We start from the raw sequence: 566813 nt of genomic DNA on the forward strand, positions 1-566813 counted from the left end.
GTTTGCAAACTTTTTTGTATTTGACCTTTTGATATTTGATAAATGTCTTAGTCTAACAAGATCCGAAGGATGCCCAAACCATATATGACGGTTGCGTATTTGGAGTTTATGTGGATTCATTAGAGTTGGTCGTTAAGGAATAATTAAACGCTTCATCTTTAAGAATTGGATTATGTTTAAAAACTTGACAAAATTTTAAACCCGAGTATCACTTAAACTATGCGTTCTGAAAATATAAAATTCAACTGGGTTGAATTTTAACTGCTTTCAGTGTAATGAGTTAACGCTGAAGTATTTGTACGTGGTTTGATTCGAAGTTGGACATAGATTCTTGCCATTATTATCAAGTTTTCAAATTATATGATAATGGCAACTAGAACATTTCAAGGAATGACTCACCGCCTTCCGCGCACATACATGTGTGGCGGCGTGCTTATTGAATCTGTTGATAAACGTAAAATTGACCGTAAATATAAAACATTGCTTGAAATGTTCTAGTTGACATCTTAAAAGTGTAATTGTGGCATACATGTAAAATGTCATGTTCTAATCAATAGGAATCAAGGTTTTCCATATTTGTCCCTAAGGCTAAGAAAGATTTGATAATTCAGGGATTCTACCAATTAGAACAACAAATTAATTTTAAATCCCACCTTGCAAACTTTTGAGATCAAGTCCCACTTATCTACTTTTGTTTTTTCAATCTTAGATCCTACTTAAGCTCAGAGTGGAATTATGGATCGGAGTCCCACAACATGATATGATCTCCATCTAATGTGTGGCGAGAAACAACACTATACGATTTCACTCTTTATGGTTAAAGATACAAAGTTGGAGAAAATAATTAGTTAGTCGAAACTCGAAACCTTACAAAGTGGGTTTTAAATTAGTTCGTTGTCTTATTTAGGTAAAATTATATATTTTTTAAATCTGCAAAATGGAGGGATAAAATCTTGGTCTCTATTTAGTAAGATATGAAGGTTATTCTACATGTGTGTCAAATGCACTTAAGGCACCAACTAGGATACTCCATTAAAAAAAAACAACGAACATATGATATGTTTAGACTAATGAGAAGGATGATATATTTAGGATTATATAGTAATTTCATCATCATGATAACAAATGTCAAATTTATAGACTAAGGACAGGTGTTAAATTCATGGACTAAATTGAAGTATTTACAATTTTTCACATGTGATCTTAAACTTTTCAAAATATTCTGTGCATTTAGACTTATACATACTTGTCGCGTAGACTATATGTCATGTATGTGCCACACAAATACTTGAGATAACATGCAGGATGCTCTATTAAAATTAATAGCAAATACTTCATAGGGCAACTAAGATGACAAATTACAAATTCAAAACCAAATTTTATTTTATTAAATTCAGGAAAGAAAGTAATAACATATGTCTAATTCAAAGACAAGTTGGGGTTTACTCCACGATCCAAATATGCTTAAAAAAGTATATTCGATTATTGGGGCATCACCAACATGTGATTTTAAAATTCAAACCTCCAAAATAGACGGAACTTAAAACAGGGTGTTTCAATTTTTAACCAGTAAAATACTAAGAAAGGTACCATAACAAGTTCATGCATTATTTTCATATTCAAAGAGATTTACTGTGCACCTACTTTATTTTCTTTTGCACTCCAAATCACTGATTATAATATTTCCTGAAAAATAACTCCCTAGAATTGAATCTTCAATAAAAAAAAAAAATTATATGCCTAGATATTAGTATTTTACTGAACAGTAGCCATTCTTCACCTGGTGGGAAAAGAATAAAAAAAAAGCACCAACGATACGAAAATAAATTAAAAGTAGCAGTTAATTCAACAGTAGATAAAATGCATTTTTGGTTTTTCTACTAATTGTTCAGTTTTAAAAAGTAATAGTCACTGTCTATAAAAGAGTATGACTAAAAAGTATGCAGAAACAATTGTTCTAGGTGTTGTATTCTCAGTATTTCACCAGCAGCAGGTACACAGATAGTGACTTTCCTAAGACCAGCCAGGACCAGAATCTGAGCCAGTTTGGTAGCTTGATGGTGTTTCTGACAGATTACTGAGTCTGGTTTGAGAGGCCTGATATAAGCCACTATTAGCAACAGGAAAGCCACCCATTGATCCAGGGATAATTTGTTGTTGGTAGAGGAAATGTGGCAGCTGATAGTTTTGCTCATTCATCTGCAATGACATTGCCAGATGCTGATGCTGCTGCAGCTGTTGCTGATCATTCATCTCCAAGGGCAAGTTCAATGCAGAAAGATCTGGTTGTGGCTGATTTGCAACTTGAGGTTGTTGCATACCTTGCCCCTGTTGCATAATAGCCTGCTGGGAAACCTGCACAATTTTCACATATGTGAGGGAAAATTATATTAACCTTAACTGCAAAATACTAATGAACCTAACAACCTGAGAAGGTGTCGGTGCTGGCAATGGTGTTGGTGTTGGTGTCTGAGACCCAGCATCCGCAAGTTTGGCCAGAAAAGTCAAGTTATGCTGAAGCTTGGCTTGACATCTGTATCAGGATAATCAGGTTATGTTCATTAGCCATTGCACTAGTTTAATTATTAAATAACATATAAACATGCAAGAGACCATAGATAAGAATTCAGAAGGTAACAGCAACATTAATACATGATACTTCCGAGACAAACAAACTCAAATACAATAGCATCTTAGAACGACTAGCATTCATCACATGAAAAGAAATAAGATAATTTGGAGCATTATATAATTCTCAATTTATCATATAACTTGATAACATACTTTATCATAAACTGATGAAATATATGATAATCTTGAGCATTTACTGAAGCTTTCTATTTATTAAAGAACTGGTATACAAGATTTAATCATGTTCAAAACATGTGGAAATCAGCTCGTGATTTCTGATTTTCAAGATATGCATAGAAATAATGAAAGAAAAATCCAGTCCTAATTACTTGTTGAGCTCATTTATATTTTTCTTTGTCATCCCATTGTGTATGACCATACCAGATACAGACATGCCTTCCATTGGCTCAAGTTTTCTCAGCTTCTGCTACTCAAAGCACCTCAGTTTAAGATATCTACTCTATTCATGAATAAATTCAATTTTAGCAGCAGTTTGGGCTATTTTACTCTATTCATGATATTTAGTCTACTCAAAGCACATCAGTTCTTTATAGTCCTCCCCTTCTAAACTAACACATGTTTAACCAGATGGAACAAAATATCTGCGCCACTGCATGAATAAACACGGCATGTAATTCAATAATCACACCATTCTGTAATCAAAGTGTATAATCGGGAGTTATTGTACAATTAATGTTTTGGCTACGTAAAAAAATAGATATTTCACATACAGTTTTCCAATACTAATCCCTGTTTACATCTTAACTGAGTTCCACTTCACCATATTATATGTTGTTGTTATGTAATCAAAGGCATACAAGTCCTGGCTTTTCAAAGGTAAGGGTAAGCATACTTTGCAATTTGTCAACTGAAACACAGTTTCACTAATGCATGTACTAATGACCATACAAAGTGGAATATAGTTTCAGGTAGAGAACAGCCAAGCAGGGATTATATGTTTATGTGAAGCAGTGTTCTCAATTGCAGATTGCAGAAAATGGTGGAAAGCCAATAATCCTCTACATAACATATAGCAGATAGCATCGCAGGCATATAGCAGAAGTTGCGTAACAGTTGAAATATATGGTACATATCAATTATATAGTGTAACAGTTGAAATATATGGTACATATATCAATTATATATGTATATAAAATTAAGTTGTATGCAAATAAAAAAATACATAAAAATTGGCAAAATATTAACTCAAAAGTTCAATTGGCTGGAGACTTGCCAGAGATAACAAGAGGACGCATGCCGCAATCACAACCATGATAGCGGCCACAATAGCAGACAGAGTCACAATCGTGGGTCTGAGAAATTCTGCTATGCAGTAGCGCTAAAGTGGCGCTATTGCGGCTATTTAACAACACTAATGTGAAGTAGAAGGTTTCCATGCAAACTGCCATAGAGGACTAAATGGTTTGCAAGAGAATGAAGAAGTGAAAAGGAAAAACAAAGTTCAACTGACATCACTTGGTACTACCAAGTACCAAGAAGCAACCTTAAAGCAACAAAAATAAACGAAGTAAAATAACTTTGGCTACTAACTGTGCAATCTCAGTGAACTTTCCCATGTTTTGATGTTCCAATATTGCCAGGATCAGCTCCTTATTCTCCTCCAAGTACTGCACCAAGCATAAGAACTTGTCCATATGAGATAAACTGGCATAGATACTTTAGTAATCATTGCTTCAATAAAAGAACCAAACCAAACATTTTTAACCAAATGCATCATGCATTCATCTAACTTCTGAACAAGATATACATACATACACGCACCAAAATACTTACGTATTCATCTAATGCACTCCACCACCCCCACCACACACACCACACATTCTTTTGCAAAATTCCACGCCCCCATGTTATCAAAGAGGAATATAAATGGCATGAAATGAATTTGATATCACAAGATTACATAGACACAGAAGCATCATTTTTTTTTTAAAGAAGAAACACATACAATTAACGTTGACCCTTTCATTCAGTTCAAGAAAAGCAAAAAAAAATAACAAAAGCTGAAAACCAGATTAATAACTTAGGGCACAAGGAAAAACAAAGAGTGGAGCCCGATGCACATTCTGTGCCATTAAATAAACAAGATTTGGACAAGGAAAATGCACAACATTGAAAGGTGACATTTTTATGAAATCCCAACACAAACATAGGTGCAGAGATAATCAAGAAGGTTAAAAGAAAGTAATATGATAACATTAATGAAACAGAGAAATGACTGAATGAAAAAAAGTTGGCACCTTTTGAATCTGTTCAGTGGTGAGGGTAGGGACACTGGGAAATGAAGGATCAGCGTTGAACATTTTCTCCTTTCTTCTTCACAATGAGACACCAAAAAATCAAAATCCAACAAAAAAACCCTAGTCCTTCTTCTTCCCCAACGAATCACACACGCTTTCGTGTTCAAATGATGGAAAGTGTTTGCTGCTCTTTTTGTTATGGTTTAAATGAGCAATTCGTCACCTTTCATGCGTTTTGGTTTTTAGTAAATGAATTTCATTAATTATTTTTTAGTTTTATTACTTTTTGTACTTTAATTTTTCGTAGAATTAATTTTTTGGCTCATCATGATGACATTGATGATAATTGATATGTATCCATCAACTTTGTGAATAACTAGAAAATTTAATGGACAACTTTTAAATGAAATCTCTTTTTCAATCATGATTTTTAATCTAGTACATTGGAAATTTTATCTAAGAGAACAGACACTACTTGGATCAATTAACTGTTATTTTTTTAATTAATTTGATCTTGTTATCATTTAAAATTTTAATTACGTTATGTATTTTTTTAAAAATATGATTCAATTGCATCTTATACTTTTAAAAGGTTTAGTTAGTTATAAAAAATTCAATTATAATCCTTATTTTTTAAAAATGAGTTAAATTTGATGTTATTTTTTTTAGATTTAATTCATTTGGGGAGAAATTTAATTCAGTAGATTTGGAAGAAAATCGGATGGTTTAAATTTTATTTTTATTTTTTTATGGGGGATGGTTTAAATCTTGAATGCATATTTTAAGTTTGATTTATTGAGATAAGAAATATAAGTTGCCTAATTTTCATTCTACGATTACAATTTATGGACTATGTGAATGTGTTAAATCACCAACTTTAAGCTAAAATTCAATTAAGATATGTTTGTATTTTTGTTAGAAATTGTTGAATGCCATTCTATGGATTTGGCTTAGTCACATCAAAATGTATTGAAGACTGAGATAAGGTAAAATCAAATAATGATATATTTTATTAATTATTAATCGATGTTATTTGATTTTGATCTTTGATGAAAATAATTTTTTGGTCAGATTTTATTTAACTAGAGTCTCTTTATTATGATAAAATGAAAGATTAAGATAAAAAAAATTAAACATGATATTGTATTTAATAAATCTTTCTTCGTTTTTGTTTGGACTTGTTTTTTCTTTTTTTAGAAGATTTGGATTTGTTTTTCTCTCTTTATTATGTGACTCTTCCATAACGTCGTTTATTTAAATTTAAAGCAATTGTTGGTCCTTTGGATTTATTTAACGAAAGGAAAAAAAAATGGCCAAATTTGATACTTCATTCCTCGGGCTAAATCGTATTATGTATTGCATCAACGTATATGCTGATTATGAGGTTGAGGTGTAACTCTTAGTTATTTTTACCTGTCTTGAACTTGTGGGTTGTGCTTATGAACTTAAAAGCACCTACTTGTATAATGACTTTTTGGAATATAGTATATGAATGATTATGTTAGAAGATTAAGTTTATAACGTTGATTAGTTATAACATGTTTTAATGACTCGAGGTTATATTTGGTGGTTTTTAATATTATATTTAGATGATTTAAGGATAAATTTTTAATTTATATGTAATAACTTTTTAATTGATATTTTTAATAATTTATCAAATTGATACATAAATAAAATATGAAAGTGAAAATGAGAATTAAAATTATTATATTTTTTAACATAAAGATGAGTATAAATATTTTTAAAAATAAGAGTATGGCGATGAATATTATAAAACCTTATTGATAATTATAAAAATTGATCAATTAGATGGATCGATTGAGATCTAGTGACCATGACGATTTGGTTAAGTTATAGGATCAAAAATATAATCAATCTGGTTTTACTGGATCGAGTTTGGACAAATTTGATAACTTGAATCGAGTTAATCCAGTTTGACTTGATTGGTGAATTTTTTTTCTTTTTAATAAAAATATTATTTTCATTCTTTTACATTTTCTATGACATGTTAAATTGTTAGTAACTAATTATTAAAAAACATATGATATGCTCCTATAATATTTTTTTGTCTTGATAATAATATATAATAACTAATTGTTATCATATGGATTATGATATCATTTAATATTTGTGTTTTATATACATTGTCGCTAAATTTTTTTATGGTCACCTAATAATTTTTGTATTTAGTTCTAAAAAATAATAATTTTCTTAATAATTTAATGATAATATTCACATATGAATTTATAATAATAAATAATTATATAATATTTATAGTTTACCATTATAATGAATTCATTTTGAGATAAAAATATGAATTGATCAAATTCTATTAATTATATTATATATAATTTTATTTTTTTAATATATATACCGAGTAAATTGGACCAAAACAACAAGTGACCCACCAATTCAATTTCATGAGTGATCCAATACTTCAATCAAATCAATGCCCAACCGAATTTCATAACATAATGCTATTCATTGTCATTTCTACCACTAAATGACACAAGTAGTAAAAATTTGTTATGAATAAAAGAACAAAAAGAATTTGTTTATTTAATCTTATTTAAAAAAAATGTTTTTTTTATTAAATAAGTAATTTTTTTACCTTTTTAACGTAATTGTCTAAATTTTTTTCTTATAAAACAGTTTGTTTTGTTCTTCTAAAAAAAAAACAAGTCGTATATGTTTTATAAAAAAATACTTTTTTAAAAAATAAAAAAATAAACTAACCGCCAATGTAGTGAGGGTGAGGTAAAACGACGTCGCTGGTGTCCATAGTAGAGACGGCGTGTTTTCAGCAGCATAGCATCGTTGAAAGGAGTTATTCGTTATTTGTGAACTCTGAGAGAGAGAGAAGGGGGGAAATGGGGTGTGTTATTGGAGTGAGATTGGCATCGTTCTTCACCGGTGCTGCAGCGGCGTCGTTTCTGGGCCTCTACAGCCTCCACAACGATTACAAGCTCGCGCACTTATACTATATTCAACGGGTACACATCAATTTTCCTTCTTTTTTTATTATTTATTATTTTGCATGATTTATGTTGTGTTTAGTGTTTTTGTTCCTCTAATCATGTCATTAGCGAGAGCCGTTAATTGAAAGAATTTCTAGGTGGTAATAAATTAGATTTACCATTTTGGATTTTTGGTTTGAGAGAGGGGTAAAACTGATATGATATGATGATGATAATGATTGTTGAGATGAATATATTAGAAATGCGAATAATACATGTAAGAATGCTAGAATTGATTGGGGCTTCTGTTTACTTCATAAATATGTTCCCTTGTTGTTGTTGTTGCTTCTATGTTGATGTCTTCAGCAATGGTTATAGCAATGCTGTGTTGTGGCTGTTTTTTAAAAGCTATTCTACTGATCCAGAGCTACAAAATGTTGGAAAGGTGACCTTTTTTGTTTGATATAATTTAGATGCATGTATTTCGTCTTTTGATTGATGGAGTGAGGATTGTGCAGAGGGAGGCAGACTGCTTCATTTCCTGATCCAGCTTTTGATTGAATTGAAAGGTGAGGAGGCAAAACTTGGAAGGGAGGGATTTTGGTTGGCCTTCTTGTTATTCCTCCTCTCCCTTCCTAACTTCTGAACTTTACAAGGGATTAAAATCCTTCCCCCTTCCTACCAAACAGAATGTTAATGGTATGATTAATTATAGGAGACATTTTCTACATGGTTGAATTTGTGTTTTACTCTTTCAGACTCCATCTAGGATAATCTTCTGTTCAGTTTCAATTTTAGCAGTATGTTTTTTTGGTGTGGCTCGGGGGGCTAATTGGTGTATGTGTGGAGTTTGCATATTTGAGAGTGGCAGTTATGGTACCCTATTGATATTTACTCTAGTGCAGAATGGACAATAGAATACATGTCCAAAATATTTGGAAGTCATTGCCTGGTGCAATAATAACTTAAGTCTTACTCATTTAGCAGCAGCTATGTTGAGCCAACAATAGGATTAATACTTGTAATATCTACGTATATTTTATTTATTTTGAGATTTCTTTTCATTAGTTTGTTCAATAGGAAGATTGCTCTTGCTGTTGGCAGGTTTTTTGTATGTTTTCTTATTATCAGCCAAACAAAGAACTTGATTGATGGGGGTTCAAGTGGTACCCTACCCAAAAACATCTTACAAAAAAGATATTCAGCTTCAAGCATAAATCCCTAAGGATACTTGTCTTCAAACTACTTATACGTGTTGGAAAAACCCAAGTCCCACATCAACTAGAGATAAGGTCAAGATAAAGTATATAAGTGGGAGACAAATCTCACCTTATGAGCTAGCTTTTGAGGTTGAGTTAGACCCAAATCCGCACTTTTCGAATACTAAAATTAAACCCAGCTCAATGTGCAATAATAAGCTTCCCCAGCAAAACATATCTACTGTAACCTGCCTAATATCAGCCTTTAACATCTATACCTGGTTCGAATCTATTCCGCCAATCAATCCCTTCACACAGCTATTCCTTTATTGCAACAGTGTTGTTTTAATATCTATATAGTGTCTCAAATTCACTGACCTGCATAACTCTTAAAAAACCAAAGTAGAACCTCCCCAACATGGAACCATTTACAGGTACCTGATGTTCCTCCAAATTATGTCAATTCCGTATCAGGCCTTCTAGCATATATCAGACCGCCAGACCTTCTACACATATCCCTTTTCAATTTCAATTAACACACACCTGTCAAACAAAGCATTGGTAATGTAGACCAGTCATACAAAGAGTAAGGAAATTGTTTTCCTTTACATGCCAACCAGAGCCACGACCTTAGCTTAACCAATTCCCACACTTTATCCTTATCCATGACTGCCATTGTTATTTGTTAGAGACAATTTCGTTCTTATGTAACCAAATGGTCCAGGTAACAGCGAACCACACCACTTTCCACTTCATATTAGCTTCCTCCTGAGTCCTGACCTTGAGCTGTTCCTCCCTAGCCTTTTTAAAATATTATGGTCTCATAAAATTCTTTTCTCTTTGTCTCGATTACAAAATCTGCAAATAAATATTTCTCCTTGTTTTGTTCTCTGCAAGACCTCCTCAACTTCTCTAGCACATTTCCGTTAATTTGGATCCAATGCTTTCCTGTCTTACCTTCTTTGATATATGTAAAGTGGTTTTATTAATAGTGACTTAGTCTTGTTTGTTGGACAAATAGAATGGGCAAAAATTTCTTTTTTGGTGCTTGTAAGGGACTTTCAAAGTGAACAGAGGATGAATCTGATTGTTATATTCTATTTCTAGGCTTATGACTTATGATGTTAAATGCAATGCTTTAGTTGTTGCATTCAATATAGTTTTGAAGGCATGTGTAAATTTTGCTTGAATGAGGAATCCAATGAGATCTGTTGACTAGCATCATAATTTGTTGTTGTCTCCAAATGAATGCCTCTTATCTCTCACGGTTTAAAATTTATGTTCATTGTTAAATTAAGAAAATGCAGTTGTTTTTTTTTTATCTAATTGTTCGTTTGGGGGCAAAATATGTTTTGCTGCCATGTTTTTGGGATTTCTCTATTTGAATCTTTAATCCAAATTATGTCTGCTCACAGAAATGAGCAATATTGTTCAATGCTTTTTGGAGATAGTACATTTGTCATACTTTTGTAGTAATCCCTTGCATATTGGCAATCATCTCCTCCCTCCATTATTTTCTTGCACCAGAAAGGAATGAGTGGCCAGAGTCGGTTTTGTTTGAAATTTTGAAAACTGGTACTGCAATTTTTACAACCCCCTTGTGCTGTTCCACTTGATGAATTAACTTCCCTTGCTTTTCCAGATGAATGGCCTCCACAAATCACTGGAAAGTCGAATTTCTTCCTTGGAAAAACTGAAACAAACGGAAACTTCTGAACAGGTTGAAGCAACAAAATAAGAGTTCAGACCGAAGCATCCATTGTGGAAAAATTTGATTCAATGCACTATGAAAAGTGAGTTTTTGGTTTGCTTTCCTCATGAATAAGTTCAATTTGACTCATTTTATGGCACCACATCTGACTGAACTTTTTCGTCTAAAGAGTACAGATCAGTGGTGTCACCAAATGTAGTTTGGATTATTTTTTGGCCAAGAGATTTTAGCTTTCACCGCGGTTATACATGGTAATTAAGGAATATTTGAGTGACATTTTTTTCCCTTCTTAAATATGGAAAATGCATTTTCTTTATTGTTTCTATTTACGACATATAACTTGAAAATAAAATGATTTTCTACATAATAATATTAAGTGTATGGGATTTAATTTTGAGTAAACCATCATTTTAATACCTAAATTTGTAACGCACTATTTTAATGGCCTTGAATTTTATATATATATTAAGAGTACATTTCATTTTCATGTTGGTCTGAATAGCAAAACAGTTTTGATTTGGTGTCAGATAATAGTATTTTTTTGTGTCCCATGTGGCATCATGATGAACTCAGTAGTGACTTTGAAATAATTGATCTATAAAAGCTAAGAATGAGTTATTCTATATTTTTTTAAAAATTGTTTTATACAACTTTTTTTATTATCATATATTATACCTTAAAAAAGATATTCATATTTTTATACTCAAGAATCAGATGATAAAAAATTTAGGATCTTGCTAATTACAAAAAGATTTGTGTTGAAAATTACATTAAAAGTGCATTAGAAATTTTGGCAAAAAGATACCTTTCAAAAAAAACCATTTTTATTTCCTTAATCAATGTGCATTTGCCAAAAAATTATGTTAAGAAATTTATAGTTTTTACTTTTTCAATAAACTTTTATTCTTTCTAAAGAATTTAATAATGGAAAAAATTCATATCTTACACTAAAATAAACCATTTTCTTATCATTTCAAATTTAGATAACTATACTTAATAAATTCACGCTTTTCTTTCTGCAATATAAACCTTCGTTGTAACAGTTTTAAAGCATTTATTTACATTTTGAATCCTTGTCATAACTTGTTTTGTTATTTATTTTGTTGGCTAAGATATAACTTTCTAAACTACTACAATCTTAAAATAAAGACATTTAGGTTCAGTTTTTGAACATCATTGATTTTGTATTTTGTTTCAATCTTCAAAGAGTTTAACTTAAATTTATAATAAATAAGTATTTGTTATTTATTTTGTTCACTTTCGTCTATACTATAAGAGTTTGACTAAAAATTATGATAAATAAATATTTTAGAATGCATTAATTATATTATAATTAAAATTTGTAACAAATAACTATTTTTTTAACATAAATTATATTTTAGATTTGTGATAAATAATTTATATTGTGATAAAATTTTATTTTTAACTATTGATAAGTTTTTTAATAAAATTTTGAAATTCAATTTAAAAATAAAGATTAAAAGAATAAATTTATAGACATAAAATATTAAGAAAATTCTTGAAAATATTATTTTTCAAGAATTCCTAAAACTTATCTCGTTGAATAATAATTCTTAAAAATGCTCTCATGCATAAAAGTTATTCAAAGCTATAACTATTATAATGAAATATCTAATTTTTTGTACACTTTATGTTAGTCGTTTTTTCCGTCATTTTCATTAAGTAATTACTAACTATCACACAATTGCTACTCTCATATTTTATTTAACCTCGTTTCTCTCTCTCTCTTTATTTTTTTTTTAAATATAGACACATAGTATCTCTCTTCTCCTAGTTTATAGTAACTAACATGATAATTACGGCTTAAAGCTACACGTACACTACACAACAACCTCCAAATATGACTTTAGATTTTAGAATAATTTGAATGAATAGAAGAATCCAACCAAATAAATTCAAGGGAAATGGGCCCATTTCAACTCTTATGTTGAATTAACTGAATGAGACGAGTAACTCAGTGGGGTCCGGATGTTTTATCAAAATTGAAAGTCTTGTCCAACCCATTTCAAATGGGTCGTGGAGGAAAAATTGAGGCATTTACTTTCTGCACTACTATACTTATTTTCTGCACCTCTGATTTTTATTATGTGAACAATATTATCCTTAACGAGCCTCAATATTTCCTTCTCTCAAATTATAAATTATTTTAGATATAAATTTTAAAATAATTATTATAAAAATTTCAAATTTATGTTACATAACAATTTATAATTCCTAAAAAAAAAACAGTTTATAATTACATTAAGACCTTTGATTTCATCATTTAAGTGGGGAAAGTAAAAGAAAGTTTATATTGAATGGTTGCATTTATAGAAAAAGGTATATTTAACCACTTGGTTGATTAATCTTGTTATAAAGTGGATAATGATTATTGTAGGCACTTTGCTCCCAAATAATAATCTTTACAATAAATATAATTTAAATTATTAATTATAAGGACACAAAAAATTCAAGTTAATATCATTCTTCGTAACGAAGCAGGTGCCTTCTTATGTGGCTACATTGCTTTTTTTGGTGAGAGTTCGATCTTTGTGGCAGAATTGAAAGCGATCATGTTGGGTCTTAACTCTTAAGTTGGCCTGGTTGAGAGGTTTTAGGAAAATAAGAGTTTATTTGAATTCAAAATTCGTTGTGAGACTTTGTTCAATGGCTGTTGTCTACAACATCCTTTTTATAACATTAAATATTAGATCAATTCATTTTCTTTTGTAAATCATAATATCAGTACCAAATAATTTTTTTTGGAAATAATGATTAATCTTTGTTGAAAATTATAAACATACATAAAATAAATATTTCATGTCCAATAATCAATCATAGAGTGCATTTCTACATTGGACATGTTACATGAAATCATATCTACGTAGAGGCAAATCAACCCGCTGACAAGATTGCTGCTCTTTTGAGTGAAGATGTTTATCGTGTGTATGAATTAGCTTCTGACTTTATTTTGAATGTTGTAAGAGTTGATATGGCTCAATTTTTTTTCCCTAGAGGCTTTTAATTGTGGCCTCATTTGTAGTTAAGAAAAAAAGGCATGAGATTTATGTTCCTAAGGCCAATGTAATTGATTTTTGTTTTGCTCCTCAAGTCTTATGATAGCTTTAAGGGTTAAGGTAATCAACACATAACGTCATCAAATGGACAACCAACACTACAGCATAAAATTATTTTTTAACAGAGAAACATGCGTATAGATCAAGAGACATAAAAACCACACTTTACTTATGATATATATATATTAATACTTTCTTAATTATGTATATTTTATTTATAAATTCCAATACCTTCTTAAAATACATTTATTTTATATTTATAATTTTTTAAAATTAAAATATCCATATAATGTTCAATCAATATATCTACAACATGAAACAAAGAAGTCAGAAAAGAAGGGCAAGAAATCATTTCAACACTTTTTTTTTACGTTATATACATTGGGAAGGCACAGAATATTAATCCATTTTCCTAGGAAAACAAACAAGGAAAGGTATGTGGATGGGACCATGTGGGAGTGGTCCTTGGAGATAGAAAGACAGAAGTGGTGATCCGCATCCATTGCATGTTGATGAGAAGATAGAAAATTAGAAATAAACATGGTCCCTACCCTAATGGGAAGAAAGGCAAATTCTAAATTATCAAAAAGGAAAAGGCAAAGAGCAAAATAAAAATAATTCAAATGGATAAATCATTGCTAAGTCGGTGTTTCCTTGACGGTGGTAGCTTTGGAATCGACAATGGACCAAAAAGGCAGAGTAGATTAGAGATGGGATTTGATGACATACCACATACATATCCCCAGCACCCCATGCCCTAGTTATTGTTTTGCTTCATTTGTTTCTCAATCTACATAACATGTCTACTTACTTCTTTTAGGCCCTCTCTCTTCTCTATACAAAAAAGAGAAAGACAAAAACATCAGGTTGGTTTTTATGTATTGTTAATATAAATGTTTTTAAATTTTTAATCAAAAAAATTGCTATATAAATATATTTTTTTAAGATTATTATTATAAAAATAAATAAACTTATAAGAAAAACAAATTATTCATTAACCGTATAAAATAACATTCCATTGTTATTTCATCACTAATTATACAAGTGCTTAATAATTTTTTGTAATGGCAAAGCCCTTTGTCTCCTACACTTCAACAAAAAAAAATCTAATCACAAATTATTATAGATAAATAATTTATTATTTTTTATAATAACTATTTGTTTAATAATATCATAAGTTATACTAACAAAAAATTTAATTAATTGAAAATGTAATTTTTTATAGTAACAATATATAGTCATTCAATTCTAAATTTATTATAAATAATATTTTATAATTTACACTATAAATAAATATACTATTTTTTCAAAAAGCATTATTCATTATTTTTCTGACGAAATATTGTGCATAGGTGTGATAATCAACTGAATGAACTCAAAAATAATTTCAAATTTGATTTAATATTTAGCACGTTGAATTTTATGAATTCAATGAATTAAATTTTAATTAAAAATTAAGTTCATTAAATAAATGAGTTGAACTTAACATATATATATATATATATATATATATATATATATATATATATTGAGTTTTCTATTAATTTATATATATAAGACATGTAAATTTTGGTGTAATTTTTTTTATCATATCTTATGACTCTATAAAGCTAATAAAATAAGTTTAGTTATGTTCATTTAAAAAAAAAATTAAACAATCATTTTATGTAAAATCTACTAATAAATTAATGGTTTGGATAGAAGTATGATACTTGATAGAACATTATGGTGGAAGTTGATCCATGTAGCCGACCCCACCTAGTGGGATAAGGCGTTGTTGTTGTTGTTGTTGTTGTATAGAATTTAAAAAAATTAACTTTTGGTTCATGTGATTTGAGCTAACAAATTGCTTGCGAGCTTTAATCAAGTTGAGTTCGACCTAAAAAAAAATATTCATGTCGAACTTAAATCAAGCTTTAACTAAGTTAAATATTAATGAATCGAGTTAAATTAAATCGAACTCAACTAAACTCGATTCATATTCAGTCTTAATTATGTACACATTTCAAAATAAATCTAATAAATAAAAACAAAAATCTTAATCCTTTGCTAAAATTAGCTCAAAAGTATTTTTAATCTGAAAACCAGACATGGACATAGTCGTTGGTGAATGTTCCAATTAATTCTGTTCTCTGTCGTAGCCTTTTGTACAATATGAATATTTTTATATTATAAATATTTTACTAACATATAATACTTCTATAGTAAATATAAATAACTACAGTACTATCTCATGAGGACATTTTAGATTGAATATGAAGTTTGTGAGTGATATTAAATATTTTTAAAATTGTGTGTATTAACTTTAAATATTAGTAATTTTGGTATGGAGAAAGTCAATATTATTTTACTTTTATTTATTTGTTGCTTTCATTTAAAACGTCTTTCTACTATTTGGTTAGTATTTAAATTATAAAATATTTTTAAATACTAGTTTTTTGGAGCATTTAAATACTAGTTAAAAACATGAATTGTTAAATGAAATAAAATATTTAATTATTTATCAATACTTCTTTCGTCTCAAAATAAGTATTGTGTCTTATATTGTTTTGCATAAATTAATAAAAGATAATAAATAAATGAAAGAAAGTGATAATTTTACAAAACTAGCTTTTGTATTAATATTGCATTGGAAAATGTAAGATGACACTTATCAGGAACATTAGTGAAAAAAATACTATAATTGATATTACATTAAAAAATTAATACAACACTTGTTTTAGAATAATTAACATTTGTTTTAGAATAATGTTTTCTCTCGAATGTGACATTTATTTTGAGACAAAGGAAATACTATATCAAACATTAATAAATACAAGGTAGTATTAGTACTCTCCAGATTCATATAAGTAAAAAAGTTGCATTATATATTAAATTCCTATATAAGTTAATCTAACTAATTCCATCCTTATTTAATGATATCATTCATAAAATATCCTTTATTTAATTATAACTATATTTTTAATGAATTTATTTTATTTATATTAACAAGTTCTAATGGAGGGTGTTTTAGGAATAATTTTATTTTTTACAAGTACGAAGGGAGTACTTAATACTCTTTTCATTCCTAATTGTAAAACTCTTTCAATTAATTAACATCCCTTAAAAAAAGTAATTAGCTTGGTTAATCACATTAAATATGTCAATTAGTTGTACTATCACTCTAAAATTATTATTTTTTTATCTTTTTATCTATTTAATTATTTTTTATTGATGTTTGGAGAGAAAATAATCAAATAAGGGTATGTAAGAAAAAAAATAATTAATACATCTAGAAGTTAAAAAATGATCTTATAAAAATAGTCAAACAAATTTATGAAAATAATCTTATAATTAAGGATGGAGGGAGTAGTAACAAAATAGAAACTAAAGCCCGTTAATGGTTGTTAGTTTTTGTTTTTCCATGTTAAAATGTAATTTCAGAAGAGAAACATGTTTGACAAAAATGAGGTTGAGTTGATTTTTTGCTTCTTTTTCAAAACAATTTTTACTCCATTTAAAAAACAATAAAAATATGTATGTGAGTTTTTGTTGTTTCCTCTAATCCTCTAGCACCTCTCTCTCACTTCATTGGTTACGTTGTCAATTATTGATTGTCGATAATAATTACAGTAGTGGGTCGTGAGTACATTATATTGACCTTTTTTAAAATTATAAAATTTTAATGTTGAAGATACATAAAAGAAATTTGGAAATAATTATGAAATTTCTTTTTTATTTTGCAACCGTTTTCAAAATGAAAGATAAAATTAAAATATTTCAAAACAGAAAATCCCATAATGGGGCCTAACTTAAGAAAGGAATCAATGTCCAAAGTTGGCATGTGATGATTACATATTTGTACCATTTCTTTCAAGCCTGACCAAAGTGAGAATCATAAATGAGCAATAAAGACAAATAGCATGGCGGATTAGGAAAGGTAGGAGGATAAGAATTCTATTAAGACTTGTTTCCGTTTAGGCCAATGCAACATATTAGTGTTAATGGGTTGTGTGCACGTGAAGGAGTCTACGGATTAGAAGAGGAGATAAAAGTAAATTGGGATGCAACGTTTTTGGAGTGGAAGAAAAGTAATAAATGAGAGGGGTGGTTGCAAATTGCAGCTACTGATGGAGACACCACAGCTGTCAACCTCTTTCGCCCTTTTACCCTTCCTTCCCACTTGGATCATATCATTAACTAAAAATTTAAAAGATTTTTTTTATTAAAGTCTAAAAAATAATATTTTTCATAATTTTTTTATGCATTTTTATTATTTTTTAAGAAATATTTTCTTTTTAATTCTTTTGTTAGTTTCTTAAAAATATACTAAATATTATTATTCTATATTATATGATCCAAAAATATGCACTTATTTTAAATATTAAAAAAGGAGTGGTATGAAATATATAACATTAGTATTTATAATGATCCAAAGTATGTATTTTCTTTAAATATTCAAAGAGAAAAATTCTATTATTTATCAACTAGTTTTACACATCATTCAATATCAAATTATTTTAAAATAATTATTTTAAAAATTAACAAACTTATTATATATAAAAATTATGATTGAATAATTATATAATTTTTTTTACACTATTGCTTCATAATTTTTTCTTCCTTATTTATAATGATTTTATTCAATTTGAACTGAAATGTCTTTCATAAAAAAATATATGATTTAAAATCAGTTCCTTTAAACACAATTAATATATCACTAAAAATGTAGATTAACTTAAACCTTTGAGTTTGATTTACATGTATAATTTAATTAAAAAAGGTTATATCACCGAAAATAAAAAAATTTAAAATTATGTATAATTTAATAAAAACTCTGAAATATTACTGTAATTTATTCTTTTATTTAACTCCTAAGTAATTTTTCGATTTAATTAGCTCATTTAAAATGGTACGAAATGGATGCACTCTTTTGTTATGTGTCATTCATTCTTTTCCCTGTCTTTCCACATGTCAATTGTCAATTGTCAATTGTTTAGTTGGTTTACACATCATTTCATAATCCTCGCATGTCGTTACGTATAGACTAGAGTATAGCAGTCAAATTAACAGTTTTAACCATTTTCGTGTACGAGGTAATGAAAATTACTCTTATTTGCTAAAGACAGAGCTGTTTTTCTTACGTTCTTAATGTTATGCACTTTTGAAAATTAAATAACATATATGTTGATGAATTTTTTTATATAATTGGACCAAAATATGTTATAAGACTGACTTAGGTTATGTTTGGATTTCCGTTTAAAATACAATGTATGAATTTTAGGCTAAATTTAGTTATCCACAAATTCAATTTTACAAAAGAAAAAAATGTTTTTCTAAATTTTATTTTGTCCCAAAAGTCTATTTACAACAATAAAATAAGCATGTACTTAAACTAGTGAAAATGCCTTGGACATCATGTAGAAATGTTGTTTTCCTAGGAATGAAATAGAAAGAAGAAAAATATAAATAAAAGACAAATAAATAATAATGTATTGTTTAGACGAGTAAAAATAAGAAGAAAAGGTAACAAATTCTCCTTGTTTATTTAAACAACTGAAAGAAAAAGTGAAAATAAAAAATATAAAAAAGCACATGTATATTAATTACGCACATTAAAGATATTTTTTGTCTGGATTTATTTATTTAATGTTATATTTTCTTATTTATACTGTTGCACGTTACTTTTGGTACACTATGAGGGCAATGCTTCGGGAGTCATAAAACATGTAACCAAATTTTTTGTTTGTGATTAGTATATAAAAAGTTAGAAAAGACGTGTAATTGAGAGAGAAAATATGATAAACATATAATATAAAAATTAAATAATTTAGTAAGAAAAATGCACAAATATATTAATTAAATATTTTTTAGTCAAATATTGTTCCATAATATTTTTAAATAAAATATAAAATGGTGAAAATTATGGCCTATTTTCGTCTATTAAAATAGAAAATTGTTTATTTAAATATTACTTTTTCCCTTTCAAATATTTTCATCTATAAACATCATTGTTCCTTTTTCTTATATGGACTTGACAATTGTACGTAATTATTCAAGGAAAAATTTAATTATCAATTTGGTTGTTTATTTATTTAGCATGTTTAATTAGATCTTTTTATTTATTTTGAAAGTTCCAATCAAATCTTTTATTTTTTAAATGCTTTAATGTAGTTCTTTATTTTTAAAAAAAATACTTTAATGTGGTCCTTTTCGTTCCATTGAAGCTCATGGTGATAAATTGCAAATTCAAACAGAAATAATCACATTGAGGCATTTTTTTCTTAAATAAGACCCAATTAAAGCTTTAGAAAATAAAAAACCTAATTAAATATTTTAAATAAAATAAAGGGATGAAATTGATAACTAAACTTTCCGTAAAACAAGTTATGTGAAGATTGGTTAAAAGGTGACGAACAAGCTTTAGGTTTGGTGAAGGATGGTTTAATGAAATGCCACTTACAAGATTCAAGATTTAGTTTCAAAATCTGACGCTCGTTATAATGGCTAAGGGGAAGGGAGGATAATTTATAAGGCACTTGTGTATATTCATATTGTCCTTCACTTTTGACACTGAGTATGGCCAAACAAGCCCCTCAAGAAGCCAAAATGTTTTAACAAAATTTGGTTCCCCAAATTAGGACAAAGTACTTTTGATTTTAAAGATGAAGAGAAAGAGGGCACTTCGGCTTCCCTCACTTAATTTATATCGTTACCTACCTGAATGGGGTCACTGCAATATTCAATTATTCATCTTAAAGAGCAGTGTTTGAAGTTCATGTTTGGAACAATATTTATTTGAGTGAAGTCCAACACGCTAAACTAAATTATCTGTAATTTTGTCTGAAAGAAATCTTGTTTAGTTATTTTCAACTAATGTGATTATATTTTAAAAAGTACGCATGCATGTTTAAAATTATAAAAAAAAAACTTTTGTGTTACTTTATTTTATTTTATTTATCAAATTTACTTTTGAAATAATTTTTTTAAAACATGAAATACTTCAGTTTAAACTGCATTTTAACAAAAACCAGTTATATAAAATTAAAAATACTCTAAAGTTTACACATGCCGGATCAAACGCGTACTGCAAGAAACATATTGCACAGGTAGACGGTCAGTGGTCGGAATGGCATTACAAGTTTGGCAGTGCATGATTGTATTTTATTTTGGTTATTATTACAAGTGCATGATTGTATTTTTTTTCCTCCATTATTGCTCAAAAAGATTAAACAAAAATAGAAGAGGATTTTCAGGAGGATTAGCGAGCATTTTAGTTAGATATTGGTTGATGATATTGGGTGAAAATAGTTTCACTCGATGTCGCCCAAAAAACACCATTGACTGACATTAAACGAAAAAAATCATTGCCGATATTAGCCAAAAATAGGCATGGCCGATGTAGGCAAAAAAACATGATTAGTCGATGTTGGTCAAAAAGTATCACCAACTAATGTTGGTCGTATAAAACCTAGTCGACATCAGACAAAAAATAGTCTTGACCGAAATCGACAATAAAGACCCTAGTTGACATCAGCAAAAAAGTAACATCAACCAATGTTAGGCCAAAAACCCTAGTCAGCACCAACAAAAACAAATATCCCCTAGCCAACATTGGTAAAAAAATCCTAGTCGATATCGGTTGAAAAATAGTATTAGCCGACGTCAATCGAAAAAAAATCCTACCAAACATCGATTGAAAAATAATCTCAACTGACGTCGGTTAAAAAAATACCTAGCTCATGTTAACAAAAAAATAACATTACTTGACATTGGTTGAACATAGCGTAACTAATATTTGTCAAAAATATCACCAGATGACATTGACTAGAAAACCCTAGCCAACCAAGACAAAAAAAAAAAAAATTGACCTTGGTTAAAAATAACTCTGACCAAAGTTGACAAAAAACAAGCATGATCAAAATCAACTAAAAGTAATCCTAGCCGAAATAGGTTAAAAACTTATTTTTAATTTAAAATCAAAATGATTTCAAACTAGATCGATTTTAAAACTATTTTAAACCTGTTTAAAACAAATCCAAATCACTTTTATTCAATTAACAAAAATACGAATTTTAAATTCAATTCATTTAATTGGATTTGAATTGGATATGGATCGAATCTCCAAAAATCCAATTTATGAACACCCTAATACATACATATAATTGGTAATTAAATTATGTTTAACGACCAAATTATCTGTTTGGATTTAAATTCGAAACACTTATTGTTACCTAAGTACTACTAACTACTAATAATAATGGCGCGCATTGATCTCATGCTCAGCAATAATATAACACGATCATTTAGAATGTTAACTAGTATTTACACCCGTGACATGCACGGGATTATAACTAAAATGGGACAAATGTAGATAACGTTTCTTAGAAGTTATTGGTGATATTTTTTTAAATTAGAATTGGGAAATTTTATGATGCCTTACCAAAGTAAAATTTTGACCAATTGCTTATTTAGTTTCACGTTGAAAAATTAATCTCAAGTTTAAAATTGAATTTAGATAATATTTAATTTATGTGAATGGTTATGTGTTAATAAAGACTCTATAATTGAATACGAGTTAAAATAAATTTGGATTAATTTTGTATTGAATAAAAAAATTATATTAAATTTTATTTATAACTTATTTTTATAATAAAAACATTTAAATATAAATCATATAACTTCAAAATTAATCTTAACTATAATTACTTTTACAAAATCATTTCCATCTAAAATTAATTTCATCATTTTTCATCCAGACACACTCTAATTTACTAACATTCTCAAACCAATTGATCGATTCTATAGCATACCGTTTACCATATTCAATACACTTATGCACACCAAAACAATATTTTATATAGTTAGAGATCATTTAGGCATACAACAAATTAATTCATAGATATTTTTTATAATAATATTTTTTCATTTTATCTTTTTCTACTCGTTTATCATTATCCATAATTCCACACTCATTTTCTTCCTTTTTTTTTAATTTTTCTTTAACTAGGTTTAATATATAACTTTTTATACACGATTGTTGTACCAATATAAATATATACAGTCCATGATAACCCATGTGGCTGTCCCCTGTCACCATGCTAGCAAGTATTCAAGAACAAAATAATGAATTAGGAAGTCAAACGTACATTAGACATAGACTTCACCAATTCACCTAGCTATACGAAAATGTTTATTAGGGCAAAGGAGGGAGAATGACATTTGTAGCAAGAATGTCGGAGAATGCTCACGTAGCAAGGTTAATAATAATAATAATAATAATAATAATAATAATAATAATAATAATATATATGGGATGGAAATTGTTCACTTTAAATTTCTAAAAAATAAAATAAATTTTTATTTTTATTTTTATTTAAAAAATATGTCAAGTCTGATATTTCAATTCTTTTATTTTAACTAACCGTGTCAATAATAAATAGAGAATCTAAAAGAGATTATTTTTTAAAAGACAGTCAAAAGATGAAAATACATGAGAAAAATGAATCTTAATTATACGATTAAGAACACTTTTTCTAACATTTATATTCCTACTATCAGTTCGTTTAAAGAGAAAGAAAGGAAAAAAAGCAATAAAATAAGATAAAACTCTACTTAAATTTAAATCTGTTATATCAATTCATTTTCTTTCTATTTATATAATTGATGTGCTAATATGCACAGAGGAAAAAAGGTATTTTACTTGTGCCAATGTGATGGCACGTAAGTAGAGGGAATGACTGGTGTACGTATGCTGTAACTTAAAAAAAAAATAACGAAAACGGTGGCCGTTACAGGGAGTGTAGTGCCCAAAGTTTGTCTGCGTGTACGTTCTGTTATCTTTTCTGTTCTTCCTTCCCAATAAACTCAATGTAAGATAAGAGTATCTCCACCGGGGTTTAGCCATACATGCAGAAAGGGATAGATACCACAATAATGAAGAGAGAGAAGGGTGAAAAAGAAAGAAACAAAAACGGGTCACTTTTAATTTTTTTCTTACTAATTTGTCTGCAAGCGTGTGGTGCGAATGTTGGAAGCATGGAAGCAAAGCAAAGGCTGAGAATGGCGGCAACCCATAACTCAATCATAAATCCCCACATCAACCCCACCCTTTCTCCATTACAACACCTGGCACTAGAGGGATACCATCTTTTATTATTATCTATCTTCACTATTACTGTTAGATGGATAGACATTGCCATAAACAGCACTTTCCTCCCCTTACCTGAAAAGTTTGGTTTCTGATTCTTTTTTCCATTTCAGCAAAGTGGGTGTGGTTTAATTTAATTTACTTTTAGTATGAGTTATGGGTGAATTATTTGGCGTTGGAAAAAGAAGGAACATCAGCAGCAGCAACAACAACAACAACAACAACAGTTCTAGTAGTAGCGTTCTTGGGTTGGATGTGAAGGTGCAACAGAGCCCTGAAGCATTATTCCATAATAGGATGATGATGATGGCGCATCATAATCATCACCACCGTCCATTGTCATCACCCTTTGATAATAATGGTGATGGCGATGGTCCCACGACTTACATGTCTTTTACTAATCATATAAACCTTGTTAGTGGTGCTTCTTCTGTTCTTGGTCCTGCTATTGATGCTGGCTGTGGTGCTGCTCCTCCTGCACCTGTAAGAACTTTGCAGCCTTTTGACATTTCTTCTTATACTTCTTCTCCCACCTCCACTACCACAACCTTCAACTTCAAACCCCCTTCAGGTTGGTATTTTTAATTACTTCGTCCCCCCTCAATGCTGAGCTAAGCTTGTTATTAATTCTGCTTTGCTTCCATCTTTCCCACTAATACACCCCAAAGTTTGCATCTTTTTTAGTACTAGAAAGAAAAGAAAAGAAAGTAAAGGTGGGGAGAGAGAGAGAGAGAGAGAGAGTTGTGTTATGTTCTGTCTAAGACTCTGAACATACTTGTGTTGTGTTACAGCAGGTGTGATGGCGGCTTCGTTGGGGTTTCCTTTCACAAGTGCACAATGGAGGGAGCTTGAAAGACAAGCTATGATATACAAGTACATGATGGCTTCTGTTCCTGTTCCACATGATCTCCTCACACCCTCTTCTCGCTCTTCCTGCAGTATGACCCTTTGCTTTCTTTCTCGTGCGTGTTAATTACTAATTTTTCTTTAGCATAATTCATGCACAAACACAAGACAACAACATGTTCCCGTGCCTTTTCTGCCTTTTGAGTCCATTCCCTCATCAAAAGGTTGTGTCTTTGTTGCTGTGTCTTTGCCTGCATCTCTTACTCGACCATTGTTTGTATTTGTCTCAAAGACTTTACCTTTTATTGTTCAAATCACTGTGGCCCTTTTGGGGCTTTCTTTCACTGTTTCTTGAACTTTTTGCATTCTTTTTTTTTAAATTTAATTTTTATGTTCACAGTGGATGGTGGTTTCAATCTGAGGTTGGCAAATAGCACTGACCCTGAGCCAGGTAGGTGTAGAAGAACAGATGGTAAAAAATGGAGATGTTCAAGAGATGTGGCTCCTAACCACAAGTACTGTGAGCGCCATATGCATAGAGGCCGTCCCCGTTCAAGAAAGCCTGTGGAAGTTAACACCAACAGCACCACCACTCCCACTAGCGTCAACAATAACAACCATCAAATCAAAAAGGCTCGCCATGAGTGTAATAATAATCCTTTTGCTACACCTGACGTTACTGCGGCTATTTCCAACCCCACATCCAGAAAAAATGGATCTTCTCCCCATTTTCTTGGGTCTACTACCACTCAGCCATACCTTGATTCTTCCCTCTCCCTTGATAACTTTGGTCTAAAAGCTGCTAGTTTTGACTCCGTGGCTTCTGTTTCTGCTAATAAGGAACCCAGGTGAGTTTCAAGTTTGGATTTGCTATGCCTTTGTTTCGGTTTGTGTTCTGATTTTTCTTCTTCCATGCCATGTTTTCCCTTCTCGGATCTTTTGTTTTGTTAGTCAAAGCAAAAAAATTTCCTATATGAAGATAATTTTCCAAGGCCTTACACACATTTTGTTTTAATTCGTTTTTCATTAAATTCATTTGAAAATTGTGAACGCTAAAAGTCTTCTTCCTTTGTGTCTACTTTTTTTTTAATTCCTCATTGGAGTCGCAAAGGAGACTCTTTTCTATTTTTGGGTGTTGTTATGTTAACTTGACTACTCTGTTACTGATTTGGTGAGTTGAATTGAATGTGAAAGGGGTTTAGAGTGGATGCTGAATGGAGATCCTATTTCCCTGGGTGCTTCTGACTCACAATGGCAGTCTCTGATGCACAATAAAGATGGAATGACCAGTGTTAGTTCCTGTAACACCACCGAGTCTCAGTATCTGAATTCATTAGCACTATATAACTCTGGACTAGAACAACAGAATAGACGCCATCCTTTGTTCCTGAACCCTCTTGTTGTTCCCATGGAAAATCTCCAACCGGAGAAACCAAGGGGTTTTATTGATGCTTGGTCTAACGCTGAAAGCAATGCCAACACCAACACCACCAACAAGAACTCTGCTGCATCAATTGGTAAATTATCCCTTTCTTCTCTTGATCTATCAATGGGGGGTGCTGCTGTGAATGAAGATGTGGGTAATGTTAACATGGGTTTGGGCCTAATGGAGCCTAATGGAAAAACGCACACTGGTACTAAAATTTCTCTCTCCAATTGGCAAAACCCAGCACCTTGGGTGGCTTCATCACTTGGGGGTCCACTAGCTGAAGTTCTAAGGTCAAGCACAGTCACTGCCACCACCACCACCAATGAAGCAACCTCCAACACACCCTCGCCAGCCACCACTACACATGCTGAATCTCCATCTGGGGTGTTGCAGAAAACGCTTGTTTCATTGTCTGATAGCAGTAACAATAGCAGCCCAAGGGTTGCATCATCAAGGGCCAATTCTGAGATGGCCTTGCTAAGGTTTCAATCAAATTAATGTAAATTAATTACTAGCATTTTCTGCTTTAGTTCATTTCATTTCAAATGGGATAATAGTATTATTATTGTGTAATCTTTTGCATATTTAGCTACCTGTGCTATCCTATGGCCTATTGTTCAGGACGTTTGTTATAAACTAAAAAACCTCTGGTGAAGTGGACAAAAACAACCTGTGTTTTCTGTTTATGTGATGAAGACTCATTGCTTTGCAGCTTTAAATTCTAGCTTCATGGAAACGTCATGATGTTACTTATCTCTACCACCGAGTGTACTGAATGAATGCCATGGGGTTAGTTTGTTGTTGTGGGGTCCTGGGCTCATGCCCCAAGTTGTCGGAAAAGACATAGATCTAACTTTGACTATGTCAACCATGTAGTGCCTCTTTAGCGTTCTCTCTCCCCAAAATATCAAGCACTTTTAACATTTTTCTACTCATTTTGTTTTGCTCTTCCATGTGTATCCACATCTTATATCGCTAGCTATAATGAAAATAATACTATTGAAAATGTTATACATGAAAAATGTTTAAAGTACCGTAATGTCCAAGGAAGATGAACATCTAAAGTGGTCCATCATGGGCTAACATCCTTAGGTATTAAATTACACGAACATCTTTAGAAATTGTCAAATTTCTTTTAATATCCTTTTTCTTTTTATATCTTTAGAAATTCCTCCTAAGTTATTTTATACAGAAAAAATTAATAAATAGATCAATTGAGAATAATAATTGTATAAAATTAATCTTATGTTATTATTAATTCATTTGTAGATTTAGTTATTTATTATTAATATTATAAGAATATAAGTGAAAAATATAATTAATGTTATAATGAACAACTAAGGTTGCACAAATAATTTTTATTTTCAAGATTTAGAAAACATATGTTGAGAAGAAAATATTTTAAGGTGTTATTGCATTTTTACTTTTTTAAAAATACTAAAAATATTGATTTGTTGTTTTAGGGGAGTGTATAAAAGATTTTTTTTTTTGAAAAAAAGTTTTGAAATATTCAATCAAAATTTTAAAATAATAAAAATAAGTATTGTGGTATTCAATCAAAATTGTTATGCTTTTTAAGGAATTAAATAAAGTTCGTGGATATTAATTCAGATTCTCTATAACTAAAAAGATGTCTTCTGGTATTCAATAATTTCGGTGAATTCTCTCTCATAATGAATTTTAATGAATTTAGGAAACCATTTAGCACATAATACACATCAAACAATCTCACATAAATCCTTAAGATTTCATGAGTATTTCTTTTCTTACCAATTGACATATTTTTCTTTTTTTCATCATATATAATTCATTGTCTCTTTGTTGAAAGAAGTAAACATTCATAATTTTTATTAATTTTTTGATCAATGGGCAATATGTCCTTAAACGTGTGATATGAAAGATCTTTTCAATTCTTTGAATTTATGATTAAAACATCTTGATTACATGGTTATACATTTAAATCAATGTGAATATATCTAAACATGAAAAATATATAATTTTAATGAATGTGAGAAGTTGACTCATGTATAAGTGGATAAATATAGAAATGAGATTTGAAATAATTGTTGAACATGTTTTTTGATTGGTAGGATCGTTATTGTGGGAATGATTACAAGTATGCATGCTACTCACAAACACAATTAACATAATTAATGATTGAAGGAGAATGGATCTATTGTATTTGTAGATGTATTAGGAAAAATTGATTTGTTATGCAATAGGTTTAAGGTTCTTTGTATATGATTATGAGTTTTATTTAAAGCGTTAAGTGAAAAAAATTCAAGAAGTTTTACTAATAATTTTGAATGTTTTTAAAAAAATCACGAAATCCTTTAAGTCTTAAAAATCTAGAATGTACTTTTAAATTTTATGAATTTATATTTTATAAATCAACTAAAATTCAAACTATAAAATTTTAATGGTAATTTTAAAAAAAATCTTAAAAATCATTATATTCTTATAAAATCTTTTAAAATTAACCAAATTTCTTTACGCCAAAATAATGTTTTAAATTCCTAATCGAATACATCCCCTTAATTTTTGTGCCAATTTTTGAAAGTATATTTAGAAAAAAAATACTTTCTAAATTTTAAACAAACATATTTTTACTTTTACTTTTTATTTTCTTAAAAAATAAAAAAATACTCAAATCAAATACCACCTAATTAAAATGATAATTATTTTGAGATATTCTCTTTTATGCTATGCGATAATTATAATCGAACGAACAGAACCAATAGAGCATTATACTTTGTATACTTAATTTTTATCCCCTATCAGGAAGACATTTTGTAAAGTATAGGAGTGTGTGTAATATCAATAAATAACATGGGTATTATTAGTGTAATTTGTTCATTTTTATTAATGCTCTGTTTAAAAGGAAAATGTTAAGGAAATAGGGTGAAGAAAAATAAATACATGAAATAAAGTATATCAATGAATTAGGTAGAGGGGCAACACAGTCTACTGTAAAATGCATCCATAAGTACACCTTATCTATAAATCACGTTGACAATTATGGTGTCACACAGACACGAACATGAAAAGTTTTTTAATGGTAAGATCAAAATGACATACAAATTATACTTTCAGGATCTAAATATTAGACTTTCGAGGTGCTAAAATGAAAGTTTACTCTATTCAATAATCAGGTCCTAAAGACCTACTTCATTAGATCCAATAATTGGGCCCTATTAACCGTGCAAGTCCGTATTAACTCCGATTCATTACTTTATCTTTTTGAAATCTCAAATTCGTTCATAATTTAATTATAACATTTAATTTTAAGAGAAGGAAATATATTTTTTAAAGTAAAAAACAACAGTATAATTTAAGCACTCTAAAACGAGATAGAATCATAGAAGGGCAATTTATTAAATAGTTATAATTATATGTGTAACCACTCAATTTTGTTTTTATGGCCATATCGGTGACTACATATGTACATCTGGGTTTGAGGCCAACTTCACAAGGACAACATAGAGTGCTTAATTGCATGCAATTTTGTTGAGGCCTCTCTCATGCTCCATCGATCTTTGGGTTGATGAACTGTGCAACACAACCCAACTCTTATCACACCAGCTATGCACTCCTCAGCTTTGTGCGTCCAATTTGTGTTGCCGCAAAAGCTACTGCTATGATCACCAGTGCTCGACCTTTGTGTTGAATATGCATAATCATCAATAAGCCTTCGATCAGCAACCTTCAGTACTTGATTCTCATCCATGGCTGAGACAAATTTGCTCAGGCTTAATCCTTCTTTGAATATTTCATCAGTTGGTCTTTTGGCTATGAACATCTCTAGCAGTAGGATCCCAAAACTGTATACATCTCCCTGAGTTGAAGCCTTGCCTCCTAGACCATATTCTGAAAAATATCACCCCAATATTAGAGAGCATCATATAAGTGAGTGTGTGTGTGTCAGTTATGCATAAATAGCAAATAAAAGGAAACTACAAAACAAAGAAAAACAAAAACTTGGTTAATAATATAGTATTAATAAGAAGAAAAACATTAATGTGTACCTGGGGCAATATAGCCGATTGATCCCTTCAGTCCTAGAGTGCTACTCTGCATTTCTGATGTATTTTGATAGAGAAACCTTGCCAATCCAAAATCTGCAACATGTGCAACCATATATTCATCTAGAAGGACATTGGCAGGTTTCAGATCACAATGGACTACTGGTGGATCACAGTCATGGTGCAAGTAGTCCATAGCAGAAGCAACATCAATGGCAATGTTCAATCTTTGCAACAAGGTTAGAGAGGATCCTGACTCAACATCTTCCGGGTATAGATTCACGTCCAAGTTACCATTGAGCATGAACTGCATAACAAGGGCCTTGAATTCCTCTCCCTTATAATCAAGGCTGGAGCAAGAAGTAATAACCTTCACTAGGTTCCGATGCCTAACATTTTTCCAAGCTTCACATTCAGCATTGAAACTCTGAGAAGCTTTGCTTTGTTGCAGGTCTAGGATTTTGACAGCAAGGGTGGCGGTTTCACCAGTGCTGAAGCTGAACACTCCCTTGTACACAGAACCAAAGCCTCCTTTTCCAATCAAGTTTTCAGCTGCAAAATTGTTTGTGGCCATCAGAATATCAGCATAAGATATGTTTTGAGGCAACCCTCTGAGAGGGGTCAACGACACAGTGGTTTTCCTCTCCTTTCTTTTATTGTTGATTGTCCAAAACACTAAGAGCATTGAAATGAACAAAGCAGTAGTACCAACAACTGCGAGTATGATAGGGAGTAAGATCTTTCTTTTCTTTTTGCCAACAACACACATGAGAACTCCCAAATTCTGCACAATTTCCATGTTAAGGCTACACAGTTGGTTGTTACCTTGAAGATCAAACTTTGTAAGGTTCATAAAAACACCTTTCATTGGAACCTCCCCTTCCAAATGGTTGAATGACAAATTTAATGTCTGTATGTAGTCAAGTTTTTCTAAACTTTGAGGAATAGGGCCGGTGAGATTGTTTGATGACAAATCCAAAGTTTCAAGGGATTCTAAATTCCCAAGATTAGTTGGGATTGAACCATTGAATTTGTTGCTTGCCATCACAAGCCGCTTTAAGCTAGAACAATTCTCTATTTCCTTAGGAATGTTCCCTGACAATTGGTTGCCAGATATAACCATGGTCTCAAGTTGTGTCAGGATTTTGACCTCATGAGGAAGCGAACCATGCAGAGAGTTCCCTTCTAAATACAAGGTTGTTAAACCAGAAAGCTTAAAAATCTCCCTTGGTATGGTCCCGCCAAGCCTGTTCATTCCCAAGTCAAGCTCAATTAATCTCTTGCATTGTCCAATACTTGGGTGAATTCTACCCGAGAACTGGTTATATCCCATTGCAAGGATATACAGATTTGTGAAATTGCCAAAAATGTCTGGAATTTCTCCAGACAAGCTGTTGTTGTATATCGCAATTTGCTGTAGAATATGTAGTGCTCCTATTTCTGATGGTAGCTCTCCAAAGAAAGCATTGTTTTCAAAAGACAAGGATATGAGATTTTGAAATTTCTCCATTCCTTCAGGAAGGGTACCAGTTAGCAAATTATTAGCAACGCATAATTGTTGAAGATTGCCAGACAGATTAGCAAAAGAGCTTGGAAGCTCCCCAGCCAAATGGTTATCATTGATCATGAGAATTTGCAACTGGGTGGAGTTTGCAAGGGAATCGAAGAACTGAAAATTCAACGAGGTCGTGGAAGAGAAAAAATTATTACCAAGAATCAGGTGGGTAAGGTTTTTCAAGTTGTTGAATATAGGTATGGGGCCGTGAAAGTTATTGTGAGCAAGGTCAATGCATTGAAGATGTGAGGCATTGGATATGGAATCCGGAATTACCCCTTCAAACCTATTGCTTGCCAGAATTAGATCCTTTAAATTTGGAAGGGTATGGCCAAAATTTAGTGGTAACTTGCCTGATAAATTGTTGCTTGTCACGGATAAGAAGACTAAGGAAGAGATGTTGAAGATAGAAGTTGGAAACTCGCCAAAGAAATTGTTCTCAGAGAGTTGAAGAGATAAAAGGTTTTGGAGCTTACCAAGTTGAGTTGGAATCTCACCACCCAAACCGTTCCTTGCCAAGGAAAGATTCTTAAGAGAAGAGAGATTGCCAAATGATGGAGGAATTTTACCTGTGAGATTATTGACTGAAAAGTCTAAAATTTGTAGACGGTGGAGATGACCCAGCTTTGGTGAAAGTGTACCACGGAGATTGTTGGAAGGTAATTTAATCACATTGAGAAGGGAGAGATGGCCAAATTCTAGGGGTATTTGGCCATGAAAATAGTTGTTGGAAAGGTCAAGTGAGTGGAGGTAAGTGAGGTTGGAAAGCAGAGGGGGTAGTTTGCCGGAGAGGCCAAGTCCTGGTAGAGTTAGAGATTTGACCCTCTTGCCAACTTTGGAGCATGTGACACCATACCAGGTGCAGTGATTGGAATTTGAAGACCACCTAGACAGAGCATTTTTGGGGTCACTCACTTGGGATTTGAAAGAAAGAAGGGCATCTCTGTCTGTGTCATGGTTGCATAGTATGTCATGAAAATTATCAAGTAGGAAAAATAGGAGCAAAATATGTCGAAAGTAGATCATGGTGAGTCGTGAGTAAAAGTAATGCAGTGCATGCAGATATTTATAATTGAACTCCTCGTTCAGATGTTTAATGCGGGTGCACTTGCACTGCATGGGCGTTGTTCATGCTAAATGGACACCACATTTTGGGTTCAACGTTTCGAGTCAGCGGTCGTTGGAGGCAAAAGGGATAATTGTGTAATTTATGAAAACTCTCTCATAAGGACGTGACGTATTGTTACGGGCATTATACTCTGGAGCAAAATAAGTTCAATGGAGCAATTAGGCACTGTTGGTTTAAGTGTAATTCAATGAGCATGCACATATTTATAACTGAAATCCTCGTTCATTTTACGATAAAACTTATGTAAATAGTACTTTACCCTAGTTATGGTAAATTGCGGGATGAGGCAAAGATGTAGTCACCCTAGTTAAGATATAGACAACTAACTAGATGGGTTTTTCTCTTAGCAAACTCAATACAAAAGTTCGAGAGAATATCTTTGTAGTCTTTTTGGTTAGCGCCTGATCATATTTTGAAAGACTTTTCTCTGTAATATGTCCAGTGATAGTATTTTTTAGAAAAAGAGTCTCATACTGATGAATTGCAAATATTGTGATCTCATATCATATTGCATGCAATGAAATTGCGAATGAACCATTTGACTTTTTGCAGTGATGAATTGAGTTGCGTATTGACAATTCCATTGTGAAATTCGTAGCCTGCCGAAAATTTGAATTTCCAGAGGCTGCGTTGAGAGAATTTGAATTTGTGTTGCCACAGCCACAGGGTCATTGACTTTTATTGTGTCTGTCGGCCATACGTTTCCAAGCCACACAGTGCCGAGAAAATTTTGACTTTTTTGAATGACATTTATTTTAATTTCTTTTATTGAATGGCATTTTTTATTATTTTAATTTCTTTTATTAATGATAAAAAATGCTGCATAACTTTTGATTGATTGAATTTTAATTTATTGAAAAAATTAAAACAAAATGACTTTTTTTGTAAAATCATTGAACCACAAAAGATTTTGATATTTTAAGAGATCGACTAAAGTGCTTGACTCATATCACATTAAAAAATGTAACTCAGTTGATATAGTAATGTGCATTAATTGATGTAGATTTTATAATACATGAATTTGATTCCTTTAAATAAAAAAATACAAATCAATAAAAGGCAAACATTTTTTAAAGTAGTTTAAGATAATCGGTAAAGAAATTTTATGAGGTAGTTGTTAAATTAAATTAAATTTGAAATTAAAATTAATAAGGCGGCATAGGCCTCTATATATATTTATAAAGGCAGCTCAGACCTTTGGACATGATATGATTCTCCTATTCTAATTTTTCCTTTCGTTATGCACTTCAAAATCAACTAATCATATTAAGCTAATGTCATTAAATTTAATTATATTTATGAAAGAAAATTTAGCTTAGGGACCTCTCCAACTGGAGTGACAGCTATCCATGCTACTTGTAGTCCTGAAATAGCCCCTTTCAGCATCTATCAGGCGGCTCTCGTATGATTCTTGTATTCTAATTTTTTCTTTCGTTATGCACTTTAAAATCATTAAATAATAATAACTATACTATTTAATGTCATTGAATTTAACTATATATATGTAAAAAGAAATTTGGCCTTCTAGGGACCACTCGGATGATTTTTTCACAGGTGCCCATAGCCTCTAAAATTTAGGAGGAAGGAATGGTGTCCCAATTTAAAGTCAAGCTGAATCCTCTCCAACGCCAAAACTAAAATCAAAAGCATACAAAGATTTAAAGAATTGAGAGAGAAAAATAAATTGTGGATAAATAATTAAATAGAAAGTAGAGAGATATGGAGAGAGTGCTGACTCTTGGTAGAGATGACAAAAAAATTCTTATTCGTGAATAAAATTATAAATAAATGATGAATACCTTAAATGAGTATCCGTTATCCACAAGCATGAGTAATAAATAGGATTCGTAGTGAATATTGGTGATTCGTGAAGTTATAAAAATATCCTTTTATCAAAGAACCCTACTTTTTAAATCTAATTTAATGTATTGTTAATTTATTTGCTGAATTCATGTTTTGAGATATTGTAATTTTATTTGTATTTTGAATTTATGCTTAAAAAAAATACTTATTTCATGTTTAATTATATTATATTAATGTTTTTTTCTTCTGGTTTTTAATTCACTAGTTTTACTTGATGTTGAAAATAATCTTTTTAAATTTTTTAAGAATTTGAAGTATTCATGAATCTCCATGGATATCCATGGATATAAAAAAACTCATGAATCTTTTTTAAATAGATATGCATGGGTATAACAGACACATATTTTCTATTTTCTCTAATGAGCGATTTGCGAGTAATCCCTATCCATGCCTCGATCCTATCCATTGCTATTCCTACTCTTGCATCCTATCAAATGCAAAAATTTTATCTTCATTCTTTCAATCAACCTCTTGAAATTGCTGAAGAGATGAATGAATAAAAATATGGTATAGTTTTAGATTTTCCAGTTTGTTATATATCAAATATTTTAGTTTTAACTTTTTTAAATTCTTCTTTAATTTTGAATTTTTCAAATGCCATTTTTTTTATCTTTTGAAATAAAAAATAAAATGACTATTTTGGTAAAATAAAAAGATAATAGCAGATTTTTATAATTTTAAGAGACTAAAATGTTTGACCCGTATAATCTTAAGATTTAATTTGAGAATTTACTGTAAATGATATTGTCCCATTTTTCTAAACAGACCAACTATAAAAAAAAGTCGAATATTTTTAACTTAATAACTTTAAACTTATTGACAATTTGTTCTATTGACCTTTTCAACTTAATTAAGAAGTGTAATGTATAAAAGTACGTACAACTCTTTCAACTCTTTTAGTTATACTACCATTTTAGACCAACAAGTTCGAGATCTAACTAGCTTCACGAAAAGCAATTTATACAAAATTAGTTTGCTTTGACTTAAAGTTCACATGCAACAATGTTTGGTTTAACATTGATTTTAATCTCTCTACATTTTTCCCACGTGTTGACTGCTGGTTTGTCTGTAATATCGATTATCTCTTGTCGATCCAATTCTATGCAAGCGGTCGAATTAAATGAGCATGCAGTTGTTAATTACTACTGAACTATATTCGATGTAACAGATCAACATATGAGAAAGAATTGGTGTGCGGGAATGCATGCATCCAACATTAGTTAGACAATAGAGCTATAGGGAAAGAAATAGTCAGCGACGGGTTGATCACGTTTCTAATTAATTAGTAATCTCCACTATCTTCATCGATCTCTATAAATACCAATTCATATAGCGATATACTTCCATATATTCTCGAACTTGCAATTAGCTTGCTACTTTGAATTGTTGGAAATATGACCTTACTCGGTGCCTCCAAATTGATGTCATTTGTTGTTCTTTTAGCAATACTTTTACTGCTCATGCCCTCCACGCTGGGAAGTGCTTCCCAACCTAGTATTATACTCGGTACGTTGCTGTTATAATTAGTTTTACAATATCCTAATTATTCCTTATTTATTTTCTCAATTGTTAATTATAATTAATTAGTACTGTGCAGGGCGAAAGCTTTTCCAATATCCTGGTGGTAGAGGATATGGATATGCTGATGGTGAGTCAATATATAAAAAATATCCTGGTGGTGGAGGATATCGAAAAAGACCATGAAATCATTAACCACGCCAAGGGGCCGGGAAATGGTTACCAACAAAACTGCTCGATCTGTTGCTGAAATATTGGAGATGTTAGCATCGTTCTTTAATTCTGTTGTTTTTTATGCGAGTGATAAAATTTACTTTTATAACATGTATGTGTGTCAGTACGTAGTCATACTAAACTATGAAGCAGGAACATCCTACTTTGTGTCCTGTGTCCAACACGACAACACCGACACCCATGTTCACGTCGTGTCCGACATCTGTGTTAGTGTCTCATGTCTATTCACTTTAACCATGGTAATAGTCCAAAATTATTGGTTAATAGAGAATCAAAGTGGATTACCAATAAATCGCGAAATGTTATAGTTCTTAAATATTTTTTCTTAAATTATTAAAAAAATTTCATTAATTCAGAAGTAATTTTCAGAAGTAATTCGCGGGATGTCAAGAATTAACTACTAGATAGGATATTAATATATATGTCATGCACGTAATTTCGACGAATCATGTGTACTTGCTACCTGAATTGCAGCGGATAAATTTCTCATTCTCGCTTGTCTCTAAAATTATTCAGTGATACTGTGTGTGCTTATAGCAAAATGTAAACACCTCGTTTGCATAATCAATTACACCATTAAAGATGATTTATTGGAATTCATATATAAATAAGCAACAGTTTCTTAGATAAACATCCGTTGCTTTTCAGAAGAAAAATAAAATGAAACCACACTGCACAATTATGGAACAGAAAACCGTTGCGGGACAAAATTTGTTCTTGCTAGTTGGAGATGTTATCACTGGTTAACGGGTCAACTTTTGGTTAAGTGCTGTCCAACATCTTGGGATTATGCATGCCAAGAGAGCTAGTTTGCAGATCTTCAAGAATTTCAATAGTAGCTACAAGAAATTCAACACATAAGTAACCAGCCCAATCGTGTGAAAATGATAGAATTAATCAAAACATATTGTCATATTGAGTGCAGTTTTTTTTTAAGAAAGATCCCCATCTATGCCTGTATGGCTATATATCTTAATAGCAAAAGACAAATCAGCCTTTTCAACGACGCTATGCTCTTCATTAAATGCATCTCAATTGTAATCAAAATGCTTACGTTTTTAAAATTAAAAGAAATAGATGTGCTTACAAGTTATAAGGTGTGTCGCGACTCGGCGGATAAAGAGATGGATAGGCTCCTTCAGAGAGATGATACAAAGACATTTTTATTTATTAAACGCTTCATCAACACTTAGCTTCGGCGGATAAAGAGATTGCTTAATTTGAAAGAAATAATGGATGGGGTGATAAGAATTTTACAAAATTGCTTTAATCATTACAAAAATTACTTCCCTAATAGAATAATTATACCTGATCATACTTTTTGAGGAAAAGAAAGTTTAGGGTCCAAAGGATATAAGAAGATCATATATGCTTGTCCCATTGACTGTATATTGTATATACAAAATCTAGGGCATCACGGTACAAGTGAAAGATATGGATGTGAATGTTGGGATCATCTGTATCTAAAAAAAAAAAAAAAGAATGTTGGGATCATCATGACTAAGAGGTTTCTTGTGAAGGTGTCGTGGTATCTACCATAATACCAAGGTTGAAACACTTATTTGCCAATAAAAATGATTCAAAGAATTCTGAAAGTTCCTACTGTGATATAAGATGATAAATTTAAGAATACTTTTTCAAATGATTAATTCAATTTGTTGAATAACATGTCTGAGTTGTTATACACATCTTAAAACTTGTTTTCGATTCTTATGAATAATTATTTTTTAAGAATACTCTAAAATGTGATATCAAAAAAATACTCTCAAATTTAGTAATATTCACCAATATTTAATATGCATTAATTTTTTTGTTAAATATAATTTTTGTCCCTTATTTATATTTTAAGTTTTAATTTGGTTTCTCAATTTAAAAAGCTCTACTTTAGTCTTTAATAATGTTTTTGTAAAACAAATTGATCCTCTATTTAGTTTTTAGTAGAGTAAAATACCAAATTAATCCCTTACTTTTGGAGGCGCGGTCAATTTGATCTCTGAGATTTAAAAAATATCAAAATGATCCTCGACTTCCATCCTAATATCTAACATGACAAATAAAATATAAAGTCGAGAATCATTTTGACATTTTTTAAATCTTAGGGACCAAATTGACAGCGCCTCTAACAATGAGGGACTAATTTGATACTTTACTTTAATACTTTACTCATTTTTAGTACTAACGGTTTAAGTTTTGCTAAGGTGCTCATAATTTTATCATTGGTCATCAAATTGATTAAATTTGTCTCAAAAATCAACAAAAGGACCAATTTAACATAACAAAGGAATGTTACATATAACGATAAAAAAATCTAAATGTAAGGGAATAAACTAAAATGTAAAATGTAAATAAGTGACCAAAATTTTATTTTAGTCAATTTTAATTTGACTCCAAAAATTTTGGTTGAAGCTCGGTCCGACACTATTTCCGATTCAGATCAACTTAATATTTTGTGTGTATTTTCTCAAAATTCACCGAGACTCTTAGCGTTTGTTTGGTTGCACAAAAGATAAGGAAGGAGGGTGGAAGAACACAAAATTGAAAGAATATTTGAATACGTGTGTGGTTTGGCAGGAGCCAAGAGCAAATTAAACAAGTGTGGAGAAAAAAAGGTATTGTTCATTTCTTCACTAAACCGATCGGATGAAACGCGAAATTGTATTGAATCTTGCAGACTTGCACTGCAGAGCACAGAAAGCTACAAGTTGTGTGCCTTTTTTTTTTAATGTTTTCTACTTTTTTATAATATAGTAATATTTTAATCTAATATTAATTTTTCTTTTCTTACTTATCAACTAATTTAAATATTTTTCTTCTATTCTTACTTATCCACTCTATTTAATTCTTACCTATTTCTCTTTTATTTTCTCTTTTTCCTTCCTCACAACCATTCACATATTTTTTACATTTGTTCCAATGGTTCCATTATTAAAACTGAAAATTATTTATACAATGCACTTAAACTTATAAAATAACCGTATTTCATCTAACTATCTAAAAGCCGAATATTGTCTATTTGTTCTATTGACCATTTGACAGTTTCAACTTATGAAGTCGAAGTGTATTCAGAGTATAACGTTTCAACTCTTTTAGTCCAAACATGTGACATCTAACTAACTTAACAAAAAGTAATTTATACATATTGCTTTGCTTTGACTATAGCTATATAAAGTTCACAACAGTGTTTAATTTGGTTTGACATTGATTTAGTCTTTCTGCATTTTCCTACCTTGTATTGCTAGCTGGTCTGTATTATTAATTATTTGGTCCAACTAACTTCACGAAAAGTAATAATTTATATGCATGATGTGACAGACCAACACGAGATGTGAGGAAGGATTGGTGCGCGAGCATGCATGATGATGCATCCAACATTAAATAAACAATATTAGGGTGCGGGGAAGAAATAGTCAGCAACCGGAGGATCACGTATCTTAATTTTCATCTCTATAAATACCAATTCTTAAAGGGATATACTTCCATCCTCTATATATATAGCTTTTGATAGAAAGGGTCATTCTACATGCCTCCAAATTGATGTCATTTGCTGCTCTTTTAGCAATACTTTTACTACTCATGTCCTTTGAGCTAGGAAGTGCTGCCCAGCCTAGTATTAAACTTGGTACGTTGCTGTTAGTTATGTATAGTGAGGATCATATATATATGTGTGTGTCTATATATTTTCGGCTTTCTCTTACTGTAATTTCCTAGCTTAGAACATGGGATTGATGATGATTTCTATCCATGTTTTATATCTTAATTAATATTTTCTTGCTTCATTTATTAAGATATTCACCTTTTATACGGTGCAGGGCGAAAACTTTTCCATATTGAATAAAAATAATACTAAAATATATATAAATATAAAATAATCCTCATCTTATATGTTGGGTTTGGAAGGTTGAGTTGCGGGAGAGAATTGCCATGAACCATTGGATTAACCAGTTGCCATGGGAAGAGTAGTGCATACATAGCACGCTTCAGTTCAAGTTCTTTTAAATTCTTCTATTATTAAATTTGGACTCTTGCCCCCAAGACAATTTTTTTCCTCGCATCACCCTATCGTCTTCAAGTTTGATGGTCTGTCACATCGAAAATAAACAATAAGTCTTCCATACAATTAATTAATTAACACCACAAATGCAAGAAATTAAGTTCTCTGGCTTGAGAGCATGGATATTTCTGGTAACCAGTTGTAGGGAACATTCCTAAGGAAATAGAGTAGAGGGTTGTTATAGCTAGAAGACACTTGAGATTCAATGGCTCAATCCCAACTAAACTTGAGACTTTGGATTTATCATCAAACAATCTAACCGGCCCTATTCCTCAAAGTTTAGAAAAGCTCGAGTTTATCCAGACGTTAAGTTTGTCTTTCAACCATTTGGAAGGGGAGGTTCCTATGAAAGGTTTTTTTATGAACCTCATCAAGTATGAAGAGTTAAGATCCTGTCTGACCCCGTTGCAAAGATTGAACGTTGTCATTGATGTTGCTTCTGCTCTCGACTACTTGCACCATGACTGTGATCCACCAGTAGTGCATTGTGATCTGAAACCTTCCAATGTCCTTCTAGATGAAAATATGGTTGCACATGTTGCAGATTTTGGATTGGCAAGGTTACTCTCTCAAACTACATCAGAGATGCAGAGTAGCACGCTAGGACTCAAGGGATCTATCGGGCTATATTGATTCCTATTTATACTAATAGAGTTTTCCTTTGTTTAATAGTTTCCTTTTACTTTCTTTTTTTTTTTACTGTAAGTTTCCTTTTACTTGATATTTGTGCATAACTGATATATTATATGTGAGCTCCCTAATAATATTGGGTGATGTTTCAGAAAATGGTTAATCAAATTAATTGTTACATAAATTATCTTTTTTATTTAAATTTAAATTAATAATAACAAATTATTCTTTTTAATTATAATCAAATAATATGATGAATTGATTTAATTATGATAAATAAAGGTAATTTTTATAATACTTAATTTAATTACATTTATGAATGGTAACTTTTATCTATTTAATTTAATTTTAATTAAAAAGGATATTGAGCACTATTAAAAATGATAAATTTTATCACAATTAATTTGTTTAATTTAGAAAACATAACCTACATTTATAATTAATAAAAAATTATAAAAACAAAAAATACAACAGAAATATGATTCTGTTGTTTTTTTTAACAAAAAAATACACAACATAATTTAGTTTTTGTTTTAAAAGTATAAATTAAAGATTTTATTCTATTGTATCTCAACAAAAATCACAACAAAATCGTATTTTTTTATTGTCTATTTATGTCTTTGACAGGGTGAGGAGAAAGAGGGTACAAAGAAAGAAGAAGGAGGGGCTGAGTGTTTCAACTGAGAGGTAAAATAATCTTTTCCATGATTTTTAAAATTATGTAATGGCCAAGAGAATAATTATGATAGGAGTCAACAGTAACACTAAAAAAAAAATTGCTATTTGGGCCTAAGCCCCCACAGGCTGTCAAAGGGAAGAAGAAAACAGAGACACATTGAATTTGAGGATTTTTCACTTTTTATTTTCGGTATTTTCACTTGAATTTGTAGAAGAAAAAGAAAAGGAAATAAGATAGAAAAGATGGATAAAAAAATTGGTGAGTGTGGGTATCTAATCGGCCCTCTATTCCTAGTGTGCTGCCTATTTATTCCCTGACCTGGCCACTTGTGTGCATGTTTGATCCCTTTTTTTACAATTATATTTTATGGTATTTTGCATTTTTTTATTTTCTTTTTAATTTTTTTTCTTCATTTTTTTCTTTTTTAGATAAAAGAAATAATAATTGAAAGAAAGAAGAAAATGAGTAAAACAAAATACGAGGACAAAATATAGCTATCACATTTTTTTGCTTTTTTCGTTTCTAGGTTTATTATAAATAAATCTTTCTTTGATAAAAATAAAAGAAAATGTTCTCGGTTTTATTTTATTCTCTTTTTGTGAAAGAGCGAACTCCATATGAGTTTTACTTTCTTTTGAGCTGGCAACTGTTCAACAAACAGACGAGAAAAGAAAGGAATAAATTCTGAAAATTGACCAAAGACTCGGGCTTAAAACGCAGTTGACAGAGGGTTAATTAAGTACGTGAAAATACAAATAATTTTTCTGTGTTTCCTAATACTTACTCTTTTTAAGTAACTTTTTTGTTTTTTTAAAAAAGAAAAGTTGATGTAATTATTTCATGGAAAGAGTATATATAACAGAAAGACTGAATCTGAATTTTTTCCCGTAAAAATAATTAATTAAAGAAAGAAAAAACAAAGCACGTAGGATTGAATGAAAAATATATTAGACTTCGGAAGTGTTCTGAACTCAAATCTACAGGTATCAACATCGTTACAGTTAATCATCACGGTTTATGTTTATGTGAATTGAGAAAAAAAAATGTTTATAAATAACTTATGGCCTCAACTTTTAAGTGAGGTGGAACTATGGCTACCAAAACAAGAACCTAATTGTGTTAACACATTCATCCCAATTTATGAGGTGAAATCAGTTATGAAGACCATTCCAGAAGCTAGTAGTGAGATAAAAACAAAAAAAAATGGCAAGGTTGTCCTAGTGTTGGGTCCAGAACTTTCCTACTTGCTCTCAAACTCTCAAGACCCTTCTCCAGCTTTCACATCCACTCTCTATATATTGAACAATTCTCACATCTGACCCTCATCAACACCTGAAAGTCTAAATCGATCCTTGTTGCTCAAACCCACATTTCCTAATCCCAATGGCCCAAGCACTATCAACTTCATTAGCACTACTATCACAAAAACAGGGTACTCTGTCAATCCACAGAACAATGCTATTGCACCCTGCATGGCCTCTTTTCCGTCGAGGAAGGAGTTTCCAAGGCTAGTAAGGGTGAGAGCTCAGGCTTCTGGTGATAACAAAGACAACTCTGTGGAAGTACAACATGTTAACAAGGGTGACCATGGAACCGCGGTTGAGAAGAAGCCACGCAGAACTTCCATGGACATTTCACCATTTGGTAAGTTTCCCATTCTTATAGTATCCACCATTAAAAAGGCATTATTGATCAATGCGTTAGTCTTGCATGACTCTTTTAATTTGAAATTTTCGAATTACAAACCGTCAATTACTATCATTAATTCAACTATAAATCTCCATGTATAATAGTTATTACTAGTATTAACTTGATAAATAATTACCTTAAAAATTATGTTAAAGTGATTTCTGATTAATTAACTCTGTAGTAGGTCTATTAAACTAAAAAATATGTCCCTTAAAATATGCTGTTATTAACTTGTTGCTACATTCTAAATTTTGCATATAATAAATTGAGTTGGTTCCCTCTCAAAAAAAATTGAGTTGGTTCAATTATATTATTAAATGTTTTCAATGTGATTCTGTCATTGGTTATTCTTTACATATATTGTAGTGGTTGCTATTGTCATCTATTCCACCATTGTCACTAACTTTTTTTTTTTGCTCAGCTTGTCACTAACTTTTCATATTCTTTTTTTTTCTCCTCCCTGTTAATAGGATAGCATTGCAACCGAGTTTGACATGATAAACAAAAATTATAAAAGAAAAATAAAAAACTATTGATACTAGACGAGCGGATTGGAGAACACATGTGGTTTATGAGCTAGGATAAAAACAAAAACACACTTAACTTGGCTAGAGATATTGATATGATCCTTTTGGTTCGATTCTGTTGTACACTTTCGACTGAAATGGAATGAAAATGATCAGTGACAAACCTTCATAAGTAACCAAATAAAGGTTTGAACCTAAAGCCAGAAAAATATGTCAATTTCTGTAGATACTCAAAATCTAAGCAAGTACATATATAAAAAATACTTCTTTAATGTTTAGAATTCAAGTGATTCATTGTAAATTTATAACACCTGCCTTTCAATGATAAAAAGTGATGGTAGCTACGTTTAACTGAACTTGCTTCCAACATAGTTAAACATGTACACTGACATATAGTGTGGCCTATTTTACAGGTCTCTTGGACCCGTGGTCACCCATGAGGAGCATGAGCCAGATTTTGGACACGATGGACCGAATTTTCGAAGATACCATGACATTCCCAGGAAGAAACGTGGGAGCAGGGGAGATCCGTGCCCCTTGGGACATCAAAGATGAAGAACATGAAATCAGAATGAGGTTTGACATGCCGGGTCTTGCCAAGGAAGATGTTAAGGTATCAGTGGAAGATGATGTGCTTGTTATAAAAGGAGGCCACAAGAGTGAACAAGAACATAGTGGAGATGATTCTTGGTCTAGCAGGAGCTATAATTCCTATGATACCCGCTTGAAGCTTCCGGATAACTGCGAGAAGGACAAGATTAAGGCAGAGTTGAAAAATGGTGTGCTTTATATCACCATTCCTAAGACCAAGGTTGAACGCAAGGTTATTGATGTCCAAGTTCACTGAGATGCTTAGGCTTTGTATCTTGCACACTGTATTTTACCCTTTTTTACGTTTTTTAACATATATACACCCATTATACGGGTTAAATGATGTACTAAGTGTAGAGAAGTTGAAATAAATTGCTGTTTGTACAAATTTCTAATGGTCAGTTTCTCCTTTTAGTTCATCATATGAAAATTGTGTTTTTGATTCAACCATGTCTTTGAAACATCAAATTGATCATAACTTCCGAGGCGATACGAAAAGAAACTAAATCCTCAAAATATTGTGTTTATCTTTAATTAGGAGCACAATTACCTAACCTCTACATTCCAATTTATAAACAAAGTATAACTACAGAAAGAACTAATCCGTGAGAGAGGAAGAAAAAAAAGTTAATAAGAAACCTATACCAATGCAAAGGGAATGCAAAATTTAGAAACTACCTTAAACTATTTATCTATACTATAGGTTCTATGTCTGCCTTTACATATTTCATTTCTTTCGGTACTTACAACCAAACTTCCTTAAAAAAAAGTAAAGCATTACAACAACGGGCAAGTGTCCATGACTACAGCATAAAGAAGGAACAATAACAAAGGAAAGAAGAAAGGAAAGCTTAAAGAGCCAGAAAATTGAGAGAGAGAGACCAGTATTTTGTTTATGTTACTCATTTTCTTCGGGTATAGAGTCCAATTTTGGGTTCTGATTGCTTGAAAACTTAACACCAACCGTTTGAACCTCTGATAGTAAATCCTCTACTGAAATCTGTTTGGTCACCAACTTCTGAAGCTGCTGCTTCGTTATTATAACTTTGATCCTCTTAATCCCTCCACCTGTCCTTAAAGATGCAAGATTTGGAGGGGAATGCAAAGAGGGAAGCAAGTAGTACAATCTTCCTGCCTTCAATACTTGATCTGGGGAGAGATGTTCTCTGACTTTCTTTGAAACACCAACACCATAAGCTGGATAATTTGTCAAGATATCTTTGACATGGATCGGGGTGCTGAACTCTAGGATCTTACCATCTGGTTTTGCCACCCTCACAAGTTTAACCTTTTTTGCGATGCAAGACCCTGAACTGGGTTTACAAAGATCAAGACAATTGCCCATTTTATTCTAAAGCCAAGTTGTTAGATAGCTACAGAGAAAAAGTGCATGGAATTGTGAATGTGAGAGAGAAAGCAGGGGAAGGGAAAATGTGAGTTTTGCGGGTTTGAAGGGAAAGCAAGTGAGATATATAGTAAGGTGGGGTTTTTTTTTATAAAAGAAATATATTAGAGGGGTTTGTTTCGTGTGGAGTGGAGTAAAAAGGTGACTTTCCGTTGAGAAGGAAACTTATGGTTTAGGGCAAGAAAGTAATGAGCATGTAAAATAGGATTTGTTTTCAGAATTTGAAAATGAAAGATTTGTCAACACGCATGCAGCATAGGTCGGTTAGTGGAAAGTGGAGCAATTGCATTGCTCATTTAACTATTTATTCAGCCCTTCCAGAGCCCAATGGATCATGCAACTAAACTCCTATATTATGCATATCATATGGTTGTGCCATGAACACTTTGTGCCCTCTATGCACTTCAAAATTGGTACAGGTGGTCTGATTTGATTGGGTGGTCATGCAGCTAAACTTAGCTTTTGGACCAAACTACCATGTCCCAATTAGGTGGAGAGGAAAAAATCTGCAAGAACTAGAATAATGGAGAGTGATATTTTGTTCCTTTTATATTAATTCATGTGTAAGATTTCTTACTTTTAAATCATACACTTGATTTTGGTATATCCTGTGTCCTTGACACAACTGCGAATCTAAAACTCCAAATTTAAAATTATTAGTTAATAATTTTTTATTAATTGATTTATGTTCTTGATGATACTTTTAAACAGCACATATAGTTATGTTTGTTTATTCTTTTTAAGCTGCACCACCTCATGGTTTAGGTGACCTAAGACAAATTAAAAAAAAAAAGAATTATAAAATTTCCTGCTACTTGCTCTCTGCTCTAATTGTTTAATACTGATAAATTAAGAAAAAGTTCAATGAACACTCCAAATTCCTATACAACATCTCGAAAAAAAATAGATATAATAAGATTTATAATATGATAGAAAAAAATTAAATTTTTTAATAAAATAATTAAAATAATAAAATATTTATATATCATTATTGGTTAAATTAAAGATAAAATGGCTAGACATAACAAGGGAATGCAACACCGGAACCCCATCTTCCTTTTGGCTTTCGGTTGGAAAGGAGGGATTGGATAGTTGAATGAAGAGAGATTACTTTAAATCTATGTATGGATCATGCAGTCATGCTGCAGTGGTGACGCAACAAATGCAGTTCATATCATATGGTTCAGGTACTACACGGCCAAAGGGTTAAGGCATAGCGTACTTTGATTAATACCTTAGTTTATACTATTAGTTTGTAGAAAAATTAATATAAATTAGTTAACTTCTGTCAACTGCTAACTGCTATTTGGTTGTTTCTCTTCTAATAAATAATACGACCTCCCATCATATAGATAATGCAAATTATTAAGATCATAAATTTAATTTTTATTTCAAAAGTATCTTAAGTTTAGATATTATAAATAATAATCTTATTTGATATTAATATTCATAGTTCAATAAGTAAGTGTCTAATAAATAAAATTAATAATAAATTAAGGATATAAAAAATATTTAATTTTGAATAAATTTAAAAACTAATTATTATTGTTTATAATTAAAAAAATATCATTTATTACTTTTATATAATACGTAGGTAATATAATAATGTGTCTACACTCCATGCCTCATGCCTACCAAATTTTTAAACCTAAACGTACCTAGTATGTATGGGTGGGGTAGCAATTGATCATTATTATATCTTTTCGAATGATCTTGCTTTTTTTTTTTTTTTTCTCTCTAGTCTAACAGACTTTTCTCACACGCTTTGAGTGATACTCGTTACATGCTCGAAAAATTGGGGGCGCTTCAATGCACAAGTGCTTTATTGATCTTATATTCAGTACCATATAAAGCTTAAAAACCAAAATCTTGCGGAAAGAGATAGAGGAAAACTTTTAGAAAGGCACCTTGGATTGTCTAAAGCTTTATAAGCAAAATCTTGTAACTAGTCACACTCATTCTTTACTTTCCATGAGATTCAATATACAATTAAGAATCTACAGCTAGCTCTAACCTGACTAAACATTCATTGAAAATACCCCATTGCCATTTGCCTGTAGCATCCATTAACATTGAAAATTGAATACGTGCATATTTACTTCCTTCTAACTATTTTGATTAAACACCACCAAACACATAAATGATTGTTGTGACTTAATCAATGATTTCAAATTAAAATTTTAAGACTGTAATTGTACCTTCTTAAGTTATGATCTAATTTCATTACTCAAGTATTGAAAGTTAAACATCGAATTGTTAGATTCACTATGTTATTATGTTTAGTGATTAATTTTATATTGAATTGACTTATTTGTAAGTTGACACACTTAAGAATTATATTTGTATAAAATCTTTAATAATTTTGACTTATCAAAGATGAAAAAAACTCTAAAGTCTTTTTTTAAGTTGTTTGATTGTGTAAAAAGTTTAAGGAAAGAAAATATATATATATATATATAATGACAAATATTTTAAATAAAAAAATGTGCAATAAATAAGGATGTTTTTTTATTTTTTTATCTTATACACTTTCTCTCTAAAGTGAAAAGAAAGATTATTTAACTTAATATCACCATTTTTTCTTTCCTCCCATGTAATCTTGCATTCCAATTGTGGGAAACTGTTTTGATAAATGTGCATCCTCTCATTCATTTCCCTTCTCTTCTCCTCCTTTTCTTCCATTCCAAAGGGAGTGAAAGTTTCATTGTGCATATAAATGCTCATAGTCTTGCTCCATATTTTTATTTCATTTTACCTAATATGAAGGAGAGAAATTAAGAAGCAACTGTAACACTAATAAAAATGTTCTTAGTTGGAAAATTCAAATACTAGTGCGTTGAAGCCATAGGTATATAAAATAGGCACAGAAGTTTCGGTCACTTGCTAAGTATGCATTTACTGATAGATGAGACGGTAATCAATAAACAAGTCAAGTTGCTTTAAGTGCCCGTAGGTAGTCTGGGCCCGGCTTAAGATAGTCGTTGTCACAATGGCTAAAAAGATGAGACAAAGATCTTCTAAATCCACAAACCCCCTTTTATTATTATTAATTTTTTAATTTGGTGAATTCCAACTTACTAACTCCATTATTTTAAAATGTTTTCCCTTCAATTGCACATCAAACAGACCTAACCCCTATCAAAGTTAAAGTGCAACTGTTTTTTCTGGTAAGAAATATCGCAATAATTATCGGATTAATAAAAACAACTTTTGGCCGTAGGGTTTTTTTATGCTTTTAATGGTATATTCAATTTTACTTTCTTTAATTTAACATTTTTTACTTTCAATAATTAAGTTGGAATATTATAATTGAATGTTTCTATTCTATTTCTCTTACATTCTATTTAGAATAATTTCTTATTTATATTTCTATTACATTCTATAAATAAAAGTGTGTGATTGATTCAAGGAGATCTAACTCGTGAAAATATCATTATGGATAAGAAAAAAACCATGAAAATATCATTATTATTTATATTTCGTGGTCAAGTTTCCAATGGCCTATTTGTTTGAATCCCAAGCTTACAAAAAGAGAAACATAAAATAAAGGAATGGAATTATGGAAGGACCGAATGTTTGTGGCTTTTGGTATATAGTCCTGCATCTAGAGGTATCCACTTCAATCCAGAACCATGGTCCGCACTCTATACACCATAAGAACAAGGTCATTGCTTGCGAAATTCAACAAGATTTTTAAATTAATCCCACAGTTCCTTTCGAGAAGAGCATATGATTAATTTCCATGTAACAACTTTTCTTGGTTAGTTTGTGTGCCCTTTATAGGAGCAAAATTTCAACACGCTTCTTTCTTTTGTTTTGCTTTTCTCTTCTATGTATGATTACATTAGACTCTTGTTGTGCAAGTTGTTTCTAATGCAATGGGTTGTTAAGGACAAAAGGAGATGGCGGCTAGCCAAACCTCATCAATGGAACATGACAAAAGGAGAAGGGCAATTAAAACCTTTCTGCTTAAGGGCCAAACCACACCAGTGATTAATTCCTTTTGTTATTCTGTGTTGTCACGCTTCCTTTCCCATCTTCATATGTTTGTGTGTTGTATCACGTTGCGTGAGGAACTTTAATTTGGTGTATGCATGCTCCTCTATTTATTTATCTTTCTTTTTTTTTTAGGGAGGGGGAATAGAACTATTGAAGCTAAGATCATATCTAAAGGTTAAGGCTATGACGTCTAAAATTGACTTTCTCCTCCATTTTCATAGTTGCCTGGCTGATATGGTAATTAATAGGAAAATCACTTTTGTAGATGAAATTCTTTAAATAAACGCTTATTTTTTCCTTCTTCCACCAATGCTTTAAAAATAGGACGCAATAAATTCATTCATTCAAAAGAATGATGCGTTAAACTAATAAATAAATTATACAAAAAAGTATCTAAACATAAACTATAAACTAGAAACACATTGGGCTTAACGGTCAATTGAATTGCAGCTTGAGTCCGAAAGGGAAAGGGTTTTTCTTCCTGCACCAAGCCTTTTTCCGGTACACCCAGCAGATTTTGAACAATTCCAACATTGCCCTTCTATAAACCTCACGTGGATTGCAAATCCATAATAATCTTATTGTCAATTCATAAATCTATAATTTTTATTTAAAATTTATATATGTAAAAAAGTACATTATTAGATTAAAATTAATTGTTACAAAATTTATTATATAAACTTATATGTGTATTAAATATACATTAAAAAATTTAGTATTATATATAGCGACATTAATTATTTTATAATATAATTGATCTATTATTAATTTAGTTGGTTAGAATGTCGTGCTAATAATACGAAAGTCATAGGTTAAGCCTTATGGATATTATGGATTCACAATCCATATGAGTTTTATAGAAGAACAATGCTGGAATTTTTCAAAATCTGTTGGGTGTACAAGAAAAAAGCTAGTGCAGGAAGAAAAACACAAAGGGCAAGATTGTGGGGCCCTGGTGGACTGGACTCCATCCAACAGGATGCAAATAATTTGGACTAGTGCTAGAGAATTGTTATTCTTACCTCTTATTTTACCATTTTCATCCCTTTTTTTTTCAAAAACTGATGAAAGGAATGTTGTTTCCCTCCCTCATTTTTTCCTACACCTCATCCCCCTTCCCCCTCCTCACTTCCCCCTTATTTTGCAGCAAACATTCCCACTTTCCCTATTTTCTTCTTATGTGATTATACATTCACACTTTTTTTTTTACTTTTAGATTCAATGAAATTACATTCTATTGTGTATAAATATACAATGAAATTATGATACTATTATGTATTTAAATTTAAATAATAACGAAATTTTGATTTCATTGTATCTAAGTTTAAACCAAATACATTAAAAAAATCTCAATTTTGTTATATACAATTTTATTTTAATTATTTAGTTATGATATAATTTGACTTTTTTAATAGTTATTGATTTAATTACGATATAAATGATCTTAATGACGATACATGTTACTTCTCTTAATAGTAATAAAACTAATTATGCTTTAAATACCTTTTTAATTGAAATTAAAATCATCTTTTCTAATTACAATTGAATAAGTATGATAAAAATTCGTATCATAATCAATTAGAAATTAATTGTTGTACTTTCAAGAATATATAAATTAAAAAATATATTTTAAAAAGATAAGCTGCTAAAATATGTCGACCAAGAAATTTCATTAATAAAAATTTAAAGTAGTCAATAATTTTAATTTAATATATATATTAAAATTTGGAAGAAAAAGACAGTACAATAAAAATTATTAGGGCGTTTGATTCCTGGAAATGGAAGATGGTTATGTGAAACAAACTTTCCATAAATAAGAAATTTTCTTTTTTCTTATGTTATAAAAAAAACCTTGTGTTTATTACAAGGAAGAGTTTGATATTTTATAAAAATAATATATAAATATCTTATATTCTTTGAAATTTGGGACCTTTTAAGATCTTGTAAGTCTCTTTGGAATTCAACTCATAAACTTTTCTATATAAAAAAAAAGGTAAATTATGTATATAATTTTATTAGAGAATTTGATACAATCTAACCTTTAGGCAGCGACGTGTGTTTTCTTTCCTGTATCAACAACGTCAACAAGATTATTTCACCGAAAAAACATCAATCATATTATATCAAAATTGAGACAAGTGGTCTCGTGGACACTCTTCTTTGAAGCCTAGCTGGCCGTGAATTTATCTAATTTGTCTCTTTTACAATCGTCACAGTCTATGAACATGTCATTGCTTATTTGCTTCAGCTCTAGTCCGTAAATTGAATAAAGAATCTCTGTTATTATCTATGCATTTTAGCAGTAAAACATAGCCAAAATGTCTATAGTTTTATATATTTGATACGACATGCGAAATAAAGTTTCTTCTGTTTTTGGCATTGTCTATTGGAATAGAAGCTCAAACCCCCTTGGATGCTAAAACGAATCCTATAAAAAAAAAAGTATTATTCGATTCAAGGAATGCGGTTGGCTAAAACCCATCAAAATAATTTTCACCTGCTTTTATTTTACCCTCCTTTAATCCAGTCAAGAATGCCTCATCATCATGTGAATGCAACTTTATAAAAACACTACTTTTTCTAACTCGAAGGTACCCTAAGTGGCTGAGTTTAACCCTAAAGGGGTGACATCTTTTTTTTCTCATATCAAAAGTACCTTACCTAAAAAGCTAAGCCAGATTGTGGTAGACAAAATTTTACCATGCACCACCCTAAACATAAAAAACAAAAGGGTAACAAGATTGAATGGATAACAAGGTAAATAGGACATTATTGATAGTTTGATACTATATACCATAAATGGAAATGAGATTAACTTGATGCTTGGTTGCCTCTATGTTCTTAACTGTTTACAGAAATGGAAATGAGATGAATATTATGTTTGGAGTTGGAGTAGACAGTCAATGTATTTTCTCTTTTTCTGCGTGGTCCAAACGCCCCATATGGCATCTACACATTATTCCACGCGGTAAGCATCATAATTTCATATTCCATATGATTATAATATGGAAAAACGAATAAATGGGGATTAAATAAGTGATGGAACAGACGGGAGAAGATAGAAGAAAGTTGAATACAGCCCGGCACGTATCTTCGGACCCATTAAAAGTTTGGAAATCTTTGATATGGGCAAACATATAAAACGGTAGACTACTACTTTTTACACACTCAATTTAATAATGAAAAATACACATTAACCATTAGATTTTCACATTTTGTCATTTGAATCATTTATGTAGGTCGATCTAACGGCATCAATAAGGTCTGTGTGGTTGTTTTTTATAGCTAGGATATATGAGAGACATCAAAACATTACTTACAGTACTATTTGTTTTATTTTACATGCTCCTTCTATTGTCATTTTGCCTACTTTCTAAGTAACTCTTATGTTCTGTATCATGACATGAATAAAAATATTGCATAAATAAAGAATTGGATTTTCTTGTGTAGTTTCCTTTTTTTTTATTTTCTTTCCCTTTTTTCAGTTTTCTCTGTTCCTCTGCTTTTATTTCCTTACATTTTTCAACTCTTCATTACTATTCATTAACTTTCTTGTTAAGGGAATCTTCGTCGTGGAATCTGAGGAAACGTCAGTATGAAAATCATGGAGTTTTCCTCGCCATAATGAACGAGAGAGAATCACTAGAGGCACATGTTGTTGGTAGAAGAATTTCTCTGGGATTGACTTTGATTGAATGATTGTTCACTGTTCATGCTAAACAACACAAACCAAACGGCTATTCTGACTACTTTTTGATCCTGTTTCTAATCTTGTTTCTAGGATCCTGTCTGTCTCTCTTGGTTTGGTTTATTAGACTTGTGCTGTGTCTAAGTCTTTATTTCAGGGCTCTGTGAGTTGAATTCAGGTGTCACATCCAAGGCAACAAAACAAGATGATGAGTCCAAACCTTGCAAAACAAGTTGGGGACACAACCTATACCAAGATCTTTGTTGGAGGATTAGCTTGGGAGACTAAGAGAGATACTTTAAAACGCTATTTCGATCAGTTTGGGGAGATCTTAGAGGCCGTCGTCATCACTGACAGAATCACAGGAAGATCAAAAGGATATGGCTTTGTAACACTCTCTTCTCTACTATTCCTGCACTTAGTCTTTTACTTCTTGATGTTTTTTACTCCATTATTCACTTTATTATCTGTTTGTACTTTTTTGTTTTGTAGGTGATCTTCAGGGACCCAAATTCTGCAATAAGAGCTTGTCATAATCCCTATCCTGTGATTGATGGAAGGAGAGCTAACTGTAATCTTGCAGCTCTTGGTGCACAGAAATTTGATCCATCTATAACAACAGGTTAGGTCTTTCACTTTCTTTGTTTTAATTCTCAGTTTACTTTATGGTGATTATGTAAATCCGATCAATATTCCTTGCATGCAAACCATCATAGTGGCTAATATGGTTGCACATTTTTTTTACTCCTCCTACTGTGGCCTATTCCCACTTTGAAATGTTTCAGGAAGGCAAAAATTCAGTAGCCCTTCATGGAATATGGCACCAATTCCATTGCAAGGAACTTCCACTCATTACAATCAGCACATACCACACTACCCATTTCCGCATCCAGTCTACAGGTATGCAATTCAAACATGTCATAATAAGCTGTTTTTCTAGGAGATATAAGGTTAGTGGTGGGAGAAGAGAGGGGAGCGGTCGTGGGTTCGAACCCCCCTTTAACATTTCTAACAAAATTAACAAGCTAACATTTGCAGGTAAAAAAGAAAGTTGTTTCTCTATTTGACAAATTCATCATCATATTCTAAATGAATTTCATCACTCCAACATTCAGGTATCCTGGTTATCCTCACCCACAAGACTTGTATGAAATGGTTAGTTTGCTCAAGAAGTATCTCTCTTTTTATACCAGCTTTTGAATTGCTAAATGGATATCTATCTGATAGAAACCTTTATGTGACCAAATTTGTATAAAATCATTGCAATTCATATAGGGAGACAATTTAGTATACATTAGACACAAGGAGGGATTAAATTGTATCCACTAATCACCATCCTCACAACTTTTTTTTATTTGAATTTTGTTGTTCTCTACAGAACTACAATAATGCTTATGGTGGACAGCAGCTTCCACTCTGTTGGTTTCCAGCATATTGCCAACCCTTTTATGGCCTTAGTAGACAGTTTATTCCAACAGCATATGTGAAAAAGGCACAAACCCCTGACGTGTCACCTCAGGAGTTCACGGTTGTTGGCTTCTCAGAACCTATTTCAGCTTCTCCCTCAATTTGCAGCACTGGTTCAGCATCTAAACTCTAAACAATGCTATAACCTTGTTTTGACTAATATTTTTTTAATGTTCACTGATTTTTAAGGTCCTTGTGCATTGAATGAAAGCAGGATTAGACACAGGAACAGTACCAGCTACAGGAGTGCTAGAATCCCACCAAGAACAGAAGTCTTCAACTTAAAGCTATGATGTCAATTTACTAGAATAGAGAAAGTAAAAAAGAAAAATGACACTGCTGAATAAACCAGGAAGCTCTAAGTACATTCCCATTGAGGTGGTCTAGCAAAGGAACTAAATCAAGCAATAACGTATTGAGATCTCCCATCGATGGAACAGCTGATCCTAGAGACCTGACACTTATGAAGTGAATCCTGGATTTGTTCATTGTCTTTGAACATTTTTTTACTTTTCAGCATTCTGGTGCACAGTATTCATTCTTCGGTTTTCCTTTTTTTTTCATTTTAGTTTTCTTTTTTAAAATTGGATTCCTGCTAAGCTATAGTTAAAAAAGAAAAAGAAAAAAAAACGAAAAAAATTGCTTGTTATTATTCTTTTATTCTTACACCTATACTTTGCATTCCTATTTTGTGTTAGTTAGCTGAACTAAAATTGCAAGATTAATTAATACCAGTATTTCTTTCCATGCTTCCCAGATCATATCAATTCTATCTCTTTTTAGCAGAAGTAAAACTTTTAGAATTGCTTCTCTTTAAAATTTATCCATTGATAACGTATGTTAAAAGTCTAACAATAGCATCATGTACTCAAATTCGATGTAATAGACTGATAAAGTATTGATACATTTTACTTTATAACTGAATATAATAACCAATCATTTTGTCAATAAAGATAATTACTTTATATGGATTTTTAACATAGTAGGATTATGTAGAAAGATACAGCTTTAAACAGGATTTTGAAAATTATGACATGATCTACCAATAACAACCTATTTACAATTTTTTTTATGTCCGTCTTTTTCTTCATATTATTTTGTCGTGTATAGAAAAGGTACCAAAAAATGTGAATAAATTAGAGTTAATTTAATCAATTTGAAAGCAAAGTTTACCAAAAACTTATCCAGAAAGTATACATGGGCCATGTTGAGCAGGTAATATGCTATATAAAGAAAAGAGCTTCCTTTTAAAAATGCTGACCGACTCTGTAGGGCATGTAGCTTTCATACCTTGTTATCCACTTTCACAAACAACCGCGACGGAAAACAGTTAGTCAATATTTTCTATAACATATCTAACTGAAACCAAGACCATCTTCGGTAAAACTAATGAAAAAATTAGCTATGGTGGATAATTGAAAATGAAAAATTAGTTTATTAAATTATAAATGTTTAGTAAAATTAACTTTTTAGTAGCTTAAAAGTATAAAATTATTGAAAAATAATAAAATCATAATTTATTTAAAAATGATAATCACGAAATTGAATAAATATATTGAATATAAAAATAAAAGAAAATATAAAAAATAAGAAACTAAAAGTTAAACGTTTTAAAAAATGTTAATTCAAATAAAATTTTAAAAAATATTAAAAGTTACTTAAAAAACTATTTACCAAACAAACAAATAAATTTTTCAGCTAATAAAAAAACTAAAAATTAACTTAAATATCTTATTAAATATAATTCTTGTCTATTATTTCTATTCTTTTTGATACTAAACTAAACTCTCAAGCAATTATTATATTACTTAATTAATTTTTAGACTTTTAGACATAAGTTATAAAAAATTATGTTCTCTCTCTCAGGTCTGGAGTCTAGGGATAATCTTTAGGTGATGAGAATATGATTTTCAAAGAAAAAAAATTATAAAATATTATTTTATATTAGGTTACGAAAAGTTGACATTCTAAACTTAGCTCTTTGAATAAATAATATATTAACTTTATTTAATTATTTATGTGTGTTTTTTTTAGGGAAAAAATATTTTTTAAAATTAGAGTAGGGACTGGGGACGTGTATGCCTGATCTCCAACCAAGATGACGATGAAAAAAAAAACTCATACCCATTGGAATCGAGGATGGGATGAGAGTGGTTTTGGAGAAGCAAGGATGAGGAACCACATACATGTTTTTGCATACATGTTTTCGTCCCGTTTTCAAATCTACTTGCCTCAACTATTCATTCTCCTTTATTGACTAAAAGTTAATTTACCACATTTATCCTTCTAAAAGAGAAAGTTTAAGAAAATAACTTATCACATTTATTATTTATTGACTATAAAAAAAGTCATTGACTAATAAAGGAAATTATTGTTAAAAAAACTAATATGATTAGTAATTTATTAAAAATGTTTTTTTATTCATTTCACTCATACTTTGTCCTCATAAAAGAAAATTTAAGAAATTAATACACTACTCATTTTATTATTTATTGACTAGAAAAAGTTATTAAATAATTAAAGACATTTAAAAAAATATAAAAATAATTTAGGAGAGTGCTTATAAAAATTTGGCTAAAATATATTTTTCATCTTCATAAATATAAAAATGTTCAAAATTTATTTCTACAAAATTTGTAGTAAATTTTTTGTCCTTACAAAATTAAAATACATCATTTTTTGGCTCAAGCGTAGATTGAAGAAATTTAAACGTATGATGATGATTTTTTAGGTTAGTTATACATATAATTAATATAACTAATGTAAATATGATATTTTTTATATTATTTATGCATATAATCAATGTAAAATATGTATTTTTTATATCGATCATGCATATATCCAATGTAAAAAGTTATGCACATAGGTTTGGATGTTCAAACCTTACTCCTAACGAAAAATAATACATTTCAATTTTATGAGGATAAAAAATATATTAAAAATTTTGCATGGATGAATTTTAAATATTTTCATATTTGTGAGAAAAAAAACATATTTTAGCAACTAAGCATTCTCCTTTATTGACTAGAAATTAATTTATCACATTTACCTCATAAAAGAGGAATTTTAAGAAATAAATTTATTGTATTCATTATTTATTAACTACAAAAATTTATTGACTAATTAAGGATATTTTTTCCAAAAAAATATGTAGTACATAATTTAGAGAGATTCTTACAGAAATACCAAACAAAGTGAAGTGCTTTCGTTATTTATTCTTCTTTCGCCCATACTCTCTATCTTCACCAGAGAAAAAAAATTAATAATAATAATAATTTACCACAATCATTGTTATTGACTATAAAAAAAAGTTATTGACCAATTAAAGACATTTTTTTTAAATATAATGTACCAAATAATTGGGAGGACTCTTATTCTTATGAAAGTAATGTTCTTTTAAGCAATATTGACTGAAAATTAATTTACCGCATGTATTCTTATAATAGAGAAAGTTTAAGAAATTAATTATCACATTTATTATTTATTGACTAGAAAAATTTGTTAACTAATTAAGGACATTTTTGTTAAAAATTAATATAGTAAATAATTTGGAGAGATTCTTATAAAAATTATCAAAGACGGTAATGTGCTTTCACTATTCATCTTTTTTTGCCCATACTCTATCCTCACAAGAGAAAAAAAAATCATCACATATATTATTTATTGACTAAAAAAAGTTATTGACAATTACATTTTTTAAAAAAGCAAATAATTTAGAGGGATTCTTATAAATTAGCTAAGAGAGTAATGTGCTTTTCAGCTACTATTCACTCCTATATTGACTCAAAAATATTTACCACATTTATCTTGACTAGAATAAATTATTAACTAGTTAAGTACTTTTTTTGTTAAAAATTAATTAAGTTAATTAAATTTTTTAGAAGAAAGTCAATAATTTATTGAGACTATTATAAAAAAAATAACTAAAAACAACAATGTTCTTTCCATTATTCATTTTCCTTTCCCCATACTCTATCCTCATAAGAGAAAAAAATGTCTATTGGCTAAAAAAATTATTAACCAGTTAAGGACATTCATAAAAAGAATGTAGCAAATACTTAGGAGGGATTCTTATAAAAGTTACCTGAGGGGGAAATTTATTCTTCTTCATTGACTAACAATTAATTTACCACATTTATCCTCTCAAAAGAGAAAGTTTAAGAAAATAATTTACCCCATTTATTAGATTATTTTTTACTATTTAAAGACATATTTGTTAAAAAAAACAATACAGTAAATAATGTAGAGAGGTTCTTATAAAAAAAAATATCAAAAGATTAATGTGCTTTCATTATTCATTGCCCTTTTGGCTATACTTTGTCCTCATGAGAGAACAGGTTTAAAAAATTAATTTACCAAATTTATTGTTTATTGACTAAAAAAAGTTAGAGGAAAAAATTCATCTCTTTTAAGGATGTGAATATTATATTGTTCTTCTATCTTATGTTAGGGGTGCTCATCAATCCAATCAAAATTTTACAAGTTAGGTTGAATTGAATTTGTGTAATTTTTTTAAAAAACTCAATTCAAATAATATTGATCACAAACGGATTGGTTTAAATTAAATCAACGGTTTGAAAATTAAATTTATTATAAATTTTAAAATATTTTTTTTAAAAGTGAAATAGAAGCAAATAGCCATGCATAATGCAAAGGTTATGGTCTAAATCCTATTACATCCCAACACTAGAACTTCTAACCAACACATAATAATCTTAACACTTGCCCCTAGTATACCATTCAATTAACTTACAACATCATATATGACATAAACTTAAACTTCTATAGTATCCTGAAAATCTTTTTTAATTTTATACAAGACATATTTAAAGAACTCTATAAAAATGTTATGGCTAATCACTAATAATATATATATATATATATATATAACAACAAAAAAATATTAATAATAATAAAACTGGGCAATAGATTTAGGTTCACAAATAAAAATTAAAACTTGCGACAAATGCATGAGTGGCTTTGAATATGTTAGATTGAGTTTGATCCAAACTCTAAAAAAAACTCAATCTATAAGTCTTTAGGTCAAATCAAATTTATGAGTGACTCTTATTTATAAACACCCATTATGTTAAAATATGTCATTTAGTCTATTTAACTTAAAATTGTCAATTTAAATTAGATTATTTTATCGAGAAAGATATGAATATTATATTATTTTCTCCTCTTGTGTTTAAAATAAATATAAGTTTTTTTACAGTAAAATAAATATAAGTTGATATATTCAATTGTATGTATTTTAAATAAATTGATAAAAGATCACTTCCTTTGTCTGGTTTTATCAGGAAAAAGAATAAAAAAACCAACTGAATAGATATCAAATTATTTTATTATTTTTCATCTAATAAAATTAAGTTATATAAAACGCTTTTCTCTTATACTAAAAAAAAGAATGACGAGGCTCACAAAAGTACATGATCTGTCATCTATTCTCTGTTGTTTCAGTTCAGGTGAGAGGAATGTAACAAATGTAGAATTCTGGAACTATTCTATGCATCATACTCCCATCTTATCTTATATTCTCTACATGCTGAACAAAAGACATACCCTCTATTTCCGCGTCTTGCGTCCTCTCCACTCAACTTATGCATACAAACAAACCTCGAGGTGGTTCCGTAGTACTGCAAAGACAAGAGCTTACTCTATTTTTTTTTTTCTAATTTTCATCATGATAAATATTCACTTAATATTTTTCATGTAAATGAATTGCATAAGAATTTTGACACACAAAAAAATTGTACACTACATGAGTTATCCACTTGAATGACTTTAAAATAATTGTATGGGTCCTGTAGAGTTTAACAAAAAGAAATTCAACAAAAGATAAAGGAATAAGAAATTACATTAAGAGATGAAGTGTGTTTGTGTTTTTTTTAACAATATCAACATATTGGATATCAACATGTAGACGCTAGACATACTAGTAATAAAGCTTTTTCTTGTGAAGGTAGGGTGGAATCTCATTTATCAAAAGGACGATGGACGACCTATGGCTATGGGTGCAACTCATCATAGGGTAAATACAGATGAGTGAAAATCTTCTGAGGTTATAAACCACAAAGGGTATTCAAATCTCTTGAAAGGAATTTGTGATTGCGAGGATTTTCTTCTCAATGAATAGTTTTTTTTAATATTTTCTTAATGAATAATTTGATTTGAGGTTAGGCGATGTTTAGAATGTCTGAGTCTGGTGTGATAATTGGACACGGAAAATGGGACTACCCAAAAACTAGGCTGTTCGGCTTTCTCAACAAGAAGAGCTTGGTAACGGGGTGGTCATGGGCCGTCACAATCCATGCTATGAACACCTTTATTTGGTAAGAGGGTATTTTTTTTTTTTTGGAAAAAATATATTTTAGCATAGGTATGAAGAGTATTGTGATAGGAAGAGAGATAAAGAAAATAAAGAGTTGTTAGTGAAATGTTTAAAATAAAAGGATGTCAAAATATCAACACTCTTCTTTGTTTTTTTAAGTCAAGAGGGTCTTAGATGTTGGGGATTATTAGAATATAAACTTAAAAAATGCTAATAATACACTTTTTAACCTACTCTTTTGAAGATGTTCTTTACTGTTAACTACAAATTTTGATCAATAATGTAAGAAATGTATTGCTAGCAACCCTCAAAAAAATTTTTGTTGCTTATGTGCGCATTGCGGCTATGCCTCCAACTTCAATATCACATTATCATTGGTAGCTTGGAAGCATTCCAAAAACAAAAAAAGTTGGCTTCCACCCGAGTCCAAATCCAGGGTTGGTGGGAGAAACATAGCTGTAGCAAACAATACTACTAACTATTGGTGATAGGCATATGCAAATTCACAGGTAGTAGATGGCAAACACAATTAAGACAACAGATAGCCGACAAAGCTAGGTGTTAAACAAACTACACCTAACACTAACAGAGAAACAGCCACTATTTCATATGGCATACGAGAAAAGATGGAAACAAATATCCATGATAAACACATCACGAATAACGAAGGGCTTTGTAACATGTTTCTTTAAAATAAAATTCCAGATGTTAGAAACATCCAACCATAAACTTCTCTCCTTGCATGATCAACACAACACATTGTGCATCATAATTAAGTCATCAAGATCCTCAAAGTTCGATCCGACTACAAGCTAAAACAGAGAACCATAATCCCCCAAGGGGAAGCAAAGTAACCATACTGTAAGACATGAGGACAAAAGTACCAACTAAATGCCACATGTTCCTTAGAACACAGCTGTTTCTATGTATATATATATATGTAAATATATCTCAGCAGCAATCAACCCCAGAAACATGGAAAGTTGATTCAGTGCATAGTAGGGCGAGGAGCACGTGATCGAACTGGTGTCTTCGATGGACTTACCCTGCATACCAGATACCAGACCAGACAAAAGAATGATTGAAATGACATTAGAAAGTTTCTAAAGTTTTTAGAACAGTTGAAATCAAAGAGAAATTTATCAATTCAACCTTATGGGCAGTGAACCCAGAATCACCCCACTACAGCTTAGAGCTGCAATTGCACTCTCAGCCTGAAAGAATGAAGCAAAAGAAAATCTTTCAGATAGTCGAAAAAGAAAAGACAAAAGGCAAAGCAAACAATAGACAAAATATATTTGGAGACAACTGTTAATACTTACCTGTAAGCATAACAGATAATTCTTAAAAGAAAAAGAAATTGAAAATTTTCAAAGACACAGAACTTTAATCACTTAAACCCTTGCATTAAGGCATTTTACTAGAGGAGTGAAGTTCAGGATCACACCAGTTAAGAACAAAACCAATGGCACAGATATATCATAGACAGAGAGAATTTAAAACTAACAGAGCTTCACAATTCACATAGTAAAAGAAGCATCATCTTGTTGTGCAAGAGCTTCATTGCATTCAAAACAATTTGCAGGGAAAAGTGAAGAAAATAATTGAGAATAGCCAAAAGAAGATAACAAAAAAGCAGAAGGATATGGAAACACAAGGGGGTGTAAGCATTGCACAGAAATGCTCTATACAGACTGAAATTCACCCTCAAAAGTTTATTAAATTTAAATCTAAGGTCAAAACAAAGTCCAACAAGCTTACTAGCCCCACCAATTCAAACTAAGGAAGCCCAAGCACGGATGCTTGAAATGAAAGACAAATCAACATGGTTGAACCAGAAGTCTCCATCATATCGCATGATTCCTGAAAATAACATTAGCAAGCCTAAGGGCCACTAACCTTTCATAGACCAAAGTTATCCCACCGTAAAAAAAAATATAACAGCAAATGTATGTTGCCATATCCTTCATCAACTACAGTTGCAAAAGAATCCACAGATATGCATCTCTTAACCACAAGATCAACGAAGCACCATACTCATTCACAATACGTGTAAATTGGAATGAGTCGCTGAGCATCAAGAACTGTATTTATTCATTTTGACTTCTAAAGGTGAAAAGCATACTAAAGTACCAGATCAAAGACTATCAACTGCCTCTTAAAACCATACGCATCAATTTGCCATCCCACTCTTTGCCTCCTCTCTGGTTGCTCTAATTACACCTTAGAGCACTAGCTATGCCCAATGCAGGCCATATCAATAGAGTGGATTTTACACCAACAAACTGCTGCTTAAAACAAGTAATTATAGGGACAAGCAACTAATTTAATATGTAAGGCCCATATTATAGTGATTCCAATGCATATTCCATGGTTAATAGTGAGTAATGCTCCATCCTTCTCTCACTTGCTCTTCGTGGATGAGCAAAGAAGTAAGTTTGAATATCTCCAAAGAGGATTTGCCACCTGAAGCCATTCGATGTTATAATTGCCCAACAAATAGGTATGACCAATGTAGTCCAAATCAAGATCCTACCTAGGACTGGAAAGGTATGCCCTTAGCTATCAAACAGCTAAGAGAGAAAGGTTTAAAACCTCCAGCAAAAACTAATATCAGCAAGATTCATTTCTCTCTTCTCTTTTGGTTATTCTTCTCACATGGAGAAAGACAGTTTTAGTAAGTGCAAAGTTATTACTACAACGCATTTATTGACACAAGTGCACCCACAAGAATCACACAAGTAGAGAGACAATGCTTTTTTGCTGCACATTTGACAGATTGCTTTCCCTTTAATTTCCAAACAATATTCCCTAAAAACAACTAAATAAATGCCCTTTGCTATCAAACCCCTAAGACAGAAAGGTTAAAAAACTCCAGCAAAAGCTATCATCAGCAAGATTTATTTCTCTCTTCTCTTCTGGTTATATTCTCCTTACATGGAGAAGGACAGTTTTAGCAAGTAATGCGGAGTTATTACTACAAACGCATTTATTGACACAAGTGCACCCACAAGAATCACAAACAGATTGAAGAAGTTTTCAGGAGCAAGGGTTATAACTTCACAAACGGATAGATAATGCTAAAAAACAGCTATGTAAACCAGGGGAGAGTTGGATAAAAATATAAGGTTAGAAAGTTAATGAGTTATTACCACTGTGAACTCAACAAAAGCAATTCGAGTTGAATGATGGTAATCTCCAAGAAGCCTCAACCGTTGAACCTGAATAACACACCAAAATGATGGGAAACATTTTACAAGATAATTAAATTCAACCAATAACAAAAACTCAAACATTGAACCCAGATGAATACACCAAAAAATAGTGGGAAATACCTCATATGATACTTAAAATTCAATCAACAATAAACGTTAAAAGCCTAGTTCCATGAAAAGCTACAAACCTCTCCACAAATAGATTCAAAGAAGTGTTTGACATCGGCTTGAGTAAGCTGCAGAGGGAACAAGAATGGAAATTTTAAGAATTATGAGTCTTAGTCGTAGCAAAACAGAGGTGAAAAAATACAGAGCATTTCCTCCAGCAAGATTATAAGAAAAGGTCAAATGCTAAACTACCTTCTTGTCAATATTTGTGCAATAAATTGTTCTTGAACACATCTCCCTTTCATCTTCAGACTGAGAAATATAGCACCGTTAGATAGGTCAGACCAAAGAGATGCATTATCAGCTACTCTGGTCAATCATCTTTTAAATGTAATAGGCAACTCTAACAAAGAAGAAACATTACCCTGGGCAAAAATGTTGGATTAACAGGGGCAATAGCAGTTTTTGAAGGTAGCACTCTCAACGGGTAATATCCAAGCATGGTTCCAGACAGGTTCAAAGCAGCCCTTGCACCTTCTGCAGGCACAACACTGTTAATACAGTGAAATGTTAATAATAATCACAAAGATGCATACATTTGGCGGTCATGTTACCTTCGTCTGTAAACTCAATGAAGGCAAACCGGAGAATAGAATTAGGATCCCCACAAACACGGCAATCAACAACCTATAGTCAGGAAAGTGGAGTAGATTCAATCAATAACACGGTCAACAATTATTAAGAAGAAAAGCGAGCACACCGTAACCATTTCTACCTGGCCACAGTTAAGAAAGAGTGCCGCCAACTGCTCTTCAGTAACCTACATTACAACAAAAAACCAAAAGACTTCGAATGAATACACGTGCCAGACATTGTATTGGCACCGAAACAAGAGAATCCGCTCCAAAGCTAAAATTTGTACCAGTTGATCAATGTCAGACACATAAACAGTCCTCCTAGTCATTTCTTCTCTTTTCTCCATATCCATTTTATGATTCACTCTTCGCTTCCCTTGATTATAGCCATTCTTCCTCTGCAACACAAGTGAAAACATGGTAATGAAAATCGGCAACAGAATAAACAACCAAGGAAATCAAAACAATTCATTCATACCCTTCTGTTAGTTTGGCCGTTAGCGTTACCAAAGTTATTGAGCAGTATAAAATTATTAGGGTAACCAAACCCGGCGCCGGCACCGGGTCCAGCTAGGTAGCCATGAGTATTGCTTAGTGATGGGGGCACAAATTCCTCAGCCATGGGATTCAACTTTGACAAAAGCTCTTCCAAATCCCTCATATCACGCTTGAAACTCTCACCCTCATTCTCCCCACTCATGACCCCATTCATCCCATACCCATCATTGTTCACCCCATTTGCGTGCATCTGACCCATTTGGGCATTGTAGTTATAATTGCTATTGGGCACTGGCATAGTGCCAGGAACTCTATCTTGGTGGTTGAAGACACCGATGTTCAGCTTCTGATCGTCGTTGATGGACCCACTTCTGGGTTTTGATTTCTCAACCTCGCCCGAGTCCGATGATACTACACTGTTTTCTAAATTTTGACTGGAAGAACCGATTTTGGCCCCAACATTCTCAGCAACCGCCATAATCACTTGTGTAGAGATAAAAAGGTGTTGTCTTTACTGTTCCTATGCAATTAGATTTCCCTGTGAATCTGTGTCAAAGAGATCAGTAAAAGAAAAAACAACAATTGACCCAGAAAAGCATGTTTGGAAAAGAAAGCATACCCGAGTTCTGTCTAAAAATTTTCCATTGATATAAGATCAAACCGAGAAGATCGTCAGGTACAACTACTCCAAAACCCCACAAAAGAACAATTATCAATTAACCTTGTTATTCATGTAAGGAAAAACAAGAAATTTGTGAAAGAGAAGGAGGTTTATCTTACTAATTTACTGAAGAGGAAGAGGATGATTATTGTAGAGAGAGATGAAAAGGGTATTCTTCGGATCGTCCGTTTTCGCTGCACTGACTTTTTGGACCTTCCTGAGAACAACGTCCCAATTTGATGATGATGATGAACCTATAAAAGAAATAATATATAAAAAAAATGGACCCAAAATTTCGTTAATTTCCACAACTGCCCATTTTACATGTCATCCATCATACATTTCATGCAATGCATCCCCAAGGATACATGGTAAATTCCAAATCCAACAAAAGGTAGGCATGCCGAGGATTTGACAATTTAAAGGCGCTAATTAGTCAGTCACTTGTTTAAGAAAAGTGTTAAGGATGATGAAAGTCAGGGAGGCTACAAAAATTTATTGAACATGTATCTGTACGTTTTTGCTTTTATCTTTTCATTTATTTTCACATTGAAAATGATAGGTTGGAGAAGTCTTTTTATAAACAATAATTTAGATGTAACATTGAATTTTTTTTCAATTGAAATTAGAAATTTATTTTAATAATTTACTTAATAAAAAAATTACATTAAAGACTCTTTTAGTAGTAAAAAAAATATGATAAAGTTGTTTGAAACATTTTTTTTATTGTTTATCATATTTTATTAGTCATATGCATTGTTAATACATAACAAAAAAGTCAATTGTATTTTTAATACATAAGAAAAATAACATGCGCAAATAGACACTCTTTATGTGTGCGTGCGCACACGCACTTTGGCTCCCGCTCCCCTTTTCATAATAAATGGTTTAGGTTCATATTCTCCAATTAATAGTCAGCATCAAAATTTCACTTATAACAAAATTAAAATTATTGACTTAAAATGAAAAAATAAATTATTTAAAAATAATTTTTTGAGAATTTGTTAACTTCTTTATTATCAAGGACTAACGTCTTCATTGACACTAAGACTTACCCGATGCTCACAAGTAGAGTAGGAATGGTAGTGTCATAGCTCTCAGCGAAGACAACAAATCCAAAGACGATGAGATAATGAGGATAAATAGGACAACAATGTCAAAGGTAACACCGGAATAGAAAGATTTATTCATTATGGAAGCAAACACAAGTCTAACGTGGTGAACCATGTTAGCAATAACATTTGTAGCAATAATTTTCTTCTTGCTATTAATGAAAAAGGCCTTAGAAAAGGCAAAAAGGAACACATTGATGGAGGTTGAATTGTAATATTAAAAAAATTTGTAACCTTTTTGGTAAAACAAAGTTATTGTCTGTCGATAGAAAAAGTGCAAACAAGATTATTCACAAAACCTTTAAGATCAGACGAAAATTTGAACAAAATTAAAAAAAAAAGTTTTCACAAAGGATCAAAACACAACCCAAAGTTAGAGTTAGTTACATAGAGAAATTTTATACTAATTTGTTTCAATCATTAAAATAATGTTCAATTTTCACAAACTACCAAGTTCCATTGTATTTCAATAAAGATACTAATATTTTTTCACTTTCATTTCTAACTCTTACACAAAGCTTATCCCAAGTTTTTTCAACCCAAGCTTTTTTTTCTACTAAGTCATTTTTGGTTCTAAAACAAATCTATTAAAAAAGAACCACATAGACATATGCTAAAACAAATTTACAAGGTAAGCACACTATCTTTTTTCTCTTAGGATATGCAAGGTGTTTTGAGAGTTTTTACAACTTAAGAAATTTTGAATACAAAGAACTTAAAGGTATGAGAGAATATATAGCTCAAAATCCATAACTTCAACAATTCAACTCTTTTGGTATTTGTAGGCTTATTCAGCAAGTAATCGTTGTTTCTAAATAATATTTGTTTGCATCTTTTGTAGCATCTGGAGTAGGCGTCCTTTAGGAGCATTAAATGCAAGTCTGATTCTGCTCATCTTCTTTAAGCCACACTTCTTGTGTTGTCTTTACTAGTTACATCAACTTTTGCACAAAGCAAGTTTGCACACAACAATGGTGCGTATTTTCAGGTGAAAAGAGAGTTTAAACTTAATTGTTCTCTTACTTTTTTCACTTCAACATATCCTATCAAGGATGTTCAGACATTATGTACATAGAGGATCAAGAGATCGATCAAAGGATTAACTCGGTCTTTTATGAAATACGATTAACTCATTGGAAGGGGGATCTAATAGTGTGAGAGATAAAACAAATTCTTTTTTGCAAGATGGAGATTTTTATAATAACAAAACTGTTCTAAGTTCAAAAGAGATGCTATTCAAGAGAATGTCCAATCGATTAAAAAATAGATTTTCACAAAAGATGTTTCACAAAAACTTATGTGTCTAGTATGTGAAAGAAACAACTTAAGATGAAAACAAGTTATATCAGAACGCCAAGTAAAAACACAAGATTTATACTGATTCACTCAAATTCTTAAGTTACGTCCAATTCTTTTCAAATCCTTGAAGGGTTCCACTAATAAAAAATTATTGCAAATAAGTTTTTACCCTTTCACCTATGGATACAACAAGTACTCTCTATATCACTTTTGACACACACTTAATCTCACCCCCCCCTATATTAAGAAACACCTAAGTATTCTATTGTCACTAAATCACTTCTAGATTTCCAAATAACAGTTTGAATAAATTCAATATTCAAAACAACAAGGTAATTTTGTTAAGAGAGTATACACGATTAAGCTCGAATACAACAAGGTAATTTTTTTATGCAAATAATTGTTTTTTATCTCAATATCTTGATCAGCCAATCACTTCAACATAATAACAACATAATGGCCTACAATTGTTATCATTCAAAACTTTGCTAGTAATTTTGTTCATAATCACAACATAATGGCCTCCTACAAAACCTGCATAATAATCAAAAGTTAACTTATAAATCCCTTCTTGGTCTTCCACTATTGTCCCCTCCTTATCCTTTAGGTTAATCTCCTTTTTTTTTTTCTTTTTCTAGAAGTAACATATGAGTGGAAGAATTTTGTATTCATATCTCACTCCTTAAGCCAGTGCACCTTGGATCTTTATTTCTAGAATGTCTCATCCTGAAGTAATAGTTTTGTTAGTTCCTCCTTCTTCTTTTTAAATTCCTCAACATTTTCCTCCTCAGCTCAGATCCTCCAATTTATGTTTGCTTCTTTTAATATCTTCCTGAAATCTCATTATAATGTAGCTCCCCTAAGCCTCTAATTTCTCTGGGCAGGTTCGAATTTTACCGATGAAATCAACTTCACTTGAATTATTCTAGTCGCCTTTCACTATCTCCTTTACATCTTCCTCCAACAACAACCAGACATTTTCGAATTTAAACCTTATCCTTATATGGTGATGGTTTGATGCTTCTTGGGTAAATGCTATTGAATTTCAAAATTTTACATCAGGATAATAGTCTAACCAGTCACTAGTGACCAAGACACAATATAGTTTCTCTTCCACACCATTAATAGTACCCTTGCTATGTGACCAAGTGAAAGGATATCCCATCATAGGAATGCCCACCGGATTGCAATCTAACACAGCTCTCCTGAATCCATTGATTAGCCAAGACGGATGATCCATTCTTCTACATTTATCATATGGAAAAAAATGTCATTAAAATCACCAATAACACACCAAGGGAGAGATGATATAGTACGAAGATTTATAAGCATGTTCTAGGAATCTTTCCTTCTATGGCTTTTAGGAAGCCCATACAAAGCAATAAATCTCCACTTTTTATTATTATCATCAACAACCATTACATTGATAAAATTTATAGAATAATTCGTAATTTGACAATTGATCTTATTATTCCAAAACAAAGCAAGACCTCGCTCCTACCCTCTCTATCATCTGCAAATTAATTATAAAACTCGACTACCCTTTTTATTTCTTCCACTTAATTTGCATGTATCAATGTTTCTAATAAGAACATATCATCCCGTTTATGGCTCTAAATGAGGTCCATAAGAACAAGAATTACACATAGGTTGCCCAAACTCTGACAGTTCCAACTCAAAATTATCATTAGTCCTAGTTGGCCTGGCTATGCCATTAAAAAATTAATGGAAACAACTTCATGATTTTGCACTCTTCATCTCATCCTCTAGTGAACTCACCATGTTCCTTAGACTCTCTCACAACCCTCACAATTGTTTCACTTAGTCTCAACAACCAAACTCTCAATGGTAAAAAGAAAACAACACTCTCAGTGGAGGAGAGAAAATCCTAAAAATGGTAGAGAAAACAACAGTTTCAACTCACAGATCAAGTGATTCTACAACAAGAGACAAATTAAATGCTTGTTTTGGGACAAATCTCGTGGCGCCAAAAATGGGAAATTTCAAAGGAAACATTTGGGGCATTAAGTTCCTTGGCATTTGCATTCCACGACCTGCTTGAACAATCCACATTCACTCAATCGTTAGAAAATTTTTAAAAAATAATGGAACCTAATGGGCCTTCAAGTCCATGTTGGCTGCAAAATCAAATGCGTATGATGATTCGAAGAAGATTAGGGACAAAAGGTTAAAAAATTTGTGGGAGTTTTTTTATAATTTGTAACAGATTTTAACTTTTATAAATTATAAGGAGAATAATCAATAATGGACCAATGAAAAAGTGACACATATGTACAAGAAATGAGAATCAATTGAAGACAAAAAAAAAATACTAAAATTTTTATCGGAATAAAATTCGGATATTTTTAATTTTATAAGAAAAATATATATTTTAACCTTTTAAAAAATATTATAACAACGGATGAAAACGAGAAATTATTGTTGTGTGTTTATTTGGTTGTAAGTAAAATAAACTATAACACAACGGCCTTGCATTTTGATTACTCCACTAGGGTTATGTAACGACCCGCTTCTCAAGCGTCCACGTGCCCTTTGAGTTTGGTGGAGAAGATGCTTTGCGTTGAAAACGATGAAGCTTCCACATAAATATTCATATATCTTAACTAAACATCGACAGATGGACTAAAACAAAAAAAGAGAAGAAGAACAAGTTTAAGAGCACCTGAAGATTTGTGATAATATTAACATCCGTGTTATTGTATGACTAGTTATTTCAATGATTTCTTTTTATTTTATTTAATGTCACTCCTTATTGTAATGCTAAAATATTAGTATTCCTATAAATCTGAAATATTACAAATACTTAATCATTCAAACTTCAATTATTTTAAAACCAATTATTTTAATATTAATTAATTTTAAAACAATTCTATTAAAATGTACCGCAAACATATTCTAAATGACTCTTCGTAGATGATAAAAATACTCGTTGAAAACTATCAAAAAGTTGCATTAAGCTATGGTTTTCTATATATTCGAAGGTTAATTATTGTTGCACGTGAATAAGACACGCATTTAAAATGTACTAAAAAATAAACACAAGATGAAAATAAATTTATCTCTATTAAAAGAAAAGAATTAAATCAATATTTTTTATCACAAATATTAATTATTAGTTTATCGGTAAAAAAAATAAATCAAACACGTGACATGTTTTCACCTTTTGTTTCTTTTTAACCACACAAGCTTATATGCCCAACAATTAAATCAGCGTGCTTATGCTTTATAGTGTGGGGGAAGGAATTACCAGGATCCTTGCACAAGATGAAAATAATTTTCTCTCTTTGACCGTTTAAAATGATAATTGCTCAAATAATCGGTTTAATCAACTCTCAAACCGATCAATTAGAGAATTGAATTGATAAAGAACATAATAAAACAAAACAAATTTAATGGCAAAAACGGATTTGAACTGGAGTATTTCTTATGCTTTTTATTCATAAACCTTTGTTAAATAACACTCGTACAAGAAATGTATGTGTAAAACGGAATTTTAAATAAAATACTAAAGATAAAATTATGAAGAAAAAAACTCATAAGTTTTCAAAGTTAATTCAAGTAACTTCTTCTAAAAAATAAATTATTAAAATAAGTTTACTTATAAAACAAATAGCTTATAAACTAGTCAAAGGAGTTTATAAATTCCTCAAAAATCTTATATCAAACATGGCCAAATATGATTCTTTTATATTAATTAATTAAAAAAATTACTAAATTGATTTTTCTTACAATTTTATGTTAATATGCTATCTAGTAATTTGTAGGGAAATCTATTATTTTGTTTGTTATATAAGTAGGTATTTGCCGGCCGGTTCAAGGTGAATAAGACCCGCATTTTGGTTTGATTCATACTAACGAGTTATTCATTTAAATTCATTTATTTTCCTTAAAATTATTATTTCATATCATGATTCATCCAAATCTTTAATATAATTAATACAATATTATCAAATATATGAAATTAGTCAAATTGATTTATTTAATACCGTCAACATAATATTCTAAAATAAACTAATACAAATTAAAATAAAATATTTTTCAATGAGATTTACTATACTAGTCTCAATCACAATTATTTCCTACAAACTAATATCTTATAATAAATTTTATTACAACTAGATTTGTTGAAATAAATAAACAAAATTTGATTCATTAATATTATAAACATGTCAAAAAAATAAATATGAAAAAAGATCAAACAAATAAATATGTATCTTGAAAGTAATACGTTAAATAATTTCAACAGTAGTTCAACACTTTGAAATTCTAACCCCTAGTTCGTAAACACTCCTATATATAAAATTAAAAATATATATTTAGTTTTCACTAATTTAACAGTTATTTAAATAGGATCAGATTAATAAATTGTGAACAAATTACTAGTATACTTTTATTAATACAGAAACTGATGCGATTCTTATGACATTGGTTATTTCTCAGCCACAAGTGTGCCAGTGGTCTTGTGGACCAAACACAATCCTACCAAGACATGACACTCTCAAATTCATTGCATTTTCATTAGAGTTAGAGGCTTGAATATGTTTTTTTTTTCGACGTAAGTTGGTGCTTTATTTTTTTAGTTTTAGTATATGTAAGTCAGCAATTTTTTAATTTTGATTATTTTTTCTTATTCATTTTTAGTGATAGCAAGTTTGTATTTTTTTAATTTTAATTCTTTTACGATTTAATTTTTTTCATTCATAGTTTTATAAGTTTGCACTTACAAAGGCCAAAATTAAAAGAAAAAAAAAACGTAAATTTACTTATACTAAAAATGAACGAAATATCCTATAGTAATTAAATTAAAGAAACTTAAACTTATAGGAATTAAAATTAAAAAATAAACTTACAAAAACCAAAATTTTTAAAAAAAAATACTAACTTACAAGAACTAAAAATATTTTTAAACAATAATGATATGTGTTGTAAATAATATTTGGAAGTTAGGGCAAACTCTCTTTAGTAACTTCTTTTTGGTTTGCATTACATACTAGTTATCATATTTGCATATTCAATTCTTTTCTTTATTTTTCTCTTCTAGATTTAAATATGTTTTTAGTTTTGGTTAGTTAATATTTTTCTTAGTTCCTCTAAATTTATTTTGTTAATTTTGGTTCTTATAAACATAAATTTATGATGATTATAAATAAAAAAAATTAAAATCTTACAAGGACAAAAATTGAAAAAATACAAATTTATAAAACTAAAAATAAGTAAAATATCTTAAAAAAACACGTGTATAAAATTATTATGATGTTTTTTATATAAAAAATAAAATACTATGATGTTATTGTCATGAATTATCAATCGAGTATTACACAGCCTAATGTGATGTTGAGAGTGAAATTAGTCTAAATCATGCATAGAAATATAAAGTTGAGACATCCACATTGTTACTAAAATTAGTGATTTAAATCTTATTTGGTATTTGAGTATAAAATAAATTGTATTAGAAGGAAAATATTTATCTTATGTGTGTTTATCATCCCAACAAATATTAGTCATCACTTCTGACAAGACTATTTCGTATCAATACTATGGTTAGAAAAAAAAATAATCACTAGCGTCAATTAAGATGATAGCATGAAACATGTTGTCTTTATGTTTATTTTTATGTTATATTTATGTTTATCAAATGATGAAAAATGTAAAATATAAGATAAAATGCAACAAAACAAAATAACACAACTATTATTTTATTTGAATATTTTATGATGAGAAAAAGTAAAGGCTTAATTACAAAAAGGTCCTCATATTTTTTCCATTTTATTAAATAAGTTCCCTATTTTTTAATTCACTATCGGAGTTTCTTTATTTTTTCAAATTCACTATTGAGTCCCTAGAGGAAAAATTAAACATTAACTGTTAGCTTAAAACGTTGATTGTCATGTCTGGATGTAATTGGTTGTTTAAGAAGTGTTTCCAATTTACCCTAATTAGTAATTAGGTAACTAACAATTATCTCAAACGTTTAGTTATCTTAAACTTTCTTCTTTCTCATTGTGGCGCTAATGCTATCCAATGACCTTCTAAACAACGTCATCCACCTCCGATTCTGTTGCTGCTCCTCCATTTTTTCTCCTTCCCCCACCGTAACAGACGAATGCCTTCGTCGTGACTCCACTATCTCCTACTTCTCTAGGTCCAAATTCAAACACACGCATTCTTGTTTATTGTTTCGTTGTTGATGACCTTGGCGGAAAGGCTTTGCGTCCTCCACCAGGAGAATGTCCTCCGGATCCATGCGACAGTGACAAAGAGGAGACATAGAATGCGTGTCCAGCCACGTGTCCACGCACTCCACGTGGAACACGTGCTTGATTTTTGGCAATAGTCGGAGAACCTCCACGACCTCAAACTTGTTCAGGCACACCACGCAATCGAGTCTTTCCTTTTGCCCCCGTAGCGCTCTGAAGTTAAAGATCGATAAGAATTCCACCACAGACCGATCAATGCTAGAGTTTTTCCTTCTGGCAAACAATGCCACCGTCCACATCACGACTACTATGCCTGGTCTGAACGGCGGCAAAGAGTTATTGTTTTTGAGATAATTGTTAGTTATCTAATTACTGATGAAGGTAAATTGAAAATACCTCTTAAACGACCAATTATATGTAGACACGTGATCGTCAATGGTTTTAAGTTACTGATGAAGGTAAATTGAAAATACCTCTTAAACGACCAATTATATGTAGACACGTGATCGTCAATGGTTTTAAGTTAGCAGTCAACGTTCAATTTTTCCTCTAAAAACTTAGATAGTGAATTTGGAAATATAGAAAGATTTCGATAATGAATTAAAAAATAAGGGGACCGATTTAATGAAATGAGATAAATAAGAGGATTTTTTTTGCAATTAAGGCAAAAATATACTAATTCCATCCCTGTTTTCTGGATTGGAAAGAGAAAAAATACCCAATAAAAAAAATGGAATAAGATATATTCCATCATATTGCAAGCTTATATTTTTAAAGATATAAGTTTAACCCATTTAATTAAATAATTTATTTTGAAAGTTTTTATTGTATAATTTTTTGCTGAATATTTACCATGTATAATTAACAGATCGGACCACATTATCATGTAAAAACTAATCAGACCCTTATTAGTGATAATGATAATAATAAGGCAGGTTGAATTAATTTTTAAAAAATAATATTATTGATGTGAAGTATTTACTGATTTTGTTAATTATTAATTTCTGTTAAAATTTTTATTTGATTAAGTTTAATGAATCTCTTATTTCAATCACTTTTTTCATTCACCAAACTTCAACTTAAACGTAAGAAATCGAACCAAAATTTACTCGGAACAATGACTTTTTAGTGATTGAATAGATTTTAAACATTTCATATGAATTTTATATGATTTTTTATATTAATGATATTTTTCTTTTTTATTTTACAGATTTGCAAAACAAGAATGTAATATATGTTGATGTTGATTAGATCAAATTAATCACAATCTTAAAAATAAGAACGTTTCCTTTAAAACAAACGTGAAAAATAATGTTTCCATGATTTCTCTTTAAACTAATTAATGCTACTAGTATTTTATAGATTATGATATCCAACGTTCTAAAAAAAACATCAACTGAACGTTAGAGGTACATTATTATTTTTTTCTCAATCAGATGGATCATTTACTTTGAGCAATTTTACTAGTTAATATAATTATTATGGATGATAAAAGTTTTTATCAAAATATTTAATATAATTGTATAGTTACTTTTTATTAATTTAAAATAATTTTATATTAATTGATTCACGCGTTTAAAGGTAAAGATACATAAATTTACTCAAAACTAAATTATAACATATTCATAAAAAAATTAAATTATAACAAATTTAATTTTAGTTATATATACTCCGGATAAATTTGAAACAACCAAAGAATAGTAGCTCGTGACTTATGTTGTTAATACAATTTTTTTTTATAAAAAAAAATGCACACGCACACATTAATTACGCATTGAATGAAAACTCTCATAAGACTTGCTTGTGTTGTGGTTGAGACGAAAAAGTGAAAGACCTCCTGGCATCTCACCGCGAAAGGCGACGGCGACAACATTATTTTATTTTATTCCCAATGAAAATGTATTACCTGCTGCAATTCTTCCCTTCCCATATAATTCCAAATGATCATTACAATCACACATCATTGCAATCACTATACTATCACATAAGAATAAGATTCGGAGAAATCCCCATGTTTTTCTCCTCCCTCTTTGTTACCTTTCTCTTATTATTATTTTTGCTACTATTAAATTATATTTCTAATTTTCCAATACAAAGTGAGTCCGTTCAATTGTTTTTAACGAATTAATTGTAAAAGTGAGTTACAATAGACTAATTTTTAGAAAACTTTTTTTAATATATAAGAGAAAATTCTAATATCATGTTGTGTTTGTAGGAATCTTCATAGATATTATTCACCTTGAACTTGAATTGACCTAAATCAATCCAAACAGTTTGGTTAAGTCATTTATGTATTTGAGTTAAAATAAAATCAAACCAATCAAAATCGTTCATTTAGAGTTGAGTCACTAGTTTAAACTTATAGATCCGATCAAAACTGAAGCGAATCAATCAAAACTGATCAAAATTTATAAAGTTGTTTGGTTTAGCTTTAAATATTGTTATTATTGGAACTCGAAGTGTTGAAAGAATAAGTGTTGGGATTAGTACTACTTTCAAATACATTGTTATTTGTTTTATTTTTTTTCATATTTATTTTGTCTGTCATGTTTATTATATTAATTAATTATATACTGTTAATTTATTTAAGTAAAATTTATTGTAAAAAATTAGTTTATAGAAAATAGTTGTAATTCAAATTATTATAGAAAAATATTATTGAAGAATATATTATTTTAATTTGTATTAGTCTATTCAAGAGTATTTTGTTGATGATATTCAATGAATCAATTTACTATTTTATAATATATAGTTAATTGTATTGAATATTTGAATGAATCATGATATAAAATAATAATTTTAAGAAAAAAATATAAAATTTAAATAGGTAATCAGTTGATCCGAACCAAATTAAATCGTTTATAAATTAATTAGATTAGGTTGGGTTAAAAAAAAATTTAAAAAAAGCAAACTGAACTAAATCGATTAAGTTTAATTAGATTGGATCATGAATTTAACATAAAGCCATCATCAAACACTCCGGTGTGTTAGAATTAACTCTGAATCAAATAGTAAAAGTAGGTTCACGTTTTTGGTTTTTTCTTGTTGCATTAGTCTTGCCAACATATTAAAACCAATGAAACGTTAATAAGGGGTAGGAGAAGGGGAACTTAAAAGAACTGTAGTCTCATTCAACTTGTAAACTTTTTTCTTGTATCTTATATTGTGTGATGGTAGTAATAATTAATTTAATTCTTTAACTTAAATATTTTGTCGTTAATTTCAACCTCCTTGAGATAAAATATCTGACTCTGCCTGCCTAGATGTTTGGTTCAGTTTCAAATTGAATAAAAATAAAAAATTCCAACGTTCAACCATGAGAGAGTCAAAGACCTTAACCTTAGGAGGTGGTAATCTTGAATTCAAGAGGAGCCCCTTCAATCCTTAGCTCGTCAATTATGAATCATTCTTTCCATCAAAGTCTGCTTGGATTTGTTGTCTGCTGACAGAAAAAAACAATTTATGATACGAAACCTTCGAATGAATGGTCAACTGTTTTGTGTATATCATATAACAAATGGATAACAAAAATAAAATACGTAGTTAAAAGACAAATGTTTTAGTTTAAATAATTATATGTATTTTACAGCTATTTTATTTATACTTCTTGTCTTGTTTCAGGTAAGATAAAAAAATTATTATTATAAATCCTTCAAAAAGTATTTCTATACGATGATGTTCTTCTTTTCTTTTATTGGCACTGTAATTAGACGGTGTTCGGAGCCAAGAAGTCAGTTTGCGATCGCAATGAGAATCTGAATTCTTTATTCGTGATTAAGCACTGTATTCTCGGGTAGAATTCCAAGATTGAAACGAATAGGAAGAAAATAATAAACATAACTCCTATCTAGATAAACTTTTGCAAAAGTATTTATAGTAATGAATTGAGTTTTTTTATAAGTTAAAATTAATTTATACACTAAATTTTTATAAAAAGTTCATGCATCTAACTCGTCTAAAAGACGAAGTGCTAAGTTGATTAGTTTTACTCAATTTACCTTCTTATCTTCTTCTGCTATAAGTATTTATATAAAAAATTATTCAAACAAGACCATAATAATATAGGACCTAGTGCCAAGTGTCATCTAAAGACCTTAACAAATTAAGTTTAAACATCCAGTAGAATGCAGTGGAGTACTTGAGCTTTTTTTTTTTAAATCGACGAAGAAGAATACTTGCAAAATGGTACCACTGGTACCTTAAAAAATTACAGAAACATGTCCACAATGGTTATAATTAGATAATAATACCTTTTAACCATTGTCGAGAAAGTGAACCATTGTCACATAAACTCCTACCCAGTAGCCAATGACACTGGTAAGCCCACCCAAGTAGTTTGATTCAATAATTGTATCACACAGAATGACAAAAGAAATTCAAGTTTAAGTGTCAGGTAATTTCCATTTTATAGCATAAATTATGAGTGATAACGTTGAACTATCTAGTCGAATCCATCTAACCAGTAAAAAAATAGTAAGATAGGTTATTTTTATTCTTTCTAATAATGTACAATACGCCATCAAACATAATTTAGTATTACTTGTTCGATTTCGATATCATACTAATATAACTTTTTCAAAGCTTTAAAAACTATTTAAAAGTTAAAACTTAAAAAGAAGTACTTAATATTTAAAACTACAGTTATTAGTAATTTTATCATCTTCTTAATGAAAAAAAATAATTTTAAGTTAAAATTTCTTAAATATTATATGCTTGAGTCTTAAAATTTGGAGGGAAAAAAAAGAAAGAAAAGAAAAAGTCTAAAAGTCTTAAAATAGCTCTTTTAAAAAAAAATTTAAAAATAAATCTTCGTTAAAAAAATTACCTTTTAAAAAATCCCCTTACATAATTTTTTTAAACTCAATTTCTCCTTAAAGAAAAGAAACCCAAAATAAATAAGATTAAAATAATGCATAATATTTATGAACCAGCATTTAAAAGACAACCGCAGTATCCTTCAGTCACCATCTGAGGCTGAGAGTCCAAAATTTTTAGTTTTATTTCACTAGTAGTATATATTTATCAAGCCTATATAATATTTTTTTTATAAAAAAATCAAGCCTATATAAACAGATCTTATACTATTCACATCTTATATTATCAGACTTTATCAGGACTAAATTTATTTGAGTTAATTATGCATGCTATCTTAATAATTTCAAATAAATTTTAATTTATTTTGTTAAATTAAAAAAAAAAACTCCAATACCAAGACAATTGCTTTCAACAAATAAGATATTTATGCATACGCCTTGTACCCCACCCCGCAGCGTATGAAAAAAAAGAAGAGCAGAACCTATTGATGCATGCACCTGACGTTCTGGTGTAGTTTTGATGTCAAATTCAACCATATACGCTTTAAGCAATTGCGGCGAATGGAATGCCAACAATATAAGATGTAGGCATACCAAATGTCTCTAAAAGACTAAAACCTTTTTAAGACAATCAATATAAATTGAACCAATTAATTTCCTTTAATACTTAAAAATAGTGGGTATGGCATATAGGTGAGCTCCACTCCCCAAAGAGACATACGTAGAAACAAAATAGTGGCGAAAAACTCGGAACATGTTTGGGCAATATAATGGAATTAGATGACTGGAAGACTAAGAAAAGGTGGCTTCCACCAACTGCAGATTGGCCATGCTAGTTTCTAAAAGAGGGATTGGTAGCAATATATTCTCTTTCTTCATTACCTTAATTAAGTAATCAAGACCTTTGATGCCTTGATAAGACCCAGATCAATTTCCACAAATTTTGGTCTTTTGAGTCAATTATAAGTCTAATATTTGACCTAGGGTTTAATCACACTTAAAATTCTTCACTCCTAAAAGATGTATTATGTAAAAATCAAACTAAACTTCTTCCATAAACCCTCAACATATACTAGCAAATGAATTATATTCGTTACTTTTAAAACATTATTTCTAAAACACACCATTATTAATTAAAATTAAATGAAAACCAGGTAGAAGTTGCGACAGTGAGGTGATGTGATGGTTAGTGTACGCAAGATCACAAACAAAAACAGCACGTGACTAAAACGAAGACTTTGTAACGTGTTCCTTTTAAGTAAATTCAAGATGCTAGAAAAAAATCCAACTAAAAATTTTCTCCTGCAAGATCAAGCCATCATAAATTAAGCCTTGGAGATCCTCAAAACGCCATCCAACTCTACAAGCTAAACACATAACTCATGACCCCAACAGGAAACAAAGAGATACCATACTGCAAGTCTCATGGACAAAAGTATCAACAAAACGCCATAGGTACCCTTAGAATATATCTGTTTCTATGTATGTATATATGTAGATATATCTCCAAGAAGCAGCATCCCCAGAAACATGTGAAAGGATGGTTCAGTGCATGGGGGGACGAGGAGCACGAGGGCGCACTGGTGTCTTTGATGGACTAACCCTGCTTACCAGAGAGAATATTTGAAGAAACATTAAAAAAGTTTCCATAGGTTTTAGGACAGACAGTTGAAATCAAAGGAAATGTGTCAATCTAACCTTATAGGCAGTGAACCCAAGATCACACCGCTACAGCTCAGAGCTGCAATTGCACTCTCAGCCTGCAAGAATGAGGCAGATAAGAAACAAAGAGACACTAGCCCAAAAATATTTCCAGACAACTGTTAATACTTACCTGTAAGCACAACATTTAATTCTTAAAAGAAAAACATTTGATCAATTTCATAGATACAAAGAACTTTGATTATCAAAACCCTTCAAATATGGCATTTTATTAGGGAAATTAAGATCAGGACCACACCAGTGAGAGCTTAGTATGTAAAGCTAAATATAGCTTTAGTTTTTGTAAGATACATCTATAGAGTTTTTGTAAGATGCAGTGTATTGTAATCAAGCATCAAAAACTGCATTTATCCTTCTGGAGTTCTAAAGGTGAAAACTGAAAAGCATACTTAGGTGTCAGATCAAAAACCATTAACTGCCTCTTCTAACCTTTCCCAATACCCATCAACTTCCTCTTTTCTTCCCTCTGATTATTCCTATAATGCACATACTCATGTACCAGATCAAAGACCATCAACTACCTCTTCTAACATTCCCAATACCCATCAACTACGTCTTTTCTTTCTTCTGATTACTCTTATTGCACACACCTTAAACACCAGCTATGTTCAACACATGTCACACAATTGAAGTGGATTTTCCACCCCCATGCTGCAGCTCATAGCAAGTAATGAACTTTGTCAGTCCCATATTACAGTAATCTCCACACTCCATGGATGAATAGTGTACCCATCCTTCTAATGAACTTTTGACAGAAACGGCAGTTTCTTTTGGTGTTATATGACTTGCATCTAAGGATATTGTTGTAATTTAATATTTAGTTTGTTATAAAAAAATCAATTTAATCTGTCTTCTGATTCTTCTCTCTCTCCTTTCCTATGAGTGAACATTACAGTGTGAGCTTGACTTCAAACCAAATCTGTCAACTTTAGGATCTTACCTAAAATGCAAATATACATGCACATGCACGCGCACACACATATACAATAACATAGATAAGCAAAATAATCGTAAACCTCAATAGTTCATCACTAACATTTAATCAAAATTCAATAAAAAATGAACAAGTCAGTTGAAACCCACAAATGAAGTTAAAATTATAGCTCATAATATAAAAGACACAATTATATATATATATATATATATATATATATATATATATATATATATATAAAGTATAAACAATATAAGTTTTAGCATCCAAAAGAAAAAGATGTGTTTTCTACAACTCCTACCATCAACTATTAACCACAACCAGTAAAATTTTGTTTGAAGCAACCAGCAAGCAAATAGAAACAAGATAAAAGGGGAGAGATTATTTGACAAAATGTAGAAAAAAAACAGTATGGGTCACGCCCAGTAGTCAGCCACAACCAAGTTTGAAGGAGACAAGTGTTCAACCACAACTGTGATACACAAACAAATTGTAATCACCACTCTGCCACCAGCCCACACATCATCACCCGTTATCAACAAGAACGAACCAACCACAGGCCAATTGCAGAACACATATTGAGAGATGACATCAAACAAGAAATTGCGGTTCAGATGGATCTAGTTTTTTTTCTTTCTCTCCCTACAAATTGGTTTTTGACACGCCACCAAAATGGCAGTCAACAAAAACATTAAATGCATGTTTTGTTCAACGTCCATGTAAAACCAAAATCATGTCACTACCTAATTTAACACATAAGCATCTTTATATAGCTTCTGATATCTGTGTCATTTACACACATATATAGGTAGTGGACACTGAACCAAACACTCTCGTCTCGGCAATCTTACCCCAATCTCACCAATGCAAGTCAGTGAGTGTCACCAAGACTGCTGGTACACACAAACCATAAGTCTGGAGTGAAATCATGATCTAGACAACCTTGCTTTGAATACAGAATCAACCCAAAGCATCACCCTTCTTTTATGCAAAAAATAGAAATATGACCAGTATCATCACTTGCAGTGAGTGGAAATTGAGAGAGAAAACTGAAAAGAGACCAAATCTTCATCAAATTTGTTGCTGAGAGACAGATTTACAGGACTTAGACAATTTCTACCCATGGTTGCAATGTGGATGAAGAGGAGGTGAATGAAAAGCAAAGGGAAGTCATTCCCAATATGGCTGCAGATCTGCCATGAGAGATTTACAGTTCTCCATGTTTTTACAAAAAGTACCGACATATGAAATTTGAAAGAAAAGAGAGGATATGACAGAGAGAGACTTAGTTTCTCATTTATACTAATAAATAGTAAATGTTGTTTTACTAAAATACCCAAAATTAAAAAAAAAATGCTTGTGCGCTTTTCCTAAGAGAAAAGATATACACTCTCCTCGCACAAGCATACCTTCTGTCATCCAAATAACACATCTCTCTGATTCTTTTCTTCATAAGGACTGTTTTGGAGCCACTTCAGCAGGCAATGTGCAGTTACTATAACTATGAAAGTCCTTAAAAACAATTATTGAGTGTAGTGTGCGGTGTACCAACAAGCAGTACAGATAGAATGGATTCTTTTGGGGGTTGGGGGATAGGAGGGTAACCACATTACTGCAAGGTCAGCAGTAGCACTCAATCTGAGGGTTATTACTTCACAAAGAGATAGATAATATACAAAATAGCTAAGCAAACAAGAGTTGACTCATGAAAAAAAAACATATGAAAAGTTAGTGAGAAATTACCAGTGCAAACTCAACAAATGCAATTCGAGTTGAATGATGGTAATCCCCAAGAAGCCTCAAGCGATGAACCTAGATGAATAAATAAAAAATAATGTAAAATTTTACAACATAATCATTAAACCAACAACAAACAGTATTGAACCTAGATGAGTACACCAAAATAATGAAAAATATTTCATATGATGCTTAAACTCAACCAGCAATCAACACTATAATCCTAGTTCCATTAAAAGCTTCAAACCTCTCCGCAAATAGATTCAAAGAAGTGTTTGACATCTGCTTGAGTAAGCTGCAGAAGTAACAAGAGAAGAATTTTTTAAGAATCATGAGCCTCAATTGAAGCAACAGACATGAAAGAAAGACCAAGTAGTTCTTCAAGCAAGATTCTACAAAACAGTTGAATCCTAAACTACCTTCTTGTCGATATTTGTGCAATAAATTGTTCTTGAGCACATCTCCCTTTCATCTTCAGACTGAGAAATACAGCACCATTAGAAAGGTAGCAAGCATTGTTAGTTCACTATGGTCATTCATCTTCTAATACATGCAATAGGCATCATGAACCAAAAAACACTACCCTGGGCAAAAATGTTGGATTGACTGGTGCAATGGCAGTTTTTGAAGGTAGCACTCTCAGTGGGTAATATCCAAGCATGGTACCAGACAGGCTCAAAGCAGCCCTTGCACCTTCTGCAGGCATAACACCCTTAATACAGTGAAATATCAATAATAATTACAGCATATGAGCAACATTTGGCAGCAACGTTACCATCATCTGTGAACTCAATGAAGGCAAATCGAAGAATAGAGTTAGGATCTCCACATACACGGCAATCAACAACCTATAGCCAAGAACAAGGTGTCAATTTCATAACACAATCCACCATAATTAAGAAGAAAGCACGTATCATAAACAAATAGTAATCGTTTCTACCTGGCCGCAGTTGAGAAAGAGAGCTGCCAGCTGCTCTTCAGTAACCTAGATGCCAACAGAAAAACGACAATCAATTGCATGTATTCCAACAGAAAAATCACAATCATTTACGTGTATTCCAACAGAAAAATGACAATCATTTACGTGTATTCCAACAGAAAAACCATAATCATTTGCACGAATACACACAGAAATCATTGCAAGCTAGCAAACAAGAGAATCCACAATACAGCTAAAATTTATACCAGTTGATCAATGTCAGACACATAAACGGTCCTCCGAATCATCTCCTCCCTTTTCTCCATATCCATTTTATGATTCATTCTTCGCTTCCCGGGATTATAGCCATTCTTCCTCTGTAGCACACAACATTGCATTAAGAAAAAAAAGTGAATAGAAATCAAACCAAATAATTACTCATAAGTCATACCCTTCTGTTGTTAGTTTGGCCATTAGTATTTCCATAGTTATTAGGCAGTATAAAATTGTTAGTGTAACCAAACCCAGCATTAGGTCCAGCTAAAAGGCCATGCGTATTGGCTAGTGATGGAGGCACAAATTCCTCAGCCATGGGATTCAATTTTGACAAAAGCTCTTCCAAATCCCTCATATCACGCTTGAAACTCTCACCCCCATTCTCTTCACTCATGACCCCATTCATCCCATACCCATCATTGTTCACCCCATTAGCGTGCTTGTAGCTGAAATTGCCGTTAGGAACTGGCATGGTACCGGGAACTGTCTCTTGGTGCTGTTGATGGTTGAAAACGCCGTTGTTCATATCCTGATCGCCTCTGGTTTTCGATTTCTCAACCTCACCCGAATCCGCTGACACTACACCGTTCTCCAAACTCTGGCTCGAAGAACCGATTTTGGCCCCAACATTCTCAACAACCGCCATAATCACTTGCGTAGAGATGAAAAGTCGTTGCCTTTTATTCTCCGCTTTAAGGGTTTTTCCTGTGAATCTGTATCAACCAGTAAAAACAACCTTAACGAAATGAAAAGACCCAGAACGAGAAAACCTTATTTGAGACGAAAACAAACCTGGGTTTTGTCTAAAAATCCTTCATTGACATAAGATCAAACTGAACCTGGAGATTGAGATACAAAAGCAAACAACCTTAAAACCCCAGAAAGGAAAAAGAGAGAGAGAGAGAGAGAAATTGGTGTGTTTGACAGAGAGAAAGGTTTTTATCTTACTTATGAATAATGTTATAGAGAGAGATGAAAGAGGGTAATATTCTTCGGATCGTCTGTTTTCACTACACTGACTTTTTGGACCTTGCAGCTGAGAAGAAGAAGAACGTCCCAAATTGATGATGTTATTGTCTTGATGGTGATGATGAAATGAATCAAAGAAAAAAATGAATAGCGTGACCCAATTTTTTGTTTTTTATTTTTATTTTTTTAATTGTTCATTAATTTTCCACAACTGCCCATTCAGTCACACATGTCGCCACGCGTAGGAAGGATACCCAAAAACAAAAGCCACGGATTTTAAGACATCAATTAATGAGACACTTACCTTTCATGACAGGTGATGTTAATGGAATTAAACATAATTACGGAGATTAATAACAACAGGGGACGACGAATAATACAAAGTTAATGGAAAAGATTCAGTAATCTTCTGAATTGTTATTTGCTTGTGAATGCAAACGGGAACTGCTTTTTCCATGTTTGATCTTGCTTTGCCGTTTTGTTGATATAATGATGCAAGCACTTAAAAATATAAAAATTAAAATTTCAATAAATAAGAAAAAAACAAAAAAAACTGAATTTTCTTATAATAAGTTTTTTTAATTTTTTATTAAAGGTTAATACTTAATATTAAAAACGTTAATTTTATATTCTTTATAATTTTTTATAACAATTTTAATTATTATTTATCAGAAAATTAGTATTTTAACTTGTACAATATACATAATAAATGTTTATTTATATAATTAAAATTTATAATAAATAAATGTTTTAATACATAAATTATATTATAATTAAAATTTATATTAAAACATATTTCAGTATTTAAATTATATTTTAAATTTATCATTAATAATTTATATAGTATTAGATACAAAATTAATTTAATTATTTTTAAAAAATTATTAAAATTAAATTTAAAAATAAAGATGAAAATGATATATTAAAAAATAGGTTAACAAAAATCTTTAAAAATATATAATAATAATAATAATAATTTTCATCTTACCGTTATAACAAAAGAATTGATGAATTATTCATGATTGTAATTAACACCCATTTTATTTATTATTAATATGAAAATATCATATTATAAAGATTGCAAGAGAAAACAAAAATTAACTATAGTTATTAATGTATGATGGGGATTTTGTTTCTTAGAGAAAATATAATCCTTTTTATGTTAGTAATGTGAGAGGATTTCACTTTCCAATTTAGTTTTCATTTTTTAAATTAATCTTTATACTTACATATGTTTTTAAATTACTCTTCACTTTAACAAGTTCATTTTACGTGGCTACATTCATCAGTGTTGCCACATAAGAAAATACACAGTAGGCAAGTAGCCACATGAAAGGATTCTTCCATACTTCAAGTGTGCGTAAGCTACACAACTTTATTTTTCCACTTCATTTATTATGTTCTATATATATATATATATATATATATTTTCAACAGAACAAAGGAACACAGGCCATAAAAGGCCCAAAGCAAAGAATTCTTGTGTTCTGTTTAAATAGAAATAGAAAAAGCTGACAAAAAAGTGCAAATAGAAAATTATTAATTTTCTTTTTTCCTTATTTAATTAGTAAGGATAAATAAAAGGAAAGACACTTTAAAATATGATGAGTCAAAATCAAGGATTTATGATTTAACCGAAATTAACACTTTCTTAATTTTAATTACTTTAGGTCCGAAATTACAAGAATCATTTATTAACTTCAATATTGGTCTTATACACAAAATTATTACTATAAGTCTTAAAGGCCAAAATAAAATTTACAAATATTATATTTATGCTCTGTTTGGAAGATAGACAGATTACTACCATATACTCAGTATGTTTCCACTTTAGAAGACTTTTTTATTTGTATAAGTCAAAAACATTATCAAAAAGTTTATAATAATTTACGCACTCTACTCAATTAACTTAACTAGACCCCATAACACCACTTTAGAAGGCTTATTATATTAAAACAAATTAGATGTATGATTTATTTCTTAGTTTTATTTTTTAAGAATGATATTGACATTAGATGTTTCCTTTATAGTGATCTTGACATACTGCAGCTAAAAGGTGAATTTTGCAACTCACTAAGCCCATGTATGCAGCATGAGAAGGAGGACATCCATGGTCAATAAGCCCCAATGCAACTTGGGAACCCAATTTTAATATTATATTATATGAGACAAGCCACGAGAAATGCATATATTAAGCCCGTGCCAATTGGTTAAGAGCTCAACTGCTAAGACACAATGACAGTTCAAATTCAATACAAAAGCACACAAAAAGTGAGCATCACAACCCCTTATCACACGACCACATACAGCACTATATTATGTGCCATGGAAAAAGCCCCGTCAACATTTACTTTCATCCACCGCCTGTCTGGAGGGGAAAACTTGGTGTTTTAGTGTAGAAGGATCGATAAACTTAGACCAAGTCATTTCTACACTTCCAAAAGTTATCCAAGGTGCACCTAAAGATAAGGCTCCACCTCATTTCCTCCTTGCAATGAATCAAAAACTCTCGATCATAGGCAGTTATGGTCAAGGAAATTATCGGACAAAAGGTGCCAGACTTGTTCAACAAACGAGCAATCACAAAGTGTGAAAAATATCTTTAGTCCCTCGCATATAATTAAAAATCACTAGCAAAGAAAGCATGTCTATAGTGTTCAGTATTGGTAAAAAGTGTTTCCCCTAACTACCTTCCAAAAGAGGATTGTCATACACTCGGGCCCTTTCCACTTCTTTACAACGATAAAAAGATTCAAGAACATGCTACACTTTAGAATGCTTATTATTTTATAAAAAAGTACATGAATTGTTTATTTCTTAGTTTTATTTAAATTAAAGATTGATGTATAATTGGAAGTATCTTCTTTTGTACTCAATAAAACATCAATCATCACCAAATAAAATTTTAAACACTATTGTCCATTTGAATTCTGCCCAAACTGTGTTTTAATCATTCGACAACAATATCGCTAAAACCCTGCTTACATTAAAGTGTATCATTCATCTCTCGAATTAGAGTATAATTTTAATTTAAAATCAACATTTCAATTTAAGCATCTATAAGAAAAAAGTTTACTTAAAAGAACACGTTGATTTTTTAATTTACTTTAAAGAACACGTTGAGTTTTTGATGGATTTATAACTTCGAAATTAAAAAACAAACTAAAAGCGCTAATAATTGTCATAGAAACTAGTTAAAAGGTACAAAGCGCTAGGCTAATGTCCAACATTTTAGTTTTAAAAGAAACAACACAATCACCAAACTGGTAACAATTTACCAAGAAACAGCCTAGGTACAACAATAATTTTCCCTAAAACAATTTAGTCCAACTCAAATATAATTCCGATACTGCCCACCAGAATGGGAGAATATCACCAGAGAACCACAGGCTTTTTCAGAAACTCAACCACTACCTGACAGCACCTGAAAAAAAGTTCATGCTTCGAATTAAGATTGATTACACATTTTATAACAAACGCAAACAAATAGGACGAACTAAAACTTATTTACTACTCCATCATGGCTAAAGAACACTGAATTTATCACCCCAGAAGATCCCGCATCATTTAAACTTCAAAGTCAGTATTTTAATTTTAAAAATGCTTTTCATAACATTCAAAAATTAAATTTATTCTAACATTTTGAAATTTCGCTCTCAACAAAAGAGAAACATGGTGTAAAAAATTGTGAATCACATTTTCTAAAACAAGTTGAACCATCAGACATATTGGTTAATTAGCAGTGCTTTCAAAATCAAGTCACATTCTAACTTCACTAAAAGAATCTTATCATGATTCTAAATCATTTCAATTTAAATGTTTTAAATACCTGACGAGGAGATCCAGATCGTGAACGTGATCTTGGCCTGCATAATTCAATGAACAATTCAGGTGCAATATTAAAAGTATTACAAACAATATATTCAACATAGTATGTTTTGTATACCTAGAAGATTTGATTGGTGATACTGATCGCGATCTAGATCGAGACCTAGACACAGAACGCTCCAAAGATCTACTGCAGAACGTAACAACAGACTTTCCATAAGTTAAAGTAATGTCTAAAAGCTATATGACAATGAACAATAACAAAGCAGCAGCACCTTCTAACTCTTTTTGGACTTCTGCTCCTGCTGGGACTTCTGCTGTGGCTCCTAGAACGACTACTCTCATACTTCCTCACCTGTACAAACACCAGTCAAAAATTTTGTCCACTACTTTTTATTTTAAGGGTAACTCCATAGACTAATCCAGCACCCTCATGCTTTTTAAAGTATGGGATACAAGATCTTAATAGGGGGGAAAAAGCAAAAGAAAGGTTCAAGATCTATCACTATGTAATAGTTGTTTGAAGCTTTGAAAGATCTACAGCATTGAGGAATTACATTAGATATAACCCTAGGATCTTAATAGGGTTGAAAAATTTATAAACATCAGTGGAAAGATGAGAATTTTATAACCCTGGGATGAGAAATTACCCGAATATAAGCTCTCGCCCAAGGATTTCTAAACTCAGTGTCATCTAGTTTCCGAATCTGCAAAGCTGTATGTTATAAAACGGATAAAAGAAGAATCTAGCAGCTTTCTTGGTATCACTCAACAAAATGAAGAACTTACAGCATACTTCATGTCGTCATAATTAGTGTAATCAACAATGCCAAAAGTCCCTAAATAGAGAACATATAGTATGAGTGATTACATGAAAACTAAATTTAGTATAAAATATGCCAGAATAAGAATACATTCTGTAGAAGAGAAAGTTAGAAGTAACCATCTGATATGACACAAGAGGCATCGGCACATCATTATCTCCAGAATACAATTTCTCTACCTTTATAATAATTAGATCACAATATAAATAAATACACTCAATTTTGTAGATTATTATTCACCAAAGCAAAGTTCAAAGGATATATGTTATGTGTTTAGTGCCCTTAACCACAAACCCTTAATTCTAAAAATTATATTTTCCAACTTAACATCACTCCAACTTATACAAGTTAAATTATGCAAGGTAATTTGAAGTTATACTGCCACATGATCATTCTCATTGCACTTAATAGTAATTAAGATTCTATAACATGCATGAAATCCATTCATAACTAGGCCAGCAATTAGGAAGACAGAAACCACAAACGAGATATAATTCAGAGTCTCATCTTGAGTAGAATAGATAGAATGCTGAGGATTTAACACTCAAAGTCCTCATATATTAGACCCTAGTTTCTTTTCTGTTTTAGATGTACCAAAAAACATGAATCACCATAAGCTTATATCAATGTAAACATAGTAATTTATGGTAAGCAAACCGCAAACCAAAATGAAGGTTTACCTTCACTATCACGGGAAACCTCAGCAAAACACACATCACCAGCTTTTCGCATATGATCCTGAAACCAAATATTCATAACATATTGAGGTGGTAACAATTTGAGTAGTAAAGTTTATGAGTATGAACACTTTGATACCTTCAAATCTTGCCAAGATGCAGAAGATGGGAGTCCGCGAACAATAACTGTAGATGGAAATAAAAACTAAGCTTTATGGTGTGTGCAAAATATGAAACAAAATACCTTCAACAACTATGGTTGATTTGATAAAAAAAAGCTATAACATATAAATTATGAATTATCAACCATACTAAAGCAAAGAGTTCATGAAAAACAAGTTTTTCAAAATGGAAAATCAAGTCAAACATTCTAAGCACAAAGACTGAAAATCTTGGAATCATGTGCATCCAAAAAATTAAATTCTTAATTTAAAAAATTAAAAATACATATACATTATACGATTAAAGCATAGCTAAATGGATGTGCAGTCAGAAGGAAAAAAATAGTGTTTTAACCCTCTGTCCTTTTCTATATCAAATAAAAAAGATTATCCTAATGGACCCACCTCGAAATTCAGAATGGCGTGAGATGCCAAAACGACCCCCGCCTGCGCCGCTGCCACCACCTCCTCCTCCTCCTCCTCCTCCTCCATATCCACGTCGATCACTTGATGATGGCCCTCTACCACCATGAGCAAGCTCCACCTACAACAAGAACAGATCAGACATACCATTGAAAAGTATAGTATATACCTCGCAAGTCAAAAGTTGGAACAGCTCCTTACTCTTAACCGACAACCATCAAAGTTGTATCCATCTCGACCCCGAATTGCATCTTCGGCATCTCGAGCATTATCAAACTAGCAAGCCAACAAACAACAAATTATCAAATTGCAAAAGAAAAGATAACGACACATACAGAATTGTCCACAAGAAGTACTAAAGAGAGTAAGGATAAATACCTCAACAAAGCAATAACATGGAGGGCGGGGAGGAACCTTCAATTCAATATCCATTATACGGCCATACTGTAGTGAGGATATCATTGCAACACAACTACATCAGTCCACAACTACCAACCCCACTCATCAGATAAAAGAACTATAAATATTATATAGGAAAGAAAGAAACATCATGTGATTGCTACAGAATGAAGGGTCCAAGTGTAGGAGACTCGGTAAATTATAACCTATTCAAAGGTAAACAGGGTCCATAACAAGAAAATACACAAGCATGCAGGTTGAAAAATCCTAGCTCACAAGAATAGTATTAGATACTATTTACTAATCAGTTGATATATTCGTTATTTTTAAAAGAAATAAGTGGTCATAAAAAAATGGTTCTAGTAAGGAAATTCACATTGCATAATTTACAAAAGCAGAGGTAGATTCCACATTCAAGATAATAGGTAAAATTAATATAGAAATATGGGAGGCAAAGCCAACTGAACATGCACAAAATATAATACACTGGATGCACCACAATATACTGTACAAGAAAATTATAAATCCAACCTTGTAGAATAGATCTTCAATTTCTGACTCTCTTATATCAGAGGGCAGGTTGCCAACATAAATTGTGCGAGAAAAGCGACCACTCATGTTTGATAAGGGTTATAAAGTTTGTCTACAAACAAAATTGGAAGCTCGTCAGTAAAGAAACTTTCATAGTTTTTTTTAAGCCATGCCTAAACCTAAAATGTCTAATTATCATCACCATTGCTCTAATGATTACACAAAAATAAATAAAACCAAAACTATGAAGCAAACCAAGAGAGCAATCCTTGAGGTGAGCCGTGCTCCACAAGCTCCATTGCTCATTTGCTCCATGATGCTCCAAAGCTTATAACAATATTGAAATTAAATTTGATCTCCTCATCCATTCCAGTATATTAGCAGGCATACATCTTCTGAGACTGAGCAAGAATCTCCAATAATTTTTAAAAAAATAACCATAACTCCACCCCGATTCTCCCATTCCCTCTCTATATCCCTATGTTTGATTGCAAAGCTCATATTTGTCCAAGCGCTTGTCATCTATCATAAAGAAAGCATTGATGTCATGAGATCAAATTAAGATCGACATATACTTAAACCTTACTCAGCTCTCTTTTAACAGCATTGAAAATCATCCCTGGCAAAAATTCGCAACATGGCCCCTTATTGTATTCGTACACACTAGTTAAATCAACTTAATTGTCCTGGATATGTAGTGGAACTACATTTCTCTACCCTCCCTATCTGAAACACACGTGTATGCACACGAACCATTTATATGTACGAACTCTTTGTTTGAATTACTATTACAACCCTAAAATTCACAAGTTACAACTGAATAATACCCGGTAACCAGGTTCTTCAACCTCTTACAAAGATTTCACCCCCAGTGAATTACAACTTTAATAATCAAATCAGCTAATTTGGAGTAAGCCTTCCAATAACAACTCGGATAAATAACTACAAAACAAAAAAGGGAGAAAACATTGGAAAAGTAAAATTCGAGATTAAAACGTAATTTTATATATTTTGCAGAGTCTTCAGAATATGCCAACTACAATAAGTGGCGTGGGAATATGGAGAGATTAAAAATTTCAAGCTCGTCAATCGAATTTAGGTCAAATTCCTCAAAACCCTAATTGCATATCACTCAAATCGAATAGAGGCATGCGACAAATGTAAATTCAGAGAGAGAGGAAAAAATCGATGAATGCCATACCAGAAACAGAGAAGAAACAGCTTGGGGACCCAATCGACCCTTCTCGAAGCCGAAGCCGAAGCCGAAGCTGAAGCAGAGAGAGAACACGACCCTTCCGAAATCGAGAAAATAGAGAGTGTAAGTGGTAGGGTTGAGTACCGAATTTATGGACCCAAAATGGGTTTGGACCTCCAGTACAGTAGTACGGGCCCATGTTAAGGTAACGGTAACTCTTGATTAATTTTTTTTAACTCTTATTTACAATTTTATCCTTGAAAAATGAAAAGTATAATTTCATAAATTTAATCATCACAAAAAAATTATAAATTTAATTTTTTTATTAAATTTCAAATTTAAGAAAATGAATTTATCGTTATCAATTAATGCTTAATATTTTGCAAATACTTTAAATTGTTTTTTTACTAAATGTAAGATACAGTGACTAATAATAATTTTATTAGTATTATTAATTATGTTTTATTATATACTTGATAATTCTTAAGCTAAAATTTATTCATACTTTTATAAATTATAACATATAGAAACTGATTGATACACAAGGAAAATTAGTGGTTGTTAGATGGATAAAGATTATAAGAAAAAGAACACTATTATTTACTTTTGAGGAAGGCTTGTAGTACACTTTTTAACGTACTCTTTCCAATACAGTTTATACTATTATTAGAGTAAAAGTATAAAAGTGACACGTGTCCATTACATTAACGTTAACCTCAATTTGGACAAAATGACTTAATTAAATCTATTTTAAAAATAATATAATTAAAAGACCAAATCGAATTTCTAAAATAAATTAGAGGACAAAACTAGTAATTTAGCCAAAATATATATACACAAAAAAAACACCCTTAGTTTTATTGTTAAGAATTTTGCAGGAATTTTGATATTTTCTTGACTTGTTTCTTTGTTTCCTTCTTAGCTTGTATGAAGTGGCCCTATCAAAAAAAGAAAAGCTTCTACGAAGTGGTATCGAGTAATCACCACAAGCTTTGTATCCATTGAACGTCGCTTTCTACTCATTTATTGCCTGCTCAGTGCCCAGTAAATATCCAAGCCAACAACACGCCAACAGTTTTGTTGAAGGGCAAGGAATGTCCCAGGTAAGCAGACCGCTACAATTTTGTATCCACATAACTTTAAAAATGGAGATATTTAGTATTGTACAAAACAAACAATTGGCCTACAACCATGTATAAACTCTAGACACAAAATCTTCATCTGTTGTGCTCCAATTAACCAGACGGCTGATCCTTTTTCTCTCTTTTTTTGTGTGTGTATGTTACAACAAAAATTCCGCGGGAAGTGGTAAGTATAAAGTGAAAAAGAAAAAGAAAAATGCTCCCTTTGTCCTTGAAAATATAACCCAAATTTAATGAAAGAATAGATTTGAATACCCATATACGCTCAGCAAAGGTAGGACTGTGACAAGTTTTTATAACCTATGCCCTCACAAATTATGGAAAAAATGGATGATGTATAACTGTAGACTAGATATGCACATCCCCTCTTAGTCATTTGGATCCATTTCCTCATCTTGATCCCAGAGTGGAGTCTGACTGGTTTTGCTACCATTTTTGTCAGATTCAGATTCATCAACAAAATCATTACTTTCATAGTCTGCCAGCCCTTCATCTTGGGATTTGACGCCTTCTTTCTCCAATTTACCTGCGTCATTAGCATGTTGCATCCATTTGGGGCATATATCTTCACCTCCATATAGAACCTGGCCATTCTCACCTTTGACATGATTAGTAGCCTTGGTTGAAGCTATTCTACAGGAACATTCTGGAAATGGATGTGAAAGGAACATTGCAGGTTTTGACAAAAGAGATTGCCTTATGAGGCCTTCTTCAGTCAAACTTTTGTTAAGATGTTCCTGTACTAAAATCGTCCAATTATGCTTAGGATGGTACAGATTTTCACGAGTCGTGTTGAAAAGTTCCGCAACAACTTTCCTGTGAAAGACCAGATACAGTAGTGTCATAATAAAATGTAAAATTTTGGGAAATATAACTTCAAAAGAGAAATTTCAACTACTGATTAAACACACACATCATTTTCAATTGAGTAGCATGCTAAGAAGTTTTGAAATACACATGCAATTCTCAAGGAATCAGTTGACACACGATTCAGGTAAAGGATTACAACATCCAAAATGCACATGTTAAAAAGAGGGCATCTCATGCAAACATTTGATTATTTGCCTTAATGCAAGGAACAAAGACTGGAAATCTACAAAAGTTTAATTCAGGATGTGTTTTTTACCTGTCTGGTCGGTATGTTCTAAAAGAAGCTGTCTCGTACAGTCGATGCCCCATGACAAGGCTTGAAAAATCTGGCCATCCACTACCATCATTGTTAAATCCAGGAAAGAAGGCATCTGCTTCCAAAGAAACAATGTAATCAAGCGCATCCCAAAGTAACCTGTGTGCTTTCATCCTCAGATCCATAGGGGAAGGATCAGGTTCTGTAGGGGTCTCAGTGATCCAAGCATACCAACCTTCTTTTTCATGCTGGTAAATTGGTCTGCCTGGAGGTGGGGGAAGGGGTCGAGGCCGAGGACCAGCCTTCTTCCATTCTTCTTTGAGTTCTTTCTCACTTTTTGTGGGAGGTGGTCGAAAACTATTTACAGGAAGAGGTGTTTCAGGTCCAACCAAATCAGACAACTCTTTCTCACTGCACAAGGAAGTGCGATCCAGAGTATTGATGAACATGGAACGCAAAGGAATTAAAGCACGTTGACCACCAAATAATTCAGAGCCAGCCAGATAAATGATTGTTTTGGCAGGATAACCCATTACTCGAAGGAGAATGCCAACCTACAACAAGTTAAAACAAAAAATAAAACCTCTACATAGTAGCATTTTGAAGTTCTAAAAGACAATCCATATTTATCCACAAAACTGGAAACAATGTTTCCAAAATACTTGTACTACATAGCAATTGTAAAATCAGTTGCCCTCGGCAGAGGCTGAGATCCCACATAACAGCTGGGAGCCATTGACATCTTGAACAGTTGCTCTACAGCTAAATAGAACTCAATCATATATAACTAGATTCTGTAACTGTGTAAATTATAATGGTCTATTCTTAATGTATTCATCATTCAAAATTCAGAAATAACAATATTAAACAGGCTTTTGTTATTTAAATTAGGGAAAAGAGTATACGAATACTCTAAACTTTGTCTTTTACAAATAGGCACCTCAAACTTTCACCTTGTACCAGTTAATCTTTAAACTCTTACTATTGTTATAAACTTATAATAGACCCTTCAGTTAACTTGGGATTAAGTTATTATAGGTAAGCAAATATAACCATCTTAAACTGGGTGTCTTTTGCAAGTAGATGTCTTGGGTATTGACAGCTCATCCCAATTAATCCTTAAACTCTTTTTAACAGTAAATAGAAGGGTTTATTATAACAATAGTAGGAGCTTGAGCATTAATTAGAACAAAAAAAATTTATGTACTTTTTATAGAATGATCCACGACTTCCTCTTAAATGTATGTGAAAACCGTAATGAAATGGACTCCACTCACCCATTACTGCTGATATCTACTTTAAACAAATTGAATATCCTGTTTTTTGGAACTGTCCAAATGATGTTCATCTTTTACAATTGAAGCCAAATATTATATTAAGAAATTAGTCCCAACCCAACAGTTTCAGGGGAAAATATATATATTTTGGATGTATATTAGTAGAATCACTCTATACATATGCTAACACATGGCATCCATCCAGGATCAGTAAAAATGCAATCAAGATTACTTTGATTATTGTTCCCAAATGCAAAAGTCCATTTATAATAAAACTCTTCGAAGTAGCAGCAATTATAACTGACAATAGCATCACAACCACTTCATTAACCAGGAAACCCTATAGTAAAATTTAGCATACCTCTTCAGGCATGATCGGACATAGACCTTTTTCTCTTCGCAAGTGTGAATCCACATTCAATTCATCCTTAAGAATTCCTTCCTTTATCATTTGAGACCTTCGATGTTGAATGAGTTCAGTGTGTACATCCTAACAAAACAAAACCTTTACAAAATAACCAAAGAAAGAAAAGAAAAAATGGAGGGGGAGAGAAAAGCTGAACATGGATGACCCAACTCATATATTACCAATTTCTGATGTACCCAATAATACTTATTAAAAGAATTAAGAAATGAACTTTATATACACTGTAGAAGCAGAATAATATTCTCCAATAACTCTAGGCAATGATACAAAAGAGAAATACAGAGCAAACCTGAAAAAGTTCTGCACAACCATTGTATGCCAAGGTTTCTCTCAATAAGCCAGGATGGAATGCCAAGAATGGTTGCCCCAATGCTCTTAACCTTAAAAAGAAAGCAGAAATCACTTATACATCAACTCCAGAAAACATTAGTGAGTTGTGACTTATGGGCAGAAAATGACCACCATAGAGAAAATCCATGTAACACTGTACCGGCAAGCTAAACCCTATAATTTCTAAGAAACCACATGATCATCTTATTTTGGAAAACAGGAACATGTAGAATCACACATTTTAAAGACCCACCAAAGTTGGCAGTGCCAAGAAAAACAAGGGAGTAATCTACATGGAAACAAAGCAAATGCAGATCAACTTGTTCAACCCAAAGGTATACATACTTGTGAACCATCCGACGGCCAAGCGTTTGAATTTCTGGACGAAATTGCAGGGCATGGAAAGCAACCCTGCATCTTAGCCTCTGAATCTCAGCCATGCTAAGTGGGAGTATTGACTGCAGAAATGTATATCATTCTCAAGTTTAACTCTAGCAACTTGGTCAAAAATACACATGCTCTAACAAAAAGTGAAAGAATGAAAATAATTGTATCTAAGAAACTGAAAGCATCACATACTAAAGAAGCAATGCCCTTGGGACAGCAAATACAACTCAAAGAAGCACTCAATAAAAATTTATGTCCTTCACTTCTTATGTGCATTTGTTAACTTGTCCAGACTTTTCTGGTTTGTTTGAGAATGAAGCTAAGCTGATAAAGTATATGCATGAAGTCCAAAGTCCATGACAGGTAAAGTAATAAGCACATACACAAAAAAGGCGGGCCATGATAAGATCTCAAAGTTACCACAAAGCTTCAAAGTTCTAAAACAAAGTACTTTGATAACATTAAAAAATGACATAATTCACTAACTTTCTTCTATATAGAGTATAGACAAATATTTTGGTATCTGAAAATTACTGATGACAGATGTCTCAATGGCATCTACAAGGTTGCAACAATGACATAAACTTTAATTGACAATTTAATTAGTAATACTGAAATACCTGCAGAGCTCCACCATCGGCAATAATTAATCCGATAACCTTTGATTTCTTTAGCTTTGGTAAAATTTCTTCGATGTAAAAGTTTAGAGAAGCTGAACTTGTGGGCTTAAATGTAGGAATTTCATTTCTTCTTCTCCTTTCCATCAAACTTTCTGGCAGGCTCTTTGCAATGATTACGTCATTTTTGAGAAATGTTATGAACTGCTCCTCGTTATAAAGATAGGAAAAACTCTTGAACTTTGAGCTGAATAAAATTTCAAAAACAAATAAAATTGTATGTATGCATCACAGTAAGAAAATATTAATAGTGTAATGCACAATGGCAGCAGAAACCTTGCAGTACATACCTAATTCCTTTTGAGCGAGTACTTTCTTGAAATTCAGGAATGACAAGAGTAGCATTTAAAATTCTAGAAATAGCAACAAGATCGGGGATCTATAAAAACAAGAATACTGTTGTTAAAAACAGTGATGGAAAATAATTTTGCAACCCCCCCCCCCCCCCCAAAAAAAAAAAACAATAAAACAAAAGACTTATACACGTCTGATTGATCATACCGATGATCTTATCTTTGCAAACCCACCAAAAACTTTTGCATATATGAAACCATTGCTCTGCTCCTTTGGAACTGCAAAGAAAAGAAACACAAACTTGATGTAGAACATGGACAGGGTGAAAACAACATGTAAGAAAAATGAAGAAATATATTATTTCTGTTAAAATTTTGCTAAATATCAAAATTGCCAATTTAATATTAGCTCATGCTCAATTATGTACATTATAGTCAACTCAAGGCTATTTCACAAATCCTTACTTCTCTATTGAATGGCAGTGAAATTTGTCAAAGAGAATTTTTTTATTGTCACCACTGGAATTGCCAACTAGTTTGTGGTGAAATTTTGTCAGAGATTAAGATTCTTACACCAACAAAATCTGTGTTGTGGCCTTGTGAGGTATAAGTTATACAAAGCCTTTGACATTGAAAAACCATATTTTGGACAAGAAGGTGAAGAAAATGTTTGATATAAAATGGTGAAGAGATGGGTTGATAGAGAAAATGTAGATTGATAAAACTAAAAAACTTAAATATATGATAGGGAAATGAAATTTAACATGAAACTCAGCATTAAAAAAATAAAGTGAAGGAAGTAAATGGACTTGAAAAGAGAAAGAGAAAGCGTTTAAATATGTGATGAAAGTAAAATATGAGAAACATAAGGAGTGTTAAAAAATAAAGTTGCAAGCAAGAAAATATTCTTTGAAATTAAAAAAAAAAAAGAAACAAAATGGTAAGAAATAGTAAATGTGCATAAATGAGAAACCCAAGTGCCAGAATGATAAAAATGTCATGAATGTAAGGGAATTTAAATTTAAATTGCATTGATGAAAATGTAAATTTAAAGGAAATGTAAAATGCAAGACAAGCTAACTCCTTGAAATCCTAGAAAATATGAATCTGAGGGAGTGTTCCACAAAATGCCAGCCCCAAGTTCAGCATCCTAAGTGCCATTTATAGACATAATAAATAATCACTTCAAGTCTTCACAATAATTTACAAATTTGAATTCAAAATACAAAATTTTAAATAACTGGATTTTAGCAGGCATTAAATGAAGGACCACAATCTGCAGAAACCTTCTCTAATTTGAATTCTTTGGTAGCTGTAACCCACTACTTAAGATTTGATCTGGTAACCATCACCCACTTGTAACATCCTTGACATGACACCTATAGCTTTGATAGTCTTTGTGTTGGCATTACCCCACCAAAACTGCCATTCTAATTTCTTATCAATGGAAATATGAAACATCGATGGAGCAAACATTATTTGATTCTATTGGCCAGATCAATTTGCTCATGTACTTGCTACAATAACTACATCACAACTACCCTTTTACACTGACAGTTTTCTCTATGATCGTCGGCTTATCAAATTAATTGTCTTAGCATTATACTTCACCGTCAGCAGCAAATCTCCAATTGATAGATTTAGTTTGCAAAGTCACCCATGTACTTTCTCTTGTTGGCAAAATTGTCAAGAATTGACAAACCCACTAAATTGGCTCCATCAACTGGAAACCACACAAAGTATGACTGTTAATTTATCCAATCAATCTCAAGTACTTGATTGATCATTTACTGTCTACAACAAATCTTCAATCGACAAATTATTGTCAATGACAAATCTTCAATCAACAAATTTATCCTGACATCATTGGTGACCAAGGCTACCTCTTCAAATTATGCATTCCCAACAAAATTTAATTTTACTCCCAACACCACTTCAATAACGCTCAAATGGAAAATGTTTCAAACTAGATTATAATCAAAATCTTCAAAGAACTTTTAATATATGAAAGTAATATTTTTGAAAAAATAATTGCCTCCAATACCACATGGAGCAGAGATTCCCATAATCTATAATCTGTTTACTAGATAATACCTTAGTAACTGATATATGGAAGTGGGAAAAAAAAGAAGTCATAATGAGGTAAAATATTTACACAATTACACTTCAACAAAGTTTAAGTCATACACGGTCCTACCCACTTATGACTTAACTACAAATCTAAATTGCACATTTCCATTCTTCTCATATCTCCCACATAATGAGTTAAGAAATTTGAGCTAAATTATTACCAGAATAATTGCTTCTAGCATTTGCATTAGGCTGTAATGTTTCCAAAGACTCAATGGAACCCCATAGCTTCTTATTCTTTATAACCTGTAACATTTCAAGCAAATAAAATCAAAAAACTTGAGTGAAACCCAAAACACATGACCAAACACAAGAAGCAAATACATAAATATTAAAAACTAACCTGTCTACCCAACACAGATCCAAATTCTTCAGGAAGACTAGGTAGTGCTTTATACTGCACTATGTTAACAGCCCACAACTTTGTCAAAGATAGATGAATGATGATAGATGCCAGAGATAAAGTGACTACAGAAAGAACAACCCATTTTATCTTAGTTAAGAATGGCATCTTGGCTCAGTGAGTCTACATCACCAATCCTGCACCAGCCGACTTTGAACTAAATAGTTGCGACATCAATCTACAAGAAAGTGTACAAATAAATTGGTTCATCAAAAAAGTATGCAGCACAGTGCTCATAGATAGAGTCATAGTTGACAAGTACAACAACCAAGAAGAATGCCTCCCATCCGTGTACACTGTACCTCAACTCAATTGCCAATCTCCATAAAAACTTTATTTAGACCTGTTTAAGTAAACTTCCTCATGACTCATAACCACTTTAAAGAAAAGAAAATAAGAAGGTAAAAAAAATTGAGTTTCTCCCATAAACAAATTAATTATATACATTTTAACTTCTCCAAAAAAACTTAAGTGCATAAGTTGATTACTTGATTTTACTTTAGGAGAGAAGCTCAACTCATTTTACCTTCTTATTTTCTTCTCGTATTATAAGCACTCATCACTCATCGAGAAGTTGATTCAAAACAAGGCCTAGGTATAATTGTATCCTTAAATAACAACCTTTTCATTGTAGTAATCCCAATCTGACCGACATTAGGATCAATACCAGGAATTACTCATGTTGCAGCATCACATTAAATTTTTTTAACTGTGCAGCAAATGACAGCAATTAGGTAGTAACTTTCAACTGTTAACAAATTTATTTTAAAAAATAAATTAAAATTACGATGTTACTCAAAAGACAGATAGTTAAACTAGTCAGATCATAACAAACGCACGACATCCAAGGCGAACGACCATGGATTCCTCCAATGTAATCACCGACGACACAAAATGAGAACCGAAGCAGCATTTCGGAGGGCAGAGACAAACATGCAAACACAGTAAGTGCAGGAAAACAACAAATAAAGGCATAAAAAAAATGGATACAGAAATTGAATGTTGGATCAGAAGGTCAGCACATGCATTTGGCATCGAGCAACGAGATAATTGAGTATGGATTCGAAAGCGAACCAGCAAATTCGAATCAGTGTCGGTGAGGAAGAGAATTTGGAAGCGAGCGAAAGCAGCCACCCAGACAGCAAGTAGTAGCGTAGCGTTGGGCGTCTCAGCTCAATCGAGATTCGGATTTCACTGTTTATCGTGACTGTGAGGAAGAGGATAGCTTGTTGTTTGGGGCAAGGGTAAGGCCGAAAGGGTGGTTTGTTTGAATGTGGAATATGGATTTTTGTTTTGCTCTGTGGATCCAAATCCAAAATCACTCACGGTATCACATCGATTGATTCACCCGTACTCTTCCCTCCCCTCATCTCAAGTGTTAACTTCAACAACACTAATCTCATGGTATGTTTGGCACCAAGGAAAGAAAAACAAGAATAACATATAATTTTTTTTTTTGTTTGGATTAAAAGAAAATGAAAAGAAAAAACAATGAAAAGTTGACTTATAAAAATAAAAATTCAATTTTTTTTCCTTTTATTTTCCTTTCAATTTCAATTTAATTTGTTTTCTTTTCACCTTTTTCTCTCATTCCAAATATAAGATAAAAATTTTCATTTAAGCATGTAAGGAAAAATAATAATAAAAAAACATGAATAAATCATAGGCAGCTTCCTTCTATGAGATGTTTGGAAGCAGAATATTAAAATAAAATAATCTTTTTTTTATTTAAAATAGGTTTGTGTCTTAGAGAAAAATTCTCCCACAATTTTTTTTAATTATAAATTACTCTAATATAAGGTTAATTAATGCAAACACGTTACAAATGTTATTTTAATTAAAAATATAGAGAGAGAAGTGGTTAGTGAACTTTTGTACCATTCAATTTTTAATGAAATAAATGTCTTGGTAGGGATTTAAAAAAAGGCTCTTGTAAAGTTAGGTTAGCTTACTGAGTTGGCGTCGGTCTGTAATTTCCGATTTCCGATTAAATTTTAAGTTGGTGAATGATCTATATCAAACCTGGTCAACTTTGTTAAAATAAGAATGAATGGATGAATAAATCTAAAACATAGGAATCAAATTGAGCATCATATCATGATAATGAATCTGAGAAACATGATAAATTCTACAATTAGATAAATTCAATAACACAACGCTTAACAAAATTCCAAAAAGAAAAGTAGTTGAGCTGGTTCCCGTTTGTTTATTGTTTTATATGAAAACACAATAATTAAATTATATTAAACAAAAGGTCAAATTTGGCTTGTAAAGCTATAGATGGCATTCGATCTTTTAATATTAAAGGCATGGTATCTAAATGTGCATTTATCATTTATGTACTCGATTCTATATCTAGTCATGCAGGGTGTTGATCATCATTTTCTGTCCCATGGATATTTCACGAAGGTTGAACATTTTTTTTTTGGTGAAAACGGCGGAACATTTAAAACTGAGTTAAAAACTGAATTAGTAATGAATTACATGAGACATTAATTCAATGTTTAATGATTCAATAGTACAATTAATCACTTAATGTGTGTTTGAAATTGCTTATTTAAACCAAGCATACATTCAAATATGTGGAAAGAACATTGTCTCTCCAAGGATCTATTGATTTTCTATCCCCAGCTAAACATTTCCAATGCTCCTTAAGGAAGTCCCTTCCTTGAAAAAGACTCAACCATATCCAATTCCTTTCAAAAACTTAGGACCAACAGTATATCCATTTGGGAATGTAGCTATTTCAATTGTCTTTACAGGGTAAGATACTCGTGATACAAGTTTCAAATTCATGTAAAGTTTGCCAAATTATAAAATCCCACTTCTACTCGTTTATAGCTACAACTTCTTTCTTCCTCTAGAACGTTAATCAAACTAAGAAACTGTTGCCTAGGGATAATCAACCTGTTAATTGCTCCTTTCTAGTCTCGATCACTAAAAATCACCGGATTTCAAAACACCAACTTGCCATCGCTTATTGGTTTTAGTCAAAACCTCGATACAAATCACGCCCTAGTTCAACTGAATTTCTACTAAACAAAATCGTCAAACGGGCCAGCATCGGACCGGGGGCAAGAATTTAGGTTTGGTTTGAAAAGATTAAAATGAAAGAAGAAAATTACACCTACGCCACTTAACATTTTATTGGATTCATGGCCAATAGTAAAACCCGCCTGAGAAATATTCCAACAAAAATTAACTGGTGTTCGAGAAATGTCATTGGCATAATTTTTTACAGACTAATTCTTGTAGATACATCCCTATATTTTGTGACAATTAGAATATGAAAATAAACCGGTGAATAATAAGAAATTTAGTTACCACAAATATATTAAAAAACCAACAAAATTCAACAATTGTGATAGTCGATTGGCTAAGAATCTCTTCAATAAAAATTTTATAGAACAAAACAAGTTTTCAATTCAAAGACTCAAAATCTGGCTACAACTATATAAAAAAGACCTAATCAAACAAGCCGAAACCCATGTCATCGTCACTTTCTTCCTTCACTTCTTCCTGCAAACACAAATTGAAAGGTACAAAATACATTACAGAAGCCATGCATAAATAACAAATAGAAGGCTGGCAAGACAAGATGAAAAGAGGTACACAACACTAGAAGCAATATAAATGACTGGGCAGTGCATGCTGCTAACACAAGACATTCAATCCCAGTATACAAAATAATGGTAGAAGAACAATAGCTGAACTTCACACAGAATAAAGTTACGTCAAACATTCTTACTGTTTTCTGGCCATTCATTATTCAGAAGTCTATATATAAAAAAAAACATCCTATTACTCAAAACTCAAATTAAATCGTTCCAATTTATATTATATTTTTGCTCAAATAAGCAATTATGGACAAAAGCATTTAATTCAAATCACCTTGAGAAATAATATACAAGTCCCTACTAGCCAACTTTACCAGTAAAAAATAACCAATTACAAGTTTCACAAAATTCCTGGTAGAGCAACTATAAGTATGCTCAGTAACAAAAATCAAAAGCCCCTTTCAACATAATAAAGGAAAACAGATGAAACCCAATACAACAAAAATGACAATGCCCAAAGAATACACTATGCATTTGCAGGTTTATAGATAATGCAGAGTATTTATGCAACAAAAAATCATCAGAGCCTAATAGCATGTAACTTATTTTCAAGTTTGCAAACATAATTTTATAAGATGCAATTATTTTCCACCCTGCCTTGCAGCAGCATACGCATTCGTGAGTTGATTTCTAAGATTGTGTTCATACATTTTGCATTACATTCACACATCTAAGACCATGTCTAAACATTAATCGGAAACATCAAACGAGAAACAAAACATTCTTAAAGGGTTCATAATCAATACCTTCTTTTCCTCGGCGGCGGGTGCGGCTGCAGCGGCAGCACCACCACCGGCGGCGGGAGCGGCAACGGCAGCGGCGGCACCACCACCACCACCGGCGTTCAAAATGAGGTCTTCGATGTTCTTATTCTGGGCGAGCTTGGCGAAGAGGCTGGGCCAGTATGACTCGGCGGAGACATTAGAGGCCTTCAACAGAGCGTTGATCTTCTCAGCCTGAAAAAACAAGAAACATAAAAGGAGCAGCGGAATTGAGATCTACGATCAATGGATAAAGAATGAAGAAAAATATTATGGTTAGAAGGAGAAAGTGGACTAACGGTGACTGGAATTTCCTCGTCGTGGAGAATTAAAGTGGCTAAGATGCAACCCTGGACACCGGAATCCATTGCAGCCCACGCAGAAATTACACAACTAGAAGCTGCTTGCGTCGTAGAAGAGATACCCGTCTAGGGTTTTCCAAAGGAGGACGACAAATATATAGTGTCGTTTCACGCTAGTTAGGGTTTCATCAATTTGGTTTGGGTACCTGTTAATAGGCCTTCAAACTGATTTGGGTTGGGTATTTCTTCTTCTGATTCGCAAATGCTAAACACACTCCTCACTTTACTTTTATACGCTCCTCTTTTTCCTTTTGATTTATCTTTATTCCAAAATTGCCCTTAGTTTTATCAATCTTAACAATCCCTCTTCTCACACCAATCATGCACACTCCTTCCTCTCAGGCTCTCATACATGTAAATGTTTTCGTACTTTTTCTTTATAATATTTCTTCTCGTTGGAACACAACCATGAAGAACTAGGTGCTTCCAACACATTTCTATTTCAGACTTTAGGTTTTTCAAAATAGAATTCCCATCTTTTGGTTTCGGAGATAAACTTCGGGTAGTGTTAAATTTCGTAAACGCATATTTGATATTTCACCTACGCATTTTTTTCAAAAAAATTAAGGGGGGTTTCTTTTACAGTGAAACGAAAATTCAAGAATGGCAATAGAATCCAATCAATATGATTTTCAATAAGTATAACCAATGTTTTTTTTTTTTTTTCAACACTCAAGTAAGAATCAGCATAGTGCATCTCAAACTCAAACATTCCCCCAAAAAAATATCTCACGCTCAAACATTCAGTAAAAAAGACTGATAAAAAAAGCATTCCCTAAAAACGCAATAAGAATTGCCATCACTAAGGACCTCGACTCTCCCTTTCTCTTGTCGTGAACATAAGTTCTCACCCTTTTCTCCCTTTGCCATAAACAACAGTTCCTTGTTGTTTGATAAGTAAGAACTCTTTACGTTTATAAACAATTTTATGAGCCAAGTTTTTACTCGAATTTTTTAATTACATATTCTTTATATCCATGTATTCAATTTGTGATTTGGATCAGAGAAAATGGATCGAAAAGAGAGAATCTAGTTGTTGAAGTTATTAAGATTCAAAGTGAAGTATCAATTTCTTTGATGAATATTGATAGTTTTGAATTTTAATCGTTTCTTAAAAAAATAAAGATGCTATTATAAAAAAAATAAAGATATTACAAGAGTTTTAATAAATAAAATTAGAGTTTAATACTTTAATCTGTATGTCAATTAATAAAAAATTATTATTGATGTGAATTTAAAGTAATTATTATAAAAATCAATTAATTTAGAATTTAATGATTATTTATTAATATAAAAAAATATTTACTTTGTTAATGCATAACTTTTTTTATAAAGAATTTTTTTTCTTTATTAAAAGTATTAAATTATATATATATATATATATATATATATATATATATATATATATATATATATAACAACATTTTTTCTTTATTAAATTATATAAAAAATATTTACTTTGTTAATGCATAAGTTAATTTATAATGAATTTAAAGTAATTCATCGAAGTCTCTTAGATGATCAATAACCAATATGTCGATCTACAATTATCCTATAACAACATTTTTTTATTCATTGAAGATGACATAGTTGGTGGTCAAGCGTGTATGGAGATTGGAGAAGAGTCAACAAGAAAGTTGTGGAAAATTCAATTGAAGCCTACCATTACGAGTCAAAAAAGCGTGTGAATGCAGAGAAACTTCTGGCAAAGTCCGCGACTCTTTCTTTCCACCAATTCTTCTAATTCAATATAAATACTGGTCATTGGTATTGTATCGTTGCAGACACGAATAACACACAAATCATTAATCAACCACCACCTTAACACAACAACACGATGATGTCCATCTTCAGCCACTTCGAGATCGCGCAGGCCCAGAACTGGAGCTTTTCTTTGCTCCCAGTAAAAAGCACGAATTCGAAGCCCAACACAGAAGCCACTTCCTCCTCCGCTGAGTCCAAAACCGCCAGAAAAGTTTCCAATCTATCACAACCCGGTGGATCCAAGCAAAACCCGCCCCGTTTGAGGCCCAGATTTGCGCCGGAGTTGGACGGGTTACACTGCTTTGAATCCATTGTACCCTGCTAGATGGATTTCTTCAGTCTCCAATCTCAATTCAGATGGCATAAAAATCATACGCGATTCAATTCAATTTATTTTTACTGAATAGTTTAATTAGTAGTTGAGAAAGCTATGTACTGTACGCGAAAGATGAAATGAAGAATAACAAAAATTGAAATTACAATCTCCCAGCTGAGAATAGGGTCTTTGAATTACCTCAATTTGGATTTTTATAGATTGGTTTTATCAAATGGACTGACTAGATAATTTAACAATTTTCTTGAATCGTATAATCACGCAGTCTATTTTAGTTTTAAAATTTATCTCACGTGAATTCGGATGTGTCCTAAGCTATGGCATTGTTAGGAGTCCAAAGTACACAATGATAAAAATTAAATGAACGGTAACGAAGTTAATAACATTTTATTGGAGTATTCTTAAAAAAAACATTTTATTGGTGTAGATCCTTAATTCCACACAGTCATGCTTTTGTTCCATTAAAGTAAAAGTCATAATTAAAAGTACATTATTTTTACTATAAGATGTCAATTGACAAAAGCATTACACATCCATTCAATTTTAGGAGATTTACTGTGCGGTTGTATTAACAAAAATTCAGATGATATAACATGGGATAATGTAACTTCTTAACGACGACGACAAAAAAAAAAAAGGCTGATTACAACAGAACTATAGAATGAAGGATGCTTGTTGTGTTAAATATTCCTAATTCCTGATCCTTTCATTTGAACTTTCACAAAGTTCAAGATATTGCAAACTTAATGGCTTTTTATCCATTTCCCCTCTTTATAAAAAAATACGTTATAAAATTTTGATAGACAAATTTATGATTAAAAAAAGAAAAAAATAATTAATAAATAATAAATTTATCCAAGGCATTTATTGTTTTTCATGATTAGTAAGTCCATGATGAGTAATTTTAGTCTTTTAAGTCTTATATTAATCAAATAATATTATTTTTTAATTTTTCTATGATATCAAAGTTAAGACTAAGAAATTGTATATCCTCACAATTATGAATTGAGTTATGATTTTTTTTTTAATTTTTATCTGTTATTGTTATTGTCTGAAGGACTATATATCCTCTTGATCATATACGGATCAAGTGATGATTTGTTTGTAGTCTCCTTATGTTATCGTGTTTGAGATTGAATGATTATACATTCTCTAGGTCATATGCTCACCAATTCTTAGTTCACATGTGACAGATCCCATCAATACGACTGACGCTTTGACTTTATCCTAAAATTACATCAACGTTACGACATAACTGTCTAGGATGCACATCGAGGATCTTGCAATAACGATTATGTCAATTATAAAAAATCGTTCCTGAAATATCATAACCCAATTGAATGTTATTAAAGATATAAAATCTAATATTTGATCTAGATATCAAACAAATTATATTTTACACCTAAATAGTCATAGACACAATCTAGTTACACCAATAGCAATCAATAGTAAACAATTATCCTTTTATAATAACATTTTTATCAATGTGTTGTAATAGTACTAGTAATATATAAAGATAGTTGGTGGTCAAGCATGTATTTTTTGGTAGCATTTTGCATTTTTTTTTTGGGGGGTATTGGTCAAGCATGTATGAAGAAGAGTCAACTAGAAAATTGTCGAAAACTCTCAATCGGAATCAAAGTTGGGTAACTATTACACGAGTCAGACGAAGGTGAAAGATTAAACGAGTAAATGATGATTGAACTACGCGTCAAATGCAAAGAAACTTCTAGCAGAGTCCACCCAACCCAACCACCGGATAAGAAGAAACTTGGTGAAAAATCCAAAAAAGTTTCTCAAGACACGACTCTTTCTTTGCACCGATTCTGATTCATCTAATCCAATATAAATCATCATATCATCATCGTTATTATATCGTCGCAGACACAACAACCTAAGCAAAACAATAACAAACAAATCAACCACCACCGCCTTCACCAGTTTTTTCATTCAAATCCTCACAACACAACATGTTCATGTCTCTCTTCAGCCACTTCGACATCGCGCATGGACAGAAGTGGAGATTTTCCTTTCCCTCCACCGAGTCGAAAACCACCAGAAAAGATTCGAATGGATCATCACCCGTAGGACCCAAGCAAAACCCGCCCAGGTTTGCGCCGGAGTTGGATGGCTTGCACTGCTTTGAATCCATCGTACCCTGTTAGATGGATTCCTTTCGTCTTTGATCCTAATCACATCATAGGCAATTCGATTCAATTTATTTGTTCTGTACGCGATAGATCAAGTTGTGTTTCCCTGTAACTCGAAATTTGAAATAGTAATACTCTTCTTGTAATTGCATTTCTTTTATACTAGCAAATAGCAAGCAGTCTCGATCTATCACCGTGTTTAAAAGATCGTTTAGCTTAAGGTCAAATAAATATTTACAATTAACTATATCAAAATTTAAAACAAATGAGTACTATGAAAGCCATAGCAACCAGGTATAGTAATAAAATCAAAGTGTTTGATTGAGCAAAAGCTTCAACCAAGATCTTAGTCTTTTCTTCGCGTTCACATGACTTAACAAGAACACTGACAAATCTTCCCTGGACTTCATGATATTCCACCCATCATTGACCATGGACGTAGCTAGGGGCATGGCGCGTCGTTAATTAGGTGAAGGTGCAGACAAGCAAAGGTAATTGAGATTTGACACTTGAGAGAGACTAAAAAAATTAGAAACCAGAAAAATGTAAATGATTAAGGGATGGATTTGAAGTAATTATTGATAATAAGTTAAACATCTTTAAAAAATATATTTTATTTTTATTATACGAATTTAAACTCAAATTAACTTATGCACAAATTAATTTATAAATTTTCTTTCATCTTTGAAGAAAATAATTTGATTTTATGAATTTTTTATTATTATTATTATTTGATTTTCTTAAATTTTCTTTTAGATAAACTTAGAAGGACAAATTATTTTTTCTTGGTTTGTAAGATGAAAGAAAATTTACAATATATTTTATTCCATCGATAATAATAACTTAATATGAGTGAGACTATTTGGAAATTCCAATATTAATCCCAAAATAAGTAATCCAATGTAATATTGTAATAACATTAACAATCATTAATTAAATTAGTGACCAATAAGATTCAACATTGATAAATGATTGAATTTTTTAATTATGCTGAAAAATAGATAATTTAATATTTTAAATTGATTAAGATCTCTTAAAATGAAAGAATAACACAATTAATTATTATTAGTACTTATTATTAGTACTTAGTGAATACAATGGTTTGATTTCCTAAAATTGTTGCCCTAAATTAGTGGGTTCTCCCAAATTTGTCATCACCCATCGTTCTACTTTCTCAATTCTGGAAAACTATTAAAAAAAAATTATTGCCCTCAATTGTAGTGATTTCATTTTTCTTTTCATACATAACCAAAGAATGAAAAGATTCTTAAAGAGTCTCAGCTCTAAAAGTGCATGATAAATACCAAAGTCTAATACTAAGAGGAAATTAAGTGAAGTCTCCCTACACAAACTATGGAAAGGTGTCTATAACTTTCCCCAGGACCTATCCCCAACCTAGAGTAGCTAGACGAGTGTCTTGACGATTTTAACGGGTACTCCTACTACAAATCTCTCCTATTCAAGCCATTCAGACTACCTCAAATTAGTGGCAGCCACCATCTCATCATGAAGAGGAAATACAACTTAAGCAGATAATAGTATTTAATTTGGTCGGCAATTACCTATTTTAAGTTAGAAGTAAGCAAAATATGAAGCATGTGCAGATTTTCTTTCAGTAGTTAACTTGGCCAAATATCCACGCTTGTAGTGCATGTTATTTCATTGCTGCCAAATTGTGTGTCCCTGTTTTCCCATTACCGACCTTAGCCTGTTTCAAATGCATAGCATTGGATTTAATGATCTCCACTGCACTCTCCTTCAAGATGATAAAAACCGACCATGACTTCAACAGGTGAATCTTATATATTTGATATAATTATTCAATACTTGATTAGAGTCAACAAAGGAAGGAAAAACATTTTTTCTGTAAAAATGTTGGTCTGTGGGACGGTGGAGGATACAAAGAGTAGGAGCTAAGTGATTTGTGCGGTTCTCACACACCAATGACGTGGCCTTCTTTCAGCAGAGCTTGCAGCAATGACTTCGTAATCCTTTAATCAAACTCTTCATTTTTATTTTACGCCACAGACCATATATAATTTCAACGGAGGTTGATAAAATTAGCATGATGAAATGAAGAATAAGAAAAATGGAAATTGCATTTTCTCCCTGCTGAGAATACGGTGTTTGAATCACCTAAATTTTGACTTTTTTATAGACTGGTTTAATTTGTTTTATGAAATGAGTCGAATAAATAATTTGACATTTTTCTTGTATTATCCTGTTACCATGCAATCTATTTGGACTTTTGAAAATTATCTAGCACATATGACATATATGTTTATTACAATTGAAATTAACAAATTTCTTTATTTCGGTCGGATGTTAATTTGTTAGTGTTGCTAAAAATGTTAAGTGATATTCGAATTCATGATCATTTTCTCTCCCGTTCTTCCTTCACCCTTAAATTTTTCCTTTCTAACTATGGAGTCAACCTTATATTTCCAATGGAAGTTAGTAGATAAGTGCACTAAGTTATAGCTTTAGATCAGTTAGTCGGTTGTCTAAAGTTACAATGAATGATCAATATGTAAAGTGTTCTTTCTCACCAAAATCTCACATTGAATAATAATGGAGGTCGAGATTGTTTATAACCATTATCTTCCTTAATTTGACATGTTTTTTAAAAAGGACTCACAAGAATTAAAATCAGACAACACCTCGAATGCAATGAGACTAACAATATAAAGGATTTAAGCATAACATTGACCCCAGATGAAGGGCCTAGACCACACACATGGAGTTGTTAGGCCCTTTTAACCCCTTAGCTTCAACTACGGGCTATTGTTCTATTCGTCAAGAACAGTTTATTAATACTTTTCTCCCTTAACTAACTTAGCCAGATGTCTTTTAAAAGGCAAAATTATGAAGACCTACAAGAACTAAAACATGTGGTGAGTCTAACAATGTTACTCAGCATAACAGTAGTTTATTAAAAGAGAGTAGATTCTTTCCACACACTCATGCTGTTCCATTAAAGTGAAAGTCTTAATTAAAAGTACACATGTATTTTCCTATCAGATATTAACTGAGAAAATTATTTCAGAAAGTGCAAAATTTACTTTAAATCTTAAATTTTTACAGATCCAGTCAATTTTAGTAGAGGAGACAATTAATGGATCTACTTTGCGGTTGGGTGACTAAAACTCAGATGAAATAACAAAGGAATAATGTAGTTTCTTAACGACTGGGGGGAAAAATAAAAGCTTATTACAACAGAAATACAGAATAATGGCAAACCTTACTGGCTTTTTATCCGTTTCCCCTCTTTATAGGCCAGTGTTTACTTCTCGTCATCACCAAGGTATCTTCTCTGTTTCATTGGGTCCACCCTTGCCTTATTATCTTGCTGAAAAGCTACTTGTTCAATCCAAGAATTAATCTTTCAAGGGGAACAATGGCCATGGGAAGTTTTTTTGCAGCTGCGCCTGCCGTTGCTGCTGCTGTTGGATTTTATTTCATAGACAGAAACTTTGTCAAGGTAAGAAAGGTTGTATCATGCCTGATGCATGTTTTGTTTTATATCAGCAATTCAGCATTGAACAACATTGGGGTATGTCGAGGTAAGAAAAAGCCATATACTGTTTCATATAGCTAAAGTTCAAGATGTTTTCTGTAGGAAATCAAACAAGGGTCATCTGTATCCAATCTAAAAATGCTAGCAGAAGTGAAAGAACGAGCGAAGACCCTTCAAAAGCCAAAATTGGCGCCACAGCTTGATGGTTTACATTGTTTCGAAACCTTGGTGATGAATTGAATTTGCTGGGGCAGTATGTACCTTGTGCTGAACGAATAGTAGATTATACATATTTGTTATTATGTCATATTTCCTTCCTATAACCTCGCATTGTTGTTTTTCGTTTTACTTCAAATCATATCAATTTCTTTTTTATCACAGGGCCACAGTTTTGACTAACAGTGTAACCGGTGAAACACGCATCATATCTTGACATGTCACGTGTAAAACATAATGAAAAAGAAACGAGGAACATAAAATTAATATGCGATAAAAGCATCCCTAGTTTATTTTGTTTTCTTTAAAATTTTAAAACTGAGGCAGTTTTTTTCATCATTTATTGAAAACTTCAAATAACAAATCCCACCTTGTCATTTTGTAGTTGGATTTTTTTTCAAAACTTAAATTAGTATAAACATACATTAAACACACCGAAAATGATGTATCAGAGGAAAACATTATCCAACCAATATCTCGGTGCTTTAGAAGATGATGACGCTTGGCAGAACCAAATACTCATTAGCTCCTAGCATTGCAAATAGAATCCAAAAATCGGAACCGATGAAAAAATTAATAGACTATTGCCGTTACAGTATGTGGGGTATAGATAATTCATAAACCGATAAAGGAATTACACAAAAGAGGAGTAGCTGAAAAATGTACGATAGAGGAAGAATAAACGCGTAACTAAAATACTTTTTTGTTGTATTCCTTTTTTAATTGCTACTGAGTTTATACAACCATACACAGCTTGAAATTCTATAGTCTCTGACCAACAACTACAATGGTCCAAGAAAAAAAAAATCGTCACCTACTCCCTCCACCAACCCGGGATTTTCTCATTTCCATTGGTTTATTGTTGAATTGATAACTTATTTCGTCCACAATAGAGCCTCTAAATTTTCATCAGGTAATAATAACGCGACTACAACAAAGGGTAATGTGGATCGTCCAAAAGAATGGCATTCAAGAAAATGCTGCTTCCACCTCTATTTTTAACTATCTTTTACCTATATTGGCAAATCTTCTAGCAACACCAAATAGAAGATACTTTGTCACCAGTCCCCTATCAAGACTACAAGCAAGAGCAACAGCACCACCAATGACTAGCATCTTGGGTATGTTCACGCCCTGTGGTTTCTCTGAAGCAACCACACTTTCATTCTCTGCTGAATTGTCATCGCCCCCGATCGATTGCAAGTACTCAGGGCCTATTTTTGTGTTGACTTGGGCCATAAAGGCTGAATGAGAGAGTGCAGCACCAGAAGCTCTTGCTTCTTGATAAGCTCGCAAACCGGGTTCAATCTTCTGAACAGTTCCCCACATTCCTTTCCTTACTCCAAGCTTTGCAATCTCCCATGGAATGCCCATTTCTTCATGATGGAAGAGCAAGACTTCACAGGCAGTTAACTGGCCATTACCTCTATTTGATTCCACTGTTAAAAAAAACATCATATCAGCCACAAATCTAGTAGTGAAGAACATGACAAGTCCAAGCAAGTGATCTAATATACAAGTTAGATAGATAATTCAATAACAAGGGTATCAAAATTTACCTGCTCTAATGCACCAACTAGAGTAGTACACATCAACGCGTCTAGGTTTATCTTTTCTAGGCATTGAAGGACAATTTACTCCCTGAAAGAAAAAATAAAAACAAAAAGAAGGTAAGAACAACACTGTAATAACACAGTGGAAAAATAACCATTATCAATCAACATCTTCAAATATTCCAGAAGAAAAAAAGTGAACTTGATTCTCATACCTTGGTCACACAATAGTAATGCCTTCCAGATTCCCATATTCTCCGACCAATTATGTATTCTCTATCTTTACAGAAAAAGGGAAACTGTTGCACAGATAATTAGCATCCATTAGCACACTGAACCAAGACACCAATTAATTAAATACACTTAAATCAAGTTAAAAATGTTATTCACCTTCCGTATCCACTGCACTTTCATAGTACCAGTAGTGGGACACTCTTCAATGATTGAAGAGCTTGCAAGCATGTCATCCCATCTCGGTCGGAACTCGTCATCCCAAAACAAGTCCCTCACCATCTCAGGGGTAGCATCTTCAAAAATAGTGCTGCTTCTATATTGGGGAGGACCATCCTAACAAAATCAACAAGACAAAAATTAATAAAACCAAAAGATTTTACCAAAGAACAAAACTTTACAAATAATCAAATATCTTACCTTTGGTTCTCTACGCCATGCTTTGTAACTCATGGTAGGGGTAGAACGATCCATCATCTGAATCCAAGGGAGACCTCCATCTTTCTCCTCCACAAGCTGCCATAGATGATGTAAATCCGCTATTGTCACAGCATCAGAAGTTTCCTCGCAGGATTTGGGTGAACTGCATGGCAAAACAAAGTGATAATTAAAACTACATGCTTATACCACTTTTTTCTCCATCTTATTTTCTCAACTTCATTACTGGAAGCATAAAAACAAATAGATGGATTTAAAGACCCTATATTTATGCAGCAACTATTTAAGTTATTATCCAAATAACAACAGAATAATAGATAACCGCAAAAATACCTGACGGAACTTGCAAATTTCACGGGAGAGGATGATGAGGAAGCCTTTTTATCCACCCCTTTTTTGAGGAGCAAAGATTCTAGGTTTGGAGGTAGCATTTTAATGGAATTAAGGCAAGGAGACGAAGAACAACTCTTCATAGGAGAAACTAGAGCAGACTTTAATGGTGAAGAAGCCGAGGAGGGTGAGGCAAAATCTAAGGACTTGGCGAGGGAAGTCGTCAATTTTTCTTTCCCCAACCTCGCCCATTTCGGTTTCCACAACCATCCAACGATGACACCGAAGAAAAATGTTACCCACAGAGGACTAAAAAACATTCCAATAACTGAGCACAAACCCAATATTGCAGGGTTCTCAAACAAATCGTAGAAAGACTGTGAAAAAAACATAACTAGGAGGGTATGAATAATAATAATGAAAGAAGAAGAAAGGAACCCCCAAAATCTGTTCAGCTCCTCAGAAAAGTTAAAGGGGGGGGGAAGGAGCCGCAGAATATTATTTGAGGCGAGGAAAAATCAGGGAGAAGGTGCAAAAAGAAGACAAATTTGGCGAAAAACGAGAGGGAGAGAAGGACAAAAACGATAAGAGGGTGTGTGGATTGAGAGACGAAGGGTGGAGAAGGAGGTGCTAAACGACGGCGTAGCGTGATAGGGCCAATGGAGGTGGTGTTTGTGAGATTTGGGAGTATTGGTTTGGTGGATGGAAAGGGATAAGTGTGTTTTGGAAGAGCCAATGGGCGTGAAGGGGAATCAGAAGCACCACATAAAAAAGAATGGTGGCCAAGGAGTGTGACGTTTTCAAGTTTGAAGTCTCTAACGTTGTAGGCAAATACTACTTATAAAGAAATCAGAAAAGTGAATGGAGGCAATTCAAAGGTGCCAGGGTTTTTGGGTTTTTTAAGGCTACCGAGTCTTGACTAGGCCTTGTTTTTCACGTTGTGGGAACTCGTTTTTCTTGCATTTCTTATTATCTAATGCTTCTTCACATGGGAGGAGGAACTCCTCATTTCTATCTGCTCTTTACTTTTACAGTTTTACCCATTACCGCCAATAAAGAAAAATAAATAAATTATGTCTTTAGTCCTTTAATTTTTTTTCCAAATTTTGTTTTCCATACCTGAACTTTTATTTAACGGAGTTTTGTCTTTAAATTATTTTTTGTTAAATATTTTGTTTATACCATCAAGTATCTATGTTAAATAGTGGCATACAATTCTTAATTAACGTGTGAGATTCAATTCTAACTTAAACATCAAGTTATTTTATCTAAAAGATAAATCGATCTGAAGAGAGGAGGATAATACCTCCTGATTATAAAATAAATAAATAAGAACATATATTTCATTTGTGACACATTTTTCTAACGTTCTAAAATCACTATAAGTTGTTTGACAAAAAAATAAAAATATAATTAACCATTATATTGGTGAAATTAAACATATGCTGCTGGTGGTAGTAAATGTTTCTCCCAACTATAGTATAAAGGAGTACACTATACTCTCTCTAGATGTTAGTATAGGAGAAGATTCGGTCTGGCTCTCATGCAATTGTGTTTGATGGTTTTGATGGCTGCAGTTGTCATTGCCTGTTGAGTTGTAATAGCTTCTTTCAGTGTATTTATTCCTTTAGTTCATGAATTTTCTGCACTTCTTGTGCTTTAATGAAATGTCTTATTGCTGAGAAGAAAGAAGGAATTAAAAAGAAAACACATACCAAACACAACTGGTCGGTGCCGCAACTGGAGCTGGTTTGTGTAAAAAAAAAATTGGTAAAGGGCCACAAATGAAGAAGTCAGGAGTGAAAATGTGTGAAGGGTGCAGTTCATTTATTTATTTTTAAAATGTAGGCGTAATGAATAAAAAAACATATTCAAGAATTGTGGTAATATTGATTTTTTTTTCAAAATTTAAATTTTAATATATTTATAATAGAGAAAAAATAAGATATGTATGAACAATGTAATTTTTATTTATATTATCATCTAATTATAAATTACCATCATGATAAATTTATTAATTTTTATAATTACTATTTTAAAAGTTGTATCAATAATTCATTGATTAAAAGTATCAAAGTTTTTATTCTTCCAATAGCATTAAATTCTTAAAAAAATACTATTTTTAGCAAATTTGTATATATTTTATATTTTAAAGAAAACATTATTGCATTAAATATTTTTATTTAATTTCAAAGATTATGATTTCATATATTAGAAAATTAATATTTATTTGGGAATCTATATTTTATTGAAATTTATTTAGAATATTGTATCTAATTATAACTTCTAATTAGAGTTATTTATAAAATCAATTAGGGATATTTATAAATTTTATTATATTAAGGTTATGAATACCATTTAAATGTTTTATGTTATTAAGACTTTACATTGAATAATTATATAATAATGAAATTTTATCCTCATCAAAATATAATTTTTTTTAGCTGTAGTTAGTGTTGAGGATATAATAATCTTACTCGACCTAAACATAATCACTTTTTTGAAAGATGCTTCATGCAATTATATATATATATATGAAATTTTAACATTATCTTACTTTTAACTTATCGTATTTTGAATTTAATTTTCAATTTTTATTTTTTAACACATCATATGAATAAAAAAAGTGTGTTTATTTAAATAATTGGTTTTTATAATTTTTCCTTAATTTTAAAATTATAATTTCTTTAATTACTTATAGTGAAAATATCTATTAATATATTGAATTAATTTTTATTTATAAGTTTATATAAATATAAAAATATTCTTATAATGCACTAGAAACTCATTAATTTGCTAAAAACTATAGTCATAGTATTAAGTTAGCTGTTCAAAAACTATTTTTTGGACACTTAGAGTAAATTCAATTTCTTAAAATGTTTAGTTATCCCTCAAGTATGTTAGCGCATTAATTTTTTCCTTGAAACTCAATTCTGTAAAAAGAAAAATTTGAGTTGTTTTTACAAACTTAAATCAAACCAAAACTTAAATATGTAAATTTTAATTCAAACATGTATTATACCTTTCTCTTTTTAACATGGCTATATCAATAAGACAACAACGTTGAGAAGACTCAAATTGATTTAAATATCTTAACTGTTTGTAAAAAATTTCATCTCATTCATAAATGAATAATGACAGGGTTTCACAGATTGTTTTATTAACTATTACTCTAAGTTCGATAATCAATAAAATAAAAAGCAATTAAAAAATATAATAATTTTACTAATATATTTATATCGTAATTTAAAAAACATTTTTTTTTTAATTCTTTAACCACTACCTCAATAATTATCAAAGCAATTATATAAAAACAACTAAATAGAATTAAAGAAAGCCTAGGAAAGGTAAATAAAACAGAAAGGAAAATATAGAACGTTATGAATCAGTAAAACTATTTAGGAGAATTCACGTTACTACAACGTTCAATTAGTTCCCTGGTCAATACAGATATCTGTTATACTTAGAATTGAAGTGGTAAGCAATGGTCCGTAGGTGTAGCTGAATGAAATTGGAGAGTCAAGTCTAATTTATGTTTTCTAAATAGGAGGCATAGTAAAACTATATGTGCAAGATATCGTATAACTAAATGTTTCATTAATTTAAATTTTGAACGAGACCAAAGTGAAATGTTGACCCAGGTGAATTGATCCTTAAGAATGACATTAATGCATTGATGCTTGGTTTGTTTTTTATGAGTTGATGCTTGGGGTTTGAATGTGAGATTTTATAACAAAACATTTTTTATATATATTTTTATATTAAGCAAATTTTATGTAAATTAGTTTAAATAAACAAGTAATTAATCAAATTACTTAATAACACCTATATGTATATATAATTCAAACCTAATACCAAGGTTATACAATAATAAATCGAATAATATGTTAGCATCGTTCTTAATTATTTGACTATATACGTTAGTCAACGAAATTAACTCGTGCTACATAAATAATAAATAATGCAATAATAAACTGGGTATAGCTTGGCCTTCCCAGTGAAAAGTCATCAAACACGGTTTTGAAGTAATACTTTTTTTTTCCCCTGAATGGGAACGCGCGTTTAGACCAACACGACACTAATAAAGACTCGGGGTTTCATAATGAAAAGGGAGAAAAATGTATCCACCACTCACTATGCTCCACATTGTAGTGAATAGAGATTGATCAAGTGATCATATACTACTACTATATGCTATCCGCATTATCTGCAGCAACAAATAAATGTGGAAGCTGACACTAGTGCAAAGTGCAAACATAGAGAATATTAGCAACAGTGTTTGTGTTTCCATTATCGCCAAATATATTGGTTACTGTATTATTATCATTTTAAAGCATAAAAAACAGTCTCATACAATAGCTAGCTAGTGGTGTATATTCTGTAATATCTTGCTATCGTAACAATCTATTAATAAATCTTTAAATATTTATATATAGTATGTTTGTGTTAGACTTTATAAGACCTCAATCTGGTGTTGGAGAGAAGCTAACAAATTGCATTAGTAGTTGAGGACGTTATTGCTTATTATCCTCATTATCCCTAAGAACATGGATTTCATCCTGATGATAGTTGCATTTAGATAAGTTATATATGGTAGTTCTTTTGTAACTTAATAGTCAGCACAGTTTTACTCCTAAAATTGGGGTTTCTATAGCTAAATAAATTGACTGTATTTTTTTTTTTTTGTGTGTGCGTGTGAAATTATGAATGATTCTTTCCTCTGTCTTTTATGTGTGTTAACTATTAGTGACCAGGTCATTGGGCCAACTAATCATCATCCCTAAATTAATTCGAAAAAACACTTATCTTTTCGTTCGCAACGCATTTTAATTAGATTTTAATTTTTTTCATTAGCGAAAAATTCATTTGTCTATTTGATAAACAAATTCTTTTAAATAATTTTTAGTATTTTTTTAAACGTTATTTGAAGTAATTTTTTTAAAAACGTTAACTTTTAATTTTTTATATTTTATTTTATTTGTATTTTTGATATATTTATTCATTTATCTTATTATTTTTAAAAAAATCATAATTTTATTATTTTTCTATCATATTAAATTTCTCAGCTATTGCAGCAGTTGGTTGTATCAAACGATAAGTTAATTTTTTAGTTTATAATTACGAGTTAATTTTTTTAATTTTTAATTAACTTTTAAAATAATTTTATCAAATATAATCTTAGTGTTGGATGTATTGTATACCACTCTTGGAGCAACTGGCTTTCTTCCTAGCAAAAAGATAAGAAGAAATTTTTTACAAATTAATTAAAAGTAGCAGAGGACGAAAACTATGTCCACCATAGCAGGGATACAAACAAATTGGTTTGCAAAATTGACTGAGACAGGACAGAGAAGAGAAGGTGGATCTTTCATTGCATTTTTTACATTCTTCTCAGTTTTTAGAGAAAAGGGTGGAATTCAATTCTAGCCGCACAGCCCAGATGAGGTTAAAAAGAAAAACTGTTGTACAAACCAAAATCCACACAATCTCAAAATATAGTTGTTAATTGTAACAATAATTAATATTGAATATTAATCGCATGCTGTTAATTCAATTACACGCTCTATATATTTTAAGGAAGTAAAACTTTTATTTAATATCAAAAGCTTTACTTTCTTAAATATATCGAGCAAGTACAGTGCACACAACTCATTGTTTCTTTTTGTAGTTTAAGAGGCGGATAAAATGAAAGACCAAACGTGCACTATTGTTAATGAGCCATACTAGTCATTACTGTATCACTAAAACAAATATAAGTCATTATAGACACATGTAATTACTTGTTGATAATTATTGACACTACTACTGAATATCATAAAAAATAGATCTGGTGCACTGGATAAACTGTATGAATAACACGAGAAGAAAACATAGAAAACATTGCATAATAATAAAAAGAAATAATTAGATCTATTACTGTTTAAACGTGTTTTTTTAAAAAGGTACGTTCAGTTTCAGTAATGTCCACATCAAGGTATCTGAAAGTAACAGTGTTCCTGGCTGATCATATGGACCACGTAATTGAGTGCCATATCAAAGCATTGCTGTTTTCTTATCACAACTCACAAGGCCTTCGAATGGGGCATAATTAATGTTCTCTGCCATTATTTCGTATTAGTGCTGTTAAGATTCCAAAATAGATCAAGCACTAAGACCCAACCCTTGCAAATTTCGTACATTCAAAAAATTATAAATGATTTGTAGGCTCCTCTTTAATGTCGCATTCTCTGGATACATTGCTCGTTGCTTGCACGTTTCCTTTTATGTTGATTAGCCTTACATTGAATTCTATATAGAATCATCTTCCCCCTCTTATATAGATTACTCTTAGATGAAATTCTATCTAGAATCGTGTTTCCAGTTTCCTGTAAATGCATTAACTTTTAGTGCAACTTTAATACAATAACTCTCCTTTGGCTGTTTTTAATGGAACACGCTTATATACATCACTTATTTTTTCTCTTTTCAATACAAACACTTCTAAGCATTCATTTTTTCCAATGAAGCAACTCTCTAAGCACCTTTAACGATTGTTATGGAAGAACCCATATCTTGTGAAGCAATGATGCTTCCCCCATCAAGTGACGATGCAACATTGTAAGAATACGGATAATAATATCTCTTTAATTAATTAGTTTTTTTTTCTTTTATTGTTCAATGACAACTACTCCCACTAAGAATAATTCTTTAAAACAAATTAATGTTTCATTGTTTTGTAAAACTATAACTAATTCAAAACAAATTATTTTTCCTTGCCATATAAAATGAAACGGCTGAAGTATTACTAATATGCTTATTTTCAATGCACTTGCAACATGATTAACAACCTTTTATTGATTAATCAACGATACTGCTAATTTTTTAAAATACTACTACATTCTTTAATCCAGGGTGCTTATCATAAGGGAATTTGCTATTTACACATCTCATTTGTGTTAAGTACACTTCCGTATCTCCTTTTTTTCGCTTTAATTATCTATTATACCCTTTTTCCCTTTTCCTTAAAGGAGTATACTCCTTGTAACTTTTCCTTTCTGGAAATGTTTTTTCGGAATATAACTCATGCTTGTTTCGAAAATGTGTTTCCAAAACTATATATTCTTGGATTTTGATATTTTCACATAGCCCATAACATATTAATGGTTATTAATAATGATATAATTGATATGTTGATAGCATTTTTAAAAAATCAATAAAATCAATTGAATTAATTATTTTGATTGGTCTGATGTACAAAATGCCCTATCATAAGGACTAGAGTAATAATTACCAAAATTATTCTTCCATAATTTCCAACAAATGTTTACCATAATTTTACTAATTACTCCATTTTATTTAACAAATCAATCATCACAACAACACTTACAATAAATACCCCAGTTGTTTTATCAATTTTATTTAAGATAAATAGTTATTTTCATCCCTAAAAATGTGTATCATTGACAATTTCGTTCTTAAAAGATAAAAAAAATAATATTTAATCCCAAAAAATATAAAAAATAAGACAAATTTGTGGAGTTAACTTTTGTCCATTAATATTAAAAGATTCCCTTACACAACATGTATATATGAAAATGTTATGAAATCAATGCTAATATGAATAAAAAGATTAAAGTAATTAACAAATATGTCCATAAATTTAATAATTTATTGATATTTTTGTCCTTCAATTATACAATTCACGGATAAGTATATTTACAAAATATATATAAACCTAACTAATTGACATTAACAACAACATACATGCATCACCTATAAAGACTTAAAAATTTCTGATTTTGTTATTATGATATATTATAAAGCAACACACTTACTTGTAGTGAACAAGTAGAGAAGGAAGAAAAAAAAGAAACCGAAAGTAAAGAGCCTGATCAGCTATCAGCGGTTTTTCAGGGGCGTTTTATTAGGCATTATTTTTGTTTGTTTTGATTGTATAGCACGGGTAAGTGCAATCAACATTGCCTATTGATAATTGTATATGCACACTGCAGAGGTTTGAATTTTAAAACTCAGTGTCACTTTGTCGTCCACGTGGCAGTCACCGACGAGTAACGACGCGCATTGCGCACTTCCTTTCTCTCTTTCCCCTTTGTTTCTCTCTTTAACACACACTACTCTCCCTGCACTGCCGTCCATTCTCTCCAGAACCTTCCCATGCTCTGCTCGCCCCAGACCGGAAAATCCGGTCTAAACTGGCTCGACCGCCTCCGCTCCAACAAGGGCATCCCCACCGGCGACGAACCTGACCTCGATTCCTTCCTCCTCTCGGCCCCTCCGCAATCCCCGCAGGCCCGCCCCAATGACCCGCCCCTTAACCCTCCCTCCGTGGCCCGCGACGAGCCCATGCCCATGAGCACCATCCTCGCTGAGCTCTTCTGCATGGGCGCCACCCTCTCCAAAACAAACAAGAAATGCCCCAGGAAACAGACCAACCCTAAAATCTTCCTCGCTTCCTCCGCCGCCGCCACCACCACCACCTCCTCTAAATCCTCCGCCCCAGTCCCCGCCCCCGCCGCTCCCAGTAGCGACGCGTTGGTGCCGGAAGTGGAAGATGAACCCGCCGCGGATCGCGACGAGGACGAGGAGGAGGGGAACGAGTTGAAGGGGTTCACAAAGAGCGAGGTGACGGTAATTGACACGAGTTGCCCCGGGTGGAAGGTGGACAAGTTCGTGTTCAGGAAGAACAACGTTTGGAAAGTCAGAGAGCGGAAACCTAAGAACAGGTTTCTCGCCAAGAGGAAAAGTAACTCCACTTTCGCACCTCGTGAAGTTGATGTCAATGCAATTGAGAACTCCAAGTAAGACCATACGTAGTTTTTGTTTCTGCGTCTATTTTGCTTCAATCATTCCAATGCGTTTGTTTCAGTTTCAACTTTGAAATCAAAACTTTTCAATTATTCGATGGCGTCTGTGTTTAATTTTTAAATTGTGTTAGTTACTCTTATCACAGCTAATACCGTCGTTACGTGCTTTAAATTTTTGTGTTTCTGTATTCTGTGTTGCTGTTATGTGGTGTTTTGTGTTGTTCGCATCGTTATCGCATGCTTGGAAAATGGTAGTGCCTTTATATTTTATGTTGGTTTCGGTGGATTGCTATATTTCCTGTTCAAGATTTGTATTGGTGGGGGGTTTGGAGTGGCAATGTCGGTGTTCTTTTAACTGTTTTGTCATCTCACGCACGGAAGTTTTTGCTTGGATTTGACAATGATTTGATGAAGAATAAAATTGCAACTTCTAGTGCAATGTAGAAAAGTGTTTGCTTTCCTACTTCTATTCTTGGATTCTTTAATCATTAAATTTCCTGTTCTGCTGGCTTTTGTTCTTAATACTTGACAAGGTTTGCTTATATAATTGAAATTGTTCAAACTACATCTTATATAATTCCTACCCTATGTTTACATGTGTTGTATAATCTTTGGTTAAGTTATTGAAGTCTAATATTACCATGTTAGTATGATTAGTTAACTCAGGTTCAAATTTCTTGTGACATTAATATTCTTGTGGTGCTGACATGGGCAAATTGTGTTTACTTTGGTAAAAAGTTATACATAATTCGGTGCTAACAAACATGATGGTATTTGTTTTAAGAGCTTTCTGTGTATAGAAGCTAGCAGTGTTGAATGAAAGGTATATTACCTATTGAGTCAGAGTGGTCCTTTTAGGCAACCTTTTTTAGCATTTAAAACCATTTTCCATTCTCCCTGTTGCTTAATTAATAGTGCAAGAAAATATAAAGAAAAATATGTCTAACTATAAATGGGAAAATTGTTGTCTTTCAATGCTGGAGGTTAATGTGATGCTCATTGCCTCCTATATTTTTATTTATTTATTGAGATTGGCTTGTAGATCTGTTAATACTACTTGTATTGTCCTCTCTCTCAAATTTAAGTATGATGACGATTCCTTCAACTACATACACTACTGTTGTTGATTTACAACACCACCTGACATCCAGAAGCAAAATGAGAGGATAACATCATTTGATGATTAGTTTTAATGATCGGAGACTCTGTTATGCACAAGCTTATTACTGTGTTTTTTTAAGATAAAGGACAAAAGCTCTGAAAAGCTCAGTTTTCTATTTTTATTTTTATTTGAAGCTGTTCATAATTAATTTTAGAGTATTACTACTTGCACATGCGTCTTACTATTTCCCTATAAGCCTGTGTATATTTAACTAGCCCTTCTCAAACTTCTTACCATTGTGAGACGATTAATTATCATTCATAATTTTACCCTGAAGTTTTCTTTGTCATTAAAAGAAACGATTACATTAAATTCTAATCAATAATATTATCTTTGTATTTTCTTTAGTAAGTTTTAACACACAGACATTGCAATTCAGCACAAATTTTCCATGTGTTTCAATAAATGAAGTCTGTTGTACTTCAATCTGCATACCCTTGTATGATTAGATTTATACAAATTCTGTTTTTGGTGGTCAGTTTGTTTTATATTACCATTTCTGCCTCCCTCTAAATTTCCCTTGAGCTCTTTGAGATAAATTTCCAAGATATCTCTATGTTGTCTTGTTCTAGAATTGAGAGCAAGCTAGTTTTCTGTCAACACCTGTTTTGTGCTGTTTGGGAACTACCTTGATGATAGACACTGTGGAATTAATACAAGTTGGTCCTTGGTATTATTTAATTTTGTTTCTACATTAATAATGTTGATAACATAAATATAACACATTTGCATTTGTTCTATCGGTTCATATATATATATATAATATGCTGAACCTTGTTACGTTTCAGGTTGTGAAGCAAGTGATTGTATGCAATGCTTTTCACCTTTGAAATAAGTTGCAATAAGTCAATCAGTATAAACAAATGTTCTTTTTTTTAGGGTCATTGCATGGTGATTATATCCACATTTTGTGGATGTGGCATATTTCAACTTTCAAGTACATATAATTTTGCAGTCCTAAGAATTTTAATATTTCTTGTGCTGTCATGTTCAGGGACAATGTAATCAACATGAGAGGAGAGAAGCCTGTAAAGACACAAAAGGTGATCTAAAAGCCTTACCCAAAAAGAGGCAAGTACACTTACTGTAAATTGCTTATGGTCACTGATTTTCTTGTTTTGATGCTTTAATCAGGCCATTTTGGTAAGAAGTATGTGAAGAACATGGAAAGGAAGGAGATCTATGTAACTAGACTATAAGGTAGTTCGGATAGGTTGATCTTCTTCCTTTCACATCTCTTCAAATACTCTCTTTCTATGTTGACTAGAAATAGAAATATGCCATAACACCTTACAGGTTCTCTTCTTTTTTTTTCAGGTTTTCCAAACAAATCCAGAAAGGAAAATACATCTGTCATTTTAATAACAGCCACCTCTTTGTAAAAGAGCACAGGAAAAAGAACAAAGTTTAAGAAACCAAGAGTCAGAAAATAATTAAAGTCTTTACAGGTCATTTAACTTGAAATTTTAAGTTAGCTGCAGCAAGTTAATGCAGGTTTCGCCTTTGTGCAATTTGATGGTGGCACTACTGATCTATCATTGGCATTTATCAATTAAAAACTACGATGTCCTCTTGGAAAGAGCTTGGTTTTGGAGTTCTAAACATGCATTGTAGTGTCAAAACATTAGCCTTTGTAAATTTCGGTTCTATTTTTCCTAAATTGAAATATTTTTTTCTTCAATATATTACTATATTTGCAGCCGTGAGTTGCTTTTCTTTCCTTGGTTAATTATTAGGATATTTTGCTTCATGTTAGATAGAGACTCATATTTTGATATAATTCTTTTTAAAAGTGAATTAGTACAAGTTCAGCTAACACCATTAAGAATGAGCCAGTCGCTAGGGGTTTAGATATATTGCACGTGGTCATATATTTAGACTTTATGTTGTCATTGAAAAAGGGGAATTGAAATTATCTCATGATACAAACTTATAAGAGGATGGCCTTGTAAAAGAAAAGAGGCAATAAATTTTTTAATTGGGCCTACCATTATTTATGTCGGGTCTAAAATTCAAGGGGTTACATTTGTTAAAATCTTTACGTTTATGCTATAATCTTAGAAGCTATATTAGAACATAGGTTAATTAATCTTTAGGTTTCTCTGTTGTTTTCGATTTTTTTTTATATTTATTTTAGAAGTTTGTAACTAACTACTTGGAGTTTCAAAGAATCCTTACCATACTCCTAGAAATTTTTGTGGTCTTTTAACAATTGAGATCTATCTAGAAAGTTTTGAAACTGAGAAGATTAAGTTGACAAAAAAAAAAAAAACTTGTTGAGATTGTAACTAACTACTTGGAGTTTCAAAGAATCCTTACCATACTCCTAGAAATTGTTTGCAGAGATTCTGACACCCAAGAAACTAGTAGAATAACGATAAGTAGAAACTAATAGAATAGCGATAAGTTGACATGGATAGAACGCACTTGAGAGAGGGGGTGGGATGATAATGTTGGGAAATCTATAAGCATTATGATGGGCAAGAATATGGCGAATTAAGAGTGACCATATGATGGGTTAAATCACTTATTGTTAACTTGTTGAGAGGTCTCTACTTACTGTTAGAAAGTTATAAAATTGTTATCCCATCAAGTAGATTTTATGACGAATAAGAACTCATTAGAAAGTGGGCAATTTGCTCTCAACACAAGAACTGAATTTTCTCGTCAGATGAAGAATTATAAACTAGCAATATATTTAGGCACACTCATCCTTGATCCTTCTCTATTAATGATGATATGTTATAGTAGTAACTTGTATCTATGCATGATTTAGACATTCTACAGTTGCTTTAAATTTTATCATTGGGTCCCTATATTTTTCAACATCCAACATTTTGAAAATGCAAAAATATGTTAAATCTTAGGCCTGAACCTGTGATTGCATAAATGTGAACAAGTAATGAAACACCTACTACATAACACATTTGGTATGAGTACAACCAAACTATTATATGTAAAGTTTTGAAAGGAGTTTCGAGTGCAAACACGAAGAGATATAATCCGGTTGACTTTAGTCAATTTTAGAGTGTTTAGAAGTTTAAATCAATTAAGTGATATCAGGTTGGTTTGGTTAGGTTTTATTGAAGACAATTCTGGGCAGCATCTTCAACAACAACAACAACAACGCCTTATCCCACTAGGTGGGGTCGGCTACATGGATCAACTTCCGCCATAATGTTCTATCAAGTACCATACTTCTATCCAAATCATTAAGTTCGAGATCCTTCTTGATAACCCCTCTTATAGAAAACTCTGTTTGATTGTGACCCTATCACTTGCATTTCTCTCGGTGACCAACATTTACCTAATCAACTCTACACAACACAAAATAAAATTTGCTAGACAAACAATTAAATAAAGGGCAGAGGTGAAAAATGATAAACTTTTCATGGTGTAATCTGGATAAGTAATAGACACGAAACAGAACAAAACCAGTGATGAAAATTATTGTGTAGCATTGTTAGAGAAAAGGCGTATTCTGGGCATTATATGCAAATGCAGTGCAATCAAAATGGTGCATCTCTTTCATTCTACAGTCGCTTGTCATCCAAGCATACAATACATCATACTTTAAAACGTCAGAGCCTCCATTGAATTTGCCTATGCACTTCTGGCTCCAAGAAACCGCCATTAGTATCCGCTAATCATGTACAAGCTCTTGTGTTCTTACAAAAAGAGTTTCTTGTGGGAGCCCATCATTCTTTCAGAGAGGATTCTATAGCTGGTTCAAGCACTACAGACTCCAATTTCTCTGCTTCACCATCACCTTTAGGTATAATGAGTCCATATCCTCCTTCTTTTCGTTTGTACACAATATTAATTTCCCCTGAGAGGAAAAGCATTTTAATTCCCAGGATAAATTACTCATAGTAAGTGGGGGAGGGGGAGAAAATGGTGGGAGAAACAAAACCAAACAAAAGATAGATACACACTAATAGCTCACCAGTTTCTTCATTTCGAAAACCATAAAAGTCATGATCAACATTTTCAAGCTGCTCAATTGCTTCAGCCACAGTCAATGGTGGCATGTCAAAGTACTTTGTGCGAACAACCTGATCAGACAGCTCACAATTCGGGTAGGCGCAATGTAAGCAAAGAGAAAGAAAAGCACAGTCTCATGATAAGCAATAATGTATCTACCAACAACAGATAGCACAGGAGTTTTTCAATATGAATACAAGGTTTGAATTACTCACAGCTTACCACCCATCAAATTCTCTATCCTGTGTATTTAGAACTTTCACACTTCTATACAACAAAACCTTATCCCACTAGGTAAGGCCGGCTACATGGATCACACTATGTTATTCCACATGGTTAACAATGAATACAAATGTTGACAAGTATACATGTATGAACCCAATTCAAGATGTGCAAAATCAGAAATCAAAGCGAGCATAATAAAGAAAATGAAGGAAATTGGCATGACACGAAGAAGAGATAAAATGAAACCAAACAAGACCGATAACTGTTAAGTACCAACTACCAACCTCATCAATTGATTCTTCCTCCTCCCGTGGGGATAATATTTCATCCTCTTCCATAGGTAATTGCTCCACGGGCTCCCTAACCTTTAGCCTATTGAACCCCTTCATGTGGCGACCATGATCTGACACCTTTTCCTTTATTTTCCTCAACTTCCTCTGAATGATTGATGACACCAAATCTATACTTCCATAGGTGCTTTCAGCATCCTCCTCAGCCCGCACCACTCCATGCCTTTTCGTGAACAAAGTCACCTAATGCAAATCCAAATCAAAGGATTGGACCCACTAGGTATGTTTGTGCAATGCTGCAATTAATCCCACCCCAGATTACAAAAAATGGAACTTGAAAATGAAGATAGACTCACCTCACATCTACGAGTTCTGGGTCCTCGCCCAAATTCACCTCCTCCTCGAATAGAAAGCCTCACATCAACCTCTCTCACTAGGTGACTGTGCTTCTGAACCGCTTTCCCCACTTTGTCTTCCACGTGCTGCTTCACTGCATCAGTGAGCTAAAAACCAAGACAAATAGCTAATTAGGCCAAATTCAAGAAAGGTTAAAACTGGGGTTCCGAAGTTGTTGCTTTTAAGAGAGAGAAAAAGTGAGGGTAGCATGTGTGGGTAAAAGTAAAACCAAAACCCAAGCATACCTCGAGATTTTTACCCTGAATGATCAATTTGACGGAAGAGAGAGGACCGTCCCATGACATGCGAGTGGAGAGAGAACGGCCACGGTTGCTTGTGGAAGTGGCGGCATATTTGAGGGTTACGATGTGGCCCAAGAAAGTTGTGGAGAGTGTATTAGAGAAGTGGGGATATGACGAGGAGGGTGATAAGGGAAGATAACAAGAGGGGCGAAGGGTGGAATTGAAGTTAAAGAGAGTAGCCATTGAATAGAAAGTGGATGAAGATGGAAGAAGGGGAAGGAAGGTATAGTGTAGTGTTGTGTGAGAGTGACAGCAATGGATATGGGGCGTCTCTTTCTTCTTGTCGGATGACGATGAATATTCAAGTGACACACGTGGCCAATTTTATCTATAACAAAACAATTTTAATACATTTTGGACATTTAAGTTTTTTTTTTCATGCCACGACGAGTACAAATCATTTGCAGTAGACTAGAGTGATATTTAGAGCAGTAAAATTTTTATTGATCAATTTTAATTTTCATCTATACATCTAATTACACTCGATCCATTCTATGTAAAACTGTATTATTAAAATGTTGCATTGGTACTTTTATGAATACTATAAATAATGAATATGATGTGATTAACTGCATGATTTAAGGCAAAGATTAGTCAATAAGAATTTTATTATTTGCATTCATTTTCAGCCTATTAGGTTAAAGAATATAATATTATAATTGATAGTAACTTAAATGATTTTTTACATATTAACATAGATCAAGATCAAACACATAGATTTCTCGTTAAATAAAACGTTTCCACAATATGTGAGTGTATGATACCTAACTATTATGTCAATGAGTTAAATTTGAGATGTTTAAGTTTTACGAATGACTAATAATATAATATTTCCTAAGACACTCCTTTTAGTATACTCATGGGGTATCAAATATAAGGAAACAAATCAAATTAGTTAATCACATTACACAAAATTCAATTAATAAACAATTTTCTCCAAACTAATATTTCATTTGGAACTTAGTATAGCAATAAAAAAAAATCATTAAAATTAACACCTTAATTTTGGTTCAATCGAATAGTGCCTAATTTACCAATTATGAATCAAAATACTTTTTTTCGGTGGTTAATTTAACGTGTTGTTTTAATTGTGCAAGTTGGGTTAGGCATATAGAACAAATATATTAAGAATTTGGATAGCACTAAAGAATTCTTCTACAAATTAATTGTAGTATTTTCATTGAAAATACACTGAATAGTGAACAAGGATAATACATGCAAGAAATGACCCAAGTAGTGGATGATGATTTTTACATTGTTTCTCTTTATTTTTCGAATTTTGAATTATTTTTCTTTATTTTAAACAGGACCAACCTGTTTAGCCGGTGAGCTAAAATGTGTGGCTGCGGGCTTAAACTGACTAGAGGTTACTCGTTTAAATTACAGGCCCAAGCATGAGTGCGGACTTAAACTGACCAGAGGTTACTCGTATATCCAACTCTACAATAATGTTAACCTGCACACCAAATTCATTTAGCCCGTGAGTTATGCAGTTAGGAATGAAAAGCCCCACATCTAATTGGGCTCTATATTAAAAAAGCCTATAGCCCACACGGGTCACGGGCTAAATGGCCACTACGGGCGCAGCACAGGCATCTCATGTATTTGAGTGCTGCTAAGTGCACCCAGTATTATTGTTGATGAACCCAGCACTAACCACAAAAAGACAAAAATATTCCTTATGGATCAAGTTAATCCGTAAGTTAATTTTTAAGACTTATGGATCAACTTGATTCGTAAGTCTTTTACAGATCAACTTGATTCGTAAGTCTTTTACAGATCAACTTGATCCGTAAGGGGAGAAATTAACAAGAGTGATTTTGCTATTTTTAAAGAATGCTGGGTGCACCTAGCAACACTCATGTATTTTCTTTGCTCAAATATCATTATGAAAAGCTGCCCCAAAAAAGAATTTGGTATGCTGGGTCAGAAACCGTCTCGTCCTTACCTAAGTTGTGCAAATTATTTGATCAGCATTGCATTGTGTTGTGTTGCTTTCGTTGTAGCTTGCAATAAAAAACTTTAGGCCAAGTTCATCGCCCTTAATTTGCGCATGCTCACATGCACGTGGCTTTCCAGCTCTTTAGCTAATGCAGAATGATACATAAACATTTATTTATTTTATTTCTTATTTCTTCCTATCTCATCATGTAAATCCTATAATATCTATAGCCTTTTCTCTTTTTATGTGTCTTATAACATTTAGGATGTTCATGAAACATTTTTCTTACTTAATACGGATCAGAAGAGCAAATCATTCTTTTCTTCCCTTGTCCACTTTTCGTATTAAATCGGGCACTAGCCACTAGTGCACTACACCCGTAAAAGTAATTTACATTATCACCATAATATAGAGGAAATACTCATTTATAAGTGTACTTTGTGTTAGTGCCACTTAATAGGGAATTTTTAATCTCTTGAGCTTGCTTTATCTCTTTCCTGAAGGTTAAACCTATCGTATGAATTGGATATGTTGCTGTTCAATTTGAATTTAGGTAGTATATACTAGCTATTTTATGAATCATTTTCATTTACTCTAGAAAAGAAAATATCTTCTCTCCTCCAGTATTCGTCATGCAACAACTAGGGCCATTAATGTATATAGAGATTTTATAACCAAAGAGGTACATCTATATAGTACAGGAGTGCGAACAGTTTCTCCATCAAATAAAATTTCAAGCCAATCGCAATGGGTTAGTGATAAAACATTTACATAATTTATACGAGGGCAGTTGTGAATTTAAATATTCGTCTTAATAACAATCAATAGACCAAATTAGTTGATCTATATGTCCCACACGCATAATAACAAATTCTAATTAAATAAGCATCATTGAATGTTAATGTAATATACCTAAAATATAAAAATAAAACATTTAAACTATTCCTGAAGAATACTGCTCTTGAAACAGTGCCTTTTCTTTTTGTCTTCAAGCCGCTCTTCCTACAAATAGATGAATAGCCGAATACATATGACTTTGTTCTCTAGCATAATAAGATCGTTATTTAAAACTTTAGGCTCTATGTATGCAAAGTCAACATCAGCAACTAATGAGAATCACTTATTAATCAATTCAGCCCCTGTTTGCCACCAAAAAAGCAGTTATTAATCAATACTAAATATTTTTTTTTCTGAATATCAATACTAAATAAATATTGGTCACGTGTTTAAATATTTATCTCGATCATATATAAAAAACTAACACAGATAAATTAGTTTTTAGAAATGTAAAGTAGCATTTTCAAGGAAAACAAAATTTTGCTGCAAAATGAAAGAAAGTTTATAGTTTATAACTTACTAGCAAATAAATAATATATTATTGTGGAAAATAATAAATAAAAAATGGAAATATTTCCTTGTTCAAAATACAAGTTTAGTCCAAATAAAGCTTCACCCCTAAAACTTCTATAGAGAAGAGAAGTATACATTATAGCTTAATATCTCATACCAACCAAAGTAGTTTTAGCGACATTTGATCATGAGTTCAAGTCCTCTTAAAATAAGCTAATTAGCGTGACTTCAAACCAAAGCTATTTTCCGAATCTTTAGATTTTGAAAAAAAAAACAAAATAAACATTTTTATCTTAATTATTAAAAGTTATGCTTATCATAATCACTTATTAATTGACTGTATAAAATATTTTATACTAAGAATTATTATAAAAAACAATAAACTTACATACATATTAGTTTGTTATTAGAAGATAATACCAAATTTCTAAAAACTTCTAACTTTTAATAATAGCATTACAACTCCATAAATCATCCACCAATGACTTGCAATCAACTTCAATGACCTGCACTGAAACAACACTGGTCGTGGAAGATTGCAGCAGCAATGTTGAGCTTTAGCAAATCTTTTGGATTAATAAAACCATAACGGGAGGATTATTTTGTCTGATACATTGATCATTTGCCTATTTGTTTTAAAAGAGATTTCTTCTATTCATGCATTGGGAAAAAAGTATTTATCTTAGAATGCATTTGATTCACGAATTAATTTTTTTTATCGAAAATGTAAACATTAGAATATGAATTTTTTATGCTTGTTATAAGTTTTGAAAACTTATTCTCAAGTATTAATGAAACTCATTTTATGATGTTCGTGAAAAGTCATTATTTTAAGAATGTTATACTTTTTTTTTTCAAACTGTTATTCTTACCAAAAGGGATAAAAATGGGATGTTCACGTGAGAATATGAAAAATTATTCTATAAATACACATGCAACTTTTATTTATTTTTATTTGAATTATTTTAAATTTTAAAAAATGATTCTAAGAATATTAAACCGTAATTAAACATGTTTTTAAATATACTAAAAATTAATATATTTAATTATCATATTCCTAAGAATGTAATATTATTCCGTGAAAAAACGTTTCCTCAATATTTGTTCTTTTATTTGTATGCGGTGATTTGAACTAAACTACTAGTACCATTTTTTTTTTATAAGCAAAGTGTATATATTTATTTGAACCAACTCAAAGCACAAGTTGTGCCTTGAGCCAACACGAGCATATTACACAATAGGTACTGATACCAATTAAGTTATCTATAAAACTAAGCTATATATGCTTTTCATTAAATAAAATTATTGTAAGAACTCAATAATATATAAAATTTAATAAACAAGAAATAGAGGTCTTTGGTAGTCAAGAAATGGAGTTAGAATAAAATAAAAAAAAAATCGAAGAAAAGAAATGCAGAAAGACAAATCACCGAAAACAAAATACAGTAGCCTTCAAGAGATGGGAATAAGTGTCAAAACATTTAAAAGTAGGGTAGTTTGGGAATTTAGAGAGAGAAAAATGAAATGGTTAATAATTGGATAAGAAGAAGACTCTGTAATGAGAGGCAATAAGATTTAGAAAAGTGTCCTTGGGTTGATTTGAACGTCATCCCATATCTAAGCTTAGGGACTAGGGTGGTAAATGAACATGCAGGCCACTTCACGCATTGAATCGTGGACTTTCCTCCAACGGAGGAGCGAGTATCCAGCACGAAAGACAGTGGGCGCGTGAGGAGCTCCCCTCCTCGTAGATAGCGTTTGACAACTTCAAAGCCACAAAACGAGACTCTCCCCTAGGACAGAGCCACGTGTCTCGGTGTCGTCCATGTGATACATGGGCAGCCTCAAAGCACTCAAAAATATCTTTGAGAGAGTGGGTTTAAATTAATATCTTTTCTGCCGGCGGGGCCCACTCAGCGGCAATTGTCCCACACATAAAATATCCACATGAAATGAAATTCGGATATTTTTTGGAAAGAAGCGAAGTTAATAAGAACCAAAGAAATAAATAAATAAAAAAGCGGGTGAAAAAATATCCACCACCAAACCCACCCACGAGAACCCAATGGCTTTTTGGCTTTAGATCTTTGGTCGAAAACCAGATCTCATTGCTGACGTGGATCATGTGGGCCACCTCTTCCAAGTGTCTAGATATTTTCCCAAACCAGGATATTTTCGGCAGCCGTTGGATCCGAGGTCGTTTAACGCTCGTGTCTCATCCCACGCCGTTCGATCCTCCCGCTGTTAAACTTAACGGTGTCTGTGCCTGTCCAACCTTTCTTCCATATATCGCCTTTTTTCTTTGTTGCTTTCTTATTTTTTACCCTCCAAATTTCGATACGAGATATTGTGTGCTTGTTCAGAGTGGTTTTGGTTTGGTTCCCCAGCAGATTCTGAATTCTGATGCTATAGTACCATTCCATGCCAGAGGTGGTGATGAGTGGAGAGAAGAACTCACTGGGAGTGGAGGGGCTTGCGAAGGAAGATAGTGGTGGAAGTGGGAGCAAGGGTGGTGCTGCTCATTTGAAGGGCTTTATGAGGTGGGAGAAGTTCTTGCCCAAGATGATTTTGAGGGTGCTATTGGTTGAAGCAGATGATTCCACAAGACAGATTATTGCCGCGCTTCTCAGAAAATGCAGCTACAAAGGTAACACCACCTTCTTTTATTGCTTCTTTCCTTTAATTTCATCAGGATAGTTCTGTTTTGGTTATTTGTTCGTTCTTTGGTGTGAATTCGGGTTTGTGTTTGTTTTTTCTTTTTTTTGTTTATTTTATTCATTCGACTCGACCTGGATATGGAACTTGCTTGTTTGTTGCTTCTTTTATGGTCAAGATTATAATTTACTTTTTTTTATGCAACTAAACTTGTACTGTTTGTTTGCTATGTTTGCATTATGTTTGTCTCTGCTCAATTTCCTGTTTTTGTGGCTTGCTGCTAAGTTGCTTATTTTAAAATAAAGCGTGTGTAGATTTGGTCGGATTGTTCTGCTTTTTCCTCTGTCACTCTTCTGATTTTTTGAAGGATGAAACCGTGAATTTGATTGATTGTAAGCATGGGCTTCTTTTCTGGGGTCTTTGTCATTAAGGGTATTGACCAGACCCAATGAAAAGGGGGAAGAAAGAGCAAGATGAAGAAGCTATTAGTATATTCAAGACTTCTGAGTCCCAATTTGAGAAAGGAATGACATATGATCTTCGGTATTATAAAGTGTGCCAGCAGTCTAAAAGCTTATGATGAGGATTTAATATTGAAAAGAAAAAAAATTAGGGAAAGAAGTGAAAAATTGTGTGCACAAAACATGGGCCTTTTTGTTTATTTTATCTAGTTTTAATATTTTTTTCTTTTTTAAAGAAATTATCTATTCTCTTACAGGTTATGTGATGGGGATCTGGGTTCAATGAAAGTCTAAGGATCTAATGGCTCCTTTCCACTTGCTTTAAGAGTCTTGGCAGTCTGGAAACTACAGGCTTACATGATAGTGATACAATTGTTTTCTTACATGATATAATTATTTTCAGTTGTCTATTTGCCATGAAATTTCTATTATTGACCTTTCTTCTTGTTTGAAACTTTTAATGTGAGAAAATTAAGTACTTGAAACTAATTTACACAATATTAGAACTTCAAAATAACTTTGTTCATCTGCTTTGAGCAGTGGCTGCTGTTCCTGATGGCTTGAAGGCGTGGGAATTACTGAAGGGAAGACCACACAATGTTGATCTAATTCTGACAGAAGTGGATTTGCCATCCGTATCTGGCTATGCACTTCTCACATTAATTATGGAGCACGAGATTTGCAAAAACATCCCTGTTATAAGTATGATATCCAAGATAAATGTTTTAGCTGCTATGGAATTTTCCAGCTTTGTTAATAATACCTCAAGTAACTGATCTGCATTTTTTTTAATGTTTTTCAGTGATGTCTTCCCAAGATTCAATTAGCACAGTATACAAATGCATGTTGAGAGGTGCTGCTGATTATCTTGTTAAGCCTATTAGAAAAAATGAATTGAGGAACTTGTGGCAACATGTTTGGAGAAGACAATCAGTAGGACTTCTATTCATTCATTTTTCAGTTCTTTTTTCCTTTTTTTACTTAAATACTCAGATATTAATATATTATTGACAACTGATTGAATTTTAATTTATTATTTATTTTCTCTGTCAGTCAACCACAGGCATTAATGGTCCCCAAGATGAGAGTGTTGCACAACAGAAGGTTGAAGCCACTGCAGAAAATAATGCTGCTAGTAATCGTTCAAGTGGTGATGCTGCTTGCATTCAGAGAAATATGGAATTAATTGAGAAAGGAAGTGATGCACAGGTTAGTTTTCCAGACCTATAATTTTTTTTAATATTATTGCAGTTATTTGAAGACATTTGTAGCAAAGACAAAGAACAACACCATCAAGTACATTAGGTATATCACTTGACTAGCCAGGGGCTGTAGAGCTTCGATGGAATCATCTAATTATCATTCTATTTCCTTTTGTTGGTTAATTCATTGCAAATGAGAATGTTTCTTCTAAGATGCTTGGATAATATGATACTACATTCGTAATAGTCTCCAATGTTGACACTTTTGCATGCTAATCTCTGTTAAGCTTGGAAATTCTATCATATCAATGTCTGAAATTGTCCACCAGTTATTTCCTATGCAGTTTTTCTTTTTAACTGCTTTGGAATACTACCAAAAGCCAAACACCTTTGGGAATGGCAGCAGTCCTCTAAAAATTTACATTTAGTCAGTATACGTCAAATGCATAATGTTTGCCAGTAGATATTTATGTATTTTTATAAACCTCTTATAGTTAAAAGAAATTTTCTTTCAGTATGGGTTATCTATATGAAGTTTTCATGTAGAGACTAAATGATTGCTTTCTGTTGCAGAGCTCTTGTACGAAGCCTGACTGTGAAGCTGAGAGTGGCCCTGTCGATAACATCGATAACATCCAGGAATTTTCTCCGCTGAAATGTGGGGAAGCGTATCCAAGTGGAACAGAGACACAACAGGTTGAAACAAGCATTCGCTTAGGCCAGACATTAATGATGCATGCCAGTCATGCTGGAGGTAAGTTTCTGCTTCTTTACTTATACCGTTACTTGATAAGGAAGAATATCCAAAATTTAACCTAACTTATTTTTCTGTTTAGGATTAAATGTGAGCATCTGCAAAAATGGTGAGGCAAGCACAACTGATGCTGATCCAGAGCATTTTGGGAATGGCATCAGTGGTGAGGCTCATGACAATCACTATGTTCAAATGAACTCTTCCAAGGAAGCCATTGACTTCATTGGAGCATTTCATACTCATCCAATCTGCACCCTGAAAAATTCCACAGTTAATTGCACGGGCAAGTTTGACCTTTCTCCTCAATTGGATCTTTCTCTGAGAAGATCTCGTCCCAGCAGCTTTGAGAATGAACTCACTGAAGAAAGGCACACCCTGATGCATTCTAATGCTTCAGCTTTCAAGCGGTAACTGCTAAAAACCCTTGTTATTCTTATTTTAAATCTTTTTGAAGTTACTTCTAGTTCTCATTATCTGGTAGAATCAGTTGGTTGCTTGTATTTGTCTGCACATCTTCCTTATTTATTTAATTTACTACAAATGAGTTCAAGGGATGTTGCACCTTAAACAAACTAACTAGAGTGGAAATATTCTCAGAACTATGTAAACATTTTAAGTTTTGATAAATAAATTTTACATAGTTTGATTTGTTTCCTTTTTAGGATGGGGAAGAGGTGGTAACTGCCCTGCTGAATTTCTATATTTCTAAATGCTTATCATTGAAATGGATTTTCATGCAGGTATACTAACAGGCAATTGCAAATCTCGACGCCTGCAGTGTTAATTAACTTCTCTGATCAACAAAGACAACAGATAGCAAATTGTGAAAAAAACATCTCACGCATCGCTACTGGCTGCAACTCAGATAGTTCAACACCTAGTATGCAAAGATGTATCGTGTCTCCAACTACAGTCCAATCAAAAGAACCTGAACTTGCAACCTCACACTCCCAGCCAGGGCATTCTCTCCCAATTCCTGTAAAGGGTGTAAGGTTCAATGATCTATGCACAACCTATGGTTCTGTATTTCCTTCAGTGTTTCGTGCCCAGTCAGGTTCACCAGCAATGCCAAGTCCAAATTCAGTTATGCTCCTTGAACCAAACTTTCAAGTCAATGCATTTTATCAGTCAAATATGAAAGAGAGTAGTTCAGAGCAGCTTTATGAACCTGGTGGTCCAAATGGAAACACCACCCAAAACCACATTGTGTACACACATGAGCACAAATCAGAAAATGCAGAAGATCAAGGACATATCTCTCCTACCACTGATCAAAGTGTTTCAAGTAGTTTCTGCAATGGAAATGCAAGCCATCTTAACAGCATTGGTTATGGAAGCAACTGTGGAAGTAGCAGCAATGTTGATCAAGTTAACACTGTCTGGGCAGCTTCAGAGGGCAAGCATAAAGACCTCACAAGCAATGCAAACTCTCATCGATCTATCCAAAGAGAAGCAGCTCTAAACAAATTCCGCTTGAAAAGGAAAGAGAGATGCTATGAGAAGAAGGTTTGCCACTACCAGTATAACTTTTATATTATACAATGACTATCATTGTTTCAAAATATGCTAACTTTTTTCTTATACTTTTTAACAGGTTCGATATGAGAGCAGAAAGAAACTAGCAGAGCAGCGTCCCAGAGTGAAAGGACAATTTGTGCGTCAAGTGCATCCTGATCCTCTTGTTGCAGAAAAAGATTGCAAAGAATATGATCATTCACATATTTCTGACACACTGGAGAGGAGAGCATGAATTCCTTAGTATATAGTTGCTTCAAAATTTTGTTTTCCCGAATCCTTAAATACCAGAAGCACTTGATCTGTATATGCTTTCTAAAACCGTTTTTCTCATTTGCCCTTTCTGTAGATCGTGATATATAATATACCTGATGTATATCATTGTAATTTTACAGTCTTTAGGGATCTTCGTGCATCATTATTTATTTATTTATAAGGAGTTGTTTACTTACAGGGACTCACTGATTTTTTATCTTGGAAGAGTTTTTACTTACTACAATAGCATTATAATTTTTTTATAATAACTACCACTACCAGTTAACATTTATATTTTATTCAAAACTTGCACCTTTTTTTTTTATTTAAAAAATCGGTTTACCTTAAGGTGGTTGCAGGTTTAGCAAGCAAACTTTTCTTGAAGAGTGCACTTGAAAGAGTTTCGAAAATGATTCCCGTCCCACCACCACTACCCATATTCCTTCCCCACTAAAGGAGAATTGAAAAATGGAAAAAGAAGATTGATTTCCATTGGAAGCTGCATGATATCAGGACGCCGTCTACCTTTCTAAGGCTTTGCCATGTTATTTCGAAGTTTGTGGCCAACCTTTCAATGTAATTCAAAATAATTATTTATCCATATTATAAAAACACTTTCTTTCCCTTAGACTATTTTTAATGTTATTGAGAGTTAATTTGGACTACTATTAATAATTTTAAGTTTTTAAAAGAGCTAAAATGAAATTTTAAGCTTTCTTATTATTATTTTTGAAGCTTTGTATATATATATATATATATATTATTTTACTTTTGATAATAAAGGTTTGGAATTAGTTGTATTGAGAATTATTGAGAGAAAAAAGTATCATTGTAAAATTCATTTAGATTAAAATGAATTTAAGTATAACATAGATAGTAGTATAATATACTTATTTATCAGAAAAAGAAATTGTATTTTCTAAATATTGATGGAGTGTAATTTAATCGTATATTAATTTTTTTTATGGAAATCATATATTATTTTAAAAATAGGTCTTTTCAAGAAAAATATTTTCTAAACAAAAAAATGTTTCAGGAATTTAAAGAAAATTAGAGAAGTTTATTTCATACTATTTTTTCTCAAGTTAGAAAAGGTAGCTTTGTGATTTTTTATTAAAATAATTATATCATGAAAATTTTAACATATATTATTTTAAAATATTTTTTCAAGATTTATCCAAACATACTCTTTCTATGGATACAAAGAAGTAAAACAAAAGGCAGAGCTTAAAAACAATTCCTTTTTCACATGGTATTATCGGAGTTCGGATCCTTGTCACCTGAATTTTTGAATTGCGTAGTTGAATCGTACTTGCGTTCAAGAATTGCAGGCAGCAATAAAGCATTTCCATTCTCTATTAGGTTTGTGGATAAAAATTGAGAAGAAATGCATGTAGACAGAAACAGAATACATACTTAAGAAATGGACAAATGCTAGTAGCCAAATCCATCAGGGGACCCTTTGGCATTCTGGAAATAATAATGCCAAAGGTTGTCTAAAGTTTAAACAACTCAGTCCCCCACCATCTTTCCTTGCCTGTACTTCCCAACCACCAAATTTGAAGATGAATAGATGATTCACTTTATTTAGTGCTTTAGCAGCACATACAGTTAGCCTATTTGATTGGTTTCTCAGGTTTGTTTCATTGCTAGAGATTTGCACCTTAGTATACAGTTGTTAGTATAAGGAGCAAGTATTGAGGTCTCAAGTTTATGTTTTGAGTAAAAAGAAAAGTTATGGGTGTATTTTGTCCTTTAAGTGAATCCATCCATTTTAATTCAAATTAGAGTCAGGATGCAAAATAATTTCTAAATACAGAAAATGAAAGCAAAAATAAGAAAGAAAGCAACGTAATTAGAGGTGCAGAAGTTGTATTTTATCTCCCAATAAAACTTAGCAAAATATTGTTTGCCCCTTCTTAAATAATCTGAACATAATGGGAGTCATTATGGTCCATGAGCAAAGACATGACCAAAAGAAATTGAGAAACAAAGCTGAGAAGAGGAGAAACCACTAGGTCATGGGGTCATAAACTTCTCTTGATTGAAGGGATCAATACTCAATAATATCTGAAAAAGGAACCTTTAATGTCAAATAAAACTAAGCAAAGTATTGTTTGCCCCTTCTTAAATAATCTGAACATAATGGGAGTCATTAAGGTCCATGAGCAAAGACATAACAAAAAGAAATTAACAGCTGAGAAGAGGAGAAACAACTAGGCCATGGGGTCATCAATTTCTATTGATTGAAGGGATTAATACTCAATAATAACTGGAAAAGGAGCTTTTAATGTCAAACGTCTCTGCGGTAGTATCTAAACTCCTAGCTAGAAGGGTCCTAAATGGGAAAGTGACAGAAAATTAAAGCAATAAAATGGTCCACCATCACCATGTATTGATATGTATGATGGAACTTCACTTGGTAATCCTTTACTTAATAAATTATTTATTTGTTTAATCTACTACTTAAAAGTTTATCAAGACTTTGAAGACTAGTCATGATCATATCAATCAAGCAAATGAAACGATGAAAACTAAGGCCGGCCCTTAACTAGAAAATCATCACAGCCACAAGTCTCAGTAATCTTCTGAATTATACATCATACTATGCGACTATAGGATGATATAGTTTCCAATCGGCACAAGCAAGAGAACATGCCACTTGGCCTTTTGTACCATATCTCCAATCATCGACAAAGGCTATTTGGGCTATTTCCTCTACGGCTCTTTTAAGAAAAGCATTGCTTTTACCTTTCTTTTCTAATCACCCATTATTGCTTAAAGAGTTATCCCGTATCATCGTATCCCCTTCCTTCAGGTCATTGTGGCAGTATCATATTGTATATACTTCCATAGAGTATCATAAAAAATTGCAATTCCCAAAATATCGTTATCTAAGGTATCACAGGGCAATAGGGCATCCGTTATATGTGATACTGGAGACGTGAGGACTTGGGGCCCACTGAATTATGGCGTACCCTCTTGTGTGCCACGTGTCTCACTTCTGTGATTACAGTTGGTAATCACCACCAGAGACTTGCACTTCATGTGGCTTATTATTGGCTTCGTCTTTACCATGCTATTGTTTGATTGTTCCTTAGTCTTGTTACTTTTGTCACTACAAAACTTTGTTATGTCTAAGAAAGCAAGCAATATAAAAAAACAACTTCAAGATAAGATGTTTACTTAGAAGTTTTGATTGGTAATGTTGCATAGAGAAGTTGAACACTTTTAATTCAGAGCTAATTCAAGTAACGCCATTTTATTGAATACTTGAAAGTTAGTATTTAATATCGAAGTTCATATGGAATTATAAGTAGGTTGAAACTTCTATTCAGCTTGCACTTTTTTTTTGGCTTAAATTGCTTAAACAAAGTTTTTGGCTTAAATTGCTTAAACAAAGTTTTTGGCTGAAATAGATCTTTTGAGAAAGTAAGCTACCGCGGACCCGATTGCGCCAAAAAGAACAGGTTGGATTGGGGACAGTTATTGCCACAAATTTGGTTCTTAGTGTTGTATGGCAGTCTCAATCATCTCATTACAACAAAAGTGTGAAAACGACCAAAGTGGTTTACGGCCTTAAAAAAGGAAGTATAGAAGTACTGTGGAAACAACCTTAAATACCTATTACATTAACATAACTAGGTTACATTATAGGCTTTCTACAGTGAATGTGTAAAGTTTATGCTGCTCTTAAACCTTTCAAAACTATGAGCGTAGAACGTGCACATTTTGTTTTCCGGGGAAAAGGCTAAAGCTTGCGTTGTACCACTGAAACTTCGCTCGTCAATCCCTTGCAAAAGATTTTGATTAAAAAAAACATGTGGTAGGGAAAAGTTATGGAGAATGGTGTAGTGTCGTTCAGCTGCACCAAATTACACGTTCAAAATAGGTTACTCTATGTGTCCCAAAGTGCATACATATTCAAGGACCGTTTGATTACAAATGTAAGTTTTATAATTTGCATGTTATATTTTTCACCAATTACATACTTCTCTTTGATTAGAGAAAGTAAAATGAAAAAAATATATTAGAATATGCGTTTTTCACTTTTTTTCTAGTTTTATTACTAAAAGAAGAGTAAATAGTAGTATGTTATACGAATTGACGTGGAGAAAATTATATTTAAATAGCATTATTATTCTTTTAAAAAGAAGGTGAACAAGTGTACATGCTTGATCAGAAGCCTAAAGTAATGCTATTTTTTCAGCAAAGTTAACAGTTGGATTTACCCACACTAATAAGACGCGTGCCTCTGTGCCATGCCAGAATTTCCCTATATTATTAAATCAAGCAATTTTCCAGAAGCTTTCGACTTTAATATCTGATGATAATTAGTATTATTGTAAACTAATTAATCACCACAAGGGGAAGCTTAGTGCTACCCGTCAAAAGCATAATAATTGTTACTTTCTGCTCTCTTTATAAACCCCTCCGACCCCTCTTCCTTAACGTTGTAAACATCCCTTCTTTCATCTTTCAACTCTCTCTCTCTCCCCCTCTTTCTCTCACACACAAATGTCTAAAATAACAATAACCTCTCCAAAACACTGTGCTGACAAAGAAGGACTAAAAATCAAGAACTACAAGAAGATCTACTTCACTTTCTCAGCATTTTTCATCACAATCCTACTACTAATACTTGTTATATGGCTCATCCTCCACCCTGCAAAGCCTCAATTCTCCCTCAAAGAAGTCGACATCTTCCAACTTAACCTTTCAGGCCCAAACCTCAACTCCTCCATCCAACTCACCCTCCTCTCCAAAAACCCAAACCAGAAAGTTGGCATTTACTACGACGAGATTCAACTCTATGCAACCTACAAGGGCCAACAAATTACTGGTGATACCCCTGTGCCACCCTTTTATCAAGGCCAAGAAGAGAGTAATCTCATAACAGCTTCTTTGGTGGGAAATGCTTTACCCGTGGCTCCGTCTCTTGGCTATGAACTTGGTCGTGATCAAATTGTTGGAAGACTAGTCTTGAATCTCAAAGCCAATGGAAAGCTTCGTTGGAAAGTGGGAACATGGGTCTCTGGACGTTACAGGTTCAATGTTAATTGTGTTGCTATCAATGCCTTTGGACCCTCTATTCCTGCTGGGCCTCTCACTTCAAAGCAAGGGGCTCAGTGTTCCACCACACTTTAAAGTTAAACTCAGCATGATCTTCTTACTAACAACTTCAACATATAAATGATATAAATTATAATCTACTATTCATATATATCACGGCGAGTTCTTCAAGTTTTCTTGTTAGTAGATTTTGTTGCTTGGCTTTGTATTGAAGCGTTATTTTGCAGCCACTATAAGTGATTTGTAAATAATAAAAATATATGTGAATGATAGGACAAAAAGTTACACTTTGTGAGTGATTATGAAAAGAGGATGCGTATTAGATGGTTAATCTTATCTCTTTGCTTTTAGTTTCATCATCTCTTTCTCTTTCTCTTTTTTTTTCTCCCACTATCTATTGAAATTTGTTTTGCTCTACACGTGATGGTAGAAAATAGAAACGAAAAAGAGTTTGATTGTTGGATTTCATGATGGTATCTCTCTAGCGGCTTTAATTTGGAAGTGGATGCATGAGTAGATATTGGGGTCACCTTTGTTTTGTTTTGTTTTGTTTTGTTTCTTTGGTTATTTTGTGGATGCGAAGAAAAAAAACTAACTTTGATTCAAGAATCTATAGACGAGATTCGGAGAAGAGAGAGTGAAAGAAAAGGGAGGAAATTGGTAGCTTTCTTTGTAGAATCTGCAGATTTTACATGTCAATTTCTTGCCTTTAAGAATCATGTATGGTATACTTTAATCAAACTTTTGGTAACCATGAATCAGCTTACATTTTTCTGTCTTTTTTGAGCAATACCCAAGCGATGATATTGGCCAAGCATGTGGGACTGATAGTTAAAACACTTTCTCTTTTGAATTTCAGCATTTTGTCACGCATTGATTACCAAGAGCTACTCTTTCATCTATGCGTCTATGCCAGCATTTTCGGAATTCATTGTTACATGCATATTCTGAAGCTGCCAGTTGAATATTTTGTGCTTAACCATTTGTCCCATGAATACTGATTAAATATTCATATGACTAAGTCAAAAGGTTTGGGTGGTTGTTGTTGGGCACTTCAGAAGTATTCAAATTGAGGACTCCACGCTGATTAAATTAGGAGTTTTGAAAATCAAAAAGGCAAAACCTTGATCAGTGAAGAATCTTGATTTGTTCTAGACTAAATTTACTTGGTGAAATTATCTCTGGCCACAAAGTATTACTTCCTTTTATTGTAAAAGTACTCTTCTTCAAGGAATCCAGTTTTTCTCACTTGCTTCTATTTTTTTCTTCTTTCACTTCATATTTGAAATCAAGTTAACAAAATTTATATTTCTGCAGCTTTTGTTATTTGCGTTCATCTTAATTAAGAAAGTTTTGTTTTTTGAGAAATTTTTACAATCTAAAAATTAGTATTATGAAGGGAATAAATTAAATCTTTGAAAATTGCATCATTACACATATAGTATTTGGAATATGTATTGTTGATTGACAGCTAATGAGTAATGACTTACCGAACAGATGCCTGAAGTGTAAACCTACAAAAGTTAAAGCAGCAGCAATAGTTTGGTAATTAGTTTTAAATCAGATCGTTTCTCTTAAGTCTCATCACATTGCTCTTCTAATATAAATCTATAGTGGCTCAAATATTGTAAAGTCAGATAGCTTTTTCAGGATTATAAAAGCCAAAAATCTCTACCTACAATTGGGAACTGATATTAACGTGAAAATGGCAGCGTAAACAAAGAAACATGACAATAGCAAGCACTTCCACCCAAATTCCCAAGTCCCAAAAGATGTATGCACATAAAGCAATTTAAAAGTTCCCAATTTTAATTGGTCTAATCAAGGTGATACAAAATACAGATGCCAGTCTTCAAAATGAGGAAGCCCTCTTCCGCATTGAGTAGAATTGTAGAAAGTAGTAACAATTCAAACAAGCCTTATTGCAAATACTTGTCCCACTTAGGATCTTTGATAAACAAAGTCAGCCAACACGGAAACCTACCTCAACAGAAATTCTTTATAAAAAAAGTAACTTTGAAATCATGATGTCTTCAAGTAACATATTATTTAGACCATGCATGTGACACAAGCTATCCCATTGTTTATTTGAGAGGAAAGAAATTAAATAAAATTAAGTAGAAACAAATTGAATTTTGAATTTTAAAAATGAAAAGAGAGAAAATTTTAATTTTTTATTTTAATTTTATAAAAAGTTAAAAGCTTCTTCTCTTTTTTTCATTTTATTTTTCCTTCAATAAGACTTTTTTTTTTATAACTATTCATTTTTTTGTCTTCTTTTTTCCCCCAGATAAATAGACCAGCAGTGCATCATTTTTTAACATTACGTCTTTGCATGCAAATCATGTACGTAAGTAACTATTACACAAAAATTGGAGTAAATTGAAAGTAATGCGAAACAAATATTACACTTTGCCTGTAAAGCAAGAATATAATTAAGAACATAGTCCTCGCCCGATTTATAGAGAGGAGTTGGATAAAATTAATTTTGAAACATCTGAGAAAATTATATTACTAGAACATATGTTTTTTTTTAATTTTTCAGAAAGTATGAAAATTGTTTTTTCTGACGATAAAACAAAATACTGTAACATAACTTAGGTTTAAATGTTAATTATAAATGAGACTAAAGTTCTATCAAACTTGACCTAAAAAAAGTTGTACCTTGACGTTGAGGCAAGAGGTGTGACCCAATAATTGCTTGTTGATTTCATTGTTAAGGACAAGCAATTTCGAAGTGCTGCTGAGCTAATTAGTTTAATACTTGACGTTTGAAAAATCGATGTGCAACGCCTTTTATGGACATGAAAGTCGCTTCCAAATGTTAGGCAACACGTTGGTTACTAAATTACCGCAAAAATTCAACTTCGTTTGCATAAATACGGTGTACTTTTTGAAGGTATCCACATATTTGTCAAAAAGTTGTGTGCATATTATTAGTCTATTACATATGTACACCTTGCTTCTACTATCTCCAACTTCAAACCCCTACTCATCCATTATTAGTATATACGCAAATGAGTAGGGTACTCATCAATCAGAACTTCAGAACAAGACCTTTTTTTTATCTGTGAATTTGGGAAGCAGACTTAGTGGTTAAGCATAGGGCATCACCTCTTACAAGAACTGTTAAATCTAGAAATGATACTAGTTTTAATTTATGGTGCAATTTTTTTTTTTTAAAAAAAGGAAATGAAAAACTGAGACCTCATGATGCTGAAGGCATTTTGAACAGTTCTTTTTTTTTTATTTTTACTTAAAACACTTAGCAAAATTAAGGAATAATAGATAATTTGTTTCATATGATGACACAGTTTTGATAACACGCACGCGTACACACATTGGTTTTGGACGTTTGATATATATACTCTCCTAACATTTTTTTGTATTTTTTCATTCAAAAGACTTGGAAGACCTTGTTTAAAGGAAATCAAATTCCTTCAACTTGAACCAATATGCGTTATTAACTGAGTTTTCTTTCCCTTTACTAAACTTTTATGCCCACGGTATTAAATATTTGTCTCTATTAATCAATTACGTATTCGCAACTGCAAGCACCTTATTTACAGAATTCACAACTATATGATTATAGCCAACCTCCGTAATACACCTTAATTGTTCCCAAATGTGTGGGCTAATTTCAAAATCGCAATGCAATGTGTACGTCCGGTCCCAAATTGAATCCCATACGTGGGTTGGTTAATTGGGATAGAAAATGTGCTGGACGCATTACTAATTTGGCCCAAGCCCATTTTAGGCTCGGTTTACAAGTTGGTGTTGGTATTGAACAAAGTGTTGTTAGACACTTCTCACAAGAGGATAATATATCGAGTCTAACATATGGAGTTACATGACTAGCTTTGATTCAAGATGTTAGATATTAGTGTGCTTGATTCATGTTTGGGCTATGGGTGGATGATCAACCAATAATAGGTTCTACTTATGTATTCTCCAAAATTAATACACAAGCGCATCTATTTCAATATAATAGTTGTAATTTATATTTTCTTTGGCTTGAACGTCTGTGAACCAGCTGCTAAATGTGACTAGTGAGTAATACAGCTCTGCTACGAACAACTTTTATAGCAGACATTAACCTTTTAACTATGTAATGTAATTAAGAGTTTACAACCTTTTATTTTAGGTAGTTAAGAGCATATATAATTGTAACGAAAGAATACTATGAGATATTAAGGTTCTAAAACATCATATGATAAAGTGAAATGAGAAGCGACACCTCAACAGAAATACTAACTTGATAAAATTACAATGCAATGACCAGTAACTTCTTAGTTATGAGATGCTTACAGTATAGATGTGTTTAATGGCAATGTAGATGCATAAGGGAGAGGATTCTACTCTAATGATAATAATAGTGTTTAATGGTCGCATTCAGTCTAACATGGATGGCAACTGACCAAATGTGTTGGAATAGGGATAGGTCATCCTCACCAATTCCATCGAAATTTGTAACCGCGCTTGGTTCAGACAAATAGAAGAGTTGCATTCGTTATTTCATGATAACCTATAATAAGCCATTTTTTTGGTGGGTAAGGAGAGAATGACTGCTTCATCCTAGTTAAACAGGCCCTTGACTTTTATAAATTCATTCACATGATGTAGGAAGAGAATTCTCGTCCCATAAACTTCTTTTTCAGTCAAGGTTCCAGCCAATAAAGAAGCAAAAAGAATAAAACGCATTTAAGTCCTCTGATGGAGAAAAGAAGACAGAGAAGCATCACGGATACCAACACACGCTCAAAGCATTAGTAACAAGCTAACAGCAACTCATTCAGCCCATTTTTTATCTAACAGAACTTATCAGACTACCACTGCTATTTTAAAATTCTTGTTAACAGATTGGATAATTGACATTCAAAAGCAACTCACAATTTAGGGCTTCATTTCATGACACACCCAATCACCAAGTCAAAATTTGCCAATACACAACTCGGAAGCAAAAGCCAGAATGCAAAATAGTAAAAGAGAATCAAGAAATGCCATAATTACATCAAATTCTATACCCGTGCTTTATTGACATCAAGTACAAGAAGTAGCAGCTTCACTCTAATAATTTCCCCACCTTATTACCTCAAATATACTTACAATATAAGTAAAAAAAAAAACCTGTTGGTAATGGTATTAATATTCATATCCATAAAAACTTTCAACATGACACAGAAAAAAAAATGTCAGCTTATCCTTAAACTCAACTATATATAAAAAAAAAGGTTTACATGAATTCAAGTGCCGATGGAATCAGCACTAACCCAAGTCCAATAATGCTTCTTAACAGAAACAGCTTCATCCGCAACAATTTTGTCTTCAAAAACCCCTCCATACTCATCCACCTCGTAGGTGCAAAAATCCCCTTCGGGCAAACACTCCACGGTGGCACTGAGCGTGTGCAAAACGTAGCAACCGGGCAAACCCGGGTAAGAACCCGAATCTCGCTCTTCAACCCTCATCTCATACGAATTGGGATCAATGGTGACAATGTCATCGATTTCAAAATTCTTCGCTCCGCCACCAATCGCAGACCCGAGCTCCTCCATAATCCCTCTGACGGCGGCGGATTCGGGGTCCTCGTTGGGCTTCATCTTCTCCGACAGGGGCCTCCCGCGCTTCCTAACGCTGCCGTCCGACAAATCCTGATGCGACTCCACTAGGATTCTGCCGTGTTTTCCGGTGACGCGGACGAGGACGACGTGTACGGTTCGAACCGGAGGGGTGGAGTCGGCGAGGGAGGTTTCGCCCTGGGAGAGCTCGAGCCAGAGGTTGTGCACGTTCTTCGTACCGGGCTTCACGCCCCACGAGGCGAAGGATTCCGAGGGGAGCCGCGGCTTCAGCCATTCCGAGAGCGACTGCGGGGACGCGAAGCTGTGGCGGCGGGGAGGGAGGTGGGAATTGAGGTTGTTGTTGTTTTTCGAGGATGTTGAGGTTGTTGTTATCGTTGTGAGGGACATGGCGGGGATTTTGAGGAATCGACGCGGGAAGGGGCAGCGGGTGGAACCACCGATGTGGGGCTTCGAGGAGGAGACTAGGAAGCAGACGGAGAGGGCCGTGAGGAGGAGATCCGGCAGAGAGGGGAGGGTCGTCTGCGTCGGCGGCGGGAACATCTCAACCGCGGCGTGTGGTGGCGAAGCGATGATGCGGCGTGTGGGGGGTGCGTGTGTTGATGGAAAGGTCCATGGTGGGAAAAATAGAGGAGAATGGAGTTGGGGTCAAAATTAAGTGGTTTTGTGCAAAAATAAATAAGTGGTCGGGTATGGCTTTGTAAATTGCGTTTTCGGATTAGATATTATTATTCTGCTTCTGCTGCGCTTTTATATTCTTTTTTGTTTTTACTTGTGCACTTGTGTTGCCCTTCTCTGTGGTTTGGGGTATTTGGGCTTTCTTCCTGTTACGTGGCTTCTCTCACTGTGTCTCATTTCTGTGGTTGTCAACTCTTCTGGTCCCACTTTTTGCTTTAATTGGACTGGAGCGCTAGAATGTGGCCTGCATCTTTTACAGGCCCAATAATGGTCTTGTGCATTTGCTCTCTTTTTTTTTTTGTTAATATTTTTAAAACTTCCCACCTCATTGTTTATTATTATTATTATGGTAGGCATGAGTCAAACACTTCTCAACTAACATTTCAATTGCTAATAAGACAACAAAGTTACTTATTCATGTATAGTGGGAGAAAGTGTACATTTGGAAGAAAAAAAATATAAAAGTGATTAGCTTTACTTTGTTTATCATAAAAAAATATTCTTTAATAGGTTACTCATTAAGAAGGCACCATACAAGAGTTAAAAAAGATTGACACGGGGGATATTAATAAACGTCTTCCTTTTCGAGTTAATTTTTTTTCTTTTTTTCCAGTTTGAAAATCAAGTGATTTCATTATTAATATCAGCTCACTTAGATGACTTGGATGAAGAAAGGAAAGAAAAGACAATAACTTAGTTTATAGCTGTAGTCTCACATGGTGTAATAAATAATAGCTAAATATATCCCTCTCTGCAAGTCATGTTTTCTTTTTTTTTGCTTCTGTTGACTAGGCAAGCTATTTATGCTAAACAGTAAACAGAGTAATATACGTATCGTGCAGTTGTGTATTTTTCCTTTGATGGAAGACTATACTTAATTCATTTGCATTCTTCTTGTTTTTTCGCTTAAGCTTTGATGTATCGGAGCTCTTCAACTCTTCTACTCAGAGAGGGCAAGGAATTTGCATTCGTGGAAGTGGACTTCGAATCAACGGCAAGGTTATAATACAAGTGGAGCATCCACGATTGTGACTCTAAATCCCACTAGTTTGTATTATGTACATCGAACAAGAATCCTACTGCAATTGTGGTTTCACCACCATTGAGTGGAGAAACTTTCACACTTGGGCCAACATTGATGAAGCAAGCGTTGATTTCAAAGAATAAATATAGATTCATTGTTGACACGATTCGAGTACCAAATGTGGGGGGATCCAAGCTATGAAGCATGGGAAAGATGCAACAATCTTCATCCATTCCTGGATCCTAGGTTCGTTATCACCTTTAATGGGTCAAAGTGTTGTTTATATAAAAAAAAAATGTTTTTAATGTCTGGAATGATTTGAAAGAAAGATTTTCTCAAGGAGATCTCTTTCGAATTGCTGAGTTACAACAAGAATTACATGGTTTAAGCCAAGAACATTACTGTTTGTGGGAGGAAATGGAACTCTTAAAGTCAATGCCTCATTGTACATGTCCAGTAAGTTAAGTTTGTCTGGCTATGAGAAATGCTAAGATCCATTGCCAACAAGACTATATATTATTCGTTTTCTAATATTGAATAGGGCTTTTTTTTAATGATATTCTAGCGGGAGAGACAGATTCAACTTGAAGTTTCTTAATGCATTCAAGAACAAGAAACTGACAGGCAACAGATAGAGGTAGAGGCAGAGGTGGAGGATCCAACTATAAATATGAACAGGAAATGGAAATATACGTACACTTTGTGGAAAAATGTAGACATATAATGGAAACATGATCCAAAAAACATGGCTACCTATAACAACAACAGCTCATGTCTGAACAGTTCCAATTTGAAAGAGGGTGATGTCCAGGCTGATAACAAAAGTGTTAACTATAATGATGAATCAGAATGTATGATGCTACTAAAGAACAATATGAAGCACAGTTAGCTTATGGAACAAGTGTCATATCATGCAATTTTAAGAGGCTTATGGAAAATATTTTATTTTAAAAGAATAATCATTTGCTCATAGAACACGTGAAACTTGTGTTTGGATACTCCATCGATTAACATAGAATCACATAAAAGTTACTTTCATTTGTGTTGTTAAAGTAAACACACGTGTAATCTTAATTGACATAAAACATGTGGGTAGTATACTCCATTACACAAAACTAAAAAGAAGCCGTCATAGAGGACCGAAGATATAGGTAAAGAAACTATACTAAAGCGAGTGACTTTGATAGAAAACGAATATAAAAACGGCAAAGTTATAGGCCACCAAAAAACCAGCAAGTTAGAGACATGTGGGTCAATACATGATTCGTTCAAAAATGTATTCATAATTCATCTACCTTGTGCTTTAACCTTAAAATAAATTTAATATTGTCCCAACTCCGAGAAATTAGATTTCAACAAGAAAATTGGGGAGACAATAAAGTTACTTTGCCCTATACCTGAATTTCAGCAGCAACAATTTACTACCTAACAGTAATTCAGTTGATTTTATCATTGATGAGGGGGAAACAAAAACCAGCAGCACTTCTTAAAATAGGAAAATATTTATGTAAAAGGAAACATTATTCTTTAGTCACGGAAGGGAAGCTCGTATCAAGCAAAGCATTTAAAAACATCCTAAGCAATACTAGAACATCTGCATAGAAGGAACATGAATAAAGATCAAGTAGGGCATTCACGAATGTTTATGTTTGCTTCTAAATAAAATGACAAGCACTAAGTAAGACAATATATATATGAGTATAAATCACATATCTAACGTATTAAGCAAATATACATATGATTACAAAACTTCAAATTAATTGGAGTTATCAGCTTCACTATTAAGCAATCCTATCACTTATAAGTAGCAGAAACATCAGCCAAAACAGACATGAAATGTTGTTCAAAAGCATATTCATCCATGCACAAAATAAATCCAGTGTATAGTTACTTCAAAATGACACAAATACTTTCATCAAACAATTTTAAGCATTGGAAGAACATGACATAATATAAATTAGTCATCAGAATTACATTATTATTTACACCATCATCAGCAATGTCAAAGTAGCTGAATGCAAAACAAACTCCCATTCACAGCTTTAACATTAATATTGCAAGCCAATTTTTTAAGGGAGTGTTAAACTGCAGGTATAAAGCTCTTACTTAAACCACCAAGAATTGAGTTTAAAGCCTTCGTGATGAGAAGTTTAAGATACGTGACTACATGCAAACCAAATGATTTACAGGTACGATCAAATCATAAATGTTGAAGACTAGGGCAAGTGGCTAAAACACTACCAAAAAAGATCAAACAGGAGAGGAAGAAGAGTGCATACGGTGGGAAGTAAGTTAAAAAACACATAATTGCATATTGTTATATAGATAAATGATGCTTAAAGAAGCACCAATTCAGGAGCGCGACAGTGTACAGAGAACGGGAATTTGTCATTGAAATAGCCCCAGACAAATTCCTGAGTTAAAATGCAATTCCCAAAGTCAAACTTCAATTAACACTTAGTTCAAAAATATGGTGAGCTTATAGTGGTCTAGGAATATCATATTCTCAGAGTTCAGAATTGACATTAATACTAAGGATAAAGAATACGATTAGACAAATAAATGCTTAGCAAGGACGCTCTAAGCCGTAACAAACAAAGGCATTAGCAAAGTCATGGAGCTAAGCACGGAAGCGTATGGCAAAAGCTCAAGAATACAGATCCATAGTCCATACATATCAGAGGTAGGGTGTTTAAAATCAAATGGGAATACAAACACTGAAGATTTTACGACCTATAATCTGGATGTGTGGTAATTGATTCCACATACTACATGTGATTTCTCATGTTAACTAAGAAACTAATAGCTATGGCTTCCACATCACAGACAAGAAATCTTACTTCACAACAGGTTAAAAATCCATCTTTAACAGACAAATTGAACATCGTTAATTTCGCCACAAGTAAAACATGAGGAGGGCAAACTAGTTTGCACAACTACAATAATATATATAACTCAGTCACTCAAGTGATCAGAAGTTGCTATGTCTATGCCACAATGAAGTGGCTAGAATGTGTAATTGTTTGTTCTGACCTCAAACCTTCAAAAGCTGCATCTTGTTGGCAAAAGCAATGGCAATCCAATCGGGCTGGGCGGCGGACCACTGCAGCTGGTTAATTTCACAGCCAGCAGAGTACATGCAGACGGGATCAATCCCAGTGGGAGAAGCAAGCGTGGGCAATTCCCAAATAAGAGCCTGAGTATCATCACCAGCAGAACAAATATGCGTGGAGCTATGAGGAGCCCAAGCAATGGCGTTCACACTCCCACGGTGCCTCTCTAACTCCGCAACAGGGGTAGTGGGAGACCTAATATCCAAAATCACAACTTTATTACTGTCCATTAAAATGGTGGCCATGTACCTCAGGTCCTGTTTGTTCCAAGCCAAGCGGAGCAAAGGGGTGTCAGGGTGGGGGCTCTCGTAGATGATGGTGGAGTGCTCCTTGTCGCGAAGGTCGAAGATTCTAACGGAGCCGTCGGCGGAGACGGAGGCGAAGACTCTGGCCTCTCCCCAGGCGATGTCGTAAACCTCCTTGTCGTGAGCGATGAGTTGGGTTTCGACGAGGGTGCGTTCGATGTCCCAGATGGTGCAGGTGGTGTCGATGCTGGAGGTGGCGATGCGGTTGGGGTCGATGTCGTTCCAGTCGAAAGAGGTTAAGGGGGCGCAGAACTCGCTGGTCTTGCTGTTGTTGAAGAGGGAGACGGCATCCACGGAGTTATCACGGATCTCCCAGAGGCGGAGGTAGTCGCCGGAGGTGGCGAGGAGGTCGGAGGAAGAGGAAGGGGAGGGTTTGCGGGGGTGGAACATGAGTTTGGTGGGAGGGTAAGGGTGGTCGAAGGAGAGAGAAGGGTGGGGAGTTACCGAAAGGGTGTCAGGGTGGAAAGAGAGGATGTCGACGCGGTTGTTGTATTCTTCGATGAAGCTGCCGAGGGCGAGGCGGTGGGGGTGGGAGGGGGAGAATGACATGCCGTAGATAGGGTAAGGGGAATCGTAAGTGACGGAGTTTTCCGATCGGAGATGGGATTCTTCGGTCGAATTCTCCATTTTTGTTCTTGTTTCAGAGGAAGGAAGATCAAAAATGTTAGGTGGCTCAAAGAGACACTTGGAACTGCACTTCTAACTTCTATAACACTAGTCGCTGGAAAAAGTCGCACGTGAGGGGCGTGTTCTGGCATGCCTCAATTGACCTGACAGCTCCATTCAAAACCAAACCCCCCGTTACTTTTTACTTTTTAGGTCACGTTAAGTAACCGCAGACTTTTTTACAGCTTTTACTTTTTACGTGAGGTAATGTAATTTTTTTCAGAATATCTTTTAATGTTCAAAACAGTTTATGAAAGGTTTAAAACCATAGTTTATTGAAACAAAAATCAAATGTAGTTACTGTATCATATTCTTTGATGGGATAGGAAGTTAATAAATTATTAACATCATTTTTATGTAAATTTGTTAATATTGTTATTTCATAGTAACAAAATTGCCTATTTAATTCCTAAAATATGCATGTGGTGTCAATTTCATTATGAAAACTGAACATTACTAATTTATTTAATAAATGTTGTTTTTATTTTAATTAACGATAATGCCCAAATGACACTTAATTTGGTTACGTGCCAAATTCATGCTTGCAATGGTTGTTTCACATCAAAATACAATATCTTGGACTAAATTACCGTAACGAAAGATGATTTTTACTGTTGCTTTTAACACTAACTTGGTAACAGCTCTCTTGGTTAGAAGTTTTAAGCTTTGTTTTATTCTTCTCCAATTTAAAACTTCTTTGTCGCTGCAATTGTGTGATTTGTGTTGAATGTGTATGGATCGAACTCAACGGAAGGTACAAATCCAAAAAAAATTAAGGGTAAATATGAGTTTGTTTCTCCTTTTGGATACCATGGTGGTCCTTGTTTTATGTTTAAACTAATTCTCAGATTAAAAAACATATTTTAATTTGTTGTAGCATACATCAATATTTGTTAAGAACAATAATAACAAAACAAAGAGAAACATTTAAATAACAATCACATCTTAGAAATAAACAAAAAGTGTTGAATCAAATAAAACAAAAATAAAGAAATCTGTTTATTATTGTTATTAGTTTGAGGGGAAAATAATTTGTTTTTCCAAATTTGTAGTCACTCCTCCTAATCTTGTTTCACATTTGCTCTTAGAAAATATTTTGCTTAAATATTTAATATATCTTCATTATTCTTCCTAATCGTATTTTCGTTTTTCTAAAAAAACAGAGTTACACTATTTCACCACTAATTTTTGGATCCAAATGTACTAATGCGCTTGGTTGAAGAAAATAAACGAGCCCCAAAACACTACGGGCCCAAACAAATATCTAAACCAAATAAAGCCCAATCCAACTACAAAAGAAAAAGTCTACCCTTGGGTGTTTCACATGTTCAGCAAATAGACAGTGTGGAGAACTGGAGTCGGAAGGCACAACACAAGTAGACTGAAGTGGAATGGGTTGTTGAGAGTGAAAAGAACCTTTGAAAAGCAATATTATAAGCCCAATAGAATAATCTCCCTAGCCCAATTTAGCTAATCTCATATTTTGGTGTCAAATGTCAATACATACTAAATAATATTGTTGATACTTGATAATGAAATAAAAATATGCAATTTAAATAATTTTTTTCAAGCCTTAATTAGCTAACGAAGCAACTCGTGTTAATCTTGTACCAATAAAATAAAATAAATAAAAAATATTTTAGAAAATAAAAAAATATTGATGGATTAAACTTGTCAATATATATATATATATATATATATATATATATATATATATATATATATATATATATATATATATATATATATAACTCAAGATGCAACATAATTAATTTTAATCAACCAAATTAGTATGTCAGGTTGATATTTATTTTGGCTTAAAAAATCCAAGTTTGATGATTGATTCATAAGCCGCAGATTGAGTAGTTTTCATCCTTTTCAAATTAATGAACAAAAACTTCAAGAGACAATTGTAGAAACATTTTTTTATAGCATACAGTTGCTCTACACACAGATGTCAGTCAGTTTTCCCTACTTTTCATAGTTGATAATTAGCAGTGACTACACGAAATCTTATTTTCAGGCACTACTCTCTCATGGATAATTGTAACCAAAAATTTAATACAAAGTGTGTCAAGATGTAGTTACGTAAGAGAGGGAAAAAAACAGAAAGACTCATTCAATAGAGTTTCACTTAGCTCGTTCTCTTTTTATCTAAATCCATCATCAAGCTCTCTATCACGTTCTAAAACACATCATACTTATGGTTCTAGACCAATCTTGAACTACCGGATAAGATGCTTAATTGAGACCAATGCAACTATGCAAACAAACAAGAGTTGACTGACTTCCTATAACTTTACTGTCATGCGATAATGAAATATATATATATATATATAAGAGATCCATTTCCATTAATATAATTTTAATAATTATTATATTATTCTATAATTTTTAACTATATAATATTTTTTTTCTTAAAATTTATTGTTGTATTAAAAATTTCTTTCATATATATCATATATATAAAATTTTATATTAATCTAAAATTATTTATTATCTCTTTCATATAAATTAAACATCAACGTAATATAAATATTTTAAAATATACTAAAATATGAATTATTTAATTATCTTTTAAATATTATTTAATTTTAAAAAAATTTGACACAAATAATTTTAATAACACTTGAATATATCAAATTATAAAAGTAATGTAATAATTACCAAAGTTACAAAGTTACATGTAATTTGATTCATCATCTCTGCATATAACCAACATATTTTGGAATACGTTAAAATAAGTTGCAGGTTCTCCCAAAATAAGACATAGGTTTTTGTTAAGTGAAAGCGTGAAAATATATTAAGAAGAAATAAGAAAAAAAAGGGTGATCCGAGATTTGAAGTGTATGTGAAAGGCGAAGCTCTCCATAAGCAATTGGTATAGAGTGTAGATCCTCTAAAGTAACAAAACTATTAGTTAATATAAGACTAGTACAATAGACCCGATCACTCTAAATTCATTTTATATAATACTCATAATTATTTCATTTTATTTTTTTCTCTTTTCCGGTAAAAGAAAAATTATTTTGTGAACCACTATGGCCAACGCGTCAGCACTATCAATTGATAAATTAAGTGTATATTGATGTGAAAAGGTCACTGACCAGTGACCAATAATAATGTTATGTTAAAAAAAAGTAAATGAAATGGAATAAATGTGGACGTGTATAAAATTAAAATGGATCTAGTATGGTCAAGTTCATTGTACAATTGACCTATTAATTTTATTAATTTATCATATATTCCACCATTTTACTTTAAAGGATCTACACATATTGGTATAACCCAGTATCAATACTCATAAGTAAATTTTATGAGCTTCTTCAAAAATTCTTGTATTACTCGAGCTCAACAGAACGCCGAAAGGGACAAACAACCGAGTACGATTCTTGCCCAGGATTCAACCAAAGTAAATAAGAAAAACGGAAAGCCCAAATGATCAAATAAGAAAAAATAAAGGAATAACTTATATTTTCTTCAGCGATTTTGATCATTATCAATGACACTTAAAACAAGAATCTAGGCTCATGGACCTAAATCGAACACTATAAAAGCACTCTCAATGTTACTCTAATCTATTCTTGATACATGTCTTTGTGTCTCCAACTTGAGACAATGGGAGAACGACAGCACTGCCACCACTCCTCTCATGAATACTTATAATATAAGTCAAAATAAGTTGTCCAAAAACTCTTTCAATTGGAGCCATAATATAATTCATAATTTAAACTTGAAATTACTAATCATGTACCAATCAATCAAGCGATAGCCAATATTTAAAACTTGTTTTTACCTAAGTATAAACTACTCTCGCAGTAAAAAAAAAAAAAACACTAGTCTCGTAGTCGTGCATCGTGGGATCTAGAAAATTCTCACTGCATTTTATGTCACTACTTTCGGAATTGCTGGTATCTTAAACTTGGGGAAAAGATGCTGCCTTGGTGCCTGAAACGTGATATTTAAGATTTTTTTTCGAAAATATACATATCTCTCCATTATTTATCAAAATATAAATATTTATTATTCATAGTGTAACCAGGTTGAAAGTATCCAAATTTATATTATTTTTTCAAAAATTTTACGACAACCCATTGAGAGTTCGGATTGCCGACCCGAAATCTCAACATGAAATTTTTTGAAAATAAAAATTATTTTTTTTAGTATTTTTAAAAATAATATAAACAAAATAAAATAATAAAATCAGAGATATGATATAATTTTTTTAGTTACCATATGGATACTTAAATAAATTGTAGACTTAAGACACTTGAACATATTGTAAATTTTTCTAAAATTTAATTTTTATTTTGTTAATGATTTTTTTTCTTATGTACATTAATTAAAAAATGAGAAAAATAATTAATAGTCTTTAAAATAAATTTAAAAAGAGAAAATGATTTTAAAAAATTAATAAAAAACAAAATAAATAAATAATTACTAGATTTCAATTATATATTACATAGAAATTAAAATGCTGCACTAATTAAGATGAGAGACTGAGATATATAATAAAAGGATAATAACGAAACTTATTGATAAATACAATTGAAACACAAAAATGGCAAAATTAATTATAATTTGAAACATGTATTACTGCAGACATATCTTTATATTATTTTAAAATCCATTAAAAATTAATTTTCTTAAAAATAAAATTTTTTACAAAAATTGACGTTGAAAATTTGGGTTAGGATTTTTATAAATTTTTTAGAAAAACATAGTGTAAAGTTGGATCTTCTAATCTAAATTTTCATTTTCAATAATAAACATGTATGTTTTATAAATAATGAGAAAATATGTATGTTTTAATATTTAATTAAATTTTTATGTATGTTTGAGAAAAATATGTTTTGGTATTTAATCAATTGAGCATGTGGACTTGGTCCTACACTAACATAGTATGTCATAGCAACGTCATGTGTTGACGTAAACTTTATGACATAGGAAAAGTTTCGAGTGCAACTATTCATAAATGTCTCCAAGTAGCAGCTGTACAGCCTGTACTGGTCCGTGTTAATTTTTAAATAACATTTTTTATTTTAAAAAATAGAACAGAATGAATTTAATTAAAATGTGCTGTGAAAAAATTGTTTTTAATTATAAATTACTATATATAAAAATTATTTATTTTTTTAAAAAAAATTAACAATTGTTTTGAAAGTTATAAATAAAATATTAATTAATTATTTTAATTAACAATGTAATTTTTTTTACAGTTATAAATATATCAAATTAAAATTTAAACAAAACACTAAAAATAATATCATTTATCAAACACTTGAAGGTAGTGTATGATGGGAAATTGTATTTATAAATTATAATAAAAATTTGTATAGTATTTTATATTGAAAAAAAGGACATGAAAAAATTAGATTAATGCTTGAGATGAGATATTCGATATAGAAAACAAGATATTGAGAATAATTTTATAATGTATTTTTCTTATTATATTAATCTTTAATTATAACTTTATATAAATTTTTAAGATTCATGAAATTATGATAAATAACTCATTTAAATAATTATGTGTTGTAAATGTTATTCCACTTATGCTATTACAATGGAAGAAGTAAAACAACATTGAAAAGAAAAAACTGTTATTTTTTCCTCTCCCTCCACGCAACATGCAACTTTTAACTCGTGGATTTGAGATGATGCATCAAAAAATGAAAAAAAGGAATTGAATGTGATAACTAAGGTTGGCCGAAATAATCATTACAATTATTAATAAAACATATAATTAATAATATAATTTTAAAATTAAATAATTTTCCACTACCTTTTTAAAATTAACTTAATTAATGTAACTATAACCAAGAATTGATAAGGTTCAGTGTTTCTGGTAGTTTGGCAATACTTTTCTGCCGACGTCGGTTGTGGGTTGGTGTACGAATGAACAAATTATAGATTAAGTTAACAAAGGCATAAATTAAAGGCAACCCCATAACAGGAAATACGGATAAGAAATGTAATCTCCACATATGATGAAATGACAAGAAATACCGACCCATAGCTTGGATTATGGACGGAAGACCCAAATTTTTTAAATTTGTATCTTTTGTTTCTAGAAACAATGAGGATATTTAATTACTTTTTTTCTTAAAACAGATAAAATATTTTCAGGAAAATAAATATTTTTTCAAGCTCTCTTATTAATTAGGAAAGTTATTATTGTATCAAAATGGTTTAAATTCAACGTCCAATTAGTCTTACTATATTATTTTTGAACCATTTAAGTTTTTTGCAAGTAAAAATTTTCAAACAGCGCTTCAATTATTTTTAAGACCATATTATTTATAATTATAGTTTTAAATTTGAATTGCGATCATGATAATAATGAATTTATATTATATTACAATTGTAATATTTTCTTTTTGGCAAATGTAATAGTACAATATTAATTTAAGTTTCACAAGTGTAATATTACAGCCACGATTATAATTGCAAATGAGATTTGGAAACCATACATCTAATTTGACATGCATTATTCTACTTTCCACATATTAGATTTCCTTTCTTTACTCCTATGATCTAAGTATTTTTTTTAAAGTACAATAATAAATAGTAATATATTCCATTTTTTAAAGATTTCATCTTAATGTAAATAAGAAAGACTAGTATCAAACTCATAAAAAAAAATTCAGGAGAAGCAAAAAAAATGCAAGGTCATTTGTCTTCCTGGTTAGTTAAATATGGACTAATTCATAGATCATTAGATTTTTAGATTTTGATTATCAAGGAATCGAAACTTTACAAATAAAGCCCAATAATTGACATTTCATTGTTGTCATTTTATATGTATATGATTATAATTATCTACATTCCCAATGTGATTATGATGTGTCACCAAAAGGACTATTAACTAGTACATATCACCTTTTGCCGGTATTTTTACTCGTACTAGTACTTTTGAGAGTATCGTTTATATGGAGACCATGGAATGAGTTTATTTCCTTGACTCGTATCAAAGATAATTTGAGTAGGGCACATATTGCACGTAAAGATAAAGAATTATATGTATTTTTGGGTGTATCACTTTTTTACTGATGAGAATTGAACTTAATTAGAAATTAAATTACACAAAAAGCTTCAGAATTATCCAATTTATTTTCTATACCTATTGAAATTTTTTGAATTTTTTTTTTTCAAAATATTTCAATTTTTATAGATGAAGCATTATTTGATTTGGAAATCCGATCAAGTATTTGTATTTAGTTGAAAGGATGAAAATAAAAAAATATTTAAATTAAAATGGAGTGTAAAAGATGTGAGATTCATATGTAATTTATTCTTTTTTTTTGTTAAAATTTCATTTTTATTCTCCTATTTTTCAAATTTACTATTTTAGTCATTTTACTTTTTATTAAGATATTTTATCTTTCACTTTTAACAAATACACAATTGTAATCCTACATTTTTTAATTTAGATATTGTGTTCCCAATTGTTGAAAAAATCTACAATTTTAATTATCCTTTTCAATTTTAGACTTTATGTATTTTTTAATAATTTAAGTTCATTAACAATTAAATAATTTTAAAAAATATTTATCATGTGGATAATAAACAAGTATCAATCAATATTTATAAAATATATAGGTCAATATTTAAAATTGGCCATAAGAATCAAAATTATGATTTTTTTTAAAGTGAAAAAAAAATGTGTCAACTAAAAAATAAGAAAATAAAATCATAAAATTTTTAAAAATAAAAGATGAAATGTATTAACTAAAAAATAAAAAATGAAAACTTTCTCAAAAAATATAAAAATAAAAATTATATTTTAGTCTACTTAATTTATTTCCTTTCTCCTTTTGCCTAACACAAATTAACTAGGACGGTGCAAATTATAAAGGTGGAATTGATCTAAGCTACACATGTGGAAGTCATTTCATGTGACAGGGAAAATCACTATTGGAATGAAATTAAGATGCACTACTTTTTTCACAAGCCGACTCAACCGATGTTTTTATTAAAAGTCAATTTTAATGAGATTTATTTTAAGTAATAAAAAAATTATTCAAATCATTGAAAATTTATTTTAAAATTATTCTTTAATTATTGATATCTAAAATTAGTTATTAAATTTCTGTAGTCAATCTTGTTTAGCATTTTTTTGGTTAATAATAAAATCAAAATATTTAATTTTGTTTTGAGACATTATTATTTTCTGGCAAGATTATATTAAATTTTAAAATTTTATTGCAGATATTTCATGGCAATCTTTTTCAATAAATTCGATATGTTTTTTAACACAATATAAATGTAATATTGCTAAAGAGTAATTTTAATTCTCACTGTCTATTTAATTTATTCAATTCTAATGTAAAAAAACAATAAGTAAAAGAAAAGATAAAACATTTTTAAAAAAATTCGTGATAAGAAAGTATAAACAAGAGGGAAAATAATAGCATTAGTTAATGAAAATACTGAAGGAACATATGAGATCTTATTTATGAAAAAAGAAGAAGAAAAAGATCATAATAAAATAATGATTCAAAAAAATATTTATGTTAAATAAAATAATATTATTTTAAATTTGCTACTAAATTTTTAATTTTTAACTTAAAATCAGAAATTAATTTTTTTAATAGTCTGAAGGAATGAATTTTCTCCTTGATGTTTTTTGTTTAGATTACAAGTGAAATAAAAAATATATAGAAATATAAGAGAAATGAAATGGAAAAAGGTGTTTTTTGAATGGATAAAAATTGAAAACAAATGAATAAATGTGCTTGTTTAAATGAACAAAATGAAAAAAAAAAATGTGTTTTTTGAATGGTTGAAAATCGAAAACGAAAAAATAAATGAAAATTTCCTTGTTTGTTTAAATGAACAGAGAAAATGTAGACAAAAATATACAAATCATACAAAAAGTATTTTATACTAATTCAAAAAAACTAACATTTGAAAATATTTTATATTATAGACAAAAGCCCATTGTCTAATAAATGCTTAAAAAAATATTTGTATTAATATGTGTCTCCTTATTTCTATCCACTTCATTTAGACCCGAATAAGGGCTTATGCTTTATGAAGACCAAGTCTTGTGTGAGGTGGGAAAGGAAGGAGAAATCAAAGTCACTTTGATTGATATATTTATTAAAAATTCGGTGTACCTTACCTTACCCCAGCCGTCCAATGAATGAAAACCAACCATTGACAAAACATATTTATCACACATGGGAATGGCCGATATCTGCTGATTATTACGGTGCTATGACTCAGTCAGTCTTCAAACCCAACCATACGCTATGCACTATGGAGTGCAAACCACCCTCTGTCAAGTGGATTTCCACTGTGTTTGATTTTGACGTATGAATGAGGTTCATGAAAGAAGGTGCTGTTTGTTAGAGGCCAAACTCAATTAAAAGTTTTAATATATTGCTCGATTCTATGCATTTTTTATCCATCTCACTATTATCTCATAAATAAGTGAATGAAAATGAAATCAACCGTAAAAATAAAGTTTGATAACTCTTTTTTTACGGGTTGCTCGAATTAACCTTCATCCTCTCGTGTTACTTCTTACAGCTCGTACGCACACACACGAGTTTTTTTCTTCTTCTTTCTTTCTTCTTTTGCTCCCTTCTCCTTCATGATTTTATATGGTCACTGGAGAATGAAATGTAGTTGCACATTTGTGCCATATAATCAATTATTCTCAAACTATAATTTTTTATGTCTTCACTTTGTTTGAAAATTGGACTTGGGACTTGGGTACTCTCTACTTACTTAAGGTATATAATTGATTATGCAAAAATGGCATAATCGATTGCATGCCTTCAATTTGTATAGGAAAAGGTTTTCGTATCAGAGTCATTAAAATGTTTTTTTTATTGTGTTAGGGTGAAATGGGAATTTGATTAATCATTAAATTCTTCATTTTTTTCTTATTTACCTGATTACTTGAATTCAAATAAATTATTTTTTACACTCTATTTTATCTTAATTAAACAATCTTATTTTCAACTCTCTTTCATCTCTTTTTATTAATCACACTTTCTTTCGTTTTCATCCATTTCTATTAAACACAATGTTAATGTTATTCTTCCTATAGAGGAGAGAACCGAGTTTCACCCTAAAGCACGCAAAACTTTCAAAGTCAAAAATCATTTACAAAAGTATTCATATATACCTCACTTCAAATAAAATAAGTGAGGGCTCAAACTCATGAGATACCAAATTTAATTAGAATCTACGGTTAATGAAAATATTTTAATATTTTTTTAATTATAAATGTTAGAATTTTATGTTTTAATAATTAATTTGGAGTAATATTATAAAATAATTATATTAGATATTTATTATTATTGAAATTTATTTTATGTGATCAAAGGTGTTATGAACTTAAATAAATATATGTTAGTATTGATCAATTAGTAAATAAAAAAACCTTTTTATTTTAATTAACACACTAAAAAAAATTATAGTCCTCAATATACTTAATTTGAAAATTCATGCTCCTTTCTCTCTTTTCTCCGACTAAAGAGAGGCTAAGATCCTATCAAAAACTCAACATATTTAATTGAAAAAAGAATAATAAAATCACTAATTTAGTGAATAATTCTAAGATATGTAGAGGTGAATCTAGTTGGCTTCGACATAAGGATTAAAGAAAACTACGTAAATATTAAAAATTCCAACAATAAATTATCATATACAGTAAAATTATTAATTCTTATAATAATTAATTTAAAATTTATATAAAAAATATTTTATAGTTAATAATGTAGATATTATATTAAAATTAAATTCTTTAAGTTTTGATGTTTTTACCTTTTTTGAAAAAAAATCAGAAAAACAATCGTGAAATTATGTATCATTGTCACAATATTCGGAACATATTTTACAGTTTATAGGATGTGTAAAAAGAACTTTCTTAGGAGGAGTAAAAAAAACTTTATTTCTGGTGAGATGTAGAGCTAGCTGCCGACCCGACAAAATAGAAATGATATCCAAATTAAACATATTAAACTAGGGTTTTCAATTTTCTCCCCTAGAGCTGAAATTTTTCCGCTAGACTTGCACACATATCAAGACACACATATAACCCCTTTTTGAAAGAATAAAATAACAAATTATAATTATAAAATTTAAAAATACACAAAAGGTATACCTTGCTAACTTCTTTTATAAAGCAAGTGGTTATAAGTTAACAAATTATATATATATATATATATATATATATATATATATATTAATATATATTCTCCGTCCTTTTATATAAAATTATTCTTAAAAAATATTTGATCATTTTATAAGACTATTTTACAAAAAAATTAAGGATAATTTTAAAAAACAATATAAATTATTAGCAAATTTAATATCTTTGATTAAATTAACTAATTTTATTAACGAACATAAATTAATTGGAAGGATTTTATAAAGAGGAAATGAACGTGATATATATTAGAGTATTTGAATACAAATATTAAGAATGTAATTGTACTAAATATCTGATTTTTTTTTTGTGTTATTTTATAATGGTTATACCTATTTTAAGTAGATTGCCTTTTATAGAGATACCCATAATCTATAATCAGTATTAAAAAGTATAAAATTTTCTTCTCAAAAATTAAGGCTAATGAAATAATAATTATTCTTTTGAACGTATAATTAATCTTAGTATAAATGAATAATATCATCATGATAATAATTTGAGGTTTGATACACAATATGATATTTTAAAAATGTTTTTAATGTCATTTTTAAAACTCAAAAAGAGTTTTAAGTTGTATTTGATTATTTTTTTGTTTTAAAAAGTATTTTTAAAATAATAGAAAATTTTGTTTGATAAAATAATTTTGATTTTTAGTTCTAGAAACCAACTATTTAATTTCCTCCATTTTTATTCAAAAATATACATATTATAATTATTGTTGTCAGTTTTATCGTTTATATCATTAATCGTCATTATTACCATTGTCAATTGCTACTTTTGTTGTCATCCTCAAATGTATGACATGGGTCATGAAAATGACGAGAAAAAAAATAATGATAATAACAATACTAACAATAATATAATGATGATTATGGTATTTCACAACAACAACAAATATGTCATTAAGGATAAAAAGGAACAAGTGGTAGAACAAAAGAAAAAAAAATCACCAACAAATTAAGTGCAATAAGATAAAAGATCTCGATGTATATTTAATTTTTTTTTGTGTGTGACGTCATTTTACTATTAATATTTTTGTTAAACAAATATATATAGTACATTTTAATATTTTTATTTAAATTTAAGTCTTTTATATTATTTTTCTAATTTACAAAATAAATAATAATTGTTAACATTAGTAAAAAATATATAAAATATTAAATATAAAAATATATTAAATAAAATAATACAAAAACATTAAATAAAATTAAAAAAACATACATTAATTAAATAATTAAAGTAAAAAAAAATTAAAAATTAAAATCATAAATTTTTTTATAAGTTTAATAAAATAAGAACTTTTAATTCAGAAATTATAGATTACTTCCTTTCCGTCCCTGGGTAAGTTAACCTTAGTGTTTTAACAAAGTCTGCGCTCCTGACACAATCTACGTAGCATGATCTGTGGCCTTTCTCTTTTTTGTGTAGTGTGGGCCACATATTGCTGATGATAAGCATGTGCATGGCCTGTAGAAGATGCTATAGTACATTCATGGGTTGGAATGTGCCACCATCATGTGTAAGAATTTGCTTTTTAACTTTCTATAAATATGTCTAATGTAAAAAGACTTTGTACGTGATTTCCACCGAACCAATCCAACGGGTCACAATAGATCTTTTCCACATGGTTTTTGTCCAATGTATTGGTGTTCTTTTTTAAATTGCATTTCCATTAAAGTATATAATACAAATATATAATTAATATTCGAGATAATCAACTGAGTTTAAACACTACGTTAGGAGGATCTTTATCGGAGCTAGAATCATTCAAAATAAAATCTTTCGTTTTGATTGGTTATCTAGTTATCTTGTGGCACACGGATCATTTGATTCTCAAAGGGTGGTTGACACTCCTTGAGCTAGAGAAGTATAAATATAAGAGACAAAAAGGAAATCTCTTAAGATTGGCAAAAGGACTAAAAATGATGAGTGCTTGATGTACAAAAGGACATGTTCTATGTTTCTAGTGTTATGCCTTAAGCTTGTACAGGATATGTTTAAAGCTTGTATGCTTTATGTGAATATTAATGTATGTTCCAAGGGTATTCATTGAGACATTGTCTCTCGTTAGTTTATTTTAATGCCATATTAAGCTTTCATTATGTCCTTATGTTTGATGTTTTCATCAAGACCCCTTTAATAGGATGGAGTGAATAACCACTCATCTATTGTAAACGCTATTCATCAAAATTACACTCATTCATTATATATGTTAACCCACCCACACAGTCTAACCACTCCCCTTGTATCTATGTTGATCTTCTTAACAAATAACCATAGTTTAAGAAGACAATAAACAAAGCTGAAATCATGGCTAAAATGTAAACAATTAATATCAGAACAACTGAACAAAAGTCAAATGCCTCGCTCCTTTTGTAAAAGCATGAAAGGCTCATAAGCACAACTCAAATCAATGCAACACAATCCCAACAACGTTTAGCTACCACTAGTAGTGGCTCTAAAAGATGACAAAGGAAGCTAAATAAATGGTGTCAAAATGATAAACAAAGGAACACAAGTTCTGTCAAAGGAGAGCAAATAAATGTTTGATATGAAACTAATTTGTCTAATACAGAGAGCAAATTATTATTTTAACCTTTAAAATAATAACAAAACGGTAAGATTTGTGCATGGTTCACAGTAGGGACGATAAAAAAAATAAGTAAAAAAATTGAATTGAAACCTCCCCTGCCTCCTTATATAAATGCATGATGTGATATACTTTAGGCTTATATTTCTTGAAACTGCTCACTCCTCACTTCCCTCTTCCCACTCCCCAGATCCCAAAGGAGTGTCTTTTCTTTTTTTATCAAGTTTGTTGTTTATATTTAACAACCTAGAGTTAAGGATTTTTTTTGTGCTAATTAGATTTAAGGATTTTAAATAATGGACATAAAAGTGCTTTCTTCCGGAGTTCAGTACTCAAATCTGCCGGAGAGTTACATCCGACCCGAATCGGAGCGACCTCGTCTTTCCGAGGTTTCGGAGTGCGAGGATGTTCCAATCATCGACTTAGGTTCTCAAAATAGAGCCCAGATTGTTCACCAAATCGGTGAAGCCTGCAGAAACTATGGTTTCTTCCAGGTCCTGTCCCCTGGGTTTGAACTGTTTGAACATGTTGTCAATTTTTTTATTAACCACTATTTGTATTTATACAAAAAAAAAAAAAAAGAGAAGGAGAAGTCTTAGGTTAATTTTGAATAAATTAAAACAGGTGATTAATCACGGGGTGGCTTTAGAAGCGGCAAAGGAAATGGAAGAAGTGGCACATGGATTCTTCAAGTTGCCAGTGGAGGAGAAGCTCAAGTTGTACTCGGAAGACACATCAAAGACAATGAGACTGTCTACTAGTTTTAATGTGAAAAAAGAGACGGTGCATAATTGGAGGGATTATCTTAGGCTTCACTGCTATCCATTGGAGAAATATGCGCCTGAATGGCCTTCTAATCCACCCTCTTTCAAGTAAGTCTTCTCTCTCAGCCATACACCTCTTAGTGGACAATTGCTGCTTGCTGACTTGGTCTTCTTACAAGCTTCTTACATGTTTTATAAGCATGTGACACTTTTGGATTTATTAAAACTTTATTTCTGATGCAATATATATCACGCCTCTTTTACTTTATGATGCCATCAGTGTTCCCCCTTTTTTTATAATTACTTTTATACCAAAGAGATCAAAACCTTTTTATATGGTAACATTTTTAAGATTTGTTTTGCTATAAAGAAAACCATAAAAAAATATGCATATATAATCACATAAATATTCTTAATAAAAACACAATACAAAATAAGGATACTTTAGTCTTCTCGTTCCATCCACTTTTGGACGGATTAAAAAATACTCTTTTGTAAATTTTCACGTTGTCTTGTCTTCTTTTCTGAGATCATATTAAAAGTCGAATAAAACACTTCTATTCTTTGTCATGTGTTTTCTCTCTCCCAATTCTCTTGTTTCAAAAATAATTAATATCAACTACTTTATATTTTCAATCAAATCAATAAAAAATAATTCTTCAAATAATAATTAAGTATTTATTATAAAGTTGATAAATTTATTATATATAATGATATATAATTATTTTCTAATAATATAAAAATAGACACTCACTCATATGTATATATTTTCTTCTTTAGTTATATAAAAATAGAGTTTAGTATCTATATATTAATAATATAAAATATTTTTATACTATTGTTCGTAAATTATCATTTGAATTATTTTAAAATAATTATTTTAAAAAATAATAAATTTATCATAAATAGAGAGTTATAATTAAATAATTATATAATTTTTTTACGCTAAATCACTTTTTCTCAAAAAATATATCTCTATTAAAAAATGTTTACCATAAACAAGAGTACTGTTAGCTTTTCAATATAAAAACTACCTCTATCTTCTTGTTCTTTCTACTTTTAGGTGAATTACAAAAATTAGTGAGTTTTTCGTTGTCTTCCCTCTTGTACCATACTAAAAGATAAGTGAAATACTTTTATCACTTTTTTGAGTTTTTCTGTTGTTCTACGTTCTTGTCCTCCCTATTTCTCTGCTAAACAGGAGTATTAATGTAAAAGCATTTACATTATTAATAAACTAAACAAATTATTTTTAAGGTAATTATTATAAAATTTTATCACATATGACTATATTTAGTTAGATTTCAGTATAAAAATATATCTTTATATTTTAATAAATTTATTTTTATATTCTCTCATCATTATTATTATTTTATAATTAATATCATCTTTGTTTCATTATAATTATTTTCTTAGAGAATTATTTTTTTCAAAATTATCCTTCTATCATTAGTTTATTTTTTATTTCTGTAACCAATATCATTAATATTATAAGTATAAAAAATCAATTAATATTACATTTAAAAACTAAAATAATAATTATTTTAAGTCAAGTTTTTTCTTATTACACGACGCTTGTTGTGGGAAAGAGAAAATTACACAAATTTATACATCCTTCATTTCAAAATGAGTGTCTCATCAGAAAAAATCGCAAAATAAGAATTATGCTAGCTTGTAATATTAATTATTTTTTCTTCTAATATCCTTAATAAGTTTTACTTTAATTTTTAATTATAATACTTATACTACTTCTTTTACATTATTCAATAACATTAATTTTTTTGTCTATTTAATAAAAAAATTTAATTTGTGTAAAATAAATTAGGATAAAACTCATTTTAGAACCGGAAGAGTATATAAAAAATATTTTTAGAAAGTACAAACAGAAACTTTTTAGTTGTGCACGTGTCTGTTTCAGCTTTCATTACTTATCATCTTTCCTTTTGGGAAATTAATTGGCGCAAATTTCATGATAAAGTACAGTGGTCCTGTTTTTTAGGCATGTTCTGTAGTTCTGTTGGGGATCATAATCGTATTCAATAAATAAATAAAGAGTGCATTTGAATAAAAGAAAAGAAAATAGTTTTATTAAAAAATATAAGAGAACATGTTTAAAAATTATAAAATAATATAGTTTTACACATTTTAATAAAACACTGTTGTTTTGACTCCCTTGATACCAGTTAATATTTATCTAAAATAAATAAAAATATTTGTTAACTAATATCCTTAGAATACTTATTAAAAACTGAAAGATTTTTTTTTATTAAAAATCATTTGTGTTTGCTTAAAAATTATAACGAGTATATTTATACATATTTCAATAGAAAAATTATATTTTTACTTTCTTAACAAGTGCTTTAAAAATATATATACATATAAAATTTATATATATACACGTTCATTAAAAAAATAAGTTTTTTTTTTCTATCACTTTATTTTCTTTTAATCTATTTTTTACAGACGTAGTTTCTTATAAATGTTTTTTCTCCGTTATCAATTATTTGCTTTTCCTGTAACGTAACTAAAAACTGCATTCCCTTAAAAAAAAAAAACTAAAACCTTACATATTCATTATTGTCAACCCGTGGTGTTTTGTTTCTTTGGGACATATCAATATATTTTCATAAACCTACATAATTTATATTTTTAATTTATTATTTCGTTGGCAGAAGAAATAAATTTTATATTTCATAAATAAGTAATATTTTTTAGAAATAAAATATTAATAAAAAATGACTAAGTTGTGATTAAATATGATTTCAAGTTTTAAATTTTATTTTGAGTAAATTAAAAAAATATCAATTTCAGTTGAACTTAATCATTTCCAATTTGCAATACAAATATAATTTTTTTTTATCTTGATTCATCACTTTATCCGTAATTAATCTTTATCCAAAAATTTAATTAATCATTTTTAATGAGATTTTTTTCTTTCGATCATATCTTTTTATCCATAATATTTAAAAATCTTGCTTAAAACAACTAAATTTAATAGCATTTCGATCAATAACTTGTTTGTAATATAAATAGAATATGATTATTGGTTGATAGAATTGTGTTTATGTGTTAATTATTTTACCAAGTGAATGTTCATAACAGTACTAATCACTTATAATAATTAATATAAAAACATCACAATAGTCGTTAAATTTAAAACGTTACCTTCTTGACTTTTGAGTCATAATTTTCAAATTTTTAAAGGAAGGATTAGGTGGTGGAGGAGGAAGACAAAACAGGAAAGCAAGTGAAATGGATAAAAAATAATGTGTTCAAATTAAATTTTAATGTAAATAAAAAGTATTTTAAAAGAACTCTAAGATTTAAATAAATTATAAAATTATCTTAATTTTTTTATTTTATCATTTCTATTTTCTCCCTAAACTAAAGATACCTAAGCATATGTTTGTTTAGGCTGAGAATAAGAAAAACAATTTGGAATGGAAAGAAAACATCAGACTTTTTAATTCCATTGTTTGTTTGGTAATGTTAAGCAGGAGAGAAAAGAATATGCTTGATGTGAATACTAAATAAAAAATAATTTATTTTCAAATTTTTAAAAAATAGGAGTAAAACACTCTTGTAAAACTAAGAGAAACATAGTAATCACATAAATTAATAAATTTAGTTGGGTTGATTGAGTAAAATATGAATTATTATAAATTTTTTAATATATATTATTTACGTATAAAAAATGTAATATAGTTAAGTAGAATGAATTAAGCAAATTTTCCCTTTAAATAAATAACATAAAAATAATTTAACTTCTAACTTCTTTTTTTCACTTTTTTTCCTATATCAAATATATCCAAAGTAAAAATAATCACCTTTATATAAAGAATAAGGATATGCACTCATCTTCACATGTTATTCATTATATCAATACATATTATTTTTTCACATCACTTTTTATTATATCTTATCACTTAGTTTATTTATATTATTTTCTTACTCCAAAGGTCAATTACGACCCATGTGTATATAGAGTATTGTGCTTATATATATATATATATATATATATATATATATATATATATATATATATATATATTTTGATAGAAGAGTATTTTTCTTATATAAATATAACATATTGGTAAATGATAAAGCATTAGGTTGGCGGTGACGTAAGTAGATACTTCCGTGTTGACGTAACCTCTTTACTGATTGATCCTCAGATCTGCTGCTTGTCCCTACCCCTGTACCACAATAACGTCTATCCCTTTTTTTTATATAGTCGAAATATTTCGTTATATGCTGATTCTAATCAATTATATCTCGAAATAAAAAATAATGTCTAACAATTTTATAATAATTAATGTATCATATCTAACAGATGAGTAAGATTTTCTTGACACTCTCATCTTATTATAATTATAATCGTAAGTTATTTTATATATTATAATAAATAATAAACTAATAAAAAAATAATCTTATAAAATCAATTTTATAAACATTAATTATTATATTTTCTTCAAACAGAACGAATATTATAAAATAAAGAGAGTATCAATTATTGCGGGGAAAAGTTAGATCCGCAGTCTGTCTAGAATGCGAGCATGTTGAATTATTGATTCTCATGTTCAAACAAGTACAAATTATGTTGAATTATTGAATTATTGATCAGTTCTTTGATACATATGTTAAAGATATAAAAGTAAAAAAAGTTTTTATTTTAAAAAATATATATTACTACTTCAAAAAAAAAATACAACCATATATTCCATTACAATATAAAGTCGTTATTTTTATTTTTTAATATGTATATCCTAAATATACAGACTGATTTCAGTAAAATCTTTTATTATATAATATGTATTTATAAATTTGAATTATATTTAAATAAATGTATTTAAATATTTAAAGAATGATTTAACTAAAAATTAGAGCTTCTTTATTTTAATTTTTTAACACATTATTTTGAAACAAAACCACGATTTGATATTCCTTCAATTACAATTTGATTGACCTTTTAGTTATAAATAAATAAATTTTAAATTAAATTATAATTTTAGTTCCGTTAATTTTTTAAATCCATAATTTTGATCCCATAATTTTTAATTATAATATTTGATTTGACTGATTTTATAAATTGACAATTTTGATCTTCTTATAGATTATTAACTAATAACTGTGATGGATAAAATTATTAAATTAATTATAAATAAAAAATTATTAATAACTTTAATAAAAAATTAATAATCTTTAATCACAAGTATTAAAGTTTATTAAAGTATTTAATAATTCATAGATTTTGTTAATTTTTAATAATTAATATTTTAAACTAATTTATAATTAAACTTTATAACTCAATTAATTACAACTATCAGTTAATAATCTATGAGGCGAACTAAAATTTTTAAATTATAAAATTAGAGAGATTAAATGTTACAATTAAAAGGACTAAAATCATAAATTTAAAAAATTAGAGGATAAAAAATTAATTTAGCCTAAATTTTATATTGATTAACGCTTATAACTTTTTAATGGAATATTAAAAAAGTTATATTAATTTTGCACCGTAATTCGACTTATTTGTGTTATTGAGCATCAGCATCATTCCAATTATAGAAAACGCAAACGCATGTGATGGATGGTATTTACACTTTTAGTCTCATATTTTTTTTGAGGTTGATTGGCATTAATTATTTGTGTTATTAGCATCATCATCATCGTTGGAATGTTGATTTTCTTATTTTTTTTTTCTCCCCAATTTAATCTTTTTATTTTAAAAAGTTTATAATCTTGATCAAATTCCTAATATTTCATATGTTTTATTTCTTTTATTTTACCCGATTAATCTCTAAATCTAACATATTTACTTAATATATCATCAAAATTATGTTTGAACCGAAAACCAAATTGGCGGATGAAGGAAGCAAAATTACAAAATTTTGTCTCTTTGATTTGGCATTGGCAGGGAAACTGTTACAGAATACTGCACAATAATTAGGGAATTGGGGTTGAGGATACAGGAATACATATCAGAGAGTTTGGGCCTAGAAAAAGACTACATAAAGAATGTATTAGGGGAACAAGGGCAGCACATGGCTGTGAACTACTATCCACCATGCCCAGAACCAGAACTTACCTATGGATTGCCAGGGCACACTGACCCAAATGCACTTACAATTCTGCTTCAAGACCTTCAAGTTGCTGGCCTTCAAGTTCTCAAAGATGGCAAGTGGCTTGCCGTTAGTCCCCAACCTAATGCCTTTGTCATTAACATTGGCGATCAACTTCAGGTAATTCTAACTAACTACTACCTCTTTTATTATGTATGTGCAAGCCTTATTTCTTGGGAGCATTCACTCCTGCATACACACCTAACCTAACTTGTTTCCTAACCCCATATAGTCATTTCTTAAACTAATATTAATTTTGATAGATAAATAACATTCATTTTAGAGATTTAGTAGAATAGTAGAGGTATTACATATACTAGTGGGCGCCACACTTGACTTTTCATTAAAGATACAAGTACTTGGCATAATAGGGGCCAGAAATAAATTACGAAATAAAAAACAGAAAAAATATTTTATAAAAACTAAAATCAAAATTTGTTTACTATTTTTACATGAAATAAAAATATATTTGAGTGTTAGAAACATTCTGTCTCCCATGTCTTTCCTTGTAAAGTGATTTGATACTTTTAATGCAGTGTAAAGGGGTGCAAGACATAAATAAGTGATGTCAACCTAACAGTACTTGAAGTTTTATTTAGCTTGATTTAGCTTTTCACATTGCATGTGTGCTTACTTTTTATGGTGGAGCCTAGTCTGGCAATGGAGCTGGCGCATGGCCTACACCCATGTGGGCTTTATGTGTTTGGGTCTCAATAAGCCCAAGTTAGATAATTTAGATAAGGTCAATTATTTATAGCTAGAATTAGATAAAAGCATATGACAAAGACTATAATATTTTTTTTTATCCTTTGAAATTGAACATGATACCAAGAAGTTTATAACACTCATACATCTTACTCAAACAACTGAACTAGATCTCCTTATGCAAAGCCAACAATATGACTACATAAAAAGAAAATATCAGACTAAAATGACTATACTTTTTACAAGAGCAGTTATATTTACAAATGGACGATAACATTAATATGTTATTAGTCAAATTTAGTTTTATCATCATAGACACAATGGGGGATCTGGGGACACAAAATGGAAATGTTGCAAAACTCCTTAGATATCATATATTCTCACCTCGGGTTTTGCTACCCTCACCACCCACGTAAAAATGAATTTTTAACGGAAATACGTTTCTTTTGTACAAAAGATACAACAGAAATGTATTTCATCTCTTTACATTTTTTTGAAAAAAGTTGGGGCTAGAATAGCAATGTAGAGGGTGAGAAAAAGAACTCCCATATCATACAGGTTTCTCTAGTGGGCTAGATCTTGTTGTCTTCAGAATTTAGCCCATTATCGTAACAACCAATTTGATCATTGCCCTTGAGTGCTTTGCAGGCTTTGAGTAATGGGCTTTATAAGAGTGTGTGGCACCGTGCTGTTGTCAATGTTGAGAAACCAAGGCTTTCTGTGGCTTCATTTCTTTGTCCAAATGACGAGGCATTGATAAGCCCTGCAAAACCACTCACCGAACATGGATCCGAAGCCGTATACAGAGGATTTACATATGCAGAATACTATAAGAAGTTTTGGAGCAGGAACTTAGACCAAGAACACTGTTTGGAACTTTTCAAGAACAAGTAACCCTTTAGGTGTGATTGGCAAGAACCAAAATAATGCTAATAAGAGTATTCTTTATAGTTTGTTTTTCACTGCTTTTGCCGTTTTATTGTTAGTGCATTTGGTGATGGCAAATTATAGTTTGTTACACAACTTCAATATGTCAGAGTCAGACGCTCATCATTTCTCGTGTGGTCATATTAATATAGCTGCAAGACCGAACTGCTTATTATTTTGATTCATGTGGAACAAGTTACATTTCCCAAGAAGCAATCGTACTCTAGTAGCTTTATCTTGGGAAGATAAAATGGCATGTAATATTCATATGTTGAACCTTCAAAATTTCCTAGCGCTGCTCATGCATTCTTGGTCATAGAGAAGCGCTACGGAAAAGTATCTTAAATTTGGAACTTTATTTTTGTCACAATTCTGAGAATTATGTTTCACAAAATATCTGTATCATGGGTTGGTTGCTATCTTTTATACACCTGGAGATAATGCGTTTGCTCTTTATTATGACGTTCTGTTCATTCAAAAAGATAATGGATTTGCCACCAAAGAAAATTATAACCATGGTTCAGTGGAATTTCATTACTCTAATGTACGTATGTATTGGTAATATACCTGTTAATCAACGGAAAAAGGGTTGACATTAAGGAGGAAACACAGAACTATATATATATATATAATCCACAAAATGAAACTTGTTATTTGATATTGGCAGTCTACATTGAACTTGTTCATTATTCTTTTCCTAAGAGAAAATTACGTTTTTCCGGGAAAGCTTTGGAAAGTAGCACCACAACCACAACCTCAATCTCAAAACCCAAATGCAGCTTGACATGAATCCATGCCAAAGAACTTAAATCTTTTTGAGAAATTCCATGATGTTGGTATTGAAAGCACAGCAAACAACTCGGAAACCTTGGAATCCAGACCCTTTGGCCAGAGCCTCAAACTCTTTCTCTGTTCTCTCTTTCCCACCTGGATTATGTGCCAACATGATCACATCGATGTGAACCACACCTTTTGTGGCCAAGCTAGAGTCTGGAGCCACTGGAAGAATGCATTCTGCCACAATCACCTTCCCATTGTCTGGTAGTGCCTCGTAGCAGTTCTTCAAAAACTTCAAGCAGTGCTCATCACTCCAATCGTGGCAAATCCACTGAATGTATAAATGATATTATAAGTCATTAACACAAACAAGTGAAACATGATTTTGTGGTACCAAAAAGTAACGGCTCAAAACTCGATTCTGAGAAAAGAAAACCCTTGAAAGGGATTTTCAACTAAATATTACTAAACATTTAATCAAATGGACTTTAGTTAGTGAGCAAAATAGCAAAGGCCTTTCTAGAGTAGGTAAGACATTGAAAGGATTCAGAGTTTAATATTCACCTTCATAAAAATAGCATCAGCTTTCGGAACACTCGCAAACATATCTCCACCTACATGCTCCACTCCTACACGAAAACATCAATGTCAATTTTAATGTTAGGTAACTACTAACCAAACAATATTATTCAAATACACAATGCATAACACTATCATGTAACAACTGTTGACAATGCTAGGTAAACTAATATATGCAGGCATTGCAGGGCCTCCAAACTTGACATGATGATGATGCAATTTACAATACCAGGATAAGATGGGGCATCTTCAATGACATGAGGCAAATCAAAATTAATGCCCTTAATAGTGGGATGCTTTGAGACAATCATGTTGATTACAGCTCCAGTCCCACCACCAACATCAACCAGAGATTTAAGACTCTCAAAACCTGTGTAGGTCTCAAGAATTTTCTTCATTGTGATGGTAGAGTGATCAGCCATTCCCTTGTTGAAAACCTTGTTAAACCTTGGATCTGTTCCATGGTACTCAAAGGCTGTCATTCCATAAGCCTTGTTAAATGGAATGCCTCCTTCAAGGACTGCATCTTTCAAATAGTACCTACAAGAACACAATAGTGCCAACCCCTGATTTAACTGTCTATCATATAGTTTAGTTTAATTATTTTAAAACATCACCGTGCTCATGTTCCAACTCTTCTTAATTGTTTAGTCCAGGTCAAGATCACATAAAGTCACTTTGGGCGAAGTTGATACATTTAATTAGCCATATAGTATTATATAAAGTCCCTACAAATAGTACTAATATCAATTGTTAGTAGCCATGTATAATTTTTTATTACTTATATATATATATATTAATCTTTCAAAAATTTATTTCAATTCAAATTCTAATGATAACTAGTTTGATTTTATTCAAATGATAAATTAAGTTTTTTTAATATTCATAATGACATTCCTTTTAACAAAGCCATCATAGTTAAAATATGTATATTTGGTTTCATTCAACTCCCGTCGCGTCATGTAGAGACATGTGAAGAAAACACGATTGGTAATGGTTGAGTATTGACAAAATAATTAGTTGGACCAATATGGAATTGTCTTGCTGTTCATATTGAAAGCCTCAAGAAAATACTACTACTGCTGCTGCCGTTTGTTATTCACAGTCACACTTGCCACGCGATTGGTGATTTTGTGGTTGGTGAGATGGTGACCTCATCATAGTGGGGGGTCCCGCTTGTCATTATATAATTTGGGGTTCTGACTTTTGGCAGAATGCCAGTGGACAATCGTCCTTAATATAATGAAAGTAGTTTAACTTAATCTTCTGCATTTTCTTTGTCTAAAATCCTACTCCACCTTATCAATCATAAGTTAATTAACAATCAACTCGTGTTTGTTTCTTAACAAAATACCTTATTTATTTATTAATTAAATGAAAATCAATAATTAATTTACTAATATAACTAAGATGGAAAAAAACTGCAGGCTACGTGTAAGTGACGGATGTTGAGAGGCAGGCAGGGTCCTATCCCCCTCTTGCTATTTCTTATTTATAGGTGTATATGTATTTTTAAGTTGATAAAGTATAAAATTGTGTAAAATTAATTTTATATGATGATTAATGTTAAATAGTATAAAATTATAAAAAATTATTTTTGATTGTTGTTATTATGATAATGATTAAGATGATAATTAATATAAAATTAGTTGTGTTTGTATTATTATGATTATGGTTAATATTATTATTATTTAAAATAAAAAATAATTTTAATTTTATGTATTAAAATATTAAATATGTTAAAAAATATTACATATTATAAGATAAACATTTAAAAAATTATAAAAAAAAAATTCAGTCCCTTCAATAGAAATTTAGGGTCTCTAGTGTAAAATTTCATTTATGAAAGAAACATATTCCCTCTTTAATAAAGAATTCAGTCCCTTCAATAGAAATTTAGGGTCTCCAGTGTAAAATTTCATTTATGAAAGAAACATATTCCCTCTTTAATAAAGTCAACTATTGTGTGTGTGTGTTTCTTTTATCACTTGCAAGTTATAATATGAGTGGTCACCATTGCGTCTCTAAGATTGTAGATGATAATCATCAATAACAAAACAATCTTCCTAAAATATAAGAATGCCTACTATTGGAAAATTTTAGAATCTGGAATTGATGGGCAAGTAAAACAGAGAAGGAACAAGTAAAAAATAGAGTGGGAAAAAGTGAAATATATACCAGCTTTCCATGAGGACTTTGTCCTGGTTCATGAGGTTGAGCGCAGCAATGGAGACACCATCTTCGTTCTTAACCAAGTACTTGGCAACGGGGGCGAGACCATAGAGCCTCTCAACCTTGCCATCAGGGAGAGTGCGGAGAGAAAAAGAGAGGATATTGTAGCAAGCCAATAGGCGCAATATACGGTCCAACATAACGGGTGCATCAGGGTTCTGTGTTGGGAGCTGAGAAGAAATGTCAGTGGGGGAAAGATGAACACCAGGGCCAGCCTTGGCTATGATTTCCAACAGATCAAGCTCAAGTGCTGATTTGAGGATCATTGGAAGGACAGAAGCACTGGCTAGTTGCATGGCGAAAAGGTTTGCTTCTTCATCAGATACGTGGGTTGGGGTAATCTGAGTCTCACCTGTTGAACCCATGATTCAAGATGTTTGGTTTGCTTTGCCTTAGATTCCGTATTGGAACAGTGTTCTTGCTCTGTGAGCTTGTGAGTTGTGACCACAGGAGGAGCCAAGTGAAGTCACTATATATGTGCATTGATATTCAGCAATGATGTTAATGGCCCACCCATCTACCCTTGTTTCCTGCCTCAACCACTACACCAGGGCCCCACAAACATAATGCGTACACACGCCAACCCAAGTTGTACTTACGTATTTTATATGTCTTTTTGTTATGCTTATGCATCAAATATTAAGTGAAGAGAAGAAAAAAAAACTTATTACTTGACTAACCTCACAAAGAAATAGACAAATTCGTCATTAAGTGGCTGATATAGGGAGTTGGTGGGATTGAAGGTGGAAAAGACTGTTATTTATGTGGGAAGAAGAGTTACTTGGAGAAAAATGAAGATACATCCCACATTTATTCTTTTAAATCGGCATACAAGGTTATAATGATTCATTTTTCACCTGATTCAATTTTTATGTTTGAAACTTGAAAGAAGGCTTGTCAATATGTGTATAGGATGTAATAAGGAAGTAACTTGTATAATAATGCAACTATTTTTTAAAAGGTGTGGACAGAGTGTTTGAGTTGAGGTGGTGGGACACTGAGTCAGAATTACTCAACAAGGCGCGGCGCACCTTAATTATTTTGATTTTAGAGGAATGATTAGTAGATGTCAACTGGTGTGGACAGTTTGGGGAAATATAAATTCACCTATATATGTTTCCAAAAATAAAGGGGGATTTGGTTGTAATATTGGGAAAAATGAAGCCTTCAATCTTGGCAATGGATCACTGCAAGAAATGGGTTTAATGATTCACTTTCCTATTGATTTTATTACCCACGGGGTTGTCCGGATTCACTTAACATAAAGGAAGATGAGGTTGAGGATGGGCATCACTAACAATATATTGGTGGATTTGGAGCGTTGTACAATATATGTGCAATTGGTGGAAGGATGTCGATGTTATGATGCTTAATAGTCAATCGATGAAATTTTGATCATTACAAGCAGACTTTCGTGTTGATTCTTTTTTCTTTCTTTGTACTAATTAGGAGTGATATAAATTGCTGCCAGTCTTAATTCAAGTAGTTGTTGCACAATGATAAAATGTATGATTTTGTAATATGGTAGCACGAATTTGCAGTTTATTAGTAAACCATCACTTCCTTTACTTAATCTCACTTGCGCAATTTGTCATAGTTGTATATAATTTGAATTAAAAAATAAATTAAAAAGAACAAAATATTTAATTTATAGTAACTTATCTCCTAAAGACTTTAATTAAATAAAAAAAATAAAATGATTGAACAAAAGTAATTAATATGTTAAAGTTAAAATTAAATGATTTAAATATTATTTAAGTTTAATCCTTAAAAAAAAAATTCTTGATCAGACTTAATTAGCTCTCAATCCAACTCTAAATTAATTAAGATCCATTTTTATTAATAAAGCATACATGCATGATATGCCATCATTAATGTTGTGTTTGAATTAGGAGTGATATAAATGGAAAATAAATATGAATGATACGAAACAAAGGAAAAATATAGTTGAAAAAATATGTTGTTTGAATGGCTAAAAATAGAAAGGAAAGAAGTGAAGAAAAATTTATGAATGAAAATAAAATGTAAGAAATAAAAATACTTATAAAATGACACCTTTACCCCAATCAAATAAATCAGTACAAAACTACACAACTAATATCAAAACCACATGGGATATAATCAGAACAAAAATGTGGTTTGCATCTTCCACTCCATTCATGGCACTTTGCAAGGAATGAATTTTTCTATATGGGACTCATACCTTTCCACAAATCTTCTCTATATTCCACCCATCTAATAAATAGTGGAAGAGATGTATTTTATTTATTTATTATTATTTTCTCCCTTTTCATTTTTTTACAAATAAACAAAGTGTAAAACTAGAGTAAATCCTCATTTTAGTTCATGAACTTGTGCTGTGTTGTCATAGTATTTCTAAAATTAAAAAAATGTCACTAATTGGCTAAAATCAAAATTCATTATTCAAGTTAAACTCTACCTTTAGCTTTATTAAAAAATTATAATAATAGTAAGTTATAGAATTTGGAAATAATAATAATAATTATAACTTATATTTTAGGAACTAAAATGACGATAATTTCAATTTTAAAGATTCATTATTTCATTTGATATTTTTTCAACTCCAAAAAATACAATAACAAAGTCTCACAAATTCAATAACTAACAAGAAATTTTACTCTATAAAACTATGTATTTCTCATTTGTTCATCTAGTCAGATGAGATTCCAAAACCTTCTAAAATACAAGAGGATAAGAGAGTTATCCAATTTTTTTTACCCATATAATGCAAATAAATTAATTATTTATCTAAATAATACAACTAAAATTTTATTTACATGGATGATACAAAATACTATTCAAGGTGAGAAATCGATCAATTTTTTCCAAAGTAATTTTTCACCTTCTACTTTTTTTCTTGTTTACTTACTTAAGTAATCGATTTCCTAGGAACCAATCTCTTAAGTACATTTTTGTTTTTTATACATTTAAAAATCAATTCCTTGGGAATCGATTTTTTAAGTACTTTTTATTTTTTATTTTTAAATTGTTTTTATATTTTTTTGTATTATTAATTGTTTATATTTATGTTTTATTTAAACTGAAAATATTACTATTTTGCATATTTTGTGTTTTATCATTTTTTGAAGAGTTGAAATCATTTGTATTTTTTATTTTATTTGATTATTAAAATACATAATTAATCAACAATTTAATTGAAATTAAAAAATATATTTAACCAACAAGTTGAATTGAATTAAAATATTTAAAATATCAAATAGATATAAAATTACAAACAATAGAATAAAAAATTTAAATTTAAAACAATACAACAATTTTTTTATAATACAAACAAGACATAAACTTAACATTATTGACTTGAACTTTCACAATAGGAGCATTTTTTTTTATGTATAATTAAAAACAACAAATGCAAATTAAATTAAAATTTTATTTTTTATATAAAAATTAATATATAAATTAATAATTTTTTAAAAGCAATTTAAAAATATTTCTAAAACATTTTTAAAAAAATCAATTAAGAAAAAATGAATTCCTTAATTGATTTTTTAAAAAAAAAATAAAAAAAATCCAGGTTTAGAACTTAATTCCTTGGAAACCTGATTTCTAAATGTATAAAAAACAATATGTACTATTTGGGTAAGTAAACAAAAAGAAAAACAGCTGAAAAATTAGTTTGGGAGAAATCAATTTCTCATGGTGTTTTACATCATTCATAATTTTTTTTGAATGTATTATTTGGATAAATAAATAATTTATTTATATTATTTGGGTAAAAAATTGGAGTTATCCCCGGATAACCGTTTCCTTCCTATCTTTTACACACCTAAGAACCACTCGTCACAGGAGAGTGTCCGCAATTGAACTGGGAATTAACGAGTTACTAGTAGCTCTTTATATTATAGCGTTCCGTTCAATCATAATGATAATGGAATTGAATTGCCACCAAAGAAAATTATTACAATGCTCAGTGGAGTTTGATTACTACATCTACGTATGTATTGGTATTTGGTAATATTCCTGGTGATCAACGGAAACTTAAAATGGTTGGCACCAAAGAGAAAACGTAGAACTATATATATATATAAAAACGCAGTATACATTGAACTTGTTCATTATTCATTTCCTAATGTATTGTATGAAGAGAAATTTACATTTATCCGGGAAAGCTTTTCTAAGTAGTACCACAAGTAGAAAGAGTCTCAAGTCAAAACCCAAATGCAATTTGATATGAATCCAGGCCAAAGAACTTAAACCTCCTTTTTGAGAAATTCCATTACGTAGGTATTGAAAGCACAACAGTGGACTCGGAAACCTTGGAATCCTGATCCTTTGGCCAAAGCCTCAAACTCTTTCTCTGTTCTCTCTTTTCCACCTGGATTATGAGCCAACATGATCACATCAATGTGAACTACACCCTTTGTGGCCAAGCTAAAGTCTGGAGCCACCGGAAGAATGCATTCTGCCACAATCACCTTCCCATTGTCTGGAAGTGCCTCATAGCAGTTCTTCAAAAACTTCAAGCAATGCTCATCACTCCAATCGTGGCAAATCCACTGAATGCGTAAATGATATATATATATATATATATATATATATATATATATATATATATATATATATATATATACAGTAAAGTCATTAGCATAAACAACTTGGAACATGATCTGAGGTAATAAAACCTTGAAAGTTGAAAGGCCTTTAAAGAGAAGGTAAGACATTGGAAGGGATTCAGATTACAAATTTCACCTTCATAAAAATAGCATCAGCTTTCGGAACACTCACAAACATATCTCCGCCGACATGCTCCACTCCTACGCGAAACCATCATTGCCAATTTTAATGTTAGGTAACCAATCCATTAACCAAAATATTTTTATTCAAATACATGCATAACACTAAGTTACTAGCTAACAAATAACAACAGATGACAAATGCTAGGTAAACAAATTAAACTATAAGGAGGACCTCTAAACTAGTTAACTAAACATGATGATTATGCAACATAAAATACCTGGATAAGATGTGGCATCTTCAATGACATGAGGCAAATCAAAATTAATGCCCTTAATAGTGGGATACTTTGAGACAATCATGTTGATTATCGCTCCAGTCCCACCACCAACATCAACTAGAGATTTAAGACCGCCAAAACCTGTGTAGGTCTCAAGAATTTTCTTCATTGTGATGGTAGAGTGATCAGCCATCCCCTTGTTGAAAACCTTGTTAAACCTTGGATCTGTTCCATGGTACTCAAAGGCTGTCATTCCATAAGCCTTGTTAAATGGAATGCCTCCTTCAAGGACTGCATCTTTCAAATAGTACCTACAAGAACACAATCGTGTCACCCTGGTTTAATTATTTTAAAACATAACCGTGCGTCCGTGCCCATGTTTCAACTCTTCTGACTTGTTAGTCCTTTTATTTTTATTTTTTGAAATGTTTAACTTACCCTCACCGTTTCTGCTATTTCAAAATATCCAAAATCCTTCGCCACCTTATGAATCATAAGTTAATCAACAAACAATCAACGTGTTTATTTCAAAAAATACCTTAATTTATTAATTAAATGAATAACATTATTAATCAATAGTTAATTTATTATTAACTAACTGCAGGCTACGTGCCTACGTGTAAAATTTCATGCATGAAAGAAACATGCATATATATTCCCTCTCTAATAGTGTCGGTTATTGTGTTATTTATTTTTTCTTTTGTAATGATTATTGCGTCTGTAAGCAACGATATGGGCATATAAACAAGTGTCCCTACTATCTACGATCTAACTAACTTGCAAGGACCGGTAATGATGTTACATTATTCTGTGTTCAGTTCATGAGCAAGTAGAAAAGATATAGAGAAAGAGTAACAAAAAATGAAATACCAGCTTTCCATGAGGACTTTGTCCTGGTTCATGAGGTTGAGCGCAGCAATGGAGACACCATCTTCATTCTTGACCAAATACTTAGCAACTGGGGCGAGCCCATAGAGCCTCTCAATCTTGCAATCAGGGAGAGTGCGAAGAGAGAAAGAAAGGATATTGTAGCAAGCCAAGAGCCGCAATATGCGGTCCAACATCACGGGTGCGTTAGGATTGTGTGTTGGGAGCTGAGAAGCAATGTCAGTGGGGGAAAGGTGAACACCAGGGCCAGCCTTGGCTATGATTTCCAACAGATCAAGTTCAAGAGCTGATTTGAGAACCATAGGGAGTACAGAGGCACTGGCTAGTTGCATGGCGAATAAGTTTGCCTCTTCATCGGACACATAAGTTGGAGTAATCTGAGTCTCGCCTGTTGAACCCATGATTGGAGCTTTGGTTTGCCTAAGATTTTAGATTAGAAAAAAGTGTTTTTTGCTGTGAGCTTGCTGTGATCTCAAGGGTTCAGTGAAGTGGCTATATATGCATGGAGTGATGGAGATATTAAGAAATGATGTTAATGGCCCATCCACCTATATGTACTTTTGCCCCCACCCCAACAACCACACCAGGGGCCCACAAAGACTTTGTGTACGTACGTTAAGAATCAAATATTGACAATTTCATTGGTACGTTGTTTATATAGGGAGTTGGTGGGAGGGAGGTATGAAATGGAATTCCAGGGTTTAACCAATTGAGCTGGACAAAAAGACTATTATTTATGTGGGAGGAAGAGCTACTTAGAGAATTTGTGTGTTGGGTGACGGGTGTGGTATTGAAGGAAGAGGTCACAAATATGTAAATATGGAGGGAAAATGCTTCCAACATTAATTTATTATGTCATCAAATGGGCATACAAGTTATAAAGTTCACTTTTTACCGGATTCGGATTTATTTTTTAAAATTTTATAGATGAAAGGAGACTCGGACAAATATTGTACAATCTTTATGCTTGGAACTTGGAAGTTATCTCTAGGTATCAACCTTGCAAAATTTGGTACGTAGACTAATTATACCAAATAATGTCAATATGTATGTAGAATGTAACAAAGAGGTAGAAACTAATCAAACTATGACTCCCCTTTTTTTAAATGTCAGTATTTCTCAAAGTTTGTGGTCTTGTGGACAGAGTGTTTGAAATGGCGGTCATTGAGTCATTACTATTACACAACAAGGCGTGTGTTAATTATTTCCAACTTAGAGGATTGGTCACTTCTGATGCATTAAATTTTAGTAGATGGCAAGTGGTGTGTATTCTGTTGTTGTGTGGTCAATTTGGGGAAATAGAAACTCGCTTATGTTTTCAACAAGAACGAGAAATTCGGATGCATTATTGGAGAAGATTAAGCTAAAATCTTGACAATGGATCGATGCAAGAAATGGGTTTAACTATTCATTTTCCTGTTGACTTGATTATCCACAAAAAATGTCTGAATGCAGCATAAAGGAAATTGAGGCTTGAGGATGGGTGATTGGATGTTATTAACTACTATATATTGGTGGGTTGAAAGCGTTGTGGAAGTGGTGGAAGGATGTTGATGTTATGATTCTTAATAGTCAATGGTGAAATTTTGATCAATTACACAGGGAGTGGGGGGGCTTTCGTGCTGATTTTTTTACTGTCTCTGCTTGGCTCAATTATTGAACGGATGCGGTAATTAGAGTGAAGGGTTAGATTGTTGTTGGCCTTTTCCTATATTTGTGGCATAATGAATTAATGATAAAGTGGGGTGATTTTGTAATATGATAGCACGAATCTTGTTGTTTATGAGTAGACCATCACTTCTTCTACTTTGATTGTTACGAGGGGTGATGCGGGTTCATTATGGCATCTTTTTGTAGGGTTGGGAAATTGAATTATTGTACAAGGTGGGGAAGGATATATATACTTTAATGGGCTTAGGTGCTGCATCTATTCTGCAGCAGACACTCTTTTTTCTTGTTTTTGTGATGATGTTTGTGCTGCGGATGTTTCACACCTTGTGATTCATTCTTCAGCTATGATTTTTATTCACACAAAATCTTTACCTTTGCAAATATGCCAAGAAAGAGCAACATTATATTTCTTGATTTTCCTATTGTAACTGGCTTTGGGTACTTGCTTTAGTTCTCTGGACTTTTATGTACTTTTTTCATTGTAGCTTGATTTGGCACGTCTTGTGTTAAGTCTTGCCTAAATAATATTTGTTTTGCCTAAAAAAACAATGAAATTGACCATTTTGCCATGTTATTTTTGCTTGAGTTTCATTAAGTTTTACATTTTGGGGGAGATAACGATCTAAGCATAGGTAATGTTGTTAAAAGTCAAAACTAACTGGTGTGCATTCTATAAATTAGTCTTGGACGGATTGTGTTTATTTGAACTAGGATATTTTCTTTATCTTAATTACATTTTTGGTCTCTCAACTCCATCTTTGTCTTTTCATAGTTGGTCTCAAGTCCGGGTTAAAAAAGAGAATTGTATTAGGTCCTCGGCAACCAACATTAAACTCGTTGTTCTACTTATCATGGACACTTTTGATCTCTCAAATATCATAATTTTGCAATATTAGTCTTCTCAGGTTCCAATTGCACTAGTTAGGTTCCCAAATGTGCTCCCATTGAACGTTGATGTTAGCATGAGGACATGCTAGCACGGGAATTGCACTTTTGATCCCTTGGTATTGTAACTTCGTAATTTTAGTCTCCAAATTTCTAGTTTAGTGCACTTATATGTGGTGAACTAATTGTGTCCCTCAAGTCGTGCTCAAACTTTTGGTACTTTAGTATTACAATTAGGTGATTTTAGTTTTCCAACTTCCAAATTGACATGGTGGACATAAATGAGGAACCAATTCACTAAGTGTTAGCTCTTTATTATAGCGTTTCGTGCATTCATAAAGATGATGGATTTGCCACCAAAGAAAATTATAACTATGGTCAGTGGAGTTTGATTACCATATACATGTATGTATTGGTATTTGTCTATTTGGTAATATATACCAGTTGATCAACGGAAAATTAAAAGAGATGGCACTAAAGAGAAAACATCGAACTATGTATAAACCACAGTATGAAACTTGTTATTACATAAAAGGCAGTATACATTGAACTTGTTTATTATTCTTTTCCTAATGAATTAAGAGAAATTTACATTTTTCCGGGAAAGCTTTTGTAAGTAGCACCACATGCAGAGTCTCAAAGTCAAAACTCAAATGCAACTTATGAATCCACGCCAAAGAACTTAAACCTTTTTGAGAAACTCCATGACGTAGGTATTGAAAGCACAGCACAGGACTCGGAAACCTTGGAATCCAGACCCTTTGGCCAGAGCCTCAAACTCTTTCTCTGTTCTCTCTTTCCCACCTGGATTATGTGCCAACATGATCACATCGATGTGAACCACACCTTTTGTGGCCAAGCTAGAGTCTGGAGCCACTGGAAGAATGCATTCTGCCACAATTACCTTCCCATTGTCTGGAAGTGCCTCATAGCAGTTCTTCAAAAACTTCAAGCAGTGCTCATCACTCCAATCGTGGCAAATCCACTGAATGTGTAAATGATATATTAAAGTCATTAGCATAAACAAGTAGCACATGATTGGGGGTGCCAAAAAGTAATGGCTCAAAACTTGACTATGAGAAAATAAAACCTTGAAAGGCCTTTCTAGAATAGGTAAAATATTGAAAGGGATTCGGATTATGAAATTCACCTTCATAAAAATAGCATCAGCTTCTGGAACACTGACAAACATATCTCCACCGACATGCTCCACTCCTACTCAAAAACATCAATGCCAATTTTGATGTTAGGTAACCATTAGTCAAACAATATTATTCAAATAACAAACTTATGACAAATTGACAATGCTAAGTGATCTAATATACAGGACCTCTAAACTTAACATCACGATGATTCAACATAAAATACCTGGATAAGATGGGGCATCTCCAATGACATGGGGCAAATCAAAATTAATGCCCTTGATAGTGGGATACTTTGAGACAATCATGTTGACTACGGCTCCAGTTCCTCCACCAACATCAACCAGAGATTTAAGACCCTCAAAGCCAGTGTAGGTCTCAAGAATTTTCTTCATTGTGATTGTGGAGTGATCAGCCATCCCCTTGTTGAAAACCTTGTTAAACCTTGGATCTGTTCCATGGTATTCAAAGGCTGTCATTCCATATGCTTTGTTAAATGGAATACCCCCTTCAAGGACAGCATCTTTCAAATAGTACCTACAAGAACACAATCGAGTCATAGTGATAAATGATACAAAGTTTTTAAATTATTTATCATGCAATCAATTATACATTGTAATTCATTTTATTTTTAAACTATCACTTGTGTCTCACATATATTAACTTGTACAGGAAAAAGATTTTTTGCAAAATGATATTTTGTTACTTTTAATCAAAAACGATTTTAGTACTATAAACAAACATTCTCTTTTTAAAATTTGTCTCCTTTAAAGTGAAGATCTGTACTTTAAAGAATAACTTTAAAAAAACATTAAAGAAACTATATCTAACATTTATCTATTTTCTTATCAAATATATATATGATAATACCTGTATGACTTTTACATTTCTAATTTATCTCGAATTTTTATAAATCACTGACTCGTTCTCTTTTCATTTAGGATTCTCTCTTACATTTAGTTATGTATTAAATTATTAATTATTAATACATACATAGAATTTAACTTAATAACAGATCCTTTTATTTTAACTTTTAATTCTCAATAAACAGGGTTAACTTCCCTTGTATTGCTCCCATAACAAAACAATCTTCCAAAAATATAATTTTCTAACTTAGAAGAACATAAAGGCAGAGAAAATGATAATTAGCAAATTTTTGAATATGCAATTCAATTGATGGACAAGTAAAACAGAGAAGGACCAAAGATAGTAAGAAAAAGTGAAATACCAGCTTTCCATGAGGACTTTGTCCTGGTTCATGAGGTTAAGAGCAGCAATGGAGACACCATCTTCGGTCTTGACCAGGTACTTAGCAACGGGGGCGAGACCATAGAGCCTCTCAACCTTGCCATCAGGGAGAGTACGGAGAGAAAAAGAAAGGATATTGTAGCAAGCCAAGAGCCGCAAAATGCGGTCCAACATAACGGGTGCATCAGGGTTCTGTGTTGGAAGCTGAGAAGAAATGTCAGTGGGGGAAAGATGAACACCAGGGCCAGCCTTGGCTATGATTTCCAACAGATCAAGCTCAAGAGCTGATTTGAGAACCATAGGGAGTACAGAGGCACTGGCTAGTTGCATGGCAAAAAGGTTTGCCTCTTCATCAGATACATGGGTTGGAGTAATCTGAGTCTCAGCTGCTGAACCCATGGTTGATTTTAGATTGGCACTGTGAGCTGTGTGACCTCAAGGGTGCCAAGTGAAGTGGTTATATATGCATAGATTGATAAGATATTGAGAAATGAATAATCATGTTAATGGCCCACCCACCTACACTTTTGCCCCACCCCAACTACCACACCAGGGCCTACAAGGACCGTCCGTATGTAATATAGGCATCTTTAAGAAACGAGTTTCTTAATTATCTTTTTATGATTTTATTAATATATTTTTATGATTCTCAAAATATTATCTTACTTTTAAGAAATTCATAAATAATTTTATTTTAATATTAAAAAATAATACTAAGTTTTAAAAAAATTACATATTTATATATTTTTATTATAACTTAATTAGTGTTGAAATAAAATAATTAATTCATTTTTTAAGTTTTTATATATATAAATATTAAATATGAATAACTAAAGAAAATGTTAAACATCAATTAAAAAATAATGAAAATTACATAAAAGGAAATACCTAACAATAAAAATATATTTTTACATAATAATAGATAATTAAATACAATGACATTGAAATAAAAAAAACATAGCAATGAAAAATAGAAAATGTTACATAATATAATTATTGTTATTTTCTTTGTTGAAACGTTCCTAAATATGTTCAACCAAATTTGTTTGAAGTTAGTGATGTTATTGTTTGTCATAAACCTCCGCCCTCCTATAGAGGTATGTTGATTTGATGCTAGGTGAGCACCCGAAGATATTTTGAATATCGACATGTTATTAGTTACCCCATCGTAATCAATATTATTTTGATATGTGTCACGTTTGTCCTCAACAATCGTGATATGCAATATGATGCATGTATAAATGATATTCTTCATTATAGCAGCATCCTAAAAACGTGTCGGATCACGTATAATTGCGAATCAAGATTAGAGCACCTCGAACGCCCGTTTTATATCCTTTCTTGCTGATTCTTATCGTTGTGCAAATAATTTTTGCTTTTCTCCTTGTGACATTAAGATGGTTATTGCAAATGTAGCAAAGTCTAGATAAATGCCATCTACTAAATAGTATCCCATTTATTTTGGATTTTATTCACTGTGTATTGCACTACGAGCGCACGTCCTGACAAAACTTCATCAAACACATTAGATCCATTTAACATAGTAATGTCATTATTTGAACCCACGATGCCAAAATATGCATGCCAAATCCACAAGTCTTGTGATGTCATGTTTCAAGAATGATTGTTGGGTTGTGATGATCACCTTGACAAAATTGATCTTTCTAGTCAATTGGACAATTTTTCCATTTCCAGTACATACAATCAATGGAACCTAACATACCTGAAAATTTGTGTGCCACTTCCATTTGTAGTAGTCGTTCAGTGTCTTCATTATTTGGTCTCCTCAAGTACCAATTCCCAAATATGGCGCAGATGCTTGATACAAATTACTTCAAGCATTCCATTGCAGTGGTTTCACCAATTTGAACATATACATCCACACTGTTAGCAAGTGATCCATAAGTTAATATACGAAGTACAGTTGTGCACTTCTGCAATGGAAATAGGTTTTTTTGACGCAGTGCATCGATCCTCATTTGAAAGTACTCATCATGCAATTCAAATAAACTCATGCCTTCGCATACGAAACCTTCTTTGAAACTGAGTCTCTGTGTACATAGGATTTGCTGAGAAATAGTCATTGATCAATCGATCATGACCTTCCTCACGATCCCGATGTACCACTTTTCTTCTTTGCCTACGCCTAGTGGTGTTGCCAATCTAGTTGTTGTTGGTTTTTAAGTATCAACCTAATGATTTCTTCTTCGATGTTGTCTTTCAATTCCTTATCTATCATTTGATCCGAAGCTTCGTCTAAATTGATGTTTGAATCCATTTTATGTTAATTGAAGTGTTTGAAATCAGAAAAGAAAAATGTTATATAGTTTGTATGGGAACATGTGAGAATAATGAAACGTTGGACATTTATATAGCTTCATTCATAATGACTACTTTTCCAACGACTAGTTTTATAACGACTAATTTTATAATGGTTAGTTTTCCAACGGTTACTTTCCCAACGACTGCTTTTATAATGATTAGTTTTGAAACATAAAATTCTGAATTTAAAATACATAACAACCTACACAACTAAAATTAAAGACCAAACAAAACATTAGTACATAACAACTAAACATCTAATATCCTAGTTTTTTCCTAATATGGTCACAATACTTTTTATGGTATTGGAATTGTTGCTCAGACATGTTAGATCTATCATTTATGAGGATTTTATACTCCATTCACTTTTCCTATGCTTCATTTAACTAAATAAGTTTTGATGTGTTCACATTTTTCTCTTTCATTACACGTTCAATGTCAGATAAATCGAGTGTTAGAAGCTTTTTTTCCTTTGCTCTTCCTTTTTGTTGTTTCTTGTCGAATTAGGCGAGCATTGGTGATGGGGTATCATATTCTTCGACTTCAGTGAATGTCTCTGGGTTAAAAGACAACGAGTAATCTCCATAAGCAAAAACCTTTGTTCTTTTTGAACACTTTGACATAAATTCTGCATCGAATTTTGGTTGATCTTTCAACAACAACTAAGCATGTTCAACCTCAAATTTTTTTACCAGTAAGCATCATCCATAATATCTTTATGAGTAAATCATATGAGTATCTTGTGAGTAAATCCTATGTTTATCTGCTTGCTTGTAGCACCCATTAAACTTTTGAACTAGAGGGTGGATTTTGTTCCACCGAGATTTCAATTGAGTTCAACTTCTTTCACAAAATTGCCCGCTTTGACGCACATTGGCATTGTTGTGCACACTTTTTATCCTTGCCTAATATTGCTTTGATGTTTGGTTGACTAATATAATTGAATTCTTTGACACATTAAGCCACAATCGGACGAGAATCACATCTTTTGTCACTGAGAATATTGTGAGTTTTTTTTTTCCACTAGAATTTTGTTCTCCCTCATCTAGTTGAATATTGTCTAGATCGATTGGTGATTCAACTTCATTGCTAAGGGGCTCAATATTGGATAAAGAAGGCCTATAAGATGTGTTTGAGTTGGTGGTTGATTACAAAATTATGGATTTTGAGAACGATCACTGATAAGTGACTCTACATTGGATGAATGATGCATATACCACATGTGTGGGGGTGGTGGATACATAACATATTACGATGGATTTTGAGAATTTTTTACTAGTATGAGGTGGTGGATACATAATATACTGCGATGAGTTTTGTGAATTTTCAGTGGTATGTGGTGATTAGTTTTGCAAATGATTGTAATAATATTAATAATTATATTGATTGAGATTTATCTCAAAGAGAATAAATAAAACTAAGGTTTGCCAAAAACAAGAAAAATAAAGTAAGAAATAGAGGAATTGTGTACAAAACTTCATCGTTAAAACTCATATTTATACTATCAATAGTTAACAATAAAAATTTAGTACTCACAAAAAATTTAATCTTGCTCACAATGACAAGTGATAAATATTAGTAAGATTGATGGCAAAAGGTAAAATAAAAGTAGGTGCAATTGACATATAAAATTAAACAAAGAATAAATGCTAATATTTTATTTTGCTTTATTTCATTTTTGAAGAAAAAAAAGAAGCTTCCAGTGCCTTTTTTTCCCTTCATCTCTTCACTTTCCTCTTTGTCATTTTCCTCGAGAATCAACCTTTCCACTATCATGCACAATACTAGATACATATGAAATCCACAATGCACCACTAATAACTCTTGGATTAATTTATGATGCACAGTCTTATTATACACCCATCTGTACCGAAACTTTATCATTCTTACCTTTTTCCTTCTCCGATAGTCCTCCACGTCTCCGACCACTCTTCCACCGCTTCCGGCGGTTCTGTCGAGACGCACCCACCACCGCCCACAAACGTCGCCGTCTCCCACCAACCCTCCTCCACTTCCCTCTCCGCCTTCATCCCCAAATCCCGCACCCCCACCGCTGGTAAAAGAATGTGAATGAGAGAAGAACTCCACTGAACCCCACACCCGGTTGCCTGCAAATTCCGCCCCCTTCTTCAAAGATACACTAACCACAGTCTCTCTCCAATTTCCCTAACATAAAAACCCACTTTTCTGTCAGCCACTTTACCCTAACAATGTTTTCTTTGAATGCAAACATGATGGCACAATACTCCCTACGCTGCAATGGCAAAGAGTGATTGAGAATGGAATAGAATTTTTGTGCGTTGAATTGTAAAGGAGTGGTTTTTATTGGAATCTTTGTACACTATTTTTTTTTTCCGAACCACAATTTCTTTCATTTGATTGTGTTGTGCAATTTCTTTAACTTTGAATTGGGTTACATCTTGATTTTGATGGTTTGAATGTTCTTCTCTGTTATTAATTTTGAAATTGCTATCTGAATTTGAGTATGGCTTCTTCCATCCATCTGATTTCCATCACTGCTTTTGTGAATCTGATTTGTTGTTTTGTTTTATCTAAAACAATCTTGGATCTGATTTTGGGGAAGGAACGCTGCCTGTAGCGTTTGGGGGCAGTGGTGGGTGCATCTCAACGGAGCCGTCAAAAGGCGGTGGAAGAGTGGGCGGAGGCAGTGAAGGGGTTGGCGGAGAAGGAGGAAGAATAGGAAGGATAGGCGCTGTTTGTGGGTGGTGATGGGTGTGTCTCGACGGAGTCGTCGGAGGTGGTGGAAGAGTGGCCGGAGACGTGGAGGATTATAGGAGAAAGAAGAAGGATAAAGTTTCAGTACAGATGGTATATAATAAGACTTTGCACCATAGGTTTATCTAAGAGTTATTATTAGTGGTGCATAGTTGGTGAAAATTTTCAACGAATGGTAGGAAGTATCAGAACTTGGTCAATATATATAACACGATAGGAAAAATGAATATTTGAAATTGAATACCATTTGTCTACTTAGGTAGGACAGGTTAGACTCTTATGTACATTAGTTGAAAGTCTAATAGTGACATACTACTATTACGAAACACGTAGAATGTAGATGTCCCATTTTCAATAAGGAGAATAAAAACTTAAACGAAATAACAGTTGACATTTGTCATAAAAAATCTTTCAAATAAAATAAATAAATCATGTTCATTAATTAAAAGGAGGTACAAAGACAGTTGGAGAAAATTTGAGGTTTTAAATATTTATTCCAATTTCCTTTTAAAGAAAATATCATTAATCTTAAAATTAGCGCACAAGGTTTACAATTACAAATTAATATCAGGGCTAAAATTTCGTCGTAGTCTTTGATATGACCAAAAACTATGTTATCATTGTAGCTGCGGTTGTAATTAAAACCGTTTTGTAAAACTGTTATCATTATTTGATAATTCATTTGTTATATTTTTTTTTACTAAAATAATTTTTTTCCTTTTATTTTCTTAAATCTATAATTTTTATTTTTTTATTTTTTAATCGAGACATTTCATTAAAGTTCACAATTTTAGTCTATATTTTTAAAATATTTCATCCATCACTTTTTATTTTTTTTATAATTTTGATTCTTGCTATTAATTTAAAATATTGACCGACGTATGTTTATATATTTTGTTCTTTATGTACTTTGTAAACATTAGGTGTATTCCTTATGTACTTTGTAAACATTAGGTGTAATATCCATGTGATAAATGTTTTTTTAAAACTATTTAATTACTAATGAGTTTAATTTATTAAAAAAGATAATAAAAAGTATATAGTCAAATCTTAAATTGAAAGGAAAAATTAAAATCATAATTTTTTTTAAAAAGTTAGAGATGAAATGTTTAAATTAAAAAATATAAGGATTGAAATTACAATTTTTTTAAAAATGAAGGAAAAGTGTTTTAATTAAAAAATAGGAAGACTAAAATCACATATTTAAATAAATTAGGGGACAAAAATTATATTTTAGCCTATTTTTTTAATAGAATTCATTTGTTATATAGAAATCACAATATTTGAAATTTTTAATTATATTTATATAAGCTAGTGTTAATTTATTATTATTTGTATGATAACATAATATTAAATTATTTTTCTGTAAAAAACTTTAGGTGGTAATTTGGTTTATTTTATGTTTCTATTCTATCTTTTCATTCACAGAACTCTGGAAATGAAAAGTGTAATAACATACATACATATATATATATATATATATATATAAGTGATAAAAAAAACAAAAACAAATTACACACTCCTAAGGGTAAGAGGAGATTTTCCATATTTCAGAATTAGGTTAAATCACCCATTTAAGTAAGATCAGAACTACAGTAAAGTTATGAATCTCAGCATTTTCCCAAAATGAATTGTACGTAGTTACTAAAAACAGTATTTTAGCTTACCCCCTATTTGTTAAGGAATATAACATCGTAATAGTTTTGGTAGCATCTCCACGTCAGGCTAGTTCACATCTTACCTAATTTTTAAAAGAAATGATATCAAGTATAAATTAGAAGAAATAAAAAAAGGTGGAACCTACTAGTGTTTTTTTTTCTTCCTGTGATTGAGGCTTGAAACCTACTAATTATTGTGTGACGGACACATAGTCATCGTATGTCACTTTCGATACTTCTAAATTTTTTATTTTAATTATAAATTTTATTTTCTGATTTTAAATAATTTTTTAAGTCTTATATTAGATTCATCTTTTAACCGTGTGAATTTTGATGATTCTTATGAAAGAAATAGATTTTCACGTGAATATTTGATCGTCGACTCTAATAATAAATCTAAAAAGGTGAGAACATGAAATTAATATTTCTTTTCAAGAATTACTGTTCAAGATTTTCTTAACTTTTAATAAACTCAAAATTCCACAAACATTTTAAATTCCCAACAACTTTGGGAATTTCTTACTCATGTTTGACACCACATACGAGGAAGGAAGCACGACTGCTTCAAACTAAAATATACAGTACTTAATTAATTAGATAATGGTTATTATGTACGATTATTTGCATATATTTTAATAAAAGGCAATCCTTTATATAAAAAGGAATTTAATTTAATTGGTCGAAGAAAATGTCTGAATTATTATTATAAATTTCTGATATTGTTTTTAATTCCTATAAATAAAAAAATTCCTGTGTCAAGATACACATATTAGAGCTTTATCTTTGAGCTATAACTTGTCTTTTGTGCAGTAACACTGCAGCTTGCTTGATAAGTTTTTAGGGAGATACAGGGAAGATGAAATGTAGTTTGGGTTTCTAAGGGTGTGAAAAACATGAGGTGAAGCAGTATGCTTTGCTGTGGAGGGCTGTCATTGTATAGAAAGTTCGTGTGGTGTGTCTTTGCTGAGATACCGGTGCCACGCATGATGCTTTAGCTATGGGGTTAACTTATATCTATATACATCTGCTGAAATATTGATATATATCTTAACCTGCCTGCTGGGATATGGTCACTTGCAGTATATTTCTGTAATGATGGGTACCGCTGGTACCATATATTTATATAAAAGTGTTCTTTTACTGATTCAAAAAAAAAAAAATGATACACATAGAATATATATGTATTCAATACATATACGGAGAACAGTTTTTTTTTCATCGTCGACAAAATAAGTATAATATATTGATACTTGGGTATTAGATATACCTGGAAAAAAAATTACAGCGTTTTATCGGCTCGATCATAGCCATTCACCAAGCAAAATACATCCCAATGATGGTATGTCTCATTTAATGACCTTAACTTTGACCAAAGAAAATGATAAATAACCAATCAAGCAAATGGAGAACAGTTGATGTCTACTTTTCGAAAACATTTTAATTATACAATAAACTCCTTTTAAGATTTCCTATAAATAATTATAAAGTGCGTTTTAAGAATTAATTAAGATTTTTCCTCCTTAATGACTATCATCCAAAGTGGAAAAATACTTTTCATTTTTTTGGGAAAAATACTTTTCATGATCGTATGCAAAATTTAAAACACACACAAAATATTGATAAGAATTTCATAATTTGTTAAATCGCCATTAATACCGCAATAAAATCATCTTTGCTTATTAAAAAACATTAATTTTAATCGATTTTAGTCTTAACTTTTAAGACATCTTTAATAGGGGTTCTTTTGAGTTCAAAAATCTCTATTTACTAGATCTACTATTATTTTTATTTAAGAGTTTTCCATGTTGAAGGTAATTCCAAGGAAATAACTCTACTTTTGTTAGAAAGTATTATTTTTAATGTCATTGAGAGAAAAGAGAGGTTCAATTTTTTTTTCAATTAAAATTCAATAACCCAAATTGGGTTCTACTATTACAACAAAAATAACAAAAGTCTTTACATCCTAAGTAATATCATGGGACCCACAAAAAATAGTTCAATAATCCAAAATAAGTTTTTTCACTAAAATTACTGAATCATTTTGTGAAAAAAAAACAAGTTTAACATTTTGTTTTAGAAATTATAAAATGTCTTATAAAAAAACCCATTAATTTATTTAAATTAAGCCTTATACTCCTTTGGTTCTCAATTATAAATTCCTTTACCAAAATTTGTTTATTCATTTTTATAAGATTATTTTTTAATTTTTAAATGTATTAATTATTTTTTTTCTATACGTATACTTACTTTATTATTTTTTATTCAAACATTAAGGAGAAATAAATAAGTATATAAAATTATAATTTTATAATGATAGTATAAATAATTCACAAATTTAATATAATAACTATTTTTCTTAGGAGCATAAATTAGTTGAAATAAAAGGAAATATTAAGTACTATAGGGGCTTTATGAACAAAGTAAATGGGGCTTTGTTTTAGGGAGAAAAATTTGAAGAGAATGAGATATATGTTCTGGCATGCAACTTGTTGGTGCATTTGGTTAATGCGTAATAGGATTATTTTCAAAGACAAAATTGTGCAATTGTCTTGGATAGCTCAGATCAAAGACACCACATGGTTCTGGTTTCTTTATAAGTATGCGCACTGGCGGGGGCTGTTCTACTCTAATTGGTGCATCCGTGCATGAATCCAAGGGATGAATGCATCTTATAGATACCTTGGTTGTTCGATATGTCAAAAGGTTTTTTGGAGCTTTGGCTCACTCTTTTGGATAGGCTTCAGATAGTTGGGGGCTTCAGATAGTTGCTTCTACAAATCCTTATACTGTACAGCTTGTGCAGGATATGTATATCTTTCCCATATATATTAATATATATTTTGCCTCCAAAAATAAAGGACTAGAGGGAGTAATTGCCAAGAAAATGTCATTGCCTTTGATGAAGCCAGACTTCCACATTGAAAAAAAAAAACTTAGCCTACAAGATGTGGTGGGATCTTGAGATGATTAATGGAAATGGATTCGCAGCTTTTCTAAGAAGATATATATAGGGACAACATCATCCTTGTAGCTGAGCTTTGGGGAGTTTATATTGGGTTATGCATATTGCCAAAGCCAAAGGTCTGCAAGTTGTGGAAGTTCAAGTGGACTTACAAATTGTTGTTAGAAGCCTCACGGGGGAAAAAGATAAATGTGCCATGCACCAGTTGGAGTGTAATTGCTGCTATTCGTCGCCTAATATCATATAGCTAAACGGAGAGTTTCTTTTACTCACATTTATTGAGAGACGAATCAATGTACTTGTTAGATGGAGGAGGACTTTCTGATGTTTTAACAATCATCTTTTTTTAGCCAACTGCTCTCTATTGATACTGTTGGAGTTGTGGCTCCATGTATATAGTTACTATATAACTTTTTTTCCTAGGTCTTTAGATTCATTTTTTTACAACATAATACTCTCTCTCATTCTATTTATATTTATATTTATCAGATGCAAACTAAAAATAACATTTTATCATTCTTGTAAGACTAAATTCATAATTCATAATGTTACTTGCATTTGTTGCTTTTAGACTAAAATTCACCAAATTAAATAATCTAATAAAAAAATTATGTGATATGTCTATTATAATAATTTTTTTTAACACAAATTAGATTTTCATCTTTTTTTGGAATTGAAATCATATAAACATGTCTTTTTTTATGTTCTATCACTTATATTATGTCACATCAATTAAAAATAAGGTTGAAATGTTTAAAAGGATAAAAAGATTATATAATTTTTTTGATTGATGGGACATAATATAAGTGGTAGTAAAGATAGAGACTTATGGGACCAATGATTTTAATCTCCTTCCTCTTGGTAACTATTTTTACTAAATAACTTAAAAATATTGTTTTCTTTTTCTAAGATTTGTTACTTTTTAGGAAATACAAATTTTCAACTTAAAATCTAAAAAAAATATTTGCCAACATCCCCTAAAAAATGATAATATGTATATTGCAAAAAACAACATTATTTTTAAATTTGTCTAATGGTCTTAAGTTTGAGTATTGAATATAAAATTATTCAATTGTTAATATGTATATTTCACGTGTATTATCTGGTATAAGATTATTCTAATTTATCTAGTAGTCTTAAGTTTAAGTATTAGGTATAAACATGCATTCTACATAAAAAGACAACTACATTATTTCCAGGATAAAAAGTGGAGAGACTAGAGAATATATAAATTAAAAATAATAATTAATATTCTTATTTTATGTTAAAATTACTTTTTGACTTTTTAATATGATCTCTATTATATTTTTTTCCTTCTCATCTATACAAATAATGTATATAATGTAATGGGTGGAGTTTAAGTCATAATCGAACAAGAGTAAGTCTTTAAATTGACTGTAAAAAAAAATGTCTTTAAATTAGTTCGCAAAATTGCTTGAGTTGGACATTTTAATCCTTAAAATGTTAAGTGTTCCATTAGTCCATAATTTTACATAATGTCATTCACTTTAACTCTTTCAGTGTAAAATGGTAAAAAAAAAATAAGGATAAAAATTATTAAAATGAATGACTTTCTGGGGAGTCATGGAGTAATAGAGATCTTTTAAAATTAAAAAAAAAAACTAAAAAATCATGCCTAAACAATTCCAATGAATAAGGGTTTCCTTAAATAATTAATATTATTTTTAATTTTAAAATAAACGCATAAATAAAAAAATAATCTTTTCTTACAAAAGTATATCCGTGTATTTGAATAGTAAAAAGATCATGTTATTTTTTATTTATTTTAAATGACATGTATCTTTTTTATCAGAAGTAAGAAATAATGCTACTCTTCAAGCTGAATAGGATCAATAGGATCACTGTGTGCTGGATGATAAAGACTATGCCAATCTAAAAAAAGTAAAACATTTTAAAAAAAATAAATTGATTGACTAGGAAAGATTGCCGCGGACCAATAGTTTTAAATTTTTTTAAACAGAAAATAATGATAACGGTCATATTCTTCCGGAAATCGATTATTCAGAATTTTGAATTTGATTGGCTATTCCACTCCCCTATATATTTTGTGTTATGTTCATCATCGTTGTTTCTTGACTCTCCGTTTAACCCTAAGCGGATTGTTGTGACTTGTGAAAGAGAAGAAGAAATTACGATGAAAACACCCACCACCAAAGTGGTGAATCTGAAGACGAAAAAGTCCCTTTCGAAACGTCCACGACTACAAGATGTCATCGACATCGACACCCCCATCAGGGCCATAGCTTGTCTCAAAAAAATCGACGACATGCGCCGCTTCGAGGAAACCGAGGATTGCTTCATCCTAGGTTTCGACCCTTACGCCGCCGTTGGCCTCTCGGTTGATTCTTCTGCCGATGATGTCTCCGTCATTGCTGAAAAGGGCAAGGTACATTACAAATACAAATTACAACCCTTCTTCCCACTCCTTTCTATGTTTTGAATAAATGAAAAAAAAAAAACCCTTTTTTTTAAGATATTGCCGCATAGGTTGCTTGCAGAGATTACCCCCACTCAAGACATTTGTGTCTCAAATTCCCGTTTAAGACCACGCCTCATGAGAGCTATTGTGAAAAGGTAATTGAACCAGCTAATTGCTATCATCATATTCATTTATATATGCTATTAGTACTAATCTTGTAAAACTTCACCTTGCATTTGTGACAGTGAATAATGTTTGATTGTGTACAGTGCTATTGTTATGTTTGTGATAAGGTTGCCCCGTGTAAGGACTGGAAGGGCTGGCATTGCAATGCAGAGAGTGGTATTTACTGGAAGAATCAAAGGAATGTGAAGAAAATTCAACCAGCGCGTCTCTATTATTCTCAACCATAAAGGATGGTTGATTGTAATGAACTGCGCTATGATCATGGCAGAGTCTAATTGTATTTGGGACTCTCACACAATGTGGTTTAGTCTGGAAATGTGACATATTTTGTGGGTACTATAGTATATAGATAAGTAACAAAAGAATGTGGTAGAGTCTTTCTGCTCTAGGCTCTAGGCTCTAGGATTAGGGGATTTTTGAGCTGTTGCTGCAGGATGGATCTATTGAAGTATATATTTCATGTTCTTCAAGAATTCGTTTTGTAATTACTGGTTTTGTGTGTGTTTGTGTTTTTACGCACGACCTTTTTTTTCTGGGCACTATAAGAAGGATGCTATGCTTCGTGTTGTAACTAATTTGTCTTGTCAAACACCAAGCAACATTGCTACTTGCTAGGCCACAAATTAGAGGACAATCATAAGCAAAAGCTGGCAAAACTGAAGTTTATTGAGTTCGTCAGTGTATGTATGTCATGATGGCCATCACGATTCCATCACCCCGCCACTTTTTCATTACCGAACCCCATTCTGAGTCACACATCTCTCCCTTCCCTATTTCTTTTCTATTTCCCCCTAATTATTGGATTCATTTCATAATTTAATTAGTTTTGGGCGAGTTCTTGCGTTTGCATAAGTGACATGGATCAAGTTCCCCCATGTACACTAATCGGAATTATAGTTGGGTATATATACTCTTGGTTCGAGCTTAGTTATAATCTATGTATATTTTTTATATATTTATAAAAACTGTTCGGTACAATGTCAAGTGTCAGCTTCTTCTGGGTGCTGCTGGACATTAGAAAACTATTTTTTTTTATAATTTTTTTTCACTCTGATGTTTTAAAATCTGTGCAACAGCACAGGCCTACACCTAGTTTTATTATAAAATGAAATATCAACCGGACTTTCTGATTCAGTGAGATCCTCGAGCAAAACTGAATAATGATTAATTGACCCTTCTTTTCTGAATGTCTAGTTTGTTGCTTAAGATTGAATACGAAAAAAAAAGAAGGATGAAGAGCCGTAATAAAAATAAAAACAGAAATATAAATAGGTAGGGTAACAGTATCCCAAGCTACTTTTAAAAATAACTTAATAATAAAAATAGATTGGTGACAAAATAGAATAAATCAAACTAAAATCATCATAAATACACAATAGGAGGTTCAACAACAAAATACAAATTGTCAAGTAGAACATATATATAGGAAAATACAAAACATAAGCATCGGTGATGTTAGAAATATTAGTTTTCTCTTCTTCCTTCATCCTTCCCCAATTACTAACTAAACCTTGTAATATCTCCTTCTCATATGTGTCAGTGTGAGTTCAGTGGTAACTTCATTGATCCAATATGGTATGAAGATCACGAGCGATGGTCTCAAACACTGGCTACCAAAATGAATACAAGTACAATACAATCATGCATATATAAAGATACTTTAATGATGTGGTCAGCCTAGTATTGATACGAGTCGGTAGGGGGGCGTAAATAGCAATGCAAGTGGTGCAAATTATAGTTAGTAGTAACTGAAGGAAATGAATAAGAAGCTGGGCCCAAGAGAGACATGGCCCAATAAATGAGAAAACCCTGGAGACTGAAGAAGGAGCAAAATAGTTATCCCTATCTATATCTACTTATCGTCTAAGCTCAGTGATCACAACCTACGCCGAGTGAAACCCCAATCCCAATACACTCCCAACTCACAAAGCCATGTCTCCAGGTCCTGTTGTCGACGCTTCCCCTGAGGTTGAAGCAGAGCAACAACTTCCCTCCGTCGATGACGCAACCCAGTTGAAGAAATCCCAACCGCAGGTTTTTAATTTCGATTTTTTCTGTTTATTGTGTTTAGGGTTTAGGGTTTCTTGGGTTGGACTCGTTTCTGTTCAAGTTTCTTGTCTCATTTCCGTGATTGCTGTCAGGAGGATGATGCTCCCGTTGTCGAGGACGTGAGGGATGATGACAAGGACGACGACGATGAGGACGACGACGACGATGATGAAGATGACAAGGAAGACGATGCTCTAGGTCCTCTTCTCTTTCACTAAGTTTCCTCTTAACCTAATAGAATCCTTATTTGGTACTTTTCATGTTATCGTTAGTAAACCCTATGGTTCTAATTGATTATTTGGTTTCCACGTGCTTGTGCATAATTCTAGGGTTTGGGTTGAGTTCTGTATTTACCCGTGAGACCTAACTCACGTTAGATTGGATTTTATTCTAATTATCATATTATCATACTTGAGCGATCTTAACAAGGTCTCTAATCATAGAGAAATGGTAGTTGTTTGCTAACAGTAACGTGTAATGTTCAACTGCTTCATCTTTTTGCTGTTATTTGTATGTATTTATTTGTGCATTGGCTGTTATTCTTTGATTATTGTTGTTATTTGTTTAAGTATAAAAAAATTGTTTTCATGTGGGGCTAGAGGTAACCTTTAGACCTTAATTAACAATGGCTGTCCTGGAGATGCCTTGATTCTGTGCGGGGCATAGTAGGAAACAAAAGGAATTATAAAGGGGCTTGGCATAACCCTTAATTAGTTGTCACTTGATTGATTGGAATTTATGTGTTGGTGTTTGAAAAGCAAATCTGAGCTATGCTCAACTTTTATTTGTTGCTAATGTCCAAACTTTCGGAATGCATATGATTGGTTACATAACCATTCAATGTTTATCTGAGAATTTTAACAAAGGTGACTTGGGCATAATGTGTGTCTTGCTAAAAAATGATGTTACATTAGAAAAAGAAGAAATTAGTAACATATTTGATTAGTTTGCATTAATTTTCATGGTAAATATTAACCCAAGCATAACATTTTGGACAACGTAAAATAGATGTTCTATCTTACTATATCCTAAGTTGGTCCCTGCTCTGAGTCCCAAAGATTGACTGCTAGTTTTTTTTAACATTCTGACAATTTTATCCCCTTCAGCTTCACATTTATGAGTAGATGGTTCGATCTTTGTTTCATCTTTAGTTTACAATACTTATCAACACATCAACTAGGTGAGCACCTCATCAAATCTGCAGCACCTCAATTTGAAGAGGGATGGCCCTTTTTAGAGATCTGCAGAGCACTGCTTCTGATCACTGAGCTCTTATACCACCATTATAATTTTTGTGATTATTTTTCTTGATGTTGAACTTAACAACTTAACTATGTTCAACAACTACTTTTCTGTGCTTATGATTTTTATATGGTTGAATTGTTTAGATGAGAAAATGAGGCACTTTATAGCTGTTGCAACATTGGCAAGTAAATGACTGTCACATACTTTTGGAATAAAGGGTTTTACCTAGAGAAAATAATGTGTTTATGTACTGTTACTTTGCCCTCTGTTTCTGCTGCCATATCTATGCTCTATTTATTTGGCTTGTTATCTGTTGATCTTCTTGTTCATAAATTCGTTTTGTTGGACTGAGATGCAGGTGGTGCTGAGGGTTCAAAGCAGAGCAGAAGTGAGAAGAAGAGTCGAAAAGCAATGTTGAAGCTGGGACTAAAACCTGTCACCGGTGTTAGTAGGGTCACAATCAAGAGAACAAAAAATGTGAGTCATTATATGTATTATTGTTCTTTTCTGTGATCTATCTGGAAGATGGATGGCTTTTAACCCAATTGTTTTATGCATTAGATTCTTTTCTTCATCTCCAAACCTGATGTCTTCAAGAGTCCAAATTCTGAGACCTATGTCATATTTGGTGAGGCGAAAATAGAGGACTTGAGCTCTCAGTTGCAGACACAGGCTGCTCAACAGTTCAGGATGCCAGATATGGGATCTGTAACGGCAAAACAAGAAGATGCTGCAGCTGCAGCAGTGCAACCTGAAGAAGAGGAGGAGGTTGATGAAACTGGTGTGGAGCCCCATGACATTGATTTGGTGATGACGCAGGCAGGAGTGTCAAGAAGCAAGGCCGTCAAGGCTCTCAAGACTCACAACGGGGACATTGTTGGAGCCATCATGGAACTCACTACTTAATTGGGGGTTTATGTTCTATTTGTATGTTTTTTTGGGAATGATATTTAGAACTAGTGCCGTTTCTATGTTATAAACCGAATCAACATAACCGTTTTATGTTTGGGATTTGGGTTTTACCCTTTACTTCATAATTTTGTTGCGTTATCAAAAAGTTCTGAATGCTTTTAATTTGTATCAGTATTTGGAAGAATTAGGAAGCTGAACAATCTATTTTAAGCCTACTTCATAGGTTTTTCAACTGAATTTACTGGGGAAGATTGGATAACTATGCCTACGCCCTGTTTTATTTTAGTTATAAAGTAGGCCTTCTAGCTTGGAACTATAGTGGATGCTGGTTTTTGTTCGATATTCAATAATGTTGCAAAGTTATCCAATAAATTTCTTTATATAAATTAAGACGTGTGTAGTATTGAAAAAAGAGAAGGGTAATCATGCGAAGTACATTAAACTAGGAGGTGAAAATATAACATTTTCAATTGCATTTTTTAAGTGACTATTTTTAAAATGAAAGGAGTTTATATATTTTAATTTATTTTTACTTTAAAACTTACCGTATTCTAAATTTACTGAATTTTATTTGAAGTGTAAAACAATCTTCGCTAAGAAATAAAGTTATTTCGATGTTGAAGGCACTTTTTGATATTGGAGAAAAAAATAGAAAAGATGACCCAATGCAAAATAACAAGAGGCTAAACAAATGAAGCAATATAAGATAATAGTTATATTATTGTTTTTTTTACTGCATGTTATATTATTGTTTAAATACCCTTTTTGGGCTTGTATACGCATATTATATGTTGCTAAAATGCGTAAAAGAATATGCTGCTAAAATATTATTGAGTGTAGTAATACACTTTTTTTAACACATTTTTTATTGTTGATTAAAATTTATTAAAAAAATATAAAATTATGAGTAAACGAAAAAGGGGAACCACGTAATTTTTATATTTTCAATAAATTTCAGGCAATAACTATTCAAAAGACTGAAAAGAGTATATATATATATATATATATATATATATATATATATATATATATATATATATATATATATAAATTAAGAAGAAGAAGATGCAGCAGGGGATGTCAAAAAAAGGCCCAAGAAAATGATGGGCCTAGGAATCCGAAAACCCGTAAGACGAGGAGAAGGGAAAGAATGAATAGCAGAAAAAGCGACTGTATCGTATCTGCAACATTTTTATCTACCATTGGGGTTTCACTGTTCAGTGTAACTCTCAAGCCATGTCTCCGGGTCCCGTTATTGACGCAGCCACCGACCCCGGCGCCGACCAACAAATTCCCTCCGTCGACGACGCAATCCTCAAGAAGAAAGCTCACCCCCAGGTTCCCCCCATTTCCATTCTTTTTTCTACTTTACTTTATCTCTTATTCGCTTCCACGATCTTTTTTTTCTCAGGAAGATGACGCTCCCATTGTCGAGGACGTCAAGGACGATGACAAAGAGGAAACCGAAGACGAGGATGAGGACGATGACGACGATGACAAGGAAGATGACGCCCAAGGTCCTCCCATGTTCCTTTTTGTACCGTTATTGATTTCATAATCACAATGTTTTCTGTTTGGTATGCCTTTTGTTATGTTAATGTTTATATTGATTAATGGATTTGCATATATAGATTTACATCTCAGAAATGCAATCTATTTAGCCTTGTTGTAGAAAATGAACTTGATATGTTTACTCTATTTGGCTAAGATTTATGTGCTTATGGTTCTTGTATAATTTTTATATTTCTCTTTCAATGAGAAAAACAATGAGTGTACATGTCCTAACAGTGTATAAAACAACCAATAAGAAATCATTGTTAACTAATAATAATTTTTAAGGTAATTCTTATAAAATTTTACTAACTTATCATATATGATAGTGGGTAAGTTTGTTTAAACTTATTTCTTGAAACCAAAATTTATTTTGATAAAATAAACATCTTTCTGTTTTCTTAGTGTGTTGTCAATACGTTTATTTTAAAAAATGGTTATTTTAAAATTGTCTTTTTTATGTTTTAGCAAATTTCTAGTTTGTTTAGTGTGCAAAAAAATTTTACATTGTCAATACATATATTATTTATTCAAAAAGGATTTGTGCTATGCCGTTGTCTATTGATTTGCAGTGTTTCTGATCTTAAGGCTTTACCTGAAGAAAAATGCAATGTACATCTTTTTATTGTGTGCGTCTTCTATTGCAAAACCATATCTGTTGATTTGTTTTCTTGGACTAAATGGACTTTAAGATGCAGGTGGTGCTGAGGGTGGGAAGCAGAGCAGAAGTGAGAAGAAGAGCCGAAAAGCAATGTTGAAGTTGGGACTGAAACCTGTTACTGGCGTTAGTAGGGTCACAATCAAGAGGACAAAGAATGTGAGCATTGTTATTGTTCTATCTGTGATCTATCTGGGAGGCGGATGGATTTTAACCAATTTGTTTTATGCATTAGATTCTTTTTTTCATCTCAAAACCTGATGTCTTCAAGAGTCCAAATTCTGAGACCTACATCATATTTGGGGAGGCAAAAATAGAGGACTTGAGCTCTCAGTTGCAGACACAGGCTGCTCAACAGTTCAGGATGCCAGATGTGGGATCTGTACTGGCAAAACAAGATCAAGATGCTGCAGCTGCAGCGGCACAGCCTGAAGAAGAGGAGGAGGAGGTTGATGAAACTGGTGTCGAGCCCCATGACATTGATTTGGTGATGACACAGGCAGGAGTGTCAAGAAGCAAGGCTGTCAAGGCCCTTAAGACTCACAATGGGGACATTGTCGGTGCCATTATGGAGCTCACTACTTAGTTTCGGTTTATGTTCCATTTGTAGTTTTTGATTTTTGGGGATGATTTTGGAACTAGTGCCATCGTTTTTGTGGTAGTCAAACCATATATTTGGTCCATATGGTTGTGCTTACCTTATAATTTCTTGTGGTACGATGTGATGATCAATGATCATATTATTTTGTTGTCTTTACTTATAGTAGCCTTCTTTTAGCTCTATATCTTTTTGCCCTTAAGTTAATGTCTAGCCCTAAAATTCGTTGGTTTAAACTTTAGGTATATATGGTTGGTTTGTTGTATCTGTACCTGCAACACTAAAGGTTCATGTCCCGTGGCCTTTGGAAAATGGGGGCCATTGAGCTAGGAATTTTTGTATCTTAGGCTATATTGATGATTGGATTAAATTGAATTAATTTTAAAATTTTAAGATGGTATTTGTTGCATTTTGAAATTTACAAAGTTATCATTAGTCCTCCACGATGTCTAGCTTGGACAAATATATGTTGGTTGTTGATAGAGATGCATTGTGATCGGACGATCTTTGCACTATGTAAAAAGAAATTGATTTGGATAGCGTGAGTGAATTCTTGTTGCACATGACAAGCTATCTATTTCAGGGCAAACAGAAAGAACTTTGATTCACCGACAGATGAATGCCAGTTACGTTAACACACACATACACACAAAAAAGAATCTGAGTTACTTGCTCAGTAATCAAGCAAGACAAAAAAAAAAAAAACTCAGAAGAAGCATGACTTAGAATTTGTAAATCTTCATTGATGAAGGTACTCAAGTCCTTCACCATTGACCACCCTGCAATTTGTTCTAATCTCTCCAGCATTACCAGTTATGACACTGATTTGACCCATCTTTATCATTGCATCTGCAAATTGACTTGCCCATAGATAGGGATCCCTAGCATTTTGTTTCACCTGGCTGGCTGTTTCAGCATCAGTTAGGAGAGTTTGGTCAGATGTGAACGGGCCTCGGTTTGCTAATATATCAACATAGTAGGCTACATCAGCAATTCCAGGACTTGAAGGGTTCATTGGAATCACCAGGTTTGGGTTTGTGCTGCCTTGAGGACATTGCCGCTTCAGCAGCGCTGCATACGAGGGATCTAAACTTGGATCCTGGCTTGAAGTGCTACTGAAGTTGTATAATCTGCTGCTGAAAGCCCAGCAATGAGAGCGGCCGATAGTGTGTGCTCCTGCATGCACAAAGTACATGTCATAACCATTAGCAAATTTAAGCTACAAGCAAAACAATAAAGAAGAGTTATCTTGAAGCTCTTGTATACCTGAAAGGGTGACCATTTAATCTTCTGTTAGTCCCTTCCTAGCAAAGAGTTGAGTGAGTTGGTTTACATTGAAAGTTGGAGGGGGAACTCTGTTCTTGTATCTGAAGCTGGTGAGATTCTGCTATCTCTTCTTCCTGCTGGAACATCATAGCCAAGCCCTCAAGCCTGCGTGAAGCAAGGAATAATACAAGGTCATTTTCTTGCTTTCAAAGATGTTTATACTTTCTAGAACAAAGTAGGCACACTTATAAACTCCACACTGTCCCTTGCTGCAAATGCAACAATGTCAGCACATGAAACAATTCCAGGGCATACTGCTTCTAGTTTAGCCTTGGCATTATCATTGACTTCATACCCTCGGAGACTTGGTTTATTTGCTGGAGAGTCTTTCTCTGCAGTGTTTGTGGAAGTGGAATCAAGCAGTACTGATGCATCACACCCCTAAAATTAACATAGTGGTTAAAGTTTTACTACAGAAAAGAGGGTAATTAACAAATTTTAGTATTAAGGGGAATAGATAAATAACAAATGGCTTCATATAATGACTTACTCTAATAAAGTAATCATGGAAATGCATTCTTACAAGCCCTGCAGCAATCATGGAAATGCATTCTTACGATTATCAATAGTGCTCCTACGATAATAAACACCAAAAAAAAGTGCTTCTATGATAATATGCCACTTCTCAAGATTTCACGCAGTGATAGGATGTGGAATACGTGCGTAATTAAATTGATTTTAATTGACTTGAGTGCACGAAAGTCCAAATTAGTTGTTAATGTGAAGTTTAAAAGTTCAATACATTAGTAAATATAATAGCCCAAAAAGAATTTTTGTTAGACAATGTACATGCCAGGTCTGCGAGTTAGTTGTTATAGCAACTTTTAGATTCCTGGAAAGAAGGCACGGATTAAGAAAAATGATTTTCAGAATGGAAACCATTATTTCTCATGAATTGATGTGTCCCTATGGGATTAGGTGTAGCTTTGATCGTGACTGAATGGTGATCTAAATGGAAACCTAAATCGTAAACGACTTTGAATCTACTCATTTAGGCTTATTGGAATCTTATACAATACTAAATTCCATGAGGCTTAGTAGCAAATATATATATGAATAATGATAATGATAATGGCATGTCTTCTTGAATTTGAATCTTAACTGCTCTCAAAGTTGTTTTCTTTGAGATTATAGAGTTTAAGCATCCCTTCTTAAAACATCCCCCCTTTATACGTAGAGCTAAGTTCAATTACTTTTGCAGTTGTGAGAATAATGTTGTAAAATGAAATACATTTAGATTGAAAATGTAACTGTTGAGTACCGGCAGAACTGTTAAAACATAAAAGTATTCAATTTGCTACAAATATTTTAGTAAATGTTTGCCGAAATTCTTTAAAACATTTTAAAACCAAGCAAAAATACTCTTGTCGAAGTACTCTGGTTCAGTTTTAAAACCAAGAAAACGAAAACTATGGGTAGACAATGAAGATGAAGACAGCCACAACAAAAACAAAATGAAGAAATCAAGAAATAGAGGTCACCAATTTTATGGTGATGTTAAATGTTTTCAAACACTTAAACGATACTAAATGTTGCAACAGAAACACAATACCTAAAGCATAAACATTTGTTGAACCAAAACACAAACATGCTATGTTTTAAAATATTAGTTTCACGTATGACTAATATATAGCATCAAAAAATTTTGGGACAAAAACAAAGGAGTACTTGGAAGTAGCAAGTTAAATTTCATAAATTTAGGCGCAGTTTTAGCAAATAAACAGCAAGTGAATGGAAAAGTAATTAGCAACTTAGCAAATTGTACAGCGTCGAATGTGGCCTTTGAAAAATAAATAAATAAATCAAGACTCCCATGCTCGATTAATTTGAAAAACTGAATGGTTTATTCTTTGGCAATTTGGAAATTTTATTTTTCTATCACTTGCACTTATTTATCCACATGTGCAAGTGAGCAAACACATTAGATAAAAATAAAGTCTGACATTGTTATATACAAACAGGATAAAGACTGAAAAAGACCAAATTCTGCAATATGCATGTCTGATAAAGATAATAAATCTAACCCATAAGCATTTATTCAGAGTCATATGCTCAAAACATAAACATTTATTGAACCATATAACCAAACTCTTAAAAGGTTTCAAAATCGTTCTACAAGCTTTTCTCCACATGTTCCCAGTCTGACGCGAAGCCATCGGAGTAGTAAGTAGGAGGCTGAAACTCACAGGTTCCGCTAGGCTGAGTTTCTTGATTGTCCTCCGAATCCAGATGAAACTCCTTTGGGATTGACTTGTCCACGGCAGTGTAGGAATTGAGATGCACCACAACAGGATTTGCATGGACATCCAAACTTTTACCCTCAGATACATTTGTTGCAACTGTTATGCCATCCATTCCTTCGACAGCAGCAGATTCATCTCCATGTAACTGTTTCCCTTCTGAAGAAATAGAACTTGAACCTTCATCCCGGGATTTAAGAATATGAAACCTAGCCAGAACAGATGTTTCATATTCAGCACTGTTTTTTTCAGGAATAGGGGAATCTTGGCATAGATTAACTTGGTTTTGATTATCCCTCCCTCTAGGTGATGAGCTGTCTGCTACGTCTAATGGTTCCTCCAGATTGGTAGTAACAGTGGATGACTGATCAATCCGGGCTTTGAGAACTTGGTATCTGGCCATCATAACAGAAGACTCATCATTTCTTTCAGTCTTATTGACTGAGCAGGGAACAAGATAATTATCGATGAAGCTATCCAGGTTTTGACCTCTTCCTTCAGGTGTTATTGCATTAGACTTGTTCATATCAGTGGAAATATTCAAGCGAGATAGTTCCTCTAGATTGGTAACATCCAAGACAGGAAATTTAAGGTCCGCAGAAGAATCAGGGTTTGGATAATGCACTTTAGTTGCAGAACTCTGACTCTGGCTCATAGTCGGAATGACCTCAGATTTAGATTGCTTCTCCATCACTACAACATCATAAAAGATACAATACCAGACCATTAGCTTTAAAAAATCCATTTTCCAGGTTATTTTTCCAGGATAACTATAATAATGGGTCATATCGAGATAAAGAAAAAATGTCAACCTTTTTCCTTGTAAGAATGTTTATCCATTTCAATCTTCATTTGATTATAGCGAGCCCTGTAATATACAGAACAAAGTGTAGCTTCGGCCTCAAGCCACAGGTTCTTATATAATACAGTCTGAGGCTCTGCTCCTTCATCATCATCACCATGGAAATTCTCACTAAGAATCCTCTTTAGATCCTATAAATCAAAAAGTATGTGTTTGCAAACAATAATTAAAATATTTCCTTTCCGCTGTCATTTACCCCCTTTATAATTGAAAGCATGTATTAGTAAATAGAGAGAAATAGCACAGCCTGGAATACCTTAGTCATGTTATCAGCCTTTGTCATTTCTGTATCAACCCTTGGGGAAATGGAATCAGAAAGCTTCCTATGTGGTTTCCCAGACCTGAAACAAAAGTTTGCCTCGGCAACAAGTGGATTCTCAAACTCAATCTTAGAGCTCTCTGGTCCTATCTTGGTTAATTGTGGCCTCTTCAAACATGAATTCTGAAAATATATTCAGAGAACTTACATAAGTAATGCAGGATTAATAATTTGTCCAGCATATAAAAAATTAAAAATTCAAAAAATATCACTTAAATATCAAGGAGTGTAAAAAACCAGAAGCCCCACATTTCCTTCTACAAAATGGATCCATACATGCCATAAATTAGGAAACTATTACATGCAGCATCTATAGCTATGTGTTAATCTGCGTTATCTGTGGCAGGATCTTCACAAAAAGGATATCAAAGTAAGATCCACAAAACAAACAAATATATTTAAAAACTAAACTAGAAACCAACATAATTCATAATCTATCTTCAGAGGACATCACCAATGGCATAGTGAAACCAATTCTATCCTCTTTGCAATCCCAGCAGGCTTAGGCATTGTATCAAAATCATTATTCTCTTCTTTTTGCTATCAATTCTCTCAATTTCATTATTTTAAATACCAGGTAAAGCACTCTTTGAGCTATGTTACTACAATCCATTATTATCCCAAACTCATCACCAGAAAGTCGCATTAAAATCCTTGTAACCACAAGTACATTCTCATATAGCTAAATTTACCAGAATTTACTGTATCCTATTCACCGTTTAAAAAAATTTGGTATAACTAAGGTGTAATCCCCCTCCCACCAGGTAGACCCATTTTTGGGGTAAAGTGATACCTCCAGTTGCCACTCTAGGCCCAAGCTGGGGATCGAACCCAGACCTTGGTTAAGGGACCAAACTGCCAAACCACTTGTTCCAACAACTTTTGGTCACGCTTTCAAATTTCAACTCAGCATCAATGATCATTGCTCAATACTTGACAGGACTTTAAAGTATAAATCCACTAATTGCTTGTTTTGATGCAAAGGTTATCATCACATAGAGAAAAAGTTAATTTATTACAATGGGTGGCAAAGGTTGCTACATCAGTTATGCTACATGTGTGAAAGCATGAATTTCAATTGCTGTTAGATTTTTATCACATAGAAGTTTTTATGATTTCATCTACTCATAAGTAATAAAAAAAAGTGTTTCCAATGCACACCAGAAGCTGGGTTTTGTTATTGAATATAAGAAATAAGAATATACCTGGCGAAACTTGCGTGATTCGCCAGCATGCTTAGAAGTTTCTGGCTGATTGAAAAGACATTCTTGAACAGGGGCAATTTGTTCATTCTTTAAAGCACATGTATTAAGATTACTGATCACATTTTTAAGGACATTGCAATCTTGCTCTTTCCATTCACAGGCATCATTTAAGCAATGAGAAAGAAGCAATTCTGATAAATTTTGCATTCTGTCAAGCAGCATTTGGACATCCAAATTTTCAGTTGACGCTTTCCCAGCTGAATTTTCAGGTGTAGTTGCATCTAATACTGAAGAAGGTAAAGGCAGGACATGTTCAGCAGTGTGAGATGAATCATATTCCGAGCAATTATTCACATTGCATCCAGAATTTACATCACCTGTGCATAATAAAGCTTGCTGTTTTTGAGTAATAAATTCCTTTAAATCTACAAGTTGAAGCCCCATCAGAGAAGATCCAGACTCACAGTCAGTTGGCTTGGCTGGTGGCACAGTATTTTCCTTCATTTTGGTAATATCCACATATTGTTGAAGTCCAAAATCACAGCTAGGCTTAGATTGAAAAGGACCATCATTCAGAGCACTACCTGACTTGCAATATTCAGGTGCAAACTTTGTTACTGAAAATCTCCTTGGAGAACCTGCTGAACTTCTGTCCTGATAGACAATTCCAGTATGCATTTGAAAGCCATTTGAATTTCCACATGATTTTTTCATATTGTTTTCTGTATCAAGCAGATAATTCTGAGGCTCCTTAATGACAGAACCAAAGCTACTTTCTTTTTTGTGTACATATTCTTGAGACAGAGCTGCAGAAGGTTCAAAATGAGAAAAGCGAGCAGCAGAAGCTCCCTTCCAGCAAGGTGAGTCTTCAGCAGGATTGCATCGGTCACCACCCTCAAAAGATTTCTCAATAAAATTGACATCTTCAATAGCACTAAGTCCCAATCTTAAATTATCCATATTTGCATGAGGATTTTGAAATTCATGACTTTCTCTAAATATATAATCAGCAACATTCCTCGAAACATTCTTGTCTGAAATCATTGCTTTGTTTGAGGAGGAAGGTTCATTTCTTCTTAGATGCATATGGATAGGACCTGGATTAAACAATCCAGCAGTTCCAGGACTAGGCATGTGAGAAGCCTCCTTTGTATTATAGAAATCATCGTGCCCAACATGTTCATCTGCTATAATATCCTGGACATTCAAATCTGTAACCAACATTGTTCCAGGCATTGAAGAAACAGTGTCAACTCTTGAAGGTTTATCAACATGACTCGAGTGTTTGTAATATGAACCAATGTTCAACGAGTGATTGTTCCCTGAATCAGCAACTACTTTCAAAGGGGTCTCATGATGAGTTTCTAGAGACATTGACGGGGATTGCATAACAGAGGTACCAGAAAATTCAACTGGCATGGGTTTGATAGTTCCCCACCAGTTAGATGTATTATGTATATGATTTGCACTTGCAGGCACATTGTAGTTTTCCCAATCAATAATTTGTGGAACCTCACAATTAGAAGAGTCCTTCACATCTTGATTCCCTGCATTTAATAATAATAAAAAAACACTTACTTTCAACATAAAAAAAGATGAAAAGTCTATTTCCCACACAGCACCATCCAACTAAAATATTTATTTTCTTACTTCACTTAAAATTGTTCTGAAATTTAGCTAGAAACAAAGAAGAGAGCATAAATCTTCAGGCATAAAATTTATAAAGGATGAGTTAATACTCTCAACAGCCTAGATTTTGTCCATATTTTATTATGTTATATAGTATTCAAACTATACAAGTAATACGATGAGACAGACATTATAAACAAGTTGTAAAAAACACCAAAACTAGACAAAACAAAACACACCTTGGTTCCTCCTTTGTTCACCAACCGAACCAGCCGCATTTGTTTCCTTTACGGAGAGATTGCTCCCAACTCCGACCTGTTTCCCTTTACCACGGCTATTGAACTCCGGAAACTGGTCCCAGGAAACCGCACTCTGACCAGAAAACCCTAATTCAGGAGACCTATTAGCTTCCCTGAGAGAAGGCCAATCGGAAGAGGGAGCCCCAGAAGACCAATGATATGGCGCCGCCGAATTAGAAGAGTGATCGTGAATTGCAGAAGACGCAGAGTAGGGTTGGGCTTCGACAAGGTTCGATCTTGCGGAATAAGAAGGCAAACCCAGATGAGAGAATTGCGCAGCGGAATCCAATTCTCTAACGGGGCCCGAAAAGAAATCGTACCGGTAGGGTTGAAACTGAATTGGGGGCAGGGTTTCTGCGGATTCAGCTGTATCCATGAACTGAGACGAAGCCTCGCTTGAAGTGTAGGGATTCACACTAAAAGGCGCCGCGAAAGCTGATAAATTTGAAGTCGGCGACGCGTAATAAGGCCAATCGTGATATCCTCCAACACCCTTCATCGCTCGCTTTGCAGCAGATTACGCTGCAATGAACGAACGATCGGTCAAACACTCAAACGGGTGCAGACCCACCAGGATTCGGAGAGAATTGTGATGGAAACGAGAGAAGTTTGGAACTTGGGTTAGAAAAATTTGACAGATTTATTCAAATTTATAATAGAAATTGCATGAGACAAAATAACAAAAGAAGAACAAGAGATGACGTGAAAAAGGGGTGCAACTCCAACCCAGATGGTAAGTAGTATCTTCTCAAATATTGCTTTTGCTTTTGGGAATCCAAACACAACAGCACATAGAGATCATTTCATTCAGTTTTTTTTTTTATAAGAAAATTACAGAATTAAATAAGAAAATATTTGTTTATTATTATTGATTGAATTCAAATATATTATACATATTCTATCATAATCATATTTTTAAAGATTTTGAAGATAAAACTGTTTTTGCAGTTATAAAAAACAGATAAGTCATAAATTATTATTTATAATAAATTTATTAACTTTTATAAAAAAGTTATACTAATAATTATGTTTATTGTTTGAAGAAAAAAATGCATAACAATATATAGCCATTAAAATACAGTACTTGTACGATTTTTATTAATAGAAGATAAATAATTTGTAGATAATAAAATTAAAAAAGTATCTTTATTTATATTAGTATATATAAAAAAGAGATGAATAAATTAAATAATTATATATGATGTCATAATATCGATTGTTTATATATATTTAACTAATGGAACGTACTGTTCATAAAATATAAATGACTTAGCTAGCTAGTTTAATTTATATGGCAAATTAACTAACACCTCCAACAATTGTGCATTCCCCTTGTTGAGAGTACTTTATTCTGTTCATATTTCTATTCCCATTCTTTTTTGTAAGTATTGTCTAGTGACACAAGAATAATCAATAAATATAATTATTATCATTATTGTATTTGAAATTTCTATTTTATTTCTTATAATTCTTTATCTATTTTATTGATATTTTATCTATAGATCTAAAAAATAATTAATATTAGGTGAAAATAAAATAATAATTCATAAAATAATAATTATTGTCTTATAGTTTTAAAAAGATAAATAAAAGGGAATAATTATTTTCTAAAAAAGAAAATCTATTTATCAAAATGCCATTTTTTCAATTTTTTACCGGAATACTTCAACTACTAAAATACAATTTAAGAATGCCTTAACATGAGATTTAATTAAATGAAATATGAAAAATTAACCAAAGCTAGTCTCATAAATAAATAACATATCAAATGTAGGAACGCCTAACACGACCTCCTTTGGGAAGGAAAGCCTCTCCTTTACAATATTTCTCACTCCTTTCTCACAGAATCACGCTTTTGCAAATATATACTTAAACAGTGAAAAATCAATCCAATTTTTATATGCATGTCTTATATATTTATCAAAAGTAAACCAAAAAAGAAGCTGATTCTAAAGAAAAGGTTGTGAAAGCAAAAAGGCTTCCGAGACCGCCAATTAATCTGTGCTACGCCGTGGAATTAGGAGGTTCTCTGTGACCCTTGTCAGCACAGCCGTGTATTCTTCCCATATCTCCATCATGCTCACTACCATTATCATATTTCTTGGAACTTGGAAGTGAAGAACTTTACAGAGGAGCGTCTTCAGGGTCCTAGAAGCCAAATTCATTCTCTTTTTATACCCTAGTAGTTATTATGAGTGAACTTCTGGCAATAGGGTTTTTAATTATGGGGTGGAAAATTGATATGACCTACATAATAATAAATCACAAGCACTTAGAACCAAAAAGGTTTCAAATCTAGCAATTTATTTGGTATTATGAGACCATATCAAAAGAAAGAAATGGATTCGCATGCTGTGTTTATTTAGCGGATTCACTTAATTGCAAATAAATGGTGAAAATTAAATAAATTCGTTATCAACTTATCATGTATGATGTTGATCTCTTATATCTGCTTCTGGTACCCCTGGTGTCGTACGTATGTTTGTTATATATATATATATATTCATTCGCTGAGAAAAAAAATAATCAAGTATGACTTTTGTCATGTGGTATGGGTTCAACCATTTATGTCTCTCATAAAAAAGTTCATATTTTGGAAGATTGATTTTTTAAAAAGATTTTGAGACATTAGTCATTTTTTTAAACTTTTGTAAAGTGCTTTTTAAATGTTTATATATAGAACAAAAAGATCAAATTAAATGATAAATATAGATAATTGTGTATGATGTTAAAATAAATACAATATTTAGAATTTGATGTTGAATAATAGAACCACCTTTGAACTAGTTCGAATAATATTATTTTTAGTAAAATATTGAATTTATGTCATTCAAGCCCTAACATGAGGGGTGGTATGTTAAATCATTTTTTTGTATCAATTATCTAACAGCTTAATTTAAGTTTTTGAGATGATCTTATTAAAAGAAATGTTGGACAACATGGAGTAGCTTAGAAGTTTTGAGGATTTTAATTTGGTAGATGCATGCGTTGGATATATTCATTTGTTTGTTTTCGAAATATGCCATGTGATTCAGCACGCTGTTGTTTGCCAACACATAGGTTTGTTACCATTGCATTGTTGAAATACGGAGGTTATTGTAGTTAACCAAGATTCGCGATGCATATATATAATTGAGGTCATTCTATGATTTTTCTTAGTCATAAACTCATGATAATATGTTGTTGCTATTATTAATTTGTTTATCTCATGTCATGCTAAATTCATTTGGTATACAAGGTGAAAAAGATTACCATGGAAGTTGGTTTTCAGGTAAATTATATTTGGAATAATATTCGTCTGGTATACAAGGTGAAAAAGATTACGATGGAAGGTGGTTTTGAGGTAAAATGAATTTGGAATAATATATGGTGGGGAAAAAACGTAGGAATGCATTTTGGACTGATTCAAGCATGTTTAGGAAACTTGCTTGCTATGAAATGGGAATTATTTCATTCTAGACTCTCTTCATTCAAGCTTCAGCATTTGAATCTTGAATCTTACACTTCCTTATTTGAATTTAAAACCTGAACTTCACATTATATTTCAAAATACAAGATTCAAATAAAGGAGTATAGAATTTCAAAATATAATAAGAGGTGCAGGATTAAAAAAAAGAGTGCTAAAAACAAAAGTCTTAAGCTTCTTGATGGTGAGCCTCTTAACCCACTCCAACAATCACAAAAGGAGGTCTCACACTCAAAAGAGTCTAAATAGATGATTCAAAAGCCCAACTAACTGAAGAGCAATGTTAGCTAGTTTTATTTTGTCATCATGATATTTGTGAGTAACTATCAATTTTATTAATATCTATTTTATGTCATAAAACTTCATTTATCATGTTTAGTGAATTTTTTCATCTAATTACCTTATTTTCATTTACAAAATTTTAACTTAAGATTTTATTTTAAAAAACCAAACCCAATTTTTGTCTAACTTACACTTTGGTGACCTTAACTAGTTAACCTATTTCCTTTCTTTGGCACATAGTTATGTTATTTCCTTTGGAACGTACGAGTATATGGTGAGGGTGCCATTGTTGCTAGGACATAGGTTATTTACTACAAGAAAACGCAACAATAATAATGTCTAAAATGTAGTATTGTCTCTGACATCAGCCAAGATGACATAAGAATTTTTTAAAAATTATTTTAATATCAACAGTTTAGCATCGATAGACAATCATACCACCACCGCGTCAGGTTAGTCTTTGATGCCTACTTTTTTTTTTTCTCTGATTAACTTTTAGTGTCATTGTTAAAGCCCGAGTGACGTTTGTGTAAGTTCTTTGTCGTGCCACCACTATGTCTCTTCGCATCGTGCCATCATCGTAGGTATGGTGTTCATTTCTTTGTTTTGTTGTTTTGTTTCTATGGGTATGTTCGCCATAGGTTTTTTATATAAATTTTATTATGTGAAATTAATTTATTTTTATGTAAATTTATTCTAACAAAAATAAATAAATAATTAAAAATATAAATAATCAAAACTATATTTTTAAAAGTAAAAAAATAAATGTTAAATAATAAAATTCTATCTTTTTTTTCTACTTAAAAGCTACTTATAAGTTAAAGAAAAAAATAATAACTTCAAAAAATAAATACAAGCTGTTTGTCTATTAATTTTAATTTTTAGCTTAAAAATGATTTCCAAATTAAAAGCCAATTGTCTTCTCTAATAATATATGTATATATTCCTTAAGATTGCATACATAAGTAACGATGAATAGCTCAATGGCAAAAAAATAACGTACAAGTGTAAAACACAATTAATACTGAGGAATAGAAGACCGATCCTTTCTAAAAAGCTCTACATACTACATAAGCTGATGGGGGCGAGAAGCAGAGCCAGGTTGGGCCACTATGGCAACTGGGTATGTGTAAGGTATGCCAAGCTTGTCGAGTTCATGGAGAATATTGTGTTCTTGGAGTTCGAGAATCTCTTTTGGAGCCGAACAGGGTCGAAAGGGAAGTGGATGATGACAGGAACACAAGTAACAGATGAATGGAGTTCGAGAATCTCTCAAAACTGAACTACTCTGTCTCTCTGTGTTGCTTACTTGCTTCCAAGTCACTTCGTTGATCCACCCACATTGATCATGGCCGTGGATTCTTATAAACAAGGAGACATGAGAAAACAAACAAGACTTGAGGGATAAGTAATAGAGAGATATTGAAAATAAATTCATTATAAAAACAATTCAGTTTAACTACTTAAAAGTTATTTTAACTATAATTTTTTTAAGCATAACTATTATAAAAGTTAATGAAAAAATGAAATTGCAATACTTGTCATTCAATTACAAGTATTTTTATTTTTATTTTTAAAGATTACACTTGATCCCAGTATTTATCTATTATTTTTATTTATTATTTTTATCTTTAAATTAATTTTATTTTTAAATTTTTAAAGATTTATAAAACACACATAAAAAACAAAGTATTCTAAGATATCATTGCATTTTTACTTCTTTTGAAAAACTGAAAATGTTGATTTATTATTTTTAGTTTTGGGTCTGTTTTTAAATTTATTTTTAGAGAAAATAATTTTTAAATTTTAAATAAATATATTTTCTCTTTTATTTTTTATTTTCTTTAAAAATGAAAAAACACTCCAATTAAATGTCACCTTATATTCTTCTAAAAATATTTTAAATAATATCATTTTTATCTTATATTTACCTCCTTTATTTATTTAAATTTTTTAAAAATATTACTCATCAGAATATAATCAAATTCGTAAAACAAAGTACTAGGAGGAAATAATTTATATACTTATTATACATGTGAAGAGACATCCCAAAATGCTCTGCATTCAAAGCAAAAATTAGATTCCTAAACAACTAAACACATTAATGTATAGTACTTTTAAAAAAAAACCTAAATTGAAAACTTTAAACGAGGGTAAGCTGAAAAAAAATATATCAATCTTGAATTATTTTTAAAAAGAAAGATGTTACAAAAAGTGTTTGTTCTAGTAGTAAAAAAGATTGCACTGCTACCCCATGTAATTTAACCATCTGGTCTTGTCGAAGGCTAAAGCAAAGACCAGTTTTCATTTTTCAGTTACATTGCTTGAAAGAAGTTGAAACTACACATAACAGATAGCCAAATGGCAGCGCTGCTCCTGAATTTGAGCGAGCTGCGATAAATGTGCACGCCCACTTAGCAGTTAATATTCCCAAGATGGTATAGTATTTCCGGCCATTATTTTAAGTGATTTCATTAGCATCGCTAAATTTACCATTGAAGGCTACATAATTCAAAACACTCGCATGTAATTCAAAATTTCCAGCCATTATTTTTGTCTTTCTATCACCCTTTGTTTTTTGAAATAGAGAAGCCACAAACTTAAAAGCAGGTGATAAAAAGTTGGAAAAAAAAATGTATACATGATGTACAGCAACAGAAACAGACAAGCCAACCAGGTGAGCATACATATACCAACTACAAGTGCACTCACCTATAAATTGAACTATCAACAAATCTAAGAAGACCCTACATACCTCCACTCATGGCCCAAAAAAGAAATGGAGGCAAAAAAAACAACAAAGGAATGATCTCCTAGCAGTTTAAAATTTAAGATATCCCCAGATGTCAGTAAAGACCACTAAGGTGACCATTACAAAGGCAGAAACTACAAAAACAGAAGAGCACTTGGCACGATTTGAGGAAGCCTTCGAAATGTAAGGCACCCTTCTGAGCAATAAAAAGTCTTTCAACCCCAAGGTTGAGCCTGCTTTTGTAGCTTGTCGAGAAATCTTTCTTTTGCCGGATGATTTGGATGTCTTCGGCAGTTCATTCCCGTCATTAGTAAGAGTAGAACTTTCATCAGAAATATGGCTTTCTGAAGCTTTCTCCTCCTACAAAAGAAAAACAAACCTCATTTCGCATGCAAAGACAATCTCTTCTCTTGGACAGAAGCTAAAAAAACAAAATTCTTACCATAGCAATGACGGATTTTAAATTAAGCTCTTCTTGTGCACAACTTCCACTTTTCACCATCTTATTTGAGCCATGTGTAGCCATTGACAAACGAATTCTTCTCTGTGCAGTACCTTGGGTTGAATTTGAGCTTAGCTGTTCATTTTGTACCTCACGATGCCTCCTAATGATTCCAGTATTGCCACTAGCAACTGCACTGTAGATTCCTCGTTGCTCATAATCATCGACTACATTATATACTTGGCCTATATTAACATCAGTAAAAGCTCTCTGGGAATTGTTTTGAAATAACCCAACATTGCTTTTTTGCTCGTCACCACCACAGTCAACAGGGATGCCAGTGGTGCTGCGAAATTCTGAAGTTATCACCAAAGGTTTCCTTCCGTTATTTGGCCCCTCCGCAGAACCAGCATGCATACACTGCAGCATACAATAAGACTATCATTATACAGGAAACACAAGAAAACCATGATAGATTGTTAGAGCTTAGATTGTTAGATATGACACCGGGAGTTGGAAACTACCACATTTTACTATCAAGGCAGAACCCACCTAGAATAATCAAAAATGATAAATAGTGTAAGAGCTGTTACTCACTGTCATAATGGCAAGTTCAGAATCTAGATCGCTGCTTAATACGCTATCCTTAACATTAAACAAGGGGTAGCTCTGCTGTTGACAATTGAGATCCTCAAAGGATACTTGATCCCAATTCACAACTGAATTCAAAAAGTCTGACATGTTTGTCTCATTTGTACCATATTGAAGCCCATACCAACCATCTGATTCGATGTTTGCTTGATAATGAAATTCTGGTTGAATATGTGCAATTACAGGGGAGAATAATTTATCATCCAATAGCTCGTTTCTTGGGTCATAATAGTTCAATGGTTGAAACTCCTGTAGGTAACATCAATCATAGAAACTAAATCAATAATTCCAGTGTATGAAAAATCAAATCAGGGTGAACAAAAACAATAAAAGAAACAAAACTATATGTTTATCTGTTTACCTACATGAGTAAAACTGACTTGAGTTCAATAAATAATATTAGTGATCTTTTCCGTAGCACCAACTCTCTCATAATTATAAGGTATATTGGTTATTGAACATAAACATAAATTACTATTCTCATAATCAGCTTCTCTTTTTTTAGCAAATAGACATTGAGCTCACTCTTCCTAATAAAGATTGAAATCACATTTAATGATCCTCTAAATAGCCTAAATTTTCCATCATGATTTAAAGATACGCATTATTTTCTCCTTGAAGGACTATGTTTAGATAGGAATGAGTAAAAACACTAAAATATTGCACATATTACCACGACAAACCAGTGATAATAATAACTCAGTTATTCCATCTAACCTCCGCAGTTGGTAATACAATTTGATTTGGTGCATGACAAGCATCATATCTGTCACTACGGCAAACAACCGGGGTTACAACATTGGATATTGCTTCCTCAGAGTGTGCAGGGATCATTGCCTGGTGCTTATCATCTTCGGTAACTTGTGAGGGGGATCCTGCAACAACAGCCAGATCAGATTGTATTTCCTCTGTGGAGTAAGCCACAGGAGTGGAAGCAGTCTGCTCTGCTTCATCACAGTGTGAAACTTCAAGGCTCTCATCATGTTTCTTAAACAAACGACAAAGGACATATGGATTCTGTTACAAAACAAATTGAAAATCATCAACCATCATCACTTCATATAATTCCTTAGATTAATTGTAAATTGCAGTAGAGTAGCACTATGTACCTGTCCAGGATTAGTACCATCAAGCTCCTTCAAAGTGGGACGATACTCGTGCATAACCCAATTGGTCCTATTCCCTTTGGGTGCACGACCAGTGTAGAACACCAAAGTCTTCTTCATTCCAATTAAATCCTTCCCAGACTTGATTCTACGATCCTTCCCCGTTGCCTTCCAATACCCATTATTTGTCGCTCTGTTCAATCGATGCCCATTTGGATACTTTCGGTCCTGTGGACAGAAAAAGAACCATTCCGGATCCTTGGTCTGTACCACCGACAAACCTACAAATACACAACCCAACAAAATAAATTACTTTAAACAAAAACATAAACGAGAGAAACTCCAACAACAATCACTAAAATGAACTCCAACTTATAATTTATCACGACGTGAGAAACTAATATATTTAAGTGATAACGCTACCTCGGACTAGAGAATATGATTGCAAAAGGATGAAGAGAATAAAAAAAATAAATACCGGGCATATCCCAAGGCTCCCATTTGCAGACATCAATTTCTCGGATAACCCAAACCTGGCGACCATTACCATTGATCTTCTGTCGCAGGTAGTAATTGACGAGTTCCTCGTCGGTAGGTCGGAATCGGAACCCTAAAGGCAGCGAATCCAAAGACACCACGGCAGCATCGTCCGTACGAGAAGGATAACAGTCCACCGAACCCATACTCAATGAAACCAAAAAGAAAGGGAAAAAAACCGAAGAAGAATTTGAGAATCAAAAGAATAATTAAGAGGAGTGTTTGTTTGTTTGTTTAGATTAGATTAGATGTTGTGGTCCATAGCTTTTTTTGTAAAGGAGCGAGACCAAGCACTCGAGCATGAAGAAGAGAGAAAGAGAAAAGTTTGCCTTTTTTTTTTTTTAGTGTAGTTGCTGACTCTGCCCGCGATTTTTATAAATTTAACACAGGGAGAAACCGCGTTCCAATCCATTGTATATGCCGCGTATGATGTTTTACCCTCTCCTTTCTACGAATCTACCATAACGCCACTACCGAGTACTGTCTGTAACTCAATCCAACGCGTTGGGGTAAATGGGACTTTTCCAATGATGGATCAGAAGTACCAGTATAGTAGTTAGGAGATGTCCAGCAAATGATCTTCCGACACGTGCTATCCCAGTTGCACTATGGAGCCCTCATTTGACGTGCTGAGTAAGAAAACCAGAGTTAACAAACGATAAATAAAATGAGTAAAAAACACGAAGCATGCTTGTTTGAGAATATTGGCAAAAAAAAATATGTGATTGTTTTCTTAAATAATAATTTAACCAAGCAAACGCGTATAATATTATTGTTTTAACTTTTTAAAAATATTTATTATCTTTGCTGTTTGTTCTTTGTTGTTTTTCTTGCTTTAATGCATGTAAAAGATTAATTATATCTACGTTGCTCTTCTTGATGCTTTGTAAACTTTCTTCCCTGATCTGTGATTCCGTTTTTTTTTCTGCTTTGTTTTGTTCTTTTCTTAATTGCTGCTCTTAAGAGAAAAAATATTTAATAAAAAATCATAAGAGAAAAAAATACTCTCAACAAAAAGTTGAGTTTAATATATTCTATTTTATTATTAAATCATAAATCATCATTTAGATTATTTTAGAATGATTATGTAAACTTTTCTGAGTTATGAATGGATAAGCTTATTTCTCTGAAAAGTTTTTTACTTTGAGTTACATAAAGAATGTACTCGCGGCACTTTTAAACATTATTATTTCTAATTGGTACTTTAATATAATACAAGCCTTGCTACTAATTGTAAAGGAACAAACGACAATCTCCACTTCGCCTGAGCAAAACTCCTCTCTCTTCCCAACTCTTCTTATCCTTTTCCCCTCCATTATGCATTATCATTCTATTATTTTTACCTTTTCTGTGTTAAATAAAAAATGGACAAATATCTCTAATTTAAAATACATATGTGGAAGAAACAAAAATTATTAGTATAATAAATAAATGCGACAAAAAGCAGAGGAAATAATATATGACATGAAAAATAATAAATATTTTTCTGGAGACGAAAATAAGAAATAATATATGAATAAGGCATTTTAAATGAAAAAAGTGTCGATCCATGATTGCTCATCTTGTTTGTTACTTTTTTTAGGGAATCTTGCTTTTGGAAGATCAAATATTAATTTTTAGGTATTTATTTGTTGAGTGAATGCAGGATGGTGGACTGGCGGAGTGCTCTAAAGGAAAAAAGCGATTCATGTGATGCGACGCACTGTGATGTGAAGGCTATTAGTTTTATACTTTTTTATTAATTGAGAATATTGTCTTAATTTGTAGGTCTTAATTTTATCGGTAAAATTAATATTAGTTAAATTAACAATTTTTAATCCAATTTTTTGAATATATAATTATATTAAATATTTTTTAAAAAATATATCTACAATGATTTCATCCCAGTTTACTCAAGCCATATCTTATACACTATTGATCGATCAAGGCTATATCCAAATCAAATAAATATTAAAAATGCAGTATATGGGAAGTGATCCTAGGTCGTCTCCCAGCAAACAATGATCAACCAAATATTCATAACAGATAGATAGTAGTAGAACAGTAACGAATTAGGGGTTGTTTGTTTTTGTAAATTAAATAACAAGCAAATTTGAATTAGAAAATAACAGAATTAAAACGTATTTCCCCTTGATTCACAAGCAAATCTCTTATCCTAGGTTACGAGAATTTATTCTTAATCAGTTCAACCACTTAATCCAACCCTAAATTAAATTACTAAGCGAAAATTAACATAAGGCTGTCATTATGTGATTAAACAACACATACACCAATTAATCATGAATGAAACTGATTATTAAGCACGTAAATTAAGCGCAGAGACAATTAATTAAGCACTAAGCATGCATGGATAAATAGCAATAAATACAAAATAATTGGTGAAGAGGAAAAATTGATCAGTATTCAAATAGTAATAACAAAACCTCAAAGAAAGCTATGTTTGATCCTCAAGAGAAAACAATGTTGGAGACTTAGCCTTCTTCCATTAATCAGTAGAAATGAACACGAATTTGTAGAAAACGAATTTTATTTTACGTGAACAGTGTGGATGAATAGTAATAAAAACTGGAATTCTAAAATCCTAGAATTATTCTCCTCTCCGAAAAAAACTTACTAAACTAAAACTTTGGTGTTGTTATATAGGTCCTCAGTCTCAAAGCTCACAAATATATGTTAAGTCCAAGCCCATAAACGAAATAAAATAAAATCTGGACAAGATAAAATAAGATTGGATGAAATAAAATCTGAATGAAATAAAATCTAGATGAAATAAAATATAGATAGAATAAAATTTGGATAAGATAAGATTTGATAAAATAAAGTTATTATTATTATTATTAATTAAACAAACCAGCTTATCAAGCTTAATAAATTTTTTTTATAGTTTGAGCTTGACCTTTTTATCTAAAAAAGTTTTTTAAAAAGCTTGAGCTTGACTTTTATAGTAAACAAGCTGAGCCGAGCCTTACATAGGCCGAACCAAAGGTCCTCAACAAGCTGCTCGACTTATTTTCACACCTACACCATACTAATAAAATTAATAATGTTTTTGTTAAAGATAGGAGGAGGGACTAATTTCAAATGTTTTAAGGTTTGAGAACCAGATTCATCAATTAAAAAAATATAGGGAATATGAACCTTGAGGAACAAAATTAGAGAGACTAAAATCAGTTTTTTTTTTCTTTTATTTCAAACAATAAAAAATAGTAATTTTTTTTCATGTGATATTATTATTTGGAAACATTAAAATTTCAATGAAATAAACAAATGCACATATTCCAACATTTTTTTAATAAAAAATATATTATTTTATTTTACTTTAATTATTTTCAAATAAAAAAATTATGTGAAAACAAAATATTTATTATATTTGACCTTTTTTATATGATGTAATTTTTTTTAAAAAAAAAATATAATATAATAAATGAATAAATTAGTGTACGAATTTAAAAACACAAAACATTTAAACTATTAAATTACATTATATTTCTCCCAATACTTAATGAACAAAATATAAAAATAAAATATTTCAAAAAATGCCCATTTAAACTCGGTACCTATTAAACATTATACTAATTAATATATTAAATAAATGAGAATTAAAATAATTAGGAAAATGATGACTGAAGACTGAAGTGTCCCTGGTTTGAAAAGATTTTTTGTTTACATTTTATGATAAAAATATATATTATTTAACTTTTATTATTTTCAAAATTAAATAGAACAATAAAACAAAATATATTTTTATTTTATTTTTTTGAATGTGAAATTTTTATTTAAAAATTAAATTCATAATAATATTAAACGAATGTTCAAATTTAAACACTTGTAATTATGGGAAGAAATGTATCATTTTGACTTTAATTATTTCCAAAGTTTAAAATAAAAACATTGAAAATAAAATATTTATTTATTTATTAATATTTTCATTTAAAAAATTAAATTCACAGATATAAGAAATAAATTTATAATAATTAATAAATCAATTCAAAAACAATTACTCGATAATGAAATCATTAAAGCATATTATCCTTCCTACAATACCTAATAATTAGAAGATTTTATTTTTATAAAGTGAGCATTAATAACTCACTATTTTATTAAATTGTCTGGTAATCAATATATTTTATTAAATAAAAAACAAAATAATTAAGAAAAAAATGTCTTAAAAACTCCTCGTCTGGGTGGAAAAAAATGTACTCATACTTTCTTTCTTTGTTATATAAAATATATGTATATTTTTTTAGAAAAGTATATAAACTAAGAGTTTATCCTTATAAAATTTGTCAGTTTTTTTATGCAAATATTTACTAACTTTTTTACACATTTTTAGTCACTCGTTTTTTTATTAAATATTTTAATCTTAGGATTAAATTTAAATTTTTAGGTTAAAATATCATTTTAGTTCATTATTTTTTTGCTTTTTTCATTTTTTGTCCTTAATATTTTAAAATATTTAACTGACATTTTAAAAAAATGCATAATTTGATCCTTTGTGTTTATGAATGATACCGAAATGATTATTTTGTTAGTTTTTTGTTGATGCCATTAAATATTTAAATTTTAAAACAATTAATTTAACATAGTGATAATTTTAAATTGTCACAATCATTTAGGAACTAAAAAAATCTTTAAAGAACTACAATAATAATAATAAAATAAAACTCAATTTTATATAAAGAGAAAAAAAAAGGTTATTCAAGCCTAAATGTTTTCTATCTAAAAAATGAACCAAACCAAATTAACTAACAGCCTAATTTTATGTAAGTTGAAATAGGACGGACCACCAAAGTACAGATTTGAACTTGGATGTCTTATACTTATTATTTTTTTCCTGCTGTAAAGTGGAATATATATATTCTTACTTCTTTTATACTAGCTAGTTTTGACGCCCATCTTTATGTACTTAATGGGAATGGATTCCATATAAAATTTCTAGCTTGTTCATGAAATTGACACCAGAAACGAAATTGGATTTAAGGTAGCATTGGTTGACATTCGCAAGATTCCTTTCAATGCATAATAAAATCTGACGATTGGTTGTGTTTATTCATGAAGAAGCATCACATATTAAAAGAGACTGCCTACAATTTATATAAGCCTTTTTTATGGATAATATTTATTTATTTTTGTTTTAGGGATTAGGATAAGGTCTAAACCTACTGTTCTGAAAAGTAAATATGTGGATAAAAAATAAGTTAAGAAATGCTAAGGGGGGAAATGGTAACAACAATAATAAATTGACTAGTGGACACAATAAAATAAACTACTCGAGGTTAGTATAGGCATATAACAATTTGGTATCTGGGCAGAATAAAACGCAACATTTCATCCTTTTTCAATCTCCTTGGTATTTTAATTTATGTTTTGTTCTATTTTGTTTTTAAAAATACCCCAAATGTCAACTCAAAAAATATTTTTTTTTATTGATATGTAAAAATATAAATTAGATACAAAAAGATCTATCATAATCTCACATCTGTTCAACCAACTAATTAATTATACTCCTTACATAAAAAAATTATGTTTTTATCACACTATAATTAACCTTTTTATCACCAAATTTTACGGAGTCCAAAAGTCATATTCACCTAGGTTTTATCATAAAACAACGTAATTTCATCGAATGCAATAAAATAAAACCTAAAAGATCTTCTAAATTGATACCACAATTATTTCTTCCCTCCTTTTCTTTTTTGGAGTCTCAAAAACCACTAAACAGCTACAATACAAGAAAGTTTGGCACTAAAAAAATCATGTTAGACTAAAGGATCCACAGCGTCAAGAGGAAGTTTAACTTTTTTATTAATAAATATTAATTTTTAGTATTTTTTTTTAAATATCATTGTGATGAATTTGAACTGTGACTTTTTATTCTTTTATTCTTAATTAGTCTTCTCTTCCCAATTATGAAGCCAATCTTTTATCTCATGAGATTTAAAGTTAAACACGTGTTCAATTCGGACTATTATATTTGCATGCATAGACAAAAGAAGAAGAAAAATTCAGCCATGCACGTAAACTCATTCTTTCAATCCACCACATAAATGATACATCACAATCAGTACGGTAGCTGATCTAAGAAACGGTGCCTATGAAGACAATTCTTTACCATAACAATCAGAATATCGCGTAACTGATGTTACACATTAACAAAAACTAATAATTTCACTTTGGTGGAAAATAAGATAGAGTTAAGTCATACAAAAAGTAAGATTGACGAAAAACTTAACATATCACTTTGATCTAAAATACAAGAGTTAAGTGACAAAAAATACTATAAAAATGTTGTTTATTAACGAGAAAAAAAAGAATCTTAAGTATTAAGATTAACTTGATTTACATCACTTTTATGAAACGAAATATATAGTCTATACTAACTAACAACATGGCCTTTTTGTACTTATATATAACATATTGATAATGAGTCCGTTTTTTTTTTTAAAAAAAAAGAGAGAAAAAATAGAAAACTATTTAAAAAGTAATAATTTAAACAAATACACCAAAAATATAAATTATTTATTTTATTAAAAATAATTTTTAAACAAACTTAAACAGAAATTATTTATTAGTATAATATGTTATATTATTAGTTTAGATCACTCATCTCAAACTATTTTTATATGACATGTTTAATTAGTAAAAATTGAGGAGAGTACATGTGAAATTAATGGAGACAAACTGCAATTCATTCTTTGATATATTAATATTATATTATATTTTAATTGTAAAATTAAATAAAAATATTAAGAAATCAATTGTGACATTATATAATTATCGATAAATCGTTAGGTTTAAGTAATATTAAAGTCAATTTCATTAAATAATGTGTCAATGTAAGAGCTTATATTGAGACAGTAATTTTGATGACGGGTCATCATTACGATGAGCCTTTTTCCTAAGAAGACAAATAGATGAACGAGTGACAGCACAAAGTTGCGAATGAACGTAATAAAAATCAAATTTGACCATTTCTAGAAGCAAATAAACTAGTACGTAAACCAGAACAGATTAATTTTCTTAAAAACGAAGCCAAATTAAGCATTATTGACGGGGTTACAGTTCACTCTAGTTGAATATCGTACGTGTACCTTGAATAACCAAGTACTTGAATTAACTCAAGTTTAAATTCAAGATATGTAGATGTATTATATATTTAGAGGCAAAATTTTATTGTATAGTAGTCTTATTCAATCTAAACATAAAAATATATCTGTGGCCTCTAATTTTTTGAGAGATATTGATACTTTATTGATTCACTTTTAATCTATTTAGTAGTAGTACTATTATCGAATATTTTGATACAGTAATCTCGTACATTTTTGCGTTTCTTGTAAACTATACTCATTTAAAAAAAATTAGGGTGTTTAATTAAATAGTGATCATAGATCATCAATTACCTACCCTAGCTATATTATTTGATAGCCTTCTCGAAGTATTCTTCCAAATCAAAACTTACCACAAAGTAGTCTTGACTAACATCCATAAATTCAAACTCTCTAGACAATTTCGAAATGGCTTTCAACTTTTCTCGTATAACAAAAAAAATAAAATCCACATTCTTCGAGTAACTTCACAGCTAGGCATGCACTTCCTCCATGATTGAAATAGTTGTTCAAAAGATATAAACTCTGAAAAGAACTTGGGAAACAACCTGTTTCTTCCTTCCAGTTCCAACCTCATCAATCCTTCCTGCAGTTGAGAACTAAACCTGTTTTGTAATATCTATATCATAAAGAACTAAACCTGTACGTACAATTGCAGAGATAAGGGCTCTTGTCATGCCATAACGAAAAGATCAGGAAGCACAAGAAATTGGAATTCCTAGCTAATTTCGCACATATCCATGTACAGCCCTGTGACCAAAGAATGAGAAGTTACATTGTTACCTTCACACTTCACTTGTGTGAAAAATTACACTTCTAAATGTTATCAACTTATCATTGAAAAATTCGAAGGTATCATTCTCTTTTGATTAAAAAAAAATTATTTAGGTGTAGCTAGCTGTACACACTTCTATCTGGTACTCATATCAGATCTCATATATCATTTGTAGAAAAAGAGAGCAAAAAATGAGTAAATTGAATGAATAATAAAATGAGGTGTTTATATTCTATTTTAATTAAAAAATGCATCTTAATTCATTTTTATTCAATTTCATTTTAGTGAAGGAACGTCAATTAAATTCTGAATTTTACCAAAAGATATAACTTATGTATTCGTGACTATATCCGTACGTATCTTGCAGTTTGCGTATAATATGTGTTGAAATAATCATGAACATGATAGCATCTTACTTCACGTGCAAAAAAGGCGAATCCAAGGAAAAAGAAAAGTAGGAAACCTACTTATCATAAAAGAAAAGGAGCAGTTAAAGCTAAAGCCATAATACTGCACTACTAAATTAGTGGAATCTCGTCTATATGTCGAAAAAATCAATTTCAACCCCAATACAAAACCTTTTTATCGTTCTATATATAACTATTGGTTCACCTTAATTAGCTTTCGGCAGCTTCGTTACCGGTTCTTCAACTGATAACTGCTAAGCTCAAACTAATGAAGTCTTGTTACTTGCAAAATAAGCAAGGTTACAAGTTAAAATTGGCCACAACAACCTTAGCCTCATCTGGCTTTTGGGAGAAATTATTAAATGGATTAGGATCATGCTATAATTATTAATTTCCTCATAACACGATTTCTTTTTGTACTGGATTTTTTTATAATATATCGATCTTCATTTATCTCACCCAGAAGAGAATAATACGGGCTTGAATTGTAATCTTTCAAATCATGTTGTATTCCATTTAATCAACCTCTTAAAGATTACATAACACATTATTAACTGCTATTAATAGGTAATAGAGGTTATTAGCAAGATTAAGTTTCTTATGTATAGACAAACGTATCTGTATTTGTTTTAGCATCTTGATATAAGTCTTCTTGTATTAGGAAGACTTTTGATTTTATCTAGCTGCGGGGTATGTCCTGTTTATTGTTGTATCATTTTGGGTTTAATATAATTTACATTTTTTTTTTAAAAAGTGCTATTAATTTTTTCTAAACTTGAATACTTATTATGTAAAGATTAACTTGAATCTTAAACATACCATAGTGTTGAATTACTTAATAATTTCTGCTTTTAGACCTTTAGACTACTGTGAACAACTAACGCTTGTCTATAACTGGTCTGGATGAGTGACATATATAATCAAATAAACACAACCTCAATCCAACAATTAATCGGAAAAAATTCCTGTTCTACAGCTATTGCTATTTGTAGCTACTGATGTTTTGGCAAATGGATTTTGTTTTGATAGACTATATATAAACTATTGGAGCTTAGCCAGCCTTGTCGTCTATATTGAACAAAATTAAAATATTCATTAGTTATAACGTTGCAAAATTGTAGTTTTTTAACATAGATTTCGTTTAACTTTAGAGAAGAAATTTGAGTTTTGGACATATTAACCATCGCCTATCTCGAAATTGCAAATTGTCTTTGGAAATTAATACGTTGCCCTTGCCCAGTCTCAACTTGTAAAAGAGAAATGTTTCCTTTACTTTTATGGGTTCAAAAGTCACATTTGAAGTCAGTGCGTATGTCAAGCTTTACATAATTTGTCGTATATGGCTGCCGTTTCATGCTACTTGATTGAAATGATACAATTCAAATTTGATATCTACTATCACAATAAGAAAAAGGAAAATTTTGTGGGAATATCAGAATGAGGCAACAAAAAGTTATTTCTTTTGAATTTGAAATATTATTTTAAAACATGTGTATAAAAAGGATAATAAATAAATAAAATTAAAGATAATTATACACAATTTCTTTACTTATCTAATTTTCTATTATTTTTAAGAGATTTTAAGCTATATATTTTATATTTTAACCCGTTATGTCCTAAAAAAAATCAATTTTATAATATTAGCTAGAATGACATATATTATTTATTTTATTTCTAAATTTTAATTGGGATTTCTATTTATGTTCTTTTAGTTTGTGTGTTTTTGTTTTACAAATTAGACTATTCGCAATGTAAGAAAATTATACAGAATCATCAAGTAACAAATCCTTATTTAAGATATGTTTATTAGTTTTTACAATAATTATCTTAAAAGTTATACTAATAATATTTTTTATTAATTGATAATATAATTTTTTGAAACACACAATGTGTGGTTATTAAACTCTTTTTTCATTTTTAGGTAAAAAAGAAGAGGAATTAGAACTATAATTCATCAAGAAATAAGGATCATGTCTAAAGAATATGAGGCCTAAGAAAAAAAATTCAAGGTGAAAAATAATTCATCAATTAATTTTAGTATTTCACTCTTAATAGATAAATTGTTTATTTATTTGATCTATTTTGTAATATTGTTGACTTTAGATAGATGTTTAGCAATTCTAATTTTTAAAATTTTCTTTTAGCCGTTGCAAGTGTTACATGTAGTGTTCAATAAGTTCACTAGATCTTAAAAAAATTAAAATTAATACAATATACTTCAATTTATCTTCACCTAAAATTTTACATTTTTTGGATGCAAAATAATAAAAAAAAACAGTTTCATATTGTAAAAATTGTTCAAATTAAATCCCAATAATAAAAATATTGTATACTAATGTCTAAATTGAAATAGTAAAAAGTTTGAAACACAAGTATTTATATATTTAAATGAAACTATTAAAAAAATAAATATAATTAAAATTTATTCATAAAAGAAAAATAAAATCAGAGATCTAAGACACTTTTGTCTTAACTGTAGGTTACACGGTCCTGATATGGGCAAAGAGCAACCCAAAAGAAGATAATAGAACTTTAGGGAGTCTTGAACCTTTATCTATAATGTTAACTATCCGGCCCACATGTGAAGTGCAATCCAAAGTCTAATTTCCCAATTTGCATTCACAAAAATGTGAATCAAACATGCTGCAGTGAACAAGGCAGAACATTGCGAGGCAATCCCACTACTAGGATTTCTTCTACGTATAGAAGTGCTTATATATTATTGTTCTTTTCACTCAAAATATACATAAAAAAATATAACACTCACTTTCATTTTTTTACATTGTTTTTCTACATCCTTTTATACTACTGGTATTTTTTCTCACCACATCTATCATTTCTTTCTTTGTTTTTCTTCATTCCACTCATTTTACATCCGAAAGAACGTGAAAGAAAAATAATAATAAAATTACCCAAATAACAACCGACCGTGTCAGTGTAGCCTTTCCAAGCACAAAAGTAAAAAAAGGAATTGAAATAACAACTTTATCTTTGTTAAGGATTGACTGAAATACTTAAAGTTCATAGAACTTTTTCTTCCTTTTTAAATCCTTTGCAAATTCCTAGGAAAAGGATTGGAATAAAGAAATGCTGAGTTGATCAGCTTAGTTAAAAGGATTAAGAGAATCTAACTTTAATAATGGTGACTAAACTCACCAAAGCATGGATTTTGTAGGAATGACCCAAGCCGAAGCTTGATATCACAAACTTCATGGTTGAAATTAAAATCGGTTATTGTTGGCCTGTTGCGTTGCCAAAGAATTGTGCAAAAGATGCTCAACACCTTGCTTGATAACCGTTCATTTTCCTTTTGATACTTATTTAGAATGCTGGATTTGTTTAAGTTGATTTTTGATTCAGTTATGAATCCTCATACACCAGCTTGCAACAGAATAAATAATAAAACATATCTTCAGATTAAAAAAAATATACACCAGCTTGCAAATTTATATTACCCAACTTAAAAAAAAAATGCTTACCTGCAATATTAATGGACTATGATATATGCATAAAAATATTCAAAAATTCCTGCAAGGCTGCAATCAAGCATTTATTCCTCATTTTAATAAACTATAATAGTTCACTTATAGCTTGTACGGACAGCGAAAGCAATCTATATATTTTAATGAAAATAAAAAATGCAAAAGAAAGAAGAAAAAAGAATACAGGGCAATTGTTTTTACACAAAATAGAGACGGGGGAAAATTTGATAACTTCATGACAGATGGCAAGTGATTGAACGGTTTTAATAATACTGTTAACTACATGAAAAAAGATAAAAAATGTTTTCAACAAATACTCAAAGATGAGTTTTGTGCATGACCAAATTGTCATTAACTAGTAAAGGACTAGGTAAAGATAGGTGTGGCACCTAAGGATATATACTTCCACAAACTTATATTAAATTCACTCAATAAGGACCCATGATGGAAATACACACCAAATACAGCAATACACCATAGAGAAAATAATAAAAATACAAGTTTAATATGATTTAATACCCCTTACGTAAAACACCCCAATAATATTCATGATCGTAAATAAGATTACAAGTTTTTCGGATAAACTTAAAAACACTCAAATCACAGACAAGGAACGAAGATTGGAACACACAAATTACACCATAGAGAACGCACAAAAATACAAATTAAGAGATGATATGCATATTTTTCCCGTTGCTCACCACCAAAAGAAGAGTAGCATCCTTCTTAAATCCAATTTATTCGTTAATTCACCATTTCCCCAAGTTTTCGTTTTCATTTTCATTATCAAGGCCTTTAAGATGTAAAATATTAACCGAGTTTAGGATTCAAAACAAAAATTGCATTGCTTAAAATAATAGGAAACCTTTTATGTGTTACAATGACAGTGAGTTTTGCTTGTATAGTTCTTAAAGTGAAACTAGTTTATTGAACTCCGTACAGTTTTGAATTTATCATAACTGTATCAAGAGAAAAATATGCTACAAGATACAATGTCTCTGAATTCTCCCCTAAGAGAGCTCTAGCTAGAGGGTGCATCTTACCAAGCTACAAAATGGTTTGACGCCTAGGACCTATTACACAACTATACAGATCATTCTTATTTTGCTTCCTTTTGTCTAATCTTCCACTAGAGAATAATTAATGGGGAAAACAAACTGGGTGACTAGTGTTGCTCACTGCAAATGTCATCATCAGCAATGCTAGGGATACCATAGAGGTAACTGAATTCAAATTGTCCTCTTTAGTATGCTTATGCTTGCTTACCTTGTCAAGTGTGATGTTGCAGTACAGTAATCACAACACAGGGCTCCGGCTCCTTAAAGTCACCCCCCAGAAAAGAACTCTTGTTGCATCTTTCATTACTCGTTCCACTGCTTCACCCATTCTTATAGTGAAATATATGTACATAAGTCTTAATTCTAAAACCTATGCTAGAGAGGCCAAAAGCATTGTTAGCAAATCAACTGGGAGCATGGCATTCTTATCGGCAAAAATACAACAGTGAGCCGTGCATGATCAGAAAGGGAGTAGTCTTCAGGCCATCTACCTTTCTCTACTTCTGGAGGGAACAAAACTGCATTTTTCACACTGAAGCCAATTGTTTGCTCCTGTGCATCATTTGAACCGTCATCCTGATCACCATTCTTGTTGTCATCTCTATCTGGAGCTGTTGAACTCCAGATTTGCTGCTGCATCCGAATTATATCAAGATCATGGATTTATCCAACAAACTAGGAAGAAAGGATTAAAAACAATTAAAGGGAATTCCGTCACTTATTCTACAACAAAGCCTTATCTCACTTGACGAAAAACAAAATAACAACTCAATGAGTCTATGCAGAAATGTTTTACTTCACTAAATGACATTTTTAGTATGCCTTTTACAGGTTAGTTGTTGTTGTTGTTGTTATATCACCCACTCTTGATCAAATGACAAATGCTAGCAATAGTTTCTAAGATTTACACGTGACTGACAGAACTCTTTGGTTTTGATATGTTTATTAATTATTTCTGATGACTCAGAAACTAAAATAATCATCATTATAGACAAATTCCTTATAGCATTGCTATCATCAGTGCAATACTATATGCCTTATAGAGAAAGCCATTTAGATTCAGGGATCCTCTCACAATTTTTATAGGAAAAATTCAAGACTTTTGTATCTTCTTGTATAATACTTTATGCCAAAAGCTAATTCAATGTCAATGTCAAATACATTACCAGAAATTCTTTAAAATCAAGAACACCTTTTCCATCTACATCTGCTTGGAGCCACAAGTCCTTTATCTCTTCCTCACTCAATCCATGGCAGTGACCAGTTAAACTGAGCTGCACATAATTAAAAATAACCAATAATCATTCAGGATTATTTCTCAAGCATTAACTGAAATTTTTTTAATGCTTATCCTACAGTTAATACTACAAAATACCTGTTTAAGTGCTTCACAGAAACCAAAATAGGTAATACAATCTTCGTTATCAACCTTTAGAAAGGAAAATGCATCACTCTCAGTCAATGAAGCTCTCCGTAGTAGATACTGAAAATGGACAAATTTGTTGTCAATGACAATTCTGCTCCACACAAAAAAAAATATGGAGAAAGACAACTACTAAGTCAGAATCCTTGTCTAAAATATTGAATGTTTTGCCTCACTAGGTGTCCAACTCTACTATGTTAAATCTATAGGAAACACCTGTCATCTAGAGATATATATTCCAAGCAAAGATGGTAAAATTATTACGCTTAATAACTTAGTCTAGGTGCAAATATTCCATGATTACCTTGAACATGCCAAAAACTGCTTCACTCCAACTTGCTTTTAGTAGTTTTCGATATTTGTCAGGATTTAGAAGCCAAATAAAATCAACAGCACATATATTTCCCCGATGATTGCGGTGGCTAACCCACTACATTGACACAATGTTAAATAAATACAAGTGACTGGGCATATTGTTCAGAAGAAAAAATCTGAAGGCAATGCTACATATATGACCTTGTGAGCATCTGCATCAGTGTATTGATGTGCAGTATCATAAGATGATACAAATCCCTGAGACCTCAAGAACTTGTAGACATGTCCACGTTTGCTTCCATTCCAGTCACTGTAAGAAAAAATTATAAATAAAAACACAATTCAAGTGTTTAAAACGAAAGAAGTACATTGAAATCCATGTGTAGTTTACCCGCAAAGCATGATTGGCATTGGCTTGAGTTGGAAATCATTCTGATAAGATTCTACGTATTGAAGTATCTTGTAAACCTGCAGAAAGGCAAATTTTAAGGTATGTCAGTCTAAGTGAGACACCAAGCTGAATAATTGGCATGTGATTTAGATTAGATGTCACATTTAAATGCTTAGGTACCTGCTGCAATCGTACAAGGGATAGAGTTGAATCATGTGGAAATAGGAGGTGAGTGTTAACAATCAAAATTTCCTGCCTAATATTACTGTTTCGCCATTGTGAAAATGGAGAAGCCAGTTCAACATGTAACAACTGAGCCACACGATCACCAAAGTCATTGAAGTGCAACTCCTTATAATTAAGAATGTTAAAGTACTCCTTTTGCACTGCTATTAGAAGACCTGCAGACCCCAGAGGAAACCATATGAGAATTTGTACTTTCTAGTTTGTACATAAATCTTTCACAGGCAGTTCCGGAACAAGATTAAGCACATGGAAGATAACATTATGAGAGCCAGATCAGCATTTAACTGACTGAAACTTCCATCAGCAAGAGATTAAAAAACAGAACATGTTTTTCTCTCAATAAAAACAACGTTAAATGCTTGTTCCTTTCTCAACAAATACTTTCTGAATCCATTATGTGCTATTCCCGTTTGCCAATTTCAATAAATTAGTTCATCAGATCCCAAATGGAAATGAACTCTCTCATTGAATTTTCACTTTGACTACAATGAAATTTTTTGGTTTTCCACTCTTCATATCCATTATATAGGTGGATACTCATAAAAAATTCAAGAACATATACGGAGATAATGTTACTGTTGAAATATTCTTCAGTCTCAAATTATTTGTCACTTAAGTATCAAGAATGTATTAATAACTTTTTTTCAATAATGCTCTCAAGAAATAACTGCACTAATAGAGTAATAACTTATAAAACTAGAGTATAACTAATAAGTAATAAGTAATTTTTTTATTTCTCTAAAAACAATCCTATTCAAGCACCGGGTTTTAACTATGGACATCTCTCTCAACAGAAATTTGAATCCTCGCATTGTGGAAAACTAACCTCTTCATCTAAATTCAATCTCCTTTTGTTAAATAAGAGTATTTTGTCATGGGAATTGGTATAATCGATTGTTTTCATAAAATAGAATAAGACGGAAGGAGTATTAATGGAAATTTCAAGGACAACGGCATGCAGATTGGATTGTTGCCACAAAATACAATGGGAAAAAGCACAACTAACCATTTAAATTCAGCAATTGACATTTATTTGCAATAGAGAAAAAAATGAAATTCCGACAAAACCAATACTGATCCAAAAAGTGGTGTTTAGGAATTGAGAGAGAACGTGCATATTATCATACCGTCCCCACGGTTGTTCGTCCTTCCAAGCTTGAAACTGACATAACCAGCGTCACCTAGTCTCTTCTCATACAAATTAACAAGCTCTTCATTTCCAACCCAAAATTCCTGCACAAAACCCACTTAATTAATCATCATCCTATGGCCCATTATAATAAAATCTCTTTCAATTTCACTTCCACAACACAAACCTGAAGACAGATAATGGAAGACCTCTCATTCAATAACCAATCCAATATCCTGTGATTCCTCGCCAACCAATAAGCTCTGTAGTCGCTCTCGCGGCAACTCGGATCCTGCTTCCAAAAATAATAAAAATTGAAAATTTAGATTACCCTTTTAAGGGGTTTTATTATTATTTACAATTACAATGGTAAAATAAAAACCTCATGATTGATGCGTTTGTATATGGGGGCGAGAATGTTAAAAGTGGTGCAAGTAATACAAGGTTGTTGTTGGTTTTCCTTAATGGAAGAAGAAATCGCAAAACTCCCAATCCTTGAAATTCTTCCCATGCTCTTAGCCCACCTATCCGTTCTCATTATACGTCCAAACCCAACCCACCAATGCTGCCCCTAATATATTAATTATTGTGTGTAATCAATGATGATGATGATCAAATATGTATTATTGGATTTGATGGGAGAAAGTAACCGCAATTGGAAGTGGTTTGTTTGGTATCTGAATTATGAAACGGATACGGTGATGATTGAGTTTTGAAAAGGAGGGAGGGAAAGGGGATGAACGTGGGGTGGTGTGAGGGGTCAAATTCAGAAATGAAAAAAAAGGGGGTTTTTGAATGGAAATGGCCCTACGGAGATTGAAATGAAAGCAGAGAGAGGAAAGACGACAGAGAGACACAGAGCCGATAATAGCAAACGTTGTCTCATAAATAGGTTTTACCCTCTCTTTTATATTTTTCCCACCACACTTTAACTGCCCCAACGGCAACGTATCTTATCGTATCATCACACTTAACATGCGACGACTCATTCGCCCTGACCGATTTGACCCTCCTCTCCTTCCTTTTGCTTCTAGTACTGCAGGCCTTTTTCCTTCTAAGTTACCCATTTTTATTTATTTTACATATATTTCTTGATTTTTCATATTTTAATCTTAATTTTAAGAAAAAAAATATTTAAAAAAATTACATAATTATTTAATTATAACTCATCATAAATAATAAACTTATTAACTTTTAAAATAATTATTTTAAAGAAATTCAAATGATGAATTACGATTAAATCACAATGTAAAACTATTTACATTATAGATATTAAACTTTAATTTTAAATATTTAAGTACCTTTGTTAAAATTTTGAAAATGTTTAATACATAAGATATCAAAATTTTTGAGAAATTAACTTTTGTTTTAGAGGAATTTATGTGTGTTTGTATGAATTCATGACTTTTATGTTTATGTTATTAACATTAAATTCTAATCAAATTAGTTAACATGTTGATTATGTTATAAAATAATTAATATTATTATATGTAATATTAATTTTTTTATATTTAATATATATATATATATATATATATATATATTTACATAATAAATTTTCTTCTAATATATTTAATACAGCAAAATTAATTGTTATAAATTTATTATATTAATTTGTATGTGTATTAAATATATATTAAAAAATTTAATGTTATATATAACCATATTAATTTTTTGGTAACCTGAAATTCAGGTCATGTTAGTAACATGAAATTCACGTGTTTGAATCATAGACTATTAATTTGTGAAACATTTTTAAAAAAATTATAATTTTGAAAAACTTCAAAAGGTGTTGAGTATACAAGAAAAACGCTTGAGGAAAAGCATTCCCTTGTTTTAGACTACACAAGCCCAATAAAGGCCTACTCCAACTATAAGGACCCAATAAAATGTGTTTTGTCGGCTTAAAAAAAAAAGTGGCGGCGGGGTCATGCTGCATTGGTGCAATCGACAAACTAAACTAAAGTCTTTTTTTTTTTTTTCAGTCTTCTTTTTTTTTTATTCACCAACCATTGGTGAATAAATAAAAAGTTTAATTAATATTTTAGTTTATTGAATTTGAAAAATATATTTTTAAATTCTTGAAATTTTAAAAAATCTTTAAATTCTAATAAACTATTATTTTAATCTCTGATATAACCTTATGACTTTTTTTAACCGTTTGTGGCAAGAGTTTTAATATTTTGTGATAAATTTAAAATATAAATTTAAGTGACTAAAAATAAAATTTATGTCAAAATTTTAAAAAAGAACAAATTTTTAATATTTTTTAGTTAAAGAAAATAATTTTAAATTTTAGGAATTAAAAAAATACACATTCAAAATTTAAGGATTAAAATATTAATTAAATCTAAATAAAATGATGGATATAATATAATTGTGGATTCGACATTGAATGTATAAAATAAATAATAATAATAATAATAATAATAATAATAATCATTTTAAGGATGAATTTTAACTACACTACCTTAAACATTTTAAGATTATTATATACATTAATTAAAATTAAAGCATTGTTTTAATAATCAGCATGATGAAAAATTATTGTGATATTTTTAGTCCCTTTCTGATAAAAAAATAAAGAACTACTATATAATACTATAATTTTAAAGTTATATATATATATATATATATATATATATATATATATATATGTATTAATTAAGTAAGGAAATTAAGTTTCAATTTCAACCTACGAAACGGAAAGGGTCATAATAAACTCATACGAGACCAAGACTTCATTCTAAACGGTCAAAGTCTTGGCTTCTTGTTAGGTCTTAGTTTCTTGATCACGTTCTGGTCGAAATCTAGAGAAATTTTACTATTTGTATTTGACGACACCGAACTTCGCTGAATAGGTAGTCAGTATTTGTGGAGAGAACACATTTAAATGTTAACTTAATAATGTATTATAAAGCTGACCAAATAAGACATTCATATTGATAAGAAAGAACATCGCAAGGTTGTTCCTAGGAAATTTACATTTTTTGTCGCTTATGTATTTGTTACGAACTTATGCTGTCCATCACAAGATACATAAAATATATATGATTGATATAAAGAATCGAGAAAGATAGAGAAAATAGAGAATTAGAGAGAAAGAAGAGAATTTTGTTTATTAATAATATATTCCCCTAAAAAAAATCTAAATAAGGATAACAAATAACACATTTCCATAAATGAGGGATTAAAAGAGGATAAATTATTTCTTAATTAAACACTAAAAACAAATATTTTCTTATTTATATGAATAAAAAAGTATATTTGATCTTTATATATAATTATATTGGGTATTTAGAATCTTAATAAATGTTAAAAATAAAGCTGCTCAACCTACTATTTCTATGCAAATAAAAACTCACTGAACTTTTTATTATATGAAAACTCACTAAACTTATTAATGTTGTTTAGTCGATAGTCACAATAGACATAGTTGTCATCTCTTACCAGTAAATAGAATTTAAGATTTAATCACTCCAACTCTTTTACATTTTTTTTTATTTCAATTGTATTTCCTTTTCTGGAGTAATTCGTTTGCTAGTTTTGTTGAGCATGTAATCTTTTGATCAGTATCACACTATCGCATCAAGGAATGAATTATCTTCCAGCTACTTTTCGTAACTGATGAAATAGTCAATTAGTCAATTACATGATAACGATGAAGAATAAGAAGGCATCCTATATTTTTATTAAGCCATCAATTCTCTATCATATATATTCGCTCCTATTTTACAATATTTGTTTCAATAACCCTATTTTTTTTTTACAAAAATTGCTTAATCAAGATTTTGCATCTGTGACCTATCCATTGAGAATGGTAATATATGTTTCATGGAAGCATTTAATCTTAAATATCAAGGCAAGAATTCTGAGATAAAAACTAATTATTGCCTTCAGGAGTAGTATTTCATTTTTACTTTTCAGTTTCTGTCATTCTTTTCAACTCTAAGAACTGCATGCCTAGGTGAAAAACTTGGTACCACTGTGGCTGTGGAGTGCACTCCAGCAGACTCAGCTGCCATAGTTGTTGAAACTTCTCCAGATGCTTGAAGCATACATTGCGTCTCCTTCCCTTTGCCCCACAAAAATGAGTACAATCCTATTAGGATCAAAAACATGCCCAGCAAACTGCAAATAAGTTTCAATTTTTCATTAACCATTTTCATAGATGCAAAAATATAGAGACCAAATGACTAGGTTAGATTATCAAAGGGGTAGTTAAGAAAACTCGATATGTTGTAGCTTTAAAGGTGTTCCCCTTGCTAGTGAGGTGGAAATTAACAAGTCGTTTGTTGATTATCACTGGGTCAAACACTCAAACCCCGTAATTTCAAGGTAAAAGAAATTCAAAGAAAATTTTAAATGACATTATATATGTTGTTCAAGAAGGAGAATCATTCATTCGTACATTCCAAGACTGATTGGTTCACCCAGTAAGAGAGCTTCTGATATTGCCACAAAAAGAAGAGCCAATGGATTGAACATCGTGGGATAAGTTGGTCCTTTGATGGCAATTGCCCAATAAATTAAGCAAAATGTAGCAGCGGTAGCCAATGCTCCCTGTACAAACAAGTCTTGTTCATTAATAATTCAGAATCACAATAGTTGACACTTGACATCTTCATCCCTTTAATTCCTTTGTCAAAAATTAAGGTTCCTCCATATATTGATAACTAACATAGTCGGACAGAGCCAATATAAATGACCTCAAGCTATTCCACACCATCTATCAGTTAATTGCAAGGATATTATGTAGTGCATGCTATAAAAAACCAAAAATTTAAGGAAATCTTTAAATTTTACGCATGCTTATGAGAGACCTTAAAGTTTGTGCATGTCAAGTCAAACAATATTGCCATGATTAATGCAAAAGGATATACACACATGTAATATAAAGTGGTTTGAGAGAGAGACATTCGTGATGAATAAGTAAACTCAGACGGTATTGCCTTAATCTAAATTTATATTTGCAAAAACGTCAAACACCTCAAATTTGATATCAGAATTAGGCAAGTCACATTTTGTTTTTCCTAACAATAGAGTTTTAGCACTCAAGTACTAGGTGAGTCTTAGACACAAAAGAGCTTAGTTAATTATATATCACTCAAATGCTTGGATTTGTTTAGGCAGCATTGGTTATCAATTTATTATATGTATAACAATCACACCATAATATGTCTTCATTTATTTCACATGGTGTATTATAAAGTAACAATTTGAAGGTACTGAATACATCTTACCGAGTAAATTATAGTCACTAGTTGTAGATTCCACTTTAAACTCCAAGTAACCTTTCTGCCATCTAAGCATATTCCTACTATGGTTGCTTGAATTGATGCTATAATGCACGTGAGCATTGTTCCCCAATATTTGAACGGAAATATTTCAAGCAACTTAACCTGCTAAGATTGAAAATTAGTTATTTTAGAAAAATAAAAATCAATCAATAATAATTATGGCTAAATTTAAATCATGAATGACAGAGCTAAATATTACAAGAGTTAAATGTGATTTTTATTCCAATAATAAATATATTTTAGTTTTGACCCTTTAAATAATATTTTTTTTCATCTCTTTAAATCTTGAAAACATTGTTTCTTGCTCCTGCAAAATGAGTAAATTTTAATATTGGCTATCCTTTTAAATATTTTCTTTAATTTTCATTTAGTTAATCACTTCCAAGCTTATAAATTAAAATGAGTTTGCATATATATACCAGAAGTGTAATTAAAATGAGTAAGAGGAATGCAAATGGGTTTGCACATAAATATTTAGAGGAAACTAGAAGTGTGAGTAAGAGGAATGAATGGAAAGCATACTTGCACAATGAACCAAGCTGTGTATGACAAGCAGCTTCCAAGCAAAAAGAGAGTGCCACGAAGCATGTTGGTTTTTGATGCCTCAACTGTACTGTGAGTCTGATGACTACTTTGACCAATATAGAATTCCTTCCCCTTGTATAGACTAGTTGTTAATGCTCCCCCAACACACAAAACTGCCCCCATTGTCTTCACTTTACTCGTCCATGTTTGAAACCTCAACCTCTCCATTCTGCCATTTATATATACGAGTCAGTAGCTAGTTAATGCTAATATTAATATATAATTAAGGTATATATATAGTTAGTTTATGTTTAAGTCAAGGTTTTTTTTTTCTATTATACCTGCATACAATAGAGATAATGTAAGTGAAAATAGGAACCAAGCTGAGAAAATTCACTGAGTAGGTAGCTGATGTGTCTCGCAGACCATAATAGAACAATCCCATGGCCATTGTTATCCTGCAATCATATCCAATAGTTAGATATTAACTATAAGCAACCGATTGATATATATAATCCACCCTAGAACTTCACTAGTAAAATTGATCGAGTATGGAAGCATTTCGAAAGTTGAATAATGCAACTATACAAGTGTGGACATTTTAGTTTAAACTGCACATAATTCACACGTATAGCCCTCTATGATTTAAAATGAAACTTCAACCCACTATATATAATGTTATTTGCTAATTTATATATATATATATATATATATATATATATATATATATATTTGTAATGTAATGATCGATATATTGTATGATAAATAGACTATGTTTTAAATTCACAATTATTGGGAGCGGTGGGGAAGGGTGTTTAGGCTATGTTTAATATTCCATCTGTTTTTTTTTTTACTAAAAAAATATTGAAAAGCTAAAGTTGACAATAAGGCCTTTAAAATTAAAGTAGGAATAATTTAGTAATTGAAGCTTAAAAAATTTACTTCATTATTCCACGTTGATTAGTTGAGGATGAGAGGGAGATAGAGGTTAATGCATGCAACTTATTTTTAGAAGTTATTTTAATTTATCTTTTAAAAAGTTATTATTCCTTTTTAAGGAGAAGAACAATTAAAAGGAAAAAGAAAAAAATCCAACTTATTCAAATATATTCAAGTTAAATAGGATTACATTGTAAATGACAAAACAATTATTTTTCTTGTTTACTTGATCAAATACAACTAAAAATCTTTAATTAAGTTGAGACAATCTCACCCTAGTTATTGATGTTAGTAGAAAAAATGATATGATATTATGAGAAAGTATAAAATATTATTAAAAATGTAATTTTAAACTCTTGTAAGTCTTTTATTTTAAGATGCCCCAAGGGCATAATTTTCTGTCAATTATGTCACTTGGTGTTAGTTAATATCATGATTTTTCTTATGCAATTAAGACTAAATTTCATTAGTTACGTGTGGAAATTAAAAAACCGAATTATATGTAATGACAGTGATTAGAGAAACTGAAAGCTGCTCATGCCCAAGTGGCCACTGCAAGCAACTTGATTTGTATATTTATTTGGAAAATCTGTAGCTAAGTAGCTTTCATCATTGCTAAAATGAAGGTTAATTTCCTTAAAGTTTTCTTCTCATCACAACCTAACCAATAAAAGCATACCACAAGTTCGTAATCCCCGTGAGGGATGGGTCGGAAGCGTAATAGTCATTTTGCTAGTCACCACATAAATCAGTTTTTTCGCACTATTACTAGCTAGATTTAGGAGGTACTTGCCTAGTGTCGTCTATCCTTCGACATCGATCGATAAATGAAGGGTGGGTTGTCATGTCATCCATATTTAACAAATTAGATGAAAGTCAGTCTTGTTTTTCTTCACAATGTTTCGTTTGAATTTAGAGCTGGTACGAACACAAAATAAACTTCCAAAATAAATGGGGCACATTCAGAGAACAAATAATTCTTCTATAAAAGGTGAAAATGACAATTTGCTGTATGTAATATATATAAGATAAGATATGTCTGTATAAAAGTTGCAACAGTGATCATGAATTATCAAGAGACAAATTTATAGTATTTGAGAGAAAGAAAATAAACAAAGGCAAATAAAAATAAGAAAGAGATTAATGTGAAAAGATAAATAAAAATGAAATAATTAAGATAAAAAAATTAGTTCTTTACTTGAGAAAATAGAAGTGGAGCTGAGAAAAAAATAATGAACATGGTAATTTCTTTTAAGTTGGTTTGATTTACTATAAAAAAAAACATTTTATATATAGTAAATTAAACAAACTTAGAAGAAAAGAGAAAAGAGAAGGATACAATCAATTATTTGTGCAATTCTTATAAAACTTAAAAAAATAATTTATAGCATTAATATATATATATATATATAACCGTTGGAGATGCAAAAATAATTTTCAGACACTAGACAATCGATTATGCTAACAAAAAATGTCAGGGCAAAGGGTTAGTTTGGATAGTAATTGAATATGTTAGTCTCTCTTGACTTGTGTCTAATTTCTCACTTAGCTATTTTTTTCTTTTGTTAGGTGCGAATATAATTTTTAGTGGGACTCACCAACTTTTTGTTTCTATTCTTCACATTTCATCTGATAAAAAACAGTCTTTCTTTTAAACATTTTTTTTTTCTAGTTTTTCCTCTTCTTAATTTCCACACTATTACTATTTTAGCAAACAGACCCTTAATTTGCCCCACGGGATAAGTGGATTGGAATGGAAATAAGAGAAAAATTAAAAAAAAATAAATATAAAAAGTGAGGAAATAGTAGATACAATAAGTAGATAAAAAAATAATGCACGTAGATATGTTTATTATTTTCCTTTGCATTGAATTATCAAGTTTCACTGAGTTTGCAGGTTGTGGGTAACACTTCACAATTTCGATTCCGAATCATATAATAATTTTTCTGTATGATGATCGAGGAAACTCAAATTCAAATTTGAGCAAAAATGCTACTTGGGAAGTGGGAACAAATATTATTTATGTTTAATGAGTTAAGAAAATGAGCTAATAAATATAGTTTCAAAGATGAAATGAACAATGCGTACCCCACCAAGGCGTTTAGGAAGAGCCAAAACCAAATCGACCACCTCAACTTCTTCGCGCCGTCTCTGCAACACAACACATCATTCAATCAAAATAACAAGCTAGCTAGGGTAGTGGAAATTGAGATGAAAATAAGGAAGAAATTAAGCTTATAAATTATAAATGCATGCTGAACAATAAGCTATATGTATTCTACATGAAACTATCCGAGGGAAGAAAAGCTTGCCTTTCAAAGTAGAAAGCAAAAGGAGCAACACAAATAGCAGCAACAGCATGACGGTATGCAATGAGTGCAAAAATGAAAGTGCCCTCAACCAGTATAACCCTCGATAGAATCTGCATCCCGGTTGCAAAAACTTGCACTAAAAGCATGCTAAGCACAGTCTGCGACCACTTGAACCATTCCTTAACAATTTTCATGCTCTCTCTCTCTTTGAATTGTCCCTATCTAAAGAAAGGAAGAAGAATCAATCTGTGGTTGGAAAAGGCTTTTGTGTACACGAATCATGAACTGATCGAGGTTTGTATTGTTTTGATTAGCACATGGGGCAAAGAAAGAAAAATATGAGCTAAAGAGAATCTAAACAAGGTACAAAAAGAACAAGTATAAATAGAAGTTGCAAAGCTTTGGAAATTTTGGAGGGCAGAGAATGGTAACAGTCTAACAGATGTCATGCATTTTAGTTGCGTAAGCTATATATTAAGGTTAGGAAACTCTTGATGCCAAGTGACAACCATGTTTCTCGCCACATGTTATACAATATATATGCATTATTATTTAAGTAGGGACATTTTTCAAGGATATTTCACACATCACATGTTATACATTATATTTTGGGGGCACTATTAAGTAGGGACGTTTTTCAAAGGGATTTTGGACTGATAGGAAAAAATTCAGATAATGTTATTTTAGATGTTCGTATTTCTGTTCCATCAAAATTACTATTTTAGTCTATACATTTAGTATAAAATAATGATTTGTTTTTATACAATTAAAATTTCTAATAAAGAATTATTTTGAATATACATTATTGTAATTAAATAGGTATCTTTGAATATATGAATGTATATGATTTGATATAAGGTAAATTTTAACTATTGATAATTTCTTTAAAACAATTATTATAATTCAATTTAAGTATAGATATAAAAGAAAATAGATTAAAAGGGGTAGACAAATAATTAAGAAGATTAATAAAAATGGTAATTTGAGATGATTCAGAGATAATTTATGTTTTGTTCCATCAGCAATGAAAATCTTTTATAAAAAGCAACAGGAGTGCTTCAAACTTAAATTCAAACAACATGATAATGTTGCAACCTCCAACATTTACAATATCACATCCCACCAAATGCTACCCGATCCTAAACTTTTCAAAAGAGATCAGCAGCTTACTCTATACAGTCAAATTTTTATGTAAAGTAAGATGCAAATCCGATAGATAGCAGCCTGAGGCCATAATGCACCTATAATTAATTCCAATCAGCTGCAAATTATTTTGTAGGATGCAACTGATTCCTTCAGATGAACTGAGTAATAGAACAAAAAATTTCAATAAAAAAAAATCAAAGAAAATACAAGAGTGCATGTAGATGCAACCATGTAAAATAATAAATGATAAAAGAAAAGTATTGATTGATTAAAGACCACTTATAGTTAATCTTGTTCATTGTGAATACCGTTGACTCATAAATGTTTTGTAGATGAATTGTTGTTTAATAGATAATTTTCTTTAGTTAGATCATTTTCTTTTTTTATTCACATTTTGGTATCCACTTTTTTTTTTTAATTCTGGATATTTATAATGTTTCATTTTGAGATTTGGCTCATCTTTTGATTAGATTAATTTCTGACAAAATTTGAAAACTTAGTTTATCTTTTTGTTTACGTCACACCGAGACCCAACACACGGGCCAAGAAAGCAGCGAGACCCAAGTGTAAGATGGGCCTAGCCCAAACCCTGTTTATGTGATGTATGAAGTTCAATATAAGCTCCAAGCGAATTAGGGTTTTGTGTTTCTGCAGCAGTTGGGAGGAGGCACTGTGGCAGAAGTCTTAGGAGTGTAAAACAGAGACGCAAAATGAAGACGATTCTATCGTCCGAGACCATGAATATTCCCGACGGCGTGAGCATCAAGGTTCACGCTAAGGTTATCGAGGTTGAGGGCCCTCGTGGAAAACTCGTGCGAGACTTCCACCATCTGAACTTGGACTTCCAACTTATTACCGACGATGGCGGTAAAAGGAAGCTCAAGATTGATTCTTGGTTTGGTTCTCGTAAAACCTCCGCCGCCCTCAGCCACGTTGAGAATTTGATCACCGGCGTCACCAAGGGATACCGATACAAAATGAGATTCGTGTACGCTCATTTTCCTATCAACGCTAGCATTGGCAACAACAGCAAGTCCATCGAGATCAGAAATTTCCTCGGCGAGAAGAAGGTGCTCAACACTGTTGTTTTTTGTTTTCAATTTTTTTATTTAGTTTCTGTGTCGTGCTATTAGGAATAAATTGTGGTGTTGGGTTTAGTGATTTATTTGGTTATTACGTTTATGATTAGGTGAGGAAAGTAGACATGCTTGAGGGCGTGTCGGTTGTTAGATCTGAAAAGGTCAAAGATGAATTGGTCTTGGATGGAAACGACATTGAACTTGTTTCTAGGTCATGTGCTCTCATTAACCAGGTACCCTCTTTCTCTATGCACATGTTCCCCTTTAAACTTTTCTCAATTTTGCTATTGTTTTAGGCTTTAACTAATTGTTTGTTTGCTTGTTTGCTACAGAAATGTCATGTTAAGAACAAGGATATCCGGAAGTTTCTTGATGGTATTTATGTCAGCGAGAAGGGAACAATATTGGAAGAGTAGAGGGTGAAAACATTTGTGTTGGTTTTTGGTTTGGAGACCCTTTTTGTTAACTTGTTGAGATATGATTTTACAATTTGTGTTGTCAAACTTTTCCTTTTGGGATTTTTTTTAAAAAAAATTATTTCTATATATGCTTTGGTGTTGAATATTCTCTGGAATTAGTAATCTTTCATGCATTTCTATATATGCTTTGGTGTGGAATATATGATGCATTGTTGCCCCTTCTAAACTTTTTTGGCCATAGATTTTTTGCTTACGTGATCTATGTGTTGTGATGAGAGTGGTTGACTCAGCAGTAATTTGTTAGGATAAAAAACTGAATACGTTTAAATGTTAGAAGTTGTATTATTGCGTCTTTCACCTAAACAAGAAATCAAATTGATTTTATTATTATTATTATTAAGTTGATGTTTTTCCCTCATAACCATTGTATAGCGCATGCTTTAGATATGATAATCTGATTATTGTTAATTTCCTCACAATATAATGTATTAGAAATTCCCATCTTTTTTTCCTTTCGGTTTTGAGTTCAACCTGCGATTTTGTCTTGCATCACTAGTGTTATATCATTTTTACCATATGCAGAAGAATCAATTTATGCAATAGTTAAGCTTAAAATAAAGACACCAATGTCCTCAATCAATCTACATGCTTATATCGGCTCTGCTTTCTTATCGTTTTGGTCTTCACATTCCCAGTAATGGTTTTATCCAGGGGTAGTTCGTAGTCCATCCAATGTGACAGTTTTCGTATCTCTTATCACGGATTTCAGCTTCAACCATAATTATGTTCATGAAGTATAGCTCCCTGACTCTCCCATGTTGTCAAACGAGTAATATGGTCTCCAAAATTCCTAATGAATCTTCTATCCATACAAATATCAAGGGGTTTGTTATTCCCTCTTGTTTGTTTCTTGCATCATGCCCAGATAACTTCCTTGTAAACTATAATTTTTACCAGTTGAACAATTCCATGTGTGATAATTTCTTACTTTCATAATATTGACCGTGAGGTTTTATGAATTTGTAAATGCTTTCTCAATTAGTTAAAAGAATGAAGGTGGCCGATGTTATGACAAGACTAGGTAGCATAGATATTAATATGGGACAAGTTGATCGTAAAAATCCGAGATGTCCATTTTCTTTTTAGATTGGAAACTTTTAAAGAGATATATGGTTGATTTATGAACTAGTCGTGAAATGCCAGGGTTCTTGCCACAATGGTGCCTCTGCCGGTGTTTCTGATTTTGTGTCCCAGTGTCCTGTTAGCATGGTTTGGAATGCCTATATCTTAGCCAAAAACCATTTATTCGCTCCATTCAGCTAAAACTAGCAAGGGTGAGTTCTTTCTAGTTGAGAGTTGTAAAACAATCGTTGAAATCTTCTATGGCATACTTACCATGAATGACGACTTATGGTACGATATTGGATGCAGTTCATCATTTCTTGTGGCCATATTAAAAGGCCATCTTTACATGTGATTTGTACACAGTGGAAGAGCAACTCCCATTATAGTTGCCCCTATAATTCATTTCCTTTTCACTAATTGAGGTCACACTAACATATGCATGCATTACGACTAGTAGGAGTATAGATTTATGCATTGGATTGGAACAGTTTTGAAAAAAAATAAAATCATTCGATTCAATAACTTTGATTTTTTTAATTCTTCCTTCATCTCGTTGATTTACTTCAAAATTCATATATGATCCAATTGAATTTAAAGCTGTTTGAATTGAATTAATTTTCGGTTTATCCTTACTGTTGTTTTTTTGAAAAATATTAATAAATGATAAAAATATAAAAAACATATATATATATTTACAAATATTAATATCTAATGATCAATTTATAACATATTATTTTTATTTTTATTTTTATAAGTAATTAAGTTATAAAAAAATGCACACAACTTTGATAATTTTATGCATCTTGGCTCCAATAATTCGTAAAAAAGATACTAAATATATTTTTCACAGATAGTATTTGTTATGTGATAATTTTATAAAGAAATAAAAAAAAAGTTACAACATATCAGACGTGGAAATATATATATATATATATATATATATATATATATATATATATATATATATATATATATATATATATATATATATATATATAAAGTTATTCAAATTCTCATGTTTGCCTCATTTTATGTATTTTTTATTTTTAACCTATTGTCGTGAATGAAATAGCTTGCAATATTTTGAATTTTATTAAAAAAATACATATTTAAATTTAAGAACTTTAGCATTAGAGCAATTTTGTTGGAATTATTAAATCTTCTTACGTGGGATTGTAAAACGCAGTGATGAGAAACACAAACCAAAAACAACTGCGACAAAAAATTTCCAATCAATGATCCTTGCAAAAGAACATAGATTTGTGATTGAATGTTTTTCCCATGGAGCGTGACAATCTTTTCTACAAGTCGCGTAGTCCAACAATCACGAGTCAAACCTCAACGAAGTCTACGCAAATGCAATCCTCAACCCAAGTTATGAGGGTTAAGCTCCAATGAATCCCAGAAAAAGGGAACTAGTCACACTATCACACTTAGATACGAATAATATATATATAAAAAAAGACAAACATTCAAACTTGATAAAAGATGAAGAAGAGAAAAAAAAAATGTTGCTCTTGTCTAGAATCTTAAGCTGTTAAAAATGAAGGTCTATTTAAAGCTAGGTAGTTAGATTTATTGTGTTTAAAAGATTAAAAATGTTTTAGATAGTCTTAAAATGCAAATGATATATAAAAATATTAAATAATAATTAAAAAATAAAGTATCACATCAATAAGTTGAGTAATCAAATAGATAAATTTTAAATTAAAAACTCATTATCCACGTCAAAGGACATCAAAATTAAACCAATTCAATTGAGTTCTACCCAAACAAAAAAAATGATTTTAATCCAAACGTTTTGGTCAAGTTACATCAGGTTCATGAGTTATTTGGAGCAATGAATACTCTTAAACCTAAAAATATCATAGGAATAAATTGCTAACGTAAGTTGTAAGCATCTCATACATTGCAAAAATATTCAATAAAAATAATTAAATTATTAAGATTTAACATATAACGTTAGCAGAAGTAATTTTTGGCATAAATAATAAAGATTTAAAGAAAAATAATAATATGTGAGGTAATAGCTAAATTAAGTATAAAAGAATAAATTTTAGAAAAAAATTGCTTAAATACAATTTTGGTATCTCTATTTTATTTCATCTATAATTTTAATTTTCTCACTTTAAAATATAGACATTTGATCATTTTATTTTTTAAAAAAAATCATAATTTTTATTGAATCCTTACTTTTACTTATATTTTTTATATTTTAATTAATTAAATTATTACCATAAAATATAATAATCAATTGGTGTAAGATCCTTCCAGCTCAATGAAATCTCTAATGTTAGAGTCATTTAAAAAATGAAAAAGAGATATTTTTAACGTATTTTTCAAGTTTTATATCTTAAGAAAAGAAACAAGTATAATGAAAAATTATTTCCCCATAGAGAGTAAAATTACAGGGAAGAGGTTTTACTAGGGTTTTATTAAAAGCAACTGAGGAAGAGAATTAACGAAGAGAAATAGTGAAAGATTGCAACGACGCACGAAAATGGCGACCATTTGGAAGACAAACGCAGCGAGAAACGCAGTGCGTAGTTTGACGCAGTCCTTGCCATTCACTGCCCGCACACCTTCGATCCCCTCTCATTTCTCCTCCGTCCGTTACCTCCGCACCGGTCGCGATCCCAGCTCAAGGTTACTTTTAGGTTTCGCAGCCAACAAATTACGATTCCTTTTTTTTTTTTGAATTGGTTTTTGAGAGTTTTTGTTGTCGAGTAGAACATATGAGATTATTCCGCCGGTGAATTGGGGGATTCGGATTGTGCCGGAGAAGAAGGCGTTTGTGATTGAGCGATTCGGGAAGTACGTCAAGACTCTTCCCTCCGGAATCCATTTCCTGATTCCCTTCGTTGATAGAATCGCTTATGTGCATTCGCTCAAGGAAGAGGCTATTAGCATTCCCGACCAGAGTGCTATTACCAAGGACAATGTCACCATCATCATCGATGGTGTCCTTTATGTCAAGGTAGAACTGTCTTTCTTTCTGTCTATCTATTCGATATTGTATTTGAGTGGTTAGTGGCGTTGACTTGTTTGGATAAATTTCTTAAAAAGCACTTGTAGGAGAAAAATGAATTAAGTTGAAATTAGCTTATGTATGAGCTTAAGCTACAGAAGTTCTTTCATTTAGATTCTCTGATAGCTGATTTTAGTTTATGTGCAAGCTAATTTAGCTTATGGGAGCAGTTTGATTCATTTAACTTTTTTTTCCTCTCCTGTAAGTGTTTATTAAGAACTTTGTCTAAATATGGCTATGTTTTATTTATTATTATTATTATTTTTTGTTTTGGGAGTGCAGATTGTGGATCCTAAGCTGGCATCGTATGGGGTGGAGAATCCCATTTATGCTGTCATTCAGCTGGCACAGACGACAATGCGTAGCGAGCTTGGTAAGATTACTCTTGACAAGACTTTTGAGGAAAGGGACACGCTCAATGAAAAGATTGTGGTGAGTTTAGCTATTAGTTCTTTGAATTTGTTTGTGTTAGTCATTTGCTCCTCCTTTCCTTACTTGAGGAAGCATCTTAGGTACTTTAATTTCAAGTCGCACTTAAAATCTTGTTGGTGGGAAGTCTTGTATAAAGCAGAATGTAAATTAGTTCTGAAAAATAATAAAACATGTCTCTTTGGATGGAGCTATGCAAACTGTCGAAATGATGATTTGTTTAACTATAATTTCATAGTCCTGCACCAATGGGGGTTGGATCTAATAGAAGGGGCTAGTCTCTCACAACGTGACAAACTAAGGTTTGAATATCCGCTAGGAGAGGAGAGTTACCCACATTTAGTATTTGGCTATGCCTTGAACACGGTTGCCTTAGAAGGAGTATACCTGTGAGAAACAAAAAAAGAAATTCACAGTCCTGCTTCAACCCAGTTATATATACAGGAAATAAAAAGAGAAACCAGGCAATAGTTAAAGATGAAAATTTTGTCATAGTTGTTGGTTGTGTGATAGTTTTCTTTCCTACTGTAATCATGTTCAATGTTGTGTAATAAGTCCTTAACTTATGATAACATGGGAAGCATTTCTAACGGGTTCATATGTTAGATTTATTTAGAAAGTTTGGTATAATATACAATAACATGGTTTCTAAGCCAGCTTGTTGCTATGGGGTTGCCCTTCCATAGGAGTCAGTCTTGTGTTCTCTTTCTGATGTATCCTTAAAAAAAGACAGTTACTCCTGTTTTAGCCATATAATGGTTAATTGTGTGACAAAATTATTGCAGGAGTCCATTAATATGGCTGCAAAAAGTTGGGGTCTAGAGTGCCTTCGATATGAAATAAGTATGTTTTGGCAATGCATAAATACTTTTTCTATATTTTTTAGTTGACAGTTTCTGTGTAATTCCTTTTGTGGTTGTCCTTCTGTAGGGGATATCTCTCCTCCACGTGGAGTGAGAGCAGCTATGGAGATGCAAGCAGAAGCAGAAAGAAAAAAGAGAGCTCAAATTCTTGAGTCTGAAGGTTATCAATTTGATATTCCCATCCTTCATATGCTCAATTTATCTTATTTTGCACTATTTTTCATCATTAAATTATTTTTAGTACCCATGACATTCAACCGAAAAGCATCCTATTCCTCACCCAACTTCTACCTGTAGCTTCTATGTTTACTGGTACTGATCACCTGTGGTGTTAAACAGGAGAAAGACAGGCTCACATAAACATTGCTGATGGAAAGAAGAGTTCAGTTATCTTAGCATCAGAAGCCGCAAGGATGGATCAAGTTAACAGAGCTCAAGGTTAATTACATCATGATAAATTAGTTCCAACTTCCACCAGTTGTGTTGCAATATTAATTTTTTAAGATAAGCTTTGATGTCTGCTGAGCTTGATGTGAAATCCCTTTATATGATTTTAAACTGTTGTTTGTATCAAGGGTATTTCATTGGTGAATTCTCTTTTTGAGAGGAATGATCTTTTGTGTGACAAGATGGTAACAAATTGTGGATTAGACCATAGTCTTATATGAGTAACTGATTTGTGTTCTTTATAGCATGCCACCATTAATGTGCTGTTCAATTTGGCATGACTTATTTATTTTTGCTTCATCTATCAATTTCAGTCAGTTGATTTGATATCTTTAAAACCTCACAAGTCATCATTAACATGATTCTTCTTCAGGTGAGGCTGAAGCCATCCTTGCTAAAGCAAAAGCAACAGCTGAGGGACTAGCTGTTGTGTCAAAATCCCTAAAAGAAAGTGGAGGACCAGAGGTGAGTCTTCAAAATTTTGATATTCCATATATCACAACTTGTACTGGCCGTGATTTATATGTTGCATTTATTATAATTCTTTTACTCGTCACTTTTGTAATTTTCTAGATCTTGATGTAGATTCTTAGTTTGTGTTGGTCGAAAAAGTGTATAATGCAAATCCCTTATGGTTAGATGAATTATTGTTTGCATATCAATGATGCTCAGCATTTTTTATTTATTTTTGGATTGCCATTCCAGATATATAGACTGCACGTGTGAGTGACTTCTGAATGTAAACCACATTACTGATTATCCCAGTCACAGTTTTAATACAGGATCAGTTGACTGTTTATTGTTTGATGTTTGATTTCTTGAAGACATTCAAGTATGTGACCATCTAAAGAATCGGTTGACTGTTTATTATGTTGATGTTGGTGTTATCGCTGAAGCTGGGGAAAAAAATCATGTAGTGAATCTGTTGTATATAATTGCCTCTTAACTGCCACCTTTATTTTAACCTTATTGAGTCCCTTGGAATAACTAGGAAAGGGATTAATATTATCATTTGATTTGCAGGCAGCAAGTTTAAGGATTGCAGAGCAATATATTCAAGCTTTCAGTAACATAGCCAAGCAGGCAATATATCCCATAAGCTGATTGATATTCAATTTCCTGCATTTCATAATTTGTTTGGTTCGAAAATTGTTTTGATTTTATCTTTACTTTTTCCTCAGGGCACAACAATGTTGCTTCCTAGCTCTGCATCCAATCCTGCTAACATGATGGCCCAAGCTCTTACTATGTATAAAAGCCTGCTTGGTAATCCTTCCAATGATAAGCATAGTGGAACTGCACCCCCTTCAATAGCAGGACAATTAGAAGGAAATGATTTATCTAGTGAGGTTAAAGGCGAGAGCTTGACGACTGCTACTGTAACTAGTGGAATCCCGGATTATCGTGGAAAATCTGGATTTTCACTTCAGAGCCCACCAAAGCGGGAATAATCTTTCATTTTATAAAACTTTGTCATTTTGATGAATTCATTTGTTTTTTTTTTTATTTTTTATTTACGAATGTTGCTGTGAAAATTGAGTTTGGACTTTAGAAAGAAGAAAACGGAAGAGTCTGGTTGGACTTGCATTGCTGGTTGTTGTGGCATTGATCACAGGATACACGTAATTTACAATTTTTTTTTATCTCTTTCTTCCCAACTGACAAATTTGGGGAGGAAATAATGAAAAGAAAAGAGCTATTCTCCTCTCATTACTAGCATTCTCCTCTGACATCGCTTGAATTTAGATGAAATTTTAAGGGTCATGTTATCTAGTAGTCTTCAATAACATTAAGAATGTATTAGAAATCCTGGTGGGCGTGTATTAATAATTTTGATAAAAAAATATTTATAATTTCTTAAGAGCACTGTTAGCATTTGATTGATTACTTTTAATGAAAATTTTTATTCTAATTATATTTTTTTCATTCAATTTGAGATTTTGTTTAAGAAAACTAAATTCAATTTCATTGGACATGGATGCTTTCCAATGTTACGATGATACTCTAGAAAATTCAAATGCTATAAAGTGGGAGGTTATAATACATTTTCATGTTAATTATGACTGCTGATTAAGATTTTGTTTAATTTTCAGTGGAGTTACTGATCATATTTATTTTAAATAATTTGATATTCCGTTTGTAATGGAATGTCCATTGTCCAAATAGTTGAGCTTAAGACATGCAAGAATAACGTTTTTCCAGACAAAATGCATTACAATTAGAATTAGAATGTTATTTATAGCGGAACAGTTATTGTATAACGTGGATATTAGGATAATTGATAAAAGGTCAAGATATTATTCTAGCAAGTATGTTGTCCTTTTTCAATCGTCCTGTCATTCTAACGTATCTTGAGTTTATGAATGATCCTACAAAATAGGTACTGTGATGATGCTAGAATTGCTCTTTAGTAATCAATCATTTCACTTTCATTTCTCAAGTTGTATATTTCAAAATTATTCTAATTAGAACTTGGTTGAATTCATTTAAATAATTCAAACTGTTTGTTACAATAAACCAATATTTTTATTGTACAGCTCATTTATTGATTATTATTGTAGTTAGATTAGCTGTCAATTAAGTATGCAGATAGCTTAGTTAGTTACAACTAGCTCTGCATCTGTTAATAGACTAATTCTATTTTACATTTTTATTAGTTTCTTAGCCAATATAACAGTTCTTGTATAAATAGGAAATTATTCTCCAATCAATAAAATGGGTTCATTTTTCACAAATCTAACGTGGTATCAATTGTTCATTGCTCTCTCTAATGAATTCTCTCTTTCCTGCAATTCACGATTTTTGTGTTCTGCATGTCTTTCTTTTCATCTTGCGTCATTGATTCTTTGAGTTTTTCTTGCAATTCTTCGTTTGTGATCTCTACAACTCTTTGATTGCAATCTTTCAATGGCTTCTTCTGCTTCCGCATCTTCTACTCCTTCAACCGCGGTGACTTCCACCATTTCATATGTTCAAGATTTCTCCAATCCCTATTTCATACACTCTAATGAAAATCCTTTGAACAAGATTGTTACAGCAGTGCTTGATGGATCGAATTACCACGACTGGGCGCAAACGATGAGCAAGGTGTTCGAAATGAAGAACAAATTAGGGTTTATTGACGATAGAATTCATAAACCTAGTGATTCCGATCCTAATTTTGCTTATGCAACAACTTGATTCGATTTTGGATCAATCATTCAATGACACCAAAAATTGCAACCAGCGTCATTTGGCTCACTCAAGCCTCCTATGTGTGGAATGCACTGCGCAATTGGTTTTCTCAAGGCAATTACATTCGAATTCTTCAATTGGTTTTCTCAAGGCAATTACATTCGAATTCTTCAATTACATTCTGATCTTTATTCTTTGAAGCAAGGTGATCTCTCAATCACAAATTGCGTCACTAAGGTCAAGATTCTCTAGGACGAACTTTGCAATTTCAGGCCGATACCTTCATGTGATTCTTTACCCACTAGTTCATGCAAATCAGTTGTGGCTAAGCAGAAATATCGAGACATTGATAGTGTCTTGTGTTTCCTTCAAGTCCTCAATGATCTTTACAACCAGGCTAGGTCTCAAATCCTTATGCTTGATCCCTTGCCTTCTCTTGACAAGGTTTTATTCTTCCCACTCCTACTGTTGTGTTAGTTGTGCAGCCTGCACCTTCATTTACTACTGCCTCTCCAGGTCGTGGCAGAGGATACTCTAAACAAGGCCAATCTCGCCATTGTACACATTGTGGCAAAAACAATCATACAGTTGATACTTGCTTTGCAAAGCATGGTTATCCTCCTGGTTGGAAGTCCAAGAAGGCATCTGTTAATCAAATTTTTGCTTTCGCTTCCTCTTCTGAAGAACTGAATTCATCTGCTATTTCTAAGGCATTTTCTGGTCTCTCCAAAGATCAACTCGCTAATTTGATTGCTCTGCTTCCTAATGCTAAGCCTACTGCCACTGTTGTGAGCTCAACAAATTTGGTCAGCTCTCACAATATATTTGTTCAACCATCTTCAGGTACAACCCCTTGGCTTTTAGATTCTGGTGCTACAGATCACTTTACATGTTCACTACACTGGTTTTCCTCTTTTCAATTCATTAAACCAGTTCTTGTCTCTTTGCCAAATGGAAAAGTTGTTGTGGCTTTATATAAGGGCACCATTATTCTAATCAATTCTTTGATGTTGCACAATGTTCTTTATGTTGAACATTTTTCTATGAATATCATTTCATTGACCAACTCACCAAAGCCCTTGATTGTAGAGCTGTCTTCACCCATAATATGTGTCTTTTGCAGATGAATACATGTCTGAAGATGATTGGTACAGCTAAGGAATTCAGAGGTCTTTACTATTTGATTCTTCCTGAGCATTTTAATTGTCAGGCAGTTTCTCAATTACACAATGTAAACACCACTACTAGTCATATTTCCACTCATGATGTGTGGCATTATAGATTAGGTCACCCTTCTCATCCTTGTTACAAAATTTTGCAGCAATTCCATTGTAATATTCCCACATATATCAATAAACCATGTGATACTTGTCACTTGTCCAAACAAAAGCATTTATCTTTTAATTCCAGCACAACATTAATTGAGTCTACATTTGATTTAATACATGTTGACATTTTGGGGGCCTTATCCCACTCCTTCCATTCAAGGTCACAAATACTTTCTTACCTTAGTTGATGAGAAATCTAAGTACACTTGGCTTAAACTCATGAAGACTAAAGCTAAAACTAGACAACATCTTATTGATTTTATTGCTTTAGTTGAAACTCAATTTCATAAAGTAATTGAAATCATTAGGAGTGATAATGGTCTTGAGTTTGCCATGCCTTCATTTTTCCAATCTAAAGGCATCATTCATCACACATCATGTGTTGAAACTCCTCAACAAAATGGTGCAGTTGAGAGAAAGCATCAACACATTCTTAATATTGCTAGATCTCTCATGTTTCAATCTCACCTACCTATATGTTTTTGGTCCTTTTCCGTAACACATGTTGTCCATATCATTAACATGCTGCCCACACCACTCTTAAACAATCACTCTCCTCATTTTCATATTTACCATGCTCATCCTGATATGAGTAATCTTAGAGTTTTTGATACTCTTTGCTTTGCTTCCACTCTTCAAGCCCATAGGACTAAGTTTCAGCCTAGAGCCAAGAAATGCATATACCTTGGTCATTCCTTTGGTACCAAGGGCTTCTTACTTTTTGATTTGCATACTAGAGAAATATTTGTGTCTAGACATGTTATTTTCTATGAGACTATTTTTCCTTATCATGACAATACATCTTCTTTCTCTGTTGATTCTGTTTTCCCGCTCAATCTACCTGTTGTTGACATCAATTCTGATCTTGTCAATTCTGCTCCAGTCTCTTGCATTTCCTTAACCGAGTCTAACTCTTTTGGTATAGAGGCACCCATTGTTGTATCATCCTCCATTGATGATCACTCTATATCAGCCCCTTCTTCTCCTGTTTCAGCCTTATTGCTTGCTGATTCTGCAGCTTCAACTGCAGTCCCTGTAGATTCTATTTTTCCTACAGCTAATGCAGCCCCTGTCCCAACCAGATTTTCTACTAGAATCAAAACTACTCCTAAATACTTGACTGAATACAAATATAATGTACTCAATTCCTTGGGCAGTGCACATCATCATTCAGGTACACCTTATCCCATGACAGATTTTACCTCTTTTACTCATTTATCTTCTCCTCACACTGCATATTTACTTTCTTTGTCCACTGTCCCTATGCCTTGGAGAGTAACAGAACCTAGACTTTTATTGCCTTGCCTTTTGGTAAAAAGCCTATTGGTTTTAAATGGGTTTATAAGATCAAGAGGAAAGCAGATGGAAGTATAGAGAGGTATAAGGCTCATTTGGTTGCCAAGGGATATACACAACTTCAAGGTGTTGATTACAGTGAGACTTTTTCTCCAGTTGTTAAACTTACCATGGTTCGACTAGTTCTTGCCTTAGCAACAGCTAAAAATTGGTTTTTACATCAACTCGAAGTAAATAACACATTTTTACATGGTGATCTAATTGAAGATGTTTACATGATGGTGCCACCTGGTTTTCAAACTCCTAAAGAAGGTTTAGTGTGCAAGCTTCAAAAGTCTCTTTACGGTTTGAAGCAAGCAAGCAGGCAGTGGAATGTCAAACTTACTGTTGCACTGCTGTTTGGGGGGTACCACTAGTCTTCCTCTGATCATTCTATGTTTGTTAAGACCCAAGACAAGTTGATTATGTGGATGACATAGTCTTGACTGGGAACAATTTGGATGAAATTGTGGCCGTTAAAGCCTTTCTAGATTAGCAATTCAAAATTAAGGACCTCAGATCTCTTAAATTCTTTTTAGGCATGGAGATTGCTCGGTCAAAATCAGACATAGTGTTGTCTCAAAAAAAATATGCACTTGAATTGTTGGATGATGCTGGTCTTTTGGGTTGCAAACCAGCCTCGATTCCCATGATGTCTAATTTTAAGCCTGAGATTTCTGTTGATACTCTGTTGCCCGATCCAACAAGCTATAGGAGACTCATTGGGAGGCTTATCTAACTTACAAATACTCGGCCAGATCTGTGTTTTTCTGTGTATAAACTCAGCCAATACCTTGCTTCTCCTCATCAAAGTCATTATGATGCAGCACTTCATATACTTAGGTATGTCAAGGACTGTCCAGTGAAAGGTCTTTTCTTCTCTTCCACTAATGATCTTAAGCTCACGACCTTCAGTGATTCGAATTGGGCAACTTGTCCAGATACCAAAAAATCTATAACTGGTTATTGTGTATTTCTTGGTCCTTCTTTGATTTCATGGAAGTCCAAGAAGCAGCCTACAGTTTCAAGAAGTTCAAGTGAAGCTGGGTATAAAACACTCACAAATACTGCATGTAAAGTTCAATGACTGTAGTACCTTCTTACTGATTTACATCATATTGCATCTCTCTCGATTCACTTATATTGTGACAATCAATTCGTCATCAAAATTGTCCAAAATCCAACTTTTGATTGTTACTTAATCAGTACAAAATGGAATCATTCATCTCATGCTTATTGCCTCCAAGGATCAATTGGCTGATATTCACACCAAGGCTCTCCCATTTCCTAGCTTTTCTACTCTTCTTTCCAAGGTGAATATGGTTGACATCCATGATCCAACTTGAGGGGGACTGTTAAAATAAACCAATATTTTTATTGTACAGCTCATTTATTGATTATTATTGTAGTTAGATTAGCTATCAATTAATTATGCAGTTAGTTTAGTTATGTTAATAGACTAATTCTGTTTTACAACTTTATTAGCTTCTTTCCCCAATCAATAAAATGGGTTCATTTTTCACAACTCTAACAATGTTATTGGTTATGGGAATTTCACCAAAATCATAATGGAGTTGCTAAACTTATTTTTGGGAAGTCTTGCAAAGATTTAAAAACTTCAAGTTTTCTCTCAAAGGGTACAATTTTTATGATCTTAATGAGTTCAATTGTTTCACAATTTTGAAGAAGTGTTAAGAACAATTGCTTATATAAGAGTTGTTATTTCAATTGCTTTGCTATAAAACTGCACAAGAATTTTTTTCTTATATTATTATAAAACTAAAATACAAGACCATGATATTTCTTTGATGGAATAAAAACTTATTTAAACCTTCTTTTGCCAAAGCTAATGAACTCACAACATTTCTTGCAAATATAGCATCTTATTACAACTTCAACGTCCCATATAAAAACATATTTAAGGTAATTCAAAAGACTTATTATTTGTTATCGATCGTTGTATAATTCTTGAATAAGACAGGTGGAAGTAAAGTTCCTATAAGTTTCATGGATCTAACTAAAAAATAAGCATTCCACGTTCACAAAAACACATGTGGAGACACTAAACATCAGAAACACCTGAGAGATTGTCATGTAAATTTGGATTATTGGGTCATGTTTTATTGCCACAGCTTTATAAAAATTAGACCCCAAAGGCAACAGGGCTTAGTTGGGTATGGCAGCCTCCCTCCCTTCCCTGGCCTTCCATCTCCACTAGTTCATAAATCAAGGAAAATTATCAAGGCAAAGGTCATATTACGACCACATACATTTTAGACGTAATGGAATTAATAAACTGAAAAGAAATTGTAGTTTAAAATGAAGTTGAGACTTGAGATTTTGTGCATCTAACAAACAATCTGGGAAGAGTAAATGAATCAACACCAGCTTGATTTATATGGATATACAGGGGTGGGACAGTGGTCAGAGCAAAAATCAGGGAGAAAACAGGTGTGCTTCGTCGCATTTATTGGATTGCCAGAAGCTGAACCAACTACTAGAAATTGCAGTGTGGAGGGTAGACGGTTGAGAAAAAAATTGCATGCTACTACAAATGGTGGATATGCTATAACACTACTTGTAGTACGGGCAAATTGGGTTTGACTCAAGCTAAAAGGGACATAATACAGTGGGAATTTCTCGTATACATCACCTAGCGCGGAAATTTTAAAAAAAATGTATATGAAAGACCCAGTTTATCATCTCAAGCTCGCAATATACAATTGAATTTTCAATTGTGACTGCATACTAACCACATTGAATCAAGTCCTAGGATTAATCATTGCCTCCACTATTTTGATCACTAATTAATTCAATCAATCACCAACTGAGTTAACAACCACTCATCGCATGGCATCACATAAGCAGAATACCAATTTTCAAAGAAGTCGAGAAGAGATAGAAATGCATGAAAGATTACTAATTCCAGAGAATATTCAATACCAAAGCATATATAGAAATAAAAAATTAACAAAAAATAATCCCAAAAGGAAAAGTTTGACAAGTTACCAAAAAAGGGTCTCCAAACCAAAAACCAATACAAATGTTTTCATCCTCTACTCTTCCAATATTGTTCCCTTCTCGCTGACATAAATACCATCAAGAAACTTCCGGATATCCTTGTTCTTAACATGACATTTCTGTAGCAAACAAGCAAACAAACAATTAGTTAAAGCCTAAAACAATAGCAAAATTGAGAAAAGTTTAAAGGGGAACATGTGCATAGAGAAAGAGGGTACCTGGTTAATGAGAGCACATGACCTAGAAACAAGTTCAATGTCGTTTCCATCCAAGACCAATTCATCTTTGACCTTTTCAGATCTAACAACCGACACGCCCTCAAGCATGTCCACTTTCCTCACCTAATCATAAACGTAATAACCAAATAAATCACTTAACCTAACACCACAATTTATTCCTGATAACACATGACACAGAAACTAAATAAAAAAACTGAAAACAAAAAACAACAGTGTTGAGCACCTTCTTCTCGCCGAGGAAATTTCTGATCTCGATGGACTTGCTGTTGTTGCCAATGCTAGCGTTGATAGGAAAATGAGCGTACACGAATCTCATTTTGTATCGGTATCCCTTGGTGACGCCGGTGATCAAATTCTCAACGTGGCTGAGGGCGGTGCGGATGGCGGCGGAGGTTTTACGAGAACCAAACCAAGAATCAATCTTGAGCTTCCTTTTACCGCCATCGTCGGTAATAAGTTGGAAGTCCAAGTTCAGATGGTGGAAGTCTCGCACGAGTTTTCCACGAGGGCCCTCAACCTCGATAACCTTAGCGTGAACCTTGATGCTCACGCCGTCGGGAATATTCATGGTCTCGGACGATAGAATCGTCTTCATTTTGCGTCTCTGTTTTACACTCCTAGGACTTCTGCCACAGTGCCTCCTCCCAACTGCTGCAGAAACACAAAACCCTAATTCGCTTGGAGCTTATATTGAACTTCATACATCACATAAACAGGGTTTGGGCTAGGCCCATCTTACACTTGGGTCTCGCTGCTTTCTTGGCCCGTGTGTTGGGTCTCGGTGTGACGTAAACAAAAAGATAAACTAAGTTTTCAAATTTTGTCAGAAATTAATCTAATCAAAAGATGAGCCAAATCTCAAAATGAAACATTATAAATATCCAGAATTAAAAAAAAAAAAGTGGATACCAAAATGTGAATAAAAAAAGAAAATGATTTAACTAAAGAAAATTATCTATTAAACAACAATTCATCTGCAAAACATTTATGAGCCAGCGGTATTCACAGTAAACGAGATAAATTATATGTGGTCTTTAACCAATAAATACTTTTCTTTTATCATTTATTATTTTACTTGGTTGCATCTACATGCACTCTTGTATTTTCTTTGATTTTTTTTTTTCTTGAAAATTCTTGTTCTATTACTCAGTTCATCTGAAGGAATCAGTTGCATCCTACAAAATAATTTGCAGCTGATTGGAATTAATTATAGGTGCATTATGGCCTCAGGCTGCTATCTATCGGATTTGCATCTTACTTTACATAAAAATTTGACTGTATAGAGTAAGCTGCTGATCTCTTTTGAAAAGTTTAGGTCTTCATTTTGCGTCTCTCTCTCTGACACCCCTAATGCCCTATGCGAAGGTGCCTCCTCACAAAACCCTGGTTCGATTTCATGTATTTTGAGCTCATATTAATACACCACAGAACATAAGGAATCGGGCTAGGTTCACCAGTCTTTCAGGACCCAATAATGTTATGCAATTACGTAATGTATTTTTGTTTTGCTGGTGTACCCTCTGAATTTTCTAATGTTCACATCCTACTCTTCCTCTCCTCAATGTATTACGGGTTGAGTAATCATAATACATACAAATGTAATATGGATTGAGTAATTTGTAATTCAAATGTACTTTTGATTACTGCATCCAAAATTATGGTTTCCAAATTTAATTTTTGCGTCCAATTTATGATGATTATTTTCTTCGACTCCATCACTATTGTGCGTATCTCTTTTATCGGCTTCTCTTCCTTCTTTGACGTTGGGTACATCACAACAACTTCATCTCTGGTGGCAGTGGGACGGAGTAAAACATTTCCAAGAGACATAATAGTACATTCTAGTTCATTATTTTAGATTGTGTGATGGCTCCAAGCAAAAAATATAGTGCATTAAGTAATTGTTATATTGTTATTGTTACCTCAAGCACATGTTCTATCCCTCTTAATTATAGCCATTAACATTAAAAAATTTAAAATTCTGCTCGGGTAGTCGAGCTTAGTAAACTCCATTGAAGCTGTCCAATTGGGAAATTAAACTTCTGGATTATATTGGTGGAATTGGCCACATGCATTATTGAACCTTGGCTTTTCATTAAAACCACATGCAAGTAATGGAATTGCTGATCTAAAAAAAAATGGGTGGTTCAAAAGGGCTTATGCATCTAGCAAGGTAAAATGCCTTAACCTGCTTTCGAGATTCATTAAGAATTTGGAGACTATCCTACTCGTTTGAATTTTTGATAACTTGGCATAGTTAAGGGGCTAGAGTTTACGGGCATACGGGGTTAATTGGTTAAAGGGCGGGTCTTGAACTCACAATGTGCCACTAGCTGAACCCACTACTTTCCTTTTATCCAGAGTGGGAGCTTGATACAAAAATTAAGAAATGATACGAATGATGCACGAGAAATAGTCGCTGGCACAATGAAAAAGACAAAACCTCGGAATCGAACTCGATGATGAATTGGGTTCAACTCAAACTGCACATTGTATAACATTGAACCACTAATTTCATCGCAAGCTCGAGTTATACAATGCTTGAATTTTTAATAGTAACCGCGTATTATCCAACATTCAACCTCTATTTTCATTCCATTGCACTATTTTCACCACTTATTAGTTCAATCAATCACTCGTCACAAGACAGATCACAATCGCAAAGTACCCTATTTACAAAGAAATCAATAATAGACAACAATGCATTATAGAACCAAAAGGATCCCCAAATATTCGCCACTAATAAGAACCTTGATACAAACTAAAAAACAGCATGCCTGATTTTAGCATCTCATCATTCCAATATTGTTCATACCAACCAGGAACGTACTTCCGGATATCCTTGTTTTTAACATTATTATAAAATAATGATCAAATGCAACCATTTTTGTCTTTAGTCTATATGCATGTCTTTAGTCTATATTTTGTTTGCACAGCCATCTATTTTTCACCAAGCACAGGATAATTAATTGGTTTTCGTGAAGAAGCTTCAAAGAAGTGGAAAGTGCAAACATAAATATAGCGCACAAATTGAGAAGAAGGACACAAGTTCTCCCAGATGTTGCCAAGGTAAAGTTCAAAAATCATTCAGGCATCATGGATTTTTTTTGGGATGTATCGCTAGAACGGATTTGGATGGTTGTTACCTGCCTCCATATAAGGTATGTAGTACAGAAGAAATTGAGACAGGAGATACAGAAATTATTTAGTTGTTTGATAGAGAGACAGGAGATACATAAAATTTGTGAGTATTTATTATTTCTCACATATTTCACCTCATTTATCTCATATCTTTTTTATTTCTGTTCAACTAAACACTCTTCATTCTTTCTTCATTTTTCACATTTTCAATTATCTATTTTATTTTCATTTACTCATTTCTCTCCTCTACTAAACAAACAAAAATTGTAGGGCCATTACGAATACATATATTTTAGAGGTAATCAAATAGTTCAGCTCAAAAGAAACTCTAGAATTTGTACATCTAACAAGCAATATGGGAAGAGTACCTCAAGCCTACCAGCTTGATATTTATATGGATATATACAGCTGGGTTATTGTCGAAGCAGAAATCAGGGAGGATACAGGTGTGCTTCGTCACATTAATTGGATTGCCACAAGCTGAAACAAATACTTGGAATTGCAGTGTGGAGAGAAGATTGAGAAAACAAAATACAAACGATACTAGTATATTGAACCCATTGTCGTGAGAAAAAAATTGACAAGCTACTGCAAATGGTAGACATGTAATAACACTACTAGTGGTACGAGCAAATTGGGTTTGACTCAAACTCAAAAGGGACAGAATACAGTGGAAATTTCTCATATACATCATCTAACTGGGAAATTAAAAAAATAATATATATATATGAAAGACTGAGTTTATTATCTCAAACTCACAATATACAATTGAATTTTCAATTATGACTGCATACTAATTAACCACATTGAAACAAGCACTAATATAACTGGGATCGCGACCGTGCGGAGGTAACGGACGGAGGAGAAATGAGAGGGGATCGAAGGTGTGCGGGCAGTGAATGGCAAGGACTGCGTCAAACTACGCACTGCGTTTCTCGCTGCGTTTGTCTTCCAAATGGTCGCCATTTTCGTGCGTCGTTGCAATCTTTCACTATTTCTCTTCGTTAATTCTCTTCCTCAGTTGCTTTTAATAAAACCCTAGTAAAACCTCTTCCCTGTAATTTTACTCCCTGTGGGGAAATAATTTTTCATTATACTTGTTTCTTTTCTTAAGATATAAAACTTGAAAAATACGTTAAAAATACCTCTTTTTCATTTTTTTAAATGACTCTAACATTAGAGATTTTATTGAGTTGGAACATCTTACACCAATTGATTATCATATTTTATGGTAATCATTTAATTAATTAAAATATAAAAAATATAGGCAAAAGTAAGGATTAAATAAAAATTATGATTTTTTAAAAAAAAAAAAAAATGATCAAATGTCTATATTTTGAAGTGAGAAAACCAAAATTATAGATGAAATAAAATAGATGTACCAAAATTGTATTTAAGCAATTTTTTTCTAAAATTTATTCTTTTATACTTAATTTAGCTATTACCTCACATGTTATTATTTTTCTTTAAATCTTAATTATTTATGCCAAAAATTACTTCTTTAAAAGCTAACATTATATGTTAAATCTTAATAATTTAATTATTTTTATTGAATATTTTTGCAATGTATGAGATGCTTATAACTTACGTTAGCAATTTATTCCTATGATATTTTTAGGTTTAAGAGTATTCATTATTTCAAATAACTCATGAACCTCATGTAACTTGACCAAAACATTTGGATTAAAATCATTTTTTTTTGTTTGGGTAGAACTCAATTGAATTGGTTTAATTTTGATGTCCTTTGACGTGGATAATGAGTTTTTAATTTAAAATTTATCTATTTGATTACTCAACTTATTGATGTGATACTTTATTTTTTAATTATTATTTAATATTTTTATATATCATTTGCATTTTAAGACTATCTAAAACATTTTTAATCTTTTAAACACAATAAATCTAACTACCTAGCTTTAAATAGACCTTCAATTTTAACAGCTTAAGATTCTAGACAAGAGCAACATTTTTGTTTTCTCTTCTTCATCTTTTATCAAGTTTGAATGTTTGTCTTTTTTTTATATATATTATTCGTATCTAAGTGTGATAGTGTGACTAGTTCCCTTTTTCTGAGATTCATTGGAGCCTAACCCTCATAACTTGGGTTAAGGATTGCATTTGCGTAGACTTCGTTGAAGTTTGACTCGTGATTGTTAGGACTACGCGACTTGTAGAAAAGATTGTCACGCTCCATGGGACAAACATTCAATCACAAATCTATGTTCTTTTGCAAGGATCATTTGATTGGAATTTTTTTGTCGCAGTTGTTTTTTGTTTGTGTTTCTCATCATTGGGTTTTACAATCCCACGTAAGAAGATTTAATAATTCCAACAAAGTTGCTCTAATGCTAAAGTTCTTAAATGAATTCTTGAATTTAAATATGTATTTTTTTTAATAAAATTCAAAATATTGCAAGCTATTTCATTCACGACAATAGGTTAAAAATAAAAAATACATAAAATGAGACAAACATGAGAATTTGAATAACTTTATATATATATATATATATATATATATATTTCCACGTCTGATATGTTATAAAAAAAATTTATTTCTTTATAAAATTATCAATAACAAATACTATCTGTGAAAAATATATTTAGTATCTTTTTTACTAATTATTGGAGCCAAGATGCATAAAATTATCAAAGTTGTGTGCATTTTTTTATAACGTAATTACTTATAAAAATAAATAAATATAAATAATATGTTATAAATTGATCATTAGATATTAATTTTTGTAAATATATATATATATATATATGTTTTTTATATTTTTATCATTTATTAATATTTTTCAAAAAAAACAACAGTAAGGATAAACCGAAAATTAATTCAATTCAAACAGCTTTCAATTCAATTGGATCATATATGAATTTTGAAGTAAATCAACGAGATGAAGGAAGAATTAAAAAAAAAAGTTATTGAATCGAATGATTTTTTTTTTTCAAAACTGTTCCAATCCAATGCATAAATCTATACTCCTACTAGTCGTAATGCATGCATATGTTAGTGTGACCTCAATTAGTGAAAAGGAAATGAATTATAGGGGCAACTATAATGGGAGTTGCTCTTCCACTGTGTACAAATCACATGTAAAGATGGCCTTTTAATATGGCCACAAGAAATGATGAACTGCATCCAATATCGTACCATAAGTCGTCATTCATGGTAAGTATGCCATAGAAGATTTTAACGATTGTTTTACAATTCTCAACTAGAAAGAACTCAACCTTGCTAGTTTTAGCTGAATGGAGCGAATAAATGGTTTTTGGCTAAGATATAGGCATTCCAAACCACGCTAACAGGACACTGGGACACAAAATCAGAAACACCGGCAAGACCATATTACTCGTTTGTCAACATGGGAGAGTCAGGGAGCTATACTTTATGAACATAATTATGGTTGAAGCTGAAATCCGTGATTAGAGATACGAAAACTGTCACATTGGATGGACTACGGACTACCCTTGGATAAAACCATTACTGGGAATGTGAAGACCAAAACGATAAGAAAGCAGAGCCGATATAAGCATGTAGATTGATTGAGGACATTGGTGTGTCTGTATTTTAAGCTTAACGATGGCATAAATTGATTCTTCTGCATATGGTAAAAATGATATAACACTGGTGATTCAAGACAAAATCGCAGGTTGAACTCAAAACCGAAAGGGAAAAAGGATGGGAATTTCTAATACATTATATTGTGAGGAAATTAACAATAATCAGATTATCATATCTTAAAGCATGCGCTATACAATGGTTATGGGGGGAAAACATCAACTGAATAATAATAATAATAAAATCAATTTGATTTCTTGTTTAGGTGAAAGACTCAATAATACAACTTCTAACATTTAAACGCATTCAGTTTTTTATCATAACAAATTATTGCTGAGTCAACCACTCTCATCACAACACATAGATCACGTAAGCAAAAAATCAATGGACAAAAAAGTTTAGAAGAAGCAACAATGCATCATATATTCCACACCAAAGCATATATAGAAATGCATGAAAGATTACTAATTCCAGAGAATATTCAACACCAAAGCATATATAGAAATAAATTTTTTTTTAAAAAAATCCCAAAAGGAAAAGTTTGACAACACAAATTGTAAAATCATATCTCAACAAGTTAACAAAAAGGGTCTCCAAACCAAAAACCAACACAAATGTTTTCATCCTCTACTCTTCCAATATTGTTCCCTTCTCGCTTACATAAATACCATCAAGAAACTTCCGGATATCCTTGTTCTTAACATGACATTTCTGTGGCAAACAAGCAAACAAACAATTAGTTAAAGCCTAAAACAATAGCAATTGAGAAAAGATTAAAAGGGAACATGTGCATAGAGAAAGATGGTACCTGGTTAATGAGAGCACATGACCTAGAAACAAGTTCAATGTCGTTTCCATCCAAGACCAATTCATCTTTGACCTTTTCAGATCTAACAACCGACACGCCCTCAAGCATGTCCACTTTCCTCACCTAATCATAAACGTAATAACCAAATAAATCACTTAACCTAACACCACAATTTATTCCTGATAACATATGACACAGAAACTAAACAAAAAAATTGAAAACAAAAAACAACAGTGTTGAGCACCTTCTTCTCGCCGAGGAAATTTCTGATCTCGATGGACTTGCTGTTGTTGCCAATGCTAGCGTTGATAGGAAAATGAGCGTACACGAATCTCATTTTGTATCGGTATCCCTTGGTGACGCCGGTGATCAAATTCTCAACGTGGCTGAGGGCGGTGCGGATGGCGGCAGAGGTTTTACGAGAACCAAACCAAGAATCAATCTTGAGCTTCCTTTTACCGCCATCGTCGGTAATAAGTTGGAAGTCCAAGTTCAGATGGTGGAAGTCTCGCACGAGTTTTCCACGAGGGCCCTCAACCTCGATAACCTTAGCGTGAACCTTGATGCTCACGCCGTCGGGAATATTCATGGTCTCAGACGACAAGATCGTCTTCATTTTGCGTCTCTGTTTTACACTCCTAGGACTTCTGCCACAGTGCCTCCTCCCAACTGCTGCAGAAACACAAAACCCTAATTCGCTTGGAGTTTATATTGAACTTCATACATCACATAAACAAGGTTTGGGCTAGGCCCATCTTACACTTGGGTCTCGCTGCTTTCTTGGCCCGTGTGTTTTGTCCTCAACAACCTATTTTATTTTGCACAATTTCTTTTTTAAAAAATCCATAGCACAATTGAATGATTGATACATATCAACAAACTCACTCGCACAAAACATTCAAATTGTTATTTTATTTTATCATAGGTTAAGTTAACTTCCAGCAGATCCTAAATCATTCTACAATTTTTAAATATTTTCTTGAACAAAATATATTTCCAATTAAGTTCAAGAATTTGAATTTGTTTTTGTTTTTTTAATTAGGTCCGTAATGCATACACCTAATTAAAAAATATATACAACTTTATAGATTCAAATAAAAAAATACAAGAAATTTAATTAAAAAAAATTGAAAGACCTAACTAAAAATTTGATAAATTTTTAAGAACCTGCATAATAGTTAAACGTTTTAAAAATCACTCTAGATCCCCTTTTTATTTCATTAATCGGAAAAAATTGAATGCTTTTACTTTTAAGCTATTTATTTATATATCTAATTATTCCACAATTTTTTTTATTTCAATTGTTGGATGACTTTTTTTCTCAAAAAAATATTTTCTAATTATTTATTATAACTATTTTAATATTTTTGCTTGCGTTCATTTTTCTTTTTTTATCTATTCATTGTATTTATCACGTTTTATAGAGATGATATCACTCTTGATTTTCCCTTCTCACACTTTGTCCATTTTGTAGTTTTTCTAACGTTTTTTATTCTATTTTTTTTACACAAATATTAATAGTTCTTTTCATCAGAAAAAGATGACACATAAGAATAAATTATACTCCACAAAATTAAAATGATATCATGAAAAATATAAATAATTAATTATTATTATTTTAACTACTACAAAATCATGAAATCATTATGACATAATTGATAGATATTTTTGTTTGATAATGATTTTAATCCTAAGTTTGTACATAAAAAAATATATTCGGAGAGAAATTTATCTCTTAAATAAATATCTGAATATCTGAAAAGATTAATTATTAACTATCCTATTAAAAGAATCCTTTACTATAAAAAATCATTGTTTTCATCATTCAAGTTAATCCAAATACAAAATTAGAATAATAAAGTATTCACATATCATCATTATTCGAAAAGAGAAAGAGAGAAGCAGCACATAAATGCTTTCTTTAGATCGAATTATTTTTCAAACGTACCTTCAACCAACCACTTTTCTCGTTTTTATTTTCTGTTCTCACTCACGTGTGAACACAAAACATTTAGCTGTTTGAAGACTTGAGTCAAAATATCACCGGTCTAGTTTGAAAATCCTTCTTTGACACCGAGCGGCACTTGCATTAGATATGTTAGTAACATTTTACGTTTAACTCTTTCTTCATAAATAGTAACATACCACACAAATATTTATTCCCTCTCCGTTACGTCTTACACTCGAGAAATTATTAGATAGCACGGGCCATAACTTCATCTTGCAATAGTTGCAGTATAAGTTGCATTAATTTGTTGCCTTTAATATTCTCCGACGCATGAACTCATACAGATAAATCTTCATCCATTTCAGACTTTTATATGTGATGACAATGGTAACAATGAAAAACAAGATAACAGAAATAAAGACAAAATATGCAGTTGATTTTTACAGGTAACAAAACAATATCAGTGGGCAAAGCCAGCAACCTCTTTGACAGGTTCCTCTTCTCCCCTGTTGTCTCCTTCTTTCACAGCCAAAACAACCAAAATCAACAACAACGGATAGCTCACAGTAGTGAGCACCCAATTCACAATCAACTGAGCCATAGCGGACACATTATGGTTATCAATTTGCCAAGCCACTGCTGCCCCCGCACTTTGTATGCCTTTATAGAACCCAGCATACCTATATAATAAGCACAACCAATAGTTAATTCCCCAACTTTCAAGCATGATTAATATATAGTCAATTAACTACACCCTTATAAATACAAAAATTAATCAAATAATTAGACACGATAAAACATTAACAAATAGTTGGTCTAAGTAGCAACGAGTTCGGATTTCTTAAACAAATGATCTGGAATTAAAAATAATTAAACATGAGATTAACAAGTGATTGGTCTGAATAATTTTGATTCACTAAAGTTGATTGAAATCTTGACTTTTACATAAGGAGAAAACTTGAATGAAAGGAGGAAGAGTATGCTAAGAGTGCCAACAAATCTTTTGAAAGAGATTATCTTAGTAATTGACTCAGGAGAGTCCTTGCAATCATATGCTAAAAAAATCAAAGAATAAAGATTCTGCCTTGTATGAATTTACCTGCTAAGAATCTCAGAATCATTGGCCAGGGCACCGATAACCCAATAGACCATGCTTTGGAACACGGCATCAAGCAACCCAAAACTGAAATACAAAACAAAAGGCCCAGCATAGCGAGAACCGGAGTCCTTGAAATCCAAGATCACCCCGGGGTCATGCTTAATCTGATTCGCAAGTGCACCACCCCAAATAGCAGAAGCAAGAAGAGCAACCACACCAATCCCCACAACCCCTCTCTTCCTCCTGCTCCTAAAGCTGAAATCCATCACATACCCAATCCCAACCGAACCCACCATCTGCGCCCCCCAATAGAACACATTGTTGAACCCTCTAGTCCTCAAATTGAACTGCGGCTTATTAACATGGTTAAACTGGTAGGTATAAAAAAAATTACTAGACCAAGCAGCGGGAATAATGAGAAGCATCTTCCAGTTGTAGAAAAGCTTGAGAATTTCAACGGATTCAGTTGCCGCATTGGAGTACAACATTTTAGTACACCGAGTCCCATCGTCGCGAACAACCTTGCTAGCGGGTAAAATGGTCAACGACAGAACAGCCCCAACGGCCATAAATACCATGAATCCTATGTAGGTTCCGTCGTTGACAGTGACAGCTGAGTCACCGCGATTGTAATTGAGAATGAAGGGAATTAGGCCACCGATGACACCCCCCATGTTGAAGATGCTCCAGAAGATGGAAATGTAAGTGCCTTTCCGATTCTCCGGAGGGTAGGAGGTCATGATGGCGCCCTGCGCGGCCCAGAGGAGCCCTGCGCCGACGCCGAGGATGGCGCCGGCGACGATGGCGAAGAACTGGTGCTGGTAGTGGTTGTAGTAGAGGAAGGAGCCTGCGTAGAGGACGTAGGTGGAGCAACCTGCGAAGATGATAGGAATTATAAAATTGGTTTGACGAAAGAAAGGAGAATGAAGGGAGAAGAAGTCGCCGGTTTCAAAGTTGTGACTTGAAATATCCCGACCGACAAAAAATAATAACTAACCTGCGAAGAGGGTGAGGTGGGGTCCGAGAATGTTGTAGATGCCGCCGCCGAGGATGCCGAAGATGGCGAAGGTGGTGTAGAGGGCGGTGAGGGCGTTGTTGGAGGCGGTTGCGTTGACTTGGCCACCGCCACCCATGCCGGAGAGGGCGTTGAACATTCCCGGGCAACAGAAACAGACCAACCCAATTAAAACGATCTGAATGAAGGGTGAATTGTATCTGAAAAGGGGAGAACTTTTGGTGTTTTGTGGGGTCTGGGTACCTGGTTCATCATTTCCGGGGGTACCCATTTGATGACACTAGAGAGAGTCAAAGAGGGTAAGAAATGTAACAGTTGTTGGAGGTAATGGGAGAGAATTTAAGGGGGGAGAGTGAAGTAGTAGAAGCGTGATGGGAACACAACAAGAGGGTTGGCCTGTAGAATAGGACAAATTTGGAGTCAGATTTTGTATTTTTGCACTTACAAAGCTATCTATCTATCTATGCACATGGCAGCCAAGCAGGCTAGGATTCCAGATGCTTACGCAAGCTCCTTCTCTCGACGGAAATGGCCGTTTTCTTCTCCCAAAAAGGTATTTCTTTGATTTGAAAGAGGACTTTCTGCTTGGCTGATTCCGATCACCAAAACAAAAGCGGATAGTTGAATTTCTCTGTCTTTTTATGGTGTCTGTTAAGTTTTTATTTTATTTTATGTTATTATAATAATTATAATCAATTAAAAAGTTTTATTCTTTTTCTCTTTGTATGGAAATAGATTTGAAAGAAACAGAAAGGAGATGATAAGATACATCGTTTCTATAAATAATTATTATTGATTTTTTTAGATTTAAATTTCAAGAGGAGAGAATGATAGAGTTGAATGTTTATGGTCATAAAATATTTTTAAAAGTTAATAAATTTATTATATATAGATTGTGATTGAATGATGGTATGTTTTTTTTAAATGATATCTCAGTTAAGATAAAAAGATTTTGATTTTTTTGGAAAAAATATTAAAATTAATTTTAAATGAGATCAAATTAATTTTATTTTAAAAAATAAAACTTAATTGAAAAATAAAAAAATCTAATTAAACTATTTTTAAAAATTATAAAACCTAGTTAAACTTTAAATATATTTCTAGAAAAATATTAAAATTAACATTTACTTTTGATAATATATTTCTCTTTTCTTTAATATATTTAGTATTTCGTTAATATTGTAAAATAACAGTCAAAATGAGGCTTTTTTTCTCTAGAACGTCAAACAAAATAAGACAAAGACAGTGGCAATTACCTAATCATTTTGACAATTTTAGAGCAAATATAATCCACACTTGCATGATTTTATATATATATATATATATATATATATATATAATGATAATTTTTATTTAATTAATATATATATATTAAATAAAAATTATCATTATAATAAATTTTAAAATAATTATTATAAATAATAAATTAAGTATTACAATAATTTATAATTAGATGAAAATGTTAAAAAAATGCATTTTAATTAAATTAATTTAGGTAATTCTTCTTAATACGTTGTTTCTAGTTTCTACCCTTCCGATGAATCCATGTAAATCTAGGCATCCAGAAAGATAGCAGCATAACAAATGGATCAACAACGATTAGGATCTTTTCTACATCGGCTCACCACCATTCAACAAATGTTCTTTTCTTGTCTGGACAACTAAAATTAATGAACTTACCATCTTGCTTCTTGACAGTATCTAATCTTTAAATAAATAATACTAACGATTAAATATAGTTTTTTTAAATAAAATGATATTCTTAATATAAATATTTTTTATTTATAAAAATATGTAATATGCTATGTTTATTTTTACCTATAAAAGACTCCGGCCGGCTGCAAATTCAACATCTCGTTATTTGTCTCTCTCTTCTTTGCCCTTCTTGTGACTTGCGAGTGTGACAACATCACCTGCTACTAGTAAAATTGTAGTTCTAACAACATATATCTATTCTATTTTGAAGACAGTGGAACTTATTTGGTTTAGGCTAAAATGGAATTACCTTCCATATAGCTAGTAGATAGGTAAGTGCGTAGGACTATATATATCCACGGTTTCTCCATAAGAGTTTGATTAACCATCATCATCAAAAACAATTTTTTTTTTATTTTTAAGTTAAATTTTAAATTAGTCGGAATTCATTTCTCGCAATAAACAAAAGTTAATCAAGAAAAAAAATAAAAATTATAAACGTCTTAACTCTAAATAACGTGAGTTGGGACAAGTATTTTATACCCACAATTTCCCCATACTCGTTATTGTTACAAATATCAAGCCACATGCGACAACTAGCATATCTTTCTCTATTTTTTCAGCTTGGAATTTAATTTCGTCAGCGTTTTGCTTACATAGTCAGAGCAGTCATTTGATCCTGTGGGACTGCATGACACAAATGAACCCTACTTTATTCCTCATGTTCTAATTGCGCAAGTTAGCATCTCTTCAAGAATTTCGTTAGGTAGTAACCATCCTGTCAGAAATTACATAATTAATCTGTTTGAGTGTGGAAAAGTAATTAGACTCTATTTTCATGTATACATAATCAAGAACTAACATTGGCTGATAATTTCTTTCTTTCTTTCTTTTTTTTATCAAGATTTGATTTGCGAGGTGACTTGATAGTTCTAGCCAATTTGTATCTTCTTAACCGGAGTTCATTCGCTGCAAAATTGTTCTCTATCGACAAGATTTGGTTCAAACTGTGATTTTTTCAGTACATTTTTTATTAAGAAAAATCCGTATAATAAGTCTTGCTAAACAAAAGGACTCAAAACTTGGTGTTATTGATGATTTAGGATCGTCAGGTCAAAAACATACAAACTATAATAAACAAACTTGCATAGTTCTACAGTATCATGTTATAATATAACTTATTGAGATGCGTTTGACTGAAACATCAAGGCATATCCGTCACCTTTGAGTTTCGATCTGGTGCTTCTAGTAGTTTATAACTGACGAACAGATGACCATATTTTACACCTCTAACTAGGGGTGCTCCTGTCTCGTGCAGTCAGAAGGAAAACCTTGCATGTAATACAATGGCTTCATAATTATTATTCCTTGTATACTTTCACTTAGGGGTATAATTGAATGGGAGATAGGGTTTTTTTTAGCTCAAACCGATGAAATAATGATGAGTTGGAATATGTCCATTGTTGATCGAGTTCATTGTTTTAAGTAAGAAACTCTAACTGAACCAACCTAATTTTAATTATGTTGGTTTGGACCAGGTAGTCGAGTCAATTGATTAAAATATTATTATATTCTAAAAATTTGAAAAATAGTTCAAACAACTAATGAGCATGCAAGCAAATAAAACAAATGAAAAAGTAGTTTCGAGTCATAAAAACAATAATGCTCATAGTGTTGCTCAAGGTCAAGGGCTAAGCACAACTGAGAAGCAAAATAAGAGAAATGTCAAAGTAAAGAATTTCCCAGGTGCAATCCTCTGGTAGTCTATATTCTGTCAAGATAAAACTTTGTAATTCTAAGAAACTCATTCTACTTTGTACATTGAAATTCCACATCGACATGATCGTGATGCTGATGCAGTTGCTCTTGAGCTTCAGGACGGTCAACGATCACTCCAGACCACCCACATTTGCCCGGAAAATAATGCATGAAAACCAATACAGGTAACATAGGAATTAGGAATGCGTCCAAATATCCATAGAAGTAGGAGGCACCCAACACAAGAGACCAACAGTGGCTGTCTCTGTGGTGCTGTTGATTGTGGACGACAGCATAGTAAGTGCATGTTCATTTTCCACTTTCCAGTGCTCATTCAACCCAATCCACCTCTTGCATTGGATTGGAGTTGAATGTGACTCAACTGAAATTCAATTCTTGATTGTCTAGGCACATTTTAAGCACACATTGATAAGGCGAGAAATGCTAACAAAACACTTCTTATTATTGACTTAAGTTTATTAGAAGTTACAAAATTTTGTGAGCTTTAATCACAAAAGTTTATTTAATAATCTCCCTTCACGATTGTGTAATTCAATCAATTTTTATTAATAGTAGAGAGTATATTAGTAAAGAGCGAGTTGGCGAATGTCTTGCATTCCTTAGGATGTTTGCCTGGCTAAAGTACTTTTTATGGGTCTTCGACAACGGTATTTCCACATGCATTGAGCACACAGAAACTAGGACTGAACATTCAATAAAAACTGTTACTGATAGAGAACTGTGGAGTGAATACCTCATCATTGATCATAGAATCACAGAAAAATGAAACTCGATCTGATGATATTCATACAGTAAGGTTTTTAGTACATGCAGCACAAATGCTAACCAATCAACCCAACAGACTAACTGATCTAATTGATATCTAAATACCTAATTGATTTAACTGTAAAATTAAACACCAACAAAAAGCACACTGAACATGGAGAACAACTTAATGTATTAACCGAGCTTGCTTCTGTACCCTTCCTCAATGGAAAAATCAGATTATTAGTGCTCTTCTAGACGAAAGAAGTCATTCTTGTTTCTAATACAGTCACATTTATAAACATTCCTGAATATGAGGTTCAGAACGAAAGACTAAAATGTGTTTATTAAACATCAAATGAAGCGGAGAACCTAAGACTAAAGCTTCAACAAAATCTATCCTCTATAACAAAATTGGAGCCATTATAGATTTCAACTTAGTAGCTAGCATCTCTTAACTGTGATAAAGTAAAAAAATATCAAATCAAATGTTATGGGTTGTACTTCATATTCTCTGTAATGGTTACAAAGAAGTACCCACTTAACAAAATTCTTATTTATGCAGAAATTCATTTAAATAAATGTTTTGTCAACCGTGCATTTTTTAAGAAGCCTATTTAGTCATTTTGTAAGTTATACAAGAAACAAGCATGGAACAAAGAAAAGCAAACAAGCCTCCAAAGTTATCAAGCAAAGAACTGGCACCATATGACTAGAAACAAAGACACTAAAACACTGTCCTTCCTGAGCTATAGGTGGCTTAATAGCAAAAAATGGCTTTTTTCTTCAAATGCATGATGAACTTAGATAATTCCCAATAAGCTTTATCCTTAACACCTTAACTTTCAACTTCAAGGCTGAGAAAGTTGGGATTATCAATGTCTGAACAATTAGCCACTACATCTTGCTCATCTAAGCATGCAATGTGGATTTAGGAGATAGTCCTCAGTAGTCTACAGTGAAGACCAAACTCCTTCATCCTTGTTGACTGATTTGGTTCAATTGGAAATGGAAAGGACATCTTTCAAACTTTCAGTTAGAAACCAACACCCCTTTCTTGCTCACAGGACTAACGCTTGTAATAATGAAAATCCAAGTAACTTGAGAAACTGACAAGGTCCACGATTAGTACATAAAGACTCTTATGAGAATAATTCCCACCATGATAAATTAAAACCAAGCAATTCCTACAATCCACAAGCTTCTGCAAAGTTAAATTAAAACGCGTGATGCCAACTGAGGATTATGAAATATGAACTATGATAAATTTCTTTTGAACTAATAAAACTGATCTAAAGAAGGTTTACCCCCCCTCTTTTTAAGATTTGGATTCATCAGCACTAGGCCTAAAGGCAGCAACTTTGGCTGTGTAAATTGTAATTACTGCTACAAAAACTTGATTGTTTTAAACCCAAATTTAACTCATTTCGCTCTCATCTTTCTGTTAGGAGTCAGGGTGATTATTCATTCATTTACACATGAAATTTGATTATAACAGAGACGCGTCCCCTTCAATCATCAGCAGCTAGGATCTAAGAAAAATCAAAGCAGAAAACGAAAGCTGTTCGAAGTGATGCTCTGATCTGATGGAAACGCCGCAGACCCTAGAGAAGGTTGGGTAGAATTCGGGTCATGGGCTTGGCCCATCAAAGAAGCCCGAAAGACCGATGTGGAGGCATGAGCCGAGGAAGACGGTGGTGATTACACGTGTCAAGTGTCAACACGAGGATAAGGTCTCGGCGTCGCACTCCTCTTAATCTCTTTGATTTAGTAAATTGAAACGTTAAAAGTGTGAAAGATAAGCCACTGATCACTGATGAGTGATGAGAGAGAGAAGAGAACCGTTGGCGTTGGGTGAATCGTGCTCGTGCATGTGACAAACAAGCCATTAAAATAATTTAAATTAAATTAAGAAACTTGTTTCTCTCGTTCATACGGTGTTTTTTTTAAAAAAAAATTAAAAAAGAAAAAAAAAGGTGATGGGTTAAGCAAGAGCGTTGGATCCGGTAGCTTTATCCAAAATGTAGGTAAAGTGGGGGCGAAATTACATTTGGGGTGCATTTGGTTTGCATTTTGGTTTGCGTATGTTTTGTCCTATCTGGGTGCGTCAACCCCACAAGTGTAAAGTCACCAGCTTCACCATTCAGCGCCATATTTCTATAAATACCCTTTTCCTTTCGCTTCTCTCCTTGTTTAATTTTAGCTTTTTAGGTTCTTCTTCTTCTTCGGTGAGAGTTAGAGAGAGAGAGAGAGAGAGAGAAGGCTCTTTTTTTCTTTTTTGTTGGTTTCTCTTGTTTTTTTTTTGTAGGTACTGAGGAAGAAAGACCAAAACTTTATCCGCTTGCTTCACTTAGCTCAAGAGCGTGTAAGTTAATCTCCCTTTGTTTTCTTTTGTTGGGTCTGTTATGATTCTTTCTTAATTCTCCTTTATCATCATCACCATTATTATTATTATTATTATTATTATTATTATTATTATTATTATTATTATTATTAAGGTGTAATGTTAATTATTTTTTATGGTATGGTTTTCTGGAACGGAAAATATCACTCAGAATTTTGGCGTATGATTCTTGTTGACAGAGCGCGTGTGTTAATTGTTGTGTTGTCTGTTGTTGGGAAAATCCCACTTGGCCTTTTGTTTAGATCTGTCGCATGTGAGTGTTTGTTTCTGCCTAGAATAAACGCCGTTTGTGTTGTGACGGTTTGTCAAAGGTAGATGGAGCAGTTGAATATAATTTTTGTTCACGAATTAGATTCCAGATTTGCTTTTTGTGATATCTTATTTGATTTTATGACAATGGTTGATCAACGGCTGTTGACTCTTGTGGCTTGTGTTGGGTCTTTCCGTTTAACAAATATCCGTGGCGTTTTGTGAATGTGAATAAGATATTGTTGAGAAGAGAACCTTTTCAGAAGAAAACCAAGATAAGGGTGGTTGGTTTTGGTTATAGAGTGTGTCAGATCTTAAATGTAGTATCTTTATAGCTAGCAGATGAATTTTTGTTGAGTTTGACTGAAATCTGTGTTGTTGTGGTGGGGAATGCAGACAATTCAGGCAAAGGCCTTGAAGTCGGAGTGTGTGTTAAGGATTTCTTAGGAGTTGCTTCTGTCTTGACTGAAGAAATGGAGGTATATGGCAAATCTATGGTTGCAGGTCCTGCAAATGTTATTTTTCTGTCAAGTATTTTGGGCCAAGAAGGTCCAGTTCCCGGTCACAAATGCGACTGGAAATGTCAAAATGAACATGTTTGTGGAAACATGTATCGCTGCAAGCTAACTGGGCTGACTCACATCTGTGATAAAAACTGTAACCAGAGAATTCTGTATGACAACCATAGCTCCCTTTGTCGAGCTAGTGGTCAAATTTTCCCCCTTTCACCTGCAGAGGAACAGGCAGTGAGAGGCGTACGAAGGAAGCTTGATGCGGAGAATTCGCCTTCCGAAAGCTGTGGTTTTAAGCGTAGACGGGGGGATGCCCAAATCCATCCTTCTCCTTTTGAGAGATCTTTCTCTGCTGTCAGCCCTATCTGCAGCCAAGTTGGAGATGGCATGGATATGAGCTAGATATATATTATTTAACTGGAAAAACTCTATCATTTCACTTGTGCTTTTTTTCTCCCTTTTTCTATCAGATGAGTATGAATAACAGAACCTGAACAATTATGGTTTCGTATTGATGGACATGTATGTTCATCTATTGTAGGAACTCCTTATATTTCTAGTATGAATGTAATGTAGTGCTTAATGTAGCTTGACTGTTGAATGGGGATTTGAGCAGGCTTTATTTAGTATTCAGATAGTTATGAAATCAAAATTGACTTCAGTTTATTGCTAACCTTGGTGAGAAGCAGACTGTTGTAGCTGGATTTTGAATGCTGCACTATGAATCAATGATGTACTTAACTGTTAACATTTTCTAGCCAACCTGTCAGGTTTCTAGTGTTTTTGTACGGCGCTATTCGAGTATTAGTGTACTCATTACTAAGACTAGTGCTGTTAAGTTGTATTATTTTACTCCTTTATTTCCCTCAATTCCACGAGAACAGCTCATGATTATCGATCTTATCTCTTAGGCTTTCAGGGTTATGTTGATTGCCTTGACTTCTGTAAGCTCAGGTTCTCTCCAGTTCCTCACATGGACAAAATTGTGCATGTGAAAACTAATTTTTAATTTTGCTGCCTAATTTTTTCTTGATCTTTTGCAGGCTCAACAAATATGATAGTTCACATTTTCATTAATTTATCTTTTGATTATCTTATTCATTCCATGAGTTAACTGATGTCTGGCTGTCTGAGTTTAATGTGACTTGTGCAGGTTTTGAAGCATGTGCTAGCAAGGAGCATTCAAAACATTTGTGTTGCAATACTGAATAACATTTTAACATGGATTTGCTCTAATACTAGAAGATGAAATATTGATACTTCTCGTTTTCTTGTAGGTATAAGCTTAGCTGTTCATGCTCAAATATACCACTTCTGAATTTTAGGCAACAATTTATGTGGCTGTAAGAACATCGAGTTATGATGAGACTTAGCAGCTGGTACCTGGTATGGAGTAGATGTAACAGTTGAGGAAAGGACAGTTATGATGCTCTCAACAAGTTTTGGTGGATGATCAAGACACACTAGGAAAAGTTGAAAAAGTTTGCATACCCAATTTCGATATAGTTTGAATTTTGAAGTATAAGACCAAATGAATTTGTCTTCCACTGTAAGAGCCTGTGGACAGTGGCAATGATTGAACAAATAAAAGTGACCTGTCCTGGGATATTGACTGGTGACGATTATCAGCATTGTCTATGACTCCAGCCTGCATACATTTCCCTCTTTATTGGAGGATTGAAAGTGATTTTCCCTTGAAAGTAAACTCTCCTAAGCCTTGATAATGTTTTTTTGCCAGTTTTTTGCTTTTGTATTCAAGGCAGATGTAAGTTTGTATCAATGCCGGAGGTTTGTAACTTGTAAGAATATCTCTTGTTTCTATTCTTTTGACATTTTGTATCACACCTTCATTAATGAAATTTGGAATAGTCAAGTTTTATACAAGCTATTCAAAGTAATTCATGTCTGTTTTAAAAGTCTCCCCTTTAAGCACTATTACATGGTAGTTTTTAAATAAATCTACACAAGCCGCCTATCCTGGGAGGAAAGCCTAGTGGGAAATAAAGAAAAATCTAGGGGATGGTGTTGAATTTTTTTGGTCCCCTTAGTTAACTCTCGTTTTAAATAAGTGAGAGATTAAAACCATTAATTAGAAAAACCTAGAGGATGGTGTTGAAGGAAAGCCTAGTGGAAAATAAAGAAAAATCTAGGAGATGGTGTTGAATTTTTTTGGTCCCCTTAGTGAACTCGTTTTAAATAAGTGAGTGATTAAAACCATTAATTAGAAAATCAATAAAAAAATTTATGATAAAGTAAACGTGTATACTATAACAAACTCCTTACCAAAAAAAAAAAAAATACCATAGCAAACTATGAATTTGTTATTTTGATATATTCATCAATAAGTTGTCTTCACATTTCTCTCTGAAGTGTACTTTTCACTACATAACATCAAATTTCTGAGGAAAGGTTTCACCGATTGGTAGTTACAAATTATGGTTCGAAGCTGATTTATCCTCTGCTGTGGATTTCGTGGTAACTAACTTGCTATCCAAGTTAGCGTCATTGTCCTCCAATTGTTTTGCCGAATTCGTGAATTGTTGGAAGAAGCCTTGGCAGTGGCAGATGAAGAACTCATGTTTATCGTGAAAGCAATGTGGTACCTGATTGGTTAGTAAATCATTTCCATTTCGGCATTCCCTTTCTTGGAGATGCACTTTAAATGGAAAATTATAAAGAATAATCAACCATTCACTAAAAAAATAACTATTGAATATATGCACTATATAATGAATAATTAAATTATTAAATTTTTCATTATTCTTTTTCTAATCTACAGCTACTACGTATACTTTATTCTTAGTGCACTAGAAGAGTCATAATACTCAAAGAAAACTCTACTTTCTGTACCAGAAAAGAATAATGGAAAGAGCCTAAGAGGAGGGGCCCTCTAACTTATTAATGTGGAATTAACTTTTGTATAATTTAAATAACAAAAACTAACTTACAAATTCTTTTGATAAAAATGGTACTCAGGGCGTGGAGTATGTGTGTAATCAATTTATTTCAAGAATAGTTCTTGATAAAGGTTTTAACTTAATAATTTTATACATATTGAATTTTATTAATTTCATTAGAGTGTGTGCAAATAAGTTATTCCTTTTATAGTTCTTGGCAAAAGTTTTACTTCAATAATTCTATACATGTTGAATTTTATTAATTTCATTAGAGTGTGTGTAAATAAGTTATTCCTTTAATAGTTCTTGGCAAAAGTTTTACTAAAAAAATTCGATACATATTGAATTTTATTAATTTAATTGTTAAATATTTGATATTCCCTCAAGACCATGCACAATAAAATTTACATAAATTGGACATTTGTAATTATCTAACATTATATTTGAGTATTTACTTATATACTTAAAAATATATTATTATACATTAAATTAGTTTTATTAATTGGTATCTTCTAGTTCTAGTCTGCGACATGGATAATAACTAGGAATAGGATACTTGAGGGAGGTTGCGGTCAATTTTACCGTTGAAAGAATGAAAGTCATGTTTGCTTGTGGTTTTTTGTATATATGAAAGTTATGCTTTTTGCTTCCATGAAAGTTCACATATGACATGCCAATTATCAGAATCAGATGCTCCAGGATCGGTCTAGAGGAGTGTGTAACTCAAGGGAACCACTAAATGTTTCCCTCTAACGCCTAGACTAGTTCTATATCTAGGAGGAATCCTTGGTCCCTTTTTTTATGATAAACCCATGCCACTTCTTATACGGTAGAATCTGAGATTTTCTAATACGATTCTTTGAAGAAATTAATGATTTCTCCGGACAGGAGCCTGGAGGTCACAAAGAACTCCAGATTTGTACAACTTCCCATGCCATAGCAAAAGCAAAGAATTGCTTCTAAATGAGGCCATCCACAATAAAAGAAATACTAAACCCATAAAGCTGGTCTTGCGGCTGAGGATTTCATGAAACTAACGTAACTGTTTGTCTGTTGTAATGCATAACTCATTTAGCACACAACTCCCTCCTTCAGAATAGTATAAATTACAAATCTTAGGGGCATTGTCCCTTCCCTTGGCCATCAAATTCAATCCCTCTATAGTTTCTAAGGCTCAACCTACATTACCAGCTATAATAATCCTTGAAAATGCCAACAACAACATCCTGGAAGCTCACCAGTTTGCTCATTTTCTTTACATTCTTCTCTTGTTCTTTCTCATACACATTCACCATAATCAACAACTGCCCACATACTATATGGCCAGGTACACTTTCTGGTTCAGGGAGTCCTCCACTTGCAACAACCGGATTCCGGTTAGACACAGGTCAAAGCATCAAACTTACGACTGTTCCAGGTTGGTCAGGGCGGATATGGGCAAGGACTGGTTGCACATTTGATGCAACAGGAGTTGGCAAATGCCAAACAGGTGACTGTGGGGGAAGACTGGAATGTCAGGGAAATGGTGCCGCTCCTCCTACCTCACTGTTTGAGATAACACTTGGTGCAGGCAATGGGCAAGACTTCTATGATGTTAGCATGGTAGATGGCTACAATTTGCCATTACTCGCTCTACCACGAGGTGTATATGGTGATGCCTGTAATTCCACAGGTTGTATTACTGATATTAATAGAGGTAAGAATTTATTTAAAGTACAACTATATCATAAGTAATTAGGTATTTAAATGACAGAAGAATCACAAGGGTACCTGATATACAATTTAAAAAATGCAATGGTATAGGTTGTCCAAAAGAACTTCAATTACTTGGAGGCGATCAAAACCAACGGGTAGTCGGGTGTAGGAGTGCTTGTGAGGCATTCAAGACAGACAAGTATTGCTGCAGTGGAGCATTCGCTAATCCAAATACATGCCAGCCTTCCTATTATTCAACCATTTTCAAGAAGGCTTGTCCAAGAGCTTATAGCTATGCCTTTGATGATGGCACCAGCACTTTCACTTGCAAAGCAAACGAATATGATATTGTTTTCTGTCCCAACAGCAATGGGTATACACTATACATCATCTCACTCAAATTTGATTAATTTCTTTTCCCTCTCAATTTACTGCCAATTTTCCATACTTTCAAGAAAATAAAAACAAAGGACCATAACTAACATTTTACATTACAACACAGGATGAGAAGACCAAATCTTGCAGCTCCTCCTCCACCAATTAGGCAGCCCTTTTGGAAGCATCAGCAGGTCACTTCCTCATCAAATATTTTATTACCCTTTCCAGCGCCAATCTTTCTCTTGGTTCTCACTCTTTCTCATTTGTAAGATATGACCAGTAATATAAAATAACATCTGAAGAGACTCACAAGGGCTTTTAAAAGGAGGGGAGAAGAAAAAAATAAGGCACAATCAATGAGATGGAAACCATGAACAGCAAAAATATTACACTTGAAGAACCCTTTGCAAACAAATGATTCAGAAAGTAGTCTTCTAAAGCTCCAATAAGTTCGGAGCTTATTAAGAACTAATTGATATCATCTAAATACCACCGGTCATAATTCCTGTCTATTCACTATTCTCTCAAGATAACTTGTAAATCTAGCAAAATAAATGTTAAGAAGGAAACAACTAGTCCTTTGCAATGTAAACAGGAATATAAGAATCCTCAAATTCATTCTCTCACATATTCCATAGTACATGTTCTGCAGAAATTTAATGAACAAAGTGACCCTTCTAGATGATAGTAGCCAGGTAATGCAGATCAATTAAAAGAAAAAAAATAAAAAATAATATTCACTGGAAAAGAAACTACAGTGAGTAATACTGAAACAGGCCTGAAAATGATAAACATAGTAAGGAATTTGTGAGAACTCATTCGTCAGATCACAAGCTTTCAATTCTTCTGTGTGTGGTTTGAGAAGAATTCTAACAGCAGCTATTCTACTATCACCATCTTTGTCATGGGCAAAGTAATTCAGCGTCTCTACTTTTAAACCAAGGATTGAGTTATATTGGTTCATGGCATATACAAGAAATTACCGAGAGCTTCTTTGACTCATTTCTTGGTCTTTGCCTTTTTGGAACCTGGAGTTTTTTTCTTTGCTATCTTCGCTTGTGGTTTTCCTCCTGTACTTCTACCTCTTTTCTTTCCAGCACCCTGCATCCATATTTTCAGCAATTAAGTATGCATGCACCAGCATTTTCATTCACTAAGGAGAATTCTAAAACCAAGAATGACTATCAGGAAACTTACTGATGTTTTGTCAGTCTTCCCTTTGGATTTACCATTAGCTTGTTCCTCAACATTCTCATTTTGATCAGTTTGGTTGGTTGATTTCTGCATCTTGCCAGTCTCCTCATCCGAATCAAAGAAGAAACCATCCAGTGTCCCTTCTCATATGAAATGAATAGATGTGAGGAAAGGAATTTATGCAGGATATAAAGGCAACATTATCATACATAAAAGCACCAATTAATTGTTGGTAGATGCAAATAACCTTCAACCATAGTTTCAGCTTCATACAGATTAGACTGTGGCTTCAGCTGTATGAAATCATTCATTATGGCCTCAACCTGACTAATAAATTACAAGTTAAACACAATGACAGCATATATTATTCCAAAAATCCATGGCAAGGTTGATTAAATTACTTACGGGTAAGAACAATAAATATAAATTAAAAAAAATCTAAGCCAAAGTTTACTAACTTAATAAAGTAGTGATTATAGAGAATAAGGTAGAAAATAAGTAGATACTAGATAGCCAACAAACCTTTGCCTCTGACTGCCCAAAGCTAACCTGAAAAAAATAACAAGCTCATGTGAAAGCAATATTTTAAAGATATGATATCTTGATATATAAAAAAAGTAACTAGCTACATGTCCCAATCAAAACTTTCAAGGTGACGTTAATTGTTAAATACAGATCATGTCACATACAACGCAAAACGTCCGGCAAGGAACTATAGATGTTTTGTATATTGTTCCTGAAAAAATGAGCAAAATTTGAACCATCAGATACGGCTTGTCACTTGTCACTATCAAGTAAAAGTACTGTATCAATAACTCAAGAAAATGGAAATTATGTTTTTAGACAAATTATTAACTTCTAAGTCCTTAATTATTTTGCCCATAGTTTTTCTCGGTCTCCCTCTTCCTCTAGTGATTGGATTATCCTCAATCTCTTCTAGTGTCCCTACTGGGACTTCAATAGGTCTTTCCGATAGATGCCAAAACCACCTAAGATATCTCTATCTATATATAAAAGGCATTATGATTATCAGTTTAAGATTTACAATTTTTATAACATGGAGCAAGGTCAACATGAAAAAACCAGAATAGCAGTCTAGCAGTAAAATAGCTTAGCTGTATTATGCATCTGTATATATGCATTCTACAGTGTTATGATCAAGATATATTTGCTTGTCTATAAAAATTATAAAGAACAAAGGATTTACAATTTGTGTATTAATCAGAAAACATAAATTAAAATACCTTTCAGGTCTAAACACATTTCTTGATCCCCAGATGGTGAATCTGAAATTATAATCCGTCCAACAGCACCCATATCACCACTCAGATCTATGGAGTCACCTTGACACTCAATGAGTGCCTGCAAAAACAGAAAAGCTCTCTGTCAAACCCATTTCCCTTCTCATGAATAAGGATTAAAGAAGAGGAAAATTAGAATCAACGCTAAAGAGAAAACACATGATTCTTATAAGAAATCTACAATGTATCACACCATTGTCAACTCAAAACAAAACTAGTAACTTATTTTTCAAAAGTGAAACCTCAGATACTCATTTGGTCATCCCAATAACAGCAATAAAACATGGCCCTTACAAGTTTGCTAGACAGAACATACAGCAAAGAGAATTCCATAACATACAGTTGTCACCTAACCTTTGTACGTTGAACTTTCTCAGAAAGCATCAAAGGCAATCTTGCGGAGGAAACCTGCAACTTACAAATAACAAGCATAAGTCAGGATGCCAGACTAGAAAGAAAACCAATGCGACCTTCAATTACTACTTATTTGAAGTCATGGGTATGCTGTGAAACATTTTTAGGCAATCATTATAACTTTAACCATTCTTACATTTGGTTCAGCAGGCTTTTCACAAGTTTCTTCCTCTTCAACTTTCAAATCACCACTACCTTTTCCCTTTGCACTGGCCTTTATTTCCTTCCCTTTAACTGGTGTATGACCTTCTACATGTATTTGTTTTTGTGAAGACTTCTCTTTTGAACCCTTTTTGGATGGAAACTTTCCATCATTACCAAAAACAAGTCCATCCCCACACTCTCCTTCATCTGATATTTCATGCTGAGAGGTTTCCACCTGATCAATATGATCTCTTTTTGGGCTATGATCGTGGAATGACTCAGAATCTGATGATAGTGTCCAGATTGAATGAATAGATTCCTATGCAAAAGCATTTGATATTAACATTAATCACAAAATAAGTAGCAGACCAGAGACCGCTTTTATGATAGAAGACACTCAACGCATTAAGAAAAACAATTAAACTGGCTGAGAACTCTTGATGCATCAGAAGCCTCTATGTAGATTTTCAAGGACCAAGTCACAAGTCAATATATATAAAATATGGTAAAACACAGAAATATGTTCATTTCTTCTTCTAAGTCTATGAGCACACCCAAAATAGAAGAAGACAAGATTCTTACTTTATGGTCTATATGCTTGTCAATGTTTGATTCATTCACTGCCTCCTTTTCCTCTTTGTTTCCTGTATCACCATAACTAATAATAAATGACTGAATGACAGCTCAATAAAAAAAATAGAAATGACTTTCACATCCTAGCACTCATGCTAATGTTTTTCTAAAAATCTTGACTGCATGTAAATTGATTTTTATACTTATTATACATGTAAATATTGTGTTACTCATTGCCTTGACCATAAAACCTATTCCATGTAATCATCCTGAGAGAATTCTAAAGCACAAATCAAATCGCAAGTTTACCTTTGGCCTTTTTCTTGTCTAATTTCTTTCTTTTGGATGGTGTTTGTTCTTCTACTTTAGGACTCGCAGCTTCTGGTGTCTTTCTCGTGCTCTTGGTAACCTTCAGAAATCTGGATGACTTTGGAGAAAACCCTTCATCATCAGTTTTATCCTCATTCCAAGATCCACCACCACGTGAAGACCCAGAATCAGAGGACAGTGTCAACAGCGAATGAGATGGCGCCTAGTCAACAACAATACAATTATTTTTGTTTAACAGACAAAGATGTAAGAAGCTTAAACGAACTGAGGTTAAAATTCAAGGTTGCAATTGAACACGGAAAACGAGGAACCATAAAATCATATCGTAAAAAGGGGAAGCTGGTAAGAGAATTGAATTGGCATAAAGTGATACCTGAAAAGAACGCAACCAATCTGGGGAGCTCTCCCTTGAACTGCTCATTGTCAGGGATAAATGCTAAACGAAAACCGCTTTGGTCCCTGAAAGAAAAACGGTTTCTAATTATCCATTTTCAGTGGAACAAATGATCGAGCATGTTGTGGGCACAATCTTAATCACATCGTGAACAAAACCCTCGAATCTCGAGAAAAGGGAATCAGCTAAGCAAGATTATATGTGAAATGTGGAATGGAATGCTATGGTAATTGCTACATACCTTCACTCCTGCTGCTACCAACCGAGAGCGGGAACTTTCTTTCTGACGCAACCGGAGTCCTGATTTGTTTTGCTTTCCTAAACTCCCAATCACACGTCGTTTCACTAAAACAATTGCTGACTTAATTGTAAATTTTATCACCCAAAAGTTTTATTGTTACTGTGATTCAACTTTTACAATTTCACAGATTTTATGTTTTTAGTTTTTTCACAAATTTTATCATTTAATTTTTAATATTTTATAATTTTTTACCGTTCATTTATTTTGTATTTTACCATTGGTAGCGAAATGATATAAAAAATCACTCTTATAATTTTTTTTACATTAATGATAGTTATAATCAACATCAAAAAGCGATTTTTTTATATAGATTGTGACTATATTTGATGAAAAAAAATTACGTTAATTATAATCACAGTTGATATCAAAAATCAAAACCATTCATCATATTTCTTGATGGTGATAAAATACACAATAATTAATAACTTAAGTGATAAATTTTAGAAATAAAACTTAAGTGATAAAATTTACAAAATAATAAAATTGAGTGGTAAAATTAAAAATTAAACCTACTAAATTATACGGTTTCTTTTTTTTTCTCACTTCCAAAATTAATTTAAAATATTCTTATTTAATATGAAATATAAATGCTTTTTCTGTTGAAGTATTTTTTTAAAATAAGTTGTAGACATCTACTTATTTTCAATAGGAGTATATACGGAAAAAATTAATGAAAATTAAAATTTATAAAATTCAATAATTTTGAAATAAAATGTTTACATTTACGAATAAATATAGTTAACTTGGTCTTGAAGTCCTGAAGCAAAAAGTATAAAATATTGACATTATACTTAATAACATTTTGTTCACAAGGGGGAACATTTAAAAATAATAACCATCACTACAGCGTCATGAAGAAAAACAATATAAAATTAAAATGACGAGTTGACATTTATTTAAGAAAATTTATAATAACTCTCGCATGAGTTAAATACTTATTTGGCATATAAGCTTCTTTTTCTTAAAAAAAAAAAAGATTTGGCGTATAAATTTATTTAAGTAGTTGTTAACTTATTTTCATGAGTTATCTCAAGTAACTTATAAAAATAAAATAGTTTGTGAGCTATTACTTTTTTTTTATTCTTATTAATTTACTTGAGATTTTTTTATCTTTATTAGTTAAACAATTAATTATACATTTTAATATCATTTTATATTTATGAGTTAATCTTATTAAATAATTTTAATTTAAGTGAACTTAGAAGCTAATTTTACCAGTCAAAAATGCCTATATTTGGTTTTACATTATTAATCTTTCTCTTGTTTAGTATTTTTTTAATTTATTGATTGAACATTCTACATTTGACGTCTCTACTCTTGCGTTAACATTTTTTTAAGAATGAGATCAATTCAGTTTAAGTCTATGAATTTCATTAGTCTATCTTCACATGCACTAAAACAATTGATAACTGATAAACAACGATTGACGACTAAAACCACCAGTATTGATTTTCTCCAACTCTAAAAATACCACTATAAGTTCAAACACTTCTCCTTCTAATTGATAATTAATTAATTAATATTTTTTCTCCAGTATTCTATTTTTTGAGTACTCATGTGTCCATATTTTCCATACCAAAACATGAAGCTCGATCAGTTCCCTTATACAAGCAAAACGTGAAAAAGATCAAAATGATTCAGATATTTCTCTGAATGGACTCTTTGAGAAAATTATCGAAGAAAAAAAACTTTCATTTTTTTAGCAAGAATAACAGTTTCACATGAGATGGGTCACAGGACCAATTGTCAAAACTTTGAATTGGTCAAAGTCAAAGAATTCCAACAAATGAATAGTCAATGAAATAGGATTGATGCTTAAAATCTAGTATTACTCAATTGGAATCAGAGATAAGTTGACTAAGTTAAAAGAAGATGAATAATTGAATAAACTATTTTGTCAAATGGAGACATTTCTACAGGGAAAAAAATGAATTATCAAATTTTAAACAAATTAATAGTCAATGTTCCAATAAAAAAGAAATGAAAATATTTATAATAATTAACCCACATTATTCAACAGTTGAGTTAGATTCTCCTAATAAAAAATAGCTTAATTGGACCACACATATAATAACCTAAATCATTTAAAAAATATATAACAAACTAAATCAAATAAAATAGTTGGAGTTTTTTTAAAAAAAAATTAAAAGATAAAAGAGTTGGAGTTAATTGTGCTTAATAATGGATTGAATGATTTAAATTTTTAAAAATTAAGTTAGTCTCCATGGTTAATGCAGTGGTAGGATAGATGCACAAGGACTAAAGTTCAATCTCTTTGCCTCGACTGTATACAAAATAAAATAATTAAGTAATTTTACAATATATTGATTATGTATAAAAATAATTTTTTATTTTGTTAATACAAAATTTGAGAACTAAACCAATATAGTAATACAATTTATCTGTACTATTTTTTATTAAAAAATCATAAGAATAAAAATATTTTAGAAATAAAATTAAGTTACTCTAATATAATCACATGATATGACAATCATTGGCAATTTGTAAGAATTCAATTTAATAAGCAAACAATCTGGTCGGTACCTTCATTTTTATTCACGTGCATCTATCTTATTTTGTAATTTAATTATGATATTTATCTTATACCATGCATATGTACCAATGGTATTATTAAAAAAATAGTTATTTTACTATCGAAGAAAATAATTATTTTTGTGTTTTATTTAGTATATATCCCGTTTAAAATAATTGTCATTTTAGAAGTTTTAGTTTAGTTTAAACAATTTATTAGTTTAAAACAATACGAAAATATGTATTATTTTTAATGCTAATTTTTTAATCTATTTTATCAAGAAACGAAAAAAGTAAAATAAACTAAGAAATAATAATAATATTAGTAACAAATTGATGTTTGTTCTGAATAATTAATTTAGCAGTGCAAGAGGAGTATTATTAAAGGTCATTTTGTTTTGTTTATGATAAAAAAATAAAATAATATGAAGCTGATACTTTTGTATTTTATTATAATTTAAAATTTTAATCTTAATTCATTTTTTTCCAATTAAATCAACCAATCTTTGCTTTGTTTGATAATAATAAAATTTCGTAAGAGCCATAATTTTATTTTGATTTTCACTCTACCAAAGGTACACACGTTGAGAGAGACAGGTTAGTTGGATACAAAAGTGGCATCGCTCGCAGTTTGATAGGGTGCGTGACAAGTATAAAAGGGACAACATTGAAGACAACGTTATCATATCCTTCTTTGCTTGGAATGGAACAAGCTGGGAAGCAAGGAATTATGGTGGCGTCTCAGAGTCAAAACCCCATTGAGCAAATCCAAGCGCGCTTCAAGGACTTGGAAACTGGATTCCGCCTCTGGCTCTCCAAGCAGTCCCTCCCCGTCGAGGCCGCCGTCGTCACCACCACCAGCGCCGCCCAGGGCGCCGCCATCGGCGCCTTCATGGGCACCCTCACCGCCGACGCCTCCTCCACCTTCCCCACCCCTCCTCCCAACGCCTCTCTCAATCCCCAAGCCATGGCGTCTCTTAAACAAGCGCAGGTCTTCTTTCTACTCTCTCTCTCTCTTTTATTATTCCAATTCCAATTAGGCTAATAATTTTAATTAGTTTACGATAGTGGAAAATCTTAGGGTTTCTTAGTTTGTGTGATTTTTTGGTTTTGTTTAATTGTTGTTATTATTATTATTATGTAGGCTCTAGCTGGAGGTCCTTTAATTCAGGCGCGAAACTTTGCTGTGATGACGGGAGTGAACGCTGGGATTTCCTGTGTCTTGAAAAGGATAAGGGGAAAGGAAGATGTCCAGTCTAGGTGAGCTTTATGCTTCAAATGATACAATTGTATCATCGGTTGAGTTTTGAAAACTTTTTACCCTTTTTTTTCTTTCTAAATTCAAGCTGCTACAATTGCTTATGTTATGTAATATATTTGATCTGTGCAATCCCTACCCTAAATGATTATAGGATACAAAGGTCTGTCTATATATGGATGAAGTAGTGTTGTAGATGGATCGTAACTTGGAATCATCTTGAGCCACCTTGCTATAGAATCTTACTTTCATCACACTCTTATTGTGCATAAAAGGAAAAGGACACTAACAGTTTTGGGCCTTTCGGCTATTCACGAAGGCTTGTACTGCTTCCTTTCTTTGGATTAGTGTCAATTACTCAACTGAAATAAGTTTCATGGATATTCCCTTTCTTTTCCTACAAATGTTTTAAAGTTTATTAATTGTTCACCATGAGATTCTTTTTAACAACTCCTTCTTGGTCTCCCTTTCCTTTTTTCTACAAGACTAAAAATCATGTAATCTACACTCCTCACTGGTACTTTAGTGTCCTTCCATGTATGTTTCTAAACCACGTTCAACTATTTCTTTTGTCATTTTTTCCTCAATTGTTGTCATATCAATATCTCTCCATATATAATCATTTTGTATCATGTTCTTTCTTGTATGGTCACATCCATCTTATCATTCTCATTTCTATTACTCCCACCTTTTTTCTCTTGACACTTTAAAGCCCAATATTCATTACCAGAGTATAATCAAACCTATGGTAGTACTTGAGAGACTTTGCAATCACAAATAACCCATAATGTCTTTCTCCATTTTAACCATCTCACGTGTATCCTATGGGATCTATGAAGCACGGACACCCCAGCCCCTTGCCGTGTCCAGGTTGAGTTTGATGTGTTTGACAAGTGTCCATATGTCCGTGTCGTGTCCGGTGTTCATATCAGTGTCGGTGCTTCATAGTATGGGATATCCTCATTAGTTTCTCCATCATTTTGTGATATTGATCCTGAATGTTTAAACTTGGAGTGATGTGGTATGACACCTTCACCCATTTTTACTTCTAAGTCATTTTTCTCTTGTTTCTTGTTAAAATTAAAATTATATACTTTGTTTTACTCTTACTTAAGTGAAAACCCTTTATTTCCAAAGACTGTCCCCAAAGTTCAAGTTTGAGTTAATTGATTTCCTTGACTTCTCAATCAAAACTAAATCATCCACAAAAAACATGCATTTGGGAATAATCTTTTGTATGCCCTTCGTAAGTACATTCAAGACTGATTAAACAAGGACTTAAGTCCTTAGTTTGACCTCCCGGAGTTCTCACACTAGTGAAATCACTAGTAATAAAGAGACTTTATTCCTTCATATAATTATTTTTATCAAAAGAAAATAGCTGGGAAAAATTAAGAGAAGTAAAAGAAATAGTAGAATAAAAGGTTTTATGCAATGAAGTATGAGTATATTATATATGTAGCTTTCCTCTTTTACTGTGACCTTACCTGCTACATTATGGGTTATCTGCATGATCTATAAAGATAAACAAAACATTTTAAACATTTAAAAATAGAAAAAAAAATTATGAAAAGGTTTTATATAATTAATTAATATCTGTTGTCTTCCCCTTTAGCTGTGATCTTCCTTGTAAAAATACTTTTATATTCAGAATGAGATCTATATTTCTTTTACTTTGTGTAAGCTAAACAAAAATTGCATAAGTTGATGGAGATAAATCTTGGCAAAAACTCTGAATAAGATTGATATGATGTGTTACATAATGCTGACTCCATGGTCCTATTTATACTAGATACTCAGGACAAGTAGTACGACTTTACTAGTAAATGCCCAAAACCACTAATAGAACAAGACTACTAGCCCTGAATTTATAGGAAAAATGAGGAAACATAATAAAATCTAAAACCTCCTACTAAGTGTTCATTTAAGATACTTTAAAATATTTAAGATACAGCAAATATTGTATGAGATATTTTCTAGATATTCTAACAGTTACTTAAAGCTGTCAACTTGCCATGCTGATCAAATGAATGCAAGTTCAGAGGTATCAAAACATATTCTAATTTTATGATGTGGCCTCTGTATGAAAATTCAATCTCTGGGTTGAAAGTCATTGAAGGGTTCCTGTTGCCAGTGTTCTGAGAATATGTCCAAGTGTGCAACTTATATTGAAGATTAAAGAAAATGAAATGGCTCCTATAATGCTTATGGATCATGTGTGCCTGAATTATACCCAGTAAAAGCTTTTGTTTATTTCTTATTTCCTAATATGTAAAGCAATTATACTTTACTTTTGAGAATCCACTAAATTATCTATTGCAGCATGGCGGCAGCTTTTGGTTCAGGGGCCTTGTTTTCATTAGTAAGTGGCATGGGTGGACCAAATCAAGCAACAAATGCACTCACTTCTGGACTTTTCTTTGCACTTGTTCAAGGTGGACTTTTCCAGGTAGGCTTGAAGGAAAAGCTAATGCCTCTTTCACAGTTTTTGTAGTCCCTTGTTATTTTGTACCTCCATTTGATCAGTGAGAACAATGATTGCTCGGCTTTCCATTTCGGTAACATACTAAGTGAAAGTGCCTTACTGTTTATTGGTATCATTTATAAAAAAAAATCTTGGGGCAATCATTGTTGGGCTTCTAATATTAGCTATGGTTTAAAATTTTGGACATGACTTATTGATCTTCGTTTCCAAGTGAGGTGTCCTTGCCTGGATCCCTGGATGTTTTGTCTGTAATGCGGGTTTTTACAATTTGGTGTCCCGTAAGTAGCATGGCTTCAACTATTCATTAATTATGCAGATAGGACAAAAGTTTTCTCAACCACCTGCTGAAGATACTCACTATGCTAAAACAAGACACATGTTGAACAATCTTGGCCTTCAGAGTTACGAAAAGAATTTCAAGAAAGGCTTGTTAACAGACAACACTCTGCCTTTACTCACAGACAGGTAGGAAGATCAATTTTTTTTGTCAGTTTTTTTCCTTTCTTTTTCATATATTTTTGTTTACCTTGTATTTTGTTTCTCTATGATGTGTTTCAGTGCTCTCAGAGATGTGAGGATTCCTCCTGGACCTAGGCTTTTGATTCTTGACCACATCCAGAGGTAGGAGTTCTGCTTTATGTATTGTAGTATGTACCATATCCTTCATTTTCCATACTCATAGATACTGAAGTCTGGTTTCAGGGACGCGGATTTGAAAGATAAGCGAGGAAGCCGAAAGTGACTGATATGAATAGTTTGCTGGCTTGGAACTTTGAAAGCCATTGAAAAATGGATAGTAGAAAGTTTGTGTTGCAAATGAATTTTGTCTTTTTTGTTTGTTAGCTCTGTTCCATTGTTGTTGCAGTGTACTTGATAAAATTTGGTTAACTAATCAGTTATTTTAGTTGTGCCATGACACGTAAATGGCTTGAAAGTAAATTAGGGAGCACGAATTTGTTAACTCTAAAATAAGAAAAGTTATTGCTTCCTTGTGTAGGAATTGTTACGTTTGATTTCATTAGTTCAGTCAATGATCCGTTCCACAGAGATAAATAGATAATGCTAATCGGAACGGAAGAAAAAGACTTGCGCCACTATTATTATTGAAAGTGACTTGCTTTTTGAGTGATCGATCATTTTGGGTCAATTTTTTAAACAAAATATTAATATGGGTTTTTTTTTTCAAAATAATTTATAGGATGAGTCTCTTTTCACCATTTAGGGTTCAATTAATAATTTGATGGATAGGTTTAAAGAAAACATGGCATTTGATATGTTTTTTTATTTGTCATGTTTTCTTTAAACCTTGGGGTCAAATATGTAATTTTGAATGGTCAAAAGAGATCCATGTTGATAAATTATTTTGAAAGAGATTCATATTAGTATTTTGTTTATAAAATTGACCCATAATGGTCAATCACTCCTTGCTTTTTACAATAGACAATAGTGAGTAAATCCTTTGTGGAAGTGCTTGCGTTTCTTTTTATAATAGTGAGTAAATTCTTTGTGGAAGTGAATGTTTCGTTATTGAGGAGCATGTTCCATTTCTTGTTGACTGGGTTGGGTCAAATGAAAAATAATTTATTATTTTTAATTTTCTTATAACTAAGGTACTTGAGGTTTCTATTTGGTACTTGAATAATTTTTTCACTAGATCAGTTCATTTTGAATTATTGTGGTACCTTCCGTTGTGAGTTGTGACTCTATTTTTAAACCTAGGATTGAATCCCAATACTTGAAGACAAGTTTTGAACCACTCATGTTAATGACTTTCAGTCCATTTTCAAAGGTTTGAGCGTGGACAAGATAGATTTAATTGTATATATAAATTTAGAGATTAATTTTACATGTAAAAGGTCCAATGTTATATGAAGAACCCCAAAGGATGTAAAATAATAGAATTGGGTTGTTTCTTGCACCTCCAAGTTGCTTTCTACATCTTTTTCAAAATGTTTTTTTTTTTACCTTTTGGATTGGTTATTCCAAAAAAGAAGGTGCATTATGAAATGTAATTTGACATTTTGAATAGGCCATTACGAAAGTCAAAATTAAGGTGCAGGATGCAACAACCGCAGAGTTGTTAGATGCATGGTAAGGGAAAGAATAGTTGGTTGGGCCACAACTACCGTTCTTTTTTTGTGTGTTAGATATTTGATCATTAATTCACAATATTAATTAAAAACTGTGTTATCTGTTATTTACTAATTAATATGCAGAATTACTGAATAGAATAATGTAATCTATTATAATACTTCTAGGAGAAAATAAGTTATCTATTTGATAGTATAAAATAGTTTTATATTGTTAAATAATCACAAACTACTATTTATCATAAGTTGGTTGAGTTTTATAACCATTAATTTAAAAACCATGCTGACAGTGATTTCTATAGCCATTAAACTCTACTTTTTGTGTTATATTTTGTTTGTTTTTCGTGGAATGGAACTGGGGAAAAAATGAAGTAGGGTTATTGGGCTTTTATTTTTGTGTTGTAGACAAACTTTATCCCCAGCGTGGATAGTGAAAATTCAAATTTTCATGTCATCCAGCTTTTTTTTTATCCGTTATTTTACTTGTAGTACTTTTAAAAATAGGTTGAATTGTAATTTTAATCTTCTAATTTTTTAAATTCATGATTTTCATCCTTGATTTTTAATTATAATATTTAGTCTTTTTGATTTTGTAAATTTACGATTTTGGTCACTCTCATAGATTATTAATTAATAATTATGACTATTAGAATTATTAAATTAATTATAAGTTAAATAAAAATTATTAATCATTAAAAAAATTAAATAAAATACTATTAATATTAATGTGGTGTTTCTGTGATTAGTGGAGGTAAAAGAAATGCTAGTGGAGAAGAGGATGAATATAATGTTATGAATGATTTTGATTAATTTATAATTAGCTTAATAACTCAATTAATCAAAATTATTTGTTAATAATTTATTAAGAAAGATCAAAATCACCAATTTTTATAAGAATAAGAAACCTTATAATTAAAATTATAAGGATTAAAATCATAAATTTTAATAATTAAGGAAATCAAATTTGTAATTTAACCTTAAAAATATAATATACAAATTACAACTCAGCTTCATATGATTTACACACAAATTGCAATGTTGTTTGTTATAGACAAACTTTTTAATTCTTGTGTTGGAGACAAACTTAATCCCCAACGTGGATAGTGAAAACTCGAAGTTTCATGTCATTGAGTTTTTTTTTATCAGTTACTTGTACTGTTCTAAATAATTACGCAAATTACAACTCTGCCCATTTGATTCACTCACAAATTAAAATAATTGGTAGGAAATGTTTTTCCATGATATGATGCAGTTTCTTTAAATTTATTTATTAAAAAATATTTATTTTAATAAAAAAAATATAGTTTGTTTGTCTGAACTGTTTGTATTTTAAAAAGAATAATTTTCTGTTTATTTTGAGAAATAAATCATATCTATATATTAAATAAGTGTTTTTTAAAAATATTTATTTTAAAATTACTTATTATAAGTTTAAATAAATTCTTCCTATAATTCACCGTTAACTCATATGTGTGAATTATCTTAATTATATAATGGTCGTTTGTACGCAATAAGATGGTGCTTGAGCCATGTCATTTAAAAAAGGGTATTACTAGGTGCACTCAGCATTTTTTTAAAATGTTAAAATTGTCCATGCGTTTTCTTTGCATTTGTGATGCGTGTGCGTGTCTTACGGATCAACTTGATCCATAAAAGGCTTACGAATTAAGTTGATCCGTATGTTGATATTAAGTGCATAAAGATCAACTTGATCCGTAAAAGGCATATGGATCAAGTTGATCCGTATGTCTTTTACGGATCAACTTTTTAGGCTTACGGATCAAGGGTATTTCAGTCTTTTTTTCTTAAGTGCTGGATGCACCAACAATAATACTGGGTGCACCTAACAACACCCTTTAAAAAAACAAGAGAAAGACACAAAGAAGGCCGACATGTCATTTTAGTGGATGTCCATCACAACGCAATTTTGGGGGTTGGCCGTAACAAATGCCTCGAAGAATTCTGCAGTTCTAAGAATGTGTTATTTTCATTGGTCTAGCATTTTTTTTTCAAAGATGATAATAAAGATCAAATTTAATTCTCGTGCATCTATCCCAACCCCATTACTAGATTAATCCTAGTATGTTATTCATTCATCTAATATGTATTATCCTCTGTTTGACCTCTACAGATGCAACCAACTTCATTGATAATTAGACTAAAAAAAACACTTTTCTTTTCCTTATAAATGCAACCAACTTCATTGATAATTTGACTAAAAACAGTATTTTTTTTTTCTTTTCCTTATAAATGCAACCAACTTCATATATGAAATTATTTTGGAATACACTCATATTAGTATTTTATTTTTTTTATTACTTCAGTACACAAAGTCGTGATTTTATTTATGACTAACCTCTAATTTTTTTTATAAAAAATCTACCCCATTAGGTAATTTTGAAAGAAAAAATATCCCCTTTTGATAAAAAATAAATAAAAAAATCCTAGACTTCACGACATACATTCGAATGCTTTCATCCTGATATTTGTTTCATCCTTCCTTTTAAAGTAGCATATCAATCGATTGAAGGAAGAGAACCAGTGTTTTCTACATTCCTCCATCCTTCATTCCTATGCTCCAAACAAAGTGTAAGACACATGTTTCCACGGTCAGCATATTTTTTATATTTTTGAAAAACTAAAACTATTATAAGTACTTTCAAATTTTTCTTTTCTTTTAAAATTATTTTTACTTTTTTATTTATTTCAATTTCTGATTTACATTGGTAATTAGGTCAAATTTTGATTATTTTAAAATGCACTTAAAATTTAACTTGTTAAAAATATTTATTCTAAAGATAAATGGGTTTATATTAGGAAATGTTTGTTCTCGTACCTCTTGTTTAGAATAAGTATTTAGTACAAATTATAACTTTGATTTTCCAAAAAAAGAAAACATAGTTTCTCTAAGTATTTATTGTCAAAGAATATTAGCAGCACATTGTAACAAGACAAGTACATCAAATGCCAAAACAAAACAACGATAATAATCATCCCAAAGAAAGTAACTCCTAAATAGACAGCCGAATCCTCTGCAAATTGCGATGATGGATAGAGTAGTTTGAAGAGGAGAATAATGGTCTGTATCGTATAATTAGCAGATAATTAAGGGTGTGTACAGTGAAATTAGCAGACAAGTTAATGAATTGAGATAATTTAAGTGATTGAATTAATTAAAAGTATTTGATAAATTTAATTCTTAAACCAACTTATAAATATAAAATGATATAAAAGAATATATTTAATTATTTGTTCACAACTTAATTGGTATCAATAAAAAAGAAATTTTAAATTGTTAATTTATATATATATATATTCAAAAAATGGTAAAAATGGTAAATTAGGAGCTTGTAAATTTAAAAACTAAATGAGCATATGTACCAAAAAAAATACTATAGGAACATAAAGTAGTATTTCAAAAACTGTTACAAGCGAATGAAATAAACTCCTCACTAAACAACCTTCTTTTTGTTAAACAAATTTTAAGCTCGTAAAATAAACTCATTTGTCTTGTTAAATACACTTTAAATATGTATTTACATTAACTTGTTTATATTAAATTTATTCTAATTAAAAAAGTAAGTATCTAGAGTCTCTAGACTTGGGTTTAAAACTGTAAAAAAATTACAATTTATAGCGATTTTAAAATTTCCAAAGACTCATTTTTTTGATAAAATCAATTACCTAATTAAAAAAACTAATTTAAGAACCTGTTTGAAAATTCTTAATTAGTTCAGGACCTACTTAGTAATTTTTTTAAAAAAATTGTCAAATTTCTTTTGATTTCCCTCTTTATTTTTTTATTTTTACACTAATTTTTGTTATTTATTTATAAAATGTTACACCAACACTTGTTATACATTTATTAACTCTCTTAATTATTTAAAAAACATTACACAAATTTATTCCTATAAAAAAGTACGAGTTCATATACCAAAGATCAAAGAAATATTATAATTTATTCACTTAATTTTTTTATAGCAAAATGCAGGGATAATCATGGGTCCAACTTGCCCAATTCAATTAAAATTTAAAAATTATGAACCCGAGACATCAATTTGGATATTAAATTTGAACATGTAAAATCTAAACCACCTCAAACTCATACTCTTTAGATTTTTTTTATGTTGTATAATTCTGAAATTCTCATTTTTAATATTATTCGTTAGTTTCCATTCATTTTATTACAATTTTTTCTCTAATTTTCTTTATTTTGTATTACTATATTAAGTGATTCGATGACTTCATCCAAACCAATCCAAATATGATCATATTGGTTCATTTTAAGTCGACTTTATTTTTAAAAAATAATCCAAATCAATTAATATTATTTTCCTAAATTGGAACCAACCGGACCTGTGACCACTCTCTACAAAAACGAAAGTCTTGCCTCCCTCTCTCACTCAAACTAGAAAAGTCTGGTGTGGGACATGTGCAAGTTGCAACTTTGATGAGAAGAGAATGACCATTTATATTATATATAAATTATTGCTAACGTGCTTCGTACGGTTGCCAAATACTTGGACGCCATTTATGTGTGGGTCCTGAACCGTTTAGATTCAGCACTCCGTGGCAACATAGTATTACCAATGGAGTCATGTGCAAACGTGACTTTTCGCTTGCGCCAATGGGCAAGCTTCCAAAGTCACAACAACAATTCACCAATTAGGGTACACTCTCCAAGTTGAACAACTTTTTATTCTACTTTAACATTTAAAAAAACTTAAGTCCACCCATTATGGTTGCAATAAAGATTACATTATGATATGTTATGAAAGTTGGATGTGAATGTGATTTTTAAATATTTGGATGTATATTATTGTTTTGTTGTCTGGTATATAATTAGCTAATAGATTAAGATAATACTTTGTTGGGATTTAATTTCAAATGTTGGGATTCAATCAATGAGCTTAATTTGATTCTAATAAACAATCGTCAAGAAGATTAAATACGGAAACATACATGAATTAGTCATAATGAAACAATGATAAAAGATTGACAAAAGATTGGTTTTATGATATTTCAAATGTAGAAAATTCTCTTTTTCTTCTTTGAATTTTTATGGATAAAGAAAAAAAGTAAAGGACATAATGTCGATAATTATAATGTGGTCCCTCACCAATATCACGGATGATATTTATGCAATTAATCTTTCATGACATATATACCCTTAACTATAATTTTATATTGATTAAACTACTTTAATATTTTGGTTAATAATATAATGATCATAACTCATTCAATTATGTAATATATATATGACCCAAAATTACTAACATGCTTCACATTTGACAAATAGAATGCAACATGTAAAAAATTGATGATCATGATAATGTAATTTTTGGCCTTTCTCTTATATTTTACTTTAATTTCACATGCAAATCAATGTAACGGGCTTCTTTCAAAATCATATACTTCCTTTGTGCCGGTTATAAGATATTGTTAAATAATTCGCATATATTAAGAAATTTGGTTAATATAATATTAACACTATATTTTTTATAATTGTAATATTTTGAGTAAATCATGGTTTTAGTTTTGAATATGTAAACCGTTACAATATAGAATAAAAACTTTAATTTAATATTTGAATGTGTAAAAAATGTAATAATTACTTTTTGCGTACAACATCATAATAAATTGATGCTTGAAATACAACTTAATGTTAAATTGGTCTAAAAAATATAATTTAATGTTAAATTGATGGTTGAATATTAAAGCTAAATAACAAATAATTTCAATAACGAAATTGTTGCACTTTTTACCTATTTAAGGATTAAATAAGAATTTTCATTTCCATGGGAACTAAATTATTACAACTTTATATATTCAATTATTAAAATGATCATTTATTCTAATATTTTTTTCCAAAACCACCCTTAAATAATTAATGTACAAAGAGATAATAATAATATTGAAAACTAAACTCTGCTATTCTCTTGTCTTTATAGGAAAGAGAAAGAGACAATTCATAACAGTTATTATTTATGGACTAAAATAATTAAAAATATTTTAATAAAAATAAATAATGCAGGTGACAATTAAAAAGAGTATTATAAAAAGGGATAATAAATTTTTAAAAATAATGTATTATATTTAAAAATAGAGGAAATATTATTTTACCAGTTAAGAGTGTGTTTGATATCGCATTAAACTGGTTTATAGCTTATTTAATTAGTTTGATTAAATTAAAGTGTTTGATAGATTATCCTATTTTACTACTTTATAAATTATAAGTTTTCAGACAAGCTCATAACTTGTAATTTATTATCTTTGTACAATGTTTATTCTTAATATATTTTAGAATAAAATACATTTTCCTCTCTTATTGAGAGATAATATTATACACCTTTCTCCTCATATTTTTAATTTTTTTTAAAAGCAAAACATTTCATTCAGCCACCAGACCAAGATAATAGCACAGCCACAAGAAGTGACCTGGCTAAATCCAAAAAATTCCAATAAATGACCAAGATAATAGCACAGCCACAAGAAGTGACCTTTCTTCTCATGATACTGTCATGTATTGACAGCACCCAAGCCGAACATGCACGACGTTTTTAGTGTTTAAGGACATTTTTAAAAATTATAAAAGAAAGAGTGGAAATAACAAATGTAAGAATTCATTTTTTTCTTCTAATTATGTTATTGATAAGAAACGGTGATTAACATGGAAAACTATGAACACATGTAAAAAAAGATATTTTTCTTTTAATATAATTTATTTTATATCCGAAAGTCAATTAAATTCAAATTCTAAATCATTTAATTAAACAACACAAGTTAACACTTATGTTAAGGGTTCTTGGTTCCAATAATTCATGTTGTGATATGTCGCGGGATTACAGAATCTAATGAACAATTAAATGTTTATTTTTCACGTTTTATAAATTATCCGCAAAAAGTTTTCACATTGGTTTGAAGAGTATTTTATTTTTCATAACTTTACATATCTTACAATCGAAAAGCATAGCAATGACATAGCTATAAGATTGACACGCAACTTTAAAGTGTTACAAGCAAAATATATCTCAAAGAGGTAAATCAAATGAGAATGGATCCTCACTTTTCTTCAGCTAAGACGACGGATAATCTCATTGGTTAATTGAGTTGACTTCGAGAATTGAAAGTGGGTATAAGTTTTTTTTTTTATAAAAAAAAATATAATTATCTTGTAGATCACGTCTGACGGTTAAAGAAATTTCTAAGAGATTCCTACGACGACGATTGTGGTTCGTCTAGATCAAACAAGACTTTCTCAATTCTTCATTCATATTCTAGTCTTCTGCCATGGAGGAATTTTACTCCAAAAAGAGAGATTTGACCCGTGCCAATGGAAGCAAGCATATATTTTGTGATAGTTTTTCAAAATGATTAGGAAGTTTAGAGTTTACACCAATCTTAACGAGGAAAATTGTTGCATGTTGAGGACTTGAGGTTGACGTTACGTGTAAACTGAGTTTATGAAGGCTACGCATCTCTTTAATTACAAGTGCCCAAGTACCTAAAAAAAATATACATTAAACTTCTACAATAAGATAAAATCAATTTAGATTGCTTGGATCCTGTCCTTATCAATGAAATAATATGTTATAACAAGAAAAAAAATAACATGCACTGAAATTGTGATAAATTTATTAATTTTTATAATAATTATCTTAAAAATAATTAATTAAAGAAAAACTTTTATATTGACAAGTGAGGACACATGTTTATTAAATTCAAAGAAAACCAATTGGAGCAAATAAAAAGATCCCATTTATTAAATTTTAGTATTATAATGCACTTTACAAGAAAAAAATATATTTTTATTTATTTAAAAGAGTCTAATCCAAAAACGAAAAAGAGATAAAGAGATTAAGGCTGGAATATGAATGGGAAAGGAGAACTTTTCACGACGACATGATTGATTGCTACTATACCATTTCACGTTTTTGGGTCGTAGCTTTCAGTGGCCACAATGCCGGACCAATTCTCCACTTCCAATTAATGCTGATCACATTACACAGCCATTTTTTCTCTGCCTCCCTCTGGTGGGGAACATCATCCACACGCAAGGGAAGATAGGGATCATTTTCCACGTGTCAATACGCGATTCGTGGAATCTCCAACATAATTGGCAAACACCGGTCACCACTACCCTGGAGATCCTCCGGGGAATTTCTCCTCCCCCGTTCATTTTCCTTTCCTTTTCTCCGATTAATTCATGAATCCTTACAAAACAAAAACTCAAGAACGTGCTGAAAATTGAAACCATTCCATATTTATTTTCCAAAGAACATGTAGTACGAACCAAATTCCCTGGAATGGCTTAAATTTGGTTTTGATCTTTCAACAGATTGTTTGTTTCTTATCTAAAAAGAATATTGACACGTTGAAATTATAACCATTGCTTTTAATTTTCAGAGAGTTTCGTGTCGAAACATCCATCTAGCTGTAGTAGCGTCCCGAATCCTGCCATTATTTGAAATTGAGATCTGAACAATTCAAAACATTTCACAAGCTCCACGTTTTCATTCTCATTGTCTAATCGAATAATAACATTGACTTTCACGTTCGAAAATGAGGCAATGAAGTCTTGTTTCTGGACACAAACAAATAATTAATAATTACAGAACGGAAAAGCTTATGAACGTTAATTAAAGCCTCAAAACTCTAAACCAATCAAACTTCTATTCTCAATCATCCACCAAAATTTTAACAGATTCGATCCACGGCGATATGGATCATCATCATCATATACATCTAAGAATCACAATGACTTTGACCAGAAAATGCAAAAATTTATTACAATTTTTTTTTATATATATATGTTTATGATTTAGGAGGAGGAAGGAAGCGAAATGGAGGAGGCGCTAGTCTTGAGGAGGAGGCTCTGAGCGCGTGAGAGCTGGTCCATGAGAGAGACGATTCGCGCGTGGTAGTCACGCGCCTGGTAAACTGCCTCTGCTTCGAGCTCCCCGAGCTGGGAGCAGAGCCTCTCCTCGGCCTCCTCGGCCACGCGCAGCCTCTCCCACGCGCTCTGGAGTTCGCGCTTCATCTGCTCCTCCCTCTCCTTGCTCTCTCTGAGCTCCTTCTCCAGCTCCTCGTTCCGCTTCTTCAGCTCGCTCTCCGCCACCACCGTTGGCATCTTCTTCTCTTGCTTGATGCCGATGCCGATCGCCGCCATCATCGTCAGCACCATCTAATGATTCTGAAATTAAAGTTCTATGAACAAAATAGAAAATGTGTATATTTGGAAGTGACAGATACGATGATGGAAACTAGGTAGGTTATTTGAGGCTTGTGGTTGAGTCCTGTGGCGACATGGGTATAAATAGAGCGGAATATGGTGTGTCCAGGTTCAATGAACCTGGTTTTCAACCCCAAAGATTTTTAACCCGGGGATCCCGTTCAAAGTTGCTGATCTAATTGCTTGCATTATTTTTCTTTTTTCTTTTCTTATACCTTGTTTCTTCTATTTTCGGTCAAACTGTATTTTACATCCTTAACTTTTAAGGATAAATATTCCAATTTGTAATTGAAAATGGGAGGAGTTGATAAATTGATTTTAAAAAAATAAAAATTTAAATCTTATTTATAAATTTATAAAAATATGATAAGTTAATCATATAAATAATATAATGATAAAATTAGTCTTTAAATTTTGCAACTTAATCTTAAATTAGTTCTAAAAAAATATAATATATCATTAAATTGATTCTTAAACATTATATTTGATGATAAAATAATTTCACAGATTTAACACAATGTTAGTTTATCACACTTTTTACAAATTTAATAACTATATTTGTATTTTTTATTGGTTAATTTGTTACCGCATTATACTTTTAATAATAAATCTGGCTATTCATCCTTTTTTAAAGTAGTACATGTGTTTTTAATAATATCAATTATATAAATTGTTATGATAAGATCACTTTATTTAATTAAAATATTTATAGAAAGAATTAAAATATAATTATATGTAAGGAAAAGTATAATGAAAGGATTAATTATTTTATTGTTTTTAAAATAAAATTAAATAACATACAAATAAGGGTGGAAATGAGTCAAGTCAAGCCAAGCTTTACTAGGGTTGAGCTCGACTTGAATTGAATACGTATGGCTTGAGCTTGACTCATTACCTGTCATAAGCTTTTTTATAAGGTTCAGCTTGGCTTACATAAAAGTCTGGCTTGGCCCACGAGCCTATTTAAAAGTTTGCTTAAAGACATCTTTGATTAATTAATTATTTTAAAACCTAGTGAAATACTAACTAAAAAAAGAAACTTATAAATTTTCGTATAGGTAATGTACAAATCCAAAAATAATTGATAAACAAAATCATATTGAATTCAAATCGTTAAAGCACAAAGTATATCAAAAGAAAATAAAAAAAACATAATATTAAAAAATGTATGGATTAGAGATGATTTATACTAATATAGTCAAACAAAAATTATTATTAGTTAAATTAACAATTTTTAATCCAATTTTTTTAATATATAATTATAATAAATATTTTAAAAAAATATATATCTACAATAATTTCATCTTAGTCTATTCAAGTCATATCTTATATACTATTGATCGAGGTCGTACTTGAATCAAATAAACATTAAGAATGCAGTATCTAGGAAGTGATCCTATATCGTCTCCCAACGAGTAATGGTCAACCAAACGTTCATAACAGATAGTAATAAAATAGTAACGAATTGGGGGGTTGTTTGTTTTTGTAAATTAAACAACAAGCAAATTTGAATTAGAAAATAATAGAATTAAAACATGTTTCCCCTTGGTTCACAAGCAGTCTCTTATCATAGGTTACGAGAATTTATCCTTAATTAGTTCAACCACTTAATCTAACCCTAAATTAAATTACTAAACGAAGAGAGTTGTGCTTGATCCTCAAGAGAAAACAATGCTGGAGACTTAGCCTTCCATTAATCAGTAGAAACGAAACTGTAGATTGAAGCCGAAACGAAATTGCAGAAAATGAATTTTATTCTACGTGAACAGTGTGCATGAACAGTAATGAAAACTGGAATTCTAAAATCCTAGAATTATTCTCCTCTCCGAAAAAAAACTCCATAAACTAAAACCTTACTGTTGTTATATAGGTCCTCAGCCCCAAAACTCACAAATATATTTTAACTCCAAGCCTGTAAACGAAATAAAATAAAATCTGGACAAGATAAAATAAGATTTGATTAAATAAAGTTATTATTATTATTATTATTAGTTAAACAAGCCGACTTATCAAGCTTAACAAGTTTTTTTTATAGTTTGAGTTTGACATTTTTTATCTAAAAAGACTTTTTAAAAAGCTTGAGCTTGACCTTTATAGTAAACAAGCAGAGCCGAACTGAGCCTTACATAGGTCGAGTCAAAGGCCCTCGACAAGCTGCTCGACTCATTTTCACCCCTACGTACAAATGAAGTGAAAGGACTGTTATTTTCTATTTGAAGAGTATTAAAAAGACACTATATAATACACTTCTAACATACTCCCTCTTTTATCAAATGTAGGAAGAAAAAATACATTTATAGAATTTTTTTAACTAACTTTACCTTATTTAATGTTATTATATTTAAAATATTTTCATTTAATTGATGTGATAGTTTTAATGATTTTTTATTTTTGATACCAAATTTTAATAAAAAATAAGTTAATTTTTAATTGAAATTGATGTAATTTAATATTATTAACTAACTTTTTTTTAATTAATGTGAATTCAATTTTTTTCTTATATCCAATCCTAGAGGACTACATTTTGTCATTAGTTTTTTTTTTTTTAGAGAAACATTTTATCATTAGTTAACAACTATTAAAAAACTAGAAATTCCGGAAAGAGATTCAATGACTATGTTTAAAAGATAGCATTGCTATAAATTTAACTATTTAATTCTTAATAGTTTTTAATGATCAATTCTTAATAGTTAATGATATAATATCAAGAAAAAAATGGATGAATATATATATATATATATATATATATATATATATATATATATATATATATATATATATATATATATATATATATATATATATATATATATATAATTTACATACTTCTATTTACATTTGTTTTTCCAAAATTACCCACATTTTCCGAAGCAAATTGTTAAATAGACGATTGTAATTTTGGTGTCTTTTAATTTTCAATCCGTAATTTTTGTCTTTATCTTTTAATTTTCAATTTGTAATTTTAGTCTTTTTATTTTATATTTTTAATTATAGTCTTCATATTTTAAAACATCTATAATTTTTATCAAATTTACGATTTTGTGAACTTTGTTTCATTTTTTAAATTTTAATTAATAAAATTACTTTTTTGATGATATTTTAAATAAATATAGAATTGAGGAAATAAAAGAAATAGGTAGAATAAAATAAAAGAAATAAAAAATATACAAAATTAAGGATTAAACCAAAATTATAAATTTTCTAAAATGTGAGTATTAAAATAGGAAAACCAAAATCAAAGATAAAAAAAATAAAGGAAGAAAAAAGTTATAATTTAATCATTTTTGTCATTATAAATTTTTTAAAGTTCGTTTTTAGTCTTTTTGTTTATTAATTTTTTATATCCTTAATTTTGAAATACACCACTTTTATTTATCAAAGGTTATCTGAATACTTTTTGTTTATCTATAAAGTGCTATTTAAACTATTTTAAATATGAAAAAATAAAAAGTGATTTATTTCAAAAATAGAGAAATAAAAAATGAAAAAAAAACTAAAACTAAAACTTAAAAAATGTTCGAGAAACTAAAAATATATTTTATTCTATTTTATATGAGAATATTTTTTTAAGCCCTAACAAACTCTTCCTTAGCCAAAGCAAAGAAGAAAAAAAAAACTGGTCCTTGACCTTTTTAAAAAGAAAAAAAATTAACGGAGCTGTTAAAAAAAACTCAAAATAATTTGAGGTGTTTAATAATACGTGTGATATTTTGAATTTATTATTATTATGTCAATAAGTTAATAAAAATGTCATATTTTAAAATAAAAAATTGTGAACCATAAAAATTGATTGATGCCAAAAATTATTAAAATTGTGTGCGTGATGTGATGTGTGTTTCCGTACACGTTTTGCAGAGAATGCGTCCAAAATTTTGCATCATCCTTTTGTGGTTTGCTTTGGCCAGTGGCCACATCTAGCGGCACCAACATTTTTTTTTTCCCGACAGTGGGGTGGGGTTGCGAAGTGGGATGAAATAAAAAAGAAAGGGATAAATTATATATATATAACTTTTATTTTTAGTTCCTAAATTTGATTTTTTTTCCATGCTCAGCCCCGCATAAGTGTCATCATTTCTCCATCATGATTCATGAATAAGTGTTGCTACAAATAGCAGTACATTTGATGAAAAAAAAGAGGTAGTATTTATTACCAGCACCATATCAGATGAATTTATGTATTTATATGCAAAGTAACCTTCCTCTAATAAACCTCTATTTCTTTTTCTTGAGCCTCTGGCTCATTTTTACCTCTCAATTCCCCTATCAAAATCAAAGTAACAATAAAAATCTACCTTTGCCAACTTCACTAAGGAAATGTTGTCCGTGACTTTGATTGTCCTTTAGTGGCAGAAGTGAGAAGTAATTCCCAAAATCTCTCTTTTTGCTCCAAGTGGTTGCCCTTTCTTCTCCCCACATCATCTGTATCTTGAAGCACATAACATATATACTATTATCATACTACCCAAATAATACAAATAAAGTGGTGAGCATGGAGAGAAAGTACTAACCTCCAAAAATAACAGGGCCACTTATTGCGCCTGTCTTCCTTGGTTTCCTGGTTTTTGAAAAAACACCACCAAGATTCCCAAAAGCTTTTCTCTCTATAAACATATCAACCAAACAAACTGAAAGTAATATTAACATAAGCTGATAATATGTTGTATTAGCATTTTTTTTGTGTCCTAATTTAATTTAAGTGAATTAGATCCCGAGAGTTGAATTTTTATTTTATCATTAAAACAAACATATTAAAAAGACATTTGAAGTAAACCTCGAAAGTCAATAGCATTTCAAGTAGACTACAATAATTGATGGGATCAAGCTTATTTCACTGAGTAGTGTGTGTAAATTCAATTTCTACTAATAAACAATAAGTAGACAACAATAGTTGATGGATAAGATGGAGTGTACCATTCTAAGAACATGTTGCTAACCTGTGGTAACCACCAAGCCTAAAAAGTTTATAATTGGGAGGACTGATGGTCACAAGCTAAAATAGTTGTCTTTGTGCTTCAAAGATTGGATTAGTATATTATGTAAGATTGAAAACTTGGATCACAAGGTAAAGGTGGAATGTAAACCAGTGTGATGCGCGTCTAAGGGTTGGTCAGGGTTAAACTTTAAATTGCGGTTTTATTCTTATATGGGGGGAATTGTTCATGCAAGCATAACTGAAATAAGAAAAGGAAGAAAATGGAAAACTATATATTGTTTGCATCCATATGTGCAGATCATTGTAGCATTGGCTGAATTTATCTCTTTCAGTGGCTTATTTGATTCTTTAACTCTTTGATGACAGTTCTGTCCTTCGTTGCATGTAACATTTCCAATTACAGCAACAATTGTTGATTTGCTCGTGTTGTAGCATTCAGAGTTTGCTTGCTTGTAACTTGTATAAATTTTTAAGCACTGCTTTTGGATCTAGCACGTCACATAGCACTCTAATATCTTACTGGAGAATTTTGCTCAATATGGGTTATCTAAGCAAAGGTGAAGTATATCAAGTATCAACTTGAGCTAAAAGAGTTACCCCTGCCTTCCCCTCAAATTAACGCAAGGAGCAATAATAAAAAGAATTGGAGACTATATTTATTATTTATTATTAGCATGCCATTTTTGTGTACATCTATATTATTCATGAAACTTATAACTGTACAAAGCCACCACTTGAGAACATATTATTCTCTCACAGTTATTATTAAATATCAATACAATTTAGGAATATCATTAGAAAGATTAAAAAAATTCATTTCATATTTTCTCCTTTAACCAAAAAAATATGCAAAACCTAGAAATCACAATTCTAAATCAAAAACCATCCAATTGAGCTAGAACAAAAAGGTTCTGCATTTTATATAAAAAAAATAGCAACCATTTCAATCAAAATAACAATATAACAACAAAATTGGTTCAAATCTTAGTTCTGTAGTTCAAATAACAGAATAAGCATTTGACTAATCCAATCCAGTATTTATGTCACGTGAATTGGTTCAAAATTGGTAGCAAGAAAGAAGCAAAATGTCATAACATAACAAAACGCAGCCCGTTAGTTTCGTTGTAATTAGATTTATTTATGTGGTGTTTGTAAAAGAGGCAAACGCACGTGACTGAGTGACCGACAGTGATCGAGTAAAATTAAATTGATCCAAATCATAAAGGATTCAATTCAATTGAATTTTTCAAAAGTATGAGAGATTAAACTTAATCTTAACAAAAAAATAATAAATAAAGGAGTACGGTAAATGTGTAATTTTGCCAATCTTAAAAGGGTAAATAAAATTAAACTAAAAATAGAAAAGGCAAAGAATGATTGAAGAAACGGATCGGGTACAAAGTACAAATACAGGTGTTATTGAAACTGTGATTTAATAACTTGTTGTGGAAGGAAAGTAAAGAGCATTTGAATTCTTCACCATTATCGTGGTAATAGCAAAGAGAAGAAGATGAATTCTGATTCATTCGTTAGTTGCCCCTTCTGCGATTCACATGTACCCTTATCTCAACGCACTGGGTATGTATGTCTCTGTCCTGGTACATGCATGTGTTCATTTCTATTTCTTCCCCCATTTGAATATTATGATTCTGTAAACGCAGGCACTTCAAGACGCACTTTTGGGATCTCGGAAATGATTTTGACCTGCCCCCAGTATCTCAATCTCAATCTCAATCTCTTCCGGTACCATTTTTTCCCACTCATTTTAAGATGTTTTATTTGTGGGTGATTTTGAATGTAAATATTTCTTGCATGCCCATAAAAATTGATTTGTTGAACTCTAATACTATCTACTGCTAAAGAAAATACTAAACGTTCACTGCAATGGGTGGATCCGGGGTGAAAGTGAGAGGAAAAGAGAGATAAGAAGAAAAAAGAGAAGGTAGAGAGAGAAAGCGATAGATAGATATAGGACGAAAATGAGGTAAAAATGGGATGGAAGAGTGAGTGAGTGCATGTTTATAATAACTTCCTGTGCTAAACACTAACTCATGTGTGAGTCTTCTCTGATGTTTTTTTCCCCAACTTTACCATTAAAAATTGGTCCATATGGTAAGGAACGGATTCATATCCTGCAAGAACGCATGGGTTCGATTTCTACTGCCAATGTGAGGACCTTGTTGGTGGGTAATTTGTAAGCGCTCATTGATCCTTGAGGCCTGTCCTGACCTTGGTGAGCTTCCGGGACCCAACTCACCTAAACTTTTTTTGATAAAAAAAAATTCCCCAACTTTGCCATTTACAAGTTTTGACATGTAAATAATGTATGATCTAAAATAGAGGATTTTTTTTGCTTGTCCTAATAAGAGATGCATAAGCTGTTCAATTGTGTTATAGATTGTCTTGTCATATTTTGCAGAGAGAGCAAGCAGCCAATGGCTCACGGTCTGGAGCAAACTATTCGTGTGGTGGTGAGACTAATAGTGATAATGGGGAATGCAAAGTGAATGAAAAAATCTCTTGCTTGATTGGTTCTCAGACAAGGAGCAATTTTTACAAAGTTGAAGGGGGTTTGATGGCATTGTTGAGATGCTGTTTAGAGTCTGAAGTTGGAAATTCTTATAGTATTTTGTCAGGTTATGTTGATCATTTCCAGTGCCTTGAATCTGTGGATGCTGGATGGGGTTGTGGCTGGCGTAACATTCAGATGCTTTGTTCTCACTTACTAGTGCAAAGACCAGAAGCAAGGAAAGCTTTGTTTTGTGGTTCGGGATTTGTTCCTGATATCCTTTCACTCCAGAGATGGCTTGAGATTGCTTGGGAAAAGGGTTTTGATGCGCCTGGATCAGCTCAATTCAATCATGTTATTTGGGGTTCAAAAGAATGGATAGGAACTACTGAGTGCGCTGCTCTTTTGCGTTCCTTTGCTCTTCAGGCAAGAGTAGTGGATTTTGGTCCTAAGGATTCCCAATCCCTTACTGGTTCAAGTGTTGATGACATGATGGATAAAGCAAGTATTCATAATATGGTAAAAAGAAAAGCTGAAAAGAGTAAGGGTTATCAAGTTCTCATGGATTTTGTGTGGAATTACTTTTCTGATAAAAGCTCAATCCAATTTGGCCAGCAGCATGTTGTGATCAGTGAGAAAACGTGAGTGAGGGCATATTTTAGATACAAATTTTTAACCTCACAAATAATTTTGTTTCTTAAATTGTTTTCTAATTTTTTAATGCTTTCTTGGACAGGCCTCTATACTTTCAACATGATGGTCACTCAAGAACAATAGTTGGAATTCAAGTCAACCGTCAACAAAAAGGACATCTTCAATATAATCTCTTAGTTTTGGACCCTGCTCATGTAATTTATTTGCATTCCAGGCTTCATATTTTGTTAATCATATCTATTTTCATAACTTTCATATAGATGATTTGGGGTAATTGCATACTATACAAATCTTTGTAGCTCTATCACTGTCAAGAAACTAAAGGAAAACAAAGTATAGGATGTCGTGAAATTGGCATTCGCCAGAGAGGTCTTATCAAGAGATATTGTTTTTCCATGATCCAAAAGAATAGTGTGATGATTTAAAATCCATGCTATGTAAACAGGGAAGCCAGGGCTCTTATCATTCTTTTTTTCATCGAAAATAAGTGAATATACATATAATGTCAAGAAGAACAGAAAAGATCCAAGGCAGAGAAAGTTGTGAAGTGCAAAGACTTTACTTGAATAGAGTTTTTTGTTCTTATTATTGTATAAAATCAGTTAGAATCCAGAAATTAGGTAAGAACCTTGCTCCCTAACACCTTCATTTTTTTCTCTTACAAACTAAAGTGAAAATCAATATTTGCTTCTTCTCTTATTATTATGTTGAATACAACTGAACTGGTCTAGAGTTTTGGCTTCCATTGACCTTTTTCTGTTTTCTTATCAAGTATTTTCCAACTTGTTGAAAGAAAATAGTACATTAATTTTGTTGACACTAGGACCAAAATAGAAAGCAAAGTAACTCAGAATTAGGACATGCATATGATAATCCTCACTTCTATTTATGCTTTGTCTTGTTGTATTTATGCACTGATACATTTATGAGCTGTATAAGTCACTTATTTTTAAATAGTTGGAAGTATTTATCTTCCTCTCTGTTTAACTGATACACACAGACACATTAAAATGATGTTCTGGAAGATGCACATTGTGTAATGATCATGAATGATTTCAAGTTTTAAATGTTGTAATTTATCATTGTAGAGTACGGATGCTCTTGAAAGATCACTAAGGCTGAGAGTTGGATGGGAGAAACTCATAAAAAGAGGAATGCATACACTGAAGAAGCCACAATACCAGGTCTTACTTCTTTTAACAGATGTTAAAATTTACAATTGCATTGCACCAATAATGATTAGGATTGATGGTATTGTTTCTGTTTCAGTTGTGTTATGTTGATCCTGGAATCGCTAGTGAGGAGGAGATGGAAAAACTCAAGACAATTGATAGTGTCTTCCTTGAATTTTAAACAAGCATATAAAGCACTTTGCTACATCCAAGCACTATCTTCTAGTTCTTGTCATTGAACTATTTTTCTTGGCATTTATTCTGACTATAATTTTATTACACTGGAGAAGAAATTCAAGAAAAACCTAGTTTTATGACTTGATACAACAGACACTTTTTACAGTTACAGATTCCAGATCTGTACAAAACTGTCGAGTATAAACCTATGAAGTTTCTTCAAAGCTCTGTAACCTGAATATCCTTGAATAAAGTCCTGCTTCTGCTGCTATTAGGGTTGAGTGGGAACCCATCTCTACAACTTTACCTTTATCCATGACAACTATAGTATCTGAGTTTATTACTGTGGAAAGCCTATGAGCTACTGTGATCTGGGTGGTTCTTGAACACAAGCCACTGTCTTCCTTCAGATGTATTGCTTTTAAAGCATTCACTATAATTCTTTCAGACTCAGCATCAAGAGCACTTGTTGCTTCGTCTAGGAGTAATATTGCAGGCTTTTTTAGTAATGTTCTGGCAATAGCTATTCTTTGCTTTTGTCCTCCGGAAAACTGGCAGCCTTTCTCTCCAACAACAGTGTTATATCCATTTGGTAGATTACTTACAAATTCATGTATGTTTGCTTCTTTAGCAACCTCCACTATTTCACTTTCAGAAGCCCCACTATTGCCATAGCAAATATTGTCTCTAACCGAGCAATTAAAAAGCAGTGGCTCTTGTTGTACCAGTCCTATTTGTGTCCTTAACCATCTTATATTATATTTCTGTATGTTTTTCCCATCAATTAATACCTTTCCTGCCTGTGGATCATAAAATCTTAGTAAAAGGGCCAAAACAGAGGATTTTCCAGCTCCACTTGGTCCTACAAAAGCCACCTTCAATCCAGCTTCAATTTGTAAACTAAAATTGTCAAGAACAGTGACTGTGGGTCTTGAAGGGTAGTTGAATTTTACATTTTCAAATTCTACTTTTCCATGGATCCTCTCAGGTTGGGAATCATCTGGTGTGTCTGGTTCAATTTCAGTTTTACGGTCAAGGGTTTTGAATGCTGGAGTTAGTATACTGATAGCAGAGATGACAGTTGGGATCAATGTGTATAATTCTGTGATGGAAGGAACTGTTAGAGAAAAAATTTGGTATGATCTTATTCCATTTTTAAAGGTGGCTTGACCTCTGTCAATCAGAATTGTTGTGTACCACAAAGCAACAGCATGTGCAATGTTCCACAAGCAAAGGGAGAAGCCTTGAATGATCCCATATTTGATACTTTCTTTCCTATACTTTTTCTTTGGAATTTCCAGGGATGTTTTGGCTTTCCCCAGTACTTGTTCTTCATGACAGAATGATGCAACTGTCCTTATGTTGGTTGTGGACTCAGATGCAAGAGCAACAAGCTCAGAATGTGCAGCAGAGTAGTCACCTGAAAATCCTTTGGCAGACTTGGCTTGAATGAGACCACCTATGAAGTGGCAGGGCATCACAGCCCAAGCTACCAAACTCATTCTCCAGTTGACAGCCATGCTGACAACTGTTGCTATGAGTATGGAGGAAACACATTGCAGAATTACAGACATCCGATCAGCAATGATAACTTTGACCATGGCAGTGTCACTGGTAATGCGTGAAGTCAATGAACCAACAGTATTCTCTGATTTGTCAAACCAGCCTACTTCATTACGTAGCACACCTGTAAAAGTTGAACAGATTATTGACTGCTGTTTGTTAATCATGCTGGAATTTTATGTATGTGATGCATCATTTTAGGCATTTTAGCTCATGCCTCAGTTTTTCTTTTTCCAGGAAAGAGAAAGATGAATGTATGGAAATTCTAATAGGGGGCATTTGATACCTGAATACAGAGCACGCCTTAGATTTGCCATGGCCTTTTCTCCAACAACTCCAATGAAGTAATGCTGGAAGGTGTGACTGAATAATGAAAGCAACCCTACTGCAGCGAAGATGGCTGAATAAAATCCAACTTTTTGTTTTGCATCTTCATCGAAGTATGCTACTCCAATAGTGATGATGAAGAACCCAAAAAATGGCTTTGAGATTCCAGAGAAAGCTGCTGCAAATGAGCCAATAGCAATCTTCACCAGCTCCCTCTTTTTTAAACCAAACCAAATTCTGAAAAATATATGTCTTTCTCCGCTGCTCATTTTGTTCTGTTCCTTTAGCACAGAAGGCTCAGTGATATTTATTTGGACCTCTCCCTGCACCTCTACTAGTGGTCTAGTTTCATCAAGAAAATCTTCTTCACATACACTTCTATTCTTGGAAACTATAGCTCTATCCATTTAACATTTAAAGCTGGTTAGAGTTCTTCCTCCATACTGTTTGGTCGATAATATACATAAAAAATGTACATTAAATGGTCAATTACCTAGATTCAGGAACTGGTTCAAGGTTCTGCATGCTGCATAATGTACTATAGAATCTGCTTGTGTCCAACAAACTCTGGTGTGTTCCTGTCTCGGCAACTTGTCCATTCTCTACTACAGCAATCATATTTGCATTTACAACTGTTGAGAGCCTGTGTGCAATCAAGATGACAGTCCTTCCCTGCATAGCTGTCTCAAGTGCTTCTTGAACCAGCTTTTCAGACTCTGAATCGAGGGCACTAGTGGCCTCATCAAGCAAAAGGATGGGAGGATTTTTCAGAATGGCTCTTGCTATTGCAATTCTCTGTTTCTGGCCTCCTGATAATTGGACACCCCTTTCTCCTACCTGGAATCATCACATATGAGTGCATAAATATTATGAGTGGAAAGGATATATGTAGCTAGAAGACATGTTTTAAAATCTGTCAACTTGTCCCCATCTGCCATAGGTCAGCTGAAAATGGGGCTGATCAGATTAACTTGCTTTTATTTGTTAGCTTGGAAAGACTAATGCAACTCATTTTATGGTGGGCTAGCAGGTTAGACAATCAACTCATACAAACTTTTGTTGATAAGATTATGAATAGAATACAGAAAGGATATTTTATGGCTGTTCTCTTTTGAAGTTTTGTTCATAAAATTAATTTTAAAAGAGTTGGTTTATGAAGAATTGACGTTAAAATGTTTTATTTGTATTTAGGAATGAAAATTTAAAAGTAAATTGCAGCAAGGATTTGTTTGGACAGCAAAGTAGAATCACTTTTGAAATAATGTAAATGTTTTTAAAAATTTAGTGGGTCTTGAGCTCGTAATCAATTCTATTCAACTTGAAACCTAAACTTTTCCCTTCTCTAAATTAATTCTATGGAGTAGAATTGATTGTACCCTGAAAAGTTGATTACTATTGAAGCCAATTTTGTTATTAATTTTTTGTTTAAATTTAAATTATATTGACTTCCCCTCAGGCTTTAACTCAATTACAATTGTCACCCCTCTTGTTTTAAAAGTCACACTACTCCCTTGAGATTCAATTATTATTACACTTACCTCCCATTTAAGGGAGGTGATTGAAATTATACTGACCTCCCGTAAAGGGAGGTGAAGTGTAGCTTTTGGAAAAGTGGCTAATTAAGTCAAACCTTAAGGGAGACTAGTATAACTTTCCCCAAGTTAAAATATTGTGTAGAAGCATCCTCAATATTATGACAACTGCTAAAATTAAAGATTGAGAGTTTCATTTGCCAAGCCTCAAAATTGAAAGGATTTCTGATCCAAATCATAGAGGTAACCTTGAGATTTTACTTTTTTTTTTCCTGGTCTCATTTTGTTTTGGCTTTATATCTCTATTACTTCCTTACTGTCCTCCTTTCTTCTGTATTTCTAGTTATATGACGTTAAATAGGAAAAGGGTTAGGATATGATTAATGTATGCAAATCATGTAAATTCAATAAAAGGAAAATCAAACAAGATATAGTTAAGCTAATAAAGTGATACACTAGATTAAGTAGTTTACCTCTGTTAGGTACTGATTAGGCAGCTGTGATATGAAAGAGTGTGCATTTGACATTACTGCTGCCTTCTGAATTTGTTGATCATCTGCGTCCATTTTTCCCACTTTCAAATTATCCTTGATGGTGCCAGCAAAGAGTGATGGTTCTTGGGAAACAGCCCCTATATTTCTTCGCAGGAACTTCAGATTGAGATCCTTTATATTGTGATGATCAATAAAAATTTCTCCTGGAATATGTTAAGCATTGTCAGGCTAGGCAACATTGATTTGCATACATGATCACACATTCAATTCCTACAATACTATTAATTGTCAATGTAAAGTCTATCTATTTATCATCTAATTTTGCATTTACATCTCATTTAATATGATTATATTAGCAATTACTTGAGATGTTAAACTCGGGCACCTTCTTTGTCTTGTGTAACATTCACACCCTGCTCTTCAGCTTGCCTGTGGCAATAGGTCTTAGCCACTACTGGTCCTCCCTAACTCACATTGACCTGCTCTACCTAGATTTTCCTTTATTTGGCCCAAACAAAAACAACTCGAGTTGTCTCACATAGCCAAGCTTTAGACCACTTGGTGGAAGAAACTCCAATACTATGTTATGACAAGGAGTCCATGTCATCCCACGATTCAAATTGTGGGCTCTTGGGAGATTCCCTTCAATATGGTTCAGCTTATATGTCCCTTAAGGGTAGTACAGATAACTTAGGTTACTGTATGCAATTATTCCCATCAAGGTGATATGTCAGATGTAAGACTGATTGCCAAGTCTTTGGGAGTGAGAGGAGTTATAGTCATTGATTAAAAAATGAGTGGTTGATTTTGTGATTAAATACATGCATATGTATTGTTTTAATATCAACTGTTAATTTTTCAATTAATAACACCTCACTTTACTCTTTAAATCAAATCTATCACTTTAGAAGGGTTGAATTTCGAGATAGAATAATTTAGAGGTTGTCAAAGATGGGTTTCTAGTGATTGGACAAAGTAGTGGCGGTGAATCCTCCCTGAAGGGCACCAATTGGAGAAGTGAGTCGATGGATTGCCCATGGTGGTTAGCTGGACTGTTAATGAAAATTCAGTGTGCTATGAAGGCACAATGAATATAAAGGACTCTGACCCTTTTTGATAAGTTTCTTCATAAACACTTATAGAAGAAGGAAATAAGATGAAAAAATAAAATAATTTTTTCTCATAAGATAAAGTTAGTTTATGCATAATTTAGAATCAGCTCTTTGGAGAAGCCAAATCATTCATTTTTCCTTCTTCTAATGGAGATTCAAACAGAGTTATCTATGATCTCATCGGTGAATAAATGAAATTGTTTTTCCTTTCTAACAAAAATAAAAAGATGTGCCTGTTAACTGATAAGCACGTGAACATTAATCATGTGATAAAATAGAGAAATAAAAGAGACAGTGAAAGACTATTTAAACTAACCTCTCGAGGGATCATAAAATCTGCTAACCAGGGAAATAACAGTGCTCTTTCCACAGCCACTGCTACCAACTAGTGCTATTGTCTTTCCTGCTGGAATTGACAAGGACAGTCCTTGAAGGATTGCTTTCTCTGGCCGTGATGGGTAGGAAAAGTGAACTTCTCGTAATTCAATGTCACCTTTGATTTTGCTAGGCATCATCCCTTCTGATTCATTACTTATTAGAGGCTTTCTTTGGATCACTTGAAAAACTTCGTATCCTGCAGCTTTTGCCTGATTAAATATTTGCATGTCTGGTGCTGCATAAGTGAGAGATCTGCAATTCACAAGGAGAGTTTTGTTACTTAATCATTAATTATTAGCCTTTTTTCCATTCTAAACGATCCTGAAGGTCGTGGTTTCTTCCTTACATGGCACCAAAGAGAATACTCATCACTGCAGTTATTATGTCTCCTCCGGTTGCTCTTCCGGCTCTGACCACAACAGCTCCAACCCATACAATGAGAGCCCAAGAACAGAAACTCACTGTTTGAAACATCCCTGTCCCAACTCCCTTCACAAGTGCCTCCCCTTTGCTTATAACATATTGTTTTTCCATGTTCTCTGTAAAGGATTTGATTGCAGAGCTCTCTCCAACAAAAGCATAAACTGTTTTTATTTGTGATATTGTCTGCAATAACAACACCAGAGTTGTTAAAACAAAATAAGATTCACGTTTATTAAGTTAGGTCTCATGATGCACATTTATGTGACACTAGAAGAACTATTGTAACTGAAAACTAGACTTTGTATTGATGTAAATCTAATTATGCATGCATATACCTGCTCTATCATAGATGTAGCTTCAGAATGGAAAAGCATTTTGGTGGTTGATATGCTGTTCATTTTCTTGGTGTAAGTTGCCCCTATTATAAGAATAAGCGGAACAACCACTAAACAAAGAAGCGTTACTTCCCAACAGCATATGGCAGCAATCACAATTCCAGCAAAGAAAGTTGCACAGCTAGAGGTGAAGTGACCCAACTGAGAGTAAGAAATTCACTTGAGGTTTAGTCGTAAAATGTTGCGAAGGAAGAAAGAGGGAGAAAGGTGAAACCTGTAACCATTGTTATTGATTTGCTAACCTTCTCACCAATGGCATCTTGTATGACACTCATGTGCTTGCTTATTCCACTGATGACTTTTGCACTTGTTAATTCTGTATCAAAAGCACCTATCTCTTGGTTGAGGACTGCTCTTAGATATGCTAATCTTAGCTGAAATAACTGTCTTTCACTTGCATACATCCAACAACTAATCTCTGCGCAAGTTTAAACGTGATCAGGGAGATTAATGCAGCTGGTTTGATTACAAATGTAGCAATCTATTTTAAAATGTATATGAATGAATAAATTAGCAGTCATGATATTATGATTCCATGGACCTAAGACCGGAAAGGCCATAATATTATGATTCATTAGTGCATGTTTATGAGGTTTAGAAATGCACTATGCATGTGATGCATTCCTTTCCTCATATTCCCTTCTAGTGGTTGAATTTATTTGGAGTCTACTAGAAGAGGTAGATTTTGCCTTCAATTTAATAAGTCATACTTTTAATTTAGTACATCTCTTGAATTTCAACTAATATTCAAGATATTGAAAAAAAAATACTAGTACTATATTTGAGCGTGTTGTTACTTGTTTGTATTTCTTTTTTAAGTATTTCTTCAAATTAAATTAAAATTTTATGATAAGGTTAGGGATCTGAAACGTTAACCCCATAAAATGTCATTGAAAGTTGTGTCTAGATGTTATGAATCTAAATTTATGGGTTCACAATTAACATATTTCGTGAGCTTACATGTTACTGCAGGGCAAAGGGTTGAACTAGAGGCCATTTAAAAGGATTCATAACTTTCAATGTCATTTGACTGTTAAGATATGTCCTAAATTCAGGATGTATTTTATAGAATAAAAATACAAACTTTTAATTTGTTGGTGATAAAATAATTTTTTTATGAAATACTACGTCAGCATTTTTTTATATGGGTTATCTATTTTTTAATTTTGAAAACTCTTTTTGTTTTAAAAAACAAGAAAAAAAATACTCGTTTGGTAAAAGCATTTTTTTTTTGGAAATTATTGTTTTCAAAAGTAATATATTTTTATTTTATTTTTAAATTGAACATTTTTTAAGTTGTTTTGATTTCTTCTTTTAGTTTTGTGTTACTTGTATTCTTTCTTGTACTATCCCATTTTCTTCTCCAAGCTCCTCACGGTCTAATAGCGGGAGAGTTTAGATAGATTACATGAGATGTTTGGTTCGTTTTTCATTACTGTTATAGTACATAATACAAATCTCATCTTTTTCTAAAACTAAAAACACAGTCAAACACACCTAAAGTTTTTAATTTTCACTAAAATAAGAATTATTATGTACTTTACTCTTTAACATAATTGTCTGTATATAAGCATTTGATTACCAAAGACGCTACTTGATTGCACGAAAGATAAAATTTACCAAGTACCCCAGCAGGAAATGTTGCGATGGCCATATACCACACATATGGAACAACCTGAACCCAACAAGAACAACCGCTATTAGTGTATTTTAGGCAAATAATTTCTACTGTTGCTGACCGTATAAAACAACAAATAATTTCCACGGCTGTCAGACCATAAAAAACAACAACAATAATAATAATTTCTAGGCCAATTAAAAAAGAATTTGGGCAACTTAAATTAAATGTCTCTCTCTACGTGGTGCATGGTAACGTGAATTTCCATGTCCTTTTTCAATTATATAAATATCTTAGGACGTGGTTGGTTTATTTAATTTTTTATTTTTTTTAAGTTGATATACTTTTACAAATTTAATTTTTATGAATTGGATTATAAAAATTTTATATTATCAATCAATAAAAAAATTTCATTGATATAAATTTTAAGATAATTATCGTATAAGTAAACAAATATATCTGTAAGTTTATGATTAAACTTTTACATTTTTAATTTTTTTAAGCTAAGTTATTAATTGATACAAAATACTCATAATTAATTTTGTTAGAAACGATTATTTTTTGTGAAATATTTTCTTTTAATTATATTTTTTCATTCATAAAGTTAAATTTGAGATCTTGTTTAAGAGACTTAAGTCTAATTATACTTAAACTAACTGTTGATTTATAAATTACATATATTGCTTTAACTTTTATTTTTAAGAATTTTAAAAAAATAATAAGAATATATTTTTTATTGAAATTAAGTTGAGAAAGTATAAAATCCCCCGATAAGAGACATAACTAGCTAGTGAGTGATCACATGCATGCACAGAAAATTTTGAGGGATTCTAAAACAATAAAATGTGAGAAATAATGATGAACACCGTAGTTGAGATTACACACGAGAATATTTTCTTGCCAGGTAACTTATACTCTCTTTTCTTTTGTATATGCAAGTAATACCAACCTTTTTAAGAGCATTAACCATGGCATCTATGTCGTTGATATTGTTTCCAAAAGCATTAAGAGCTTTTCCCAACAAGAGATACCCAACAGGAAATGCCATGCCATGCACAACCGAACCTAGACCTCCCAAACCCATCAGAATCCAGTCTATCACGTCAGCATAGCTCATGAGTTTGAAGAATGACAAAGTTTTAACCACTTTCTTCTTAGGCTCATCTTTTTCATCAGCAATATTAGTGTCTACCATTTGTAAAACGTTTTGAGGAGCCATTATTGGCAACAGTAGTGCATGAGTAGTAGTGTTTTTGAATGAGGGTAGGATACGCAGACTGAATCTATTTAATACTATAGCTTATATGTATGCACGATTCTCAACATTCAATTATGCAAGATACGGATATGGATTTAGAATATGCCTTCAGGAGATTACTATAAACTTTAAAAAAATTGCAATAGCTTGGCTTTATAATTGGTTGCATTCACTTGCATGGTCGATGTTCACAAAGCTGCTGACGATTTGATATACGTTCGACACAAAATGACACGCACGAATTTGCCAGAGCGATGTGTCTAGAATTGTTTTCTTATTGCAACCCCTTTTCATTAGAAGTATTGTGAGGAAAATTGATTCACGAATTTTCTTCTCTCTCATTCTCTTTTTTAATATTTCTTTCATCTTGTTTCTTTCCTTTGTTGGACTTTTTCGCGCCAGCTAGAGCTGTTAGCACGGAGTCGCAGACATATATCATTATTTATTGATGAATGCATTATACATATATAATAGGATGTGATTTAATTACGAAACTAATTAATGTACATTCAAAGATGTTTCAGGAAATGGTAAAAATATACCTGAACTCATGTACGACGGTGAATTCGTATAATTCCCATGTTTCAAAGATATGATTTTAGTTGACAGTTTAAGACTTTAAGGTAAGTACGTAGAAGTATATAATAATATTCTGTTTAGTTATGTGATGTATCTTTTTCACATCCCTACGCGATATTGCTACATACACGTTTTAACTCGTTGAGAGATTATATAGAGAGTGGCACTGAAATGATACGGGATATAAGAAGGAAAATTAAGTTTGGTACATAATATTACGGTGCAGTTTTAGACAACTTTATAGTTGTTGACGATATGTATTTTATTTCATGCTCCCTCCCTCTTTTTTTATAAGAGATTGTTTTGATTTTTTTTTTATCTCATTTTCTCTATTCTAATTGTCTTTTTCCATTAATTATTTGTTTATCCAAATATCTTTAATTATTTATCCTTAATTATTTTAATCCACAAATCATAAATATTATGAGTTATCTCTTTCTCTCTCTTATGAGAATTAGAGAATTAAAGAATTTAATTTTAAAAAAAAACTCCACTGCTATTGTCTACCATTCTCTCTCCATAGTACATACATTAATTATTCAAGGATAATTTTTTAAAAATATTATAAATTTAATGTTAAAAATTAAATTAATCATTTTTTAATAAACACAAATTAATCAACTTTTTATAAATAAATACAAAGGACTACTTCTTTATGTGCTTTTGGCATTGTTCTCGAAAGAGTTTATGTGCTTTTGGTATTGTTCTCGAAAGAGAATTTGAAAATGTGTGTGTGTGTGTTTTTTTTTTTACATTTTGCAGTAATTTTTATTTTTTAATCCCCATAAATTATAAGGAGGAGAATAACCAAAAAAAGATGAAACTAATAAATAAGATCGAAGTGATAAGTAAGAAAGAAAATGATAAAAAATGAGAATCAATTCAACTTAACTTTAGATCAAAATGTGATTTACTATAATTTTATAAGGATAGAAAATAGATAAATATTTTTAGAGAGACTAAATCAATTTTTTATTTAAATTTTACATAGAAAAAATATATATTTTAATTAATGCTTTCAAGTTTCAACCCAAACGGCATTTGTCCTGTACCCGGACGGGATATTTCAGTCCCGCTTGCTACACGGTCACACTTGAACCAAATAAATAAAGACAAAGACGAAGATAGATAGTACTTCGGATTTGTTAGGCATGCAGTATGTGCGTATAATTTTATTATTTTTTTTAAATTGTGTTTAAAGACTTTATATATCAAGGGTTAAAATATTTTTTTTTTCTTCATAAAACTAAAAATATTTGAATTTTATTTCTATAAAATCTTTAGTATATTTTTTTCCTTGTAAAAATAAAATATGTCAAATTTTAATTAGAAATTAAATTCAGACAATTAAAAACCTTCACTGTTCAAATTTTAATTGATAAAATATTACAATTGGCGGTGGTTTTTTTGGTGACGCTTAAAACCATCCATAATCATAAAAATTAACCGCGTCAAGTCAATTTGGACCCAATAACAAATTAACTCAATTTTAAAAATAAGGAATTGAACAAAATAAATAAACAGTGACACCAAAAAAGTAATTAAGCCAAGTGCTAGTCATATACTCCCAGAAAAAAAATAGATTTTTTTAAGTATAGAAAAATTTTAACTAATCTTTAATGTTATTATTTCTAAAATATTTTTCATTTAATTAAAGTGTTAATTTTAATGATTTTTTTCTTGATATTTAGTTTCAATTAAGTTGAAAAAAACTTTTTATTAAAATTAAAACAATTAAATATGATTAACTAATTTTTTTAATCACTTTCATGTTTTTTAGAATACCAGGTAAGGAAAAACTCCACTCTTTTCACTATTGCTATTCTATTCACAAGACAAGTATCTAAACATCTTGTGGATAAAAACATCAATATTTTTTTAAACAAAGAGAATAGTCCATAAAAATTTATCTAATAATCATGAACACGCGCATATATAATAATCTAATTGACTCTGCATCACCCCTCATATGATGTATACAGTGTACTGTGTAGTATTTTTAAGATCACGGTGCATGAATGTATGATGTTAATGTTATAGCTCAGGTCAAGTGTTTGAATTTGAATTATGTTTCATTTTAGTAACAGAAAGGAAGTAGGGAATGATATCACACAAAGATGTTTTTTTTCTTTTCACATTCGTCTATCACATTATTGAAGCTTCCATAGTTATGCTATTTCCAAACATGATCACGTATCCATGCTGGTTTGAAATTTCTACTTAGTCAAAGCTCTTTTATCTCCTTTTCCCAGCTCATTGATTTGAAAAATGATCACTCTGGAGGGTATTCACTACAAACGAATGTGCAAGATCCGTATCAAGAACAACTTGGTCGCAGAGCGAACTTCCTACTTCATGCTGTTGTAGCTGTTTTATCATTCTTAATTTTTGGTTCTGTCCCTCTTGTTGTCTACGGCCTCTTGATTCGTGTGCACTACCATGTATGTTGAAGTTAAGATTGCAGTTGTGGCAGCCACTTCTGTCGTATGCATTATTCTGCTTGCTATTGGGAAAGTTCACACCAGTACACCATCCAAAACTTATGTCAAAACGGTGTTACAATATGTTTACCTTGGCAATTGCAACCTCAGGAATCTCTTACATAGCATGTGATCTAGTTAAGGATCTTCTAGAAAAAATCAGTGGCTCAGAATCTGTTAATGTTCTTATCATGCCCTTGTCAGACACAACAAGAATGAAACAAGCGTGGATGTCTTGTTGAAGCATATCTTTGAAACAAGAAATTCCAAATCAAAATATGTGATTGGTACCATGTGATAGTTCAAAGCAACATTTTCCGTTGTCTTGTTTTCATGGATTGATTTGTGTTACGCATGTCAAGGAAGATTATATTTTAGGAAATAATTTTTTTTCAGAAAAAATAGAAAAAATATTTTCAAAATAATTTGAAAATAAGTACTTAATGTGTGGAATAAGTATGTAAAAAATATCATTTTAATAATTGTTTATATTTTTAATCGGTTATATAATATAATTTTTATGTTTAATTATGTAACATAAAAATGATTTTAAAATAATATATTTTGTAATTTTAAAAATGATTTAAATGTTTAGAGACCCAGTTACAAACTTTTAAAATACAGTAACTTATAAAAGAATTAGAACAAAGATATATTCTAGTACTAATATAGATGGAAAACAATATATAGTATATCATGTTGCAGTCACTAAAATTAATCGGAGGATTGTCCACTAGTTGAAGCTACTTAATTAGCCTTTATCTTTAAGGAGAATGTTTACTAAGCAAGATTTTAGTAACTTCAGACGAGTATGAAAATTTTGTGTATTTAAAGAAAATATTTAGTTAGCAATTTTTTTTAAGATTCCTTTTAATATTTTCATGAATAATACAAGACAGTGGGATTTGTTCTTCAATGTAACGAAGGTACATTGGAATTTTTACAATATGAGAATTTAACTTTAGCATCTGAAAAACAAGTTAAATATAAAAATGTGACTTTATTAACAATAAAATATATCCAAAAATATATTTTCATATCTTCGTTACTTGCATGAAAATAAATATTTCACCTTCATTTTCATAGAAATGACTATTGTTATATTTAAGATAAATAATTAAAAAACAGGGTAAATATTTATTGTGGTACATGGAAATATGATGCCATATCAATTTGAAAATTTAAAAAATAAAAAACATAAATTTAGGCTTATAAAAAAACAATAAATTAGACCATCTAATAATAAATTAATTTCTAAATTTTAAGACTTAGTTATTGAAAAAGATAATTTATTATCAAAAAGACAATTAGATGATAAGTGTAAAAAAGACTAGCAGTAGTAGAAGAGTGAGAAAAGAAATAAAAAAAAAAAAAAACTAGTCTCATCAGACAGTGCTGTAGAAGAAGATGGAGATTCTGAAAGCTGCAATTCCAGAAAACCTGAAGCGAGCGATAGCGGATAGCGATGTGGATGACCTTGGCAGCACATGCTCTTCTCTTCACCGCTTCTTTCTTCACTTCCACCCATTTCACCAGGTAAGCTCTATCCTCAACCAATCCCTAATTTCTTTTTCCGACACGTTCTTGGTGGCTGTGTTGTCAGATGATCACTGAACTGGCTGATCCAAAGTACGCTCTGTCCGGTAAGAATAAGGACGCTGCGTTGAAATCCAAGCAGCTTGGCAATCAGTGCTTCTCCAACGCAGATTATGCTAAGGCCTTGGACTGCTACACTCAGGTTTTTTTCTTCTTTTTAACTTTAACTTTCCTTCAATTGTTCTCTCTCTTGTAGGTGATTGAAATGGGCTGTGCATTCATCGTCGAATTGAGAGGGTGCTGATAATGGCTTTGCATTTGCATGTTGCACCGTTTTGGTCTCGATGAAATTACTTAAATCTAACTCTAATGGCGTTCTTAAAAGTTAAAACTGAACTTGAAGGATTCTTTTCTACGTCCAAACCTAATAGTGCATGCTACGCTTGGTAGTATAGAGTGACAGGAACTGGAGACTGGGAATGATAAGCTTTCTATTTTACAACGGAGACTTCTAGGCTTCTAGCATTCTTCTATCAATCATAATGTAAATGGAGACTGGGAATGATAGCCGTTTTACTATTTTAACCTAATATAAAACCTTTAAATTGGGCACTAATTTTTATTCTAATTTTATTTCGTGTTTTAGTGAAGAAACTTTGTTAAACGTGCTCTATCAAAATGAAGAATGGATAGATACAATATAACTCATTTATAGCTTTCTTCCTTTATCAAGAAAGCTTGAACATATTATCTCACTGTCTTTATAACCGTTCCTTACTTGCTCTTCTTGTAATATGATGGATAGGCATTGCGTGAGGCTCCATTAGACACTGGTGATATGGAGAGTAATCTTGTTGCAACATTGTATATCAATCGTGCTACTGTATTGCATGTAAGTTTCATTTTAAAGTTAGCCCCAAGTTCCTAACTACACTCGCATTTTTATTTAAAAAAAATAAAAGGCTTGATATTGCAATAGAGTATTCATGCATGCATGTTTCCTGCAGAAAATGAGTCTTTTAGTTGAATGCTTACGGGATTGCACTCGAGCTCTTCAAGTTTGTCCTAGCTATGCAAAGGTGAAAATCCGCTCCAGTAGTTAACTGTTTTTCCTCCGAGCCTACTTGTTTTATGTAGTTATACACCATTATAGAACCGGTTGAATCCTTGCATTTGTACCAGGTTTGTTTTGATATGTGCAAAAAATGTTTGTAGATCCAGTCATTCATGAGTGGTTAAAGAAATATCAATATCATATTTTTTTCTCAATACTTCGTGATGGAAGTATACATAATACAAAAAATGAATTTAGCAACAAAAAAGGTGATTAGTTTTCTTTGCATTTTGCCTTATTGCAATATTTGCAATTTTATTGGGGTTGTCTTGGGATTTCAGTTACTAACATGATAATTCAAAGTAATGTATATTTTGACGTGCTTTGTTTCTTCTTCCTAATGATCAATTTTTATTGTGGCGCAAATGGAATTTTTAGGAATGTGTTGATATAAGTTGTTGTGGCAAAGAATATAGATGCAAACTTAAATTCTAGTTTCAGTTCTTCTTTTAATAATTTACTATTTTGGCCTCAGGCATGGTACAGGAGAGGTAAGGCAAATGCTTCGTTGGGAAATTATAAAAATGCAATCTGCGATCTAAATGTGGCCAAGAGTGTGGAACCTTCAATGGGTGGGAGGAGACAAATAGAAGGTGAACTTAAAATTCTTTTAGACCAATGCAGAAGCACAACTGCAGTAGTACAAATACAACATAAGGAGAACAACTGCAATACTGTGGGTAAGAAGTTTTCTTTGTTAAGAACTTGTACTGCAGACTCTAGTAACTATCCAGTTGGTGAAGTCAAGGAATTGTTGAGTGTAGTTTCATTATGTTTATAGCATTAAAATATGTGTAAAGTGACATCTTGCATTCTGAATTGTTAAGAGTATAAGCTCGGGCCTTACTTGTATACCTAATGTGTGAATAACTTCTGTTGGAAGCTTCTAGAAAGCTCTAACTTGTAAGGTTGAAAAGAAACTTACAAAAGAGTAAAATTTGGAAAAAGGCAATATTGTTAAAAGAAGCATAATTACAAAATATGTTCTTTCTTCTATTAACATTAAAAAAAAATTACATAATCTCTTTGTCCAAGTCAGATTGTCACAAAAAAAAGAAGCATCACTAACATTCAAAAAATCATGCTTCAATTTAGCCACATATCAAGTAACTTTCTGTTGAAGTAACTAGAAGACTTCAATTAAAGATTTCTACTCTGTGAATCCTGTTTGGAAATGATTGTAGGTTGATTTTATTTTTGCCCTGCCTGCTGGTCAATGTTCTATTAACATTTGGTGTAATTCGTATGTAATTATGTGTCATAGTGTTATTGTTAGGAACCTAGATATGCAGAGAAAGTTTCGAAAAACAGGGAAAGGGAAGAAAAAATAATGCTTTAGTAGTGCTTATTGAATTAAACAAAGAACCTAAGCAGAGAATTCTCCTTCCAAGGTTTTCCCCTTTCTTAGAAGATAGAATAGAGCTAATTCTTAGTCCTCAAATGATAACAAAACAAACTGAGTGATCTTCTACTCTAGCTATTTAAGCAAGCTACATGAATAATTCTGTAACTAACTACTTTTAACCAACTCTATCTACTTTGCCTTCTATCCTTTTATTTTTTTTATCATGTTCATGGGTCCTATCACCAGCTATCATAGTATATATTGAAAGAACCTTTTTTTTTTCACTCTTCCTGAGATAATATGATGGTAAAGTGAATTTGTGGCAGGTGAGATGCCTCACATAAAGCTACAGTGTGTCTCCACACCTGATAAGGGAAGAGGCATGGTGTCATCATGTGTCATTTCACCAGGTTCTTTGGTTCATGTTGAAGAACCTTATGCTATGGTAAGAAACAACTACATTCTCTGTAATATCATGAATTATAAATGTATTTATTTGTCTAATGTCCAATTTTAGTGATGTCAATGGCTTCATTCTGCTTGGATGGTGCACACTTAGTTTTTTAATTATTTTTTTTCTGGCTAAAATATACATGACCCCCATCAACTTAGGTTCATGTGCTATTTTCCTTATTTGCTTTCAGTTGAATCCATTAACATCCTAAACCTATATCATTGCTGTTTTGTAAACCGAACATTCTGTTTAAATAGTTATAAAATTCTGAATGCTTTATATACATGATAGTGCATTTGACCTACCGTAAGCAAAGAGAATTGTCAGGGAAAAAACTCTTTTTTTATGAGGTGATATAGGAGTGTATCTACTCGATTTAGTCTGTTATTTTCTTAAGCTACTGTTTATAGGCTTAACTATGGTTTTCTGTACTTTCATAGTTAGTTAACTAACTGACTAGAGTCAGTTGACAGTTACAACTGTAACTGCCTATATAAGCTGAGGTGTAACTGATTCTCGTTTGGGTTGAATATCACAATCTTTCACCTCAATTCTGTTTGTGTTTTTCTCTCTTCTGAGATTCGTTTAGGTGAGATGATGTTCAAATAGAACTGATGTAAAGGAAGAAATTTTACTGGAAATATAAAAGTCAATTGTTTTTTGTTTCTAGTTGCTAAGATGGAGGGAGCTTAAATGCGTGTGCCTGTGATTGAGAGAGAGTGTGCCTGTGATTGAGAGACATTGTGAGTGTAAGATATCAACTAAAGAGATTCTTTGGAAACTATTCTTTCTTCTTTATTTAGGTTTATTGTAAATATCAGGTGCATGTCACATACTCACATTCACAATTCTCTTTAGCTATTTAAATAGAACGGTAGCAAGGTTTGATTTACACAATCATACTAGTTTTGGGAGTTGGTTGCTTCAATTGGAAGCACGAGGGGGTAAATTGCAGATGAAATAGGCTTCAACTTCTTCGTCTTTTTAAATTTCCTTTTCAGAGAACTGGGGACTCCTGACTGCAATTTACAGCTCAGATTTTAAAATTGATTTACACCCAAGTTTTATTAAAACAAATTAATGCTTGTCATCTTATTATATAGAATTTACTTACATTCACTATTTTTTGAGAAAATAAGGACATTGTTAAAATATGTATAAAAGAGAAAATTACAGCAACATCCCCTAAGCTTTTATCAAATTGCACATAACCCCACCCTTTTTTTTATTTTCCTACATTAACCTTTGAAAACATTACACTAACATCCCCTTATGTATAAAAATATTACACCAACACTCCCTCAAATCTTGCACTAACACTCCCTACAAAGGAGGTGAATGTAATGGTTAAAAGCAGGGAGTGCTTGTGTAGTTACATGAAACCTCAGGGCGTGTTGCTGTAATTTGCTTTATATAAAATCATCCATGTGTCTTGATCAAAGAACTTAAGCTTTGTTCTAGACATGGCGTAGAGGTTGCCGGTGGTAAGACGACAAGCTGAGAGGTCCACCGAGGACAGTAAGTCTCTGGTGGAGAACGACTTTTGTTATGCCTTATGTCAAGAATAACCTAAGTTCTGATACCACACAACGTTACACAGTAAACACTGTTATATTTACGTTTCAAGTCCAAAGGGCTCTTGCGTGAAGGGGTGTGTTAGAAATGTAATTCTAATATGAAATCATTCATGTGTCTTCACCTAACAACTTGCTTTTGGGATCGTTGGTTAACGGAAGACAAGATTTTTGTTGCCACTAGCTTTAACTTATAAACATGAGTCCTCAGTTTTCTTGATGTCAACGAATTAATGGTTTTCCTGTTCTGTATATTTGTATTACTTTAGGAAAACAAACTTATTCTAGGAAGTTAACTTGATAGTTTTTTTTATCGTGCAGATAATATTAAAGCAATGTCGGGAAACGCATTGCCATTATTGCTTGAATGACCTACCTGCTGATAGAGTTCCTTGTATATCATGTTCAATACCATTGTATTGCTCCCACCAATGCCAGACACGGGCAACTGGGCAAATGTTCAAGATTTACCCAGACTATAATGGCTTTTTTAAAAACTTGCCCAGTGATCTTGGAGAATATGCTGCTGAAGTTATTCAATGCAATGATTCTGAACAGGAAATTGGGGATATAACTGAACATAAACATGAATGTCAAGGTGTACATTGGCCTGTGGTACTGCCGTCTGAGATAGTTTTGGCTGGTCGAATACTTGCTAGGTTTTTGCTAAATAGCTCACCTGAAGATATTATAAACTTTGTGGAAAGACTGGTATATTTTAAATGCATGCAGTTTTTCAGTTCAATTGATTGTGCTGTTGTCATTTGATTCTGAATAGCTGCTTGCTTATGGCTTTTGTTCTTCTCGTGCAGGAGCTTTCTCATTGTTACAAACAATTGCCATCTGAAAGCAAATTGGATTCACATATATATGCCATTGTATTATTATATTGTCTTCAACATTCTTGTGGAACTATGTTTTCCATAGATGAAGTCTCCATATCTCAGGTTGTTTTGGCACTCCTTTGTGTGTGTGCATGTGGATGTGTCTATTCGTACTTCTATTCATAAAAAAATTTAGAGAATCATCATACACCATGTGTAGTAGAACATTTTTACAATATGATGTGTTGGAAAAGTCCTCTAAATTGTGGTCACCCTAGATAGAGAGGGTGTGTTGAAAGTCCCACATGGTGGGTAGCCATGAGCAAAAGGGGATATGTTGATATCTCACATCGACTAAAGATAGTGCCGAGATAAACTATATAAGTGGGGAGCAAGCCTAACCTTACAAGCCTGTCTTGTAGGATTGAGTTAGGCTCATAACCCACTTTTTGACATGATGGAGCAAGTATTTGTTGAAAAATGTAATTTATGTTGTTACTTTCTTGTATTTGTTTAATTGAAATAATCAGGTTTCATCATCTTTTGTCGATGCAGGTTGTCATAATTATTTCTCAAATTAAAGTGAATTGTATGACTGTTGTTCGTTTAAAATCAATAGACGCCCATGGATCAGGTCATTTTGGAGATTTTCCATTTCAATCTGGTGCTCATTCAACTAGTAATGTGGAACAGGTAGATATTTTGCTCACGTATATTTGAGAATTTAATTAGAATGCATTGATAGCCTAAGGGTTTTTTACATTGTCTTTCAATTACAAATTGCTATATATAGTGAGTTTGTTGACATTTATTATAACTGTGAGTTTAATGTTTATGCACTGATGGTGTAAAACAGTTTTACATTGTCATCCAATCACTAATTACCGTTTGAATTACTTTAAGATAATTATTTTAAAAGTCAACAAACTTACCATACATGGTGGGTTGTGATTGGATGACTGTGTAAAACTTTTTACACTGTCAGTGCACAACCTTTTTTCTCAATAACTATTATCTACTTTAAAAGTCATACTTTCATTGCATCATATTTCTTCTGATATGTTTTTTTGCTTGTGCTGTAGTTACTTGTGAACATTATTGCAGGTCCTACAATTATAATTTAGACATTGTTGGTGATGGTAATCTTTTCTTAGTGAGTATTGTATCCTTGGTGATTCTAAGTCATATTCTGTTATTTCTCTTAGGTCAGAGTGGGTAAAGCTATTTATAAAGCTGGCAGTTTATTCAACCATTCTTGCCAGCCAAATGTTCATGCATATTTTCTTTCACGCGCTCTTTATTTACGAACCACAAATGTTGTAGCAGCTGGGAGTCAGCTAGAATTGTCTTATGGTCCACAGGTAACTTCCTTTTGGTAATTAAAAGCTGTATTTAACATTGCTTTGCTAGTCAACCTTTTTGTTTACGGGGTCTGGAATTGTATTAGTATGACATGTGGGTTCAAGTCCTCCTTCTCCTCTACATCCAAAAAGAAAGCATAACCAGGAAAGAAAAAGTGATTTACTCAGGCTTTCAAATGTCAAGTCTGCTGTATAAATGTCATTGTTCAATTATTCAATACACAGTTCTGTTTTGCAGGTTGGGTTGTGGGATTGTAAAGATCGGCTTAATTTTCTCAAAAACGAGTATGCGTTTCATTGTCTGTGTACTGGTTGTTCAGAAGTTAATCGATCTGACCTTGTCCTCAATGCCTTCCATTGTGTCAATCCAAATTGTTCTGGTGCAGTGTTAGAAAGCAGAGTACTTGATTGTGAGATGCAGAAAATCAAGCACTTCCCTATTCCTGACCATGTAAGCCATTTAGAGGACATTTGTAGATACTGAATTACCATTGTTCTTTGCATTATAAATGTAGGTAAAGTTTAAATTGTGTGGTTTTCCTTAAGTGGTGTATTGATTTTCTTGAAATCTCCTTAACAAATAACTATACGGAAACCATTCTTGTGATTGAGACACATAACATTATATAGAAAAATGAATATTATTTCTGATGATCTTTACTGAAGCTAAATACAACATATATAGAGACCTAACAATAAATGCTAACTTAGTTTTAGGCTACAAATCTGTACATAATAGAGGGAATAAGGAAATAAGGGAAGAAATCTGTGCAAATAAGGAAACAAATCATGTGCTACAGCATAAGCGAATAATTCATGTATAACAACTCTTTTTCCTATCTGAATATCAAGCAGCCTACCTCCACCTTCTATTCATTTTAGGCGGTGTTCTGAAAATGTCTACCAAACCATGAATTAAATACAGTTGAAGTTTGGTATAATCGAGTCTTCTGATTCATCCATATTCATGGAGATGTTTACCAGAAAATAATATGGATTGGCAATTCTGTCAATTAACATTTTAAAACAAATCACTATCATTGAACGACTTAGCATTTTCCTGCTGACCTGTCACGGAAGTTGCTCAAGGGTTGGAAAACTTGGATAGATGACATTTATGATGCATGTTTTCACTCTTTCAGGAATGAAATATTTTTTCCCTTTAATAATCCTTCACTCTTTCAGGTTGACAAGAATGATGACATTTATGAAGTATGTCATCATGTCTTCAAACAAAATGGTAAATCTATTCATATTCAACCTGGATACTGTTTGAAATGTGGTTCTTACTGTGATTTGGAGTCTTCGCATGCTGCAGTCGGTAAAGCTTTAGCATGCATAACAAGGTATGCACTGTTCAATTTGGCTCCTAGTAACCTTGTCCTTAAGTACACCTTTCCTTTTACTCTGAATATAATCACAGCTAATCTTGAATATTTCACAATTTGAGGCTAGCTTGATAAATCCTCTGATTTTTAATTCTGCATGAGCTCATTGTAAATAGTTGATGACAGCTTAATTTTGAGCACTTTTCATTCTGAAATATGGACATTATAGGTTGCAGGATGCAATATTGTCACAACAAATTTCAAGTATTACCATCTCTGATGCGTTGAGATCTCTAAAATTGCTAAGATTAAATTTGCATGCATACAACAAGCTCACTGCAGAGGTGAGTTTCAGCCTTCTACACTTAAAAACTCCTCCATTTTAATTCTAGTTTTCTATGTTTCTGCTAATAGGGGTGTGTGTTGGGTAGTCTTGGAATACCCAGTATTCAATAACTTCATAAGCATTGAATTTATCGATGTGAAATTAACATAATCATGAGATAGATAGGCCTTTAAAAGTTTTAAAACCAAATTGATATACTCCATTTTAATATACAACCTTGATTTTTCAAATGCCATTTTTTACTCCCATCTTGTAGCTCTATCTCTTTTTTTTCATTTCCCCTTACAATTATTACTTTCTCTCTAGCTTTCTCTTCCCCCAAGGATGTATACACCCCATTAGGGGTGTGAAAGCATCATTTTTGTTTAATATATAATATGTATTTCAAACTAGGTACAAATGATTATGACAGTAATACTACAATTCACATGCCTGGACCCCCCCCCCCCCTTTCTCTTCCCGCCTCAAAAACTTGATTAATCTTTTTTGAACACAAAATAAGCTAATCCAAACATGCACTCAATTATAGGATTGGTGAAAAATAACTGTCTGTAACAAACTATTGAATGGCATATATTGGTAGAGAAACAGCGTCTTGTGTTTTTAATACGATTGTTTAACTTTCATTCCATGAACATATGATGCATGCAGGCAGAAGACAGCATTGCCCAGGCTTTTTGTTTAGTGGGAGAATTACAATTATCTTTGGATCATTGTAAAGCATCTATCCAGGTAAAACATTTATTAATAAGCCTACTGTAGTACTGTCTTACAGGTTGGCTTGTTTCTGCCACTCGGCAAAAACTAAAACACAAGGGTTGGGAAGGATAGATTTGTTTCTGACTTCTTTATGGTTTGCTAGTATCCGTTTCTGTATAGCTAGGACCTATCAGTTATCAATATCGTTTTTCCAGTGGCTGAAATATAAGTATTTTTTAATGGAACTAAGAAAATTGTCCTACTACAATATGTGGTGTAGCACTGTTAAATCATGATTATAAGAGTATACTGTACCTCAAATATTTTTACTTAATGTAGTTAGGAGTTTTTAGTCTGTTAGCTGTGTCAACTAACTCTGGTTAGTTGACAGTTAGGTTTGTTGGCAGTTACTCGCTGCAACTATATAAACTCTCTTTGTAACTGTTTTCAGTTAGGTTGAATAACAACAGATTCTCAATTTTCTCTCTCTCAAACTCTCTGAAATCTAATAATGATGCGTTGTTAAATGCTATACGGTGACCTTGTGCGTCTAGAAATACAGATATGTGAAAAGGAAGAAAGCAGATCATAGAGAAACTCTAATATGATTGAATGCGTCAGTGAATTTCACTGTGCTCTAATAATCTATTTATAATTTACAATGAATAAAGATACATTGAATCTTTATGGTGAAATATGTACATAAATGAGGAAACAATGAGAGTAAAGAAAATAAAAGTTAATAGACTTTGAACACTCCCCTCAACATTTTGCACATAAAGGAATTATTTGTTTCCATTATTAACTTGATGTATATACTGCAAAGAATTTAGGTGGCCAGAGTTGTCATTACATAATGGTGAAGATGTTTGTGAATTGCTAAATGATGACAGCTATTTATGGTAGACGTATTTTGTAGTTCTGGTTCTAAATTTGCTTAGATGCGATGAGTGGTAGAAATGAGATGTCCTGCAATGTGCATATTAGTTAACATTTTTTCTGAGGATTTTATTATGGTAATATTGTGGCTTGGGTGGTGAGATTTGTTGAGAATGATTGCAATTGCAGATTTATTGTGGTGAATGAAGTCTTCTTGTAGAGCCATGGATATAGATATATGCTTGCTGAAACTTGTTTGTGTTGATTATGTGTTGTTGGGCGCTTTAACCATTCAACCATGGATGCTTAGTGACCTCAAACATCAAACATGGTGAATAACCAACTTCCAATTGAAGTGAAATCTTTTGAATTAATCAATGCAATTTAGGAGGATTTGATGGAAGCACATCAATTCAAATCCTGAATTTTTTAATTGAGAGATCAAGAACCCTTGCTATTTCTTAGATTCATGGACCAAATTCACACACCCAACACCATAGATAAAATAGTGGAAGACAAAATTTGTGTTGGTTTGGCACCTCTTGCTTATGTCTACTGAAACACTTCAAATTCTTAACTATCTCAATCAAGATTTCAAGTTTTGTGAAACATGAAAAAAACTCACCAGGTAGTGTATCTCCCTACAAATCCAAGCATCCTATTTAAGAGTTACAAGGAATGGTAAAAACACTCACTCACAAGAGACACTCACTACTTCAAGTGATCTCTCACACTCACTTCTCTGACTTGAGTGCCTCAACTCTTCACAAGACTTGTAAATAATGCATATTAGTGACTTCTCACCCTTCCAAAGGCACTGGAATGTCATTTCCTTTTTCCAAAATGGATTGTGCGCTCCTCCATAAGTTAAAAAATAACTTCCAGAAAGCAATTTACTATGCATTTGGAATCACTAATTAAAGTTTGGAAAATTAAACTGTTATTCCCATAATTGATGTTTTACTTGTGCATGAATGCATTTCAATATTGTCTTGTTATCAAATTTATAAGTCTTTCCAAGTAATAGGTCTAAAGTATTCTGTTCTTTTGTGTTGCAGATTCTGGAAAAGCTATATGATACTGATGATATTGTTATTGCTTATGAACTTGTGAAGCTTTCTTCCATCCAACTTTCCTTGGATGATGGTACTGCTGTGGAAAGTATAAGTCGAATAGATGATATCTTCTCACGTTACTATGGACTTCATGCAGACTTGGTCTTCCCTTATCTTCAATACCTTAGGAGAGAAGTTGAGAAATTTTCAATGAAGGCTCTCCAATAAAATGCTTTTCCAACAAAGTGAGCTATAAAATGTGAGGTATAATGTCAACCACAGCTTAAATGACAGGTCATTTGATATGAAAGATATACTATAGTCAATGACCTCAAGAAAGATTACTCAAAGCTCACCCAAGTTGTTTGATAGTCAAGACATATTTCCCTTGAATATTCTCTGATGTGATTAGGTAAACTCAAATGACTTTTGCCTTAAATAGCATCTATCACGAGCCTTTAAAAATTGCCAGGTGAGACTGTCTTGAATAAGCGCCCAAATAGGCTCACTTAAGCAAGGCCTTCAAATATGATATTGGCCTCTAGAACTTCTCTCACTTAAGCGAGGTTGCACTGCAGCACTGGTACCATCTCAATGCCTCAATTAAGCCCCAGGATGACTCGCTTAAGCGAGGCTGCATCTTCAAGGAGCTCGTGCTCCACCCCCTTGTCCTCGAAGTGGTTAGTCCCCAGGCATATGAGCCATCCTACATGAGCTACATAGTCCTCCTGAGATGGGAAAGGATAGTCAATGGCTCTATTGTTGGCCAATGTGCGTTAATCTCATAGAGATCACATCTGGCCTCTCATCTACTCACGCAATGGCATGGTGCGAGGTGGTGAAGGAGGTGTTGGAGTCACTGAGTCATCATCATCTCTTGGACATTGTTGGTTTGAATCTGATGCATGGGCGGGCAAAAGCAGCATTCACATCCACTTCATTGTGGGCACACAAGACTGTGATCGAAGCTGGGTAACCAGTGAGTCTTAGTGGTGGAGGTGACATTGTTGTGGAGGCCCTGAGAAATGATGCCTCCAAGATCAATGGACATGCCTTTGATGATGGCATAGAGGAGATGAGCCTTGTCAGTTGGAATGTCTTAAGTATGTGAATTAGGATAGATGTTGAAGAGCAGAGTGATCATCCAAATCTGTGACAAAGTGATGAGTTCAGATCTGAGGATCCTTTGGCTTGCCCATCTCCTTAAAGCCATTAGTCAAATTATTTGAAATTTTAAAAAGTCTCAAATTTTATTCGATACGTCTGTTGTGTAATGCATCGAGGAATGTAAGAAAGAGCCGAGTGAAATCTCATGTTGGTTTTCATTAAACTGGAAGCAGGAGTTTTTTTTTTTCAGTTCATACAAAGTTGATAAAAATAAACTTATTTCTACATAAGTTGAACTATACAGAGATTCACATTATGAATTTTAAGACTATTTTGTGTGTACATTTACACTAGTATTATAACATTAATGACTTCATGGAATATGATTTTTTTTTAATCAAACTATTGAATTCTTGACTATTTATGTCAAATTTGTAAAAACTAAACAATAAGATATTCAAATGATTTATATTTTATCATTTTTAAAAGTATATATTACATCAATTTTAACAATTAATTAAAGTAAATTTTATCATCAATGTATAGATGAACTCTTTTCACTAAATGTATTGTATATAATTGTTAAAATACTCATTTTAAAAAACAAGTGTATATATTTACAAATTTCAGAGATTTGTGCGACTTATATTAAAGGAAATATTTTATTAAAGTAGAGTAAGTATATTATAAGAAAATCAAATTTATTACTACTATCACCCGTAAAAAAAAAAAAAATCATGCGTTAACAAATCCCCGTATAAATAGACATAATGATTGGGCTTACGTTTCGGTAGAAGAGAGGCATTGATAAAAAATAGAGTTAAGAAAAAAATAAGAAAAACACAACTTATAACGATTAAAATGAAAAAAAAAACAGGAAAATGAAAAAATATTAAAAATGTATTTAAGTCTTTTTCATAATTATTAACTCTAGTTTGACCTGACAACTGATTGAATAATTAGATTGATTTTATTACACCCGACTCAGTTTATCATCATCAATTAGCTTTTATTGTTTTTATTTATTTATTTTGTCAAATTGAATTTAATATTCTCCCTAAATATTTAGTCTTATAACAATGTTTTAATATAATAATCACTTTTTTAAAAGATAATTTAAAACCCATCCAAATGTTATCATGTTTGGATTTTTATGTTAAAAATAATTCAACCCAATTTGACCGATGGTTTTCAGTTTCAGTATTATAAAGTGTTTTTGACGAATTTTACTTTTGGAATCTGCTTTGCGATGATTAGATGTTGGAAATCAATGCAATGAAAGCATGTTATTTTTTATTATATAAAAAATATGATGCAGAACTGTTTTAATACTATATTGAAGCATTCGTCACACTTTTCCATTTTTTTTTTCCTTCTCTTCGTAGCCACCAAGGGTCACGGATAAAAGCTACGAATTCAGAGTGAGAAGGATAACTATAATTCAGTTATCTACAATGATCAAAATTTCGAAGTAACAGCACCATATTCATGAACGTTTGGGACAACATTACAACAAAGAATCCAGCTATAGGAAAATTTCCTAGGGAAAGCCAGATGATATAAATTATAATTTTTGAAATACCGCGTCACAATTTAATGAATTTACAGCATTCCCACCAAACCCCACATTGCCATATAATTTATAACATCAACGCACTGAAATTATTTCTGATTTAGCTGTAGTTGATGCAACTAGCAGAAGAAATAGGAAGAACTCCATATTAAACCTGACAAAATCCATGTGCCAGGATGATGGCAAAATTAATGGTAGTTTCCCATGGCACTAATGAAACTTTGACTCGGAGGGCTTGCTTCCCCTAAAAGCTGAAAGAGAAAAGAATGACCTTGACGCTGTAACATGAACATGCAAAACAAAACAGGAAGGAATTAATAAGGATCACCATTGGTGAAAAAGAAAATGTGGGATTCCATGGCATATAGGAGCACTAAAATCATATTTACAAGTCTTGGGGTCATGGAGTGAAAGACTGACCTCTTGTGGTTGAACCAGCACCTAAATCTCGTCCATCTCGCATCTTGTTCTTGCCATCATCTCTACCTGCAGCATGGCACAAATCTATAGAAGATGAGAATATTATTGACATGAGGAATTAGTAAAAATACAGCTTACTGACTCTCAAGTCTCAATCAGTTGAGAGTAACATAAACAACAGCATGAAGAAACAAGCATAAAATTATGATAGCATTATCTTTTCGAGTTGACTTACAGTCCCTGCTAAGTTCCTTGTTCCCAAGGGTGCTATAGTTCATTTTCATAAGTTTAGCCAAGATGTGCCCCATATAACTGAACCAGAGACTTCCAGATAATATTAAGCATTAACTAAGTAGGGTATCACTAATTAACTACGTTGCAAGCAGGTATGCAGGCAAGAGTTTCACCTCAAGACAGATAGGGATGAGCACAAGGGAAGCATCTAATCTTTGAGCTTTTCTAGAATATGTTAGGAGAAGAAATAAAAGAGAAAGGTGAACAACATTGATGGATACCAAACTTTATGGCAATGGCATCAGGTTCGAATCAGAACAAAGCAAAAGGGGGAAATGTACTAGTACCTAAATTTCTTTCATATCCTTCATGTACTGAATTTTTCGGTTGTCCGTAGCTTTTCACATTTTGTGCGGCCTTTCTCAGTAGATTATCAGCATTCCTTTTATTAGAATTTTTAAATTCCTCAGCATCATCCTCTCCTTCAGAAAAAACAGATGGGCTAGACCAGCCAGTGGAACCTGTATCGCCCTTGCTCTTTCGAGCAAATTTCAGGAGTCTTTTCAAACCTTTGGGTGCATTTTTTTGGTATATCATGGCAGGAGGATTCTCAGCATTTCCCCACTCACATGTGTCAGGTTCACTACTTTCTTCTTGCAGCATCTGTGACAGAGAATGACGAACACGAGGACTAGCTGATCCCACTGGGGCAGCATTGGCTAGAGATGCAGATTGGAAGGTGTCATCCTCACATGGCTTGGGCATTTCCAGATCCTCTTCTGTCTCCAACCAGGCAGAAGGTGATATGGTTGATTCTTCTTCATTCCTTATATTTATGGAAGACTCTCCTGTGTATGTTAAGACCTCACCATCTGTAGGATTTTGGTCCAAGTTTTCTGTCTCACCGCATTGCAATTGGTTATGTATCTGTGGGTCTGGTTCTGTAGCAGCATTCTGATGAATAGGTGTCATTGTGTCCCCATCTGAATGCTGACTGACCAAGTCAGAAGCATTGACAACCAACTCACTTTCTTGATCTTCAATAAGATCTGCACTCACTCTCAGAGATTTGTCCATCTTAGGAGGACCTTTTTTCTTGTTAAGATCAGCAGTTCCATGCCCCATTCGAGAACCCTTGCGTAGAAATGGTTTTGATTCCAATGGCACCACACTGCTTTTCTTGGTTCCCTTGTTACCAATGCTAGTCTTTGAAGGAACAGAGGCTTCTTCAGAAGCTTTCGTCACTTTTGCTTTGACTGCCTTGCTCTTGTTTGGGACAGCTGGCTTCCGCTTCTCATTCATGCTTTTGAGGCTCCTGGCATTATTGGTCTGAGGTTCTTTCTCATTTCTGTTCCGGGGCAGAGATTTTTCCCTTTGGGTGCTTGGTTGGGGAACAGATGTTGACACTGGCTTACGATGTGTTGGGGTGCTGTTAGCAGATGAAATTCCACCACGAGCTTTGGCGGGGGATGTCCCAGCTGCCCTTGGTGAAGGTGTTGCTGACCAAGACTTACGTGTAGCAGGCATGGGAGATGTTCTAGATGATGTTTTTTTCATAGTTGAAGGTTTAGAGGTTTCCTTTGGGGAATTTGCAGGTGGAGTTGAATTTCTAAGAGAACTTTGGGGCAACCTTGGAGAACTTTTTTTACTTGCACTCACACTTTTGGACATTTCAACCTTCCTCTTATCAAGTAGTCGCTGCATTTGTCGAAATTGTGCTTCTTTTTCTACTTGTTTTCCAGCCTTTGCTCCTTGAAGTTTTGCATCACGTTTTTCCTTATAATTATCATAAGACCCTCCTCTCTGCTCAAATGAAATATTCTGGTTTCTGCTGGGCTGGGACTTCCCAAATAAAACAGGCTTGCTTTCGACCATTTTTTTAAGAATTTGGTTGAACTCTTCTTGCTTTCGTTGATTCCACTCTGCTGATGCTGCTAACTTTTTGTTAGTTTCCTGTTTTACTGTTGGGTTGGTTTCATCTGGATTATCTACAGCAACATAACCTATATTTTCCTGTCTTTCTGGTTTTACATCATGATCAGTGATCTCATTATTATTGTGACATTCCGAAATAAAATCAGACACCACTCCTACTTCTGAATTTCTAGGAGCCTCAGCATGTACCACATCATTAGAAGTCACTGGAACAGGATCTTCAGGAACATATTCTGGCTGGTCTTGAACAGAGGTTTCCCCCATACCGGCACTCCATCTTCTCAATACAGATTTATTTGTACTAACAGAAACATCTGCTAATGACTTCCTCTTCTGAATATCTGTAGTTTGATCCCGCTGTTTGCTTTCAAAAAGACTGATGGCATCTTGTACAGTTATCCTCTTTACATCAATTTCTGACTTTTTATTGGGTAGTTCAGATACTTCCCCTTCAAAGTCATTTTCAGCAGCATCTTGTACAGTTATCCTCTCTCTGCCAGGAAAATAATTGAGGCTCTTGATAGTTAATGCAGCAGCTCTGCGGGGTCCAGCTCTTCCTATTTGGACCCTTCGCATTGGGGATGCTGACCTTCTGGGTGTTGCAGATCTTACTAGAGAACGACTTCTCTCGGCAGATCTTTGGTCCTCATCACTAGAGTTAGAAGATTCCTCACTTTCTGTTGAACTGTGTCTCTCAACTTGGGCCGCTTTTGCTGGTGAAACACCATACTTAACTGGTGTATCTGAAGGTAATGGTTTGGAAACCTGCAGGTTTTTAACAGCCTCGTTTGCATCATCTTTGGTCACATCACATGAGTGCAAGGTTGTTTCTTTGCTCAGGGGGGCAACATCCTGGCTCTTTTGAGTAAGTTCTATAAACTTGCATAAAGAATGCCTGAGAACATAGACACAATGCATAGAACACATGCTTAGCAATGTCTTAAATAAAAAATACACAAGTCCAATCCAGAACTTGCAAGTCTACATTCTTAGGGCCAATGAACATATTATATTAAATCAGTCTGAAATTTACTCTATATTAGTGGCACCAAAATGTTGAGAAAATTTAGCTAAACAAGTCAGATCTTCCGGGGAGCATGTAGCACCAGTGGCCTTGCTAAAAGTTTCAGCTAACTTGTCGCTCAAAGCTGTTAGTCTTAGGTCCATTGCTCGTAACAATTCATTCCTGGCAGCATATTTTCAGAAAGCTTAATAGTGGGTGCAGCCAATCTATATCTGCTAAATGTAATGTAACAGTCACAAGAACATACTTTGAAGCATCGGATGACACAATGTTAACTTCAGGCTGTTCATATGCAATAAATTGTTAGAGGAAACACAATGTAAAATCAAGTAAAAACCTGACAATTAAATAAGTTGCTTTTTTTTATAATAGACTAATAGTGTGAATGAATTTGCAAAATGAACCCACTCTAAAGCATTGGAGAAAAGGCATTACTTTGGAGGTTGGTGCTTCACCATGAGAGCTATAGGTACCATCTGTCAAGTGGGAAATACAATTAAAATCAACAGAAACTACAGAGAACAATGATGAAGCTATTTATGGCAAATAAAATATTATCATACAAAAGATATCAGAAACCTGACACCTAGTCCCATTGGTTGGTGGTAACAAACAAGAATCAAGAATCAAGAATCAAACTACATAGAATTTAGTGAAAATTACCTTTTTCCCCACTTTCAAGATGATCCTGATTGCCCTAATTTCAGAAGACAAACACTAATCAGAAACTTAACACATCAAATTCCAGTATTGATTTAATAAAAGACAGAGAATCACCTTCCCATACAAAGAAACATGAAATTCCTTTGAATCCTCCAACTGAGACATCTCATCTAGGATACTACTGATGGCATGTATCAAATCTGGTGAACTAGCAAAATGAAGGAACCTAAGAAGAAAAATAATATTAGAGCTAGTAAGCTTTTCCTATAAGTAAATGCAAAGGAGAAATAAATAAACCATTCTTTGATAGAAACCTTTGAACAGTTGCTTTGGAAAACCATTCAGCACCATGCAGATTTTCTGGTAATTTAAGATCAAAGTTTGTATCAAATCCTTCAGCATGTAAATCATTTATTGCAGGTAAATGAGGCAACAAATGTTCCAAATGTCCAGCTGCTACTTTGTCGGATTGTTTCCCCTTACAGACAAATGCCTCATACCTATCCCACCACCACAGAGAGAAATATGTAAATATCCAGTAAAAAAACAAAATTTATAACATTCACATAGGGAACAGATTAAGCATAAACTATTTAATGCACAATTGATAGTACTGAAGGAAGCTAATGATATAATCTATTATTGATTTAAAAGTGAAAATTATTCACGTTTTATTTTACAGGTCTCTTTTAACCTCAGTGAAAATTGATAGAATCCTTTTAAATGATGGGGTTGGATCTAGAGGTGGAACTGAACAACAACAACTACAACAAAGCCTTATCCCACTAGGTGAGGTCGGCTGCATGGATCACACGATGCCTTTCGGCACGATTAAAAATCAAAGTTTCAAAAATATTATTAAGTCTAAGATCTCCCTTGATGATTTCCTCCAACGTCCTTTTCAGTCTCCCTCTTCTTCTTTTCCCGGGCTAAAAAACATGCAATCTACTCTTCTAATTGGCGCCTCTTGAGGCCTTCTTTGTACATGCCCAAACCACCTTAATCGATTTTTTGTCATCTTTTCCGCAATGGGTACTACACCAATCTTCTCTTGTGTAACGTCCTTTCTAGCAGGACCACACATCCATGTTAACATTCTCATTTTTGCTGCTCCCATCTTTCTCACATGTTGTCCCTTTAAGTCCAGCATTCACTACTACCATATAGTATAGCTGGGATATTTCATTTCATTTTATGATTAGGTTTTCATTTGGAATTCTCCCACAGAATATATTCCATTTTGAAATTCTTTAAAGGACATCATAAACATCATCTTTTACAATTAGAGGAAAATCATGCCCTTTGTTCCTTCATTTCTGCTTTCTACTATTAAAAAATAGAAATGTACATATACTAATACTATTTCCTCAAAAATATGAAGTTTTTCCAAGTTTTTAGTTCAGCAATGTCACATTTTGCAATAAAAGTCAAATACCGAGAACGGTTTTTACTTTAAAATGATAAAATGATAAGGGTTTTTTTTTCTCTGGATATAAGAGAAAAACTATCACAAAGAAGAGAAGGGAGGAAATGAACATCTAAAAGGAGGATAAGAAATCCTTAAACAACTTCAAAATATAATAATAAAATAAGTTCCCATGAGATTATTACAAAATGAAAAAAGCATGTGAGGCCCAATTCTAACAACACGAAGCATTAAAGCTAACCTTTTTAGGTTAGGAAAAATCTGAATTGAAGCATAATCCAAAGTTGCAGTAGCATCTATCGCCTCCTCCATTTCCGAAAATTTAGATGAAAAACAAAGGAACGTGAACCTGAAAGAAAAACAGCAAGTAGAGAAAATACATGCTCAATTTCACTCTGAATTTATTCAATACTCTGAGAACAATAATAAACAGCCACCATATTCATGCAACTAAATAACACTTCACTATCTTAAATTATAAAATTTTAAACCATCCTTAACAGTAACACGGAAATTATGCTACAATTAAACTAAATATAATATAGAACAAAGGTCGATAAAGACACAATGTAAATAAAGAGTGCTTAAAAAACTTACGAAACGTTTTCTTTTCAAATATGACAGTCTGATTATCAGCAAACTCTTCTGTTTCACATCATTACCATGAACAAAAAAACAAAAACAAAACAGAAAATTCTCATTTCAGAAAAACGAACCAAAAAAAAAAAAGAATAATAAACAGCACAAGGAAACAAACAAAGGAAAACAAAAAAAAAAAGGTTCCGAAACACAATAAAACGACGCGCGGTTACAATCAAAAGGCGATATTCGGATCAAGAGAGAAAACGAAACAGCTAGATATGCGTGCATTGAAGTCAGATCTAGCACGACACCTACCATCTCTATCAAAAAAACAAAAAACAAAAAGATAAGATAAATCGCAGAAAGCGTAAATTGCAGAATAGCGGATAAGCGAGCAAATCTTGGATTCTTCAAAAATGACCAAAGCGGGGGAGCGAGTTTAAAACCAATGGCAATAGAACAAGAAGATGATGGAGCAAGAGAAAGGTGTTCGAAACTCTCACCTCTCACCTTGCTCTTCTAACTACCACCGTTTGAGATCTGAGAACGAGTTTTGTTGTTCATATCAGACAGAGAGAAATGAAGAGAAAGAGAAAATGATTTTCGAAAAAACTGTGCTGAAACTGAGAGCGAGAGTTAGAGACTGAGGCGAATTTGAATCTGCGAGATGAGCAATGAGTGATGAGCGAGGTATGTAAGAAGAAAGACACAGTGATGTGTGTTGTGGTCCGCCAAGGTAACCACACTACACTAATGCTCAACACGCTACTCCATAGTGTCAAATGTGCTTTCTTCTTCCCGCGCGTGCCTCTCACGCTTACTACCACTTTTCTTCTCTCGGTTTTTCCTTTCCCTCCTTTCAATAAAATAAAGTAGATCAACTTATAAGATTATTTTAATTTAATTAATAATTTTAAATTTGAATTATACTATTCAAACGTATCAATAACGAGTTTGGTTCTAAGTCGGTGATTCATGTTTTATAATAAATTCACATGCAAATTTACAAAATAACACAGAAATTAGAATTTTTACTTCCTGACTTAAGACATGTCAATTGACTGAATGTCCAATCAAACACGTTATAAGTATTTAGAGGAAGATTTTTGTCATTAATAAATAACTCTACTCAAGTTAAACAAGATTAGTTCTAGTATCCATTAAGGTAAATCTAATAACTGAGAGTTGGATAGACTCATTTTAAATTCAAATTTTATTGTAATATTATTAAAAAAAGAAAAAAAGGAACTCCAATAAAAATAGCTTTACTTTTATTTCGGCATTCCTTTAATTAAATTATGTTGTGGGGGTTTATCTTTGCATTGATGGATGAGAATGAGATGGGATGAATACATTTGTGTGAGTAATTTAAGTATATTGTGTGTGGGCGTTATTCAGCAACGGGTAGGTGGACAAATCAAGAGAGACACAGATTGGGTTTGAGAAATGAGAATAAACGACAATTCTCACCGCAACCAAATGCACAACACGCGTGCATTTGGGGTTTCCAGATCCACACATATACACGTTCCTCGTCAAATTTGAAATTTGTATCTACTCCCATAAGATAACTTGTCCATTGTCGGTAATTTACGTGTGTGCAACATGCATGACCCTCAAATTCAACAAAAATAAATGTCTCTATGATAATATATTTTGGTACAAATCCGTCTAATTTCTTTTTATTTAAGATACGGATATATAGGGACAACAATCACAACATATACAATTCCGTCTATTTATCTTGTCCCTCTCTCGTCTTATCCTCGTCACTCGTCAGAAAAAGGTACGCGCTCTACGAAGTAGACAAATAGCGAAAGCCTTTCCCATATTTATTTATCTACAACAAACGCCTAATTTACTCTTTGAAAAATCACTTGATTTAATTTAGTTTTTTTTTAGAAAAAGTTTCTAAATAATCATTTAATATTACAAGCGTAAAATATTTTAGCTTTTTAATTATTTGCTTCTATTTTTAATACATGTTTTATTTCTAAAAAAATAAATGAGTATTAATTTAGTATTTGAGAAAATTATTGATCAGCTGAGTTGCTTCTTGAAGATATGAGTTGAAATGATAAAGAATTAAAATGTCACACATTATAATTTTTAATTTTAGGGGACTATTCAATGATTTTTTTTTCTGTAACAACTGGGTCAAGTAATTTTTTTATGAATCGAATTGATTATTTATTCATATATATAGGGGTAAATTACATGTATATCGCTTAAAATATAAATCCTTCAGTTTTTTACATTAGTTTGACTTCCTTTAATCTGTATAACTGCATAAAAAAATTATCGAATGTGTTAATTGGAAGGGTATACGGTATTATATTTTTATACAAATTAAGAGAAGTTTGTGATGGGGAAAAAACTATAAATTAAAAATTTGTTAAATCTTAGGGGTGTGGATGAAATTTGCCCATTATTTATTTACGCTGAATTTGGTTACTTTGTTGTGCGGTGGATAATTATTATAAGCATTTTGAAACTTTAAACTATTATTAAGTTACTTGTATTTTATATAATTTTAAATTGTTTCACTATCATATTTTTATTCTATTGAATATGCTCGAACTTTCGTTTAAATGAGATGAGAACAAAGTAAGAGATTAAATAAAGAAATCATAACCTAATTTTTGTTTGTGTCCATGTCGCACATGTAACACAAAATTTGATTATATCAGTCAGTCTAGGATCCGCTTAGATGATTAAACGACTGCATGAAGCGCAGAGGCAGGGACCAGATCCAAGATCTGAATCATTAATCATATCAACTTTTCCTCAGCAAGAGAGAGAAAAATGCACCGATTCTTATAAATTTTAAAAAGTAAAATGATTAATTTTAGCGAAAGAAAACAAAATCACACCGAGCAAGTAGCCTGGCAAGTAATTAATTTTACGGATCTAATTGTACTTTTAATCGTGTGCTTCACAAATAACTTGATATAGATAACCCTAAATTTTCTGATGTAAAATTTGAATAATGCTATCCGTAACAATTGTAAAATTATATATACCTTCCTTCCTATATCACTTCCTATCAAATGTCGTAAACCGGCCCACGACCAAGGTGGATTCCACTTCATCCCTAACCGGCCGTTCAGTGAAAGTGGAAGGCAAAGTTTTGTGTGTCAGCTTTTCCTAGGACTAGATGGTAGCTGGCAGAAAAGAAACTATAGGAAAAAGTAGGATAGAATAGAACACAAAAAAGTGAATTTGATTGGAGTACCGGAAACTTGAGAAGGAAAGGTTAGCAAATCGTAAAGCTACCACTCTACTGATTATTGATTGCTTTTGGACTTTTACCTCTTGTTTGGCATCGCGGCCCTTACAATCCATGTGATGTGTGCAAAGGAATTATGAATCAATCCACTATGCCACGAGGGGCAAAAGGAGAAAAAGAAGAAAGAGATGGGCAGAGAATACAGGTTAGCATAATTCACATGCTAAATTCCATCGAAGCCGCTCCATTAATGTAAAAATATAGATTACAGCAGAAGCAACATCCGGTGAGTTAACAGCATCTTCATACACCTCTTACAACTACCGAACAAACTCGCCTAAGGCGTAAATGTCAAGAGAAAAAAAAATGAATGATTCAAAGGCACTTATAGTTACATCCCCCCAAAAGTTCTCAATAGCAGATCAGAATAATCAATGTACCCACTAAGAAAAACAAAGTGCAACAGAACATTCAATAATATATCCATTAGTTGGACCAGACATGAACTAGTCCATGCCTGTTGCCTGTATAGATTTCATTGCGCTCTTCATCATAGAAGAGAGCAGTAATGTCTTCCAAGGCTTCTGCAACAGTGCTCCTCGTCTTGGATCCATGTTTTCGCTTCTTTGAATTACAACAACAGCTACCTGAAGGATTGTCACTGCAACTGTTATCCACTGGAAAGCTGTTACTTGCTCTTATTTTGGCCAGACACTTGCCAGTTAAGATGTTGCTGACGTTGATGGAACCTGCTGCATAAAAGAAACAAATCCCATCAGTAATGCTCCTTGGCAAAATATATAGAATGATCACTGACGCATTGCAAATTATATTTATTTAATATGATTTGCTATCATGTTTTATATTATGACGTATTAAGTCAAAATGTGAAACATATGCTCCTTGGCAAAATATATAGAATGATCACTGACACATTGCAAACTATATTTATTTAATATGATTTGCTATCATGTTTTATATTATGACGTATTAAGTCAAAATGTGAAACATTTAGCTAAACTTAGGTCTGATGATTCTACAACTGGCAAAAAATATCTCTCCCTTTGTATAAAGTGGGCAGACCGGGGGAAGGGGGGTACCATTTCCTTCAGACAACGAATCATCAGAATCAGCTTTACAGTAGGATATGATAAGATCCTGGTCACTGGTTATATATATATTGTTGGTGTTGCAGTCAGGATGCCACAAGAGGTGATCCTCAAAAGAAGTTACCAGCTCTCCACGGAAGTTCCACACAGCCACAGTACGATTTCGAAATGTTAGGAACAATTGGTTCTCATATAGAAAAATAAATGCAGACGGTGTCATAAATTCACTTCTGCAAACTTCCGTATGTTCAAAAGTCCGCACCTAAAATTAATTAAAAGTCAGATGACTGGATGTAGAATCATGTATACACAATACACTTAAAGGAGAAAATTGCTTACATCAAGAATTTGGAGGTTCTCGTTTTCTTGCTTTACAAGTAGCTTTTCGTTGAACTGTTCAATAAAATCTACCTTCTTATTCCGATAAAGGAGATGACTGAATGACTTCAAAATAGTACCATCTTCTATTGAAAGGATTTTAAGGGGGACATGGCTACTTGCTTTAGCATAAATCAACAACATGATTCCCGGGCTAAAACAAAACCATCAAACAAGAGCAAAGGAGTGTAAAGAAACCAGGATCACCCAAAGAAACTATAAAATGTAGAAAAACTAATATATTCTTAAAAATTTAATAGTTAATGTGATATAATTTCAGAAAGTTGTAAAAGTGAAAGTAATACAAGAACGTCAAGAAAAATTACCTGATCTTAATCTCTTGGACATTTTTATCCGAAATAGAGTACAGCATCGTATAGTTTTTCAGGTCAAATACCTTGTATATGCTACAGGATTAAAAGGAAAAATAAGTATTTCTATCAAGAAGCCTTGACATAATAATAATTATATCCCCATGCAAAAAATCAGAACAGTAAAACACAAACCTGTCTTGAGCAGAGTACGTTAATACCTTCCCATTTACATCATCAAACTCAACAAAACCTGGCCACTTCAGAGACTCGGATTCAAAAAGAGCAAAGCCAGCATCTGGTGTACCCCTCCTTATATATCTGACAATGACACAAAATCTTAGCATAGAACACAACTCAAACCTGGACATCCAACTAATTCCATTAACTGCTTTTCTTTTAGTTATTGTGCAACATGAGCAATTTTGTTTTCTCTATCCTTCTCTTTTGAGAGTGGGGAGAAGGGTTTCAATAGCATGTTATTGCGGTGGAGCAGTGCAGAGTGGCCCCTGAACACTGTAGCAGACTAGTTTAGTGTAGTGGCTACAGCCAGACCAAATAGCAGGCTGAATAACAGCTGCAGTGAACAGGATAGCGGCTCTATGTGTTGGTTCCAAAAAAAGCCCTCTGAAGTGAGGGCTTAGGGCTTTTGGGATTTCAATTTCCAATAACAAAATCTACAATAGTGGTGAAAATGATAAAGAAAATTTGGATTTAGAAAGATCGTGATTGACAATTCCTATCTAGAAAAGAAAGGAGAGAAGAAGAAAAGCAAGCAAAGGAAGAAGAGAAAGAAGGAAAATGGGTTTCAGCCTGCAGGAGTGGAAGAGGGGGAAAAAAGAAGTGGGTTGCCGGAAAACGGAGAGGATTGCTGGGAAACGGAGTGGGTCACCGGAAATAGAGGCTACATCACACGCACAGGAGACAAGGAGGGAGAAATAACTTGTCGAGGGTATTTTCCCCTTTGAAGGCTCATGCACAACTAAAATCCCCAAAATACCCCCTGGCAGTCACAAATTAAGGGCATTTGGGGGATTTCCTTCAAGTTTCAGAGTTGTGCCCACTCCACCACCGCAATTGCGCCCACTATTCCACTCTGGGATAGGCGGATAGCTGCTACAATGCCACACCAGTAAACCAAGACACTACTACATTCTTATTGTCGCGACTAGGGAGCACTCCGGCACTATAGCACCACTATTTGTCACTATTGACCACCAATACATTATATAAACTATATAAAAGATTTCAGAATAGCAGCTATCGCACTATAACGTTTTTGCGGCCCACTGCTACGCACTGCTATCCAGGATTACTGGGAGTAAGAGTAAATGTTACAAAAAACAAAGAACAATACATACTCAATCCTTGTGCTTCTGCACTTCAAAGAACTGTAACTGTCTGAAGCATATACAGAAACTGTGATAAGTGAGTCGTTATTTTTGTTATAAAACAGACTTCTTATAACTTCATCAGGACTAACATTCAAAAAGCATATCCGTTGATTGGTCTCTGCATCAAACAGTTGGACCACATCAGTGACGTCACATATACAATATATCCATTTTAAAGGCACAAATAGAATTAAAAAGCATACAATTAGCAGATATTAATACTACCTCGGCTAAATGCCGCACAAACACCCGATTGTGCAAGAGCAAAAACAATATCGCGTGCTGCTACAATCTCAATAATCTTTGATCTTTTTCTCAGAAACGGCAACACCATAGATGAAGGACCTTTCGGATCATGCGTATCATATTCTTCCTGTAAACAGAACCATCAGACATGTCACAAGTGCAGGGAAATGGGCATACGTACATACAGTAAAGTACACATCTCACTATCAAAAACAGAAGAGTCTTCAACATCAATTATTTAAAACAGAACAAGTGATGCAGGATTGTTATACCACTAGAAACAATAATTTAAAATATTATACCAAACACAAGCCTAGGGGGATTGATACAAACAAAAACGCCACAACACTTTTCTAGTCGAATTATCCCATGTTGTTTCAGGCAGAGGTATCGAAAACAAAAGCAAGCGGCAGGGTGAGAGTAGTGTTCTAGTCCTTACCATCTATCAAATCACCAAATACAAATACAAATATAGTACACACCAAGAGTTACTAAAATCAAACACAAACTTTGTCTTAAACACAGTCGACATGGTCATTCTGCATCAAAGATACAATGCTTCAATCCATCAATAATCAGCAGGCCCTAAACTCACAAAATTTACCAAGATTATGCTAATTTATTTAAAACTGCAGCTTCAAAATTAGGGCAAAAGGCACCACACAACACAAATACACGACATTCTAACCCGATCCAACCAGATTTTTTTTACGCTGAGCCCTAACCAAAAATTCCATTCACGTTCGGAGGATTCAAACACAAACTTTTAAAAAGCGAAACAAAAAAAAAGTTGGGGAAATGGGACCTGCAAGCGAATATTCCGGAATCTCTCTTGAGCGTCGCTCATGGTGAAAGCGCGATCACGCTTGGAGCTGATTTCGCGTCTCTGTAGTTTCTTGACGCTGTTGACGAAGCCATCGTTCGCACGCGGTCTCTTCTTCGCGGCAACGATTCTGCGGCCGCAGCAAGGTCGAGGGCTCACCGTAATTCTCTTGCCACCTTCCATTTTTTTTCTCAGAGGAGATGCTGCTGCATCTGCCACCTCAGCTCAATCTAACCCTAAATCTTCGCTCCCCAGAAGAGGAACCACGAAAAATTAGGGTTTCGTGAATCAGTGGGGAGAAACGATGGACAGGAGTGTGTGAGTGTGTGTGACAGTGAAGAAGAAGAGGAATGGAGTCGATCCCGTTTCAAAAATCCGAATTTGGATTCTCTCTCTCCCTCTCTCAAGTCTTCACTGCTTTGCGAGCGCTTATAAATACGTAAAATTAAAATAAAGAGAAATCCTGCCCATTGAATATTTTACCAGGCCTTGTGTATTTTTATTTTTTTTAATCAAGTCACTATAGCTTTATTCTTTATGTGTTTATTATTTTGATTTATTTTCTATATTTTTGTTGATTTCATCGGTGAATGATGGAATTTTATATATTTGAATCTAGACATTTTATTATATGGAATGATTTGTGTTTTTCTGTAAAACGACATGAGTAGCAATTTTTATCACATAATAAAACAGAAAAGTAACTTGAGAAAGATGACAATGAAAGGTAATAAAATGAAAAAATATATTTTTTTAAATGATTGGTTCCATCAATATAGATAAAGTCCACATGTGTGAGATGTCATTTTTGCGCAAAAGATGATTGCATGGTACATGACGAAAGAGATAGATTGTTGCTCAAGGTATTTTTGGATGGTCAAGTTTTCAAGGAATTGTGTAATCCTTATATGATTCATTTGTGATTAAAGTCTTGTGAAAGATTGTTGGTTTTAATACAACGAATGATAGGCTGAAAAATGACGACACTTACATGATTTTTAATATCATGCATCTGAATAAAGGTTTTTATATGATAGAGTTTGATACAACAAGAGATTTCATCCGTCACAAACTAGAGTCCATATTTTTGTTTGTCCTATAGTGAAGGTTGACTATACCATGGTGTGAATCAAATTCTCTAGTCTAAGGCCATGTTTGACAAAACCAACTGAAAAGCTAGCTAGTAGCTAAAAGCTTAAAATTGGTAGCTGGGAGATGAAAAGTTAGTTTATTAAATCAAAAGTGTTTGGTAAAATTAGTTATTGAAGTAACTAAAAAGTATAAAATGATAAAAAAATAATAAAATCATGATTTATTTAAAAAAAAGGTAATAAGAAAAATGAATAAATATATTAAGGATAAAAGTGCAAAAAACTATAAAAAGTTAGAAACCAACGCTTTAAAAAATGTTGTTTCAAGTAGTGTTTTAAAAAATATTAGAAATTACTAAAAATAGTTTGTTCACCGAATAGTCAAATGAGTTTTTCAGCTAGTAAAAAAAGCTATAAGCTAACTAAAATGTTCTATCGAATATAACATAAATCTAGTGTAGTATGATGAAAGTTATTTGCTAGTCATGACATTAGTAACGAGGAAGTCAATAAAGGTGAAGAGGAAGAGATTCGTTAGGGTTTATATTGAAATAAACTTGACACATTCAATTGCAAGCAATGTCTAGTTGAATAGGCATTGGTATAAGGTTGAATGTGAAGGAATGCACATCAATTGCACCCGTTATGACTACCAGGATCACGTGGCTCGCAAATGTGTGGTGGAGGTAGTGGCGACTTTCTAGAGAATTAGATGCTCTGCTTGAACAAGCTTTTTATTTGGTAGGTAATATCGATGAAGTTATTGTAAAAGCTACAAACTTAGAAATGGAAAACAAATGTCCACCTGTAAACTTGAGGAGACAACACAAAATCATAATGAGGCGAGAAAGAAGGCAGCAACACTTAATAAAAAAAAATAAAGGATATATCCATAATTAATGTGTGTGCCAATAACAAGAAGGGAGATTTGCATGGTGATTGGCTAGTTATACACATAAAGATAAAAATGAACCTCATTAACTGGCAAGAATGGAATTAAAAAAAAGGAAAGAAAATTCAAATTATAAATCATTTCAATGGGAATGATTCTGTCACTAATTAGGTTGTGAGTGGTTCAATAATTAAAGGAAACAATCTAAACATTAACTCATGTGTAAAATAATTTGATCAAATGCCTCTACAACTACATCATCATGCAAACCAATGATGTGGACTAAGAAAAAAAGAAAATGTGATGAATAGTTTAATTCTACAAAGTTAAAGGACATGGTACTCACACATCATGACCTATATTTATTCACACAGGGATTAATAATGTTGTGGTTGATGGTGAACATGAAAAGTGTTACATGTCTCCCAAAACTATTTCATACAATGATGTACATGTTACAAGCCACTTACGTCCTACATCTAAAGTCAAACTCCTCAACTCAAATATTTTGAAATGATGAATGTTAAATATGTAGAAGGTAACCACAATCTTTTATTGGTAAATCACCACCACCAATTTTTCCATAAAAGGATGAAATAGTCAATGCCTTTTGCAAAAAAAAAATGGTGGTAAAGACACCATGAATATGAGAAATAAAGATGGAGGTTCATGCATAGCATACTACTTATTGGGTCTTTCTTTTATTATTAATTTCTCATGAAGGAATTGAAGAAGAATTTATCTTCCTCTGGAATGTCATATGGGCAAATAATGGTCGAGCAAATAGGCAAATGTTGGAAATTTTACGGGAAACAAAAGCATTTTTCTCAATGATCATGGAAACCCATATTTCTTATGGGAGAACAATAACTTTTTGAAATAAACTTAGTCATAACCCAATATCTATTGTGGAGGCACACAGACATAGGGTTTTGGTGAAAAAAGGAAATAATCTTAGGGTTATTATTATTGATATAGGGCTAGTGTTACACTGAGGGGAAAGTAGTGAATATATACTAGTTTATATGCAAGCTTCTATATCATCTTATTATGTCCATATTTGGAGTCACAAATAATCTTAACTCATCTCTACAATTACCTTGGATCCTAATTTCTCTCAAATAAGGTTGAGACGCTAATGCGAGTCATGGATCAATATGATTTGATGGATTTGGACACACTAGGGAAGGTTCACGTGGCAAATAAATTGTAGAGGTGATTATTCTTGTGCCAATAACTTATAAGAGAAATGGCAAACCTACAATACCATATAGCAAACCCTAAGCCATATATTTTTTAAGCAATATTGACACCTAATTAATGATGACATTTGAAAGCTTATTCATGATCCCTTTGCTATGAATTTATTTCCTTCCTACTAATTAATACTCAAAGTATAGTACACAAGGGTAAATAATAAAAGAAATTATAAGAATTTTATTACTATGATTATGGTGAATAAATCACAATCTTTGCTAAATGACATCATTTGTTCCTTCCAAGCTGGGTTTTTTTTTTTACAAGAAGAGGAACCACTAACAATGCCATAATTATTGAAGAGTTCATTCATGATGTGCACAAAATTCAGTAGGAGAAGATAGGACGTGGCCCAAGAATTCACTTAAAGAAGTTATAAGATAATGTTGATTAGATGTTCTTTAAAATTGCTTGGTTGATTTTAGTTCCTCGTTAGTACAATTAAGCTAGAAATGGTGAAAAATTACCTAAATTTTTTTGCCTACAAAAGGTTTGCATCAATATGTTTGTAGGGGTTATCAACAAAATCAAGCAACCTAAGGGAAAAATGGACAAAACGGTTAATTTATGACAAGTCATCAGGTGAATAAAAAAGTTTGATTTAGATAAATATAGTCGGGTTGAAGTCTAAAATTTTCAACTATTATTGCTCAAACCAACTTGAGTATACTAGTCTCAAGAGAAAAACAACCTTGATATAAATAAAATATTTTTTTATTTCTTTCTTTCATTTTAACCTTAACCCAACCCTAATAGCATCACAACTCTTTGCCTCTAACTTTCTTTTGACTCTTGGGTATTGTCTCCCCAAAGCAAAAGTCATTGTTGAGTAAGTTCTATCCCCTTATTCCTTTGAGTTTCAACCTTTGCATCTTGTTCCTCTAAGGCTTCAATTGTTCACTCCCTATCATCCTTGTCATTCGTTCATTTCCACCTTTTAGCATCATTCTTGGTTGGTACCTTCATTGTCTTTCTTTCTCATTCTATTTATGAGCATCAATTTTTTGTGGGTTTTTATTTTTATTTTTGGGGTTTTCAATTTTTTTGTTGGTTTAAAGGAAGGAATAAAGCCCAAACAAACTAACTAACAATAAAATACTATGAGTCATAGGGAGATCCATAACATTTTCAACAAGAAACAAAAAAGTACCCACGTGAGAGGTCCCGTAAAATGTGTAAATCAACACTATAAACATGAGCCACATTGACTAAGAAGTCAGCTACATTATTATGTTCCCTATACTCATGGTCAATTTCAACATGTTAATCCTTCAAAAGCCACCAATGAATGGTATCAACCATTGATCGAAAAGAACAACCAGCTCTAACTCCATGGATCACAAATTTCACCATAAGACTAGAATCATAATCGATACAAAGATGATTCATTTTTACATGTACATTCCCATAAACCAATTCTTAGTGTTTTAGCTGATGATGCATAAAAGGTCAAAATGGTTAGGTGAAGGTTCAAACTCCTAGTTGTAGGGTAGGCTTGCATGTGTCGTGTAAGTTTGTAATTTTCATATAATTATTAGTAGTGTTATTTACTATCTCAAACATTTAAAAATAGTAGATGCTAGTTCAAAAATCTATTTATCCTTTTATGATGAAATTTTGATTCCTTTGAGACTAATTGCATGATAAGTAATATAATTGTGTTTTGTGTAGTTTCACCATCTTGTGTGATTGTTTGACCTGACATATCTTTGAAATCCAAAGGTTTATTTGATGAAATGAAATTATATTTTGTTTTGTTATTGATACATTTGAAGTAACATTACTAGAAAAAATATATTTGACGACGATTTTAGGAGTCATTCGACGACGATTTTGAATCGTCTTTGAAGCCAACGTCGTGAAAAGTCAACACTTTTCACAACGGTTCCCAAAAATTGTCTTAGAAAGATATAATTTCTAAAACGGTTATATTATGAAACCGTCTTAAAATATTTTTTTAAAAAAAATAAAAAAATTGAGAATTTTAAAACAGTTTTTTCAAAAATCATTTTAAAAAGTCTATTTTCTAAGACAATTTTAGAAGACCCATTTTAGAATTATTTAAAAAATAAATAAAAAATTGAGGATTCTAAATACCGTCTTGGAATCCTTAATTTTTTTTTATAAAAAAAATCATTAGAAAGTGTTTTCATTTATGATAAGAAAATGCTTGAAACAAAAAAAAAAAGACTCTCCCGTCCTTTTTTTATGATAACAAAGTTATTAAAATTTGAAATAGTAACAAGTGTGTTAAGTTTGCAGGGAATTGAATGTGTCCAAAAGTGATAAAAGGTATAGTCCTCTATCCTAGACGCACCCAACGTTATTGAAATCAATGGCGTCCAAACACATAAGAAAAGTGTCCAATACCTTATGTGTTTTCTAAAGCGTCCAAAGTTTCTTTAGTGTATGTTTGTTTCGTTAGTCAATCTTACATACCTTGTAAGTCTTAACCTCATATAATTTGAAAACTTTGTGATATCCTTTTTTAAATACTCTAATGTTTTAAATATTTTAGCATTTAATGAAAAACATAATATTATGTTTTATAAATACCATCATGAGAAAAAAGTTAGTCAACTTATCACGACGTAAGATAGAAAGACATAACAAAAGAAAAAAAATTAACAAAGGAGCATGTCTATGCATAAGAAAAACAACTATCTTTTGGTATAAATTGTTAGAAGATAAGACAAGTAACTTATATTTGCTCACTTTTTGATCGAGACACGTATTTTGGAGAAATGTGAAACTCTCCTATACATATTAGATGAAGATTCAAAAGGAGAAAAATAAAATAAAGATTGAAACTCTCTCTCAATATATCATTTGAAATTTGGAAAATAATGATGCCTCTAATAAATCCAAATAATGTAAAATTGGAAAATACCATTTGATTTCAATGAGAAACTAACTTTGATGTGTAAGAGTGAGATTAGTAGTATAGTAGTATTATTTTTTTTATTAATTTTTGTCAAATTCTTTCATTAAGTAAAATTTATATCCGATTCACTAAACTATTCTAATTTTACTTCTTATTTGTTGTGACGTAAATGGAATTTATACAACAATAAAAATATGCTAATGTGCCAAAAAATATTTTAATAGCGTTGATCATATGTTCAAACTGCAAAGTCATTCAAATGGTACAAGCAATTATAATATGTAGAAACCATTTTAAACAAAGGCATAAAATTTGGACAGAGATTATTTAAAGGGTGAAAGACTATAAATATATAAAAAAATTCTTCCAAAAAAAATGACACAAAATTATTATGTTAAAAAAATTTAAAAACTAAGAGAAATGTTCACACACCATTTTTTTTGTATTGTGCAGAACAAATGCCCAAAAAACAGATACTACACATAGATCACACGAGTCACAGCTCCCATGACATCAAATAAAAGCAACTGATAAAATTAGCATGTTGATGCTAAAAAAACACCAAGTCTTCCTCCATCTTCCTAGCTTAATTGGCCAAGGCATCAACACTCTTCTTAGCTTCTCGATAAATATGACCAAATTAATCTAACATTCAGAGTTGGGCCAATTATACAAAGAATGACCTAAATAATACTCCACCCAACAACACCTTATTCACATAAGCTCAAAAAGATAACTTTGGAGTGAGTATGACAAATAAATTCATATCCACGGACACCACTCTATCATAAGTTTGACGAAAACTTCCTCCTTTGATCAAAGATGGTAGGAAAACATCCGATTTTTAGAATGGTATGAGGACGAAGATGGATATGGATATATCCGTCCATTAGCTAATATGTATAATAACTAAGTTATTTTTGTTTTATGTAACGTATATCACTTAATTAACTTTTTGTTAATAATTATTTTGTAATTGAAGTGTAAATCCATGACACATTAAGATTTTTATTACAATAATTATCAAGTCATGATTGATTCTTCCGTTCATTTGATGATAAGACTAGAAGTTTAAGATCAAATATGCATATGGTGAAATGATAAAATATTTTTTTCTTCAATATATATGGTGTACTTAATTATATTTTTAGTCCTTTAAAGTTTAGTGATTTTTTTTAATCCTCCAAATTTAAAGTTATTTTTTTAGTCCTTGAAATTTACAATATATTTTTTTATTCCTTCTGCACAGTATGAACCAAAGATGGAATAAGAAATTAGCAATTTTTGATAACTTTTAACTGTCAAAATTTAATTTTCTATTTACATTTTAAAATAAACATCTAAAGGTTTAAAATTTTCATAATCAAGTTAGTAAAAAAAACTTTTTAAATTCGAAGGACTAAAAAAACTCACATTTAAGGGAATAAAGATACATTGAAGCTTAAGACGATATTATTTTATAGAAAATCAAAATATTGTTGTTTAGTTTTTTCTTTCTTTCTTAAAATTAATTTTTAATGTTTTTATTTTATTTTTAAACTATATGACGGGTACGGTTTGGAGACAAGCATGCCCGATACCCTCACGGGTGAGTGTGGATCCTCTCCATTACCGGTAGAAATTGAAAACTCCATTTCCTTTCATTTCTATGAAACACGTGTCATTAAAACATTTTAAAGGCTGAGATTCAATTTCTCTGTTTTTTTTTATAAAAAAAAAGTAAAAGAAAAAGACAGAACCTTTTTTCCTCATCTTTTCCCTTCTAGAACTAGCCCTCTTTCTCTTTGTCTCATTGATGTTGGACAGAGAAGTTGAACTCTTCCTCACCAGCTAGGCAGCTACCCCTCTTTCTCTTTTCTTTTTAATTCTTTTTCATTTTCCGTTTTCACTTAAGCTTCTCTTAGGATTATGGTGGTTCTGGGAAATTTTGGACCAGAGTCCATAGGAGAGTGGGAATGAGGAGGTAACAACTAAGAGTATAAATATTTCGATTATGCAAACTTTAACACAAGGTTCTGCATTCATCTGTAGGGTCAATAATTAGTAGTAAAGGCAGTGGAAACAAATATGGTTAAGCCAAAGAGAATTAATTTCAGAGTTTCTTACATGGTACATCCATCGCCATTAGTATTTTTTTTCTTTGTTCCTGCGTCCCTAATGATGTTTGAATCATGATAGAAGTTTCAGTCACATCCTCAAGAAGGCACGTTGGTTTCCATTTATTGCTCACAGTGATTCTCTCTCGTTCCGTTATCATGTTTGTCTATTCATGCACTTTCCCTTTGGCTCACGGTTCCAAGCTTGTTAAGGCTATCCTTATAAACTTGCATAAAAAACTTTCGATAACACTAATCAATAATTTTTTTTGTTGAAAACGACCATTCGATATGAAAACCACGCACAGGCAATAATTCGAAAGGTACCGTACCAGAGATTATGTATAGAAACTGTTTTAAATGAAGGGAAAAATGACTTGACGCTCCTATACAATATATATCTTTGGAAAATAACAGATGAAAACAAGAAAAAATAAATAGCAAACATAATAATAAGTAATAAGTTGTAAAATAAAAAACACAAATAACATAAGATGATTGTAAAACATATATAAAAATGCAAAATAATCATGACGTTTGGATGGAAGAAACCCCCTCCTATTTTTCTCTTAAGTGGGCTTCTTAAATAAATAATGTTTTTAACTAGTGTGCACCAATAAAAAAAATATTTTTAGTCACAAAATTTAATGTGATCATATAAGCGAAGCACTCATTTTAATAATTTTAGTAAAATTTTGTAATTTTTTTTTTAAGTTTATGTGAAATTAGAAGATTCACAAGTTTAAGATAAACATTTCAGGTAAGCATTCACATATTATACTTTCTTTTGTCTTGAATATAAGTAGTAAATACATCTCATTTTTTTTGTGTGATATAAAAAAATCTCAATTAATAAATTTTTATTTAATCAGGTTATCTTCAAAATATCATTCATTTAATAAATTTAATTTTTTATGTTTGATATCAAGTTTTAATGAGAGATAATTTAATAAAAAATGTCAATTTTAATTAAAAAAAAATTTAAAAATTAAATGACCAAATTAAATAAAAAAAATTAGCGGATCAAATTAAAAAAATAAAAAAATCAAATTAAACTTAAATAAATAAATTAAAAGACAAAAAATTAATTTAACCTAATTTGATACATGATTCATGAACCAACTAAATTGAATTTGGGTTAAAAAAAAGCTAATTAACAATTAACATGAATCAACTCTCTCTACATATGCATTAAATAATATATTTTATATTATTAAATCCATATAAATTTTCCGTTAATTTCGTATTATTCTTATTTTTGTATGAAATAATCAATCAATAATTATATTAAAATCATTCGTCCTCCAACTGAATCAATTTTTATCAAGTCAAATCATTGAATTCAACTCGACTGAGACTTATTTCATGTCTTAACAATCGATTTTAAACAAAGACATCAATTTAAATTTTAACCAATGGAGAGTGAAATACCGTCAGTTTAGCAAATAATTCATTTTTTATAGCAGAAATAATTCCTCTAAAAAGGCATAAAATATCATGCTCTGAAAAATAAAAATACCTAGAAGAATTTACACAACAAATTTCTTTTAACGAAGTCAAAGTGAGGAATCGAGAAAAAGATCCGAGGTGTTGGGGATATGAACTTCCTTTTTAGAACACACCAAAAATCGTCAGAGGACAAGGGAGGTGTCATCAAGCAACAAGTTCATTAAGTTTCCCCACTTCATAAATAAAGCATCACATATCATTCTTTACCATTATAATATACAGAAACTTATCATAGACAGAAAAATAAAGGCTAATAGGCACGATATCTCTACATCAAGTACGTCGGTATCTCTTTAGCTTTAAAGCTGAAAGGAATATGCTACCTATATAGTGTCCATTGTACTATATGCGAAATAAAAGTTATTAAATTCACATATCATAAAAAGTATATAAGTTATATATAATATACTTTTTAGTTTTTTACACCATCATTAACTTCTTTCAATGCTATATCTCAGATCTTATTTAAGAATATTGAACCAATAACTTATTGGTTTGGTAAGGTATATCTTATACTAATTTTTATTACGTAAAACATGTTAATAATGCATCATATAAAAACAATATAGCTTGTAAACATCTCCTTGTTACACATACTTATAATTTAATTTAATGAATAAACAAATGCTTATCCCTTTAAATTATCTGACTTGTGGTCCATTAACATTGGAGTTTCCACTAATGAAAGCATATGCACATATAATATAATATCATATACTGCATTCATTCATGCATATATGAAAAGCTTTTTGCATATGTCACTGGCTCCTCCTGTTGCAGTCCTTATTCTCAGCTTGTTGTCTACTTTCCTAGTGGTGATTCATTCCCCGATTGCATTTATAGAATCTTTTACCACCCCTTATTGGACAGAAAGACACTTCACTCTTTCTCTCTCCCATCCCTTTCTCTATGCTCAAATATATATATAATAAAACTCTACAACTGGCCAAAAAAATCAGCTTTTGCTCCCTGACATATTAGTATATAATATATAGTTTTTATGTGTTGTGTAGCACTTTAGATTACTACTTACTAGAGTGAAAAGCGAGAGGCAGAAGAGAGGAAGGGAGAGATATGGAGGAGGTGTTTGTAGCAATGAAACTGGTTTTTTCAGTTGCTGTAGTGGGGATTCTAAGCTGGATTTTTTATGTGTATGGTAATTTGTGGCATGAGTCTCAAAGGGTGAGAAAGAGACTACAAATGCAAGGTATAAAAGGGCCTCCACCTTCTTTTCTACATGGGAATCTGCCTGATATGCAGAGAATTCAATCTCAGGCCAAAGCTGCTTCCACTTCCAACTCCAACCATTCTGATCAGTTTCTAGCACATGACTACACTGCAACCCTCTTCCCCTATTTTGAACACTGGAGGAAACAATATGGTACCCTTCTCTTCTTCTTCTTCTTCTTCTCTTACTTTTGGTCTCATCAATCTTAACCATTTTTTCTTAGAAATGTTTTATGTATGTAAACAAATCTGGTGCTGAGGATGTTGGACAACTACAAACCTGGTTAAAAATTCTGCATTTTTTATTTATAGATTTAGACTTGTTTGAATAAATTCATAACAGAAGAAAATAAAAATTGAGTTTCTTTTGTAAATTAAAAGTAACTCATGGACTTTTATTTATTGAAGCTTTCCCACCTAACTTCTTAAAAAGTTGAGGCGTATAAGTGTATGTTTGTTTACACGTCTAAGACGTGTGTATCCTATGATTTTTGCATCAAGAATTTCAAAAGACAGAGATGTTATACGTTTTTTTTTATGAACCAATATTAGTGAGGAAATTGGAACCCACGACTTCTCGTTATTCCTTCAACCCAATCCTTAAAATCCCTCTTCTCAACCATTAAACCAATCTTATAATTCCTCCAAACATTAGTTCACACCTTCCAAAACATAACGAAAAAAGAACAACACCAGTTGAGTGAAAAAAAATAAAATTGGTTATGTTCAACACAATTATAATCCAAATACACTCTCAATTCATTTTAACTTCTTATTTTCTTTTGTTAATAAGAACTCAGGAAGAAATTTATCCTAAAGTATGGAGTAAAAAACTATGGGTGTGTCAAATAGTTTCAAATTTTGGCAATCATGAATTTAAAGATAGGTTATTAACTTTTGCCGATAGTCTAGCAAAGTATATATGTGCCTAACTGTGCAACTCTGTTGGAGCACTAATTTTAACAAGACTTGGTGCTATCACGTTTTTTAAATTTTTGCCATGTCTTCTTCTTTAAGCCCCGTGTTTATGCATTTAGTGGTACCGACTTGGTTGAGTTTTAGACATGACAGAAATCTTTTTGAACATTCCTCGTTCGACTCGTCTTTATTGTGTATATAGTTTGCAAGTGGGGAAAATTGAGATTGGGATTGGGATGGCAGAGAAAAAAGCAGAGATTTTTCTAAAGTAAACATGATTTTGACACTTTAAAAAGCTAATAATAGATGATGGACCAGAAAAGACATATCCTTTAAATCTTCTTTTAAGTAATTATATATGCATTATGGTTAAACATTTTCATTTTTTTTAACTAATCTACACAATACAATCTTTCATTTGTAAGTTGTAATTGAGGATTGCTTATGATTTCAGTTATTATATCCTTCCTATTTGATCATTTGTATAATTTGTCTTGCCTGCATTTGCAGCTTACGGAACAAAAAAACAAGAGGTTTCTTCACTTGTTGCTACAATCCATATTCTGTTACAAAATTTGGATTGAAAATTGACAAATCCTATAGCATTTTTGAAATTTAAAGGTTTTGGAACTACTATAGAGAAGCTTTTTCTTCCCTTAGCTTCTCTCTCATTCAACTATTGATCAAAAAATAATTGTACCAAAGATTTTAGATTTTTGTATATGCATAGCAACTCTCTTGAAATTTTATTCTTAAGATATATGCAATTGAATTTAAAAGAAGAAAAATAAGAAAAAGACAACAAATAAACATAGATAATAAGTTTGACCAACGTGAGATCTAGAAGATACATGAGTATCTTATCTTCTATACTTAGAATGTTCTGCAAAATTCTTATTATCTAAATAATGCAGAATATGGCCAACATCAAGTTGTCTTCTCCAGGCAAAAGTCAAGCAACCTCTATGGATGCATATCATATCTTAAACTGTACGACTAAATGTTAATTTTATATACCAGCTAGTGCAAGCCACAAATAAATTTGTAGTTGTTAACTTTACAGCTGTTGTTGTGTTTCAATTTGGGCACTCATGGGCCTATGAGTCTATATAACAAGTCTAAGATTTATCTTATTTGTTATCCTATTAATTATTTTATCTAATATTTTCTATTTTCTCTTTCTTTCTTTATTCAACAAAAAAATTATACAACAAACAGATAAGTACATATGCAATTTTGAAGAGGGCTAATAAAATATTTTTTTTTATCATATTTCTTTTAACACACTTTTTATTATAAATTTATTAAGAACTAAAAAATCACAAATAAGATACATTAAATAAAAAATTGAAACTTAAACAATTTTATAATTATCAATAAATTTAATAAAAAAATAAATCATTCATTAATAATATAAAATAATTTTACATTATCATTCAATCACATGATAATATATGATAAATTTATTAACTTTTATAATAATTATTTTTAAAATAATACCAATGATAAATTTTTTTAATGATGGACAATCTGAAAGTGTTTTATACCTTTAATTAATACTTCATTATTAAACTAAAAAATAAAAATATCTTAAAGAATGTGTTGATACTCTCCAATGGGGAGAGCGTAACGTTGGGGTTATCTAAATGGGGGCTCATTTAATGACATGACTAAAACAAAGTGTCTATCATTATTACATAAGATCAAAATTTGTACAAAATGGTGTTCATTATGCATCTAACAATTAATGATTAGGAGACATGAATATGAATATCTGGTCATGCAGGTCTACTGTACACTTACTCCACAGGGATGAAGCAACACCTGTATGTGAACCAACCGGATCTAGTGAGAGAAATGAATCAGTCTATCACTTTGGATTTGGGTAAGCCTACTTACATAACAAACAAACTTGCACCTATGCTTGGCAATGGCATTTTGAGAGCCAACGGGCTCAGTTGGGCACAACAGAGGAAACTTGTCGCAGCTGAGTTCTTCATGGACAAAGTTAAGGTATATATAAATTTGTAACTATCTGTTAATATCTCAACTTATCTGTGTGTGTATAAGTCTTATTTGTTTTGGATATATGAGTTTATGTATTTGTATTAGACATTTTAGGAACAATTTAAATACTTCTAATTATATATTAATGTAATAAATAGGAATACCACAATAATTAATTAAATTTATTATTTTACTATAATTATAGTAATTCTTATTTTTTTAAATACAATTTCCCTCTTCTAATTTAAGATTTATTTATGTTAATTTATGCATTGTGTTTATATTCATTTTTTTTTATCATATAGTAATTTTAAAATTTGGTATATATATCTGGTATCATATATTCATGTCCTCGTGATGTCTATAGTTTCTAAAGTACACTTTTCAAGTTACACTAGTCTAAACGATAATTTTTGTGAGCCCCTCCTGTCTTTAAGACAGCAATTACCTTATTTTGTTTTTATGCAGTCCTTCTTCTGGTAATTTTGCCTATATTTGGTACCTAGCCTGTTCTCTGACATATTTCTAGAAGAGTATAGTAATACATTATTTGCACATGCTGTGTAGTAACTTCCCTACATTAAAGATTATCACCAGCTAGTAGGAATTGTACCTGCGCTATCTAGAAGATGAAATCAATTTTTAATTCAATTGTTTGGAGGAAAATGAAAGTGAATCAAAGGATGGATAGGGATGTCCCTCTCCACCTGTTTGCTTTATAGGAAAGTACCCCACCTGAACCGCCCCAGAGCTTATAGTAAATCAACCCCAAAATCTAGCTAGGCTTTGAATATATGTGTTTAACTAACATATCGTTATGCAAAGGTATAAGGGAGAGTCACAAGGCCTAATTTTATCAGTGTGCTAAGGCTCGTCCTCTCTTTCAATATATGTGTATAATTAAATAAATAATCCATTTCAGTAGGGTCGGCCTAATAATGAAGAAGTTTAGATAGTATCTATGAAAGTTTAAGCTTGATCTTCATTGTGGTTCTTGTATAAAAGAAAAAATTAAATAAATGATCCTGGGTGAGCAGAAAGAACACGTGCTAGTACAGTGAATCTGAAGTGAAATTCATCACTATGGCAGGGTATGGTGGGGCTAATGATAGAGTCAGCGCAGCCATTACTACTAAAATGGGAGCAACTTATCGAGAGCCAAGGAAGTGCCACTGCTGAAGTTAAAGTTGATGTAAATTTGAGGGGCTTCTCAGCTGATGTTATTTCAAGGGTTTGCTTTGGCCATTCTTATTCCAAGGGAAAGGAAGTCTTCTCAAAGCTTAGAAGCATTCAGAAGGCCATGTCCAAGCACGGTGGTTTCCTTTTTGGACTCAGCAGTTTCCGGTATGCCAATGTTGTATTATGCTAAAATGTTAAATGTGTTTAGGTCACTCAAGATTTGTCAAAAATAGTTTTAGTTCTTACATTTCAAAAATAGTGATTTTAGTTATTGTATTTTAAATTGTTAAATGTTGTCTCTAGTCAAGTTAAAATAAAGTATAGGACTATGGAACATATCTACCACATTTTCAAATATGACAACCACCAAAACCACAACTCAATCGAATGAATTTTTCAAGACTCCGGAGAGGGAATCATTGTTTATTTTTAAATTGTAAGAATTGAAAATAATTTTGACCAGAATTTGAGAGGCCAAAATACATTTTATCCTTTTAAAATTCTACTATCTTATTGTACAGCTCTTACATTCAAACACATGAATCTACATAGTTGCATGTGTGACACTTGAATTCAAGTGTGATACTTAAATTAAACCAAAAAGCATCATATAATGCGTGTCACAAAAAGTAAGTTTCTAATTGGCTTTATTTAAAATCTATATAACTTTGGGTGTGTCTTTAAGCCTTATACATGCATACCAAAGGAATCTAATTCAATTGATTGAGTATGATGCGTAAGTTGTTGTAAATCTCCTTGTATCTATCTTTAATTCCTATGGATAAAAAAAAACTTTATACATGCATGTCACAAAGTAACTAAGAATGGTGCATTTAATTGTATCCTGAAACTTACTGATTGTTAATTAATGACAGTGACAAACTGAAACATTTCTCGTCAAATAAGCAAAATGAGATAGCAGGTTTGGAGAAAGAGATAGAGTCACTGATATGGGAGTTGGTGGAGGAACGCAAGAGGGAGTGCTCAGAGACATCCTCATCAGAGAAGGATTTGATGCAGTTGCTGTTGGAAGCAGCAATGACTGATCAGAGTCTGGGGAAGGACTTCTCCAAGCGATTCATTGTGGATAACTGCAAAAACATTTACTTTGCTGGCCATGAAACCACTGCTGTTGCAGCCTCATGGTGTTTGATGCTTCTTGCTTTGCACCCCGAATGGCAAACTCGTATAAGGACTGAGGTGGCTGAACTTTGCCCCAATGGCGTACCAGATGCAGATTCTGTCCCTCTGTTGAAAACGGTATATATGCAGTATGATTTTGTGGAAGCATATAATTTGTCTTGCATGTCATTGATAATATGCATCATTTTTTTTATACTTACTAAATTTTCTATTAGTTTAAGTTCTATTAGACAAAAGATTATGTGTGTTTGATCTGTAGTTGGAAATACTGTGATGCACGTTCCCATGTAAATCCAACTGATAAAAGCAAAATGAACGGAAAAGCAAGGGTGCTGATCCGTTGACAAAATTACTTTTTACTCAAACATAATTTTGCAACTGCAAAACAAATATGTATGTACATGTTTGGTTTGCTGTTAAAAATGCTGCCACACACATTCCAATGCAAATCCAACAGACAAAAGTAAAATGAACACAAAAACAATGATGTTCATCCGTTAGAAAAATTACTTTTGCCTCATATGTAATTTCGCAACAGCAAACCAAACATGTATATATGTTAATAGAGATTAAGTCAAGTCAAGTCAAATTGTTAAAGATATATATTTTCTTTTTTGTAACGTGCATATCTATTGTTTACTAAGAAAGAGATAAACACAAGTTATGAACATAACCTTCTCATGTTAAAGGAGGAAGAACTTGGCACAAATCCCTCTTGAGTTCACATCTTTTGACAATTTATAAACCCTTTTCATTCTGGTTGATTACTGTTTACAGGTGGCAATGGTGATTAAAGAAGTGCTACGTTTATACCCACCAGCAGCCTTTGTTTCAAGGGAGGCATACGAAGATATCCAAATTGGAAACCTCAATGTTCCCAAAGGCGTTTGTTTATGGACTCTGATCCCAACACTGCACAGAGATCCTGATATTTGGGGACCAGATGCAAATGAGTTTAAACCAGAAAGGTTCAGTGGAGGTGTCTCCAAGGCTTGCAAGTTTCCACATGCTTATGTGCCATTTGGATTGGGTACTCGCTTGTGCTTGGGAAAGAACTTTGCCATGGTTCAATTGAAGGTTGTGCTAGCACTTATCATCTCCAAGTTTAGCTTCTCTCTGTCTCCTAGTTATAGGCATTCTCCGGCATATAGAATGATTGTAGAACCGGGACATGGTGTACATATTATCATTCAGAAGATTTGACCGGCTCGTAGCTGATGACACAAATAAACCAACTTTAATTAACGTGCAACCATTCAGTTTTTCTTATGACACAGATTTTACATATGTATGTATGTGTATTGTAGACACTTAGGTTACAGATGTACGTATATATTTATAATTAAGTTATAGCTAGTAATCTAGTATATATCACTGTTTGATCACACACATATATATATATATATATCAAGTGTCAAGTGGTGTCCAACCTATTAGAGTACAAGTGTGAGATAAAGTCTCATACACATAAATTTGAGTCTTAAGATTTTAAGTTAAAGTGTGGTGTCAAGCTCCCTCCTTTATATGGTGACTCCTAATCTATTAGGATAAATCTATTCCGTGTTTACACTTCCCTTTACAAAAAAAATTTAATAGTACAATATATTAACATTAAAAATATTAAAGACATTGTTAATTATATATTGACCATTATCAATATTATATTAATGATTAAAAAACTTCTTTTAGAATATTAATATTTTAACTACCAAAGAACAATAACCTACTATCCTAAAGATTAATCAGCAACCATGAACAAAATTTCCTGATTAGCAAGCCCAACCTTGGAAATTTTGCACCATCAAAATGTGGCATTTGAAAGTGTAATACAATAAATTAATTAAATATCCTAGTAAAGAAATAAAAAAGACAAAAAATCAAGCATTGTGGAAATTACTGAAAATTTTGCACCATCGAAGATGTGACATTTGAAAGTGTAATACAATAAATTAATTAAATATCCTAGTAAAGAAATAAAAAAGAAAACATCAAGCATCAGTGGAAATTAGAGTCCCACCTGGCATTTCTAAAAAGGATAGCAAGTAAATCCAGTTTGATTGGAGACCATCCTGGGTTATTGACATCAAATTTTGGAGTAACTTTTTAATTAGAGTTAGAGTTTCTTTTCGTAGAGACCACCATAGGTTATTGAGGTCAAATTTTAATTTTGATTGAAGAAAAATATAAAAAAGAGTAAATAGAATGACAATGTAGAACATTTTAAATTGCCATCCGATCACAAACGATCATACATGATAAGTTTGTCGACTTTTATAATAACTATTAAAAATCAAACTAACAATGATTTTCAAATGGTTGCTAATCATACTTTTATAATAACTATTTTAAATGTCATAATTATACCATAACTTCTTAGAAAGTCATACCACTGATGATTAATCACATGATATTATCATTTTACTTTTTCTTGGCCATGGATAGACCTTTTGTTGTATAATGATACTTGCTATTTTTTCCATTACAAATAGACACATAAATCTTGAAATGTCCTAATGACTTCTTCCTTTTGCAGAATGCTTACAAATAGAGACTATCACATAGCAGCTCTTTGCTCCGAGAATGAAAGGTTGCTGTTCATTGTCCTCTAGAGTGCCTGATCTTATACCGTTGTGGACAACACATTATGTTCTTAACTTTTGTCAAGTTGTGTATTGTTCAGGGTCCACAAAATACACGTGACACCATACATGACACTCCAAGATACGTGTTAATTCTCTATGTCCTAGTACAAGAGCACGAACGTTCAATCCTAGCAGCCGGACTCACTAGCTGACATGTTATCTTTAACCTCTTAATATTTGAATCTCCTTATCTTTTGGCAGATATTCAATTATCTACAAACTATACATTATCTATAAGATACAATTATCTACTGGCTTTTATCTTTAAGCCACGTATTATCTTTAACATACACTCTTATACTTTCTCTCTCTTATTCTCCTAATTCATATACTTATTATTGAGCGTTAGAGTCTTTTGTTTTACAGGTCATCCCTCCTGTTCTTTTAACAAAGGTACCTCTCAAAGCTGACGTGTGAAGTCTGGGAGTCCACCTTAGTCTCGTCTATCCTGGCGTGTGCCAACTCCGAATTTTGGTAAGTACAAATTGTTTTTTTGAGGCATGTGGATTTGGAGATGACACTTTGAGCTCTACTACCATGATGTACAAGAGAACTGCCCCATTAATAACCCAGGAAGGTGAATAGGCAGTTACACGTGCAGGCTGAAAGGTATTGTTGATTCCACCTCTTATTGAGGAACCCTCCTACGAATCTTCAAGGAATAGGGACAAGCTGCATTGTATAAACAATATGGAACAATGTTGTTTCTTGATCAGCTAGAGGAGGCTCGACATTGGCATTTTTTAAGTGATTCATTATATATGTAAATTCAACTGATAGATAGGTAAAACCTGTAATTGCAAGATTTTTCCCCGTGCTTTCAGTGCAAACGTGGGAAAAGTTGTGGCTTCTGGAAGAACACATTTTTTGTACAGAGGACATCCGAATATAGAGTAAACTGCCAAAATTGTCTGTCTAAAGATTTGTGTCTTCACGTCAATCCGTGAAAATTTTCTTTCTCATATCAATCTCTTGTGAAATGTATCTTTATAAAAGACTAAAGTAGAGTGACAAATAAGGTTAAATTTGATAACGGATTTGTGTCTTTGAGAGACAAATTTGTTAAAAAAAAATCTTTATAGAGAACTATTGTAAAGGTGTTTGCACTCTATTCCCTATTTTTCTGAGGCACTAAGTTTTAACTTTTTACCTTTGCATAAGCCCACCTAATACGAGTGTAGAAGATTCCTGTCTGGCTGTGATACACTTAACAAGGGGGAAAAATGTTAGTAACTTGGCATGAGCCATGAGGGTACCCCCAAACGGAGTTTTGGTATAAAAAGTTTTCTGATATCAAAGTAAAGTATACCTTGAAACGTAAAACACATTCATTTCTTTTCCTGCCCAACTCTTATCTAAAGAATCTTACAGGAGACATCATCCGTTGAACATCTCGTTTTTTTCTTTCCTACACTTTCTATGGGGATTATATGGGTGGAGGTCTGCTTGATATCTGCACATGGACTCCAGCTTTCAACCTCACTTTGGAAGCGCCAATGGTTTGCTGTTGGGTGGATTGATCATAACAGCAAATATTGCACCAAAGTTGTTGATTCCGGAAGAGCAAATCCTGTATGGAGAACCAAGTTTGTCATTCCTGTTGATGACTCAGCGTCAAACATCCAAGATTTGGCACTGAACGTGGAAGTTTACAGTATAGACCCTGTATTCTTCACAGAAAAACTTCATGGGTCAGCAACAGTTTTTCTCAGAGAGTTTCTTGTCATGAAGGTAAAGAATTCTGAGGGGTCAAAGCCAAGGCAAGAGGAAATTGGAAGCTACCAATTACGAAAGAAGAAATCCAGCAAACCAAGAGGTTGCATTGATATTTTAATTCGCATTTCTGACAAAAAGAAAGAGCCAAATTCCCAATCAGGTATATGATCATTTCATATTTCACAACCTATCAATGTAGCTGCTCTTCATTTACAATCATATTTTGTTTCTCTGCTTTCAGGGAGCTCTTATTTCTGTATACTTACAATGGGTTGCCTAGATTGATAGGAAGTTGAGATGCATGCTTTAAGTTTAACAGCCTTCTTGGAAAGTTCTTGACATTATCTGGTGCTGTAAATTTGTTCTGTAGGTAACAAGGAAGGGATTTTGCTCTTAGATGATGGGGATGGTACTCGATTGACCATAGAGGAAGGAATAAGGCAAGCCTATCCACAGAAGCCTCAAGTTTCAATTCATCAGCCAGAAAAAGATCATGTACAAACAAACGTCCCAGACTACCATTCACTACCATCCACCACTACAAACTATTATGATCCATATGAGGGTGAAACAAGCTACCATGAGGTGGATGAACCAAGCTACCGTGAGGTGGCTGGACCAAGCTATCTACTGCCTAGAACAATAACGCCTCCTCCACCACCCCCACCATCAAATGTTGGCTATATTCCCACTTTTCTCCCAAGAAATGATGGCCTGTCTCCAAGCTACAGAGAGATGTCAACATCCAGGGCAGCCCTTGGTCAGAGGGTACCTGCAGGAGTTGCAATGGGGTTAGGTGCTGGAGCACTCGCTGCGGGTGCTGTAATATTTGGCGATGACTTCATGTCAGGATTTGATGTTCCTCCGGACCTCGGAGATTCTGGTTTCAACCTAGAAATGGATCCCCCTTTCTGAACAAGCATTGATCAGTTTTAAGTAATTATATTTGGCTGCACACAGCGTACCAGCAAAACCTACATGTCATTGTATATCGGTTCCACTTTCATATTCTTACGTGTAATTCTGATATAAAAAAATGCTGAGTTTCTTTGATAGGGCTGAAAGATAAAGTTGTTTACTACTTTTCTTTGTGACTGGCAATATTTTCTTTCAGTGAGAACTTGTTCTCTTTAATAGCATTTTTGACACAAGAAAAAGGTAGCTTAATATCAAAATTATGGATCATGAACTGCCCGATATCCTGTCTATTAATATGTTTTATTGTATATTAAATTAAAAGAAAAACTGCAATTCAAAAAATTGAATGGCTCGATCATGAACTGCAATGCCTGCAGTTATCCACATCCCAACATCAAATAAACAATTTAGAGATCACTTGTTAAATGATAAGTCTTTTTACATCTGAGAGACGTCTTTGCTAGGTTCAATGGCCTATGATATGAACGTAGTTACAGATCATTCATTCAGGTAAACATAAAGAGGATTTCTTCAAGTACTATAGCAAGCTAGCAGTAATATAGTGTAACAATGAGTTACAGGTTATTGCTTATCAGCATTTTTCCAACTTCTAGATAGAGATCATCGAGCTTGATGAATTTAACGCGTGTGCATCAATATGCCTTCAATGAATTTTGTCCATTTTATCAAACTGCATTAGCGTCTGCCTATATTATATCTTCTATGCAGTTGCTTCTTGTAGATATTGTTCGTTTGAATCACTCACTAATCTCCTTAGGAAGTTTTCAACAATTGAAATGAACTCCTCCACTTTTTCTTCATGGGGCAGATGACCACATTGCTTAATTACTTCAAAAGATGCTCCTGGTATGACTCGTGAAAGTCTCTCAGCATTCCATGAAGGGACTATTCGATCAGTATCACCAGTTACAATCAGAACTGCTTATTCAAACAACCATCACCAATTATGCTCAATATTCAACTCAACTATCAAGCAGGTTTAGATTGCTACTGGAAAGATTAGCATCATTCAACATGAATATGGGAACAATAACACATCAATAAATCAAAACTATGTGCTAATTGATTTTCCCAGTTTATAGAAATTCTCTAGTAACAATGATTGACATTTAGCAGTTAGATTCTTTCAACTTAACATTCTAATGATCCAGATTTGATTTTAACACAGAAGTATCCAGTGGATTGAACAGAGAATAAATAAGGTGCGAGCCATTGAGCCTCACTCCATCTTGATTAATTTCTAGTGAAAGCATAGACCAGCTAACCTATTCATTGCAGCTAAAACTCACTGCATATTGCCAATCTAAGATGTCTTAGTAATCAGGTATTCAAAGACAAAAACAGCCAAGGACAAGTGAAAAAAAAAGCAAATGAAAGTGGGTATATGTAGGATTAGTGACATTACCAGGACATGATATTTCATGAAGCCTTTTAGAAAGTGATGGCTTTGTTTTAGATTCCTCATCCAGAAGCATTGCTGCAGTGTATTCCACCAGTGCCCTATCCCAATTCTTAATCCTTAAAGGCTGCATTTAGTGCTAACAACCAGTTGAGAACTAGCCATTTGAGTATGACAGAAATGAAAAAAAAAATTAAAAATAGAGATAAATAAGAAAATAAGAAACCACAGTGAGATTACCTTTATATAACCACTAAGGACATGCTCAGCAACCTGCTTTGGGTCATACCATGCATTTCGAACTGCAGTAGTACCGAACTTATCAATTGCCATTCTTACCTGAGATTCATGTGAAGAAAAGGGCCATCAGTTCTGTGGGCATGATTCATCCCAAATTATTGATCATGTCAGTCTAAGAACTACAGTCTAACAAAACACAGAAGACAAAATATGCAAAAGAGTCATCTAACAAGAAACAATCTAACCAGATTTTATTTGTGAAGCTTACTATATATATGTACATCAAATTTACATTCAATTTATGAATTATTAAAATAAAAATTGGTGAAAAGGAATTTACATGGAATAACAGCTCAATGTTTTTCACAAGTTCAACGTAGTTGTGTTTGAGCCAACAATTTTTTTTCCCAATAAATATTGAACCAACAAGGTTGTGATAACTCGATTGAATATTGATACTGCATTACCATGAACAATTTTATTACCAGCATTATAGCAAGGGAAGAACGCAGGATAGCTGATAACAATTTTCTGTACCAAAAGTTGAGGATATCTATTGTCCACTTCATCATCTGTGATATTGCCTCTGCAATGTACTTGGTAGTCTTGGACAACATCTTGTAAAGCCCCAAAATTGGATTTTTTCTGATGGAACTGTTGTCTTCTTCCGTTTGGTTATCATGTCCTGATTGATTTTCTTTAACAACTTTCCGTGTAGTAAGTGGGGCAAAAATTGCTGGGGCAACTAGAATCAGAGCAGCAACACGTTCTGGAGCTTCAAAATAAGTATTAACTGCTACAAGTGAACCAGCTGAGTGCCTGGCATGTCATTTTGGGGACATCTCAGCTTCTAGAAAAGAGACTATGGTGCAGAGGCATATAAGAATATATTTATTTACATTGTTAATAATCTATACAGCACTAAGATCTGCTTCAATGGACAAAGGTTAAGATTTGAAAAAAGGAAAACATCACTAGAAATATATGTAAGTTTTATTTGCCTAGGGAAGCATTCATGTTACTAATTTCTGATTTTGTATACCATAACATTACTACTACTTCAGAATGGTGAAAAAGGAAAGCTGATTGATTTAACATTTATGATTTGAAAAATGACAATCACATTAACACAGCAATTTAGAAATGTAACTTATGTAAGATATTCAAACAAATACATATCCAGATGCAGGAATGCAACTTATAATCACCTATTCAGTTGTCATCTTATAATACAGTGGGAAGTATGCTTTATTCGTGTTGTTGAAAACTGCCTGATAACTGAGAAAAATAAAGGACTTAACAGAACAGAAGATAGAATATTCACATACCCCACTAAAATCACCTTCTGAGCATTTAGTAATTTAATGAAGTGCAGGGTAGCAAGCACGGAAAATGCCATTGAGTATGCATTTAGAGGTTTTGCGTCTTCTGTTTCTGAAGAAGGATGCCTAGATAAATTTACCCTTGATGTCAATCCAAAGGCTGGCCTATCAAAAGCGAGAACTTTTGAACCAGCAACCTCGGCCAACGGCTTCATAACCTGTTTCCATGAGAAAACTGAGGCACCAAATCCATGTAACAAAATCATAGGATAACCTAGCTTCTTGATTTGATGAGAAACAGTCCGACTCTGGGGTGTGCTTTGTGCTTTTGATTCGGCATCACATATCTTGTGGTGTATATGCACTCCTTTGAACTCACAAAAACAACTGTCTAGATCAGCTAAAAGCTTTGGATCCACTAATTCGTCCTGATCTATGCCTGCTATACTCTTCTTTTTCTTTTTTGCTCCCACATCCACCATCTGCTCTGAAGAAATGGGTTCAACATAAAGCACTTGTGTAAGTAACCTAACAACCATAATGACTTTTCCCTAATTAAAAGAATAAAAATCTCAGTTGACAATTTTTCATCGCCTTTTATTTTTACTAGTATGTTCTAGGAACTAGCATAAAAAATACAGAAAATTAGAGGACTTAGGTAGGCCTTTTTCTTCTTCTCTCCTATAATTCATTGATATTTCTTCCCATCAAATCAAAAGAAAAAGGAAAAGAAAGGCAACAACCCCTTAAGGGTACTGACAAATAAACATTAAATTACATAAAAGAAAGCAAAAAAGAAAAACAGAAATGAGGACATGGTGAAGTATTGAAGAGAAATAATATACCGGAATATTCAGCACCTGAACCGCTAACTGATGGAGCTGAAGAAGCAGAAGCAACTAATCGTTTGTTGTGAGTGTGAGTAGCAGCATAGTTTGGAGATATTAGAGGAGAGGGATGTTTGTGTATATGTGAAAGTGTAGAGTTATTGCAGCGATGGGATAAACAAAGAGTAGAAGAACCCAGTTCCCCATAAAACATCCCTATCCTTACCATCATCATCATCTCACCCCAATCGCTCCTCCAATTTCCTATCAGCTTAAAGCTTTATGCTTTACAAAACGGATATAATACTACAATACAACTACCAGCAACACTGAAATAACTAAACAACAGTGCCACGGAAAGCAGATAGTACGACACTAACTAAGGTTTTGACCAGAAACAAGATATTTAATTAATTTAAGGAAAATGTTACAAATTCCTTTTGGATTAAATGATTCATGCAAGTTTTATATCATCGTTCAATAATAATTTTGTTAACTTTAACGATAATTTTGTATAGTTTTATCATTAGTTCACACTTCACAGTCTAAAATTTTAGCAAGGTAGGACATTAAGGACACCGGTTAAAAAATTAATTTTTTTATTGAAATATATAAAATTTTGTTGTTTGTAATTTTTTTATGCTTTCATGACTTTCAAAATAAATATATTTTTAAATGTTTTTTAATCAGTTTCTATAACAAGATCCTAAGATTTTCGTGGTATAGAAATTAAGGTTTTTTTTTTAATTGACTTCAATTATGAAATCTACCAACAAAGTATTGGACACGTTTCTGATAAGTTTTTTTTATTATATAATTATTACTAATTACTATATCTTTTTTGTTTTTTTGTATACTCCCTTGACGTCATTTTCTTTTTCTTGTTTTTGTTCTTAGTTTTTTTTACATGAAATAATCCTCTGGTAAATCAAAGACAGCAACAACAGAGAAAAAAAAAATGGAGGCACTGTTGTGCAGAAAACTGGGTGATCCAACGGTATCTTTGGAAGACAACGATGATAGCCCAATAGTTCTGTCAAAGAATCATCCAATTCCCCAACTCGATTCTCCCACTGCAGTAAGAGTGAGAATCAAAGCCACAAGCTTGAACTTCGCCAACTACTTGCAGATACTGGGCAAGTACCAAGAGAAACCCTCTTTGCCCTTCATTCCCGGTTCGGATTTTTCTGGCTTCGTCGACGCCGTTGGATCCAAAGTTTCCAAATTCCGAGTCGGCGACGCCGTTTGCTCCTTCGCCGGCCTCGGCTCCTTCGCTCAGTTCATCGTCGTTGACGAGTCCCAGTTGTGAGAATTCGGTCCTGCTAGTACCTTTTAATGTTTTTTTTAGGGTAAATAACCAAATTTGTCCGGAAAGTATGATGTGCAAAAAGTGTCATAAATTAGTTCTAAATTTGTGAGACCATTTTCTCAATACCTTGCAAAGTTTAGGGATTAATTTGTGGTACTTTTTTTGTACAGATAAAATTTGAATTTTCATCAGGGACCAATTTTCAGCACCTCACATTTTTTCGGAGACTTATTTGACTATTTGTCATTTTTTTTAGAATTTCTAAATGCAAATTTGTATGCTTTCAAGGTTTCAAGTGCCCCAAGGTTGTGATCTTGTTGCTGCTGGGGCACTTGCTGTGGCGTCTGGCACTTCTCATGTAGCACTTGTTCATAGGGCCCAATTGAGCTCCGGTCAGGTATCTGTGTATGTATCTATGCTTTGAATTTGATTCACTTGTTGTTGGGTACTCCCTCTGGTCTCAAATATATAAGAAGAAAAAAAAAATCACCTTTTGTTGGTCTCAACTCCCTCTGGTCTCAAATATATAAGAAGAAAAGAAAAATCACCTTTTGTTAGTCTCAAATACAAGCTAATCTCAACTAATTTTACCTTATTACAGTTAATATCTCTAAAATGTCCTTCATTTAATTGAGGTGGTTTTAGCTCCAGTGACTCTTATTCTTGATATGTGTTCCAATGAAGGGTAAGTTGGAAAAAAAAGATTGGTACAATTAAATGTGGTTAATTAACTTTCTTAGTCGGTGTGAATTCATTTAATATCTCTAAAATGTCCTTCATTTAATTGAGGCGGTTTTAGCTCCAATGACTCTTATTCTTGATATAATGATATATGTTCCAATGAAGGGTAAGTTGGAAAAAAAATAGTTTTTAATTGAGATTGGTACATTAAACGTGGTTAACTAACTTTCTTAGTAAGTGTGAATCAGTCACCCCCACCCCCACACACCATATTTGAGACTGGAGTGTGAGTGTGCATGTATGGTAATGGTTATTGTTCTGTCTCTGTGTGGTTAAGTGGGTTGTGGAATTGTGTTGTAGGTGTTGTTGGTTTTGGGTGCAGCTGGAGGTGTGGGACTTGCTGCTGTGCAAATTGGAAAAGCATGTGGGGCCATTGTCATTGCTGTTGCTCGGTAGTGAATTTTTTTTACTTTTTTTATATATGGATTGCATATGCATAATGACATGATGACATTTTACTAGTTATCTCCTTCTGCTTAGGGTGTGTTTGTTTTAGCTGGATTACACTTTCTGAGATATGCTGAATGTGAATCCTTTATCTTTGTCTCATGTTGTATTCACATTTGATGTAGTTTAATAGAGATACAAACAAGTATATCCCTTGGAGTTGAGTCTTTTTGTTTTGTTTTGCATGATCTGGTGTCAGGGGTGCTGAAAAGGTGCAGCTCTTGAAATCTCTTGGTGTTGATCATGTGGTGGACTTGGGTAATGAAAATGTTACTCAGAGTATCAAACAGTTCCTTCAGGCTAGAAAGCTCAAGGGGATTGATGTCCTGTATGACCCAGTTGGAGGCAAGCTCACCAAAGAATCTTTGTGGCTTCTGAAATGGGGAGCTCACATTCTCATAATTGGGTTTGCGAGTGGAGAAATTCCTTTAATCCCTGCTAACATAGCTCTTGTTAAGGTAAGGCAGGAATGATGTTTCAGACCATGAATTTTGCTTTATTGCTAAATTATTTTATGGTTGTTGCTTGAAAGGGATGTGGGGTAAGCACAAATGAGTGCAAGACATAATTGGCTGCCACATTGGTTGGATCCCTTAAACCCAAGAACTTTGGATCTTTAAACTTATTTCTTGGGTTTTTGCTGCCTGCATTACATATTCACATTAATTCTGCCATAGCTGGTATAAGTTTTTGGTTATGATTACTTTTATTAAAAATTATTGTACCAGAATTGGACAGTGCATGGCCTTTACTGGGGTAGCTATAAAATACACCGCCCAGGTGTTCTCGAAGATTCACTCAAGGAGCTACTGTCTTGGTTGGCAAGAGGCTTGATTTCCATCCATATTTCTCATTCTTACCCCTTGTCAGAGGTCAGGAATTTCTTTGTTAAAACTTTTTTACTAATTTGTGTCTCTCTTTCTCTAATTCTATACATATTCCAAGACTTGGCCATTTATTTTAAAGAGATTTTACTGCTGCTGTAACCCTATAAAAGGAAGTATTCACTATTTACTATACCTAAATCAACATATTTAGTGGCCATATTCAGGTAATCAGGTTCAACACTATTGTGGTTTGAGCGCTGGGTCAACGCTACTCTTTCAAACAGCAGTTGTTGTGTTGCTCATTTCCGTGTTATATGATTCGTGATATGGAATTATGTTGTCATGAGATTTGCCTAGTTTATTCACTTATACTGAGACACCATCAGAGATTGTAGTATAGTTATTGAAAAGAGACTTGGTCACTGGGTCATTTAGTTTGAGGTTAAGTCTTTAAAAAGTATTAAGCTAGGCTAAAGTCAAGAGAGGAGGTGAAACTTTAAAAAAAACATGACGAGTTCTTAGAGAGGAGAAACTAAATCCACATGTTTTTAAAGTTTGAGAACCAAATTCATCGATATGAAAGTAAAGGGTCTTTGACTATGTTTGACCGAAAGTATAAAGACTAAAATCACATTTTTCCCTTAAATCATTTTCATACATTGGTTGATCACTTGCAACTTGCCTCATTGTCTATTTCTGTGCTTCATACATTCTTAATTTTAATGGGGGCTAGTACAATCTGGTGTGAACAGTTTCTTATCTTTGCAGGCCAACCTTGCCTTTTCTGCCATCAAAGATAGGAAAGTTATTGGGAAGGTGATGATTGTTTTTGATGAGAAACCTACAAGATCTAAGCTCTGATCCTGCCAAAATTATGCTATATGGTTGAATAATTTGTTATATTAGCAACCAAGAGATGTTAGTTTACGGAAACAAAATAAAAGGAGCAATAATTGTCAAGTTATGAGAAAAAAATGTTACCCTTGAAGCCCTCACATTGTTATGTGGAATCTTTACGTTGGTGCTAAGATTGATTTTCTTTTTTCAAGTTTTTGTACCTGCTTACACGAATTTTTCTTTACAATGTTTCAAAGCTGTTTGCTCCGAAGTGAAACCTTCTGCACAACCCCCACCCAGATCCGTCACCAACACCCAGGTTTTGACACCAACCCAGATCCACCACCCACCATTGTGCCACGCCACCACAACACCTAACTAGCCACCACCATACAAACCTAGATCTGAAACCACAGATCCTCCACCAAAGAAGGTGCTGCAATTTCTACACCGCCATTGCCACTGTTGGAGGTTGTAAGCGACAAGGGCATTGGAGAGTGACTCGACGATGGGGAGGATGAGTGAGGTAGGGGGGCGGTGGTCAGAACCTCGTTATTGATTCAGATTCTGACAATGAGGAGGCAGTGACGCTGGAGGAACCAATCTCGAGGATGATGATGATACAAATCTTGGTTTGCATCATAGATGCGAACGTTTGTTATTTTCTGGTGGCGTTGAAGGAACACGACCATCGACCAGGTCCGACGAAGGAGAGGGGATGAGTTTGTACATAATAATTATAAATGTAGCAGTGGCTAAAAACACTACTAATTGCAAAGGAAAACCGTCGAAATCTATAATGCTAATGGTGTTAACTTCAATCGATGGAAATGATCTAATTGATGCACTTTTTCACAGCATCATCATCATTGCTATAACCATTCGGAGGAGAGGAGCAATGAAGTGTGTCCTATCCAAAAACACAGTCGAATACTAAAATCATTGCAACAATACTGATCAAAATCCCAAAATTCTAAAGATTCCATTTTTTTTTCTTACAGTCAACTCCCTAGATACAAATCATAACCAATTCACGGTCCAACACAACTCTTGAGAGCTGCTCTTTGAGATGACAAATGATTTTAGTTAATTTAATAAAAAGCAACGGTAATTAAGTTGCACCATTAGAGTTATTTGAGGTGATGATTGTATACAAGGGACACTTATTTAAGCAACGGTTGATTAACCAAATGGAATACTTACACTGTACAAAATGTATGGTAGTATATAAGTTTCAGTTTCTTTATATTATCAAACCATATCCAAGTAAATGGAATACTATTGAGAGTCCCAAACGCAACTATATACATGTGAATGAATGGAGCCATGTAACATGACAATATACTCCAGCAAAACATCCCATGCGACTTGATATAAAAAGCAAGAGATATTCAGCAAGTGATTTATTTGTGATGCAGCTGTTGCTTCGATATTTCTCCTTTTTAATTTCAATTTCCCCCCCAAAATATACAAGATATACAAAAAAAATGTCTCCAGATCCTCCAATACAGGGGAATCGTATTTACACAAAATGAGAAGAGTTTTATTGCCTGGTGCTGGACACATATTTACATGGCTTGAGGATAATTGCTGCTTGGCAAGGATGTTGAGCAACTTGAAATGCTTTTATCTGGGCCTATTTTCAAATTTTAGGAAACGAACATACTCCTGTTGCACCATCTCTCCCCCATGTACTTGATCAAAGCTGCATTTGTAGAAACTGGTATCAAAGAAAACAAGAGAGCTAAGGTTGCGAGTGAGGTTAAGAAGAATTGTGAGAACTAAATAAACTGATATCAAAGAAAAAAGAGAGCAGAGGTTGTGCGTAAGGTTGACAAGAATGACAAGAACTAAGTTCCTTAAGTGATCTTGACAAGGTTATAAGTGATAGAGAAATGACATAAACTGAATAGTTATACATTTAAGTATCTCATTTTTAGGCACAAAAGAAATCATAACATTAGATCATCTTCAAAGTAAGAGGGAAGAGAGTGTATGAAAACAAATTATAAGAAACAATAATTGTATAGAAGCAGCTCCTGAACCTTTCTTTGTATTAATGTATTTGAAAGTACATTATATGTGTATATGTGAGAATCCACTAACTCCATAAATAGCTTTTTGTAGAATTTCAAAATCAAGTGGAACTTGTTAATCTAATTAACAAACAATTAAGGGCAACTTGGTGCATGAGGTCCCCACCTAGTGTGATTTGGGAAGGGTAGATATATGCAACCTTACCCCTACAAGTGGACAGATTGTTTCTAATATTCAATCCTGTCACAAGGCAGCAACCTTACGATTGTGCCAAGGCTCACCCTCATTTTAACAAACAATATACTTTAAAAATATAAGTAAATATCAACTATTAAATTAGAATTTGAGTCTCTGCTTTATAAGTCTTACCTGGATCACCACAATATATTATCTAAATTAGCTATTAATCTCAACAGCATGCATCATTAAAGGCATGTTTAGAAGTTTGGAGCTGCAAACGGCAGTTCACACATTCCCCAGCATCAAACAGAGAAGGAGAAAATTGTATCATTGACCATTTAAGTGCATTCCAATGGTTTTCCAAACACGCACTAAGATATTATGTTTATCTCAACTTTATATGAAAATTTTGAAGATAAACAATTCAATATCTCAGAAAAGTTGACAATAATAGTAGGACAATGATAATATACATACCTCCCATCCATACCAACAATTATCACAGAGTTCTGAGATCCAAATGCCACAATGAAAGGAGTGTATTCAGGCAAGTGGAACTGTGCAAATGACCATTCTGAGCTAAAATATTTTGGTAAAACTCCTACAATATAGTCAAGGAAAAATTGTAAGCATAAAAGAAAACATGCACCATGAATATTGTGCAATATCCCATCTTAAAAGAAAAGCTTAATAACCATGAGTAGATTTAAAGAACAGAAACCCTCTATCCTTGAAAGATATGGGTTGTGTTAGAAAAGATTATGTTAATACAGCAATGCTTTACGAGGATTTGATTCTTAAAAAGGATAATGCCATGTCAACAACTGTTATATATAACCCCCCAAAAGCATAACTAATGTGCAGAGCCATTGATTTCATGTAGATTTGTGCAAAAAAGTATAACCCTGTTCAAAAATGAAGTTAAATTTAATGGAGCTGAAGAAATTGGCTTTTTGTGTGTCATAAAGCAATTAACAATCAGAACAGGACAAGAATGCACACACAAGTTCTGAGGAGGTGGAGAGGGAGGTGATCCTTTTTCATGAATGTGCTATCACATTTTACACCTAGCACTTATATAAAAAAATAGTAGATCTTCATATACTCGATTTGAAGTGAATCTAGTAATTCCATCAAGTTTTCTAATCTATAAAAGGGCCTATAAATCATAATTTTAAAAAGAGAAATGCTAGTAACACTCTCTTTACTATTGGTTGAAGTTTATTGAAAATTACAATTTTTGGTGGGTCCCACTTCTCAATTAATGACCTTCTTGCTTGATTTAGAAGTGAGACCTTGCAGAGTGTTGGAGAGAGTGTTACTAGCATTCCTCTTCTAAAAAACCACTGGATAAGTATTCAAATGAGTAAACTGGATAAAATGAATGAATCTCCAAGTTATGATAATTCCAACTGCTCAGCTTAATACTTAAGAAAATTGATCTTACCTCTCATGAAAGATAATGATGAATTGGGGTTGGCACCAGTATTTGGAGAAATCAAGGGATCTAAAGAAGATGAAGAATTCTGATGAAACAGTGCAGGCCCTTGAACAGCATTTGGCTGAGTCACACTATCCTCCCCAAACACTCTCACTCTCAAGCTGAATACATGAACAGTGCCTTTGTCACTTGATGCTGCTAACCACTGGACATTTGGAGACAAAGCTATACTGTTGATTTCAGCTCTATCTACCCCTCTTCTTACCTACAAGCAAGAGTAAATGGATCATAGAACATGAAAATAAAGAAGGAATTTTGATTGAGAAAATCAAACCAATTCCTATGAAAAAAGAACTTTTGGAATTTTTGTGCACAACCCAAGACTATAAAGGCGTAAAAGCTTCTTTTTATAAGCAACACAAATAAGAGTAACTACAAAACATGCTAAAACATTATTATCGTATGGAGTGTGCAAACAAAACAATAAATGGTTCACAATAATGAATGTACCTAATATACAAGATGTTTAATTCTAGAGTAAGATAGTTTGTTTTGTTTTCCTACTTTCATCAATCATAAGAGGAATATGGAAACCTTTCAATAAAACAGCGTTACAAAAGAAGAAAGTAATTTTTTAGTCAATCCGTACTATACTATGCAGACATGAAAATTAAAATTCCCAAAAAAGAAAAATACAAAGCAGGAAGTTAGACATAATAAATTAATAGTTAAATGATAAAATCCACTTTGTAGTAACGTACTTCTTGTAAACGAGACCCATCCATTGTATTGAAGATTCTAATCAAAGTGCCCTTTACACTAGCAGTTGCAAGAAGGAGCCCATCCAATGTCAGAGTGAAGCAAGCAATTTGAGAATCATGAGCATTGATCAATTTTGTCACGTTCAGTCCGAAGTGTTCAACTCGAACCTGTCCCTTGTGAAGACCTGGACAAGCCAAAACAAATGTATTTGAATAGTGTGAAAGACAGCACAACCCTCTAGGATTTGCCAGAGTCTCAATCTGATGAAGAAGCTTCAAATCTGTGAAGTTATAAACATATATCTTGTGCTCAAGAACAACCACAATTCGATCGCGTCTTAATTTCACTCCACGAACATCAGACCTAAATGTAAATTCACCAATGCACCTGCTCTGATGATCATCCCATATCAAAACTTTATTTGGTGGATAGTGAGAATTAGCTACAGCACCAACAAGTGCTAGAATATTGCATCGGAACAGCATCTCTACAATTTTAAAACCACCACTTTTTAAATCACGTCTGAAAGTTTCTTTGCAAGGCTCACAATTATAGATACGAAACCCATGACTTGTGCCAGCAGCAAAGCACCCATAGTCCTGATTCCATGATATTGAGAGCAAGTCTGTTTCTTCATTTTCATTCATATCTTCCATAGGCTGGGTAAAAGAAGAAGAGGCCCCACTATTGGGGAATTCACTACTTCCAATTCTTGAAGTTGTAAATATTCCTTGAGATGTTAAGACAGACGAACTCATATGAGAAGACGGGGAACCTGCCAGCATTTGCTGCACTCAATAACCTCAGTAGACCAAGGTGTAGAAAATAAAGTGCCAAAAGGAGATTTCTGTTGTAACAGACAAGAAAATTTTGTTGATGTTACTTGAAACAACTTATTGATCAGACTCTGTAATTTTACAAGTTGCAAACTGTGGGATGGAATTAATCTGATACTATCAAATGCAAAAAATTATATTATATTTGTCTTCATATATATTCAGTAGTTGAGTGTTTGACTTAATGGTTATTCAAACAGGCTAATAATAAATAAATAGGAAGGTTAGGTAGACCAGGAGATTATAGGGAATTCACATTTTTTATGTTTGGTATGAAATCAAAAACTAAATGTGATTCAAGAATCAAAAAGTGATAAACTGCAAATATAAGAGCATTTCCATTATTTAAATATATAAGTCAACCAAAACTGAGCTTCTCCTAGACAGCTAAAACCCACCTTTGAGCCTCAACACAACCTTTCAATTAAAAGAATAACACACACATCAACTCAGAAACACACACTTGTCATACTCCTTCTGCAGCTCAGTCCCTTCTGGCCTCATTTTCCTGATAATATATCACATATATTCACGGTCTAAACTCTAAACCACAATCAGAATTTTAGTGTAGCACATTTAAGCTCATTGCTTGGTCATTATTCATAACTTCCATAAATCTATGTACCTGAGATTTATTTTATAATTAGTTGCAAGTCTGCAAGCTCTGTTTTCATGCACCAGATCCCATAGCTTCTATATCTCACTTAAAAATGACAACTTCCCAAATTCATTAGACTTATCTAAGCAACAACTAGGTCCTAGATTTTGATGCCCATCAAAGTTCAAACAAACCAATCGTTTAAGTGTTATAGAAAGCAATTTTAAGGCAATTTATCTAGTGTCCCAAATAAGCAAAATGACCATAAAACATATTAATGTAAAGCAACCTTATTACGGAAAAAGAAAAATAAGATCAAGATTTCAATCACTAAACATAAGTTGAAACCAGATTTATTTCTTATCACATTTTTATGGTTATACAGGGTTTTGTATAAAAAAAAGCCAAGACTATGCAGTATCCAGTCAAACTGTGATTCTTCCAACCCAACAAAAAATGCTCATTATAAGTGTTTGTCAATAAAAATGCATCATATTGTACATGTTGAAATGTTTGCAAGTAAGGGTAAAGATGTGATTGGAACAAGAGAGTACCAGGGGAAGCGATCACTCTGAGCCACTCTGACCAAAGACAGCAAATTCTCACTATTTGCAGCAACGAAATTTCACTTCGTCGCACCTACACATACCCCATAATCAGAAGTTTCAAAATTGAAAGGAAAGAATCAATCTTTAACAACAAAAAATGTGATTCTTCCAACCCAACAAAAAATGCTCATTATAAGTGTTTGTCAATAAAAATGCATCATATTGTACATCTTGAAATGTTTGCAAGTAAGGGTAAAGATGTGATTGGAACAAGAGGGTACCAGGGGAAGCGATCACTCGGAGCAACTCTGACCAAAGACAGCAAATTCTCACTATTTGCAGCAACGAAATTTCACTTCGTCGCACCTACACATACCCATAATCAGAAGTTTCAAAATTGAAAGGAAAGAATCAATCTTTAACAACAAAAAATGTGATTCTTCCAACCCAACAAAAAATGCTCATTATAAGTGTTTGTCAATAAAAATGCATCATATTGTACATGTTGAAATGTTTGCAAGTAAGGGTAAAGATGTGATTGGAACAAGAGGGTACCAGGGGAAGCGATCACTCGGAGCAACTCTGACCAAAGACAGCAAATTCTCACTATTTGCAGCAACGAAATTTCACTTCGTCGCACCTACACATACCCCATAATCAGAAGTTTCAAAATTGAAAGGAAAGATTCAATCTTTAACAACAAACAAGGAAGAATTGACGAAAACATAGCAAAAATAAAATAAAATTGGCGAGTGGTTTTGGGAAAATCGATTTGACAAAACCAATGAAAATTGAAATTCCCAGTAACGGGTGTCTGAGAAAAAGGGCAGCATAAAATCAAGAAGAAGAAGAATTAAATTGCATGAAACGTGTTACAAACAGCGAAGAAGTGGAGATCAGAATGGTAAGCGTGAGGCAGAGGGTTCTGTTGAGAAATTCATAATCATATATCTCTGCCTCTGTTTCTTTGTTTTTTGGTTGTGATTCGTCCACTTTGTTTCGTTAGCTGTTTGTTTGCTTTCTACGTTTTTTATAGCAGAATTTCAGGGGTCTGTCCATATTCGTTTTGTTAACAGAAGGAAGGAAAATAAATATAAAAATTATTAAATAACAATATATTGATAAAAACATGATTAAGGAATAGTACATGCAACTTTATTAAATTCAATTAATAATTTATAAATAGGATGAAATTTGTTTTAGTTCCTTCAATTTTTTATATTCAAATCTATCCTAATTTTTATTTTATTTTTTAAATTAAGATTGAGTCATTAAGTATTATTCGAGTTGAATCGTGTTGGATTCAATTTTTTTTTTTAAATGAGAACAAAAATAGTTTAATATTTTCACAAACAAAAAATTATATAAAATTTAGTAAAAATGATGATAAAAAAATTAAAAACAGTAAAATTTAAAAGGATAAAATGGGAATCAGCATCAATTTATTTTTTATTTTCTTTTATAACTATTTACATTCATTTCTTTTAAAAAAAATTATCTTGTAGGACAATATCTACTTTTTTATGGAAATGAACAAAATACTTATTCAAGTAAAAAAAATTACTTTGTGGTAAAAATTGCCCCTCTTATCCTCCATGTAGTGAAACTCTAGATCTGTATTAGTCTGAACTTTTTTTTTTTTTATCAACAAGAGTTTAAGAACAAATTTTTTTTTTTTAAAAAAAATGATAACTTTGACGTTTGTATTAATAATTGATGGATTTATCCTTTTTGTAAAACTTAAGATACTGAGTGAGGTACTAATTCACCGATTTTAAAAATTTAAGAATTAAAATTGTTTTTAAAATATAAGAATTAAAATCAATTTGAATTGAGAACTAAGAGCTTATTTGGGAGAGTGAAAATAGAAGAAAGGGGAAGATAATGAAAGTGGAAGAATTTAGATTGTTTTATAGGATGAAGATGAAGGAAAATATTTTAAAAAATTAAGTGAGACCCACCTTAAAAAATATTATAAAAACAAAAACATTTATTCAAATTAAATAAATCTTATTAATTAACTCTAATTATGATTGAGTACTAAAAAATATTATACATGGTATTGAAAAACTTTTGATTTCGTTATTATTTCTTCTATTTAAAAATAAGTGTTATGTTAGCTTTTTAATTTAATATTAGTTGTTTTTTTCATTAATAAACAAAAGGGTCTTAATTACAAGTGCTCAAGACTATTATTGTCGATCTCATTGACATGGCTTTGGCTGTGTTTAGCAAAATTATTGTTGAAAAATTAGCTGAAACGGAGAAATAATAATTGGAGATGAAGACTGAAAAATTAGTTAGTTGCTGTTTTTTTTTTAACAACAAAGGCAGACACTTATAGCATCTTATAATAGTATATATGCTTACATACACAACAAAGGGTCTGTGATCTGTAGACCATTCAAAAAAAGAGAAAGGAAAACCCTCCATTTTTCTATTCCACTTTTAAAGATATTATTATTTCTATACAACCATAAAATTTGTAGTGACATAAAAATTATTAAATACTTGCAGGAAATGACGAATGGAGGTGGTGTTATTGAGGATAAATTGGTTACTTTGAAGGGTGTTAGAGGAACTTTCAGGCCAGGTGTTCTCACTGGTGCTGAAAAAACAACTCTGATGGAAGTTTAGTATCTGAATCTCATGCATTTCCTTGATTTTTATGTTTATTGTTTTTAGTTTTAACATAGAATATTAACTAGTTTGAACATTTGAGATTGCCATGAATAGCCATTGTTGCTTATCCAAAGTTTCCAACACTTCCCTTCTCTGGATTGAGATGCTGTGACAAATTAAATCCATTCATTTGAGTGCCAGTAAGTTTTCTCAGTAGCCGAGTGTGTAAGCACCAAAACTAGTGTTATTATTATTATTTTTCCATTCCTGATTGGTATTATCAAGTCATCAAGTGAGTGCTACAGGGAAAAAAAAAACCTGTTTGCTAAATCAACATTGCCAAGTTTAAGTGTTTCATTGTCGCAGTTGACTTGTGGCAAATCCTTCTTTAACATTCATTGATGGGCCAACTTCTGGGCTAGATGCAAGAACAGTTGTCTGTACCATCCATATTCAGCAAAGCATAGATATATTTGAATCTTTCGATGAGGTAAAATAGGCAGAATTAAGAAAGTAGCAATTTCTAATCTTTTCATCACAATGAAATGCAGCTTTCGCTAATGAAGGAAGGAGGGCAAGAAAGATATGTAGGGTCACTTAGACTTGGACATCATTCTTCCCATTTAATTAGTTACTTTGAGGTAGAAAATAGAAATGCAAGAAAAAAATAAGGAATATTGAATTCATGTTTTGCTAGCTTCATATCATTTATCTTTAATTTATGTAAACATTTCACTCATTGGATATCTCACACCTTTATCTTCAAGGGAATCCAAGGTGTCAATGATATATGGCTAGAATCCGGTTGGAAGTCTCAACCTCAGCAAAATAAATGGGATTAATTGGAGATTGATTTTGCTGAGGCATAAACAAAATTTCAGTTATACAGGTTTTTTCAGTTGTGTGAATTTTAATCAAACGATAGAACTAAACAATAATCCATTTGAAAGAACTTAATGATAGGAATGAACCTAGAGAAGTTCAAATAGGCTAAAAGATTTAGATATATATAATTTTATATTATTTATTTTAATTTTATATTTTCTAAAAATACTAAATTGCGTTACTTGTATGTAGTGATTGATATTCTTTTGTAAATTCCTATTTAATAGAATATGTATTGTTTAAGAGATTATTGATGAAGAATATCAATTTTAAATTCTCTTAGTTTTGGTAGAATGATAGGAGTAATGATATCATTGAGTATCTTGCGCTTATCACTTAAATGCCAAAAGGTCAAGAAGATTTTTGTTGTAAGTGTTATTCACTCCTGCTCCTTCACAGGACTCGACGTCGTACGTCCTTCCTCACTCAATGCATGATTTGCTTATATATGGAAACAACATTGGAATTACTGTTACTAGCTCAACCCGCTATATACACTGCCATAAAATTTCTATGCTCAATTGCAGTTCTCAATGCTAATGCACTCAATGCAGTGGTAATTGCTTGCTGTTGAGCGAACAGTCTTTTATAGGGACTAGGGAGTGTATTCAACTTTGCCATATGCTTTTGCTCAGGCAAGCAATTCCTTATTTTAAAAGCTAGTTTGAGTGTTGCTTTATCCTCACAAAATTAGAACATCATCCTAATAATCTTTTTAATACTTAATAAAGAAAATATTATATATATATATATATATATATATATATATATATATATGTGCGCGCGTGCGCTTTTATTATCTTAAAACATAACCCTTGCATTCTTTCTAATATTTATTTCTTTTGTTGCATGTTCTAATCAAGCTACCATATGTTATAGTACAAATTGTGGTACTTGGAGTTGTAATTTATACACCATATGTTACAGTTTTTTTCTGGTACTTATTCTTCATATATGTGCTCAGCTTCCTGACCTTGTGACCTACTACTATGGTTTGATGTCAGTGGTAGTGACCCCAACCCAACACATTTCTTCTCTATATAGCTTCCTCTTCATTCTATGCAGTGTGGAATCTCTTCTCAGGATTCATAGTCCCATGACCACTAAGTTTTGGCTTCTTTTAATATTTATGCATTGTTGCTAGATTTGCACTTTCCAAGTATAGAAGTAGATCCTGCTTTATTTTATTTTACCCTTTTCTTTTATATATAATAACAATAGAGGATCCCAATGTATAGTTAGGAAAATCCAGTAGAATGGAGTTTTTGTAGATTGGTGGCTTCCACAATTTGGAGATATATATACAGCGAAGCATTGAATCCAGTGATGGGAGAACAACAGTTGAAGGCTTTGCAAGAAACAACTTTGGTAACAGATTATTTTTATTTTTTTATTGATAAATGTTAATTTTATTAAAAATATTAATGAAATGATTCTAACCTGTGACATCTCTTATCTTCTTTCTTCCTTCATTCTTTTTCAATCACGGTATCAACTTATATCTTCTTGGTAGCACATTATGTCCTAAGGGTAAGATTTATACTTTAAAAGCCATCTCTGATCATCATGAATTCATCGTAATATTTTGTTTAAAAGTCTCTTGCTTCTTTGCAGGGTTGGGCCAACGCTACGTTTAAAAACTAGTGCAGCTGATAGATGCCACCAATCTTTTATATATATTGTTTTAAAAGAACATTGTGTCAACACATAACGTTGTGACACTAAATTTATTACTTTACTATAACCAACCTATTTCAATTCACACTCTTCGATCTATTGGATTTGTGCTACACATCATGATTCATGACCTATACTTCATTGTTATACACTACTTTCTTATTAGACACTCATATATATTACAAATTTACTTTCTTCATCTATCTGCAAAAAACATTGCTAAAGGTGGGTAGGGGACTAGGGGTTCAAGTGGTAATTAATATAAAGCCCGTAGGAATCACTTTCTACAATATAGTTACGATTTTACAGGGAAAGCACTCAAAATCAGAAAGTAAGTTCCAGACTTCCAACTTTGTGTAATTTTTTTTTTTGTGTGTGTGTGTGGTGTGCACCCACATACATATGTGAGGGAATATATTTTACATAAATTTTATCATGCGAAAATTTCCATCATCAAAATTTTCATGTTTTCCTTTTTTTATTATTTATTTTCTTTTTCTTCCTTTTAACTAAATATTGTGACAAAATATATCACATGTGGGAATCCATTCTCGCATATAAGACACAACGGACTATTTTTATTTTTTTACAAATGATGAGGTATATTTTTTATGCGAAGTATTCCTACTTCAAACCGGGTGAAATTATAATAATTTTTTTCACCAAATATTTAATGAATGTTGTATATCTAGAGTTTAAACTCAAGGTTATTAATTAAAATGAAACAACAACGTACTAATAAATTCACATGTTTGATAGTAAAAAATGACTACATTAAATCCTATCATGAAATTAAGATTATAACACATAAGTCATAAAAGTTTTTCAAAAAGTCACATTATTTTTTAAATTATCATGTGACTTTAAAAAAATTATTCATATTTGATATTTATATATATATTTATATATATATATATATATATATATATATATATATATATATATATATATGATTTAAATTTATTTCTTTCAAACTTGTATAAAAATAAATTTCTAACTAAATATTATATGTATGTCACCACTCATTTTTTGGCCTTATTGAACGAAGCTCATATTTTATGTGGACAGTCCTAGCTAGACAAAAATTAAGGCAAATCCATGAAGAACCAATATCAATAATGATACGAAATAATTAATAAGAAAATTCGAATCAGGTACTTTTGTATAATTTTTAATTTTATATGTAAATTTTGAATAATATACAAAGTGTTAAATTTTTATGCGTGAAAATATACATTACTGACACAAGATTAAAATAAAAGGAGTGCATGCAGGTTCAAAGTTATCCAGGAGAAAGAGGAAGAAGCGGTGTCTCAACTGCAAATAGAAAATGATTGCCATATCAATGGTGATATAGTAACCACCATTGGTAAATTCTCAATTATGAATGGTCTTCCAATCCATATTTTTGTGAAATTTCAATGCAGTTAAATGTGCGAAAATTAATAATAACTGCAATTATATTCATTAGCTAGTATGATCATGTCTCGGAAAATGGAAGGAGGAGTACCTGGCGCGTAACAACTACTCTCATTTTTTTTTTATGCAAGTGCTGTTTAAGGTTTTGATATGAGGATTAATTAAGAAAGCAATAATAATCAGTAAAAAAGAAAAGCAATAATGAAACACTAATGAGTAGTGCAGTTTCGCTCTTATTATTGAGAGATGATGAAGTGATGGTTACCAAAAAATTTAGTCTTAAAAAAATGAAAATAAAAAATAGTGTGTTATCATTTAAAAAAAAGTGATTAATTTAATTAATTACATTCAACTTGTCAATTATTTATAGTTTGTTAGGATAGAACTAAAAAAAATCTTAATTGATATTTTAAAATGTCAAACAAATTAAAAATAGAAAAATTTCCTAAAACATCACTAAGAATGAAATGAAGAGTGTCAATTATGTTAAAAAATAATTTTTTTACACATCAAAATCCTATATACCTTAGCCATACAATATTGATGTATTTGTGTCTGAGAAAAGATGGAAGTTTTCTTTCTTTGGGCCCCAAAAATATACGTAAGGTGTAGGATTTTCGTGTAACCAAAAGACCAGAGTTCATATTGCATGTATTGTCACTGCTTTTATCTGACATCATAATCTACTTCAATATCTTGTCTGCTGAGTGTGTCTAATTATACATATTTATATGTTTAGTAATATTATACTTTACTAGGTTCTGATTCACGACGCTTAATTAAATATGTCATGTTATTATGCTAAGGAAATTGAATAGAAAATGGAATATCTCATGCATGTGCACTTAAATTAGGAATGGAAAACAATTAAGGTTTAGATTGATACCTTCAATTAACTAGGCAAGTTTGGAAAGATCGAATACAAACAAGTGAAGTGTTGGACCCATGATCATGTCCTAAATTTTGCTTTTTCAGCCACCAAAAAAAGAATTGGGGAAAGTATTGGGGGAGATAGAGAGATACAGAAGCCAAGCTTGTACAAGAACCGGAAAGGAAAGTAAGAAACATGCATGTCCAGTAGTGCTGATTCGCTTCCTGAAAAATATGTTATGTAAAAGTAATCACACACAAAGTTATATCATTTGAGAGCAATCATTTAAAGTTGAACAGAACAAATTAAGTACCACATGTAATGTTCATCGGAAATATTTTTTTAGAATCAAAACGATCGTGACATTAAAATCATTTTGTCACTTATAATATCTTATGGCATGGCATATTTAAATTGTCTACTGATCAAAGACATTTAGAACTATATATATATATATATATATATATATATATATATATATATATAAAACAGTAACTGTTTAGAATTATTTTTCATTCTTATCATTTATTTTTTTTAAGATTTAATAATTAAAATTAATTACTTATTATATCTATTACAAGAAAATAAATTATAAAAATGAGTAATATCTCTTTGAAGAAATACTCTTAAAGTAATTAAATCTCCTCTCTCTATATTAATGTCAAATATATATTGCTAGGTACGTTGGACAACATCATGATGATGATTTTGGTGGCAAGTGAAAAAGTACTAGGTGGGGCATGGAGCTATAAAACTCAAATTGCAGTGTTGCAGATGTTTGCCGAATCTTGGGCAGCGCTAGTGGTGAAATGTTAATACTTACAAAGACCTAGAAGACGATAAGTTACATCAGCTACAGTGGCTGTGGCTAGGCTAGCTGCAGCACCCTTTCTTAGATCATGTATATTAAGAGATTAATTACACTAAGGTATTGTTGGAGACAAAGATCGAGAAGACAGAGATTATTATTAATTAATACAAGTGGAGGCAACAGAAAGAAGGAGCTCCCCTTCAGTCCAAGCACAGAGAAAAGAGGGGTGCAAAATATCACCTGCTTCATTCACACAATTACACTAGCAATTTGAAAGCACTACGTACTGTGTGTGTATGAATGAGTCAGCAGATACTCCAGCAACCCTTTAATCCCTTGAATCCATGCATGGGCTGAAGGAAGCTCCTTCACTCTCTTTCTCTCCCAGTACTGTGCATGTCAATGCATATCTTCATCTTGTTCTTGTTGTATGTGCACACTTTTTAGTTTCCTTTCCGAGACAGGAGACATGACATTTGATGAGGGGTTGAAAGAATGCACTGTATATTTGGTAATATTGTTGCTGGCAGCTGAGAGATGATAAGATAAATAGTAAATAAATCAATCTAGTTAGCTAATTAAAGATTCTTTAAATAAGGGTAATCAATCGCTTTTTGTGTTAATAAAATACATTAAGAACTAACATGTGTATATATGCTTTCTAGCAGGAAATTAATAAAGCTATATATATTAATCTAGGTTTAGTGAAAAACGAATAAATTGTATAGCAACAAAATAAAGGTTTCAATTAATGAGAAAATGGACAATTATATATATACTTTAAAGTATATACATATTGATCAGATTCTGTCAAATGAATCAATGAATAGGTCAGATGACATAATTGTTTGCTATAAAGTTACAAAACCCTTTATCCTGATTCTGAACACAAATTAACCTACCTAATATGCAATTGCAAAGCCAATTACTAACTGCTTATTAATTCATATAAAACTAAAAGAGAAAAAATAACCGGAAAAGGCACTTCTAGCTGTAGGCCCAAAATAAGGACAGCGTTTCAAATAAAAGAAAACTTAGAACTAGGAAAAGGAAAAGAGGTAAACTAAGGAGGTATATATATATATATATATATATATATATATATATATATATATATATATATATATATATATATATATATATATATATATATATATATATATATATATATATACTTAGAACTAGGAAAAGGAAAAGAGGTAAACTAAGGAGGTATATATATATATATATATATATATATATATATATATATATATATATATATAAGTTTATAGGAAATATTAGATTGATTTAATGATAAAGGTGAAGAAACAAAAGGATAAGTCAAGAATTCCAATCTTTCAATAACAAAAATTAACCACTAACCACTAATATTTATCTATAAAAACATGTAAGTTTATGAATTCAGAATAAGTTTCCTTTGGAAAACATTTTGGTGAAAGTTGGTACCAAATATAATTAAGGCTATATATATAGTCATATACCATCAATTGATAAACACCTAGAGAAGAAAATAGACAGTAGGCATAGGACAACGAGTGCAGGGAACCCTAATTTTGAGAATTGCAAGATGGTCAGCGAAGAAGAAAGATTAATCCTACCCAATATATATAGAATTGCCACGGGAAGCACATACACAGTAATTTAAATTTTTGAAAGATAAGGGCATATATATATATATATATGAATTGAAAGAGTTGTTAAAGAAGTGAAAAGTGTGAGTAGAAATTGAGTAGGAAGCAGGATTGAAGGTGAGAGGAGAAGCAAGCTTAAGGTAGATGGTGGCAGAAACCCTAAATCAGGTACGTTTTTTTATGGATATCTGCGCTGAACTGACGAAAGAAAACGAGAGTTATAAAGAAGTGAAAAGTGTAAAGACGAAAAAGGACTCGTAGGTAAGTGACAAGATGGCAAATAATGAAAATAAAAAATTATCATTATTTATTTATTATTTTTGCAGAATTCATCGAGTAGGGCATGATGGATCACTGTCCCCATGAGAGTCAGAGACAGGAAAGTAAGTCCAATATCAAATCTCTATATTGATTTATTAATTGTGTTGCACTAACAACCAAATATTGATTTATTAATTGATACGAAACAAACTCTAATATGTTTGATTTTTGTTGAGAATCTTATTTTTATTGGTGAATAATTTCTGAGTTTTGTAGTCTATCTGGAACTGATGAGCCCCTAAAAGCTATTTTACCTAATCTTTTTTATACCAAAGGAAAATTGTGTGACACTAGGGCAGCAGAGATTAATAGGTTACGACTTTACAATTCAATTTCACTTCCATTAATGTTACCGTAATATATTTTTTCTTCTTCAATTTCTTAAAATTTCTTTTTGAGGTGTTAGATGTTGATCCTCTCCATATCTATTTACCTTTTTTTTAAATAAATTTGTGTAAATTTCACTAAGAGTATTAGATCCTAATTTATGCTTCCCTAGTACTTGGATCCCCATCCAGGGGAGGAGGGACACGTTGAACTATGGGGTCGTCCCCTCACTTCTTGTGAATCAATAATATTGTTATAAATAATTGTCAATTAATAAGTAAAATATTATTGGTGTATACTTGTGCAGTCCATAATACACTTAGAATTCCTTTGATAGAGTGAAAAAAATGAAATAAAAATAAATTAAGATAAATGTTTTAGTTTAAAATAAAATATAAAAGTATAAGTTTCATATCATATAATTCATTTTCTTTTTTTTCGTTTTCTTTCCTCTCAAGCAAACATATCCTTATGTTAGAAGAAAAATGTTCATGGTGTCTGCCTTGAAAAATAATTTTATATTTCATATTAATTACTGTCAACATGATTTTATTCTATTTAAATCAAATAGGTATTACTATTTGACATTATAAATTATAATTATTGTAAGAGTCGGAAGCAATGTACGTAGCTAAAATACAAAGTGGCCAGTAAAATAATCATTTTCTAATATTTTTGTCAGTATTGAACTTGAAAGAGATGTTTATATCTTTTTTATCATATTGTTCTAAGTAGACTATTAGTTGAACTTGTAACTTATTAAGTTTTTTTTTTTATTGAACTTCCTTCAGTTATCATGTATCCTTAAATCCTCAAAGACATATAATAAAGTTCAAAGCTAAAATGAATTTGGTTTTTTTTTTATCAGTCTTGTTAATGAATATCACAAATATTCTTAATTATTTTAATAAAAAAAAAATCCTCAATAATGAATGTGACAAATCTTCTTGATTATTTTTAATATAAAAAAACTCCTCAAACATGTGTTTTCTTCATTAAAAAGATTGTCATTGTGTTTTTCTAATTTTGTTGTTGTAATTTTTTTCTTTAATCCTTAATTTGAAGGAAATTTACTATTTCTTCTACCAACTATTATGCATGTTAGGTCCAACAATGTTATTCTTGTTTATGATTATTATTCATTAAATTTAATTATTTTAGTTTTAGTACTGATAATTATTTATTGAAAAGCAAAATTAGCCTTCTGAATTTGTTAGCAACAACAACATACTATTTAACTTCTCTATAGTTAGACCAACCCTAATAGGTCCTATGCATGTATTTTGTCGTTATAATTCTTGGGACACGAGCTAGAGATGGTAAAATGTAAATCAAACACGCAGTTTTTTTTTTTACACATAAACAGGCAGTTTATGAATTTGCGCATTTCGCGTGTTTTTTTATTTAAAAAAATTATTGCCATTTCTTTTGGAAAGATTTATTACCATGTATTTAAAATTTCTTTGATGCCTCTTTCGGTCGAATTATTTAGATCTTATGCTTTTCCCTCTCCTTGATATAGTCGCTTGACAGAATATAAATCTTTCTAAAATTAGATCTGACATTGAATCGATGAGGCTATTGATACGCAATCAATCATGATTAGGCAATAATTAAGTCGGTGAATGGTTGTAAATATAACATATATTAAAGGTGTTTTTTTTTCTTATAGTCCTAAAATTTAAAAAAATAATTAGTCATAACTTTTCACATTAATCCCAAACATAATAAATTGATAATTTAAGACGATTTTTTAATACTCTGTGATATTTTTTAAAATGCAAATTAAAATAATTAAAAAATAATAATTAATTTATGATAGATAAAAATTGTTGTAAAATATCAATTTATCATGTGAAAGACTATAAAAAAATTGTCAAAATTCAGGATAAAAATAATTTTAAATTCTAAGGACTAAAAAATACATACATTTCAAATTTAAAGACTAAAACAATAATTAACTTACATTAAATAGTAAATTACTTTGTTTTGTTTCTCACCGAGAATCTATCCGAATTCAATAAAAGATATTTGAGGTGGTCTAGATGAAAAAGAAAACATGAATTGTATTAACCATAGAGAAAATGGTTATTTAGTAATTATATAAAAGTTGAATATCCAATTATAATCTAATTTATCATGATAAATTTATTGATTTTTAAAATGATTATCTTAAAATAATTTAAATAATATTTTTGATTGAATAACCATCTAAAAATATTTTATACCATTAATACATACACATTAAATTCTTAATGTTCTATATAAAAAAAATTAATCAAGAAATATAAATTATAATTGTTAATAAAAATATAAAAATATTAACTTAATATTTATTATTTAAAGTGTAATATAAAAATTACAAAACATTCGCATTTATCATAAGCATTAACTTAATATTCAGAGCTAGTTACTATATATTGATTGGTATAGACAATTTAATCGATCTGCCTACCTGATAAAGTTTTTTTTTTTTTTTTCAAAACCTGATCAAGTTTTTGAATCATGTGAATTTAATATTACAGAACCAATTTTTTTCTATCCAAAAAAAAAATTGTGCTCCTTATAACTTTTACACTGTTAGATTCCCTCCTATTTGTTCATGTTTGTCTTCGCATATAATTTTTCACAAGTTTGTGCTATACGAACAAGGTGAGGCCCCACGAATTCATAACCAAACATATTTTTAGAAACGATACTTGCTCAAATAATTGCTACTATCTTCATATATTTTACATATGTGAAATTAATTAATTAACTGTTAAAGTAGTTTAGCTAACAAAAAATGTATTTATATATCTCAATTTAAATACAAAATACTTTTTTTGTCGCTCTCTTTTGAATTCTATTATTCAATTGTTATATATATATATATATATATATATATATATATATATATATAATTATTTAAATGTATTTGATAAATATATAATCAACTATATGTAATATATCTCTATCATTAAACTCAGAATAGGATACTATTATATAATAGTAACTAAAATGATTAAATTAATTCATAATTAATTTAATATACGAAAGGCATGAAAATAGTTATGTGTGTACGTGTGTGTCCTATTAGCTTATTTTATGTTTAAAATAGCTAATGATAAAAAAAAATTATGTAAAAATTTAGAAGGGGTGGTTTTCCCTCAAAATTAAGAAAGTGTGTAGTTACTAGAAAAATGGAGAAAACTGGGAATGCACGTGATGAAAATATATAGCACGAAATTTATTCATAATCGTTGAAGAGCTGCTATACATTTCACAATATGGTTCCTTAGCTGGTCACTAGCTATATTCTTCCTTACATCATATGGAGACCACCCATATATGCAATGTATGTATGCATTATTCAGCTGTGCTTTTCCTATAGTCTTATTCCCCATCATCAAAATTCCATAAACTGTGTCAGAGAACCTTATCATCACGTGCATTGTGCTCCACGACATCTTTGCTGCCCATTCTCTTGGCATATATAGTCTGTCTTCCTTTAATTTCCATTGGGATCTAATGTTTTAGGTACATATAAGTCGTTGAACTATAACTATTTCAACATTCCACCTCACTGGGGTAACTAGCTAACAGAACAGTATAGCTATAAGATTCTCAACAGCAACAAAAAAAATAAAAATGAAAGAGCAAACAACAGGGTTCAAGTAGAGTAATATTAGTACTCATGTCGGAGATCTCCATGTCTACTAGTGATATGACGAAAGTAATATGCATACAAAATATAGATTATATACAGATATATGTAAAACAATTTTATATCTTCATTTCGTTGACTTTTATAAGTCGGTTTTGTAACGTTGAATTAAACACAAATTCAAAATTCCGAGAAAAATAAACAATGGAAATTCAGTGCTGTGCTAACTTTGATTGCAGTGACATTAAAATATGGGAATGAAAAACAAAACTAGTAACAGCGAAGCAGGGAGCAATGGAGTACAAAACTGAGAAAAGAAATGGACATTTCGAAGAAGAAAAGCGAAAAAAAAGGCGATGATGAAGATTATGAGTCAAAAGGGGGAAAGAAAGTCATTATGGAAAGGCATGAAGGGTTGGCACTTTTAGTGAGCGGGGAGTCAAAAGTTTAAGTGATGCAGTGAATAATGTGTTTTCCCACAATGCCACAGTGGGGAGCAGCAGCCAGACCACCATTGGACCACCAAAGATATCCCTTCTTAATCTTTAAATCTGCTCAGATTCTGTTAAGATTTATTTCCACTTTTCCATAATTTTTGCACAATCCTCTATTTCTCGACGTGCACCTCTTCTGCTTCCTACTTTACTTATTAATTTTCTGTTACTTCCCACATTCACTTTTGTGCATGTAGTATATACTGTTTGTTTTTATCTTAGCCGTCTGAACTAAAACTTTTCCCGCACTTTCATACAAGATAGAGTTGCCCGGAGAAAAAACAAAAACTGCTTTGCTAGTATCACATTCTTTTCACATACATTGATTGTCAATCTAAGTTCTTTAGATAATCCTATGTATACAACCTCTTTCCTTGCATAATCCTATGTAAACAACACAACAAATCTAGGACCACTTCGGATTATTTAAGAAAAACAAGAAACATTACATGTGCAGCCATCTCGAATATGTAATAATTATGCCATCAAGATAGATATTGCCTAAAGATTTAACTTTAGAGCATATAAGCCATAAATAATTAATTTGGAGTAAAGAAAAAAACATAACTAGAAATCTATCTATATTCTATAATAAAAAAAAAAACAATAGGAAAAATCATGTGAAGAATTTCTGCTATATCAAACCTTTATGTTCAAACTTCAAACTTTATGTTGAATCCAAATCTAACCAATAGGCAATATTTACATATGTTAAAGAAATAGATGTCATAAATCATAATAAAATAGTATATTCATCACCAAAACAAATTTTAAATTGTCTAATTTTTTTTAAATATCATCTACCCAGATAAAGTTTTCAACACTGGTTATGTTGACAAAATTCAACGTTGATAAACATTTATTTAATAAAATATGTCAACTTGCTCAAATAAATTTACCAACGTATACGGTATACCTGTAGAAGTAATCCCTACAGGTTAGTATGGGAGGAAGAGGGAAATTAATTTGAAATGTAACATTATAAACAAGAGTATCCATTGTGTGACGTGACGAATATCAGGTTAAGAGATCCACGCGGATTTCGGTATAATGTCAGCTGTCTATAGCCCTCTGAACATCTGACCTCATTACACTAGAATGAACTTGTATACTTTGGCCATATATATATATATATTATATATCTTCATTCTTTTATCGATCTCAATTTCATTAATGGAAAATTTTACCAAACCAGAGGTGACATTTTCCAGGAAGATTTTGACTCAAAAACATGACCCAACAAGCCAAAGAAAATGAGCTTAAAACAACTGAAAAAACAGACTTGTTGATCCATCTCCAAAGGTCCGCAGATCAGCTGGTTTTACCAATGCCCTGCATAATGGGCAAGTTCGTTCTCTCTCAAACCTGAAACAAATGTATCTTTGTTGGTTAAGAGAGAACTGATAAATACGACTATGAACAAATCAAAATACAATCTAAATTACTCCTGTACAAGTCAAAGGCAGTTATTGATGGGTAGAACATTTGATGAATATAAACGTTGAGAAAATAAAAGCTTTTCATAGAATCAGAGTCCTAAATTTTGAGGAAAGTACTTCTGGCCATAAAGCACGCACAGAATAGTAGCAGAGTGAACTTTCTAGAAAAATTTCATTTCCATCAATAACAAATTTTCTTCACTCACTAGTATAATGCAGGAGAGCACCTCCCTTTCCCAAATACCCCAGTATCGTGTTTCCATACAATTACAAGCTAAACTTACCAATGCAACACTTAGATACCAAGGAAAAGCATAAAGAAAGAAATTGAAAACTGTGGGGAAAAAAAATAGCAGGACAAAAGCCTAAAAAAAATAACAGACTAGAGTTTCAATTTTTACTAGTGAATAATTACATAGCATGTTTTATTTTTTGAATTTATTCCATAGCAAGAATATTATAGGCCATTGAAAAAGCTAGTGAATATATTTAAGAGAAAGAGATATGTAAACCAATAGCCAAGATCAACAAACTCTATCGAATTTATGGAGAATTAATTGATGCAGCTTATGGGATAAACTCTTGACAGATAGCTAGTCCACCCTAAACAATCATCTATTACTTATAAAATCCTATTGCTCATTTCTCTTATGTAGTAAGCTTTCAATTTAAGTTTAAAAGGTCCAAACAAGGAATAAAACTATTAACTGACCATTCAGATACACACTCCTCACAGAACATGTGTTTACAGCTCAACAATATGGGAGCCTGCATCTTCTCCTGGCATATAGCACACAAGTCACCAGCAGCATTCACCTGAATTTAGATAATCACTGTTAGAAAGGCTGCCAAAAAAGATTCTTCGACAAATCCCAATATTGGTATAAAAAGAGTTTTTTCCTTAAAGGAAGGAAAAAACAGCCAATAAATGAAAACACAGCATCGGATAACAAAAGGTCAAAACAAACATAATACAGAATAAAATTATAAAATCCACGTCAATGTGTCAAAGACCACCCAGCTCTGCTGCATAATCATATATAGAAACCATTAACCAAGCATCATAGTAGAAAGGATAAGAATCACTCTCCAACAAAACAATGCAAAAGAAGGAATTTATCCTTGAAATTTTTAAACTTTTCTCCTCAGTTGAAAACTCAACAAAACTGCAAACAAGGCATGACACAAAGATTATGCAGACTTATCAGAATTTGCTCCAAATTTGAAGGCAGGCCCAAGACTCTCAAAAGACACCAACAAGCTTAGTGTATGTTTGGTTCAGCTTCTTTTGGAAAAATAATTGGTTACTTTAGTCAACTTGGGGAGCTTTAAGAAAAACAAGTATTTACCAGAAACAATCTCATTAACATGCACTTAATCTAAAGATACATATTATATACATATATATATGTATGTATGTATTGAGATAGGTGAAAAAGGGTAAACATATATGTAAAAGGGAAACTCAGTGAACAAGGCTTCCACCTAGATGTAGCAGCCTTACTCCAGTGTGCGGAGATTGTTTCAAAGTTTGAACTCGTGACTTTCAAGTCACAAGACAAACCTTACCGTTGTACCAAAGCTCCAACTATGGTAAAAACAAAAATAATTCACCAAACCAACAACTATGACACTGGAAGAGTGGATAAAAAAACGATAGAGCATCCCATAAAATACAAAAAATTTATGTTTCCCTTTCCCTTATTAAATTTAACACTTCAAAATTTTTTCTGAATAAAAAAATGGGGGCAATGAAGAGAATACCATCCAAAAAATAATGTTTTATTTTAACTACCACATGCAAGCAAACAACTAAATAAAATATATGAATGACATGAGATTGTATTTAGGTTTAACATGTTTCCTTCATTTACAGTCTCCATGACCTAGATTTTTACTATTTTGACTTCATATTTTGAAAAGAATGATGAGCTTAGCATCTGCAAGAAAACCCCAAACAACAGAATTGGTCCAATGTTCTTAAATTTTAGAATAACAAAATTCAGAATTGGTCCAATGTTCTCAAATTTTAGAATAACAAAATTTATACTGATTCTCATCCTTTTGCACTTTTTTTTCTGGAGGTTTGGACTGAATAGCTAGTAACATTGTGTCTAACAAGCTAAGAATCTCCAGGTCACCTTTAGGAACGAAACAGAACCAAGACCAACAAACAGTTTAAAAAATGGGAATATTGTAAAGATCACCTCATCTGACACATCCAACGTGATTGCCCTATGCACCACTGTGTACAATGAGTGCCTCCCATTCAAGGGAAAAATGCAGCCTACTATGCCAATATCTCCAGCTGGTAATTCGGATTCATTATTTGTAATATCATACTGTTTTTACAAATAAATTGTATTTGACATAAATTATGTTTTACAAACAGATTCACATTCTTAATTCTGTTCTCTCTGGAGTCAGAACTCTGTTCTTTGAATCCAAGCATGATACTGAAGTTCAGTTTTCTTCCTCTCTTATAGTTCTCAGTTATTTACATTTTTTTTTTGCTTCGTCTGTTATTTACATATTTCTTCTCTGTTCCCTTAATTTTATGAATTTTGATACTTTTAGTATTAGTTATTTCATTAATAATAGTATTATGCAGCTTTTTAGTGTGTGTGTAGCCTCATGCTTCTGCTATAGTCCGCCACGCTGTCCACCATTAATCACATTGCAATTGAATTAAGTAAAAAATTAATCAATCACATTCATTACACAATCAACATTGTATACTCCTATGCATTAAATTCTTAAATAGTAATGTTATCAGCTCCATGATACATGATTAATATGCAATAATTTACCATGATACATGTCCACTTCACTAAAATTCATAATCCATACTATAGTAATTATATTTTAAGTAATATGATAGGAAACAGTTGCATTAACTTATATTACTTTATCTTCACATTCATGCAACCTATTATAGGAGAGAGAATAGTTAAAATCATTGAATTATATAATTCATTTATTTTATTTACAAATAAATAAATTTAACGGTTCATAAGAAATTGTACCAATATATCAAATTTAGCACAAGAGAAATGCAAGCAAACACAAAGGCATACCCAATTTTAAATATATTTTTTGTGCATTTACAAATATAAGCTAAAATTTCCAACAACCAAAAAAAAGCATATAACAGTAACAATATAAAGCTTAGTAACAAAGGAGAGAGAAGCATTACTTATAATTGCAATTACAAATTTAGACTTAATCAGAGCATTTTATATATTATTTACCTGTTCCGTTGTGGCATAAACCCCATAATGAACTTCCTTTTTTGATAATGCTTTTAAGGCAGAAACAAAGCATTGGACCTAATAAATACATAGAAGGTTGAGAAAAATGGAATAATTTAGGTTCATGCACAAAAATTGTTAAATACAGCACTATGAAGTAAGAATGCCAATTTTGAAGAATGAAAACATACCTTCTCAACTACTGATGTTAGCTTGAAAGTTAGATACAATCCTGTAGTCAATGAGGAAAAGAGACTTCCATAATCCTTGTTCAAGAAAAATCGGTACCAAACTGGTGTTGGCAACAAAGCACGATACAGCAGCAGAGTATACTCAATCAAAGTTAACATTTGACCCTTGAAATAAGTTAAATACTATCAGATGATTGTAGGAGGAAACTATACTTGAAAAATATATGCTATTTTGTCTGTCAGAAAAAGAAAGGAAGCTACTAAAACCTGCCGACGGAAGTTATGGCCTCTTCCATTTTTGTAGTAAATAAGCAACAAACATTTGAAAGCCATCGCTGCTTGCCGCACCAATGTATCTAAAAAGTCAATGTATATTGTGACCATCAATACGAACCAAAAAAATAAAATAAAATTGCTGCACCTAAAATTAAAATGATTATATGCCGGAAAAAATACCAATATCAAGGGATAACCAAGACACAGAGAAACAATCAAACAGGACACCCAAAAACATATTGGTATAGCATTGAAGATATTTACAAAGATACTACCCATTATCGGTCTTGAACAATATCTCACTAATGCAAATAGGCGGCTACATTTTTTCCCTCCAAAACAACATTCAATGAAAGAGAACTAGTGGAGTATGATGCAAACAACCAAATTTGAGAATTCTTCTTTCAGTAGAACATTGAAAATACATCAAATGGCACATACTGGAAAACCCACAAATCTTGGTTCCACTTTTATAAGCTTAATCAAAAACCTTCAATTTGATTTTCAGCTTAAATACTTGAGTGTGATAAGATAAGCTCAAATAATAGCCATAAAAGCTCTTCCTGAAAGAGGCCAGAAATGAGTGGATATACAAATTCGGAGTTCAAAATCAATCTCACTATGGGATTTGGAGCTTGAACACAATTTCAGTGGTAATATTCTTTCTTTGTCCCAAGGAAGTACTGACATATGGGCAACACACGTGATCAAGCAACGACTGTGCATAAGCACAAAAGGGAGACTTTGTCTCTATGCCAAAGAGGGAAAGCAAAAAAAGAATGGTTAACCTTTTTGATTGGTAAAAGTTTAGGGTGATTAAGGCTCTCCCCATTCTAAGGCCAAGGAAAACCACCTTCAATGAGATTATAGATCACCCAGCAATGAGGGACCCAAAGATTCAAACCCAATTCATGCAGCCCTCATTGGAAACAAACTGTTAGTTTTATCTTGAAACAATTTTTATTCAATTTTGGTCCAGGGCAACTGATTAAATACAAACTATTTCAAAATAGAAATGTGTTATGAAGCACAAGAGAAGTCTTCAATTTCATCATTATGAATCAAGCAAATAGCCCTACTATTCTGCTGAAACTTTCAAGTCCCTTGCACATTAATCAAGCATTCAACAATTAAAACAAACTGCTTAGTTATTCACTAAGGAGCCAATTTTCTGTTTCAAATTCAATCATATACTATTAACAGACATTTGATGTCTCTATGTCCAATAGAGCAAATAAAGCTGTCTAGTGTAAACAAACTATAGCAATGCAATGATCACATATAGAGTGCACATAGAATAAATCCATACCATTAACCAAAATGATGAATATTGTATGCCAGAAAGGTGGTGGTGTTTTTGGTGGAAGCATGGCCAGTGGGTATAAAAGATCATCATTTTGATACCACCAGTAAATGCTTATCACATGCAGCACAAAGGCAAAAGAGATACCAAGAAGAACAGAGACTTTCCGATCTCCCTGCAAAATAAAACTTAAATTGAGATCTCCAATTTTATATTCATCTGTTTATGAGGATGATGGGATTCTATATGTGGATACTTCATATGGGAAATGAAACTTTAAAGGACTTGCAAAATTCTGGGTATAGTACCTTCAGGGCAGTCTGCTTCTTAACAATTTCATTTGACTTGAACATCACAGCTGATATACAAATTGTGACAAAGAAACCTGCAAGTTCCCAGAAATGAATATCACAAGTTATGTGGAAAGAGTCAAATCAAAACTTGAAATTCAGAACAAACTGAAACTATACGTGAGAGTCAGTGTGCCACTCTCCTAGACTGTACTCAACCAATTCAACATAAATAACAGTATTAAAAACAAAAAAAACTAACCACATTGCGTCTTTCTCTATTCAGAAGGGATGAAGTTCAAAGAAGACAATAAGATACAGTCACAGTCACAGGGAACATATAAAGCATGCAGTGCGGTATTCTTCATTAAGTAAAATTTTGACATAATCAAATAGTATCATAAAAGAAACACAAGCGATCAACATTATCTCTGAATTAACACTACATATTCATCTTTACATCTCTTATGATTAGGAAAGTCCAATTTCCTTACAAAGGAGAGGCACCTCCAAAGTAAACAAAAGACAGGCACAAGCACAACCCTACATGATCCTCAGCAATTGTTTCAGGTAATTTTTTCTCTCACTCTACCTCTTTCCTTGGCGATAACATAGCGTGTTGAAATCCACACGGCAGCAAAACATAAAAAATTTATTCATAGTTTCCATCCCTCCAAAAGGCAAGCAACCTCTCTTTAACAAACTAGGGTCTGTTTGATTTGCTAAAATTTACAGTACTGGACAGGACAAATATTTTTGTTCCACGTTTGATTTGACAACAGATTATGGGATAGCACAAATTAATCAGACAAGGACAAGACAAAAACTTAACTTCTTGTTACTCAAAAAACCATGGGACAACTTTTTGTCCCATGTACAAAGTATTCAAAAGACACACATACCCCCAGCTCTCTCTAGTTTCTCAAGCATTATCTATTAGCTGCAACAACCATATCATGCCATGTATTTTCAAATTCACATTATCTGCTAGCAAGTAGCAACAAGAACCTTATCATGTCATTTATTTTGAATTCACATTATCTACTGGCTGCAACAACCTTATCATGCAATGTATTTTGAATTTACATTATCGACTAGCTAGCTTACTTGTATATATTTTGTATTTTGAATTCTCATAAAATATAATAATAATGTAAATTATATTAATGTCTGTCACTCAAGTATTTGTCATGTACTGTTCTCAAGCCATTATATCGAAGCAAAAATATCCATATCAAGAGAACAATGCAAAAAAAGCATAGCCCCAAACAAGTTATAACATAATGAAAGTCTTGCCAACAAGTCAAGCATATACAACCTCTCTAATATTTCACTGGCATCCTTGAACTCTAGCATATACAATATGAATCAAACAATCCAATCCAATGGGTTGTGCACGCACTTCGCATTTGATGCAAAAACCAATTGTAGAGACGAAACAAAACTAAACAAGAGAAGCAGTACCTTGCAAATGTTGGCGGATGAAAACAATCAGCAACAAGAGAGAAAACGGTAGAATCTGCTCAATCCACTTCGCAACCTGCTGAATATCATACCTCTGGTAAGTAGAGGACGATGAAGAAGAGGAAGAAGAAGAAGAAGAAGAAGAGGAAGATTCCCTAACGCCACCAATCCCATCATCCAAAGACACCAAAGGCACCCTTTCCTCCGCCATTCGCCGGCGAGCCTCCGACGAAAGCATCCCACTCCTCCCAACCACCGCCTCCTCACAACCCGGCTCCCCTCCCCGGCCCCTCGACGACGACGATGGCGACGAACCGCTCTCCTGCTCGCCGGCCCCAATTATGCGTATCGCAACCTCCTCAGCAGCGCCGTTGCAGGCATTCTCATCGGAATCAGAGGACGAAGCAGAGGCGGATTCGGCATGCGCCTGAAACCGAGGGCGCGTGCGGGGAATGATAATCACAGGCTCCGCGGAATCCTCGCGCGCGCAGTAATCCATGACGAGAGATAGCGGAGAACGGAATGGGAAACTCATCCCGAACCAGGTGACAGCGCCACCACCACCACCACCGCTGGTATCGCTTCCAGACGACGACGACATCGACGAAGACGAAGACGACGGTGACGATTCCATCTCGTCGAAACCCTAACAAACTAACTTACCTCTTTCGCTTTCGCTTCACCTACCGCGTGTGTTCCTTTTTTCCGTACGGTGATCTCCAATTATACCGATCGCAAATATTGCGAAAGCAAATGCATTGGTGATAATATAAGGGTTTCGGTTTTAGATTAGATTATTTGAAGCTGAATTAATTGTGAGAAAGGGGATGAAGTTTTGTGAATGAAGGAACAAAGCACGGTGTGAGAGGATTAGTGTGTGATGAGAGGGTTTAATGTGAACGCGGATCGTGCGATGGACATGGTGGAAGAAGAGGAGAAAAGTCAAGGTCAGGAAGCTGAAGGCTTCTCTTTCGATATTTAGTGTGTGACTACTGTGTCGGAGCGTGAGCGTGTGTATGAGAGGACACAAGGTTGAATTCATGATAGACAAACGCGTTTGATTGGATATTATTATTATTTTTCTTTTCCTTCCTCCTTCAATTCCAACGGATATTGCCTTCGCATCACCTCTTTCTTATATTTTTTTATCAATGTTATGATTAATTTTTGTTAACAATAAATCAAATCTGTAATATTCTTTTCTTAACCATTTAATCAATCTTATATTTTCATTTGTTTTCGTCGGATTATTTATGATGATTCTAATTTCAAGTTCATTTGGGTAATTATAACTCAGATTCTATTGGTAGTAAATTTTAAGCATGTCATTTTAAAAAATTAAGCATGTGTGATTTTATATTATCAAGTTTTTGGGTTAATTGATTTTTTTTTTCTATTTTCAACATTAAAGAGACTGATCTGTTTATGACTTTAATTGGCAAGTGTTTTTTTACCGATTAAATTTCTCTGCTTTTTAATATTATGCAAATGTGATTCTTTTGTCAATTCTTGTTTTTATTTAAACATTTTAAAATAATTATGATAAATTTGATATAAAAAAATAAAGGACTTAATTAGTTAAAAAATAAAAAGCCAAAGTGACACCTAAAACAAATTATAAGAATCAAAAGTGCTATTAAAAAAAATACTCAAAGCTTTATTACAATAATTAACAAAAATCACCATTAAAGTGTTTTTTTTTTGTTTATAACACATTATCTTTAAGTGGGGAAAATTGTGTTCCAATTGAATAGGAATCACGTGCTCGATTATCACATTTAGAATACACTAACATTAAACATTTTTTCAATAAAAATATTTCCCTTTTAATTTAGAGTAATAGTTAGAAAATTGGTTACAATTATAATTACTAAATTTGTCATGCATGTACGAATATTTGAAAAGGAACAAAGTGTTGGATACAAATATATTAGAAAAATAAGATTTTAAGAAAGGTAATCATTTTAACCGAACACTAAGTAATTGGAATTAAAAAAAAAATCACCTTTTGTGACAAGTATAATTGATGAAATGGGATGCTTGTCTAATCTTGAATTAGAGTCAGGTCAGATAAAATTAACTTTTTTGAAAGTTGAAAATTAGCTTATACTTAAAAATTAAAAAATTAATTTATTAGATTATGTTTCACAAAATTAACTGAAAAGTTAACTGAAAATTAAAAAATTATTTACAAGTTGAAAATTTATTTATTAAAATGTAAGTATTCAATAAAATTACAAACTTATTTACGAAGCCAAAAAAACTGGAAATGCAGGTAGCAAAATAAAAAAATAATAAGTAGTAACTTGAAAAGATAAGTATATTTGAAGTGTTGAAAAAACATATTTAAGCCATAATCATCTCAAACAAGATTGTCCCTCATATCACTTTAATTAGATGATCAGGATACTTCAAATGTTAAGATCTCTCAAATAAAATTGTTTTCGGTGAAGAAAATTTATGATTTAGACAAAAAAAAAATACAAATGCATAATCAAATGAATAATAAAGTTTAATATATAAATTTTCAATCATTTTAACTTAAAAATGAATGAATAAAATTAATATAATTTTAAAATAAATTGTTTTACGGATATCAAGTATGTCCTTAAAATTTTGACATAATTTTTAAAAGTTATGATTAAAGTACAAACAGTTAAAATTTAGAACAAGAATAACTAATAATTTAAAAAAGCTAAAATAATAAATTTCGGATAAAGGAAAACAATAAAATATTCACTTTAAACTTTATTTATATATAGAATACTAATATAATTAATTAATTGCTGACTTGAAAAGTTGAAATCACAGTGGCACCGCCTCAGCAGTTGCACAAGCGTTTTGCCACTATTTGTAATTAATGTCCACTGGTCTACGTTTGAGCCACGCTTACGCCAACCAAAATAAAAGGAGCCCCACAATCACCGCACGAATTAATTATCCATTTATTTTTTATAATTCTTAAATTTTCTCTTTTAGTCTTTTATGTGAATTTTTTATAATTGAAAAATTTTAACGACATAAATTTTTTAGAAATTTTAAGGACAAAAAATTCACTTAAAGACTAAAATGAATAAATTTAAAAACTAAATAAGTAATTCAATCCATCAAACAATAACCAAAATAGTAAACATTACTAAGTTACTAATAATAAAAAAAGTTTGTATAATCAAATACGTATAATTCACTTAGAGAGATGATACCTCTTTAAGTACTTCCTTGAAAAAAAATAAATCAGTAAAAGCAGGCCATTATTTTTTATGACAACCACATATAGAAATAAAATCATACTTGTATTTCTGTGCTTGATTTTATTAAAATTTTCAAGTTCACAAGCATATGACATGAATGAAATGGAACATCTTATAGTATTAGACTAACCAACGTGTCTAGATGACAATACGTGGAAATTTTAATCACAATCCACTCCCCTAACATGTCAAGACAATTATCTCATATCTCCTCTTCAGTTTCAGCAAGAGTTACAAGATGTATATAAAACACCTACACATGGAGTATGCAGTAATTAGTTAATTCCATTACCCCCTTCCACTTGTCTTTCAGCTTCCGTAACTCTCTTAAAGCTTCAACGGGGAGACTTGCACCCTACCTTCTCCTACAAGGATTTTAACATTTCTCAGAGTATAAAACAGAGAAATGAAAATGTACATCTATGCCCATGGTTAACATAGGTGACTGGAACTTGTGATTCTTAACTAAATAATTCAGGTTTGAATCCTAATTGATTCTTAAAAATTGAAATAAATCATATTAAAAGGAGGACTATCCACATTATGTGCGCTCACCTCTCCTACAAAGATTTCATTACTTCATTCAATCAATTTGGACTCTCTTAAACATACTCTTTTGAAAGACAAAGATTTCATTACTTCACTCAATCAATTTGGACTCTCTTAAGCATACTCTTTTGAAAGATAAATTAGTAGATGGTCCTAAATGACATAATCTCTAATTAATTATCACATAGCATAGTGTTACTATTTTTTTTCGTATATTAAAAAAATTAAATACATGTCATGTAAAGATTGAGACCATGAACACTTAGTCCTGAACGACGTAATTGTAATTTTTTTTTCTTCTGAAGAGTTGGTAATAAGTGGGGTGGAGGCAAACCTGAATCTCAGGTAGGTTGACCCTCATAAATGGGTTGGTTTCCATTTCTTCCTCAATGGTGGAGGGAATTGTAGATTGGCCAGCTTGCTGCTGATTCTTAGCCCATGTTAATTTTTGTTGTATCCTCAAATTATCTGGCTCAATTGTCAGAGCAAATAGCAAGTTCCTCACTGCATACTAGAGACACAACAAATTCAAACTCTTACTGTTGATTAATAATGTAAATTATTATAAGAAAGGGGCACATCATAATAAATGAACAAGAATTCAAGCTTTTGTAGGTGAGAAGTCCACAAGCACATAATAAAATAATCTAGAGTATTATCCGCTTCTCTTCCCTGGTATGTTTTGAATGCCTCGGGCTATTAACTATTGATTAAATCTAATAAATGAGAATGGTTTGGTACAAATGTAGAAGCAAATATGTCATGAAGTTTTGATGATGCCAAAGAAACACGCTTCTCATGTTTGATCCAAGATAAGACTCCAAAAAATTCAAGATAAATGATGAATCTAGTCTCTAGAGTCTTAGAAAGAGTTTCTAAATTGATGATGCACAAGTTATGGTTAAAGGATTTTTTTTCAAAAGTTTTTAAGAAATCATGAAAGTGGTATTTACTCTTTGGTAATCGATTACCAGAGGCTGTAATCGATTATCAGTGGCCAAAATGCTTTCTAAAATGTTTTAAAATATTTTGAAAGCTTGTAATCGATTACACTAGACTTGTAATCGATTACCAGGAGTTTTGAACGTTTTAAAATAGCCTTTAAAAATTTGAATTTAAATTTCAAAGTCTGTAATCGATTACAGAGTGTATGTAATCGATTACCAGAGTTAAAATTCAAATTTCAAATGTGAAGAGTCACAACTCTTCAGAGAAAAAATAACTGTGTAATCAATTACACCATTTTGGTAATCGATTACCAGTGAGGAATTTTCAAAAATAACTCCTAACCGTCACATCTTTTCAAATGATTTTGAATGGCGATCAAAGACCTATATATAGATGACTTGGGACACGAATTTTCTCAGAGTTTCTACTGAACAAGAAAAAGTCTATCCTCTCAAAAATCAAATTGTCTTATTTCCTCTTCTTATTCAAAGAGAACTGGTTAAGGTACCGGTCTCTTGTTACACAAAGGAAGAGTTGTCCTTATGTGGTTGAAACATTGTAAAAAGAATTTTACAAGATAGTGGAAATCTCAAGCTGATTGCTTGGGGACTGGAGTAGCCACAAGGCGTGGCCTAACCAGTATAAACTGAGTTTGCACTTTCTCATCCCTTAAACTTCTTTTAGTAATTGTTATTTGTCTTTTGCATTAAAAAAGTTTATTTTGAATTGTCTTTTTAGTAATTCATAATAAGGGTACATTAAAAATTTTAAAAAGGAAAGTTAAAATTTTAATTGAGAAAATAATCTTTGATATCTTAATTCAATCCCACTTCTTAAGATATCTGAGGCCACTTGTCTAACAATAGATGTACCTGTTATTTACATTCATTAAGTAAGAAGCATCTAGAAAAATCCACTTCCTTTTCAAATTATAATTATTATGAAGCTGGCTATTGGATCTCCAAAACCCTGTGTCAAACTCAAAGATCCATGGATTGTCATGCTTAATGATTCCTTAACAAAATGCTTTTTAACAAAAAAAAAAACTAAGATTTTACACACATGAATAGAGGGACTCCTGCATTTAAAATTTTTGGAAACATTAGTAGTCTTAATTTTATACCTAAATTTGTTACATGGATCAAGTGTCAATGGGGCTCAGCTTTTTGTTCATTTACATTCAAATCAATCTGACTAATCCGCCTAACCAAGTGGAGATGTAACCCTTGGCTTTCCAAGTCTACAAGTATGGCCTGGCCCAAAATGATTATTGAGGATTATCAACAATAACTTTCACAACCAACCATTCCTAGGTTTGGTCACTATGCATCCAAAATATCTTCATATGAGTTTCATAAATGGAACCATGATGCTAAATGAATTCTAGGAGAGGGGATTTTTTGTACTATATTACCTCATGGCCACAGTAAACTCTGGTTGGCTTTGGTAATGAACCTAATGTCACACAGAGTGACTGATATATCTGTTCTGCAGTTCCTTCAAAAAATTTCCCACAACCAGCAATAAACTGTAGAAAGCGCGTGCAATAACAAAATAAATATAGGATTTTAAAGTAGGACCTCTTCATAATATACATAAAAGCATAGACAAAAAGGCAAGTCATATACACAGATTCCAAGCACTTGGCATAGCTTTTAGAATCAATTTATTGTATTCTTTCCTAAGAACTCTTTTCTTTTGAACATGGTTCATGGCAACTCAATAAATGAAAAAGATAAGACTGATCAATCAGCTTACCAGTGTATCTCCAGTAAAAACAGCAGGTTACTCCTCCTCTTTGCCAGTAACACAATAGCTTATGTGACCTTTGGTGTGGCTGAAGTAGGTCAGAAAAAATGGTTTATGTTAACAAAAGAGATGGAAATGTGTAGGTCCAACCACATCAGGAATCATCAAGCAACATGTATTTAATGATAATGACAATGAAGCAGGGTAGTGCCTCATTGGTGGCTTATAACAAAATTCAATGCATCTATTGGTTTTCACTTTCAGTTTTCACACATAGATAGCGCTATTGCTAGGAAACTCTAATCTTGCATTTGGAGTAATATAGCTTTAGAATTAAAATGAAATGATTTAGGACCTATCAGAGGTGTGAAGATGTACATATCATAACACCTCAGAATGATTTGTGTGAGTTGGATTCTTAAATGAGTATCAATCCCTACAACTTTTATACAACAATTCATTTATAAACAAAATCACTTCTTTCATTTTAAGGATTCCCAACTCAGGCAAGTTTGCTACTAAGGACGAGCACACTAAGCAGCAGCATGACACAATTCAGTAAGCAGCGCTGCAGCAGTACACAATTTGCTGCAACAGTACACAATTTCCAAACCTATTCAAGCAGTGCATTATAAAGGGACTAATTAACAACAATATCCAATTGACAAGTTAATAACCACCATACCAAGGTGTGTGAAGACACAATATATTAATATCAGCCCCAAGTGACATCTTATCCCCATTTTCAACCTTATCAGTGCAACCCTTGATGTTATCCATTGAACCACCATAGACCTTCATTCCAAGCACCAATTGCTTTATCTTTTCATTTCCACCAGCATGATCCCTGTCATAATGACACAAAAAGTTATTACTATGCTTCAAAAGTTATAGGAAGACAAAGTATATGAAAATTACTAAGCTTCAGAATTTATTATAAGCCAAAGTATACAGGTGCTACTAGCATTTATACTATCAACTGTAATTCTGAGCCGAGTAATTCCATTTATATTATTCGTACACAATTTTGTATTATCAACACAAGCAGAAATAACATGGAAAAATTATATATATGAAAAAGACAAAGACAGTCTACAGTCATTTTTTTAGTATAAATTCGGATATTTAAATCCCAAAGTGGCGATATTTACCACAGTTCTGAGCTAGGGAAAGGCACAAAGCTAATTTAGAAGTAATAAGGGCCCTGAGTTAAACTATTTGGACCTAATTAAATTGCAGCATTTATCTGAAAGGTGTCTCTAAACAAATAAACATGATTCAACATACCCAATGAGGTGTATTTCAACTGACAATACACGCAATACATACATGCTGAGTTTGTGGAAAAAAACCTGGGTTTGATCTCTTGGAGAGAATAAGGAGCCTTAAGTGTGACTAAAGACCGAACCGAGTGATTAGGGTTATTGTTAATAAGAAAAAAAACATGATTCAACATGACCAACCAAAATGAAATTAAGTATGGTTAAAAAAAGTGGAAACTAGTAGCAGCAGTACCCGTGATGATGTGTGGTGAGGACAAGCTTGAGATTATTGACCCCATGAGAATTGGCAGCTTCTAGAACTTTCTGAGGCTCTACAGGGTCCACCACCGCACCTTCTTTGGTGCTCTCGTCAACGATTCTGCATAGCAGAGCAAAACCGAATTATATTAAAGGATTGCCTAATAATAATAATAATAATAATAATAATAGTAATAAACAGTGAAGCATATATCATCTGCAAGGCCAGAACTAGAATATGCAAGCTGTGCTGTAACTATGTTCACGTGTGCTTATGTTAAATTTGTTTAGTATTGCAGAGAAAAACATATTGAAGACAAGATGGATTTTCATGGTTTGTTACAAGTGTGTGTGCAGTGCAGTGTGTAGTGTAGTACTTTTACTTTTATTTTAGAAGCAACGAAAATCACTATTACAGTTACTATACAACGTAGCTTTGGGTTCTTTCTAGTTTACTAGTTTTTGTTTTTTTTTTGAGGTGGAAACGCTGCGTTGGTTTGGTCATAGACTGCCACGCTCCTCTGACGGCAACGTAACGTACTTGTAAAATAATCGTTTTGGTTTCTGAAATTGAAAATACGTAGTACCTTCTACTTTTAGTCTTTATTTTTCATTTTTAATCATAATATTTTAATACAATAAATTGTTTTTAATTTTTAAAATAGATTAAATTACATTAATTTTTTTTAAATAAAATGTTCGAATAATAATTGAAAAGAGTCAAAACTTTACAACCACAAATATATTTAAGTTTAATTTTTTTAAAAAAATGTTAATTAAAAGAAAAATAAATCATATTTAATAAAATAATTTTTATAAACCATTTTCAATAATGCAAGTAATGAATTTTAATATTATTGTGTTTTATTGACAAAAAAAAAAAGAATACTATGTTTGACCACGCAGAGAGATTTCTTGAGCCGCAAGTATTTTCAACAGGGTCTGTTTTGTTTGGGCCAAAATAGAATTCGGCCCATAAACGAAGATAAAATTACTTTATGTAGCATCGTTAGGAGGGTTATTAGATTTAGGTTTCTCTCTTCCGTACACAGCTTGAACCCACCGCGTTTCGGAGAGAGAGACGTCGCAATGGGGAGGAGTAAGCATCTGTGTTCCTTGTTATCTATTATGATATTGCATTCTTACTTGCGTATGCGTTTTGAATTTTTGATGTTCCCTTTTAAAGAATACCTAGATTGAAATATGCTTTGAAAAACGATGTATTTATACACAAGGCAAGAAAATTGTAGCCGTTTTAGCTGTTTTGTTTAAATCTGTAAGCTCCCTTACTGCATTTGGTTTGTGGTTGGTGGATATTATGATAGGCAGCGCGTAAATGAAATTTATGTTATGTGCAGTTCCGTTTACCGAGGAATTCCATGTATTTGGTTTGTCTTAGAAAACCAGTTGATAATTTGTTTGGTGGTGTGATAGTTTTAATTTTTTTAAAATTGACATTACTTGGAGGTTGTTGTTTGTAACTTGAACACATCGTCCTGTGACCATAAATTGTTTGTATCTAATCAAATGTATTCAAGTAGATTAATTGCTTTCTTAAGATTTTGAACGCATATTTTGTTATTTCTAAATTCATTGACCGAAGCTTGTATGCTTTGATTTTGTGTTTTTTCATCCATGCTTGGCATAACCTTGCCTGAAAGTTACATTGTCTATTGTTATGTGCCTGCTGTTGCTTATGGGTTCATTGTTCAAGAACATGTCATTTTTTAATCCTTTACAGGGTTTTTATTCTCTCCTTGAAAAACCACTATCAATTGTGTAGAACTTAGTCTTACAATTGTTTATCAATCCTTGTATGATTTATATGTTTTGCTCAATGTTATTTTTATTGAGAGCTTTATAGTATTGATTTAGGAGGTCCTTCTTTTTAAATGTGTTCTCTCTGCGACTACAGTCCAGTCCTATGTAGCATGGTTGAATCATGTGAATGATAATATATATGTTTGTATACTAATTATTCAAAATGGCGTCAGAATGAAATTGATTGGCTTTTTATGTGCCATATTCATGGCATGATGGTAATGACGAGTGGTGTATGATTTTAGGGCCTGCAAGGTGTTACCGGCAGATAAAAAACAAGCCATACCCCAAATCACGTTTCTGCCGTGGTGTTCCTGATCCTAAGATCAGAATTTATGATGTTGGTATGAAGAAGAAAGGTGTTGATGAGTTTCCCTTCTGCGTTCATCTGGTTAGCTGGGAAAAAGAAAATGTTTCAAGTGAAGCATTGGAAGCTGCTAGAATTGCATGCAACAAATATATGGCGAAATTTGCTGGAAAGGATGCTTTCCACTTGAGAGTCAGAGTACATCCATTCCATGTTCTTAGGATCAACAAAATGCTTTCATGTGCTGGAGCTGATAGGCTTCAGACTGGAATGAGAGGTGCATTTGGAAAGCCACAGGGAACATGTGCTAGAGTCGCCATTGGTCAGGTTCTTCTTTCTGTCCGCTGTAAGGACAGCAACAGTCATCATGCACAGGAGGCTCTTCGTCGTGCTAAGTTTAAGTTCCCTGGTCGTCAAAAGATCATAGTTAGCAGGAAATGGTATGTATTAAATATTAATTCTTTTGACAGTAAGCTTTTGCATCTGAACATGAATACTTATAGATCAGTTAAGGCAGTTTTAGATTTGAGTAGGGTTTTTGCCATAATACCTTGATTTGAATTATGAACAAATATATTTTATATTTTCTGGAAAATAACTTGTATTTTTTATCGGTTGCCATCCTGTGATTAATTGGGTTGTGATTAGATTACTTCCTGTTTGGTCAAGTATTTGATTCTAGTTTCTTTATTTTGGTCCTTTGTCGTGCGAGATTTTTATGTATTTGGTTTGACTGTAGTTGTTTTAAATGCTTGTTCAGGGGTTTCACCAAGTTCAGCCGTGCTGATTATCTCAAGTACAAGTCAGAGAGCAGGATTGTGCCTGATGGTGTGAATGCTAAGGTAATGCAAAGCAGCACCTGCATGGGGATAAAATTTTACTGCATGTTCTGTTCTTCATGCTTGAAGACATTTATTTGTTTATTTATATTCAAACTTGGATCTGGATTTGTTTGAAGCATGTTATGCATTCAATTGATCTATTTTTGAAAGTTATTTTTAGCTGTCTAATTTACTAGTTCCTTCTTGTGGTCTTGCAGCTTCTTGGGTGCCATGGACCACTGGCAAACCGTCAACCTGGACAAGCTTTTTTATCTAGTGCTACTGCTACTGCTTAGATATGGCTTGTTACTTGGAAATAGTGGGCTTTGACCACAATAGTTGTGTTCAACTAAATTCGAGTTTCTTATTTGCTCTACTGGTAGTATTAAACTATGTTGAGTTTATCTCATCTTTTGTGAGCCATCTTGAATGGAATTACTGTCATATTTGGTTTGTATTTCCTTGTTGTTGATGGTTTTGTTTGGCATTTGATAATTGCTTGATGAGAAATTTAAGACCCGATCAGACAGCTTACCACCGGTTGCTCATCCTCTTTGCTAATTAACACGATAATGATCATTGATGTGGTGACCCAGCAGGTTAGAAAAAACAAAAAAGTGTGTCTGGAAAAACGAGGATGAAATTCGGGTTCTAGTCCACATCAGGAATCATCAAGCAATGCCACACTGGTAGTTTTTATGATAAAACTCAATGCATCTATTGGTGTTTCTAATACACAGTGGTATGAAACGGATACAAATCATGAAATATAAGGCAATAGTTAGTTGGGTTCTTAAATGAATATAATTCCCACAACTTCCATACACAAATGAAATAAATTCTTTCAATTCCAAAGTGCAAACGTAGTTAACAGAGGATGAGAGCATTTAGCACGACAAAAATATGAAATAGTTAGTTGGCTTTCTACAATCAAATTAGTATGCTCAAGCTCAACAATAGTTAGCAGGTTGCCTGGACTTAGATAAAAAGAACATAAAGTCAATCAGAGTGTAATTTATTTTTGCATTGGTATTTTATCATGCATGGTTGACTACAAAATTAAGTTAGATCATCACAAGATTTAGTAGTTTATTAAATTAAAAGCTTACAGTTTCTTTTGTAATATGAAGTTACTTAGGAACTAGTCCAAGAGATCAGTGAAAAATAATTACTACTTCAAATCTAATTAATTGGTTACCAGTAAAAAAAAATATTTAAACTAAGTTACAGTCCCACAGTAGAAATGCACGATTACGAAATAGTTCCGTCTTCCTCTGCACGTTTTCTTCCAGCTTCATTCATGACCATTGACTGAAGTTATTAGTAGCTGTTAACGGGTTGGGTCGGGTCGCGAAGCCGGGGATGTTGGTTAGATAGAAAGGGTTGACCCGACAGAAGTGGCGTTGTGAAGTGCACTGCGTTTGCCTTTGCGTTTAATTGAAGATCAGAAATGCAAATGTCAAGATTCACCCAATTCCGAGCTCTACTCCGCGGCACCACCAGCCACCAGCGCTCCCCTCTCCGCCACCCCGCCGTCGCCGATTCTTCATTTGCATCAAAACCCTCAGTCTCTAATGCCTCCGCGTTCCGCCCCTCTTCGCCGGTGTTCCACCCGCAACAACGCCTCGGCAATAGCACCTTTCGATTCTTCTCCTCCAATTTCGACAAAGGATTTGCGCAGAAGGTGTTTGATAAGCCTGCGGCAGCAGTGACTTCGGCCTTTTCGCGGTACCGCGAGGCAATTGGGTTGCAAATCGAGGCGTTCTTCAAGAGGAATACTCTGTTTCTTTGGGGCGCCGGTGGAGTTGTGCTCTGCGCCGTTCTATGGAGGATCCTTTTCGGGATCGCCAACCTCTTCGTTGGACTCTCCGAAGGCATGGCTAAGTATGGCTTCCTTGCCCTTTCATCTGCTATCGTTGCTTTTACTGTAAGTTAACTTCTTTCACATGCTCTAGGCTACCTCAATTATTGTTATTGTTCAATACAAACTCAAGGGGGCGTTGGTAGGGAATAAGTTTTTTAATGCCCAGGAATAAGTTTTTTGCAAACCAGTAAAATCTGTTTGATTGACCATCGAAAATATTTAGACTAGTTTCTTAGGAATTGAAGAGTTACTAGATATTTTTATCAGTTATTTTAATTATTTATCACATCACATTAATGAGAGTAACATGATAATTTTATCGTAGTAAAAGAAAAATTTAACTCACGAAGTAAGATTCACAACTCCCCATGGAAAATTTTGTAGGAAACTTGTTAAAAAATGTTCCCTGAAAACATTGTTTCCCAGAAATCTTATTTTCTTAAAATGGATATCAAACATGGGAAACTAAGATTCCCAGAAAACTCAAAACTTCTCCCCTACCAAATGCCTCCCTAGAGTTAAGAGTATAAATAGCAGCTTAATCTTCATTTTGATGAATAATGCATTGCTCATTTGAGATTGAAAGTGCTGCTGCTGGTGGAACTTGTGATGAATGAATGAATGAATGGTGTATGGGATGGAGCATTGTCTAATTATATGTGTTGTGTCTTTTAGGGCTTGTATATTCGCACGAGGCTCACAATCAACCCGGATAAAGTTTATAGAATGGCCATGACAAAACTTAACACGTCAGCTGGGATTCTTGAAGTTATGGGTGCTCCTCTTTCTGGAACTGATTTGAGAGCATATATCATGTCAGGGGGTGGGCTCACTGTAAAGAAGTTCAAGCCAAGTGTTAGAAGCCGACGGTGTTTTCTAATTTTCCCCATAAGAGGGTCTGAGAAAAAGGGTCTAGTCAGTGTTGAAGTCAAGAAAAAGAAGGGTCAGGTAAATCAACTCACCCCGGTTTATGTTAGTGAATCGCCCAATAAAATTTGTTAGTCTTAGGTTAACATTTGCTGTTTCTCTTATCTGTCTCAACATCATTACTAACATTGTTGATTTAGGTACATTTTGTTGTTCCATGTCTTGATAATTGTTACTTATACCCAAGGCTGTTTTTATGGAAAATTACATACATATCTTGTGATTGGTATTTCCACCTTCATCTGGGTGGTATGATATATCTTTTCAAAATTGTGTCCTCTTAAAATAACCATATCAGGTTTCGTTCAGTCTATGAATGCTGATGATAAACTTCCCAACCCAAGATCTATGTAAGCGACCAAATACAAGCATACAATATATCTCGCTTTGAGCATGTCAGCATGTATAGAGAATCTCAGCTTCTAACATTTTTACATAGAGTTTTTACTTTTATTTTTCATATTGTAAATCAATAGACTGATACAATTGTTACTACTGTAAATAAGGGGTTCTTTTCTGTATGTCCTCACAGGAAGATATATATATATGTATATATATATATATATATATATATATATATATATATGTATATGTATGTATGTATGTATGTATGTATGTATTTAGGTGGTTTATTTTGCAAAAATTGGCTTGTTGTGGATGAGTATGATGCTGCATATTATAATAATATTATATGCTTTAGTGAACATACCATTGAACTAGATCTTTAAGGTTATGTGCAATCTATGCTACTTTTTGGCACATTTGGTTGGAGGCTTGGAGCATAATGCTCATGTTTGGAGGGGGTTTTCTTTGACACTGCAGTTGATTAGAGCTTCACTAGGCATTTAGCTTCTAATTTGGTGTAAAGCAGGTTTTGTTTGAAGGAATTTACCTAACAGGTATATGTGTGTGTCTGTGTACACCAGCAACCAAGCCTTTTCCCACTAGGTGGGGTTGGCTACATACTTTGTTTTTTTGTTTTCCTTTTTAGCTAAGGAGGATTCCTTGTAATTTAGTTCTCTGTCTTTATAAACTTCTTTTATATCCAAAACAAAAAAGCATAGCAGTACTGCAGTAGTATGGTTGGTGGCAGGCAACTTGCCCCACATAGCATAGGGATAGCAGACGAGTTTGCTGCACAAGGATGCCATGCGTTTTCGGTTGCTCTATTCTCTAATTAATATCTCAATTAGGATGGATTCATGAAGAAATAAGTGGATTTGTTATTAATGAGAAAAGAAAACATGCTTTAAACCTGAATCTTGCATTACGGGCAGAAAGAGGGGAATCTGGTGTTCATCAAATCACCCGGAGCTGAGAAGTAACACTGACATATTTAGATATCTCTACAACTATCATGATGTAGGCCATTTTGGGTTGTAAATAGGACTTGCTTCAATTTTTTCGGTACATATATGTCATGATGTTTCTAAATAAGTGAGAGCAGAGCAGAAGTTAAATGAAAATTAAAGCTTTGAAGTGTACACTAAAAGACTCAACTGCGACTAGATTTCTATTTTGAAGTTACATTCAAAAGGGTTCAAATGCAATGAATGATTTCTGATTTCTATGGATTGGTTGATTGTTTTTTAAGTATATCTCACTTCTCCTACCAGGAAATTACTACTGATGTGAACGTTTCTGTTGATCTTTGCTTGTTGTGATTGTGACATTTTCATGGTACAAAATTAAATTCAACAGCTACTATTTTGTGGTTATTAAATCCTATTTATGGTTGAATGATTAGGATGGACGAAACAGTGTTTAATTCTAATCTAAAATTGTTTCTGAACTGAGTACAGTCTAATTCTTTGAAGCTAAATGCACGCTCTAGATATTTCCCAAGAAGTTAGCTATATGTGCAAATAACAACATGGGTTTGTTTCCATCTATGTTCCCCAAGTTACTTTAGGGTAGGTTTAGGTAGTTGATATCTGATCTTCAGTATATCTTAGTTCTCTTTTCATTTCTGAAGTAGGATTGTGCTTGGCCTAAGAATATGAACTGAAACCAATAAGCTTATTTATCTGCTCTGTTTATATAGAGAAAATGAAAAGCTAGCATGGGCTGGTAATGGCTGCACTCATAATTTAGGATTGACTTAAAGGACTTTGACAGTCCTCCTTCCAGGGAAAGATACCTTTTTTAAGCATCTAACAAGGCATTTGTTTTCTGATTGAGGAATTTCGTCCCCCCCTACTTTAAATCTCTTCTGCATGCATGATGATATCCTTCTGGCTTCTACTGATGATAGTCGTGCAATGTCCATTTTTTTTAGTACGATTAAGATATATAATTATGTTATTTTAGTTCTTCCCTTCAATTCAAATTGAAAAACTTATCTAAATCAAGTATATTTTAGCTTCAGCGTTTATTTTTAATTTATTTTCTTATTATGATAATAGTTTTTTTTTTAAGTGATGCTAGTGATTATTAAAACAGAGAAAATCTACCAATTATAGAATTTGAAAGGCTGCATGACATTTTGTAGTGTTCAACTTTGACTCCCCTTTCAACTGGGTTCTTCTGGTTTCATCCTCCTATGTAGTTACTTATATTTGTACCCATCTCTTTTCTAAGTACTAACAAGATATCAACAGATAGAACTTTTGTTTTGTTTTCTGCTTAACAAAACTATCCCTTTTCCTTCCCCCTATAATTGTTATGGTGGAATTATTAGCAAGAATTAGTCTGAAGAGAAACATAAACGTAAAATGTAAAGAGTTAATTGGTGCTTCAGGGTTTGCTTACTTAGCCTTTACCGTTATGTTCATATGCAGTATGATATGAAGCTGCTGGCTGTTGATGTTCCCATGGCTTCTGGTCCAGACCAGCGGTTGTTTCTAATTGGGGATGAAGAAGAGTACAGGGTCGGTGGGGGGCTAATATCTGATCTTAGAGACCCAGTAGTGAGAGCAATGGCAGCAACCAAGGAATTTGATGATCTTGATGAGATTGAGGAAGAGGAAGATGCTGAAAGAGAACGTCAAGAGACTGAAAGAAAGGAGCGTGAAGAGATTGAAAAGCTGGAAAAGAGTAGTGGCACCTAGTGGATAGGCTTTCGAGATGTTTCTCTTGTGATTTATTCTCTTGTTGATTACAGGACGTTGATGTTGTTTAAACACAATTTGTTTTGTATCAGTTTCGAGTTTTCCCTAGATTTAGAAACCCTTGTACCACAAATGGCCAAGTTTATCTGAAAATAAAGCTGACAGGGATCAACGTGCATTGGAATGGACTCGGCGTTTGTTGGTTTCGATGTTGCCTTGTCTCAAGTGGATTATCCTTGTCTACGATATAGTTACTATCTGCCACGGTTGTATGTCATTTCAGGGACCTAAATTTTGACCCACCTGCCCCCTTCCCCTTCCCCTTGAATGGAAAGTTGTTTCTAGTATTCTTCTAGTTTCCTCCAATTTTCAAAGGATTCTCAGTGTGCCTGTTTGGTGTCTCTTTACAAGTTACAGACTTGCATCTACTGCTAAAATTCTAAAGTAAAACGAATAGGTGCTCAAACCAGTTCGGTTGCAGCGTTAAAAATGTAGCTCACATTTAGAATGCTACAACCTATGTTTCGGTGTAAGGCAAGAAAATAGTAAAAGAATTTTTTTGAAAAGTTGGTGACTTTTATAATAAGTATCTTATTTATATGATTTTTTTTATTAATTGATGTTATAAAAAGTTTTATATTGATAATACATGCTTATTAAACTTTATACTTTTTTTTGTTTCATATCTATTCATGTCTGACTTATTCATTTTGTTTCAAAACTTGATGTTTTGTCAACAAAAAAAAAAACTAAACTATAGACCTAATGAATACTCCACTACTATTCAGAATAAAAAGAATTGATGTTACATTGCAATTTATGATTTAGTAGGAAGTTAAAAAAATATGAAAATATGAAATGCAAATTAAGATTTAGTTGGAAGAAGACTAAATAAAGGTATTTTAGACCAAATACTTAATATATGTCAATTAATTATTTCTTAATTTTATGCATTAACTTTAAATATCCCCTTAAAAAAGAACTTTAAATATCAAAAATTGAACACAAAAGAAAACTTTAAATATCAATAGATATGAAATAAAGCGAATGATGAGCAACAGCTTCATAGGGACAACGCATAAAAAAAACTTCATAGGGGCATGTACATTGAATGACCGTTTTGTTAGGAATTGAAGAATTTAAGAGAGCCCAGCCTTTCCAGTGTGTGTGATTGTTCAAATATTCCGTACACCACTGCCACCGCGTCTGAAATGGAAGTAAAAAATGGACTAGTCAAGTTGCTTTTGATTCATGTGAAAGGGATTTCATGCCCAATTATTCAAATTCCAAATAGTGGTCTCATAGCTATATTATATGTGAAAGGGATTCATGCCCCTCAACTATCTGTCGAGCCTCACATCCCTTCTTGAAATTCCGTTTTAAAAATTATTGCTCTTCAGATATTTGAACACATATAACAATGCCAGGGTTAAGTATTAAGCATTAGCATGGTAATGCTCAATAGATAATCAGGAACTGATTGGATAAATCAAAATTTTCTATAGAAAAGTGTTAATTAGTTTCACTTTCTCACTTTTACAAGACAGGTGTCTGACTCATCATGAGAAACTTTTTGAGATATCATCTTTTCAATAAAATAAACTACGAGGGTAACATTGAACTTCCAAAAACATATCATCACTAATTTTTTTGTTTTTTCCCATGAAATACAGGTAATTTTTATGTGATTTATTCGAGTAGAATAAGATTATTGTAGGTGACAAATTTTTTTCTTTCAAATATTAAAATGGTTACATACTTTAAATTCAAACTCAAATCCCTAATTAAACTAGTATAATTTCATGCTAGTTTGATCGACAAGCTATAAATTGTTAATATCATCACTATCGTGATACATGCAATGTAAAAATTGCTGCTTAATTATCAAAAACCTCTCTTAATTATCCAATTATTCAAATTCCAAATAGAGATGTGTCAACGGTGATTCATGTTGATACGATGAGTTATGAGTGACAGCCTACCTATAGCTAAAATAGCATTAACATTAGTGTGGAAGGGAGAAAAAGGATTTCAAATGGTTCTGTAACAGCCAACTACCTTCTTCGTGTTTTTATGAATAACTCATTGCACGGTTGGCCCCATAATAGTCAAGTCCCTCTCACAAACACAGCCAATATGTGCCAATTTTAAATGTTTGGTTTCTGTTCAACACCTTTATCCTATTCCTAGTTCATGAATTACTTCTCTGTTGTCAAACCATAATACAATACACTTTGGAAGATGACAAATAAGTAATCATCAAAATACTCATAATCAATGGGCAGTAATGAATTTTAGCTGAGCTCATTCCCCTCATTAATACTTTATCATGGCCTATACGATAATTAGTAGTGTGCAATGCTAAAGTGGTCACCATGGTGCCCCTATTGTTTTAATTAGTTAATTCTCATGGGGGACCATTATGATGGATTTTGATGTTGAATAAGAATTCAAAACATGCTATTATGTCAATCATTTTCCCCTTTATGAACCTGTAATTACAACTTCACAAAAGGTTTACAACTCAATCATAACCATTAGGGGCAATCCTTGGTGCTAGTTTTGACAAAGAGTATTAATGGCTCATACCCCTTGCCAAAAAAAAATTGTCCCCTATAGTTGGAGTTGGAGTACTCTGAAAGTTTGGACTGTAGATAGAAAATAGAAGAATTTAATATCTCAGTCTTGTTGAGTGAGGGTAATAATGATGCAGCAGTGAGATTTTTTAAAGTACTCTACTATACGGTTCTTCAGTGGTTTACTCACACATGTCAGCAAATCCTTATTTATGCTCCTGTCGCCAGGGTACTTCTTTTCATACTATTAGATCTACACAATCCATGCATTGTTCCTTTTATGTTGGGCCATTTTCAACAGCAACAGGTGGATATTAATGTACTAGTACTATAGTTAGTTAGATAAAAGACTTTTCTGGTTAACTCCCTCATTATTGCTGTCATTGTAGTAGTTAGTAGGAAAGTAGTATTTTTCGGTTTTTCATCAAGACATATTCAGCTGACCCTTTCTTTTCTGTTGCTGTGTGTGAATCTCTTGAAAAGAGAAGAAATCAGATTCTTATTTTTGGTATATCTGTAATGCCAAGTCTGATGCCACCAACTTCAATTGTGCTGAGTTGTAAGTAACTTTAAGAGAAACTAAGCTCCCTCTCAATTCTGAAGTTACAAGTCATACTAGATTTTTTAAGCGCAAATTGTCAAATCCTATTGAGCTCCATTTCATACTGTGCTTTGCTTTAATAACTTGCTTTCTTTCTTCACCTCTATGATATCTCCTTGCTCATTTTTTTGTGCAGTGATGCTTCACTCTATGATGTGTTCTCAGCCTCTCAGAACTGAATTTCATGCCAAGGTAATATCTCTCACTTCCTTCAAATTCCATGTTGAATACTTGCATTCACTAACTTGGAACACTTAATTTGACAGTATCCATTATTAAAGATAGAAAAAATCCGGTTATTACTGTTGCTCATAGTTTTTAACCTTTAAGTCACCACATAACTGTTCTAGGATCCTGATCCCTATAAAGTTTTTATCCTTCTTCATAGTTAAAGTTTTAAGTCTCTTTCTGGCTATATATGTCGTACAAACTGGAGGAATTTTTCTAGTGTGAACAGTTCTGCCTTCAATTCCTTCTCTAATGACTTTGTTATTTTTAATATTTTCTTTAATTGGGATGATGGACAAATCTTTTGTTTTGTTTACTTTAAGTGGAGGAATCAGGAAGTTGTTTTTGTTGAAATGCTGATGCTATGCTAGCTTTGAGTTGTTTAAACCTGGTTCCTGGTTCCTTTAGTTACCCCTTTAATTATCCTTGGTTCCTGTGCGTGTCTAAACCTGATTCATCAAATAGTTTTCTGTACTTCGAAGTGACCTTTCTTCAGTTTTCACTGACCAGATAAGGTGGCAAAAATGAGAAATCAACACCAATGATTTATGTTGATCTTTTATAAATTATGAGAATGAGGGCTACTTTATGGAAAGAATGCTTTTCTTTATAAAGTACATTGGAGAACCAAACTTTAGCTTTTTCTTTTCCAGTTCTATTTTTCCTTGGATTCTCAGCTATCACAATGCCCTTTGTTTTCTTTTTCTTTTTTTTTTCAATTCTCCCTTCTTGGTTGTTTCTGAAACTTATAAGCACCGATGTGTGAGGCAATTTCTTTATTCTCAGTGAAAAATGCACTTTGGTCCTCCATTATTTAAAGTTCATAGACAAACCTTTGGCTTTTTACTTTTTCTTTTTAAAATGGAGGAGTCAGCATAACACTTCAAGTATTGAAAGAAAGAAAGAAAATGCCTCGACTGATGCATCTGAAAGAAGGAAGTCCCTTCCTTTCTAAATGGTAAGCATGAATGAGTCTGTGTTATTTTGTTTTATTTTTTTTTCGTTTTTTTTCTTCTTTGCAAAAGCTGCAATAGCTGATGTTTTCAGTTTTCTGCATAAACAACAAAGTTTTCATACTAAAATTCAATTTTTCAGAGATAGAAGTTAGTTCAAATTTTTGAATTCAACCCTCTATGATTTCTACATTCGTAATATGTTCTTCCTACCCCTTTCATCCTGTAAACTAATCACTTCCTGTTTGAGTGCTGCTTCAGTTTAAAAATTTAAATATCACTTATTTTAGACTAGCTCCTAGGTTCATGCAATCATGCTTATCCCAAATGTCTCCATCTGTATGAAGCTAATTTTAACTTTGAATATATTATACTTTCCTTGCTACAGGATCAGCTAACAACTTGCTCCAATTTCCAAAGCTAGACAAGGAAAGAATGAAGAACAGTTAAGCTCAGAATCTGGAACCATCACTTGCCTTGATTTTGCACCAAAATATACCCATGAAGGTGCAGTTCTCTATTGTTGCACTTGTTCTATTAGGCTCCACACTGTGTCTTTCTGGCCTAATTGTAGCTGACTTGAACTCTGACCAACAAGCTCTCTTGGAGTTTGCTTCAAGTGTCCCACATGCCCCAAGGCTCAACTGGAAGAAAGATTCTGTTTCAATTTGCACCTCATGGGTTGGTGTGACATGCAACTCAAACGGCACACGTGTCGTTGGCCTTCACCTTCCAGGAATGGGATTAATCGGTACCATTCCAGAGAACAGCATAGGAAAACTAGATGCTCTTAGGGTCCTGAGTCTTCATTCCAATGGCCTTATAGGAAGTCTTCCTTCTAACATTCTCTCCATTCCTTCACTCCAATTTGCATACCTTCAGCACAATGGCTTCTCTGGCATTATTCCTTCTCCTGTGACCCCTAAACTCATGGCATTGGACATTTCCTTTAACAACTTTTCTGGCAGCATTCCACCAGCTTTTCAGAACCTTAGAAGACTCACTTGGTTGTATCTCCAAAACAATTCTATATCTGGAGCTATTCCTGACTTCAACCTTCCAAGTCTCAAGCATTTGAACTTGAGCAATAATAACTTGAATGGCTCAATTCCAAATTCCATAAAGACATTTCCTTACACTTCTTTTGTAGGAAATTCTCTCTTATGTGGTCCACCTCTCAATCATTGCTCTACAATCTCCCCTTCTCCATCTCCTGCCACTGATTACCAGCCCCTCACTCCACCAACCACACAAAACCAAAATGCTACACACCATAAGAAAAACTTTGGCCTAGCTACTATACTTGCTCTAGTCATTGGGGTCATTGCCTTCATCTCTTTAATAGTTGTAGTGATCTGTGTGTTCTGTTTGAAGAAGAAGAAAAACAGCAAAAGCAGTGGCATACTGAAAGGAAAGGCTTCTTGTGCTGGGAAGACTGAGGTTTCAAAGAGTTTTGGGAGTGGAGTGCAAGGGGCTGAAAAGAACAAGCTCTTTTTCTTTGAAGGTTCCTCTCATAGCTTTGACCTTGAGGATTTGCTGAAGGCTTCAGCTGAAGTTCTTGGAAAAGGAAGCTATGGAACAGCATACAAGGCTGTTTTGGAGGAGGGAACAACAGTGGTAGTTAAAAGGTTGAAGGAAGTTGTGGTTGGAAAGAAGGAGTTTGAGCAGCAGTTGGAGATTGTGGGGAGAGTTGGAAGCCACCCCAATGTGATGCCCCTAAGGGCTTATTACTACTCCAAAGATGAGAAACTTCTGGTTTACAACTACATGCCAGGTGGCAGCTTGTTTTTCTTGTTGCATGGTACGTTCTACGTTATGACAAAACTCTTCTCATTTTCTTCAAAAGTAACATGTTTTATGATTTCTAGTTTTCTACATGAGCCTCAGTTTTAACTAAACTATGATGAATCAACTTTACTCAGTAGCAATCATTATTCATCAAATTCAAACAAGAACTGGAACTGGCAATGACAGTATAACCAACTTGTGTCCACGGTGTCATAGGTGATTTCATGCCAATATGATTAGATACCCCCCCTTTCCCCAACAAAGATTATAAAAGCGTTTACTTAACTCTTGATGTTAAAATAGGTCATCAATACATGTTTATACTTGCAGCAATTCAGGTAGAGTGGTAGTAAATATATTTATGTTTAATTTCTATGCACTGTCACTGCCAATCAATCAGAAATCATCATTGATTTATTATTATTATTATGACTTTTAAGATAATTATTGTAAAAGTCAACAAACTTACCATATACATTATTTACTCAACATACTTAACATTTTCGAATTATGTGTTTAATTCCTTGCTTATGTTACTGTTGGAACTAAAACTAGTTGTCACATGTACTAGTTACCAACTCCAATTGTAACAATACTATATCTTTGGTTTTCCAAACAATAGGAAACAGGGGAGCAGGAAGAACCCCACTAGACTGGGACTCCAGAGTGAAGATTTTGCTAGGAGCTGCCAAGGGAATAGCTTTCATCCACTCAGAGGGGGGTCCAAAGTTCGCACATGGCAACATCAAGTCAACAAACGTGCTCATAAACCAAGAACTCGACGGCTGCATCTCCGACGTGGGATTGCCTCCTTTAATGAACACTCCAGCAACCATGTCAAGAGCCAATGGCTACAGAGCTCCAGAAGTCACTGACTCAAAGAAGATCACTCACAAGTCCGATGTCTACAGCTTCGGGGTGCTGCTGCTAGAAATGCTGACAGGGAAGACCCCTCTGAGGTATCCTGGCTATGAGGATGTGGTTGATCTTCCAAGGTGGGTGAGGTCTGTTGTCAGAGAGGAATGGACTGCAGAAGTGTTTGATGAGGAGCTTCTGAGAGGGCAATATGTTGAAGAGGAGATGGTTCAGATGCTTCAGATTGCATTGGCATGTGTGGCTAAGGGGCCTGATCAAAGGCCTAGAATGGATCAAGTTGTTAGAATGTTGGAGGAGATTAAGCATCCTGAGTTGAAGAACTACCACAGGCAATCCTCTGAGTCTGAGTCTAATGTGCAGACACCAACACCATGATCACGATGAGATGCATTTGATGGGAGACTAATAAAATTTTCTCTGCAGAATGGGGTTTGTCATCATTAGGCTCATATTGTGTTTTGCTTGCATGCCCTCAACCAAATAAGCATGTTTCATTGTAAAATACTACTAATGATGATGTTTTTTTATTTGTGTTGGCCATAAAAGGCTTCTTTTCATGTTTCACATTATTTTGTTGCGTTATGACACTTTTAGCTATTGGCTAATTGCTATTCAGTTGGTGGAAATAATTCAAGTTTCATTTTTTTTTTCCTTTCAATTTCCTTTTATATTAAATTTTATATGGGTTGCAGATGGAAAAATAGAGGCTGCAGGAAGCAACTCCAAAAGAAGTGGACAGGTTTGTTGGGCCTGAACAAGATGAGCAGCTTTCGGATGTGGAGGCACAGCCGGAATATGACTAGAGGGTTGAGAGTGGGCCTTTTCTTCCTACACCGTATAAAAATCATTTTGCACCCCTTCTCATTTAAATTTTCGTGTGATTTCCAAAATACCCTGCATTATTTATTCCGGATCACATGTTTCGTAATTATTTTTGAATATATTACAGAATGCATTCCAGAATTATGATATTTAGTTACGGAATAGGTGTTTCAGAAAAATTACACTTGTCTGTAAGATGTTCAGAAATGTCCCTTCCATAATTATTTTAAATGTATTGCGCCCTTCCTTCCTAAACTATAGATATTTTAGTATTCTAGTTTTGTTCCACTAAAAATAAATAAAATTTTAGATATTAATTTTTTTAAAATTGTATAATATTTATGCCTTTTTTTATAATTAGCAGTATTCTAGTTGAAACTTTTAGCTTGAAAACAGGTTCTTAGTTTTTTTTTTTTAGAAATATAACAAAAAAATTTAAATAAAATAAAAATTATAAAAACATTTAAAAATTTAATGAAATAACTAAATTTAGAAAGCAAACTAACCTAGCTATATAAAAGTGCAGCCCCTTGTACAAGACATGAAAATAGTAATGCGGATACAGAAATTGACCTAGTAAAAAGATAGTTGATTGGAATGGCCTTTAAAAAAATCATTGCGATGATAATATTCAACATTTGAATGACTTTTTGTTTTTTCTTATTTACTCGTATGCTCACATCACATCTCCATGTGCCAAAAAGAAAAGATTACATAATTCTAGTATTTCCTTACATGATTTTTTATACTAGTTTCGTAAACTACCAGAAAAGTTATTATTATGGATATTAAGATAAGATAATTCAGACCATTCCATACTTATGAATGAGATTTTTTATCAACAAATATTCGCATTGTCAGTGAATGAGATTTGGATCGTAATAAGGCCTTCTCATTGCTAAACAGAATGGCCCATCCCTCACAATCGATGGCCAACATACCACATGGATTCTGGAGCTAGTGGGTCCTAAGCTGAAGGAACATAGCATCAACTCTAAAATATATCAATAATTTATGTTCAAATGCTCGTACCCTATTATCCCAGTATAACACCAAAACACCAATTCCTTTTAATCTCCTATTGACTACGATCTACGAGTAAATAATTCTCTTCTCATTTGGTGTTTACTAATATTGAGAGCTATTCATGCTTTTATGTATACCCCCCCTCAAGAAGAAGAAGAAAATGTAATAAGGTGCAATTTTGAAAAAAAAATACTTCCCGTTTTAAATTAAATATCTTTGCATTTATCTTCTCTTTTAAACTCAATCATAGTTATTCTTACATACTACTTTTGAGGTACTCTCTAAATCAATTTCTAACAATGATCGAATCATCTATTGGACGATGGAATTCAGCATACCAAGGTGATCAAATTGCCATTGGAGATCGATCTAAAAAACACCTCAAAAGTTTGTAAGAGCAATAGTAATCTTTAAAGTTTGTTTCAATTCGTTAAAAGAATGGATTATGCAAGCAGCACCTATCAATTTTAGTCACATAAATTCTCTTGCATGTGGCGTCATGCAAAGAACATGTTCTCATCACAAGGATTTTAAAGAACACATGTGGTGCATGTCATGCATAGGACGTTTAACAGAACTTGATAAGGATAGACAGTGAGATTCCCTCTATAAATCCACTGTGATGTTACATGAAATCCCAGAGACACTTTACTACTTTAGCCATTTTATATTTTCCCTTTCTCCACAAATCCACGGGATAAGGGGAAAATAGGATGGCAATTAGTTTTAGACCACTTTGTTTTCATCCACACTCCACTGTCCCCGTATCAGTCGACAGCTCATGGATGTTTCTTTTTTTTTTTTATCGAATTTGATGCTCTACTCATTTCAATTTATTCTGATTTTTTATACCACCAGAGTTTTTTCTTTTTTAACAAAACGAGAAAATGCAAATGCCTAAATTCTTCAAGTTCCTCTTTCACTTCAAAACTATATTTGTCTTAATAAGAAGTGCATCTTACTCAACTTTTTCAACTATCCATGATTAATAACTCATAATAAATAGGTCTGTACGTATTTAACAATTAAAATTTATTTAGTCATTTTTTTACAGAAAATTAGTCATGATGTTAATTGTTTGAATTTGTAAATTGGTCCGAGGTGGCCAAAAATACCGAGCCCACTCTTGAATATATAAGGGTTTCTTGGTAAATTGCTATTATAATTACAGTTGAGAACGATGAATAAAGACAGGGATACTTGTAGTTGTAGAGACTTTATGCTCAAGTTAATAGAAATTTCAACAAAGTAACAATATTTTAGGATGATGAAGATTTAACTATGAAGAGAGTTTTGGTATTTATAGGTGCGAGATGATAAGGATGGTTACCAACTAGCTAGGGAGGTTTTGTACTTGTCACCTCATCTAATTCTAAACGTGAAAGGTGGTAAGTCCTTGGATGCCTACAAGCCTCTCATTGAATTAACAGTCACAGTTGAACTTCTTTTTCCAAGTGTAGTATGTGATATTCTAGGTGATGTACTTATTACATAAAGAAATGGTGAATGCGAAACAAAATAATTTATGAAATCATGGTGAATGTCAAATAACATTGATTTCAAAAAATATGATAATATCATGATTTTAAAATACTCACCATAATTTTAAAAGCCAAATATACTAAGAGTTGGCCCAGAAATAATAATAATAATAATATAGCAGTTGGCAAGATTCAATTAATAATTTCTTAATTTGACTAACAATTCATCAAAATACTAACCGAGTCAATGACTCTTTTAAGTTTGATAGCATCTTCTATTATAATACTCTTTTTGTTTTACATAGGTCAAGAAAAACAAATAGATAAAAAAATAATTTTATAAAATTAACTTTATTTCAGCATAAATTTTGTACTCTACCATTAATATATTATAAGAAATATAAGTGAAAAAATATAATTAATATTACGTTAAAAAACTAAAATATAATTATTTTAGAATAATTTTTTCTTTGACGACAATTATAAATGAAATGTAAATTAAATAAATTAAAAGGAAAAGATACTAGTTAAATATTTAATATTTTATTAGCTAGTATTTTTCTATTCTTAATTATTTATTTTTTCTATATAAAAATCACATATATTTGATCATTCTTTTACCAAAAATAATCCTATTTTAGCCAAGTAGAATTATTATATCTCCCATTTTTTATGTAATACAAATCCTCCGAGAACTACATAGAATAATGATTCATATATTATTCATTATAATTACAAAATCAATGTAAATAGATTTTATGAATCACCAAATTGATTTCCCACGTCAAACTTTTGGGGAGCAAAGAAGGTAAAAAAAAAAAGGTTTAATTAAATTTTTATTCTTTAAATGATGAGATTTTGAATGTTTGGTTCCTAAACTATTTTTTTTAAAAAAAAAATTGATCCCTAAACTATTTAAAAAAAAATTGGTTCCTGAAATAATGTATGTCGTTAATGTCTTCTGTTAAGTGATGAATAAATTAAAAGTCACTTGTATGTCACATGCATGCCATGTAAGTTTTATTAAATAATTAAAATATTATGTTATAAAAATACAAAAAAAAAATAGAAGAGTTATTTTTGAACCTTAACACTCCAAGCACTATGAGTACAACAATCACTCATGAGGAGATTTGCGACATGGAGCATTAATTTATCATCCTCTATAATTTATAGTGATATTTATGACCACTTAAGTAGATAACTCAATACTTAAAAGAGATTATTAATGATAGAGACTATCTTTAATAGCGACAAATTCTTTAAGGATTAATTTAAAAAAATATATATAATTTAAGAATCAAAAATTCAAAATTTCCATGATCTGAGAACTAAAAACTTAATTAATCCAAAAAAAAAAAAACATATGCATGGAGGCCCCATGTCCTCAACTAGTTAATTGCATCCAATCCAACATCCAAAGCTGCAGCTTTGAGAAGCAAGCCGAAGAGGAGGAATGGGGTGGAGAAGAAGGGGCTATGGTCGCTGTCAAGTTCATACGAAGTAGATGGTGGCCACCTCTTTATCATGGCTTCCTGTTGCTCTGGCTTCACCAACTTGTCATGCCTTGTCCTTATGTACACCCGGCGCACCTTCTCCACTTCATCTCCATCTTCTCTGAATTGAGCACTCATCAGTGCCAGCAATGGCCCTGGCCTCAACAGCATTGCAGCCAATGTCGAATCCTGACCCATCATTTGCACTATTCATTCCTTACATTGGTCACAGTTAAATTGTATATGGAGCACATGCATATGATGCACATGTTCACTAATAAATTAAACAGCTTAATTAAAAGTATAAAATAATTTTATACTTTCAATCAATTAAAAATCTCAGATGATATTACTTTTAAGATATATAACTATTGTAAAATCCAACAAAGATAATAATTAAATAATAATATGTTAAGACACAAGTCAAAAGTATTTTTAAGAGTTTTTTTTATTGAAAATATAAAAAATTTCTAATAAAGAAACCATCAAAACTCTCAAAAACACTTATAATCTTGTTTCACCTAAAAATTATCGGTTAATAGTCTATTATCTCAATAAGTAAATTTCTCTCAGCTTGGGATAAGTGGAAAACTACAAACACTGGCCAGGAAAAAAAAAAAGAATATTTGCTTAAGTTGTTTTCATTTGGAAGAATAATTTTCCGTGTTTTTCATCTTTTCGCAAGAAAATTGCCATAAATGGTCCTACATATGACAAAAGCAGAGGATGAGATTAACGATTGGGCAAAGCATGTCATGTGGGGTACCCTACGCCCTAATAATTCCCAGAGAAAGTGACAAACTGTTAAACAGGTTTTTTGGCACTGCATGCAACATAGCATAGCATTAGCATGTCCTTTTTATTTCTTTTGTAGTGAGAAATAATTATACAGTATTTGTGTACCTCGTGAGGGCTCAAAGGATAGATGATTTTGCGTTGAAATTCTTTCTTCACCAAAGCGCTGGTTGGAGGCTTATCATGTCCCAATCCAAATCCTAGCTCGTACACATCCCCATACTCGGATAAATCAGGCACACCCTGCTTCATACAAACCAGAAAAAAAAAAAAAAAAAAAACTTTATATTATATCTATTATTTACCACTGGCACAGAAAAACCAGCTACTCTACTACTGTCATAATTCTAGTCTAATAAATTGGGTCGTGAATTTTTTGTTACTAGTTTTCAATGATTAGTGGTACATTGAACACAGTGAAAATTTGCTGCTGCTATTTATTACCTCCTGAGGACAAAGTAGATCTGTGGAATAGACAGGGTTGTCGGATTGAAGGAACGAAAAGAAAGCAAAGAGATTTGACCATTTCTATTGTCTCCAAACAAAGATTGGTTACAAAGATTAATTTAAGGATTGCTATATTATAGGAGTTTAGATGACACACAATTATTGATGATGATAATTGATCAACCAAACTAGATAGTTAGAAGAGAAACTTTATTGAAGTTGCTATAATAATTTTAAATAAAGACAATTTAGCTTTGTTCGGACACATTCTAGTTCTAGGCTTTTAGGAGATTGGGTTAGCATTAGATTTCTTTTTCATCATTTTTCAGAATTAAATAATAATTCTATATAATATAAAATAAACCATGAACACCACAGATCAGAATGCCTGCCCATTTTACTGACCATTATTAAATACAACTAGTTTGTTGTCAAAGTCTGAAAAAGTGGTAAGCTGAGTAGAAAAGGCCATTATTGACTAAATTGATGACTACTTTAATAAGGTTAAAAAAAAGAATTGTGTCCTATTCCTATACAAAGGGGGATAACATGAATAGAGAAATGAATGGAATTCCCTATTAAAAAAAGAAAAAACAAACAAACTCAGCTATTGCATAACAGCTGCAGGTTTGTTTGCTTGTGGTGCTATTCTTGAGGAAAATTTTGGAGTAGGTGGAAGCATAATTTAGTGAGCCTCAGAGTTGGCTAAGAACTATAATCTGTTTGTGAAGACAGTTGGCAACCAATTATTTCGACGGAGAGAGCATCAGCATCATCCTTGCTGGAAATTAAGCCTTGAAGATTCCAGACACTGAACTAACAATAACAATGGAAGCCAATACAGAAATATAAGAAGATTGGTCTATTAGTGAAGAAAGGAGGGAAGGAGAAAGAAGTCGCAAGGCTCAAATTTTTTGGTTAACAAAAAATAACAATACTAACAACTAATATTTACCGATATAAAAACAAATGGACCCAATACACATCACAGTCATATCTTATCCTATATCTATCTCTAGTCCCAACTTTATGGCACTCCCTTAATTATGATATTACCAAACTGTCAAATTTCAAAGAAGAAGCATGCAGGGCAGAATGAATTCAAATAATCTTGTTACTGGCAAAGTAACACAAACAAAGAATAAGAACAAATTAACAAAAGAGTTAGTGAAAAGGAAAGGAGTCTCACATCTTTATGATCTTGATCGGTCAAGAAACCGAACTTGAGCATAGTTGCTGCCACATAAACAGCTAAACGGATCTTGTTTGCAAACTTGTGACAGGCCTGAGTAATGCTCAACCCTCCAGCGCTGTGCCCCACCAATATAACCTATAGCAACCAAACCACATCACTGATACACGTTCAGTTTGATTTGACGTTACAACTCTACGCAATCACATATAACCGAGGTTTTAGAAAAGGTCCGAGATGGTAATTAGGACCACAACATCAAGATTTCTTAACTGTTTGTCACTGCAATTGACACCGCATTTGTTTGTGATTTGCTGCCATATCAACAAACACGACGAAATCGCAATGCTATCGCGACTGATATTTAAAATCTTGCATAAAACATAAGGTCCAGAAAGAGACAAAATTAACATATATAATACCATATATATTAGCACCTGTTCATTCTCAGGCAAATCAGACATGAAATCCATTAGTGGTTTATTGTAATCATCAAAGGATAGCACGGAATCAGCATCAGATTGATCAATTCCAGCACTTTTGAGGTCTATGCATGAGACCTTATAGCCAGAATTCTCCATAAGACACCGGATTTTGTACCAGCACCAACTTCCTCCACCTATGCCATGTACAAGCACAAAGTGCTGATTCAAGGCAACAACTCCCTCTTCCACTCTCTCAGGCATGGTCACTATCATTTTGCTTTCAACCTTGCTGGTGAGTGAGAATATATAGGATAAGAATAAATAGTACTAAAGTATGCGTTAAAGGGTCAGCAGAAGTAATGACGTTTATCTTTGTAACTTTCCTTCTTAATGTTATTCGAATATTCAGAGGTTTATATATATATATATATATTGCCTCTTGGCTTGGGGTCATTTACATTCATCATCAGAACTTTGAAAATGTCAACATTGATAGCTTACATCTGTGGTGCATAACTCAAGTTGCATAACACTGCCGTAGTTTAAATTCAATTTATTATCTTGAGAAAAAAAAATTGACTGATGTCCTAAGGATACCAGATAACAAGATCCAAATAAATAAAAACTCTATCATCATCTAATTAATTTAATTAACTAAAATAAAAAGAAAGGCATTCGTGTAGGATTTTAGCTTTGGAAATGGTGTTTCGTCCACAGGACGGCAAGAATTTTTGTTTTTTTATTTAATGCATACTAGTAAGCGTTTGATAGTGGAATCGGTCGGTCTTGACACATTTACTTCATTTGTTTTTTTTTGGCACATACATTAATTAGCCATTTTATTACGTATGTTGCTATGAGTATGAAACATTGACTTGTTTTATACCAGTTATCCATAATTTTTTTTATCAGGATATTGCTGGCCGACAATATCCTTCTTTTATTCATAAAATTTTGGCTATAGTTATACTTATAATGGACATTTGTTAGCAGATCATTTTTATTATTATTTTATAAGCGTAAAGTATTCATCAATTTACTAATAATTAATATTTCGTGATATTAAGTCTTCTCAGTTCCCTTAAACTTTAAGGAGAGTTTTACACAAAGAAAAAGACAGTCAATCAAGTTGTTCATAGTTACCATATCTCATTTTCATGCTAGTGTTCAATCTTATGATTATATCCCTTATTGTATCTCTGATTTTTATCCATGATGAAATGAAGTATCTTCCTCTCCCAAAAAAAAAAAGTCTTATCAGTCCATTTGTATATTAAAATTGCAATTTTTGTTGATTATGCCTTTCTATATATCTTTCGTGCAACAAGGTTGCTCATAAATGGAGCATTTTCTGCCTATCAAACGACAAGATTTAGCACTACTGTTAAAAAAGTATGGAAGCTTCAAATCAAGGGGAAACTAATAATTTTTTAAAAAGAAACTTTTTTCATGATTTTCAGCGACTGAAAAAACTAATTGGTTCACCATGAATGGCCAGTGCTAAGCTACACGAAAGGTCAACACCAACACAACCCGTAGCCACTACGATATTCATAATTAAGCTGAAATAGTTGAGTATTTTTTTGTTCACCGAGACAAGATAGTTTGAGTTTACAGTAAAATCGAATCTAAACTGATATTTTTTTAATTTAGTTGGCTTGATTTAGATTTTTAAAAAAGTTGGCCAATCCAAATCAAGCTAATCATACTAAAATCGAGGTGAATTGGTTCAAATTAATTACTTAAGATAAAAAAAAATTATAATTTTCAAATTTCATTTTGATATATTTTTATTTTATGTAAATGTTTATTTTACGCTAGTAGAAGATAATAAAAAAAATATAGTTTAAGCTGAAACAATCCACTTCCATACGGTTGATATTAATATTTTTTTTAATGACTAACAATATATTTATTTAATATTTAATTTTTTCTATAATAATTAATTATATATATCATTAATGTTTTACACCAAAAAAATGTTTTTACTAAAATATAACCCAAATTATATATATTGAACATGATTAAATTAAGACACTTGTTAACAATGTATATAAAGTATGAACATAAAAAGATCAAAAGAAAAGAAAAAAAATAAAAACAGAAGAAAATTTAAAGTTTTAAAGTCTAAATATATTTAGAGATTAAAAAAATAAAATTTAAAAATAAAATTTTTGGTTTGATTCATATGTAAAGCAAAACAAAAAAACAATTAATATAAAATTAATTTTTTTTCTAAAAAGTAATTGATTCAAGTGATTTTGAATTATTTTTTTTAAAAATAATCTCATATTTAAGTTTTATATATAAATAAATAAATATATTAATAAATATTTCATATCAGTAATATAATAAAAAATTATATTTTATTCACTTATCAAATCAATTTAATTGATTTAATTGATTTAATACGGCTTTCGAACTCTCAATGATTACAAGTGTTTGGCCTTCCTTACAAAACATAGGACATTAATGGTTTGAGTTTGATCCCTATATAGCTAGAGTTGTAGTCATTGGCAAGTCTTGTTACAATAGTTTAACATTGTGAGATTTCTTTTATCAATAAATATCCCTACAAGTATAATTATGAGTTCAAATATTTGTTTAATTCACAGTCAGTTTTCCACAATTTTTTTGAAAAAAGTAAGTGTTCCAATAATCATTAATATCTCTGTATCTAATTATAAGCTCTTTTCAAAAATTTATTTCTCTTTTTTTATAAGATTATTTCTAATTTATAGATATATTAATTTTTTATATATACATTTATTTAATTATTCTATCTCTAAACATTAAAAAAAATAAAAAAGAATAATTTTTGAATGATAAAATTAATAATTGACAAATTTAATACAATAAATTAAATTAATTGTTTTTTTAAAACGTGAATTAATTAAAAAATATTATAATTAAAAATGAATGCAGTATCATTAAATAGAGATAATTAATTTTTAAGGATTAAATTTCTCTAAAATAGGATAATATATTTTAAATAATAAAGTATAATAATAACTATTGAATAATAATAATTAGTGGTACTAAATTTGGATAATTTGTCATCATTGTAAGTAAAATAAAATAGTAACTATTGATTACATTTTTAAATTATAATAAAATATATCTACGCTCAATATAGATTACAAATTTATTTGAATCTTAATTTCCAATTTTACAATTAATAATTATTATATTTTTCATTTTTTATACCAGTTAAATCTAATTTTAACAGAAAATAATTTGGGTAAAAAAAACATATAAAAAATTAGGTTATTTAATACTCACATTGTGTGTTTATAGTTTTCAATGAAAATTTATTTTTCCAACAACAAAACAATTTCATATCAATATCATATCGAGAAAAAAAAGTTATTCAATATTTATTTATTGTTATTATTTTTTTAAAAAAATATTATAATATTTTATTATTTACTCACTTACACACATTCTTGTAGAGTTTAGCATCATCCACTTTTTTTTATTTAGAATAAAACTCTTTTTTTTTTAATTTTTATAACAACATTAAATATTGGACAATGATGTCTTTTACTTAAAGTATAACAATAATTTATTCTTCTTTAGTTATCTATTTCTATTTTCACCCTTTGCTTTCCTTTCTCACTTTGCAATGTTGTCAGAACAAAAAATGAAAATGCCTCACCACCAAACAGCATCATCTTGTTAATTTCTTTTACCCCATTTCATCACTTGTTACACAAACCGACTCTTTAATAACCCATACATAAATGGCTAGAGTATAGGCACATTACACATTTAAAAAAAAAAAAATTGTGGAAAGCCCTTTTGTTGGGGCACAGTCTGACTTTGAAATTTCTTAGAAATGTATATTTTGTTCCCCAGTGGACTCTGGTATATTGTAATTCATCCCAAGCATGCATTGAACTATCAATAACATGATTCTTCCCAGAATTGAAAGATAAAGTTCCGTCACTTTAAGGTAGGGGAATTTTTTTAAGTGATTTTTAAAAAGTGAATAAATAAACATTAATTTAATTTGACTCATGCCTTTTTAAAATTTTGCAATAACAACCCCTCCCCAAAAAAAGGGGTCCAAGTACATAGGAAATTTATCTCGCTTACATAAATAAAGAAGCTTATTTAGGAGTCTATGAATTTTGGTGATTTTGCTGTCACGTTTTCAACCGGAAAAGTACAAGCTCAAAAAGTAGTTGAATTCTAGTTGCGTATATAGTGATTAGAAGGTAAAGTAATATAATCTTTTCATCTGCACATGAATCAAACGGGTGATTTAAAAAAAATGATAGATTAAAAAGAAAACAAAATTATGGTCGGATGGTAGGGTAACTATTGTCATTGGAAAGTGAAACCAAATAGGACAGAGTAAAAAATAATTTTGTAAAATCAACATCAATAAGATCATCTAAAATAAAGTTGGCAACCACTCTCCCATATGCATTGTTTTAGTTGTGTTAGTAACATACAAACACATCTTAAATGGTGTTAAATATGTTTAGTTAGTTTTATTCAAAATCAACTTTGTTCATAAAAGTATGTTGGGATAGAAAATATGCGTGTATTGCTTTGTGTGTTGATTTAATAATTTCATAGTACAGTATGTATGTGCTTAATAAAGTATTTTTAAGAGATATAGTTATTTATTTTCTAAATTTAAGAATCTGATATTAAAAATAATCTGAATCAAATTAACACACATTAAGTTGTATTATAAACTTAATTTAGAAATAAGTTTTCATACATAAATCAATTCACTGCATTCAAAACTCTTTTTTTATCAATTTTTTTTATAAAGTAGTCAAGATTATGCAAAACTAAATTTATATAGTTACCTATACAATTATAGTAATATGGTTCCTATTCTCCCTTTCTTTCTCCTAGTTGCAATGCATCTTCTTTTCATAAGCGAGAAAACAGAACAATCAAACCCACATTGTCATAAACTATTATAAAAAATTCAAAAAATCAAACTACCTAAAGTTGATAACAGAGGCCCTAAAAAATAACAGAAAAAAAAAATACTCTACCTAGCTCCGTGCATGCTCTATATTGCTCTTGTTCTGACTGCATAGTCAAACAACTCATCTCACACACAAATTATGAACCCAAGCAATGAGACACTCAATAGTCCATCCAAAACAAAACCAGGGTTATGCAGTAGTAGAGTGATTAGAGATGAGAGAGAGAGAGAGAGAACAAATAAAATGCTATTATGACATTTTGTAACTTCAACTTAATAGTTAATATGATTGAAGGGAGAAAATTTTGGGTCAAAATGCAAAATTAGAAAAATGTGTCAGCAACATCTAGAGTGGGGTGAAAATGAGCTAAAACAAATGAATGTATGATGCAGAATCACCAAACAATCATTCCATGAAAAAGAATATAGTGGCCATTAAACATTGATTGCAACCTTTTTTTCCTTGAAATTAACATTTTTTTTTATAAAACAGTATTGCTCCTTACATACATATTTTAACTGCTTGAACATTATGTGCAAAAATGTAAATAAATAACCAGACAAGCTATCCAAACTTATGAAAGCCTATATAAAAATAAAAATAAATTTTTAAAAAATGAAAGCCAAAGCAAATATATATATATATATATATATATATATATATATATATATATATATATATATATATATATATATATATATTATGACCTTTTGGAAGCAGCATACTTCTACTTCTCTTATTTGTAACTTCAACTTCATTGGATTGAAGGGATAAGTTTTCACTCAAAATGCAAAAAAAAAAAAAATGGAAAATGTGTCAGCAACATCTAATCTTCAAAGGTTTCAAAATTTTGGAAGATTAAAAATGAGCTAAAACAAATGAAAGTGTGCTACAGAATCACCACTATGTTTAGTGCTGCATATATAAAATAATGGACTCGAGGGGAATGGTAAGTCACTCAAATTTGGCAATTCGAAAGTGGGCAGATATGAAAAAAATGGCCCGCTTAGTGCCCCATATAAAACATAGTTGGACTTGATAGTATCAAGATGAAAGTGGAACGTTCAACTTATGTATCTTTTTTTTTATCATGTTTCTTATAAGGCTTTTTGAAGAGTTAAAGCAAGGATTATCAGGTCACAAGAAGATAATATAGATTCATCTAATTTAACCGTATGAATTGGAACTTCAATTGCTTGTTGAAATCAGATGGTATTTATTTATATTATCAAATTCTCGCATTGAGACTAAGTAGGTTTAATGTAACTTAATTAGTTGGATATGATGTGTGATTTGATATAATTTTTTTGTTTTTTATTTTTTTTATTTCTACTGATAAAACAAAACCTCCTGTTGGGCGCACATCATATATTTTCAAATCTTATGCCATGAAGTATATATGATTAAAATTGGTTTAGAAAATAAGTCAAATGTTATATATCATATATTTTCTTTTTGGCTTAAATGATATTTACAACCATAATAGTAATTAAGTTCCAAGATGCCTAATTGTTATTTTTATTAATTATGAAGAATACTCAAAGGATAAGGGAGTTCTATAGCAATTATATGTAGCATTCCATTCTTGGTAAAATAAATAAAAAGAGTTTTATTTACAAATTAATAGATTTTTTAGAAATTAAATAAATGAGAGAAAAAAGTTTTTGTTAATCAAAATAAGGATTTCATAGTATTAGAAAAAAAAATAATGTTTTAGAAAATAAATGGATATTTTAATTGGTTATTTATTTAATGAAAAAATAAAATAGAGTTCATTTTTATAAAATAATAAAATAAAGAAAACATAAAGTAAATAATAGACTCAGAATACCCTAACTATAAATAGAGACATATTAAGTTAGTTTTTATAATTACGATATGTCTCTATACTATTTATTTCTCCCAAATTTGTTGTTCCTTCTTCCTCTCTCAAAGTCTTCTATTTTCTCGCATACACTCCAATTTGTCTTGGTAAAACTATGATTCCATATTCGTTAACCGTTGGATCATTCTGAAATTTGGACATTATTTTTGAAACTCATTTGCGAATAATGTCTATAGAGATAGAAGAAATTTTCCTCGCATGGAGACAGTGAAATTGAGACTCCAATCCCTCCTCCTTCTTTTTCTTCTTCTTTCCAACGCTTGGAAACCCTAGTAAAACAAATAGAGGAAAAATTTGAGGAATCTTAAGAAATCACTAGAGACGCTGCTTTCACTACCGTACTGCACATGTGAGTCCGCTTAAACGTAAGGGATGAGTTTATCGCAACTGAGGTTAGAATGAACATGTGTATGGATCCTTAAAGATTAAATTAGGATTTATTTTTAGATGTTTACTGTATTGTAATTCTGTTTTTACAATTATAATTGTTATGTTTGACGGACCAATTGATGCCTTCATGCGAATTTGTTGATAAAATTGAGTGTTCTTGGTGTTTTCATGTTTTTGAGCCTATGATTTTGATATAATTGTGTGAAATTATTTGAGGGGTTTTAATCCTCATGTTGTGAGAAGCATTTCCCTATAATTCGTTTGTGTTTTGGACAAGATTTACTATATTAACGTGAAAATTAGATTGTTGGAAACGTTTTTTGTCGTATTCTAGTCTCATAAGCTTATTACGTGTTGATGATTATAACACATATATATGTATATGAATTGTTAAAATAAATTAGGAATCAATACTTCAAATAGTAAAATTAAATTGAAGGAAATTAATATATTAAGATTCAACAATAAATACTTTCAATGCATTTTTAGTTTAATTATTTATCAACTCTTTTTAATTGAAAATAATATAGTTCGATTTAATATATACATGTTTTGTGTCATGTAAATATTAATATTGTGTGATGTTTATATGATTCACGAGGTGTGGTGACATGCTGCGTTGGGATTATAACATTGTGATTGAGATTGTGTGTATGTGATAAATTGAGTATGTGTTGAATTATAAGATACATGTGTATTGAGATTTTGTACGCATTGAGTTATGAGTTATGAACTGTACAATCACATCATTGTAAGATCATTTATGGGCGACGAGTTAATGCGCAACGAGTATTGTGATGAAATTCACTATGGAAACCAGATGAGTTGAATTGCTTGAGGCGCGACGAGTTAAAATGATAATGAAAACAATTGAGTAATTATGCGTATTATATAGTTCAAACTCCAATGACACATATATGATTTTAAATGCCTTTTTTAATGAGATGACTAATCATATGAACATAACATATTAATATTATTACTGTGTGATATGTATGTGATACATGAGACATGATAACATGCTGTCTTGGGATTATGAAAATGTGATGAATTGTGTGTAAGTGATAAGTTGAGTATGTGTTAAATTGTGAGATCACACGTGTATTGAGATATTGTGTGCATTGAGTTGTAAGATATGAATTGTACAATCACACGACTGTAAGACCTTTTAAGGGCTACGAGTTAATGCGTGACGAGTTTTATGATAGAATCCACTGTGGGAACCCGATGAGTTTAATCACTTTGAGGTGCGACGAGTTAAAATTATTTTGAGAACAATTGAGGAGTTGTGTATTTTATATAGCTCATAGATAGAGTTTGCGTGTTAAAATATTTTTTGGGTTGGACTTGAATCAGGAGGGAGAGGTCCTAATCGACTCTTCGGAGTCTAGGCCTTGGAGTAAATACACCTGATTTGAGTGATCATTTAAGCTTGAGCCAATCCCACATGGTTGAAGTATTCTCGCAAAACAGTGTGACCTTGATTGGTCTCCCTATGATTTTATCTAGTTAGAGTGACCTGAATTACCAGCGTGTGGTCTGTCTTATCATGTACTCCTGGGCACCCAACGAGATTTTTCATTGACATGGTACCACATTGAATTACATATAGGATTAGATCTTAGTATATCTGTTGCTAACGCTTGTGTACTAATTGATATTGATTGATTGAGTAATATTGTATGTTGATCCTTGAGTACGTGGATGATGTGAAAATGTGTGAGACATGTTGTATTGAGATATGATATGTGTTTAAGTAAGTTGTATTTCATTTATATGATATGTATATCTACATATTATCTCGTTTCTCTCTATTAGTTAGGAATGTGATAATTCACTCCCTGTGTGTCGTCTGTGTTTGGATTATGTGATGATTCGAATCTTGTGTTCATGAGAGTAGATGATTAGGAGAATGACTATAGAAAATCTCATACTAGAAGATGTTGAGATATAATGCTTTGATAGTATGTGACATTGGGACATGAGCTCATGTATTAATTGCATGAAGTTCTAGACATGCAATTTTTATTATTTTGTTTTACATGCTGAGTTTTTAGTTCATTCTTTAGAGTTTTGGACAGTCTTGTTTTGAGTTGTAGATGTTTTCATATCCCTAATTTGTAAGTTTTTTAATTTAATAATTAACACGAATATGAACTTTTTACTCACGTAAAATTCTTTATGTTTATTGAATAAAATTATTTTATGTAATTTAACATCTCTTTATATTTTATTATATAAATATATATATTGTGATAGAGGAGGATGTCACAACCATACACTAAATGTCAGCGTGAAATCATTATGTTTTTGGTGATTACATGGGTTATGGACCTTAGAGATGGATGGTACGCACAATTTTCTTCTCCAAGAATCAGTGTAGAAATGTAGAATGTTCACACCTCCGAAAATAGCGAATAAGTGGCGTTGAATGCCAATTTTGGGTGGAGTATTTGATAGGGATGGTTAAGCTATATGATACTTATGAATGAAACAATACTATTTTGTTGTGTTGCATTGCCAATAAATTTAGTGCTGGTCTGGGATTTGATTCGATCAGCTTCTAGACAGTGAGTATCCACTCACAGAAATAGTTTGTCCCATCACATTATTTTTCACTTTTGAATTTTGATGCTGGAAAGCAGGAATGACCACTTGAGTTACGTTGTGTGAATTTACAATAAGATTGCTATAGTATTCATTTGAAAAGGTTTGTGAAAGTATATTTAAGTGAACGTATAGAGGTGAAAATACATTAAAAAACTTTCAAAAGTTGATAATATTGAATTCAAAACTTAGAGAAATAAGAATATGAACTCAAGAGGTCAGGATAATCACCTAAAGAACCAAAAGTACTCGGTACAGACTTACATAAGTGACCATACCGAATTCAAAAACACTTCACAGAAGTCTGAGAGAATTCTATAATAACTTAATAAGCCTCTGAACTATTTAACTATTTTAATTAGGTACCTAAATGATTTTCTTTTTTCAATTGAATTCCTAGTATTTATTTTTTAATTACGTTCATCTGGTTAATTTTTTGTCAACAAAACTAATATAATAGTTAAACAAAAGGACTCAAATGAAAAACAAATAAAAAAAATTCAAGAACTTAATTAAAAAATATTTAAAGATCTAATTAAAAATTCTCAAATATTCAAAACTTACGCAATAATTTAATCTTAACTTAATTAAATACATTTTTTTAATAGATACTAGAATATTCATTGTTACGAAGAGACTTAATTATGATTTTTAATTTTAACCAAATTTTTGTGATTTTCAATAAATCGTGAATAAGTTGGTGAGTAGTTTTTGCATTTTTAAAACATGAAGATATCAAATTGCTTAACTTTAAATGGGTATTTTTGAAAAAAAAAATCCTTTCTAATATTTATAAAAAATTAGAATATTTTAATTTATTAATAATTGATTCGTTTAATTAGTTTTTTAAATGATTTGATTATAAAATTATTGCAATTAGCTTAATGTGTGAATACTGCTTTCATTTTGTATTTTTAGTTATGAAATATTTTTAGGATTAACGATATCTTTGGTTCCTGAACTTTTTGAGATTTTCATTTTTAGTTTTTAAACAAAATTTTGATCACTCTTCATTTTTAACATTTTTATCGGTTAACATGTTTAATCCTTCATCAAGTTTTGATGAACTCATTTAAAAGTATTAAATTATTTCTGACTATTAAAAGCCGTCAAAAATTACCCCTAGTTATAAAACCACTCCTGCATCTGCATTGTTATAAACACATAGTGAAACTAATTGATAAAATAGAAGAACTTTTGAACAAAGTTAGATCTATCAATGAGGTGCGTAAAGCAACATTGAAGGAACAAGTATTTTTAATACCTTTACATGTAATAAAATATTTGAAAATGATAAATATTTATTGAGAGCATTATCTTTTTTGTTGAGAACGAAAAGAAATAGCAAGACAAAAGAAATAAGAATTGAACTACAATCGCAAAATCAGCCGAATGCAACAAGCCAACAACATTCTATGATCTTAACAAAAATTACTCAAATTAGTGTAACTAATGATTCTATATCATTTTCATTTAGATTAATTGAGAATGATGAACCTAGCTACACAATTAACCCAAAGTGAAACGCGACTTTGAAGGTTCTTCGTCTGCCACTGGCGCTGCACGACGATCACAGAACCAACAGTACTCGAAAACGCAGTTGTTGAGGTGCAGGTGGGAGAACTATGATTTGATATTGGGGCCAATGGTGAATAAGGAAGCAGGTTTACGTTTTTGGAACCGTGGGGATGACATCGCCGGTTTGACAAACATGAGGATCAAGAATTAAGAAATTCCAGCGGTTTTTAACCTCCAAAAAATAAATACACAGAAAAATAATTTGAAATTGTTTGTCAGCTCAGCGCTTAATGAAAATTTTAAACTACATGGACGAAAATAAGCAAACGTTCCTAAACTTTAGGAAGTAAAATTGGTCACCAACTTTTTATTTAAGGAGTAAAAGTAAAAATTTTAAAAAGTTTAAGAATAAAAATATAATTAATTCATATTTTTATAAAAATATGTTTTAACAATTTTTTTAAATAACCCACATTTTGTAAGGGCTAGTTATTCAATATATTAATTTAAAATTTTACTTTTAATACAAATTTTTTTATTGACATTTAATTTTATATTAAAAAATAATTTAATTATAACTGAATTTATTTTAAAAAAATATTATTCAATATAATTGCAATTTTAATACTAACAATATGCCAAATTTAAATCTAATACACTATTAATATTCTTCCATACTCATAAAAGAAAAAATAGAAAAATCATCTTAAAAATTTGCATGAAAAATTATTTCTAATACACTATTAATATTCTTCAATACTCATAAAAGAAAAAATAGAAATCTATTTTTTCTAATCATACGTATGATTAGAAAAGAAATATGTATGAAAAAATTATTTCTATTGTTTAGATTAGAAAAATTATTTCTAATATATCTATTTTTTCTATTGTTTAGATTAAAAAAATAGACTAGAAAGAGATTTCTATTTTTTCTAGCATGAAAAATTAAGAGATTACGTATGATATTAGAAAAGAAAAACATGTTAATTTGCATGAAAAAAATAAAAAAAATATGCACACTAAATTTTTTCTATTAAACTTTTTTATGAAATCCGTTAAAATTTATCTTAAAAAATATTCTATCGAAATATGTAATAACATAATTTTTTTTAAAAGTTGTAAAAGATCACGAATTTTATTAAATTTATAAAAAAATTCAATAATTTTAATTAAATTTCATAAAACTTATTTATATTATTTTAAAATATCAATTGAATAATTAAAGATTTTTAATTTTTTTTTACCATCGTAATTTAATACGCCCCTAAAATGACAATGGGAAATTTGTCGTTTTTCTCTTTGGTCATATTAAAATCCCATTAGCTCCGAAAAATGGAATAGAGACTTGAATCCGAAAGAGAAAGACAATTACAAACGGGCCCACTGGGCCAGTGCCAATACGTACCCCCGACATTTTCGAAGTTCTATTTGTTTCTTTTCCCGCCAGAATTTTGATCTTTCGAGGCCACCGGACAGTGTGGGTCGGCAATGACCCACATTTTAAGGGCAATTTTTCGGATGGGTTTGAGGACAATTTAATCTATTAATAATTAATCGTATATAACTGTATACTACTTCTGTCTCTAAACATAATATCTATATAACTATTTTTTTATAATGAAAAAATTATTAATTTAATTAATAATATTAAATTTTGTTAATAATTTTTATTATTTTTAAAATTATTCTTAAAATTATTAAAACTTATTATCTCTCTTTCACTTAATTTACCTTATACTTAATGAATTAATGTGTGTTAGTCATATTCTTCCATACTCATAAAAGAAAAAATAGATTTCTTTATAAAAATGCATTAACTTTTTCGTTTAGGTATTTTAAAAAAACATTTTATGGAATTAAGAGAAAATTAATTTTAATAACTTTATCCTTTTTACATTTCTAAGTAAATCAATAAAAAATTAATAAAGTAAAATGATAGTATAGCCAAATAGTTTTATATTTTCTTAAAATTTAAAACATTTAATAACTTTGTTTATTAAGTTTTAACTATAATTGTTTTAAGAGAAAGGCGTATTTATTTATTCATTTAAATGGCACTGCATGGTTTATTAATTATAAAGTAAAGATAAAAGATAATTGATGGGGTGATATATTTGGAAAAAAATGTGTAAGTTCTTTTTTTATTTGAAGGAATTAAACATAATATTATATAATTTATAAGATTCACTCTCACACTTTTTCAATCAATTAAGTTAGATCTCTTTTATATTATGTGTAAGTTAATTCTATATTTACTTTAACTTAAAAGTATAAATGACGAGAAGCAAAATTTTAAATTAACCAACTTAATAGAATATTTAATAAAAAAATCCAAATAATTTATGAATTACTTAATCCATTTACACTGCTATGTAAATAGATGGAAAATTATCTTGTTTAATTATTATAATTCAACATGAATAAATAATGTATGTACTAATATTATATAAAGAGTTTTTAGATAATATTATTTAATTACAAATTTTTATATATGATTAATTTATTGATTTTAATAAAAAATTCCTTAAAAATAATATTGATTATATTTTTTAAGTCATGATAATATTAATATAAAACATTTGAGTAGAGTAGAATAGTAGATATATTTTTTCCATGGGCATGACTCAAGCCTGAGACGTAATTTAAAGAATTTGAACCCAAATTTTTACACTCACAGTGTACAAATATTAAATTAATTAAAAAATAGAAAATAGAAAATAGAATAATTGAAATTGGTGTGGGTTGAAGATTGAATTGAAATTTGAGAAGAGGGAAGGCGGGAGGGGCCACGTGGCTCTGTCACTCCTTTTTATTTCCGTCTCTCTTTGTCTTTTAAATCAAGATTCATTCAACCAGCCAGCCAGCCACTTTCCTTTTTTCTCATTTGTTCTCTTACTTTTGTCTCTCCAAAAACCATTCTCTTTCTCCGATCTCTCCGCCATTTCCTACGGTACGATCCACTGAATTCCATTTCCATCTTCATCTCCGTTATCGCTTTTTATCTTTTTCTGCTTTTACGATTCTTTCTTCATTTTCAATTATTTCTGTTTCTGGTGATTTGTTTTTGCCGATTCGCCCTAACTAACTCCTTCGCCTTCTGTTTCCTACGCTTTTATTATGCCTTGCTTGATTTTCTTTATGCTCAATTTTTTCAATTCACCTTTTCTGCGTTTCTGCTTCCATCGTAGCCTCCTTTGTTTCAACTTTGATAACCTTTTTTCGCGAAGTGCAAGTTGACTTAGTTTATTCCTGTTGAGGTTGACATTAGGTTTTCTTTATTCCTTTATAACTCACTTTCTTTAATTTCTTGTGGAATTCGAGTTTGGATCGTTTGTATAGCGTAGATCGTGGTTGTTCTTTGTAAATAAACATATTAACATGTATGAATTATGTGTAACAATATCAACAAGTTGTTTCTTGTGACTGCATGATGTAGGGCTTAAAATCTAGAGCGAGTGTGTCATTGTGTATGTTCAATGTATGATGCGCGTAGGTATGCTGTGTGCAAGTTGCAAACATTCAGATAGGACTAATAATTAATATGTAATTCAGTAACTTCCACTTGCACTAATTATTTGTGTGTGCTCAATAATGGAATTAACCGTGGAAGGAAGAGAATTCAAAGTTTGTATGTTCATATATTTCTTCAAACACAGTGGTGTTAGTATGTAGCTGGGAAGGTTATTTGACTAAGTCTAAGAAATGCAATCTTGTTAGGAGGTGTGATTTTCTGTAACCTAGGACACCACCTGCTAATTTTGCTCTTGGAGAGTTGAGATTCAAAGTATGCCCTGCCAGATATTTTACTTTTGCTATGTATGTTGATTGAAGGATTTTGAAATTTCAGCAAAGAGTTGGTTATTACTTATTGCAAGTTGTAGGATATTGTTTTATATTTAATTCATATCTTGGGAAAATAAAGAGAAAAATGGTGATAACTGGTCGCTTAGTGGTTTTGCAATCCAGATATATAATTCATGTGATTTCTATTTCTTTTTTAAATTCTATAATTGGAAAGAGTTGTTCCTTGCTGATTGCTGATGATTAGAGTGGAGTTTTCATACCTTTTAGGATTTCAGTTTCCTTCTAGTGCAGAGTTCTTATCATTGATTTTAACCTCAGAACCTCAGATGGAGGACTCTGAAAAATTTGATGCAGGTAGTGACCAAGGGAATGCATTGGTGACTCCATATTATACCCCATATCCGAAGCACTTGTTACCGAAATCTGGCCTTCAACCTGTCAATATAGAGTTTTCTCCTAGCTCAGGCGGTGATAACTCTGTGGCCTCTATGAAAGAGGGCCCTGGATCATCTTCTTCATCATCCTCATCATCCACAGACTCAGAGCAAGAAAGGAAAATAGTTGGGGAGGAAAAAACAGATAATGTATCATTGGAGAGTGAGAATAGAAGTTACAATGAGTTGCTTAAAGAATTCCTTAAAAATAAGGAAGAGCTGAAACTTTCCAACATCAAACTTAAGCTCTCAGAAGAAAAGATAGTCAAGTTGAATGTTCAAATTGAGAAAAGTGAGGGTGAGCTTAATAATGTGTTGGTAGAATTAAAAGTGAAAGAAGAAAATCTCGAGTATGAAAAAGGACAGGTACTGGAGTTGCAAAAAAAGACAGCTGATTTGGAGACACATGTTCCAGATTGCAGCCTCAAAATAGCAAAGTTAGTGGCACAGCTGGAGTTGGCTGAAGAACAGCTTAAGATATCAGATGATGAAATTGCAAGATTGAAAGAGGAACTTAATAGCAGGTCATCTGGTACTCATGAATTGCAAGGTCAGCTTGAAGTAGCACAGGAAATTGTGGCCGCATTAGAGAGCCAACTTGTCTCAGAGAGAAAGCAGATTCATGACCTAGAAGGCAGGGTTACATGGTACAAAGCTAATGAAACCAACACTGAACATGCGGTGCAAAAATTGAAGGCCAAAATGCTTGATGCCCAAGCACAGTTCTCATTGGAGAAAGATCTTTTGCATTCTGATATTGCTCGTTTGTCAGAAGAGAACAAACAGCTGGGCTCTAGACTTGAGGAATATGAGTCTAGAAGCAACATAATAGAAAACAAATCAAGGCAACTTGAAGCGGAAAAACTGAAACTAGAAGAGCTGCTTGCTACCCAACAAATGGATTTGCAAGGTGAAATCAGTTGTTTGAAGGAAGAACTTGATCAGAGAAGACATGATGTTGAAGCTGTGAATAAGGAATTTGACAGGCACAAGCAGAAGTGTGATGTGCTCATGACTGAAAAAGATGAGGCCAATGCTAAGATTCATAACCTTATGGCTGAGACAAGAGACCGAAACAATTACATTGCAAATCTGGAGAGAGATATAATCCTGCTACGTGGACAAGAGGCAGAGCTGAGCACAGGATCTGCAGCTACACTGAGACTTGTAAAGGAGTTGAAACTAAAAGCCGATGGGCTCGAAAAAGAGGTGATTCTGAAGAATGCTATGATCTCAGACAGGGCTGAGGAGAAGAGGGAGGCAATCCGACAACTATGCTTTTCAATTGAGCACTATAGGAGTGGTTATAAAGAACTTCTTCAAGCATTTGCTGGGCACAAGTGTCATGCCGTTACAGCTGCCTAAAGTTGCATTCACCTGTGTCTCATCGTTTTATTGTGTTGTAGATCTTTGCGCATTAACAATTTTGCATGTCGTTTCCCTTATTCTTGTTGAGCATCTATACATTGCATAAAACTGTCTTCCTATCGAATTAGGTCAAACATTTACATTGGTAATTGACCTTGATGAAATCTCTACATTCAGTTCTCATAGTCTTGGTTTCTGCTGTTGGTTTGAAGGACACCATTCTATATTCATAGTCTAGACTTTCGGGGTGAAAATAAATTACATACAGGGTAATGTTCTGTGGTGTGAAAAGGGAATAAAGAAGAGAGATAAAAAGAAAAAGTATGTAAAAAATATAGCATGTGTTTGGAAGTGTGTTCACGACGTGTACACATTGGGAGGAAAACGCAGGAGGCTAGGAGAGCAGTCAATAGCCATATAATGAATAAAAATTGTTGATTTTACGTATTTAGTAATTAGTATTGATCCCTGTTAGACTATTTGGCAAATATATCCTTATAGAGAGAGTGAACTAACTTCATTGTGAACGAATATATTTTGCAAATTATAGTTTTTTGCTTTGCATTACCTGTAAGTTATATCTGAAAGCAATTAATGTAACTTAATAATGTAGAAATATGATTTACCCATCTAGTGCACAGCTTCCCGGATTAGAGTTACATGGTTTGGGTAGATGACCACATCTTTGGGTGTAGGAATTGTGTTTGAGGATTATAAGTTATATCTTCGTAGAAAATGAAGGCGAATTGTTGTCCATAAAAGCCTCGATAGAAGGTTTGGGTAAACCTAAACAATTTTGTGTTGTGTATATATGACAGAAAACGGATCATTTGAAAGAATAATGTTAAGAGTTGCTGCTTTTGGAGGCATTTTTTATCCCTTAGTGTCCCTAAAGGGACACGCAGTTAAATTTACAGCAAGGCTTGTATGGCATAGAAATTGAGATGGGTATCAAGTATCAACATCAATGCAAACAATGTGAAGTTTTTATTTTTTATTTTTTATCAAAAGCATAAACAATTTTTGGAAATTAATAGATTAGTTTTGAAGTAAACCAAAAGCTGTAATAATATACACTACAACAACGATCTACTTTGGTAAGCTTATAAGCTTTGTTGATTAATTTATAAACTATTTTAATTAAAATTGTTTATTACACGAGTTTATTTTCAAGTAGCTTATGAAAATAAATTAGCTTATAAGTTATTGATTTTTTTTTCTCAACTTTATTCTAACTAATTTATTTGAAATTATATTTTTTTATTATTTTATTAAATTTAAAAATCATTTTACCTATTTTAATATTGCAATTCATTATGGAAGGAAAACTAGACACTAGACGGCATATTTATTTTCTTAGTTATCATGAAACTTGGAATTCCATTTTTTTGTTTAATGTGAAACTATTTATTTTAACAAGTTATTAAATTGTTTATTTTTATTTAAAATATTTGACCACTAAAAAAATGTTAATAAAAAATCAAAATTAGAAAGAAAAAATTATTTTTATTTTTTATTTTAGAATGATATTATCAATGAAATATTTAAATATTGAAAATTAATGTTAAACGACATAAGTTTATTTAATTCTACCATTTTATTTAAAAAAAGGAAAAAATTGATTCGAAACAATATTAGTTTACTAAAAAATTGATTTTAAACAATGCCTAAAATGATCAAATATTTATCATTATTTTATGATAAAAATTTAAAAATTATTGTCCTACTATTTAAGATAATAAATTATTAAAAATATATTTAAATATTAAATATATCTTTTAATATCATTTGACATCGATTAATCTTAGGGTAAATAGTCACTTTTGTCACTTAATGTGTAATTTGCTAAAAAATACGTCTCTCAAAGTGTAAAAAGTGCGACAAATATATTGACTATTAACTTACGTCCGTCACAATTAATAAAATAGCTTACGTGACACAAAGAACAAATTATGAAAATGCAAAATTTAGTCCCCAAAAGCATAAAAGTGAGACAAATATATCCAGACGTTAATAATAGATTGTGACTAATTATTATAATTTTGAAAATTTTATAATGACTGCGACAAAGATTCAGGAGAGTTATATCACACCGATAAGTGTTTGTTTCCGTTATATAATTTTTAAGTTTCATTAACGGTTGAGACATGCATAAAATATTATTAATAGAAGTGGATTTTTATTGCTTTGATGAATTCTTCTTACTTTTCTTTAACTACAAAAAAATTAATCCTTTGATAGTTAACTCTTGAATAAATGCTATTAACATAGAAAAAAATAATTTTTTTTACTATAAAACAATAAGAAAATCATTGTTTCTGTTTAATCAAACACTATTTATTTATTTATTTTATAAATTTCTCGTAATAAAATATGAATGCCTATTAGTATATGCAATAACATCAAATTACAATAAAAGTTTGTTGATTTTTAATTTTATTTTAAATCATACACAATTATTTTTTATTGACTGATCACTTAGAAAATCACAACCTTAAAAAAAATCATTCCAAAGAAGGTGAGTGTTTTTTACAAATTAAAAGTGTCATTGCAATTACAATTTTCCCTAAAAATTATGTATGGACCTAATTTAACTATAATCTTTTATAATAAGCATTTTTTTACTTGAACCTTTCATCAAACATGAGAGAGTAAAAAAATTATTTATAGTTTATAAAATGAGTATTCTTTTTTCTTCTAGACCCAATTTAATTTACGAGTTTGTTAAAAAATTTGTCACAATCATTATAATTTTTTTTCAAATTATAATAATTAGTCATAATCTACTATTAACATTTAGATATATTTATTGCACTTTTTAAACTTTCAGAATCTAAATTTTGTATTTTCATCTTTCAGGGACATGGACGTATTTAACAATGGAGTGAAAAAACGAAAAGTCAAAAAATATTATATGACAAATATGCTCCTTATTCTGATAATCAGAGATGATTACATTGATAATTATTTCAGTGACAAATTTGTCTATCTATGACACATAAGTTATTTTATTAACGATGACGGACAGAAGTTCATGACCGGATATATTTGTTGCATTTTTTACACTTTCGGGGACTAAATTTTATATTTTCATTTTTCAGAAACGCATTTATTAGCGAATTACACATCTAGAGACAAAAATAACTATTTATCCTTAATCTTATTAAGCACTTTCATGAAAATGAATATTGCCACGCCCTACAACACACAATGACCAAGCACCTAGACATAAACCAAGTCCACCGTCATCATGGCTCGCAACTTTGATTCAGAACTGCCCTTATTATATTTGAAGTCCATTCATAGAGAGTGTCGAAATCCTTTGCCTTTGCCTTACTCCACTGTCATGCACGCATCTTGACCAAATGAGGCCTTTTCCAAAACTAAAGTTGTACCTGATTTTAATAATTGATGAGGGTAAATTAAGTTTAAAGAAAAATGTGTTTATCCATGCTTTGAAGACATTGCGCTTATTTTAATTTTCTTCTACTCTCAAAATTCCTTTTCCACCAAAATTTTAATTTATATGCAGAGCATTGTCAATTATTATTTGCCAAGTTGTATAATAACGTACGTGTACGTGTTTTTGGTTAAATTGATGAGATTTGGTGTAATTCTTGTGATCAAATTCAATAATGTGTGCTTAACATGAACACACAGTTATAAAGCTAGTTAACTAGTTTTGGTCATATGTTTAAGTGGTTATAAGTATAGAATGAACACACACATTCAAAGAAAAGACACTCTCAATCTGAAGAGTAAAGTCTCCATCACTTAGCATAGGACTTTGTCAAGGTCCATTGTCAAGTGTCAACGCCGTGATAATCAAACTTCCGTAGCCATTGGTGAAGTCCTTTTACTTCTTCTGGCCACAAATAAATGAGTTAAACGTCAATAATAAAAATATAGCTTATGTCTGATATAATAATAATTTTAAATTTTCTTTTGTCATTTTAATTTTCATTTAAAATTTCTACATATGATAAAAAGTATAATTTCGCAACACGTCCTTTATTTAGTTCATTTATTCTCCTCGTAATTGTTATTTATTTTATTAATTCAAAATAATAATTAATAATAGAATCTCTTTTTAAGAAGAGAATATGACTAAAAATATTAATTCTAAATATCTTAAAATTATAAAATAATATATTTGTTTTTAAAAAAGTGGCGGGTAAAAATAGAAAATATTAATTTTCTCATTTATTAGATCTTCTTAAGCTTCTGAAATTTGAAAAAATATTGAGTTTTTATTTAATATTTTCAAAGAGTATGGTGTAAAAATAAAAGCACAAAAAGAGTAAATATTGGATATTAAAATTAAAATAAATGGCCAGGATTAAATTTTTGAAAAATAATATTAAATATTCATATATAATTGTATAGTTAAGATTCATTTTTCACACCTCCTGCGCTCTTATTGGATATAAGTATTTTTAAAATTAAAAAAACAGACAAATATAATCTAAATATTTTCAACAAAATAGAAAGTTATTTATCCAAAACACTGTGACACTTAAGCATCGACCAATTCATTCTATTATTACTTCATGATCAGTTTAGATTGAGCTCGTATGTTCTTTAAAGAATTTGCTTATATTAAAGGGAAGAAAAGGAGTTATAGTCCTTGTTGAAATGTTCCACTTGAATAATTCAAACGTTTTGTTTTTCTATGATAAAAAAGGTTATTGTGTTATTTTCGTATGTTTTGTATCATACAACAAGGAGTTATGTGATGTCAAAGGCTTTAGGGAGATTTTAATTGGGAGAAACAACAGCAGCATAACGAGGGCCACATATCTCAGATGACAAATGGCGATTCACCCATCCATAGACTTTCTTCCTTCCCTTGTGTAAGTTGACCTATTCTCAAACTCATTTTTCTGGGTTGTTTCTCGTTGTTTTCACCCTCTTTCCATATTTATTACTACAATTTAAGATTTATCATTACTTCACGAGTTACGTTGTTGGCGGGCATCGTGGTGAGTGTAACAGCATGGTCAGTTTACTAGAAAAATAACTGCTTGCTGCTTCTAAAAATCATAGTAAGTTATAGTTAATATTAAACACACACTTCATCTATTTATTTCAATTTCGCAATATTAAGCCGATCCAAGTGAGTTTCTCTCCTGTGTTTAACATAAGAGTGTTCATGAATTATTTTCATATACTAAATCATAGTATTGTGATGAATAAAACAATTAAATTATGTCTAAAATTATAATTAATAGTTATTTTTTTAAAATTATAAAAAATATGTAATTTTAAATTATTAATTATCAATCATCTTAATCTTTAATGTTTAAAATATATTAGTTTCGTCCGTAAATTAATTGATTATAGTTATTTTGATACATTAGCATGGAAAGTGAGTTCTTAAAAAAAAGCATGGAGAATGAGTGAATATTTTATTTCACTTGGTACATTGGGAATAAAAAAGAAAACAAACAGGGAATATATTATTAATAGAATTTATAATAAATTAAGAATTAAGAATATATATTTTTAGTAATAATAAATTTGAAAATAGGTATATATTTATTGTAATTATGACAAAAAAATACACTCATTAATTCTTTATATAACGATTTTTTAATAAATTAAATGCTTCTTTTTTATATCTTATTTATAAAGATAAGATTACACATGATATATTTATATAAACGAGAAATAAAAACAGACACTGTTTTTTTTATAAATAATTAAAAGTAAACATTACCATAAACATCAAAAACATATTTCTCTCAAGTTTTTTAATCCTCCAATTTGATTTAACCCGTAATTAGAATTTTTAAATCCTCGATAAAATCCTAAATTATTCCCATAAGTTTCAATGTTAACTATGAAATTAATTATTAATTTATTGTTTAATCATATATGAAGTTTTTAATCCTTTTCCAATAATATTTTCTATTAAACTCATATTATCTTTCACAAATTTAACTGTGTATTATCAATCAACCTACAGATTAAGTTTCATCATCCGATCTAACCTTCACTGCCAAAATAATAAAAAAAATTAAAATTTGAATGTGAAAAATGGAACATTAAAGAATGTGGGTATAGTGTCAAGAAGATGGGACCCATAAATTGTGGCGCGGACTTTTGTTGCATTCCAACGTGTAAACCAGGTTGTCGGGTCCCTTCCAGTTCATCACCACACAGAACACAAGACCAAAATTTCAAAGCCAGAGAAAAGAAAAAGTGAAGTGATTGTGTTTTGGGTTTTGGTCAGGGTTGACCGCTATACACACCTTCCCTTCTAGACACGAAATGGAAGACTCTTGTTGCATTTTCACACACCAACGACAACCACTATAATCTCTCTCTCTTTTAAAGTCGTAATCTTTGCGCCAAAGAAAATAACTTCCTTCATCCCCTACTTTTTCCCATCAAGTTCCTCTGCTCTTTCCTTTCATTTCACTTGAATTTTCATTTTTCTATCACCACCCTCTTTATCTTTCTTCTTTTCCACTTTGTGATGTTCATCAATTTCCTTAGATTTCTTCAGCTGCAGGCACCTATCTGATCTAACCTGCAAACCAAGGTTGGTATAGCTATGTACCTTCATTCTTCATATCAATCACTTCTTCATTATTTTTTTAATTAAGAAGACCCATTACCTCTAAATATAAAAATTTATCACCTATTTCAAATTTGCAATGACATGTAGTATTTTTTTTATACTATAAACTCATAATATTTTATGTTTTGAGGTTATTTAAAAATTAAACATTTCATTGGATGTGTATGCCTGTGAAGATTAAACTTGGTTATGTGCGTGTTTGTCGTTTTTTCCATTTGTATAATATAGCAGCATACTTGTTTGCCGTCCATTCACGAAGATTTAAAAAAAAAATAACAAAAATAGTAAGCTATGACTATGAGATTTTCAGTTTGTACGGAACTGCTGTCAAAAGGTATGAAATGGATAATTTGAGATTTGAGAATTATGGATTTAACTTATAAAGCACGTTCATTCAAGCTCTTTTGTCATAATTTTTAGATTTTAGAAAGTGTGTTCCTTTTAAAGAGCATTTCCTACTATGGAAAATCTATGATGCAGCGATTGGTTGGTGTATCTATATAGTAATGTTATAGCTGGGTATAACTTACTAGCTAATTCAATCTTGTTCCGTGAAGATCACGTTTGTCCCGAATTTGTAAATGTGGGGGAAAAGTTTTTATTACCTAGTTATCTTATTTTGCTGCATGCCTGCATCTCGCAGTTGCTTAGTACAATTTTCATTTGTTTGGCTATCATACTGCTTCTCCTTTCCATAATTAACCAAAAAATTGTTTTATGTAAAATATAATTCGAGCTAAACTTTATTTATTTGTTATTTGTATGCAGACGGTGTTGGAAATTTGATCTTTGACTTGTACATCTCTTTGAAATTTGTGGCCTAGACCCAACCTTTGGTCTGGAATTAATTACATATTTGGCGCGCGAGATGTCTGGCGACTTGGCTCCCAAACTTCGGGTAGTTAGATGTCCTAAATGCCGGCTGCTTCTTGAAGAGCCTGCAGGGTGTGATTTGTACAAGTGTGGTGAATGTGGCACTACTCTTCAAGGTGAAAATTCTAATTTTTTTGTATACCATTGTACTTTTCAAATTTTATGCTGTTGCCAAAAACACTGCAGGTAAAAAGAAAAAAATAAATTGTAAAGTTTATTGTTGTTGCCCCTTTTGATTGAACTCTTACATAATGTGCTTTGGTTAACCATGACCTTTGCTATCATATTGATCAATTTTGAACTCTTTTTCATACCAAATGATTATTTTTCTGTATGGCTTGTTCTCCTTGATTGATATAAATGTCTTATGTGTGTTCAGTCTATGAATCAAAATACTGCAGCTGTAATTTTTTTGGTGGCTGCAACTTTAATCTGTTGACACACCACTTGTGTATTTAAATTTTTACCGTTAAATTAAAGTTTTCAAATGGGGTGTGAATTCTATTCTATACATTCTACCTCTTGCAGTTCTGCATTACTTAAATCCTTTTATTTCTCTCGATGCAGCTAAGAAACGAACAAATGTGGCTGCCAACTCAAAGTCCAGTGTACAAGCAACTGATGCAACTCCTAGGAATGCATCGGATCATGTTTCTGAGGGGAAACAACGTAACAATAGAAACCATCTGGTTCCTTCACGGGAAGATAGTTTGAAGGAAAGAGAAACTTCTTCTGGAGAGTGTCATGTGGATGGAAATGCTGGAAGGGGTCAAAACGAAAATGGTGATCAACTTGTACCGTTTATTTTATCAGATGAAGGACAGGAAACTGAATCGGATATCTATAGTTTGTCACACAGAAGGCATAGAGTGTCCATCAAAGGTGGTTCAGCTTCAAATAAGACCACTCACTCTGAGATTGGGGAAATAAATGATGGAAACTTAGAAGAAGAAGCAGAAGAGGAGTCTGTTTGTGCATTGGATGAAGATGGCGATAATGATAGATCAGCTCTGATAGGGGTAACATCTGAAAAGGAAATTACTGAAGGTGATTTAGAAGGAGTAGAAGGGTTAAATAATGAAAACTTGTCACTAGAAGGAGAGAAAGAGTTCATTTCTGACTCAGATGGAGAAGATGACAATGAAGAGGAATCAGCTCTAGCAGGTGCAATCCTTGAAGTGGAAATTACTGAAAGTGATTCAGTCGGAGCCGAAGACTTAAATGATGGAAACTTGTTACCAGAGGGAGCAGAGGAGTTAAGTTCTGCATTGGAGCGAAAAGATGCCAATAATGACAAATCAGTTATAGTTGGTGAAAACCTTGAATTGGAAACCACTGAAAAGAATATAGCAGAAGAGTTAAATGATGGTAAATTGTCAGAGGGAGCAGAACATGCACCGGATGGAGAAGATTCCAACAATGATCCATCGGCTATAGAGGGTGCAAAACCTGAAGTGGACACTACAGAAAATGCTTCTACGACTGATAGGACAAGTAGAGAGAAGGGAAACATTTTACATGTTACTCCTGATAAAGTTGAAGAAGGCACACCTGCTAATCCTACATCTTCTCATAAACAACAGAAGAAAGCTAAGAAAATTATTCACCGTGGCTCTGACCGTGTAAGGTCTGTGGATACAACAGAATTAATTGATCCCAGTTCAGAGCTTAGTGGTATACTTGCTGGAAAATTGCCTAAATCCCCAACCACTAGAAGCTCTTTTGCTTATGATGGCAGCCTCTCTTCTTATGATGGAATGGATGAGCCGTTCCCTATCCAACATTCAGGTTCATTCGACAACACTTACACCAATGCTAATGGTGTTTCTGAGGGAAGGACCAGAAAGGGTAAAGGCCTTGTGAATAGCATATATGGAGGCCTTGAAACACAACATCAATCACATATGTCCAATGCAAAGCTTCATGCCAAGAAAGACAGCAGGGGGAATCAAAACAAAGTGGTGGACTCTACAAGAAATGGTCATCAACGTTGGATGGGCACAAAGAGAGATGAGTTTCCACCCAAAATACCTTTGCATCGAAGTGGTTCCCATTCTTACTATGAAAGGGGCAGCTCATCAAACCAAATGCATGATGCGCTCTACCACAGCTCAAGCTTTCTTTCACCTGATTCCTCTGAGGACACTGACCATGAGAAGATGAAACTGTTGAGAATGATTAATAAGTTGCAAGATCAACTCAGCAGGACTCTCTACAAAGGTGGAGAAACAAATGGAAGACTGCCCAAGGGTGTCTCTTACAAGGGAAATCATATTTCTGCATATCATAGCCATGACTTTGGTGAGGGAAGAAGGTTTTCTCATAGTTTGGATTACCCTTCGTGTGATGGAAGATGTGGTCATGGAGTTAACTGGCACCAAAGGCATCATAAATTCTCGCGGATACCTTATTCAGCCGAGGCAACAAGGAATGCACACCATGTTGATCATTCTTGTTACCATTGTTTTTCCCAAGAGAGGCATTTCTCAACAGATATGTCAATGTCACCACATGTTCTTTTCCAGCATGAAGGGTTACATGGGTCCTGTTCAGGCCAAGATTGTTGCTCTTTTTCTCATCACTCTTATCCTTCAAGTCCACAATGGTTCATAGCCTCTAAACTTCCACCAATATATGGCCGCAAAACAAAATCTGATGAACAGAGGCGTAGGGCTCCCGACTTAAAGAAATACTTAAGGGAGAAAAAGAACTTGGTGGCCAAGAGACATCACAGGCCAGTGGCAGGTGGAGCTCCTTTTGTCACTTGTCATAAATGCTTAAACCTGTTGCAGCTACCTGCAGATTTTCTCCTTTTCGAAAGGGCATGTCATCAGCTGATATGTGGAGAATGTTCAGAGGTGCTAAAGTTTTCAATGCATGGAAGCCATATAGATTTTTTCTCACCAAATAATGCTATAGGTCCTCCATCAAGTGACCTTAATGGTCGAAGCGAGGTGATTAGTAGCAGAAATCTACCTTCAGCATCTCATGCCAACTATTACCATTATTCAGCTACTGAGGCCATTTCATATTATGATGATTATGGACTTTCTATCTCTAAAAGCTACTCCTCAGAAGGAGAGCCTGTTTCTCTGGCACATTCTCATCACTTGCACAGCGGTGAATATGCTAATCCAAGTGTCTCTCATGGTACATTTGAGCCTTCAACTGAGAAGGAGAACATTAATCCAAGATATTCTAGTGCAAGAAAGGGTCAGGTGGAGACAGATGCATCAGCTATGTTTTCCTCCAATATGTCTGGATCCAGGAAAATGGCATCAGAAATGGAGGCTAGGCCAGCACCAAAAAGTTCATCACTTCATCTACTAATGGGTTATTCTTCACCAAGTCAAGTGATAAGAGGGACTCGGCCTTCTGTTGAAGGTAATTAAGGAGCTGATGCTCAATTGAGAAAATGATTCAAGAGAACTAAAATGTTTGTTGAATCTAAATTGAAGCTGGAAAGAGCAACAATGGGGGAGTTCTGTGACAATTTCAGATGTAACGATAAAGTATCCACATGAAGACTTGAATTGATTTTCTTTCATAGTTTCTTCTTGAACTAGGCAATAGGTGTATTACAAATAATTTAGATCCATCACTCAATTTTATGTATACCATTTCTGCTACAGGTATTTTGGTGTATGATTGTTGTAAAATTATGATTTTGTTGTATAAAGTGTTTTGGTGTGGGAGTTCTTCTTGAAAGATCACAGTAACTGTTTTGATACACAGTGAGCATATAGAAATGTTTAGAGTACCAGTAAATTTACAATAACTTTTTGTAACACTTTTACGCAATTAATTTATTATTTTCTCTTTATCATATCATTCATTTTATTTAACACATTTACAATATATAATTTGTTGTATATTGAAAAATGCTATATGTTACGAATGTGTCTTTCCTCAAAATTTATGTACTAGTATCATTATCCAAATATTTATATAAGGCTGTTCATTAATTTAACAATAGGCATATTAAATAGTTGATTTTTTCAATTATATATTTTTATCTATAAGATAAATCAAAGGAGTATAAAATAGAAATTTCTTATATGTATTCATATTTTTTTCAAGTTTGATTAGATACAACAGGTGGAATATAAGCCATTATTTTCTCTTGTTGAAGTATAGCACGAAAATAAGGTTATCTTCTAATCCATTTCATTCGCTAGCTTGAACACGTATATTCATTCACATTTTTTCCCAACATACACTCAAGACTCAACTACTCAAAAGCTTCTCGCAAATATTAAAAACTCACTCAAGTTTGCGTGAAGATCAACCACGAATGGGTTAGCACTGTTTTTGCTAGGCTGTGAAAATTTGGGTGGGGCATGACATGCTTTTAGATACTTGCTCATATTTTATTTATAGATCTGAGTGGATTTGGGAATGGGATTCATGGCAGTTGAAAAAGCAACTACTGAAAGTCTTCGGTCTTCAACATTTGATTTAATTTTCTCATTAAGTTAATAAAATATAAACTGAGAGAATTCGAACCAATATTCTCCTCCCCCCAAAAAAAGGAAAGAAAATGAGACTGAAACACTCTTTTAGTTGAGAGAGCTGAAACACAAATGTTCAGCAGAATCAACACATAAAGATAGGACAAGAACATTCTATAACATACATTGTCGGTTTAGCTTGAATGTAATAATTCATATGCAGGCATGAGAGCCTAACTATATGGTTCAATCATCATCTGTATCTGAACTGGATTCTGAATCTTCATCATCAGCTTGCAACTCAGCAGGTCTTATCCTGTTTGTATTGGCTTCCAATGGAGGTAGTCCATCATCATCACTCCCCTCCAGCTCATGCTCTTGTTGGGAGGTTGTACTTTCTATTGAATCATCTACCATTGCAGATTTAAAACTTTCAGGCCTATATGTTGGTAAACGATTGAAAGAGTGAGTATAACGCCTTGGATATGGGCACCATTACATTCTACCATATAAAATCCAAGTTTGATATAGAAAGTAAATATATGATTACTCAACAAGGGAACTCAAACCAAATAAATATACAAAAATCAAAACTGGAAACAATAGCACACCATGCTGGAGATTTCTCTAGTTCTCGAACTTGTTTTGAGAAAAGAACTTGAGAAACAAGGCATGCAACCTTGCTACCCGATTCAAGAGCCTTTTCCTTTCCACTTTCATCAACAACAACAAAGCTCCCTGCAACATTGAGAAAGCAGGGTTGGTAGATCAATGCAAAGGCAGACCAAAAAAAAAAGCTTTAAAAACCACTCTGTTCAACTTTAAGATCTCCAGTCTGGGTTTTAACGTTACAAATATGTTAAAGTTTGATGACTATGGATTGTTTAACAAAACAGGTTGGTGGAGTTGTCATGGCTTCTAAATAAATAGTTCTACACCCCATATCAACAAATTCAGCTAAGAATTTTCTGAATTCTTGAGCAATGAAGCAGTAAAGGTTTGTATAAAAACAGCTAGTTAAGTACAGTTGAAAAGAGAGAAACTATTCATTCCATGATTGAGCACGTGGTCCATGAATAGACTTTGACTAATGTGCAGATAGAAAATCAACAATGATAACACACAATCATTGGTTAACATGGGCAAAAAGACATTATACTATTATCAGTAAAGGAATTAGTTTTTTGTTTTTAAAAAGTAGTAAATACAAAGTGACATAAAGTAGTTCTAGCTTTTAAATTGTGTTGAATCGCTTTTTAAGTATGACAAACCTCGTTTAATCCACATGCTTTTCTGAATTTTAGCAGGGAATAGAGCTAGCAATTTGTTGCCACTTGCATCCATGACCTTCAGACATCAAAATGGAAACATAAATAAGAACCTATATACACATAAGAAATACACACTCCCTGTTTCCAAAAGGAAAGGGATGTTTACATAATAGATTAATTTTAACAGGATTCACATCTGGTCCGGTTTTCCTTTTTCCATGATTTTAAAACAATCTCTATATTTTTCTCACCATATATTATTCTATTCTGTTTCCTTCCTGACAATCCCTGCAATACCATCAGAATCTATTTGCTTATCAAGTAATTAAAGAAGTACCATTTGTTTCGTTTGATACCGGGGTAGAATTTACAACCGCTATATAAGAAGTCAAAAATTACCATATTTTTTCCTAGTTGCTAATATGTAATTTTACCTCCTCTTTTCAAAGAATATTCCTTGATTTATTTCTCCATCAAAGTTTGTAAGTTTCACCTTGGTGATTTTGTCATTTTCCTCAGCACAAAATAAAAAGGCAAATTTGGAAGATTAGGGCTTTGTAAAGCAGTACCTCAATGATATTAGCACCTCGAAGAGACACGACCTGCATGATGCCTTGGCCATCTTGAAGGGTTATATGTTTTTCCTCTGTTGCCCTCTTCAAATTCTTCCTTCCTCCTCTCATGGCCATTTAAAATTCTAATTTTCTACTTGCCAAGGTTTCTCCCTAAACTCTGCATATAAAAAATGGCAGCTTAGCAGACTAACCCAAAGAGAAGTGTGCACAATTCAGTATTCAGAAACCCCAAAAATAAGCTAAGGTTTCAAATGGCAGAGTGCAACACAGTATTTCAAAAGAGAAATATTTCAAAACAATATATAATGCAAATGCAAGCCAGTGATTACTTCCCCTCCGTGGCATCATTACAATTGGGAATAAAAGAATGATAGATAAAACAATTATAATAAAAATTCAAAGGGGAAAATTACAAAAGAGAGAAAATAACCAAAACAACAACCCTTTCTGAGAAATCAAGTACAGAGGGGAAGAAGTGAAGAACAGACTTCAGAGTACGAGCTTCGACGGACCTGGTGGCTGCTCCGACTGCGACGGTGGACGGAGAGTGATGACCGTTGACGGCAGGGTGGTATGCTAGGGTTACACGACGGTGGACTTCAAAGGTATTTTTTTGAGAATGAGAGTTTACACGATCTGTCTTTCATAGGGTGTGAAAAATAAAACTTTTTGGGACCGAATCAAATTGTAACCCGACTCATATCATAACCGGTTTTTATCCAAACTCGTTTGAAAAAAAAAAAAAACTAAATTGTTGTACCAAACCAGTTCTATCTGAGTTGTTTATATAAAACACTTTGGTTAATCAAACAGATTTTTACCTGAATCATTTTTTAATTTTAAAAAATAGTTAGAAATTGATTTGACTCTTAAAACTAATTTGAAATGGATTGAAAATTAGTTCGATTCAGAACTCATGTAGGTTATAAAGTCTTCTTAAATTCAATCGGATTGAAGTGGGTGAAAGATATTATCAAAGAGATATCTCATTTTGATCAGTCAAGTCCTCGGTTTCTCACAGGACCAATCAGTTTGAGCTGATTTTTAAACCATTGGATAGAAGCATCAAAATTATATATTTTACAAATTCAAAGATTTAATATTTTTATTTTAAAAAAATACGATAGCCAACATTTTGGATCTTAAAAAATAAGACGTCCAAAATTATATTTAAATCTTTTGATAATGTTTTCCAAAGTCTAAATGTAAAAGGAAAAGTAAGAAACTAAAATTAAAATTATGTTTTGGTTAAAAGTTGTTATATATATATATATATATATATATATGACAATGTTAATATTCATTCTAATATTAGTGTGTATTAACATTTAACACAAAAAAATTGGACTAAAAAAACATTAAATATTTTGTTTTTCAAATTTTAATTCAAAGATATCATCATACTTTATCAATTAACTCAAAAAATAAATATTTCTCATATATATATATATATATATAAAAGAAAATCATGGAATAAAGATAGGAGAGAGAATTTTTTTTTAAAAATTAAATGATAAAATACTATAGTATCCTTAAATTAAATTTTGAAAAACAAAACAATCAATAATTTTATAGTTTAATTTTTTTTGTATTGAATGCTACTACAGTCCAACTAGGATGATATATTAGCATTTCTCATATATATATATATATATATATATATATATATATATATATATATATATATATATATATATATATATATAATGTATAAGAAATTAGAATTATCACTTTTCACTTGTCAATTTGGGTATTGGACTTATTTTTATAATAACCTAATCTTCTCTTTAAATTTCTTTTCCAACCACATCTTGGACTTTTCTTTTTTTATAAATGAATTTATTATTATACATGTAATTAGATAAGATATACTACTAAGGGGTGTAGATTTTTTTTTCTCAAAAAATGAGGAAAGGAAAAACGGCCAAAAACAACAGCTAAAAAAGAAAACTAGTTAGGGAAAAATTAAGATCCGCATTTTACATATACACACGTGAAAAGTTAGTTTTAGTCACACAGCTGCCATTTATATTAACTATTAAGTTATAATTCATTCTAAAAAGGTTAATAATCTCTTAATCTAACTTTAATGTCACGTTATTCTTAACTTTAAAAAAACACTAATCCTCAGCCTCCTTTCTACATATAATTATAAATAAAATTACTCTAATAATGTCCAAAATCTCCTTTCTACATGTAAATGTAAACCATGCGGCATAAGGCCAACAATTTTTCCAATTTGTTGCCGTAATTTTAAAGGTTACGCCTTGCAAGTAGCAAAGACTATCATCTTTCAATTTGTGGTTAGAAATCATTTGTGGGGCAATGTTCAAATTTTCACACCCATTGATAATACGTTTAGACAATTTTGGCAGATGAAGACAACACATACTTTGAATTAAGAGGACAGTTTCAAACGCGTGCCCTCTACAATGGCCAAATTGGCCACATCAACCAATAATCACAACGCTCAGTTCCTGTGCTTCAAACATGTATCTTGACCATGAAGCTGACACGTGCACACGTAGGATCCACCTCGTTTAATCCTCAGTCTCTCAAAACTCAAATATCCATCTATATGGATAATTTTTTCTATTAAAGATAATTTTGATCGAATTGAATTAGATTATTTTAAACGGATTTTCTTTAAATATTCAATATAGTTACAATATACTTAATCTCAAAATCACCAATAAAATGTCAAATGATCAACGCATTAATATGAAATAGAGACTAATTGTCAGTTGACTTTTCGTCACTTAAAATATTTTTTCCGTGACGTTTTTTCTAAACACAACCTTCAATGGAAATAGAAAACGCAAACACAAACCCGAGGCTCTAGAAAAAAATATAGAAAGCCAAAGCCCTCATGCTACGAAAACAATAGCCAAAAAATGAAGGGTTCTTGTTGCCTTGCCAATACACACAAGCTCTATTCCTCTCTTCCTTTGAGCAACTCCAACAACAACCACATCGTTTCATGCCAAAAAGGTTTCACTTTTAAGGTGAGGAATTTGGGCTTCAACGTGGACAAGAGCTTTTGGTCAAACCATGTTTCCTATGTAGCACAAAAGAGAAAGGGTAATGGTAGCTTTGTGGTGGGATGTGCAAGTTGGAGTTTGGTGAGAGAGTTGGAGAAAGAGTTGGAAGCTGAGATGAACACACATGAAGAGACTGGAATGGCAAAGTTTAAGCACAAATGTGGAGAAGGAAAAGGGGTGGTGGAGATGTTGGAGTGTTTGGAGAGGGAAGCTATTATGGGTGAAGATGTGGGAAAAGAGCCTATGGATTATAACCGAAGGGCTCAGATATTTGATAGAAGCTCTAGAGTATTTCAAGCTCTGAAGGAACTCAACAACAACAATAGCCAGTGAATTTGGTTTTACTTTAGTTGAAATAAATAAACCTATCAAGAGAATAATGACCAATTGTATTATCTTGATTAATGGGCGTTTTGTGTAAATTGTGATGCATACCGTGTACACATATATATAATAATATCACTGTACTTTTTCCGTGACTCTTTTTTTGTTTTTGTGGTTGCTACGCCTGTTTTGTTTCAAGTTTTTGAATGTGATTCTGCTGCATCTTCATTTCATCCATGGTGACACCATATGTAGCTGAAAGCTGACCATGAGCAAAGAGTTAGATTTTGGGTTTAGATACACAAACCTTCACCACAAGGTTCACACAAATTATAGCAGTTTGTATTTTTTAATTCAATATTTCAGGATTAAAATTTTAATTCACTCTTAAATATGAAACCATTAAACTCTTATTTTAAACACTTACCAACACCTCTCATTTTTACCTCTCATTTTTACCTCTCATTTTTCTCTATCTCTCTATAGCATCATAAACTCTATCATACCTATCATTTTCTCTATTTTAATTAAGTGCAAAATTAACAAAATAATAAAATAATAATATAATTAAAGAAATTGTTACAATTGAATTGAAAAATTATTCTTAAATTATATAAACATAACCATACTACAACAAAAACATAATCATTTTATATATATAAAAAAACACAATCATTTATGAATATAATTTCATAATTTTTAAAGTTGATTAAATCTAACCATAAATTTTAACAACAATTAATTATTAAACTTTCATGTTATGTGGTGGTACTTTACAAGAATTGCTACATCAAGGTCGAATTTGTACACATAATTTTTTTATATAAAATCTTGATAATAAGATATTTTAAAATGTTAATTATGCTAACTATTAAAATGTGAAACGTCTTTCTTGCATGTCATATAAATCGTCTATAATTGAATCTATCCTAAAATTTTCAACAATTTACTATTCAATATGCTAAGAATTTTTTTACATAAAATTTTTTTGTTACAAATCTTGACTATATTTATAGTTGAATAAGATTGTTTTATAGTGGTTGTAGTAACAGATAATGTGAGAATAAGAGTAACCCATTAATGATCCATTATTCACATCCAATATTTAAGTATAAAAGATGATAAAACTTTATATTTTTTCAACATAGGATAAAATCTTATCTATTAAGTAAAATTTAATAAAAAAATATAAAATATTTAAAGTATAAAAGTAGATAAAATATTTTTTTAATAATATAAACACTATTTATTTATTTTACTGCAAGATAAAAGTAGACTTTATCTATGAACTATGCAAAACACACGACTTCTCAATTGTTCTCAAAATAATTTTAACTCATCGCGTCTCAAAGTGATTAACCTTGTCGGGTTCCTACATTGGATCTCATCATAATACTCATTGCAGATTAACTCATCACCTTTAAAGGGTCTTACAGTGTGGTTGTATGATTCATAGTTCACAACTCAATGCATACAATATCTCAATACACATGTATCTTACAATTCAACACATATTCAATTTATCACATACATTCAATCTCAATCACAATGTTAGAATCTCAAAACACTATGTTATCACACCTCATGAATCATATACACATCACACAATATTAATATATACATGGCACAAACACAAATTTTACCTATGAATTGTGCAATACACACAATTACTCAATTATTTTCAAAATCATTTTAACTTGTTACACCTCAAAGTGATTCAACTCGTCGAGTTCCCATAATGGATCCCATGACAATATTCGTCATGCATTAACTCGTTTTACAGTTGTGTGATTGTATGGTTCATAGCTCATAACTCAAAGTGTACAAAGTCTCAATACACATGTATCTTACAATTCAACACATACTCAATTTATCATTTACACACAATCTCAATCACAATTTCATAATCTCAATATAACAATTTATCATGTCTCATGAATCATATACACATCACACAGTAATAATATTTGCATGGCATAATATATATATATATATACATATATATATTAAATCGAATTATATTATTTTCAATTAAAGAGTTTCTACAACAATTAAATTAAAATTGTATCAAAAGAAATTACTACTAAGCATTAACTTTACGACTTTCTTTAATTTATTATTACAATGTATATATAAAATGTTGATCATCATCGTGGGAAGATATAAGACGAAGACAATAATTTTTATAAAATAAGAAATTAAAGAGAAGATTATTTAGAATACAATTCACTTTAATTAGAAAAAAAAAACCTAATTTTTAGGGTTCACACTCAACACAAGAACACATCAATTTCATAGCAATTTCGCATCGGGTCATCAATTGGTCCGTCAAACATATATAATTCAAACTTATAATTGTAAAAATAGAATCAAAATTGCAAAAACACCCCAAAACTCATCACAATTGATCATCTAAGGATCCCTACACATGTTCTCACTACTTCCTAATTGTGAATAACTCATCCCTTACCTCTAAGCGAGCTCACGTGTGTGGTCCGGCTGTGATAGCGACATTTCTAGAGGTTCTCTAAGATTATTCAAGTTTTTCCTCTAGTTGCTCTGCTAGGGTTTCCAAGCGTTAGAGAGAAGGACAAGGGATTGAAGCCTTAATTTCATTGTTTTCATGCGATGAACATTTCTCTCTCTACAGACATTATTTCGTAAATCTCAACTGTGAGAATGTGCAAAAATGAGTTCCGAAGGTGGTGTCCAAATTTCAGAACGATCTAACAGTTAACGAGTCCAAGATCGTAATTTTACTGGGACAGGTTTGGCTGTATACAGGAAAAAAAAGATTTTGAAAAAGGATGAAGGGAAAACGAATCTAGGAGAAAAAGAGAGTGTAAAAACATATAATAAACGTGACATGGGCCTACTATTTACTCTATTTTATTATTTTATAAAAAGAAATTATATTTTACTTTTTCATTAAATAAATAACGAATTTAGACATCCATTTATTTTCTAAAACATCTTTTTACTTTATTTATTTGCTGATACTATGAAACTCTTATTTTTAATTAACAAAAACTATTTCATCTCATTTATTTAATTTCTAAAAATTTTATTAATTTTTAAATAATTTTTTTTTTATTTTACGAAAAAGGGGTGTTACAATTCAAACATTCATGAAATAAAATACCATTACATTTAGATACCTCCAAACCCTTGCATTAAAAGGAAAATTAATCCTTGTTGAGTTTGAAGCATAAATTACATGTCCAAATAGATTCCACAAATAGATTTATGACAAAAGTTATGAGGCATAAAATATATTTTAGAAAAAAGTAATTGATAATATGGTTACATACAAGGAAATACTGGTAAAAGTTATAAAAAAAATACAAAAGTCAAGGGGGCCAAGGCCCCCACCCCACTCTCAAAACATATCTGAACTCAATTGGTTGAACATGATACATGAGTTGTTATAAATTTTCTTTTTCCACGAATTGCTTCCTTGACATTAATTAGTTTATAGTTATATATTATAAATTCAAAAGATATAAATACACACTAAAGTACCAATACCCACAATAACCGTTCGTATTATATTTCCTAAGATGCAAGTTGGTCCAATTAAAAATATTTTAAAGATAGTTAAGTAATTAAAGGTGTGGTTGTAATTGATTTTAGGTATGGTCTGATTCATTTGGATTGTTCGCACACCCTTAAGTCTTTCAATGAGCATCGAGCTTAAAGAGAAAAGGTTATGTTGTTAGTCCACGTTGTTGGGATTGGTATGGTTATTTGTCATGGATCATGTACTGTTATCTTACATGGTTGATGGGCATTTATTTTTTGAACTCTTACTATTGCATCCAACATCAATCCACGTGTTTTATTGCGGGGACAATTGCCCACACTAAAATTATTTATTTTACTTGTATATGTATAATAAAAAAATTACCTTATAAAAAATAGGTATTATTCTTATAAGATAATATTTTTAAAATATATAAAAAATATAAGAAATAAACCAGAGAATAAATTGATACTAAGAGTAGAAACTGAGAAAAACATTGATGCAATTTTGTAAGGGATGAACTTATAAAGTTACAGCAGCAAACTACAATAATTCGAAAACTTTAGTTAAAACTGAAAGAATAAAAAGTACAATTTTCTGCCTAAAAATTTCTACATGTAAACAGTCTGATAGAAAATTCTGGCACGACTGTGATTCGGAACCATAATGACACTCGCACCTCCATACCCTAAATCAGTAACAGATGACAACAGCTCTAGTGAAACTCACCATTCACAACTGCACTAACAGAATTTCCAACGGTTATTGCAGACACAACAAGTGACATAGGTTGTCATAGGTTCATCAGCACTGCGAGTCTGCATTTGGTAATAGGTGGTCTTTCTTTGACCACATCGGCCACACTTAAATTGATCGGTTGTAGCTTTTGGTTGACCTCCACGCTCACATTCAAATAAAGCTTTCTCTGTGATTTTCTGATATTCCTGCTTCCTTTGCTCACTAGCCATTTCTGCTGTGCTCATGTTGATCAGTTGCTCTGGCTCAACAACACCAAGCAGAACTTTTCTCCGGAAATCAGGGTTGTTTGAATCCTTAAGGTTAAACATTAAGGACCTATACTTCACCTTTTGTGCCCCATTTGAAGGACCCCATTTTTCAAATAATACAGACTCCACTGTCACAGCAACACGGATGGGATCAGAATCATTGACTACAGCTACAAGATCTTCATCAGCCTCTCTAGTGACCTTGGACAAAGCCTCATGGAGAATTTCCCTTATTTTGTCTCGTGTTGCATCATTGGATTTAATCATAGTTTTTAGCTTTGGGGGAGCGGTAGAACTGGATGACATTTTCTTTGCTCCAGAAATTGGCTTTTCCTCGGCTATCTTTTCCATCTTGACACTTGCAGCACGATCAGTTCTCTCATTCTTGACATCATTTTGTACCTTTTTCATATTTTCAAAGCTTGACTTTGATGTGCCATTCCTTTCAATTTTCTCAACCTTGACGGTTTCACCTTTTTCAATCTTCACCGAAGGACTCTTTTGCATTTTCCCAGCTTTAGATTTCTCCCTGTTAGCCGACTCATCCTTACTATCAGAGCCCCCATTTTTATTTTTGCTTGTTTCCTTGATAATTATGCCTTTCCATATCTCAATTAAGTCAATAGCAAAGGACTTAATTTTCTGCCTTGGGTGCTTTGTCAGAACTTTAAGATGTTTGCCCACCTGAAAAATTAGTAAATTACATTAAAAAAGTTAAACAAATCTTTCTGAAAAATTACATTAAAAAGATAAAACAAATCTTCAAGTCCGAAATCAATACAGATTTGAGATCAGTTTAGCATTCCGATATTTTTTTGGGGGGATGAATGAACTTTAAATGAAAAATGTATAATAGGGTCCCTACCGTTTTTTCTCCCCAATTTAAGACGAGGATACCAAACTGAAGGGGGGGGGGAGGGGGGGGGGGTCACAAACACAGAATCCAGCAACATAAAACTATCTATAAATATTGCAACCTTTTTATATTCTATAAATATTCTAGAAAATTTTCTTTTTGTTAATCAAAACACTCAAGTTTCTTCAGTATCTGATTCTTTTTCATTTTGAATTTGAATCACCTCTTTTACTTTTGCTTTAATTTTTTTTTATTTCCCTGTTTCATCTCTGAACAGATGGAGCATCCACTCTCACCTCCAAATCCTTTAATGAGTTCCAATTGTGAGGTTTGATTTCAATGTCAAATCAAATCATTTCCAATTTAACTGATTCAATAAAAAAAATACCGTTTTCCATAATCCACCATAAATCTCAACAATTTTGTCATAGATAAAAATCCAAAGTATGAACCATATAAAACAGCAGCAGCAATTCATTGTGTCTGGCAACAGATAAGAATGGAACCACTAATAGTAAATACCTACTATATTAGTGGAAAAAAATAAAAATTGCTAATGAAGTTTTCAAACTTTCTCATGCTCTAGTGCAGTATGCACAACAAATAAAGTCTGGATCCTCTCTTATTACTAAAAAGCCCGATATTACTGTGTCAGGCCCACCATAACCAATTCAGGGTCAACAGATTCCACGCAAAGTAGTTTGTCATTTTCTCTCATAAACACACTGTCAGGTTTTGTGGGAAACGGAAATGATCCAAATCCTAACAGAAATTCCATAGCCGTTAGCCAGCAATACCAGATAATAGATCCCAACTACAAGGACAGTCTTGGGAAGCCGTAACAATTTGTAGATTTATACAAACAGTAACCTTGGAACATTTGGTAATTTCAACTTCATTCTAACGTTGAGAGCAATACTAGCAAGTTAGTTGAGAGAACACTAGCAAACCTTTTGTAAGCTCACATTATCAAAACCTAGAAAAACAACTTTCTTACCATTGGTAGGCATAGAAACCACACCTCCTAACTGCAAGATCCAATTTCTCTGATGCATAAAATATTAGCCCAATCATCCCCAAAAAACCTTTTGAATAATGATTGAACAGAAATTCCAGCCACCTCCCCCCAAACACACACACACACACACACACAAAAAGTTTCTTTTATCCTTTCTACCACAAACAATTTACAGAACCTAAAAGTAAAAAACCTAAATGTTAAAAAGAATACAAATCTATTTCCTAGTGCACATAACACACCACATACCACATTATACAACATTTAACGAGAGATGTATTCTGTTTCCAATTGAACCCTAACCTTTACAAAATATTAAACATATCATATCATACAACCTAACATTGCATGCACTTGTTTCACACAAACACAAAACCTCAAATTACACATTTTTTTCTGCACTTTCCCCCGCAAAAAATAATTTCATGATAAAAAAAATTTCTCATCCGAAAACACCAACCAATCAAAACCTAAAAAAATAAAAACAGATAGGAAAAAAGAGGAAAATAATGAGAGAAAAATAACCTGGGTGTTGACGAGAATCTTGTAATTAACGGGAAACTTCTTGAGCTGCTCAAGCGCATCGATGCATCTGCTTTCCTCATGTTCGCCGTCGCCGGAGATGGCCGCGTCCGCCGCCTTCTTCGCCGCTTCGTACAATTCCACCAACTCTTTCTCCATCGAACCCAACCACTCTCTCTTCCTGAAAACAGATCAAAACCCCAAACAAACAAAATAAATGAAAAATAAAACATAAAGAAAGACAATAGTGAAACCAGACATTAGAGAAGAGAGTGAGAACTCACGAGAATAGAGAATAAAGTTTTCGTTGTCGTTGTCTCCTGCGGCCGCGGTGGTGTCGCCAGTGAGAGGAAGAGAAAGAGAACGAGAAGAGCTCTCAACAGACCCCACCTAGTGTGACATTTAAACGGAGGATCATCATTCATTAAACAGATCGAACGGTTCGTGTTGCGTCTTGTGTGCATTAGAGAATCGAACATTCTCGATCCGGTAATTTAGATAATGTTACTAACTTATAAAGAAAAAAGAAAAAGGGAAAAATCTTTTACTTTCAATTTAATTTAAATATTGGGAGAGACGGTAAAGATTCTTTAATCTTGGACATCATACAGTTTTAGAACATTATTAATAATAATAATATTATTATTATTATTATTAATTATTAGAATTTTTATAATAATCACTCTGAGAAATTACTTGATAGTATAAAAATGGTTAAATGTGTTTTTGGTCATTTTACTTTTTTTATGAATTTTTGTTTTGGTGCTTTATTTTTTAGAAAATCATTTTAAAGAATAAAAATTTATTTTAGACTAGAAAAATTAATAGTAGATGGAAGTTAAATGTTTATGTTAATATGAATATAATTAAAATATATTAATAAGGTATCAATTTTTTACATTATTACCCAATTAATTAATAGACTTATGTAAAATGATTAGTAAATGATTGAGTGTATAAAATCTCTATAGAGAGCGTTTGAAAATTAAACTCTTTTAATATATATTAAAGTATTATTCACGAAATTTATATTTTTACATAGAATTCTTTTAAATTAATTATTTGGCATAGTTCTTTGAAATATTTAAAGTGTTACAGAATTTGAAAACATTATTTGCTTTGAAATATTATCTTTTCTGGTGGAAAGTTGGGATTGGAACGGGTCATAAGGTGTGTAAAATGTGGTGAGCAGTTTTTTTTTTCTTTCAATGTTGTTATCCTATTTTTAGGAGGATAGATGGATGAGGAGATTTCTTTATAAAAAGAGTCTGAAATCTGAACTGAAGCAAAGGTTTTTTTTTTGTTTTCAGTATCTAGGAGGACACGGTAGGTAGTGTTGGTTTGGTCTTTCTGTTATTTTGTTTGCTTTTTTGGTAGGAATTTAGAACTTGAAAGATACTTGGCGTCTGTAAAGAGTTCAAAGCAGCAACTTAAAAACCGGATCACTTCGCCTGCGTGTACCATGCAATGCAAAGAGTCACCCCAAATTGGAATTTTGGAAAGGAAAACAGTACCTGTCACTGCTTTCATTTCCACGACAAAAGAAGCATCCTTCAATTTGAAGTAGGGAACTTACTTAAAACCCATTTTGGGACAGAAATGAAAATCATGTTACATCAAAACTATGACCATTTGCTGGGCTGGAAATAATACAGATAGTTTTTTATATCAATTATATGTATAATTAATATAAAAAATATCACATTTACATCAATATAAAAAATCATCATCATAAATTTAAATGTACTTAAATCTACTTTCAAGTTAAAAGATAACACAAAATTAATCTAATTGTTTGTGTGACAAAGTGTTGTTGACGACGACAAAGAATTTGTTAGTAACAAAATTGTCAACGACAATGTGTTCGTCAACAATACAAAATGTGAAGGTGAAAAAAAAAAGAACATAATTGAGAAATTATATGATATTAATGTTGCATTATAATAAGGTAGGCACAAAATTAATCTAAGCTCAACATATATTTAAAAACTGTCTAGCCATAGCCTATATGCCATTGTGTTGGTGGGACAACATTACCAACCAAACCAAATTGTAAGGGCATATTTGATTTAAGCAGAAGAATGTGAGGTGCAATTGAACTGAGCTGATTTAAAGATGAGTGTTTATTAGGGATTAATTGCCACTGTAATATTTGAAAAGAAATATGGGTCTCATGGGATGAAACTTTCATCCTAAGATGAGGTTAAATAAGATGAAGGTAAAGAGAGAAGAAAACAATAAGTAGGGAGAATAGAGAGGAGACCGAGAAAAGTCTCTCACACTTTCAACGCTAACATAATTGATTATGCAAAAATGCAAAATCAATTATCCCTCCTTATCCAATTTTTTTCTTTTTTTACTTTAATTAAAATCTTTCATCACTTTTATCATCTCTATCAAATGACTTCACTTTATACTCTCTTTCATTTCTTTGCATTCCATTTTCACATTTCTCTATCAAATGTAGAGTTGAAAGAAAAGAAAGATATAATCAAAGTGATTTAATAGGTAATAAAATGAAAATTTAAATTAAGTATTTTTACAATTTCAATTTTACCCTTATATTTATTTTCTTTGTCACAACAAACCACGCCTTTTCTTGTTTTACTTTTGCTATTCCAGGCCCGTCTTCGTTTATATGTGCATAATCAACATATTCGAATATGCAACCAATATATTTGATTATCCTAATACATGCAGATCCATTTTTTGAATATCAACCAACATATTTGATTATCCTAATAGATCTAGATCTCTCCCATGCGTTATTCGAGTTAAATGAAGAGCAATTTTGAGAAGGATTAGCTTTCCCAGACTTTTCATTCATTTCATCTCACTTTTGAGGTGAAAGAAAACATGTGAGTGCTGCGTATTTTCATCTCATTTCTATAATCCATTCACTCTCACCAAACTAGTGACATATCAACTTTCCACTCATTTCATTCCTATCTCCATTTTCATCGCCTCTATTCCACTCGAAATGAACAGAGCCAAATTTTTTCAAAATCTCACTTTCTTTCCTTTGTCTCATGCACTAATGAACCAACCAAATGTGAACGTTTGACAAGTATGCCAGGTCTACAGGAAAAAAATAAATATTCCAGCGGTTTTCCTTTGTCTTTTTTTTTTTTTCTAATCAAAATTTAGGTGAGTTATATTATGGGACAGATTCAATAAACGCTTAAAAAAAATACTTAAAGGCTATCTTATCTAATAACAAGATTCTTTCTAAAATTCTCACATTAGTAACGAAAATCAAATTTACTTTTTGCGATATGATTTGTAAATGTTTCACAAAGTATCACAAGTCAACGGAAAAATATATAAATAAAGATGATAATTACAATGGTAACTGGGGCTCATCGATTTTCTGTGTGTCCAACTAAAGAAGCTCAAAGCTTATCGCGCTTTCACCATGAGCGATGCTCAAGAGAGATTCCGAAATATTCGCTTGCGGGTCCCATTTTCCATAGCTTCTTTTTTTAATTTTTAAAAGTTTGTGTTCGAATCCTCCGACTAAAAATTTTGGTGGATCGGACTTGAAACACGCGTTTTACTGTTGTCTAGTACCTTTACCATAACTTTGAAGCTGCAGTTCTTTTTGTTTAACACAACTATTATAATTTACTCTAACTAATAAGCGGAATCTAGTTTTTGTTTGCAAGAGTTCAGGGTCTACAAATTATTTATGGATTGAAGCATTGTTTCTTGGATAAGAATGACTCTGTGAACTGTGGTTAAAGCATATAAAGATTGTGTTTTTAATTTCAGTAACTCTTTTGGTGTGTACTGTGTACTCCATTTGTATTTGTATTTGTATTAGGTGATTTAACAGATGGTAAGGACAAGACCACTAGTCCGACACTGCTGCTTGCATTGCTCGTATTTTCAACAACGTGGGATGATAGGAATAGAGAAGTGGTGTGGTGTTTCTGTTTGTATCAATCGCCCCTACTTGTGTGTGGTTCAACATTTTAAACTATTGTATGTGGTGCTATAATATAGTGCTTGAAATCATTGATGGTTCATTTCCTGTTTACAGGAAGAATATGATATGCATGATCGGAAAGATCCGTTGTCTGTGGTATTGCTATTTCTGAGAAAAAGATCAAAGATTATCGAGATTTTAGCGGCACAAGAGATTGTTTTAGCTCTTGACAATCGGGTGTTTGTGCAGCATTTAACCGAGGTAGTATTAGTATCTGCTATTTGTTTGTTGCTTAATTCTATTTGTGACATTGAAATGGATATATTGTATTTGTGACGTGTTTCAACTGTTTGATGCAGAGACCAATCAAAGGATATGCTTTTTGAATGTCAGTCCTGATGAAGTTATAAGAAGTATGTTTCATAACGAAAATAATGTCTCGTTCATCATAGTTTCTGTATATGCTTCAGACGGTTACAGTTCTTTGAAATGCAGAAGCACAAGTATTGAGTATGTATAGTTCTTTGTTTTTCTGTAACTCTTACCCATATACAGTAGTTTGGTAACTCTTTTTGTCATCTACTTGTATGTTTTGTTTAAGTACTAATTATGAATAGTTCATGAATTTTGAGTAATTTTTCAATTTCTAAGCATTTACAATAGTATTAAATATTTAATATATATAAAAAATTAGAATTGTGGGATTCATCTATTATCCTGCTATCCCATTTTTGGAGTTGGTGGCTTCGCTTTGCTATCTGAGATTGATACTATGTATATTGGTGCATATAAATTTTCAAAAATGATAAAATGACTCAAAATTCATTACATTCATAATTAACAATCAAAAGTCATAGGTGTCTTAAACATTGGTGCCCAGGTTTGAGTTGTGGTCTATGCTAAGATTTTGTGTCATTCTCAGATACATAAGAAGGGGTAAGCTAGATCCTGGCTTTGCTATTTTTGAGTCCGAGTCTCTGAAGTGGCCAGGTTTTGTAGAGTTTAATGATATAAATGGGAAGACATTAACGTACTCTGCTCAAGATAGGTAAATGTTTTACTGTTCTAATACTTCTGTGCGGGGATATAATTATGTAATTTATGAAGGCTTTTCTTGATAGTGATACTTGTCTTTCTCTTTAATCCCGTAGCATGTAAAAGGTATTTGACCTGAAAGATTATACGATGCTGTTCTCTATTTCTATCAGATAGTTTTTCTTAACGATTAAGATCAGGTAGTTTTTCTTAACGACCTTGTATTTAGTTTCAGTTTTACAAAACACTTCCATAGATGTGGTGGTCTAGTCATGCACAAGTTTCTGAAATTATATCACATTAGCTATTAAATTTTTAAAAATTTATTAGTTTTTCTACATTTTATAGTTTCTTTGGGTGGTCCTGTTTTATTTACACTCCTTTGCTCTTGTTTGATGATATTTTTTAGTCCAGGAATCATGTTGATTTTTGCTAAAGCAAGTAGCCACGTCCCGCTTAAAATCCTTTCAATAGAAGATGGTACTGTTTTGAAGTCATTCAACCATCTCCTTCATGAGAATAAGAAGGTTTATTGAACAATTCAATGAAAAGCTACTTATCAAGCAAGAAAATGAGAAGCTCCAAATTCCTGATATAAGTAGTTTTCTCCCTTATGTGTATTGTGTTATACATGACTCTGCATCCAGTTATCTGACTTATAATTAATTTTAGGAGCGGACTTTTGAGCTGACAGAAGTTAGCAGAAGTGAATTTATGACATCTTCTGCGTTTACTGTAGCTTGATCATAAGACCTACTAAGAGTTGATTTAGCTAAATGTTTAACATTTTGACTTGATATGTTAAAATGTAAAACATGATAGCAAATGATATGAAATAAATAGTAGTTTAAAATGTGTCTGTGATCACATATCAATCTTTTGCTAAGGAGTGTCTATCTTTCAAGGTACATTACTGATGGTTTATGTTTCTTTTATGCAGCAGGTTCCATTAATGTCAGCAACATTTTAACTGGCAAGTGTCTTGCCAAAATAAAAGCGAGCGACGGCTTTCCAGGAGATGCTCTCTTCTGTGATGAAGAGCGCAATGAGATCTATACAGTCAATAGGAATGGTCTGGTTCATGTTTGGTCTAAATGCACACCAAATAAGAGACAAAAAATATAAGATTAAATGCACTTGTATTACTTAACATTGCTTCTTCTTTTTTTGACAGCTGCTTAACATTGTTTAAGCAATGTAGGCTGCACCATTCGTACGATGAATCTGCCTCAATTTTGAACTCTCTAAAAAGAATTAAAAGAGATGTTCAAGTAACAACTGTTTGTAATTGACCATTCCACCCTTTATCACTTGCAATCCACTCTATCTCGTGCTATTTTCGTAACCATTTAAATTTCCCTTATTTAGTGAAATTTGCATAAATTTCATGTAATAATTTTTTATGAAGCACCAAATAATAAAAGTGTAGTCCAAATTACTGTTAGTCTTTCTATTCTTTTGTTTAATCTATTCAACTCCATCCTTTATTATTAAAAGGGAAAAATATGTTTTTAATTGGTATATTTTTATTTTTTTATTGTTTTTAGTTCCTAAAGTTTCAAATTTTCAATTTAATCCGTATACTTCATTAAAGACATGTTTTTAATCGTGACACACAAATTTTATGATGACCATTATTTTTTTATAAACGTGACAATGTATATTCCATGTGTTATTTTGAATTAAAAATTTAATAGAAACTAAAGGTTTTATTTTTAAAGAGAATCAAAATAAAAACTTACCTTTTTCTCTGTTATTTTCTTCGCGCACCCAACTGTGCGAATTGTGAAAGGGTACTCTCTTCCTTGTTTGAAAATTGCGTTCAATAAACAAACAAAATAATAAAAAAAAAAACACAAGAACATATTTACAAGACTGAAACAAAAACTATTGAAGAATGAAGGTGCTACCAAAATAGAAATGGAACCGTTGAAAGTTAGAATTTAATGTGTTCAAAATAAACATTTGATAATTCCATTTAAAAGATAATAATCAACTTTTCACATATTTTTAATTATTAAAAAAAACAATATTTGCCACACTGAACACAAGATAAAGTCATTAGTGAAGATTTTGTGGGGAAAAAAAACTAAAATTAAGCTTTTTGTAAAGTTTAAAGACTAAAGGATATAAAAGTTTAGGAAAAAAAATAAGATTTGATAAAAGTATAGAAACTAAAAACATATTTTTTCCTTCTTAAATGCTCTACGTAATTATTTAATTTCCAAAACATATACAATTGAATAACTCTTTTCAGTGTATTTTCTCACTAAAGACATTAAGAAAACAAATAAGTAATTTTGGATATATTTTTTGTCCACCAGTACATAAACGTTAAAACTCTTAAAAAAAAACTAAAAGAGTAATATAGCATAAAAAATTCTTATTAACATGAGACAATAATTGTAGATGATAATCTTTTAAAATAGCCATCATTTAACTACTAACATTTAGTCTTAATCATTATAGAATTATATCACCTAAATTTATAATTCTCACGTCCATAAAAACTAGAGCTTTGAGCAACTCTAGCCATCTCATGCTTCATTTTTCTGCTTTTAACTATGATTAATTGTTTATCAACTATTTCGAATTGCGAATTCGTGGTCCTTTATAGAAAGGTGACCATTCCCAAATAGCAAATATATCTTTGTATTATCATCCTCGGCAAAGAATGCTATTGCCACAAAATCTAGAGTTTGCTCGTTCAACACGGTGCGAGAAGTTGATTTAAAACAAAATCTCCGTTAAAAACAATCAGCGCAGAACATTAAAATTTAGTATCCAAATTCATAACATAAAGCACAGGTGCGAGAAGACCTCAGCAGAAATTAACAATATTCGACTGTTACCCATCCTTGGCATGATCCAAAAATTCAAACCACTCTTCTCAGAAGCCAACTCATTTTTGCTCAGGTTCTGGCTTCTCCAAGAATGTCTTCTTCAACCATCCCCATGGCTGTTAATGATTTAAACAAAAAATGAATTAAGACTGCACTCAAAATCAACAAGAGTCGAGCTATGAATACACAAATAGAAGCAAAATGTCACACGAACACAAATTATCAAAATAGAGAAACCCATGAATAGCAATGATAATGATAATTAATCCACCAGCAAGGAAGAATATATTTAAGCCAACTTTTGGCAACATCCTAAAGAAAGCTGACCAATCCTAAGAGTACTGAAATGGGCCTCATTCTATTCAGAAACTGAACATATCCCACTTCAAGTATATTCCGTTTGGACTTTGGAGTCATTACCACAGTCCTTTCTATACAGTTAACTATGTATGTCTTGATCATCATCATGTAAAGGTTATATGGAGATAAAAAGAAAAAAAAGTCATAGACCCCTATTACTGAGTTAAATTCAACCAGAAATGGAAAATAAGTAAAAGAATAAATACATGGGGTGAGGATGACAAAATAGAAAATAAGGGGAATATTCATGTCATTAAGTCTGGAGCATAAACAAATGCTGAGCACTGAAGGAAAAGAGGGAGATTGGAATTCAGTTCCAGAGAAACAGGAGTAAACGAGGGAAGGGTAGGTAGTGCAGGTAGCCATGATTTGAAGGGTTTGGACTAGAGGTTCTGAGCATCAGCAGAACAAAAGATTTATCTTTTAATTTTCTGCATTTTTCTATTTGTGTAAGGTGTTACCGTGTTAGTCTCCATTGTTTTTACCAATAAAAATCAGTCACTATCAAATGTTTTTTACAAACAACATCATTAAAATCAAGATCTATATCCAAGAGTTGTGGCCATTTCATAGACCCAAGCCACCCATTTGATTGCTCAGTCAATCTTCATCCTCAAAGTTGAAGCAGGGGAACATGTACCAGGACAGCATTTACTTTTTTTCTACTGTAATGAGGAGGGGGAATGTCGAATTCAACAAGCAATGCACTCAATAAGACACACATCAAAAGCAGATCATACAAATCAAGTTTTGTTGCAACTTTGTAGTAGAATTTGTAACACAAAAGATTTCCATATCATCACAAACAAAAACTAATAAAACAGAATAGACAGTTAAAATTATGAAACAACTTTGTATTAGGCACTGCTTAAAAATATCAATGAATCTTAATAAACTAAGTGCTCATTTATTTTACAGTTTGGTAGAACTGATTTTGATAGTTTTGATTTTAAACAGTTAATGTTATTGATACGTGTGTCAAAATTTATTTTAACCACAAAATTCACATCAAAACAAGTCAGACTGTAAAATTGATTTTAGATGGTAAACAAGCATGCACTAAATTTTATGAAAATAGTATTATGTAAATACTCATATACCTTAAACCTTATTAAAAATTCAGCAATAAAAAAAGAGAAGTGCTAGAGCTAAAAGAGAATATAAAATCAAACAAAACTCATATCTCTTCATTGCATCAATGAACATCTGGTGAGAAGTCATGCCTGCCTACTTTGTTATCTTCTTTTTCTTCGCATTTCAATCACAAAGAAGGGGGGGGGGGGGGGGGGGGGGGTGATGAGGGGGAAGGCACAGAAACTCAAAAGAAACAGAAAAAAAGATCATTCCATTTCTGTCTTTCTTCATGTACATTGTTTGAGCACATGGATTCCATCCCTCAATTATTATTTGTCTTTTCAGGAAGGCTTCATTATTCTCTTTTATGCATTTAAGGAGATAATAAACTAAAAGTTACGTGAAAACCTCACCCCTGAATATTTTTGCACACTGAATTTTAAGAACGTAACAAAATCCCCAGTTAAGAGTACATTATAGCGATACGCAAACAAAGATCCAAAAGTCCACGCAATTTATGACAAGACTGCACCTAAGAAGCCATCAACCCAATCTCCAACACGTGATTATAGAACCAATCAATAAGACAGCCACATCGGCGATCGATCGGGGGGAAAAGAAAACGCGCCAAGACGTACAATAAACACAATCAATAAAAAATAAACCATAAAGTTTAGAATACGGATTTATACGAGGCGATCCGAATATGAGTTTAGATTAGGCTACATAGAAACAGAAATTCGAGAACTAAATTTCAGATCAGCATGTAACGTCGCCGAATGCGAAGAGCTAAACAAGGCATAGGGCACAAATCCTAAATATCACACATAATAATTGAGAATCGGAATAACGGAGGGAGGAAAAAAGGGATGTTAACCTGAATGAGGTAGAGAGCGCCAGTGGCGGCGGTAACGCCCCACAAGGCGGCGGCTTTGACGTCGGTGGGTTGGAGACGGAGCCTCGCTGGTAAACCGGCCATTTTCTCGATTCTCAGAGTCAATTCTCAAATCTCAACTGCGAAAGGGAACCCTAGGAGCAACCTTTCAATTTCAATTAAATTCTCAAAGGTCCGAGAATTATTTATTAATACTATATATAATTATATATTCATAATCGGAGAATTTCCATTTTAATATTATTTCTCTTCAGAAAAGTATTTAATCGCTTAATGTTAAATGGTTAAGTAATTTTAATTATATTTGATGTTATGCACTATGTAAATATGTTTATTCAATTATAAATTATCGTTTAAATTATTTTAAAATATTTATTTTAAAAATTAATAAATTTATAAATTAGATAATCGTATAAAGTTTGATCGGTATATAATCATTTTTTTAATTATGAAATGTTTTTTATTTTCAATGATTAAAAGGCCATGAAGATCTAATCAATATATTTTTTGATTCAACGATTAAATTATTAAAATTCAACACATATAAAAAGATTAAATAAAATAACATTGTTTTAATCAGCACTCTTAATATATAAGTGGCGCATATAATTGGCGCACACACAATAGGTTGGGTTTGTGTAGGTGTGTATATATTAAGAAGGGTGAGAAGATGGGTAAGCATGAGATGGTACGATCCACCAACGAACACATTTTTGAATTGCAATCATATCAGCAAATCCCATTGGCCAAGCAGTATTGTGACCTCAACTATGTAAATTCAAAAAGATTATCTTATTCTTCTGTCATTGTTACTTATTGCCTTTGTCAATAACATTGCTGCACTGGTAGCTTGTACCAACTAATATCCATCCAATTTATATCTCGTTCAGTAGTCAGCATACCAATAATTGATGATATTTTTAAGGGTCAATACATATCTTTTGATATTTTTTTCTTCTTCGATAGTTTTCTTTAATATAATTGTGAGATTAACTTTTAAGTAAAAATCCAGTAAATTTTTTTAATTGAATGGTGATTATAAGATGAAATTTATGATACTAAAAGTAAAATTCACCTTGAAGTATAACCTAAAAAGAAAAGTTGCTAGCCTATATATGACATATCTTATAAGACGAACTATTTTATATAAAAATAAGATAATCAAATTTGAATTGTATAATCAAATATATGGAGAGTTAAAATTTACGATTAAAATCTCATATACTTTTTAAGTGATCATTAAATATTAAATTTTAATTATTTATATTTAATAATATGATCCAAATTTAATCATTTTATTTTTATATAAAATACTTTTCTTTCAAATGATATGTCACTATATATATCAATTAATGTTTTTTATTGTTATTATGATAATGAACATTGGATTGTTCACAAACTTTCTATTAATTGCTCATAGATCATAATGATCTTATTTTAGCTCGGACAACATTTCTTTTTATGATATTTGTGGTATGTATATAAAATAGACTTTGTACTATATGTTCAAATTTTGGGAAACATAAATTATACCATAATAAGGACAAACATAACAATTAAGATTTTTGCCTAAAAACACAATTAAGATTTTAACTTTAAAAAAACAATTTTAAGTCATTATTATTATTATTATTATGATAAATATGTAAAATATTAAAAAATAGAGAGAGACAAACACAATTAAAATAAAGGACAAATTATTCTATAGGTTCTGAACTATTTTAATCAAGTCTGTATTTTTTTTTTCAATTGGGTGTTTGTATTTGTTACTTAATTGGGTCATTATCAAAAAAATCAACTGCTTGAGTTAGTTGTGCCAATTTGCAGCAAGATTATAAGGTGAACATAATGGAAAAATATAAGTATTAACTATAAATCTATAGATGCGATAATATTAAATTTTGGGATTAATCAGGTCACTTATAAGAGGTGACAATGCTAATTTCATGAACTAATAAAATCATTATGGTTAATTTTTCGTAACAATATTTACACGAAAGAATTCAATCAAGAAATTAACAAATATAAATTCAAGAACTCAATTCAAAATAGTAATTCAAAATCTAATTAAAAATTACCAAATAATTTAAAAAATATTGAATAATTTAACCTAAATTAACATATATAAGCAAAAGCATTTTTTTTACAGAAAAGCAAAAGCATTACTATTTGTACAAAGTTAAAGCAGATAAAAAAAACAAATCAGAGCGACTTTAATAAGCATTAAAACGAGCAACGTGGTTGAGTACAACCCAAACAGTGACCTTTTTTTTTTTCTTTCCAATTGAATTAATAAAAACAATAACAGTTGTCACCTCGTCGTCTAATCTCGAACAACAAAAATTAAAGAAATAAATTTACAGTAGCGTCACCCTTGCATCATAGGAGCAACGTCATGGCTAGCTTTGTAGGCCAAGTAAAAGTTATTATCTGTGGAAATTTTTTTTCTCTCCAACACTTCAACACCACCCTCCTCCCTTCCCGACATTTTCCATTCACTTGTATCTCTCTTTCCTCGCAAAACCCCACCCCTTTCCTTCTTTTCTCTCTCTAATCCAAAGCCAAACCAAAATTTCCAAGAAAAAAAAATATATAACAAGTTATTAACAATCCTAACACACTACAGAAACAGATCCTTAGCCACCAAGTAGAGACCGAATAACAATGAGTATTCTCTTCCCAAGAAGTTCCTCAGCAGCAAAGAGGAAAAGGGTCATTAGAGAACTTGTTCAGGGTCGAGACTATGCTACTCAGTTGAAGTTTCTGCTTCAGAAGCCTATTGGCCCTGATGGGTCTGTTTCTGCTAAGGAACTTGTGGCCAATGTGCTGAGATCTTTCGCTGAAACTCTCTCTGTGTTGACTTCTTCTTCCGAGGATTCAACAAGTGGTCATGATCATGACGACGAGGTTATTGCTCAGAATCTTGTAATTTCCGGAGAAGATGCCTCGCAGGTGGCAAGCATTAATGATCCGAGTTCTGAGGATTCGACTGAGAGTAGGAAGGGATCAAAGGATCGGAGAGGGTCCTATAAAAGAAGGTTCTTTTTTTTTTCCTTTTCCTTCTCCGATCTAAACTGATTTTATCTTATGATAAACTAATTTCAGTTTGCGACAAATTTTTCTCTCTTAAGAATAGTTATAGAGAAACTTATCTAAATGGGGTTATATTATTTGGATGTTGTTTGTTATCTTACTTCCTCAGTCAACAAAGGATTGTGGTGACCGCTTCTATATAAAAAGAAAAGGCCGCTTGTGTTTTGTCAGGGATTTGGGGTGGTGGTGAGAAGGATTTGGTGAATTGGGATGTGTACGGACACTGTTCTATAGTTATAGTCATATTGTACGTATGAGTAAAGATAATCTTTCTTGAATAAAAAAAAAAGAACATTGAAACTTTGAGGTTAAGTTAATTAGACTTTTGAAATATTTTAATACTGAGAATTATTGTAGTGAGTTCTCTTCCGTTGATTTTGATAGTGCTAGGAGTTTTCAAGAGTTTTGCCTCAAGTGGGTTCCTTTATTTTAGCTTGGAGTGGCGTGCCTTGATATATGATCATATGGAACAATAATGCAGTAATTTCACATCATTTTATTTAATTTATTCTTTCCTTCATATTTATATTGAAAAATATTTTTTTTCGATCTCTATCTCCTTTTTGTTTTTATCATGTGTTACATAATTTGATTTTTTTTAGAAAAAAAGCAATGAGGAACAATTATTTTTCTTTATTTACATACTCTGAGTCTCCAACAATGGTGTATTATTACACGAAATAACATGCATGGTATATCTTAAATTGCTGCGCAGGAAGACTGAACAGACATGGACTATAGTTGCCCAAACTACTGATGATAATCATGCATGGAGAAAGTACGGACAAAAGGAAATCCTAAATTCTCAATTTCCCAGGTAATCATTATTTTCCATTTTTCTTGCACAGTCTTTTTTTTCCTACTTAAGGATAGATATTCACTCGTTTAATTTGTGCAAAAATTGCATCACTACCCATTGTATTTTTCTATTTTTGGTTCCTTTCCTTTCTTTGCATTGCCAAAGAAAACAGGTTGAGCAACAGAGTGATTTATATAGAAACATCATCTTAAAAAAATATTATAATTGGAAATGCTAGAAGTACACTTCTTTTTCCGTGTTATTTTTGTTGCATGTATGAACATTGCCTTTTCTGATCTACCAAATGTAGAAACCAAACTCAAACACGGAAACTGGAAACCAATTAATGCAGAAACCCGAATTAGGACACTTTGCTGATACACTGAGACTACTTCTTAGGATACTCAAATTCACCAGTAGTATTTCCGTGGGTACAATGAGTCTATATACATATATATAATTTTTAACTTTGTTTCAAAAACTTGTCTTCTATTACTTCAACTAACCATTTTTTTTTATAAATAATTTGCAGGAGTTACTTCAGGTGCACTAGAAAGTTTGAACAAGGTTGCCGAGCAACCAAACAAGTGCAACGGATACAAGAGAATCCCGATAGGTACAACATTACGTACATAGGCTTTCACACATGCAAAGACACCCTCAAGGCTCCACAAGTGGTGACACATTCTAAAACTTGGGACTCATTTCTTGGTCCTGAATCAAATGTGCCAAATGAACATTATTCCACCATTGGATCACAAAGCCAAATTGTAATACAAGAATATCCCAACGATGAGACTGATCCAAGTGATCTCACAGATGCTAACCTGTGGTCTGATTTGAAGGATTTTGAACTATCCAATGACAAGCCTGCAGGTTTGAAAATAGCACCTGAAAATGCAGATTCTGTGTATTCATGCACTGGCTCGAGAAGTTTGGACATGGATTTTGGGATATTCTCTCCTCATTTCTGCAGCACCGAGGACTTCCACTTTGATGAAAGCCAATTGCTTTAGTTACCCTTTCGTAATCTTTAACCATGTAATGTATTTTGATCAGATTGAATATTTTTAGATTTTGATTTTTCCAAGTTTCATGTGTACACCATGGAGTGAATAACAATTTGATGATCATTCACACATGCATGTCACCAAGTCAATCTAATTAATGTAATGTATGTTAATGTCTGTCTGAAATGTGCTTTGAAAAGATTGATTCGATAACATAGACCAAGTCAACTATATGTATAGGTGCTACATATAATATATATACCATATGTGTGCTTATATAGCTTCCTTTTCTTTTTGTCTCCTTGTAAGGCAGTGTCATGCATGAACCTATGAACCCACAGTGTGATTATTATAAAGGGTTATGGGACATGTACTTTGGTTCTAATTAGCCAAGTAATTAAGTGTAATATATGTTGATTTAATCAATTAAAATAAAAGTTTGGATTTGATAAACTGTGGCTTTAGGTCTCTTATTCGTTTACACTAATTTTTTATTTATGTATAATTGCTAATTTTAATTTCTAAAAAAACTTATTTCATTTTCTATTCTTATTTTCTTTTGTGTGTTTATGGAATAATTTATCTACATAGTTCGTAAGTTTATTGAATATATTTTGAGTTTGATAAATTTTGTTGCCTTACAGTACATATCCAAACCCCAACAACAATAAAATTTTATCCTACTAGTTGAAATTAGTCATATAAATAAGGTGACCTCATTCGATATATATACTTAAAAATAAAAAACTTCAAAATATTATTTATCATAAGACTCTTCATGAAAAATTCTCTCACCGTTATTTTTGGTGCCTCTCTCATCCTTTTTACAAGACTAGACATCATGACATTATCCTAAAATATTAATTTTTCATTAAAAATAAGATTATGTTTGAAAAAATATTTTAGTTAATTTCTAGTTTATGAGAAACTAATTTGATTATTTGGTAGATAAGTTTTTTTAATAGCTTCTTAGTAGTTTTTAGTATTTTTAGGAATGTTAATTGTATCTGATTATTAAAACACTAGTTTCTAACTTTTTATATTTTTTTTATCCTTACCGAATTTATCAAATTTCCTATCTATTCTTTTGTTATTATATTTTACATTTTTTATGATATAATATTTATTTTAACCATTGTACCATTATAATATTTAATTTATTATTTCAACACTATATTTTGTTTATTATTTTTTGAATAATTTTATATTAGATAATTTATTTTAACTATCACACTAATTAACATAATAAAAGGATAATGTCTATTTAAGTACTGTATTTTGTTATATTATTTTATACTTGATTAAAAATATTTTAAAAAATAATATAAGATTGATAATAGAATACTTAACATGGAAAAAATGTAACATAAAACAATATAATATGGATATATTTATTTTTATCATTTTATATTTTTCACGTATTTTAACGACTACTTTTATCTAAATTTTTTAATTTAATAACTTACATTTTCAATTTTTAACTAATTTTTCAGTTAATTTTGCAACATATCTTAAATCAAATAAGCCTCTGGATAGAAAAATGGTTGTGAACTATGACGGGCATGGAATTAAACTGAGGATGAATTGGCAAAGCAAATTAAACATGACATTGTTTTAAACTTAGTCACGACACCGGCTGCGATGTTCAGCACACAGACATGGAAACTTTAGCGAGTGGGACAGAATGTCGCTAATAAGTGGAGTACAAGGACATATGCGTATTGAGAAGGCAATTAATGGGTGGAAGATACATAATTAGACAAACAAAACTAGCTGTAGCTCAAGCTAGCTAGCTAATGAACAAAATGGGTCTTTTTCAAGAACATATAGTACATTGTTGAAGACTTTGTTTTGATTCTACCTTTGGAGTCTCTTCATAACCCAAGACTCCGATCCTTTCCTAACACCAAATAGCCATGACAAAAAGATAATTATTGCTCTGGAAAGGAAAAAAATGTAGTATATGGTTTCTGGATGTATTTTGCTTAAATCAATGCCTTTAATTATTATTATTTTATTTTTTTTGTAAAAAATACGTGCTTTCAATTATAAAGATTATTTTACTTTTCTATTGAAGACTTACAGTTATACTTATCTGGAGGGCGCCTGTTTGTAAAGATAAATTAAAATCAGGGCTACCGATAGAACAAATTATATTTTTTTCTCAAGACTTATCCAATAATTAATAAACTGTTTAATCAAATTTAAACTTTTTTTTAAATGAAAAAAATGAGAAAAAAAGAAAATACATTAAAAAAATGAAAAGAAGAGAAACTAAATAAAAAAGAAAAATATTTATATTATTCAATAGATTGAAGGAAAAAAAAACAAATAATTATCATTTCTCCTTACTTTACACATGGAAATAAAAGAAGACAAGGATAACATTGAAATAATGAATCCACATGAATCAAATGTTTGATTTTGTAATTATCATAATTCAATATGAATTAGATAAGGGATGGTCTAATTGACCATAAGTAAAAATAAGGTTAAATAACATCGTCCTATATAATCCAATAGAATTATAACAACTATATTATGAGTTAGACTCCCTTTTAAGTTTTTTTATACACAAATCTTTGATTAATTATATACCCTTATATTTTTTACAAATCCATTAAACAAAGGGGGAAATCTAGAAGATTGATTTTGTGAAGAGAAATTGTGAATCAATTTAAAATAGAGGGAGTTTCTAATATTGGGGCTCACACCAATACTTTGTATTGACTAAATTGTTTTACCTTTATACATGCTTTTACTGAAGGTAAATTAACTTAAGGTAATCTCCATTCTTTTGCAGAATATAAGGTGTACATAATTGAATTTCTACTTTTTGTGATAACTATATTCAATTAAATCCATTGATTTCTTTGTTAATTCATTTAATTAGTCCTTAGAGGATTAAACATACTTTCATGATTTAATGCCAAAGTTCCTTCCCCATGGATCCAACAATTAGGTTAATGCTTCAATTCTTCCCCAAATATCTAAAATTATCAAAAATAATTATGAAGCGTCTCACATAGGTGATAATTTCTATTTAAGAGTATGAAATGCATAAAAAAATAAATAAAAAGTAGCAATGTACCTCTAGTTTTATGGTTTCTTGTGTGAGATTTATAAATAACTGATTTTGTGTGTGAGTTTTACATAGTGGAGGCTTCATTTTGATAATTAATATTGTTATTATTTTGATTTTTAAGTTTAAGAAAGGAAGATTTGGAAGTACTGTCGAAGAGCTCGCTCAACGAGACAGATTAGCTAAGTGAGACTAATTCGCTTAGCGAGGAAACCAACTTGCCCAACTAGAGAAGAACCCTAGAGAATGTAAAGTCAAAGAGCAGCGCGCTAAGCGCGCAGCCAGCTCGCCCAGCGAATTCTTTGTTACTTCTTGTGCATAGCGCATCCATATCTGCTAAGCGCCTAGTCACTAACTCCCACTCAACGAGACATGCTCGTTGAGCGCGCATTCATAATCTGAGAAGCTCAAAAGTCTTTATAGATGAAACAAAAAGGAAAACGAAGAGACATGCAGTGTGGGTAAGAGAAAAACAGAGCATCAAGGCTGATGAAAGAAAAGGAGGTTGCTTTCTTCATACCTTCACTTCACCACTCCATTTTTATCTTGTTTTTAGCTTTGTAATGAGCTCTCCATGCTAATGGAAGACTAAACACTTCATTGTTGGGGAGTTTTTTCACTGAACATTCTTGATGTAAAAACTCTAACTATCTATTTAAGATTATTTGTTAGTGTTCTCTGCTTCTATTTGTGCTTATTTTCCATATTTGTGGCTTGATCATCTGTTTATATGTTTTGTTAGGATTTAAGTATTAAAAAATGCTTTTCGTCCTTAGAACTTGGTAGAGCAACTAGAGGCCTTCATTTCTAGGAATAGTGTGAAGTAATCTAGTAAACATTGCATCTAATTCGTCATGTGGCTCGCTTAGAATGAATTTGTTTAGGAATGAAAAATGAAACTAAGAGGGCTAGGGTCTTTCATGTGAGGGATTACAGTTAGAGTAATTTGACGGTGCAAAGAACATTAGGATAATGTTAAATAGAGAAAAACTTCTTTAATCACATCAAGATCGAGAAAGTTCAGTAGAATACTCCCCGACATATTCACCTTAGTATTTGTTTCATCTTACAACTCAGCATTTATTTCTAGCATTTGTTCTTAAGTTGAGAAAAATTGTTATAGTTACTTAAAAACATGAATGAGCTATTTCATTTCACTTTACTACATTTAAAAATTGTTTACAAGCTGAATATGCATCATTAAAGTACAAGAAATTTCCTGTGAATATGATACTCGGTCTTACCGTTTTAATTACTACTTGAATGAATTTGTGCACTTGCTAATGAGTATGAACAATAGGCAAATTAAATAGGAAATAAATCAAAAAGAAAAACCCAAAAAGAACATATGGTAGAGGTGCAACCAACCCGTCTAATGATCATTTACATGAGATAAGAGATACTATGACAAGGTCAAGACTAAGAAGATGAAACAATCATTACAAGGTCTAATCCTAAAGATCTAAGAGAAAGAAGAACAATATGAATTAAGTGTTGCACCTAATTGGACCACTTCCTACAAATTGATGAAAATGATTTGAGACTAACTTGAAAAATCACTTTGAAAAACCCAATTTACGAAACATTCATGGGTTGAGTTTATAGAAAAATTATAATAAATTCATCCTGAGTCCATCAAATCTAAAATTAACTTAAAAAGACATTCATTTTAAGACAACTAACAATACCCAAAATGTTCAAAAAAAACCCATCTCCAAAATTAAATTCAAATTTTGGAGTATAGAACTAGCTATAACCAAATCTTCCAAATTGTTACACAAGATATGCTCTAACCTACTTGTCCCAACATTTAGATAGTAGAAATCCAAGAAAACACACTTTCCCATCATTAGCAATCTCATTCAAAAAAATTCCAAAAAAAAATTAGTTAACATCAGGACTGGGGTTTTGAGCCCCTTTTCTGCTCGCCACTCCCTCGCCAAAGATATTAGAAGAAAAATAAGATGAAAGTAAGATTAAAAGGAATTTTAGAGTCCAAAAATAATTTTAAAAACCCCTTAATTAAAAAAAAAAGGTTAGACATTAAAATTCATTTGCTCGTAATAAAGCATCACGTACTGAAGTTATGCGACTAATTCATTATTCGTTGATTCTAATTGGATTAACCAATTATATAATTCTCAGTAAAATTATATATATTCTGCTTCCTAGTGTAATATTTCCCCTTAAGCAGCCAAACTAATCTTCATCTCTTGTTCTATTCAATTTTTGGATCACTTTTATCTTCGGGAGAGAAGAGAAATTCCATGCTGTTATTACTGCTGCTACGAGAGTTGAACATAGCATCAGCCATATCCACCACAGGATAATCACCACCGAATCTTGAAGCGGAGGCTCCACCACTGCTGGCAGCAGTGCCACTGCCGCCACCAGGGTGGAGGCTGAGGTTCATTGTCGGAGACAATTGGGAGGAAATGGTGTTACTGTTATTTTGTGTTATGTCCACAAGTAGTTGTTGAAGTGGAACTGATGATAATGCTGTGGAGGACATGTGGCAAGTGTGGTCTCCTCTATATGTTACTTCGAATATGTTAGGGTTTTGATCAAGTCTTTGCACTTGCTTCTTGGCTTGGCATTCATATAACTTTTGGTGTGTGCACCTGTAGTAACTCCTGAGAAGAAACAAAGAACCATAAGTAACAATATATATGTATATAAAGTTAATTATACTGAAGAGAATGTTAACCTAAGATATAAGTGAAATGTATTTAATAGAAACAATCATTAGGGCGTTATTAAAAGTATTTGTTAGTATTTTTGAGACACCAATCAAAAAGACTCGATGATTAATCAAGCCATGATAAGGCATTTTCTTTGTCGGGCCGGGTTGATACTAGTTGTAAATATAGTAAAGAATCATTTGTCTTGTTCGATCAATTTGCTAATCGAGTGGTCACTGCATGCCATGAATTGTATGGCTCACCACCACTTGTTATTTATTACTTGGGACTGTGGGGAGGAGTTATATACTTCTGGGGTATGCCGACTTTTCTGACTTGAGCAAGAAATCTCAGAATCAAAATAAGTGTGCCATAAAAAAGAAAGTATAATTATTATTTTAGTTCTTTAATTTTGTTAGGTTTTATTTGATTATCTTATTATTAAAAGGTTTAATTAAGTTTTTAAATTTTTAAAAATAATTTATTTTGATTCTTTTATTTTTAAAAAATTTAATTAGATCTTTTATATTAATTCAATTTAATCATATTTTTTATTTTATTTGCTCCAAATTTTTTGAAAATTAAAACTGAATTTAATTTATAATGAGATCAAATTGAACCATATTAAAAAATAAGAAATCGATAGTTGAAACTTTTAAAAATAAAAAGACATAGCAATGCTTTAATAATAAAACTTGGATCTAATTGAATATTTTAATAATAAAATAACTAAATTGAACTTAAAAATTAAATTAGAAGATCAAAATTATAATTAAATAAAAAGAAATAGCAATGCTTTGCATGAGTATCATATATGTCAAAATCATTTTGCAACCACCTCAATTGTAGTTTTGTTTATAGACTACTAGTTAATATATAGATAGTGTATAAGTTTACAACATCAAAAGGGACGTGTTATTTGGGCGTTTCAATGTTGCCAGGTAGATGCCCTCGATATAAGTTTTTTTTAGAAGCTAAGAGCCTAAGATGCCCTTGAGATAAGTTGCAGTAATGAGTTGAATTGATCAAGTCGTGTAATTAATTTACCAATTAATTGATCAAGTCGTATAATTAATTTACCAATAATAATATCACCAACCATACCTTGGGAACTTGGAGCCAAGTATTTCTTTCTGGCCATATTTCCTCCAAGTGAAGCCATCCTCCGGTGGCATCTCTGTGTTTCCAAACTGTGGGGCAGGAACCATCACTTTTCTCTTCTCTTGATTAGCTTCCCTGCTTCTAGTTAAATGTATATAATAAGAGATATAATCATCAAGTCAAAATATAATTTCCAAGAAACTACTTTGTAAAAGATATTAATTTATTGTACTATTCATCAATAGGGTAGTCAAAATTATACAAAATGATATTGTTAATTAACCAAAAGTGTAGTTGATATAAGAAGTATCCATGTGACTTGTTGCCTAATTACCAAGAAAGGTGTTGGAAAGTTTCGTTTTACTTTTTAGCTAGCCAGCACCCATTCGGATACATTGCAATAATCGAGTACGGTCTACAATAAACTAAAGCTAGCTAGCTGGAAAAAAACCTAAAAGCTTTCCACTAGTGAACTTTTGTTTTCTTTTGTTTTCTTTTGTTTCTTTGAATTATAGTCTGTGCATGGTTGTATATGTGTAAGTCATCTACAATTCATGAGGATGGACACAAGTTCTTTAGCATTTCATTGTTCCATACTGGTATTCGATAACGGTTATTTAACAGCATAAATTCTAATAAAAATGAATTCGCACAATTTATTAAGGAAAATGTTTTCCAATATCCAAGGCATTCCTATTAAATACCTTTTGTGTTGTTTCTTGAAAACTCGTTTATATTCCATCTCCTCCCTTTTGTATTCAATCATGAGTGCTTTACATCATTTTTTTATATTACAGATTTCTTTTCATCTCCCTTAAAAATAGTCTCTTTCACTCCTTTTCTCCTTTATGCTTTCAAACACAAACCCATCATTTATCACACTAACATTTTTTTTTCATTTATCTTTCACTTTTCTATTTCTTTCTTCTATAAAACTACCCATCACATCTATTATAATATACCCTAAGGGGAAGAGATCGAAAATATATATTTTGTTCGATCTCTATCACATCGATCAATATTTTATCGCAAGGGTACTGCTAGCAAATTGAAAAATGATGCAGACACTTTGTCCTAATCTACACTAAAAGAGAAAGAGAGTAAAAAAGATAGATGCATTAAGTAATATAATTCAATTCGAAGGCAATAACTAATATAGATGCTCCTTTTTGTATCTTTTTCATGGGTCTTTATTTTGATACACCTTGTGCTTAAATTAAAGGTAATTTTTTTATTTCTAGCTAAAATCTTTGCCTATAAAAAAAAATACATATAATTCGATAAAAAGAAATATGAAGAGTACTAATTAATTAAGTGTACGGATGCACATGGGAGCCTAAACACCACTTTTTACAACATACACTTGCGGGTTAAGAAACTTAAGATGTCATAGTGGTTTATTTGGTTAATTTGTTATGATCTCTATGGTTACGTAGAAATAGTTGTATTCCAAAATGATGCTCCTAATATTGAATTTATTCGAGGTGGTGATAAAAAAATTTAGATCTTGGGTTAAATTGTCTAGTAGGATGAGTAACTTGTCCTTTTCGTTTTATAAATGATGAATGGATTTCGTGGAATGCTTAGGTTAGAAAGTGTAAGGGATGTAGTAATACTACATGGTCGAAATTATGTAGGGTGGGAATACTGACAGTCATTACATACATATATATATATATATATATATATATAATTACTTTAGAAAATTATTGTAATGTGTTCAGTGATATTCATTTTATTTTCCATTCTCTAGCTAGGCTTTCATTTCAAGCAAGAACCCTAATCCTTTTCCACCCTACGATCATGAATTCATCTCCTTTCTCAATTCTCAAATACCTCAATTTATTTTTAGTTCAATTTTGCATATAACCTAGTTATCCGTGGTGCAAGGCATTACTGTATGCATAAGTCACCATCATCAATCAAACAATCAGAATCATACTAAAGTGAAATTAAAAACTATTGAAGAGTAATAACAACATATTCACTAACATATATTTTCGTAATTATAGGTATTAAACGAATAATTAAACCTATGTATAATATACCTTCTTCGTGGTCGTGATGAAGATTCGTTGATTCCTTGCATTTCTTCAGGTCCCTTGTTTCTCTCAAAATTATCTTCCCCATCTCTCCCTCCCATTTCACCAATCTGAAGGGTACTCCTTGCAGCATGAAACTGATGCATTTGAAACAACTGATCCATTGTTAGTGCATGACTAGACCTTAGCCATTCCTGCATTAGAGTAGCATCCATCTGAGGTTGCAGCTGTGTCGTTTCATGAACCAACGTTGGAGGAGATTCGTCCGAAGTTTGGTTCTGTCGGGAAAATTGTAACATCTTTTCCTTGGCACCACTGAAAGCCTCAGTTATCTGATCAATGGACAAGGACATCATAGCTGGTTGGTTCGCCAAGTTGGGTAGGTCTTGTTCAAGGTTTTGGGCCAATACACAAGCGCGTCGAATCGAATTTATTACCTCTTCCATCATTGTTTCTAATTCTAGGTATGGGGTTGGTTAAAAATAAACAAAGGGTAATAATTATATTTATATGTTTAATTTGTGGTCAAACTGAAAGCTTCGTGCTAAGTTTCTACGTTGGTGCTGTGGTGTGAGGAAATATCGAAGCAATAATATAAAGAGAACATGCATATATGTTTCCATTTACCCGGCACTGAAAAAAAAGGGGTTTTGGAATGGAAGTGTGGAAAAGACGACTTGGTCGTTGGTCGTTTAGAATTGTAGCTACTTGGAATTTCAAACTTGATGATCTTTTCTTTGGGTCTAGACGAAGACCCCATTTTTGCCCTATTGAAACGATTGCTTTTGATTTGGACCCCTTAGATGAATTTTCTATGCTTTAGACCCAACTTGGAAATTGTCTTCTCGGCGTATACACTATGCGATTATTAATTCCTACGTTCTTGGAACGATCCTTTAATCTCAATTCTTAGTGTATACTCGGTTCGGTTGAACAAATTAATAGGACAAAACAAGATTTCATTATTTTCAACATAAAAAATTGAGCGGTACATCATATTCATTTTTTTATATTTTTCGTATTCACACATGCATGTTAAAGGAATAACTTTCATTGTCTCATATTTGTGCTCACAAAACATTTCCAAACAAGGTAAGGTCAATAAATTCTCAGGAATAATATTGGATTTACATGAATAACAAACAATAACCTTGTTCAGTGAATTTTAACTATTTAATATACATAAGAATATCTGAGAGCAAATTATGGGAATGTAAATTTATAAATGTGAGATTTTTTTTTACAAGCTTAAAAAAATTGTGGCTTGTGGGTATTGCTGATTCATAAAGAAATAATATTACCTTATCATATGTTTTATTTGTACTCTGACGGAGTGGCCAAGCTGCACCTGCATTAAAAATATGAAAAGTTATTTTTTTAAAATTAAGTATTAGTTTTTCAATATAACATTAATTATTTTGTTTTACTTATATCTCTTATAAATTAATGATGAACTATAAAATCTAAAGATGAAAATGATAATGTAAGATTAATTTTATCATATTAATTTTTTCATTTATTTATTATTTTTTCTTGATGTGTAAAATAACTTATGACCACAATTATTTTGGGATGAGAGAGTAATAAATAAATGTTTTTTTAACATATTGAAATAAGGCTAATTTTATTTATCAATATCTTTTTTAAATAAAATATTTAAATTCAATTTTGAAAATGATAATGATTGATTAAAAAAGATGAGATTAAAAATTCTCATTAAAAAATAACTCCTAATAAAAAATTTAAGTTTTTCATTTCTCAAAAAAAAATGCATAATTTCTAAACGTTTATTAAATTTAAAAATAAGTGTTTTATTAAAAAAAGAAAAACAAACGGACTCATAACTGTTCATGCTATTTTATAAAATTTCCTTCAGCACCAGCATTGATTGGACTAATGTGAGTTGCCTTATTCTGGAATTACTGTTTTATTTATGTAACCTGGTGTACATATTTTTTATGCATTCTTGGATAAGTCCGCACCACATGGTCAAGCACTTTGTACTAGGTTGTTGTAGCAAGGCTGATAATTCTAACAACTATTTTTATGACAATTGTCACGTTAACACACCTGAAGATTACATGTCTATTGTGTGATCCCTATGTGCAAGAACCAAAGAAAAATAATTGTAACAATACTTTTACACAGGAATTGTTGGTAGGAATGAATCTTTGAAGGGTAGAAGAAAAAGAGGTAACAACGAAAGCTGTGCATCATGTCTTTCAGACGTGGATCATCACTTTTCTTTAGGCTTAACTTGCTCCCATCAATACCAAAACCTTAGTTTGCTCCAGTTTATATAAACCATCTCTGTAGGGTCCATTGGAGAAACAGTTTTCACTCATTATCCCGCAATATTTTGTTTCATTTTATAGTTTGGACCAAAAAAATGCTCTCATTTGTTAGAACAGTAGTGGCTGGCTAAGGTAGTTTTCTTTGTCATTGACATGTTCTCTGAACTAGTGGATGGACCCATGCATTTGATAGGCATGTCTAACTAACCAATCCTCTACACCAACTTAGGATTATCTTATGCTGGTATTTTGCCTAGCACGTGTGAATTGAAGTTGAGTTAATTAAGTTTTTCTATTATGTTAAGAAAACCACTTAAGTTAACCAAATATGGTATGTAAACTTTAGCTTTATTTGGGCACGATACCCACGCTTTGTAATTAAACCTTCTGTTTGTTTTGTCTTTTATTTCCTACGTTACCAAAAATAAATGCAGTGTATATAAAGACTAAAAGCTCCATTAAGATGTCTAAACTTGCGTAAGTTTAGTGTGTAATATCTTTCTAAAAAATAAAATAAATTTTTCGTGTAATATATTTTTAAAAAATAAAATAACTTTGTTTCATTAATAAATATTAGTCAACTAGTTGGTCAGTGGCCGTTGCAATTTTGATAGCTTGGACAAAATAAATACAGTAATATTTATTGTGCTCAATTTTGACAGATATATTATTCATGTAAAGATTTTCATCATATCAATTAGTCAATAATAATTATATATAAATTTTAAGTAATTATATATCATAAAACTCAATAATTTTTAATAATATGAAAGTCCATAATTATTTGCCAATGTAATTTTTTATTTCAATTAAATTCATATTTATTTATTTTTTCTAAAAAATCATATTTATGTCTGTGAAATATGTTGTTTTCTATTATATTTATCTTATCTTCTTCCTTGATTTTTTTAAACATTTTAAAATACGATTAAAAATCATAATGAACTTAATAGCTTATTCTGTTAATGCATAGCCTACCAAGTACCAACATATATATCTCCCCTACCAAGTTAAGAAATTTATCATTAAAAATGCAAATATAAATAATCAATAATTATGTATAATAAAAGTATATACACAAATAACCATCGTATTTTGCATGAACTTTTGTGCTAATTAAATTCATAGATTATTAATTAAAAATGATAGGCCGACTCTATAAAGATCCAAAAGAAAGAAAAAGTAATTTAAGAATTTTATACGATGAATTTAGTATATTTTTTTCTAAACGAAGATGATGTCATAGTTGTTATTCCATGTAGACCTATAATTTTTATTAGTACAGGGTTTGTACTGTGTATTGATTATCAATGAAAAATAAATATCTCAATAGCCATTTATCTTGGCATATTATGGTAATCTTCGTATTTCACTGTTTTGAAAATTAGATCAAATGGATCGGTTAGACCAAAAAACTATTTGAACTAGCCGTTGTCTGGTTCAAATAAACCACTGAAGTGGGTTATAGATAAACCAACTACAGAACCAAAAAATCAGACACAAAATGTGAAAAAATTGATGAAAACAAATCAAGAACCGACAGAAAACTGGTATACATCTGGTCAATAAAAAAATGCTTAATACGTACAGTGTTATTTTGATTTTTTTTTTCTTGAAAAAAAGCTACGGTATTTATCATCTCTTTTTAATTTTAGAGATAAATTTGTTGTTGTTAACGGATATTATTGTGTATTATTGAAATTTACGCCTAAGTATTATAATATATATTTGATTTGAACTTTTTATATATGCGTACTTTAAATGTGTTTCTTTTTACTGCTACTTTAAATGTTAAGAATCTACAAAGTTATATGTTTTAGTTTTTATAATTTCATAAAATTCTGATATATATTTCTTTAATACTATTTAATGTGTATTATATAATTATTGATATTATTTTTTCAACACCGGTTCAATTATAGTTAAGTCGTTAAATCTTGAACAATGTCTTGATTGGTTAAAAAAAACATTAGTTTTTTCTTTTAAAAAAAAGCTTGAGCTGAATTTAATTATTAACCGAGTGTTTAGAGTAAGTTTTTATATATTTTAGTAAGAAGGGTAGCTTAATTAAGGAGCAAGATAATGTTGATAAGATGTTCTTTTTAATGCTGATAACTACAAGTCTACAAGAGTAGACTCAAGGCTTTGTACTTATGTGAAAGTGGTGAATGCTGATCACACAGCTCTCTGGTCTGGACCTCATTTGTACGTTCTCCAAGTTGCACATCTGTCAATAAGAACTTTCTTGTTAATCTTCCTTGACAAGTAAATGGAAAAATATCTTTATATTAATAGCATATGCTTCCAAACTGGTCACTTTTTAATTTTTAATTCTTAACTTTTTTAGGTTTTTTTTTCACCAAGATCACAATGGTGCCAGTACTAATTCTCATTAAAAAATTAATCATTAATTATCTTTAATGATTTTTTTTTCAATCATATTTTTTTCATCAAGATTTCAATTCGAGATTTTCTTAAGAGAATCGAGTTAAATACTACCTAGACTAAGGATTTCTTGATGTTAGATTTATTTTTAAATGATATTTTAATTCAATTTATTTTGAAGAAATAATCTTCTTTTTAGTGATTTTTTAAAAGAAATTGATGAAAATGAATAATTATTTTAACAAAAAAAAATTCTTAAATTAACTTATAGAATTTTGTTCAAATCTACAACCGATGTCGTTGGTTTGTGGGATTAACTAAAATAAGTTAATCTTTTTATGTCTGTTTATTGGAAAGGGGTCAAACGTCCATTACTGCTTGATGCCCGTTCAAGTGTTCAACCTTACAGCTTATTATTGTCAAAGTCAACTGAGACATACTATGAACAATCTTGCTCCTTAAGCTACCTTCATATATACTAAAAGTAATAATTTAAGGATTATATATTATTTTTTGAATCCTTATAAAACAAGTGAGTTTTTATTTTTGTTTTTATTTAAAAAAACAGTTTTCACCCTTCAAAAGGTTTAAATAATTGTTTTTTCCTAGGTTATAATTGACATTTGTTAATTATTTATGTATTTAACGAAAAGTTAAATAATGATTTCAAATGATATCCACTGATGTAGTAGTTTTATGACAACAAATGATACCTCTAAAAAAAATTATAGATCATTAAAAAAAATTATTTATTTACATTAAAATTACTGTTAATATAAAAATAGTGATTTCATATTTTAGAAAGATGAAAATTAAAGAAAATATTTTACAAAAGATCAAAATTAAAAAAAAAAATCACAAGGATTAAAACATTTATTTTAAATTTTAGAAGAATGAAAAAGAAAGAAAAAAATTACAAATTCAATCAAACCTTTCTTTTATTACAGCTGCATGAGTCTGATATTATATAGAGTTGGACTCATGTGCACAAGTGGATTGTGTCTCTGGTAATAGGGCAGCAAAACAAGGTGCCGCAATAGTTTGGTTGGTGCCGCCATAGGACTTGAGAAACAACTGAATTTTTATTTAAAATAAATGGAAAAAATAGAATCACCATTATTTTTATTTAAATTGAGAAAAACTGAAAAAATAGTTTTATGCTTTGGATAATAATTTGAGTTTAATGGTGATGTAGTGATGGTGTAAAGTTATTTTATATAGTTATTTAATCATAAATTATTATTAACATGATTTTTAAGATAATTTTATGAAAGTCAATAAATTTATCATAAATAGTAATTTATGATTGGATGATAATAAATAATTTTTTCTCGTGATTTTTATTATTACCCTAGATAAACAAAAATAAAATTGTACATGCTCATTGCAAAGTCATGACATGATAGTAACTGGAATTAAGCACGACAGATTCATTGTAGGCTGCTTCCCATCCTAGCCCACACTGCCTAATAGGAATGATGAACTCCACATGTGACTATGTTATTACTTATTATCCCCCTTGTTTGTAGTTTTGTTCAGCAAAAGTTTATGAGACCACTGTATTTATATAATTTTCTACATCCTTTTTTGCACATAATTTGGGCCTGAGTCCTGAACTATATTTATGACAAACGACAGAGTAAAGCAAGCAGGAAATATATATATCCATTCATTTCTTCGAAACGAAACTTTGGTTAAAAAATATTTATGCTTATTGTAAAGGAATTGAACAAAAACTGAGGCCCTTGTATGGTATGAAATTAAAAAGGTCTAACGAATGTGCTGTGGTCATCTACCACGTTCTGATTGTAATTCTTAAGTGACTTGAAGCTACTTGCTGATCAAGTATATTTGCCAATTTTGTCTTTTGATGCCAACGCTCTAGCTGCTATTCGAAAATAATTACCGATTTTTATTTTTTTCCATAAAAAATAGTAATTATTTTCGAAAAATAAACTAAATCATTGCACTAAGTGTCAGAAAAAGATATCAATAGCATTCTGCACAAGCATCTTAATAGATCCTATCTTTCTGCAGCACAAGATCGAAGCCATTGAACAAAAGAACTGCACAATCCATATAAGGACACGGCAAGCTAGTAACATAAAATGAAAGGTTTAAAAAAAGAAATTGACTTTAGACACACAAGAGCAATTCTTTTCGTTATACAAAAGATATCCGTAGATCCATAAGAGATGTGAGAAGTGAGAGCAATCGGTTCATCCATGTTTGCACTGAAGTTAGAAATATTCTACGTGTAATTTCAATGCAAATTCAACGGTTAAAAACAAAATGCAAGCAAAAATAAAAGTTTTAATCCTTTGGTAAAATTACTTTTCTCTCTATTTTCTTTTTTAAATCCAAACATGTACTCAATATAAAATTGTTCGTGTATCAACAAAAGAAAGCAATAGGTTTGGAACCAATACCTACGCAATTGCCTCAACTAAAATAATGGAGGGAAAACCTCATCATTGATAGTATGATTCGTTCGAGTATGTCAGTGAGAAAAATAAGGTAACAAAACAAGCGTGTTAAGTGAATAAGTGGAAATAACAGGGTGAGTAAGGGTAGTATATATATAATTCACAAGTAGAGAGAAGATTATTGAAGTGGGTAATAGATCTTTCAACATAATCTTTTTCATATACATAATTAGGAATCAAATAGATGTCTATTTGCTTATTTAAGGAGCGTGTGCTTTGCCTTCATCGATCACTAACTGCTCAAATATGTGAATGTCTTCAACCCAACGATCGCTATACCTGTGAGAATGGTTTAAGCCTTGTTTGGTAGAAAGTCAGATTTTTTTTTTATCTAATTATCCCTTTTAAGTTTTTTTATCTATCCAACTATTCCTCCCCAAATTATTAACATAGCAATCCCATTACTATTCACTCTATGAATTAGGGCCTCCCAATCCTAAATGCACACCTAGTTATTTTTTTTACTTTTTGCATACCCCCATTTAGAATTTGGGATCCCAAACCCAAATTCTAAATGGTTTTTTTCCGTTTTTTTTTTTTTTTTTCTTTTTGACGACCCCCATTTATTATTCAGTGTGACTTCGAGCCTCCCAGTCCCGAATTCACGCCTTTTTTTTTTCTTTTTGTAGATCTCTCTGTTTGGAATTCAGGATCCTCAAATCTGAATTTAAAATGATTTTTTTTGTTTTGATTATTTTTATTTTGTAAATTTTTTAATTAATTATTAATATATTTAATTACTGAATTTTAATAATATAATTTTTAATATATAATGTAACTAATTAACTAATTGTAAGAAGAATTATTGATATTTACTAATATTTAGAAAGATCATGACAAAAAACATCTAAATAATATTATTGAGTAAATATAAATACTGGCAGAATAAATAATTAGCATTTATGATAATCCGTAGACATAAACAAAAACAATATAAGTTATCAAACATTTCAATAACAATTTAATGGGTACCTTATGCTTCCCCCATTATTTAGACATTTACTCTTGGAATGATCAATAGTTTTGCACAATGAAGAAGGTTTTGGTTGTCCCATTTCTCTTTAGTTAGTTAGTTACATTATATATTAAAATTTATATTAATTAATTATATTATTGAAATACAAAAATTAAATATATTACTAATTTAATTTTTAAAAATTACAAAATAAAAGCAATCAAAACAAAAAAAAAATACCATTTAGAATTTGGGTTTGGAGATACCCAATTCTAAATGCAAAAATTAAAAAAAAAAGTGTGAAATCAAGAAGTCCGGATTCACATTGTGAATAGTAATAAGATAAAATTATGTTAATAATTTAGGAAAAAAATAGTTGGGTAGATAAAAAAATTAAAAGGAATAATTGAATAAAAAATCTAGAAAGTCACCATATTCAAAAGAACATTTATCATGCAACATTGAATGGATGACGCTTTTGAGTTTTGAGTGTTTAGTAGAAATTGGTAGACTATCTAACATTGCAATCAGCTCCAGCTTTTGTAATTGAAATTTTATAAATTGATGCTTACTTTTGTGATTGTTATCAAGCAATCATTAGCTACAGCAGTTTCTTTTAGGCCTCCAATTTTGTTTTGCTAGGCCATTGGAAAGAGGGCCTTTTTTGTTTGTCTTTCTGTGGATGGAGAGTTTACCATATGATCGATGATGACCAAGTTGCAATTTTGTTCTTTTTGCAATATATGAGCTACTTTGACCTACCTTTTACTTGTTTGTCTTTCTATTTCTTTTATCCTTTGTATGCTCATCTAAGTCATCTTGTTTATTTTACTGTTTTTCAAATTAATTTAATTATAACGAAGCAGCAGTTACAATTTCCTCTACTAAAATCATATTAATATCATGGTTAAAAAAAATTCTAATAATTTGGTGTTTCTTATTATTGGATTGACTAACTGTCCAATCCTAGTATAGTAGGCATGTTCTCTACCATGTTCTTCTTAACTAGCAGCGTTTTTTTTTTTTTTTTGTCTTACATATATACGAATAAGTGTTGTTATTTTTCTACTGTTTATTGAGAGGGTGCTGCTATTTTTTTTTTTAGTTTCTTCTGATTTTTTTGTGATCATATAAATTATCATAAACCATTTTCTTCGAAATAAAAAACCTTGAAATTAGGGTTATTAACTTGAAAAAGAGATTTGATTTCTCAGGTAAAAACAAATAGATTTGATTTCTTGAAATAAGGACTAGGAAGAATTCTATCCTAACCTCTTGCATTCTTGAATTTTACTATTTGGTTTTTACTTTTAATTTGTGTTCTTTTTTTCCCTTTGATTTTAATAACCACTACCATAACTATTCAAAGTTAAATTCAAATAGTAATAATTTTATAATGGTTTAAATACATTTTTTTCTTTGCAATTTTGTTTTTAATTCTTACAAATTATGTTTGTTTTGTGTTTAGTCCTTCAAGTATTTTAGATAACACTTTAAAAAGTAAAAAATGTTATCTAAAATATATAAGGACAAAAAATAAAACTAACATAATTTATAAACACTTAAAAAAAATTATTCTTAATTCTCGATAAAAAAAAACACCTTAGATTAACAAATAATATTGTTATAGTCCTAATAATAACTTGTTTAATTAACTTTCTTGCTAACACACAAACCTAACAAATCAATTGTTTTACTTTGGGGTCGTTTGAAATAAGAGAAATTTTTAATTTCCCAAAAATATGAAGTTGGAAAACTTGCTTTTCATGTTTGTTTTACTTTTTTTAAAATAACATTATCAAGAAATATTGTTATTTAGAAATAGTTTTTTAGCTATGTTTTCCACAAAGTTATTCTCATGAAAAAGTGAATATCTAAACTTTTTAAGTTTAAAAAAGTTTTATTATGATAAAAATATCACATTTAGTATATCATTTAATGTAAGAAATAATTAAAATTTCAACTAAAAATACCATCTTAGTTTTTGATTTTCAAGAAACTTAAACGGATTAATGTGTTTGATAAGTCACAATAGTTTATAAGTTAATTTCACCAAACACATGTAATACATAAATATTTAATGGTCAGTTTAAAAAAATTAGGAGTCATTAAACAATAACTAGATTGGGGGACAGTCATTATCAAACTCCTTAATTTGACAATTGGCATGTCGCAATGCACATGATCACAATGTTATTCCATTTTGGTATCGTTTCTACATTTTTCATAGAAGCACTATTTAAGAAACTGAAGCAAGATCACGACCTCTCTACGTCAGTTTTTGCTGTCATTTCCAATTCGTATACGTAAATTCATACCTTGATACCAACGAGTACCAAAACAGGAACTTACCGACAAGGAATAAACTAGCTTTTAAACTAATAAAATTAAAAGATTTTAATACATTAATTTTGTATGAAGAATTAACACGTATAATAATCCCAGATCATATTCTTTCCTTTAATTGTGTAAAATACTTAATTATCGTTTACCATTATCCCAAATGAATTTGTTAACTAAATGAATTGAATATTTCTCTGTTTTGACATTTGTGGCCACTTTATAGTAGAGTTTGTTAATTTTCGTACAAAGAAGATAAAATTCCAGTTTTCCCACTGCTCTTGTCCATTCTGAAGTTCATTCAACCAGCTTTTATTTGTTTATAGGACCAAATCATGGCAGCAGCTCCTTCTAATTTTTTTCTTCTTCTTCACTGTGAACATACAATAGAGGATGCCAACCTTCTAATTATGATTTATCACCCATCACGCTGCATTATTTGCCACCCAAACCATCACATACCATGGCCCCTTTCTATATATTCTTACATCACACATGATATTCACTAAGGACCTTTTAGAAGGCTTGGGGATTGGGTAGGGTTTGGAAGTTGGGTTCACAATGGATGGTTTATTTTCTTTTGGTATAGAAACAATGGATCAATTTGACACAAAAGAACAATCAAAATTTGACATGATTTTGGTTACTTGATGAGTTGTGAAAGTAAATAAAATATTGGAAATAACAGTTAATAATTTTGGTTACAACTAAATTAAATGAATATGACAACTAGGACTATTGGTACTCCAATATGTCTATACACTATTTATATTCCTCCCTTTTTTATTTTACTTTCCAAACTTACTCTTGTTTAAGTATTTCATCATTCAGATTATTTTTTTTATAATTATAATTTTTTAAAATAAAAAATGTATAATGTATTGATTTATTTATTTTGACATTTTTTAAGTATTTCATAGTAAACTTAAATACTTTTTTTTAAAATTAAATAAGGAAAATTTTAAAAATGAAATGAAAATTAAAGAGTACCAGTAGACATTAATATTTTTTCCCACTAATAAAAAAATACATTAGTAATTTTAATTTTATTTAAAGAAAAAATTAAATGCCAATAAAAATGGAAAGTTCTATGAAAATAAGATAGTAAAAAGGAAAGTAAATCCTCTCTCTCGAAAAAAGGAAAGTAAATAAACATATTGAAATGCGAATAGTCACATTCATGATTATAAATAAATGAGTTTGATTGAAACCTGTCAGATAAAAAATGAAATCAATAATTAAAGCTACCATAATGAACAGCCCAAGGAATAAATAGAATAAGAAAATGTGAGAAAAGAAAAGAAGCAAAAGAACAAGGACAGAATTTATATTGGGATGCAAATCAAAAGACGAAAACGCGTAAAAGGCTCTTTCTAGTTCAGATCTCAACTAGGCCACAATTTTCAGTCAGTGGTAGCCTCTCGAAACGAATATTCTTTGCTTAATTTTTCATACTTTTTTTATTTTATAGAATCACCATCTTTTTCTTTCTCCAACAGCCACTGCATCCGATACTGTTTCCCTCATCATCTTGAGAGCAATTTTGCTTGTTCCTGTCTCGAACCTATCACCAAAAGTTTAAGGTAACGAGACATGTTATTTTGTTACATTCATGTTTATCCAAAGTTCTTATCTTTTTTGTTCTAACAGTGATTATACTTTCCGGGATTCTTTTGTTATGATAGAAAATGGATCAACAAGTTGAGAGGCAGAAGCGTGGCAAGGAGATGAAGAGGAAGTGTAGTAAAGTGAACAAGCGCAACAAGTTAATGACATGTTGTCGCTGTCCCTGTCGTGCAGCATCGTGCATGTTCCGAGGTATTGGGAGGTGCATGTTTGTCACATGTTACCCTGTTGTGCAGTGCTTGGGCTTGGATGAACATAGGCATCGCCACCATCATCACCATGGCAAGCACTTTGATTGGTGACACCAACCTAAACGGGATTTAGAAGGATGAATAAATGGTTCTCAGTTTTCACTTTGGTTCTTTTATATTTCCTCTGATGATATAGTAATAATACTAGTAGATAGCTTTACATCATTCTTTACATTATGGATAAAAAAATTGGAATTTTGGAAGAATTGTTCTAAGGTGTTATTGTTCTCCAATTTCCAATTCCAGCCATTTCTTTTGGTTATAGAACATTGTAAACAAAGTATTCATGGATGTTGGATGTAAACGCAATGATTCTGCATTTTGGCAACGGGAAAAGTCTGTGTTAACCACCATTTTCTGCAGCAAGAGGTATTGGGTGATTATTGGGGGTTTTACAATTTTATCTTATTTTATTTTAAGTTATTGTGACACTAAAACTAACTTCCTCCAACACCAAGTAGATTAAACATTGAAAAAAAAGAACATGAATTATATTCTAGGAAAATAAAATGGAATATGTAGGTCAATACAAGAAAGAGTGAAAGAAAGAAAGTAAAGCATCTTCAAAACAATGAAACGCATTCCTACACCTGAACTAGTACTAAAATTAGAGGGTAAGGCCTATATAATATAGATTTTAGCAATAGACAGCCATGACAAGTGCAGGGTTCTGGAATGCTGCTCACATTACCAGACCACAGATCTCATAGAGTTTGCCTTCTTGCTTAGCTTATACTCTCTTAAAAGTCAAATCTCACTTTCTCAATTCATTAACTGACATGTCAGTTTTTTTACATCAGATTGTTTGAGGGGCTTTAGAATGAACATCTGAGCTCCTTCTTCCAGACACCTGTTTTCGGCAGAACAATTGACAGAGCAGATTTAACATTAGAAATGTGATTAAAAGCTAGTATATAATATAGCACTATATATAGCTAATGTTAGGAATTTTACTTGTTAATTCGTGTTGGTATGTTCTCAGATGACATGATCACTACTGGAACCTCCTTCGTTACCGACGATTCCTGTTTAAAAAAGAATGCAGTTTGTTGTTGCTATTAATATTACATGATTGGATGCATCTAATGAGTAAAAAAGAATAAAAAGCTGAAATACCTTGATTTTCTTAAGTAGCTCGTAGCCTGTCATCCCTGGCATGCAATAGTCTGTGATAACCATATTTACTTTGGATCTCTACAAAGTAGCAAAAAGTCCACAACTAGTTAGCACGTACCAGCTAGGTAAAATGTATAAATGTAGTAGAACAGCAGAACTTTGATTTATCTATATACCCAAAAATAAAAACAACTTCGATTAATCTTTGTTCTTTTTAAATCATTAGAGTTTTTTCCTTGTTAACTTAGGATATCTTGATTAAGAGTCGGAGATTAATACATCGAAATATTGAAATCTATCTAAGGTATTACATGAGATGTTGACACTTTCCTACAAATGTTTGATGATCTCCTATACTCACCACTCTCAAGATTGAACCTCTGATTACATACTTAGGGTCAAGATTATATGTGTTAACAAGGTCACATATGTTGATAAAACTTTGATTAATATGAAAAGAGAAGACTAACACCGTTCATGGTGTTCTGTCCACCACTTGTTAAGCCCAATAATTCCAATGCCCTTGGCCCATTTTCTGCAGTTGTAACTGCAGCAAATAAATAGCATTAGCAACCAAAAGGCCCATTCAAAACTATTTCCCAAACAGAACCACAAAATGAAAGCGTCAAACTCAAAGAGGCATAAGAAAAGGTGTTACTGAACACTTTTTATTCTCTCCGCAAGAGAAACGTGTAACTCTAGCCAGTTTTAAAAAACATAACGGAGAAAAGAAGAGATGGTGATTGCTAGCTAGGTGTACCTTTGCAAGAAGAATTCCTGAGGAGTTTCTCAACGAGTTTGCGATCAATAAGGTTGTCATCAACGGCCAAAACATGAGGAACATCACCACTTTCCATGACCCAATTTGAAGAAGAACCTGCAGCCATGCGAAGCGTTGCTGATAGCTAATAAATAAGCAGAGGAATAAATGGTACTACTGTGTCCTCGTTTACCTCTCTCTCTCTCTCTCTCAGTATGTTTTTTTTTTCCTTTTTCCCCACAACTACACTAGTGATGAGTAAATATGTTGTTACTCAAGAAGGTAAACTAATAAACGCAGTTGCAATTAATAATAGTATTAATTGTAAGAGAAGAAGAGGACGAAAAGAAAAACAAAAGCGCATAGGGTGACAAGACGTATGTATATGCATAAATGAAGAGAGAAAAACATAAGTTTAAAGTCACAAGAGTTGTATGAACGTAACGATATCCCTATATATACAGGGAGAGTAAATGGATATGAATTCGAAGGTGGTTGGTGGGCGAGGAATTTTAGAAAAACCAGAGAGAGAAAGAAAGAATCAAACTTTATATCAGAGAGATAAAAATCAAGTCACAGATATAACGTGATCCTTTTCGGGTATCTAGGATTTGATTCAGTCCCCACCTTGCTCGCGTATTCAAAACCAAAGCCTACACTCTCATCTCATCTATCATCAATTCATCTCTCTTTCTCTCTCTCATTTCATTTATAGTTTCTATCTTAAATTTTTGTCTCTCTTGACGAGATTTCAGCATCACTGTCTGCACTCTGATCTCAGCATTCATGCACGTTTGTGAGATGCTCACACACCGCCTGTCTCCTCTCCTAAGATAGTAGTATATGCTTAAACGCAAAAAACTAAATACCCTCATGGCTATATTAATTATCTCCTTTAGGATTTGCTCCTATGTAGAAAAAGAGAACCCAAAAAATGAGCCAAATGAATAATAAGATAGAATACAAAAAATTCATATTTTTACACTTTATTTTAATTTAAATTTTTTATCTCAATTCACTCTCTCTCAGTTTTTTTAATTTTTTATTTCTGGACCTTTTAAGACTCACTTTTTTATCACATTTTTTGCTTTCTATCTTCTTTTGTTTTTTTTTTTATCTATTTTTGGCGCACCCAATCACGGGGTGAGAGGACATTTTTTATTAATTATCTCTTATCCTTTTTCACAATAGTATGTGAATGTCCAATTTTTTTATTTTATATAATTGCTATAATAAAGTTTAAATCTTACATAAGATGAAGGGTTAAATTAAATTCATGCAACTTAAACAAGTATTGCATCATTCAATGACTTGATATACAATATTTCAAAAAAAAAAAACTTAATGTATAAGATGATTTTGTCAAATATTTGTCTAACCCTAGTATTTTACAACAATTAACAATATGATAGATATTTTCATGCAAAACTCTCTAAGGTCAAACTAACAAAAATAAAAATGACTTAAATAGTTCATTGGAAATTATACCTTATTTATACATATTTAGGAATCTAACTCACTTGGATAAATTGGTATAAATCATTTAGTACTTGAGTTTGATTCCTCCATATAAAAAAAAACTTATACCTTTAATATTAAACAAGTTGGTGGATAATTCGAAATATTTGTTCTCATTCTTAGTCAAATTCGTCTAGTGTTAATCGATCATGTTCCTTTCTTTCACTCTGCCATGTAACTTCCAAAAAAATCTCCATAATGGTATAAATGTTAATTGTCACTATACTTGCGTTCAGCGGTATTTTTGGTGTAATTATTGTATATCTCTTATACTTTTTAGATATATTTGTACCTAATTTGGTATAAATGCTTTTTGTTAGTTAGAAATTTAGATTTTTGTGTTTTTTTTTTTTCATTTGATGTCCGCTTGTTTTGTTTTGTTTTGTAGGGACCACTTTGAAGGAAAATTTGGAGAGATTATTTGAAGAGCTTCATTGGAACCTAGGAAATTTGAAGATCTTTGAAATCATGACTTCAACTTAAGGGAGCGAATTTTGGCAGCCTAATCAACTTATCCTAAAGATCAAATTTTTCATTGTTATAGCTTAAGCGGACTTGAGGGAATTTTGACCTTCAACTTAATTGTGCTTAAGTTGACCCCTTAAGTCAACTTATTACGAAGATTAAATTTTCATCTGTCATAGTTTAAGCATACTTGAGGAAATTTTGGCCTTCAAGCACTCACATATCCTCAAGGTCTTGAAGAATCTTTTTTCACTGGTTAAATGATAGAATGTGTGCTAATTTCTTACAACTCTACACATGCTCATACATATAAAAAATAATACATATGATCACATAATTTTTTCAATTATCATTTCTAAATCATTTATTAAATAATATGAAATATTTCATTTATTTATTTACTTAATTGATTTACATGGTAATATTACCAAACAAAATGTATGTTTTAAATGTTAATTGGGTTTGATTCAACTAATATTTACAACTTTTTTTTCTAAGTTTTTTTTATTTGTGAGAATCAAATCTAAATATAAAAAAATATAACAATTCACAATTCCTCGCACACTATTTAACTAAGTTCGACTCTTTGATTTTTGGCCGGCAACAATTCCACTTTAATCAGAATAAGAAAGTGTTCTCTCTTCTTGTAATTTCATTCATGAAGTTCATTAGTATTTCAGGAAAACAATTCATGGGACACGAAGATTCATCTGAAATCAAAGTTCACTTTTTTTAATGGCCCAAAAGTCAACTAAAAATAATAACCAAAAGAGGCCGAAACAAATCCACAAGTCGGAAAACAAACAAAAGTGGAATCTGGGAGGAAAGTAGCAGCAATTGATTAAGATATCGATATGATTATTATGATTACTATAGGTACGTATAAAATGATAAATATAAAATGGCATGTGATCGCTTTTTTTAGGTAGAAATGACTTGTGCTACTTTGATATGATTGAATTGCACTCTCCGTACCTTAAGTAAATCAAACTGTTTGGGGACATGTGATTTGATGTTTTCATATTGTCTCCTATAGGATTTGTCCAACACAAAAAATCGTATCTCAAGTTGCTTCCACCAACTGGATAGAATCTATGCATATCAAGAGTTTCATTTTCAGACGGAATTTTGATGTGTGTGAACATATAATGGTAATAAAATGTGCATATGATTTTAAAGTGCAATTCAAAGAAGAAGAAAAAATATGAACATGTTTTTTGTGGGTCAGAAATGAAATCTTTAATTTGTTTTTTCTTTCCTATTTTATTTTTTCTGGAATTATGACTCCACTGACTGTTTAACCGTACGAATAACATGATCACATCTTAGGATGCAGAAATGAAATCCAATGTGAGCGGGTGATTGTCATGAAGGTGCTACTAGCTAGTTACAGAATAAGAATAAGAGAGACAAATTCAGTCTATAGAATCTAGTATCAAATCCGTGTCCAAGTGTTCTTCCTGCGTCAACAAGAGCCATTGAAATTTGAACGTGTCAGTGCTATATACTATATAAGAGTAAAAAACAGTATCGAAAACTTGGTTTGACTTGGGGAAATTAAATTGCTTTAGCTCATGGTCCCATCTTATCAGAATCCAGAGAGAGAAGAGTGCAGATACAGAGGATTAAATTTTCTTTTCTTTTTTTTCATCAAGCGTGTAAAACTGAGAGAGTGCATGTCTTAGAATATTTTAGAGAAAATAGAAAAGAAGAAAACAATTAATGTGGGATTTAATTACATAAAGTTATTTTATCTCCTTAATCATTCTTTTATTTTTATAGATAAATATTAATTTTTTTTGTTAATAACAAAAATTAAATTCATAACTTTTTTTCCTTTTATTCTTCTTTTATCATTAAGTTAATCTTATAATTTTAATCCTTTTCATTTTAATATAATTAGGACAAAAAAAGACATTAAATATCTAATTCGTTTTCTTTTTATTTTTGGCGACCTAATTTGTAATTGTGACTCAACGATGGGTATTGATATGGTCAAGAACAAGATCCATCAGTCTGTGGGATAAGTATGCAGGGAGTATTGCTCACGTAAGAGATCTCCTTTCTAGAGATTTGAACATCAAATCCTTTGGGAGCACATGTTGAGGTAAGCTCACATTTGTGCTTACTGGTTGGTAAAATTTGGTGTTGAGAATGATTCTCACTTCAAATTTTTTTTGGGTGGGGGATAGTCTTTTTTGTTGTTGTTGTTGATTATTATGCTGATTTTTTTTATAAGAAAATCTCAATATTTTTGTACTTATTTTATTTTTTTCCTTTCACCAAAACAAAAAAAAACTTTTATAAATATATATTCTTCTTTCCTGTTTTTTTTTTCTGCCCAACTCTTCTCATCACAAAAAAATATAGCCTGTTTGATAAAATTATCAAAGTAATAAAAATGCTTTTTTTATAAGCAAAATTATTTGATTAGAAGCTATCAAATTATTTTTAATTAAATAACTTTTTTCTTGATCTTATTCCCCACTTATTATTTTAAAAAAATACAAAATCAATATTATAAATAATTTCATGCGTTCTTTTTGAAATTCTATTATAAACAAAATGATTTTTTAAAAACAATTCAAATAAAATAAATTATCTTTAAATTACTTTTCACCTAATATATCTAAACACGAAATCTATTTCTATAATTGATTATACTAACAAGTGATTGTTGAATAATCTTTGTTTTCACAAATAATTAAGTAGTTAAATCATAAAAAAATCTTAATTTTATAATTCCAAAATTCAATGAAGTTTTTAAAGTAAAATAATATTCCATATCATTACTTAAAATACTCACGGACCAATAAATGACATTGATATGCTCTAATAAGCACTTGCAGTCTGTACACTGGAGTAAATAGTGAACGAAAAGACTATTGGATTTGCTCTTATCTAAAAAAAAAAAAAAATTACATTTGGTTTTATTTTTGTTGGAATCTTGAATGTTGGGTGGTTGAGGTAGACTAGGACTAGCCTCACAATATGGTGGCTTTTATTTCTAAATCTGGAAAGACATGAAGAAAGCACATAACATAACGAAGGGTAAGTGGATGAAGAAATGTGAATATTTGGATTGACATTTTGTGAATATTTGGAGTGACACAGTCATTCAGTCAACCTGTAAAGTATGCTGGCTGACCCTCAAGCTACAGTTTTGACAGAGATTCACCAAACGCGGCAAGATATGTCATTCATTCATATTCACGGTTTTTCTTTTTCCCAAGGTCATGACTAGATTTACATATATACTGCACCCCGAGGCCCTGTCTTCCAGTTCCGGAGATTTACAAAATTAAAAGTGATATTTTTTATTTATTTATGCGTGACAAATCTATAAATTTGGTTTTTCATTTTAAACGTTATGTTATTAAAACATTTACCTTACATACTTGTTGTTTATATGATTAAAATATCACGGTTATAAAAAAAATGGGGTGAATTACCATTTATCAATAATATTTTTCAACTCTTGTTGACTGGTCAATTATGTTGAAACTTGTAAGTGAGTGAGGACAAATTGAACCGCTTTGCTATTTCTACACACGACCTTTTTTCAACAGGATATGTTGTTCCACCGGCTCCAACATCCTTGTCCTTAGTCCTTACACATTTGCTATAATTTTTGTCGACCTTTATATTTAACCAAATCAAGTTATCAACATACCATATTGACAAAATTACCTCAATCTTGCATCTAATTCTTTTTTTCCCCCTTATTTCGGTAAATTCATCTTGAAATAGTGTTAGACCAAAATGCCTCGAAGTCATCCTCATTCTTGCATTTTTTTTTTTATTTAATCCAAGAGAAATATTCGCAGCCTCAAATCCTGTATAATTATGACGAATTGTACTAATCCCGGACTGCCTAGTTGTATAACTTCAATCTCATGTTCTTTTACCAATGTATATAGTTTGCTGTAGCATTAACTCGACTCAATGGATTCGATATAATAATTGTAGCATTGAAGGCCTGCATAATAACCCTTGGTTGGTAGGTTGTATAATTTTAAAGTCTTTCGTTCTTTTTACAATGTGGAGAAAGTTACTATGGTATTACCTCAAGAATCATTGGATTCAAGATTATATTGGTAGCATTAAAGAGCATGCAAGTGCAAGTGCAGCATAAGCTTGTCAACAAGATAGTAACGTCTCATTAACGTAATCAAAACTTCAAATATTTTGTGGTACCAAAAATCTATGAGTGGCGAAGAACAATGAATGGGCCATATCTCCATTATTTAATAGTTGCTCTGGGAATGGATGATGTGCATGGTCCACCAGACGTCATAAATGGTATTCCCTTGTATGTGGCTACCCCCTTGTCATCAGTGAAAAGATGCTGCATGGAAAAAGTATCATGAGCTTGTGAACATCATCTCTTCTAGTATAAACATTATGAATTTTAAAAATGCAAAGTTAACGAGTGCAAAGAAAATACCGGTGTAATCTTATCCAGCTGTTTCTTTTTTGGGTTTAGTACATCTTCTGGCTTTCCATCAATCCTAAATTAGAACGACAAAGCATAGGCATAATTAATGATCTCAAGTACTGTAAGTTATATCCAAAGCACAATAAGACAAGTGCTACCAACTAAAATTTGAACCACATGCAAGTTTCTAGTCAAGTGCTATACAGTTGGAACGAAAAAGTATTTGCAATTGGCATGATATACCTTAAAATGGGGCCACTATATATCTATGTTTGATACTTCAGTTTGCCAGATGACCGGCTGGCACAGTGATCCTTACATTAAATTCGATCTTATCATTATAATTAAAGTGATGTCTCCAGGCCCAATGAAAGGTATATAGGTGTATATAACAAAGTGATGAGGTATTTGGCAAACTATCATATGAAGAGGATATATCAAAACTAAATGGGTACCCAAACATAATTTGTCTCCGCTTTTCTACTTTGCTAATACTTTGACACAATTCTACGTAGCTTCAGTTAAGGGCAATGAGAAATCCAACGGGAAAATATTGTCATTATTCAGCAAGGGCTGGCTAGTTTAACCTACAACCACCACAGATAGGGACCAGACATCTTTTTTTTTGGGTCATTAAAATTAAAACTGGGCAATTAGCAGGTCTATTTAAACACAACTTTACAAACCGGTTCATTTAACCTGTAGATGAAACAGATTGCAATCCCACTAACCCACCTGCTAACCAACTAAATGTTAAACAAAAAAAAAAGTTTTTTTCTAAAACTAGCCCTCTTACTCAATTATTAAAAAAAAGTCTCAAGCCTGCATGGCTTCATAGCCCAAAAGTCTAAATAGTATCCAAAACTATATACTTTTTTTATAAAAAAAAACCCTAAAAATCCCAAGTAAAAAGGATACTGCCAACTTGTCAACCTAGAGTGGCTAAAGCAAGCCAAACCCACTTTGATCTATTTCATCAAATTTTTTAAGGTAGGACTGATCAGTGCAGGTTAGCCCATTACTAGGGACAAAAATAGGTCAAACCGTTTGTCATGAGCCTATGGCCTAGTCCACAGTGGGCCCAAATCAGGCTAGGCCTATTTGCTAAAAAGGTCAGATCAAGGCTTTTTTAAAAGCTTATTTAGTTAAAAAGGTTAGTCTTCTAGTCATTCAAAAAGTCTTTTTGGCTCAACAGACCAACCTATTTAAATAAATACAAATAATTCCATAATAATAATATTATTGTTGTATTAAATTATTACTATAATACTTTAAAATTATATACTTGTTAGCCTATTTAAAGGATTAAATTCACTAGCTTGCATACAAGTGTAGACTCATTAGCCTATTTAGAAGTATGTAACTTATTCAAATTCAATAGACCTTTACCACGAAGTAGGCATTTAAATAGACTGCCAAGCTAAGCCAAACTTTTAAAAGGTCAAGCCAAGCCTTAAAAAAGCCCATATCAAGTAAACAAGGCAAAGCTCAGACCTTTGATTTGTAAAGTAGGACAGGCTCAAGCCTTAAATCCTAACTTAACTCAATTTGTTTCCACCTTGACCCGATCACTACCCACATCTAACTGAAAGTAGCCTAATTTAGAAAGGGAATAGACCACAGCAAACTATGAACTTCTGAGCTACCAAGACATAGTTGGATGAAATAGAGATATTTACTCTAAATATTTTAGATAGAGGATAAAACAAGTCACTCAACCATGAAATACATTACTGACTGCCTCGTCTAAAAGATTTTTAGCAGCTTACCCAGAAAAAGAAATACGTTCCCCAATCTGTGATCCTTCTGGAGGGAGCAAGGGCTCCACAATGGTTGGACCTTCATCCGAAGCACATAAGACCTGCAAAGGGAGCCAAATGCATATATCCCTTTAAGATTACTTGACCATCAAAAGCTACACACAGCAAAACAATTTAGCAAATGCAACCAGTATGAGCATCAATACCAATCCTTGAGACATCACATCCCGTAGTTTTCCAGGTTTGACATTTGTTATAAGTACAACACGACGATTCTACAAAATGAAATCAAACAGCAGAAACATAAGAGTTAATTACAATGCAAAATGAATACAACCAACCATTGCACGCAGTTAAGAAACTACATCACCGTCAACTCATCAGGATTGCAGTACTTTGCCAAACCACTAACAACCTGCCGCACTTTGTCCTCCCCAACATCTATCTCCTCAACTAGCAAACTGCATAATTTAAGTCCATTGATATTAACATTCACGTCAAACATATCAAAATGCAGAAGCATCAGACTCTATTACTGTCAGTTTAACATTTTCTTTATTTATAAAAGCCTTTTCAGTTAGTTTGTCAAAGGACCTATCTGCAGATGGATGCTTCCATGCTTTGCGAATTAATCCAACTTGAATATTAAGCAAACTGACGCTAACTTCGTTCTCTTTCTCAGCCACTTCTTTGTCAGCAGGTTTTGCCTTGGCTTTGGTGGGTTCTTTGTCTCCAGTTGATTTTCCTCCTGTTGCCTTTCCCTTATTGTCCAAAAATAAATGAAATCAAATGTAAAGCTAGAGTGAAGAAACTGTATTATGATATAACTACAAAAGTACAAGGATTTTGTAATAAAAATAACCATTTATAGCACCCAATCCTCTCAAGTAACATATATGATTGTATTGTTCTATCCAAATAAATATCAACCTTGAGGGAAATTCAAATCATGAGAGAAAAAGTTACCAGTTATCCCCATTCAAACCGTGTACATCAAGAATTGTAAGCCTAAATTAGTATTTAAAATCAATTTAGTATTCTTAGTTTCTGTCATTTTTTTTATGAGGTTATTGTTGTCACTTTTGACTAAGATCTACTTTCAAATTAAAGAAATAGGAAATTGTTATACATTATTACATATGGACCGAGACTGTTGTTTTACCCAACATGTACAATACTGGTTGACATTTACCTCAATATGTACCCAACAAGGATCAAGACTGGTTAACCAACAAATTTCTTTTCTCCGGAAAAGGCTTTTTATCATTATCATAACCTAATCCTGTCATATCTCTTTATCTAGGTTGTCTTCCTATAGAGAAAAATAAAACCAAAAATATATATTGGAACTTTTGTGAAAAAGCAATAGATTAATTTACCTCAGCTTTGTTTTTATCCTTGCTTGAGTCTACTTCGGACTTGTTGACATTCTTTACACTTTGCTCAGTCTTGTTTGATTTTAAATCAGCTTCCACAGCTCCAACAGGTTGTGTTACCTTCAAAAAATATCAGGGGAATGAAAAACTAAGAAGCTATTAGGCATCACAAATCTACATATGCCTGTCTTAGGGTGCATGATTGAACTTCTTAAGGATATTGACAAGCATATACACAATGTTCATTTCAAAGTTCAAACTGCTTTCACAACTCTTTAAGGATACTTGCACTGTCTTAGAAAGAAAAGACCATTAAGTTGAAGTGGACATGCTGGGTTTTTTATTTACACTGCTTCAACTTAGTTAGCCCTTAGCAGTACACAGTCCACAGTAGCGCTGGGTTTTTTATTTACACTGCTCAAGCTTAGTTAGCACTTAGCAGTAGACAGTTCACAGTAGCTTCTGCATGCCAAAATACAAAGGCTATACTTAAGGAACTTAGCACCAGGTCAGATTAAATCAAAATAATACATAAAAATCTAGAACTTGATACAAGCACTCATCGATGTCTGTATTGTAGTCAATCTAACTAGAAGGTTTAATTAGAGTTCCCCAAAAGTATGTGATTTTTCATTTTAGTCCATGAATGAAAAAGATTCAACTGGTTTTTCAAAATGTTTCATTTCAATTGGAATTTGGGACCAAAATCACCCAAAATTGTCTGGATAGATATTGACTGACACATCAGCAAATTTTTGGGCAATGTTGACTGCCATGTCAACACCATTAAAATTCTTTGTGAATTGGACCCAGTTAGTTATAAAAAAATTAAGGAATATTTGTTCAAAACTTCACATATTTTTATTTTGACATTTGATATCTAATTCTTTAATGAATTGATGAAATCTAAAACAAGAAATAAATATACAAATTTAACTTGTTTAAATCTGTTCTTTATTTTCCAAAAATGTTATTAAATAAATGCCTTAAATTACTATAGCTGAATGCTTTGCGCCTTACACTTGTTTAATCTATATGAAGAAAATCAAAAGGCAACAACGGAATGATGTCTCACCGGGGGCTCAAATCCAGGCTTCTGCAACAATATTTTCTCAAATAAACCTACAAATTCTTGCTTGTGCTGGTGAAAGAATAACATACAGTCAGAACAATTAACGAACAATCTTGTTACAAAGTTGAGAGTAAAATTTAAATAAATGCATTTTTTTTGGTAAACTCAACATAGCTAGACAACACACTGCAACAACTCATAGGATATTAAAGCCTAAATAATGATTAAGAAATGGGCTATAAACTTGATGCAAGAATCTCAACCATTTAAAACTGTGGCCTTGAGGTCCTACAAGGCTAATGTCCCATTTGAAACTAAGCTGGAAGAGTAAAAATGCAAATAAAATAAGTCCATTTATAATGCAGAGGAGTGTCACCTCGGTACATAAACAATCAACTCAATTTATGTACTATTTGAAAAGATAATTAACTTTTAATCTTTGCCATTTGTAGTAGAGATGACAAGATAAAAATATTCTTCATCTAAACCAACTACAGTCACAGATTCTCAAGATTCCTAAAATTTACTGTGGAAGTAGCACCGATTAGCAGAAAATATCACGTATGAGTAGCAACGTAGTATAATCTCCTATACATAATACATAAATAGCCATGAACATAAGCACATTTAAGGTGTAACATTACCTGGATGTAATCCATCCATCTCAATACATGTGGCAGTTTTTCCTTGTTTGTATCTGAAAGGTTGATCTGGCAATAAGCAACCAGAGATATCTAATTAAAACCTTAATGATTAAATTATATCATGATTATCATCAACTCTTTAGTGCAAAAGAAGATTAAGATAACATTAGTCCAACAAAATGGTTAGATATCTTCAACACAAATCAAGAATCTTATACAAATTGATATATGTTAGATGCACAAATCCTAACAAAACAAGAAAGAGCATTAAAGACCAAAAAATCCTGTTTGACCAACTATTTTAGTTCACAACACAAGGGGTAGGGAAGCAGTCCTGTATTCTGAAAGCAAGTATGATGAATGTGAAAATGCATACCAGGGAAGAATGAATCACTGAATACACTATAACATCAGCTTCAGAGGGTTTCAATCCATTGCCCAGAAGCACAGACTTTTCAGACAGTTCATCATTTAATCTATTGAGATTCTCAAAGCATGCATCAAGGGCCACAGGGAAGGCTTCTGCAAATGCTACCCACTTCAACACCTAAATTTGAATAATATACAACTCAGGATAATTAACAGGAAAAGCACAAAACATGCAAGTTCTGGGGAGCATATAAATTTTGTTAAGGAACGGCCAATTATAGCATGTTTGGATTAGATTGCTTTTAAAGACTAGAGGGGCCCGTTTGTCTCAAAATTAGGTAAAATTGATTTTCAGAATTAATTTTGAGCATTGAATTAAATAAGAATCTGTGTTAAAATTAATCTCGGCCACAGATTTTACACCGAAGCATGTCTCACAATGGGAGGAATTGATTGTGGAGGTTTGCCAAATGGACACATAATCTGGTTGATAGAAGAAAAAGAGTGTTGATGTTATTATTCAAATGTGTTTAGCAATTTGAATTACAATTCACAATCAAAGATTATAATCTCTACAAAGGAAATAGCTTTTTGATTATAAACAAATTTTTGGAGCTTTGATGAAAAGCTAACAGTTTATATTTTAGCTAACCTTTATTTTTCAATTTTATCCCCAACAATTAATTAATTTAAATACAAAACCAGCTACTACAAAAAACTTTAAAATCATTTTTTGTAATTTTACTACATAAAAAAGATTCTTCCAAACAATCCAAATGAAACAGGTTACCTTAAAAACATTTTTTGCCTACTATTTCCAAACATTAAACTTATTCCATATAAGCAATTATTGAATTGAAATAATATTTTTTTCACAACTACAGTTAGCATACGATATTATTTCTGATGGATCAAGGGCATAACCACATGCAGTATTCTTATAAATCCAAAGAAAGGAGAAGAAGGGAATAAGCAAGGGAAGCAGAAGCATGTGACACTGATGATGTTAATGGCCTAATCAAATAAAGTTAGAGCCCGGTTACCTCATCAGAGTGATTAACCCCATGTCCTGATACCGCTATGATGTTCAGGTAAAGACTCTTAATATCACTGTCTGAAGTATCGGCTGGAACAACACTCTGCAAGCAAAGAAAGGAGCATTAGAATTTGCATCATCATAATTATCAAGCTGAAGTTGAGAACTCATACTAAGGACTCAGCTAATATTTTTACCATCTATCAACTAATCCATAAGCACTTATAGGAGACAAAGATAAGAAGGTAAAATGAATAATTGAACTTCTCTTGTAAGATAAAATCAACTTATGCACTTAACTTTTATAGAAACTCTCTCATCTAACTTCTCCAAAAAAACTCAATTCATTTCACCTTCTTGTTTTCTTTTCTTTTAAGTGTTCATAGAAAAATTCATACAAACAGAATCCAGTCTGGATTTTAGTTGGATATTTGGAAAAGAGAAAAAAACACCGTTTTGGTTTTCTGTGAAATCAAGCCAATTACTCAAACATTATACTAACAGGTAAATGCAATGCAACCCCATGAAACTGTTCTGCATGGGTTTTGAAGTGCTCAATGAAAATGTGAGTGGAAAATTGGAAAAAATAAAAATAAAAATAGCATGCACTTACAGGATCCAATGATAGGTACTTGGAGAGAGCCAATACCACTGATTTGCTTCTACTTTCAACGGTAGCCATCTCTGATGAGTGATGAATGATGCTGTTACTATCTATTATCTTTTCAACTTCGATTTCTCTACTCACTTTACTACTACACTGTAAATTCAACACTTTGCAGGGTAAGGTTTAGGTTTAGGTTTTTGTCCGATTTCTCTGTCTTCCTTGTTGTTCTGGGATTTTGTTCCCTCTGAAAAACGGCGTCGTGTGAACTTCCTCTGGATTTCAACAGTGGGCCTGTTCAGTATGGTCATCACGGCCCATGCTAGGTGCACCAGGCATATTACTTGTGCACCCAGCATTAAAGAGAAAATTTCAAAAATGCCCTTAATTTTGTTTCTACAGATTACGTGATCCGTATAAATTATACGGATCACATAATCCATAAATTTTTTCAAAAATATGTTTCATGAATTAATTTAAAATTAATGTATACAATGTTCTAACCAAATAAGCTAATAGATCAATTATATTATAAAATAAATAATGTTGTTATATATAACACTAAAATTTCTAATGTATATTTAATGTGCATGTAAATTTAAATAACAAATTTTGTGACAATTAATTTTGATATAACTCATATGATTAGCTAATCTATATGAGGCTTACGGATTGGATTCATACGGATCAATTAATCCGTAAGCCTCTTTATCCCTTTTATGGAATGACAAAATGGGAAAATCACGTAATTTCTGGGTGTATCAGCAATTTAGCTGTATGCACGTAGCAATGCCCGGTCATCACTCATCAGGCCCAATGACTAATTGTATGGGCTGAAGGGGAAGGCTCGTCACACATGATAAAAATCAACATTGGACCCTAAGCAAAAACAAATGGCAAATGTTAAATATACCCTACCAAATTTCAGACCCTCTCCCAATCGAAACCATAAGCAAAACACAACACAATACAAATCAAAATAAATTTCAGACTCCCTTTATTCTTCACCTCCAAGGTTGTCCTAGGGCTGCGCGGCAGAGAAAGAGGGTGAGTTGCGGAGGAAGGAAAGGAATTGAAATTGGGAACGAAATTGTAAGGATGTTTAGGGAAAAATAGTGAAAAAAGGAGAAAGGCAGGTATATAAATTAATCTAGTAGGGTATATTTAACCATTTCCAAACAAATAAAATAAATCCTTAAATTTAACATAATTAATTAAGTATCATCAAAAAATAATTTATGTATCAAAAACGTTAATAAATAATTTAATTATTTAAAAATATAAAAAAAATAATGCAAAATTGAGAATTAAATAAAAATTATGGATTTTTTAAAATGTGAAGACTAAAACCACAGCAACAAAAAAAATGGAGAAGCTGAAATCGTATATCAAGAATTAAAGGTAATACAAAAAAAAAACTGAAAAGGCATTATATTTGCGGACAAAATTCAATGTTGATTGTGAGAATTACATGATGGGAGACTAAAAATAAGTCTTTTTTTTAAGTACATGAATTAAATTATATAATATGAAACTAAAGACTAAAAACAATAATTTCATGAAAATATAGGAAACAGAAACATAATATTTTTCCCAAGTTTTAGGTTCAAATTATTTGAGAGTTCAAACGAGTTTATGGTCTTCGATGTTTACTCGTATACGCTTCTTCTGTAAATAATTAAGAAAAATGGAGCTTTAGATGCTTGTGTGTTTAGATGAAACCACACTTAGCATTTCCTTCTGTATCCACAATTTCATTTATTTCTCTATATACATTAAATTAATTCTTTTAGATGCTTGTGTGTTTATCTTTATTTTTTGTTGATTATATTTCATCTAAGAAATAACTTATAATTTACAGCTTTGCTTTACAAGTTTTAGAGAGTAAATTCAAACCTAAGAGTGTCTCCAATGCAATAACTTAATTTGAAATCTTAAACTTTTTTTAATCTATCTTTTATTGCTGCATAAATTTTAAGAATGCTGACTAATTTTCACTTCAATGATAGAAAATCAATTTAAATTCTTAACTTATTTTTAGTGGGTCCTATTTTACCTCTTTACTCACTTAGTAATAGTTAAGCAATATTGACTATAATTATTTATATAAGCATTTTTTTATAAGAGCAAAAAATATGTACATGTTTGTGTGGGATTAAAGTTTGTAAAAATAATCTAACTATTACTTCTATAAAATTTAATTCTCAGACCAAAAGCATACTTTTGACAGTAACCAAATATGTCACGAAATTGAATTTGCTCCCCGAAAAATTAGTATCCAAAAATATTATTTGAATAGTGAACCAAACATGTTTAAGAATTTGTTTGCTTCAATGATATTTGTAAGTTTCTTAATTTTAATTAAGAGTCTAGTTAAGCAACTCTATTGAAGATGCTATAAAACAGTATTTAAATTTTAGCTTGAATGCAACTAATCACGAATACTCGATGAAGTAGGGTTTATTGCCTTGTAAACTATAGTATAGTTAAAAAAAATCATAATTATAATCAAAGATTACAAGTCACATGATTTTTAAGATGAATCAAAATAAGTATATTGTGTTTGTTTTTCTTATCTCTTTATCTTTATTTTTTATTTTCAGCTGATTGAATAAACAAAAAAAATTAAACTGTGTATTTTATAATTGTTTTGAAAATTTTAAAATAAATCTTTGACAGATAAAAACGCAACATCATTAGACTTTAATTGAGCTTAGATTATTAAAAAATTTATCCTTTTTTAAAATGTCTGATCATTTATCAGTTAGAGTTTAACTCCCTTTCTCGTATCAATTATTTTTTTGTATCCCTCCTTTTTAGTCACTGCCAAGATAAAAATGTTGATTTTAATATGAACTATTTTTTTAAAAAAAAATATTGGTATTTATATGGATTTTCGTATAGAACAAGAAGCTAACAGTAATACGTACCATAGATAAACACGTGGATCTGTCGCCACCTGAATGGAAGTGAACTACTAGTACACAACTATCGACCTCAATTGTTGATCATCATTCGATACGTACCTCCAATTCCCCTTTGCTTATACTAATATTTCTAACTTTACAATTACGAAATGAAAACAAACGAGAGAAACAAAATAACAAACATAGAAGAAGAAAAAAATAAAAAAAGTTCATATTAGCATTGTTTGGTGGATCATGGTCAATATGTGGGGAACGGAGCTTTACCGTGTGTTGACGATTGGTTATAGTTATACAGTTCTAAATATACGTTCTTAAGCAGTAGAATAACGTGGACGCAACAATTCACAGCACAGCTTCTTGATTGATGCAGAAAAATATGTCCAACACATGTGACCATACAAGCATGCATATAATGGATAATGTGCATACTAGTAGAACTGCTTCGAATCCCTTAATGTCAGTGTTTTCTCCAACATTTTTGGGGTTGGAGTGAAAATTAAAAAATAACCCCTATACAATAAATATATATTTCATAAATAATTCATCCAAAAAATTTTCATAAATTTATAAGTTCAACTATAAAAAAATAACACACTAACCTCTTATATATTAAAAAGTTTATCATAATTATTAATTTAATAATTTTTTTTTCAGATTTTTAAAAAGTTGTGAGACTCCTTAAAATAAAGATCCTCTTACGCATGTATATAAGGGACACTGCTTAATATTTTAAGTTGTCAATTCCCAGCAATAATATAATGACAAAATATTTCAACATGCTTCAAAGCAAATATACAAGCTTCTATGCTATTTTTCTTTGTTGCCGTGGTTCTATTCAGCGATGTACTGTTTTATGTCAAAGCAAATGCACAAACAAGTATTTTTAACGCTCAAATCAATAAGCGTTTAGATAAAGAGTAAGAATCAAAATATATACTTCAAAAGATAAAACCAATTATACATAGTCAAAGAAAAAAAAGTTTACAAATTATCAAATTACACCCAGTAAATTTGTCGAAAACATAAATCATAAATCAATGAAATTCTCTCGAGACTTACTTAAGAATGAGAAAAAGGAATGTAATCCATCTAGAATAGAATCTACTCTATTTATTTAATTTTCCACTTTTGCTTGGCTGGCTGAATAAAGAAATGGAACGAGAGGTACGACTGATCGATGAGTCTTTTCTCTCCTTGATTTCTCCAGTTCTATTTTTTTTTTTTACTAATCCAAATTTGTGGACTGAATGAGTCTAACTAAAATAAAATATTTGAGGATATACTTTTTAAATAAGTATTTTTAAATAATTTAAATAATAATTTATAATTAAATGACAGTATAAAATTTGCATAAATATTAATATATATATATATATATATATATATATATATATATATATATATATGATTCTTTTTCTGAATTAGTTGTATAGATTAGATAATGTCTCATTTGGCATAAATGTTATTATAAATGTAGTTGTAATGTTTCAACCATTTGAAGAATAATACTCTTTCTTAAAAAAATAGTAACAGTTAAATCAAAATTTTGTTTACTAAGATAAGTTAAATCGAAACACTTTAATTAGAGTGTAACTTTTCAAGTAATAAGACTAATTATTTTTTATAATTAAGTGTTTTTTTATTTTATTCATCACAAAATGTGTTTATTTTATTTGTTATTCTTAAACTATTTTACATAATACTTTAAATAATAAAAAAATATTGAGTAGTTAAATTTTTTTTACATGTTTTAAAGAAAAAAAATAAAACAAACAAATTTTATAAATATTAAAATTATAATGACAAAATTTTTTAAAAAAACTACAGAAGGGAGAAAAAATATTTAAGACAATAAATAATAATCAATAATATTATGAGTCAAGTATGATATACAAATATAAAGTGTAATTTATCCTCCAAGAGATTTATTAGTGTGTTATTGTCTGTGTTCTCTTAAAGGTAACACAAAAGTAACTCTTCTCCTGTTTTGTAATTTTTGCATGGAAAGTATATTTTTTTTCTTCAACATGATTCTAACGCCATCTCAAACATATTATGTATTGGCAAAGATTTGGACGGTTGACATGGTGAGACCCGACTCATCCTAAGACATTAATCAATCTTGCACTTATAAAAAGCAAAAGCTTCCGAAGAAACATTGAAAAGTAAAACGGTCCTTATTAGTTTTGACTTTTGAGAACGATGGATAGAAAAGCAGCAAAAGCTTGACGAGAAATTGCATTGCTGTAAAGCCTGCAAGCGTAAGGATTGACCAACGCACACAATCGCTAAAGCTGTGAGATTCTCTCTTCCACTTTGATTTTGGAAGTAGCAAATGTTTTTTCATTTTAAAGGGCCCTTAACGCCACCAATCTCTTGTCGTTTACTGCTTGTTTGTTTTATCACCATCTCCTTTCCATTCACATTCTTCCCCATTTTGTCCCCCTCTCACATAAGACATTTGTTACTTTGTTCCTTCAATAGTTATGTGAATCAAACCAAACAAACAAACTCCTATTCATTTCATTCTTAGTTGCCCTAGATTCATTACTTGTCATTCTCAACTAATTTCAAAATGATATGGTCTACACATGCTTTGCAATTGAGCCAGCATCAATTTTTTAGTTATAACTTGTGAGTAAACTGCCTAACATTGCATAATAATAATATATAACATGTTGTGACATGATTGTTTCATAATTTTGTACTTTCGGCATGTAATTATAAATTCAATCATTGATTTATGCGTATGGAAAAAATATTTATCTGATAAAATTAATTTCTTAAATAAATCTCGTCATTTTAAAAATTAGTGATTGGCTTTGGGTCATGAGATACTTCATTAAAAAACAGACTCAATAAGAACATGCATGCCAAATAATTAAAAAAAGAAGTGAAATTAAAAGAGGGAGAGCATTTTGTTAGAACTAACTAAAAATCCACATAATGGGTACCTGCTCCCATGGCAGGAGCAAGACTGAAACAAACTTGATGAAAGTATAGAATTGAATTGGGTGTCGTATTGTGTTGGTTGCAGAATCAGGCACATAGGAGTCAAGTGCAAAATGTATTAGTGGCAGAGTACGAGCATAGTATATGTTATTGATTATGTGGCATGAATGCAAAGAAAGAGATGGTGTTGTTGTTGACTCTGAATGGAACTCACAGTCACGGGCTTCGATCTTCTGATCCTCCATTGTCTCTTCACAGTTCACATCCAAGTAACTAACATTGTTTACACCCTGCCCACTGATTCCATCTTCATCACACTTTTACCTTTTCTTTCCCCGGCTTCACACTACTATCTTAGAGGGTGTTTTTACTATGAGAAAAGTTTTCTCTCTCTCGAAAATCAATGGCTAGAAAATTTTGTTTCTCATGCTTAGTAACAATTTTAAAATAATAACATTCATGTGAAATAAATCAAATAATATTTTTTAGAAATGTTTTTGTAGTCAGTTTCTCACCAGAAAAAATTTCATGAGAGATAAGAATCTTATTTTTTTTTATTAAATTTTCTTTTATTGTAATAAAATTATCATGTTATTTCTTATTAAAATATTTACTGTTGTAAAAAATTATATAATTCTTTGATTCTTAAAAAACTTATCTTGAGATTCTAATGATTAATCAAACAAATTTTTTTCCTTTTCAAAAAATCTTTATCTCGTTAAAACTATGGATGCATGTGGTCAAAGACTTTAATTATGTATTTAATAAGTTATTTTAGTAACTTTTTGATAAATTTAAGTTGTTAAAATTTTAAAAGAAATAAGTATGTATTAAAAAAAAATCTTAAATAAGCTTTTTATCCCTATAAAACAAACTCTTTTTTTTTATTTTAGTCCTTTAATTTTTTTTATTATTAATCCCTTAAATAAATCTTATTATAGTTATATTTGAAAAGAAATTTCATCTAATCTCTAACTTTTTTTCCTAACTGAACAATTCATTTGTCATTTTTAATAGTTTTTAACATTTTTTTAAACACTACTAATAATATTTTTAAAATATTAGTTTCTAACTTTTTTATATTTTCTTTCTTTTCATCCTTAATATATTTATCAGTTTTTCTACTTATCATTTTTAAATAAATCATAATTTTATTATTATTTAATTATTTCAACAATTAATTTTACTAAACACTTGTAATTTAATAAGTAAAATTTTCAATTTTCAACTAATTTTTAATTTAAAATTAAATTTTTAACTAAAATTATCGAACATAATTTATATTGTCAGGCACATCATCATCAAAAAATTTGACATGAAAATAACAAATAGTTTTTTTTTTAAATTTGTATTTTTAAATCCTCTTATCATTTAAATTTAGACAAGGATTTTGATTCGAAGAAACAAATATCAACAAGTGCATTTATATTTAACAAAAAATATAACAAAATTAAATAAATAACTTAAAAAGAGAATTTAAAAAATTTCAATGACCAACCATAATAATTTTTTTAGAGGCTTAAAGCCCATATTTAATCCATTACAATGCCATCAATGAAAAATGTTTGAACTTTTGAAAGGTCAAAATCATATTTAATCCATTACAATATTATAAAAATGAAATATCCACTGTTTTTAACGAATTCTTTCTTTTTAATTACAATTTTTTTTCTATTGCAGTACTCAAATCCTATTATAAGAAATCATAAATAAGATCCCCCATCCTTCTCAGCATTGGTATGGTCAAATTAAACACCACTTTAGCGATGTTAGGGTAACATTTGGAACAACACTCTGATAAATGTGAAAGTGAAACACATTACTATTACTATACTACTGTAGTTGCCGGATGAGAAAGAGCAGGGGACCCTAATGAAATTTAAGAAAGCATGAAAAGTTTTGTCCCCCTTAGATTTCTGCGCACTCTTACTTGCACTGTTCCACACACCATTCATCATCCCCCACCATCTTCTGCACATCTTTCTCCCTTTTCTTTAATTGCACCACCCACCATAGCCACCTACTTGCCTTTATTGCCTTTCTTTTCCTTTCCTACACACGACACTTTCAATCCAACTAACTTTCACTCTAAAGTACACTTATAAATACCCTTCCTCTTTTCCTATATTACTATTATCAATTTCTATCCCCATTCGAAATTAAATTCACATGCCATCCACAAGTACATTACAAGTTTGAATTAGCATTATCATTTGTATATCCTATTTTGTATATTAGCTTAGCTACAATTAGTTAGTTAAAGAGGAGCTTTCTCATGAACTGAAAATCTCGTTTTCCCTTAAGGCATATCTTAAATCAGCGGTGAAGTTCAACGTACTCAACCAAAGGAAATGCCCTAGTCAACCAGTATTGTTGAGCTGGTTCACATTTTCTACTTTGGTTTATGGTAGTCTTTCAATTTTGAAGAAAACTACTACTCCTACATACTTTGTCGTGGTAGTTCAAGACTCTAAGGTTGAATTTTGTCATTTAGCAGGTACCTAGCCACTCTAAAAATTTAGTAATAAGCTATATTAGTACTACTCCACAGGCTTTTACCAAGTCATGTTCATTCCTGTACATGAAATAACCATTTACTGCGGCATTAAATTGTGCGTTTTAATTACTAAAGCTACGTTTCAAAAGGGATTGAAGAGATAAAATTTAAGACTGTCCGCCCAAAAAAAGCAAACAGAATTAAATAGATTAAAGGCAGCATTTATTTTTATGAAGCAAGAAAAATCCAAAATATCTACTGAAGCTTAATGCAAGTAATAGTTAAAGTGAGAAAATCTTGGTAAAAAATCTTTAATTTGGGTTAATATACGATAACAATGTGTTTAAAGGAGAGAAATAAAAAAACCTTTCGAAACTTCGCAAAATCATACACCACAGTCTATATATTAAAAAATTACATATTTGAGACTAGCAAAAGTAATTTTTTTAAAATTACACTAAGTTATTTTTATTTTCCCGACCTTAAAATTTAAGTAATGATTACCCATATCATATATAAAAGAAGTACTCAATTATCGCTGGTTATACATCTTCTAAATGCTTATAAAAAGCACACTTCTATTCGTGCAATCACGTGTAGCGTTTTTCCAGATAACCGATATAAAATATATTGTGGTCAATACAATTAGCAATATTTCTTTCTGCGCAGAAAGGTGTAAAGGAAAAAACAAGCTAATATCTCTGTTTTCCACCAACAATTTCCAAGTCCAATAGGAAATCATAGCCAAGTGACGTCTTATCAATTTTTAATTAAGAAAAATAAATTAAAAGAAAAAGCTGGAATGGAAGGGGTAGTGTTGGAAATTGGAAAGCTAGGTAAGCTTCCATGTCAAAAGCATAACTGAGGATGGTGACATGTCAGACACGTAGGACCGGAACCTCGGCATGGATTCGCCACGTGGCATTGTCCTAATTTATTTTCCTATCTACCAACCGGGACCCCTTTGTGCCGTTAATAAAAACTGAATGTCACTCACACCACACCAGAGACACTACAGAGAGAGAGAGTGAGTGAGAGAGAGAAAGACGTTGCTTTTTAACGCCGGCGAGGAATTTCCGGTCACACTCGCCGGAAAACCCGTTTTCCATTTGCGGTTTAAAACTCTTCCGGCAAACTCCATATACTCCGTTCCTGCATTTCACGGTTTCTGGATCGAGTCTTCTACAATACTCTCGGTGCTGTTCTCTTCATTTTTTCTCCTTTGTTTTACTTTGAAGCTCCCCCAGAAAGAAAAAAGTACCTTACTTGCAAAGTGGGATTTAGGGTTTGGTTTACTCTTTAGTATTTATCTTCTGTGACCATTTCTTATTTTAGTTTACTTTTTTTGGGGGGGTTCTTTGTAACGTTTCCTCGAATTCCCTCACCCGCAAATGCTACTCTCAAGTCGTGTTCAACACCATTCCCTTTTTCTCCCTCACTCTCAAATCTAGCCGTTACCAAAAAACAAACAGCTTTTTTTTTTTTTTTGGTTTTGGCTTGAGCTTAATCTGAAGTTGGATTTCTGGGTTTTGCTTCCCTCGTCTAAATTCGGAGTCTTTGATCTTCGTTACTTGTTTCCCCCAGCTCAATTTCACATGGATGTTTAGTATTCCAAAAAAATGCGAGTGCTATTTTCAAGCATGAGAGTTTTTCTTCTTCTTGTGTGGTTGTTGGAGCTGGTTTGTGTTTCGGTGACCGCCGTGAACCCTTCTCTGAACGACGACGTTTTGGGGCTTATAGTGTTCAAAGCTGACATACGAGATCCGAAGGGGAAGCTCGCTTCTTGGAACGAGGACGATGAGAGCGCGTGTGGTGGTAGTTGGGTTGGGGTGAAGTGCAACCCTAGATCCAATAGAGTGGTGGAGGTTAACCTTGATGGGTTCTCGCTCTCTGGGAGAATAGGTAGAGGGTTGCAAAGGTTGCAGTTTCTAAGAAAGCTTTCACTGGCGAATAATAACCTCACTGGTGGGATAAACCCCAACATTGCTCGGATTGATAACCTTAGGGTCATTGACTTGAGTGGGAATAGTCTCTCAGGGGAGGTTTCTGATGATGTTTTCCGACAATGTGGGTCTCTCAGGACTGTTTCCTTGGCCAGGAACAGGTTTTCTGGGAGCATTCCCTCTACTTTGGGGGCATGTTCTGCTCTTGCTTCTATCGACCTTTCTAATAACCAGTTTTCTGGTTCTGTTCCCTCCGGGGTTTGGTCCTTGAGTGCTCTCAGGTCTCTGGATTTGTCTGATAACTTGTTGGAGGGTGAGATTCCTAAGGGGGTTGAGGCGATGAAGAATTTGAGGAGTGTTAGTATGACGAGGAATCGGTTGACCGGGAATGTTCCTTTTGGGTTTGGGAGTTGTTTGCTATTGAGGTCTATTGATTTAGGGGATAATTCTTTTTCTGGGAGTATTCCTGGTGATCTTAAGGAACTTACATTGTGTGGTTATCTTAGCTTGCGTGGGAATGCTTTCTCGAGGGAGGTTCCTGAGTGGATTGGGGAGATGAGAGGGCTTGAGACGTTGGACCTTTCGAACAATGGGTTTACCGGTCAGGTGCCGAGCTCTATTGGAAATCTTCAGTTGCTGAAGATGTTAAATTTTTCTGGAAATGGTCTCACTGGTAGTCTGCCGGAGTCTATTGTGAATTGCACAAAACTTTCGGTGTTGGATGTCAGCCGGAATTCGATGTCCGGGTGGCTTCCGTTGTGGGTTTTCAAGTCAGATTTGGACAAGGGTTTGATGTCAGAAAATGTACAGAGTGGGAGCAAGAAAAGCCCTTTGTTTGCCTTGGCTGAAGTCGCGTTTCAAAGTCTTCAGGTTTTGGATTT

At 31.9% G+C, this 566813-nt stretch overlaps 67 protein-coding genes, 6 long non-coding RNA genes and 3 pseudogenes across 113 annotated transcripts in view; 37 read left to right on the forward strand and 39 right to left on the reverse strand.

The window, feature by feature from the left end:
• LOC114415606 overlaps window positions 1-64 on the forward strand; it is a 7649-nt gene extending 7585 nt beyond the window's left edge. For all 4 annotated transcript variants that reach the window (XM_028380381.1, XM_028380379.1, XM_028380382.1 and 1 more), the window contains exon 16: window positions 1-64. This exon is cut by the window's left edge and continues 318 nt beyond it. The gene's annotated coding sequence lies outside the window, so the exon portion shown is untranslated.
• Window positions 65-1841: 1777 nt separating this feature from the next.
• Window positions 1842-5078, reverse strand: LOC114414023 (GRF1-interacting factor 2-like). The gene is made up of 4 exons (XM_028378396.1): window positions 4890-5078; window positions 4183-4259; window positions 2428-2533; window positions 1842-2355 (listed from the first exon to the last, which is right to left on the reverse strand). Exons 1-4 carry the CDS (start codon window positions 4950-4952, stop codon window positions 2014-2016), a joined length of 588 nt encoding a protein of 195 aa, XP_028234197.1. The 5' UTR covers window positions 4953-5078; the 3' UTR covers window positions 1842-2013.
• A 2673-nt stretch (window positions 5079-7751) lies between these two features.
• LOC114415607 lies at window positions 7752-10824 on the forward strand. The gene is made up of 3 exons (XR_003667385.1): window positions 7752-7882; window positions 8320-8415; window positions 10688-10824. It is a non-coding gene; the product is annotated as an uncharacterized LOC114415607 (long non-coding RNA).
• Window positions 10825-23736: 12912 nt separating this feature from the next.
• LOC114415608 (growth-regulating factor 7-like) lies at window positions 23737-27172 on the forward strand. 2 transcript variants are annotated; one of them, XM_028380385.1, is made up of 4 exons: window positions 23737-24533; window positions 24757-24900; window positions 25209-25656; window positions 26003-27172. In XM_028380385.1, exons 1-4 carry the CDS (start codon window positions 24119-24121, stop codon window positions 26733-26735), a joined length of 1740 nt encoding a protein of 579 aa, XP_028236186.1. In that variant the 5' UTR covers window positions 23737-24118; the 3' UTR covers window positions 26736-27172. The 2 variants fall into 2 exon arrangements, with proteins under 2 accessions (XP_028236186.1, XP_028236185.1); XM_028380384.1 differs by having other exon boundaries at window positions 23738-24533; window positions 24754-24900.
• Window positions 27173-29590: 2418 nt separating this feature from the next.
• LOC114415609 (probable LRR receptor-like serine/threonine-protein kinase At3g47570) lies at window positions 29591-32840 on the reverse strand. The gene is made up of 2 exons (XM_028380386.1): window positions 30263-32840; window positions 29591-30104 (listed from the first exon to the last, which is right to left on the reverse strand). Exons 1-2 carry the CDS (start codon window positions 32838-32840, stop codon window positions 29704-29706), a joined length of 2979 nt encoding a protein of 992 aa, XP_028236187.1. The 3' UTR covers window positions 29591-29703.
• A 3322-nt stretch (window positions 32841-36162) lies between these two features.
• On the forward strand, window positions 36163-36850 carry LOC114414014. Its single transcript, XR_003667098.1, has 2 exons — window positions 36163-36312; window positions 36404-36850. It is a non-coding gene; the product is annotated as an uncharacterized LOC114414014 (long non-coding RNA).
• A 3163-nt stretch (window positions 36851-40013) lies between these two features.
• Window positions 40014-41278, forward strand: LOC114415612. Its single transcript, XR_003667386.1, has 2 exons — window positions 40014-40177; window positions 40368-41278. It is a non-coding gene; the product is annotated as an uncharacterized LOC114415612 (long non-coding RNA).
• A 1085-nt stretch (window positions 41279-42363) lies between these two features.
• Window positions 42364-45147, forward strand: LOC114415610 (annotated as a pseudogene).
• A 184-nt stretch (window positions 45148-45331) lies between these two features.
• Window positions 45332-46295, reverse strand: LOC114415611. Its single transcript, XM_028380387.1, has one exon. The coding sequence runs from the start codon at window positions 46068-46070 to the stop codon at window positions 45624-45626; it is 447 nt and encodes a 148-aa protein (XP_028236188.1). The 5' UTR covers window positions 46071-46295; the 3' UTR covers window positions 45332-45623.
• A 7282-nt stretch (window positions 46296-53577) lies between these two features.
• Window positions 53578-56029, forward strand: LOC114415613 (RNA-binding protein 24-A-like). Its single transcript, XM_028380388.1, has 6 exons — window positions 53578-54205; window positions 54310-54439; window positions 54603-54717; window positions 54933-54972; window positions 55196-55397; window positions 55499-56029. The coding sequence occupies exons 1-6, from the start codon at window positions 54023-54025 to the stop codon at window positions 55567-55569; spliced, it is 741 nt and encodes a 246-aa protein (XP_028236189.1). The 5' UTR covers window positions 53578-54022; the 3' UTR covers window positions 55570-56029.
• A 6216-nt stretch (window positions 56030-62245) lies between these two features.
• LOC114415615 (polyadenylate-binding protein-interacting protein 12-like) lies at window positions 62246-67110 on the reverse strand. Of its 3 annotated transcripts, none has more exons than XM_028380391.1 (12): window positions 66855-67110; window positions 66694-66704; window positions 66055-66620; window positions 65864-65974; window positions 65717-65761; window positions 65556-65628; window positions 65366-65478; window positions 65194-65253; window positions 65022-65069; window positions 64771-64839; window positions 62771-62832; window positions 62246-62664 (listed from the first exon to the last, which is right to left on the reverse strand). In XM_028380391.1, exons 3-12 carry the CDS (start codon window positions 66550-66552, stop codon window positions 62607-62609), a joined length of 1137 nt encoding a protein of 378 aa, XP_028236192.1. In that variant the 5' UTR covers window positions 66553-66620; window positions 66694-66704; window positions 66855-67110; the 3' UTR covers window positions 62246-62606. The 3 variants fall into 3 exon arrangements, with proteins under 3 accessions (XP_028236192.1, XP_028236191.1, XP_028236190.1); XM_028380390.1 differs by having other exon boundaries at window positions 66055-66612; window positions 66694-66756; XM_028380389.1 differs by having other exon boundaries at window positions 66694-66756; window positions 66855-67107.
• Window positions 67111-81399: 14289 nt separating this feature from the next.
• On the reverse strand, window positions 81400-86871 carry LOC114415616 (polyadenylate-binding protein-interacting protein 12-like). Of its 2 annotated transcripts, XM_028380392.1 has the most exons (12): window positions 86715-86871; window positions 86559-86605; window positions 85942-86479; window positions 85757-85867; window positions 85512-85556; window positions 85347-85419; window positions 85155-85267; window positions 84991-85050; window positions 84819-84866; window positions 84578-84646; window positions 81877-81938; window positions 81400-81781 (listed from the first exon to the last, which is right to left on the reverse strand). In XM_028380392.1, exons 3-12 carry the CDS (start codon window positions 86410-86412, stop codon window positions 81724-81726), a joined length of 1110 nt encoding a protein of 369 aa, XP_028236193.1. In that variant the 5' UTR covers window positions 86413-86479; window positions 86559-86605; window positions 86715-86871; the 3' UTR covers window positions 81400-81723. The 2 variants fall into 2 exon arrangements, with proteins under 2 accessions (XP_028236193.1, XP_028236194.1); XM_028380393.1 differs by having other exon boundaries at window positions 86559-86856.
• Window positions 86872-89885: 3014 nt separating this feature from the next.
• Window positions 89886-94917, reverse strand: LOC114415617 (serine/arginine-rich splicing factor SR34A-like). 5 transcript variants are annotated; one of them, XM_028380398.1, is made up of 13 exons: window positions 94780-94917; window positions 93579-93690; window positions 93027-93092; window positions 92850-92924; window positions 92631-92769; window positions 92204-92250; window positions 92068-92125; window positions 91353-91402; window positions 91214-91270; window positions 90839-90918; window positions 90682-90750; window positions 90565-90601; window positions 89886-90159 (listed from the first exon to the last, which is right to left on the reverse strand). In XM_028380398.1, the coding sequence occupies exons 2-13, from the start codon at window positions 93663-93665 to the stop codon at window positions 90139-90141; spliced, it is 786 nt and encodes a 261-aa protein (XP_028236199.1). In that variant the 5' UTR covers window positions 93666-93690; window positions 94780-94917; the 3' UTR covers window positions 89886-90138. The 5 variants fall into 5 exon arrangements, with proteins under 5 accessions (XP_028236199.1, XP_028236198.1, XP_028236196.1 ...); XM_028380397.1 differs by having other exon boundaries at window positions 90682-90753; XM_028380395.1 differs by adding an exon at window positions 93834-94100 and having other exon boundaries at window positions 90565-90753; window positions 94780-94913.
• Window positions 94918-95768: 851 nt separating this feature from the next.
• Window positions 95769-104383, reverse strand: LOC114415619 (protein EMBRYO SAC DEVELOPMENT ARREST 30-like). 2 transcript variants are annotated; one of them, XM_028380399.1, is made up of 11 exons: window positions 104040-104383; window positions 102906-103143; window positions 102724-102808; window positions 100641-100711; window positions 100430-100518; window positions 100083-100326; window positions 99421-99533; window positions 99035-99125; window positions 98680-98808; window positions 97042-97595; window positions 95769-96731 (listed from the first exon to the last, which is right to left on the reverse strand). In XM_028380399.1, exons 2-11 carry the CDS (start codon window positions 103071-103073, stop codon window positions 96284-96286), a joined length of 1992 nt encoding a protein of 663 aa, XP_028236200.1. In that variant the 5' UTR covers window positions 103074-103143; window positions 104040-104383; the 3' UTR covers window positions 95769-96283. The 2 variants fall into 2 exon arrangements, with proteins under 2 accessions (XP_028236200.1, XP_028236201.1); XM_028380400.1 differs by lacking the exon at window positions 104040-104383 and adding an exon at window positions 103587-104009.
• A 1887-nt stretch (window positions 104384-106270) lies between these two features.
• LOC114415620 (60S acidic ribosomal protein P1-like) lies at window positions 106271-107888 on the reverse strand. Its single transcript, XM_028380402.1, has 3 exons — window positions 107643-107888; window positions 107329-107538; window positions 106271-106484 (listed from the first exon to the last, which is right to left on the reverse strand). Exons 1-3 carry the CDS (start codon window positions 107709-107711, stop codon window positions 106431-106433), a joined length of 333 nt encoding a protein of 110 aa, XP_028236203.1. The 5' UTR covers window positions 107712-107888; the 3' UTR covers window positions 106271-106430.
• Window positions 107889-109467: 1579 nt separating this feature from the next.
• LOC114415621 lies at window positions 109468-110006 on the reverse strand. The gene has a single exon (XM_028380403.1). The coding sequence runs from the start codon at window positions 109779-109781 to the stop codon at window positions 109527-109529; it is 255 nt and encodes an 84-aa protein (XP_028236204.1). The 5' UTR covers window positions 109782-110006; the 3' UTR covers window positions 109468-109526.
• Window positions 110007-115230: 5224 nt separating this feature from the next.
• Window positions 115231-115848, forward strand: LOC114414110. Its single transcript, XR_003667121.1, has 2 exons — window positions 115231-115434; window positions 115573-115848. It is a non-coding gene; the product is annotated as an uncharacterized LOC114414110 (long non-coding RNA).
• A 517-nt stretch (window positions 115849-116365) lies between these two features.
• On the reverse strand, window positions 116366-119073 carry LOC114415622. Its single transcript, XM_028380404.1, has 6 exons — window positions 118242-119073; window positions 117891-118053; window positions 117630-117806; window positions 117455-117538; window positions 117246-117327; window positions 116366-117125 (listed from the first exon to the last, which is right to left on the reverse strand). Exons 1-6 carry the CDS (start codon window positions 118628-118630, stop codon window positions 116689-116691), a joined length of 1332 nt encoding a protein of 443 aa, XP_028236205.1. The 5' UTR covers window positions 118631-119073; the 3' UTR covers window positions 116366-116688.
• Window positions 119074-126222: 7149 nt separating this feature from the next.
• Window positions 126223-129923, forward strand: LOC114415623. Of its 3 annotated transcripts, none has more exons than XR_003667388.1 (4): window positions 126223-127036; window positions 129199-129247; window positions 129339-129417; window positions 129522-129923. XR_003667388.1 is itself a non-coding variant. In XM_028380405.1 (4 exons), exons 1-3 carry the CDS (start codon window positions 126393-126395, stop codon window positions 129360-129362), a joined length of 717 nt encoding a protein of 238 aa, XP_028236206.1. In that variant the 5' UTR covers window positions 126224-126392; the 3' UTR covers window positions 129363-129404; window positions 129522-129923. The 3 variants fall into 3 exon arrangements, 2 of the variants coding, with proteins under 2 accessions (XP_028236206.1, XP_028236207.1); XM_028380405.1 differs by having other exon boundaries at window positions 126224-127036; window positions 129339-129404; XM_028380406.1 differs by lacking the exon at window positions 129339-129417 and having other exon boundaries at window positions 126226-127036; window positions 129199-129275.
• A 1652-nt stretch (window positions 129924-131575) lies between these two features.
• On the reverse strand, window positions 131576-133669 carry LOC114415624 (ribosome-binding factor PSRP1, chloroplastic-like). The gene is made up of 5 exons (XM_028380407.1): window positions 133345-133669; window positions 133060-133206; window positions 132698-132946; window positions 132151-132259; window positions 131576-132033 (listed from the first exon to the last, which is right to left on the reverse strand). Exons 1-5 carry the CDS (start codon window positions 133582-133584, stop codon window positions 131903-131905), a joined length of 876 nt encoding a protein of 291 aa, XP_028236208.1. The 5' UTR covers window positions 133585-133669; the 3' UTR covers window positions 131576-131902.
• A 5322-nt stretch (window positions 133670-138991) lies between these two features.
• Window positions 138992-143755, forward strand: LOC114415625 (two-component response regulator-like PRR95). The gene is made up of 8 exons (XM_028380408.1): window positions 138992-139340; window positions 140350-140511; window positions 140612-140742; window positions 140863-141018; window positions 141585-141765; window positions 141848-142172; window positions 142506-143271; window positions 143360-143755. Exons 1-8 carry the CDS (start codon window positions 139115-139117, stop codon window positions 143513-143515), a joined length of 2103 nt encoding a protein of 700 aa, XP_028236209.1. The 5' UTR covers window positions 138992-139114; the 3' UTR covers window positions 143516-143755.
• A 4220-nt stretch (window positions 143756-147975) lies between these two features.
• Window positions 147976-149856, forward strand: LOC114415626 (NDR1/HIN1-like protein 26). Of its 2 annotated transcripts, XM_028380410.1 has the most exons (2): window positions 147976-148583; window positions 149468-149856. In XM_028380410.1, exons 1-2 carry the CDS (start codon window positions 148054-148056, stop codon window positions 149607-149609), a joined length of 672 nt encoding a protein of 223 aa, XP_028236211.1. In that variant the 5' UTR covers window positions 147976-148053; the 3' UTR covers window positions 149610-149856. The 2 variants fall into 2 exon arrangements, with proteins under 2 accessions (XP_028236211.1, XP_028236212.1); XM_028380411.1 differs by lacking the exon at window positions 149468-149856 and having other exon boundaries at window positions 147976-148964.
• A 3750-nt stretch (window positions 149857-153606) lies between these two features.
• LOC114415628 lies at window positions 153607-154911 on the reverse strand. The gene has a single exon (XM_028380413.1). The coding sequence runs from the start codon at window positions 154725-154727 to the stop codon at window positions 153852-153854; it is 876 nt and encodes a 291-aa protein (XP_028236214.1). The 5' UTR covers window positions 154728-154911; the 3' UTR covers window positions 153607-153851.
• A 3525-nt stretch (window positions 154912-158436) lies between these two features.
• LOC114415627 (protein TRANSPARENT TESTA GLABRA 1-like) lies at window positions 158437-160024 on the reverse strand. Its single transcript, XM_028380412.1, has one exon. It carries the CDS (start codon window positions 159929-159931, stop codon window positions 158921-158923), a length of 1011 nt encoding a protein of 336 aa, XP_028236213.1. The 5' UTR covers window positions 159932-160024; the 3' UTR covers window positions 158437-158920.
• Window positions 160025-173858: 13834 nt separating this feature from the next.
• On the forward strand, window positions 173859-182621 carry LOC114415630 (protein DOWNY MILDEW RESISTANCE 6-like). The gene is made up of 4 exons (XM_028380415.1): window positions 173859-174218; window positions 174349-174596; window positions 180406-180730; window positions 181964-182621. The coding sequence occupies exons 1-4, from the start codon at window positions 174021-174023 to the stop codon at window positions 182207-182209; spliced, it is 1017 nt and encodes a 338-aa protein (XP_028236216.1). The 5' UTR covers window positions 173859-174020; the 3' UTR covers window positions 182210-182621.
• Window positions 182622-182837: 216 nt separating this feature from the next.
• LOC114415629 (caffeic acid 3-O-methyltransferase) lies at window positions 182838-186292 on the reverse strand. Its single transcript, XM_028380414.1, has 4 exons — window positions 185777-186292; window positions 183828-184138; window positions 183584-183648; window positions 182838-183350 (listed from the first exon to the last, which is right to left on the reverse strand). Exons 1-4 carry the CDS (start codon window positions 186193-186195, stop codon window positions 183048-183050), a joined length of 1098 nt encoding a protein of 365 aa, XP_028236215.1. The 5' UTR covers window positions 186196-186292; the 3' UTR covers window positions 182838-183047.
• A 3661-nt stretch (window positions 186293-189953) lies between these two features.
• LOC114415631 (caffeic acid 3-O-methyltransferase-like) lies at window positions 189954-192176 on the reverse strand. Its single transcript, XM_028380416.1, has 4 exons — window positions 191697-192176; window positions 190827-191137; window positions 190562-190626; window positions 189954-190368 (listed from the first exon to the last, which is right to left on the reverse strand). The coding sequence occupies exons 1-4, from the start codon at window positions 192113-192115 to the stop codon at window positions 190063-190065; spliced, it is 1101 nt and encodes a 366-aa protein (XP_028236217.1). The 5' UTR covers window positions 192116-192176; the 3' UTR covers window positions 189954-190062.
• A 2569-nt stretch (window positions 192177-194745) lies between these two features.
• Window positions 194746-197108, reverse strand: LOC114415633 (caffeic acid 3-O-methyltransferase-like). Its single transcript, XM_028380417.1, has 4 exons — window positions 196641-197108; window positions 195639-195949; window positions 195421-195485; window positions 194746-195255 (listed from the first exon to the last, which is right to left on the reverse strand). Exons 1-4 carry the CDS (start codon window positions 197057-197059, stop codon window positions 194953-194955), a joined length of 1098 nt encoding a protein of 365 aa, XP_028236218.1. The 5' UTR covers window positions 197060-197108; the 3' UTR covers window positions 194746-194952.
• An 11288-nt stretch (window positions 197109-208396) lies between these two features.
• On the forward strand, window positions 208397-209625 carry LOC114415634. 3 transcript variants are annotated; one of them, XM_028380420.1, is made up of 3 exons: window positions 208397-208745; window positions 208833-208933; window positions 209072-209195. In XM_028380420.1, exons 1-3 carry the CDS (start codon window positions 208494-208496, stop codon window positions 209148-209150), a joined length of 432 nt encoding a protein of 143 aa, XP_028236221.1. In that variant the 5' UTR covers window positions 208397-208493; the 3' UTR covers window positions 209151-209195. The 3 variants fall into 3 exon arrangements, with proteins under 3 accessions (XP_028236221.1, XP_028236219.1, XP_028236220.1); XM_028380418.1 differs by having other exon boundaries at window positions 208407-208745; window positions 208847-208933; window positions 209048-209625; XM_028380419.1 differs by having other exon boundaries at window positions 208407-208745; window positions 208847-208933; window positions 209072-209625.
• A 1168-nt stretch (window positions 209626-210793) lies between these two features.
• Window positions 210794-213429, forward strand: LOC114415635 (nascent polypeptide-associated complex subunit alpha-like protein 2). Its single transcript, XM_028380422.1, has 4 exons — window positions 210794-210998; window positions 211106-211211; window positions 212617-212735; window positions 212820-213429. The coding sequence occupies exons 1-4, from the start codon at window positions 210897-210899 to the stop codon at window positions 213162-213164; spliced, it is 672 nt and encodes a 223-aa protein (XP_028236223.1). The 5' UTR covers window positions 210794-210896; the 3' UTR covers window positions 213165-213429.
• Window positions 213430-214335: 906 nt separating this feature from the next.
• On the forward strand, window positions 214336-216140 carry LOC114415636 (nascent polypeptide-associated complex subunit alpha-like protein 2). Its single transcript, XM_028380423.1, has 4 exons — window positions 214336-214508; window positions 214582-214687; window positions 215420-215538; window positions 215615-216140. Exons 1-4 carry the CDS (start codon window positions 214407-214409, stop codon window positions 215963-215965), a joined length of 678 nt encoding a protein of 225 aa, XP_028236224.1. The 5' UTR covers window positions 214336-214406; the 3' UTR covers window positions 215966-216140.
• Window positions 216141-216517: 377 nt separating this feature from the next.
• On the reverse strand, window positions 216518-217684 carry LOC114415637 (peroxidase 5-like). The gene is made up of 3 exons (XM_028380424.1): window positions 217599-217684; window positions 217244-217408; window positions 216518-217153 (listed from the first exon to the last, which is right to left on the reverse strand). Exons 2-3 carry the CDS (start codon window positions 217257-217259, stop codon window positions 216717-216719), a joined length of 453 nt encoding a protein of 150 aa, XP_028236225.1. The 5' UTR covers window positions 217260-217408; window positions 217599-217684; the 3' UTR covers window positions 216518-216716.
• Window positions 217685-219145: 1461 nt separating this feature from the next.
• On the reverse strand, window positions 219146-224624 carry LOC114415638. 2 transcript variants are annotated; one of them, XM_028380426.1, is made up of 6 exons: window positions 223798-224624; window positions 222307-223476; window positions 221930-222216; window positions 220662-220847; window positions 220356-220536; window positions 219146-220236 (listed from the first exon to the last, which is right to left on the reverse strand). In XM_028380426.1, exons 1-6 carry the CDS (start codon window positions 224354-224356, stop codon window positions 219416-219418), a joined length of 3204 nt encoding a protein of 1067 aa, XP_028236227.1. In that variant the 5' UTR covers window positions 224357-224624; the 3' UTR covers window positions 219146-219415. The 2 variants fall into 2 exon arrangements, with proteins under 2 accessions (XP_028236227.1, XP_028236226.1); XM_028380425.1 differs by having other exon boundaries at window positions 221930-223476.
• Window positions 224625-230115: 5491 nt separating this feature from the next.
• Window positions 230116-233448, reverse strand: LOC114415639 (NAC domain-containing protein 91-like). Its single transcript, XM_028380427.1, has 6 exons — window positions 233035-233448; window positions 232560-232837; window positions 232168-232467; window positions 231397-231699; window positions 230800-231219; window positions 230116-230717 (listed from the first exon to the last, which is right to left on the reverse strand). Exons 1-6 carry the CDS (start codon window positions 233237-233239, stop codon window positions 230427-230429), a joined length of 1797 nt encoding a protein of 598 aa, XP_028236228.1. The 5' UTR covers window positions 233240-233448; the 3' UTR covers window positions 230116-230426.
• A 12226-nt stretch (window positions 233449-245674) lies between these two features.
• Window positions 245675-250287, reverse strand: LOC114415640 (uncharacterized calcium-binding protein At1g02270-like). 2 transcript variants are annotated; one of them, XM_028380428.1, is made up of 10 exons: window positions 249808-250287; window positions 249613-249717; window positions 249424-249529; window positions 248231-248451; window positions 248051-248127; window positions 247861-247969; window positions 247649-247774; window positions 247297-247404; window positions 247088-247195; window positions 245675-246554 (listed from the first exon to the last, which is right to left on the reverse strand). In XM_028380428.1, exons 1-10 carry the CDS (start codon window positions 249961-249963, stop codon window positions 246318-246320), a joined length of 1353 nt encoding a protein of 450 aa, XP_028236229.1. In that variant the 5' UTR covers window positions 249964-250287; the 3' UTR covers window positions 245675-246317. The 2 variants fall into 2 exon arrangements, with proteins under 2 accessions (XP_028236229.1, XP_028236230.1); XM_028380429.1 differs by having other exon boundaries at window positions 245676-246551.
• Window positions 250288-253021: 2734 nt separating this feature from the next.
• Window positions 253022-258994, reverse strand: LOC114415642 (WAT1-related protein At5g64700-like). 3 transcript variants are annotated; one of them, XM_028380432.1, is made up of 7 exons: window positions 258503-258994; window positions 258279-258341; window positions 255592-255708; window positions 255248-255479; window positions 254669-254830; window positions 253837-253988; window positions 253022-253527 (listed from the first exon to the last, which is right to left on the reverse strand). In XM_028380432.1, the coding sequence occupies exons 1-7, from the start codon at window positions 258694-258696 to the stop codon at window positions 253440-253442; spliced, it is 1008 nt and encodes a 335-aa protein (XP_028236233.1). In that variant the 5' UTR covers window positions 258697-258994; the 3' UTR covers window positions 253022-253439. The 3 variants fall into 3 exon arrangements, with proteins under 3 accessions (XP_028236233.1, XP_028236231.1, XP_028236232.1); XM_028380430.1 differs by having other exon boundaries at window positions 253022-253556; window positions 258503-258992; XM_028380431.1 differs by having other exon boundaries at window positions 253022-253556; window positions 254669-254827; window positions 258503-258990.
• Window positions 258995-260283: 1289 nt separating this feature from the next.
• LOC114415643 (60S ribosomal protein L9-like) lies at window positions 260284-261346 on the forward strand. The gene is made up of 3 exons (XM_028380434.1): window positions 260284-260718; window positions 260838-260960; window positions 261060-261346. The coding sequence occupies exons 1-3, from the start codon at window positions 260359-260361 to the stop codon at window positions 261141-261143; spliced, it is 567 nt and encodes a 188-aa protein (XP_028236235.1). The 5' UTR covers window positions 260284-260358; the 3' UTR covers window positions 261144-261346.
• A 3326-nt stretch (window positions 261347-264672) lies between these two features.
• Window positions 264673-268748, forward strand: LOC114415644 (stomatin-like protein 2, mitochondrial). Its single transcript, XM_028380435.1, has 9 exons — window positions 264673-264917; window positions 265002-265248; window positions 265582-265731; window positions 266514-266571; window positions 266659-266751; window positions 266931-267029; window positions 267412-267503; window positions 268062-268121; window positions 268220-268748. Exons 1-9 carry the CDS (start codon window positions 264772-264774, stop codon window positions 268487-268489), a joined length of 1215 nt encoding a protein of 404 aa, XP_028236236.1. The 5' UTR covers window positions 264673-264771; the 3' UTR covers window positions 268490-268748.
• Window positions 268749-275771: 7023 nt separating this feature from the next.
• On the reverse strand, window positions 275772-276794 carry LOC114415645 (60S ribosomal protein L9-like). Its single transcript, XM_028380436.1, has 3 exons — window positions 276359-276794; window positions 276115-276237; window positions 275772-276015 (listed from the first exon to the last, which is right to left on the reverse strand). Exons 1-3 carry the CDS (start codon window positions 276728-276730, stop codon window positions 275932-275934), a joined length of 579 nt encoding a protein of 192 aa, XP_028236237.1. The 5' UTR covers window positions 276731-276794; the 3' UTR covers window positions 275772-275931.
• A 6467-nt stretch (window positions 276795-283261) lies between these two features.
• LOC114415646 (60S ribosomal protein L9-like) lies at window positions 283262-284343 on the reverse strand. The gene is made up of 3 exons (XM_028380437.1): window positions 283891-284343; window positions 283647-283769; window positions 283262-283549 (listed from the first exon to the last, which is right to left on the reverse strand). The coding sequence occupies exons 1-3, from the start codon at window positions 284260-284262 to the stop codon at window positions 283466-283468; spliced, it is 579 nt and encodes a 192-aa protein (XP_028236238.1). The 5' UTR covers window positions 284263-284343; the 3' UTR covers window positions 283262-283465.
• A 1518-nt stretch (window positions 284344-285861) lies between these two features.
• LOC114415647 (UNC93-like protein 1) lies at window positions 285862-288318 on the reverse strand. The gene is made up of 3 exons (XM_028380438.1): window positions 287691-288318; window positions 286694-287567; window positions 285862-286274 (listed from the first exon to the last, which is right to left on the reverse strand). The coding sequence occupies exons 1-3, from the start codon at window positions 287977-287979 to the stop codon at window positions 286055-286057; spliced, it is 1383 nt and encodes a 460-aa protein (XP_028236239.1). The 5' UTR covers window positions 287980-288318; the 3' UTR covers window positions 285862-286054.
• A 5764-nt stretch (window positions 288319-294082) lies between these two features.
• On the forward strand, window positions 294083-296986 carry LOC114415648. Its single transcript, XM_028380439.1, has 2 exons — window positions 294083-294291; window positions 294976-296986. Exon 2 carries the CDS (start codon window positions 295053-295055, stop codon window positions 295491-295493), a length of 441 nt encoding a protein of 146 aa, XP_028236240.1. The 5' UTR covers window positions 294083-294291; window positions 294976-295052; the 3' UTR covers window positions 295494-296986.
• A 2102-nt stretch (window positions 296987-299088) lies between these two features.
• LOC114415650 (thaumatin-like protein 1) lies at window positions 299089-300792 on the forward strand. 2 transcript variants are annotated; one of them, XM_028380445.1, is made up of 4 exons: window positions 299089-299684; window positions 299792-300056; window positions 300186-300252; window positions 300342-300792. In XM_028380445.1, the coding sequence occupies exons 1-4, from the start codon at window positions 299198-299200 to the stop codon at window positions 300342-300344; spliced, it is 822 nt and encodes a 273-aa protein (XP_028236246.1). In that variant the 5' UTR covers window positions 299089-299197; the 3' UTR covers window positions 300345-300792. The 2 variants fall into 2 exon arrangements, with proteins under 2 accessions (XP_028236246.1, XP_028236245.1); XM_028380444.1 differs by having other exon boundaries at window positions 300186-300792.
• On the reverse strand, window positions 300620-304782 carry LOC114415649 (DNA-binding protein BIN4-like). Of its 3 annotated transcripts, XM_028380443.1 has the most exons (13): window positions 304653-304782; window positions 304391-304476; window positions 303997-304219; window positions 303697-303758; window positions 303107-303433; window positions 302911-302970; window positions 302500-302617; window positions 301945-301991; window positions 301778-301804; window positions 301503-301578; window positions 301259-301395; window positions 301109-301162; window positions 300620-301078 (listed from the first exon to the last, which is right to left on the reverse strand). In XM_028380443.1, the coding sequence occupies exons 2-13, from the start codon at window positions 304436-304438 to the stop codon at window positions 301061-301063; spliced, it is 1197 nt and encodes a 398-aa protein (XP_028236244.1). In that variant the 5' UTR covers window positions 304439-304476; window positions 304653-304782; the 3' UTR covers window positions 300620-301060. The 3 variants fall into 3 exon arrangements, with proteins under 3 accessions (XP_028236244.1, XP_028236243.1, XP_028236241.1); XM_028380442.1 differs by having other exon boundaries at window positions 300620-301162; window positions 302911-302964; XM_028380440.1 differs by having other exon boundaries at window positions 300620-301162.
• Window positions 304783-307886: 3104 nt separating this feature from the next.
• LOC114415651 (chloroplastic import inner membrane translocase subunit HP30-2-like) lies at window positions 307887-312000 on the forward strand. The gene is made up of 6 exons (XM_028380446.1): window positions 307887-308235; window positions 308389-308504; window positions 310825-310951; window positions 311304-311452; window positions 311546-311608; window positions 311690-312000. Exons 1-6 carry the CDS (start codon window positions 307948-307950, stop codon window positions 311727-311729), a joined length of 783 nt encoding a protein of 260 aa, XP_028236247.1. The 5' UTR covers window positions 307887-307947; the 3' UTR covers window positions 311730-312000.
• A 9716-nt stretch (window positions 312001-321716) lies between these two features.
• Window positions 321717-322385, reverse strand: LOC114415652 (protein RESPONSE TO LOW SULFUR 3-like). The gene has a single exon (XM_028380447.1). It carries the CDS (start codon window positions 322259-322261, stop codon window positions 321899-321901), a length of 363 nt encoding a protein of 120 aa, XP_028236248.1. The 5' UTR covers window positions 322262-322385; the 3' UTR covers window positions 321717-321898.
• A 6260-nt stretch (window positions 322386-328645) lies between these two features.
• On the forward strand, window positions 328646-332025 carry LOC114415654 (zinc finger-containing ubiquitin peptidase 1-like). The gene is made up of 6 exons (XM_028380450.1): window positions 328646-328820; window positions 328904-328985; window positions 329662-330392; window positions 330488-330599; window positions 331494-331589; window positions 331675-332025. The coding sequence occupies exons 1-6, from the start codon at window positions 328753-328755 to the stop codon at window positions 331756-331758; spliced, it is 1173 nt and encodes a 390-aa protein (XP_028236251.1). The 5' UTR covers window positions 328646-328752; the 3' UTR covers window positions 331759-332025.
• LOC114415653 (ABC transporter B family member 19-like) lies at window positions 331724-340879 on the reverse strand. Its single transcript, XM_028380448.1, has 10 exons — window positions 340546-340879; window positions 339599-339653; window positions 338221-338396; window positions 337919-338119; window positions 337507-337766; window positions 337099-337412; window positions 335650-335873; window positions 334138-334481; window positions 333604-334043; window positions 331724-333441 (listed from the first exon to the last, which is right to left on the reverse strand). The coding sequence occupies exons 1-10, from the start codon at window positions 340813-340815 to the stop codon at window positions 331961-331963; spliced, it is 3765 nt and encodes a 1254-aa protein (XP_028236249.1). The 5' UTR covers window positions 340816-340879; the 3' UTR covers window positions 331724-331960.
• On the forward strand, window positions 333237-338694 carry LOC114415655. The gene is made up of 3 exons (XR_003667389.1): window positions 333237-333368; window positions 333555-334674; window positions 337933-338694. It is a non-coding gene; the product is annotated as an uncharacterized LOC114415655 (long non-coding RNA).
• Window positions 340880-345264: 4385 nt separating the features above from the next.
• Window positions 345265-357879, forward strand: LOC114415656 (SET and MYND domain-containing protein 4-like). Its single transcript, XM_028380451.1, has 15 exons — window positions 345265-345449; window positions 345517-345651; window positions 346255-346341; window positions 346457-346528; window positions 347039-347243; window positions 348235-348353; window positions 350258-350647; window positions 350749-350883; window positions 351316-351453; window positions 351966-352121; window positions 352360-352572; window positions 353307-353467; window positions 353679-353793; window positions 354447-354527; window positions 356432-357879. Exons 1-15 carry the CDS (start codon window positions 345321-345323, stop codon window positions 356654-356656), a joined length of 2361 nt encoding a protein of 786 aa, XP_028236252.1. The 5' UTR covers window positions 345265-345320; the 3' UTR covers window positions 356657-357879.
• A 988-nt stretch (window positions 357880-358867) lies between these two features.
• Window positions 358868-366231, reverse strand: LOC114415657 (COP1-interacting protein 7-like). Of its 5 annotated transcripts, XM_028380453.1 has the most exons (12): window positions 365896-366231; window positions 365408-365455; window positions 365052-365159; window positions 363699-363884; window positions 363499-363610; window positions 363385-363418; window positions 363130-363197; window positions 362969-363003; window positions 362731-362883; window positions 360110-362592; window positions 359529-359612; window positions 358868-359386 (listed from the first exon to the last, which is right to left on the reverse strand). In XM_028380453.1, exons 3-12 carry the CDS (start codon window positions 365120-365122, stop codon window positions 359319-359321), a joined length of 3294 nt encoding a protein of 1097 aa, XP_028236254.1. In that variant the 5' UTR covers window positions 365123-365159; window positions 365408-365455; window positions 365896-366231; the 3' UTR covers window positions 358868-359318. The 5 variants fall into 5 exon arrangements, with proteins under 5 accessions (XP_028236254.1, XP_028236255.1, XP_028236253.1 ...); XM_028380454.1 differs by lacking the exon at window positions 365408-365455 and having other exon boundaries at window positions 365903-366231; XM_028380452.1 differs by lacking the exon at window positions 365408-365455.
• A 2596-nt stretch (window positions 366232-368827) lies between these two features.
• Window positions 368828-373346, reverse strand: LOC114415658. The gene is made up of 8 exons (XM_028380457.1): window positions 372865-373346; window positions 372039-372186; window positions 371781-371931; window positions 370615-370740; window positions 370435-370515; window positions 370070-370262; window positions 369722-369992; window positions 368828-369373 (listed from the first exon to the last, which is right to left on the reverse strand). The coding sequence occupies exons 1-8, from the start codon at window positions 373063-373065 to the stop codon at window positions 369108-369110; spliced, it is 1437 nt and encodes a 478-aa protein (XP_028236258.1). The 5' UTR covers window positions 373066-373346; the 3' UTR covers window positions 368828-369107.
• Window positions 373347-383443: 10097 nt separating this feature from the next.
• LOC114415659 (cytochrome P450 714A1-like) lies at window positions 383444-390354 on the forward strand. The gene is made up of 5 exons (XM_028380459.1): window positions 383444-383992; window positions 386543-386769; window positions 387854-388107; window positions 388818-389202; window positions 389863-390354. Exons 1-5 carry the CDS (start codon window positions 383686-383688, stop codon window positions 390286-390288), a joined length of 1599 nt encoding a protein of 532 aa, XP_028236260.1. The 5' UTR covers window positions 383444-383685; the 3' UTR covers window positions 390289-390354.
• Window positions 390355-392964: 2610 nt separating this feature from the next.
• On the forward strand, window positions 392965-394524 carry LOC114415661 (protein SRC2 homolog). Its single transcript, XM_028380461.1, has 2 exons — window positions 392965-393603; window positions 393814-394524. Exons 1-2 carry the CDS (start codon window positions 393147-393149, stop codon window positions 394356-394358), a joined length of 1002 nt encoding a protein of 333 aa, XP_028236262.1. The 5' UTR covers window positions 392965-393146; the 3' UTR covers window positions 394359-394524.
• Window positions 394525-394716: 192 nt separating this feature from the next.
• On the reverse strand, window positions 394717-398575 carry LOC114415660. The gene is made up of 6 exons (XM_028380460.1): window positions 398189-398575; window positions 397350-397830; window positions 396507-396840; window positions 396022-396120; window positions 395788-395908; window positions 394717-395300 (listed from the first exon to the last, which is right to left on the reverse strand). The coding sequence occupies exons 1-6, from the start codon at window positions 398406-398408 to the stop codon at window positions 395083-395085; spliced, it is 1473 nt and encodes a 490-aa protein (XP_028236261.1). The 5' UTR covers window positions 398409-398575; the 3' UTR covers window positions 394717-395082.
• A 496-nt stretch (window positions 398576-399071) lies between these two features.
• LOC114415666 (quinone oxidoreductase-like protein 2 homolog) lies at window positions 399072-402542 on the forward strand. Its single transcript, XM_028380470.1, has 6 exons — window positions 399072-399475; window positions 399768-399876; window positions 400521-400612; window positions 400867-401125; window positions 401396-401539; window positions 402263-402542. Exons 1-6 carry the CDS (start codon window positions 399129-399131, stop codon window positions 402353-402355), a joined length of 1044 nt encoding a protein of 347 aa, XP_028236271.1. The 5' UTR covers window positions 399072-399128; the 3' UTR covers window positions 402356-402542.
• A 955-nt stretch (window positions 402543-403497) lies between these two features.
• Window positions 403498-409750, reverse strand: LOC114415663 (autophagy-related protein 18c). 7 transcript variants are annotated; one of them, XM_028380467.1, is made up of 8 exons: window positions 409614-409750; window positions 409289-409373; window positions 409015-409099; window positions 408740-408824; window positions 406751-407598; window positions 405996-406254; window positions 405026-405149; window positions 403498-404036 (listed from the first exon to the last, which is right to left on the reverse strand). In XM_028380467.1, exons 5-8 carry the CDS (start codon window positions 407534-407536, stop codon window positions 403958-403960), a joined length of 1248 nt encoding a protein of 415 aa, XP_028236268.1. In that variant the 5' UTR covers window positions 407537-407598; window positions 408740-408824; window positions 409015-409099; window positions 409289-409373; window positions 409614-409750; the 3' UTR covers window positions 403498-403957. The 7 variants fall into 7 exon arrangements, with proteins under 7 accessions (XP_028236268.1, XP_028236269.1, XP_028236264.1 ...); XM_028380468.1 differs by having other exon boundaries at window positions 403498-404051; window positions 406751-407526; window positions 409614-409749; XM_028380463.1 differs by having other exon boundaries at window positions 403498-404051; window positions 409614-409749.
• A 14522-nt stretch (window positions 409751-424272) lies between these two features.
• On the reverse strand, window positions 424273-432690 carry LOC114415662 (E3 ubiquitin-protein ligase RNFT1-like). The gene is made up of 8 exons (XM_028380462.1): window positions 431655-432690; window positions 430209-430285; window positions 429907-430075; window positions 428589-428677; window positions 428322-428486; window positions 428131-428208; window positions 425592-425695; window positions 424273-424805 (listed from the first exon to the last, which is right to left on the reverse strand). The coding sequence occupies exons 1-8, from the start codon at window positions 432286-432288 to the stop codon at window positions 424700-424702; spliced, it is 1422 nt and encodes a 473-aa protein (XP_028236263.1). The 5' UTR covers window positions 432289-432690; the 3' UTR covers window positions 424273-424699.
• A 2252-nt stretch (window positions 432691-434942) lies between these two features.
• Window positions 434943-439815, reverse strand: LOC114414326 (annotated as a pseudogene).
• An 839-nt stretch (window positions 439816-440654) lies between these two features.
• LOC114415668 (60S ribosomal protein L10) lies at window positions 440655-443154 on the forward strand. The gene is made up of 4 exons (XM_028380473.1): window positions 440655-440770; window positions 441738-442239; window positions 442560-442641; window positions 442839-443154. Exons 1-4 carry the CDS (start codon window positions 440761-440763, stop codon window positions 442914-442916), a joined length of 672 nt encoding a protein of 223 aa, XP_028236274.1. The 5' UTR covers window positions 440655-440760; the 3' UTR covers window positions 442917-443154.
• Window positions 443155-443699: 545 nt separating this feature from the next.
• LOC114415667 lies at window positions 443700-448851 on the forward strand. Its single transcript, XM_028380472.1, has 3 exons — window positions 443700-444547; window positions 445160-445432; window positions 448192-448851. The coding sequence occupies exons 1-3, from the start codon at window positions 444071-444073 to the stop codon at window positions 448459-448461; spliced, it is 1020 nt and encodes a 339-aa protein (XP_028236273.1). The 5' UTR covers window positions 443700-444070; the 3' UTR covers window positions 448462-448851.
• A 2595-nt stretch (window positions 448852-451446) lies between these two features.
• Window positions 451447-456141, forward strand: LOC114415669 (probable inactive receptor kinase At5g58300). Of its 2 annotated transcripts, XM_028380475.1 has the most exons (4): window positions 451447-451596; window positions 451775-451830; window positions 453208-454620; window positions 455230-456141. In XM_028380475.1, exons 3-4 carry the CDS (start codon window positions 453321-453323, stop codon window positions 455856-455858), a joined length of 1929 nt encoding a protein of 642 aa, XP_028236276.1. In that variant the 5' UTR covers window positions 451447-451596; window positions 451775-451830; window positions 453208-453320; the 3' UTR covers window positions 455859-456141. The 2 variants fall into 2 exon arrangements, with proteins under 2 accessions (XP_028236276.1, XP_028236275.1); XM_028380474.1 differs by lacking the exons at window positions 451447-451596; window positions 451775-451830 and adding an exon at window positions 452653-452824.
• A 3910-nt stretch (window positions 456142-460051) lies between these two features.
• LOC114415670 (methylesterase 17-like) lies at window positions 460052-463549 on the reverse strand. The gene is made up of 4 exons (XM_028380476.1): window positions 463180-463549; window positions 462740-462880; window positions 461212-461346; window positions 460052-460497 (listed from the first exon to the last, which is right to left on the reverse strand). Exons 1-4 carry the CDS (start codon window positions 463438-463440, stop codon window positions 460204-460206), a joined length of 831 nt encoding a protein of 276 aa, XP_028236277.1. The 5' UTR covers window positions 463441-463549; the 3' UTR covers window positions 460052-460203.
• Window positions 463550-477344: 13795 nt separating this feature from the next.
• LOC114415671 (protein NETWORKED 4B-like) lies at window positions 477345-480313 on the forward strand. The gene is made up of 2 exons (XM_028380477.1): window positions 477345-477472; window positions 478645-480313. The coding sequence occupies exon 2, from the start codon at window positions 478653-478655 to the stop codon at window positions 480123-480125; it is 1473 nt and encodes a 490-aa protein (XP_028236278.1). The 5' UTR covers window positions 477345-477472; window positions 478645-478652; the 3' UTR covers window positions 480126-480313.
• A 5972-nt stretch (window positions 480314-486285) lies between these two features.
• LOC114415672 lies at window positions 486286-491317 on the forward strand. Its single transcript, XM_028380478.1, has 3 exons — window positions 486286-486675; window positions 487483-487703; window positions 488155-491317. The coding sequence occupies exons 2-3, from the start codon at window positions 487583-487585 to the stop codon at window positions 490977-490979; spliced, it is 2946 nt and encodes a 981-aa protein (XP_028236279.1). The 5' UTR covers window positions 486286-486675; window positions 487483-487582; the 3' UTR covers window positions 490980-491317.
• A 697-nt stretch (window positions 491318-492014) lies between these two features.
• On the reverse strand, window positions 492015-494552 carry LOC114415674 (probable RNA-binding protein EIF1AD). 4 transcript variants are annotated; one of them, XM_028380480.1, is made up of 5 exons: window positions 494397-494552; window positions 493879-494041; window positions 493310-493385; window positions 492650-492776; window positions 492015-492477 (listed from the first exon to the last, which is right to left on the reverse strand). In XM_028380480.1, exons 2-5 carry the CDS (start codon window positions 493996-493998, stop codon window positions 492285-492287), a joined length of 516 nt encoding a protein of 171 aa, XP_028236281.1. In that variant the 5' UTR covers window positions 493999-494041; window positions 494397-494552; the 3' UTR covers window positions 492015-492284. The 4 variants fall into 4 exon arrangements, with proteins under 4 accessions (XP_028236281.1, XP_028236283.1, XP_028236280.1 ...); XM_028380482.1 differs by having other exon boundaries at window positions 494373-494549; XM_028380479.1 differs by having other exon boundaries at window positions 494327-494549.
• Window positions 494553-496680: 2128 nt separating this feature from the next.
• Window positions 496681-497407, forward strand: LOC114415675. Its single transcript, XM_028380483.1, has one exon. The coding sequence runs from the start codon at window positions 496779-496781 to the stop codon at window positions 497256-497258; it is 480 nt and encodes a 159-aa protein (XP_028236284.1). The 5' UTR covers window positions 496681-496778; the 3' UTR covers window positions 497259-497407.
• Window positions 497408-501250: 3843 nt separating this feature from the next.
• On the reverse strand, window positions 501251-504612 carry LOC114415676 (transcription elongation factor TFIIS-like). The gene is made up of 3 exons (XM_028380484.1): window positions 504460-504612; window positions 504179-504356; window positions 501251-502463 (listed from the first exon to the last, which is right to left on the reverse strand). Exons 2-3 carry the CDS (start codon window positions 504332-504334, stop codon window positions 501516-501518), a joined length of 1104 nt encoding a protein of 367 aa, XP_028236285.1. The 5' UTR covers window positions 504335-504356; window positions 504460-504612; the 3' UTR covers window positions 501251-501515.
• Window positions 504613-507062: 2450 nt separating this feature from the next.
• On the forward strand, window positions 507063-510486 carry LOC114415677 (annotated as a pseudogene).
• A 1291-nt stretch (window positions 510487-511777) lies between these two features.
• Window positions 511778-514437, forward strand: LOC114415678. The gene is made up of 2 exons (XM_028380485.1): window positions 511778-512099; window positions 514283-514437. Exons 1-2 carry the CDS (start codon window positions 512002-512004, stop codon window positions 514383-514385), a joined length of 201 nt encoding a protein of 66 aa, XP_028236286.1. The 5' UTR covers window positions 511778-512001; the 3' UTR covers window positions 514386-514437.
• Window positions 514438-516776: 2339 nt separating this feature from the next.
• On the forward strand, window positions 516777-519492 carry LOC114415680 (WRKY DNA-binding transcription factor 70-like). The gene is made up of 3 exons (XM_028380486.1): window positions 516777-517348; window positions 518119-518220; window positions 518735-519492. Exons 1-3 carry the CDS (start codon window positions 516975-516977, stop codon window positions 519216-519218), a joined length of 960 nt encoding a protein of 319 aa, XP_028236287.1. The 5' UTR covers window positions 516777-516974; the 3' UTR covers window positions 519219-519492.
• Window positions 519493-524351: 4859 nt separating this feature from the next.
• LOC114415681 (WRKY transcription factor 55-like) lies at window positions 524352-528682 on the reverse strand. Of its 3 annotated transcripts, none has more exons than XM_028380490.1 (3): window positions 528125-528682; window positions 526080-526211; window positions 524352-524927 (listed from the first exon to the last, which is right to left on the reverse strand). In XM_028380490.1, the coding sequence occupies exons 1-3, from the start codon at window positions 528565-528567 to the stop codon at window positions 524513-524515; spliced, it is 990 nt and encodes a 329-aa protein (XP_028236291.1). In that variant the 5' UTR covers window positions 528568-528682; the 3' UTR covers window positions 524352-524512. The 3 variants fall into 3 exon arrangements, with proteins under 3 accessions (XP_028236291.1, XP_028236289.1, XP_028236288.1); XM_028380488.1 differs by having other exon boundaries at window positions 526080-526214; XM_028380487.1 differs by having other exon boundaries at window positions 526080-526217; window positions 528125-528681.
• An 11112-nt stretch (window positions 528683-539794) lies between these two features.
• Window positions 539795-540808, forward strand: LOC114415683. Its single transcript, XR_003667391.1, has 3 exons — window positions 539795-539991; window positions 540078-540161; window positions 540264-540808. It is a non-coding gene; the product is annotated as an uncharacterized LOC114415683 (long non-coding RNA).
• Window positions 540809-540924: 116 nt separating this feature from the next.
• Window positions 540925-543130, reverse strand: LOC114415682 (two-component response regulator ARR17-like). The gene is made up of 5 exons (XM_028380491.1): window positions 542332-543130; window positions 542042-542118; window positions 541572-541649; window positions 541410-541480; window positions 540925-541305 (listed from the first exon to the last, which is right to left on the reverse strand). The coding sequence occupies exons 1-5, from the start codon at window positions 542456-542458 to the stop codon at window positions 541218-541220; spliced, it is 441 nt and encodes a 146-aa protein (XP_028236292.1). The 5' UTR covers window positions 542459-543130; the 3' UTR covers window positions 540925-541217.
• A 5160-nt stretch (window positions 543131-548290) lies between these two features.
• Window positions 548291-555835, reverse strand: LOC114415684 (aminoacyl tRNA synthase complex-interacting multifunctional protein 1-like). The gene is made up of 12 exons (XM_028380492.1): window positions 555623-555835; window positions 555017-555112; window positions 553981-554151; window positions 553605-553670; window positions 552964-553029; window positions 551892-552008; window positions 551107-551273; window positions 550883-550973; window positions 550719-550787; window positions 550522-550613; window positions 548762-548825; window positions 548291-548662 (listed from the first exon to the last, which is right to left on the reverse strand). Exons 1-12 carry the CDS (start codon window positions 555689-555691, stop codon window positions 548558-548560), a joined length of 1173 nt encoding a protein of 390 aa, XP_028236293.1. The 5' UTR covers window positions 555692-555835; the 3' UTR covers window positions 548291-548557.
• A 9148-nt stretch (window positions 555836-564983) lies between these two features.
• LOC114415685 (probable LRR receptor-like serine/threonine-protein kinase IRK) overlaps window positions 564984-566813 on the forward strand; it is a 4679-nt gene continuing 2849 nt past the window's right edge. Inside the window, exon 1 of the mRNA XM_028380493.1 lies at window positions 564984-566813. This exon is cut by the window's right edge and continues 282 nt beyond it. Within this exon, the coding sequence (XP_028236294.1) occupies window positions 565609-566813 (1205 nt within the window). The 5' untranslated portion in view covers window positions 564984-565608.

This window comes from Glycine soja, chromosome 6 (genome assembly GCF_004193775.1).
Source record: "Glycine soja cultivar W05 chromosome 6, ASM419377v2, whole genome shotgun sequence".
Classification (NCBI taxonomy): Eukaryota; Viridiplantae; Streptophyta; class Magnoliopsida; order Fabales; family Fabaceae; genus Glycine; species Glycine soja.

Bases quoted from the DNA above. Each gene is read 5' to 3' on its own strand.
- LOC114415659 (XM_028380459.1), top strand. From the start codon at position 383,686: ATGGAGGAGGTGTTTGTAGCAATGAAACTGGTTTTTTCAGTTGCTGTA. The intron at 383,993-386,542 runs GTACCCTTCTCT...CTGGTCATGCAG, and splicing joins ACACTGGAGGAAACAATATG to GTCTACTGTACACTTACTCC. The intron at 386,770-387,853 runs GTATATATAAAT...TCACTATGGCAG, and splicing joins TCTTCATGGACAAAGTTAAG to GGTATGGTGGGGCTAATGAT.
- LOC114415623 (XM_028380405.1), top strand. From the start codon at position 126,393: ATGCTCTGCTCGCCCCAGACCGGAAAATCCGGTCTAAACTGGCTCGAC. The intron at 127,037-129,198 runs GTAAGACCATAC...TGTCATGTTCAG, and splicing joins AATGCAATTGAGAACTCCAA to GGACAATGTAATCAACATGA. The intron at 129,248-129,338 runs GTGATCTAAAAG...TGCTTTAATCAG, and splicing joins AGCCTGTAAAGACACAAAAG to GCCATTTTGGTAAGAAGTAT.
- LOC114415622 (XM_028380404.1), bottom strand. From the start codon at position 118,630: ATGTTTTTTTCACAGTCTTTCTACGATTTGTTTGAGAACCCTGCAATA. The intron at 118,054-118,241 runs GTATTTTTGCGG...TTTGCCATGCAG, and splicing joins AAATTTGCAAGTTCCGTCAG to TTCACCCAAATCCTGCGAGG. The intron at 117,328-117,454 runs GTATGAGAATCA...TTTTTCTTTCAG, and splicing joins ATTACTATTGTGTGACCAAG to GGAGTAAATTGTCCTTCAAT.
- LOC114415675 (XM_028380483.1), top strand. From the start codon at position 496,779: ATGAAGGGTTCTTGTTGCCTTGCCAATACACACAAGCTCTATTCCTCT.
- LOC114415656 (XM_028380451.1), top strand. From the start codon at position 345,321: ATGGAGATTCTGAAAGCTGCAATTCCAGAAAACCTGAAGCGAGCGATA. The intron at 345,652-346,254 runs GTTTTTTTCTTC...TATGATGGATAG, and splicing joins CCTTGGACTGCTACACTCAG to GCATTGCGTGAGGCTCCATT. The intron at 353,794-354,446 runs GTGAGTTTCAGC...TGATGCATGCAG, and splicing joins ACAACAAGCTCACTGCAGAG to GCAGAAGACAGCATTGCCCA.
- LOC114415643 (XM_028380434.1), top strand. From the start codon at position 260,359: ATGAAGACGATTCTATCGTCCGAGACCATGAATATTCCCGACGGCGTG. The intron at 260,719-260,837 runs GTGCTCAACACT...GTTTATGATTAG, and splicing joins ATTTCCTCGGCGAGAAGAAG to GTGAGGAAAGTAGACATGCT. The intron at 260,961-261,059 runs GTACCCTCTTTC...TGTTTGCTACAG, and splicing joins CATGTGCTCTCATTAACCAG to AAATGTCATGTTAAGAACAA.
- LOC114415682 (XM_028380491.1), bottom strand. From the start codon at position 542,458: ATGGCTGCAGGTTCTTCTTCAAATTGGGTCATGGAAAGTGGTGATGTT. The intron at 542,119-542,331 runs GTACACCTAGCT...TATTTGCTGCAG, and splicing joins CAGGAATTCTTCTTGCAAAG to TTACAACTGCAGAAAATGGG. The intron at 541,650-542,041 runs GTTAGTCTTCTC...GCTACTTTGTAG, and splicing joins GACAGAACACCATGAACGGT to AGATCCAAAGTAAATATGGT.
- LOC114415609 (XM_028380386.1), bottom strand. From the start codon at position 32,840: ATGATCTACTTTCGACATATTTTGCTCCTATTTTTCCTACTTGATAAT. The intron at 30,105-30,262 runs GTACACATTAAT...GATATTTTTCAG, and splicing joins AATCGGCTATATTGCCCCAG to AATATGGTCTAGGAGGCAAG.
- LOC114415638 (XM_028380425.1), bottom strand. From the start codon at position 224,356: ATGAAGGGTGTTGGAGGATATCACGATTGGCCTTATTACGCGTCGCCG. The intron at 220,848-221,929 runs GTATATTCTTAT...ATATATTTTCAG, and splicing joins AATCACGCAAGTTTCGCCAG to AATTCATGTTTGAAGAGGCC. The intron at 220,537-220,661 runs GTATTCCAGGCT...TTTGATTTATAG, and splicing joins AGGCTGATAACATGACTAAG to GATCTAAAGAGGATTCTTAG.
- LOC114415642 (XM_028380430.1), bottom strand. From the start codon at position 258,696: ATGAAAATTGTTAAGGAATGGTTCAAGTGGTCGCAGACTGTGCTTAGC. The intron at 253,989-254,668 runs GTAAGATGTATT...TTGTTTGTACAG, and splicing joins TAGTGACTATAATTTACTCG to GGAGCATTGGCTACCGCTGC. The intron at 253,557-253,836 runs GTACGAATGAAT...ACTTATTTGCAG, and splicing joins GAACCAATCAGTCTTGGAAT to TTTGCTGGGCATGTTTTTGA.
- LOC114415676 (XM_028380484.1), bottom strand. From the start codon at position 504,334: ATGGAGAAAGAGTTGGTGGAATTGTACGAAGCGGCGAAGAAGGCGGCG. The intron at 502,464-504,178 runs GTTATTTTTCTC...CTAATTTTTCAG, and splicing joins AGATTCTCGTCAACACCCAG to GTGGGCAAACATCTTAAAGT.
- LOC114415633 (XM_028380417.1), bottom strand. From the start codon at position 197,059: ATGGGTTCAGCAGCTGAGACTCAGATTACTCCAACCCATGTATCTGAT. The intron at 195,950-196,640 runs GTATTTCACTTT...GTGTTCTTGTAG, and splicing joins AAAGTCCTCATGGAAAGCTG to GTACTATTTGAAAGATGCTG. The intron at 195,256-195,420 runs GTGAATTTCATA...TTACACATTCAG, and splicing joins CTGATGCTATTTTTATGAAG to TGGATTTGCCACGATTGGAG.
- LOC114415654 (XM_028380450.1), top strand. From the start codon at position 328,753: ATGAATTCTGATTCATTCGTTAGTTGCCCCTTCTGCGATTCACATGTA. The intron at 328,986-329,661 runs GTACCATTTTTT...CATATTTTGCAG, and splicing joins CTCAATCTCAATCTCTTCCG to AGAGAGCAAGCAGCCAATGG. The intron at 330,600-331,493 runs GTAATTTATTTG...TTATCATTGTAG, and splicing joins TAGTTTTGGACCCTGCTCAT to AGTACGGATGCTCTTGAAAG.
- LOC114414023 (XM_028378396.1), bottom strand. From the start codon at position 4,952: ATGTTCAACGCTGATCCTTCATTTCCCAGTGTCCCTACCCTCACCACT. The intron at 4,260-4,889 runs GTGCCAACTTTT...TGCTTGGTGCAG, and splicing joins CCACTGAACAGATTCAAAAG to TACTTGGAGGAGAATAAGGA. The intron at 2,534-4,182 runs GTTAGTAGCCAA...ATCCTGATACAG, and splicing joins AAGTTCACTGAGATTGCACA to ATGTCAAGCCAAGCTTCAGC.
- LOC114415624 (XM_028380407.1), bottom strand. From the start codon at position 133,584: ATGGCTACTCTCTTTAACTTCAATTCCACCCTTCGCCCCTCTTGTTAT. The intron at 133,207-133,344 runs GTATGCTTGGGT...CTTGGTTTTTAG, and splicing joins TTCAGGGTAAAAATCTCGAG to CTCACTGATGCAGTGAAGCA. The intron at 132,947-133,059 runs GTGAGTCTATCT...GATTTGCATTAG, and splicing joins CCAGAACTCGTAGATGTGAG to GTGACTTTGTTCACGAAAAG.
- LOC114415672 (XM_028380478.1), top strand. From the start codon at position 487,583: ATGTCTGGCGACTTGGCTCCCAAACTTCGGGTAGTTAGATGTCCTAAA. The intron at 487,704-488,154 runs GTGAAAATTCTA...CTCTCGATGCAG, and splicing joins ATGTGGCACTACTCTTCAAG to CTAAGAAACGAACAAATGTG.
- LOC114415653 (XM_028380448.1), bottom strand. From the start codon at position 340,815: ATGGCTCCTCAAAACGTTTTACAAATGGTAGACACTAATATTGCTGAT. The intron at 338,397-339,598 runs GTAAATTTTATC...AAACTTGCGCAG, and splicing joins ATTTCCTGCTGGGGTACTTG to AGATTAGTTGTTGGATGTAT. The intron at 337,413-337,506 runs GTAAGGAAGAAA...TGTGAATTGCAG, and splicing joins AGTATTCTCTTTGGTGCCAT to ATCTCTCACTTATGCAGCAC.
- LOC114415629 (XM_028380414.1), bottom strand. From the start codon at position 186,195: ATGGGTTCAACAGGTGAGACTCAGATTACCCCAACCCACGTATCTGAT. The intron at 183,649-183,827 runs GTATTGTAAATT...GTTTTCGTGTAG, and splicing joins AGATGCCCCATCTTATCCTG to GAGTGGAGCATGTAGGTGGA. The intron at 183,351-183,583 runs GTGAATATTAAA...TTATACATTCAG, and splicing joins CTGATGCTATTTTTATGAAG to TGGATTTGCCACGATTGGAG.
- LOC114415615 (XM_028380391.1), bottom strand. From the start codon at position 66,552: ATGGCGGTTGCTGAGAATGTTGGGGCCAAAATCGGTTCTTCCAGTCAA. The intron at 65,070-65,193 runs GTAGTTTAGCAT...TTCCCTCTGCAG, and splicing joins GCACAAATATTGACAAGAAG to CTTACTCAAGCCGATGTCAA. The intron at 64,840-65,021 runs GTTTGTAGCTTT...TGTGTTATTCAG, and splicing joins TTGAATCTATTTGTGGAGAG to GTTCAACGGTTGAGGCTTCT.
- LOC114415625 (XM_028380408.1), top strand. From the start codon at position 139,115: ATGCCAGAGGTGGTGATGAGTGGAGAGAAGAACTCACTGGGAGTGGAG. The intron at 140,512-140,611 runs GTATGATATCCA...AATGTTTTTCAG, and splicing joins CAAAAACATCCCTGTTATAA to TGATGTCTTCCCAAGATTCA. The intron at 140,743-140,862 runs GTAGGACTTCTA...TTTCTCTGTCAG, and splicing joins ATGTTTGGAGAAGACAATCA to TCAACCACAGGCATTAATGG.
- LOC114415666 (XM_028380470.1), top strand. From the start codon at position 399,129: ATGGAGGCACTGTTGTGCAGAAAACTGGGTGATCCAACGGTATCTTTG. The intron at 399,476-399,767 runs GTGAGAATTCGG...TATGCTTTCAAG, and splicing joins GTCGTTGACGAGTCCCAGTT to GTTTCAAGTGCCCCAAGGTT. The intron at 400,613-400,866 runs GTAGTGAATTTT...ATCTGGTGTCAG, and splicing joins ATTGTCATTGCTGTTGCTCG to GGGTGCTGAAAAGGTGCAGC.
- LOC114415658 (XM_028380457.1), bottom strand. From the start codon at position 373,065: ATGGAAGGTGGCAAGAGAATTACGGTGAGCCCTCGACCTTGCTGCGGC. The intron at 370,516-370,614 runs GTTTGTGTTTTA...TTAATCCTGTAG, and splicing joins ACGTACTCTGCTCAAGACAG to CATATACAAGGTATTTGACC. The intron at 369,374-369,721 runs GTACCCCCCTTC...TCTTTTATGCAG, and splicing joins TTCGTTGTCTGAAGGAAATG to CAGGTTCCATCAACGTCAGC.
- LOC114415663 (XM_028380466.1), bottom strand. From the start codon at position 407,536: ATGCTGGCAGGTTCCCCGTCTTCTCATATGAGTTCGTCTGTCTTAACA. The intron at 405,150-405,995 runs GTAAGATCAATT...ACTATATTGTAG, and splicing joins ATCATTATCTTTCATGAGAG to GAGTTTTACCAAAATATTTT. The intron at 404,052-405,025 runs GTATGTATATTA...CTTTGATACCAG, and splicing joins ATTGTTGGTATGGATGGGAG to TTTCTACAAATGCAGCTTTG.
- LOC114415661 (XM_028380461.1), top strand. From the start codon at position 393,147: ATGGGGATTATATGGGTGGAGGTCTGCTTGATATCTGCACATGGACTC. The intron at 393,604-393,813 runs GTATATGATCAT...TTTGTTCTGTAG, and splicing joins AGAGCCAAATTCCCAATCAG to GTAACAAGGAAGGGATTTTG.
- LOC114415608 (XM_028380384.1), top strand. From the start codon at position 24,119: ATGGGTGAATTATTTGGCGTTGGAAAAAGAAGGAACATCAGCAGCAGC. The intron at 24,534-24,753 runs GTTGGTATTTTT...GTTGTGTTACAG, and splicing joins CAACTTCAAACCCCCTTCAG to CAGGTGTGATGGCGGCTTCG. The intron at 25,657-26,002 runs GTGAGTTTCAAG...TGAATGTGAAAG, and splicing joins TCTGCTAATAAGGAACCCAG to GGGTTTAGAGTGGATGCTGA.
- LOC114415684 (XM_028380492.1), bottom strand. From the start codon at position 555,691: ATGGCTACCGTTGAAAGTAGAAGCAAATCAGTGGTATTGGCTCTCTCC. The intron at 550,974-551,106 runs GTCCTTTGACAA...TAAATTATGCAG, and splicing joins AAGCATCCATCTGCAGATAG to TTTGCTAGTTGAGGAGATAG. The intron at 550,614-550,718 runs GTATTGATGCTC...CTCCCTTTGCAG, and splicing joins ATGTGATGTCTCAAGGATTG to GTCTTATGTGCTTCGGATGA.
- LOC114415674 (XM_028380480.1), bottom strand. From the start codon at position 493,998: ATGGCCATGAGAGGAGGAAGGAAGAATTTGAAGAGGGCAACAGAGGAA. The intron at 493,386-493,878 runs GTACTGCTTTAC...TGATGTCTGAAG, and splicing joins GAGGTGCTAATATCATTGAG to GTCATGGATGCAAGTGGCAA. The intron at 492,777-493,309 runs GTTTGTCATACT...TCAATGTTGCAG, and splicing joins AAGCATGTGGATTAAACGAG to GGAGCTTTGTTGTTGTTGAT.
- LOC114415635 (XM_028380422.1), top strand. From the start codon at position 210,897: ATGTCTCCAGGTCCTGTTGTCGACGCTTCCCCTGAGGTTGAAGCAGAG. The intron at 210,999-211,105 runs GTTTTTAATTTC...GATTGCTGTCAG, and splicing joins TGAAGAAATCCCAACCGCAG to GAGGATGATGCTCCCGTTGT. The intron at 211,212-212,616 runs GTCCTCTTCTCT...ACTGAGATGCAG, and splicing joins CAAGGAAGACGATGCTCTAG to GTGGTGCTGAGGGTTCAAAG.
- LOC114415657 (XM_028380454.1), bottom strand. From the start codon at position 365,122: ATGGAGGAGGCGATAGATGCTACTGCAACTTTGGATTATGCTTCAATT. The intron at 362,884-362,968 runs GTATGTTCTTGT...ATATGCTGCCAG, and splicing joins GTGTCATCCGATGCTTCAAA to GAATGAATTGTTACGAGCAA. The intron at 362,593-362,730 runs GTAAATTTCAGA...CTATGTTCTCAG, and splicing joins TTTGGTGCCACTAATATAGA to GCATTCTTTATGCAAGTTTA.
- LOC114415619 (XM_028380399.1), bottom strand. From the start codon at position 103,073: ATGCCATTCTTAACTAAGATAAAATGGGTTGTTCTTTCTGTAGTCACT. The intron at 99,534-100,082 runs GTATTTCAGTAT...ACATTTCTGCAG, and splicing joins CCGATGGTGGAGCTCTGCAG to TCAATACTCCCACTTAGCAT. The intron at 98,809-99,034 runs GTTTGCTCTGTA...TTGTTTTGTTAG, and splicing joins GTTGTGCAGAACTTTTTCAG to GATGTACACACTGAACTCAT.
- LOC114415662 (XM_028380462.1), bottom strand. From the start codon at position 432,288: ATGGAATCGTCACCGTCGTCTTCGTCTTCGTCGATGTCGTCGTCGTCT. The intron at 428,678-429,906 runs GTATGGATTTAT...TTGACTTTTTAG, and splicing joins ATTCATCATTTTGGTTAATG to ATACATTGGTGCGGCAAGCA. The intron at 428,487-428,588 runs GTTTTAGTAGCT...ACTTATTTCAAG, and splicing joins GCCATAACTTCCGTCGGCAG to GGTCAAATGTTAACTTTGAT.
- LOC114415669 (XM_028380475.1), top strand. From the start codon at position 453,321: ATGAAGGTGCAGTTCTCTATTGTTGCACTTGTTCTATTAGGCTCCACA. The intron at 454,621-455,229 runs GTACGTTCTACG...TCCAAACAATAG, and splicing joins CTTGTTTTTCTTGTTGCATG to GAAACAGGGGAGCAGGAAGA.
- LOC114415636 (XM_028380423.1), top strand. From the start codon at position 214,407: ATGTCTCCGGGTCCCGTTATTGACGCAGCCACCGACCCCGGCGCCGAC. The intron at 214,509-214,581 runs GTTCCCCCCATT...TTTTTTTCTCAG, and splicing joins AGAAGAAAGCTCACCCCCAG to GAAGATGACGCTCCCATTGT. The intron at 214,688-215,419 runs GTCCTCCCATGT...TTTAAGATGCAG, and splicing joins CAAGGAAGATGACGCCCAAG to GTGGTGCTGAGGGTGGGAAG.
- LOC114415613 (XM_028380388.1), top strand. From the start codon at position 54,023: ATGATGAGTCCAAACCTTGCAAAACAAGTTGGGGACACAACCTATACC. The intron at 54,206-54,309 runs GTAACACTCTCT...TTTGTTTTGTAG, and splicing joins GATCAAAAGGATATGGCTTT to GTGATCTTCAGGGACCCAAA. The intron at 55,398-55,498 runs GTTCAGCATCTA...GAATGAAAGCAG, and splicing joins TCCCTCAATTTGCAGCACTG to GATTAGACACAGGAACAGTA.
- LOC114415611 (XM_028380387.1), bottom strand. From the start codon at position 46,070: ATGGGCAATTGTCTTGATCTTTGTAAACCCAGTTCAGGGTCTTGCATC.
- LOC114415651 (XM_028380446.1), top strand. From the start codon at position 307,948: ATGGAACAAGCTGGGAAGCAAGGAATTATGGTGGCGTCTCAGAGTCAA. The intron at 310,952-311,303 runs GTAGGCTTGAAG...TTAATTATGCAG, and splicing joins TTCAAGGTGGACTTTTCCAG to ATAGGACAAAAGTTTTCTCA. The intron at 311,609-311,689 runs GTAGGAGTTCTG...GTCTGGTTTCAG, and splicing joins ATTCTTGACCACATCCAGAG to GGACGCGGATTTGAAAGATA.
- LOC114415640 (XM_028380428.1), bottom strand. From the start codon at position 249,963: ATGAGAACGGATAGGTGGGCTAAGAGCATGGGAAGAATTTCAAGGATT. The intron at 248,452-249,423 runs GTATGATAATAT...TGGGGTCTGCAG, and splicing joins GACGAACAACCGTGGGGACG to GTCTTCTAATAGCAGTGCAA. The intron at 247,775-247,860 runs GTCATATATGTA...GTGTCAATGTAG, and splicing joins CTGATGCAGATGCTCACAAG to TGGGTTAGCCACCGCAATCA.
- LOC114415644 (XM_028380435.1), top strand. From the start codon at position 264,772: ATGGCGACCATTTGGAAGACAAACGCAGCGAGAAACGCAGTGCGTAGT. The intron at 266,752-266,930 runs GTTATCAATTTG...GGTGTTAAACAG, and splicing joins TCAAATTCTTGAGTCTGAAG to GAGAAAGACAGGCTCACATA. The intron at 268,122-268,219 runs GCAATATATCCC...CTTTTTCCTCAG, and splicing joins TCAGTAACATAGCCAAGCAG to GGCACAACAATGTTGCTTCC.
- LOC114415680 (XM_028380486.1), top strand. From the start codon at position 516,975: ATGAGTATTCTCTTCCCAAGAAGTTCCTCAGCAGCAAAGAGGAAAAGG. The intron at 517,349-518,118 runs GTTCTTTTTTTT...ATTGCTGCGCAG, and splicing joins AGAGGGTCCTATAAAAGAAG to GAAGACTGAACAGACATGGA. The intron at 518,221-518,734 runs GTAATCATTATT...AATAATTTGCAG, and splicing joins CTAAATTCTCAATTTCCCAG to GAGTTACTTCAGGTGCACTA.
- LOC114415634 (XM_028380418.1), top strand. From the start codon at position 208,494: ATGAAAACACCCACCACCAAAGTGGTGAATCTGAAGACGAAAAAGTCC. The intron at 208,746-208,846 runs GTACATTACAAA...ATTGCCGCATAG, and splicing joins TCATTGCTGAAAAGGGCAAG to GTTGCTTGCAGAGATTACCC. The intron at 208,934-209,047 runs GTAATTGAACCA...GATTGTGTACAG, and splicing joins ATGAGAGCTATTGTGAAAAG to TGCTATTGTTATGTTTGTGA.
- LOC114415649 (XM_028380440.1), bottom strand. From the start codon at position 304,438: ATGAGCAGTTCAAGGGAGAGCTCCCCAGATTGGTTGCGTTCTTTTCAG. The intron at 304,220-304,390 runs GTATCACTTTAT...GTTGTTGACTAG, and splicing joins ATTGGTTGCGTTCTTTTCAG to GCGCCATCTCATTCGCTGTT. The intron at 301,163-301,258 runs GTAAGTTTCCTG...ATATGGATGCAG, and splicing joins GGAAGACTGACAAAACATCA to GGTGCTGGAAAGAAAAGAGG.
- LOC114415650 (XM_028380444.1), top strand. From the start codon at position 299,198: ATGCCAACAACAACATCCTGGAAGCTCACCAGTTTGCTCATTTTCTTT. The intron at 299,685-299,791 runs GTAAGAATTTAT...GCAATGGTATAG, and splicing joins TATTACTGATATTAATAGAG to GTTGTCCAAAAGAACTTCAA. The intron at 300,057-300,185 runs GTATACACTATA...ATTACAACACAG, and splicing joins TTCTGTCCCAACAGCAATGG to GATGAGAAGACCAAATCTTG.
- LOC114415620 (XM_028380402.1), bottom strand. From the start codon at position 107,711: ATGGATTCCGGTGTCCAGGGTTGCATCTTAGCCACTTTAATTCTCCAC. The intron at 107,539-107,642 runs GTTAGTCCACTT...TTGTTTTTTCAG, and splicing joins ACGAGGAAATTCCAGTCACC to GCTGAGAAGATCAACGCTCT. The intron at 106,485-107,328 runs GTATTGATTATG...TTGTGTTTGCAG, and splicing joins CCGCCGCCGAGGAAAAGAAG to GAAGAAGTGAAGGAAGAAAG.
- LOC114415630 (XM_028380415.1), top strand. From the start codon at position 174,021: ATGGACATAAAAGTGCTTTCTTCCGGAGTTCAGTACTCAAATCTGCCG. The intron at 174,219-174,348 runs GTCCTGTCCCCT...AAATTAAAACAG, and splicing joins GAAACTATGGTTTCTTCCAG to GTGATTAATCACGGGGTGGC. The intron at 180,731-181,963 runs GTAATTCTAACT...AGTGCTTTGCAG, and splicing joins ACATTGGCGATCAACTTCAG to GCTTTGAGTAATGGGCTTTA.
- LOC114415671 (XM_028380477.1), top strand. From the start codon at position 478,653: ATGGAGGACTCTGAAAAATTTGATGCAGGTAGTGACCAAGGGAATGCA.
- LOC114415621 (XM_028380403.1), bottom strand. From the start codon at position 109,781: ATGGATTCAAAGCAGTGTAACCCGTCCAACTCCGGCGCAAATCTGGGC.
- LOC114415645 (XM_028380436.1), bottom strand. From the start codon at position 276,730: ATGAAGACGATTCTATCGTCCGAGACCATGAATATTCCCGACGGCGTG. The intron at 276,238-276,358 runs GTGCTCAACACT...GTTTATGATTAG, and splicing joins ATTTCCTCGGCGAGAAGAAG to GTGAGGAAAGTGGACATGCT. The intron at 276,016-276,114 runs GTACCCTCTTTC...TGTTTGCTACAG, and splicing joins CATGTGCTCTCATTAACCAG to AAATGTCATGTTAAGAACAA.
- LOC114415646 (XM_028380437.1), bottom strand. From the start codon at position 284,262: ATGAAGACGATCTTGTCGTCTGAGACCATGAATATTCCCGACGGCGTG. The intron at 283,770-283,890 runs GTGCTCAACACT...GTTTATGATTAG, and splicing joins ATTTCCTCGGCGAGAAGAAG to GTGAGGAAAGTGGACATGCT. The intron at 283,550-283,646 runs GTACCATCTTTC...TGTTTGCCACAG, and splicing joins CATGTGCTCTCATTAACCAG to AAATGTCATGTTAAGAACAA.
- LOC114415647 (XM_028380438.1), bottom strand. From the start codon at position 287,979: ATGGGTACCCCCGGAAATGATGAACCAGGTACCCAGACCCCACAAAAC. The intron at 287,568-287,690 runs GTTAGTTATTAT...TCATCTTCGCAG, and splicing joins CCACCTCACCCTCTTCGCAG to GTTGCTCCACCTACGTCCTC. The intron at 286,275-286,693 runs GTAAATTCATAC...CTTATTATATAG, and splicing joins GATTCTGAGATTCTTAGCAG to GTATGCTGGGTTCTATAAAG.
- LOC114415626 (XM_028380410.1), top strand. From the start codon at position 148,054: ATGTCTAAAATAACAATAACCTCTCCAAAACACTGTGCTGACAAAGAA. The intron at 148,584-149,467 runs GTTCAATGTTAA...TTTGAATTTCAG, and splicing joins TGGGTCTCTGGACGTTACAG to CATTTTGTCACGCATTGATT.
- LOC114415681 (XM_028380487.1), bottom strand. From the start codon at position 528,567: ATGATGGAAGAGGTAATAAATTCGATTCGACGCGCTTGTGTATTGGCC. The intron at 526,218-528,124 runs GTATATTATACA...ACATTTAACTAG, and splicing joins TCATCACGACCACGAAGAAG to AAGCAGGGAAGCTAATCAAG. The intron at 524,928-526,079 runs GTATGGTTGGTG...GTTTCTTCTCAG, and splicing joins CTTGGCTCCAAGTTCCCAAG to GAGTTACTACAGGTGCACAC.
- LOC114415678 (XM_028380485.1), top strand. From the start codon at position 512,002: ATGATCCAAAAATTCAAACCACTCTTCTCAGAAGCCAACTCATTTTTG. The intron at 512,100-514,282 runs GTTAATGATTTA...GGAGGAAAAAAG, and splicing joins CTTCAACCATCCCCATGGCT to GGATGTTAACCTGAATGAGG.
- LOC114415667 (XM_028380472.1), top strand. From the start codon at position 444,071: ATGCAAATGTCAAGATTCACCCAATTCCGAGCTCTACTCCGCGGCACC. The intron at 444,548-445,159 runs GTAAGTTAACTT...TGTGTCTTTTAG, and splicing joins CTGCTATCGTTGCTTTTACT to GGCTTGTATATTCGCACGAG. The intron at 445,433-448,191 runs GTAAATCAACTC...GTTCATATGCAG, and splicing joins TCAAGAAAAAGAAGGGTCAG to TATGATATGAAGCTGCTGGC.
- LOC114415616 (XM_028380392.1), bottom strand. From the start codon at position 86,412: ATGGCGGTTGTTGAGAATGTTGGGGCCAAAATCGGTTCTTCGAGCCAG. The intron at 85,557-85,756 runs GTATAAATTTTA...GTTGGCATCTAG, and splicing joins TGTCTGACATTGATCAACTG to GTTACTGAAGAGCAGCTGGC. The intron at 81,782-81,876 runs GTTAGATTGACA...TCTGGTAAGCAG, and splicing joins TTGGGTTCACTGCCTATAAG to GGTTAGTCCATCAAAGACAC.
- LOC114415627 (XM_028380412.1), bottom strand. From the start codon at position 159,931: ATGGAGAATTCGACCGAAGAATCCCATCTCCGATCGGAAAACTCCGTC.
- LOC114415668 (XM_028380473.1), top strand. The intron at 442,240-442,559 runs GTATGTATTAAA...ATGCTTGTTCAG, and splicing joins ATCATAGTTAGCAGGAAATG to GGGTTTCACCAAGTTCAGCC. The intron at 442,642-442,838 runs GTAATGCAAAGC...GTGGTCTTGCAG, and splicing joins CTGATGGTGTGAATGCTAAG to CTTCTTGGGTGCCATGGACC.
- LOC114415639 (XM_028380427.1), bottom strand. From the start codon at position 233,239: ATGGGTTCGGTGGACTGTTATCCTTCTCGTACGGACGATGCTGCCGTG. The intron at 232,838-233,034 runs GTATTTATTTTT...GTGTATTTGTAG, and splicing joins GGAGCCTTGGGATATGCCCG to GTTTGTCGGTGGTACAGACC. The intron at 230,718-230,799 runs GTAAGAATTTTG...TTTCTTTTGTAG, and splicing joins TAAAATCCGTCATTGCTATG to GAGGAGAAAGCTTCAGAAAG.
- LOC114415631 (XM_028380416.1), bottom strand. From the start codon at position 192,115: ATGGGTTCAACAGGCGAGACTCAGATTACTCCAACTTATGTGTCCGAT. The intron at 190,627-190,826 runs GTATTTTATGTT...GGTTTCGCGTAG, and splicing joins AGATGCCACATCTTATCCAG to GAGTGGAGCATGTCGGCGGA. The intron at 190,369-190,561 runs GTGAAATTTGTA...TTACGCATTCAG, and splicing joins CTGATGCTATTTTTATGAAG to TGGATTTGCCACGATTGGAG.
- LOC114415670 (XM_028380476.1), bottom strand. From the start codon at position 463,440: ATGATAGTGACCATGCCTGAGAGAGTGGAAGAGGGAGTTGTTGCCTTG. The intron at 461,347-462,739 runs GTGAGACTCCTT...TGTATGAAGCAG, and splicing joins CCGATCAAGATCATAAAGAT to GGTGTGCCTGATTTATCCGA. The intron at 460,498-461,211 runs GTACACAAATAC...ATGATGGGTCAG, and splicing joins ATCCTTTGAGCCCTCACGAG to GATTCGACATTGGCTGCAAT.
- LOC114415617 (XM_028380394.1), bottom strand. From the start codon at position 93,665: ATGAGTGGTCGCTTTTCTCGCACAATTTATGTTGGCAACCTGCCCTCT. The intron at 91,403-92,067 runs GTAAACCTTCAT...TTCTCTATTTAG, and splicing joins GGTTTCCCGTGATAGTGAAG to GGACTTTTGGCATTGTTGAT. The intron at 90,160-90,564 runs GTATTTAAAACA...ACTTTTTTTCAG, and splicing joins GATCTGGATCTCCTCGTCAG to GTGCTGTCAGGTAGTGGTTG.
- LOC114415660 (XM_028380460.1), bottom strand. From the start codon at position 398,408: ATGATGATGATGGTAAGGATAGGGATGTTTTATGGGGAACTGGGTTCT. The intron at 396,121-396,506 runs GTAATAAAATTG...CATGAATCTCAG, and splicing joins CTTCCCTTGCTATAATGCTG to GTAAGAATGGCAATTGATAA. The intron at 395,301-395,787 runs GTAATGTCACTA...TTGAATAAGCAG, and splicing joins TCATGAAATATCATGTCCTG to TTCTGATTGTAACTGGTGAT.
- LOC114415652 (XM_028380447.1), bottom strand. From the start codon at position 322,261: ATGGTGCTGACGATGATGGCGGCGATCGGCATCGGCATCAAGCAAGAG.
- LOC114415648 (XM_028380439.1), top strand. From the start codon at position 295,053: ATGGAGGTATATGGCAAATCTATGGTTGCAGGTCCTGCAAATGTTATT.
- LOC114415628 (XM_028380413.1), bottom strand. From the start codon at position 154,727: ATGTTCCCGCCGCCGACGCAGACGACCCTCCCCTCTCTGCCGGATCTC.